The sequence below is a fragment of the Mobula birostris genome, chromosome 2, assembly GCF_030028105.1.
Source record: "Mobula birostris isolate sMobBir1 chromosome 2, sMobBir1.hap1, whole genome shotgun sequence".
NCBI classification, from domain to species: domain Eukaryota; kingdom Metazoa; phylum Chordata; class Chondrichthyes; order Myliobatiformes; family Myliobatidae; genus Mobula; species Mobula birostris.
Genome location: NC_092371.1, coordinates 58,962,245 through 59,439,710, shown reverse-complemented (window position 1 = coordinate 59,439,710; position 477,466 = coordinate 58,962,245). Strand labels below are relative to the sequence as shown.

The window sequence follows — 477,466 nt, the reverse complement described above, 5'->3', positions numbered from 1 at the left end:
GTTAAAGATGACACATTTTAAGCAAGATTACTTTTTTATTTCCATCTTTTACAGTTTCAAAATAACAAAAAAGGAAATGGGCCTGAAGCAAAACTTTGGGCACCCTGCAGTACTTAGTAACACCCCCTTTGGCAAGTATCACAGCTTGGAAACGCCTTTTGTAGCCAGCTAAGAGTCTCTCAATTCTTGCTTGGGGGATTTTTGCACATTCTTCCTTGCAAAAGGCTTCTAGTTCTGTGAGATTCTTGGGCCATCTTGCATGCACTGCTCTTTTGAGGTCTATCCACAGATTTTTGATGATATTTATGTCAGGGGATTGTGAGGGCCATGACAAAACCTTCAGCTTGCGCCTCTTGAGGTAGTCCATTGTGGATTTCGAGGTGTGTTTAGGATCATTATCCTGTTGTAGAAGCCATCCTCTTTTCATCTTCAGCTTTTTTACAGACGGTGTGATGTTTGCTTCCAGAATTTGCTGGTATTTAATTGAACTCATTCTCCCCTCTACCAGTGAAATGTACCCCGTGCCACTGGCTGCAACACAAGCCCAAAGCATGATCGATCCACCCCTGTGCTTAACAGTTGGAGAGGTGTTCTTTTCATGAAATTCTCCACCCTTTTTTCTCCAAACATACCTTTGCTCATTGCGACCAAAAAGTTCTATTTTAACTTCATCAGTCCACAGGACTTGTTTCCAAAATGCATCAGGCTTGTTTAGATGTTCCTTTGCAAACTTCTGATGCTGAATTTTGTGGTGAGGACGCAGGAAAGGTTTTCTTCTGATGACTCTTCCAAGAAGGTCATATTTGTGCACGTGTTGCTGCACAGTGCACCACCACTCCAGAGTCTGCTAAACCTTCCTGAAGGTCTTTTGCAGTCAAATGGGGGTTTTGCCTTTCTAGCAGTCCTACAAGCAGTTCTTGGTCTTCCAGACCTCAACTTGACCTCCACCGTTCCTGTTAACTGCCATTTCTTAATTACATTATGAACTGAGGAAACAGCCACCTGAAAATGCTTTGCTGTCCTCTTATAGCCTTCTCCTGCTTTGTGGGCATCAATTATTTTAATTTTCAGAGTGCTAGGCAGCTGCTTAGAGGAGCCCATGGCTGCTGATTGTTGGGACAAGGTTTGACGAGTCAGGTTATTTATAAAGCTTTGAAATTTGCATAACCTGGCCTTTCCTAACAATGATTGTGGACAAGTCATAGCCCTAACAAGCTAATTGGCGGAAGGAGAAGACGGCGCGACGCAGCGCGCGCGGCCTCCAATGAAATGATATCGTATTTGTTAAGTAGGGGCTGTGCACAATTCTGATTTGTTGGAGACAGATGTGAGAAGCACGGAGGAACATCCAGAGAAACTTCTGAAATGCCCGCTTCACTACCGCTGCTACTGTGCGATCGAGAATCTCCGGAGGGAAGGCTCCAAATCCTCGGCTTTTCCTGTTGCTGGCGGCGGGGGCTGAGGTTGAAGCACTCGGCAGAGATGGTGCTCGGTGCTCAGTGTCGGAGGGCTGGTCGGAGGCTCAAAGTTTTCGGACGACTCAGAGTCGGACTGTGGTCGGGTGCTTCCAGGATGCTGCATCGGCGAGTTTGCGGCGCTGGTGGCTCATGGCAGGAAGAGAGTTTTCTTCCTTCTCCCATCTGCGTGAGATGATGGGACTTTCGAGAGACTTTGAACTTCTTTTTACCGTGCCCATGGCCTGTTCTTCATCAAGTTATGGTATTATCTTGCACTGTTGTAAGTATATGATATAATTATGTGGTTTCTGTCAGTTTTTCAGTCTTGGTCTGTCTCGTGTTTCTGTGATATCATACCGGAGGAACATTGCATCATTTCTTAATGCATGCATTGCTAAATGACAATAAAAGTGGACTGCGTGTCCTCATAATCTAATTAAGGTCTGAGACCTTGGTAAAAGTTATCTGAGAGCTCAAATCTCCTGGGGTGCCCAAACAAAATAATACATTATTCTTGCTTAAAATGTTGAAAAGAATGCTTCATCTTTAACTTCGTGACCTTTGGAGATCAGTTCATCTTCTACTCACTTAACTATTCACAGTGACAGAAATTTTGACCAGGGGTCCCAAACTTTTGCATGCCACCGTATCCCTTCATCTATCCTGTTGAGCACTATTTAAGAATTCTGTATCCTTCAGAATGTAGGCCAGTTCTGCTTATTCTTTCCCCATGAGCTAGCTGAATGTTGCAAGATTTTTTGATTATCGTTCTTGCCGCATTGAACATAAAAAAAGTAAATAGAGGTATAAGCTATTTGGCCTCTCACATCTGCAGCACCATATAGTAAGGTCATCTTTTATGTCACTCAGTGGCCACTTTATTAAGTAGAGGAGGTACCTAATAAAGGGCTGCTGAATGTATTTCCACGTTGATTTTGCTCGATACCTGTTAGTATCTTCTAAGTGCTTTCCTATAATTACCTTAGTAATAGATTCATTTCTCCTACCCTGAATGCAAAGTTAATCACTTTATGGTTCCTTGAATTCCGTCTTAAATAGCACAACTACTATTTTGCTATTGTTACTGGCAAGAATGTGTACAAGAATTCAATGGGTGGACAGAGAGGAAATATGTCTTTCTTCCTGTTAGGGGTGGGGGACTTGCTTGCCCTTGGATGATGTGAATAGCTGGGTTGTAAACTTACATGGCTACAGGGTGAGTTTGCATAAAGGCTCTCTGAGCTACCACTGCAGAATTTAAATGTCGGATGACTTTTGCCTATATGGTGACAGAGGAGAGAAGTCTGCCATCAGATATCGTGCTATGGAAGTAAATAGCAATATTTGATGGATGTTTCAGTGACTGGCCAACCGTTTAGTTGAGTTCTCCAGTATGCAGTGGAACCTTTTTGTGTAAAGTTCCAGTGAGTTTAAATTTAGAAGCCATAATCATGAAAATTGCTGAAGAAATCAAAATTGGCTGAGTGGTTTGTAATAAGGAAAACAGTTGCAGACCACAGGAAAATGTGAATAGATTAGTGGGGTTGGAAGGAAAGTAACAAATGAAATGAAATCCTGAGGAATGTAAGGTAATGCCTTTGGGAAAGGCAAACAAGACAAGGAAATTCATGGTAAACATGACGGAACAGAAGAAACTTGTCCACGAGTCCCTAAAGGTATCAGCACAAGTCGTTAAGGTCCAGAGTATAAGACTGGGTTGGGGGGTGGGGGTGTTCATTCAGAACTGTAGTAAAGCACTAGTTAAACTAGAACTAGAAATGAATGCTTTTCTGTTTACTATATTATAGGAAGGAGGTGACAGAATAAGGAAGTGCAGAGAAGCCTGTATAGGATGTTGCTGGGGCCAAGGAATATTAATTATATGGAGACATTGATTATTTTAGAACGGAGAATAATTCAAAAAAGGTGTATTAAATTATGAGAGGCTAAGATGGGGTGAACAAGAAAGAGCTTCTTGCCTTAAAAGAAAGAGCAAACTCAAAAGGCATCATTTTAATGTAGTTGGGAAAAAATAAGAGAGAGTATTTTACCAGAAGCTGGGTTTTTGAAGCTCATTGACTGAATGGATTGTGGAGGCAGGAACAATCTTTTAAAATGTGCCCTGAATGTTCACTTGGTACGTCATGGTCCCTGCAAAGCAATAGGTCCCTTGTAAGCTACGAGCAGGGAAGTGGGATTGGCCAAGACCGCTCTGTTTAGGTCAGATTGGAAGCCATGTGTTTTATTACTATTGATTGATCTGCGGGTGTATATTATTGCTCCCAGCCTGGTAAGGATGGGCTCTAGGCTTTGCAGAGAGCAATGTGTGAGTTTGGACCTGGATTTTCTCATGATCTTCAATATTTCCTGTGTACTTCCAAGCAGGACTGCATATCTACAAAGTGTTTCACTGACTGCAGCCTTCCGTGTAAGCTGTTCCATCAAAGCACTCCTTGGAACCCACAGCAGCAGAATCCATGTACGACCTCACCCTTTGGAGGGTTGTTAGATTGAATAATCTCTCCCTCCCACCCCACCCTGCCACAGTGAATAATTCTTTACAGAACACAGAACATCGTACATTACAGCACAGTACAGATCTTCGGCCCACAATATTTTGCGAACCTTTTATCCTGCTCTAACCATTCCCTCCCACATATCCCTCCATTTTTCTTTCATCCATGTCCCTGTCTGAGAGTTTTTAAAAATATTGCTAATGTATCTGCCTCTACCACTTTCCCAGCAGTAAAAAAAACTTATAGTACTTCTGAAAGTCCTCCCTATACTTTTCTGCAATCACCTTAAAATTAATACCACTGCATATTAGTCATTTACAGCATGGGAAAAGTCTCTGGTGTCCACTCCATTTATGCCTCTTATCGTCTCATACACCCCCATCAGGTCACCTCTCATCCTCCTTTGCTCCAAAGATGAAAACTCTTGCCTGTCCTCATAAGACATTCTCTCTAATACAGGCAGCATCTTGGTAAATCTCCTCTGCACCTTCTCGAATACTTCCACATCCTTTGTATAAGTGTGGTCTAACCAGGATTTTAAAGAGAGAGCGATGAATTTTCTACCTGTCTTTGAGATAAACCGGTAGCTAAGAGAAGTAGATTGAGTGAGTGAGAAAAGTTTCACCACCATCACTTCCCTTTCTGGGCTGTGGTCACAACTCTCTGCCATCTTGACAGAACCCATAAAAGTAACCAACTTATCCTCAGCCAAAAGAAGGCAAACAAAAGCAATCTCAGATCTTGGAACAAAGATGAGAAAATCTGCAGGTGGTAGAAATCCAAGCAACACACACAAAATCAGTCCTGATGAAGGGTCTCGGACCCAAACGTCGACCTTTTATTCTTTTCCATAGATGCTGCCTGGCCTGCTGAGTTCCTCCAGTATTTTGAGTGTGTGGAAGTTTACTAATCTCTAAGCTTGATGTGCTTGGAGTTAGGAACAAAAGTAAGCAGCCACAAAATTACTCCACAAATGTGCCCTATAATATGAAAACAGATTTAGTGTATAAATTGATTTAACGTGTGAATTTGGCAATAAGTTACTTTGAGCTGTTCCTTTAAATAAAGAGCGTGAAAACTTGATGGAGAACAGAATAGCAGTTTTGTGGCCTGCTATATTCATTTGTACCATTCTGCTTGTCAGTTTAATAGATGTCTTCCTCACAAATACCAAGAAAGCAGTAAACCACATCCCTTAATTTTTATGCAGAGAGAGATCTGTTCTTCCTGTTGTCAATCAATAGCCTAAGGATAAAGGCTAATCAACATTCAACAGTAGAATCTTTGGGAGTAGGTGGTTCACAAAACTGAGGGCAATTAGACAGGTTTATGCCTTCCTGTTTCACAATACAAGGGCTACTTCAAGATCTTTCAGCATGTTGGTAGACCCTTGTGTATGCTATGATATATAGACAAATGAATAAGATATCCTGCAGAATTGCATCCAACTTTCTGATTGAACAGATTAAGAATAAAATGCTGAGAATTAGTCCCTCCGTGTCATTTGAATATAGACTGCATATAATACTGTCAAATTTCCTAACTTAGTTTTTATTAAAATACTTCTGAATTTTACACCTGCTGTTTTGCACTTTGAGAGACCAGCCTCTTCCTCGAAGGAAAGAGAAGGAAGTACATTCACTGGATGTCATTTCCTGGTGTCTCTCTGAAGCAGCTTGTGTACTAAAATGCACTGGTCGCACTGTCAGTTTTGATGATGTATGGTCTTCATACAAAGGAAGCCATCTCATAGTAAACTTGCCGATTTGGTAAAGAAAACGAAGAATTTTGATGAATATTCTTTGTGGCTACTAAACATTTAACATTGGGACTATTGGTAGGAAAAAAGAAAAAACTGCTTCAGTGATGCTGACATGTTGCAATGAATATTTTCTATTTTAAGAGTGTGATCCCAATGAAGTTCTCCTTCAGAGATGCCACTTTTTTAGACCTGTTCCTGGAGGTTTAATCATGAGATAATTCTTCTTCTTTTTTTATTTTTAAATAAACTTTATTGAACAAACGCATATCTACAAACAAGCATCAGCTGTCAGTCCACAGTTTACTGCACAATGGTAAATACCTATATTAATACCAGGGGTAGAAGAGAGTAGGAGCAAGAGAAAGAAGAAACAAAGAGCACAAACATACAATTACATACAAACACAAACATACACATGATCTACATACTTTACATCACCCCTCAATGTAGACTTACATCTATTTTAAATAAAATCACAGTCCTCAATAAATCAACTCAGGTCACACATTTTACCAGGCCCCTGTATGGGTCTTTCACTGGCCAGGTACACTATAACAGAGTTCCATCTTTCCAAGTAAGAGTCCATTTTCAGTTGTAAACTTGCTGTGCTATTTTCCATACAGTTCACTTCTTTCAGTCTCTGTATCCATTGTCCCAAAGTGGGTGGGTGAGATTTAAGCCAGTTGACAGTTATCATTTTATGAGCAATCAGAATCAAGACTCTTAACATGTATAGTTTATTCTTCTCTAATGCAGATTGTGGGAGGTTGCCTACAATTAAATGACAAGGTTCAAAGGGTATACTTATATCTAAAATCCTTCTTGTTTCCTCAGTGACCTTGTACTAAAATTCCCTTCATTTGGGACAGTCCCAGAATATATGTGCAAAATCTCCCACAGTCTCTCCAGCAAAGTCTGCTGTTTTTTTCTGCATATAATGATATTACTAATGGGGTTTTAAAGTACCTCATCCTTATTTTCCAAGCAAACTCCTTCCAGTTGGGACTATTCAAGCATTTATGCCATGACGCCCAAGACCTCTCCCACACTTCCTCTTCTATTATGGTATTTACCTCCAATTTCCACTTTTGTTTAACATCTAACATCTAATATTGTATCCAAATGTATTTTTTTATATAGACAAGATTCAATTTTTGGGGGTTGCATCCTACCCATGATGATCTCTATCCAAAATTTTTTCCAAGTTATTTGGCTGTATTTTAAGTTTGTTCCATTCTTTATGTGATGTAAGGTAATGTCTAATTTGGAGGAATCTATAAAGGTCATTTGATACAAGGTTGAATTCATTTTGGAGTTGGGGGAAAGATTTGAGCGCCTCACCATCAAACATTTGGTCCACAAGAACCAGGCTTCTTTGTGCCCACCTGTTAAAACCAGAATCCAGTCTTGCTGGAATAAAATCTGAAATAAGTGCCGTTCTGGTTGCCCTTGATGTAGTCCTTCAAAGATCTAATTTTTACCTAATTCTATCCGATACTTTCAATGTATAGTTAATACATTCATTCTGAGTCTCAACATTCTTCCACACGTTTGGATTTAAAAAGGGAAGAGCTGCTAAAGATAACTCACCAATTCAATTTTGCTGTATGTGAACCCATCTTGAACCTACGTCTTCTCTGATCCATGACACAATTGCTCTTAATTGGGCAGCTCAATAATAGGTCTTTAAATGAGGTAAAGCTAAACCTCCCTGTTTTTTTTTATCTGAGTATAACACTTTTAATCTCACCCTGGGCTTCTTTTTCTGCCATATCTGCCACATAAACCTACTGATAAGTCTATCCAGCATTTTAAAAGTAGATATAGGAACTATTATGGGTAGAACGCTGAAAAGAAAAAGAAACCTGGGCAAAATATTCATCCTGATCACTTCTACTCTACCTATCAGTGATAATGGAAGCATCTCCCAACATTCAAGATCTCTCCTCACTTGGTTAATAAATTTAACATAATTGGCTGCAAAGAGTTGGGAGGAACTGTGAGGTAAACTAACCCCCAAATATCTAAAGCCCTGTTTGGCCAATGAAAAGTCACTTCATCATCCAGCTGACTTGGCGAGGTCCCTGTAATCATCATAGCTTCAGATTTCACTTTGTTAACTTGGTATCCAGAGACCTCTCCATAGCTTCTCAAACATTGCATAAGCGGGAGAACTGATGAAAGAGGGTTCTTTATAAAGAGAAGAATGTCATCGGCAAATAAAACTACCTTATGGGTTATACCTCCTTTATCTGTTATACCCTCAATTTGTTCATTTTGTCTTATTAACCCAGCCAGTGGTTCAATGCTTAAGGCAAATAATATCGGGGATAGGGGACTCCCCTGTCTGGTTCCCCTTCTGAGCTTGAAGAAATTGGAACAGTATCCATTTACTCTAACCCTGGAAATTGGATCTTTATTCAGTGTCCAATTATTCTTATTATATTATGTCACATGAGCTATGCCTGCTGTTTGCAAATATCATTACAACTCCTTTACAAAGATTACATTCCCTGTCCAAAGCTTCACTAATAACAAGTTGAAGAAGAAGTTTTACTGATAGATAAAATTTTCCTGACTACCATGATGAATAGTTTATCTTCTGTCCCGAGAGGAGAACCCCAGCATTTCCGGGTCTTCTTCTTTTGTCCTTTATGCCACTGATGTGTAGGGAAGCAATGAAACTCCTCCACTTCTGGCAGCGTTCGCGGCTTGGTGTCAGTAGTTTCCTCTCAGTTTACCTCCAGTCCAGCTAGTCCCGGGTGGAGACTCAGGAATACCAGTGCACACAGATGTAGAAGGATTCTTTATTGCTGTTTCTGTAGCAGTTTTGTTTGAACAGTCAGGGTCGTTAGCCCTGAGCATGGAGTATCGATGGACCACTCTTAGTCTGGCCTCTATCCTTTGGCCTGTTTCTCATGGGTGACCCTACCAAGAGCATCGGTCCAATCAGCATAGCTCTACGAGTCATTGAGGCACGCAAACCTCCAAACCATGACAAGGTTGTGGTCCTCTTGAAGGTCATTCCCAGGTACCTCTTATAAATTATAGTTGACAATTTTCTCATAATTGTTAACAAATCAGAAAATACCAGAAATCATCAGCCAGGTTGTGATGAAGGGCTGAATCATTAACATTTTTATAAATTTTCTGTGCGTTGCCTGATGCCAGAATCCTCTTTGTATTTATGTTCCTGTGTGAGATCTATTATCTTAAATATATGTATTTTTTTGTAATTTCCGTTGACTGAATGAAAACTAGAATCTAAGTCTAGCACACTTAAAGTAAAAGATATCAACATGATGTAAATGTTCAGACTGTGCCCTCAGCCATAGTTTGGAAAGGACGTGGCCACAAATTTGATTGTTAGTGAAATGCACAGGAGTAAATCAGCAGCTCATTTTACACACTGAGCTTACTTTTTCATTGACTTTAATCTAAAGGGTGAAAAACAAGGCATCCGTTTGATGTCAATACTTAAGTACAACTGCCAAAGACCAACTCACAACTCTATAAATCCTTTTCAAAACGGCAACACTTAAAACACTTCATGTAATTTAAAAATACAGGTAATTTGTCCTCTGTATTGCAAAGAAATGGATCTATTGCTCAGTTTTGATATCTAAAAACTACACTATTCCACACTGTGCACACTTGCTTGTCATCTTCTCCCATTTGGCACATCCAGGCGACCTTGTTTCCACTCATTTTCAGTTTGATCCATGGACCCTGGAAAGTCATACACTGAATAGATCTCAGACAAAACATGCTCACCTACCAGTAGCTAAGAGGTCTCCAGAACTAAATTTCGCACATTCCATTTGCAGGACTACATGATGAAGGACTCACTGTACTTTGATACAGTCACTGCAGAGAATGCAGTGTACTGCGGTAAGAGAAGACCTCAGGCTAGGGCCTTGCCTCTATTGCACACTGAGGGGCTGAAACCTACATAAAAACCGCGTGCACTGTTGTGTTAAAGGAAAATTGATGTCTCGCTTATGTAATGTGAATCTTGTGTGAACACAGAAAGCTTTGTTTTTTTTCTTGAGACTTTGTAAGTGTCATTTACTTCAATGTACTCGTATTTATTTTGGATAAAAATAATAAAAAGATTTGAAAAGTAAAGAAAGAAAGCTTTGTCCTGTGCTCTGAGTAGTAATGTATGGCTACATTATATATTACATATTTTATGAATGGGGTGCAATTATTGGGAGAAAGAGTCCTTTTGGGAGCCACAGTTTCCGCACAGGTTGGCAGAAGGGTCGGTTGCATTAAAGGTTCTGTGTTCATTCCACCATTTTCATTTGGTCTACACATTGCTCCTATATAAGAGCCATGAGGTTCTTGGTGCCATTCTAGATGATCTTTCTCCATATCCAGGAAACAGAGGCCAAGGATTTTTAAGAGCAAAGGATGTTACATTTATTTCAAATGGGTTCTGATAGCATCATTGAATAATTTTCTCTGTGTTCTAGTAATCTCTTATCATGATAGATTCTGGGATTAGACATATGACCTCTGATGGAGCTGGTTCTGTGCAATGGGAACCTTGATACCAAAGATGAAGATGAAGGCTCATAAATTCTAACACTTGACTTGGAGGATTTTGAAGAGACAGTGTTGTTGGCACCTCTCCAGTGCTTTAAATAGCCTGATATAGGGTTTTCCATGCTATTGATGTACGAAAGATGGCAACATCACTGCTGCCCAATAAACTTTGAGCCTAGAGGCAAATTAGATTAGATTATGAGAACACTCAGTCCTTGTTTATTGTCATTTAGAAATACATGCATGTATTAAGAAATGATACAAAGTTTCTCCAGAGTGATATCACAAAAAAGACAGGACAAACCAAAGACTAACACTGACAAGACCACATAATTATAACATATAGTTACAGCAGTGCAAAACAATACCATAATTTGATAAAGAGCAGACCATGGGCACGGTAAAAAAAAAGTCTCAAAGTTCTGATCGACTCCCAATAGTCCCCAATAGCAGGCGGCAGAAGGAGAAACTCTCCCTGCCGTAAACCTCCAGGCGCCGACGACTGTCGCTGCATTGGAAGCACCCGACCACAGCCGACTCTGAGTCCATCCGAAAACTTCGAGCTTCTGACCAGCCCTTCGATACCGAGCACTGAGCACCATCTCTGCCGAGTGCTTCGACCCCGTCCCGGCTACCGAGCAACAAGAAAAGCCGAGGACTTGGGGCCTTCCCCTCTGGAGATTTCAGATCACACAGTAGCAGCGAAAAAGGCATTTCAGAAGTTTCTCCAGAAGTTCCTCCGTTCTCTCACGTCTGTCTCCATCAAATCAGGGTTGTGCACAGCACCTACTTGACAGATTACAGATATCATTCATCGGAGTGGCCGAGCAAGCTGCGTCACATCGCCATCTTCTCCTCCTCCTTGATGTCTTGATCTTTGAACATATATTTCCTCAGATTGATATGCTGATATATTGGAGGTGATGGAGGGCATCATTATTGATCTCTTCCTTCGTGAAGAGAGATGTTTCTTCGGGGTTTCTCTTGAACTGAGATACAGCCAAAAATGCACTGGGAATCATCAGTTCTCAGCAACATACAGTGAGGCTACTTTGGAGGCAGGCCACTACAGATTTATCAAAACTTTCAGAGGAAACCCAGATTGGAGTGTCTATCATGGGCCATAAACTTCAGATCATTTCTTCACCAGGAGCAGATGAAATACAATCTGCAGGCCACGAGAGTGAAGAGAGAGCCAAGGGGGCAGAGAGTGAGGTAGTGGTCAGAGTATATAGGTACAGGGTTGTGTGAGGGAGACAAAGAGCAGGAGAAAATGAACGCCAAACTGAGAGAACGAAATGAAGAAAGGAGCAAAGTCACTGAGTGGCATTCAGTGGAATGTTTATAGTTATATGTTTTGTAACATGCTTCCATTTGATCAACCGCATATTTCAGAAAATGCAGCAAAGGAATAGAATATTTTTGCAGGATCTTCAATGGAAAATCAGCTGTTCCATGCTGAATAGTTGGGATTTCTCAGCATCAGTGTCACAAGGATTCCCCTGTGAACCCACGCTTGGTGTCTGCTCTGCAGCCAGTCCATCTCACAAGCCAGCCTCTCCTCCGCTAACTCCATCTGCATGTCCCGCTGTGTTGAGAAAGCACATCTTGCATGGTGTTTCGGACAGGTTTGTCCCACTGAGACAGGGAAAGAATGGTAAGGTAAAGGAACCACTCTGCACAATCTGTGTGCCACAGTTCCCTTGGAGATGTTAGATCGTGCATATTTAGGCACGTGGCAAGGTCCAGTAAAAAGGAAGTTAGTTTAAGTGGAGCAGCCGTTATGGGGGTGGGCTGGTGTTAAAGTGGGGCGTTCAGGCTGTGACTCATAGAGTCTTCGCCAAGGAGCGGCAGACACTATAGGTAGATTTTTTTTTTGTTTTCTATTTCTTTCTTTCTTTCATATTGCACAGTTAGAGAAGTGGAAATGCCAGACAGTATAGTGGAATTCTCCCCTTGAGGGATGTGGGAAGGCAGCGAGACCTCCAGTGTCCCTGATGACAACACCTGCAGGAAGTACATCCAGCTGCAGCTTCTGACAGACCTTGTTAAGGAGTTGGAGCTGGAACTAGACGAACTCTGGATCATTTAGGAGGCTGAAGGGTTGATTGACAAGGAATGCAGGGAGGTAGTTGCACCTAAAGTGCAAGACACAGGTCATTGGAGGGGGAAAGGTGATAGGCAGGCAGCGCAGAATAACCCTGTTGTCATTCCTCTCAATAACAGGTACAGTATACCACTTTGGATATTATTGGGGGGATGACCTAGCCACAATGGTCAGGTCTCTGACTATGAGTCTGTCTCTGTGGTTCAGAAGGAAAAGGGGAAAAGAGGCTAGCTACAGCAATAGGGGACTCATTGGGTTAGAGGAACAGACAAGAAGTTCTGTGGATGAGAACAAGATTCCCTTATGGTATGTTGCCTCCCTGGTGTCAGGGTCAGGGACATCTCAGATTGCATCCACAGCATTCTAAAGTGGAAGCGTGAGCAACCAGAGCTCGTGCTCCATGTTGGTACCAATGACATGGGGAGAAAGGGTGATGAGTTGCTGCAAAGTGACTTCAGGGAGTTAGGTACTATGTTAGAAGACAGGGCCTCCATGGTTGTGATCTCAGGATTGCTACACATGCCTCATGGTAGTGAGGCTAGGAATAGGAAGATCATACAGTTTAACACATGTCTAAGGAGATGGTGCAAGGTGAAAGGCTTCAGATTTTTGGATCATTAGGCTCTCTTCCAGGGAAGGTGGGATCTATACAGACAGTATGGATTGCATCTGAACTGGAGGATTCATACTCTTGCTGGAAAGTTTGCTACTGCAGCACAGGGGGGCTTTAAACTAGAGTTACGATGGGATGGGAACTGAAGCACCTGAACAGATAGTGGCATGGCTGTGGGAAAAGATGTTGCTATGGCTACATACAAAGTCAGGAATCAAAAGGTTGAGTGAATATGGCAGTGTTCAGGCAAGACAGACTGGAGAGCTCATCTACTGAGGCCATATGGGTGGAATTGAGGAATAAGAACACGATGACCATGTAAATGAGATTCTATTACAGACCACTCAATAGTCAGTGGGATTTAGAGGAGCAAATTTGTAGAGAGATCTCAAACTATTGCAAAAAAACATGGAAGCACCAATTCCTTTGAACAGAAAGTCCTACAAAAAGTAAATAGATATGGCCCAGTCCATCACAAGCAAAGTCTTCCACACAATTGAGCATGTCTATATGAAACATTTTTTCAGAAAAGCAGTATCCATCATCAGGGATCCCTACCACCCAGGTCATGCTCTCTCCTCATTGCTGTCATCAGGAAGAAGGTACAGGAGCCTCAGGACTCACACCACCAGGTTCAGGAACAGTTATTAGATTTCAACCATCAGGGTCCTGAACCAAAGGGGATAACTTCACTCAGCTTCACTTGCCCCATCACTGAAATGTTCCCACAACCTAAGGACTAACTTTCAAGGACTCTTCATCTCATGTTTTCAATATTTATTTCTTTTTTATTGATTATTATTATTTATCTCTTTTTGTACTTGTACAGTTTGTTGTCTTTTGCACCCTTTTTGAATGCTCTAGTTGGTGCAGAGTTTCATTGACTTTCAGGATTGCTATAAATAAGGATAGGTATGGTCTTTGTGAGAGAATTTTAAACTGGAGTGGGGCAAATTAAGAGGGCATTAGGCAGGAACTAAGAAACGTTAATTGGGAACACTATTTCCCTGGCAAGTCCACATCAGACATGTTTAAAGATCAACTGCACAGAGTACAAGAAAGGTACGTTCCTGTTAGAAGGAAGGACGGAGACAGATAGATAAGAGAACCTTGGATGTTCAGAGAAGTGATGAATTTAGTCAAGAAGAAAAAGGAGAAGTATGTAAAGCTTTGGAAGTTGGGATCAAATATAACACATGAGGATTATAAAGGAGCCAGGAAAGAACTAAAGAAGGGAATTAGGAAAGCCAGGAGGGACTACGAAAAGTCCTTGGCAAGTAAGATTAAAGTGAATCCGAAGGCATTCTATACATCATTAAGAGCTACAGGATAACTAGGGAGAGGGTAATGCTCAAGGATAAAGGGGGGAAATTTGTTTGGATGTGGAGAATGTGGATGAGGTGCTTAATGAGTACTTTGTTTCAGTATTTACCAAGGAAAAGTACACGGAGGACCAGGAGATCAGTGCTGAGTGTATAAATATGTTAGGGTATTTAGAGGTCAAGGAGGAGTAAGTGTTGGGCCTCCTAATGAGTATTGAGATGGACAAATCCCCAGGGCCTGATGGGATTTACCCCAGGTTATTGAAGGAGGCAAGAGACAATAAACAATAGACAATAGATAATAGGTGCAGGAGTAGGCCATTTGGCCCTTCGAGCCAGCACCACCATTCACCGTGATCATGGCTGATCATCCACAATCAGTACCCCGTTCCTGCCTTCTCCCCATATCCTTTGACTCCACTATCCTTAAGAGCTCTATCTAACTTTTTCTTGAAAGCACCCAGAGAATTGTCCTCCACTGCCTTCTGAGGCAGAACTCTCTGGGTGAAAAAGTTTTTCCTCATCTCCGTTCTAAATGGCCTATCCCTTATTCTTAAACTGTGGCATCTGGTTCTGGACTCCCCCAACATCCGGAACATGTTTCCTGCCTCTAGTGTGTCCAATCCCTTAATAATCTTATATGTTTCAATCAGAACCCCTCTCATCCTTCTAAATTCCGGTGTATACAAGCCCAGTCGCTCCAATCTTTCAACACCTGACAGTCCCGCCATCCCGGGAATTAACCTTGTGAACCTATGCTGCACTCCCTCAATAGCAAGAATGTCCTTCCTCGCAATTGCTTGAGACGAGATTGCTGGGCCCTTGATCAGCATCTTCCTGTCCTCTCTAGGCACAGGTGAAGTCCAAGAGGACTGGCGAGTGGCTACTGTTGTACTTCTGTTTAAGTCCTGATGAAGAAGTCCTGGGAATTACATACTGGTGAGTCTCATGTCAGTCATAAAGAAATTGCTGGAGAAAATTCTTAGGCATAGGAGCATCTAGATTGGTGCTGGGTCTGTTGTCTGTCACTGATGCTGGGTTAGTATGTAGTTAGTAGCTTCCTCGATCGTGACCCCACTAAGGGGCACCAGGCCATTGTCTCCCACACCATCACCCTCGATCGTGATCCCACTAAGGAGCACCAGGCCATTGTCTCCCACACCATCACTTTGTAGTCTGACGTACTGACCTCTACCTTGCCGAGGCACAGCGACAACTCGCAGATACCTCCTCTTATTTACCCCTCGATCGTGACCCCACTAAGGAGCACCAGGCCATTGTCTCCCACACCATCACCGACTTTATCCGCTCAGGGAATCTCCCATCCACTGCTACCAACCTTATAGTTCCAACACCCCACACTTCCCATTTCTACCTCCTACCCAAGATCCACAAACCTGCCTGTCCTGGCCGACCTATTGTCTCAGCTTGCTCTTGCCCCACCGAACTCATTTCTGCATACCTTGACACTGTTTTATCACCCCTTGTTCAATCCCCTCTGACCTATGTTCGTGACACTTCTCACACTCTTAAACTTTTCGATAATTTTAAGTTCCCTGGCCCCCACCACTTTATTTTCACCATGGATGTCCAGTCCTTATATACTTCCATCCCCCATCAGGAAGGTCTCAAAGCTCTACGCTTCTTTTTGGATTCCAGACCTAATCAGTTCCCCTCTACCACCACTCTGCTCCGTCTAGCGGAATTAGTCCTTACTCTTAATAATTTCTCCTTTGGCTCCTCCCACTTCCTCCAAACTAAAGGTGTAGCTATGGGCACCCGTATGGGTCCTAGATATGCCTGCCTTTTTGTAGGGTTTGTGGAACAATCTATGTTCCGTGCCTATTCTGGTATCTGTCCCCCACTTTTCCTTCGCTACATAGACGACTGCATTGGCGCTGCTTCCTGCACGCATGCAGAACTCGTTGACTTTATTAACTTTGCCTCCAACTTTCACCCTGCCCTCAAGTTTACCTGGTCCATTTCCGACACCTCCCTCCCCTTTCTAGATCTTTCTGTCTCTGTCTCTGGAGACAGCTTATCCACTGATGTCTACTATAAGCCTACTGACTCTCACAGCTATCTGGACTATTCCTCTTCTCACCCTGTCTCTTGCAAAAACGCCATCCCCTTCTCGCAATTCCTCCGTCTCCGCCGCATCTGCTCTCAGGATGAGGCTTTTCATTCTAGGACGAGGGAGGTGTCTTCCTTTTTTAAAGAAAGGGGTTTCCCTTCCTCCACTATCAACTCTGCTCTTAAATGCATCTCCCCCATTTCACGTACATCTGCTCTCACTCCATCCTCCCGCCACCCCACTAGGAATAGGGTTTCCCTGGTCCTCACCTACCACCCCACCAGCCTCCGGTCCAACATATTATTCTCCGTAACTTCCGCCACCTCCAACGGGATCCCACCACTAAGCACATCTTTCCCTCCCCCCCTCTCTCTGCATTCCGCAGGGATCGCTCCCTACGCAACTCCCTTGTCCATTCGTCTCCCCCCATCCCTCCCCACTGATCTCCCTCCTGGCACTTATCCGTGTAAGCGGAACAAGTGCTACACATGCCCTTACACTTCCTCCCTTACCACCATTCAGGGCCCCAAACAGTCCTTCCAGGTGAGGCAACACTTCACCTGTGAGTCGACTGGGGTGATATACTGCGTCCGGTGCTCCCGATGTGGCCTTTTATATATTGGCGAGACCCGACGCAGACTGGGAGACCGCTTTGCTGAACATCTACGCTCTGTCCGCCAGAGAAAGCAGGATCTCCCAGTGGCCACACATTTTAATTCCACATCCCATTCCCATTCTGACATGTCTATCCACGGCCTCCTCTACTGTAAAGATGAAGCCACACTCAGGTTGGAGGAACAACACCTTACATTCCGTCTGGGTAGCCTCCAACCTAATGGCATGAACATCGACTTCTCTAACTTCCGCTAGGCCCCACCTCCCCCTCGTACCCCATCTGTTACTTATTTTTATGCACACATTCTTTCTCTCACTCTCCTTTTTCTCCCTCTGTCCCTCTGAATATACCTCTTGACCATCCTCTGGGTCCCCCCCCCTTGTCTTTCTTCCCAGACCTCCTGTCCCATGATCCTCTCGTATCCCCTTTTGCTTATCACCTTGGCTCTATCCCTCCCCCTCCTGTCTTCTCTTATCATTTTGGATCTCCCCCTCCCCCTCCAACTTTCAAATCCCTTACTCACTCTTCCTTCAGTTAGTCCTGATGAAGGGTCTCGGCCTGAAACGTCGACTGCACCTCTTCCTACAGATGCTGCTTGGCCTGCTGCGTTCACCAGCAACTTTGATGTGTGTTGCTTGAATTTCCAGCATCTGCAGAATTCCTGTTGTCTGGGTTAGTATGGCCAGATTTGGGAACAGCTTCTTTCCATGATAAGACTGCTGAACGGATCCTGACCCGGATCTGGACAGTATCCTCCAAATATCCAGACCTGCCTCTCAGTTTTTTTTGCATTACCTTACTCTCCCTTTTCTATTTTCTATTTCTGATTTTATAATTTAAATTTTTAATATTTACTATCGATTTGTACTCCAGGGAGCACGAAACGCAGAATCAAATATCGCTGTGATGATTGTACTTTCTAGTATCAATTGTTTGGCGACAATAAAGTATAAAGTATGAAGTTGTTGTCTGTCATCTATATCAACGAACGGAATGATAATGTGATCAGCAAATTTGCTAATGCCACCAATATTGGGGTTGCAGCAGATAACAAGGAGGCCTATCAAATCTTTCAGTGGGATCTGGACCCACTGGAAAAATAGCTGAAATATGGCAGATGGAATTTAAAGCACACACACACACAAGTGTGAGGTGTCGTACTTGGGGAGAACAAACCAGGGTAGGACTTGCATGGTGAGTGGTAGGGCACTGAGGGAAGTGGTAAATCAGAAGGATCTGGGACTACAGATCCATAATTCCTTGAAAATGGCACCATCAAGTAGTTAGAGTTGTAAAGAAAGCTTTCATGTTGGCCTTCATAAATCAAAGTATTGAGTACAGGAGATGGGACGTTTTGTTAAAGTTGTATAAGACATTAGTGAGGCCTAATTTGGAGTATTGTGTGCAGTTCTGGTCATCTACCTACAGGAAAGATATTAATAAGATTAAAAGAGTGCAGAAAAAATTGAGAAGGATCTTGCCAGGACTTGAAGATCTGAGTTATAGGGAAAGGTTAAACAGATTAGGGCTTTATTCCCCAGAGCGTAGGGGAATGAGGGAAGATTTGATAGAGGTGTTTAAAATTAAGAGGGTTATGGATAGGTTAAATGCAAACAGGCTTTTTCCAGTGGGGTTGGTTGAGACTAGAGCTAGAGGTCATGAGTTAAGAGTGAAAGATGAAATGCTTAAGGGGAACGTAAGGGAGATCTTCTTTACACAAAGAGTGGTGAGAATGTCGAATGAGCTGCCAGTCAAAGTGGTGGATTTGGGTTCAATTTCAACATTTAAGATAAATTTGGATAGGTGCATGGCCAGGAGGGGTGTGGAGGGCTAATGTCTGGGTACAGGTTAATGGAACTGGGCAGATCAACATTTCAGCATGGGCTACTTTGGCCACTAGCTATATGTTCATAGTCTTCTGCTGTTGGAACCCATTCATTTCAAGGTTCAACTTGATGTACATTCACCTTTATTGTAACGCTTGATTCTTCGAGTTACTGTTGCCTTCCTGTCCACTTGAAACAGTCTGGTCATTCTCCTCTGACCTTTCTCATTAATGAGACATTTTTGCTCACAGAATTGCCACCCTCAGGATGTTTTTTTCATTTTTTGCCTGTAAACTCTAGGGGTTGTTGTACTTGAGGATCCCAGGAGATTAGCAGTTTCTGAGATACTCAAACTACCCATCTGGTACCAAAAAGCATTCCACAGTCAAAATCACCTAGATCACATTTCTACCCCATTCTGACCTTTGATCTGAATAGCAGCTGAACCTCTTGGCTATGACTGCATGCTTTTGTGCATTGAGTTGCTGCCATGATTGGCTGATTAGATATTTGCGTTAGCAAGCAGGTGTACCTACTAAAGTGGCCGCTGAGTGACTTAAAATTAGACAATTTTAACGTTATAATTTATTTATGAGTAGTCTTTTCCATTGTTCTGCAAACAGCAAAATAAAGTAACATTCCATGTGACAGTTCTTGTTGTAGAAGAGAGTTATTAATTATTGAAGATCTTGTACTTAGAATTTATGCGCTTTACTGCTCTTTTGGTTGTTCGGCGTTTGTTAAATGGCCATTATGTAAGTAATACTGGTTGTAGACTTGATTAGTATTTTTTCTAACCAAAATGGATTGAGGAAGGGTAGATTAGGTAAATTGTTATCTAACAAATTTGTAATAAATTACACATTACCCAAGAGATTTGAGCATATGTTGTACTGTTTGAAGCCATAATTAAAAGAAAATGTATCAAAACATTGTTAGGGATTTCAAAGACATCAGTTTTGAAAGTACATCATAGGATAGAAACAAATGAATATTTTCTTCAAAATATTGCACACTTAATGCTTTAAAGGAGATATTAGATATGGACGAGAATACACTCAGATTGTCATAACAAGTATTTATTATTTGATGTTCCTAACATCAATTTTATCACTATGGAATCTAAGTAACACTCTGCTTGGTGGGTAAATTATTCTCATGTAGCATTCACAAAGTGATTTCAATAAAAATCATGAAAGACAAGGTTTTAAATTGTATAGTATTGCAAAAAATAAATTTATTTGTGAAAATAAATAGATTAATGTCATTATATGAATAAGGGACAAAGGATTATCATATGATATCATTAAAATGATGGTATTATAGTTGTGATTTGGCACATATGTTTCTCATCTCTTTTCAAACGTTCAAAGGTTCAAAGATTCATAGGTTCCTTTATTATCAAAGTATGCAGCAAATACAACTCTGAGATTCTTCTTCTCCAGATAGCCACGAAAGAAAGAGCATGAAATTTTGTTCAGAAAGAAACATCAAACCCACCCACTCCCCCCACACAAAAAAACGGCATCCCTACCATCAACTCCCAAACCCTCCTTGCCCTGCACAAAATGAATTAAATTAGCAGTGCAAAAAGAGAGCCAAAACAGTGAAAAGAAATTAGTGATGTAGTGTACATGGGTTTCTTGTCCATTCAGAAATCTGATGATGAAGGGGAAGAAGCTGTTCCTAAGTCTGTCGTCAGACTCCTCTTTGATGGTATTAATAAGAAGAAGGTATGCCCAGTGTGATGGCAAGGTCCTTAATCAGCCCATGATTAAATATCAGAGCAGACTCGACGGGCTGAATGGCCTATTTCTGTTCCTCTATCTTAAGGTCTTAATGACAGATGCCACAACTTTGAGGTACTAGCTTTTGAAGATGTCCTCAATGCTTGGAAGGCTGGTGCCCATGATGGACCTGACTGAGTTTGCAACTTTCTGCAGCTTTTTCTGATCCTGTGCAGTGACCCCTCCATACCAACAATAATGCAATCAGTTGGAATGTTCACCACAGCACTTATGTAGAAATTTGTGAGAGTCTTTGGTAACGTACCAAGTCTCCTCAAATTCTTAATGAATTATAACCACAGTCATGCCTTCATAACAAGATTAATATGATCAAACGTTGGTCAAATGCAACAATGAATTTCTACCCATGTGTTTATTTCTGAAACTGGCATCTCTGTAAAAAAAAATGATGTTAAGATCACAAAAGGCTAGGGACATTTTTGCAAGACTGATCTGACAATTCCCACTTTTATCCCTATATTCTGGGATCAAAGGATTTCTCTTGGATTCTCTACAGATATAAGAATGCTGATCAGAAGAGCAAGCCTTTCTTCTGGAAGGATAAGTTGTGATTCGTTTGTAACGGATAAACATTTCCGAACTGCAGAATCTGGTTTATTATCATCAATGCATGTTGAGGAATTTGTGGTTTTGTGGCAGCAGTGTGGTGCAATCCATAAACATTACTAAAGATTACAATTTTTAAAAAATATATCAGAAATAAATAAATAGTGAAAAAGAGAGCAAGTTATTGAGGTAGTGTTCATGGGTTCATCGACTGTCCAGAAATCTGCTTGTGGAAGGAGAGAAGCTGTTCATAAAATGTTGAGTGTGCATCCTCAGACTCTTGTACCTCCACCTTGATGGTAGTTGAAGGGTGGATGTCCTGAATGGTGAAGGTCTCTCACGATGAATGACACCTTCTTGAGGCACGGCCTTTAGAAGATGTTCTCATTGGTGGGGAGGCTAACAAAGCTTTTTCCGATCTTGTGCTTTGGCGCCTCCATACCAGCTGTTGATGCAACCAGTCAGAATGTTCTCCACGGTATATTAGTAGAAATTTACAAAAGTCTTTGGTGACATCCCAAATCTCCTCAAACTACTAATGAAGCTGGTGTGCCTTCTTCATATTTGCATCAATACATTGGGCCTCAGGATATACTTTCAGAGATGTTGACTTGAAACTGTTCACCCTTCCCAATGCTGACTTCTCAATGAGGACTGGAGTGTATTCCCTCGACTTTCCTTTTCTGAAGTCCACAATCAATTCCTTGGTCCTAATGATGTCGAATGCAAGGTTGTTGTTTTCACACCACTCAACCAGCTGATTTATCTCACTCCTGTACATCTTCTCATCACCATCTGAAACTTTGCCAACGATAGTTGTGTTATTGACAAATTTATAGATGTCACTCGAGCTGTGCCCAGCCACATAGTCATCGGTGCATAGAGGGTACAGCAGTGCACAGAGCACGCATCCTTGAGGTGTGCTAATGTTGATTGTCAGCGAGGAGGAGATATTATTTCTGATCTGCATTGACTGTGGTCTCCTGATGAGGAAGTCAAGGATCTCTGACTGCCATGGAGAAAATAGTGGGTGATAAATAAAATATAACTTTGATATCCCAGCAGTGCTATAAATCATGAAGCATTCACTATTTTAGAGTGTTTTGCTTCTTTAATGTGATAATTTTAAACCAATTTCTATTGTTAAGTAATTAAAGCAAGCCATGCATGCTGATGATACTCACATGTGCAGGAAATATGACAGGGAAATGAAACCTGTGCAAGGTGGTTTGCAACTTAAAATGCCTTGCCTATTTTCCAATGGGGCCTTTGTGGGCAGAAGACTTCCGACATATGGGTGAAAATGAATCAAAACAGCCAATTTTTTGCATGATTTACATATGAACAAATAGTGTAAATAAATCCACTTCCCCAGGAATTGTACCTCAATAATACTGTTTTCTTTCCCGAGAGTAAATTTAACACCATTCTTAGACCTAAGTTGTACATTCTACCACAGATCTCCAGCACAAAGCTATTTATCTCAGAAAAACCAGTGTTTATCTTTTAAAAGCAGTCCCTTCCTTAGTCTTTCCTAACCATTAGATTAGTCACTCTTTGTACTCTCCTAGTCAAGGATTCCTCACACGAAGACCTAGGGGTGCACAGAAAATGTAATTCAGAATAGATGTTGTCCAAATCAAAAACACCAATTCAATTTCACACAAACAAATGCAGATAGCCCCAGTAACATACCTTAATTACAACTTCAGGTGTGAATTCTTCTAATTCTGCACACACTCCACATCTGCGCAATCTTTTAGAGGGAGGTTTCAATATTTATTCAATCACATGAAAACTACAATCTCTACTTGCTAAAACATTGCCCATTTTGTTTTGGCTACTTATTGTTCAGATACTAGGAATGCTACCACTACCTTTACTGAATGATTAATAATTTTGCATAGTTCTTGTAAGCTCTTCCAAAGATTCACATGCATAAATGTTAATAAAATATTTTAAGAAATAAAGATCCTTATCTTTTGTATTATGGAATTAGAATTACTATGATAAGCCTATCAGGCTGAACCCCCTAACATAAACTTACTTGGGTTGGCTGAAAATGCTAAAATCTACACCGTCAACGAATCACCCGATTTTCCTGGTATGAATTTCTCCCAGTTTCTCAGAAGAACGATGTAATGTCAGCACATTTGAAGAAACTAATTAAAAATATCAAAGACTTTGTTATTTAGCTGCTGGCTGGAAAGTAGATGTAATGGTGCCACACCTACTTCTAATGGAGTCATTTTGTAAGCTTCTGTAATATGTGATCTGTAGCAATGTGTGCTAAGCTGCCTTTGGTTCTTAAATGGGTCATAAGTTGAAAGGAGCTGCTTGTTGTATAATCACATTGACCATAATATATCTGAAAATTAATTCCAAATGATTGTTTTTTCATCATTTAAAGTTATAAATGACAACTCACAGTTTAAAAAAAACAAATATTGCACAGTTTACATTGACATTAGGCCATAAGAGTTTAACAAACAGAAAATAACATGCTTTAGAATATTTTCTGATATTTTAGGGAATTTTTATTGATGAAAAATGGAAACGAAAGATTTCACCTGAATTGAATTGAATTGACTTTATCTTTTACATCCTTCACATACATGAGAAGTAAAAATCTTTACGTTACATCTCCATCTAAATGTGCAATGTGCAATCATAGTAATTTATAATAATTTATAATAATTAGAACAGTCAATGTAATATAGAGTACACTCAAGTCAGCATGAGTTCATCAGTATGATGGCCTGGTGGAAGAAGCTGTCCCGGAGCCCGTTGGTCCTGGCTTTTATGCTGCGGTACCGCTTCCTGGATAGTAGCAGCTGGAATAGATTGTGGTTCGGATGGTTTGGGTCCCCAGTGATCCTGCGGGCCCTTTTTACACACCTGTCCTTGTAAATGTCCTGAATCATGGGAAGTTTACAACTACAGATGCGCTGGGATGTCCACACCACTCTCTGTAGGATCCTGCGATTAAGGAAGGTACAGTTCCCATACTAGGCAGTGATGCAGCCAGTCAGGATGCTCTCAATTGTGCCCCTGTAGAAAGTTCTCAGGATTTGGGGGCCCATAGCAAACTTCCTCAACTGTTTGAGGTGAAAGAGGCGCTATTGTGCCTTTTTCACCACACAGCTGGGGTGTACAGACCACGAGGGCCTCGGTGATGTGGATACCGAGGAACTTGAAGCTGTTTACCCTCTCAACCCCAGAACCATTGACGTCAATAGGGGTTAGCCCATCTCCATTCCTTCTGTAATCCACAACCAGCTCCTTTATTTTTGCGATATTGAGGGAGAGGTTGTTTCCTTGACAGCACTGTGTCAGAGAGATGTCTTCTTCCCTGTAGGCCACCTCATTGTTGTTTGAGATAAGACCAATCAATGTAGTGTTGTCGGCAAATTTAGTAGGCAGATTGGAGCTGTGGGTGGCGATGCAGTCATGGGTATACAGGGAGTAAAGAAGGGGTCTCAGTACTCAGCCCTGAGGGGCTCCTGTACTGAGAGTCAGAGGAGTGGAGGTGAGGGAGCCCACTCTTACCACCTGCCGGTGATCTGATAGGAAGTCCAGGAACCAGCTGCACAAGGCAGGGTCAAGGTCGAGGTCTCTGAACCTCTTGTTAAGCCTGGATGGAACTATGGTGTTGAATGCTGAACTGTAGTCCAAGAACAGCATTCTCACACAAACATCCTTCTTCTCCAGATGCGTAAGGATGGTATGTAGAGCAGAGGCTATTGCGTCATCTGTCAATTGGTGTGTCAGTAGGCGCATTGTAGAGGGCCCAGTTTGGGTGGTAGCAAGCTGCAGATGTAGTCCTTGACCAGCCTCTCAAAGCATTTGCTAATTATTGAAGTGAGTGCAACAGGACGCCAGTCGTTCAGGCATGTTACCTTGGTCTTTTTGGTACAGGGACAATAGTGGATACTTTGAAGCAGGAGGGCACTCTGCACTGGGAGAGGGAGAGATTAAAAATGTCAGTAAACACACCTGCCAGTTGTGCTGCGCACGTTCTGAGTCCTCGCCCTGGGATGCCGTCCGATCCCACAGCCTTGTGACTGTTCACTTGTTGGAAACATCAGAGATGACCAAGTTGCAGGTTGTAGCGGTAGCTTTCCTCGGAGGCTCAGAGTTAGCGACGTCGAACCGAACGTAAAGGTGATTGAGCTCATCTGGGAGAGAGCCGCAATGTTGGTGGCACCACAACGTTTGGCTTTGAAGTCTGAAATGGTGTGCAGCCCTCGCCACAAGTCACATGTGCTATTCATTGTGAATCTTGACTCAGTTTTCTCCCTATATTGCTGTTTTGCAGCCTTGATAGCTTTGCGCAGATCATAGCTGCCTTTCTTGAGCTCTAGCTAATCTCTAACGTGTAAGCTCGACATTGCGTTGTAACTGCTGCTCGCATAGAACTATTGATCCAGGGTTTCTGGTTCGGGAAGACCCTAACCAACTTCTGGGGGATATTTTGGATTCTGGGGGAATGTGGGATATATTTGAAACTTAGGATGTATGACGAAATTTCAAAGCCAAACACTACTTTGTGATGATCTAAGAAAGGATGTGCTGGTGTCAGAGACGATCCAGAGAAGGTTCACAAGAATAATCCCAGGAATGAAAGGATAATGTATGTGGAGTGTTTGATGGCTCTGGGCCTGTACTCATTAGAGTGTAGAAGATTGAAGGGGATCGTATTGAAACCTATCAAATATTGTCAGGCATAGGCAGAGTGGATGTGGGGAGGATGTTTCCTATAGTGGGGAAGTCTGGGCACAGCCTCAGAATAGAAGGATTCCCCTTAGAACAGTGATGAGGAGGAATTTCTTCAGGCAGAGGATGGTGAATCTGTGGAAGTCATTATCACAGATGGCTATGGAGGACAAGTCATTTAACAGAGGTTGATAGGTTCTTAATAGTAAGGGTGCCAAAGGTTACGGAGAGAAGGAAGGAGAATGGGTTGAGAGGGATGATAAATAGCTATGATGGAATGGTGGAGCATACTTGAGGAGATGAATGACCTAATTCTGCTCCTATCTTATGGTCCCCTGGCATTATGAAGACCACAATAGGCTGCAGATACTGGAATCTGGAGCCACAAACAATTTCCGGATGAATTCAGCAGGTTGAGTAGCATCTGTGGGAGGGAAGGAATTGTCCTGATGCAGAGTTTCAAGCTGAAACATCAATGATTCCTTTCTTCCCATCGTTGATGCTCACCCCACTGATTTCCTTCAGCAGGTTGTTTGAGCTCCAGTTGCTTGATGATTTTGTCCCTATAATAAAAAAAGATTTCTCCCGTACTAATTCAGTTCACAACTGGTTTTAATTTTCTGACCTCTTTCACTGCCAAGTGTTAGTTAAAAATAAAAGAAAATTCTTTTGAATTTTGCTTCCTATCATTGAAATTGTTTCCTCGATTATATAGAAAATACAAAAGATGAAGAAGTAATTCCATTTTTAATTAACTTTTTTTAAAATTACTAACTGGAAGACCAGCAAAGCCTCACTGGGAAGCAAAATAAATCATATCTAGAATAGGTTAAAAACAAAACAACATTTCAGAATTTTTTGATATTTTTATTTTTCATCATTGCTAGTCCTGACATGCACTTATCAATTCTTAATGTAACTGTTCCTTAAATTATTTTTTCTTTGTAATGTTAAAATATGCCCTGAGCAAAACAAATTCTCTGGAACAGACTAGTGCTCTGAAACTCAGGTCTTGGTCTGACAAGTTTGACATGCTCAAACAGTGCTACTGGAAAGTTACTCCAGGTGATTGGACAATTTATGTTGATGTTGTCATTTCTAATTGAAAGTTTTCAAGTGCATGTACTTGATTTTAATACTGATTTTAATTGTTTCTGTTAGTTTGAAGTTTGCTCTCTGTGACTAAACTAAATCCAAAATAACACACTCAAAATGCTGGAGGAGCTCAGCAGGTCAGGCAGCAAGGTCTCGGCCCAAAACATCAACTGTTTATTCTTTTCTATAGATGCTGCCTGATCTGCAGATTTCCTCCAGCATTTTGTGTGGGTTGCTTTGGATTTCCAGCAACTGCAGACTTTCTCGTGTTTGTAAATCAAGGTTTCTTTTAGAACTATGTAGAACCTTAAAGTGAAATGACTATTAATGCAGCACTTTAAAGCAACTCTGCCTGACCCAGCAGAGGTAACAGAATTAATCTAATTTCTACACAAAACAGGATGCACAATCACAGGAGGACAAACTGAGAAACAAATTATCCACTGAAGAACAAATTAACATGCCAGTTAATTAGAAATTTGCATAGATTTGGTATGTCACCAAAAACTTCTATAGATGCACAATGGAGAGTATCCTGCTTGGTATGCTAACATCAATGCCCAGGAATGGAAAAGGCTATGGAAAGTGATGGACACAGCCCAGTTCATCGCAAACAAAACCCATCATTGAGTCCATTTACATGAGGCACTGTCAGGACGAAGGGTCTTGGCCCGAAACGTCGACTGTACCTCTTCCTAGAGGTGCTGCCTGGCCTGTTGCGTTCACCAGCAACTTTTATGTGTGTTGCTTGTGCTTTAATTGCTCACTTTTAGGTCTGATCTATAATTTTGTGATTGGCTAATCCAGAATGAGGCTACATGAATGTAATGTAAAATGTAAGATATTAATTAATTAATTTAGAGACACAGCATGGAACAGACCTTTCTGGCTCAATGAGCCGCACCGGCCAGCAACTCACCTGTTTGACACTAGCCTAATCACAGGACAATTTACAACGACCACTAAACCTACTAATCAAAACGTCTTTGGAATGTGGGGGATGCCGGTCAACCCAGAGGAAACTCATATGTTCAAACTCCTGAAAGACAGAGCCGGAATTGAACTCTTAACTCTGATGCTCTGAGCTGTAATAGTGTCACCCTAACCACTGTGCTGCCCTGGCACCCCATTGAAGGAAAGAGAATAAGGAAAATTATTTTACTCAGAAGGTTATAAGACTGCGACAACCCCTATGATATATTAGATTATACTGTTAAATGCAAACTTTGAGAAGGAGACATGGGAAAATGGTGAGCACAACTTCTAAAAGGAAATTGACAGAAATATGGATTGGAAAGGTTTAGAAAATTATGGACCAGGCACTGGAAAATTGGTGTAGCTTGAATGGGACATCTTGAATGGCATGGACCATTTGGACTGTATGCCTCAATAACTCTATGTGATATTAACATGATTATTTTCACAGGATAATGACTTACTATTTGGATGGGCCAGTCAGCCTATTCAAATTAACAGAAGTAGATACAATTTAACATTTAGTGAGCAATGTAGGATATTTCTAATTTGGAACATATTCCATTGTCATGCTTCTCGGACTGCAGCTGGGGCATATTTTTGACAGGGAGTAATCTGAGCTGTACTGATGCGTGAATGTTGGTGCGGAGAGTAGATTCCTGGGATTGGAAAAAATTCCATCCCTGGAAAACAACATCCTCCACCCAGGTTAAAATTTTTAAATTAGTGTCACAGATGCTGGGAATCTGGAGCAACACACAAAAAGCTGGAGGAACTCAGCGGGTCAGGCAGCATCTACGGAGACAAATGGATGGTGATGTTTCAGGTCGAGATGCTTCCTCAAGACTGGTCTTTATCAAGTCCGGTCCTCTTGAAGGGTCTCAACCTGAAATGTTGACTGTCCATTTTCCTCCATCGATGCTGCTTTTGAGCCACTGAGTTGCCCCAACTTTTTGTACATTGTTGAAGTTAAATTAGCCTCACTGATTTTGCATTCTTTTCATTACTTTCGAGCAGCCCTCACTTCAGGATAGATCCATGTAAGATTGAAGTCACAGCTCTGAAAGCTGAAGTGTTCTTTCTTTTTTACTGTTCATAAAAGAAGACTGAACTATGAAGTTTCAACACTTACTCCTATTAAAAGCTTTTTAAACGCATGCTGTTCAAATGGAAGGGTCTTTAAAAAGTTATTTTTGTTTTGATTTACAATTTGACCATGTTTTCAAATTAACTTTTGTTTACATCTTGTTCATGCATAAATGAGCAGCAGTGTGCCACATATGTGGCTCAACACTCCATTCCAAGCATGGTCTTTCTATTTACCATGAGAGCCAGTGAGTCCAGAACACATGAAATGTTGAATACAGATTTGTCTGAGGAATGTGAATAATTAAAGACATTACATAGTGTGTCAATTCCAGCTAGTATTCTGGATCTGGCACATTATTATTACACATCTGTATCTTCTCTTTTGTTTGGATAATGTTAGTAACTCTAACAAGTCCATATAAACATCTACATAGGCAAGTCTTTTGCTGGAATTCTCCTGGTCCTATTGTAGGTAAAGCATACAAGTCCAAATTCAAAGTAAATTTATTATCAAAGTACATATATGTTACCATATACAACCCTGGGATTCATTTTCTTGCTAAACAAATCCATAATAGAAAAATAACCGTAATACAATCAATGAAAAACTGCACCAACTTGGGCATTCATCCAGTGTGTGAAAGAGAACAAGTTATCCAAATGCAAAAAGTAAAAAATAATAATAAATAAATAAGCAAGAAATATTAGAAACAGAATCAGGTTTTAATATCACCAGCATATGTTGTGAAGTTTGTTAATTTTGCAGCAGCAATACAATCCAATACATGATAAATAAATAGAGAAAACAACTAAAATACTATATATATATGTGTGTGTGTGTGTGTATATTAAGTAGTGCAAACGAAGATAAGTAGTGCAAATAATAGAAGATTTAATAAAAAGTAGTGAGGTAGTGCTCATGGGTTCAATGTCCATTTAGAAATTGGATGGCAGAGGGGAAGAAGCTGTTCCTGAATTGCTGAGTGTGTGCCTTCAGGCTTTTGTACCTCCTTCCTGATGGCAGCAATTAGAAGAGGGCATGTCCTGAGTGGTGGGGATCCTTGATGATGGAAGCTACTTTTCTGAGGCACCACTCCTTGAAGATGTCTTGGATATTACTCAGGCTAGTACCCCTGACTAATTTTACAGCTCTCTGCAGTTTGTTATGATCCTGTGCAATAGCCTCCCCCTCCCCCATGCCAGACGGTGATGCAGCCAGTCAGAATGTTTTTCATGGTACTTCTGTAGAAGTTTTTGAGTGTTTTAGGTGACAAACCAAATCTCCTCAAATTCCTGATGAAACATAGCCTTCTTTATAGCTGTATCGATATGTTGGGACCAGGTGTCAAAGACCTTGACACCTGCTGGCTGATGGTCATTAGGCAGCTCACACTGCTCTTCTTGGGAACAGGTATAGTTGATGCCCTTTTGAAACAGGTAGGAACTTCTGACTGTAGCAGTGAGAGATTGAAAATGTCTTTGAATACTCGCACCAGGTGGCTGCCACGAGTTTTCAGAGCCTAATCTGGTACTCCATCAGGGCCTGCCGCCTTGTGAGGGTTCATTCTCCTGAAAGTCTATCTGTCATTAGATCCTCACAGCTGTAGTTTTATTCTCCCTTTCAAAGCAAAAGTAACAGCTCATCTGATAGTGAAGCATCGCTGCTATTCATGATGTTGGGTTTCGTTTTGTAGGAAGTACTGTCCTGCAAACCCTGCCAGAGAGGACGTGCATCCAATGCCAGCTCCAGCCTCACTCAGAATTGTTTCTTTGCTCTTGAAACAGCCCTACCTGGTTTTCTTGTACAAACCTCAAAGATGAATACCTGAATACAGTCCACTGATTCAAAGCAGTCCTGTAAGTGTTCCTGCAACCCTCTTGTCCATACCTTCTTGGTCCTCACTGCTGGTGCTGCAGTCTTCAGACTCTGCCTGTTCTCAAGGAGTAGAAGTACAGCCAGGTGATCAGACTTCCCAAAATGAGGGTATGGAATAGCATGGTAAACACTCTTGATGGTGGTGTAACAGTGTTCCAGTGTACAGTATTGTTTCCTCTGGTACTACAGGTGATTCATTAATTGACGAAAATTATTTAGTGACTTTTTTAAGCTGGCCTAGTTAAAATCCCCCCCCAGAATGATGGAGAAGGCATCAGGATGTGCTGTCTCATGCCTGTTGATTACATCGCTCAGTTCGTCTACAGCAGTGTTTCCCATTCTTTTTTAGCCCAATGACCCCCCCAAAGCACCTTCATTCTTGCCAATGCACCCCTAAAGCACCTTCATACTTGCCAATGCCCACCTTAGGCACAATATCCTTTCCGGCTCCCCTGAAGTTTAACAACAAGTTGACCATATGCTTACATGAGAAAATTTTGGAAATGTTATGAGAAGCAATGAGACCACTATCAAGGTCATTTTTAGCTTTCTTGGTAAATGACTCAAGTGTGCAATGCTTTTCAAATGCTTCTTCCATCTTCTGAAACTGAGTAATACCATAAGCAGCCTTTTGAGGGTGTGTTCTCGGAAGCAGAATCAGGTTTATTATCACCGGATCGGCATGTGACATGAAATTTGTTAACCTAGTAGCACCAGTACAATGCAATATATAATATAAAAGAGAAAAAAATTGAAAATAATAATAATAAAAAATAAATCAATTACAGCTTACGTTTATTACAGAAGTGTTCCTGCAATCTTATGGCTTCATTAGTCAGTATAATATTACAAGTAAGACACATGAGGTGTTACTGATCTGACGAGAAAGGAATAAAACCATGCTCCAGGTATATAATGTTGTATTGACGCACTTTCTGTAGTCTCCGTTTCTTAGCGGGACTAGAATTCATGGCTTCACCGCCTTCAGACTCATAGAGATCATGCCGTACGTATTTATCCATCATTAACAGAACTAAAGGAAAATAAAAATTTAACACAAACTGGGAATGCCTATCGGATGTTGACGACAGCAGTGAGTTCACTCAGATAGAACAAAGGTAGCAGCCCGCAAAGGAACAGTGAGGCGAAGATGAAGACAACCACAACAGTGAAAATTATATTGTCAAGGTTTCAGATTGGAATCTGGAAGCTAGTCAGGTTAGGGCTGGTGTTCAATAAGCTACCTTTATACTATTCCAGTTAGCATGTTTGACCAATCACATCAGGCCTCATAATCCCCAAAGATGGTTCTTGACCACACATATGAAGCCGAGGTCACTTTGAACACCTCAAGAGGAATCCTTGGTGTCAGCAGATTCACTGACTGGCTCTATTTCTCCATTTGGTTCCAGCCAGCGCTGTATAATTCAGCGACCTGTTTTTTGTAGATCTGTAGAGAAAGCTGAGAAGGTGTACTTGACTAACCAACTATTAAATTGCATGAACTTGTGCTGTGCCACGAGTCAGAGGGAACTGTTGGGCACCCTGGTTGCTAATTTATGCATCCCTAATAATGACTGCTTGGTTGGTAAGGTCGGATGGGATTGCCAAGTTCCAGACATGTTGTGACGACGAGTGCTCACCACCGGCAGAGATATGGCTCTGCCTGTATTCCTGTGCCTCATCCTTTTTTTTTGGGAAGTTCCTGCTCTACTAACGGTCAGTCAGGTCTCCTGCCTCAAGTTAGGGTGCAGCTTACTGCCCCCAAGAACCTTGAGTGCCCCCTATAAATTTTATTTCCCCTAACACCCCCTTAGGACACGTATCCGCCCTCTTGGGGGGTGGTACCACCCCGTTGGGAATCACTGGTCTTGAGCCTGTTTGACGTTGGCATATGATGGGATGTACACCACTACTAAAATTATTGCTGAAATCTCCCGCGGCAGGTAAAATGGGTGACGCTAGTTCACAAGTTGTATCAGATTTGGTGAACAGCAGTGGGACAGTACTGCCACATTTTTTATGCCGCGAGGAGTGAACATGGGAGGAAGAGTCCTGGAAATTGAGTCCATAGGTTGTGGGAACATTTCAGTGATGGGACAAGTGAAGTTAAGTCAAGTTATCCCCTTTGGTTGAGAGTAATAACTATTCCTAAACCTGGTAGTGTGAGTCCTGAGGCTCCTGTACCTTCTTCCTAATGGCAGCAACGAGAGGAGTACATGTCCTGGGTGGTAGAAGGTCGGGGGTCCCTGGTGATGGATGCTGCTTTCCTGCAACAATACTGCGTAGATAAGTTTCAATGATGGAGAGGGCTTTACCCATGATGGACTGGGCCGTATCCAATACTTTTTACAGGATTTTCCATTCAAAGGCATTTGTGTTTCCAAACCAGGCTGTGATGCAGCCAGTTGATATACTCTCCACCACACATCTATAGAAGTTTGTTGAAGTTTTAGATGTCATGCTGAATCTACATAAACTGCTAAGGATGTAGAGGGCTGCCTAGGTTTCTCCATAATTGCACTTTCATGCAAGGACGGGTCCTCCGAAATAACACCGAGCCATTTACCGAGGAATTTAAAGTTGCCCTCTCCAGCTCTGCCCCTCTGATATGCACTGGCTCACGGACCTCTGGTTGCCTCCTCCTGAAGTCAATAACCAGCTCCTTGCTCCTTCTGACATTAAGTAAGAGGTTGTGGTTATGGCATCACTCAGTCAGTTTTTCAATCACCCTCCTATATGCTCAGACATCCCACCTCTCCCAGAAGTTCCGGGAGTCTCCCGCATATTGATAGTGGCTCCCTGACGCCCGGATATTATATACAATATCCCGGAAATCGAATTTTTTGAGAGGGAGAGCGAGCATCCTGATTGGTCTCTCTATGTGCTGAGCGTGGTCCCCAGCCACCGGGCCACGAGGAAACAATATGATTTGGCGATATGAAACAATATGAGTCAGCTGCACCTTTCCTGATTCCCTGTCACGCACACTGTTGAATTTGAATGCACGCATGCTTCATCCATGTCAGCGCAGGAAGATGATCAGCTCCTTGAGCTTGCAAATGACAGCGGGCTGAAAAGTATCTTTGACATAACATCTCTGCCGGCATTCTGGATCAAAGTCAAGGCTGAATATCCTGAGATAGCCACGGAAGCACTGAAAACGTTGCTTCCATTTCCAACATATCTCTGCTAAGTGGAGTTTTCTGCAATGAATGCAACGAAAACTAAGTTGTGGAATAGACTGGACATAAGGAACCCCCTTCGAGGATCGCTGTCTCCCATCACCCCTCGATAGTTCCGTTTTGTTACAGGAAAACAAGCCCAAGGCTCCCACTGATTCAGCGATATTGGTGTGTTGCAATGATTTTATATGTTCATACGAGGAAAATATGTGCTGTGTGTTTAATATCCAAACGTTACTTAAAATGTTATGATGCTATTGACTTATAATTGTCTTATCACTATCTTCATCTTCATATGCGCTGTGTGTTTAATATTAAATTCATTAGATAAACCCTTTTAGAAACAAAATTGAGTGTATTAGCCACTTAGAAGTGACTTATAGTTGACTTATCACCTATATTCCAGTTGTGATTAACACCCCTCCGGTTGGCCGGTCTGCAAGAATATTGTCAATATTAAACCATTCCGCGGTGCAAAAAAGAGTTGGGGATCCCTGCCAAGTAGACCCATCAGTTTTCTCTGTGGGCGGGCTTTACAGTCGACCTCAAAAATAATGACAGTGTTGCTCGCTGCACTGTTTGCAACTGTGACTTTTCTATTGCCCATGGTGGATTAGGACTGAAAAGACATGTTGAGGTGAGTTTAACAGGTGTCATTCATTCATTAGCATAGCTAACGCTATTTAAACTAGCTGGCTAGTTGCCAAGGAGCCACGCTATTGATGTCCTACGTGATGAGGCGAAACTCCCTGTAGACTTGCTTAAAGTTGTAATAGAATAAACATGATAATATGATATAATATAAGTACATATTTTAATGTCGCAAACACGAGGAGTTCTGCAGATGCTGGAAATTCAAGCAACACACATCCAAGTTGCTGGTGAACGCAGCAGGCCAGGCAGCATCTCTAGGAAGAGGTACAGTCAACGTTTAAGGCCGATACCCTTCGTCAGGACTAACTGAAAGAAGAACTAGTAAGAGATTTGAAAGTGGGAGGGGGAGGGGGAGATCCAAAATGATAGGAGAAGACAGGAGGGGGAGGGATGGTCCAGAGCTGGACAGTTGATTGGCAAAGGGGATATAAGAGGATCATGGGACAGGAGGCCCAGGGAGAGAGAAAGGGGGAGGGGGCAAAAACCCAGAGGATGGGCAAGGGGTATAGTGAGAGGGACAGAGGGAGAAAAAGGAGAGAGAGTGAAAGAATGTGTGTATATAAATAAATAACGGATGGGATACAAGGGGGAGGTGGGGCAATATATTTTAATGTCACATTTTCTGCATATACCCAACTTGGTTTACAGATTAGACAAAATCACTAAACAAAGTATTACATACACCGTTGGAGGTCGACTGGGTTGGGGGGGGGTATGGGGTTGTGGGGGGCGGGGGTGCTACCTCCCTGAAATGGTGGTGCTACCTCCCTGAAATGAGCTTTTGCAGGGTGGGATGTCTGTATGCTGATTTATCACCATCCTTCATTCAGCCGACGATAGTGGTGTCATCAGCAAACTTGAATAAGCATTGCAGCTGTTCTTAGCCACACAGTCATGAGTGTAAATCGAGGAGAGCAGGGGGCTAAGCAGACAGCCTTGTGGTGGATCTGTTCTGATGGAGATTGTGGAGGAGATTTTGTCAATCCAAACTGACTGGTGTCTGCAAGTGAGGGAATTCAGGATCTAACTGCACAAGGAGGTATTGAGGCCAAGGTATTGAAGCTGTCCTGATGAAGGGTCTCGGCCTGAAATGTCGACTGTACCTTTTCCTAGGGATGCTGCCTGGCCTGCTGCGTTCACCAGCAACTTTTATTCAAAGATTCAAGATTCAAAAAACTTTATTGTCATTCTAACCGTACATCAGCTCTGCAGGGCAGAATGAGACAGCGCTTCTCAGGAGCAGTGCAATCATAACATAACAAACGCAACACTAAATAATAAACATAACAATAAATAGTAAAACACAACAGCCTCATGTCAGTTAAAATCAAGTTATAAGTGTCCAGTGCAAGTTAAAAGTGTCCAAAGCAGAGTCAGGTAGAGCAGCTATTTTGCAGTCTGACTGCCTGTGGGAGGAAGCTGTTTAGTAGCCTTGTGGTTTTAGTTTTGTTGCTCCTGTAACATTTGCCTGATGGGTGTTTCTTGAAGCTTACTGATTAGTTTTGAGGGGACGAAGGGTCTCAGCTTGAAACGTCAACTGTTTGCTCTTTTCCATAGATGCTGCCTGGGCTGCCGAGCTCCTCCTTCTACTTATAGACTCCAGATAGATTCAGTGTAATTAACAAGTCTTCTGATTCTGACAAAGTGTCTTAGACCTGAAGCTTTAAGTCTGTTTCTCTTCCCACAGATGTGGCTGCTAGGGATCTAGGGATTATTCTGGAGTTATGAATTAAAATGAAAACCATTATTCAGAAAATAAAACCTGCTCACGAACTGATACCTTAAGGCTATTGAAACCAATCAATTCATAATGGGACACTCTGATCCTGTCCCATTGACATTCTGATCCTGTCCCATTGAAACTATGCAAATAGATGAATGCTCATGTTAATTGAGGGCCATTGAATACTTCAGGATGAGATCATGGAAGGCATTGAAAGTGGCTATCTCCTGTATTAACACATGTTTAAAGCATGGTCCTGCCAGTTCAGAGACAAGTCTTTCTTGTCACTTAATATTCTGATTAGTTGTAGATTCAGAGAGCCATCCCTCAACACTTTAGTAAAAATAGGTATATTTTAGGTATCTGAAATTATGTTGAGAAGCTTTCAAATCGGCCATCAGTATTGCATATTCAAAAGGAATTCCGTAGGTTGGGTCCTGCGATTGTAAAAACAAATTCAGCAAAATTGTCTGTCTACATTCAAAATGCTGAAATTAAGTAGCTGATTAAAGCCATTGAAACAATCGTTAATAGTTTTTTTTATTGTCTTGGTGCTTAAAAGATATAATACATTGCGTAAGGAGAACAGAACGAGATTTTCCACAGAAGGTTTGCGGTTGTGAATAAAGATGTCTATATCTCCCAGTTGCACCTTCCATGTGGCTCAATGGCCTGAACTTCTGAGCGTTTCCTGGTTTGAAAGTATTCCTTGTGCCTTCTTAACCAAAAATCAGAAAACTACAGATACTGAAAATATGAAATAAGAACAGAAAATGCTGGAAATATGCAACAGGTCAACTAGCATACTGATAGAGAAAGGAAGCAGAATCATAGAGACATAAAGTCATAGAAAAGTACAGCACAGAAATAGGCCCTTTGGCCCATCTAGTCTATGCTGATTCATTTAAACTGCCTCCTCCCATCAGCGTGCACCAGGACAACAACTCTCTCTACCCCTACCATCCATGTATATACCTATCCAAACATCTCTTACGTGTTGAAATTGAGCTCATATGCACCACTTGTGCTGGCAGTTTGTTCCACACTTTCACACCCTCTGAGCAAAGGTTTCCCCTCATGTTCACCTTAAACTTTTCAACTTTCACCCTTAACCCATGACCTCTAGCTGTAGTCCCACCCAATCTCAGTGGTAAAAGCCTGCTTCCATTACCCTATCTATACCCCTCATAATTTTATACACCTCTATCAAATCTCCTCTCAATCTTCTATGCTCCAAGGAATACAGTCCTAACCTATTTAATCTTTCCATATAGCTCAGGTCCTTCAGATCTGGCAGTATTCCTGTAAATTTTCTTTGTACTTTTTCAACCTTATTTACATCTTTCCTATAGGTAGGTGACCAAAGCTGCACATAATACTCCAAATTAGGCCTCACCAATGTCTTATACAACTTCAACATAACATCCCATCTACTGTACTCAATACTTGTGATATCTGAAGGCCAATATGCCAAAAGCTATATTACTATCTACTTCTTACGCCACTTCCAGTGAATTATATACCTGTATTCCCATATCCACTTTGTTCTACCGCACTCTTCCTGTTCACCAAATCTAAGGGAAGTCAGAAGTTAATCTTTGTTTAAGTTTCAAAGAAGGGGAAGTGGTGCAGCGACAAAGAAATGTCTTGGAATGGCTGGAGACCTAGAAAGAATACATTTTTGATTTCCAGCATGTACCGTTTTTTTATATATTCAGATTCTATACGTCCCTTTATTGTGCAAGGAATGGAATAAAAGAATTGGAAGTTGATGCTGAATTTCAGTAAACTCCGAGTTAGAACAGCAACTGTGCACATTTCTAGTCACTACCTTACAGGCAAGATGAGAAAGCATCAGATCAGATATTTGTCCACTTCGATGAGAAGAAATCTTCTCTATTTAACATTGAGAAAACTGAAGTCATCTTCTTTCATTCCTATCACAAATTTCTTTCCCAACCTATGTTCCACTCCTCTCCCTGACAACTGTCTAAAATCAGATTGTTCTTAATCTGACATACTTGACCCCAATTTTAATTTCATGTTAGTGGCATCGTGAAAGATTTCTTATTTCCATTTCTCCAGACTCTTCCAACTCCAAAATACATGAGATAGCAGTACCCTTCTAATCTAACTTCCTGAGTATCTCCAAGTACTCTACTTCCAGTTAGCAAGCCTAAACTCAGGGCTTCTCTCCATAAACCTTTCACCGTTGCACCTCTTGTTCCTCCTGCGCTGCTCCTTGATCAAGTCTGTGTGGTTTGCCATCACTGCTTTTTCCTCGTTTAGTACCATTTGATACTGTGATACCATTCCAATGAAGCAACTTAGGAAAATGTTTTCCATGCTAAATAAATTCTTGTCATTGCTGCTATTCTATCGATGGGGTTGAGGCTTTTGAGGATGTCTGCATTTAATAATAAAAAATAATGAGATAGCCAGAGGGAAGGAGGGAGAAGAGGAATGCGGTGGTCATAGGGGATTCCATAGTCAGGGGAACAGACAGGAGATTCTGTGAGCCTGATAGAGATACCCACATGGTGTGTTGCCTCCCAGGTGTCAGGGTACGGGATGTCTCGGATCGGGTCCAAAATATTCAGAAGGGAGAGGGTGAGCAGCCAACTGTCTTGGTACATGTTGGTACCAATGATATAGATAGGAAAAGGGAGGAGGTCCTGAAGAGAGATTTCCGGGAGATAGGAAGGAAGCTGAGAAGCAAGACCTCCAGGGTAGTAATCTCAGGATTGCTACCTGTGCCACATGCTAGCGAGGGCAAGAATAGTAGGATCAGGCAGTTGAATGCGTGGCTGAGAGATTGGTGAAGGGGGCAGGGTTTCAGATTCTGGATCATTGGGATTTCTTCTGGGGGAAGTATGCCCTGTTCAAAAAGGACGGGTTGCACCTGAACCCCAAGAGGACCGATATCCTGGCAGGAAGATTTAACAGAGCTGTTAGGGAGGGTTTAAACTAATTTGGCAGGGGGATGGGAACCACAATGATAGAGCGGAGGAGGGGGAAAACAGAAATAAATCTAAGATAGTGAGCAGTAAAGATGTCAGGAAGGACAGGCAGGTGATGGGGCAAACTTGCTGCCATTGGGATGAGTTGCAGTGTAATCAAAGCAAAAAGTACCAAAAACTGGACTTAAAGTATTATATTTAAATGCACGCAGTTTAAGGAATAAGGAATTGTGGGCACCTGGCCAAGTGGTTAACGTATTGGACTAGCGACCTGAAGGTCCTGAGTTCAAGCCCCAGCCGAGGCAACGTGTTGTGTCCTTGAGCAAGGCACTTAATCATACATTGCTCTGCGACGACACTGGTGCCAAGCTGTATGGATCCTAATGCCACCCCCTTGGACAAAATTGGTGTCATGGAGAGGGGAGACTTGTAGCATGGGCAACTGCTGGTCTTCCATACAACCTTACCCAGGCCTGCGTCCTGGAGAGTGAAGACTTTTCAGGTGCAGATCCATGGTCTTGCAAGACTAATGAATGCCTTTAAAGGAATAAGGTGGATGATCTTGTCGTACAACTACAGATTGGCAGGTATAATATTGTGGCCATCACTGAGACGTGGCTAAAGGATGCATGTCTCTGGCAGATGAATGTCCAAGGATACACGGTATATCGGAAGGATAGGAAGTAGGTAGAGGGGGTGGCATGGCTTTATTGGTTAGAAAAAAGGGTAAAGGGACCCTGATGGCAATTATATACAGGCCTCCAGTTGCAGTGATGTGGACTATAAATTACAACAGGAAATAGAAAATGCTTGTCAGAAGGGCAGTGTTATGATAATTGTGAGGGATTTTAACATGCAAGTGGATTGGGAAAATCAAGTCGGCACTGGATCTCAAGAGAGAGAATTTGTAGAATAGTCACAGTAGTCATAGTCATACTTTAATGATCCTGGGGAAAATTGGTTTTCGTTACAGTTGCACCATAAATAATAAATAGTAATAGAACCATAAATAGTTAAATAGTAATATGTAAATTATGCCAGTAAATTATGAAATAAGTCCAGGACCAGCCTATTGGCTCAGGGTTTCTGACCCTCCAAGGGAGGAGTTGTAAAGTTTGATGGCCACAGGTAGGAATGACTTCCTATGACGCTCAGTGCTGCATCTCGGTGGAATGAGTCTCTGGCTGAATGTACTCCTGTGCCCACCCAGTAACATTATGTAGTGGATGGGAGACATTGACCAAGATGGCATGCAACTTAGACAGCATCCTCTTTTCAGACACCACTGTGAGAGAGTCCAGTTCCATCCCCACAACATCACTGGCCTTATGAATGAGTTTGTTGATTCTGTTGGTGTCTGCTACCCTCAGCCTGCTGCCCCAGCACACAACAGCAAAAATGATAGCACTGGCCACCACAGACTCGTAGAACATCCTCAGCAACGTCCGGCAGATGTTAAAGGACCTCAGTCTCCTCAGGAAATAGAGACGGCTCTGTCCCTTCTTGTAGACAGCCTCAGTGTTCTTTGACCAGTCCAGTTTATTGTCAATTCGTATCCCCAGGTATTTGTAACCATCCACCATGTCCACACTGACCCCCTGGATGGAAACAGGGGTCACCGGTACCTTAGCTCTCCTCAGGTCTACCACCAGCTCCTTAGTCTTTTTCACATTAAGCTGCAGATAATTCTGCTCACACCATGTAACAAAGTTTCCTACCGTAGCCCTGTACTCAGCCTCATCTCCCTTGCTGATGCATCCAACTATGGCAGAGTCATCCGAAAACTTATGAAGATGACAAGACTCTGTGCGGTAGTTGAAGTCCGAGGTGTAAATGGTGAAGAGAAAGGGAGACAAGACAGTCTCCTGTGGAGCCCCAGTCCTGCTGATCACTCTGTCGGACACACAGTGTTGCAAGCACACATACTGTGGTCTGCCAGTCAGGTAATCAAGAATCCATGATACCAGGGAAGCACCCACCTGCATCGCTGTCAGCTTCTCCCCCAGCAGAGCAGGGCGGATGGTGTTGAACACACTGGAGAAATCAAAAAACATGACCCTCACAGTGCTCGCTGGCTTGTCCAGGTGGGCGTAGACACGGTTCAGCAGGTAGACAATGGCATCCTCAACTCCTAGTTGGGGCTGGTAGGAGGACTGGACGGGATCTAAGTGTGGCCTGAACATAGGCCGGAGCAGCTCCAGAACAAGCCTCTCCAGGGTCTTCATGATGTGGGAGGTCAATGCCACCGGTCTGTAGTCATTGAGGCTGCTGGGACGCTGCGACTTCGGCACAGGGACGAGGCAGGACGTCTTCCACAGTACAGGAACCCTCCGGAGCCTCAGGCTCAGGTTGAATACATGGCAAAGTACTCCACATAGCTGAGGGGCACAGGCTTTGAGCACCCTGGTACTGACATCGTCTGGTCCTGCAGCCTTGCTTGAGTTGAGACATTTCAGCTGTTTTCTCACCTGTTCAGCCATGAAGCCCACCGTGGTGGTTTCGTGTGGGGAAGGGGTATAGTCATGAGAGCAGGGTGGAAGACTGTGAGGAGGGGTAGGAGGGGAGAGTGGAATGTGTGTTGGTTCGGGACCGACAACAGATGGTTCATGTGGGGGATGGGCAGGGGCCACAATGTCAAATCTGTTAAAGAACAGGTTAAGTTCATTGGCCCTGTCCACACTGCCTTCAGCTCCTCTGTTACTAGTTTGCCGGAACCCAGTGATGGTCCTCCTCCCCCTCCAGACCTCTCTCATGTTGTTCTGCTGGAGTTTCCACTCAAGCCTCCTCCTGTACCTGTCTTTAGCCTCCCTGATCCTGGCTTTTAGGCCCCTCTGTATTACCCTCAGCTCCTCCCTATTTCCATCTCTAAATGCCCTCTTCTTAGCATTCAGGATGTCCTTACTGTCCTTTGTCACCCATGGCTTATTATTTGAATAACAAAGGACAGTTCTTGTCGGAACATTGCAGAAGAATGTCTACGAGATGGCTTTTTAGAACAGGCTGTTGTTCAGCCCACTAGGGGATCGGCTGCACTGGATTGGGCATTGTGTAATGAACTAGAGGTGATTAGAGAGATTGAGGTGAAGGAGGCAGTGATCATAATATGATTGAGTTCACTGTGAAATTTGAGAAAAAGAAGCCGAAATCCGATGTGTCGGTATTTCAGTGGAGTAAAGGAAATTGCAGTGGCATGAGAGAGGAACTGGCCAAGGTTGACTGGAAAGGGACACTAGCGGGAAGAACGGCAGAGCAGCAGTGGCTGGAGTTTATGCGAGAAGTGAGGAATGTGCAAGACAGGTATATTCCAAAAAGGAAGACGTTTTCGAATGGAAAAAGGATGCAACGGTAGCTGACAAGAGAAGTCAAAGCCAAAGTTAAAGCAAAGGAGAGGGCATAAATGGAAGCAAGAATTAGTGGCAAGACAGAGGATTGGGAAGTTTTTAAAAGCTTACAAAAGGAAACTAAGAAGGTCATTAAGAGGGAAAAGATGAACTATGAAAGGAAGCTAGCAAATAATATCAAAGAGGATACTAAAAGCTTTTTCAAGTATATAAAGCATAAAAGACAGGTGAAACTAGATATAGGACTGATTAGAAAATGATGCTGGAGAAATTGTAATGGGAGATAAGGAGATGGCGGAGGAACTGAACGAGTACTTTGCATCAGTCTTCACTGAGGAAGACATCAGCAGTATACTGGACACTCAAGGGTGTCAGGGAAGAGAAGTGACCGCAGTCGCAATTACGAAAGAGAAAGTACTCGGGAAGCTCAATAATCTAAGGGTAGATACATCTCCCAGACCGGATGGATTGCACCCTTGTGTTCTGAAGGAAGTAGCTGTGGAGATTGCGGAGGCATTAGCAATGATCTTTCAAAAGTCAATAGATTCTGGCATGGTTCTGGAGGATTGGAAGATTGCAAATGTCACTCTGCTATTTAAGAAGGGGGCAAGGAAGCAAAAAGGAAATTAAAAACCTGTTAGTTAGACATCGGTGGTTGGGAAGTTGTTGGAGTTGATTGTCAAGGATGAGGTTACAGAGTACCTGGAGGCATATAACAAGATAGGCAGAACTCAGCATGGTTTCATTAAAGGAAAATCCTGCCTGACAAACCTATTGCAATTTTTTGAGGAAATTACATGTAGGCTAGATAAGGGCCATGCAGTGGATGTTGTATACTTGGATTTTCAGAAGGCCTTTGACAAGGTGCCGCACATGAGGCTGCTAAACAAGATAAGAGCCCATGGAATTATGGGAAACTTACATACGTGGACAGAGCATTGGCTGATTGGCAGGAAAGAGTGGGAATAACGGGATCCTATTCTGGTTGGCTGCCAGTTACCAGTGGTTTTCCACAGGGGTCCGTGTTGGGGCCGCTTCTTTTTATGTTGTACATCAACGATTTGGATTATGGAATAGATGGCTTTGTGGCTAAGTTTGCTGATGATACAAAGATAGGTGGAGGGGCCGGTAGTGCTGAGGAAACAGAGTCTGCAGAGAGACTTGGATAGATTGGGAGAATGGGCAAAGAAGTGGCAAATGAAATACAATGTTGGAAAGTGTATGGTTATGCACTTTGGCAGAAGAAATAAACGGGCAGACTATTATTTAAATGGGGAAAGAATTCGAAGTTCTGAGATGCAACGGGACTTGGGAGTCCTCGTACAGGATACCCTTAAGTTTAACCTCCAGGTTGAGTCGGTGGTGAAGAAGGTGAATGCAATGCTGGCATTCATTTCTAGGGGAATAGAGTATAGGTGCAGGGATGTGATGTTGAGGCTCTATAAGGCGCTGGCGAGATCTCACTTGGAGTACTGTGGGCAGTTTTGGTTTCCTTATTTAAGAAAGGATGTACTGACGTTGGAGAGGGTACAGAGAAGATTCACTAGAATGATTCTGGGAATGAGAGGGTTAACATATGAGGAACGTTTGTCCGCTCTTGGACTGTACTCCTTGGAGTTTAGAAGAATGAGGGGGGGGCCTCATAGAAACGTTTCGAATGTTGAAAGGCATGGACAGGGTGAATATGGCAAAGTTGTTTCCAATGATGGGGGAGTCTAGTACGAGAGGGCATGACTTAAGGATTGAAGGGTGCCCATTCAGAACAGAGATGTGAAGAAATTTTTTTAGCCAGAGGGTGGTGAATCTATGGAATTTGTTACCACGGGCAGCAGTGGAGGTCAAGTCAGTGAGTGTATTTAAGGCAGAGATTGATAGGTATCTGAGTAGCCAGGGCATCAAAGGTTATGGTGAGAAGGCGGGGGAGTGGGACTAAATGGGAGAATGGATCAGCTCATGATAAAATGGCGGAGCAGACTTGATGGGCCGTATGGCTGACTTCTGCTGCTTTGTCTTATGGTCTTATTTCTTTTGGAAGACTCTAGGCTCAAAGATTCAATGAAGAAGTGTCCAGAGAGAATGATAAGAAAGATCTATTTCACTCAACAAGCTACAGGGTGAGGATGTAAAGCAGTTAAAGAAGTATATGGGGAATGAATTATTGTTGTTCACTCAGTAGTTGTTTGGGGTCTGAACACTTTGCCTAAAAAGGTGATGGAGGCAGAAAGCTTCATCAGGTTTAGTAGTTAATCGATGGGATGTAACTACATTCTTGTTTCCACAGGTGTTAAATTGAAGCAACTCAAGAATGTCAGCAGGAATTAATTAATTATAACTAGTGGCCAAATAAAACAGATGACATCACCAAATAATTCTAGCAGAGTCAAACGGTATTTGAAATCAATTGTTCGAAATAATGTTTAACACGCAGCATTTGTCATTCTGTAACTGGTAAATGTATCCTGCCTTATATAAATTACTTGCATGTTATTAATTACAATTGGCGAACTGAATGAGTACTTAATCTGTATCGAGTCCAGGGAACTTAATTTGTTCAAAGATAGTTGTATTAACTTTAATCCATTTCTCTTACCACAAGAGAAGAGGATACAAGAACCAAGTTAGCTTGTCTTCAGAAATTGTGTTCTTAATTTTAAAAGGGTGTTGATTCTCCAACCCACTTCTTTCGATCAAGACAAAAATTAACTTTCCGAACACATGAGAGTTCTTCTACAAATGTAGTGTGTATCCAGACATACATACCTCATTATAAGATCTTATCAGTGGTAGTTAATAATAGAAGGAGAAAGGTTCTTCCACTTCAATATTTCAAGATCATCTCTGGGTGGTGGATAATATATGTCACCAAAGCTGATCATTCATCTGGATATAATTCAAGTCTAAACACTTTAAAACTTAGATCAATGGGTGAAAGTCCCTCTAATCAGCCATAAAACTTCAATGCCCCAACCCAATACATACAGTATGACATGCATATTGAATGGAGATTGCAGATATCCCATCAGGCACATTCCTCCATCTGCTGACTGGTAGCAATTGATTGACATATTATTTAAATAAACTTCCTGCATCATTCTTTCCTAAGTATTAGTAACTAGCCAATTATATAGTTTGGCATATTACTGAAAAAGTAATGAGAAAAGAAGCCTAAATCACGGAAATGTCCTTTGATGACCCATTCTAATAAGGATATAACAAATTCAGGGATGAGGGAGGGGCTGTTGCCTGCTATGCAGTTTCCTTCTATAGTCTGTGCAACATTATTCTTTCAGAAGTGAACAATGCCATCAGGAAACCCCATCCATTTCAAATTTTGATCTCCTACTTTCAAGAAGTTTAATTTCTTTAAGCAATTACAAGTTATGTGTCAGGCTACTGTTTGTCCATTGCAGCTTGATATTCAATACCATCATCCCCCTCAGTATTAACCATCAAGCTTCTAAACCTGGGCCTCTCTACCTCCCTGCTCAATTGGATCCTCAGCTTCCTCATCAGGAGACCACAGTCAGTGTGCATTGGCATTAACATCTCCTCCTCACTGATAGTCAGTACAAGCAAGCCTCAAGCATGCATGCTTAGGCCACTTCTCTACTCTCTCTACACTCATGATTGTGTGGTGAGGCACCATTTAGAAAGTCACAGATGACAACAATGCTGCTGGTAACGTCTTAGGTGACAATGAGGAAGTGTACAAGAGTGAGATCGGTCAGCTGGATGAGTGGTGTCAGATCAGCAACCTTGCATTCAATGTTAGCAAGACCAAGGAACTGATTGTGGACTTCAGGAAGGGGAAGTCAGGTCAACACACACCAGTCCTCACTGAGAGGTCAGCAGAGGGAAATGGCAAGCAGCCTCAAGTTCCTGGACATTAACATCTCAGAGGATCTCCCAGAGCAGAAAATATTGATGCAATCATGAAGAAGCCAGTAGATCTGCTTTGTCAGGCATTTGAGGAGATACTCTTGCAAATTTCTATAGATGTATGGTGAAGAACATTCTGACTGGTTGTATCACAGCCTGGTGTGGAGGCTCCAATGCACAAGATTGTAAGAGACTGCAGATGGTTGTAGGTTAAAGCAGCTCCAGCATAGGCACAACCTTCCCCATTATCTTCAAGAAGGCTGCACTCATCATTAAGGACCCTCACCATCTGGGAATGCTCTTTTCTCGTTACTCACATTGGGGAGGAGGTTACAGGGGCCTGAAGACTCACACTCAGTGATTCAGGCACAGCGTCTTCCTCTCTGTCATCAGATTCCTGAACAACTCAGGAACCTATAAACACTATTTCATGTCATGTAAGAACAGGGATAATTAAACTAATTCTGATTCTGAAACAGCAGAGGGCGCTAAACGATAACTTAAAATTGCAGTTCCAACATTCACAAAATTCTTGTTCAAATTAACACTTTGTTACAAACTACAAGTGTTGGACTTCATGATGTTCCCAAATATAAGCCCTTCTAAATTTGTAATAGGGTATCTCTTTCTAACTCCCAGAAAGACTGAAAAATATTTTTTTAATTTTCCAATTTTAATATGTTTTACATCCATGTCATCCATGTCTCAGGACTCGCACCACCAGGTTCAAGAACAGTTACTACCCCTCAGCCAGCAGGATCTTGAACAAAAGAGGATAACTACACTCATCTATTGAGATGTTCCCACAACCAATGATCTCATTTTAAAGACGGTTTATCTTTTTAATTCATGCTCTTGTAATTTATTGCTATTTATTTATATTTGCAGCTGTGCAGTTTGTTGTCTTCAATGCTCTTGCTCTTTCTTTGATCCCGTTTACAGTTACTATTTTATAGATTTGCTGAGGGTGCCCCAGGAAACGAATCTCAGGGTTGTATGTATATACTCAGATAATAAAATTTACTTTGAACTTTGAACTTTAAACTTTAACTTACTCACTTGGGTTGTTGCCAGTACTACTCTATTTCCAGTTGAAATCGGGATGATGATTTGTGTTCCAGCTTTACCCCCGTCCCTCTTTTCCAAGAAGAATCCCCAACCCCATGCTTCAGACCTTTCACCAAGGTTTGCTGAAAGCAAGGACCAGTCACGTCAGGCTATCAGATGTAGAGATTTATTATGATTATTCCAGGGATGAAAGGCTGTAGCTGTGAGGAGCAATTAAAACATTGTTTTAACTGCACCAGAACTCATTAACATTTCGTTCATTTTGATCTACAGCTCAGATGGTATATTGTTTTATTTTTAAAGGATAAACTAGTGCAAAATTTTTATACATTTTCCCCTCCAGCCATTGTCCAATATTGGCAATGTGAAATGACTTCTTCCACTTAGATACACACATCAAAGTTGCTGGTGAATGCAGCAGGCCATGCAGCATCTCTAGGAAGCGGTGCTTCCACTTAGTTCCTTGGGTTCTGCTTATCTATCCTTATCTCCACACCTCAGCTCCCTTGCTCATGTGTGACTATTCTCTCTGGGTTCCCGACATCTCTGTGTTCAGCACAGTGGAATCAAGTGTTCAGTTCAACTCAACTACTAAACAAGGAGACATGTCAAACTGAAAGGCTGTGATTTTGATAGATTAATAGAGAGCAAAAATATTCATTTGTTGATGAGTGTTAAAGTCAAAGTAATGATTTTAAATTCAATTATTCAAACTGGAGGGGGTTAAAAATTTTAATGCTCGAAGGATCTTTGGGCAATGGAATGCCTTATCGGAAGTGAAATATAGTTTTGAAAAGAGAAATAGATGAATACAAAAAAATTAAAACTCATGGGGAAAGGGTTGAGATATTCTCTTCCCGCATTTCAGCAGTGATATTATTACATTTTCCACTGCTCTAGGATTCTCCAGAATCAATCAGTTGGAGGTACGGCAGATGGCAAAGTAGACTTAGAGGTTTAACATATTGTTTGTTGAGAGATGCTCTTCGACACACCACTGTTGTAATATATTATTTGAGTTACTGTTGCCTTCCTGTCAATTTGAACTAGTCTGCCCATTCTTCTTTGGCCTCTCTCATTAACAAGGCACTTTCGCCCACATGTCTGCCTCTCACTGGTTGTTTTTTTGTTTTTCACACCATGCCCTGTAAACTCCCAAGACTGTTGCGTGTGAAAATCCCAGCAGATCAGCAGTTTCTCAGATGCTCAGACCACCCCATATGTCACCATTCTAAGGTCAAAGTCACCTAGATCACATTTCTTCCCCATTCTGATGTTTGGTTTGAACAACAACAGAATGTCTTGACTATGTCTGAAAGGTTCTATGCATTGGGTTGCTGCCACATGTTTGGCTGATTAGAGATTTGCATTAACACAGGTGTACATGTGTATCTAATAAAGTGGCCAGTGACATGAAACTATATGTGTGTGTGTGTATGTATGTATATATGTATATGTGCGTGTATATATATATATGTGTGTGTGTGTGTGTGTATATATATATATATATAAATATATATACACAGACACACACATCTTTTTCAAACAATCAATCTGAGTAGCTTACAAAAAGTTGGCTAAGCAACGTGAACAACGGAATAATAATTAACAGAATAATTGCCCATCATGTCCACTCTGCCTGGTTGTAGGGTTGTCATTACATGCTTCTAAATATTATTGGTACACATCCAACACTCTTTTACAACATATGCTCAGAATGCAGATCCTTGCGGTTGTTGGCTTAGCTTTTGAAGTGCCACATTTCTGTTGGTGCACTTTCTGTTGCTGGTAAATTTTGAAGCTGGGAAGTTTCTGCACTCATTTTTTTATTGTTATGAAACTAGTCCATTTAAATCTGCATGGATGTGTGTATTTACGAGCATTTTGGGTCTAAAAGCTGGCCAAAAATAATGACGACACAATGATAAGACAGCTTTATTCAGCCACCTTCATGAGAGTGCATTAGACTGTGAAGGTGTTAATTATTATATGTAAATTCTTCAGGTAGATCAGCATCACCACACACTTTTGGTTAATATCGGCTCCAGGCTTCCAGAAACTCAATAATCACAGAGCTGAGTACAGAATGCAACAGAGGGAGCTGAATCAATATCAGACAAATATGCCAATAATTAAATGACCCTCACAGCTGCTTTCTTATCTGCTCATTATTCTGGTGAGAGGCCATTTTCAACCCTTTTGAAAGCATTTTCTGTGCCAAGCAGAACTTTCAACACTCTGTTACATCAGTAAATGCATTGTGTTGCTGCCTAAATTCAGCCAAAGACTTCAATCCACTGGTCATGCAGATGAAACCGAATGTAAGAGACAGGTAGAAATAGCAGAGATCAGCACAGTGGAGACACTGCCAACAGAAGGGAAATGAATAGAGAAGGTGCCAGTAGAGAGCCCTGGTTCACAGGAGACATAAATTATCACCCATTACTGAAGTCTAACTATACCACCACCACATCTGTGACTGGACAGATATGCAGCATGCTGAACGTATAGTCCCAGTGTCATAGCATCTGAAAGTGCTCATCATATTGCTAGGGCCTCTGAATAGCTGTTTGCTATCATATCATGACAGCAAAGCTCAAAGCTACAGGAAGAATAAGGTGAAGAGACCCAATCCTCTTCCTGTGATTTAGTGTTGGAGGAGCAGGATGATGAGGCCCATGCTCCTTCAGCTAAAGATGAGCTTTATTTGTTACAGTGCCTGGAAGTGTATAGTCATGCACTTTGGTAGAAGAAATGACTATTTTCTAAATGAAGAGAAAATACAATAAAACTGAGCTGCAAAGGGATTTGGGAGTCCTTGTGCAGGATTCCCTAAAGATTAATTTGCAGGTAGAGTCTGTGGTGAGGAGGCAAATGCAATGTTAGTGTTCATCTCAAGAGGACTAGAAGATAAAAGCAAGGATGCAATGTTGAGGCTTTATAAAGCACTGGTGAGGCCTCACTTGGGGTATTGTGAGCAGTCTTCAATAGGTTTCAATAAGTACATTTAATGCCAGAGAAATGTACACAATATACATTCTGAAATTCTTTTTCTTTGCAAGCATCCATGAAAACAGATGAATGCCCCAAAGAATGAATGACAGTTAAATGTTAGAACCCCACAGTACCCCCCCAGCATCCCCCACCCACGCATAATCAGCAGCAAAGCAACGGCCCCCGTCCCCCGCCAGCAAAAAAGCATCTGCACCCCCCATCAAGCACTCAAGCAAGCAGTAAAGCATCAATAAAGACACAGACTTGCAGTACCCCAAAGACTGCTCATTTACCCAGTATTCGAAATACCACAGGCTCTCTCTCTCCCTCCATAATAAGGGAAAAAGAGGTGTTCCTGTTCCACAGTGCGAGGGGAGAGATAACAAAACAACTCATTGATTTATGGTGTTAAAAGTCTGTGGGCCCCTTATCTTTGAAAGAATGTGCTGAAACTGGAGAGGGTTCAAAGGAGGTTCATGAAATAATTCTAGGATTGAATGGTTTGTCCTGTGAAGAGCATTTGATGGCTTTGGGCCTGTAGTCATGAGAATTCAGAAGAATGAGGGGTGACCTCATTTAATCTTATTGAATAGTGAAAGGCTTTGATAGAGTGGATGTAGAACGAGGAGGAATTTCTTTAACCAAGGAGTGGTGAATCTGTGGAATTCTTTGCCACAGGCAGCTGTGGAGGCCAAGTCTTTATGCATATTTAAGGCAGAGGTTGATAGATTCTTGACTGGTCAGGCCACGGAGGGGTATGGGGAGAAGGCAGGAGACTGGTGCTGAGTGGTGGCCTACTCATGTTAATACCAGGTGGCCAGTCAAGGATGCTCATAGTACTTCAAGATCATCAGAGGTCATATTAGTGGACTCATACACTCAGGAAGAGCAAAGGTCACTCACCCCCCTCCACACTTCCTGTGTTATTACCATGAATTAGTCCTGCAGCCAATTAAACAGCTCATGAATAAATTCTATTTATCTCCAATTAATCTCTTGCCAGTTCTCAATTTAGAAGAATGTCTAGAAACCCAAAACCCAAGAATGGGTAAGAAAGGACGGTACTTATAAAGATTGGTACTTATACAAAGTAAATGAAGCTCAAAGATATTTTAAAGTATTTTCTCAGTGGTGAGGATGATTATTAGGGACACACCTTCCAGACCCAGAACCACTACCATCTAGAGGGATGAGAACAGCAGATACATGGGAACACCACCACTTGGAAATCTCCCTCCAAATCACTCTCCATCCTGACTTGGAAACATATTGCCATTCCTTCATTGTCGCTGGGTCAAAATCATGGAATTCCCTCCTTAACAGCACTGTGGGTGTATTTACACCTCAGGGGCTGCAGCAGTTCAAGAAGGCAGATCATCACTACCTTCTCAAGGGCAACTAGGGATGGGCAATAAATGCTGGCTTAGCTGGTGATGCCCACATCCTGTAAATGAATAAATTAAAGAAAAACTGACATTGCTTGAGATTAGGGTAACCAGGTGATGTGGATAGGTGGATAAGAATATCAGGAAATACACAGAAAATGAAGATGGTGGGGGAAGGATGATATGGTGAAATAGGTTAGAGAAGGCGGTCTGAGGTAACATACACAGCAAGATTTATGTAATGTCCCAAGACACTGTCCTTTCCTGACCTGCTAAAGACATTTTACCATTTTCTGGACTAAATCAATACTCCTCTTACTGATATCCTCCACAACCTTTAGAATTATTTCTTTGTCTTAGCAGCAGGCTTCTTTCTCCCATCACTAGGACAAATTTTCTCTCTCTCTTTCTTGCTCTCTCTCTCCCTCCCCCTCCTCTCTCTTGCTTCTGACATTCTAAAGCAACATTTCCAAGGAAGTGTCACTGCTACACTATGTTTTCCCTACCAGGCTGGACTTAACCTTTGGCAATTCTAATATCCGACAGCCAATTCTAATACCTTCACCTTGCAGATTCTCCTATTAAGTGCTTCTGATTACATCGAGTGGCTCTGCATCATATCCCCTGCCACAGTGCTGAAGAGGAATGATAATGAAGTAGTTCAGCTAAAATGCTGCAGAGAGGTTCAATGCACTAACTTTCAGGTTTCCCGAGAGCAGCACACTATGTTCCAAAACTGGCAATTAAGATCAAATTAAACAACAAGAACTCCAATGAAGATACACTCATGGCCACTTTATTAAGTACCTCCTGTACACCTGTTTGTTAATGCAAATATCTGATCAGCCAATCATGTAGCAGTAACTCAATAAATAAAGGCATGCAGACATGGTCAAGGGGTCCAGTTGTTGTTCAGACCAATCATCAGAATGGGGAAGGAGTGTGGTCTAAGTGATTCTGACCATGGAATGATTGTTGATGGCAGATGGGGTGGTTTGAGTATCTTAGAAAATGCTGATCTCCTGGGCAACAACTTCTAGAGTTTTCAGAGAATGGTGCAAAACAAAAAAAACAAAAAAAAATCCAGTGAGCTGCAGTTCTCTGGATAAAAATGCTTTGTTAATTAGAGGGGTCAGAGGAGAATGGCCAGACTGGTTCAAGCTGACAGGAAAATATCCACGTGTTACAACAGTAGTGTGAAAAAGAGCGTTTCTGAATGCACAACATGTTGAACCTTGAAGTGGATGGCTTAAAGCAGCAGAAGATCATGAAGATATACTCAATGGCCACCATATTAGGTACAGGAGGAATCGAATAAAGTGGCTACTGAGTGTATACAAAGGAAGAGGGTTAGCTAAGATTGAAAAGTAAAACTATGGAATGAATAACAGGGAACTCTTTGTGGTGCTCGGACACAACATTCTTCTCGCACCCTAGTTGCCCCCCAAACTAGAACATCAAACAATTAAGTGCCAACCATTCTACTGACAAGGAGAGTTCTCTTCTGTGACTCTGACCACAGTTTACATACTGCCAAAGGTCAACATTAATCAGGTACTTGAGAAATTTAAGGTTGCCATCAGCAAACAAGAAACAGCTTACCCTGACGCATTTCAAATCATTGCCAGGAACTTCAATCAGGCTTGTTTAAAGAAATCTTTGTCCAAGTATCATCAACATATAACTTGCAGCACACTCATCCATTGCTATACTATGATTAGAAATGCCCACCATTCCATGCCTAGGCCACATTTTGGGAAATCTGATCATTTGATTGTCCTCCTCCTACCTACAAACAGGCAGAGACTAAAGAGCAAGGCTCCAGGAATAAGGACAACAGAGAGGTGGATGAGGGAGGCCAAGGAGCAGAAATGGAATTGCCTTGAGTCAATGGATTGGGCCATGTTCAAGGACTCATCAAAGGATCTGAATGAATATACCCAGCTGTCACAGACTATAAAAACAGTTGTAGACAAGTGTGCCCCCACAAAATCATTCAGAGTTTTCTCCAACTAGAGACCCTGGAGGAATGATGAGCTCTGCAGACCGCTGTGGGGCAGATCAGTGACATTAAAGTCTGGTGACCAAGCAAAATACAAAGAGGTACAAGCACAATCTACAGAAAAACCATCTCACATGCAAAGTGGCAACTCCAGACCACTTTTGAATCACTGGGGGATGCTTGACAGCTGCGGCAAGGCTTGAAAGCTATTAGCCCTTGCAAATGACGCGACGTAGGTGACGAGGCTTCACTCCCAGACGAGCTCAAAGCTTTCTATGCTCATTTTGACCATCAAAATATGGAGGAACCTTCAAAAACTCCAACAGCGTCAGACAACACTGCGATTTCAGTTTCTGAGGCTGACTTGAGAACATCCTACAAGAGGCTGAACCCATGGAAAACATCCAGAACAGATGCTGTACCTAGCCAAGTACTAAAGATAAATGCTGATCAACTGGCTAGAGTGTTTGCCGATATCTTTAACCTCTTGCTTCAGCATTACCCACCTGCTTCATGCAACAAACACACGCAAAATGCTGGAGAAGCTCAGCAGGCCAAGCAGCATCTATGGAGAAGAGTACAGTCGATATTTAGGGCTGAGAACCTTCAGCAGGACTGGAGTGAAAGGATGAGTCAGAGTGAAAGGGTGGGGAGAGGGGAGGGGAGGGAGAAAAACAAGGTGATAGGTGAAACCGGGAGGGAGGGATGAAATAAAGAGCTGGGAAGTTAATTGGTGAAAGAGATACAGAGCTGGAGAAAGGGGAATCTAATAGGAGAGGACAGAAGGCCATTGAAGAAAGAAAAAGGGGGAGGAGTACGAGAGAAAGGCAATGGGCAGGCAAAGGGATAAGGTGAGACAGGGAAGTGGGAATGGGGAATAGGGGAGAGGGGGGCATTACCGGAAGTTTGAGAAATCAATGTTCATGTCATCAAGTTAGAGGCTACCCAGATCAAATGTAGAGTGTTTCTCCTCCAACCTGACTGTGGCCACATTGCAACAGTAGAAGAGGCCCTGGATGGACATGTCGCAATGAGAATGGGAAGTAGAATTAAAATGAGTGGTCACTGGGAGATCCCTCTTTTTCTGGCGGACAGAGCATAGGTGCTCGGTGAAGTGGTCTCCCAATCTACGTTGGGTCTCACTGATATACAAGAGGCTACACCGGGAGCACCAGGAGCAGTGTCACCTCACCTGGAAGGACTACTTGTGGCCCTGAATGGTAGTGAGGGAGGTGGTATAGGGGCAGGAGTAGCATACATTCTGCTTGCAAGGATAAGTGCCAGGAGGGAGATCTGTGAGGAGGGATGAATGGACAAGGGAGTCATGTAGGGAGTGATCCCTGTGGAAAGCAGAAAGCCTGGGAGGAGGGAAAGATATGCTTGGCGGTGGGATCCCGTTGAAGATGGCGGAAGTTACGGAGAATTATGAGCTGGACGTGGAATCTGGTAGGGGGGTAGGTGAGGAAACGAGGAACCCTAACCTTGGTAGATGGTGGCAGGATGGTGGGAGGATGCACGAAATGTAAGAGATGTGGTTGAGGGCGGAATTGATGGTGGAGGAAGGGAAGCCCCTTGCTTTGAAGAAGGTGGACATCTCTTTTGTTCTGGAATGAAAAACCTTATCCTGAGAGCAGATGCAGTGGAGATGGAGGAAATGAGGGAAGCAGATGGCATTTTCACCATCTCAGGTTGGGAAGAGGTATAGTCAAAATAGCTGTGAGAGTCAGTGGATTTGTAATAGACATCAGTGGATTAGCGGCATCCAGAGATAGAAACAGACCGAGAAAGGGGAGGGAGGTGTTGGGAATGGACCAGGTAAATTTGAGGGCAGGGTGGAAGCTGGAGGCAAAGTGTTGAAGTTGACTAGCTCGGCATGGGTGCAGAAGCAGCAGCAATGCGGTCGTCAATGTAGCGTAGGAAATGTGGGGGGTAGACACCAGTGTAGGTTTGGAACATAGACTGTTCTATGTAGCCGACAATCAGGCAGACATAACTGGGACCCATGTGAGTACCCATGGATTATACAAACCCACTGACTCTCACAGCTACCTGGACTATACAAACCCACTGACTCTCACAGCTACCTGGATTAATCAAACCCACTGACTCTCACAGCTACCTGGACTATACAAACCCACTGACTCTCACAGCTACCTGGACTATACAAACCCACTGACTCTCACAGCTACCTGGATTATACAAACCCACTGACTCTCACAGCTACCTGGACTAATCAAACCCACTGACTCTCACAGCTACCTGGACTAATCAAACCCACTGACTCTCACAGCTACCTGGATTATACAAACCCACTGACTCTCACAGCTACCTGGATTATACAAACCCACTGACTCTCACAGCTACCTGGACTAATCAAACCCACTGACTCTCACAGCTACCTGGACTATACAAACCCACTGACTCTCACAGCTACCTGGGCTAATCAAACCCACTGACTCTCACAGCTACCTGGATTATTCAAGATTCAAGATTCAAAGATTCAAGATTCAAAAAACTTTATTGTCATTCTAACCATACATATGCTCTGCAGGGCAGAATGAGACAGCGTTTCTCAGGGGCAGTGCAATCATAACATAACAAACGCAACACTAAATAATAAACATAACAATAAATAGTAAAACACAACAGCCACATGTCAGTTAAAATCCGTTATAAGTGTCCAGTGCAAGTTAAAAGTGTCCAAAGCAGAGTCAGGTAGAGCAGCTATTTAGCAGTCTGACTGCCTGTGGGAGGAAGCTGTTTAGTAGCCTTGTGGTTTTAGTTTTGATGCTCCTGTAACATTTGCCTGATGGCAGAAGAACAAACAGTTCATGGAGAGGGTGTGAGGGGTCTTTAATGATGTACCGTGTCTTCTGGAGGCATCGACTCTGAAAGAGGTCTTGGACAGAAGGTAGGGAGACCCCAATAACCTTCTCTGCTCCCCTAACCACCCTCTGCAAGGCTTTTTTGTCAACAGCACTGCAGCTGGAGTATCAGGTTGTGATGCAAAAGGTCAGCACACTCTCAACCACGTCTCTTTAGGATGTAGTTATGATGTTAGTGGGGAGTGATGCTTGTTTAAGCTTCCTCAGAAAGTGCAATCTCTGCTGGGCCCGTTTCACAATCCCACTGGTGTTCCTGGACCAGGTGAGATTGTCCGAGATCTGCACCCCAAGGAACTTGATCTTTTCTACTCTATCCACTGTGGAGCCGCTGATGCTGAGGGGTGTGTGCTCAGGCTGAGACCGTCTGAAATCGATGATCATCTCCTTGGTTTTGGTGACATTAAGCATCAAGTTGTTATCCCTGCACCAGCTCGCTAAGTGTTTGACCTCCTCCCTGTACATAGTTTCATCATTTTTGCTGATGAGCCCCACCACTGTGGTATCGTCTGCAAATTTAATGATCAGGTTCTCCTTGAATCTGGCTGCACAGTCATGTGTTGGCAGTGTAAACAGCAATGGGCTAAGCACACAGCCTTTTGGGGATACAGTGCTCAGTGTGATGGAGTCAGAGATGTTCCTGCCAACACGGACTGACTGTGGTCTCTCTGTCAAGAAATCCAGAATCCAGCGACACATGGCAGTGTTAAGGCCAAGCAGTGACAGTTTCTCCACTAGTCTCTGTGGGATGATGGTATTGAACGTTGAACTGAAATTAATGTACAGGATTCTGGCATAAGTGTCTTTGTTGTCCAAGTGAGAGAGAACTGTGTGCAGTGTGGTGGATATTGTATCCTCCGTAGAGCGATTTGGACGATAAGCAAACTGCAGAGGATCCGGCGATGAGGGGAGGCTGGCTGTGATATGAGGTTGACAAGCCATTCAAAACATTTCATCACTATGGGGGTCAGGGCAACAGGACGGTAATCATTCAGACAGGCTACAACTGATTTCTTTGCTACAGGGATGATTGTGGAGGTTTTGAAGCATCTGGGGACAATAGCTTGACTAAGGGAGATGTTGAAAATGTCTGTCAGGACATCTGCTAATACATCAGCACATTCCTTGAGTACACGTCCAGGAATGGAACCCACTGACTCTCACAGCTACCTGGACTATACAAACCCAGTGACTCTCACAGCTACCTGGACTAATCAAACCCACTGACTCTCACAGCTGATCTATTATACAAACCCACTGACTCTCACAGCTACCTGGACTATACAAACCCACTGACTCTCACAGCTACCTGGACTATACAAACCCACTGACTCTCACAGCTAGCTGGACTATACAAACCCATTTATTATTATATATGTATTTTTTGTACTTGCACAGTTTTTTGCCTTTCCATATTGGTTTGTTTGACTGTAATGTTGAGTGCAGTCTTTCATTGAGTCCATTGTGTTTCTTGGACTTTCTGTGTAAGCCTGCAAGAAAATGAATCTCAGGGTTGTATATGGTGACATATATGTACCTTGATAATGCATTTACTTCCACCTTCTCCTGGCGGGAGGAGAGAGAGCAGTGCGCTGCGTGTGTGCAGCCCTCTGGTGAAAAATGATATCGTATCCGTTAAATAAGGGCCGTAGACAATTCTGATTTGATGGAGACGGATGTGAAAGCATCTGGAGAAGCTTCTGAAATGCCAGTTCGCTGCTGTTGTTACTGTGCGGTCGGGAATCTTCCAGAGGGAAGGCCTCAAAATCCCCAGCTTTGCCTGCTGTTGCCGACCGAGATTGAGGTCGATCGTTCGGACAGAGATGGTGCTCAGTACTCGGTGTTGGAGAGCTGATCGGAGGCTCGAAGTTTTTGGATGACACAGAGTCGGATTGTGGTCAGCATGGCAGGGAGGGTTTTTCTTCCTCCTCCCGTCTGCGTGAGATGTGGGACATTTGAGAGACTGAACTTTTTACTGTGCTCATGGACTTCTTCATCAAGTTATGGTATTGTTGCACTGTTGTAACTATATGTTATAACTATGTGGTTTTGTTAGTTTTTTCAGCCTTGGTCTGTCCTGTGTTTTGTGATATCACACCGGAGGAAATATTGTATCATTTCTTAATGCATGCATTATTAAATGGCAATAAAAGATGACTGCGTGTCTTCATAATCTAATCTAATCTTTGAATTTGAAATTTGATCAAGAAAATGCAGATGATTGAAAACAATACTTTAGAAGCCATAGAAAAACTACAGCACAGAAACAGGCCTTTTGGTCCTTCTTGGCTGTGTCAAGCCATTTTCTGCCTAGTCCCACTGACCTGCACACGGACCATATCCCTCCATACACCTCCCATCCATGTATCTGTCCGATTTATTCTTAAATGTTAAAAAAGAACCCACATTTACCACCTCATCTGGCAGCTCATTCCACACTCCCACCACTCTCTGTGTGAAGCAGCTCCCCCTAATGTTCCCTTTAAACTTTTCCCCCCTCACCCTTAACCCATGTCCTCTGGTTTTTTTCTCCCCTTGCCTCAGTGGAAAAAGCCTGCTTGCATTCACTCTATCTATACCCATCATAATTTTATATACCTCTATCAAATCTCCCCTCATTCTTTTACGCTCCAAGGTATAAAGTCCTAACCTATTCAACCTTTCTCTGTAACTCAGTTTCTCAAGTCCCGGCAACATCCTTGTAAACCTTCTCTGCACTCTTTCAACCTTATTAATATCCTTCCTGTAATTTGGTGACCAAAAATGAACACAATACTCCAGATTCGGCCTCACCAATGCCTTATACAACCTCATCATAACATTCCAGCTCTTATACTCAATAAGACCATAAGACCATAAGACAAAAGAACAGAAGTAGGCCATTTGGCCCTTCGAGTCTGCTCCGCCATTTTATCATGAGCTGATCCATTTTCTCCTATTTAGTCCCACTCCCCCGCCTTCTCACCATAACCTTTGATGCCCTGGCTACTCAGATAACTATCAATTTCTGCTTTAAATACACCCAATGACTTGGCCTCCACTGCTGCCCGTGGCAACGAATTCCATAGATTCACCACCCTCTGACTAAAAAAATTTCTTCGCATTTCTGTTCTGAATGGGCGCTCTTCAATCCTTAAGTCATGCCCTCTCGTGCTAGACTCCCCCATCATGGGAAACAACTTTGCCACATCCACTCTGTCCATGCCTTTTAACATTCAAAATGTTTCTATGAGGTCTCCCCTCATTCTTTGAAACTCCAAGGAATACAGTCCAAGAGCGGACAAACGTTCCTCATATGTTAACCCTCTCATTCCCGGAATCATTCTAGTGAACCTCCTCTGTACCCTCTCCAACGTCAGCACATCCTTTCTTAAATAAGGAGACCAAATCTGCCCACAGTACTCCAAGTGAGGTCTCACCAGCGCCTTATAGAGCCTCAACATCACATCCTTGCTCTATTCTTCTAGAAATGAATGCCAACATTGCATTCGCCTTCTTCACTACTGACTCAACCTGGAGGTTAACTTTAAGGGTATCCTGTAAGAGGACTCCTAAGTCCCGTTGCATCTCAGAACTTTGAATTCTTTCCCCATTTAAATAATAGTCTGCCCATTTATTTTTTCTGCCAAAGTGCATAACCATACACTTTCCAACATTGTACTTCATTTACCACTTCTCTGCCCATTCTTCCCATCTATCCAAGTCTCTCTGCAGACTCTCCATTTCCTCAGCACTACTGGCCCTTCCACCTATCTTCGTATCATCAGCAAACTTAGCCACAAAGCCATCTATTCCATAATTCAAATCGTTGATGTACAATGTAAAAAGAAGCGGCCCCAACACGGACCCCTGTGGAACACCACTGGTAACCGGCAGCCAACCAGAATGGGATCCCTTTATTCCCACTCTCTGTTTCCTGCCAATCAGCCAACGTCCTATACATGTATGTAACTTTCCCGTAATTCCATGGGCTCTTATCTTGTTAAGTAGCCTCATGTGTGGCACCTTGTCAAAGGCCTTCTGAAAATCCAAATATACAACATCCACTGCATCTCCCTTGTCTAGCCTACTGGTAATTTCCTCAAAAAATTGTAATAGGTTTGTCAGGCAGGATTTTCCTTTAAGGAATCCATGCTGAGCTCTGCTTATCTTGTCATATGCCTCCAGGTACTCTGTAACCTCATCCTTGACAATCGACTCCAACAACTTCCCAACAACGGATGTCAAGCTAACAGGTCTATAATTTCCTTTTTGCTTCCTTGCCCCCTTCTTAAATAGCAGAGTGACATTTGCAATCTTCCACTCTTCCGGAACCATGCCAGAATCTATCGACTTTTGAAAGATCATCGCTAATGCCCCCACAATCTCCACAGCTACTTCCTTAAGAACATGAGGGTGCATTCCATCTGGTCCGGGAGATTTATCTACCTTTAGCCTATTCAGCTTCCTGAGTACTTTCTCTGTCGTAATTGTGACTGCGCACACTTCTCTTCCCTGCCACCCTTGAGTGTCCGGTATACTGCTGATGTCTTCCTCAGTGAAGACTGATGCAAAATACTCGTTCAGTTCCTCTGCCATCTCCTTATCTCCCATTACAATTTCTCCAGCATTATTTTCTATTGGTCCTATATCTACTCTCACCTGTCTTTTACTCTTTATATACTTGAAAAAGCTTTTAGTACCCTCTTTGATATTATTTGCTAGCTTCCTTTCATAGTTAATCTTTTCTCCCTTAATGACCTTCTTGGTTTCCTTTTGTAAGGTTTTAAAAACTTCCCAATCCTCTATCTTCCCACTAATTTTTGCTTCCTTGTATGCCTTCTCCTTTGCTTTAACTTTGTCTTTGACTTCTCTTGTCAGCCACGGTTGCATCCTTTTTCCACTCGAAAATTTCTTCTTTTTTGGAATATACCTGTCTTGCACATTCCTCATTTCTCGCATAAACTCCAGCCACTGCTGCTCTGCCGTCTTTCCTGCCAGTGTCCTTTTCCAGTCAACTTTGGCCAGTTCCTCTCTTATGCCACTGTAATTTCCTTTGCTCCACTGAAATACCGACACATCAGATTTCGGCTTCTCTTTTTCTAATTTCACAGTGAACTGAATCATGTTATGATCACTGCCTCCTAAGGGTTCCTTCACCTCAATCTCTCTAATCACCTCCGGTTCATTGCACAATACCCAATCCAGTACAGCCGATCCCCTAGTGGGCTCAACAACAAGCTGTTCTAAAAAGCCATCTCGCAGACATTCTACAAATTCTCTCTCTTGAGATCCAGTGCTGACCCGATTTTCCCAATCTACTCGCATGTTAAAAGCCCCCACAATTATCATAACACTGCCCTTCTGACAAGCCTTTTCTATTTCCAGTTGTAATTTGTAGTCCACATCACTGCAGCTATTTGGAGGCCTATAAATAACTGCCATCAGGGTCCTTTTACCCCTGCGATTTCTTAGCTCAACCCATAAAGATTCTGCACCTTCCGATCCTATATCACCTCTTCCTAATGATTTAATATCATTTCTTACCAATAAAGCCACGCCTCCCCCTCTGCCTACCTTCCTATCCTTCCGATACACTGTGTATCCTTGGATGTTCAGCTCCCAGAGATATGCATCCTTTAGCCAGGTCTCAGTGATGGCCACAATATCATACCTGCCAATCTGTAGCTGTACAACAAGATCATCCACCTTATTCCTTATGCTGCGTGCGTTTAAGTACAACACCTTAAGACCAGTATTTGGTACTTTTGGCTTTGATTTCACTGCAACTTTATTGCACTGCAACTCATCCCAATGGCTACAAATTTGCCCCATCATCTGCCTGTCTTTCCTGACATTTTTACTGCTCACTATCTTAGATTTATTTCTGTTTTCCCCTTCCTCCACTCTATCATTCCGGTTCCCATTCCCCTGCCAAATTAGTTTAAACCCTCCCTAACAGCTCTATTAAACTTTCCCGCCAGGATATCGTTCCCCTTCGGGTTCAGGTGTAACCTGTCCTTTTTGAACAGGCCATACTTCCCCCAGAAGAGATCCCAATTATCCAAGAATCTGAAGCCCTGCCCCCTACACCAGTCTCTCAGCCATGCATTCATCTGCCTGATCTGACTATTCTTGCCCTCGCTAGCACGTGGCACAGGTAGCAATCCCAAGATTACTACCCTGGAGGTCCTGCTTCTGAGCTTCCTTCCTAACTCCTGGAAATCTTTCTTCAGGACCTCCTCCTTTGTCCTATCTATGTCATTGGTACCAACATGTACCAAGACAACTGGCTGCTCACCCTCTCCCTTTAGAATATTCGGGACCCGATCTGAGACATCCTGTACCCTGGCACCTGGGAGGCAACACACCATGTGGGTTTATTACTTTGATTAATAAAGGCCAATGTACCAGAAGCTCTCTTTACGACCCTATCTACCTGTGATGCCACTTTTAGGGAATTTTGTATCTGTATTCCCAGATCCCTCTGTTCTACTGCACTCCTGCACTTTGCACCCTTGTTCATTGTGAAATAATGAAAATGTCCTAAGGATAATAGGTGGACTATTTTCAAATAAGAGGGAAGAATTTGTAGCAAACTCTATTGCAAGGGACAAAATATTGGTAAAGCCAATGGGACCAAAGGCAGACAAGTCCACAAGGAGAATGGACTACACCTAAAAGTGTTAAAGGAAATGGTTGCAGAGATAATAATAAAGCTATTGATCGAAATTATCCAAGAAGATGTCAGAAAACTGCAAATATGAAGAGAATAGAGAGACAAAATTAGAAACTATAGCTTAAAATTATTGTTACAAAGCTATTGGATCCTATAATCAAGGAAGAAATAACTACCAGTTTTTAGAAAAGCTTAATGCAACAAACTAAGTGAAACATGGATACATGGAAATTACGATGGATAAATTTGCTCAAGGTCCTTGAGGATATAACAAGCATTGTCAATATTGGTACCATAAAGTTATTATATCTGGGGGAGGTAATGGGGATAAGCTCCCACTACCTATTAAATGCTCCCAATGGCATATGTTTCAAATAGCCTCTGACAACCAGACCCAGCTCCTGGACTTCATGTGTGGCTTAGCTACTAAACCCAGCGGAAATGTTCTACTGACAGGAGAAAGCGCAAAGGCAGGTTATTGGCACCTTATGGGCAAATGGTGCTCATCAGCTGTGGTTGGCAGCTCACCTAGAAGAACGAAAACTCTGATCTCAAACTTCTGCTTCCTTGCAGCTATACCCACTCATGGGGAAGGCTTCAGGAGTAAACTGCAAGGAAAAATCCAAAGCTCCCAAGTTGAGTTCAATGCTGACTAGCAACTCCTGTGATGTCACTGGTACAAAAATGTTTCAGTCTCTGCCACTCCTCTGGATTCATCAGCTGTGTGGAGATGGGGAGCCTGCTACATGTGCAACAGCTTACCCTCCGTATTATACTGCCCTGGCTTGCGTACTGGCTTGCATATCACATGCACTGCTGGGACGCAACATCCATAGTCAACCATGACCAACAGGTGGTGTCAATATAGGGAATGTTTGGACGTAGCATTCTTAGATTTCCGGAAAGTTTTTGATAATAGCTAGTGAAACAAGTAAGCACTTACTGTATTGGGGGAAATGCGCTAGTTCTGCTTGTCACATTGACGCATTGGAGTAAATTAATCAATTAGCCATGATCCAATGGCAGAGCAGACTCAATGGGCCAAATGGCCAAATTACAATCCTATGTATTCTTCAGACAGAACAGATACAGCTAGTGAAGTGCCCCAAGAATCTTGGCTCTTAATTATTTCAAATTACATTAATGCTTGGAGAAGGGCAGAATGTAATGTAACTAAGTTGTCTGATGACACTAAACTACGTGGCTGAGGTCATGCCGTGTTGAGGATATGTGGGCTTTACAATGGGACAGGTGGGAGAGTAAGTGGGCAAGTACTTGGCAAGTGGTGTTTAATTTAAGGAAGTGGGGTCATAAATCTCAATAGGAGGAATCAAAAGGCAGGCTATCAGTATGCAGTGAATATATTGGAGATGAATGAAGTGCAGAGGGATTGAGGTGTTCTTGGACACAAAACACAAAAGTTCTCAGGCAGCTTAGGCAAATAACTAAGAAAACAAATGCCATATTGGCCTTCATTACTAGAGGGGTGGAGTTTAATAGAGAAGTATTGTAACAATTATATAGGGTTTTTGTCCTCTTATTTAAGAAAGAATATACTAGTTATGAGAGCAATCCAGAAGAGGCTTGCTGTACTAATTCGTAAGACGAGAAAGTTGTCCTGTCACAAATAGCTAAAACTGTTTTAAATTTATATTTATTGAAGTTTAGACTTAAGTGCCTTACTGAGACTTATAAAGATTCTAAGGGGCATGACATGGTAGATGTTTTCATCAGTTGACCAGCCTTGAAGGAGGAAATAAAGTTAGTCGAAAAAGAACAAGTTGTATAAATCTGAGGTACATATGTACTTCTTCTCACAGAGGTGGTGAGTCTCTGGAACCCCAGAGAGATGTGGAGGCAGGGCACTGGCAGTACTTATAGAAGAGCTGGACAGGCTTTTGAAAGATCATGGAATTGGCACATACTGTAGGAGGAGCTGAGGCCGGGGGCAAATCAGCCATGATCACACTGGTTGGTGGGGCTAGGTTTACACTCTTATTTCATTGTTGATTGTTGAGTATATCATAATCTTAACATTGGAATCTTAGAGTTTACGAGCAGGCTAAACGACTTTCAATATGGAGTTTGGCAACAAAAATCAAATTAAATGAAGAAATATCTACTTCAGGGAAACATGCAATGGCCAAAAGTTAGGAAACGCCTAAAATGGAAAAATTATGTCTAAAGGTAATTGTAAAACCAATTATTAGTGTGTTTCTGATTGTCTTTCATTTGCTACAATTTTAAAGACAATCAGCTGTTGGGCACAAATCAGTGGAATTCCTCAAACTACAGGCACATGCCCTCCAAATGATGCATTGACCAGGTTTCTACCAAGAAGCAGCTCAAACCTGGTGAATACCTAAGTCAGTGAAAATTAGACGCACATGGTCCAAACTCAGAAACAATCCAAGAAAATACTAAAATTGCACAGAGTATATTTATTATCAGAGTGCATATATGTCACCATATACAACCCTGAGATTCATTTTCTTGCAGGTATACTCAATAAATCTATAATAGGATTATAACCATAATAGAATCAATGAAAGACTGCACCAACTTGGGTGTTCAACAGTGTGCAAAAGGCAACAAACTGTACAAATACAAGAAGAAAGAAATAATAAACAAACAAACAGATGAATAAATAGTGAGAACGTGAGATGAAGAGACCTTGAAAGTGAGAACATAGGTTGTGTGATGGGGCAAGTGAAGCTGAGTGAAGTTATCCGCTTTGGTTCAAGAGCCTGATGGTTGAGGGGGTAGCAACTATTCCTGAACCTGGTGGTGTGAGTCTTGAGGTTCCTGTACCTTCTTCCTGATGGCAGCAGCGAGAAGAGAGCACGTCCTCTGTGAAAGGGGTCCCTGAAAATGAATGCTGCTTTCTCACAACAATGCTCTGTATTGATGTGCTCAATGGCAGGGAGGGTTTTACCCATGATGGACTGATGCTGAATCTTCGCAAACTCCTGAGGAAGTGAGGTACTGAGATTTGAATTAAAACATCTAATCCTAATAATACATTGATAGAACAACGAAATGCAATTCTCAGGACCTTTGGTAATACTTCCAGGTCTGTTTGCTGTAAAATGGAAGTTTACGTTTCTATATTGTAATACATGATCTTTTAAGTGCAGTTTTACTCAATGGTAGGACTTTTAACTACAGGCTCATTAGTTGTGGGTTAAAACCTTGTGGCACATAACCTAGGTGCATGCTTACTGTGCAGAATCCAAATAACACTTCCTTGTTAAGGTATCACCTTCTGGATGAAATACACAAAACTGACGCACCATTTACTGGCTCAATGAATGTGGATGATACTATGGCAATTATCAAAGGATGCCAAAAGGAGCTGCTGTACTCGCAACACAGCATTCTGCCCATTTACTCATTTACTTTGTTTGGGATCTTGTCTGGAACTTGATTGCTGTTATGTTAGTAACTATATCTCAAAAGGCAAATGATTGGAATAATTATTTGTTTGATTACATTGAGGAACTGACACGATGTATAAACCACACATTCTCTTCGCGTTTATATTCTTCCTGGTGTCTCCATCTGTTTGCTTTTGTAAACAGTATGATTATACTTTGAATCTAATGTTGAATTTAATAATTGTCAAATACTATTACTGGCCCTCAATCATAAGACTACAATTCTTGTTTAGACCTGAGTCTTTCTCGTGGTGCAACATGATTTTTCTTTGGCATTGAATCATCAATAATCTGGGATTTGCGGCAAATTAACTTATTGATTTGGTGATTCATTCAAGTGTACTGTATGTAGAGAGAGGTTCGTTTGTTAACCCAGAAAACAGGCACAAGCTGTATAGGTGAATCTGGTTTTGTTTCAGCCGCTTTTGGAAATATCTAAAGGGGGGGAAGTAATTTTCAAAATATTGTTGTTTCATTGCAAGTGAAGCGAATCAGCATTCCAACCCTCACAGACAGGTAAGAGAAAGGGCAAAATCATTAACACTGTTTAAAAGATCAGAGGAAAGAATGATTTAGAAACAGGCATAACTGTAGGAGACAGTCAAACAGCTTTTTTCTTTTGATACGTCATGTCATAAGCAAAAGGTGTAAGGTGAGAGGGAGGAGATTTGAAGAGAATCTGATCAAAAGGAAGTAGATTATATCTGGACTATGTTGACAGAGAAGGTGGTAGAGAAAGTTACAATCACAATGCTTAGGAGGCATTTAGACAGGTGCCAACCTGATGCAGGCAAATAGGATTAGTATAGATTGGCAGAATGGTTGGCATGGATGTAATGGACTAAAGGGCCCGTTTCTCTGTGGTATGACTCTGACTCTCCAAGGCTCTGTAACTGAAAATGATGTAAAAATAAGCTCGCTTTCAAACGTAAAGCTTAACATGCAATTGGAAAAGAAGGAAACATTGACATACAACTTTTTGACAATGTTGAGCAGTGGTTAGTTCAACATCTTAGCCTAGAGGGAGATGAGAAACAAAGGCTGAAGTGCAAAGATTACGTGATGAGTCTTTGAAAAATGTCACACTTAAAAATTGTTCATTGTCACTGCTGATGGAAAATTTTATTTATTTATTGAGATACAGCACAGAACAGGCCCTTCCAGGCCTTCAAGTCGTGCTGCTCAACAACCCCCGATTTAACCCAAGTGTGATCATAGGACAATTCACAATGACCAATTAACCTGCTAACCAGTTTCTTTAGACTGTGGGTGGAAATTGGTGCTCCCAGAGGAAACCCACACGATCACAGGGAGAACGTACAAACTCCTTACAGGCAGCAGCAGGATTTCTGATATGTATCTTGTACTTGAAATGTGTATTAGGTGAAAAAAAGTCAGTCACTGATTTCACAAAACCACTCTAAATCTGTTAATAAAACATTTTGAATGTTCCACACAGTTGTTTTACTGGGTTCATACATCACCTTTATAAACAAAATCCTCAAGTATTGAATAGAGAAAATAACAAAAAGGCAACAGATACTGTGCATGAATTAGCCAAAACAAAGAAAAACTTAATGCAATAGATGGGGTTTTATATTCGAAGAGAAAGGTCAAAGTGAAGAGTTTAGAGAGTTCTCCAGGCAGAATAAACAATTTTTGTAGTTTCTGATTAAATCTGGCTCACTTACCTGACTTTGTAAGTTCTCCAGTAAAATTGCCTTATTTTACTTTAAGAGTAAAATTATAATATTTAACAAAAATATCAAAAGTGTAGTATTCGTTCACTGCAAAAGTCCATCCTAACCAGTATTCCATATTTCTAATACTCGTCTTTGGGTATAAAAGCATCGAATAATTTAAATATGTCAACCCTTTTATTCTCACTTTATATCACTTTAGAGAGGTGAAACTACGCTCAGTGGCCACATTTTTTTTCAGTATACCTGCTCATGAATGCAAATAACTAATCAGTCAATCATATGGCAGCAATTCAATGCATAAAAGCTTGCAGGCATGGTCAAGAGGTTCAGTTGTTGTTCAAACCAAATATCAAAATGGTGAAGAAATAGGTTCTAAGTGACTTTGACTGTGGAATGATTGTTGGTGCCAGACTGGGTGGTTCGAGTATCTCAAATACTGCTGATCTCCTGAGATTTTCATGCACAACAATCTTTAGAGTTTACAGAAGATGACGCGAAAAATGAAAGACATCCAGTGAGAGGCAATTTGGTGGGAGGAAATGCCTTGTTAATGAGAGCGGTCAGAGGAGAATGGCCAGAGTGGTTTAAGCTGACAGGAAGGTGACAAAGGTGTGCAGAAGAGCATCTGGTCATAGAAGAATGACCAGACTGGTCAAAGTGAATGGAATACAGCAGCAGACCATGAATATACACTCAGTGGCCTCTTTATTAAGTACAGGACATACCTAATAAAGTGGTCACCAAGTGACTATTCCTTTTGACGTGGCTCATTTAAAGATTAAAGATCTTTAAAGATTAGCTTTATTTGTCACCTGTGCATCGAAACGTGCAGCAAAATGTGTAGTTTTCGCCAACAAGATGTGCTGGGGTAGCCCACAGGTGTCACCATGCTTCCTGTGCCAATATAGCATACCCACAACTTATTAACACTTACTAACCCATGCATCTTTGGAATGTGGGAGGAAACCGCAGCACCTGGAGGAAACATGCACAGTCACCTGGAGAACATAGAAACTGCTTACAGACAGCAGCAGGAATTGAACCACAAACCCCAAAAGTTAACAGGTATGAACCTGGGAGTTTGCTAATGAATTGGCTCTCAATTCATTATCATCCACCTGATTCCATTGCACAAGACAAGATTTTCCTCTTAACAAAATATCCATGGGATCAGGTTCTATTCCATCACAGATTATATGTTAGTTTAGGCAGGCTTTTCGGTTCATTGTGGATAGAAGTTGTCTTCCTGATCAAATTATAAACAAAGGTTATTTCTACACACTTGGTGGGGCATGAAAGCTCCCATAAGATTATATGAAAAAAATAAAACTGATGAGTCCATTGGTGGTTTCAGAAATTTCTTGACCGAAAAACTTGGCTCATGGATTCTACTATATCACTTGAAAATGAACTGATATCAAAATATTATGGATTAGAAATGAGTTGCCATATACTGTAAGTGAGGTTGCTGGGTTACGGAATCATGGAGTTGCTGTGTCCCAGAAGAAGGATATTTGATCCATCATGTCTATAATGATCAAAAATCTTTTCCATCTTGAATTCTGTTAGCTGCAAAATCTTATTGGGAAATACTTATCCACTAAAAATTAAGTCATTTGGGAAAGCTTTAGATATCAGAAGTCTTAAGCTCACTTGTGCTATGACTATATAGACCCAATTCCAGTGGGATACACGTGAATAAGACTGTAATTCAAATATGGAGCACAGAATGGTTTACATAGGACATAGAAGATAGATCAGTACAGGACCTTTGGTCAGTGATGTTGTGCCAACCCTTTAACCTACTCTAAGGTCAACCTAACCCTTCCCTCCCACATAGTCCTCCACAATCTTCATCAGCACAGGTGCACCGCAAAGCTGTGTGCTCTACTCACTTTACGCTTATGACTGTGAGGCTAGGCTCAGCACCAGTGCCATATTTACAGTAAGTTCTCTATCACTGGCCAAATCAAAGGTGGTGATGAGACAGCATCAGGAGGAAGACTGAAAATCTGGCTGAGCGGTGTCACAACAACGACCTCTCACTCAATGTCAGCAAGACCAAGAAGCTGATTATTGACTTGAGGAGGAGGAAAACAGAGGTCCATGAACCAGTACTCATCAGGGAATCAAAGCTGGAGTGGGTCAGCAACTTTAAATTCATCAGTTTTCAGAGGATCCGTTCTGGATCCAGCACGTAAGTGCATTTAAAAAAAGGCAGCATGACAGTGCCTCTACCTTCTTAGAAGTTTGCAAAGACTCAGCATGACATCTAATACTTTGAGAGTATGCCCACAAGAAAGTAAATCTCTGGGCTGTACATGGTGACATACAGTATGCACCTTGATAATAAACTTAATTTATTTTTTTCTTTCATCCATGTGCCTATGCAAGTGTACCTTAAATGTCGCTAATGTATCTGCCTCTACCGCTCTCTGATATTTCCCCTAACACCTTAATAAAATGTCCCCTCATATTAGTTATTTCCACCATGAAAAGTCTTTAGTTATCCACTCTATCTATGCCTGTCATTATCTTGTACAGCTTGATCAAGTCAGTTCCCATCCTCCTCCTCTCCAAAGGGAAAAGGCCTAGCTTGCTCAACATATCCTCATAAGACATGCTGTCTATTTCAGGCAGTATCCTGGTATACCTCTTCTGTACTCTCGCTAAAGCATCCACATCCTTCCTGTATGAGGTGAACAGAAATTGCTTTACTTTTTTTAGGAGCAAGTATTAAAGAGCTGACACAACATCTATGGGTCAAATAGCCTCTTCCAGCAAAAAGCAATTCAATGATTTTTATTTTAAGGTAAACTGAAGCTGTGTAATGATTCGTACATTTGGTCCATGCTTTATTACAATTTCAACTTTCTATAAGTTAAAACTGAATGCTATATGTTATCCTTTCACATTTTCATTATTTGGGTATCATTTTTTGTGGAATTCATTACAGTTTGGAAAGCTGTTTAAGCATCAGCTTATTTTTAAAACATTTATTTTTCACAGTATTTGCAACCTTGGGTCAAATATATTTGTCATCGGTGCCCCCGGCAGGAAATGCTGGCTGAAGGAGATGTACAATTTAATCAAATGTACATATTTTTAGAGACTAAGACAAGTTCTTTGTGGAAAAAGTAAATCTTATTAAGAAAATCATGATCTTAGACAAGGATATTTTACCCTGTTCCAGCACAGGAACATACAAGACAGGATGTCTGATCTGTTCAAGGAAATTCATTCTAGCTATGAAAAACATTTGAAAAGGTGATAATAACCTTTATGCTCTATAATGATTTCTGCAGCAAGGAAACAACAATTTTTACCTTTAGTTTAATGATGTAGACAAATAAAATAAATTTACTTTATCAAATATATTGATCAGATAGCATTCAATGGTCCAAGGAAATATTTTAAGTAATTTACTTAAAAGCCAGGATCTGGGAGTTGATAGCGCAATGTTAATTGTTCATCCCTAATAATTGGGGCACCAATTTTCTGAGTACTATAATCTACTTGATTAGGGTGCTGCCACGATGCAATTGTGTAGAGAATTCCAAGATGTAAATATAGTGGTGACTGACAAAGAGTGCTATATCTTAAATCAGAATAAGAATTGAAAATAAAACAATGCAGATGCCGTAAATTGGAAATAAAAACAGAAACTGTTAAAAAAATCTCAACTGGTCAGGCAGTATCCGTGAGAAGGGAAAACAGGTAATGTTTCATGGCCAGGACACTTCATATAGAGATGAGGAGGCCACCTTCAGGTGTGATGCTCTCATGTACCTGTTGCAGAGGCTGTGGTGAGGGAGATTTGCGAGTGTAGACAAGGAAAATAATCATAGTGCCTTTTTGTTGCTGCAAACATTGTGGCCATGTTGCAAAGGTGATGGAGAGAATGAATGTTCACTGTGGTGGATGAGGTGCCAATCAAGTGGGTTGCCTTTTCTGGGATTTTGTTGAGCCTCTTGAGAATTGTTGGAATTGCACTAATCCAGTCAGCTGGAGAGTATTCCATCATATTCCTGACTTGCATGATGGAGGCAGGTGGTTCTAGTTAAACTTATTTTGGAGAGTGAATACTACTTAGTGATTCAGTAAACAAATCTTTCCATTATTTTGCCCAAGAATCAGATTAGATTGATAGGGAGTTAATCTTGCAGTTTTGATTCTTCTCCCCTTCTGTCTGCTGAGTTCTACCAACAGGTTGTTTGTCGTTTCAGATGCATCATATGCAGTCTCTCAAGTCTCCTTGTTAACAGGACTTATCAGGCCCATTTTCCACATTATGTTTTGAATGCCAGTGTCATAACCATATTGGAGCACTTAGGCTAGGAGCATGACTAGTCCTGATGAAGGATGGGGTAGATCCTTCCTATTTGCTTTTCTTGACCACTACCTTCTTTGCTGTCCATTTAAACACCCATTCAGAGTACAGCCAATGCCACTAGATGTGTCACTAGAGCTTTTACAGAATTTGTTCAGAATGGGAAAAATTTGGTGGGGTCAGGGAATCCACCCCAGAACACTGGAGGGTCAGGCAGGGTGATTAGCAAGCGTGGTGTGGCGTCATCTTGGGAGAAAACAAACAGTTTGTGTAGGAATGCAGATTGAAAGTGGAAAATGTGGGTGGAGAGGAAGCAAGTAGGCAGCAGGAAGGAAGAAAGGAGATGGGAAGGGAAAACACAGGGGTGATTTAGGAAAAGGCTCAGAGTGAGTCGGAACAGAGAAAAAAGATGTTGTTACGAATGTTCTTGTGTACCTGCCCATGTGTGTCTGTGGTAAGAGTGCATAAGCAACAGGAACATACACAACATCTTAGACTGCCAAAGTTTTCTCAGTCTAAGATTGTTTCTTTTCCCACATTTTTACTTTCAGATATTTTTACTAACATCAAGAGAATCATCTCCGAAAGTGAAAGTCCCTGAAAACAACCAAGATTATTAGTGCAATTAACAGTAATTTAAACATTGATACTTTAAAAGACAACAGGTAGCTTTAGTAGGTCACCAGGGACAGGACTTGGAAACTTTCTCATGGACAAATAGAAGATGACATGAGGTGATGTTTTTGGGTTCTGATGCAGAAAAGTTTATCTACCTCTAATATGTGATTTGTACTTTGCAACTGTTGAGCACAGTTCTGACAAGGCTTTTGGACCTGAAATGTTAACTCAAATTTTTCTTCCCACAGATGCCTGCCTAGCCATTTAAGTCTTTTCAGCCATTTTTATTGTTATTTCATATTTTCAGCATCTGCAGCTTATTTTTATTTTCATCCAACATACAGAGCTTGACACTTGCTGGCTCTGTAGCCTTTCAACCAGAAAGTTGTTACTCATGCAGTTCTAGGGACTTCAGCACAAAATGTAGATATACATTCCTGGACTGCTTTTCATACAAGATCTTAAACCAGGGCAAATGAGCTCTGATGGGAGGTCATTGACCTGAAAAATTGACTTTGTTTCTCTCTTCGCAGATGCTGCCTGGTCTGTTGTATATTTACTCCATTTTCTGCTTTGCTTTTGGATTTCCAACAGCTGAACTTTTTTGCTTTTAGACTTCTTAAACTAAGCCACTCTCTAATTTTTCAGTTGGACACACATTAAGTTCAAGTTCAAGAATATTGTATCTGACTTTACATATGTAAGGGGTTTCTTCTTTTATGTTACTGCGTAGGCTAATTAAAATGGCTTCTTTGTTATGTTATAATTAAAATGGCTTCTTTGTTATGTTAACTGCTGAGAAAGTTCTCTCGCTAGCAGCTTGTTTGGGTTATATTATTGATAAGAGAGCGAATGAACCAATTGGGATAGATGTTATTCTTTTTTGTGCGTCTGTAAGCTATTGTGATGTGCGGGTTTTTGGGGGCAGAAAGCACGATGGGGAGAGAGAGAGTGGACATGGTGCTGTGAGCTGGCTAACGGGGTCGGACCCCGAGCAGGAGTCCAAGGTCCAGGGTCTTTGGCGAGGAGAGGAGACGGAGATAGACTCGTGTGGAGCGTCTGGTCAACCACTATGGTTGGTCCCAGGCGGTGGGTCGAAGTGGTTAGAGGGGATCGAATGGTGAAGAGAGGATCGTTACTAGAGCTCCAACTGTTTGTGCATGAAGAGATTGAACTTTGATAAATTTGGCGCCTTTGATTTTCCTTTTATATTTTATCTCTTTTAATTATAGAGTTAGAAAGATAGATAGATAGATATACTTTATTGATCCCGAGGGAAATTAGGTTTCGTTACAGCCGCAGCAACCAAGAATAGGGCAAAAATATAGCAATACAAAAACCACAAACAATCAAACAACAAAATGCAAAATGCAAACTATGCCGGATGGAAATAAGTCCAGGACCAGCCTATTGGCTCAGGGTGTCTGTCCTTCCACGGGAGGAGCTGCAAAGTTCGATGGCCACAGGCAGGAACAACCTCCTGTGACGCCCAGTGTTTTATCTCGGTGGAATATGGCCGGGGTCCAACAACAAAAAGTTCAATATCCAGTCTACAAACATGTTCCTCGATCGTAATATGACCCGGATTGCACCATCCGTTGTTAACCAGAACAGTAAGCACCCAACTTGTTTACGCTTACCGCTCTCAGTGCACCTCCGGTCAGCCCGAACAGTCTGGAAGCCGTCCATGGAAAAGATTTGATCGATATGTCCTTGTGCAGCCCCGTTCCAGTAAAACACGTCACACTGCACTCCCGAAATGTTCTGTGATGCCTGGCTAGCACCGTGAACTCATCCATTTTATTACCCATCAAACTCCCCTTCTCTATAAGTCTCTGTTGTCTCGACCCGGTCCTCTTTCCTCGCCTTTGTGATCCCCCTCTGCATCCTCTGTGTGTTTTCGTCCAGATTTCAGCAGGGGTGTCTGCCGCTCTGCTCGTTAAACCGGCCGGCATAAGCTCAATCAGCTGGTCCCTGAAATAAACAATACAGCCATGCTTCTGCCCCGCTAATGAGACGTGTCGGAATGTAACTATTTCCAGCGCTAAAAACCTGAATAAAACTCTTTCTACCAGCATGTTAGAGAGGGTGCAGCTTCAACGTGTTATCGTGAAAAAAAAAACAAAAAATAACCTATGTCAAAAAAGTAAGAAGAAAAAAGTAAGAATGCTCATCGGAATGGCTGTAACAGGCTGCATGCATGATCAGCGCACGCGCACTAATCCAGTAATAAAGTTCCAGTAATATCTATAAATTGTAATCAATTAATCATATATGGTGTTTTTTCTGTTATTTGACGGGGTGAGGTACAATCACACAACATCCACACAAACTTAATTACCCAGTTTGGCGGGGCCGAGGGCTGCTTTCCCTAGACAGCGAGTTGAGCGAGCCTGAGGCATACCAGGGGGGCTACACTTGGGGGCTCGTCCGGGATTGGCTGTGTGGTTGCCCTGTTTAAATCAGTGCTGCTGTGTCTCTGCGGGATTGCGGTTAGTAACGTGCGTCTCTGTGGGTTATTTGCTGGTTATTGCTGCATGCATGTTGGGTGAGATCTTTGTTTGAGTTCAGACTAGCGCTGACGCGTTGGTGGTGGGACTAGAGGCTGTCCATACTGTTAGGAAAGAGTGGTTTGATTCAGAGGTAGTGTCTGCGAATAAATGTTCCGGCTATGGCAGGCTCCGCCTGGCTTTTGGGATATTGTCCACCCCTAAAGGGGCGGAGACGTACGAGATGTGGGCGGAGCGGATCTCTCAGTTGTTAGATGAGTGGCAGTGCTCGGTTGAGGGAGAGTGACAGGGATTGGTTGAAAGTTTGAGTAGATGGGCTGTTGATGGTGTTAGAACTGTCAGTGTCAATTACCCCGTAGTGACAGCTGCCAGTTATCTGAAAGCAGGGGAAAAGCTGGCCAGGAGGGCAGCTAGATTGCTTGCAGTGCTGGGGGATCATTTCAGGGGAACAGCCCCTCCCTCAGCTGATCAGAGAGGTTGGCCTATGTAGCGCCCGTGGTATCGGGCGTGAGGTCCACTGCTGAGGAGCAATGTCACTGTGTGTACCTGGATTGGGTTTTTGTGTCTGCAGGAATGGTTGGCGAGACATGACTTTATTTGGTGGGGGGAGAGTGTAAGTGTTTTTCTCTTTTATGTTACTGCGTAGGCTAATTAAAATGGCTTCTTTGTTATGTTAACCGCTGAGAAAGTTCTCTCGCTAGTAGCTTGTTTGGGTTATATTATTGATAAGAGAGCGAATGAACCAATTGGGATAGATGTTATTCTTTGTTGTGTGTCTGTAAGCTATTGTGATGCGCGGGTTTTTGGGGGCAGAAAGCACGATGGGGAGGGAGAGAGTGGACGCAGTGCCATGAGCCGGCTAACGGGGTCGGACCCTGAGCAGGAGTCCAGTGTCTTCGGCGAGGAGAGGAGACAGAGATAGACTCGTGTGGAGCGTCTGGCCGACCACTGTGGTTGGTCCCAGGTGGTGGGTCGAAGTGGTCAGAGGGGATTGAATGGTGAAGAGAGGTTCATTACTAGAGCTCCAACTGTTTGTGCATGAAGAGATTGAACTTTGATAAGTTTGGCGCCTGTGATTTTCCTTTTATATTTTATCTCTATTAATTATAGAGTTCCAGTAATATCTATAAATTGTAATCTATTAATCGTATATGGTGTATTGTCTGTTATTTGGCGGGGTGGGGTACAATCACACGGCATCCACACAAACTTAATTACCCAGTTTGGCGGGGCTGAGGGCTGCTTTCCCTAGACAGTGAGTTGAGTGAGCCTGAGGCGTACTGGGGGGCTACACATATATACAACCAAACAAAACTACATTCCTCCAGACCACGGTACACCCACAAAACATATATGGCACAGCACATAAACCAAAATATTACCATAAATAAGTTAAGAATACATAATCCACAATGCATATAATGTGCAGCACAGGGAAACTGTAAACGGTGAACAGCTGGCTGTCCTAGTGACAAGACCTTGGTGGTGGCAGAGTATTCAATAGTCTCAAAGCCTGAGGGAAATCTGTTACCCAATCTGGCAGTCCTAGTCCTGATACTTCTGTACCTCCTTCCTGACGGTAGTGAGTCAAGGAGGTTGTGGGATGGGTGGTAGGGATTCTCAACAATGCTTTTGGCTGTTCGTCTGCAACACTTCTGGTAACTATCACAAATAGAGGAGAGGTATTTCCTGATGATCCTCTCACTGCCATTGACGTGCAATGGAGAGTGGTTGACCTGTGCTTTCTTGAAGTCCACAATAATTTCTTTTGTCTTGTCCATGATGAGACTCAGGTTGTTGTTCTCATACCATTTATCCAGCCTCTCTACCTCCTCTCCATATGGCGAGTCATCATTGTTGCTGATGAGGCCAACCACTGGAGTATCATCAGTGAACTTGATGAGGCAGTTTGAGCTGAAGGAGGCAAAGCAGTCATGAGTCAGCAGTGTGAGCGGCAGCGGGCTGAGCACACTGCCCTGAGGGGCACCTGCACTCGACGTGATTGAGTTTGAGACATTGCTGCCAACTCAGACTAACTGGGGTCTTTCCATCAAGAAGTGATATAGTGATATTACCATATCACTATTTTGTGGAAGATCAGTGGGGTGGAGGTTAATCCTGGCTTTCTGATCATCATTTATTCAAAATTCAACATCACCAAAACAAGTCATTTGGTCATTATCACTTTTTTGTGGAATTTTGATGTACAATAGACATTACAAAAGTGACAATATTTCAACATTTTACTTACATTTTGACTGTAAAGCTCTTTGGGGAGGAGAAAAGTGCAGAATAAATACAGTTCTTCCTTCTGTAGCACCGTATGTGTTTCTGTATAAAATATAATTATCATGAGTTCAATAATATAAATTTACAACCACAATACATTTAATTTAGCATCAGTAAAAGACCTGTGGTGTATTGTTATTTAGCTGTTGTAAATAACCATGCCATTTAACTCCTTTAGCAGGAGAACAGTAATCAATTTCCTGACCTGACATTATGCAGCGTATTCATCACTTTCTAAAGCTGTTATTGCTGTTTAAGACTTTTGGCTGATAACAGCATACTGAATTTGTATCAGGCCGTGAATTATTGATTGATGGTGCTCATACCCCTGTTCTTCTTCAGCACTCAAAGCAAGTGAAGTCTGACCATTATCTACAATTTCATTCTGCACCTTGTCTTATCGGGGTTCAGCTATCCTCCTGTAATGCCTGATTTTTATTTTTTGGCTTTTTCTGTTTTCCTTAAGACAGCATCCCGTGGTGAGTTCAGGTTCACAACTGCTGCAGCATTTTTCTTTCTCCCATGAGTAATCATTCTTCACACGACCCTCGGCAATAAACATTCTTAGACAGGAGTGACATTACAGACATGCTTCATTCTGTCCTCACTCACTGCTGACACAGGTTCAATACACTGGGGACTAATGGACTGTAATTAGGAATAGGAAAACTGGTTGATTCTTCTCTCTCCCTGGCATTAAAGAAAACTTTAGTGCACCAAGCACTGCCTGACACTGCCAAGACCATCACAGAAGCAAAGGTCCTTCTAATTTCCATCATTTAATGCAACATCATTTGGAGCACTGATTTCCTGAATCAACAGGAAAACCTCGGATATTTATGTCCCCACCTACCCTTGAAACATTTTAAATTTACAAATTGAAATGATTTGAAGATGAAGCTGTGTTTCACATGTATTAACATTATAATGGTAGCTTCACTTTGCACTGTTATTAAGAAGCTAGGTTAATCTGCACTCAAGAGTTACATGATTAAACACTTGGGTGAATTAGACTTTGTCTTACAGGAAGTATCACAATGGGGTCAAAACCTGACCCAAATTCAATTTGTTATTATTGTTTTTAAAAAAAACTCTTTAAATCCAACAATAGTTGAAAAGCAGATATATTCTTTAAATCCCAAGTTCTTCAGAATTGAAAAAGAACTCTAATTAAGCTGTTAAACTTTGAGTATGTATTCTCAATACTCTGGATTGATAATTCTACATTAAAAATAGTAAAAGGAAAATGTACACAACACTAAACCTAAATAAAAACACAACCCAGACCAAATAAGAAATTATCACTATAGAAGAAAGAGTTAACCAATGCAAGATCATGACCCTCCATGGAAGACATCCCCATGATCTGAGTAGACTAGCTATTGACAAGGAAGCGTTGAACTGCCTGGCTCAGAGTTGGAGACCTCTTCCTAGAAACAGAAGGATTCCTTGCAACAAATCAGGGCTAGGTGTTTAACACACACACACGCACACATACACACACAAAAATCAAAAATACATAATAAAGACCAACAAATTTAAGACAATAAATGCAGAAAATGCCAAGAAAAACCGAAACTATGCAACACATTACAGGATCCTGTAGCAGTTTAACTCAATCTGATTACTTACACAGGCACAATCAAGTGACAAACATCATTCGTCAAAATCTTGCTTTAAAATACCAACTCATAAATAGACATTCCAAACACACATAACATACAGAAATCAATAAGTGAAAAACACCAGAAAGAGGAAATTAAAAGACTGTGGAACATCAACAGGGTATACATTGTCCCAATAATAATATCTACGAATGGTATCATCCCAAAGTCACTACACAATAGCATTAAACAATAAGGCCTACACAGCAATATTTATGTAAATTTCCAGAAAACCACAATACTAAACTAGAATAGGCTGATAAGTTCCGAGCAATTGAGAAATGAGTGTGCTTGGCTATGCCCGTACCATAGGTTTTACCAGCTTGAGCTGAGAAAAAATAAAACTACAACAATAATAATAACTTATTTGTAGAGCACTTTTCATATAGGCAAAGTAATTCAAACTGTTTTATAATGGGAAAAAGTACAAACATGAAAATTAAAAAAAATAAATATACACACGAAAATAAAAGACAAAAATATGTTAGGTAAAAGCAAGGTTAAATAAATAGGTTTTGAACTGGTGTTTAAATGTGTCAACTGAGTCTACATCCCTTATAGTTTTAGGTACTAAATTTCACAGTTTAGGAGGGTCATTCCAAAAAGCCAACCTGCCAATTATCTTTTGAGGGAGATTGTTTAAATTGAAGCGATTGGCAAAAGAAGACCTGAAAGCTTGAGCAGGATTATAAAACAAAAACTATTCTGTGATGAACTCCAGTCCTAGATCCAAGTGAGAGAACTATAAAATAAATTTTAAAAGATACAGGAAGCCTTTGCAGAGTAGTTAGGCCGGAGTGATATGTTCCCTCATTCTGGTTTTCGTTAAAAGTCCAGCAGCGGTGTTCTGAACGAGTTGAAGTTTGCCAACTGATTTCTTTGGAAGGCCAGTAAAAATGCATTGCAGTAATTAGTCTATATGACATAATTAAGAAGATTATGAAATTAGTAAACAAGAAGTCTGATTATTAGAACTAAAACTGCTTTAAATTTCAATTCTATTATTGCCGAACTGAGGATATAATAACTTTAGACTCAAAGTCAATCTTGTATTCACTTAGTTTGCCATACAGAACTGTGTGCTGTGTTTCAGGGGAGTACGGTGGAAGAGTGATCTTTCAGTGAGATATTTTGTTGAGTAAAGCATGGCTCCCTACCTGAGAGCAATGGGACCTGAACACATGGATCAGGTTACTGTTGGTTGGTATGAGAAAAAGTCGAAGTCCATGGGCTTGGTTAGATTTAGACTGGTCATGGGTGAATTGAGCAAGGGGTCAGGGTTTAACCTCTGATAGTTATGTTAATACAGGAGCAAAAAATCAAAATGCTAGAGGAACGGCTACTTTCCTACAAACTGTACAATCCTAATTTGATCTCAACAACAGAGCAGTATAACCACCCTTGTCATCAGTCTGCATACTCACCAGCCTGCACAATTGATAAGTTTTCCTAAAACATACTTCATTCATGAAGTAGGCAACAAGGCCATCAGAACATATCATCTTCAGTCACTTTATGAAGCAACGCAGTATATTCATTTATAAGATTTCAATTTCCCTAATATGTCATCTTTAAATCTTTGAGATACTGTGCTTCATGGAGCCCAACCCCTTAGTATCTAGTGATAAAGGATGCAGAACCAAGGCTTTTCCCCATTGAGTATCTGTGGTGCTGCATTAACCTTCAGTGCCTGTCAACTGTATTTATATGTGGTCACCTCCATTCATTGGAAGACCAACATGTCTCAGGCAGATCAAAGTGCATCTTTTGCCAAGTTAATGATCTTTCAACAACAGTTAATATTTATCTCAGTATGCATTCTTATAAGCAGCCTATGGAGTAGAGTCCATTATGCATCTGGCTTTGATGAACCCCCCTGGCAAACACATGTTCCACAAGGAGGTGTCTGTCTCATTTACATTGCAGCTAACTTGACAGCAGCACACTGTAGCATTGAGACTATATATTTGAATGAATGATCTGATAGGGAGTGCCCTTCTCATCCTTTGCCAAGCAAGGTATTGCCAAGGAGCTTGAAGATTCGTACGGCCAGATTTGGGAGCAGCTTCTTTCCAACTGTGATAAGACTGCTGAACGGATCCTGACCCGGATGTGGGCCGTACCCTCCAAATATCCAGACCTGCCTCTCGGTTTTTTTGCACTACCTTACTTCCTATTTTTCTATTTTCTATTTATGATTTATAATTTTAAAAATTACTAATTTTAACTATTTTTAATATTTTTAATATTTAATATTTGTAATCCAGGGAGTGTGAAGCGCAGAATCAAATATCGCTGTGATGATTGTACGTTCTAGTAGCAATTGTTTGGCGACAATAAAGTATAAAGTATAAAAGTATTGGTGCGTTTGAGATTTCTGGTGATGAGGCATTAACAGTGTGCAAGGTTTCAACTGCACTTAATTTCAGTGCCAGGTCATCTGAGGCTTTAATATCAGCTGGAATGTCATCAAGTTCCTCCATTATAAAAAGTACTAATTTGATTGTGAAAAGCTTGGGGCTTGAAAAATATTATATAGATCATTAAAATGCTATATGGAAGAAAAGTCTTATTTTCTGGAAAGGTAGGGAATTTACATTAATAACCCAGTATTTGATGACCGGCCATCAAAATAAAATTAAATAAAACAGGAAAAGGTTTGAAATTAGAGATGTGTCCTTGGAGACATAGAACATAGAACATAGAAATCTACAGCACATTACCGGCCCTTTGGCTCACACTGTTGTGCCGACCATGTAACCTACTCGAGAAGCTGCCTAGTCTTAGCCCTCTATTTTTCTAAGGTCTATGCACCTATCTAAGAGTCTCTTAAAAAAACCCTATTGTATCTGCCTTTACCACAGTCGCTGGCAGTGCATTCCACACACCCACCACTCTGTGCGAAAAACTTACCTCTGACATCCCCTCGGTACCTACTTCCAAGCACCTTAAAACTATGCCCCCTCGTGTTAGCCATTTCAGCCCTGGGAAAAAGCCTCTGACTATCCACACAATCAATCCCTCTCATCATCTTATACACCTCTATCAGGTCACCTCTCATCCCCCATCACTCCAAGGAGGAAAGGCTAAGTTCACTCAATCTACTCTCTAGATCCAACACTAGATTGGGGGTTCCCAACCTGGGGTTCACAGATCCTTTGCTTAATGGTATTGGTCCATGATATAAAAAAGGTTAGGAACCCCTAACCTAGATACTTTGGATGAAAGAAATCAAGTGCTACTCATGATGGAAAGGACATGTGTTAAGATTCTATATATAAATGTTGTTTATTGTAGAGGGCAACCCATATCACAAAATCAGATGTTGATGACAAAAATCAAGTGATAAAAATACTCATCAGCTAGGGCAGCATCACTGGAGAGAGAAACATAACTAAAGTTTTCGATCAATAAATTTTCATCAAAGTTCAGCTGTTCAGAAGAACTCAGAAGTTTGATCATCAGATCAGAAGTTAATGCACCCTTTGGTTAGAGACTACTGTAAATATTAGCTACACAGTTGTTAATGCTAAAAGATTTGTGTTGATGTCAGGATTTCAACAGAGAAAAATGAGGGCAGTTTGCATATTGTTTGCTTCTTTTCCTGCATTGGTTTGTGGTTTTAGAGATGAGACACTGGGCAAGGTGCCACTGCCAATACTCCCACACTTAAAACATTCCTTTTGCATGGTTTCCTGTCCTTAACCAAGCACATTTTCTCTGCTCAGTCTGCTTAAGGAGGATTACAGGTCAGTTTCATTAAAATTTAGTTCGCTCTTTGTTTATCTTTGCGATATGTGTGTCTGTATGTCATGTCATTAAGTCATTGAAACATAGCCACAAATTATTCGGCAAAATCATGCAAAGGCCATCCAGTATAACTGACAATGAAGTCAGTGATCCAAACAACTGGGCTTTTTTTTTTATCTACTGTTGCTTCAGACAGTTGCTTTAACCTTGTCAGATATGACTTTGCAAAGACTGAAATCTTAATTTGCAAACAGCCAAAGCACAGTGCTGCTGTTGTACTGGAAGCAGCTAATGAGTTTAATAGAGCTGGATCCAGTCCACAGTGTAGACTAACCCCCTACAGTCCCTACACCATGCCTCCCCCCCCACCCTTTGCTAGTGGAAGGCTAGCCAAACCTGGGAGGCTTCCGGTGAAAAGCACTGAGGCCTCAGTGCAAGCAACAAACAGGGCCCCACCCTGGGACGTCCTGACAACTTTTGAGGGCAAAACTGGGAGGCTTTATTTAAGGTGTCATCGCATTCAGCAACATTTTAAAATTGTTAACATTCTGTAAATAATTTTAAAAATCTTAATGAACTAAAGCAACAATAAACATAGGGAAAATAAGTAATTAAAAATGGGGGGAAATAATTAAAAATGGGAAAATGGAATAAAGCGAAACCTAAGTAACTTAATTTGCCCTCATCCTCTTCACTTTATGGCTGGGAATCTCCATTCAAATGAAAGAAGATTCGTCAAAGTGCTTGAAGTTCCAGCATGACTAGGCTGCATCAATGGGCTCCCTGTGATTTCCAGCAAGAACAGAGTGACAGATGTAGGCAGCACTTCCCAGGTATATAGCGGACTTGTGTAAATAAAAACAGAAAGTGAAGAGCAGGTCAGACAGCAATTGTGGAGACAAAAGCAGAGTTGACATTTTTGGTCAATGACGTTTCATGAGAACAGATAAAATTTAGAAAACATGTAGGTTATAGAAAACCGGGAGGAGAGGGAAGGTTCCTCAGGAGAGTTTTTAATCGGATAGTTTTTAAAAATACTTCTCTCTTGTCTGTTCTCGCTCTGCCTAAACTTCTACACAGATTGGTTGATTGGTTGCTATTAATTATCCTTTTTCACTCTCTCTTTCTTGCACCACATCATTTTAATCATCTATCTTCTCTACGTGCAATGAACATCCCCTTTGAGAATGAAAAAAGATCACTAATAGCAACCAATCCGTATAGGAGTTTAAGCAGACTGAGAACAAAGGAGAGAGAAGTATAAAAACAGCTACCCAATAAAAACTCACCTGAGGAGAAGAATTTGGAGGATAGTAAAGGCATGGGGGTATGGTAATGTGCTGGGACATTTCGAGATTAAGGAGGAGGTGGTCTTCTCAAAAACATTAAAGTAGTTGAGTCCCTAGGGCCTGATGGCATATATACTAGACTATTGAAAGAAGCGAGTGAGGGGATTGCTGGGGCTTTGATGGGATCTTTGTGTCCTCATTAGCAATCGGCTAGATCCCAAAGGATTGCACAGTAGTGTATGTTGTGCCTTTGTTCAAGAAAGGAAATAGAGATAATCTAGTAATCATAGTCCAGTGAGCCTCAGGTCAGTGATGGAAAACTTTTGGAGAGAATACTGAAGGATGGGATTCATGCACTTGGAAAATCATACATAGCCTGATCAGGGACTGTCAGTATAGCTTTGTGCAAGGAAGGTCATGCCCTACAATCTTGATTGAGATTTAGAGGAGCTTAATGAAGGTAAAGCAATGGGCATTATCTATATGTTGTTCAGTAAGGTATTTGATAAGGTCTCTCACAGTAAGCTAATTCAGAAGATAAAGATGCATGAAATACAAGGTGAAATGCAAATTTGGATTTAGAACTTGCCTGCCAATAGAAGACAGAGAGTAAGTAGTGATGATCTGCGAGGTCTGGTGTTGTTTGGGTCTCCAGGCTCCTATATTTCCTTCCCAATGGTAGTATTGAGAAGGGGACATGTAACAAAGGATACAGAAGAGATATAAATCAGTTACAGATATGGACGGGGAAATGACAGATGAAGTTTCATCTGGGCAAGTATGAGGTTTGTACATTGGGAAGTCAAATGAAAGTAGAATGTATTCATTTAATGGCAAACCCCTTCATAGCATTGAGGTACAGAGGGATCTTGGGGACCAGGGCCATAGTTCATTCAAAGTGGCCACACAAGTGGAAAAGGTCGTAAAAGGTGTCTGGAACACTTGTCTTCCTTGACAGGGGTGTTGCGTTTGAGGGTAAAGAAGTAACGGCTTAGTCAGACCACTTTTGGAGTATTGTGTGCATTTCTGGTTGCCTCATTATAGGAAACACATGGAGGCAGTGGAGAGGGTGTGGAAGAGATTTACCAGGGTGCTGGCTGGATTAGAGGGGACAAGCTAAAAGGAAAGGTTGGACAAACTTGGGTTATTCTCTCTACAGTGTTGGTGGCTAAGGGGAGATGTGATGCAAGTTCCTAAAATTATTCAAAGTATATACAGCATAAGATAGGGTGGAAATGTCAAGGCAATTTTAAGGCATGGGGAAAGTTTAAAGATGATGTGAGGAGCAACTTTTTGATGCAGAGAGCGGTAGGTGCCTAGGATATTTACCAGGAATAGTCTGGTGGAGCTTAAGAAGCTTTTAGATAGACACATGAATACGAAGGGAATGGAAAAACATGGATGAGGATATTTCATATAAATTGCCATCAGAATCAACACACAGTCATGGGCTGGATGGTCTGTCCAGTGCTGTACTGTACCATTCTATGTTCTATGCAAATTAAATACAAAGAAAGCCCAACTGATTTTAGTCAGCACTACTAAAGAGAGAAAATGTAAAACTGGTGAAGATTTAAAAATCAAAGTAAACTGCAGGTACTAGAAATAGGAAACAAACACTAAAAATGCTGTGAATAAACAGCAAATTAGGCAGCATATATGGAAGGAGAGAGAAATAGAATTAATGCTCAAGATCATCAAACCTCCAAAGTGAAAGGTTATCCAAACAAAATTCCAATCCTGTCCTTTCTCTCACAAATGACATCCGACTCTAAGCATCTTCAGCTTTGATGGAACAATGCAATGCTCCCTTCTTGCTGCTGCCATCAGGAAAGAGGTACAGGAGCCTCAAGACCCACACCATCAGGATCAGGAACAGTTATTGCTCCCCAACTATCAGGCTCATGAACCAGACAGGATAACGTCACTCAACTTCACACACCCCATCACTGAACTGTTCCCACAATCTATGGATTCACTTTCAAGGACTCCTCATCTCATGTTCTTGATATTTATTTATTGATTGATTGATTGATTGATTTTTATTATTGCTGTTTCTCTTTTTCTTTTTTATTTGCACAATTTGTTGTCTTTTACAAACTAGATGTTTGTCCATCTTGTTGTATGTGGTTTTTCACTGGTTCTATTGTGTTTCTTTGTATTTACTGTGAATGCCCTCAGGAAAATTAATCTTCAGGTTGTATATGGTGACATATATGTACTTTGGTAATAAATTAACTTTGAACTTTGCATGCTCAAGAAACAACATTTCATCTTCCATCCTCGATCCTCAGGATCAACAGTGCGCTTCATAATACCAGATAACCAGCATTTCTAGTTTGTCTCAAAAGAGTAGAGAATGGTGGACTGTGCCTGTGGGACTCTTACGCATTTAGTGCAGGTGAAGGCCAAACCCAAAACAGTGATGAATAGAATCAAGTGGTTAATTATTTCAGCAGATCAAAGAAAAAAAAAATATTTGTCTTTGGTGCTTTCACCTTGTGGAAAGGCTCCAAAAGCAATTCATTTTAAAGACACATTTAAGAATCCAAAGTGAGCAATTTATTTCTGGCAGTTGGATAAGCAGCTCTTTGAGAAAGAAGCTATCAGAAACAATTTGGTCTATCTATATGAGAGCAGGTTGTACTGCAGATGAATTTATGTGGAGTACCAGCTCCATGTGAAAACCTACAGAATCTGAAAACAAAGGTTTGAATCTCCCTCAGCTGAAATGCTTACAAAACCCTCACTACTATTTAATTCCCTTTAAATTCTGCCTAAGTTGCCTGTAAATTTATTATTTAATTGGCATTCATTGTTTTCTGAAGTGAAACACAACCAGCAAAATGGATATTAATATTCAGAAAATTGGGTAGCCTTTCAGATTAAACCATATATCTTATGAATCTGATGATTAACATGTTTACACTGATGTGTTGCCAGAATATACAATTCTGACAATATCTTGTTAATTCTAAAAGAAATGGACATCACCACAAACAATGGTATCAGATTGAAGACAGTAGTTAATAGTTACCTTCATTACTTGAAATCCATAGCCAGCTAGGTGGTTCATGTTTTTGTTTTATTAACCTGCATTCTCATTTTGAAGAATTGGTTGTTCGATAATAAATAATAACTTCGTGGCATTGTTTTGCAGCTGTAAAAACTGCACCTAGGAAATTGTTCACCATTCCAGTGGTCATACTGGTCAGAATGGACTTGTTAAGGCAAATCTATGATTCTGATTTGGAAGGATGTGACTAAGCGAGAGAACGTGCAGAAAAATCTCAAAAGGATGTTGCTGGCACTGGAGGGCATGAGCTATCAGGAGAGACTGGATAGGCTGGGACTGTTTTCCTGGAGTGAAGGAGACTGAGGGGCATAGATAAAGTGGGTGGTGACAATTTTTCCCCCAGTGTAGAGAAGTCTAAAACCAGAGGGCACAGGTTTAAAGTGAGAAGGTAAAAAAAAATTAAAGGAATCTTGAGGAGATCTTTTCATTCTGAGGGTGGTGGATATATGGGAAAGTATATGCCAGAAGAGATGAAGATGGGTACAATTATGATATTTAAAGGACACTTGGACAAGTTGATAGATAGAAAAGGTTTAGGAGGGATATAGACCAAATACATACAGGCAGTGGGCTAAGCACACACCCCTGAGATGTGCCAGTGTTGATTGTCAATGAAGTGGTGATATTATCACCAAACCGCACAGATTTGGTCTTCCAGTTGGGAAGTCGAGGATCCAATTGCAGACGGAGGTACAGAGGCCCAGGTTCTGTAGCTTATCGATCAGGACTGTGGGACTGATGGTGTCAAACACTGAGTTATAGTCAACAAACATCATGATAACATAGGTGTTTGTATCGCCCAGGTGATCTAAGGCCATGTGAAAAGCTATGGAGATTGTGTCTGCCGTAGGCATATTCTGGTGATAGGTAAACTGCAGTGGGTCCAGGTCCTTGCTGAGGCAGGGGTTCATTCTACTCATGACCAACCTCTCAAAGCATTTCATCACTGCAGATGTGAGTGCTTGTGACAGCTCATTAAGGCAGCTCACAATACTCTTCTAGGGCAGTGGTATAATTGTTGCATTTTTGATGCAGGTGGGAACTTCTAACCATAGCAGTGAGAGGTTGAAAATGTCCTTGAATACTCCCGCCAGTTAGTTGGCTCAAGTTTTCAGGGCCTTACCAGGTACTCCTTTGCAGCCTGCTGCCCTGTCCTGTAAGGGTTCACCTTACTTAAAGACAGCCTAACATCAGCCTCCAAGAAACAGATCACAGGGTCACCAGGTGCAGTTATGTTCTTGCTTTCAAAGCAGGAATAGAAGGTGTTGAGTTCATCTGGTAGTGAAGTATTGCTGCCATTTTGTTTTGTAGGAAGTAATGTCCTGCAAACCCTGCCAGAGCTGCCCTGCATCGGATGTGTGCAGTTTTGGGCTCTTTATTTTAGAAAGGATGTACTGACATTAGAGAGGGTTCAGAGAAGATTCACAAGAATGATTCCAGGAATGAAAGGGTTACCGTATGAGGAACATCTGCCATTTCTTGGGCTGTATTCCCTGGAGTTCAGGAGAATGAGGGGGATCTCATAGAAACATTCCAAACATTAAAATGCCTGAACAGATTAGATATGGCAAAGTTATTTCCCATGGTAAGGGATTCTAGGACAAGAGGCAATGACTTCAGGATTGAAGGACGTCCTTTTAGAACTGAGATGTGGAGAAATTACTTTAGTCAGAGGGTGGTAAATCTGTGGAATTTGTTGCCACGAGCAGCTGTGGAGGCCAAGTCATTGGTTGCATTTAAGGCAGAGATAGATAGGTTCTTGATTAGCCGGGGCATCAAAGGGTATGAGGAGAAAGCAGGGGAGTGGGGATGACTGGAAGAATTGGATCAGCCTATGATTGAATGGTGGAGTAGACTCGATGAACCAAGTGGCCGACTTCAGCTCCAATATCTTATGATCTTATGCTCTTATGTTGCCTCCAACCTCAGTCAGAATTGATCCTTCACTCTTGAAATAGCCTTCCACAAGTCACACTGGTTTTCTTGTACAGACCTGGAGTTCAGATTTAAATGCCACAGATCTAGCCCTCAGCAGACGGTGAACCTCCTGGTTCATCCATGGTTTTTGGTTTGGGAGTGTACAGCAAGTTTTCGTAGGCGCACACACATCCATGCAGGGTTTAATGCATAATAAATAAAATATTTTTTTTTTGTTTTGGGGAGTTTCACAATTTACTCAATGCACATTGTAAAGATGTAAGACAATGCCAATTTATGCAGGGATCTCCACAAAGAAAGGATCTGTCTTTGACCATTTTACCAGCAGCTGGTGCAAAGCGAATGGAAATAAAATAGAGAGTTAGAACTTCTTAATTACTCTTGCAACCTTTTTTCTGCTTGTGGCCCACTTGTGGCTTTAATTTGCCTTTGTGTCCTGACCCACGATAGTCTCTGTTAGTTGCTAAATTTTTTTCAGTCAACTGTATAATTATTCTAATATACAGACAATATTTATTTTTAACAGTTTATAGGTATTATATGTTTAATGTAATGTTACAGGTATTATGAAAAATAAAACTATTTTAAAGTTCTGCATTGCATACTTTATTTGTAATATAATATTCTTCCTACCAGCAATGAAAAAGCATTTAATAATTTTACTGTAGGTATTTAGTCAGATCCATGCAACTGATTTAAACATCACTGAAGATTTCACCTGGACTGTACACACCAGGTGTGTGGCAAAATAAAAGCACAACAGCGTCTCTTCCACTTCAGGTGACTGAAAAAGTTTGGCAAGAGTCCCCAGATCCTCACGACCTTCCTCAGGGGCAACATTGAGAGCATCCTGACTGGCTGTATCACAGCCTGGTACGGGAACTGCACAAACCTTGATCGCTGGGCACTGCAGCGAGTGCTACGGACAGCCCAGTGCATCTGTGGATGTGAACTGCCCTCCACTGAGGACATTTACAGCATCAGGTGCAGAGAGAAGGAATGGAAGATCACCAGGGACACTAGTCACTCCCCCCCAACCATAAACTGTTTCAGCTGCTTCCGTCTGACAAAGATACTGCAGCATTAAAGCAGGACCAACAGGCTATAGGACAGCTTCTTTCTACAAGCCATTAGACTTACAAATTCACATGTCTGTACATTGCGACAGAGTCATAACGCAAAGATTTTTACTCCCTCACGTTGTGGGACGGATGTAGGATTTAAATAAATTCAATAAACTACAGAGTTTTTGAATACTAGCTTTTGACAGCAGGTGAAAAGCTTGACTAATTCAACTAGATAAGAGATGGGAAATTCAATTAAAGACACCTAGCTATCTCCCAGGGCTGTGGAAACTTATTTTGAATATTGCTAGTTGTCCAGATATTTTGCTTGCTGCGCTTGAATTTTGCCTGAGCTGTTGCATTACTCTGCAACTCAATAAGACGCATTTACGATGTGGTGCCAACATCATTCATGTTCACCCCAAATGGATTCGCCACCCAATCTGGAATATATACGTCCAGCAGGTCTCTGAACCAAAATTCCATATCAGTGTGCAGTTGTTTCAAATGATGCAGATACACAATCAGATTATTATCTTGCAATTCTATTTTGAGAGTGACCACTGAGGAAATTGCATAAACTCGGGATGCTGCTGATATTTTGGACTTTCCAAGGAAAGCAGTAATAGCCTCTTTGCATGATATGAGATTGCAGTATTTTCCTTGTAACTATTTGTTTAATAAATTCAAATTTTCAAACATATCTGACAGGTAAAATATGTCACCCTCAACAGCGACAGTTTGTTCTCCAAGCTGCTTATCACTTAGACATGCTACAATACCACCCCAAAGTGCAACAAAGCAATGAGGACTAATTCTGTTTGGAACCATTGGACCTCTGTATGCATTAGTAGCTATTCAAAATCTTGTTCATTTTCCTCACAAAATTGCCAAAAAAGGTGATCTTGAAGTGTCTTTGATTTGATAGAGTCATTAGCCATCATTACAGCAGCAAGGTGTCTTGCAAATATCCCCCAATTTTTTTGAAACCAAATGCTGACGTTGGATGATACAGTGTATGCAAACAACGCAAGGTACAGCATTCTTAAATGAGCAATGAATCCCCTGCATCTCCTGACCACCAAAGCAGCATCATCGGTTACACAAGCCATTATATTTTCCAGAGGAATATTGTTTTCCAAGAAATAGCTGGGCTTCTGGGCAGTTTCTAGAGTAGTTACATGGTCGGCACAACATTGTGGGCCGAAGGGCCTGTAATGTGCTGTAGATTTCTATGTTTCTTCAAAAATAGTTTTACCTTTAATATATGTCTTAATCTTTTGGGCCGAAAGCATTTCCTTAAAAAATTAAGCTAGCTTTTTAGACAGTATTTTTTTAAAAATAATTTAATTTTTAGGCAAATATTATATAGGCAAATTCTATGAGACAATAAAGAGTGTGTAACAACAAGAAAAGCAAATTGAATGTCCTTTCAAAGTATGATAAGTATCAGGGATTTGATGGAAGTTGCATTGGTAGATAGTTTTGCAGTGGTGGACTTCAAGCATTCATGCCTCTCTGCAGTTTACCCATTTCAGGCAGATGACCCTAGTGCAGTAACTGCAGCCTTCATGTCATATTCTATAAGTATTATAAGACCATAAGATATAGGAGCAGAAGTAGGCCATTCGGCCCATCGAGTCTGCTCCACCATTCAATCACAGGCTGATCTAATTCTTCCAGTCATCCCCACTCCCCTGTCTTCTCCCCATACCCTTTGATGCCCTGACTAATCAAGAACCTGTCTATCTCTGCCTTAAGTGCACCCAATGACTTGGCCGCCACAGCCACTTGTGGCAACAAATTCCACAGATTTACCTCCCTCTGAATAAAGTAATTTCTCCACATCTCCGTTCTAAATGGACATCCTTCAATCCTGAAGTCGTGCCCTCTTATCCTTAACTCTCCTACCATGGGAAATAACTTTGCCATATCTAATCTGTTCAGGCCTTTTAACATTCGGAATGTCTCTATGAGATCCCCCCTCATTCTCCTGAACTCCAGGGAATACAGCCCAAGAGCTGCCAGACGTTCCTCATATGGTAGCCTTTTCATTCCTGGAATCACTCTCGTGAATCTTCTCTGAACCCCCTCCAATGTCAGTATATCCTTTCTAAAATAAGGAGCCAAAAACTGCACACAATTCTCCAAATGTAGTCTCATGAGTGTCTTATAGAGCCTCAACATCACATCTCTGCTTTTATATTCTATACCTCTAGAAATGAATGCCAACATTGCAATCACCTTCTTCACCACCAACTCAACCTGGAGGTTAACCTTTTGGGTATCCTGCACAAGGACTCCCAAGTCCCTTTGCATCTCTGCATTTTAAATTCTCTGACCATTTATTTCTTCCACCAAAATGCATGGCCATACACTTTCCCACATTGTATTTCATTTGCCACTTCCTTGCCCATTCCTCTAAACTATCTAAGTCTCTCTGCAGGCTCTCTGTTTCCTCAACACTACCCGCTCCTCCACCTATCTTTGTATCATCAGCAAATTTAGCCACAAATCCATTAATCCCATAGTCCAAATCATTGACATACATGGTAAATGCAGCGGTCCCAACACTGACTCCTGTGGAACTCCACTGGTAACCGGCAGCCAGCTAGACTAGGATCCCTTTATTCTCACTCTTGGTTTTCTGCTGATCAGCCAATGGTCCACCCATGCTAGTAACTCCCTTGTAATTCCATGGGCTCTTATCTTGCTAAGCAGCCTCATGTGTGGCACCTTGTTAAAGGCCTTCTGAAAATCCAAGTACACCACATCTACTACATCTCCTTTGTCTACCCTGCTTGTAATTTCCTCAAAAGAATTGCAGTAGGTTAGTCAGGCAGGATTTTCCTTTCAGGAAACCATGCTGGCTTTGGCCTATTTTGTCACGTGCCTCTAGGTACTCGATAATCTCATCCCTAACAATCGATTCCAACAACTTCCCAACCACTGATTGTAACACACAGGGGTCAGTGGAAGGCAAACAGAAGCAGTCTCCTGCTGCGTACCCACTGATTGGCCTTGCTGCAGACAGCTCCGCCCAATCAGCAGTTTGGGATTTGGGTGTGGGTGTGGAGCAGGGCTCAGAGAGCCACCCTGCAGGGTGTGAACAGTGATTTGTGCTTGATCAAGCAAGAGCAGAGATAATGATTGACATGCCACACTATCCCTCCCCCACCCAACATATATACATACACACACACACGCATACAGGCTAAGGTGTCTTACTGCCTCATTTGCATTACCTAGCATATTTTCATTCAGGGTTCCAAATAAATTACATACATTAACTTTTTAAATTTAAACAGCTTAGAGATATATTTAATTAAAACAGTAAAGTTATCTTGGCCTATTCAGAAACTTCTGTGGCCCCCAGTTTATTGTTTTTCACTTGTGGCCCATTAAAAATCCATCATAGCCCCCTGTGGGGCCAGATGGCCCATGTTGAGAACCACTTCTCTAAAATACCAATTGCACATTTATGAAATGGTCAGGAAGCAAATCGTGCTTCCTTTTCTCTGCTATTTATTCTCCTCATTTACACAAAAAATTGCTGTCCACATGAAAGGTTTGTAACAGTGATCCTGAACACATCGCTTTTTTTTGCTGTTGTTCCTTAGCAAAAGGGAATTACAGATTTTTCTTCACAGCTTTTCATCTATAGGAAAAAATAATTCAGTAGAAATATTTACTTTGTAAAGATGAATTCTAATTGGGCAAAAACAAGATAACTTGAACAATGCTCTTTATGAAATTATGTGTTTTATACCCAAGACCAATTGGTAATTCAGTTAATTTTGCTACATTTCTGTGAACCTTGCTCTTAAAAGGTAAAATCAACTTGGTTCCCATGGAATGATCTATTACTGAGGAGTCATGGAATCAAACAGCACAGGATCAGGCAGAATGGACAGCCTTCATCCCTTAGCCTTCTATGTCGTGGTGTTTCAAGTCATTATCTAATTACTTCTTAAACATTGTGGGAATACCTGGCTACTCAGGCAGTGTGTTCCAGAATTCAGCCTCTGTCTAGGTAAATGTTCTCTCTTCAAATCCTCCCTAAATGTCCTACCTCTTACCTTAAGCCTATGCTCTCTGGTTATAAATAGCAAGGGGAAAAGTTTCTCACCATCTACCCACTCTGGGCATCTCATAATTTTCTATATCTCAATCAGGTCATCCCTTGAGCTTCTCTACTTCAAGGAAAAGAAACCCAGCCTTTCCAGTCTCTCCTCACAACTGAAACTCTGCATCACTGCAACATCCTACTTCATCCTTTCTGCATCCCCTGCTGTACAATCACATATTTCCTGGAGTATGGCGGACTGTACTGCACACAGTATTCCAGCTGTGGGTTTGACAAAACAGGTGATTTTGCTGCAGTACGAAACAACCAACAATCCAATCAGGAATGTATCTTCTTGGAGTTAATTCAGCTTCCCTTTGCATAAGCAGTTTTTCATACCCTACGAAACATCACTTTAAATGGTGACCATGATTTTGAAGTTAGCTGTGAAGCAACTGCAGTCATTGCAATGCCTCAGAGACATTTGCCCACAAATCTACAGAGGATCTCTTTCTGGTGCATCCTATGCTTTCCTGACCTTGGCTACTGTTTGTCCCTCTGCTGTTATTTCATCAAAATGCCTGAGCAGCCAGTCACATAATAGAATTCTCACTGCAGAAAATCAGCAAGTTAAAAAAAAACTTTTCTTAACTAGTGTTTTAGACCATTGACAGAGCAGTAAATTAATCTTCAGAAGATAAACATTTGATTCAGATAGAAACTGAAATATTATAAAACCTGTTAACATTAAAATATATACTTTAAAATTTAAAATGTTTCAAAATATTTATCTTAAAGAATTACAATCTGCATGGTTTATAGAGCCAGAGATTTTTCCCGGTAATGGTAATAACATAGAAGGCCACAAAAGCTCATTTAAATCTCTTTTATCATATCACAGTATCTTCCTGGTACTTTACAGTCGGGTTGAATTCCATCATTCAGGACAATTCAATACGTTTCCTTTGATCTTGGTGAAGGAGATTAGAAAACAGCACCACCTGTGGAGCAAAGCACCGAATCCCTGTCCGCAGCTCTCCAATTTTCATTCTGAACAGTGTGCGCTTGGAATCTTATGCTTGCCAACAATTTTACAGAGTATTTATGGTGAATACTAATTGTATAACCATGAAGTCCAGGGCAAATGGAGACCATATCGGTACTCTTAATGTGTATTTAATTTCCTGAGCTGCATAAATATTATGGACACAAATTTCTGTTTCCAGTATCTGCTGAACGATTGTTTCCTTTTCTGAGCAAACTCGGTGTATTGCACTCTGCTACATAATCTCGTAACTCTTCTAACTACCATCCCAAGGGCAGGAGCTCTCAGCACCTGTATGCCATGAGTACCTGCACTCAGTATCAGTAGACACGTTTTTGACATTATTCAGCATTAGTTTGATTCACTTCCATATCTGTTTTCTAACTCATATTGGATGGCAGAATTGTATAGATAAGACCATAAGACATAAGAGCAGAATTAGGCCATTTGGCCCATCAGGTCTGCTTTGGCTGATCCTTTTTTCCCTTACTTAGCTCCACTCCCTGGCCTTTTCCCTGTAACCTTTGATGCCGTGTCCAATCAAGAACCTATCAATCTCTGCCTTAAGTACATCCAGCAACCTGGCCTCCTCCACAGCTGCCTGTGGTAATAAATTCCACAAATTTACCACCCTCTGGCTAAAGAAGTTTCTCTGCATCTCTGTTTTAAATGGACATCCCTCTATCCTGAAGCTGTGCTCTCTTGTCCTAGACTCCCCCACCCTGGGAAGCATCCATTCCACATCTGCACTGTCTAGGCCTTTCAACATTTAAAACGTTTCAATGAGATCCCCCCCCCCTTCTAAATTCCAGTGAGTACAGACCCAGAGCCATCAAATGTTTCTTGTATGATAACCCTTTCAATCCCGGAATTATCCTTGTGAATTGTCCTGAAATGATATGGCGTCATCAGATAAGATGAAAACATCATCATCACTTTGCGTCTGCTCCAATTCAAGGAGGAGAGACAGGAGCCTGAAGACACACACTCAATGCTTTAGGAACAGCTTCTTCCCCTCCACCATCAGATTTGTGAATGTTCCATGAACTCCCGAACAGGACCTCAATATTTTGTGTGTGTTGTTTTGAATTCCCAGCATCTGCAGATTTTCTCATGTTTGTGACCTCAATATATTTCTCCTTTATACAGTATATATTGTATATTGCACTGGATAAAACAACAAAATTCAGCACACATTTCAATGATAATAAACCTGATACTAATTTTGATTCTGATTTGATTCTTAGATTTCGCCAGAATGTCACTGGAATTGGAAGGTTTGAGTTATAAGGAGAGACTGGATAGGCTGGGTTTTTTTTCTTGGAGGGCAGGAGGCTGAACATGACCTTACAGTGGTTTATAAAATCATGAGGGGTATAGATAAGATGAAGAATCACAGTCTTTCTCCCAGGGTAGTGGGATCTAAAACTTGAGAGCATATGAGAGACAAAAGATTTAAAAGGGATCTGAGGAGAATTTATTCACATAGAGTAGGTTTATGGAATGAACCACCAAGTGGTAGAGGTGGATATAATTGCAGTATATAAAACACTGGCATGTTGATAGTGGAATACGGGCCAAACACAGGTAAATGGAGCAATCATGAGTAGACAACTTTGCTGGCATGAACAAGTTGGGCTGAAGGGCCCGTTTCTCTGCTGTACAACTCTGTGACATTCACAAACAAAATCAGAAAATGCTGGAGGTACTCAGCAGCATCTGTGGAGAGAGAAGTGAACGTTTCAAGTTGAAGACCCTTTAAGTAAGAAAGTAAGTTAGGATTAAGTTGTAGAAAGTCTGGAAATTCATCATCTAGTGTTCTACCAAGGCCTTCCCCAGTGGTTTTCTCCAATTGAGGAGTAAATCATTCCAAGGTATCACTGCCACAGTATCCACCCTGCAGTGTACGCTTATATCCCTAAGTCAATACCTATGTATCAAGCACAGTCACCAAAACTGATTCTCTAGATATTTCGGTCAGAGGTACATTGGCGTATATAGATTGACTGCTGAATTTCCTTCCGTATAATAATGATTTTACTTATGATTGTCAAATACTTCCAAATTAAGGAAGACAGGATGTCCATCAGCTCACTGGCAGTAAAGGCATGCACAAATACTTAAATGATATTATGACTGATACTACCCAAACATCTAGGCCTACCCCTTCCCCCACACCCTCCACTGAGATACAAGAATGAAGGAAAATGAATGAACAATAGAGATGCAGTCATGCCTGCTGCAAGAAGCATTTCAAAGAAATATTCAACCATGACTCTCTCCTTGACCGGAGTGTCCTTTCTTTCATCCCAGAGCAAACTGTCTGATCCAGCCTAGAACCAACCAACCTAGAGCTGAGAGAGGATGAAAAGGCCATATGTTCCCTGAAGAACAAGCAGACCTTCGAATCACATGATGTAATTGCTGAAATTCTGAGACTTATTAGGTAGTAACTACAGTTAAAAATTCCCAGTGTCTTCTCTCTTCTCTTACGTCTAGGAGAAGGAAATGACATGGTACCAGTGACACAGGTAGGAAGTGTGACGAGGTTCTGCAAAGGGAGTTCAGGGAGATAGGTGCTAAGTTAAAGGATAAGACCTCCAGTGTTGTGATCTAAGGAATGCTACCTGTACCACATGCTAATGAGGCCAGAAAGAGGAAGATTATACAGTATAACGTGGCTAAAGAGATGGTACAGGAGGAAGGGCTTCAGATTTTTGGATCATTAAGATCTCTTCCAGGGAAGGTGGGACATTTAGAAAGGGATGGTTTGCACCTGAACTGGAGGAGAACTAATATCCTTGTGGGAATGTTTGTGTGGGAGTGGGAGGGGAGATGGTTTAAAACGGAGTTGCAGGGGCTTGGGACCCATAGCAGATAGTGGAGTGGTTGTGAGGAGAGATGTTGTTAAGCCTACATACAAAGTCAGGAAGCAGAAGGTTGAGCATGGAGGAACTGATGTTCTGAGCTGTGTGTATTTCAATGCAAGGAGTATTGTAGGAAAAGCAGATGAGCTTAAGTCATGGGTCGGCATGTGGAATTATGATATTGTAGCCATTAGTGAGACTTGGTTGTAGGAGGGGCAGGACTGGCAGCTCAATATTCTGGGGCTCTGTTGGTTTAGACAGGATAGAATGGGAGGGATTATTAGTCAGTGAAAATGTACTCACACAGAGCAAACTGATGAGCTCGTCTACTAAGGTTATATGAGTGGAAGTAAGGGATGACCACATTAACGGTATTATATTATAGACCACCCAATAGTCAGTGGGATTTAGAGAAGCAAGATTTTACAGAGATCACATACTGTTGCAAGAAACATGAGGTTGTGATAGTAGGTGATTTTAACTTTCCACATATAGATTTGGACTCAATACTACCGTAAAAGGGCTAGATGGGATAGAGTTTGTCAAATGTGTTCAGGAAAGTTTCCTGAATCAATACACAGAGGACTCAACTAGAGATAGTGTGATACCACATCTCCTATTAGTGTGATACTACATCTTCAAAAGTTTGCATCTACTGATCATAATACCATTAGCTTCAAGATGCGTACGGAGAAGGATGTGCTGAGATTCTAAATTGGAGAAGGGAAATTTTGACAGTATCATTAAGGATCTGGCAAGTGTGGATTGGGACAGGCTGTTTTCTGGAAAAAATGTGTTTGGGAAGTGGAATGCCATCAAAAGTGAAATTTTGAGAGAACAGAGTTTGTACATTCCTCTCAGAATAAAAGGTAAGGATAACAGGTTTAAGAAATCTTGGTTCCCAAAAGATACTGAGGCCCTGTTTAGGAAGAAAAAGGTTTATAGCAAGTATAGGCAGGAAGGATCAAATGAGGTTCTTGAAGAATATAAGGAATGCAAGAGAACACTTAAGAAGGAAATACAGAGGGCTTAAAAAGACATGAGGTTACTTTAGTAGATAAGGTGAAGGAGAATCCCAAGGGCTTCTACAGATATATAAAAAGTATAAGGATAAAAAGAGAAAAGAATGGTCCTCTTGAAGGTCAAGTGATCATCAATGTATAAAGCCATAAGAGATGGGGGAGATCTTAAGTGGATATTTTGCATTTGCGCTTACTCGGGGGATGGGCACAGAGGCAAAACAACAAGGTCATGGATGTATACGGATTACAGAGGAAGAGGTGATACTGTCCTGAGGCAAATTAGGTTACATTAATTCCCAGGGTCTGACAAGGTCTTCCCTCAGACCTTGTGGGAGGATAGTGCAGAAATTGCAGGGGCCTCTAGCAAAGATACAGTATTTAAAATTACTTTAGCCTTGAGTGATGTGCTGGAGGATTGGAGAATAGTTAATGTTGTTCCGTTGTCTAAGAAACACTCTATAAATAAACCTGGAAATTATAGGCCAGTAAGCCTAAAATCAACAGTTGGTAAACTATTGGATGGTACTCTAAGGGACTAGGCATCTAAGTATTTGGATAGAGAAAGATTAGGGATGAGAGATAGTCAATATGGGTTTGTGTGTGGTGGGTCATGTCTAACCAATCTTATTGAGATTTTCAAGGATGTTACCAGGAAAGTTGATGCAGGCAAGGTAGTGGATGTTGTCTACATGAATTTTAGCAAGACTTTTGACAAGGACACAAACGGGAGATTGGTTAAGAAGGTTCAGTCACTTGTCATTCAGAATGAGGTAATAAATTGTGGGAGAAGCCAGAGGGTGGAATTAGATGGTTGCTTCTTTGAATGTCTAGTGGTGTGCCACAGGGATTGTGCTGGATCTGTTGTTGTCTGTCATTAGATAAGATTAGATTCAACTTTATTGTCATTGTGCCAAGTACAGATACAAAGCCAATGAAATGCAATTAGCATCTGACCAGAAATGCAAAGAATAGTGTTATTTACAAAATAACTGCGAATAAAAAGTAAGTGCTACAGCACACAATTATAAAAGTACTGAGACAGTACAATATGGATGCAACACTGCTTAGCGCTGTGATGTGAGGTTCAGCAGTGTCACAGCCTCAGGGAAGAAGCTCTTGCTGTGCTTGCTGGTATGGGAGCGGAGGCTCCTGTAGCGCCTACTGGATGGGAGGAGAGTAAAAAGTTCATGGTTTGGGTGAGATGCATCCCTGATAATGCTTTTCACCCTGCCCAGGCAGCGTTTATGGTAGATGTTCTCAATGGTGGGCAATTGGGTGCCGGTAACCCGCTGGGCAGTTTTCACCACACGCTGGAGTGCTTTGCGGTCTGATACGGGACAATTGCCATACCACACTGAGATGCAGTTGGTGAGTATGCTCTCAATGGTACAGCGGTAAAAGTCCGTCAGTATCCTGGGACACAGGTGAGCTTTCTTGATGCTCCGCAGGAAATAAAGGCGCTGTTGCGCCTTTTTGATCAAGATGGACGAGTTCACAGATGAGGTGAGATCCTCGGAAATGTGGACTCCAAGGAATTTGAAGCTTGATACATACTCCACTACAGTTCTGTTGATGTAGATGGGGACGTGAGTGTGGCTCCTAGCATTCCTGAAGTCCACAATGATCTCCTTGGTCTTCTAGGTGTTAAGGGCCAGGTTATTGTCGGCACACCACACGGCCAAGTGCTGGACCTCGTCCCTGTAGGCTGTCTCATCATCCCCTCTGATCAGGCCAACCACCGTGGTGTCGTCTGCGAACTTGATTATGGAGTTAGAACCATGTACAGTAACAGAGTCATAGGTGAAAAGGGAGTACAGAAGAGGATTCAGCACACAGCCTTGAGGCTGTCATCTACATCAACGATCTAGATGATAATGTAGTAAACTGAATCAGCAAATTTGCAGTTGATATCTAGATTGTGGGCATAATGGACAATGAAGAAAGCTATCAAAGCTTGCTCTGGGATCTGGACCAGCTGAAAAAATGGGCTGAAAAATGGCAGATGGAATTTAATACAGACAAGTGTGTGGTGTTGCAATTTGGCAGCACCAACCAGCGTAGGTCTTACAAGGTGAAGGGCAGGGCACTGAAAAGTGCAGTAGAACAGAGGGATCTGGGAATACAGATCCATAATTCCTTAAAAGTAGTGTCACAAGTACAAACGGTACATAGGGTCATGAAGAGACCTTTGAGCACATTAACCTTCATAAATCAAAGTATTGAATACAGGAGTTCAGATGTTATGTTGAAGTTGTTTAAGACATTAGTGAGGTTTAATTTGGAATATTGTGTCCAGTTTGGTCACCTACCTTGAGAAAAGGTATTGATAAGATTGAAAGAGTGCAGATAAAACTTGCAAGTATGTTGATGATCTGAGTGATAGGGAAAGGCTGAATAGGTTAGAACATCATTCCCTAAAGCACGATGATAAGGGGAGATTTGATAGAGGTATACAAAATTATGAGGGGTATGGATAGGGAAAATGTAAGCAGGCTTTTGCCACTGAGGTTTGGTGAGGGTAGAACTAGAGATCATGGGTGAGGGGTGAAAGGGGAACACGTGGGGGAACTTCTTCACTCAGAGTGTGGTAAGAGTGTGAGACGAGCTGCCAGCAAAAGTGATGTGTTTGTTTTCACCATTCAAGAGAAATTTGGATAGGTACGTAGATGGGAGGGCTATGGTCAGCGTGCAGGTCAATGGGACGAGACAGATTAATAGTTTGCACAAACTAGATGGACCAAAAGGCCTGTTTCTCTGTTTTAGTGTTCTCTGACTATGAAAAGGAGCTAAGAAATGTCAAATGCAGAACCTAGACAAACAGAGAGTTTTTGTTCACTCAGAGAGGAACAAAAACTCATGATTTTACAATTGATTCTTTATCCGCCCAATGTCCTTTCCATACTCAACTCACCAACTCGATCAAGTCACAAACCCAAAATCATAGACTTCCATTACGCAACAGTTGTACTGAGTTCAAAGTTCAAAGTCAATTTATTATCAAAGTAGGTATATACTCAGTGGCCACTTTATTAGGTACACCTGCCACCTGGCTATAGGCCACTATAGGCTCTACTTTTTTTCCAATACATTAAAACAAAACAAATTAAAAAAGATAATCCACAGACTTGGTACGTGGGAAGCACAGTTGCGTAGGAGTTAGCGGAATGCTATTACAGTATCAGTGACCTGGATTCAATTCTGTTGCTGTTTGTACAGTTTGTACATTCTTCCTGTGACTGTGTAGGTGTCCTCTGGGTGCTCTGATTTCCACCCATATTCCAATACATACACGTGAGTAAGCTAATTGGTCACTAGGTGTAATGTGCAGTGTGGGATCTTTGGCCTGTTACCATTCTGTATCTCTAAATCAGAGGTTCCCAACCTGGGTCCACAGACCCCTTGCTTAATGGTATTGGTCCATGGCATAAAAAACGTTGGGAACCCCTGCTCTAAATAAATAGAGGACATACTTCCTTAGAAATAGCATCAGAATGTAATCATTTGCAATCTCTGTTTTTAGGAGCTAAAATGTTACACCTTGTTCTGTCTTTAGACATCCTGGGGCATCTGTTGTGAAGTTCTAACCTCTTCCTTTTGTAAGTCAGATTTCTATCATTTGCAATTTTTTTTGTCCTTGTATGGTTGTAATATTGTTACTTTGACTGGTAGTTTGTATTTCACTTACGAGGTTTTAATAGGATAGACTCTCTACATCATTTCTCTAGAGGGCAGAATGAATTGCTGAAAACTCTCAAACTGGAGGTGTGACATGCTCCAATTTTTGCCAGTGCATAGATGCACAAAAATCTCCCTTTGTGTTTTAGCAAATGTAGTTTTTCTCTGCCAATATGATTCAGGACATGTGCAGCCAAGACTGAACAGGGAATTTTTTTAGGCGAGGAAATTTTATTTTATCCATGAAGAAGCCTTTGTCCAAACAGAAGTGTGAAATCACAGTTCGGAAATGTAAAACTACTGAGCACATTTTAGAAAGGGTCCAAAATATTAATTATATGTCAATGGTGAGAGAGAAGTACTCATTGATGAAAATCTAAATAAATCACATATAATGCATTAATTGTCATAGTGGTTCAGAAAGAGAGGACATCCAATAAACAGTTCACAGGAGTTCCATTATTTATTGGTCATAGTTACATTCAATGCCTCACAGTGCAGTGCTAGTTTGTGAATGATCTGAATTTCAAATGATGCTTGTTGCACAGCCCAGCACCAAGTGATAAGATCTCCCGGGAATTAACATGTCTGAAGTCTTAGAGATGAAATGGACTGCATTTTACTTTTGATATAAATGCACATGTTGTCATAACAGATGTGGAGAAATACAAATGTAACATAAAATAACATTTTTTGGTATATTTTTATTTATCCATAACAATGCCATGTGAATTATTTTTATATAATTTTCTAGGAATAATTATGAACTCTCTGAGTTGTTACACAGTTAGTTCATAAAGAAGCACAATACCTATGTTATACCACCAATTATTGAAATCTCATGCTTATTTTAATAAGAACTTATCATCCATTATTCAGCAAAAACAACCTGCATTTAGTACAGTAAAATGTCCCAAGCCACTTCACAAGAGCATAATCAAGCAGAATTTGCACCACATAAGGCGATACTGGAACAGATATTAGAGCCATACATTTCAGAGAGGTAAAAAAGGAGAGAGGCGAAGATGCTTATGGACAGTATTCCAGAGTTTTGGGCCTTAGCAGCCTAACAGTATGGCTGTTAGTGGTGAGGTGATTAAATTGTGGGACTAGAGAAACACAGTTATCTTATGAGATTGTTGTGTTGGCATGTATGATTAGAATTAAAAACATAAGTGAATGTTTTAAAATAAAGCATTGTAAGTTAGCAAGTAGCACACACAAAATTTTGGGGTTAGCAAATGCAGAGATAATGGGTAAATAGAGCAAAAATGAGCAATGGTGTTTTGACAAAAAGCAAGAAGGCACCAAGAATGCTTAGGACTAGAAAGATAAGGATGAAAGCTATTGACGGATTCAGGAGATCAGGAAATGAGATAGCTGTGCTTCATAAATGGCATGTTTTACTATCTATGGAACAAGCTGAATGAGACCATATTAGAGCACTTATAAAACCAATGCTGATAAAAAATACCCCACCTGCATTAATATTTTAAATAGCTTTACACAATTTGTTGAATGTTTCCAAATAGGAGTTTGAAAGTAGATCATAGTTCACATTTGCATTTGTACACAATCCTACCAAAATACCTTAATCTTTACCTTGTAGGGTTTGGCTTGGTTCAGAGGATTATTTTTCCATCCCAGAACCTTTGCTCAAACTCATTCTAAACTAAGGTTATGGGTCATTAAAACTGAGTGTGCTTATTCTGATGTGTGAGCAGGTGAATAGTACCAGGGGGAGATGGTGTAATTGTATCAAAAGCTCCAGAGGGATCGGGAGAGACAGGGAGAAAATATACACCAAGGTCACAGACAATAACATTTGTGACCTTAGCTGTCATCCCACTAGTACTCCGGACAGAAAAATAAGATGGATTCAAACAGAAATTATCAGAGCTGGCATCTCCTAGTTCCATTACAGACCTTGGAAAAGAAAGGGGGATGGAAGGTTGTGGAAAAGTTAATGTGAACAGAGCATTTCATATTCTGGAAAAAGTATTGAAAGGCATCAGTACAGATGCTAGTAGTTTTCAAAGGAGAAAGGACAATATCTGTTTGATATTGTGAGGTTCTTCACCTGCTACATTATTCATCCAGTATAGTGCCAGGTAAATAAGGAGTGTTGGCAGAGTCAAGGTGGAAGGGAATCTTTAGAATAAAATAATCTTGAAGATGGCACAGAGGAAATGAATGAGAGGCAGGGATTCATGCTGAGGGAGAAAGGGAGCTACAGATGAATAAGCATAGTAAAGAAAAATAAGGAGGAACATCAAAGACAGTTGATAGTTTGCAGACAATATTTGATCTAGTCACTTTGATTGGGTGGTCTGTATGTAGGATTGGGTATTCCAACCTCAGCTTGATTGGATAGCTGGATATAGGAGGGAAGGGATTTCAAGAAGTGATTACTGGAGTTTCACAGGCAGGGGTTCCCAACCTGGGGTCCACAGACCCCTTAGTTACTGATAAGGGTCCACAGCATAAAGTTTGGCAACTCCTGTTGTAGGGAACTTTTGACCATTATCTAAGGGAGGAGGGATAAATCGTCTAGATTTTTTTAGCAAACATTTTACTAATAAAATAAAACTCTAATTTAGTGAATTCTAGTATAATATAATGAAAATTTTTTTAAACACTCCTGCCATTCTCTAGATGAAAGGTCCTATTCGGGTGAATGGTAATGATCCCATGACATTTTTGAAGAATAGCAGCACCTTTGTCTGGGATTTGGAACAAAACTACAACCATTGCTGGCAATACTTGTAACACCATTGGGAGGGTAAAATAAGTGGTAAGTCTGGTGTTTGACATAAACCACCAACTTATTTTTAAATTGGGTGGTGTACATGGCTTGGTCATCTTGCTATTGCTTGTTCTACACCCTTCTCAAATGAGAATTCACTCTCGTAGTTGTAAATGTGATTTGAGAAGTTTCAGTGCTGTTATGATATAGTCTAGTTTCCTTGTTTAACTCCTTACTTTCTGTGCATCATTATCAATACTTTAATTCACATTCTTGTGAGGAAAAAAGGCTTCAATGAATTTTATTCTGTTTTATACTTAAAGTTATGATGAATTGGTATGATTCATGTCTTAATTCTAAGAACACTTTGTCATTAAACAATTACTGTGTTATTTTGTATGGCATTTGGAAATCTCTGCTTGTCTTTTTATGTGATATAAGTTATCCTGGCAAACACCCTACCCCCTTTGACAAATTAGAAACTCAGTTTATTTGAGACAGTTATGGATAATTTATCTGTGATAATTCAAATCATTTGCACACCCAAATGATATGAGCAATTCAGGCATTGAGGATAGGAAGCCTCACAGGACTTTCCATTCATTAAAGTTAATGGATGGTAAATTAGGAATTGTCTGCTGAGCTCTATACTAAAATTCCTGATTTCTGTTTATGTCAGGTAACCACCTGTGCCAATAATACACTTTCCTAAAAAGTATCCCTCTGACTTCTAATTTGAATTCTGTTTAGTGCTATCACCATGTCCATGTTGACATAAAAGGGGCTACTCTAGAAAAAAAATGAATAATTAGATTTTGCATTTATATACTGCTTCTCCAGCAAGAGAACTTTTTAGAAAACGTTATCAAAGAAAAGTTGGACTCCGAGAAGGAGCAAATGGAACTTTGGTGTGAGAAAGCTATGATCAAAGAAAATGTTAGACTTTTAGGGTATAAATGTTTCAGGAGAATGAGAGCACTAATCTTCATTTTCAAGGTATATCACCAATGATGCTGTTCTTGGAAATTGTGCCTAGGTGATAAACCCTGAGTATCTGTCCATATTCTGAAGGCTGGGCCACTTGTCAAAATTGCCTACATGAAATAACATCAGCGGTGACTAGCTCTACCAAAAAGAATCAAATGAGGAACGCAGCAATCTCATATGCCAAAGTCAACTGATCCACCATGTAAATAGCAACCTCGTGTCAGCCAACATTATTTAAGGTTTAGAATCTGGGTAGGCAAAGAGAACAAAATATCTTAGCTACCACTTGCTTTGAATCAATCGCATGCAGTGAAACAATACTGCTTTTAACTATAAATATAGCAAATCCACGTGCCACGAACAAAGAAGGAAGAACATTTGACTTCTCAATAAATAAAGAGATTGCATTTGCATTCTCAGAATTAATTATTCCATATCCTCAAATATTGGTTCACCTAAAATCCACATTTAGTCCAAACTCTCCAATTTACATTTCCACAGGAAATGTTCTTGTGTAAAGTAAACATATCCACTCTAATACACACAATATTTAATAATTATATATATGTGAGCTCTTAATTCTATTTTTGGAGAATACACTATGCAACATGCCATTGCCAAGGTGCAAGTAATTAAGCTCACTGACATTTGTGATCTGGAAATATATTTCCTCTGTGAAACACCCCGATTTTCTCGGCTGTGTAAGTCTTGGGAGGACAATCACCGGCCCCGCCAAACTTGTGAGACTGAGGCGCGAGCCCACCCCAAAACCCTTGTTTGTGTAATTCGCTAGCCTGTTATAAATTAATGCCACGAAATAACAGACAGTAAATGCATACTGTCAAAGGAATTATATTTATGAATCTTAACTGAAGAGTTAGTAAAGAATAACAAAAAGAAAAGGGCCCGTTCTAATTAAATAGTCAAACGCGCTCAAGTTGGAGCTCATCTTGAACTTCTCTGGCACTCACGCACTGGGCCCTCGGTCAGTGGAAAGCCAACAACATCGCTTGCAATCCATCTCGAACAAACGGGTCTCCCAGCGGATCGTTTCCTACAACCGGTTCTGCCCAGCGTCTTCTCTTTTTATCTCCTCTCGAACAAGAGCTCCAAGCCCAACCTTAGTGTCCCTCACCAGAGAAACCACCCCTTAATCGGACCATCCTAATTAGATGACACACATTTCTCCTCTCTTATCTTCAACAGTAACCCAAACAGCAGAAAGCAAGCAGCTCGCGCAGAACAGCACAAAATGAAATACATACAGCATAACAGTAAAAAAATATGAACTAGGGCATTACATATGGTGTATATGGTATAATATGTAACAAGTGTTTACCACATTCATACAGAGAATGACAAAAACATAAGAACAATTACAAGTCCATAAGACACAATAATATTGTTCAATTGCTTTATGATTGATTTCTGAGACTTGGGATTTGATTACTTTCCAAAAGCATTTTCATAGCTTTCTTATACGATTAATTGTAGGTGTGTTCTGTGATGGTTCATTACAACTACCCTCAACCGCTTTGCAATGCCAACATCATCTCCTAACCTTCAGCATGTGTTTAGTATATAATACTTGTTCATTTTAAAAAATGCTGAAAATTTGTCAAGAAATAATTTCCACGTGAACATAAGGCATACTATATTTAAACGCGTAATTAAGAATGACCAAATACATGGGCTTTTAATTGACAGGAAATGAAAATAACAATGATTATGCCATGTTAGTGAGCCAATAAAATCAGTATCAAGATCGCTATCTAAACTTGAAAATCTTGAGAAACCGGACATCGTATAATTGGAAATACAGTGATACAGTCGCTGGTGATGTGTTTAGCACTTGGGATCCAGCCCAATCTCGCCCCCTTCGGCTGTTGAGTTGTTTTCTGGGGAGTGACGGGCATATCGTTCCAGCAACTTCACGTTCCGAAACAAATTCTGTGACCGAACCATACTGGATCTGTGGATTTGCGCTCAACCGAATATTACTGCAGTGCAACCATGGCAACAGATGAACGGCAGCTCCAGGTTAGTTGGCTATTTACCAAGAGAAGTAAATTCCCGACTGGCTGTTCAATGTGAACATATGGTTTATCACTAACCTGTTGTTTCAACCTGCTTTATAATGTTTTACAAGTATGAATGCGCCACTTCGGAGCAAAGACAAAGTATTTGTGTTTCTTTTATCCAGCTGTCATTTTGGAACTTCTATCCAGTCATCCCCCTAAATTTGGAATAAACTGGATAGTCCAATTCACTACTTACCTGCAAAGGTATTGTACTGAAAACTCTCTTTGACATTTCTAAGTGCGCCAATCAAAGAATGTGCCGAGAAAACGAAGGTTAACAAACATTATTTTCAATAATTAGGCGCAGAATTCAAGAAGTAAATCTCTTTTAGGACGAAAACAAATTTAGCAGTTGGGTTCAGGTTTCAAGGCGGGAACTTGAATAGTTAGCAATAGCGCAATATCGAAATAATTATTCTGCGTTTCGTGGTGGTCTGTTTGTAACAGGGTTTTGTTTTCTCCTGTGTATTTCTACACAGTTCTACAATTAAAAGGAACGTTCAAAGAGTAAACATTCTATCTCATTAGTTTTACTTTAATTTGAATATATTAATTTCGAATGTAGTAATTACGTTTAGACTCGTTTCTTCGTAATATGTGCTCATGAAAAGAAATTTCTACGCCTCATATGAATCAAATAGTAGGCACATGGCTGCTTTGTGTAATATGCTAAATTAAAACGTTCAACATATCTCAGTGCACCAGCATAGCTATTGGATAACTAAGAAAAAAGGTCTTTGAAGATCAAAACCTCAAACCCAGGATAAGACTGGAGACCTGCTGAGCATTAATGATTTCTGCCCTCCATGTGCTTCTGCGACTTGATGTACAGTACCTACAGCATGCACAAGGCATTGAAGAGATATCACCTCTGCCGAGTTCCCCAAATCAACTGGAAGAATTAGTGAACCAATGTCAGTGTCTTCCCCCAGGCTAACATCCCAAGTATGGAGGCCTTAATGACATTTAATTAGCTCTTTTGAGCAGCCTCTATCTTTGACGTGCTCAACACAGTTTAGAGCTATCATGGGAAAAGATAATGAAGTGGGTACAGAAAAATATTCAAAGGTGTTCTCAAAGCCTCCTTGACTTCCTCACTGACCGATGACTGCTTTAAATAGAGAAGAAACAGTTGGGCTGAAATGGAGGATCTCAAATCCATTGAATGGGCACACATGAAAGCACATCATTAATGGCAGAAGGAGCATAATACTTCATAAACTATCCATCTACCCATGCTGCCAGTCACTCTTTGTGGTGATCTGCAGATCCGAGGTTGTATTCTTTGGTCATCTCAGCACATGTTCTCAATCCCACAGGACCATCTAAGACAAAAGTGTCATATATATATTCAGCATACTAAAATGATCTTGGTAATAAACTTCCACGTCAACTTAATCTAGTTTATTTTTTAATCCATGCCAGTGAGAAATTAAAATGGATACTAACCGATGCTTATAGACAGTTGTAAAGTCAGTGTACTGGTGTATGAAAATCAATAAAGTGCAATTACTGCACTCTGAAGCAAAGACAGGGAATTCAGGAGTAAAAAAGGACAAACTGCTGGAAGAGGTTGGTGGGATAAGCAGCTATGGAGGGAAGGAGATTGCTGTTTTGGATCAAGACTCTATCTCAGGACTGAGTGTGAAGAGGGAAGAAAGGCCAGTATATTGAATGAGAGGAAGGGGTGATAGATACAACACCATGAGAGGAGATGATGGGCATATGGCACCAGGTGGGGGAGAAGGAGAAATGCAGAGAGAAAGGTAAGAACATTTCCTCTGTTTCACACACATCATCTCTCACACCACTCCCTCCCCACACATGATAGAGATAGTGTTCCCCAGTCCTCACTAGCTTCTGCATCCTTCGGCAATTCTACCAACTCCAACAGAAACCCACCACTGTTGACACCTTCCCTTTCTCCACTAGCTTTTTTGCTTTCCACTGGGCTCACTCTCTCTGTGATTCTCTGGTCCATTCATCCCTTCCATCCACTGCTCCTCACCCCCTGGAACTTTCTCCCTGCAAAACTTGTTCCTACTCCTTCCTCACCACCGTCCAGGGAGCTAAACAGCCCTTCACAGTGAGGCAGAGATTCACGCATATTTTCCAACCTGATCTATTGCATTTAGTACTTGTGATGTGGCCTCCTCCACATTGGGGAGTGGAATAAAAATGTGAACCAAGGGAGACAAAATCTTGCAGTGGGAAAGGAACACAGGGGCTGTGGATTGCCTTAAATAGAAAAATGCAATGTTTATGTCTTCCATGGGCTTTGGTCCTTTCCTAATAGCTTCCCCCTTCTCCAGCCCTGTATCTCTCTCCAATCCAATTCCCAGCTCTTTATTTCACCCCTCTCCCCTCCCAGTTTCACCTATCACCTGTGTTCTTCCCCACCCCACCTTCTAGCTCTGACTCCTCAACTTTTTCCTCTCCAGTCCTGATTAAGGGTCTCAGCCCAAAACACCGACTGTACTGTTTTCCATAGATGCTGCATGGCCAGCTGAGTTCCTCTAGCACTTTGTGCATGTTGTTTGGATTTGCAGTATCCTCAGAATTTTTCTTGTTTGTCAATGTTTATGTCATATGGTTGGGGTATATGAGTTATTGTTATTCTGGATTGTTTGTGGTCTCTCCAGGACAGTGGACAAGTTCAAAGACAGGCAGGTTGGTGTGGAATGGAGGAGGACAGTTGAAACAACTTATGACTATCTCCCCCTGTCAGAGATCCACAAAAGGGTCAGGTGTAGCCCATATCAGGGAGGAAATTAGTGTTAAACGTAATAAAATTGACAAATTCCACACAAGAACAGAAAGCAACACCAGCACAGTCACAATGTAGCAGAGAAGGAACTGGGGAAGGGTTCAAGTGTAGATCACCCAAAAGCACTCACATCAACTGTAATGAAGTGCTTTGAGAGTTTGGTTATGGCTAGAGTTAACCCCCGCCTCAGCAAAGAGCTGGACCTGCTGCAGTTTGCCTACCACCACAAAAGATCTACAGCAGGTACAAACTCACTGGTTGCATTACAGCCTGGTATGGAAACTCCAATGAACAGGATCGCAAAAAGCAGCTCCATCACAGGCACAACCCTCCCATCAAGGACATAAGATCTTCAGGAAGCAGTGCATCAAGAAGGTGGCATCCATCACTAAGGATCCTCAACACCTGAGACATGCCCTCTTCTCATTGCTACCATTGGGGAAAAGATACTGGAGCCTGAAGGTCCAAACTCAGTAATTTAGGAGCAGCTTTTTCCCCTCTGTGATCAAATTTCTGAATAAACCATAAACCAATGAACACTGCCTCATTATTCCCAATTATTGCAGTTTATTTATTTTTGTAAGTTATAATTTCATATCTAGCATTCTACTCCTGAGGCAGTGCAACAAATTTCCTTTCATATAAGTCACATAAATTTGATCCTGATTCGGAACAAGGAGTGTTCAAGGATCATTCTGGGAATGAAAGGGTTATCATACGAGGAATGTTTTTAGGCTCTGAGTCTGTACTCACTGAAATTTAGAAGGATGGGGGCGGGGGGGGGGGAATCTCATTGAAACCTTTCAAATGTTGAAAGGCCTAGACAGAGTCGATGTGGAAAGGATGTTTCCCATGTGGGGGAGTCTAGGACAAGAGTGCACAACCTCAGGATAGAGGGGCATCCATTTAAAACAGAGATGCGGAGAAATTTCTTTAGCTAGAGGTTGGTGAATTTGTGGAATTTGTTACCACAGGCAGCTGTGGAGGCCAGGTTGTTGGGTGTATTTAAGGTAGAGTTTGATAGGTTCTTAATTGGACATGGCATCAAAGGTTACGGGGAGAAGGCCAGGGAGTGGGGCTGAGGAGAGGAGAAAAAGATCAGCCATGATTGAATGGCAAAGCAGACTCAATAGGCCAAATGTCCTAATTCTGCTCTTATGTTTTATGGTCTTATATAGCTAACAAAAAGAAAGACATAGCTAGGGCCCATGCAAGTGTTCACAGTTACACATCTGAATTGTGGAAAATTGGTGGGATCAAAAGAGAAGCTGTTGAGGGTACAAACAAGTTCTGCCAGGCAACTGAGGGTGTTAGTGGATGAGATATGGTTGATTTTTTGCTCCAGAAATGAGGGCCCGAAGCCCTTCCGGATGGGGGATGGAGGTGTATCCAGAAAGAAGGAGAGGGCCCTAAAACCTTCCTGGTGGGTCCAGCTCAGAAGCCAAATCAAAATCGGGGTTATTATCACTGACATTATGCCCTGAAATTTGTTGTTTTGTGGCAACTGTACAATGCAAGATATAAAGAATTACTCTAAGCTATAATAAAAAGTAAATAGTGCAAAATAGAATAGTGAGACAGTATTCATGAAATTTGATGGAAGAGGGAGAGAAGCTGTTCCTAAAAGACTGAGTGTGGGCCTTCAGGTCTCCTGTATCTCCTCCCTAATCACAGTAATGTGCAAAGGCCATGTCCCCAGTGTTGAGGGTCCTTAATGATGAATGCTGTCTTCTTGAGGTACTGCCTTTTGAAGATGTCTTTGATAGTGGTGTCATCTCATTCCACCTACTCATCATGTACTTACCTATTCACCAAGGTTCCTGTTCCCTTTGGTCACTTCCCCTATTCCCCCCCCCATCCATTTGCCCACCATTTTCCCTTATTTTATTCCACCAATCATCTATGAGCCTTTGTTTCTCCCCCACCCTCTAACTTTTTTATTGATTGGCTGTCTTCCCTCTAGCGCCCGGTTAAGAGGCAGGGTTTTAGATACAATATCCCTTTCTCTAGCACAGATGCTGCCTGAGCTGTTTGGGTCCTTCAGCGGCTTGTTTCTATTTTGCTCCTGAGTACAGCAGGTGCAGTCTCTTGTGTCTCCATAGAACCACTTAACCACTTTAAAGGTCAGGCAAGATCTGTGGCGGGGGGAGGAGAACACCTAGCATTTCAGGTAGAAGATTAATCAGAACTGGAGAAGGGCACTCGACGACGTGAAATGTTAATGCCTTGTCACTTTACCTGACCTGCTGAATGTTGTTTTTACTACAAGTTTATGGATATGATTCAGGATTCATTTACCATTAACCTGCTTGGTCAAGTGGACTTCAAATGTAATCTGACAAATGACATTTGCGGAGGAAAAGCCTAAATTATTTATAGTAGGTCCGCCCGTGTCCCAGAGTATCAAAATCCAAAAAAAAAGCTCCATGCGGGTAGCTTTAAATGCAGAAGCTAGGAGAGTTGGAAACCAAGCTAACAGCTGGGTTTTGTTGCAAGCTCCAGAGGTGCGCTGCGCAGGATACCCCGCGCTCCATTCCCAAACCGCGCAGGCGCACGCCGCCGCATTCCTAAATGGGACATCTGGCCGTGACATCATTGATTGGCTGTCACCCGAGAAACTTTTGTCCCTGTGTCCAATCAGGTCACCGGGTGAGAAGAGGAAGAGGAAAGGGGGTTGGACCAAGAATAGAGACCTCTCTGGAGGCGCATTTACAACACTACACCATCACCTAGAACGGCTGAACCGGACCTTACCCAGCCCCAGCCTCCCAGCAAGTGATTTCCAAATTCAGCCCATCCAACCTGCAACAAGCTGCTCTTCCACAATTAGATTCACCGCCTATACCGCACTGACCGTGCCTGGCCATTAGGTTTATTGATCCGGACTATCTATGTAAGCTTCTGTTGCATTATTTTTGGGGGGAGGGGGTAGTGTGAAGAGATCCTCTGCAGAAAGGTACCGAAGTGCTCCCAAACTGACTGAGCTCTTTTCTCTCTCTTTCCTGTTAAAGGGGAATTTTTACGGAGATGTAAAGATTTTGCCCCCTCCTTTCTTCATGGCGAACAAAGCGATCGATTGGGAGAGCGGCGGAGATCGCGACATGTACGGTCACTTTCAGGACTGGTGTCTGAGGACCTACGGGGATTCGGGCAAAACAAAGACGGTCACTCGGAGAAAATACGACCGGATTGTGCAGCTCCTGAGCGGAGTGGAGCTCAGCTCAGTTGATAATGCAAAATTCAAATTTTGGGTGAAATCCAAGGGATTCCAGCTGGGGATGGGCGATCAGAAAAAGGGTGCTGCCGGAAAACCAGCGGTGTACGTACCAGTAAAAACAACGGTTAGTCTCCAGAGTGGGAACATTTATTTACTTATCTGATCAATAAATGTTTTGTCTGTGTGTCTTGAAACAGTTACAGTGCTATGTGCTGGTTTGGGAGGCTTCTATCTGGCACGTAGTTTTGTGTATGGCTGCTTGATTTCGGAACACCTGGTTACCCTTCTGTACATAAAATTAGGTAATGAATGCTCGCTGCAAATACCAGAGTCCTGCATTTGAACTTCGTTCGGCTCCAATCCCCAAATCATTGTTAGATATTCAAGCCACTTCATAGAGTCGCAGATGCAGGTCGCCCAGATAAAGATGAAATCCACAGTCATTCAACTGCAAAATGCTATTGCAAGTTTACACGAGTTTACAAATCGGCCGGTGTGGAACATTAATAGGAAAGGTGAACTTCACGATTCACTTACATCCTATGTTTAAAGAGTGGGAATTTTGCCCACGCAATGTATAAATATAACGGAATCCCAGAGCACATTTGCCATAGGTGGATGTTCCGGAATACCATTCTGCAGCGATGGGCTGTCGTGGTGCCCCCTGGTACACATCAACTGTTTCCTGCTCCCTCTACCCATCAGTCTCTGCTTTTCTTCCTCCTAGTTTATTTTTCTAACGGTCTTTTTTTAAAAAAAATGTGCGTACGTTTCTATTACCATCACCAGTCTCTTCTCCCATATTTACCCCATCGTTGTGTTTATCCAGTGCCATCTTAAACGATGTGGGTTTTTTTTTGGCCAGTCGCCACCACGTCTGACACTCATGCCAGTTGTATCTTCCGTTTTCTTGTACGAATATAGGATGCTTTCATTTTGATTTTTAAATTAATTCCAGAGAAGGATTATTAAAAGTAAACCTTATGGATTTAAAAATGCGATGTATAAGAAAAGTGACATTTACTGCCCTGCCTGATTATTAGTTTCCCTTCCCTTTGGTCGTTTCGCCTTGTTGTCTCCATCCCGACCCTACCCCCTCCCATTTGCTCAGTGCTTCTCACTGACTACTGTAGTCACTAATTAGCTTGCATTAGCACTCCCCTGACCAGGTAAATTGCACTTGGATGAGCAGTGCCAAGCACCACGCTCTCTGGTTCATTATAATTAGCTAAATGAGCCAGTCCTGGCAGAGGAGAGCAGCGGAAACCAGAAAGGCGCCTGGGACGAAATCGGATTAATAAGGGAAATTGGGAACCTGTTTTACTGGAATTTTCTTTTGTGTGTATGTGGAGAGAACGCTGGCACATAATGGATTTATGCGATGTAGATTATTTAGCGCTAACCTTTTTGGTTTTTCCAAGAGCAATAAGGAAAGAGGTCAAATTTAGATAAGTGTGGAAGTCAGGCTGTGATACATTGGGTGTACTTCGTCGCCAGGCAACAAGCTCTGCGTCCCAGCTCCTAATTCTGTGCTGGAGGACGAGTGCGTATTGTCAGTGCTCAGCGCTTTTTCTACTGAAGACTCTTAGTTAAATTTTACTTCCTTCCAAATATTAACGCTAGCCATTTATACATAATTTTAAATATTAACAGTAAAGTTGAATTGTGCATAAAATATCGTTGTCATATTTTACAAGATCTTTAGATTAATGCACTAATTTCACTTTGGTTGATCGCTGTCAGATAAATTTTGGGAACCTTTGTTCATTAAATAGATTAATAATCTCAATACTTGAAAACTTGTCACAAATGTTTTCGCGTTGGCAGGTTTATTGCATTGAATTCTATTTTGAGGCAAAATTGAGTCGCAGGGGACGGCACTGGAATGGTGTTCTCTCAATTGGACGGATGTTTTTTTTTGGGGGGGTGTTGCTAGAATATTTTCCTGATGGGAGAGGGGAGTGGTGACACAAACCCACACCACTCGGGTATCTGATCAGGACTTTAACAGGTATCTAGCTGTTTTACATTACTGTACCGTTAGTGTCCTATTAAGTTTTGTTGTAAATATAAAACAGGAATGATTTACAATTATTGAATGTTACGAACTTGTATTAGCTGCTAAATTGACTAGTTTGTTTTGGTGAGCCTAGTGATTTCGTGTTTGATTATGACTGTCAGTTTATACTGACTACATTGTTAATTTCTTTGTGAGACTGGGCGAGCTGAATCTTATCGCCAATTAAGGTCCGGTTACCAGCAGCCAATAAATTGGTGATCCAAGTTATTCAGAAATAGAACTCTCCAATTTCATTCGCTTGAAATTTGAAAACACGTGGCCCTAATCAGGCCACGTCCACACCAACCAGTTCATTTTAAGTGATCGTTGTACATTTATTGTTTAAATGCAATTGGTTTGTTTATTATTTTGTAACAATATTAAATTAAGTAAAATTGTATCTGTAACCTAACCTTGTTTTAGGCGTCCCCTTTCGTTGACCGTAATCTTTACTAAATGCCCAGTTCAGTTTAAATTGAAGAAGCTCATTGCTATGAATCGTGGTATTTAGAAATGTAATTGTTTCAATATAAAAGGCCAGATTGCGTACAATATACAGACCAATACAGAGTGTTGGCAGAATTCTGAGTGCCTACATATTGTAAATTGCGTTCTTACACCTTTAAATACCTGACCGATCATATTTTAAATGCATTTATGAAACCATAACTCTGAGCTGTCCCTTACACAGCTTCAGAGCACATGCTGTGGGATTAGAGCTCGCCTACCAGGATCCTACTTCTCATCTAGACACTGGCGTTACCATAGTGACACTCATTACCTGTCTCCCTACCAGAGTGGACCCAGGCACTCAGCTCCATTCGCCTTTTCAGTTATTAACTTTAATGGGAGCCCTCCCCACCCAGCACGGTCATGGCTTTTCACAACGCTCTGTTTTACAGCTGTGCTCAGGACAGAGGCCCGACATGAGGCTAATTAAACAAATACGGAGGAGATACAACCACCTTAATCTCCCGGCGGTACACAATTGGTTGCTCACAACTACTTGGAGTCCGCGAGAGATTTCATTTCTCTGCTATACTCCCCAACCTTACCTCCTCCTATATATATATATATATTTATAAACATTCTGTTTTTAAAAAAAAACAGTGACAGCACAGGCAGGAAAAAAAAGCCCAAACCAACACTGGTATATTTATAACCGGACGCTCCAAACTTCCCCGCCTCGAGTGAACCGCGTTGTGTTTTTTTTGCCTAATAGATGGTATGGAATAGACAGAAGACACAACTTCAATCTGACACTGCGGTTCCTCCCCACCAGCCTGCTGTGAAATTGAATTTGCCAGTTTAATATTTGCAGACAGGACCCGGTCTTAATTTTTTTTTAAAAAGCAACACAACAGATCATCGTAGCACAGGAAACTTTTTTTTTAAAGTACCCAGAAAAATGTGTTACGAAATAGGGCGATATTTCGGGTCTGAGTCCCTTTCTGTTGCGCTTTTCTTGAGTTGTTCTGTCTGCACAGCTGATCAGGCACGTACAGAGGGGAATTAAATGTGTTGACTAAGAAACTAAGTTTTTTGACCGCTAAGATTTAAATAATAAAGAATTTGAAGAAAGAGGAAGGAGTTTCGGCCCATTAAATCCTGTCATTATTGCCCTTAAATATCTTGCAAACTCTTAGTATTTTTACACCCATGCGCTGTAAAGTTCATTCTTAATTACATTAACTCTGTCTTCAGCAAGATAAATATTGAACGCTGGAGAAACCCACTATTTAGAATAGCATTATAAAATATGCGTTCAGAATGTCAGCGAGCGCAGGCCAGTCTTCTGTCACTGATTTAGCAGGCAAGTTAATTCATTCAGTTAGGACTATTAAAACATTGAAGAAAACTTGTCATGGAATCGCTGTCAGCATTTGAACTTTAGTGCCAGTGGGAATGTTCGTCTGAAAAACGTAGGCAGTGGTAATTGTATAAATTTAACATTGAGCCTGGAAAGTGATGAAGCACCTAGATAGGCACGTGGATGAACGAAAATGGAGGGAAGGGTTGGATTGATTTTAGAAGATGATGGGCTGAAGGGCCTGCACTGTGTTGGGCTGGACTGTTCTGTGTTCTACAGGAAAGATGAAATGCCTTTTCCTGACTTTTAATGGAACATTATATGAGGCTGAGGACAAAGGTGAAGGGACTGGAACAATGAAATGGCAAGTAAATGGAAGCTGAAGGTCTTGCTTGCAGATTGAATGGAAATGCTTAGTAAAGTAGTCTCAATCTATTTAATAATCTCTCCAAATCAGCAGAGAGTCTAAATTAACAGGAAATATCAAAGACTGAATGCTAAGTTGAAAGAAGTGCAAGTAGCTTGTATGATGTTGCGGAAAGTGTTTGTGGATCGAAGATGCTGCAAAATGAGGATGTGAAAAGATAGTTATTGAATCTGCTGTGCTTGCATGGAAATGTATTAAGGGAAGTTTGGGTGGATGGAAACAGGTTTGGTATTGGGTGATGGAAGTGTAAAGTGGAGCAGTGCAGAGGTAATGGCCCTTTGGAAGGTGGGTGAGGGTGTGAACTGTAGTGGCCCTGCTTCGGAGTTGGCAGACATAGTAGAATATAGTTCATTGAAAAGTGAGAACAAAGAAACACTAATATTTGTCAGCAGTGCACAAGAAGAAGTTTGAGAAAAGGTAATGATTTGGTTGTATTTATCACATTCACCATCGGCCATAGCTAACACTTAAGCTGCGGAAAAAGAAAATTGGTAGTACTGGTATGGAAAATATCAGAATAGATGATGAAAGCCAGGAAAATTGGGAGAATAGAATAAAGTCATTGCATAGTGTTGAGCAGCAAAGAGTATCCAAAGCAAGCTACAGGATTAATGGCTAAATTATTTTTGTTTTGGACATTTCCCTATATTGAAACTTGCTCATTTTCAGTTAGGTTTTGCAGGTTCTGATGCTGCCTATGAAGCCAATGTGAAAACCATAGATTCAGATTCATTTATTTATAACACGTATATTGAAGCATACAGTGTAATGTGTTGTTTGCGTTAACAACCTGGTGATGTGATGGGGACACGTGTGGGCGGACATTCCAGTGCCAACAATGCTTGGCATAACAACACACCAGGCAACATAACAGCAACAGCAAATCAAGCCCCAGTCCTCCCTCAGACAGCTTCCAGCAGACTCGTGGATTCACAGATGGTAGGCTTTGACTCCCCCAATGGACTTGCAGAGAATCACAGACCTCCAGTTCACCTATGACCCCAGGACTCATTGATAACAACAAAGGCAGACACTAAGCCTTGAACTCTAGACTTGCCAATGACCGAACCCCAAACTCCAATCTCACTGACTCACATACCTTTGTGCTTCCTGCCCGCGTGGAAATCTGATTCCAGAATCCACCAACACCTCATTGACTGGAGGGGTGGGGGCACCAGCCCTTGTTAAAGTCGAATCTGAATTAAACTCGGGAGGCCAGCTTCTTATGGTTACAACAGTTTATTGCGCATCCTCCTGCAGGAGTTTGAGACCCAGTTGTCAAAGGGAAGGCATGTAAGTACTGTAAGTATCATCCGACAAGTGGACCCACTTAGTCAGGTTACAGCCATATATTTATACATAGTAAGCCCCATTCATTACTGTTGCAGATGTTATTAGAACTGGTACTCCCACCAAGTCTGTTGGTGCAAAAGTTAGTTACAAATAAGAGGGTTCACTAAATCAAGGTTTTAATTACAGATGGATGTACTGTCCAGTCCTTATCAGTTATTCCCTTTACAAGGCCCTGACTTAATTACAGACGGATGTTCATTCCTGTCCTTATCAGCAAGACCTCCTCTCCTTACTCAAACAAGGGTACTATGTATGATATTATCAACTCTCAGTGTGTCTCTCTGCACACCAAGGAAGAACCAGTATAAGCTTTTTTTTTTGGCTAACTGCTGAGGACAGAGTTTTCTTCAGTTCAAGAATTCCTATTCAGTCCCAATTATTCTTTTAGGCAGAGGTTGTACAGGTTCAAAATGATTTTTTTATATATCCTCAATTCCTCACCCTTGTCCTCCCTGGTCTCCCAGCCCAATAGCTGACCACAGATATCCCACATCCACGTTACTGGCCTTAAAACACAGAGTGGAGGCCTAGACAATGACCTGACCTCTAGTTCCCCATATCCCTCTCCTTAAATCATAACATGAGCTCTAATACCTTCAGTGTCTCCAAAAACATCATCATGAACCTAAAAACACAATTAAAGAAAAAGCAACTAAATCTGAGCCATGGATACCATGGCTTGGAGCCATCTTGACTGGAAGGCAATGGAACATAAGTGGAGCAGGCAGTGACTAGTGTGATGAATAAATGGCTAATTTGTAAGATAGTCAACTCTTTCCACCATTTAGATACAGTATCTGTTGACCCCACTGCATAGCTTTGAGCTTTTCAGCACTACATTAAATGTTCTTTCTACACTTAGAGTGGTCATGGGCCAGGAGTCAATGTGAATGTTACGTTTCTTAGGGAGGCTCTGAACACATCATTGAATTGTTTTCTCTGGGTGCGTCTAGTGATGTTATGCAGCTGTTAACATCCTCCTCCATAGAAAGTTGGAAAAGATCAGACGAGGAAATTGACCATGTGATGGCAAGGCTTTAGCTGGAGGATCAAGGGGTGCAAATTTGAAGGAAAAATAGGAAGAAACAACAATCTGTTCCAAAATAGTGTCAGTAAACAAAAAAGTGGGGATTGAATAAGTTCAAAATAATTACGGGGAGAAGACAAGAGAATGGAGTTGAAAGGGATAATTAAACAGCCATAATGGAATTATGGAGCAAACTCGATGGGCTGAATGCCCTAATTCTGCTCCTGTGTCTTATGGACTAGAACTAGAATGTACCTTGTTTTACACAAGTTGGCTGGTTTGGAAAAGATCTATATGGACTGTTTCTGCTATGGACCTGTTTCTGCATTAGGCAAACTGCAGTGGGCCAAGGTTGTCTCGATGGCTAAATTTGATGTGCCACCATCAGCCTCTTAAAGCACTTCATAATGATGGATGTTAGACCTACTGAGTGTGAGTCATTAAGGCACATTACCTTCCCTTCTTTGGCACCAGGATGATAGTGATCTCCTCAAAGCAATTGGGAATCTCAGATGGGAGTAGAGAGAAGTTAAAGATGTAATTATTTCTGCCAGATAATCCACACAGGTATTGAGGACATTGCCAGCATATCCATCCAGGCTAGTTGTTTCCCATGGTCGCACTCTCAGAAAGGCCAATCCAATGTCTGCAATGATAAACGTGGGTATAGGGGCATCGAAGGCAGGTGATCTCATTTCATTGACCTTCTGTTCCAGATATGCATAGAACACATATGGTTCATCAGGAAGGGATGCTTTGTAGCTAGTGACACTTTGCAACTTCATGTTGTAGCCCATTATAGCATACAAATCTTGTCACAATTGACAAGTGTTTGTGTGGTTATATTTTGTAATAAATAAAGAGGATGGGACTCTTGTAACTTCCCTTTAAGAAAGGGGTGGTTTGGTGGATCTTTAATGTTATTGAAGGTGTGAAAAGATTGGAATAGAAAAGATGTTCCTATTTGCAGCGAAAACCAGATTTGGAAATATTGCCAATAACTCTAACAAGTTGTTCAGCAGAACTTTTTAAAATCCAGGTGATTTGAATATGAAATTCTTATTATCGTGATCAATTGAGTTGGCGTGGTGTAGATATATTTAAGCAGATGTTAGACACATAGTAAGGGAAGAAGGCATTGAAGGATATGTTGATAAGGTTAAACTAAGTGAGATGAGAGAAAGTTCATGTAGAACACAAGACTTGCCAAAGACCTGTTGGGCTGACAGAGTTGTTTCTAGGTTGTGGATAGAATGTATAATCTAATTTCTGCTTTCATTGTGATTGCTCTGCAAACTTAAGGAATTTCAATGATATTTTGACTGTGATATGTAAAACTTCATGCATGTTTAAGCACACACTTTTAGAACTTTCCTTCACATGGATGGAATGGTGTCAGTAAGAGTACTGCCTTCTGTATGGCTGTTTGCAAAAACAGCCTTAAATGTCACCTCATTCAATTGATATTTTAATTATATTTTAGGTGTTTTAAATTATCCAAACTAAATGCCATTCATAGCTTTTATTCAGTATTTACCAACTTAACTTGTGTTTGTAGCCAAAATCAATGCTAACGATATTTTCTGGCTATTAAATTTTCTCATTTAAAACTGCTAGCTGGTACAACATGGGCTCATTCAGTCTCTATTTAAAGAGTAATTACTTAGGCAGAAGTGCATCCTTAGAGAAGGTGAGAAGCATCAGCATTTCCCTAGTGAGGAAAGGAGAGTCACCAATAGGGACAATCTATCTGTCTAGTGAAAGTATGAACAGAGAATCAAAAGGTTTGAAAGGGAGATACCTACTATCAGTTCCATGCATGCTTATTGGTGAGAAATGGTGTGAAGGAGAGGTGGAATAGAATGAAGTATGAAGAGGCCTCTCACTCTCTCTCATTTTTATTTCATTTTCATTCATGAGATGACCATCACTGACTACACATTTTCTAAATCTCCTTGAAAAGGATGTGCTGACATGCAGCCATAGCTTTTCATATCAGTTTTTTTAAAATACAAACGGGTGGCTTGTTTGATCTTTATAGATGATGGTTGAGTGTCAACCTCTCGCTGTGGATCAGAAAGCACATTTCAGATTTCCTCTTGAGTAAAGCAGTTAAGTTTTACAACAGTTTGGCAGCTCCATTATTGATACCAGACTTTTGCCCATATTTATCATATTTAAATTTGCCACCTGTATCATGGGATTTATCCTTGGATCTCTGAACCTTTAGCCCAAATCTGCCGATGACCTCTTCAATAATATTACTGTTGTCACAAATGTATAAAATATATTCTCCGGTAAAGAAGTGCTAAAATTGTCAATTATCTTTCATCTCATTGTGAAGTATTTAAAAATGGATTTGGATTAACAGATTATCTGACAGTTCGAAACTCTTAGGTTGTATCAAATAGCTGATATTTGGCAATGTATACAAAATATCATAGTTGAAGATCCAGGCAGAGTTAAAGCCTGCAAAACTCTTACTTGTAGGTAAGACCACTGCTGCTAACTGTAGAATGAATGAAGGACCAGAAAAGAAGATGAGGCAGATTTTTACTCTTTAAGTAACAGTGAACTTAATAGTCAGACCAATGTATATATGTAAATTATCTAGTGATCTGCAACAAGGAGAATACTGGACAAGTTGCTTTACTTGATGCTTTGTAAAAATGGCAGTTTGCCCTTATTCTTTCTGGAGTTACAAGAAATTGCTACATTTACACATTAATTGCCAGTTATAACTGCTGCAGGCAGTTAGAACTGATGCTTAACAGCATGTCATTTTTAAATGAAAATAATATATTCTTATAATATTCCTCAATCTGTCTGGCCCTGCAAGGGAACAATTGAAACAAATGTCACATTCCCACAGGTTGGTAAACTGCTCAGAATTTTTTCTCTTCATTTTCTATCTTTCTTCACTCTATTTGGAAAAAGTAATTAGGATGACAAAAAGACTAGAAAATATATCAGAACTTCATGGTTCAAAGCTCCATTTATTATCAAAATATACAACTCTGAAATTCTTCAGTTCTCCGGGTAGCCATGAAACTGAGGGAAAAAAAATAAAGGAAAGACAGCACGATCATCAACCCCCAGATCCCACCTGCCTGCAAAAAAACTAAACAAAAAATGGAACCAACATCATCGCCTTTCCGCACAAAAACTGAGCCAAATGGATCAGACACATCGACCCCCAAATCTCCCTCGCCCCACAAAAAACTAACAAACCAGGTCAGACACACCGACCCTCAAATCCTCTACTCAAACAAAAGAAAGATCAAAACAAGTCGGGCACATCGACCCTCAAATCTCACTCCCCCCACAAAAAAAATCAAGATAAAACACAATATAAAAACTGTAAGACTGAAAAATAGTGTCTCTAGTCCAAAGTCTAAATCCAGAACGCAGAAAAAACATGGACAATACTCTATCTGGGCCAAAGCACTGCAGCAGGCTCTCCCCTCTCCGGTAAAGAGCAACTGACCGAAAGGCAGGCAGCTGGCGCGCACTTGCTTTAATGCCTCCATCTCCCTTGTTGCTTTAATCGGCAAACCATTGGAGGCAAATATTGTCTTGTGCCCTGTCCTGCAGCTTGCCCGTTATAAAGTTCATGCCTGCTGCCTCCTGGAGTCCTCTCAGAGACTGCAGAGCATTGGACACCCAGACGGTCTCCAAACTTCCGCACTCGCCTTGATGTTTCAATCATCCTCTTCACTTTAATCGGGGCGTTAATTGTCTCACTATTAAAGCCATTCCATTGGCAAATATAATAGACAGCAAAACTAACAAAATTTAAGAAGCACTTAGAGGCCAATTCCATTGATACGGCTGCATAAATGTATCCTAATTACTGCTGTAAAGCTCAGAATCAGAATTAGAATATAAACCAAGCTCTAAATATAAACCAAGAAATGGTCACCAGAGATGACAAATTCATATCAAATTATAGCATCACAGCATTTTTAAAAGTATATGTGTTCAATGCTACAGTAATTCTTTTCAGCTTACAATGTATTAATGCAACAATTACCTGTACCTTACCATTGTAGTCAATTGACTGTCCAGAATTGATGTATTCAATTGAACAGAATTTAAAACTCAACACAAATTAATGTTTTTGTGTCAGTAATAACACCATCCCTCATACCTATTCATATGAATGTTGAATACTACAGGTGTTGTTTAGAAGTATTTTCCACCAAATTTATTTCAATGTAGCAACTGAAAATTTTCCTTTTTCTTTGCCAACTCTTTGTCAGTTCTAGCATTAACTTATGATTAAATGTGTTGTACAGGCAAAAATAAAGCTGTTCAAAATTAAGGAGAATGATTTTGTTCTTAATAAGCTTTCCTTTGTTGGTTTAAACCATAAGACAGGGCTCACAGACCTTTTGTGTAATCATATTGGTCCACAGCATAAAAAAGGTTGGGAACTCCTGCCATAAGACATGGAGCTTAATCAAACCATTCAGCCCACTTGGCCTAGTGGATTAAAAATCTTCAGTTTTTAAGGTTGTGTGTCCAATTTTGTTGAATGACAATGCAGTAAAACATCTTGAATATTACTTACCGGGCATTATTTGATTGAAAAGATTGAAGTGCTTAATTAAGGAATTTCATCATGTGGCTCTACCAGGAGGTATTTTATAAGCTACCTTATTTAAGTTTATCATCTACACAAATACATTATGTTCTCTTCACGAATTAGCATATGATGGAAATACATGGATTGCCTAAACAATGATGTGAGATCGTAACGCAAATACGAGGAATTCTGCAGATGCTGGAAATTTGTGTTCACCAGCAACTTTCATGTGTATTTCTTGAATTGAATTATTTCTTAATCTTGAATTGAATTGTTTCTTGAATTATTTCTTGAATTGAATTATTTCTTAATCTTGTTTCTTAGCCAATTAGAGTCAATTCAACTTCATGAACAGTACAACCAGGTGATACTTTAAATTACAACAAGAATGCTCTATACTTAAAAAAAAACAGCTTTGCTATTTGCAGCATTGTATTAAATACTGTAGCAATCAATTTGTAACATGCTTCATAGCTAGAGGCAAAATGGCCCACTGTGACTCCCATCGTTTGGTTGTGAGCTCCCAAACTGAATTATCTGAGTTATATAAGAATGGTTCAAGAATAAAAGATGAGGCTCCACCACAGTGGGGGCTCCTGATGTTCTGGTTAGAGTAAGGACTTCCTTGCTACCTATTCGTTCGAAGACTCATTGTTGATTTAAGTCATGTTGGTGTCTTGTTATACAGTAAATCTGTCCAGGAGCATAATAGGTTTATGTATGTCTTGATATGGTATTTATTAAAATTAGTGTTGGGAAAGTATTGCAAGATAAATATATAAAATATATATTACCAAACAAATATTTTTGCACCTGCCTGCAAATATGAGGCTGGGGATTAAAGGGATTATATGCATGAATGGATTGACAAATCCAGTTAGTTAGTTTGGTTAGTTTGTGATTAACTATTGTCTAGAAGATTTTGCCAGTTACAAAAGCAATAGAGTTAAGAATTTCAGTTTTTGGCACAGACAGCTAAGAAGCATCTGTACCTATTGAAACCAAAGGTTATTTTGCACTTTTCTTGGTACATACAGAACCTTAATTTAATATCTGATCAAATCAGTGGGGAGATTAGCCATCACTACCTTCACAGCGCAATCTTATTTCAATACTATTTGTAAATGAGCTTCTGTCATTCAAGGATATCCAAAATGTTCACACCTGCCCACTTACATAGGGCCTTCTACAGTGGAAAGAGCAGGAAAATGTGGGCTTCTGCCCACCATTTTGGGAGTCAGAGGCACCCATCTCTAATTTAAAATCGCCAACATGAATGCACTTGTCCTGCAATTGGATTGGGCAGTGAGTGTAGAAGTAGATGATCAAAGAGCAAGTAAGTCAGGGATACCTAGAAATTTGCCATTGTATAAAAATGAAACTGATACCTGGTCTGTACTTTTTCGAAGTAATACTTTATTATTGAAAATCTGATGCTGAACTAGACAATCCAATGAAAAATATTTATGCTCTGTGGTGGATCATTTTCAGATGTATTTATATAACTAAAGGTTACCATTCATTGAATATCAAGTTTTGTTGTAATAAATGCTTCAAAATTATGTTTGGCCTTCTGCCTGATTATGTAGTTCAGCGAATATTTTATTCACTTATAATACTGTTGGCAACATGAGCATATAAAACTGTGCAATTTGCACCCAGATTGCTGAATACATTCACAGTGAGAGCTCTGCTCCAATCTCTTTTTTTCATTAAATATTCACTGTACAATGCTGGAGCTATGCATGGTCCATGAAATGTGCTATAAAATCCATTTTGCACCTTGTTGTACATTTACAGTTTAAAAGAATCTTTAATGTGGCTGTGCAAAAGCCAAATCCTGGACAGAAATATTGTTATCACCCCTGTCAACAGAATTTGCTTATGTTCTTTGGAGTAGGGAAGAAGATGAGGAAAGTGATTTTACAATGAGTTGAAGGTGTGTGATACATATCAAGTGACAGAACTCCGATAAGTAGCAGCTGACAGGGAAATGAAAAAGAAAATACAGCTAGCAAAGGGAAGAGAATATCAGCATGTGTAAATGGGAGCACAGATGTCTTCAACAGGTATATAGTAAGTGGAGGGATGCAGATATCAAGGATTAAGAGCGATCTAAGCACAGACTGAAGACAAAATAAAGATTTTATATTTGTGTTTACTAAGCAAGAGGAACTTGGAAGAAAGGGAGGGCACAGAGATAATGTCAGGGCGAAAATTAATGAGATACTGGAGAGACTGGCTATGCGTAGCTGCAAGTTACCTGCTCCGATGAATTTTGGGTAGCTGTGGGGCATGGAAGGACATGCCATAATAAACCAATCCTCCCTAGATACACTGGACTTGCCAGAGGAACGGAAAATGTCAAATGTAACATAATTGCTTTTAAAAAAGTGTATATGGACAAGCCAAATAATTACAGAAAATTGCAGGCTTGTCAGTTTAGTCAGAGCTATGGAAACATTTTTAGAAAAAATATTCAGGGAAAACTTGGAGAAGTTTAAGTAGATAAAAGAGAGGTAGCATAACTTTTCTACAAACGTTTGTAAAAGCAAGTCCTGTTTGACTAACCTAATGGAACTTGTAGAAGGAAATGCAGTGGATTTCAGGTTTACAGTACATATTTGATGAAGTTCTACACAAAAGATCGGTTATCAAAATTGAAGCCCTGGGTTTTGGAGGGTTGCCAAGAGCACATAGAGTAAATTTGGCTTTAAAAAAACAGCATGCAAATGCTGGTATCACTCCTTTTTTGATGCATATTAATGACTTAGACATGGGTTTGTGGAGTAATGTTTTCAAATTTGTAGATGCCACAAAACTTTAATGTATGAGGAAGCTAATGATAGACTGATAAGCGAGGCTTTGGACCTACTTCGGGCAATTTGGTTCGGAATGTATTGTTCACTTCGATTGTTTGCATGGTTTGTGTTTTCTTCTTTTCTTGCGCATTGGGTGTTGGTCTTTTACTTTTTATTTTCATTCTTAAATTGGGTTCTTTTGGGTTTCTCACTTTGTGGCGATCTGTAAGCAAACAAATCTCAAGATTGTATAATTTATACATTCATTGATAATAAATGTACCTTGAATCTTTGATAGACTGCAAGAAGACATAGACTGGATAAGAACTGGTGGATAAATTTTAGTGCCAAGAAGTACTAAGTGATGCATTTTGGCCAAACAAATATAAAGGGACAATATGGAAGTATGGCACAACACTTAAGTGTTAAGTAATGGAGGATTTGGGTATAAGTGTGTCATAATCCTTGAAACTGGCAGTATGTTTTCAGGGAGTGATTAGTAACATATATGTTGACAAGATTTATAAATTGGAGAGGATAGAGAAAAAATTTACTGAAATAGCTTTGGAGATGAAGGATGAAGCTTTTAGACCCGCAATGCTGGGAGTGCCCTCCTTTGAGTAAAGGTTGAGAGAATACCAGAAAGATGAGTTTAGATGAGGTAAATAAAGGACAATCGTCTCCATTAGTGAATGATTCAAAGATCTAAGACCACAAATTAAAAATTTTGGACAAAAGATACAGGGGGGTGTGGGGAAAAACTCAGAGTAATTTTGGCCATGTATTCACTGCCTAAAATGATGGTGGAAACAGAATGAATGTAGAGGAATGGGATCTGAAAAATTTATTGATGACATCACCATAATAGGTCAGATCTCAAATGATGAGATGGAGCACAGGAAGGAGACAGAGTCTTGTGGCATTGTGGCATGTATGTATCAATGATGCTGAGGTGGAGATGGTTGAGAGCTTCAAGTTCCTAGGTATAAATTTCACATATAGCTTTGTCCTGGTGAAACCATGTAAACAACATGGACCAGAAAATGCGCCAGTGTCTCAAGTTTCTTAGAAGGCTGTGGAAATTCCCTATTGACCCTCACCAATTTTTATAGATGCACTAATAAAAAGCATTGTATCTGGAAATAAGTCAGAAAATGTGTAGCTCGGGTTGAATTGTTCTCTGATCTTGGCAGCCCATTTTCAGGTGCTTTGTCACCACACAAGTAGACATCATCAGTGCGCTGTTCACTTGTTGCATTGAATCTGGATTCATCACACCTTGGTATGGCAATTGCTCTGCCTTGGAGCACAAGAGATTGCTGAGAATTATGGGCACAGCCCAATCCCACACTAAACCATTTCTCTCACCAATGACTCTGTGTACACTTCCCTCTGTCTTGGGAAACCAGCCAACATAATCAAACACCCTTCCTACCCTGATAATTTTTTCTTCTCCCAGCACACCCTTCCATTGAGCAGAAGATGCAAAACACTGCAAACACCAAGCTGAAGGACAGTTTCTATCCTGCTGTAATAAAACTTTTGAACGTACCTCATGTATAATAAAGATGAACTTGTTATCTCTCAAATCTAAGCAACACACACAAAATGCTGAGAAACTCAGCAGGCCAGGCAGCATCTGTGGAAAAGAGTACAGTCGACATTTTGGGCTGAAACCCTTCGGCAGGACTGGAGGAAAAAAAAGCGGAGGAGTAGATTTAAAAGATGAGGGAAGGGGAGGCAGAAACACAAGATGATAGGTGAAACCTGAAGGGAGAGGGGGCTGAAGTGAAGAGCAGGGATGTTGATTGCTGAAAGAGGCAGAAGGCCATGGAAGAAAGAAAAGGGGGAAGGAGCACCAGAGGGTGGTGATGGGTGGGCAAGGAGATAAGCTGAGAGAAGGAAAAGGGGATGGAATGGTGAAGGAGGGGGTGGGTGGTGGGCACTACTGGAAGTTTGAGGAGGCTACCCAAACAGAATACAAGGTGCTGTTCCTCCAACCTAAGTGTGGCCTCATCACGACAGTGGAGGAGGCCATGGACAGACATATCAGAATGGGAATGGGAAGTGGAATTAAAATGGGTGTAATCTACCTCCCTGTGGTCCTTACACCTTATTTGTCTACCTCCACTGCACTTGCTGCATTCTGTTATTGCTTTTCCCTTTATACCATTTGATGCACTTAAGTTTTGAAATTATCTGAATGGATGGATGCAAAATAAAATTTTTCACTGTATCTCAGTTCGTGATAATAATAAACTAATTTCCAATTACCAAGCATTATTTCTGGGGATTGCTCTTATAGGAGCTGGCATAGATTCAATGGACTGAACGGTTGTTTCTCTGAATTTGTTTCAGAGTCAGACTTTGGCTTTCAGAAAAAAATGGTACCTTTGTGGTATAATTACCAATTTCATTGCAGAACTCCAGATTGAAACTGAGTGCAAATTCCAAGATTTATACTTTGCACTACCCCCCAGCAGTTCACATACAAGTCAAGGCTAGAAAGGCAAAACAATTTCAGCGCCAACTGATAAACCAACTAAGAAAAATCACAAGTATTGGTCATATGATATGAATGGTTAGGTTTAGAAGATTCTTATGTGAAATAAATTCTACTTTTGTGTTCCAAGTTTGTTCTTAGCTTCTTCAGTCTTAAATCCATCCCTATGATATTAACATGTGATTACACAACCCTCCCTGTATCAAGATTTAATTCTTGTATACATCAACTTATCAGCGTCTTCTTGAGTATTTCAGTATTTTCTTTATAATCAGTGCCTTGCATACTGTCGGTGAAAGAGCATACTGTTTGGATGGTTAAAAAGATTTACTAACAGAAATTTATAAATAATTTCATAACAGGGGAAAGTAGGTCAAAATTATACTGAAATTACATAAGCTGATAGAAACATAACTTTAGGAAACCAACATGTTAGTTGTTTTCAAATACACTTATGAATGATCTTGTAATTAAGGACATTAAATCTGTGAGTTGTTTCCTCCATTGTACATAAATTTAAATAGGCTAAAATGTTGGTTATTGCTCAATTAGTAACACAGTCTAAACTCTGCGAGTCAGAATATTGTGGTTCAAAGATTGAGCTCAAAAGTTTTAGACTGAAATTCAATACAATGCTGAAGGGATTATACACTATTTGGAGGTAGGAGGTAGTGTGTTTTGGAGAAGTTGTTAAACCAGAGATCTTTTTTATGGGAATAAGGATCTTATTGTACTTCAAAGAGCAGATGAGTTATCCCTAATATCCTGGCCAACATTTATCCCTAATTAAATATTATTAAATCACCTAATCTAGTCACTGTGAGCATATTGGCTGCTTATTTACAACACTTAAATGTTTTCCTTGGCTTACAGTTTGATTGGACGTTGGAACATCCCAAAAACAGTCACAAAGGAAAAGAAGCTTTCTCTTTATCAAATATCTTTGAGCTTATCAGTCACCAGAGTCTTATGAAATAGCTGGATAATAACTGTCACTCTTTCCCATTTTACAACTTGAACACAATTGAACAGTTAATAGATATTTCTCTAGGCATTGAGGACGAGTTGTTTTTCTCTGGTTTTCTGGGTATTGATGATGCCAATGTAGATTCTGTAGACTCTATCACAGATTTTTGATGTGGACAGTGAGTGATTACACAGAAAGTGATGTAGTTTTCCCACCACTTTATACTAATGAAGGCATTTTTAATCATTCTGCTTGGTCTTTCTCTGTTTCACAGTCCAAGGATTATGGAGTCTGTGAGGACATTGGATTTCTTTTCAAAGAAGCATTCAAAATATGCTGAGCATTATGAGCATAGAGCCTCAGTACTGGGGATGTTGGCTTTGGAGGCGATGCTGATGTGAATATGCTTAGTACAGCATAAGCTATAGGAGCAGAATTAGGCTGTTTGGCCAATGGAATCTGCTCCATCATTTCATCATGGCTGACCTATTCTCCTCTCAGCCCCAATCTCCTGCCTTCTCCCCATATTTCGTCATGCCCTGACTGATCTATCAATTTCTGCCTTAAGTATACCCAATGACTTGTCTTCCAATGCCACCTGTGACAACAAATTCTACAGATTCACCATGCTCTTGCTAAAGAAATTCCTCCTCATCCCTGCCAATCGTTTTGGGGAATTTTGCTACGGTAGCATTGAAGGTAGTACTTCTGTCCTTCGAGGTACCTATTGTGAATAATCCTTGTAGAAAGATCACTCTTGTCTCCCCAACTATGCATCTAAGTTTTCAGTCATTGTACATTCTTTTCCTCTTATGGTCATAGATTGTACTGACACATTGGGGTAGAAGGTGAATTTTAGCAAAGGTACAATTTAAAATGTTCTTCAGGATTACTGCTTTGATCAAGGAGATCCATACAGAATATAGACTGCAAACATTTAAAAGTTATGTTGCTTGAAATTTTAATAATCAATCTTACTATCTCAGTTAGTATAAATTTTGGTTGCATGCAATTTCAAAAACATTTGTATCACCAGTGAATTAAAATGCTGGAAATGATTGGTAGGTCAAGCCACATCGGTGGAGAGGTATACATTTAATGTTTTGGGTTAATTATCTTTAGTTAAAACTGGGGAAAAGTTAGAGATTCCTCACTTGAGCCAAGTGCAGAAGCAGAGGTGAGGATGGCAAACATGATTAAGTAACAGGTGATACCGGGGGGAAAAGAATTAAAGCAAATGGTACCTCGATAGTACCTCTAAAGTAGTATGAAGTTTTGATCGTCTGAAAAATGGAGGCGGTGGTAATAGTTTAAACACTGGGCCTGGAAAGTGGTGAAGTGCCCACGTAGGCACATGGATGGAAGAAAAATGGAGGCTATATGGGAGGAAAGGGTTAGGTTGACTTTAGAATAAGGTAAAGGATGACACAGCACTGTGGGCTAAAAGGCCTGCACTCAGCTATGCTGGTTCTATGTTCCATGTATCTGCCTTTGCTTCGGTTTGTCGCCTTATTATGAAAAGTCCATATTTTCTAGGGTTTTAATCATGGACCTTTATTGATGGGGATCATGTTATATCAGGGAGTGTGCAGCTTGGTAGGGGATCTTTTGTCTTGAGGGTATTCAGCGTAAGACCTGTGCTTTTGCATATTCCAATCGATGAGCTTATGATGAGTTGGAGCACGGCCTCTGAACGTGCATGAACTCGAGTGCCATTCGAGGGCTGCAATTCAATGCCAGAGGTGAAAGTGGCTTTGTTTTTGGAGTAGGGATAATGCTGGTTAAACTGCTTTTTGTTTACCCTGTAGACCGCAAGGAGATTGTTGGGCTTGGATTCAATATAGGGGGAGGAGGACTGAAAAAAATTGCTTGGGCATGATGACACAATATTGCTTGATCCTCATCTCACAGGGATTGAGTCACTGGTGGAACCATTGGTTAAAATCATGACATGGATGTAGACATGTAGTGGATGTAAACTGGAAATAAAAATTAAAGGACACCTGGATCTGAGGAAAATTCTTTATGATTCCCCTAGGTTGTAAGAGTCAAAGAATTTTGAAAAGTCCAAAAAATGCATACACAATGGTCATTCCTATTGCCTGTACTTTCCTTGGAGTTGTCATGCAATGAAAATCACATCCTTTGTGCTTCGTGCAGTTTGAGGAATAGTTCTTCAGCACTGTGTAAACACAGTCGTAGAAGACCCTTATTAAAATATATACCATTGAAACATGTAAAACTCTTGAAAGAGTTGGCAAGAAAGTATGTTTCCTCTTTCCAATGAGTCTGGAACCACAAGAATTTCAAAAAAAAAGTTGGCCATTTGGGACTGAGAAGAGGAAATATTTCTTCATCTAGAGGTTGGTAAGCTTTGGAGTTCTCCACCTGGGAAGATGGGTGAGACCAGGTCAGGGGGAAAACCTTTGTTGAGAACCTTTTCTTTGTCCACCACAAAGGCAAACTGTCCCAGTGACTACCCATTTCAATTTTACTTCCCATTCCCATTCTGACATGTCGGTCCATGGACTCATCTACATATTGAGGTTATACTCAGATTGGAGGAACCGCACCTCATATTCCATCTGGGTAGCCTCTAACCTGAAAGCATGGATGTTGATTTCCCCAACTTCTGGTAAATTTTCTCCCTTCTTCCTTCTCTCTTTTTTTTAAAAAATCCACATTCTGGTTACCTATCTCCACTTCTCTTCATCTCAGTTGCCCATTACATCCCTCTGCTTTTCCCCTCACCCCACTTTTCTTCTTTTTCTTCCATTATCCACTGCCCTCCACTATTGGATTCTATCTTCTAAGCCTTTACCTCTTCCACCTATCCCCTCCCAGATTCTTAATTCATCGCTCCTACAAGGTCTCACCTATCACCTGCCACGTTATATTCCTTCCCCCTCCCCCTTCTTTATATTCTGGCTTAAGGCCCCCTTCCTTTCCAGACATCTTGGCCTGAAATATTGATTGTTTATTCATCTTTATAGATGCTGCCTGAATTGGTGAATTTCTCCAGCATTTTGTGTCAGGGTTTCCAGGATCTGCAGAATCTCTTGTGATTTAATTATGTGGACCCTCTTTTTTCTTCTTTGACAGTACCTCTCTGAATGGAGGATGACCTATCTGTAGTCTGCTGGGTTCTGAGGTGTTTCATGTGACTAATGTGAGAACCAAAGCGATCTGGGAATACAGGCCCGTAATTCATTGAAAGTGGTGTCACAGGTAGATAGGGTCGTAAAGAAAGCTTTTGGCACATTGGCCTTCATAAATCTAAATATTGAATACAGGAGATGGGATGCTATATTGAAGTTGTATAAGACATTGGTGAGGCCTAATTTGGAGTATTGTGTACAGTTTTGATCATCTACCCACAGGAAAGATGTAAATAAGGTTGAAAGAGTACAGAGAAAATTTACAAGGATGTTGCTGGGTCTGGAGGACCTGAGTTATATGAAAAGGTTGAACAGGATGGGACTTTATTCCTTGGAATTTAGGAGATTGAAAGGAGATTTGATGGAGGGATACAAAGGTATGAGGGTTATAGATAGGGTAAATCCAAACAGGCTCTTTGCACTGAGGTTGGGGGGGTTACAACTGGAGCTCATGGATTAAGGATGAAAAGTGAAAAGTTTAAGGGGAACATGAGGGGAAGCCTCTTCTCTCAGAGGGTTGTGAGAGCGTGGAATGATCTGCCAGTGTAAGTGGTGCACGTGAGCTCAATTTCAACATTTTAGAGAAGTTTTGATAGGTACATTGATGGTAGGGGTATGGAGGGCAATGGCCCTGGTGCAGGTCGATGGGAGTAGGCAGTTTAAATGGCACGGCACGAACTGGATGGGGCCAAGGGCTTGTTTCTGTGCTGTACTTTTCTATGACTCTAAATGTAGACCCTCCTGCAATTGGGGCAAGTGGATGGGTAGATATTGAGGTAGGTTGCTCCTTCAGCTTCTAGTGCAATGCTACTGTTGGTTCCCAGTGCATGGACTCGAGGTTGTCCACACACCTCATTATCCTCTGACCTATCCTTTGTAGATCAGGCTGGAGCAGGGATGTGTACTGTGATCCAGCTGTGCAGCCAGAATCAGAGCCAGGGTTGGAGTCAGAAATGGGAATGCTGGGGGTGGGGATGGATTGCATAGAAGTTGTTGTATTCATGGGTAAGTTGACTACAAATTGTCTTTGTAGCTTTAGTATTATCACCAGCAACCTAAGTTACTGTATATCCATGTTTTTTTGTTATATGTTGTGAATACAGAGGACTTGGTATACTATACCAAATACCTTTCTCCTTTTTGAGCAGTTATGATCCAGAGATTTCCAAGGGTCAGTGTAGATGTTGTACTTCTTCAAGAAGGCATTGAACACAGCCTTGAATTTCTTTCACTTGTCCTCTTGTGGTCTATTCCCATGACAGAGCTAGAAATGGTGTGTCTATTTTGGATTTTTGGAGTCAAAGCATGCAACTGATCTGGCCTGCCCAATGTAGCCATCTGTAGGTAATTATGCTTGTGATATTAGCCTAGGAGAAGATAGTCATTTGCTTATCCTTGCAGTAATGTGGAGAATTTTGTGGAGGCAGCATTTATGGTATCTTTTCATTGGATTTAAAGTTGCATTTAAAATTAGGTCAGATTTCAGAAGCAGAAAGAAAAACAGAAATATGCGGTGTCCATTAGATTATGACTTTAATCAAGGTCCCAGATCTTGATCCTTAAATATTATTTTCCTCAACTGACCTGGTCAAGGTGGCACTAGTGAACAATGATTCCTTGGGGGACATCTTCCAGATAGTCAATCATTTCAGCTTTTCTACATCTTTACTTATTCTTTTTATCTTAATTTTGTTTTTAAAACTGTTGGAGTCTGTGACTTATACTCTGTAGTTTGATCGAGTGAGCTAGCATCCTGCTGTGCCCAAAGAAAGACTCCAGGAGAGAAATGCGAGCACGAGCTACCACGAGGAGAACCTCAGACGAGACGAGGGGCCGTGATCGACTACATTTCTCACTGATTGAAGAGTTGAGGAAGACTGAAACATCAGGGCAGGAGGAGAGTGAGTAGTTCTCACCTGGGTCATGGTGCGTTCCTCGGAAAGGCCACTGGTTAAGTTGCTTTCCCTGGAGAGGCTGCTAGTTTGAGTCACTTTCATCAGAAAGCCCACTGTTTCGAGTCACAGCCATTGGAGAGGCTGCTGGTTCAAGTCACTTTCCTCGATGAGACTGCTGCTTCGAGTCACTTTCCTCAGAGAGGCCACTGGTTCGAGTCTCTGCCCTCGGAGGGGCACTGGTTTGAGTTGCTGCCATCGGAGGAGTTGCTGCTTTGAGTCACTGCTATTGGACGGGTTGCTGGTTCTAGTTGCTGCCACCAGAGTCCCGATGATCTTGGAGATGTTATTGAAAATCTGAGATTCATGGATTGGACTGTGGTCCAAATTAACTGTAGTTCATATTGTCCTCCTTTAGTTTTATGCTTTTGTTCATGTTCTCGCCCATTCTTTCTTGTTGCCGATTGGTGGGCTGGGAGTTTGGGTGATCTGTTAGTTTTTGTGTGAGGGAGGGGTTGGGGGTGTTTGGAGTTTGTGAGTTTTTGTTTCTTTTTCTTTTCGTGCGGGGGTGGGTATTGATGTTTTCCTTTCAATGACTTCCATGGTTTTCTGTATTCTACAGCTATCTGGAGAAGAGCCAAATTTCAGTTGTATTCTGCAGACATACTTTGATAATAAAATGAACCTTTGAACCTTTTGACCAAAGGCTATGCTGGTACATTGAAGGTGATGGTGAATTTCAACATCAATATCTGCCGTTGCCTGGAGATGGCTTTTGACATGTGAGAAGTGAGTCTTGCTGTGAGCCTTTATCATGGTGCACTTTGGCAGTTGGTAAAGAACAGTTGTACTGCAGATGTTAAGTGTAAGACCTGTTCTCTTGACAGATTCAGTGAACAAGTCAATGATGATTCGGAGTTCAGCCTCAAAATCAGTGCACATGCAAGCATTGTCTGTGTACTGTAGCTCAATATTCTTGTTTTTTTTTTGAGTATGAAATGATGCAGGGCAGCCCAATTTTCCAGGCTCTCAATGTGAATGTACAGATGCTGAGTGATGGCCTACAACACACTCACTTCAGTGAATTATCTAATGATGACTTGGAACTTGGACTCTGAATATTTGCAAATGCTTTTGGGTGATTTTGGTTCTGGAGTTTAGTTGCTGTAGGTTGAATAGCTTCCCAGTACTTCTGAAAATAATTCCACATTTTCATTATGTGACAAATCTAGGAAAATGCAGGAAGCACAATCATCTACTCCGCATGACCTTTATCAGGCTCATTAAAACATTAATTGGCAGTGACTATGTCTACAAAGAAGTCTCCATTTTGCAAGTCCATGGTGGTAGGCAAGTCATGATGTTAACCAAGGGTCAACCAAGATGTCAACCATCTTTATGTCCCTGTTAGGTTGAAAGGAAAGGTTAACAGTTTGAGAGAGCTATGGTTTTCGAGGGATATTGGAAACCCAGTTTGGAAAAAGAGAGATATCTACAATAAATATAGGCAGCATGGAGTAAATGAGGTACTCGAGGAATATAAAGAATGTAAAAAGAATCTTAAGAAAGAAATTAGAAAAGCTAAAAGAAGATATTGGGTTGCTTTGGCAAGTAAAGTGAAAATAAATCCCAAGGGTTTCTACCGTTATAATAATAGCGAAAGGATAGTGAGGGATAAAATTGGTCCCTTAGAGAATCAGAGTGGACAGCTATGTGTAGAGCCAAAAGCGATGGGGGAGATTCTGAACAATTTCTTTTCTTTGGTATTCACTAAGGAGAAGGATATTGAATTGTGTAAGATAAGGGAAACAGGTGATTAAAGAAGAGGAAGTACTGGAGCTTTTAAGGAATATAAAAGTGGATAAGTCTCCGGGTCCTGACAGGATATTCCCTAGGACCTTGAGGGAAGTTAGTGTGGAAATAGCAGGGGCTCTGACAGAAATATTTCAAATGTCATTAGAGACGGGGATGGTGCCGGAGGATTGGCGTACTGCTCATGTGGTTCCATTGTTTAAAAAGGGTTCTAAGAGTAATTATCGGCCTATGAGTTTGACGTTAGTGGTGGATAAATTGATGGAAAGTATTCTTAGGGAAGGTATATATAATTATCTGGATAGACAGGATCTGATTAGGAACAGTCACTGTGGATTTGTGCGTGGAGGGTCATGTTTGACAAATCTTATTGAATTTTTTGATGAGGTTACTAGGAAAATTGATGAGGGTAAAGCGGTGGATGTTGTCTATATGGACTTCAGTAAGACCTTTGACAAGGTCCCACACGGAAGGTTGGTTAGGAAGGTTCAATCGTTAGGTTTTAATATTGAAGTTGTAAAATGGATTCAGCAGTGGCTGGATGGGAGACGCCAGAGAGTGGTGGTGGATAACTGTTAGTCAGATTGGAGGCCGGTGACTAGTAGTGTGCCTCAGGGATCTGTACAGGGTCCAATGTTGTTTGTCATATACACTAATGATCTGGATGATGGGGTGGTAAATTGGATGAGTAAGTATGCAGATGATACTAAGATAGGTGGTGTTGTGGATAATGAAGTCGGTTTTCAAAGCTTGCAGAGAGATTTAGGCCAATTAGAAGAGTGGGCTGAAAGATGGCAGATGGAGTTTAATGCTGATAAATGTGAGGTGCTACATTTTGGTAAGACTAATCAAAATAGGACATACATGGTAAATGGCAGGGCATTGAAGAATGCAGTAGAACAGAGGGATCTAGGAATAATGGTGCATAGTTCCCTGAACGTGCAATCTCATATGGATAGGGTGGTGAAGAAAGCTTTTGGTATGCTGGCCTTTATAAATCAGAGCATTGAGTATAGGAGTTGGGATGTAATGTTGAAATTGTACAAGGCATTGATGAGGCCAAATTTGGAGTATTGTGTACAGTTTTGGTCACTGAATTATAGGAAAGATGTCAACAAAATAGAGGGAGTACAGAAAAGATTTACTAGAATGTTGCCTGGGTTTCAGCACCTAAGTTACAGAGAAAGGTTGAACAAGTTGGGTCTTTATTCTTTGGAATGTAGAAGGTTGAGGGGGGTCTTGATAGAGGTATTTAAAATTATGAGGGGGATAGATAGAGTTGACGGGGATAGGCTTTTTCCATTGAGAGTAGGGAAGATTCAAACAAGAGGACATGAGTTGAGAGTTAAAGGGCAAAAGTTTAGGGGTAACATGAGGGGGAATTTCTTTACTCAGAGAGTGGTAGCTGTGTGGAACGAGCTTCCAGCAGAAGTGGTTGAGGCAGGTTCGATGTTGTCGTTTAAAGTTAAATTGGACAGCTATATGGACAGGAAAGGAATGGAGGGTTATGGGCTGAGTGCAGATCGGTGGAACTAGGTGAGAGTAAGAGTTTGGCATGGTCTAGAAGGGCCGAGATGGCCTGTTTCTGTGCTGTAATTGTTATATGGTTATATGGGTCTCTAACAGGGCCTCTCAGTGAAGAACAGTATCAAACACAGCTGTGTTATTGCCCGAAATGTTTCTTAATCTTTCTCATTACTGAAAATGCAGAATCAATGAAATCCAGAGTCTGCTGAGAGCAGATTGAAGGCACTCAAGTCTGGAGATCAAGATTGCTACATGAGGTGCAGGTATGATCTCCAGAAAGCCATCTCTTGGGCAAAGTGGGGATTCCTGACTACACTGGAATCAATGAGGGATGCCCGACAGCTGTGGCAGGGTTTGAATGCCACAACCTCCTACAAAGCTAAATCTTGTGCCTAAGGGACAGTTTCCAGATGAGCTCATTACCTATCGCTTTGACCACCAGAACAGGGAGGAACCATTGTACACCCATGTTTCCCAATGACCGTTTGGTCTCAGTATCTGAAGATGACATGCGGGCTAGCTTCAAGAGAATGAATCTAAAGAAAGCATCTGGTCTGGACGCAGTACCTGGCCAAGTACTAAAGACCTGTGTTTACCAACTAGCTGGTGTATTCACGGATATCTTCTACCTCTCTCTCTGGTAGTGTGTGCTACCCACCTGCTTCAAACAGTTTCAATCATACCAGTGCCCGGGAAGAGTGTGGTAACCTGTTTAAATGACTATTTCCCTTACATCCACAGTGATGAAGTGTTTTGAGAGGCTGCTGTTGAAGCTTGTCAGATCCTGTCTGAGTGGTGACATGGATCTGCTCCAATTCGCCTGCCAAAGCAATAGGTCTACAGTAGATGTCATAACATTGGCTCTTCACACAACCCTGGAACAGCTGCACAGCAAAGATGCATACATCAGGATGCTCTTTATTGATTGCAGCTCAGCATTTAACACTATTATCACCTCAAAACTAACCAATAAACTCCAAGACCTGAGCCTCAATACCCCCTTGTGCAATTGGATCCTGGATTTCCTCACTCATAGACCCCAGTCTGTTCAGATTGGCAAAAACATCTCCTCCACAATCTCCATCAGCACAGGAGCACCGCAGGGATGTGTACTTGGACCCCTGCTCTACTCGCTTTACACCTATGACTGTGTGACTAAGTAGAGCTCCAACACCACATACAAGTTGGCTGATGTCACCACTGTTGTGGTTTGTATTAAAGGAGGTGATGAATCAACATACAGGAGGGAGATTGAAAACTTGGCTGAGTGGTGTAATAACAACCTGTCACTCAATGACAATAAGACCAAAGAACTGGTTGTAAACTTCAGGAGAGGGAAACCAGAGGTCCAATGAGCCAGTAATCATTGGAGGGTCAGTAACTTTAAATTCCTGGGTGTTACTATCTCAGAAGACCTGTTCTGGACCCATCATATAAATATGATTGCAAAGAAAGCACAACAGTGCCTCTACTTCTTCAGGAGTCTGTGGAGATTCAACATGTCATCAAAAATCTTGGCAAACTTCTACATATGTGTGGTGGAAAGTGTGCTGACTGGTTGCATTATGGCCTGGAATGGGAACACCAATGCCTTCGAGTGGAAAATCGGACAAAAGGTAGTGGATTTGGCCCAGTACATCACTGGTAAAACTCTCCCAACCATTGAGGACATCTACATGCAGCGTTGCCTTAGAAAAGCAGCATTAATCATCAACAATCCTCACCACCCAGGCCATGTTCTTTTCTCACTGCTCTCATCAGATAGAAGGTACAAGAGCCTTAGGACTCGCCCCACCAGGTTCAAGAACAGCTACTACCCCTCAACCATCAGGCTCTTGAACAAAAAGGGATAGTTACACTCATTTAAGGACTCTGTTATCTTGTTATTTCATGCTTGTTAGTTGTTGCTATTTAGTCATAGCTGCATTTGCACAGTTTGTTTACAGTTTAAAGTTCCTGATGTTTTCAGTTTACAGATGCTGTTTACATTTACAGTAATATAGATTTGCTCAGTATGCCTACAGAAAAAGAATCTCAGGGTTGTATGTGATGACATGTATGTACTCTGAGAATAAATGTTACTTTGAACTTTGAACCCTGAACATTCTAACCATCACAAGATGTTTATTTATTTATGTTTTTATTGAGATACAGCACGGCCCAGCATTCACCCAATCCTAGACTAATCATGGGACAATTCAAAATGACCAATTAATCTACCAGCCAGTACATCTTTGGACTGTGGGAGGAAACCAGAGCACCTGGAGGAAACCTACACAGTCACAAGGGGAATGTACAAACTCCTTTGTTCTAGTGCGTTTTAGTGTGTTATATTTTTTATATATGGAGGATTATAGAAGGAATTATGGTAATCAGCAAAAGGCAACATGGCTTTGTGAAAAATAAATCTTGTTTGATCAATGTATTTGAGTTCTTAGATAAGTAACACATAAGACCATAGATATAGGACTGAATTAAGCCATTTGGCCCACCGAGTCTGCTTGATGATCCAATTTTCCCTCTCAGCCCCAATCTCCTTGTCCCCGTATCCCTTAATGCCCTGACCAATCAGGAATCTATCAACCTCTGCCTTAATTACACATAAAGACTTGTTCTCCACAGCTACCTGTGGCAACGAATTCCAGAGGTTTGCCACTCTGGCTAAAGAAATTCTGCCTCATCTCTGTTCTAAAAGGACACCTCTCTATTCTGAGGCTGTGTCCTCTGGTCTTAGACTCTCCCACCTTAGGAAACATCCTCTCCACGTACACTTTATCAAAGCCACACAATTCAATAGGTTTCAGTGAGGTCACTCCTCTTTCTTCTGAGTTCTAGTGAAAACAGGCCCAGAGCCATCAAACGCTCTTCATATGACAAGCTATTCAAATCTGGAATAATTTTTGCGAACCTCCTTTGAAGCCTGTAGTTAAAAAGTGAACTGAATGCACTATACTTAGATTTACAGATGACATTTGTTAAATTGCTGCATTGGGATTATTACAGGAAGTAAAAGGGGGTGACATACTGACAAGGATAGAAGATTGTCTAGTTAACAGGAAACAAAGAATAAGCATAGATGTTTTTATTCTGGTTGGCCATTTGTACCTGGTGGTGTTTTACTGGAAGCAATGCTGCAGTCTCCACTTTCCACAAGTGGCTTGGATGAAATCACAGTTACCATATTTGCCAATGATACATAGAACAATAGATAAAATGACATGAAGAGGAAATAAAGTGATAGTTGATTAACAAATGGCAATGGAATATAAAGTGGGTAAGTGTGAAATTGCCCATGTTGCAGGAAAAATGAAGAGAAACATATCTATAGATTTCTGAGTTGCAGCAAGAACTGAATTTCCTCATGCAAAGGTATGCTGGTTAGGAAGTATGATGACAGATAACAAAATGCTGTCATTTATTGTTAGGGAAAATTAATACAAAAATAGATAAAATATGCCTGTTTTATAGTGCATTGTCAAGACCAAATCAGGGATACTGTGTACCATGATGAGCTCCTTATTTACGCAAGGAAATAAATATTGGCATCAGTTCAGAGATTTTCTCAACTGATACATGGAATGGGAAAGTTGCCTTTCTGAGGAAAGATTGTACAGACTAGGCTTGTATGTATCTAGTAGAGGACAGAAAGCTGAGATGAGACTTCGTGGAAACATACAATACCCTTACAGGTCCTGACAGGTTAGATATGTTTAAAATAAAGGGTTATATATTTAACACGGCTGTTTGAAGTGAGATAAAAAATTTTAATTGTCTGTCTTTGGAACTCTCTTCTTTAAATGAGTCTTGGAATATTTTTAAACCAGAGAGATAGATTCTTAATGAGCAAGGAGGTGAAAGGTTACTAGGATTAGGCATGAATGTGGCATTGAAGTTGCAATTAAATCGGCCATGGTATTGAATGGTGGAGTAGGCTTGAGAGGGTAAATGGTCTCCTTCACTTCACCCATTCATTTAAGCTATTCATTTAGTATTAACTAGCTCTTTAACTTTACATCAATCTCACCTCCTAAAATAATTTTCACTTCTTCCTGGAAGCATGCACGTGGACAATATGAAATGCGGGGTGTGAAATCTACAATGTCCCAGCTGGCAGCAATAAGGTTGAATCACAAACAAGAGAAAATGTGCAGATGCTGGAAATCCAAGTAACATAAACAAAATGTTGGAGGAACTCAGCAGGCCAGGCAGTATCCATGGAAAAGAGTATGGTTGAGGTTTTGGGCTGAGACCCTTCATCAGGACAATAAGGTTGAATTTAGGGTCTCATTCTTGCCTCAATCTGCCTATCATCCTTTAACAGTACAGTATTTGTTTTTTGTGGAGTTATATTGGCTGTTATATTGAGACAACTACCAAAGAGGCAAATAATCATTAAATATTCAATGGGACAAAAATAGTAAAGAAGAAAATTTTAAGAAGTTTATAGTCTTCAAATGTGGATAATTCATCAGGAGCAGATGAAATATATCACAAATTCTTAAAAACAGCGAGGTCTGAGATTGTAAGGTTTTGACAGCAATTTCTTATTTTCAATCTTTTCTGGCGACAGTGTTGGAGGATTGGATGACTGTTAACACTGTACCATTTCGCAAAGGAAGGTAATGATAACCAGGTAATTACAGACCAATTGGTTTAACTTTGATGATGTTAAAAATGTTGGAAGTATTTCAAAGTGACACATAAACCTTTCAGAAAGGTACTAATTTATCAGTAAAGATCAGATGGATTTGTTGTATCTGACTAACTTGATTGAATACATAGAGGGTGTTACAAGGAAGTTCAGTGAGGGCTGTGTGTTTAATGGGTTTTTAGCCAGGTCCCACTTAGCAAGCTATGCAGAGAAATAAAAGTGACCTTGAAGTGAAGGCACACAGATCCTTAATTGCATCAGGCCAAGTCAATAAGTTGGTTAAAATGCCATATGGGATACTACCTTCTATTGACCAAGGCATAGAACATAAAAAGGAGGAGGTTATATCTGTTTTGTATACAGCACCATTCAGGCTGTGCTCTCTTCTCAGTGCTGCAATTGGGAAGGAGGTACAGGAGCCTTAGGTCCCACACCATCACATTCAGGTACAGTTATTATCCTTCAACCATCACATTCCTGAGGCAATATGGATAACTTCAGTCACCTCAACACTGTACTGATCACTGAACACAACCTATAGGCTCATTTTTGAGGACTCTACGACTCATCTTCTTAATTTTAGTCATTTATGTATTTATTATTACTTGTTAACATATTTATTATAGTTTGTATTTGTACAGCATGTCTTCTTTTGAACATTGGTTGCCTGTCAGTCTTTGTTTACGAGTTGTTTTTCATTGATTCTATGATATTGCATTGTTCTACTGTGAATGCCTGCAAGAAAATGAATCTCAGGGTAGTATGTGGTGACATATACATATTTTGATAATAAATTTACTTTGAACCTTGAACACAAGTTTGGTCACAGTTTGAATAGAGCATACGGTTTTAGTCACCTTATTCTAGGTAAGGTGCCATGGCAGCAGAGGGAATGCAGAGGAAATTTGCAAAGATGTTACTGGGCATGGAAAATTGTCGCTGAGGAAATATAGGATAATGTAGGATATTTGCTTTGAGGGGAGACTAAGTTCAGGGGAATGGAATTTTGAATGGGCTGCCGAGATATGACTTTCTTCCTTTAGCAAAGGAATTGAAAAGAAGGGGGAAAATTTTCAAGTAATCTGTGGAAGGATTAGAGGAAATGAGGATGATAGGCTCTGGGATTCACTACCTTATAATGTGGCCTTCACAAACATTTGTCACATTGAATCTGTACCTGGATGTGTACTGACAGAGCTGCAATCAGCAGGATTATGGAAGCAGAATCAGATCAGGTTTGTTGTCACTGGAAAAAGTCAGAAAATTTGTTCTTTTGTGGCACCAGTACACTGTAAGACATAGCAGTTTGTTGAGAAAACTGATGGCAGAGGGGAAGAAACTATTCCTAATACATTGAATGTGGGTCTTCGGGCTGCTCCATGATGGTAGTAATGAGAAGAGGGTGTAATTTACAGATTAAATATAGAAAAGTGTTCTTTTTTTGAAATGGCATGGACACCAAGGGCTAAATAGCCCGTGTTTAAATTTTCTGCGGAAAGTCTCTGATTCTGTATGTAATTGGTAAATTGGAAATCTATAAATGTATTCTGAATCCTAGCAATATTACAGTTGAGAGTGTCATGGCAAGCATGTTGCATCCATGGGCAGTGCCCAGGAGGAGCCTAGTCACCTGCCCGTAAAAGGACTGCTGGAACAATTTGAAAAGGATGTCCCACACAAACCCCCCCAAAACATCTTACTCGCTACAAGCAGCTGCTCTGTGCCTACCTTGTGATTGTTTCACCTGACCGAGTACAACTCTTACATCTGATATTGTACCCATTAGATTTCCACTCCTTTGAATAAAGGATAATGTTATATTTTCCCTTAATGCTCATTGTGTGCAAATTTAAATGATATTTGAATATTAAACACGAGGAAGAGTGCCGATGCTGGAAGTACAAAGCAACGCACACAAAATGCTGGAGTAACTCAGGACTGGAAAGACCTGAAGAAAAGTCTGGGCCGGAAACGACGACTCTTTATTCATTTCCAGAGATGCTACCGTACCTGCTGAGTTCCTCCAGCGATTTTTGTATTTGAATTTAAAGATGTTTGGACATCTCAAGCAGGTCATCACCAGAATTCTTAGTCAAGAAAACTCTTAAACATTTAACTCTGAAAGTCATGTGGAGAAACAGAGAACATAGAAACATAGAAAACCTACAGCACAATACAGGCCCTTTGGCCCACAATGCTGTGCTGAACATGTACTTACTTTACAAATTACCTAAGGTTACCCATAGCCCTCTATTTTTCTAAGCTCCACGTACGTAACCAAGAGTCTCTTAAAAGACCCTATCGTATCTGCCTCCGCCACCATCACTGGGAGCCCATTCCACACACTCACCACTCCCTGCGTAAAAAAACTTACCCCTGACCTACTTCCAAGCACCTTGAAACTGTGCCCTCTCATGTTAACCATTTCAGCCCTGGGAAAAAGCCTCTGACCATCTACACGATCAATGCCTCTCATCATCTTATACACCTCTGTCAGGTCACCTCTCATCCTCCGTCGCTCCAAGGAGGAAAGGCCAAGTTCACTCAACCAGTCTCATAAGGCATGATCCCCAATCCAGCCTACATCCTTGTAACTCTCCTCTGCACCCTTTCTATAGTTTCCAGATCCTTTGTATAGTGAGATGACCAGAACTAAGCACAGTACTCCAAGTGGGGTCTGACCAGGGTCCTATATAGCTGTAACATTACCTGTCAGCTCATGAACTCAATCCCACAGTTGATGAAGGCCAATGCACCATATGCCTTCTTAACCAAAGAGTCAACCTGCGCAGCAGCTTTGAGTGTCCGATGGTCTCAGACCCCAAGATTCTTCTGATCTTCCACATTGCCAACATTAATACTATATTCTGCCATCATATTTGACCTACCAAAATGAACCACCTCACACTTAACTGGGTTGAACTCCATCTGCCACTCCTCAGCCCAATGTTGCATCCTATTGATGTCCCACTGTAACCTCTGACAGCCCTCTACACTATCCACAACACACCCAACCTTTGTGTCAGCAGCAAATCTACTAACCCATCCTTCCACTTCCTCATCCAGGTCATTTATAAAAATCACGAAGAGAAGGGGTCCCAGAACAGATCCCTGAGGCACACCACTGGTGACTGACCTCCATGCAGAATATGACCCACCTGCAACCACTCTTTTTGCCTTCTGTGGATGAGCCAATTCTAGATCTACAAAGCAATGTCCCCTTGGATCCCATGCCTCCTTACTTTCTCAATAAGCCTTGCATGGGGTACCTTAACAAATGTCTTGCTGTAATCCATACACATTACATCTACTGCTCTACCTTCATCAATGTGTTTAGTCACATCCTCAAAAATATTCAATCAGGCTCGTAAGGCACAACGTGCCTTTGACAAAGCCATGCTGACTATTCCTAATCACATTATGCCTCTCCAAATGTTCATGAACCCTGCCTCTCAGGGTATTCTCCACCAACTTCCCAATCCCTGAAGTAAGACTCACTGGTCTATAATTTCCTGGGCTATCTCTACTCCCTTTCTTGAATAAGGGAACAACAAGGAGTATAAGATGATGAGAGGCATTGATCGTGTGAATAGTCAGAGACTTTCTCCCAAAGCTGAAATGGCTAGCACGAAAGGGCACAGTTTTAAGGTGCTTGGAAGTAGGTACATAGGAGATGTCAGGGGTAAGTTTTTTACGCACAGAGTGGTGAGTGCATGGAATGGGCTGCCAGCAATGGTGGTGGAGGCAGATACAACAGGGTCTTTTAAGAGACTCCTGGATAGGTACATGGAGCTTAGAAAAAGAGGGCTATGGGTAACCCGAGGTAATTTCTAAAGTACGTACATGTTCGGCACAGCATTGTGGGTCAAAGGGCCTGTATTGTGCTATAGGTTTTCTATGCTTCTATCTGCGACCCTCCAATCCTCTGGAACCTCCCCCATCCCCATTGATGATGCAGAGATCATTGACAGAGGCTTAGCAATCTCCTCCCTCCCCTCCCACAGTAGCCTGGGGTACATCTCATCCGGTCCCGGAGACTCATCCAACTTGATGCTTTCCAAAAGCTCCAGCACATCATCTTTCTTAATGTCTATATGCTCAAGTTTTTCAGTCCTCTGTAAGTCATCCCTACAATCACCAAGATCCTTTTCCGTAGTGAATATCAAAGCAAAGTATTCGTTAAATACCTCAGCTATCTCCTCCAGTTCCATACACACTTTTCCACTGTCACAATTGATTGGTCCTATTCTCTCACATCTTATCCTCTTGCTCTTCACATACTTGTAGAATGCCTTGGGGTTTTCCTTAATCCTGCTCACCAAGGCCTTCTCATGGCCCCTTCCGGCTCTCTTAATTTCATTCTTAAGCCTCTTCCTACTCGCCTTATAATCTCCTAGATCTCTACCATTACCTAGTTTTTTTAACCTTTTGTAAGCTTTTCTTTTGACTAGATTTTGACTAGATTTTCAACAGCCTTTGTACACCACAGTTCCTGTACCCTACCATCCTTTCCCTGTCTCATTGAAAATTACCTATGCAGAACGCCACACAAATATCCCCTGAACATTTGCCACATTTCTGCTGTACATTTCCCTGAGAACATCTGTTCCCAATTTATGCTTCCAAGTTCCTGCCTGATAGCTTCATATTTCCCCTTACTCCAATTAAATGCTTTCCTTACTTGCCTGTTCCTATCCCTCTCCAATGCTATTGTAAAGGAGATAGAATTGTGATCACTATCTCCAAAATGCTCTCCCACTGAGACCTGATACCTGACTGGGTTCATTTCACAATAACAGATCAAATATAGCCTCTCCTCTTGTAGGCTTATCTACATATTGTGTCAGAAAACCTTCCTGAACACACCTAACAAACTCCACCCCAACTAAATCCCTTGCTCTCGGGTGATGCCAATCAATATTGGGGAAATTAAAATCTCCCTCCACGACAACCCTGTTTTTATTGTACCTTTTCAGAATCTGTCTCCCTATCTGCTCCTCGATGTCCCTGTTACTATTGGGTGGTCTATAAAAAACACCTTGTAGAATTATAGAGAAGGATGGAATACATACTTGAGACAAGTCATTAGTTGCAGGTGACTTATGGTACATGCTGTGCATATCCTGGATAGGCTTGTTTACAAAGCCTGTTCTGAAAAGTGCATAATGGTAATGTAAAGAAACTTGTTAATGCTGATGCTGAAGATGTAAACTGCAGCCTGATTAAATCATTTCATAGGCTTCTATTAATAAATAATATTGAATTATTTAGTGGTAATGTTAAAAGCTACTTAAAATTTGGAAAGAATGACCTGATTAGATTTTTTCTTGTTGGTAGAAAAACCAATCACATTATTAATGTGAGGGATCCAAATTCCCAGTGCTCCTGGAGAGTTTAATTTCATGCAACAGGATTAGAAGCACTAAGTTTCATAGGCAACATACGCTATGTGTATATGATGTCAAATTGACCTTTCGAGCATACAGCTGTCATTACTTTATTGTCTTGGAGACAGGTGTCTGGATTGTACACATGCTATGGGACTGGCACAGTTTGCAAAACAAATTATGTGGAAATACTACATATTAAGCTCCCCAGGTAAAACAGTCCCCAGGTAGAAAATGTCCATTTAGTGTTGCAAAAAAAATATATACAGTACATACAGTGGATTAGGGTTAATTGAGTCACATCAGGACTCATACATTTTGGTCTAATTAAGCGGCTACCCCAATTAGCCGAAGTTTCATGGGAACAGTTAAAAATGTATAAAAGAGATAAGCTACCATTTAACTGAGTAATAAATTACACATTTCAATGAAATACAGAACAAATTAGAACACTACCAAAACTATTGCAGTGCTATAAAACTGTGTTCTTATCAATGGAGAAATTTATCCATTGTTTGCGACTATGTTCTTTTGATTGACTGTAAATGAACAAAATCAGCACAGGTACCTTGTGCAGATAGTGTACTGACTTCAAACTGTGCTTTTGATTATTCTATCCTCCAAATCTTCATTTTCATTGTAACATTCAAGATGACTGTTGATACTTTCAAATTCTTCATAGTGCCTAACTTGTTGAAGTAGTGGAATTGTTTAATTTTCACTCCTGGCCATTTCTGACATCTCCAAGGCTGAATGTTTGAGACTGCAGTGAGCAGTACAGTTCCGAGTTGTCTCACTGTTTATTATTCACCAACTGTCAGTGCCAAAAATCACTGCTTTTTGAACACGTGCACAACTAACACTATTTTGAAACCATTCACTCTAAGCACGATGTAGTGTCTAAAGGCCCTATGACTGACGCTAGTTAGAAATCATTTGCAATAGACTCCTGTCCCAAATAAACAAAGAGAATCCCTGAAATTTTCTTGATTTATTTTTGTTCTTCAAGAGTTGGCCCAATTAATCAAAATCCACTGTATATGCAACACACACAAACAAGAGAAAATCTGCAAATGCTGGAAATCCAAGCAACACACCCAACATGCTGGAGGAACTCAGCAGGCTAGGTAGCATGCATGGAAAAGAGTATTGTCAACGTTTCGGGCTGAAACCCTTCAGCAGGCCTGAAGAAATATCGACATTTCAGGCTACCACCAACTGGACAGGGTTCGATTTTGTTATCCTTTCCAAACATTCAACACAGCGATTTTGCCACACTGTGAGTGAATTTTTGTAGTGCAATAATTCGTATCAAACATTAAAGTATCTTGCACCTGCAATTCTTTTTGTTTTCCCAAAACAAAACTTCCTGAGCTACTTCACATTTTTCAAAGAAAAATGCTCTGTAAACACATTGTTCTGTAATTACCACCTTTCCCCCAAGGAGGTGCTCTGGTACCTGTCATAGATGGAGAAAGTAATGCAGCATGACAAGTTTACATAACCAGAAAATCATTTTAATGGCATTTCATTCTGTATACACACTGTCATAACTGGTGGACCTATCTGATTTTATTTTCATCCAAAAACCAAGTGATTTTCCACGTGTGCATTGATAACATTCAGCTCTGTTTCACCACCTTCTTCCTTGGCGACGTTTCTGATGCCAGTTGTCATATTTCATGGCCAACTTTGTTAAAGCAAATTCAGCAAGTCTGTGTCTATATTTAGATTTGAAACATTGTTATCTTAGCTTATCTACCATTGTTATCCTAGCTTTTGCCATCCCAATTTTCTCCTGACCTTCTTCCTTTATTCTAGCCTTCATAAACTCTGTTGCTGTGTTTAAATTACACTATAAATCAGGTGCTTGCATATAAGCTTCTCCCTGCTTTTAAGTCTTAGTCATTCAGCATTGTTGTAATCTTCTTTATTTTTGCCTCTTTTTAAAAAAAAAATTGCTCTAAATTGATGGCCTTGTCATTTGTTGTTCAGGACCTAAGTTATACAATTCCTTTCCTAAGCCCTTCTCATCATGCCTATAACACGTGTCAAATTTAATTTGACATTAGTACACTGGGATGATCTGTCTCTGATGTTTCCCTTTCAAAGACACTGCTTTCATCATCCTCAAAAGAAAACAAATGGGTGACTTAAATCTGAAGTAAAAACAGAAAATGCTGGAAATACACAGATCAGGCAATATCAAAGGAATGAGAAACCAAGTCAATGTTTCAGGTATGTCAGACTCTACAGAGAAGGCATCAACCTAAAACAATAATTCTTTCCTTAATTAATTAGCTATCTAACCCTACTGAGGAACTCAAAAGCAGTGAGGGATAACTGTGAATAGCAATTTTCACCCAAAAACTGAGAAGGTAATATTGATATCAATGACCTCAGTAAGAAGAAGGCTAACTAGCCACAGAAATAACTTTTTTTTGGGATGCAGCACAGTAACGGACTGTGCCGGTCCAACACCATCCAAATACACCGATGTGACCAATTAACCAACTAACGCAGAAGTCTTTGGAATGTGGGAGGGAACCGGAGCACCTGGACGATGTTCATGTTCAAGTTCAGGTCCAAAATTACTGTCACTCGGCCGTATACATGTACACCGCCAAACGAAACAATGTCATATTGGACCGATGTGTACAATACAGTAGATACAGTATAACTCACACACAAAGCATAAGGTGATATTAACACAAATAAATTAACAAATAATAAAACTTATTCCAAAAGATTGACATGCATAATTGGCATTTATGACGCAAGGAGCAAAAGTTATCCTTGAGCCTGGTGGTATGTGCTTTCAGACCTTTGTATCTTCTGCCCAATAGGAGAGAGGAAAAGAGAGATTGTCTGGGGGTGGGTGGAATCTTTGATCATGCTAACTGCTTTACTGAGACAGCAAGAAGCATAGAGAGAGCCCATGGAGGAGAGGCTGGCTTCTGTGAAGTGCAAGGAGTTATAAGCACAGCTCAGTTTCTTTTTGGTCATAGGCAGAGCATTTGCCATAACAAGTTATTTTGCATCAGGATAGGCTGCTTTCTATGTGCATTGAAGAAACTGATAAAGGTTGATGGGCTTGGTTCTATATGGCTGGGCCAGGAAAGCCTATTAGAGATGTTTATTCTTAGGAACTTGAAGCACTCATCCCTCTCCAGCTTGAACTGTTGATGTAGACAAGTAGATGTGCACTTGCCCCCCCCCCCCATCCTCCTCCTGAGGCCAATGATCAGCTCTTTAGTTTTGAGGGAAAGGTTGTTGCTGTGGCACCAAATTCCTAAGCACTTTATATCCTTCCTAGACTCGGACTTGTCATTATTTTAGATATGACCCACTATGGTGATCACCTACAAGCACATAGATGGAGTTCGAGCAGAATCTGGTCATGTAGTCATGAGTGCACAGGTAGCAGAGTATGGAGCTGAGGGCACAAACTTATGGAGCATCAGTATTTACAATAACTCTGGCAGAAGTATTGCAATCTGTTGGTCAGGAAGTTGACGATCCTGTTGACTCTAGGACTTGGAGACTGGTGTTGAGCTGGCTTGGAATGATCATATTGAAGGCGGAACTGCAGTCAATAAACAATAGTCTAACATAGGTGCCTGGACCATCTAGGAGATGCAGCTATGATTTTCAGAAAGGAAATACAGCAAGTGACATGTGAATGCATGATGATTTCTTTGTAATTAAGACTTTTCTTGCCAATCATTTGGCTGTCCTGCCCTTTGGCATCAAAGACTCATTGCATTTAACTGGCAAACAAACTTTTGCCAGTATGAATTATATAAAGCAAAATATGCCCCAACTGATCTATTCAACATTCCTTCATTTATTCCAAAAACAATTGGGTACATCTATTTAAGGAATTTAATGCAAAGCAGGAGGAGAAGATGGCGGCGGCCTGCGTGTGCGCAGCCCTCCGGTGAAAAATGATATCGTATCTGTTAAATAGGGGCCGTGGACAATTCTGATTTGATGGAGAATGGACATGAAAGCACAGAGGAACATCTGGAAAAATTTCTGAAATGCCCATTCGCTGCTGTCATTACTGTGTGGTCGGGAGTCTTTCGGAGGGCAGGCCTCAAAATCCCCGGGCTTGCCTGCTTTTGGCGACCGAGAAGGAGGTCAAATTGTTCGGACAGAGATGGCGCTCAGTACTGGGTGTCGGAGAGCTGATCAGAGCTCGAAGTTTTCAGATGACTCAAAGTCAGATTGTGGTCGGCATGGCAAGGAGAGTTTTTCTTCCTTCTCCCGTCTGTGTGAGATGTGGGACATCTGAGAAACTTTGAACTTTACTGTGCTCACGGACTTTCTTCATCAAGTTCTGGTATTGTTACACTGTTTGTAACTATATGTTATAATTATGTGGTTTTGTCAGTTTTTTCAGTCTTGGTCTGTCCTGTGTTTTGTGATATCACACCGGAGGGAATAATGTATCATTTCTTAATGCATGCATTACTAATTGACAATAAAAGAGAACTATGTGACTTCATAATCTAACTAGCAGAGGCTCTGAATTTCATTGGGATGGCAAATGTCGGCAGACCCAATTCCAACGTTACTGTTCTACTACGCAAGTGTATGGAACGGCCTTGTGATCATAAACATAATCTTGAGATAAAACAACAATTGCAAAGGAACTTGCCAGTAATCCTGTTCAACAATAACACCTCTTAGGCTACATCATTGTACGAAGACAGGATCTAAATTACATTGAAATCATTTGTTCTAAGAAGGAAGCTGGACTAGCCACTGCTTGGTAGTTAGTCAGGTATATGAAGAATGTACCAAAACATAGAACAGAAAAACACAGGAACAGGCACTTCAGCCCAGTGTTGTGTGGAACATTAGTAGTCAAATAACCAACTACACTAAACCCTCCTATCTACACATTGTCCATTCCATTTACTGCATATCTAAGAGCCTCATGAACACCTACTGAAATTACCTCCACCACCACCCTGGCAGCACCACCACTCTCTGTAAAAATAGACACAACCCCACCCATCTCCTTTGAGCTTAACCCCTCTTATTTTAAATGCATACTTTCTGGTGTTAGGCATTTCAACCCTAGGAAATAGATAACTAGCTATATACCGTATCTACAGTATGTCTCTCATAATCTTACAAACTTCTATCAGATCTCCCTTCAGTCTCTGCCACTCCAGATAAAACAGCCCAGATTTGCCTAGTTTCTTCTTACAGCACATGCCCTTTAATCCAGGGTAGCTTCCTGGTAAAGCTATTCTACACCTTCTTCAAAGTCTGGATATGCATTACAACCAGAACTGTATGTAATACTCCAGATACGACTTAACTAGAAATTTATAAAGCTGTAACAAACTTTCCAAATTTTGAACTCAATTCCTCAACTAACAAAGGCAAGCATAGTGTATGCCTTCTTTACTACCCTGTGTACTTATGTAGTCACTTTCAGGGAACTATGCACTTGGACCCCTAGATTCTTCTGCACATCAACATTGGTAAAGGTCTTGCCATTGGCCGTGAACTGTCTCTTTATAGTTGATCTTTCAAAGTACAATATTTCACATTTGGTCAGGTTAAATGCCACCTGCCATTTCTCTGCCCGTATCTGTAACTGGTCTATATCCTGCTGTATTCTTCTGTGCTATTCACAACACTACCAATCCTAATAATCCCAACCAGGACATTCATATTAGAAGTAGCAGAGGTCCCAGTACATCACTATTCACAGACTTCTAACCAGAATAAGTCCCATCGACCACTACCCTCTGCCTTCTATGGGCAAACCAGTTCTGAATCCAAACAGCCAATTCACCATGTATCCCTTGAATTTTAATCTGCTGGATGAGGGTCCTATGAGGAACCTGAAAAAAGCCATCCTAAAATCCATGTAAACAACATCCATAGCTCTACCTTCATTAATCACCTTTGTTACCTCCTCAAAAAACTCCATTAAGTTAGTAAAACATGACTTGCCCTGCACAAAGCCTGGCTGAGTGTCTCTACTAAAGCTAAGGCTTTTCAAATGATCATAAATCATATCCCCAAGAACCCTCCCCGATCACTTCTGTACCACTAGAGTGAGACTCACCAGTCTATAGTTTTCCAGATTATCCCTATTTCCCTTCATGATTAATGGAAAAACATTAGCTACTCACAAATCCTCCAACGATCTTTCCTGGAGCTAGAAAAGTTGTGAAAATATTGGTCAAAAATCCAGCAATCTCATTTCTTGCCTCCCTTGATAACATGGGTTATATTCCATCAGGCCCTGGGGACTTACCCACTTTAATATTCTTTAAGAGACCCAACAGTACCTCCTCCTTTATCTTGAAATGCCCCAGCAAATTAACATACTCCATGTTAATCTGTCTATCCTCCACGCCCCTTTCCTTGGTAAACGCTGATGAAAAGTATTTATTCTGAACTTCACCTATATCCTCTGCCGCAAAATCAAGGATAATCTTCTTTACCCTTGAGTGGTCCCATTCGCTCCCTAGTTATTCTCTTGTTTTTAATATATGTATACAAAGCCTTGGAATTCCCTTCAATTGTACTTTCCAAGGACTTTTCATGGCCCCTCCAGGTTTTCCTAATTCCGTTCTTGAGTTCTTTCTGGCTTCTTTAATCCAACAAGGGCTCTCTTTGATCTAAGCTTTCTAAACCTTAGATGCATTTTCGGTTCTTTTTTGACTGAGTTCACCACCTCTCTTGACATCCAAGTTTCTCTGACTTTGTCATCCTTGTCCTTCCTTGTTACTGGAACATACCTGTCCTGTACTCTGTGCAATTGGTCCTTAAATGCCCTGCTCAAGTCAGATATGGACTTACCCAGAAACATCTGTTGCTAATTGACTTTCCCTAGTTCCTGCCTACTATCCTTTAAACTTGTCCAGGTCCAATTTAATAAACTTCTGCATGGTCCATGCTTATCCTTATCTTTATTTGTCTTAATACTTTAGGACTTAAGGTCACTGTTCCTTAATTGTTCTCCCACTGAATGAATGTTCAGTTACCTGGCCTGGCTTTTTACCCAACACCAGATCCAGTATGATCCCTCTCTAGCTAGATGATCTATGTATTGATTTAAGAAACCCTCCTAGATGCACAGAACAAAGTCCACCCCATCTACACCTCTTGCACAAAGGAGGCCCTAGTCTATAATTGCAACGTTCAGGTCAACCACTAAAACAATGATATTGTTTTCACATCTTTCCCTAATCTGCTTTCATATCTGTTCCTCAATGTCCTGGTGGCTGTGGGGGATCTGAAATACTATACATTAACCATTTCATTCCCAAGATTATTCTTATGAACATCCTCTAGACCCTCTCAAATGCAGGCACAATATTTATTAGATAAGGGACCCAAACCTTCTCACAATACTCAAAATACAGCCTGCCCAATACCTTATAAAGCCTCCTTTAAGGATCAGACATTCTTTCAGGGGTTGCTGGCTGTTGCAGCTCAAAGGGCCTACTCTGTGCTGTAACTCAAATAATTTAAAAAAAATCCTGTCCCACTCAACCAAGTCTCTGTAAAGGTCACAATATCATATTTTCAGGTACTGATCTATGATCGTACTGATCTAAGCTTATCACCCTTACCAATAGTGCTTATAAGATTAAATACATACACTTTAACCCATCTGCCCCATGGTGTCTGTTACCTTGCTGTTGCTTGTTGTTATTGGTCAAGACATGTTACCTTCCTCTCAATCCTTTCACTTTCTGACTTGTGGTCTGGTTCCCAACCCCTCCAGACTAGTTTAGACCCTCTCAAGTAGCACAAACAAACCTCGGCAGGATTTTAGTTCCCTTCCAGCATTCTGTTCCTCTTGAAAAGATCAGGCCTGCCTCAGAATAGGTTCCATTGATCCAAGAACCTGGAACTCAGCTGCCTGAACCACTTCCTCAGCCACTCACTCATTTGTATTATCGTTCTATTGCTGGCCTGACTAGCAAGTGGCACTGGGATTAACCCAGAGATTACTATCTCTGAGGTCTTCCTTCTTCAATCACTTTCCTAACTCTCTACACTCATGGCACAGGACCTCTTTCTCCTGTCTAAGTCAGTTGTACCAATGGTGCACTGCAAACCCTGGCTGCTCACCCTTCTCCTTGAGAACATTCTGCAACCTCTCTGAGATATCCTTGGCACTAAAAAGCTACCCATATCACAGATATGATAGCCGAAGACTAATATTTTCAGTACTTAAAAAAGAAATTCCAAGCTCATCTCAGTGGAAAGTCTATCCATACGTTCATTAGGGAAGAGTAACACAAGTGATGAAGATAGGAAAACACTAAAACAGTTCACCCAAGTGGCTTTTGATGGATCCACTGGCCTTGTTTTCTGCTGCAATCAGGACTGATTCAATGACAAGATTGATATCACAGACCGCTTGCACCAGAATAAGAAAACTGATTAGCAAAACCATCCATCATCAAGCCAGTAGCATAACTCTTTTCATCAGCTCAAAACTGAAGTTGAAAAAGATGACAAAGAAATTGAAAAAAATGATGGGTGAACAAAACAAAACAAAAAAAAACAACCATTTGCTGACAGATATGATATACAGAGCTCTTCTGAGGCAAGAGACCTTGTATAAACTAAGTTTATGTGACTTCATGTCACTTCAAAGGAGAAATTTTGAGAGTGCAGATCTTGTATGTTCCTGTCAGGATTAAAGGCAAAGTGAATAGGAATAAGGAACCGGTTCTCAAGGGATATTGCAACTCTGATAAAGAAGAAGAGAGAGTTGTATGACATGTATAGGAAACAGGGAGTAAATAAGGTGCTTGAGGAGTATAAAAAGTGCAAGAAAATACTTAAGAAGGAAATCAGGAGGGCTAAAAAAAGACATGAGGTTGCCTTGTCAGTCAAAGTGAAGGATAATCCAAAGAGCTTTTACAGGTATATTAAGAGTAAAAGGATTGTAAGGGATAAAATTGGACCTCTTGAAGATCAGAGTGGTTGGCGATGTGCGGAACCAAAAGAAATGGGGGGGATCTTAAATGGGTTTTTTGCATCTGTATTTACTAAGGAAACTGGCATGAAGTCTATGGAATTAAGGGAAACAAGTAGTGAGATTATGGAAATTGTACAGATTGAAAAGGAGGAGGTGCTTGCTATCTTGAGGCAAATTAAAGTGGATAAATCCCCGGGACCTGACAGGGTATTCCCTCGGACCTTGAAGGAGACTAGTGTTGAAACTGCAGGGGCCCTGGCAGATATATTTAAAATGTCGGTGCCTACGGGTGAGGTGCTGGAGGATTGGAGAATGGCTCATGTTGTTCTGTTGTTTAAAAAAGGATCGAAAAGTAATCCAGGAATTTATAGGCCAGTAAGTTTGACGTCGTTAGTGGGTAAGTTATTGGAGGGAGTACTAAGAGACAGAATCTACAAGCATTTGGATAGACAGGGACTTTTTAGGGAGAGTCAACATGGCTTTGTGTGTGGTAGGTCATGTTTGACCAATCTATTAAAGTTTTTCGAGGAGGTTACCAGGAAAGTGGATGAAGGGAAGGCAGTGGATATTGTCTACATGGACTTCAGTAAGGCCTTTGACAAGATCCCGCATGGGAGGTTAGTTAGGAAAATTCAGTCGCTAGGTATACATGGAGAGGTGGTAAATTGGATTAGACATTGGCTCAATGGAAGAAGCCAAAGAGTGGTAGTAGAGAATTGCTTCTCAGAGTGGAGGCCTGTGACTAGTGGTGTGCCACAGGGATCAGTGCTGGGTCCATTGTTATTTGTCATCTATATCAATGATCTGGATGATAATGTGGTAAATTGGATCAGCAAATTTGCTAATGATACAAAGATTGGAGGTGTAGTGGACAGTGAGGAAGGTTTTCAAAGCTTGCAGAGGGACTTGGACCAGCTGGAAAAATGGGCTGAAAAATGGCAGATGGAGTTTAATACAGACAAGTGTGAGGTATTGCACTTTGGAAGGACAAACCAAGGTAGAACATACAGGGTTAATGGTAAGGCACTGAGGAGTGCAGTGGAACAGAGGGATCTGGGAATACAGATACAAAATTCCCTAAAAGTGGCATCACAGGTAGATAGGGTCGTAAAGAGAGCTTTTGGTACATTGGCCTTTATTAATCAAAGTATTGAGTATAAGAGCTGGAATGTTATGATGAGGTTGAATAAGGCATTGATGAGGCCGAATCTGGAGTATTGTGTTCAGTTTTGGTCACCAAGTTACAGGAAGTATATTAATAAGGTTGAAAGAGTGCAGAGAAGGTTTACAAGGATGTTGCCAGGAATTGAGAAACTCAGTTACAGAGAAAGGTTGAATAGGTTAGGGCTTTATTCCCTGGAGCGTAGAAGAATGAGGGGAGATTTGATTGAGATATATAAAATTATGATGGGTATAGATAGAGTGAATGCAAGCAGGCTTTTTCCACTGAGGCAAGGGGAGAAAAAAACCAGAGGACATGGGTTAAGGGTGAGGGGGGAAAGTTTAAAGGGAACATTGGGGGGGGGCCTTCTTCACACAGAGAGTGGTGGGAGTGTGGAATGAGCTGCCAGACGAGGTGGTAAATGCGGGTTCTTTTTTAACGTTTAAGAATAAATTGGACAGATTCATGGATGGGAGGTGTATGGAGGGATATGGTCCGTGTGCAGGTCAGTGGGACTAGGCAGAAAATGGTTCGGCACAGCCAAGAAGGGCCAAAAGGTCTGTTTCTGTGCTGTAGTTTTTCTATGGTTTCTAAACTCTAAAGAGCGTAGTAGCTTTCTTGAAACAATCCATCAAAAATACTGCCAGGAAACTTTCCGGAGTTCCTAAATTGAGAGTTGACAGTGACTGTTGACACTATCAATTTTATCCTTTATCTTCAGTTTGGGAGATTCTTGTCAGCGACACCTGAGGAGGTCCAAGTACTATTAAGCAAATGAAGAAATAAAGCACAAGGTCTTGATGGCATATTACCTATAACGCTGAAAATAGGGTGGAAGAAACACTAAACAACTCCTTTTGCAGTTCTGCAAAGTATGGTGTGTGCAATAAATTCCCATTCATTTGCACCACAGTATTTTTTTGAAATGGGAGATAGATCTGACTGTAACAACTATTGAGCCTTCGTTAATCTCACAGAGTGAAGATTCTTACTGAATCACCTTATTCATCTTACAAGTATTCCCAAACTCCTCTGTGATTTCGGACCATAAGAGACACCATTGATTTGGTCTTTACGAACGGGCAGATTCAGGATGAGTGTCAGAGTTTCACTTGGAATTGTAAATAGTCTTCACTGATTTGGGCAGAGTCTACAACTTTGTCAGTCATAAGGCTCTGTGAAAAGGTATAGTTCGGCTGCTCAAACTACTGTCGTTAGACTCCTGTACTATCATGTACAGTCCATCTACATCTGAGATTTATGCCATCCGGTCTGTCATAAAATAGATTGTGTACTGGCACCCTTCTCCATATTTTTTTATCAGTATGCAAACATTTATTTGAATTGTTGTCTGCCACAGGGCATTAGTATCCAGTAATAGACTGGCAGAAACCTCTTCAACCGCTCTCACTTTGGCTTTAGAACTAAAGTAAACATAAGGTTCAATAATCAAGCACTAGTAGGCAGATGGTAATACTGTTATTGCTCGATGAACAGAAGACTCAAACAGGGTGTAACTGATTCTCTATTAGCCCAGGGCTAACTCTGAACATTGACATAACTAAAGCTCTTCACCATTCTGCTCTGAGGGATCAAGTCCCATAAAAGAGATCTATGTTGACAGTGAGGAACTGGAAAATGTGAAGCACATTGCCTACCTTGGCGGCCTTCCCTGCCAGAGGGCAAATGTAGAAATTCAGTACAGTATTTATTGTGTTTACTTTGCCTTTGTCAGGATATCTTGATGGGTTACTTTAGAATACATACCAGAATTTCACAAGATAGTGGTAATCTTAACTGCTCTCTATGTCTGCAAGACTTTGGTGATCAACAAAATTTACTGGAAAACCTGGAATGCTCATGGAAGCTGGCATCTTCGGTACTGAGAACCTTACTTTATCTTAGTTCAACATCAGCATCTCCATTTGTGTATCCCAGAGCATGCCTATCAAAACAATTGTTTTATGACCAGCTCACCATTAGAGAAGGGAAACTGGAAGACTAAGAAGATATGCTTCAATGAAACCTTGAAGACAAATGTAAAAAGATACAACATCACACACTGGCAGACAATAGCGTAGAACAATTACACAAGAATTGCTGGACAAACTTAACAAGTCAGGCAGCATCTGTTGAGGGGAATCAACAGTCAAGGTTTCTACCCCTTTACTTTCTAGTCCTGATGAAAGATCTTGGCTCTGAAATATCGACCAAATAATCCTTTGCTCCTGTAATGCATTCCAGCCACATGTCTCTCTCTGCATTTATAAAAACTATCTTGCTCCCTTTAAACTTACCCCTCCAACCTTAAAAGAACATCTTTTCTTATTTGACATTTCTACCTTAGAGAAAATATTCTAACTGTCTACCCTGTCTATGCCACTCATAATTTTAAAAAAATTATTATGTCAGGCTTCGATGCTCAAGGGAAAACAACCTACACCTGTCTATCCTTTCTCTTAAACCATACACACTAATCCAGGCAGCATCCTGGTAACCCCTTCTGCACCTCTCCACATCCTTCCCATAACAAGGCATGCAGAACTGCACATAACATTCAAAGTGTGGTTTGACTAAAGCTTTATATAGCTGCAGTATGACAATGAAGGCAAGCAAGCTGAAGAGCAGCACCTTGCAATTGTCTGGATTAAATTCCATCTGTCACTCCTCTGCCCTTATCTGTAACTGATCTACATTCCGCTCTACTCTTTGATAGTCATTTACACTGTCCGCAACTCCACCAGTCTTGGTGTCATCCACAAAATTGCTCATCTTCCCACCTCCATTTTCATCCAAATCATTGAAACAACTGAAGTCTCAGTACTGATCCTTGCAGAGCATCACCGGTCTCAGACCTCCAGCCAGAAGAATAGCATTCCATTCCTACTCCCTGTCTTCTATGGGCAATAGAATCTAGTTTTATTAATTGAGAAATTTTGACCAATGCTTTGTTACCAATTTTAGTAAATGTTAACTTGTCAGAGAGACAACTTCAACAATATGAAGTCCAGATTATTTCAAAGATCTTTTTGATAAAAAGTAGAAAATAAATTGATCAACAGTTACAAAAATTAACACTGTATTCAGACACTTTTAACGCATAATTTGCTTGTTGAAAATGTTCATGCTTAGACACAGAAATGGTTGAAAGCTCTTTCCAAGGTAACAGGTAATCATCACTACTGTAGGTATAAATGTATAATTTGAAAGAAGCTGAAATATAATAAAGTAGGACACTGAAGACTATTAAATGGACAATCATTACTTATATGTCTTTAATTTTTATTTTATTTAAAACTTTGCAGAGAAAAAATCTATTTAAAAATATATCAAACCAGGAAAAGTTATAAAATTAATTTCATAGCTAGGTTGGTGCTTCAATAAACTATAGTGATAAAGGTGTTCATTTTAAAAGGTATTACTATTTTTTTCAAAATGGCATATATGGCAGCTATTGTAAATTCAAGAGAGTTGAATTTTATGTGCAGGAAGTGAACAGAATATGCAAGATTCTTAAAAATAGCCTTATTTGAAAAGCTGGGAACCAGATCACAGCAAAACAAAGTGATTCAATGTGTTGTGCTGACCCATCCCTGTATCTGTCTGCATCTTCTTCTATTCCTCCGCTTGCCTACAGCTGAGGGACTGAGAATGTTGGTGTTGATTTTAGAGTCCGCTCAATACAGTTGTCAAAAAAAGCTTACATTTTATAAGTCTTGCTATTTTATCCAGCTTTGTTTCCTTTGCTTTCTTTTTATCTGAAGTTTTGAGTGGTTTTAGTGCTGGTTTCATCAGTTAGGGTATTTCAGACCACAATTAACTATAAGTTCAGCACAGTGCAGGGGAAAGGCAAACACTGGAAATTATTTTAATTAAAAATAATGACTGATGTGATTAATGAGTCTTTTAACTCACAGACCTGCTAACTTTCAGCCTTCACTAAATATTCTTCCACCCAAAGTAACCAAAGACAAAATTGAGTATCTTAATTTAAAAGGCACTAAGTACTTGTGTTTGACTCATATTTGTGTAATGGTTTAAAATGATTGCCAATCATTTGTTTGGACATTTTTTGGACATTTACTCCAAGTTTATTTTATCCTATCAAATAAATACCACTTGGTAAACTTGAAGTACTGTTTAAGATGTGAAGTTGTGTATAAGATGATGAGGGGCTTTTTTCCAGGGCTGAAATCTATATAATACTAAAACTCTCATGCTCTGTCTGTCTGTTTGTTACCTCCAATTAGCGCAAACGGTGCATTAGAGCGGCACTTTTTTGGCTAAATCGAATTAAAATGCGCTAACTTACAGAATGCAGGCAAAGTTCAGGATTATATATTCGTATAAAACTGCTCATTCACCAAAAAATCAACAGGCTGGCTTTCACCCGAGAGCTGATCGGCCATTATGGAAATCGGACAGCCTGACGCATGCGCACAGCCAGCCTCAGCAGCGACACCTACCGGAGCAAAAGGGCAGGGCAGCTCTATTTCGAGGGGTCACGCTCTGCTATTCACCATCAGCATGTGCAGGATTGGGACAGATCTAACTGCCACCCATCAATAAGAGATAATTACATCTTATTGTAATGACATACTTCGAGACACCCATAAAACCCTTTACTGCAGTCAAAGGACAGCAGTGACTATATCGCGTCCATTTAGGAGAGTGCCAACCACATTATCAAGAATAATCAGCATCCTTTGGTGTTAGTGCTTTGTATCTTCTATCCAGCATTAGAGTAAAAAAATGGTCAGCCCAATTATGCCGCATGGAAAGAGAAGGGGGATATTACAGTCAAGAGATGACACCAAATGTCGTTGGGAAGCGGCAAGGAGAGGGAGAAAACAAGAATCGAATGAGGCCAGGGACTCCAGGATCAAAGAGTCAGGGCAGAAAAAGATGAGAGAGGAAGAGACGGAGGAGGAGAGGCATGCATGTCTCCAGGATCGGAGACAAAGAATAAACAGCAGAAGAGGTGAAGAGACGGGGGATGAAAGGACTGCACGTCTCCAGAATGACAACGAGAGGCACGTGGGTGGCAAATAAACCAGAAATGATGCCATCAGAAGTGTCCTTTGTTAAATGAGGAGGAGCTATGTTTGCTTTGCTACGCATTGTTCTTCTTTAATAAACTGAGGTTTTCTACTTCAGTTTCCAAAGCAAAGCAATGCCAATAGCATTCAGGAAAATTTAATGTTCATTCTGGTCACATCAGACTGCACTACCCTTCTCTCAAAGGGTGCCCCAACGGGTCACCCCGTTGTCTAGTGCCTAATATGAGGGGGCTTAGTTTTAAGGTGCTTGGAACTAGGTACCGAGGGGATGTTAGGGGTATGTTTTTCACACAGAGAGCATTGGGTGTGTGGAATGCACTGCTGGTGGTGGTCGTGGAAGTGGAAATCATAGGGTCTTTTAAGAGCATTTTAAATAGGTATATTGAGTTTAGCAAAATAGAGGGCTGTGTGGTAAGGAAATTCTAGGTGGTTTCTAGAGTAGGTTACATGGTCAGCACAACATTGTGGGCCGAAGGGCCTGTAATGTGTGTGGATTTCTATGTTCTATGTTCTATGTACTACATTTAGATTGGCTACATTATGGGGATACAAAGACCATGCACCACCCCAAAGATATAACTAACAATATAACGCATAAAGCATGTAACTTATCAGTCTGTCTAAAGGTAATTGTTTGCCACTGTTTCAAACAGGAAATTAATCCATTCACATTTCAATCAGACAAATTGGATGTCTCGCTTTTGCTATAGTTTGCAGACAGGCCAAATTAGATTTCCTACACTGTAGTCCCCATGTATTTTATCAAATCCTAAAATATGTAATAAAGGTTTGCCTGTTTATAATACTAATATTTAAGAACTGCTAATGAGAAACACATCAGTGATGTACAGTCTAAGATGTCTATGAAACCATTGCTGTTGCTGAATATTGTAATGTGCTTTTACAGACTGGAGATGGAGTCACTGCTAAGGAGAGCATCTCACTGAAACGCGTAGCTGTGGTGGAAGATTTCTTTGACATTATTTATTCTATGCATGTGGAAACTGGAACTGAGACTGGGAGGATGGCAAAACATGCTGGTCAGAAACGGACTTACAAAGCGGTAAGCTAAAATTTCATCACTGATTAGTTTTCTTCAATTAAGCGTCCCCATACGCTGTAATCTCTGCTTCTTATACAGTATTTACTATGTTATTATTTCCTTTTAATCTCACATATAAAATATCATTTATGTCAACTCTGTTTCAATCATAAAATGATTGCTCATATTAAATGTCGTAATCACATTGTAAACTCAACGCAATTATCTTGACAGCAACTCCATTCAAATTGTGCTTCTTGTCATGTCATACTGAGGTCAGAAAGGATCCACTGTCTTGAATTATACCCTTCACATCTTGCAAGAAGAGGCATTTAATATTGATGATTTAAGCTTCATTTCTGTGTTTAAAATACTCATACTATAAAATGGATCAATGAATTTGTTCCTACACTGCAGATTCTGAACTTTGATTATTGATCTCAAAAAGGCAGTGTCCATTATTAAGGCACCCCCAGCACCCAGTGCATGCCCTTTTCTTACTGTTACCATCAGGTACCATCGGTGTGGAGTTAGGTAAGGGAGAAATGCAAAGAGATCTAGGAGTACTTGTTCATCAGTCTCTGAAGGTGAATGAGCAAGTGCAGCAAGCAGGGAAGAAGGCTAATGGAATGTTGGCCTTTATTACAAAGGGAATTGAGTACAAGAGTAAGGAAATCCTTGTGCATTTGTACAGGGCCCTGGTGAGACCACACCTGGAGTATTGCGTGCAGTTTTGGTCTCCAGGGTTAAGGAAAGACATCCTGGCTGTGAAGGAGGTGCAGCGTAGGTTCATTAGGTTAATTCCTGGGATGTCCGGACTGTCTTACGCAGAGAGGTTAGAGAGACTAGGCTTGTACACGCTGGAATTAAGGAGGTTGAGGGGGGATCTGATTGAGACATATAAGATTATTAAGGGATTGGACAAGACAGAGGCAGGAAATATGTTCCAGATGCTGGGAGAGTCCAGTACCAGAGGGCATGGTTTAAGAATAAGGGGTAGGTCATTTAAGACAGAGTTGAGGAGGAACTTCTTCTCCCAGTCTCCCAGTGGAGGTGTGGAACGCGCTGCCTCAGAAGGCAGTGGAGGCCAATTCTCTGGACGTTTTCAAGAAGGAGCTAGATAGGTATCTTATGGATAGGGGAATCAAGGGTTATGGGGACAAGGCAGGAAGCGGGTATTGATAGTAGATGATCAGCCATGATCTCAGAATGGCGGTGCAGGCTCAAAGGGCCGAATGGTCTACTTCTGCACCTATTGTCTATTGTCTATTGTCTATTGAGGTACTGAAGCCTGAAGGCACACACTCAGCGATTCAGGAACAGCTTCTTCCCCCCTGCCATCCGATTCCTAAATGGACATTGAAGCTTTGGATGCTACCTCATTTTTTTTAACATACAGTATTTCTGTTTTTGCACATTTTAAAAAATCTATTCAATATACGCATTTGATTTACTTGTTTATTTATCATTATGTTTTATTTTATTTATTATTATTATTTTATTTTTCTGCTAGATAACGTATTACATTGAACTGCTGCTGCTAAGTTAACAAATTTCACATCACAATCCGATGATAATAAACCTGATTCTGATTCTGATATGGCTTGTATGGGCTGGGGATGTTACACACTTGATACTTCGGCTGTTCTAATCTAGCTTGACTTTGATGGGGGAAGTTACTCTACGCTAATTGAAATCCAACTATTCAGAAACATCTATGAGACTCACCCTAATCTTTCCCTCCATAGACCAAATAAAACTGTCCTGAAAATAAATGCAGTTGTGCAGAATTTACATTTACATTTTGCTTTCAGTAGGTACGAGGGATTCTAAACTTTCTTGAGTTATGGGGGACTTCAACATGCAGGTAGACTGGAGGAATCAGGTTGGTGCTGGACCCCAAGAAAGGGAGTTTGTGGAGTCCCTCCGAGATGGATTCTTAGAACAGCTTGTACTGGAGCCTTCCAGAGAGAATGCAATTCTAGATTTAGTGTTGTGCGATGAACCGGATTTGATCAGGGACCTCGAGGTAAAGGAGCCATTAGGAGGTAGTGACCATAAAATGATAAGTTTTAATCTACAATTTGAGAGGGAGAAGGGAAACTCGGAACTATCAGTATTACAGTTGAACAAAGGGAACTACGGTGTTTTGAGGGAGGAGCTGGCCAAACTTCAATGGAACAATACCCTAGCAGGGATGACAGTGGAACAGCAATGGCAAGTGTTTCTGGGAATAATGTGGAAGGTGCAGGATCAGTTTGTTCCAAAGAGGAAGAAAGATCCTAAGGGGAGTAAGGGGAGGCCGTGGCTGACAAGGGAAGTAATGGACAGTATAAAAATAAAAGAGAAGAAGTATAACATAGCAAAGACGAGTGGGAAGCCGGAGGATTGGGAAACTTTTAAAGAGCAACAGAAGGTAACTAAAAAGGCAATACGTGGAGAAAAATGAGGTACGAAGGTAAACTAGCCAAGAATATAAAGGAGGATAGTAAAAGCTTCTTTAGGTATGTGAAAAGGAAAAAAATAGTTAAGACCAAAATTGGGCCCTTGAAGACAGAACCGGGTGAATTTATTATGGGGAACAAGGAAATGGCAGACGAGTTGAACGGGTACTTTGGATCTGTCTTCACTAGGGAAGACACAAACAATCTCCCAGATGTAATAGTGGCCAAAAGACCTAGGGTAATGGATGAATTGAAGGAAATTTATATTAGGCAGGAAATGGTGTTGGATAGGCTGTTGGGTCTGAAGGCTGATAAGTCCCCGGGACCTGATGGTCTGCATCCCAGGGTACTTAAGGAGGTGGCTTTAGAAATCGTGGACGCATTGGTAATCATTTTCCAATGTTCTATAGATTCAGGATCAGTTCCTGTGGATTGGAGGGTGGCTAATGTTGTCCCTCTCTTCAAGAAGGGAGGAGGAGAGAAAACAGGGAATTATAGACCTGTTTGCCTGACGTCGGTAGTGGGAAAGATGCTGGAGTCAATTATAAAAGATGAAATTACGACACATCTGGATAGTAGTAACAGGATTGGTCCAAGTCAGCATGGATTTACGAAGGGGAAATCGTGCTTGACTAATCTTCTGGAATTTTTTGAGGATGTAACTATGAAAATGGACAAGGGAGAGCCAGTGGATGTAGTGTATCTGGACTTTCAGAAGGCCTTTGATGAAGCCTCACATAGGAGATTAGTGGGCAAAATTAGGGCACATGGTATTGGGGGCAGAGTACTGACATGGATTGAAAATTGGCTGGCTGACAGAAAACAAAGAATAGCAATTAATGGGTCCCTTTCGGAATGGCAGGTGGTGACCAGTGGGGTACCGCAGGGTTCAGTGCTGGGACCGCAGCTGTTTGCAATATATGTTAATGATTTAGATGAGGGAATCAAAAGTAACATTAGCAAATTTGCCGATGACACAAAGCTGGGAGGCAGTGTGAAATGTGAGGAGGCTGTTATGAGAATGCAGGGTGACTTGGACAGGCTGGGTGAGTGGGCAGATGCATGGCAGATGGCCTTCATAACAAGGGGAATTGAGTATAAGAGCAAAGAGGTCCTTCTGCAGCTGTACAGGGCCCTGGTGAGATCACACCCGGAGTACTGTGTGCAGTTTTGGTCTCCAAATTTGAGGAAGGACATTCCTGCTATTGAGGGAGTGCAGCATAGGTTCACAAGGTTAATTCCCGGGATGGCGGGACTGTCATATGTTGAAAGATTAGAGCGACTGGGCTTGTATACTCTGGTATTTAGAAGGCTGAGAGGGGATCTTATTGAAACATATAAGATTATTAAGGGATTGGACACACTGGAGGCAGGAAGCATGTTCCCGCTGATGGGTGAGTCCAGAACCAGAGACTACAGTTTAAGAATTAGGGGTAGGCCATTTAGAACGAAGTTGAGGAAAAACTTTTTCACCCAGAGAGTGGTGGATATATGGAATTCTCCGCCCCAGAAGGCTGTGGAGGCCAAGTCTCTGGATGCTTTCAAGAAAGAGATGGATAGAGCTCTTAAAGATAGTGGAATCAAAGGTTATGGGGATAAGGCAGGAACTGGATACTGATAGCAGATGATCAGCCATGATCACAGTGAATGGCGGTGCTGGCTTGAGGGGCCGAATGGCCTACTCCTACACCTATTGTATATTGTCTATTGAGTGCTGATCTGTGGGATTCATCATAAATAGTTTCTAGGATGGAAAGAAAATCAAAGTGAAAATAGAGGGCAAGCCAAATACTGTGGGGACAAAAAAATAAGATTTTGCTTGAAGTCTTAATTTCCAGGGATTCTGTTCAAGAAGCTAGGTTGCCTATTAGAAATGCCATGAATGAGCTCCAGCAATATGAAATATAATAACAATTGTCTTGGTAACAGTAAACTAATAAGAATTGTGATAAAAAAGAAGATCAGGTTGGTGTTCAAAACACATTCCTTTGGCAGATTGTAAAGTAGCCCATCCAGGTGCTGTGCTGAATAAATTACTAGCAGCCCTTATGGGATAACTAAAACACATTTTGATCCTCCAGCTCACTCTGTTTGGAAAGTAGCATGCCACAGGTGTCAGCTCATTCTGATCAGAAGAACCTCTCAGTCCAACACACTGTGGTCATATCCCTTCCCGGAATCGGTAGTATCTACAGGAGGCATTGCTTAAACAAGACAACATCTATCATCAAATATCCCCACCATCTGGATCATGCTATCCTCTTGCAGCTATCATCTGGAAGTACAGAGGCCTGAGGTCCCACACTAACAGATCATGAACAGCTACTTCCCTTCAACTGTTTGGTTCCTAATCACTATAGTTCAGCAACACTATGATTGCCATGATCACTTTGCAATATAATGGACTGCATTTTTTGTTCTAAATGTATTTTTTTGTAGTAAAAATATGTATGATATATTTAATTTGCCTTTCTTGGAATGCTTTTTATATGAGGCCATGTGTCTGTAACACTGCTGCAAGTTGTTCTTTGCACCAATGCATATATGCACTTGTGTCTATGACAGTAAACTTGAGTTTGACTTTCCAATCATGGAAATGACAGATGAGACAAAGGAGGACATCTGTTTTCACCTTGAGAAGACTCTGACTCACATCTCTGAGAAAGACAAACTGATCCTTCTGGATGACTTTGTTGCCAGGACCAGAATGGATACAATTCCGAGGAAAGGTCTGATTGGCAAGAAAAAAGACGAGAAAGCTAACTGTAACAGAATCTTCCTCTTGACAAAGTCTTGGAACATGGCCTTGAGAGACAGAGAGACAGATGCAAGACTATGTGCAACCATCTCCAATCCACTCACTGGCACCTTCATTATACAAGTGAGAGACTTACAAGGATGTCCACATCATCTGCACCAGGACAAACACTGCTTCATCTGCTCTATTACTTCAATCAGCCTGGCATCAAAAGAAGTGGAAGTCAGGGTAACACTGCCGTAATGAAATCTATGTTGAATATCTCAGCAACTCACACAAAAAAAGAAAACTCTTCTCAGTCAACAGCCCAAAGACCATCTGATGGTTCCTAAACAATAGGAACCACGGTATGCCCATGGAGCCTAGATTGCCCTTAAATACATCATAATTAGCAACTGCGAGGAAACCTGAGGGAATAAGCCCTGTACTAAAAGCCCTGTGAAAAAAAGGCCGTTGTCTAATCTGGCGCCATCCTACATCAATGTCCCATGATGATAATGGTACAGGAGAAGAATTGGAAAGTACAGGCCAATTTCTATATCTCAAAAGTCACATTGAAGGCAAACATTAAAAATCACCATGTCTTCACTGCAGCAAAGCATGCTTTGGCTATATGAGCAAATGAATATTTGAAGATCAAGATCTCAAATGCAGTAGAAAGCTATCAGTCACCAGTAGTCCTTGCTCTTCTGTATAGTTCAGAGACTACATCTTGTAAGCACCTCAGGGCACTAAAGGTGTACCATCAACTTTATCTCTGTAAAATTCTCCAAATCTACTGGCAGAATGTGAGCAAATGTTGTCCTTAAGCCAGGCTATTATCTCCAGTATCGAGGCTGCAATTACTCGGCTTGTTCTGATGGGTGGGTCATATAATTCACACCAGTAATAGTTCAGCTTCTCCAAACACTTACGTTAAGAGGATGGAAAATAAAATCAGGGATGTGCTCTTTGATGAAAATATAGCTATCCCTGACTCATGATTGAGTAAAATAAAGTTTTGGCCTTCGTCTGGCACTGAGAACCTTGAGTGTCTTTGGAAAATGAGCATAGACAGTGGGAAGAGATACCTCAGGGTGCCTCCTGTTCCACTTGTGGTGGAACCTGTGGATATCTGTGTAGTATCTGCAGATTCTGAACTGTGGAAGGATTCATCATCAATCCAGGTTGTTCAGGATGTACACAAGAAGGTACCTCTATGAATTAGAATATACACTACTTTCATTAAAAGAAACTGAATTAAAACTAGACTTTGTCATTATGTTCAACAAGTAGAAGAGCTCCCATACTGCATTCCTCAAATTGGGATGTTAGATTCCAAATCAAGAAACAGCTTTGCTATATACTAGTCTAAATATATAGCATATCAGCTCTTTATGATTCCGGTTATGGTTACTGAAACTGATGCACTTTATTGACGTTATTGAAATTTGTTAATAACCAAAATTAACCAATTTACTGAGCTAATTAAAAATAGAAGACAAACACTCTCAAATTGAACTAATATAACCATAACCATATTACAATTATAGCACGGAAGCAGGCCATCTCGGCCCTTCTAGTCCGTGCCGAACGCTTACTCTCACCTAGTCCCACTGACCTGCACTCAGCCCATAGCCCTCCATTCCTTTCCTGTCCATATAGCTATCCAATTTTACTTTAAATGATAACATCGAACCTGCCTCAACCACTTCTACTGGAAGCTCGTTCCACACAGCTACCGCTCCCTGAGCAAAGAAGTTCCGCCTCATGTTACCCCTAAACTTTTGACCCCTAACTCTCAACTCATGTCCTCTTGTTTGAATCTCCCCTACTCTCAATGGAAAAAGCCTAATTAATTCTATCTATCCCCCTCATAATTTTATATACCACTATCAAGTCCCCCCTCAACCTTCTACGCTCCAAAGAATAAAGACCGAACTTGTTCAACCTTTCTCTGTAACTTAGGTGCTGAAACCCAGGTAACATTCTAGTAAATCTTCTCTGTACTCTCTCTATTTTGTTGACATCTTTCCTATAATTCGGTGATCAGAACTGTACATAATACTCCAAATTTGCCCTTACCAATGCCTTGTACAATTTTAACATTACATCGGAACTCCTATACTCAATGTTCTGATTTATAAAAGCCAGCATACCAAAAGCTTTCTTCACCATCCTAACCACATGAGATTCCACCTTCAGGGAACCATTATTCCTAGATCCCTCTGTTCTACTGCATTCTTCAATGCCCTACCATTTACCATGTATGTCCTATTTTGATTGGTCCTAATGATTAAAGATAAAAGAAAAAGAACTTTTTATATGTATCAGTTCCATGAATCTGCAATGTTGAGGATTTTGAAGGACTTAGATAAAGGGTGAAGCCTAGATTGACATGTTCCTATAAGATAGCAAAGAGATATTGATGGAATGAGAGCTAATGACCTGCCTCATGCATTCAATTATTGAGGACCATAACTGTGCTCCAAGTGTGGAACATTGAAATATGTCCAATTCATGGTTATTTCAAAGTATTCATCCTGCAAGATTGAATGAAAAGAACACACTTGACTATTTAATTCAGCTTTGTATTTATCACTTCTCAGTGTTTTGTAAATGAGATCATTGACTGCACAGTATTGACCAATTTTATGATTATTTTATTAAATTAACTGTCTTGTTTGTGTGATTAAATGCTTACCTATATTACATTTACAAGAGATGTGTGAATTAAATGTTCAAAATTGACAAACCTTGTACAGTGACAGCATTTTAGTGGCAAAACCTATGTAATTAATTAAAGTCTGATGAGGTAATTAATGCAGTGCCTCAATCTGATGACCTGATGAGAACTGATTTACTGCAATTTAGACCTACTGCTTTTGGAAAAAGTTGTAATTTACAGGTACCTGAACAAAATAAACAATTAATTACAAATGATTAAAAGCTTTGTTCTAGTGTGCATCTGCAACTTTAATCAATCACTCTGGTGGATTGGTGAAAATCATTAATAGATTGCAATTAGTGCTACTACCTCACAGCTTTAAGGATTTGGGTTTGACTCTGGTATGCTGGCCGTGTGGAGTTTTGCTCATTCTCCTTGTGTTTGGGTACTTGGCTTTCCTCCCAACATCCTAAAGACTTGTCTGCAGGTTAATTGGCTAAAGTTAATCACACTGTAGTGCAAGTGGCAAGACAATCAAAGGGGAGTTGACAGACATGTGAATTGCAGGGCAAGAATTGAAATAAGAGGGGCAACTGCTGGGAAACATCATGGAATCAACAACCTAAAGGTCTTCTTCTAATATATATTCAAAACTAAACAACAGGAGATTGAATATAATACAAATGTTGGAAATATCGTGTGGAGCAGATGAGGAGAAACAGCTAATGTTTAGTGTGTCTCCCTATAAATTAACTTTGTAGGCAATTAAAGGACCATGATAGTGTGCAGTGTTTCAAGTTAGGAAACATTCATCAGGCATAGAAAAACTTTCAGTCCTAAGGAAAGGCCACTGATTAGAAACATTGACAGCAAAGGGGAAGAATTTGTGTTAATGCATGTTTATTCTTGTTACAAATTTACCACTGTATGCGATGATGGTAGAGAAGGCTAAATGTGAAATTGTTGAATCAGCAGTACAGCTTTGTTGTTTTTCTCTAACTTAGCTATCCCAGCTATTAAACTATTTCAGAAACCTTAAATGTACTACATGTAACTTAATCTCCCAATTGATTGTGAACGATGGAAACAGGCAGACCGTGCCTCTTTTATTTTGAGGATAACTTTAATTTGCATTTATAGTAGCTGATAAACACAACCAAAACAGGCAAAATTCTTATGGCAGCTCATATCTTTGACCTCCAGTTTTCCATCGGCATCTGGAGCCTCTTGCATGCGTTCTTATTCACATTGATATATTTGAGGTACCTACATCCGTATCAGAACTTGCCTCCAAGAGGGGTGTGCAGAATTGATATTCTTTATGTGAATGCTACTAAATTCAGTTCCCTTTACTCTTCTCTGAATAAAAAATAATAATTTGCATTTTTCTTTGTTACTATGTTTGTATTAGATATAAGCTTTAAGCAAACTAATAACTAGACTGAAAGAAAAGTCAATAGTTTATCCTGGAAGAATGAACAATGATGGCTCCTTTCAACTCAGAATCAGGTTTAATATGAATTAGACAAACATATGACATATGTTGTGAAATATGTTGGTTTGTGGCAGCAGTACCTTGCAATACATAATTAAAAACTCTAAATTACAATAATAAATAACAAATTATGTAGGTCGTGCAAAAAAAAAAGCAAAACAAAAAAATAATGAGGTCATGAGGGTTCATTGTCCTTTCAGAAATCTGATGGCAGAGGGGAAGAAGCTGTTCCTAAAATGTTGAGTGTGTGCCTTCTGGCTCCTGTACCACCTCCTTGATGGTAGCAATGAAAAGAGGGCACGCTAGCATTATAGGGGCCTTTAACACAGGCTGCATTTTTGTGGTATCACCTTTTGAAGAGGTCCTTGATGCTGGGGAGGCTACTGTCCATGATGCAGCTGGCTGAGTTTGCAATTTTCTGCAGCTTTTTCTGATCCTGTGCTGTGGCTCCTCTATACCAGATGTTGATGCAACCAGTTGGAATGCTCACCACAGTATATCTGCAGAAATTTGTGAGTCTTTTGTGCCATACCAAGCCTCCTTAAATTCTGAATGAAATTTAGCTGCTGTTGTGCCTTCTTTGTAATTGCATTAATATGTTGGGCCCAGGATAGCTCCTCAGAGATGTTGACACCCAGGAACTTGAAACTGCTCACCTTTTCCACTTCTGATCCCTCAATGAGGATTGGTGTGTGTTCCCTCCACTTCCCTTTCCTGAAGTGCACAATCAATTCCTTGGCCTTACTGATGTCGAGTGAAAGGTTGTTATTGTGACACCACTCAACCAGCTGATCTATCTCACACCTATATGCTTCCTTGTCATCAGCTGAAATTCTGCAAACAATAGTTGTGTCATTGGCAAATTTATAGGTGGCAGTTGTGCTGTGTCTAGCCGCACAGCTGTGGGTATAGAGAGAGTAGAGCAGTGAGCTAAGTATTTATCCTTGAGGTGTGCAGGTGAGGAGAAGATTTTATTTCCAATATGCACTGGATTTGGTCTCTTGATGAGGAAGTTAAGAATCTATTTTCAGAGGGACGAATAGAGGCTAAGGTTTTGGAACTTGTTGATTGGTACTAATGGTGAGCTGTAATTAATAAATAGTAGCTTAATGTATATATCGCTATTGTCCAGGTGATCCAAGGCCAAGTGGACAGTCAGTGCCATTGCATCCGCTGTAGACCTATTGTGGCTTGAGGCAAATTGAAATAGGTCCAGATCCTTGCTTAGGCAGGAGTTGATTCTAGCCATGACCAACATCTCAAATCACTTTACCACAGTAGATGTGAGTGCAACTAGGCAACAGTCTTTGAGGCAGCTTTCCCTGGTCTTCTTGGGCACTGGTATGATTGTCACCCATTTAAAGCAGATGGTAATAATTTACAAATTTAGTTATGCAGATAAGTGGTTAAGTAAAACTGATTGGCACTTGTGAAACTTTTTTTCAGAATTAATTGTAGCATTGTCTATGTTCATCTCTTCTGCAAGATGATGATGCATTGTCATGGACTGAAGTAAACTTTTCTCACATTCTTGTGCATCAGATTAATAAATTCTTAATTTCCATCAGTTTAGAAATTTGTGGCCTGCTTATGAATGATGACTTCATGTTACAAAAACTTCTGCAGTTAGCAATGTTTAAGAAACGTTTGGAGGGGCACACAAATAGGTTGGGAATGGAGGGATATAGACCATATAGACCATATGCAGGCGGATGAAATTACTGTAGTTTAATTGGCATCATGATTGGCCGAAGGGCCTGTTCCTGTGATGTATGTTCAATGATACTTCATTTGATAATTGTGAAATTAATTTTAAAATTACTATTTACTTTTTTCAAATGACATTATAAGGTTTAGCATTGTACAGATAGCCTGCAGGTAGCTGAGTCTCTAAAGACATTGGAAAATCAGGCAGCACCATATCTGATGTCTATCGTTAGAAATTAACTCTAGAAGATTTTAACCTTTTTCCTTTTTTTATGGCCCTATTGAACATTGGTGCATTCTGGGAGTAACGTAGAACAAGAATGTGAAATCTGGTTACTTCATTTCATCACTGATGACTTAACTTTGATAATATTAGAATGAATACAAGAGATTTCTGGAAATCCAGAGCAACACACATAAAATGCTGGACAATCTCAGGAGGTCAGGTAGTGTCTATGGAAATGAATAAGCAGATAACATTTTGGGCTGAGACCCTTCATCAGGACTAGAAAGAAGGAGGAAGATGCCAGAATAAGAATGTGGGGGGAAGGGGAGGAAGACAACGTGGCTTAACAGGGACAGAGTTCCTCTTTTCCTCAGCTACCATCCCATGAGCCTTTGCATCATTCTCTGCAGCTTCTGTCACCTTCAATAGGACCCTACCATCAAACACATCCTTACCTCCCCCCATTCTCTGCTTTCCACAGGATTGTTCCCTCAGCGATTCCTTTGTCTATTCATCCACCCCCACCTCCATTCAGGCCCCCAAAACCGTCTGTACAGGTGAGGTGACACTTCACCTGCAAATATGTTGGGGTTGTGTACTCTATCCGGTGCTCCCAATGCAATCTCCTCTACATTGGTGAGATCTGTTATCGTTTGAGTGACTGCTTTGTCATGCACCCTTGCTCCATCCACAACCAGCTGAATTTCCCAGAGGCTAACCATTTTAATTCCTGTCCTCATTCCTGTAACGACATGTCAGTCCATGGCATGATGAGGTCACTCTCAGGTTGGAGGAGCAGCACCTTATATTCCATCTAGCCTCCAACCTAATGGCATGAATATCAATTTTTCCAACTTCTAGTAATTTTCCCCCTCCCTCTTCCCTCTTCCCTCTTCTTCATTTTCCCACTCTCGCCTCTTATCTCTTCTTCTCACCTGCTATAAACCTCCCCCCTTGTGCCTTTCTCCAGTGATCCACTCTTCTCTCCTCCCAGGTTCCTTCTACTCCTGCCCTTGGCCTTTTCCACCTATCACCCTCCAGCTTGTCCTCTCCCCCACTACTTTCATATTTTGGCATCTTTCTCCTTCCTTTCCAGTCCTTAATGAAGGATCTCAGCCCGAAACTTTGACTGTTTATTCATTTCCATAGATGCTGCCTGACCGGCTGAGTTCCTCCAGCATTTTGTATGAACATTAGAATGAAATTCTCGATATCTTGGTCATAAACTGCTGGTGCAGAAGAAATTTCCAACGTATCTGCATGCATACATTTGGATTCATTTTGATATTATTAAAAGAATGATGTGGCTACTCAATTTGTTGAGTTTATTCTATTATATAAAACATTCATTTGCATAATGACAGAAGCAACTAAGTCAATTTCCCTGTATCAGCTTGTGCTGATTAGTGAATTTTTGTGGCACCTTATCTTTCCCCTTTTGAAAAAAAGCGTGGAAATGCGATTTTTTTTTAGTTTCATGGAAATTCAAGTTTGGATTTTAATACTTAAATCTTTATCTTAACACAAAATATCACTGAAACAAACATCAATTGATAAAGGAACACTGCTAGCAGTATCCATCTTAATTGTTTAATTAATTTTTCAAATATCATGAAAAGCACATTCTTTGAAGTCAATATACACAAGGCACATGTGTGGCTGAATATAATGACGGGTTGGGGGGGGTTATCTGCAAATTATGATTGAATGATAGGGGTGAAGTGCTGTTTCTCTGAATGTGCTACATGTAAATAGCACTCCAGAAGTACTGTGACCTGTAACTATTACTAATCATGATAGGCCGAACTCTCCAAATAAACCATTTTTCAAAATACTGAAATTCTAATGAATCTTTCATTCCTAAGGCCAAACAGAAACTCTGCTGTAGCTTCAATGTGTTGATTATGTATAGCTTTTTTTTCTTTCTATGTATCCATACAGCAATTTATTCCACAGTGCTTTGTATTATTAATAAGAGCTAAATGAACCTGATTGTGCAGGGTAGATGTTATGTTGGCTGTTGCTTTACACTTAGAATTTTGCCACTACAGTTGTCTCTTGCAGAATTATTTTCCCTGTGCATAGGATGAAAAACACTTTTTTTTCATTTTGCCAATAAAAATCCTTCAACCGTCTTACTTCACAGAATTATATTGTAGACACTGTATATCTTTGTACAATGAGTTAATCAAGCCAGTGCAGTTTAAACCAAATGCTATTAACCAGTGATTTACTGTGTTCAAAATAAGTGATCAATTTTCAAGAATAAAGGTATATAAAGTTGATAAACACAAGAGATTCTGCAGATGCTGGAAATTCAATGTAACACACATAAAATGCTGAAGGAACTCAGCAGTTCAGGTAGCATCTATGAAAATGAATAAACAGTCGATGTTTCCGGCCAGACCCTTCTTCAGGACTGGACAAGAAGACACCATCCCTGCAAGCAGCCAAAGTACTACACCTGTCCATTCACCTCCTCCCTCTCCTCTATTCAGAGTTGCAAACAGTGCTTCCAGGTGAGGCAACACTTCACCTGTGAATCTGCTGGGGTCGTCTATTATGTCCAATGCTCCTGATGTGACCTCTCTACATTGGTGAGATCTATCATAAATTGGGGGACCGCTACATCGCACAACTCCCCTCCATCTGCCAAAGCTGAACTTCCTGGATGTCAAACATTTTAATTCCTATTCCCATTCCTGTTCCGGCATTTCGGTCCATGGCCTCCTCTTGTGCCAAGTTGAGGCCACCCTCAGTTTGGAGGAACAACACCTTATATTCCATCTGGGTGGTCTCCAAACTGTCAGTGTGAATATTGATTTTTCCTTCCAGTAAAATAATCCCCTCCCCCCTTCTTCTATTCCTCACTCTGGCCCTTTACCTCTTCTCGCCTGCTTATCACCTCTCCTGGATCCCCTCTTCCTTCCCTTTCTCCTATGGTTCACTCTCCTCTCCTATCAGATTTCTATCTCTCCAGCCGATTATCTTTGCAACTCACCTGGATTTGCCTGTCACCTCCTGGCTATCCTCGTTTCTCTTCCCCAACTTTTTATTCTGGCATCTTCCCCTTTCCTTTCCAATCCTGAAGATGGGTTTCAGCCAGAAACCTTGACTGTTTATACACTTCCATGTTAAACTGATGTTGTTTATTACAAACAGCAGTACTGTACTAGCCATGCACACAACAGAAACATCCTGACCTCCCAAACAATCCAGAAATATGTGTACAGTTATTTAATGATCTTGATAATTTAGAATTCAATTTATCAATTATTTAAAATCTTTAATTGTATCCAGTATGTATAATAAGTATGTATAATAAATCCTTTGAAGACTTCAAGGACACTTTTCTTACTATTGGTTTTCTTCTGTCATTCTCTGCATGATGCCATAACAGTAGTGGTACATTCATCAATACCTATCTTGTGTTGCTTTGAAATGTTAAAAATGGATTTGCACATCTATTGCAAAAGGACCAATTAAGCTCTTCATGTAAGGTGAGAGGCATCTAATTAAAGTAACTTTCTGCAGTTTCTAATTGATAAAGCTCACACATCTAACCAATATATCTAGATTAGTGCTGGCAATAATGGAGGACATTTATTTACAAACTCCAAATGGAATATATTTGCCCTTTTTGGGAGTTCTCATTTTGTCAGATAAACAGCAGGGTTGGGAATACATTTTACACTTTATGCCAAGAATTCGGCATGCCATCTTCTGAAAATGAAAATAGGAAACAGGGGGACAGAACATTTTTATGATGAAAGTACTTCAGTTATTACAGATCATATGTGATTCTCAGTTACATAAAATGCGTTTTCTTTCTGTCACACACAATTAGATTGCATTTGATTTAGTTGGTGAGAAGTTAATCTCTCATGGTTACAAATGTTAAATGTTTGAGAGTATTAGTCGTATGCATTTCCTGACATTTGGCTTCATTGAATTGAAGTGAGTCCAATGTCAGGAGACAAGTCAATCTGACAGCGGTTAACTTTGCATATGTTTAGTTAGTGCCAATGACAAAGTGCACATTTCTTTTCCAATATCAAATGCACTTCACACTTAGAGGCTGAATTTCCAGATAACATCTGATATTATGCAATTTACCTGAAAGTAACTAATATAACTGTACTTTGTTCAAAGTACTTAAATTTATTTAATAGTGAGCACTCATATTCCTTTATGTAAACTGAATACTGTATTGCATGTCTTTTTGCCTAGTAGAGCATAAATGAATATTATTTAAAAGCAACAATGTTTTCTTTGAAATCATTCTGGAGTTTGTTCAGAAATGTTTTAAAGAGACATTAAATAAAATTATAAATCCAATGAAGAGAGAAATATTTCTATGTGCTTTAAAAGCACTTCAATTTGTAGTATTTTCTAAATATAAAAATAATTGATTTGTGGTTGTTGGTTATTTAGGAATAAACTGAACTTTCATGGCTGTGCTCAGCTTTTCTAATGGTAACTGCAAACAATTCCCACAGAAGCAATTTCAGGAATTACGTAAGCCTTTTGTAAATATAGGACTTAATGAATGACTGATGCTTCCTGTATCTGCCAATATGCGCTGTCATGAAGCCTAGGTCAATGATGCTCTTCAATTCTATGTTTGTAAGGTTAGCCCTGGAATGGGCAAGTTATTTAGAGAGACTTACAGCACAGTAACAAGTCCTTCCAGCCCAACAAGCCCCTGCTGGCCAGTTACACTCATGTGAACAGTTAACCTACTAACCCATACGTCTTTGGAATGCGCACTCTTTGGAATGTGGGAGGAAACCAGAGCACCTGGAGGAAACATACATGGTTACGTGGAGAATGTTCAAACTTCTCACAGGCAGTGGTAGAAATTGAACCTGTGTCGCTGGCGCTGTAAGAGCATTATACTAACCGTTACACTATCATGTCACCAACTTTTCTTTGGATGTCTATAATTTATTTTACTTTAGTTTTATATATACCCTTCATCTAGGTAAAATTATTTTAAAGAAACATTTGACATAGACTTCATATGGTCAATCAACACTGCACATCAGTACACAAATCTGGGATTTACTCTAAGGAATGTCTTATCCCTTGTGATTTGTAACTTAAATGGTGTTTGATTAAATATATATTAAAAATTTAATCTTTAATTATATGACTTTTAATATCTGAATGTAACAGCATTTTTAAAACTACTTCACAATATTAATGGCTGTATCGAAATTGCTCGAGTAAAAATGCAACATGAGAAGATCAATGACAGAGTGTTAAGCTCCAGTCCCAGCTTTGCCTCCTATCAGGTCATTTCCAGGGTGGTCCTCAAGACTGCCATCTGAAGCCTATTTAGCAATGAGACTTGAGGGTGAGGAGGGCCAACAAAATCGGCCCACAATATTTAAGCCATCAGTTGAGTGCAGGTGGGCCTGGAGAGTAGACAATAATTCCAATTAGAGGGTTAGATCAAAATATATCTGGCTCTGCATTGTCTGCATTTTTTCTTCATGTATGCCAGCAATGATTAAATTGAAATTAATCAACAACAAAGTTATATTTTCAAACTAAGTTTTCAATGATAATGAGAAAAAAATGAATAATGTAAAAATAAGATTGGTTTCAGCTCTGATATTGGTTTATGTATATTTTTGCTGAACGTTAACTACAAATCATATGGTACACTGTTTAGATTATTCCAAGAATGAGCTTGGTTTCTGTGACAACCATCAACCAGTGAAATCATTATATTACAACAACAATTTATACAAACATTAACACTTAATGATTATGCAGGGCAAGTTGTGAAGTAACAGATGTATAATAAGCATGAAAAAAAATTACTTTTTTGTCCTGTATTATTGTATACCTTTGTAAGTCAAATGGCAGTTTCATCCTAACTAAAGTATTCTCCATTTCTCAAAATCAGATAGCTGAAACATATGCATTCCTGCCAAGAGAAGCAGTGACAAGGTTTCTAATGAGCTGCACTGAATGTCAAAAACGAATGCACATAAACCCAAATGGTGTGGACTCAAAAGGTAAATATTGAAAATTGCTGAATATGGCAAATTACTGCAGAAGCAATTTTATTCCTGATATTTGGAAATAATAAATCATGATGCAGTTTATCTCATACATTTTTCAGAAAATGAAAGACCTTCATCACTGGCTGGGGTGATAGATTATAATATGCCCATTACTGCCACATACCTGAAGCAGATGAAACTCCAGTTTATGTGTGGACTTCAAGATTTGGTAGGTTTGACAAAACATAAATATTTCATGCTCGAGTTAAATTTGACTTTTCTGATTTAGTTGCTAGAACTCTTATTTCTGCAACCCATTCAAATTGATGTTACTTTGTTACCCTCAACAAAATATAAATAACAACAGGAAAATCTAAATTTTATGATCAAGAAATTCTGTAGTTTCTTCATCTACACTTATAAATTAACTCCTGACTGAACAATTCTGTTAGGAAACACAAGTCCAAGAAGTCTTCATTCATGCTTGTTTTGGTGAAGAAGTTAAATACCTCACTTCCACAATTTGATGCTGCTTATTAAATGCCCCTTTGCTGATGTAGCTAGGTGTGACCATTCTAGTTCTTTTAAAAAATGGAAATGCAATGTATTTGATAAATTGAAATTTTTATGAATTTGTAACACAAAGGAAACTTATATGTATAAAAACTTATATGTATAAAACCAGTGTATAAAAACAAATTTCAATTTCAAGTTATTAAAAATAGTATTTTCAGAAACCTGGCAACTCATTGGAAAGGTGAACAAAGGTACAGATACAGGAGGAGAAAATAATTTAGTGAATGGAAAAGAGGCTAAAGGAATAAACCTACTTACTTTAATTTGCTCTTATCTAATAAAGTTATGCTTTGTAGCATATTAATGAAGTATTTTTGTCAAGTCCAGTTTTGGTTGCTCAGGCAACTGTTTTGAGACAAGCTTGCCCTCTGGTGTTAGAGATTTGCAATTAATGAATTCATTTTGTGAAGAAAAATATTGTTTACAGAAATGTTTTCCATCACTATTATTGAGCCAAAATAGTTGCATTAAAATATTTGAAATTATGAAATGCTGCACATTGCAATATTGTGATTTTGTATAATATCACAATTATGCAGAATTTATAAAGATAAACTGTTATGTTTTTTCCCCAATCTGTTTGGCAATTTTAAGCAAATTTATGATATTTTTAAACTGGCTTGTTTTAGTGAAGACATAGTGATTACTACACCTGCTGTTTTTGTGCAGAGATGTTTTTAAATAAGAACAAAATACATGTAATGATATCTCCTGAAACGGAAGAAATAAATTTCAAAGAATTGAGAATTACTTTCTGAATGGTACCAGAAAGATTTGTTAAGTCACTGATGGGGCAATGATTTTTTTTGTGATCTGTCAATGCAAAATTATATACTGCAAGAAACTTGAGGTATCTAGCATAACTGAATTGCTCACAAAGAGAATGTTTTGATGACCTGGTTTAGTGGAGTGGTGAAAAGTTGGATTTGTGATTTAGTTTGGATATTGGCCTTGTTAGGGCTGGAGGTGCTATTGTGCTAGGGAGCTATGCATATCCAATCTGATTATAATTACCTAACCAGAATTTATGATTAAAAATTAACAGATTAAATTATTGATGGCATGATATCCTAGTAACTGACCTTAAATTTCAAATTTGCAATCTTGAAGCCTCTGCTTTGGAATTATTGTTGGAAAATATCAGATAAACTGATTGTTTTACTTCTCTTTATATTTCTTATATCTCTTACTCTGCAAAGCATCTCTTTTCCTTTTAGCAGATGCAGAAAGAATTTTTCAATTTGAAAAGTGCAAGAGACACATAGTTTCTCCTTGGAGAGGTACTTTTTAGAGATGCTACTCTGAAAATGGACTCTTAATATATTAATTTGTTGCACAAAAGTCTGCAAGTAGTTCTAAGTGTAATCAGTTGTGGAGATAGTAATCATGTCACCAATAGCAAATTACAAGCGTTTAGTTGCGATGGACCCACCAGATTTTGCAACCCATGAGAACAACTGCCTAGAAATTGTTGTGTAATATCAGTGCTACATCAATGACATGTCTAAAAATATACTTAAGTAAACTACGGAACTTGCAGTAACTCATGAATCTTGAAGTCTGCAGATTTCTTTTGAGATCCTCCAAGTGTCAAGCACCTAGGGTGCGCAATGTGGTGGCAGTGCTGTTTGCGGTCCTGAAAAGAGCAACTGTAAACTGGGAATCCATCTTGGGTAGCTCTTCATATTTTCAGTTTCAATAAGATTTGCCTCGAGTGAATTCCCAATAAAGGATTTTGTGGCCTAAGATCTGCTCAGACCTTTATGTTACACCTATTATTAGACTCCGGAAATTGTAAATGCTGATAACTTCACTGTAATGCCATTGTTTAATTGTACCATCAATTTATATATCATTGCTGAAAATAACAGATAATGGATTTAGTATTTGTTTAACTATTAGCTAACAGGAGAAAAGTCCTTTACAAACTCCCATTCTTGCAGTTGTTAAAAGGACAACCTAACAAGTAAGAAATAGAATTACCCATTTAATGTATCCAATGGAGGCCCAAAAATGCCACTTTGGAATTATTTCAAGACTTGTACATTCACATTCATTTGACATGTTAGAATCTTATTGTATTGTATGTTCATTGGCTGGTGTAATGTACTCTGGACATGAGGTGCTACATTAGCAGCAATATTTTTTTACATATCCAGTATTACATCTTAATATCAGCAAAAATGAATGCATTAATTGTTTACAAACCGTACCTTCCCTAGTGTTGGGATCCCACACACCCATTGTTATGCATCAAGGACATAATAGTGAACATTTCACATTTTCTTATAATATGGGAAGAGGCCATTTGTCCTATCAAGTCTATCCCAGTTCTCAGAGCATTCCTGTCCGTTCCAATCCCTCACTTTATTTCCTTTTCTATCACACACTCAAAGTCTCCAAAAACTCAAAAAGTTCAAAGTAAATTTATGATCCAAGTACATGTACGTCACCATGTTCAACCCTGAGATTCATTTTATTGCGGGCAATCATAGTAAATACAAGAAACTCAATAGAATTAATGAAAGACCACACCCAACAGGACAGACAGCAATCAATGTGCAAAATAAAACAAGCTGTTCAAATACAAAAAGAAAGAGAAAAAATAAATAATATAATAAATAAATAAGCAATAAATCTCAAGATAATGATGCCTGTTATGCCGCTGGTGTTTAGGGCAGCAATGAAGGTCCTTTATCTTTGGTGTGTTCAGGGCTTTCTTCGTCGTGTTAGTAGCTTCCTGTTGGTTTTCACTACTGTCAGTCGTGCAAGGTCCGGATGGAGACTCAGGAATGCGGTTACACTCAGATGTAGGATTCTTTACTGCTGTTTCCATAGCAACTTTGTTTTACCAGTCAGAGTTGTTAGCCCTGAGCTGAACCCCCGAAACTGGAGGATTGGTGGATCACTCCTAGTCTGTCCTCTCCTCTTTCACCAGTTTGGCATGGGTGAGCCTAACAAGAGCCATAGCATAAAGCCCTGACTCCAGCCAGCATAGACCTCTGGGTCATTGAGTTACATAAGCCTCCAAACCACGACAAGGTCGTGGTCCTCTTGGAGGAGTAGATAATGAGACCATGAGATGAAGAGTCCTTGAAGGTGAGTTGAATGCAGTTCAGCGGGAACAGTTCAGTTTTGGGCAAGTGAAGTTCAGTGAAGTTATCCCCTCTGGTTCGAGAGCCTGATGAGTCCTAACTGCCATACCAGTGCAAGTTATCTGCAAAAATATTTGGGTGGGGGGTGGTATTTGAACAATATTTGATGGGTCAACACATTACTGAAAACAGTCATGCTTGATTACTTACTATTATGGACACAACACATACAGATTGTGTTTAGGATTAAACACATCTTAATTATCCAACCAGATCATGTTTAAGATTAAACAAATCTTGAGGTATCCAACCATTGAGCAGTACGATAGCACAGCAGTTAACGCAGCACTATTACAGTGCCAGCAACCTGGGTTCACTTCTGCCGCTGTGTGGAAGGAGTCTGTTTGTTCTCCCCATGACCAGATGGGTTTCCTCTGGAGCTTCTGTTTCCTCTCACATTCCAAAGGTGGACAGGTTAGTACATTAATTGATCACATGGGTGGAATTGGGCAGCAAGGGCCGGTTACTGTGCCATATCTCTAAATAAAATTACAAAATTAAAGAGCTGGTATAATTCTGCTCCTAATTTTTCTTTAAACTTTATTTTATAAAGTTAAAGGTGGTATGACAATCAGTCATATATTAATTCAGTTATTTAATTACAATGCTCATTAATAATAAGTGATAATTTGACTACACTGAATAAATCATCTAAGTGCTAAATTTGACTATACTGAAGACATCATGTACGTAGTAAATTTAACAGGCATTACTCCTTCTATACATGCATAATGACTATTCTCAGTTCAATGTTATCTGGAAGTAATAAAAATGAAAATCTCAAGGATTCGGCAGCACCTTTGGAGAAAAGTTTTAGTTAATGATTTCTCAACAGAACCATGAGAAATAGGAAACATGATATAAGTTGTAGAATGGAGAGTAGGAGACGTCCTCTTTCATTTCCTATCATTTATATCTTCATACAGTCATTTGTGATTAACAACTCGTTGTCTCTCAACAAGAAGCACTGCCCTTTGCATCATCATTTCTCATGTTCTCCATCCTTTTACGGCTATTCCTTTTGCTGCCTCTACCTTTTTTCCCCTTTTGTGAACCACTGAAACATGTTTATTCCCCACTCTTCCTAGTTATTTATTTATTTATTCCTAGTTCTGATGAAAGATCATTCATCTGAAATATTAACATGTTCCTTTTGCCATAGATACAACTTGTAGATCCGAGGTTCCATCATTTTATGTTTTTATTTCAGATTTCTAACATTTTTGCCTTTTAACTGGTAGGAAAAGACTTGGTTCTGATCAGACACAGACTGAATAACAGCTCTAATAACACTTGCAGGAAGTTATGCAGTTGAAGTATTTTTTAAGGACATCCCAAAACTCTGTATAGCCAATAAAATAAACTTAAATTGAGACCTTTAAAGGCTTTTCATAAGAATAATTTCCACACAAAGAGTGACATAGTCAATTTTGTGTGTTAATGTTTTCAGTTTTCAGGGCACAGATGTCACTGGCAAAGTGGACATTTATTGCCCATCCATAATTGCCTTCAGGAACGCAGTGATGATCCATCTTTTTGAATAGATGTGGTCCGTTTTATATAGGTCTTGCACAGAGCTGCTGGGCAGGGAGTTGCAGGATTTAGACTTGACAACAATTAAAGAATAATTATATGTTTCTAAGCGAGGATGGCGTACAGGTTGGAGGGGAAGATGCAGATGATGATGTTCCTATGCACCTGTTGATCTGGTGAAAGAGGTGGCGAGTGTGGGAGATGCTGTTGGAATTGGATTTGGGGAAATGCTGGTCAGCACCTCAGATAACGGTCCCCTACTCTTTTTAAAAAAAAATTATACCCTGAGATTTTCTTTTTTTTGCATTCGTTTGAGTAGTTAGGTCCTTTTTGAAAGATACTGAGGGTTATCCCGGACTTGTGAGTTGTGGAATAGGGGTTGGGGTTGAATGTAAATCTACCACCACAGCGAGAGGAGGAACGCTTGGACCACTTTCCCAACTCTACCCACTTCCCAATCCACACATCACGCCGGTCTGAATCCCTCTACCACCCATCAGCACGCCACTCGGTTGCTAAGCGAAGGCACAACTGCAGCGGACTCCCAACTACGGTAGCCACTGACAGCCAAATGAGCCGCGGCGTACGGCGGTGTGCGTGACGTCAGCGCCCCTCTCCATCCCCATCTGTCAGCTGGTGCGCTGCTCGCTCTGCTCCTGTGTCTCGCCGGCTTCCCTTTCAGCCTTCATCAGGATCCCCCTCGATTCGGGAACACCCCCTCCCTTTCTCTCCCCTCCCCCTCGCACCGCGAAGCGGCACGGAGCCGCTGTTCACCCCTAACGACTCCCCGCAAGAGCTCAGCCGGCTGCGCATTGGGTGAGTGCTGGCTCCGGGCAATCTTCTGGGAGAAGTAGAGTAAGTGGGAGCAGCTTTGGATCTGCCAGTGTGCTGGGAGGGAGGGAGGGGGAGCCCTGGGCTAGACTTGGCTTTAAAATGCAATGACCTGATCCATTTTGTTTAAGAAGCGCATGCTTGACCGAAATAAAAGCTTACTTATTAAATGGCACTCTTGTCTGCAGTGTAGCTTGTGAAGAAGTCTGATCGATTAGCACAAAAAAACCCTGATTTCTTTCAAGGGAATTATTGCATGTGAGCTTCTGTTTTTATTAAAGTATCATCTGCTTTCTTTCGGAAGCAGCTTATTTGCCCAGTGATTATGATTATGTCTTTAATATGAATTTTCTTTCATTTCGATGTGTCAGTTAAACCCTTCGTAGTTTGATTAACAGAATAAAAGAGCGACAAACATTTCGTTTTATTTTCATTTTCTCTCTTATCCGTTGTACTGAGAGTGAAGTCTATGCGTACATTTAATCATTTTTGCATTTCATTATTATCAGTGTAAAAGCCGGTCTTTGCAGGGGTGGCGATTACATATTAGATGTTATCCCCAAATATCCTTAAAAAGTTAGTTTTCATTAGTAATTCCACCACGTTTACAGAAAAGGAAACGGTATAAATCGATGAAACTGCTGCAGCCTCATCAATCCATAATTGAATATTCTTTTTGCAAATTGATTTTTTTGTGCTGGATTTTCCATTTTGAGCCTCGCAAGATTTTGTTAGATGTATTGTTTGCGTGACATTATACGTTCATATATTGTATATAACTTTTTTTTCAGCGGGTAACCAGAAAGTAGGATACTATATACTTGTATGTTACAAACGTAAGTTTTAATGATAAATTATAGAGTATAGGATGGTCATCATTTTGATGTTTATGACAGATTTAAGAATAGACCAATAAGGGATTTTGTTGTGGGTAAATTAGTTTACAGTGTAGGCTAAAATGTATATAAAAATAGGAATATCGTTTCATACTTAAAAACAATCACAATATTAAACTAGAATACTTTTTCTATATATTGGAGTAGTTTCTTCATAGTTTCACTGAGACTGCATCATTGAAACTTTCTATGTTTTTTAAAGTTGCCTTCTTAGATACAGGATTTTATGAGATCTACAGGCTACAAGCAGCAAATAGGGTGCATCTGAAAATGCATTGGATCTGTAGTTTATCTGCTGTATATTGATATTCTTGGCAAAGTCATAAAGGCTAGTTGTGGGTAAAAAAAAAAGAAAATTCTTGTTCCAAAAAAGAAAATTTTGTAATTATAGCTGAGTTTCAAATAAATGTATTTAATGAAAATAAAGATGTACAGCTCTTTAATCAATTTTTGAAATCGAAAGTTCTTTGTAAATTGTTAGTCAAAAGCTTGATAATAATTGTAAGCTTGTCTTTATTGTTTTATAATTTAGCTATGGAATTCAATCTTTCATAGTATTTCATAATTTTATTTTCTGTCTTAACAAGGGAAATCTAGTTTAATTTATTATTAAATCAATGCAAAAGGTCAAGAGCGCTAATGCATGACCTTACTGGATTGAGACTGAACAGGAGAGGCACTACGTGATGCTGCTCAAAGGTTAGGTGAAATAAAGTTTGGGTTTTAAAACTAGATTAGAAAAGAAAGTAAAAGACCGCGGTGTACTTACAGGTTAAGTATTAGAAAGGTAATCTTGATTGTGTTGCTCTCTGTCTCTATGAATAGGCTTAACTGTTGATGAACTTCAATGTGGACTTGTCATCGCCTATTTATCATTAATCAGTCAGTGTCTGTTTTTCATTCTAACTGAAAGAACTTGCGTTTCTTTTTGTCCACATCTTTATTTACAACAGGGAAAAGAAATTTCACTCAGATAACTAGTGGGTGGCTTATCATGTAAAGTTCTTGCTTTCTGTGTACATCTTGTATACCACTATAAATTTTCTTCTGTAATTTATGCCTGCATAGCCTGTAGTAAGGACATTTGCTCAACAGTGAACTTGTGTGTAACTGCAGTATGGCAGATTAACTGCTTATTGTAAAATGAATGATTACTTAATGCGATAGCACGAAGGACGTTTTACTGGAGTTAATCAAGAGAAAACTTCCATTGTATACTGTTGTTCTTGGGACATTTCAAAGTGCATGACAACCAGGTCATAAACCATGTCAAATGCGACAGATGGAGCAAAATTGAAGTAATTGTGATTTTACTCTTTTAAATTGTTTTGGTGTAATGGGGATTTTCAGCTAGGAGATAAGAAGGCTTTTCTTCTAGGATTGCCATAGGACTTATCATGCTCACCTGAACAGATGCACATGTTGCAGATGATCAATTCCTACAATGAAGAAAAGTTTGGGAAGTGCATTCTTTGCCGTGTGCTGAAATTCAGCATCAGTTACGTTCTTAAATTCCAGCTTGGACCTTTAACCTACAATCTGACCGTGACAAATTGAAACAATGGGAATGGAGTAATTTTGTCTTTTGACTGTTGTTGCATAAATTATGAAAATTTTTTGTCCCCCGGGATGATGTACCTCAGGGCCAAATTTAGATGTTTTTCACACAAGTATGGTTTGGTTTTATAGTTACATGGAGCAACAATACATGCTAATATGAAGTGTAGTATGTAGCTTTAATTCTCCCTTTGCACAGAATTCCTGGTCTATTTAATATTAGTTTAAAAAAAAGTATTTAAGAAAGCCTCTGTGCTTTGCTATAGAGCATAGGGAATTATCAAATGAAGAGTCATTTTCAGAGCATGTTCATGTGCATCTCCTATTAGCTTATTGAAGATTAGCATAGAGGAAGCTTGAAGCAGGCCATCTGCTTTTCCTGTGACATGAGGTGAAGGATATGAAAGATCAGGAGGTGGAAATTGGTGGGAATGCTGAGGCGGGATGATTGTGGAAAGCAGTGAATCAAGAACTCAGAATTGTTGGTTGATAACGAGCTGCATTCTTATATGTCAAAATTGGCTTATGAAAATAGCTACAGAATGTCATCAAACTAAATAATTCATAAAATCTTATTGATTTCAAGAATTTATTTTATGCTGGATGGGAATTGTATACCAAGCATTGGACTGAATTGTAACGAAAGAGTTAACTACAATAATTTTGGGATGGCAATCTGCCAAGCAAACAGTGGAGGGGTTTTCTTTGGCAATCTTGCAATAAAGAATGTGACTGTTAGCTGTAAATGGACAAAAATGTTGTTAATGATTTCTAGCAAATTGGGATGTGTACATGTGGATGTGAAGTAAATAGTTTACTGCTTACAAATATGTAATGAAGTTATTGAAGCATATCTGTGGCAACTAATGTAGAATGTATTTTGTCATAGAAATTCAGTACTGTAGATAAATTTTGAAGGGATTTTTTGTAGCTTTCAGTATAATTTACTCTGTATGTGCCAGGCCCATCAGTACAATGTATTATTTTTATTAAAAAAATTCAATGACGTGACTGCATAAAATTATGAGTGACTTTACAGCAATGGTATAATGAGCTCATTGATATTTGATTATTCACTTTTCACAATTTTTCTATGTGTTGCATCTTCCAAAGTAGAAATTGTTTGTAGGAATTTTTTAATAGAAGATGGCTTATATACTGGAAGTCATTGGAAGAAGTATGAAATGATGAAATTGATGGACAGGAAAAATTTCTGAACTTCGTAGAAGGCTTGTCCAGCTTAGCAAGTTTCATCCAGTAGGTCACAGGGCATTTTAATTAAAAGAATGAGAAGACAAGATGTTGGGAGGTGGGGAGTTGGATGTAGTTTCATGATTGCATGTTTCCCCCAGTTTATCTTCCAAAGAAATGTTGTCTAGATACTGTATTTATCTTGGAAAAATATCATAAAAGTTTTGACTAACATTGGGAAGGAGATTATAGTGCATATTTGAATACAGCTAGTGTTTTAATTATGCTTTCAGACAATATGGGGCAGAAAATCTTCAGACTGAAGTTTTCTTCTTTCTATACCACCTGTGATTTCACTAAGAATTTGTAATTGTCTGATTTTTATGTTAGTTTTTAAACCAAGCATTTTCTTAGCTACCAGCATGTATATTTTGTGAAATAAATTCTATAGTGCATTCAGATTGAGGCTATGGTGCTGAGTCTTTTAATGCAATGTATTTAGTGCTTATGTCAATGAAGTAATCATTGTATTTTAGAAACTTTTAAATAATGACCTATTATAAATATCCATTTTAAGAGAATCTAGGGAAGTGATAGCAGAGATGCCATTACATATTTAATTCTTGTTTTAGAGAAAGCTGCAATTCAGAAAGAAATGGCAGATAGCTAATAGAGTGCTATATTTATGAAGGAAGATGGAGATGGGGAAAACTATAGGTTATTCAACTTAATATCAGCCACTACAAATGGAATCTTCATTAAAGGAGGAAAGGAAACAGATATAATAAAAATATAATGATTTTCAGTTTGGTTTTAGGAAGATGTTGTTAATTGACAAACCTTGAATAATTTTGAGAAGAGGTAACATGGAAAGTAGGCAAGGAATACTGCGGGTGTAATTTATCCAGATTTCCAAAGGGCCCTCAATATCATGCTTCATAATGAATGAATTAATAAGCCTGAGCATATGGTATCAGGAGACAGTTAATGAAATGGCTAGCTAGCTAGCATTAAAACATGAAGCAGACAGTAAAGGTAACAGCTATTTTGATGGCACAAGATTGAAAGTGGGATTTTGTAAGCACTACAAGTTGGATTCCTGTTTATTCACAATGTATACTAATGGTTTGATTTCAAGATTAAGAACACAGCTTCTGAACTTAAGGATGAGCACTATTAGAAATGAGGGATGGCCAATGCTGAACAAATTATAAGACACAGACTGCAGATTGGGAACATACAGTAATTGGTCAATGTATTTCAGCACTGGCATGTGTGAGATATTACATTTTGCTACAATAATAAGGTCAAATTTTACTTGGTGAAGTAGAATCAAGAGGAACAAAGGAATCTGAAAATAAATATACCGATCACTGAAATAAGCTGCAAAAGAAACAAACTGAGGTCCAGGATTTGTGTCTGGAGAGTAGAATTGAAAAGTAATGAAGATTCTTGATTAGCGAATGGTATACATAGAACATAGAGCAGGGAACAGTACTACACAGAAATCGACCCTCTGACCCAAAATATCGGCACTTGAACACATGCCAGATTAAACTATGTTATGTCTATACATTATCCAAAGTTCAAAGTAAATTTATTATCAGAGAATATATATGTTGCCATATACTACCCATGAGATTCATTTTCTTGCAGGGATTTACAATACAAAGAAACACAATTAGATTCAGTAAAAAACTGTACACAGCAGAGATGGACAAACAGCCAATGTGCAAAAGACAGCATATTGTGCGAATACAAAAATAAAAAAGCAATAACAAATTAATAAGTAATAAATATCAATGACATAGATGCGGAGCTTTTGAAAGTGAGCCCATAGTGTGTGGAATCAGTTCAGTATTAAGGTGAGTGAAGTTAACCCCTCTGGTTCAAGAACCTAATGATTGAGGGGTAATAATTGTTTCTGAACTTGGTGGCGTGGGGCATATTTTATCAGCAACCTCTCAAATCTCTTCATTCAAAGTTCAAAGTAAATTTGTTACAAAGTACAAATATGTCACCATATACAACCTTGAGATTCGTTATCTTGCGTGCGAGTAAGTTCAAGAAACATAATAGAAACAATAAAAGACTGCATCTGGACAAACAACCAATGTGCAGAAGACAAAGGAAAAAGAAATAAATAATAATAATAAATAAATAAACAATAAATATTGAGAACATGAGATGAAGAATCCTTGAAAGTGATTCCATAGGTTCTGGGAATAGTCCAATGATGGGGGTGAGTGAAATCATTTTTAATTGTTCAAGATCCTGATGGTTGATGGATAATAACTATTCCTGAACCCGGTGGTGTGGGTCCTGAAGTTCCTGTACCTTCTTCCTGATAGCAGCAGTGAGAAGTGAGAATGGCTGGGTGGTGCGGGTCCGTGATGATGGATGCTGCTTTCCTGCAACAGTGCTCTGTGTAGATATACTCTCCACCACAGATCTTCCGAAGTTTGCCAAAGTTTTAGATGTCATGCCGAATCTTCACAAACTTCTGAGGAAGTACGGGCTCTGCTGTGCTTTCTTTATAATTGCACTTATGTGCTGGGCCAAGATCAGATCCTCTGAAATGAAGACACTGAGGAATTTAAAGTTGCCCACCCCCTCCATCTCTGATTTTCCTGATGAAGACCGGCACATAGCCTTCCAGTTCCCTTTTTCTGAAGTCAATAATCAGCTCCTTGGTCTGACTGACGTTGAGTAGAGGTTGTTGTTGTGGCACCACTCAGCCAGGTTTTCAATTTCTCTCCTATTTGCTGATTCGTCACCACCTTTAATTCAGCCAACAACCGCGGTGTTATCAGCAAACTTAAATATGCCATTGGAGCTGTGCTTACCCTTACATTCGTAAGTACATAGTGTGTAGAGTGGTGTCTAAGCACACAGCGTTGTGGTGCACCTGTGCTGATAGAGATTGTGGAGGAGGTGTTGTTGGCCAATCCAAATAGACTGGGGTTTGCAAGTGTGGAAATCGAGGATCCAATTGCACAAAGAGTTATTGAGTTCAAGGTCCTGAAGGTTACTGATTAGTTCTGAGGCGATGATAAAATTGAATACTGAGCTGTAGTCAATAAAGTACATCCTGATGTATGCACCCTTGCTGTCAATGAAGTGGCATCTGCTGTGGACCTGTTGTTCCATTCGGCAGATTAGAGTGTATTCAAGTCACTTCTCAGGTAGGACTTGATCGGTTTTATCACCAACCTCTCAAAACACTACACCACAGTGGATGTAAATGCACTAGACGATAAACATTGAGGCAGATTACCAATTTCTTCTTGGACACTGGTATAATTGAAGCCTACCTGAAGTAGATGGGTACCTCAGTCTGCTGAGCTGAGAGTTTAGATAATGGTGAACAGTCCAACCAGTTGATCAGCACAGATCTTTACTATTTGGCCAGTATCTCAACTGTGCTAGATGCTATTTGTCAGTTCACCCTCCTGAAGTATGCTTAAAGTTCAAATTTCAAAGTAAATTTATTACCAAAGTACATTTATTCTCTAGAAACCATAGCAACCATAGAAAAACTACAGCACAGAAACAGGCTCTTTGGCCCTTCTTGGCTGTGCCGAACCATTTTCTGCCTAGTCCCACTGACCTGCACACGGACCATATCCCTCCATACACCTCCCATTCATGTATCTGTCCAATTTATTCTTAAATGGTAAAAAAGAACCTGCATTTACCACCTCGTCTGGCAGCTCATTCCACACTCCCACCACTCTCTGTGTGAAGAAGCCCCCACTAATGTTCCCTTTAAACTTTTCCCCCCTCACCCTTAACCCATGCCCTCTGGTTTTTTTCTCTCCTTGCCTCAGTGGAAAAAGCCTGCTTGCATTCACTGTATCCATACCTATCATAATTTTATATACCTCTATCAAATCTCCCCTCATTCTTCTACGCTCCAGGGAATAAAGTCCTAACCTATTCAACCTTTCTCTGTAACTGAGTTTCTCAAGTTGTGGCAACATCCTTGTAAGCCTTCTCTGCACTCTTTCAACCTTATTTATATCCTTCCTGTAATTTGGTGACCAAAACTGAACACAATACTCCAAATTCGCCCTCACCAATGCCTTATACAACCTCATCATAACATTCCAGCTCTTATACTCAATACTTTGATTAATAAAGGCCAATGTACCAAAAGCTCTCTTTACGACCCTATCTACCTGTGACGCCACTTTTAGGGAATTTTGTACCTGTATTCCCTGATCCCTCTGTTCTACTGCACTCCTCAGTGCCTTACCATTTACCCTGTATGTTCTACCTTGGTTTGTCCTTCCAAAGTGCAATACCTCACACTTGTCTGTATTAAACTCCATCTGCCATTTTTCAGCCCATTTTTCCAGCTGGTCCAAGTCCCTCTGCAGGCTCTGAAAACCTTCCTCACTGTCTACTACACCTCCAATCTTTGTATCATCAGCAAATTTGCTGATCCAATTTACCACATTATCATCCAGATCATTGATATAGATGACAAATAACAATGGACCCAGCACTGATCCCTGTGGCACACCACTAGTCACAGGCCTCCACTCTGAGAAGCAATTCTCTACTACCACTCTTTGGCTTCTACCATTGAGCCAATGTCTAATCCAATTTACCACCTCTCCATGTATACCCAGCGACTGAATTTTCCTAACTAACCTCCCATGCGGGATCTTGTCAAAGGCTTTACTGAAGTCCATGTAGACAATATCCACTGCCTTCCCTTCATCCACTTTCCTGGTAACCTCGTCGAAAAACTCCAATAGATTGGTCAAACATGACCTACCACACACAAAGCCACGTTGACTCTCCCTAATAAGTCCCTGTCTATCCAAATGCTTGAAGATTCTGTCTCTTAGTACTTCCTCCAATAACTTACCTACTACCGACATTAAACTTACCGGACTATAATTTCCCGGATTACTTTTCGATCCTTTTTTAAACAATGGAACAACACGAGCCACTCTCCAATCCTCTGGCACCTCACTTGTGGACAGCGACATTTTAAATATTTCTGCCAGAGCCCCTGCAATTTCAACACTAGTCTCCTTCAAGGTCCGAGGGAACACCCTGTCAGGTCCCGGGGATTTATCCACTTTAATTTTCCTCAAGACAGCAAGCACCTCCTCCTTTTCAATCTGTACGGTTTCCATGATCTCACTACTTGTTTCCCTTAACTCCATAGACTTCATGCCAGTTTCCTTAGTAAATACAGGCACAAAAAACCTATTTAACATCTCCCCCATTTCCTTTGGTTCCACACATAGCCGACCACTCTGATCTTCAAGAGGACCAATTTTATCCCTTACAATCCTTTTGCTCTTAATATACCTGTAAAAGCTCTTTGGATTATCCTTCATTTTGACTGCCAAGGCAACCTCATGTCTTCTTTTAGCCCTCCTGATTTCTTTCTTAAGTATTTTCTTGCACTTCTTATACTCCTCAAGCACCTTATTTACTCCCTGTTTCCTATACATGTCATACAACTCCTTCTTCTTCTTTATCAGAGTTGCAATATCCCTTGAGAACCAAGGTTCCTTACTCCTATTCACTTTGCCTTTAATCCTGACAGGAACATACAAACTCTGCACTCTCAAAATTTCTCCTTTGAAGGCTTCCCACCTACTGATCACACCTTTGCCAGAGAACAACCTGTCCCAATCCACGCTTTTTAGATCCTTTCTCATTTCTTCAAATTTGGCCTTCTTCCATTTAAGAACCTCAACCCTAGGACCAGATCTATCCTTGTCCATGATAAAGTTGAAACTAATGGTGTTATGATCACTGGAACCAAAGTGCTCCCCTACACAGACTTCCGTCACTTGTCCTAACTCGTTTCCTAACAGGAGATCCAATATTGCATCCCCTCTAGTTGGTCCCTCTATGTATTGATCTAGAAAACTTTCTTGCACACATTTTACAAACTCTAAACCATCTAGACCTCTGACAGTATGGGAGTCCCAATCAACATATGGAAAATTAAAATCCCCTACCACCACAACTTTGTTTTCTGCAGTTGCCTGCTATCCCTCTGCAGATTTGCTCTTCCAATTCTCGTTGACTTGGGTGGTCTGTAATACAATCCCACTAATGTGGCCATACCTTTCCTGTTTCTCAGCTCCACCCATAAGGACTCAGTAGACAAGCCCTCTAATCTGTCCTGCCTGAGCACTGCTGTAATATTTTCCCTAACAAGCAATGCCACCCCCCCACCTTTCATTCCTCTGCCTCGATCACATCTGAAACATCGGAACCCTGGAATATTAAGCTGCCAGTCCTGCCCGTCCTGTAGCCAAGTTTCACTAATTGCTATAACGTCATAATTCCACGTGTCAATCCACGCCCTCAACTCATCCACCTTCCCCGCAATACTCCTAGCATTGAAATATATACACCTCAGAAGATTTTCACCACCACTCTCAACCTTTCTATTAGCGGATTTGTTTGAACTTTTAACATCATTTATTTTCACCCCAGCCACTCTGTCAGCTCTGGCACTCTGGTTCCCATCCCCCTACAAATCTAGTTTAAAGCCTCCCCAACAGCACTAACAAGCCTCCCTGAAAGGATATTGGTCCCCCTGTAGTTCAAGTGTAACCTGTCTCTCTTGTACTGGTCCCACCTGCCCCAGAAGAGGTCCCAATGATCCTGAAATTCATTTCTGAGATTCATTTTCTTGTGGACAAACTCAATAAACCTATAGAATAATAATCATAACAGAATCAATGAAAGACCGCCCAACTTGGGTGTTCAACCAGAGTGCAGAAGACGACAAAGTGTGCAAGTACAAAAGGAAAGAAAGAATAATAATAAATAAATAGGCCATCACTACTGAGATATTGAGATGAGTGAAATCTTGTCACATTCTTTATAAAGTCAGTGACAACTGTGGCATATTCGTACAGATCCTCTAATGAATCCTTGAACATGGCTCAGTCTACCGACGAGGCAATCCCATAGTCACTTCTCTGCCTCCTACTACCACCTTTTTCTTGTCCTTACTTTTAGAGCCTTGTTCTTTAGCCTCTGCCTATGTGCAAGTTGGAGGAGGACAGCCAGATGATCAGATTTCCCTAAATACAGTCTAGGTATGGAACAGTAGGCATTCCTGATCATAGTGTAACAATGATTGAGTGTGTGGTGACTCTTGATGCTGCACGTGATATGATGATAATAGTTAGGCAGAGATTTCTTCAAGGAAGCCTGATTGAAGTCCCTGATAATAATTTGAAAGGCATCAAGGTTGGCTGTTTCTTGTTTATTAATTACGTCACTCGATACATCGAGTTGTTGCTTATCATCTGTCTTTGGTGGTATGTAAACTGCGGTCGGAATCACAGAACTCTCTGTTACTAGAATGGACAACATTTAATTATTTGATGTTCCAGGTTGGGGGAATAAGAATGCAACAAGACCACTATCTCTGAGCACTATGAAGAGTTTATCATGAATTACAGACCCCGACCTATTGCCTTCTCTGTTTCAGCATTTTGGTTTTATCTGGTGGATTAAGAGCCCCTCAGGATGGATGCCATGTCTGGCTTGTATGAAGTGAGCCATGTCTCTGTGAATCAGAATGCAGCAATCCCTCATTTCCCTCTGATACAACAATCTTGCCCTTAGGTCCTCAATCTAGTTCTCCAGTTACCATACGTTTACTAATAAAATGTTGGGTAGAGGAAGTTACACTTCAAAGTTTTAGCCTGGCTTTGAGCCCTTCCCTCCTCTCTCTCTCTTCTGGCCATGGAGATGGCTGGTCTTCATCTGCTTAAAGGTGCCATACCTGCATTCTTGAGACTCAGGTCCACTGAGTCCTTCAGGAGTTCATAAAATTTCTAGTTTGTTTAGGTGTTTCAGAAGTTCATTACTTAAAGGGAAAGTAAGTTATCCATATCCCTCAAATTCATTTATCTATAAAACAGCCTGTTAAATGGCACTTTTGTATCTGTAGCCTCTTAAATGTTATAACTGTATAAGATACTGAAGAAGTTTCAGAAAAATATGAGTACTTATCGCTAGCATTGCAATTGCCTTTCTCACCACCGACTCAACCCTAAAGTTAACCTTTAGGGAATCCTACATGAGGACTCCCAAGTCTCTTTGCATCTTGGATTTTTAGGACCCAGCACTTAAGTGCAATTGTGAAGAAAGCCTCTACTTCTTTAGGAGTTTGTGAAGATTCGGCATGACATCTAAAACTTTGATAAACTTCCATAGATGTGTTCAAACCACAAACAAGAGAAAATCTGCAGATCCTTGAAATCTGAGCAACACGCACAAAATGCTGGAGGAACTCCTGCTGTAGGGTTTTGGCCTGAACCATCAACTGTATTTTTTCCATAGATACTGCCTGGCCTGCTGAGTTCCTCCAGCATTTTGTGTGTGTTGTTCCATTGATGTGTGGTGGAGAATATATCGACTGGCTGCATCACAGCCTGATATGGAAACACCAATGCTCTTGAATATCCTACAAAAGTTAGTGGATATGGCCCAGTCCATCATTGGTAAAGTCCTCCCCACCGTTGAGCACATCTACAAGGAGATTGTTGCAAGAAAGCATCTTTGTCACCCGGGTCATGCTTTCTTCTCTCTGCTGCCATCAGCAAAAAGATGCAAAAGCCTCAGAACTCACACCACCAGGTCCAGGAACAGTTATCACCCCTCAACCATCAGGCTCTTGAAATAAAGCTTCATGTGCCCCATCTCGCAAATGTTCCCACAGCCTATGGACTCGCTTGCAAGGACTATTCATCTCATGTTCTCCATATTTATTGCTTATTTATTATTATTATTTCTTTCTTTTTGTATCTGCACAATCTGTTTTTTGCACACTGCTGAAAACTCATTTGCTCAAGTCTTTCATTGATTCTATTATGGTTATTATTCTATTATGGATTTATACTTTATAGAAAATATAGAAAATAGGTGCAGGAATAGGCCATTCGGCCCTTCGAGCCTGCACCGCCATTTATTATGATCATGGCTGATCATCCAACTCAGAACCCTGCACCAGCCTTCCCTCCATACCCTCTGATCCCCCTAGCCACAAGGGCCATATCTAACTCCCTCTTAAATATAGCCAATGAACTGGCCTCAACTGTTTCCTGTGGCAGAGAATTCCACAGATTCACCACTCTCTGTGTGAAGAAGTTTTTCCTAATAGTCCTAAAAGGCTTCGCCTTTATCCTCAAACTGTGACCCCTCGTTCTGGACTTCCCCAACATCGGGAACAATCTTCCTGCATCTAGCCTGTCCAATTCCTTTAGGATTTTATACGTTTCAATCAGCTCCCCCCTCAATCTTCTAAATTCCAACGAGTACGAGCCTAGTTCATCCAGTCTTTCTTCATATGAAAGTCCTGCCATCCCAGGAATCAATCTGGTGAACCTTCTTTGTACTCCCTCTATGGCAAGGATGTCTTTCCTCAGATTAGGGGACCAAAACTGCACACAATACTCCAGGTATGGTCTCACCAAGGCCTTGTACAACTGCAGTAGTACCTCCCTGCTCCTGTACTCAAATCCTCTCGCTATAAATGTCAGCATACCATTCGCCTTTTTCACCGCCTGCTGTACCTGCATGCCCACTTTCAATGACTGGTGTATAATGACACCCAGGTCTCGTTGCACCTCCCCTTTTCGTAATCGGCCACCATTCAGATAATAATCTGTTTTCCTATTTTTGCCACCAAAGTGGATAACTTCACATTTATCCACATTAAATTGCATCTGCCATGAATTTGCCCACTCACCCAACCTATCCAAGTCACCCTGCATCCTCCTCACAGTTAACACTGCCGCCCAGCTTCGTGTCATCCGCAAACTTGGAGATGCTGCATTTAATTCCCTCATCCAAGTCATTAATATATATTGTAAACAACTGGGGTCCCAGCACTGAGCCTTGCGTTACCCCACTAGTCACTGCCTGCCATTATGAAAAGGTCCCGGTTATTCCCACTCTTTGCTTCCTGTCTGCTAACCAATTCTCTATCCACATCAATACCTTACCCCCAATACCGTGTGCTTTAGGTTTGCACACTAATCTCCTGTACTTATTGTCTTATACTTTATTGTCGCCAAACAATTGATACTAGAACATACAATCATCACAGCGATATTTGATTCTGCGCTTCCCACTCCCTGGAGTACAAATCGATAGTAAATATTAAAAATTTAAATTATAAATCATAAATGGAAAATGGAAAGTAAGGTAGTGCAAAATAACCGAGAGGCTGGTCCGGACATTTGAAGGGTATGGCCCAGATCTGGGTCAGGATCTGTTCAGCAGTCTTATCACAGTTGGAAAGAAGCTGTTCCCAAATCTGGCCATACGAGTCTTCAAGCTCCTGAGCCTTCTCCCGGAGAGAAGAGGGACGAAAAGTGTGCTGGCTGGGTGGGTCGTGTCCTTGATTATCCTGGCAGCACTGCTCCAACAGCGTGCGGTGTAAAGTGAGTCCAAGGACGGAAGATTGGTTTGTGTGATGTGCTGCGCTGTGTTCACAATCTTCTGCAGCTTCTTCCGGTCTTGGACAGGACAACTTCCATACCAGGTTGTGATGCACCCTACAAGAATGCTTTCTACAGTGCATCTATGAAAATTAGTGGGGGTTTTAGGGGACAGGCCAAATTTCTTTAGCTTTCTCAGGAAGTAAAGGCGCTGGTGGGCCTTCTTGGCAGTGGACTCTGCTTGGTTGGACCAAGTCAGGTCATTTGTGATATTGACCCCAAGGAACTTAAAGCTTTTGACCTGTTCCACTTGTGCACCACCAATGTAAATGGGGTCATGCGGTCCACTACTCCTTCTGAAGTCAACAACCAATTCCTTCGTCTTGCTGACGTTGAGGGATAGGTTATTGTTTTCGCACCATGCCACCAGTTTCTTAATTTCCTCTCTGTACTCAAACTCATCATTACCCGAGATACGGCCTACAATTGTTGTGTCATCAGCAAACTTATATATTGAGTTTGATGGAAACTTGGCTACACAATCATGGGTGTACAGTGAGTACAGCAGGGGGCTGAGTACACAGCCTTGTGGGGCACCGGTGCTCAGAGTGATTGTAGAGGAGAGCTTGTCCCCTATTTTTACAGCCTGGGTCCTGTCTGTGAGGAAGCTGAAGATCCAGCTGCAGATCTGAGTGCTAAGGCCCAGGTTCCGGAGCTTAGGAATCAGTTTATTTGGAATGATGGTATTAAAGGCAGAGCTGTAGTCAATGAAAAGGAGCCTTACGTATGCGTCTTTATTCTCCAGGTGTTCTAAGGAAGAATGTAGGGCCAGAGAGAGATGGCATCTGCCGTTGACCTGTTGCTCCGGTAGGCAAATTGCAAAGCGTCGAGGTTGACCGGTAGGCTGTGGTTGATGTGTGCCATAACCAATTGCTCGGAGCACTTCATAGCAATTGATATCAGAGCTACAGGTCAATAGTCATTCAGGCATGCCACCTTGCTCTTCTTCGGCACCGGGATTATCGTTGCCTTCTTAAAACACGAGGGGATCTTAGACTAAAGCAAGGAGCAGTTGAAGATGTCAGCAATCACTCCAGCTAGCTCGCTTGCACAGGCCTGGAGAACCTGTCCTGAGATGCCATCTGGGCCCATTGCCTTCCTTGGATTTATCTTCAGGAAGGCCCTTCTAACGTCCTCGGTGACGACGAAGCTCGACACCACCAGGTCCGGTTCATCCGGAGGGAGCGGGACGCTCCTCTTCTGTTCGAATCTTGTGTAGAATACGTTAAGTTCATCAGGAAGAGAAGCACCACAGTTATTGATATTCCCAGCCTTTTCTTTGCGCCCAGTGATCTCAGTTGAATACCTCAGTGATTTTATTGAATATGCCTGCAAGAAAATGAATCTCAAAGTATACGATAACATATGTATACTTGATAATGAGTTTACTATGAACTTTGAATTTTCTCCTTGTTTAGAAAATAGTTTGTTTTTACTTCTTCTACCAAAGTGCGTGACCATACAGTTCCTGACACTGTACTCCATGTGCCACTTATTGCCCATTCATCCAATCTGTCTAAGTCCTTCTCCAGCCTCCCTGCTTCCGCAACACTACCTGCCACTCCACTTGTCTTTGTATTGTCTGCAAACTTGGCCACAAAGCCATCAATTCTGTCATCCAAATCGTTGACATACTATGGAAAAAGAAGCAGTCCCAACACCTACCCCTATTAATCTCTGGCAACCAATCAGAAAAGGCTCCCTTTAATATTGCTCTACCTCCTGCTAATCAGCCGTTGCTCTATCCATGCTCCTGCAGTGGTATGCAAATGTTTGTGCACTCCTAATCAAAATTTCTGTTCCTGTGAATAGCTAAGCTATTAGGGACTGTGAGGGCCATGGCAAAACCTTCAGCTTGCGCCTCTTGAGGTAGTCCATTGTGGATTTTGAGGTATGTTTCGGTTCATTATCCTGTTGTAGAAGCCAAAAAGTTCTATTCAGAAGGTTCAAAGGAACTTCTAAAGAAGCCTGATGCATCTGGGAAACAAGTCCTGTGGACTGATGAAGTTAAGATAGAACTTTTTGGCCGCAATGAGCAAAGGTATGTTTGGAGAAAAAAGGGTGCAGAATTTCATGAAAAGAACACCTCTCCAACTGTTAAGCATGGGGATGGATTGATCATGCTTTGGGCTTGTGTTGCAGCCAGTGGCACGGGGAACATTTCACTGGTAGAGGGAAGAATGAATTCAATTATATACCAGCAAATTCTGGAAGCAAACATCACACCGTCTGTAAAAAAGCTGAAGATGAAAAGAGGATAGCTTCTACAACAGGGTGCTGAACCTAAACACACCTCAAAATCCACATTGGACTACCTCAAGAGGCGCAAGCTGAAGGTTTTGCCATGGCCCTCACAGTCCCCTGACCTAAACATCATTGAAAATCTGTGGATAGACCACAAGAGAGCAGTGCATGCAAGAAGGCCCAAGAATTTCACAGAACTTGAAGCCTTTTGCAAGGAAGAATGGGCGAAAATCCCCCAAACAAGAATTGAAAGACTCCTAGCTGGATACAGAAAGCGTTTACAAGCTGTGATACTTGCCAAAGGGGGTGTTACTAAGTACTGCCATGTAGGGTGCCCAAACTTTTGCTTCGGGCCCTTTTCCTTTTTTGTTATTTTGAAACTGTAAAAGATGGAAATAAAAAAGTCTTCTTGCTTAAAATATTAAAGAAATGTGTCATCTTTAACTTTATGCCTTTTGGAAATCAAGTCATCTTTTACTTGCTTAGTTATTCACAGTAACAGAAATTTTGACCAGGGGTGCTCAAACTTTTGCATGCCGCTATATATTTCCTGTAATACCATGGGTGCTTATCTTGTTAAGCAGCCTCATGTATAGCACCTTGTTAACAGACTATTGAAAATCGAAGTACATAACATCCACTGATTCTCCTTTGTCTACCGTGCTTGTTATTTTGTCAAAGAATTTAAAGAGATTTGTCAGGCAGGATTTTCCCTTAAAGAAGCCATATTGCTTTGGCCTATTTTACCATGTGTCTCCAAGTACCCCAAAACCACATTCTTAACAATCATCTCCAACATCTTCGAACCACAGGGGTCAAGCTAACTGGCCTATCTACCTCCCTCCATTCTTGAAGCGTGGAGTAACATTTGCAATTATCAAGTTGTTTGAAACCAAATCAGAATCTTGTGATGCTTGAAAAATCATTACTAATGCCTCCAGAATCTTTTCAGTTACCTCTTTCAGAACCCAGCAATGTAGTTCATCTGGTCCAGGTGACTTATCTACCATCAAACCTTTCAGGTTTCCAAGCACCTTCTCCTTAGTAATAGCAACTGCACTCACTTCTGCCCCCTGACACTCTCAAACCTCCAACATACTGCTAGTGTCTTCCACAATGAAGCCTGATGCAAAATTCTTCTCAAGTTCTTCTGCCATTTCTTTGTCCTCCATTACTACCCCTCTAGCATTATTTAACTCCTCTGTAATACAGATACATTTGACTTTATTTTCTCCCTCTTTAATTACAGGTTGAATTCTATCATATTATGATCATTGCTTCCTAAAGGTTCCTTTACCTTAAGATCCCTAATCAAATCTAGTTCATTACACAACACCCAGAACAGCTGATCCCCTAGTGGGCTCAACCACAAGTTGTTCTAAAAAAGCTAACCCATAGGTATTCTACAGATTCTCTCTCTTGGGATCCAAAATCAGCACCTACCTGATTTTTGCAATCTACTGCATATTGAAATCCCCCATGACTGTCGTAAGATCGCCCATTATGACATGTTTTTTCTTTCTTCGATTGTAATTTGTAGCCCCTATCTTTGCTACTGCATGGAGGCCTGTAATATCTCTGTAGTTTGTTAACTCTACCACAATAATTCTACTTCTTCCAATCCTAAATCACCTCTGTCCAAGGATTTGATTTTCATTTTTTTACCTACTGAACCACCCCAATTCCTCTGTCTACCTGAACATTTGATACAATGTGTATCCTTGGATGTTTAGCACATAACAATAATCTTCTTTCAGCCATGATTCCAGATGCCCACAGTGTCAAATCTGCCTGTCTCTAACTGTGCTACAAGATCATTTACCTTATTCCATGTACAGTGTGCATTCAAATATAACACCTTCAGTCCTGTATTTGTTACCCTTTTCAATTTTACCCCCTACTGTACTGCAACTCATCCCACAGATTGCAATTTTGCTCTATCATCTGCATATCCTGCCCGACAGTCTCACTACACACTGTCTCTGTTTGTATACCAACTGCCCCATTCTGAGCCCTATCACTTAATTTCCCATACCCTTGACAAATAAGTTTAAAACATCCTTAACGATCCTTGCAAACCTGGCTATACGACCATAAGATATAGGAGCAGAATTGGGCCATTTGGCCCATTGAGTCTCCTCCACCATTCCATCATGGCTGATCCATTTATCCTCTCAGCCCCAATCTCCTGCCTTCTCCCTGTATCCCTTCATGCCCTGACCAATCAAGAATCTATCAACCTCTGCCTTAAATATACATAAAGACTTGACCTCCACAGCTGCCTGTGGCAAAGTATTCCACAGATTCACTAGTCTCTGGTTAAAGTAATTCCTCCTTATCTCCATTCTAAAAGGGCACCCCTCTATTTTGAGGCTGCGTTTTCTGGTCTTCGACGCTCCCATCATAGGAACATCTTTTCCTCATCCACTCTATCAAGGCCTTTCACCATTCAATAGGTTTCAATTAGGTCACTCCTCTTTCTTCTACATTGCAGTGAATATAGCCCAAGCTATTAACTGCTCTTCAGCTGACAAGCCGTTCAATCCTGGAATCATTTTCATGAACTCCCTTTGAACCCTCTCCAGTTTCAGCACATCCTTTCAAATACAAGGGGCCCAAACCTGCTCACAATACTCCAAGTGAGGCCTCTCTAGTGTTTTATAAAATTACATTACATCCTTGTTTTTATATTCTAGTCCTCTTGAAATGAATGCTAACATCACATTTGCCTTCCTTACCGCAGACTCAACCTGCAAATTACCCTTTAGGGAATCCTGCACAAGGACTCCCAAATTCTTTTGTGCCTCAGAGTTCTGTATTTTCTCTCCATTTAGAAAGTAGTCAACCCTTTAATTTCTTCTACCAAAGTGCATGACTGCACACTTCCTGATACTGTATTCCATCTGCCACTTCTTTGCCCATCTCCTAATTTGTCTAAGTCATTCTGTAGCCTCCTTATTTCCTCAAAACTACCCGCTGCTCTGCTTATCTCCGTATGGTCTGCAAACTTTGCAACAAAGCCATCAATTCCATCATCCAAATCATTAATGTATGACATTAAAAGTATCGATCCTAACAGAGACCCCTGTGGAACACCACTAGTCATGGCAGCCAACCAGAAAAATCTCCCTTTATTCCCACAACTTATTCCTGCCAATCAGCCACTGCTTTATCCATACTGGAATCTTTTCTGTAATACCATGGGCTCGTAAGCTTGTTAAGCTGCCTCATGTCAGAGGCCTGAAAGTCCAAGTAGCCAACACCAACTGATTCTCTTTTGTTTATCTTGCTTGTTATTTCTTCAAAGATCCAACATATTTGTCAGGCGAGATATTCCCTTGAGGACACCATGCTGACTATGGCCTTTTTTATCAAGTGCCTTCAAGTACACCAAAGGCGCATCCTTAATGATTGACTCCAATATCACCCCAACCACTGAGGTCAGACTATCTGGCCTATAATTTCCTTTCTTCTGCCTCCCTCCATTCTTGAAGAGTGGAGCGACATTTGTAATGTTCCAGTTTTCTGGAACCATTCCAGAATCTAGTGATTCTTGAAAGATCATTTCAAATGCGTCCACAATCTCTTAAGTCACCTCTTTCAAAACCATGGTGTGTACACTATCTGGTCCAGGTGACTTATCTACCTTCCGACCGTTTGGTTTCCCAAGAACCTTCTCTCTAGTAATGGAAATTTCACACACTTCATGACCCCTTACACCTGGAACTTCCAACATACTGCTAATCTACTACGGGGAAGACTGATACAAAATACTTATTCAGTTCATCCTCTGTTTCCTTGCCCCACCTTGCTGCCTGTCCAATATCATTTTTCCAGCAGTCTGATATCCACTCTTGCTCCTCTTTTATACTTTATGTATCTGAAGAAACATAAGCCCGTAAGGATATTGCCCCCCTGCCCTCCCCCCCCCATTCAGGTGTTACTCTTCCCTTTTGCGCAGGTCATATCTTCCCCAGAAGAGATCCCAATGATCCAGAAATTTGAACCCTTGCCCCCTGCACCAGTACCTCAGTACCTCAGCCACACATTCGTCTGCCATATAATACTACTCTTACCCTCACTTGAGTGCAACATAAGCAGTAATCCAGAGATTATTACCCTGGTGGTCCTGCTTTACGGCTTTTTATCTAGCACCCAAAATTCTCTCTTCAGAACTTACTGACTTTTCCTACCCATGTCATTGGAACCAATATGTACCAAATCTTCTGGCTGCTCACCCTCCCCTTTGAGAATGCCAGGGACCCAATCCAAGTTGCCCCTGACCCTGATATCTGAGATGCAAAATACCTTCTGGTGTCTCTATTGATCCATGGAATTTCATGTCTACTCGTCTCAATATGGAATCCCTTATCACTGCTGAAGTCCTCTTTTACCCCCTTCCTTTCTGAGCCACAGTGCTGGAGACCTGGTCATTGCAGCTTCCTCCTGATAGCTCATTCCCCCTCCCCCCCACCGCCCAACATGATCTAATGCAGTATACTTATTATTGAGGGGAACAGCCTCAGGGGTACTCTGCACTAGCTGCCCGTATCTTTTCTCTCTCCTGACAGTCACCCAGATACCTGCCTCCTGTTACTTAGGGATGACTACCCCCCTGTAGTTGCTATGTCACCCACTCAGTTTCCCCTGTGAGCTGCAGCTTCAGGTCATTAGCATGCTTTCTGAGGAGCTGCAGCTCAGTGTGTCTGGTGCAGATGTCTGGAGGTCTCCCAAAATTCACACATAACACACGAATAACACAACACAGGCCCTGGAGCCATCCTCATTGCTCTAACTATGTACTAGTAGATGAAGAATGAAAAAGAAGAAACTTACCAGGTATATACTTAGCCCAAGCCTGTTCTCACCAAAACCATCCCACTCTAACACTGGTCCACTCACACATTGGCCGCTCTACTTGGCCCTACCTGATTTTTATTTGCCCTTGCTATTGAATTACTCTTTGACTGAGCCGCCACAAACACTGAAAGCCCGCGAATGCTCCTTCTTAAAATGCTCACGGACCTGTGAGTTGCTCCAAATTCAATTGGGCTGCCAAGAAAATGCCAGAAGCCCACGAATGCTCCTTTTTAAAATCTCACTGATGGACCTGAGAGTTGCCTCCTCTCTCACTCCTAATTCAATTGGGCTGCTAGAAAAAAATAATTATATCCATTAGAATTAACAGAGTGCAAAATCTATTTGAAGATTCTTTAAGCCTTTCTAGTTTGCTATGAGAGAAGGTTTTACCTAGGATATTAATTTGTACCATTACCTACGCAGAAAAGCGGGAATAAAGACAAAGCAAATCAATTGAATCATTGTTGTAAATTGTAATGCACTTTTAAGATTTGCTGAATGACTGGAGGTGCAATAATTGCAATTTTCTCACTGTGTATTTGGAGATTTGTTTCTTGGAACAGATGTATAGGTTATTTCCTCTAAAATGTCCCTTACCGTAAGAGGAAATACGAAAATGAGCAATTTCTTGCTAATTGAAACGCAGTTTGAGAACATAGTTAAAGAAAAAAATGTCAGCATATATAAATATTCACTTTCAAGAGCTTTCTAATCTTCAAAATAACAGATTCAAAACAAGCTCTTTTCTTAAATGCAGGGGAGAAAAAGTTGAGGATCTATAAAGATATATATACACACACACACACACACACATACACACATGATGGATGAATACAATATTTCCTCCCTCCTTTTGTTCTGACTATCTATATACTACTAAAACTCTCATGCTCTGTCTGTCTGTTTGTCTGTTTGTGACCTCCAATTACGCAAACGGTGCATTACAGCGGCACTTTTTTTGGCTAAATCGAATTAAAATGCACTAACTTACAGAATACAGGCAAAATTCAGGGTTATATATTCGTATAAAATTGCTCATTCGTCAAAAATCAACAGGCTGCCTTTCACCTGAGACCCGATCAGCCATTATGGAAATCGGGACGCCACAGCCCGACGCATGCGCACGGCCAGCCTCAGCGGCGCCTCATGATGCGCACAGAGCCGGCTCCACCTTCCATGGAGACTGCGACGCCACGACCCAACGCATACGCACGGCCAGCCTCAGCAGCTTGGAGGCTTTGGTGTTACTGCTTCCTATCTTCTATCAAGCATTAGGGTAAAAATATATGGATAGCCTAATTATGCTGCGTGGAAAGAGAAGGGGGACATTATGGTCAAGAGATGACGCCAAACGTCGTTGGGAAGTGGCAAGGAGAGGGAGAGAACAACAATCGGATGAGGCCAGGGCTGCACGACCCCAGGATCAAAGAGTCAGGGCAAAAAAGATGAGACAGAGGAGGACAGGCATGCACGTCTCCAAAATGACAACGATAGGCACAGATGGAGGAGAGAACAAGAATCCGATCAGGCCAGGGCCGCAGGACTCCAGGATCAGAAAGAAAGAACAAATGGTAGCAGAGATGAAGAGACGAAGGATGAAAGGGCTGTGCATCTCCAGAATAACAAATTGGTTTTAGAAGTCACATAATTAGTTAAATGGAGATCTGTTTTTCGAGACCTGTGTGCAGTCAAGGGGAGGGGGGGACTTATTACTGGCATTGTTTGTGGTAAAATGCTACAATTCGTATAATTTGAAATGCTGAAATGCATTATAGTTTCAGTGGAGGTAGCCGGTGGCCTCATACCTCAGTGAGCTAGGGACAAGCCTCTCCTAGCATGCGGACAGCCACCACATAGCTTTAGTTAACTAATTTAATATAAAAGTAAAGTAAGGGACGATTGGATTTGTTCACGGTGAGTCCATCTGTGGAACAATTTGTTACCCAAATCTATTTGGATGACTCCTACAGAATGACATACCTACACATCATATAAAGGCTGCCTCTTTTCTGGTCAAAGAAACATTAGTTCACAAAGATGCTCTTCCCTCAAATCTTTAGCACTCTGTGAAATACCTTTTAATCTTTCACCACGGGTCCATCTGTTTGAAAGCTCTCTACTCTGGTTGGGTTAAATTTTCTCCAATCTTGGCAATTTACTTGCGAACCTTTCATCACCATGTGAGGAGACATCGTCAGTGTGCTGTTGGTTGTGGTGTGTCCTCTGAATGCTTGGCCTTTATATAATTTTCTATCAAATGACTGGACATCATTTCGGAAACTCAATTGCCATGGAAACCCATATCTTCCGAAGGCTGTCTACTCTCTTGATGAGCAGGTTGTGTTGGGTCTCTTTGTGGCTTTGTTTTCTGAACATGTATGCTTGTTTCTGCCTATAGTTACTAAAGAACAGCATAAATTCATATTCTTAATAATTATTTTCCATTTTTCATTCAAAGTACTGTATACACATTTTTCATTATTGTGCACACTTAGCAATGTCATTAACACTGACTGTATTCAATGAAATGCAGCTGGACTAAATCAACACATCTTGATAATTGTGAATACATTTTCTTTTGTAGGATGAAAGTTCAGTGAGCAGTGATGATTTTGATATGAGTGACACCACATGGATTTCAGCTGACCAGTTTGTGAACCCCAGCCCCAGTCAAGAAGAAAAAATGCACAGCCCTCAGAATCTGCATAACCAAGAAGATGGTAAGTCCTTTCTTGAAAAATAAAATCAAGCAAACTGGGAAAAATGTGACTGACTTTGGGACCAGTTAATTAAAGTGAGTACTATTTTTAAATGTTTTCAAAAAGAAATAAACTGGAGTCATCTTTCTTCTCAAGTGGAGGAACCCTGTGGGACGATTCTAAAACAAAAAGTGGAATGTTTTCTCAGTACTCTGGCTATCAATTATACAGCTATGAGTATTTTCATCTTAACTGACAAGATATTTAAGCAAACATGAAATTGTATTTATGTGCAGGGTACCTCAAGTATCACAATGAAATACTGTTCTAATGTAACTTAGCAGGCAATTTGTGTGAAGCTCTTTCAAGTAGATGGAACGACTTTGGAAGAATGTTGTGGTAGAGTAGATGGTCAAACATGTGACCGAATGATTCTTGAGGCAATGTGGGTGGGAGGGGGTGCCCATGAGAGCATTCGAGTCACATGATCAAAGAGAAAAAGTCCAACGGTAATGAGCATGGGGCTAGATTGATAATTGAATAAGCTATAACTTATGATATGATAAATAAGATACAATAATAACTGAATAATCAATAAGATACTAACTGAACTTATTTTCAAAGAAGTGGGCATAGTCCACATTAACTAAATTTACCACAACAAAGGTTTCTTTATTGTGATTGGACTAGGCTGCTCATGTGCTTCATTGTACAAAATACTTTTGTATAAGGTGCTTCACTTATGATAATAAGAATAATAAGCAATACTGTCTCAATGAAGGTAGCTCCCGTTTTTTTCTGCATTTCCGGACTTAGGCACTATCAGCATTCTTTTTTTAGCATGTTAAAATTCCATGTTAGTTCAAATTCATCATATGGTGATGCAACTTTTGGGTTTTTGTGAATAGCCAATGGATGTACATATCCAGGAAGATCAGAGACTAAAAAGGCGGCAAGGGAGTACAAGTCTTTGTCACTTTCTACTGTTTACCAGGTTTTTATTTACCTACCGGGAATTTTAAAGTGAAATCAGAGTAAGATTACTAATAGGATATCTCTTCCGTAATAAGTGTAGTGTGTAATTTTGAAAAAGGTCAGCTCTTTCATGAAGCTGTATTTCATTTTCTCGCTAATTTTCTGTTTTCTCAGGTTGTAGAGATTATAGAAATTCGCAACAGGAATACAAATCACATAATTTTGCAATATGTTGGCGAAATATACCAATTGTGATAAAGCCCAACATTTCAATAGAACATTAGTTTAATTTTGGTTCCTGTGCTCCGGATATTATTGATTTTTCTGTATGGAGACCTAACTTCCTTGCTTGTTCAACAGGTCCTGAACTTTCATATTTAAAGAAATATTCCAGTTTGCCCTTCTCATTCCAATGCAATGCCTCCTTATACTGAACTCCATCTACCTCACTCATACATTCTGTACTTTCTTATTATCCATTACATCATAACCCTTATCCCTTCATCTAAGTCCCCTGGGATAATGTGGTTATCCAGCCTGTCCTTCTTGGTTCTGGCATGTTGGCTCTTTGTTTCCGGCCTTCTAGTCTTGGGTGTCTTTCTACAGGAAATACACCCTTCTAACATGATCATTTCGGCCTGTATGGTACTGGAACCTGAGAACAGTGCCAGAACTGCCCTCTGACTCTTAGCGACCATGTGCTATCTCAGGTCCACTACCTGAGGTGTATGGGGTGTGAGGGAGGGGTAGCACCTCTGGTGGGGGGACATGCCGTGTCCTTTTCAAGGCGGTTAGTCCACCTTTGGTCCCCACCTGGCACTCAGCTCTCACCTGTGGCTCCCCGTAGCTGTTTGCATGCGACAGCGGCCACACCCCAGGCAACGGCTTCAACAAGCCAGCTAAACCAGGTGAGGGTAGCCGGCGGGTCTCAAACCCTCAGTGAGATAGGGAGATGTCTATCCCAGCATGTGAAGACAGACTCCAGCGGATTGAGCAGATGAGACCAATGGAAGGTCCAACGGTTTAGAAGGCGGTCTCTGCAAGCGTCATGGAACGTGTAGGGCATGACAAGACGCAGAAGACATCCTGGTCATCCACTGCGCCTAGTCCCATCTCCAGCTGTCTCAACTCTGTCTTGTCACTGGATCCAGATGGGAATTGGGAAGAGAGAGTGAGGCTGATGCTGAGCAATTCTCTCTCACATCCAAATCATGCGCTAGCCTCAATACCCTCAATGGTGTCGAGGTCTTCATAGACGACGACGATGGATGAACAATATCTCAGGTCCACTACCACAGCCACACATCCTTCCTGGTAAACTAAAGGCCCTTTCTCCAGCCCTTTATCTCTTTCACCAATTGACTCCTCAGGTCTTTACTTCACTCCTCCCCCTCCCAGTTTCACCTATCACCTGCTACCTTGTACTTCTTAGTTCTCTCCCCCCACCTTCTTTTTCTGACCTCATCATTTTTTTCCAGTCCTGATGAAGGGTCTTGGCCCAAAATATTGACTGTTTACTCTTTTCCACAGATGCTGCCTGGCCTGCTGAATTCCTGCACATTTTCTGACTTGCTTGTGGCCAGAATTTGTTGTTCTGTCCTCAGTTTTTTTTTTTGTAGTCTTTATTTTGATCTCCTTTTCCCCTGGAATAAAGGATCTCCCTCTCTCTTCTCTATCTCTTCCATGAACTCCTTGAGCTTATGACGTGAAAACAGCTTCTTCCCCTCTGCCATCCAATTCCTAAATGGGCATTAAACCTATGAACACTACCTCACTCCACAGCAATTTATTTATTTATTTTTCTTTCCACATTTTCAAGTATTGCATTGAACTGCTGCTGCTAAGTTAACACATTTTACGACACATGACAGTGATAATAAACCTGATTCTGAAACAGGAGGTGGACTGGGTTGAGGTGGTACATTCTCTCCAATTTATTGTCTTTTTCTGCTGTTTAATAGAGCTGACCAGGCTACATGCTTGAACCAGTGTTGTGGTTTAGTGAAGAAAGTCCCATGAAGTCTGTGAATTAGTGCTTTGAAATGCTGGCAGCCACACTTACGTGATCATTTGTCAGGACTTCTTCTGCTTTAGATACTGTATAAGGTACCCTTGGCCACTGAGAAGATGTTTTTACGTAGCGGCGTGATTAAAACTGCGTCCAGGCTGCACCAGCGTGAGAACAGGCAAGTGAATTGCTAAACATCCCAATGAAGTAATCCTTTACCCTAACATTCTGTAACTGACCTCCCATCCAGTTACCACCCACAGGGTTATCTTCAAATTTCACTTATTTTCTGTTTTCATGATAATCTCCCATGCCAAGCTGTAGCAAATGCCTTCTGAAAGTCCGCAGAATGTGAATAAGCCCTTGTCCACCCACAGTGCTTAGTAACCTTGCCAAATGATTCAACTAGATTGATCAGACCAGATTTACCCTTCACAAATCCTTTTCAAGTATACAGTCATTCCGGCTTAGAGAATAGATTCCTGGGAATTTCCTGCAATTAATCTTAAACTGAGGCTTTGGGGTTCTGATATGACTATCATTCATTCTTTGGGGCTTCTTGTTTCGTGGATGTCTCTGCAAAGAGTAAGAATTCAGGCTGTATACTGTATACATTCTCTGATATTAAATCGAGCCAATTGAAGTTTGTATTTACTTGTTTCTTTTAGTTAAATAATAAAATATTTTTAATAATATTCCAATCAAATCCAAAAGAACATTAGAAAATTCACTTTTAATCATTTTATTTAAGAGACATTTGGATCTGAAGTAGAATGCTTCCCACTTTTTTTTATAGATTTATCTATTAATAATTCAGCTGAAATTTTTGTGACTAATTTATTTCTTAACTCTGGCATTTTTCCTATATTTAAGTGTCTCGTTCATGGCTCTCACTCCTCCTTCTCCAAAACTGAATACTTATAAAATGCTTTTATAGTGTCAGAAATTCAACTAGCTCTGTAGCTGCTTGTAGCACAGTTATTGTTTTATTCTCCTCCATTCCTTTGAACAGGGGGTACATGTTTGCATTCCTTCAATTGTATTCTTATGTCCAGAGATCAATGGATGATTATTGCCAGAAAATTAAGTATTTCATTTAGATATTTCATTTTCACATCCCTCAGCAAAACAGGATGTATTCTATCCTATACAGACTTAACTGCTCTGAGTGTTTCCAGTCTTTTAAACACCTCATCTTTAACTACTTCAGTCCAATTCAATTTCTGTGTTATCTTTTCCTGTGTTCAATTTGGCAGCATCCTAGTTTTCAGAGTTAAAGTTTCCATTCGATTAAATTGCTTGGCACTCAAGTCCAGTCCTTTTAGAATGCAAGTGAATTGAAATGAAAGCTTTACATCTGTTGAAATAAAATATGATAACACTAAGGGTGTAGAAGTTAAGAAGTAAGAGTAAAATCCATAGACAATAGGTGCAGGAGTAGGCCATTTAGCCCTTCAAGCCGGCACTGCCATTCACTGTGATCATGGCTGATCATCCACAATCAGTACTCCGTTCCTGCCTTCTCCCCATATCCCTTGACTCTGCTATCTTTAAGAGCTCTACCTAACTCTTTCTTGAAAGAATCCAGAGAACTGGCCTCCACTGCCTTCAGAAGCAGAGCATTCCACAGAACCACAACCCTCTGTGTGAAAAATTTTTTCCTCAACTCCATTCTAAATGGTCTACCAGTCCTCTAAATCACTGGACATTGAGAGGAGTTGTGGACTCTGAAATAATTAACTGTAGATAAACCACTAGCACCGAGTACAAACAATATCCCAATCTATTAAAAGAAACTGGGGATGAAGTAGTGGAAGTTCTAATCATAATTTGCTTATTATCTTGGGTTGCAGGTATAGACAGAAATACTGTTAGTAGGGTTATACTTGCTTTAAAAGGAAGAAAGAGATTGTTTAACAAGCAATCAATTGATTGACCAACATAGAATTTTTATATAGATCATGCCTGAATAAATGGATTGAATCTTGTAAGTAAATCGTGTTTGATGTCTGTGGATTTTAGCAGCAACTTTGACTAACCTTTGCTTGGTAGGGTGTTCAGAATAGTAAAACTCCACATGATATGAGAGAAGGTGACAAGTTTGATTAAAAATTTTGTGTTGAAAGTAAAGGGTGATGTTGACTGGATTTTAATGACTAGAAGACTGTTTGCAGTAGAATTCTGCTGGGCTGCATACGCTGTATATCAATAGTATAGATTGATATATAAGAAGTTTACAGATATTCCAGAACTGACTACAAAATGTGACAGTGAGATAGAATGTTTGGGTCTCAAAAAGATAGAAATAAATTGATCAGGTAAACCTGAAATGGAATTTAATTTGGAACAGTAAGAGGAGAGGGTAAATGAATGAAGAGAAGACACAATAAGATGCAGGATACTGAGAAATATGGAGGAACTAAAATCTTGAAGAGTATGTTCATATGCTTGAGAAAGGGTGGGTAAATAAGGCGGTTAAGAAGACACATGGTACATTGAATTCTGGCCAAGAATATTTCCGTATAAAATACTAATTAATCTATAGCCAAATTGTGTATATAGTTCTTGTTATCACTTTACTGGAGGGATATGATAGTACTTGAGCAGATGATAACAGAGCAGTTTTATGAAGATGTTGCCAGAAATAGTGAATATTTAACTAAATTGAGAAATAATTTAGTTATGGTTGTTTGCTTTGGAATCAGTGAGGCTTGGGAAATTTAGTCCAGATGTTTAAAATTATAACAGGCTGGCAAAAGTAATAAAATAGGACTTGTTTCCTCTGGTAGAGAAGTTAAAGGATTAACTTCTAAAGTTTTAAAACAAAGAATTTGGACATATCAGCTGACATAGATTTAATATGCCAAAATAACCACCTGTGTCCTGAGGAAATATGAAATACGGAAAATATACTCAGGAAGCCAAGCAGCATCCATGGATAGAAAAACTGTTAGTATTTCAGTTTTGTGAACTTGTATTAACAAAAAGCTTAATAAAAAGAGAAAAATCAAATGCAGAAATTGCATGAGAGTATGGTGAAAGAAGGAAAGTCTGTGATTAAGTAGAAGATATTGAAGAATTAAGATCATTAATGGAAGGATTAAAAGGCGTAGCAAAATGTTTACTAGAATTGTGAATGTCCAAGTTGGTGCAGTCTTTCATTGATTCTGTTATGGTTATTATTCTATAGATTTATTGAGTATGACTGCAAGAAAATGAATCTTATGGTTGAATATGGTGACATACCTGTAATTTAATAATAAATGTACTTTGAACTTTGAGAATGTCTGGAACTCTCTGCCTGAAAAGGTTTTGAAGGCAGAAACCTTCATCGTATGGTATTTAAGAAGTGTTTGGGTAAGTACCTGAAATATTATAACTGATAAGACTAGAGATGGGGGGAAGGTAATCAGGCTTAGTTGAAATTTCTTCTCTTGTAGTTGCCAGCATGAACATAACGGGTCATTTAGCTTAGTCCTGTGCCATAAATTTCATTGACTCTATGATCAGCTGGCAGTGCCTTCCATGAGGTCTAATCAAATTCTCCTTTTCATGATCTTCTACAACTTGTATTAAAAATTCATTGCCTTTACAACATTTTGCTACATTTGATTCAAGGTTCAAGATTGTTTAATGTAATTTCCAGTACACAAGTGTAAAGGAAAACAAAATAATTGGTACCCTGGATCTGATTCAGCACAAACAATACACAATTAGATAAAGAACACAATGATAAGAAACACAATAAATATAAATACATATGATAGCTTGTATACATAGATAGTTTTTCCCAGGAGTTTGTAACTGCTTGCAGTTTCCACTTCTTTGGCGCCGGTGCAGTGTGAATGCTGCAAGTTCGGTAAAGTTGACAACCGTCTCCTTTGTCTTGTTAACATTGAGGAAGAGGTTACTTGCCTAGCACCAGGCCTGTAACTCATCCACTTCTTCTCTGGGCCATCTCATCATTGTTGGTGATCGGCCTGATCCTGATGAAGGTATGAGGATTGTTTTGACCATGATGGATTGGGGGAGCTTTATAAGACACTAAGATATAGGAGTAGAATTAAGACATTTGGCCCATTGATTCTGCTCTGCCATTTCATCACGGCTGATTCATTTTTCCTTTCAGCCCCAATCTCCTGCCCTCCCGCTGTATCCCTTCATGCTCTGACCAATCAAGAATCTATTAACTTCTGCCTTAAATACACATAAAGACTTGCTCTCCACAGCTACCTGTAGCAACAAATTCTTCAGATTCACCACCCTCTGGCTAAAGAAGTTCCTCCTTTTCTCCATTCTAAAAGGATGCCCCTCTATTTTGAGGCTGTGTCCTCTGGTCATAGAGACTTCCACCATAGGAAACATCCTGGCCACATCCACTTGATTAAGGCCTTTCCCCATTTGATAGATTTCAATTAGGTTATGGTTCATTCTTCTAAATTCCAGAGAGTACAGGCTCAGAGCCATCAAACACTCTTCATATGACAAACTGTTTAATCATAAAATTATTTTCATGAGCCTCCTTTGAACCCTCTTCAGGTTCAGCATATCTTTTCTAAGATAAGGGGCAAAAAACTGCTCACGATACTCCAAGTAAGACCTCACCAGTGTTTTATAAAGTCTGAATATTGAATCCTTGCTTTTACATTCTAGTTCTCTTGACATAAATGCTAACATTGAATTTGCCTTCCTCATCATAGACTCAAACTGCAAATTAACCTTTAGGGAACCTTACACAAAGATTCCTAAATCCCTTTGTAGCTCAGATTGTTGTATTTTCTCTTCTTTAGAAAATAGTCTACCCTTTCGTTTCTTCTACCAAAGTGCCTAACCATACACTTCCCGACACTGTATTCCATCTGCCACTTCTTTGCCCATTCTCCTAATCTTAGTCCTTCTGTAGTCTTCCTATTCACTCCAAGCTATCTGTGGCTCCTCCTATCTTTGTATCATCTTCAAATTTGCAACGAAGTCATCAATTCCATCATCCAAATCATTGACATATAATGTAAAAAGAATCAGTCTCAACACAGACCTCTGTGGAACACCACTACTCACCGGCAGCCAATCAGAAAAGGCTCCCGTTATCCCCACTCCTTGCCTCCTGCCAATCAGCCACTGCTTTATCCATGCTACTATCTTTCTTGTAATACTATAGGCTTGTAGCTTGTTAAGCAGCCTCATGTGTGGCACCTCGTCAAAGGCCTTCTGAAAATCCAAGTACACATCAACTGATACAACAGGAATTCTGCAGATGCTGGAAATTCAAGCAACACACATCAAAGTTGCTGGTGAACGCAGCAGGCCAGGCAGCATCTGTAGGCAGAGGTGCAGTCGACGTTTCAGGCCGAGACCCTTCGTGATTGTGCATCAACTGATTGTGATTGTGCTTTGTCTATCCTAATTGTTATTTTTTCAAAGATTGAAACAGACTTATCGGGCAAGATTTTCTCTTGAGAAAACCATGCTGACTATGGCCTATTTTATCATCTGGCTCCAACTACCCCAAAACCACATACTTAACAATTGACTCCAACATCTTCGCAACCAATGAGGTCAGACTAACTGGCCTGTAATTTTCTTCTTCTGCCTCTCTCCCTTCTTGAAGAGTGAAGTGACACATCCAATTTTCCAGTCATCCAAAAGCTTCCCAGAATCTAGTGATTCTTGAAAGATCAATACTAATGCCTCCACAATTTCTTCAGCCACCTCTTTCAGAACCCTGGGATGTACACCATCTGGCCTAGGCAACTTATGTACCTTAAGAGCTTTCAGTTTCCCAAGAACCCCCTCCCTTGTAATGGTAACCTCACACACTTCATGACTCCTGATACTTGGAACTTCCACCATATTGTTAATGTCTTCCACAGTGAAGACTAATGCAAAATACTCATTCAATTCATCTGCCATCTCCTTGTCCCCCATTACTAACTCTCCAGCATCACTTTCCAGTGATCGGATATCCACTGTCGCCTCTCTTTTATGCTTTATATATCTGAAGAAACTTTTGGTATCCTCTTTAATATTATTGGCTAGCTTACTTTCATATTCCATCTTTACTTTCTTAATTACTTTTTTAGTTGCCTTTTGTTCGTTTTTAAAAACTTCCCAATTCTCTACCTTCCCACTAATTTTGCTCTATCATATGCCCTCTCTTTGTCTTTTATATTGGCTTTGATTTCCCCTGTTAGCCATGGTTGTGTCATCTTGCCTTTAGAATACTTCTTCCTCTTTGAGATGCACAATATATATACTGTACCTTCTAAGTTGCTTCCAGAAATTCCTGCCATTGGTGCTCTGCTGTTATGCCTACCAGTGTTCTTTTCCAGTTAATTTTGGCCAACTCCTCTCAAGTGTCTCTGTAATTTCACTGTAATACTGACACAATTGACTTTAGCTTCTCCTTCTCAAATTTCAGGGTGACTTCAATCACTTGCTCCCAAGGGTTCTTTTACCTTAAAATCTCTAATCAATTCTGGTTCATTGCATAATACCCAATCCAGAATGGCTGATCCCCTAGTGAACTCAACCACGAGCTGCTCTAAAAAACCATCTCATAGGCATTTTAGAAATTCTCCTCTAGAGATCCTGCAACTACCTGATTTTCCCAATCTGTCTGCATTTTGAAATCCCCTTTTGAAAATGACTATTGTAATATTGCCCTTTTGGCGTACATTTTCTATCACCCTTTGTAACTTGTAGATCACATCTTTTCTACTATTTGGGGGTCTGTATATAACTCCTATCAGGATCTTTTTACCCTTGCAGTTCCTCCACAATGATTCAACATTTTCGAACCCTATGTCACTTCCTTCTAATGATTGAATTTCATTTTTTTTTACCAGCAGATCCATGTTACCCTCTCTGCTTTTCTGTTTATTTTTTGATACAATGCATATCCTTAGACATTAAGCTCCCAGCTATAACCTTCTTTCAGCCATGATTCAGTAATGCCTACATCATACTTTCCAATTCGTGACTGTGCTGCAAGTTCATCAACCTTACTCCATCTACTGTGCACGTTCAAATATAATATCTTTAGTCCTGTACTCACCTTTTTTTAATTTTGTCTGCCTTATATGTTGCAACTCATCCTGTTGACTGTAATTTTGCCCTATCATCAGGTTCTCCTTGCTAAAAGTCTTACTATGCATTGCCTCTGTTTGTAAACCAACTTCCTCATCTTCAACACTATCACTCTGATTCCCAAACCCCTACCAAAATACTTTATGAAAAGGTGGATGGACAATGGCTGGTGTTTAAAAAGAAATGCAGAAACTGCAAAAGATTAATGTACCCGCTTAGTGTTAAAACTTGTAAATACTTGTGCATTTTTGTACACCATTCTCTGAAAGTAACCCTCTAACGAATCCGCAAACACAAGGAATTCTGCAGATGCTGGAAATTCAAGCAACTTTGATGTGCGTTCCTGTAACAAACGGTATGTTGGCCTTCATAGCAAGAAGATCTGACCTCAAGATCTAAGAGACCACATTTGGAATGGAACATAGAACATAGAACAGTATAGCACAGTACAGGCCCTTCGGCCCACAATGTTGTGCCGACCCTTAAACCCTGCCTCCCATATAAACCCCCATCTTAAATTCCTCCATATACCTGTCTAGTAGTATAGAACATAGAACAGTACAATAGCGTGTGCAGTTTTTCTCTTCTCTTCTAAAGGATATAACTTGCCTTGGAGAAGGTGCTCAAAAGTTCACCAGACTGATTCCTGAGGTGGACTGCTGTAAGAGATGAGGTTAGTTTGATTGAGTCTGTGGTCACTAGACTTTAAAAGAGAAGGGAAATATAATTGAAACTCATAAGATTTCAACAGGGCTTGAATGTGTGGGTAAATTTTTGAAATAATTCTCTTGTATAGTTACATCTTTTATATTGAACATCACAGGAGCCATGTTTAATATTGCAAGCAGTGGATGTGGCAATAGTGATTAAAACATGAGTAAGTATGCACATCCTTGCGTTCATGTCATAAGTTGAGTTTTACATATTATGAGCCTTACATAGTTTGAGCTGAGCTGATGAGGGGCGATGGGTCAAAAATGCAGCACATTTCCATTAAATGGAAGGATAATTAGATCCTTCATTCTGGATGATACTTATTATCTCCAGCAGATGTCAATGAATGTGACGTTTGAGGAAATTTAGAAATGGGTTGCCTCTCTTTGTCAGTAACAACAAGGTGTCCTTACAAATGTAAGGAAAAATAAGGTGAAATTAACAGAGCTATTTCCAAGAATTTGGCAACTTTATTGCAAGGACATTGTTATTTACGTTTGTGGCATTTGACATTAAATGATAGCTTGAGATATTTTATGCAATGAGCTTTAGCCATTTGACGAATCTGTGCTGCAATTTGGCTCTGTTTAGTTCAGCTTCCTGTGAGTTTTGTAAACGAGGATTGGAATAGTTTGTGAAACTGGTGTTAACCACATTTATGCAACAATCGCATATGAACTTGGTATAATTTTTGAGCAGAATTCTTGTTATTGTAATTAGAGATGTGGCACCAATGAAAAGTTACACAGTGAATATCTGTTAATCCAGTATGCTTAGCTCTTCGTTGGTGCCTGACTGTCATACTTTCAGAGTATTGGATTGTATTTCTATTAATACTCCAATTCACCTTTAACAGACTTTGACTTAGATGTTCTACTAGTGAAGCTCATAAATTTAAAAGGAGCACGAGAAACAAAACCCCTGATGAGTTTCAAGGAAGTGAGGGAACTAAGGCCCTGGTGAGTTTAAACAAAGTGCACAATCTAGGTAATTTTAAACTGAGTATAGGAGTCATTGGCCCCATGTGTGAAAGAGAGTACAAGAATCAATATCCAGTGAGTCAGATTTCCCAAAATTCACACGGTGGGTTGTTGGGACTTTACTGTTCATTGTTGTAAATCTGGCTCACAGGGTTGTAAATCTAGTCAGCTCCATCTTGGGTACTAGTCTACAAAGTACTCAGGACATCTTCAGGGAGCGGTGTCTCAGAAAGGCAGCATCCAGGGCATGCCCTTTTGTCACTGTTACCTTCAGGTAGGAGGTACAGAAGCCTGAAGGCACACACTCAGTGACTCAGGAACAGCTTCTTCCCCTCCGCCATCCGATTCCTAAATGGACATTGAACCTTTGGACACTACCTCACTTTTTTAATATACAGTATTTCTGTTTTTTGCATTTTTTAAAATCTATTCAATACAGGTTTCCCCGCCATCCGAAGGTAGAGTGTTCCCATGAAACGGTTCGTAAGCCGAAATGTCGTAAAGCGAAGAAGCAATTACCATTTATTTATATGGGAAAATTTTGTGAGCGTTCGCAGACCCAAAAACAACCTACCAAATCATGCCAAATAACACATAAAACCTAAAATAACAGTAACGTATAGTAAAAGCAGGAATGATATGATAAATACACAGCCTATATAAAGTAGAAATACTTTTCCACAATCATTACTAAACTGTTCCCTGTAGCGAAAATCTCATGCAAGCGCTGTTGGCAAAAACACGGTGCAAGCGCTCTCCAGTAACCTTTAAGCTATGAAGCTGCCAAATCATACCAAATAACACATAAAAATACACAGCCGATATAAAGTAGAAATAATGTATGTACAGTGTAGTATCACTTACCGGAATCGGGACAGCACCGAGCACACTGATGATGGTGTGTTAGGCTGAGTCATCGCAGGTTGGGTGGTGCAGTGGCCCCCACCCTCCGGGCCACCAACCGATACATTGCCCCGAAGCACGCAAGGGTGCAGCGGTAGCCAGGAGGCACACAGCACATCTTTAAGAAAAAAGCAGAAATAAACATACTAATTAATTATGTGCCGCCCGACATGTAATTGTCAGCCCAGATCACTGCCGATTGCCGATTGCACCGCCTCTGATCTGGGCTGACGTGTGGGGTGGCACCTAATTAATTAGCTTGTTTATTTCAGCTTTTTTCCTAAAGATGTGCTGTGTGCCTCCCAGCTACTACTGCATTCTCCGCGAATCGGTACAGTATCTGTCCACGGCCTGGGTGTTGGGGTGGTGGGACACTGGGGTGTCATCTCGTCATCTGTTTCCATTAGAGCAGGCATCTCATCTTCTCCTATGACTGACCGCCTTGATGTCGAAGGTCGAGGTTCGTCGTCTGCTGTGGCTGATGTGGAAGGCTTGCTTGACTGCAGAGCCTCGCGCATTTTTCTATCATACAGTTCTTTGTAAGGACTCAAAGAATCTTGCAAATATCCCCTAAACCTACGTACCCTTTCAAAATTAAAGTTGTACTTTATCATTACTCATTCGGTTTTTATCGCACGCTGATTTTTTTCGTAACAGTGAAAACACCTTCTGAAAGCGAAAACAGGGTACTAATGTAGGTCTTTCGTAACAGTGAGGTTTCATAAAGCGAATGTTCGAAAAGCAGGGGACACCTGTATACGTATACTGCAATTTATTTATTTATTTATTATTTTTACTATTTTGATTTTTTTCTCTATATATTATGTATTGCATTGAACTGCTGCTGCTAAGTGAACAAATTCCATGTTACATGCCAGTGATAATAAACCTGATTCTGATTCTGTTTATGTGGGGGTCAGCTGCTTATTACACATGCATTTTTCTTTCATCCTATATGCTAATTTGAAGAGTCAACAACTGCCTTAGCACTTCTTAAAACATCTTCAGTGCCCTAAATGATCTTTTAATGTCACTGCTGAAGAGTTAAGAGAGTGGATGATGAACTTCAACCAGGAACCTAAAACAGATTTACGTCTAATTAGATTTTGTTGTAAAGATGTAGAGGATTCTGGCAAAACTGCATTCATTACCATCCCTTAATTGTCTATATTGGATTCAGCCTAACCAAGTTAAACAGCCAATTTACATGCAGCAAAGTGCTGCATGTGAAAGTAATGATCATTTAGACTGCTTTTATTTAGTAGTGAGAAATCTTAGACAGCACGTCTATGCAATTCCTTAACGCTTTTGAAGTAGCAGTATATTCACCTGAACAGGAAACCATTATACTTAAGTTCTCTCTCAATCTTCTTCTTGGGCAGTCTTTTGGAATTGAGGATGACTTGTTTCCACTCTGGTTTATCCATAATGCAATAATATGAATCTAGATTACATGCATAAATCATGGACCACAGACTTCTATCTCATAGGCAAGAAAGAATACTGATATTACATGTAATGTAGGAGCTTTTGTATTTCATAATGGTGGGCTTTAACTGCTGTACTTGGAGTGGCTGAACACAATTTGACAGGTTAACAGTTAACTGACAAAGATTTTACAGGTTAAAAACAATATTAGGGAGCAACTTACATGGTTGATTCCAGTAATGGAGTTTACACTAATGCTATTGAAAAAACTTTAATAATGTGTGTAATAAAGCTGAAACCTGCGGCACACTGAAATAAAGTGCTTCAATAGAAGTTTGTACCCAGGCTCCACACAGGCAGAATTTTAGGTATTAGCTATGCCAATTTAAATGTTTAGCCGCTCTTGAAGAAGGGAGGTTATGGGTGCATGATTACATGCAGGTGGATGGCTTAGAGGTAGTCAGAAATAATCAGAGATTAAAAAGAGCAGACACACCATCTTATTCAGCCACAGGTGTCTTGAGAAAAATGGGTAAATAAAATAGGGATCTGGTTTTAATCTGAAAAATAACAGAGCATTTAATTTAATTTCTCAATTTAAGCAGTTTTCGTAGTGATGGATGAAGGGAAGGATTGTCCCAGAACTATTGGAAAGGACCTTGCATTTGTGTGCTAAATGAATTATGATGTTTAAGTAGCAGCTTAGAGTCTTCCATCTCCATAAACTGTACTAAGCAGTCGGTCTGGAGTATGTAAAATTTAACCTTTAATGCTTATCAAAATAAAAATACTTTTATTTTGGACCAGTTCCTTTTTCCACTGATGTAAGGCAATTAGGATTTCCATGCATGACGTTATTTATGACCACACGTGTACTTTCCTAATTGTGATAATATACTTAAATAGTTCTAATTAAAATACAGAACATTGTCTAGTGTTTGTTTTAAATTCAAATCACTTATTTATTCATTTATTATTTATCGTAGTCTATTTATTATTGTTTAGTTTATTCAGAGATACTGCACAGTAACATCCCCTTCTGACCCTATGAGCCCCCACTGCCCAATTACACCCAGTAAGACTGATTAGGCTACCAATTACGTCGTTGGGACATGGGAGGAAACTGCAGCATCCAGAGGAAACCCATGTGGTCATGGCGAGAGCATTCGAGCTCCTTGCAGACAGTAGCGTAATTGAACCTGGGTTGCTGGCACTGTAATAGCGTTACGCTAACCACTATCCTACCATGTCACCCCCATCATCTTTGAGTGAATAGTTTCACAGAGCTACTTCCTTTCGAATATGATTTGGCACCTTGGCTGCCAATGAGGAGGAAGCATTATTGGCACGTCAGTGACCACACTCAATGTTCATTCACAACAGTATACCTTAAGGAGTTTTTCACTCATTGGCAACACTGAAGGTAACCAGCAGTTGCGGCATTAAACGATCTTTTGCAGGGGAGGTGAGATTTGTACAAAAAGGATAGTTTACAGTTAAAATTGAAGGGCACCAATTTCCTTGTCCAGAAGGTTGCTAGTGCTAAAGATGGTTGAAACAGGTGTGGCAAGTGAGTGGGACTGGAGTAGTAGGTCGGCAAGTGGATTGATTAAGAGGAAAGTTGAGGTTAAATGAAGTAAGACTGATAGCAAAAACAGGGAGAGCCAAGTTAATGAACATGGCAGCAAAAATGGTCTAAAATGTATTGATTTTAACATGACAAGTAAAATAGATGAGGCAAATGAGCTTAAACTCTATCTATGCATTAAGTTATGATATTTTAGCTAACATAGAAACATGGTTGAGAGAAGGACTGGCACCTCAATATTCCAGGGTACAGATGTTTAAAATATGACAAAGAGGGATGTAAAAAAAAGTTGAGGAGTTGCATTACTGATTAAGGGGATTATCACAGCTTTGCTAATAGAGGACATCTTGGGAGGGCTCAGCCACCAAGGCCATATGCGTAGAAATCAGAAATAAGAAAATTGCAACTACTATGCATAGGTTATATTGAGGGACCAATTCATCAGTCACCTTTGATCTGTCTCCCATATTGGGGTGGAGGGGGGGAATCGAATTTCCCAGTGGCCACCCATTTTAATTCTACTTCCCATTCCCAATCCATCATGTAAGTCTATAACCTCCTCTACTGCCATGGTGTGGCTATTCTCAGGTTGGAGGAGCAACACCTCCTATTCCACCATGGCCTCCAACTTGACGGCATGAAAACTGAATTCTCTAACATCTGAAAATGACCACACAACTTGATAGGATGTCAAATAAGGCATATGACATGCTTGCCTTTATTAGTTAAGGCAATGAGTTCAAGAATCAGGAAGTTGTCTTGCAGCTTTTTAAAGCTCTGGTTAGGCCACATTTGGAGTATTGCATTCATTTCTGGTCACCCCATTATAGGAAGGTTATGGAGGCTTTGGAGAGGAGGTTTAGCAGGATGCTGCTTGAATTAGAGGGCATGTTCTATCAAGAGAGGTTGGACAAACTTGGGTTCCTTTCTCTGGAGTGGTAGAGACTAAGGAGAGACCGGACAGAAGTATATCAAGTTATGCAAGACATAGATATGGTAGAAGCCATTATCTTCTCCCCAGTATTGAAAGGTATATACTTGCATTTAATGTGGGAGAGTAGTTCAACGGAGATGTATGGAGCAATTTTTTTTACACAAGAGAGTGGTGGGTGCCTGGAACCTGTTGCCAGTGGTGATGGAAGCATACATGATTCATTTAAGAGATTCTTAAGTAGCTACATGAATATGCAGAGAATGGAGGTATATGGACTATGTGCAGGCTGAAGGGATGAATTAAAAATAGACACCATTAGATTAATTAGTTTGGCGCCACACCGTGGGCTGAGAGGCCTGTTCCTATACTCTTCCTGTTTCATAATTCTTTAATGTGAGTATTTCTCAGTGTGAAGGATTTATATTTTTTTAATAGTATAGTAATGTTTTTTTCCAGAGAGCTTTCTCCAAGGACAGCAGTAAGTCATTATTGCACACCATCTGAGAGTGCTGAAGCGTTAGATTAGAATTGAGTTTAACTGATGGGTATGCAGATTTTAAGAATTGGAATACTCAAAAAAACAAAGACAAAATATTCACTCACCAAGGGAACATTCAGTTTAGTAATTTAATCAACCATATCCACCTTCTTCACAAATTTCTGTCAGTTATAACTTTATAACTTTCCCAGGTTCTCCTACTATTAGGAAGGATTGGGAGAGATTAGTTCGTAGTTCCCTTGCTTGTCACATTGTGGAGTTGGCTGTTTGGAATGTGTAAGAATGATATTTTTATGGTATTCTTATGGTTTGAGAGAGAGCAGGAAATTATGGGTAGTTCCAGAAAAAAGGGTTCAAAATTATGTCAACTTTGTGAAGATTAAAAAAAAATTGTTAATGTTGGAAACCCAGAATAAAAACAAATTCTGGAAATACTTAGCAGTTAAGGCAACAGATTGTTGTCTCGTTCATTCCCATTGATGCTGCCTGACCTTTCAAAGCCTTTCCATCACTATCCACCTTAGTATTGTCAATGTGCTGTTCATTCTGTGTGTTTTCACAGTTCATTGTTTGTGAGACCATGAACCTCATTGCAAGTAACTTGGGTAAAACTAAAATTGGGACATCTCTGTAAATTTCTTTCCCACCTGTTCATCAGAGAAATGGATAATCAGCTACATTTGCCTTAGCTGAAAGTGAGTAAGAACCCTTTTTTTTTGGAACTACCTATAATAAAGAGAGATATGATTGATTTTAGCTGAAAATATCATAGAATTTTCAAAATGTACAGCACAGAAAAGGCTTTTCATTATGTTGTATCCATATTAGTCAAAGATAGCCAACTGAGTTCATTCCATTTTCCATCCCATAGTTTTGTAGTATTGTTACAGCTATTCATCAGATGTTTTGAAGCATTGTGATGGTTATTGCTTGCGCCATCCTTAGAGGGAATGAGTTCCAGATCCTCATTGATTGGGTGGAAAAGTATTTAACTCTCTCCTAAGATTTCTACCTATTAGTTTAATTCTATGCCATTGGAATTTGTTCTGGGGAAGTGGAAACTGAACTGCCCAAATGTGTTGCACCTTAAGAGGAGCAGGTCCAGTATTCTGTCTGGCAGGATTCCTATCATTATTACAGAGGGAATAGATTTAACAGGAATCTTTCTGGGCACAGTGATGTACTTTTAAATCTAGCAATACAGTGTACAAGGCTGAAGGCACTGGTAGGCCAATGAATGTAATAACATAGATGTTGTTTGAAATTTGGCTTAAGTTGGCAATGCAATATTTCTGGTTCCAGTTTTTAGACAAGATAGAAAAGAAGATTAAAATGGAGGTTATATAGTAGCATTAGTTCAGGAGACAATCACAGCTGTGAGAAGAGATTATATATTGGAAGGATCAACAAATTAGACCATGTAGGTAAATTAAAAACAAATAATGGTTGACCACGTTTTGGATCTGTACTATAAATCTTGAAACAATTAGGGGAAATTGAAGTTCAGATTTGAAGGTAAATTTCTGACAAGCTGAAAAAAATTTTAATTACTTGGGAGTCGGTAAGTGTAAAGGATATAGAGGGTGCAGAATTCTAAAATTGCTTTCAAACTTTTTTTTAAACCAATATTTGGTAAATCTAATAAAATGTGGAGGGAAGAGGCAGATCTGATTTTAGCTTTAGAGATGGGTACTGGAGACGAGCGAGGAGCTTCAGTGGGAGTTGAATCTTATGATGATGGTGATGATAATTCTGTTAGATTTAACAGTTATGAGAAAGAGCAGAAACTAAAAAAAGACAAAGGGTGCTCAACTGGGGCAAATTTATCGAGCTGAGATGCTTCCACAAAGATGAAGTAGAGACAGCTGCTTGTCAGTTGATCAGACTTGGAGCAAAAGGTTTGTGGTACATATTTTGCTCAAGGGAAAAGGCAGGGCTGTCAAGTCCAGAACCGTCATGGCAACAATGTCAGTGACGGATAGAATAAAGCAAAAAAAAACCAAGGCTTACATCAACTATCAAGAAAATACTACAGAAAACCTAGAAGAAAATAGAAAGATGTAGGTGTGAAATTAAGGAGAAAGTTTGGAAAGCTAAGAGAGGGCATGAAAGATAAAAGTAGAGAAAATTCAAATGTCTTTTATTAGTGCACAAAGATCTGGAGTCTAATTGGGACCAAGAAGTTAACTTGCATATTGTAGTCAAGGAAGATGAGTGTGAAATACTGGTTTGCATTGACAAAGTACGAGAGAAAATATTAAAGGAATTAGCACTGTTGAAAGTGAATAAATCTGTAGGTCTGGATCAAGTAAATCCCAAATCATTGAAAGAAGTATGAGGGAAATTTGCAAAGAAGTTGTTGACTTTCATTTTTTTTATTCATACTTGGCCTATAAGTTAAACATCAGTGGTGGTAAAATTATTATGATGAACTTCATAAGCTTTTCTGAAGAAAAGCAAATTAATCAAGAACTGTCAGCATGGATTTAATAAAAGAGTCATGTCTGAATAGGCTGGTTGAATTGTTTGAGATGATAGATGAGGCTGTGTGTTTGACATACTGGCAACCCTCTACATTATCCCATTTAGGTTATGGAAAACTGCTCTTGTAGAAATCACAGGTCAATTCCCAAAAATTGAGACATGGAATAAAACTTTTTCTCACAGAATTTTTTTGCAAAGAGCAGGATATAAGTACATTCTTTCAACTCTTATTTCTTATTGTATGCACAGGTAATATGGCTTTGCATTATGAAAAATTGCGATATGGGTCATTTTCTATGAAGGCAGGCCCGATCACCCCCTCCCCACCACACACACACACACACACACACACACACACACACACACACACACAAACACACACAATACGGGAGTTGCCTGTGGTTACATGGATTTCAGCAAGGATTGATAAGGAAAGTAAATGTGCATGGGATCCAGTGTAGGCTAGAAAATTACATGCAAAATTGACTCTGTAACAAGAAGCAAGGTGTAATAATTTGACAGGTGTGACTAGAAGACTGTTATTAGTGAATTTCCACATGGCTCAGTAATTGGTGTGTAGCTTTTTGTGGGACATGCACTAATGAATTAGACTTAAGTATAGAGGAAGTGATATGATCTTTAAATTTAGTACACTTCAATTAAATCTTCCTTCTATCTCTTTTGTTCCAAACTTAATCAGTTTTTATTTCTTTTAACATTAATTTTTCTGTACTAGTAACACCTTTGTAAACTCCCCTTGAACCTTGTACAGTGCTGTTAGATCCTTCCTATAGTGTGCCATTCAGCACTCTTTACAGTTGTGTTGCTATGGCCTAACCAACAGTTCTAGCACAATCTCGTTAGATTTTTATATTCTGTGCCTTGATTAATTGCATTAGTATGCTATATGCCACCTACTTCACCTTAGGTACCAGTCCTGCTACCTTTATAGACATGCACTCCAAGGTTCTTGCACTTCAAGTTACATTGCGTTACCTAGCGTTTCTCCAGATTGAATTCTACTGTGCACATTTCAGCTAACCTTCCTAGTCCATTAATATCTTCCTTGTAGCCAACATTTTCTCACCATTATCCATTTTGGTTTATTTTGGTGTCATTGGCAAGATTCGAAATGGTGGCATCTAAATACAAAGTTATAGATCTTGACATGAACCTTACTCAATTCCTGTCATTTAATCCTCTATCTGTCCAGACCTGATGAAGGGTCTAAACTTGAAACATTAACTGTTTATTCCTCTCCATGGAAGCTGTCGAACTTGCTGAGTTTCTCCAACATTTTGTGTGTTTTGCTCAAGATTTCCAGTATCTGCAGAATCTCTTGTGTTTAAGCTTTATTTAATATGCTATCCTCATTGACCCTCTGTGTAACTTCCTTTAAATATTTAATTTGGTTATATACATGGCTCCTCTTTTACAAATACATGCTGACTGTCATCAACTAACCTGTGCTTCTCAAAATCCTAATTTATACTGGCCTGCAGAATATCCAGCGATGACGGGGGTGGGGGGGGGGGGGTTAACACTGAAAAATAAGGCCAGGCTTGAATACATGAGTATTTAACATATTTGCGTTGACATCTAACACTGCTCACTCTGTCACAGTTTGTTCTTTGACCCACAATAACTGCAATAAAATGCAATGTGGCTGAATTCCAATTCTTCTTGTAAACTTCACTCATGAAATTTTTATAAGCCAGATGCTCCTGAGGAGAATTATTAACTTCAAGCACCAAAACTTACACAAGAATTGATGCTTTTGGTGTAGAAATACTTTTTGACATCATAAGCTTCCTTGTTTTCCTTCTTTCAATTTATGTGACTTTTTATTTGTTGTGTTATTAGAAACAATAGTACAGAATTAGAATATAAGCACAATTAATTAGCACTGTTATTATTGCTAAAGATAATGCTATTTATTCTGACAGTAAATTTCATAATATCTTCCTGTAAGTTTAATTATGATGTACAAGGGTTTGTTTGATATAAAACTCCTTTTAGGTTTGTATTTGTAAGACTTTCATAAAGAACAAACACTTAATTTCCAGCTTCATAGAATTTAATTGCTTTATTAAAACTTAAATAGTAGTATACAACTGAAAAAATGTTTATTATTTAAGTTTTACCTTTATTCTGGGGCTTTTTATATCGGTTTTCCTAAGTCAGTAGATATGTGGAATGCATTGTTATATGTGATAGAAACTTAAATGTTTTGAAACCTGAGTTAAAAACTAACATGGCACTTAATCAGCTGAGGCTCTAACTTTGCACATATGCAAGCTGTTGTCTCACCACACGATTAACAATGCCCTGAGGATGCCAGCTGCATCCCAAGGGGGTGATGTATCAGTGAGGGGCACAGGAATAGCGGAAGTCAAGGTCAGATCACTCTCAATCTTCGAGTGGGATTTGCAGCCCCTGGAGAAGTGGAGGAAGGGACCCTTCACCAGTTGCAGGGATCTATCACGACAGTGACAACCCTTTGGAGGATTATAGTTTAACCTCAACCACAGTTGGATATTTAGTGAAAGCAACAGTTCCCAGTTGAAATGGAGTGGTGCTGTCCTTATTGGGGCCAGTGATAGTGGATATTGTAGACACCATCATTAGATTATTGCGGTTACAGAAACTGGGGAAGGTCCCAGCAGTTGACTGTGCAAATTAGAAAAGTGGCTTGGGGTGGAGGCTCCCAAGTGAGCCATAAGGAAATGTTCTTGGTGTTGCTCAGAGCCCGGAATCCAAAAGGAGCAGTTAAATGGGGTTCCCATTGCTACACTCCATACCAACGGAGGGAGCACTGCCAGGAGAAGAGAGGCAAGGGAGCCGTTAAGGGAAAAGGGGGTCATTCTCCAAGCCCTCCTCCAATAAAGGCTCCTTCTGCTCTCCTCAAGATTCCTCGCATTCCACTCAGGGTTCTTTCTATCCCTTGTTGGAGGCTCTGCAAAAGACACCGGCATATCTTCAGTGGCAGCAGGTATTGGGCATTGGGTGGCAATCGCCTGCCCCACTCAATCTGTGGCTCACTTTTCTCAGGGGCCAAATTCTAGGGGTGGGCTGTGGAGTCTGACATTGTGTGGGTCCTCCACATTCCACAAGCAGCAGGGGTGATTAAGCACATGGACGTGCTGTTGAAACAGCAGATTAAGACATTGACCCCCACCTGCACCTTTCAGGGTGGCTGAAAGTGCTGCAGTAAACGGTGGGCAATCTGAACTCCTGGCCAGTGGGCCTGGGGCTGTGCCTACTGTCTGGCACTTGGCAGCTTCAGATCCTCCAAAGGTGGAAGAGGTGGAGTTGAAAGAGGAATCGGAGAAAGTTTGGGTGCAGCACCCACAGGAGCCACCAGGGCATGGGGAGATTGTGGCACGTATAGCAGGGAGTATGTGATAGATGGGTGCTACTGGAGAAACAAGGGATAGTTTGTCTAAGTACCCAGTGATTAAGCAGGAGGGAGTGATATTGTATCTCCCTGCATTACAGAATGGCAAAGTGGTGGATGCTAACGACGATGGCGATGATAGTGGTCAGTGTGAAGTCTTACAACGTATTCCTATGGATGACGGACAAGTATGTGAACCACACCAATGCTTTGGACTGTTGGGTCTGAATGAGGGTGCCAACGCATCCTGCAGAAGGGGTGCAGCTGATACTGATCCTCTTTAACAAAGTACAGGACTGTTGAAGGCATTCTGTTCTGTGTGAAGCTGGGAGGGAGCAGTCCATTGCAGTGAATGAGAATGAGTATGGGAATGACTCTCGGTGGAGAAAGTGTTTTAAAGGCTGATCATTCCCTATGTACGACTGTCTTCTTGACTCGGAGAGTAATCCCTCTGCCAACAGGGAAGGGCAGGAACTGCTGGTGTAAGCTGTACAATGAGCACAGGTCCAACCAGACACAGCGAATGTGAGCAGGAGCAGTATCCCGGGATGTCAACACCGAATGGTGCCGTGAAGGTGGGTACTGCCTGGACACTAAACAGTATGTACTGGATATGCAGTGTCCCGTGAGATGGTAAGGCTGTTGACATATAGGGTACGTGGTACCATACATACACTGCCTTAGTAATTTGGACAGGCACCCTGAGTGTGAAGGTTGGTGCAGTAAGAGGCATATCACAAAGGCAGAAAGGCTCTGAATGATAGCCTTTCCCCTATATTGTACGGCAGGCTGTCCCGGCAGCTGATACAGTTGGCCTCTGTGATGGAGACACTGACATACAAGATGGCTGCAGAGCTCAAGCAGACAGAAGGCGCACTGACCAGAGTGTTAGCTGTGATGATGGCTGTTCAGGTGGTGGCCTTGGACTACCTGCTCATGGAATCTGTGCTGTGTTTGGGCGAGAACGCTGTGCCAACATCTCCAACGACTCTGGGAATGTTACTCACCTGATTGATGATATCCCGCAGTCAGTGAGTAAGATCAGGAAAGTGGGGGACCAGCTCCATAGCAACTGTATCCCGGAAGGAAGCTGGTAGTCTTTTGGGTGTTGGGAGGCTGGTAGACTTGACAGCTTGATGATAAATTTTGAGAGGATGGTGGCATTGAGTGTGGACACATGGCCAAGTGGCTAAGGCATTGGACTAGTGACTTGAAGGTCGTGAGTTTGAGCCCCAGCCGAGGCAACGTGTTGTGTCCTTGAGCAAGGCACTTAATCACACTTTGCTCTGCGACGACACTGGTGCCAAGCTGTATGGGTCCTAATGCCCTTCCCTTGGACAACATTGGTGTCATGGAGAGGGGAGACTTACAGCATGGGCAGCTGCTGGTCTTCCATACAACCTTGCCCAGGCCTGCGCCCTGGAGAGTGAAGACTTTCCAGGCGCAGATCCATGGTCTCGCAAGACTAACGGATGCCTTTACGGTGGCATTGAACACTGAGTTGTAACTAAAGGGTAATAGTTCTGTTATACATGTGAACCAGAGTATGAGTGATGTAATTGGAGGAGGGATATATGCATTCACGCATAGACCCTGTATATGGAATAACATTAAAACTCTAAGCAACTGTATGGCTATATGAATGTACATGATAAGCTGTTGATCTCTTGCAGGTGCAAAGTTTATCAATCAATTGAATTACTGAAAGGAGTTAAATCACTTGCAAGTTTAAGTACAAAATTCTTCCATGACTGTTATTTCAGAGCATTTAGGAGAGTGACTCACTGTCATTGCTTTCATCGTTTGAGCCGAGGACTTAAAAGCATATGTGGACGTTTGGAGGTCTAATGGAAGACCCCTGTCAAAGAACAGATTGCGTTGTGTCAGAACATATAGGAAAATCAGTATATCGTAAAAGAGGTTGCAAGATGCATGCGTCTGTTTGAATTGTGTGATAATGGAATAGATGTTGCAGTCTTGATGTTAATTTAAAAGGAGGAGAATGGTGGTGGGTTCACTTTGAGGTAATCTTGGGAAAAGGCAGACCAACTTCCTGTTTTCCTGTTTCACCGTTAAGATATCTTATAGCTGAAATATTGCCAGAGAGCACCTTACTTTTATATTTTTTTCACTAATTTCCGCTGGAAGACCAGGAAGCTCTTCTTAACACTGGAAAGCACAAGGAGTAGGGTTGCAAGAAAAAAAAAAACTTTTTGATTAAAAGAATTGATTTAGATGTACAAGTGAAGATGCTGTGAACCACTTTGGGAACCCTTCATTTCTCAAGAATCACAGGGCAATTGTAAATGAATTCATGGGCAAATTAAATGTCCTACATTGAAAATTCAAATGACATTTTTGGGCTTTCAAAAAGTACTTTGATTATTTTGTTATTAATAAAAATTACATTAAATGTATTTTGAAAATTTATTTCCTTATTAAAATTAGGTATTTCCTTTCAATGTTACCTTGCATGATACTGATTTTGAAAAATTGCTTGTGACTCAAAACAATTCCCAAATTAATAGTAATATAAGTCATAGGACCTATAGAATATTCATAAAATGAGTCCAGCTGTTACTGATGTATCCCGGGCAAAGACTAAAGATAGTTTTCCCTTGATTACATTGTCCCTTTATTCTCATTCCATTATGACTCAGGATAAATCTGCAAAAGTATGCGAAATAGGCTAGCCAGGTTAAGATAAAATTACTAAATGCTGGAAGCAGTTATAACCCATTAAATTATAAATCAGACCTGCATAATTAAGAGCTTTAAGCCTAATTGCAAGGTGAAAGTCAGAAGGAAAGGGAACAAAATAAAAATAGACTGCTACATGGTGTAATTTGGTTGGAAAATTCTTTTAAAGAAAAGTGATTAAATAATGTCAGCATGATGCGCATAGAAAAATTAAATTATTGCTACAATCTTCTGATCTTCTGAATTGGTGACGTGGGATTTTAACCTTGAAGTAAGATACTTTAAATAAAATGCACAAACTAAACAGTATGGGGAAAAATGTTAAAGGACCAAATTGAAAGAGAATATTTCTGCAAAGGTAGATTTTATTGGAATCATCCTTCTGAAAAGTAGGGAGCATGCACTCTGCTGTATAATTTAAAACAAGAAATGTTGGAAAGGCTGCCAAACACCACAAAAGTCTGTTTGTTATTTTCAAGGTTGTGAGTGTAATATTGCAATGGCTCACACATTCTTCACAAATACTATCTGGGGAGTGATTGTGAAAGAGGAATTATGTGTCAAAATGATCCTTCTTCCAGTGGCAACAAAGAAAACTAGAAATCTTGAAAGGATTTTTCATGTAGCAAATGACCGAAGGTTTACTGGAATGCAAAACTTAGTTTATGTTTTTCCTGGATTAAGATTCTAGTATACCATTTCCGACTTGATCTGTAACCTTACAGAAGAAGTGACCTGACATTTAATATTTTGAATTGAAGATTTTTGAAATAATGGCGCAAATGTGATGGAATAGACTACTTTAGTCCTCAAAAATGAAAGTCAGAGGCCACAGTACCCCGTAGAATAGGACCTATAAAATGTAATGCAATCAGCATACTAATGTGATGCTAACTACGAATTACAACAACTGGGAGATCAAGCTGGTGCTGACCATGCCTAGGACATTTCAGCAGGCACCACCTATAGTTAGTAAGCTAACATGAAATGTGTTTCAAGGCAGTTGGCATTTCTTAAAGGGGAGATAGTGCGAGGTACTTTCAAATTAAGGTGCATCTGGAAAACAGACAAAAATTGCAAGGCACGGGATAGATAGAGTAAGCTACGAGGCTTGTGGTTGATGCACTGGAATAGGGGAGGAAGCAGAAAGGAAAAGAACATACTTTATCAGCAAGGAGCTTGGAGGAGCTGTAAGTGAGTGCTGATAAAGAACCAGGAGGCAGCCTCAAGGGGCTAAATACAAAACTGCTAAACTTTCAGTGGCTTTATTTTCAATTATTTCATTTTTTGAATATCTTCAAATATCCTATCCAAGCACTATGATTACCTCAGATAAGGTTTAATCCGCTAATCTCTGTGGATCAGGACTTACTTCTTTCTATTCCTAGCACAAGTAATGTCATATAAACCTTGTGTCCGCTTCTTTCTGATGAATTATTCCGAGGGAGTGCAGAAACGTAAGTTACACAGAAGTTCACAAATGTGCGGCTTACTCTTGTGCATGACTTAAGGAACACAACCAAAGCTGACTAGAGAAAACTAAGTACATCCATATCATATCTCCTACGGGGGCATAATGTTGGCAGTGAGAAATACAAAGATGAAGACACGTCATCTGTTGGTTTCACACTGGCATCCATCAGCTTAGAAACTTTAATTTTGAAGATAACAAAGAGGCAAGATCTGCTTGTGGTGTGGTTCAAGTTCAATGTTCAAAGTAAATTTATTATATGCAACCCTGAAGTACATTTTCATGCAGACATACACTGTAAATCCAAGAAACAAAATAGAATCGATGAAAGACCGCACTTAAAAGGTCAAATAAACATACAATGTGCAAAAGACGCCAAACTGTGCAAATATAAAAGAAAAAAAAAAGAAGTAATAATTAATAAATAAATAAATAAATAAATAAGCAATAGATATTGAGAACAGGTTGTGGGAACAGTTCACTGATGAGGCAATTGAAGCTATCCCCACAGGATCAAGAGCCTGATGGTTGAGGGGTAATAACTGTTCCTGAAGCTGGTGATGTCGGTGCTGAGGCTCCTGTACCTTCTTCATGACGGCAACAGCAAGAAGAGAGCATGGGTTGGGTGGTCTGGGTCCTTGAGATGGATCACAAACAAGAGAAAATCTGTAGAGGCTAGAAGTCCAAGCAACACACACACAATGCTGGAGAAACTCAACAGGCCAGGCAGCATCTATGGAAAAAGTACACTTGATGTTTCGGGCCAAGACACTTCAGCAGGACTGGAGAAAAAATGGTGAGTAGATTTAAAAGGTTCCTCCTGCCACCTTACCTGGGATAGGTTTCCTCTTGTCCTCACCTACCACCCCACCAGCCTCCGCATCCAGCATAAAATTCTCCGGAAATTTCCACCATCTCCAACGGGATCCCACCACCACGCACATCTTTCCCTTCCACCCCACTCTTTGCTTTCCACAGAGATCACTCCCTACATGACTCCCTTGTCCATTCGTCCCTCCCCACAGATATCCCTCCTGGCACTTATCTTGCAAGCAGAACTAGTGCTACACCTGCCCCTATACCACCTCCCTCACTACCATTCAGGGCCCCAAACAGTCCTTCCAGGTGAGGCAGCATTTCACCTGTGAGTCTTTTGGGGTCATATACTGTGTCTAGCGCTCACAGTGTGGCTTCTTGTGCATTGGTGAGACCCAACGTAGCTTGGGAGATTGCATCTCTGAGTACCTAGAAGAAGCAAGATCTCACAGTGGCCACCCATTTTAATTCCACTTCCCATTCCCATTCCGATATGTCAATCCATGGCCTCCTCTACTGTTACAATAAGGCCACACTCAGGCTGGAGGAACAACACCTTATATTTTGTCTGGGTAGCCTCCAACCTGATGGTATGAATATTGATTTTTTGAACTTCTGGTAATGCCCTCTCCACCCCCCACCGCCCCTCCCCCATCACCATTCCCCATCCCCTTTTCCCTCTCTCACCTTATCTCCTTGATGCCTGCCCATCACCTCCCTTTGGTGTTCCTCCCCCCTTTCCTTTCTTCCATGGCCTTCTGTCCTCTCCTATCAGACTCCTCCCTTCTCCAGCCCTGTACCTCTTTCTCCAATTAACTTCCTAGCTCTTTACTTCATCCCTCCCCCTCCCGGTTTCACCTAGTGTTTCACTTTCCCCTCATCCCACTTTTGAAGTCTACTCCTGATCTTTTTTTCTCCAGTCCTCCCGAAGGGCCTTGGCCCAAAACATCAACTGTACTTTATTTCCATAGATGCTGCCTGGCCTGTTGAATTCCTCGAGCATTTTGTATATGTTGCCTTGATGATGGATGCTACTTTCCTGCAACAGCGCACTGGGTAGATGTGCCCATTGGTGGAGAAGGCTTTGCCCATGATGGACTGGGCTGTATCCATTACTTTTTGTAGGTTTCTTCGTTCAAGGGAATTGGTGTTTCTGTATAGCCAGTCCAAGAGGAAAAGAGGCAATTTCTAGCTAGCTTTGATACTAAGATAGTACATTAATCCAACTGCAGCAGACTCAGACGACGACTAGACAGTGTGAAAGTAGATGTGATCTGATGGGTATGGAGCACAAAATACCTGGTGTTTTTGGAACCAGCCAGAAAAAGTAACAACATTCACTGCTGAGGAGTACCTTCCAAGGTCAGCTGGAATCTCTTCAGTGAAAATCACTTGTTATCCTTCAAGCTAGCATTTTCTTGGAGTACAGAAGATCATTCATTTATGAATTTGTATTTATTTATTTATTTTATTTAGTTTCTTTCAAGATACAGCATGGTAACAAGTCCTTCCAGCCCAGTGAGGCCACACTGCTCAGTGACACCCATGTGACCAATGAACCTTCTCACCCATACATCTTTGGGCTCTGGGAGGAAAACTGAGCACCCGGAGGAAACCCCCGTGACCACGGAGAAAATATATAAGCTCCTTACAGACAGCGGAGGGATTGAATCTGAGCGCTAGTATTGTAATAGCATTATGATAACTGCTACACTTCCTGAGAAACTTGCATTTGGATCAAACAGAATCTGTGATGGTTAGTGACACCAGAAGGTAAAATGTAGAGCTGTGGTTGAAATCACTGGCGTTACACTTCTGCATATTTTTAAAATTCAGCATCAACAGAAAGGAGTTTCCTAAATTCTCCTTCACTACCTGGTCATCCATCGGCACCTCAGCTGGCCACTGAATGGTTGGTTGCAAAGGCTTTAATTATGAGGTTGTGCAGCATGTATGCTGCTAAAGACTATCTTGAACAGCATTCACGCTAATGAATACTGCAGGGTCCTCCAGGGTGACACAGGAAGTGGAAGTATTGTTTCAGAATGCCAGAGACCTGCTTAGCTGCGTGCCTTTTACTGTATGTCATCTATGTAGTTTGAGTTGCAGTTCTGAGTCACAAGACTGGGGAGCAGGTCCTTTTACCTAATGGCTGCCATTCTTTCACCTGTGGGTTGAAAAGATAACTGGGATAATGGTAAATGGACTACAGCCAAGACACATATTTTTCTGCCTATAATGGGACTTGAGGGAGCAGAATCATTTTCAGTTCTGTTATGGATGAGAAAAGTAGACCTGTACAATAATATACTTCAAATGTGGGGGGGAACTACTTCACTTAGAGGGTGGTGGTGTGCGTATGTGTGTGTGTGTGTGTGTGTATGTGTGTGGAATGAGCTGCCAGCGGACAATTCAGATGCAGGTTCAGTTGTAACATTTAAGAGAAGTTTGGATAGGTACATGGATACGAGATGTATGGAGGGCAATGACAACCTAGTTCCATCTGCCAGGTGCAGAAAGATGGAACTAGGCAGAAAACCAAGCCAGCACAAAGGGTCTGTTTCTGTGCTGTTGTACTCTGTGGCTCTATAAGTGGTTGATGATGCTTTTAATTATCCTCGTGTTAGGGGATGTTTTCTGCAAAGGAGAGTTGTTCCTGCTGCCAAGTTTCACCTATGGGCTAAGAGAGCTTCGGAACTGTTGCCTCTGACTGAGGTAGAGCAGGAATATTCAGCATGGTCATGCACAGGGAGCACACAGATGTCCTGTGTAAGCAACAGGAGACTGCACTGTTTCACAATCTACCCACCAGTCTGCCTGTCAGCCACATCTCAACCCATCTTTGGAGGATCTGTAGTTCCCAAACTGACTTCACTAGCTACCTCAGAACCCCAAAATCCCAAGTCACCCTTGATCCATAGAGAAGAAGAATTTGGTAATTGCTCCTAACCGGTGGCACTTCTATCAAATGACAGAGAGCCTCTTTACCTTTAATGCTTCGTGCAAGCTAGTGCTGACACTCTCCCCAAAGTACCATCAGATATCACTTCCCCCATAAGTACCTCTGTGTCATCTTAGTCGTTTTATTTCTCAAATGGGATCCATAAAACCCAAGCAGCAGATGCCAGCACTCCAAATTTTGCACAAAATAGATACATGAATTCAATGAGGCTTAAATGAAAACAGGAAAACTCAATATTAAAACTTGTAGAAGTGAACAGATTATTGTCGCATTTGAGTTAACCAACATTGATAGGTGCAATGCAGTAAGGTTGAAGTGAACAGTTGTACTACTATCAAACCTAATAATGTCCTCCCCATTCCGTTTTCTACACTAACTGCTAAATATATCAACTACAAATTCATTATAATTTGATCGATAAGTGACCAGCTGAAGAACCAGATGTTGATTAACAGAGCTGACTGGTAGATGATTGTGGTAAGGTAGATAATTCTGATTGTGAATCGCAGAATATACACGTGTAAGTCACATAAAATTATATGTGTCTTTTGTGTGGTGTTATTGATTGACGTATCCTACTGTTACAACTCATCCAAACTTTTGTTAATTGATAGTGTACTTGCTACTTTTTTAATACCATGTTTCATCGAACTGGTAGTGTTAAATTTGTGCAACCTAACTTTCAATTATACTGAATGCCTGCTGTGTCTTTTAGCATAAGTTGCAACACAGCAATTATTTAGTTTGTAACACTTTCATTAAAAGTAGGTTTGCACTGCTGGCAATTTACAAAATAGAGCTAAGATATAGTAATTTCTGTTTGGTTTATTATTTTGAATTTCAAATGCCAAGCTATATGTTATCTTAGATCCTGTTTCAGTAAAATAAGTGATTTTATTCTGTCACGTTGATGAATTTTTGAACTTAATGGGCAATGAATATAACACTGCCTGGAAATGTTTCCCTAATCTGAAGCATTAATATACATTTAGTTGCTTGAATGCATTTTTCTCTCCATATACTCTGTGTTTCTATGATAATATGAGATATATTTTATTGAACTGTCACTGTTAATTATGAGAAGCTTCAATATAATAAATTGAAGCTTCAGATAATTATGAGGTAAGTTTAATTTTTGTGCCATCTTTCTGAATATTTCAAAGATTTCCATTTAAAATAAAAAATACATGACACATTTAAGTGTCAGCTGAATACTGTATGTTTTGTCACCATACCAATGCAACTACTACAATTTTTACTTAGATTTTGATGCTCCTCGGGGGAAAAAATTCTAAGTGTGTATTTTAGTTTGCAATATCATTATTTTCCATGGAAGCTACATTTAGGAATGCAATTGCTTTGAAGTTAAACCCGATGAATATTAACAGCAGGCATTTGATACCTTCATTAAAAAATTTCTTTGGATGCTTCTTGATTGGAGGTCCTACACAGCTACATGGATAGTCACCTGATTAATAGTTGTTTACAGTGATTAATGAATCTAATTTGGAAGGAAATAAATTTGTCTTAATAGCATATATTTTCCTTTTATATTAAGTTAATAAAATTTCTTTGAATAAGATGTGGTTAAAAGATTAGTAAGTGAATCACACTGCTCTCAGGATGAGGCTTTTCATTCTAGGACAAGGGAGATGTCTTCCTTTTTTAAAGAAAGGGGCTTCCCTTCCTCCACTATCAACTCTGCTCTTAAACGCATCTCCCCCATTTCACGTACATCTGCTCTCACTCCATCCTCCCGCCATCCCACTAGGAATAGGGTTCCCCTGGTCCTCACCTACCACCCCACCAGCCTCCGGGTCCAACATATTATTCTCCGTAACTTCCGCCACCTCCAACGGGATCCCACCACTAAGCACATCTTTCCCTCCCCCCCTCTCTCTGCCTTCCGCAGGGATCGCTCCCTACGCAACTCCCTTGTCCATTCGTCCCCCCCATCCCTCCCCACTGATCTCCCTCCTGGCACTTATCCGTGTAAGCGGAACAAGTGCTACACATGCCCTTACACTTCCTCCCTTACCACCATTCAGGGCCCCAAACAGTCCTTCCAGGTGAGGCAACACTTCACCTGTGAGTCGACTGGGGTGATACACTGCGTCCAGTGCTCCCGATGTGGCATTTTATATATTGGCGAGACCCGACGCAGACTGGGAGACCGCTTTGCTGAACATCTACGCTCTGTCCGCCAGAGAAAGCAGGATCTCCCAGTGGCCACACATTTTAATTCCACATCATTCCCATTCTGACATGTCTATCCATGGCCTCCTCTACTGTAAAGATGAAGCCACACTCAGGTTGGAGGAACAACACCTTATATTCCGTCTGGGTAGCCTCCAACCTGATGGCATGAACATCGACTTCTCTAACTTCCGCTAAGGCCCCACCTCCCCCTCGTACCCCATCTGTTACTTATTTTTATGCACACATTCTTTCTCTCACTCTCCTTTTTCTCCCTCTGTCCCTCTGAATATACCCTTTGCCCATCTTTCTAGCAGCCAGCTTACTCTTTTTCAGATGCATCGAACACAGACTCTACCTGATTTCTATTGATTTCACAGTTGTTTATATACCCCCTAACTTCCTTTATTGTACCACAGTTTAGGAAAGGGAATGATGGATGTTTATCCACAATTGCAATAGCGAGAACTGCTGAGGACAATTTGGCAAGCAGCATGTACAGCGTAATATCCTGATTGCATTCCAAACTGTGTTTCTGAGGTCAAAGAACAAAGCCACACTAACATCTTAACTGCATGCCCTATCACAATGAGACACTCATTCTGGAATGCTGCCCAGTCTTTAACAGACTGGAGATAGTAACAGCACATGGCTCCTTTATGAGTCACAGTACGCTGCAGCTTTAGGGGTCAACTCTGAGAAAGATCAGGACATACTATATTGGCCTGAGAATGTTCATTTTTTTCCTCTCTATTACTACAATGAGACCTGAAGACGTTTGTTTTTACTTTGTGAAGGTAGCATTATTCTCAGTCAGTAAATAGTCTGCATATTGCAAGAAATTATGGGCACATTGCTAACACATTTCCATACATTAAAATAGTTAGAAAATAATAGGTAGTTTACCCACTATTTCTTGGTGTGTATGCCAAGAACGAGGTCTGTTACTAACAGAAAAAAATCAAGCTTTTTGTGAGTATGTGCACGCACATATTTCTGCACATATAAAGAATGTATGTTTAATATAGCAGAATCATCAGTTATAGAATAAATAAATTTATCAAAAATTCTTTTTGAGTGCCCTTCAGATAATTAGATTAGATTAGATTATGAGTACACGCAGTCCTCTTTCACTGTCATTTAGAAATGCATGCATTAAGAAATGATACAATGTTCCTCCGGAATGATATCACAGAAACACAAGACAAACCGACTGAAAAACTGACAAAAACCACATAATTATAACATATAGTTACAACAGTGCAAAGCAATACCATCATTTGATAAAGAACAGACCATGGGCATAGTAAAAAAAAGTCTCAAAGTCTCTCGAAAGTCCCATCATCTCACGCAGATGGTAGAAGGAAGTAAAAAAAACTCTCCCTGCCATGAACCTCCAGCACCGCAAATTTGCTGATGCAGCACCCTGGAAACACCCGACCACAGCCGACTCTTGAGTCCGTCTGAAAACTTCGAGCCTCTGACCAGCCCTCCGACACCGAGCACTGAGCACCAGCTCTGCCGAGTGCTTCGACCCTGGCCCCAGCAACAGGCAATAGGCAAAGCCGAAGATTTGGGGCCTTCCCCTCCAGAGATTCTCAATCGCACAGTAGCAGGGGCAGCGAAGCAGACATTTCTGAACTTTCTCCAGATGTTCCTCCGTGCTTCTCACACCTGTCTCCATCAAATCAGGATTGTGCACGGCCCCAACTTAACAAATACGATATCATTTCGGAGCGGCTGCGTCCGCTGTGTCGCACCGCCATCTTCTCCTCCCTCCAATTATATTGCTGAATGCAGTTTTAAAAAATGGACTTAACTTACTAAGTTATTAAGGTTCCACAAAGGATTTGGAAGTGACCCAGGCTTTATACACAAGGTTCTGTCTGAGAATGATACTGCAAGAAAGACTGGATTGCTTTCAAGTTCAGGTAGCAGAATTGAAACACTAGAATCAATTTGAATGATTTATATATTTACAATTTACAGTATTACTCCTTTGTTTACTTTGTTAGCAGTTCATCCAAACTCTGATTTCTTAAATAAATTTTCCAACTGTCCTTTCTGATCTAGTGGCCTGGAAATGCAGTCTCTTAACACATTTTTTTTAAATGCTCTACTTGATTTTGTTGTAGCGTAAAAATTGATCTCTAGGCATGGTCAGGACTTTATAGTGTGCATGGTATATAGTCAGACTTTCAAGTAGGTCTATTCTGTGCACTTAATATGCCCAAGCACACAATGCACTCACGGATGATGTTAATTTTCCTGGAACATTCCCACTGATGTTTCCCCTGTAAAATTGATCCACATACAGTATGCAGTATGCAAATATCACTTTGATTTGGGCTACGCAGAGGGAAGCAGGGCCGAAGTTGAATTATTTAAAGGGACATCAATTACTTGGCACATTTATTGGACAGTCATTTATATGAATTCATAATTAAGGTGCCTGAAAGCTATTATCTAGAGGCAACACTTCCTAAATCCAGAGCTTTGCTAACTTTTAAAGTTGCATTATGAGAGTATTCATAATGGATGCATCAAGCTACCAAAATCCAAGGCTGAAGGGAGGAAGGAACAAAAACTATGATAGTCTGTTTGCCAAGTGCTTTGGGGAATATGCAATCTGGCTCTGTCTATCTCCTGAAGAATGCACCCCATCAGCAAAATTTTCTGCATCAGTGGAGAGGGAAATCAGTTACCATCTGCAGGTTGAGCCCCATTCACCCATCAGTTCTTGTGCAACTCTCTCTGTGCCAGACAATGCCATTGTCATCTGAGCTTCTTTCTTAGGACCGGTGGCTGATAAATGCCACATATTGTAGCTTGCAGCTCATAACTGCTTACAGGAGATCATGGTTGCTCTCTGCTCCTGAGGAGAAGAAATTCATCTCCTTTAATAACTCTGGGTATGTGAATTGGCTCAGATTATTGTCATCGTGAAGGTTCAGGGAGCAATAGACTGCAACCATGAGGCACTTTAGTTTAAAAAATTTTTTAAAATGGAGTTCTTCATGGGATATAAAGATATGGTGCAGTATGCTGCAGGAACTATTTTGTTCTTCATCAAAATCAGACCTTACCCTCTAACCATTGCTTAACAGCAGGAGAAAGGAAAGAAAGTGATATTGATGGGTTTGGTCATAATGAGAAAAGCACATCAGTTGGGTTATGTTGAGAGAGCAAAAAGTAATAGTTGACCCATTTGCAGTTACCCATGCAGAAATATATTTTGGTGTGAGGGGAAAATTGATTTCTTTGTACCGGGATACAGTGAAAAACATATATGGCATCCATACTGATCATTTCCTTGCAATAGAGCTTTGAGGAACAAGGGGAAACAATGCCAGAATGCAGAATAAAATGTTACAAAGAAAGAACAGTGCCTGCAGACCACAAAAGGTGCAAGGCTATAACAAGATAGATTATGAAGTCAGCTTATCATACTATAGGACATTTCAAAGGACTTACAACAGCAGTCAAGATGAGGAGAGGCACATATGAGCATACCATTGTCCTGTATACTGGTTATTGGCTCACTGCTGGCTGATGCATGATCACCAGCTTTCTCTCCTCCAGATCACTAGGATATGGGCACTTTAGGCTCCCTCCGTAGTTTGATTCTGGAAACTGCTGCTGCAGGCACCTTAAGCAAAAGAGAGAAAAGCATATTGTTGTTGTTTTGTGTGTGTGTGTGTGTGTGTGTGTGTGTGTGAGAGAGAGAGAGATATCCATACTATAGCTGAGCAGATGGAAATGCAAATAATAGCATTTAAACCGTAGCAGTAAGTGTAATAGTGTAGCAGAACAGTTTCTGATAGCTGGAATGTGTTTCTCTTTTAACTAATCTTGAAAACTTGTGTGAAATTATTAAACTTCTTGCACTGAGACCAGCTTGCAGAGCACGGCCACTGCAAACAGTGATTCCTCTGCTCTCCTTTGCTTCATTGATTCATTTTGGACCTGAATAGCTTCCAAAACTTTCTGGCATGTGGGATCGCTCTCCAGATGTACACTTCTTCCTGCTCTCGGTGAAATTCCTTGGTCTGTGCTGCCCTGAATGTTCTCCATGTTGTGCATAACTTTCAGCAAGTGCAATGTTAGTTGGGTAGTTTCAGCAGGTGAAGTTGTTCGTGTTCAATCTGCACTAAAGGTGACCATCTAAAATCCTCTGCGGTCCACCAATAATGCACCCATTAAAACCAGGCATTAATGCCCTTTGTTCAAACTTTCTAGGACCCATGTGCTGCAATACTTTAGTATGCGGTCTTGCACCCAGATATATTCCTGGACCATTGAATCATTCATTACATACTTCAGTCTTCTCCATATTCTTAAAAATTATCATCATCATCATCATTATCATCAGGTGCCGTGCCCAGTTTGAGCTTTGACTGCCATGGCGCACATACTCCTGTTTCGGGTCAAGTGGATCAATTCATTGGTATTCATTTCCAGTTCTCTGGCTGCTGTCTCCATCATCATTTGTCTTCATCTTCCTCTTGCTTTCTTCCCTTCAATCTTTCCCATAATTACTGTGCATTCCAATCCTCTTTCCTAATCACATGTCCAATGAAATTACGTTGCCTTTTCATGATCTCATACATTATTTCTCCTTTTGTGTTTGCTCTGTTCGTGACATACTCATTAGATATTCATTTCGTCCATGATATTCTTTGCATCCTCCTCAAAAACCGCATCTCTGCTGCTTCAATTCGTTTCCTCAAGTTACTAGATATTGTCCAACATTCTGAGCCATATAACATAACTGGATAAACATTACATTTCAGTACTCTGAGGCGGGTTGTCATGCCTAGTTTAGTATTGGTCAGTATACTCTTCCTTCTCATAAAGGTGTCTTTTGCCATCCCTATTCTTCTTTTGATGTCCAAGTCGCACCTGCCATCTGATGTCACTCAGCTTCCTGAGTAGCAGAAGTTCTGTACTTGTTTTATGTCTTCCCCATTTATTCTCAGCCTGCAGATAGGATTCTCCTTTTTGGATATCACCATACATTCTGTCTTTTTACAATTGATAGATAGACCCATTTTTGCACTTTCTTCAACAATTGTATCAATTAAGTTTTGTAGTTCTTCCTCCATACTTGCAATTAACACAGTGTCATCTGCATATCTGAAATTATTGACGTTTTCACCACCAACTTTGATTCCCAAAATGTCTCTTAGTTTTTGTAATATTGTTTCACTGTACACACTAAATAAATCAGGGGAGAGAAAACACCCTTGGCTAATGCCTCTCTTGATTTTCGTAAACTGACTCACTTTTCCATCTATTCTTACAGCGGCAGTTTGTTCCCAGTACAGATTTCTGATTAGGCAGAGGTCTTTCGAATCTAGATCTAGAGTTTTCTGTAATATTTCAAATAACTTATTGCGCTTCACTTTATCAAATGCTTTTGTGTAGTCGATAAAACAAACAAACAAATCTTTTTGCACTTGAATAGCTCGTTCTGATAGTATCCTTAACATCAATATTGTGTTTCTTGTGCCTTTGTCTTTCACAAAACCACATTGTTCTTTACCTATTTCAGCTTGTGTCTAATTTTAGCTCTTGTCATCAAAATTCTTAGAAGTATCTTGGTGATATGACTCATTAAACTTATGGTCCTATGTAATTCACGTTCTATTGCTCCAGGTTTCTTAAGAAGAGTGATAAATACTGATGTTTTTCACCTCTTCTGGTATTATTCCAGTCTCATAAATGTAATTGATTAAATCAGTAAGTTTTTCAATTCCATAATCTTCAAGGGTGATAATTTGTTCTATTGCTAATTCATCAGGACCTGCTGCCTTTCCTTTCTTCATCTTATTTATTGCATTATGAACTTCAGATTTTAAAATACTTGGACCTCCAACATTTTTCTTAATTTCTGGATTTTCACCTCGATTGTCTTTAAACAATTCCTGAATATACTCAGTCCATCTGTCCATAATCTCATCTTTTTCCATGATAATGGTACCGTCCTTTGCTTTCAAACATCAACCTGAAGAACGGAGGAGCTTTTTACCAGTGATATTCTTGATTTGTTGATGTAACTTTTTTGGATCAGTAATAGGGATTCTTTCTATTTGCTGACATTCCTGGTTTAACCATTCTTCTTTGGCTTTTTGACATAAGCTTTTAACTTTTTTACCTAAGGACTTAGACTCTATAGGAATTGCTTTCTTCTGTCTCCTTTCTTCCACGAGATTTTTTGATTTCATCTGTCATCCATTTATCCTTTGTGCTTTTTTCTTTTTTAGGAATCACTGACTTTGCTGATTCTACCAAAGTATCCCTTAGAGAGTTAAATTTCATTTCTACATGATTGCTATCATCTTCAACAGATTCTATTTCTAGACTTTGAAGTCTGTTCCTTACTTCAATTGTAAATTTTTGCTTAAGTTTTCTTCTTTAATTGCAAGTAATCAAGGGATTGTTTAGGTTTTTGCTTCTTTAGTTTTTTAAGTTTTACTTTTACATGACATACTACTGGGTTTATGGTCACTATTACAGTCTGCACCTCGATATGTTTTGCATTGAGTCACTGAGTTTCTAAATCTTTGGTTTATAGTAATAAAGTCAATTTGATTTCTAGTGTTATCACCTGGACTTTTCCAGGCCCACAAGCATCTTGGATGGTTTTTAAAGTAGGTATTCATAATGACTTGATTATTCATCTTGCACCATTCTACCCATTTCTCACCTCTTTCATTTCTTTCCCCTAGTCCAAATTTTCCTATGGTATTTCCATCAGCACCTTGTCCTACTTTAGCATTTAGATCTCCCATGACAATAACAATATCTTGAGATTTGTATCCATTCTTTGCTTGTTCAAGCTCTTCATAGAATTGATCTATATCCTCATTTTTTCCATCTGTTGTTGGTGCATATACCTGTATAATTGCTAAATCAAGTGGTTGTCCTCTGAATCTAACAAGGAGCACTCTTTTTGATATTGCCCATTGTCTTAAAACACTTTTTACCATGTTTTCATCCATAAGAATTCCTACTCCATTAGTATGGGGTGTTCCACAAGAATAAATTATTGCCACTTGGAATGTAAGAACCCCGTATCAAGTAGGAGGATTGGACAATGTGATAAATGAAATGGAAAGACTAATGGGAATTACCGAAGTTTGTTGGGTAGGTGCTGGAACATGTCAGAATAGAAATAAAACTTAAAAGTTATAAAATTTTAATTACAGAATGGTACAGCAGCAGCCCACTACCATACCTCAATGAACAAATAAAACAGCAAGAAAAAGCAATGATGTTTTCTTCTCTTTTCGCAGCAGTTAACAGAATTCTATATAGTCCAGATAGAAACTTCTACAAAGAGGAGGCAAAGGAAAGTTAGATATTAAATTTCACAATGTAAAACAATAATCAGTGAATTTGTTACAGATATACTTCTGTGTCTTCACAGTTACTACTTCCACCAGAATACACAAAGGTCTTTTGTCATTGCCATGACTAATATTTTTAAGAAATCTCATTTTACTGTCAGATGATTACTTTATTCTGAAGAAATATGTGTTATTTAACATGTCTCACACATAACTCTCCCACACAACTGGCAATTATGTAAACCATAACAATGAGAGGAACATCACTTCAGGAGACTTGTATTAACACTATGCTTTCCTTGTTAGAGTCTTCAAAGAGTAATTTTGAACCTGGTCATTCTGGATCCAGCATGTTGCCCGGACACACCACCCACATTCTCACCCATTCACACCACCTCTAGATGTAGAATGCCAGTGAGCTAACTCTCCACACCCAATGGATCTACAGCAAGATGGAGTAATATCCCAATGCCCAGTAGGCCTCAATCAAAGTTAAAAGTAAATTTATTATCAAAGTATCCATTCCTGAGTCCCCAACCTCTGATGGAAGCTCAGAGCGTCTTTTATGCTGGCTTTGAAAGGGAGAATAAAACTACATCTATGTGAATGCCTGCAGCATCTGGTGGCGCTGTGATCTCTGTCTCAGAGACCAACATCATCTCTCAAGTGGGTGAACCTTAGCAAGGCCTCAGGGTCTTAAAACCTGTGCCAACCAACTGGCATGAATGTTGATAACATCTTCAGTCTCTCTGCTGCAGTTGGAGGTTCTCACCTGTTTCTAAAGGGTGGCAATCATGCCAGTACCCAAGAAGATCAGGGTGAGCTGTCTCAATGATAATCACCTAGTGGCACTCACATCTACTGTGATGAAGTGCTTTGAGCGGTTGGTCATGGCTGGAATCAACTCCTGCCTAAGCAGGGGCCTGGAATTTGCATTTGTCTACAGCAGATACAATCTGATTGGCTCTCCATTCAGCCTTGGATCACCTGGACGATAGTAATGCCTTTGTCAGGCTGCTGCGTAGTAATTACTGCTCAGCATTCATCATCATCATACCCTTAGTACTAATCAAGAAGCTCCAAAACCTGGGCCTCTGTACCTCCCTTTGCAACTAGATCCTTAATTTCTTCACTAGGAGACCACAGTCTGAGTGGATTGAAAATAACATCTCACTGACAATCGGCATTAGCACACTTCAAGGATGAATGCTAAGCATGCTACTCTACTCTCTCTACACCCACGGCTGTGTGGCTGGGCCCAGCTGAAATGGCATCTATAAATTTGTTGACAACATAGCTACTTTTGGCAAAATTTCAGATGATGTCAAGGAGGCTTATAGGAGCGAGATAGACCAGCTGGTTGAGTGATGGTGCAACAACAGCCTTGTACTCAATGTCAGTAAGACCAAGGAATTGTTTGTAGACATCAGAGATGGTAAGTCGAGGGAACACACATTAGTCCACTTCAGAGTGGAAGGGGTGAGCATTTTCAAGTTCATGGGTGTCAGCATTTTTGAAGATCTAGCCTGGGCCCAATATATTGATGCAATTACAAAGAAGGCATGGCAGTGGCTATATTTCATCAGGAGTGTGAGGAGATTTGGTATGTTACCCAAGACGCTCAAAAATTTCCACAGATGTATAGTGGAGAGCATTCTAAGCAGTTACATCACTGTTTTGTAATGGAGGAGTCACTGTACAGGATCGGAAAAAGCAGCAGAAACTTGTAAACTCAGCCAGCTGCATCAGGGGAACGAGCCTCCCCAGCATCGAGAGCACCTTAAGAAGGCAGCAGCCATTGTTAAAGACCCCTGTCACCCATGACATGCCCTCCTCCCATTGTTGCCATCAAGGAGGAAGTACAGGAGCCTGAAGACAGACAGACAGACAGACACATGCATACACACGTTTTGTAATTTAGACATTTTATTACTATATAGCAATGCACTATTGCTGCAAAACAACAAATTTTATAACATATGCCAGTAATATTAAACCTGATTCTGATTTTGGAGATATTCAAAAACTATTGATGTTGAGTCTTATCAGTAAAAATTAAAAACAAATAATTTTTGTTTTTATGCCAACAAATTAAAATGAAATAAAGTAAGATAATGACAGATGCTCTGGAAGATCATGTTGGCACAGTCAACATCGGAGGACTGATCATAACCAACCTCAGGTTTGCCGATGACATTGATGGCTGGCAGGAAGTGAGGATGAAATGGCCTGCCATGTGAACCATCTGGACATTGCATCTACCAGATATGGCATGGAGAATGGAGACCAGCGCAGAGAAAACCAAACTAATGAGAAACAATGAGGAGCCAATCACAACAAAAATCACAGTCAGTGGCCAAGAACTAGAGACTGTCAAACAGTTTAAGTATCTTGGCGCCAGCATCATCCAAGAAAGATCAAAGCCTGAAGTCCTTGCAAGGACAGCCCAACCAACAGCAACGCTGGCTAAACTAAAACCGATCTGGAGAGACAATAACATTGCTCTGAGATCCAAGTTGAAACTCCTGCATACACGTGTGCTCTCCATCTTCTTGTATGCTTGCAAATCATGGACCTTGACAGGAGAAAGAAGATCCAGACAGTAGGAATGAGATACTTCAGAAGGCTTCTCAGCATCTCCTATACAGACCATGTCTCAAACAACAAAGTACAAAGAGCCATCACCAGCACATGTCCACAGTAAAGAAGAGGAAACTGAGATGGTATGGCCACATAACAAGATCAAGTGGACTCTCAAAGACCATTCTTCAGGGAACGGTGCAGGGGAAAAGAACAAGGGGCGGACAGGGAATGAAATGTGTAGACAGCATTACAGAGTGGACCGGAGAGAGCTTTGCCACAACCCAGGCACTCATCCACAACCGTGGAGATGGAGGCAACTTGTGCAGTGCTTATCTTTACAGCGCTGTTACGACCCAGGCAGATTGCAGGATCTGTAACCATAAAAAGGAAACATGTTAAACATTTGCCTGAACTTCATCTAATTTTGAAGAGTTATACCAGGTGTATCTGTACAGCCGAGGACTATATGTGAAGTGTTTGTGGCCCCTCAGTAATGCTCTACCACTGGAGTCAACGGTGCATCTAGTTACATAGTGGATGGTTAGATGACCTCCAGTTCGTCTTGGACTTCAACCTTTCACTATGCACATACAAGTACTCAAGCCAAACTGAGCTGTGAATATCTGATAGCTGATGGTTTCCTTCACAATCACTGATTGTACAGTATGTCTGCACAGTTCAGGCCATTATCACTGAATAATCCCTGTACCATTCCTTATTCCTTCTCTTTGTTTTGATCTTGAACATTGAGTTTGCAAGTCTTGGATGTGTTGCAAGATTAAATTGGGTTAAAATGTCAAGAATCACAAAACCCAATTAAACTAGTCAGATTTAAAATAGTTCCATCATATAACATAGACTTGCCTAGACAAAGTAACTTCTCCCAATACAACAGTATGTCATTACTTTGTCTTCTGTTGTTGTTGTTTGGCAACATATCATTCATAAGGGATGATGGAGAAAATTACCTGACATGATTAAATTGGCAGAAACAGGAGATTAGATTATGATTTATACTTCAGCACTTCAGATGAAGAAGACTGGCCTAGATCTTTCTGAGTGGGGCTCACCATCTGTTCTTGCCATGTATGTTCCCAATTCCCCTGAACTTAGCTGCTCCAGATCCAGAAGGCTGAGCTCACTGACCCAGATGATCTTGAGAATTAGCAATGAAGCAGAGTCTCAGATGGTGTAATCATAAAACACTCTGGAAATGTTTGAAAATTTTTGACAGATGTTTTTCTCCCATGTTGCCATTTCTCATATCCATCAAGGTATTTTAACTGACAAATACAAAATACGTGTAATTAAGAGCATTAAATATTAAACATTGAACCAAGTGCTGAGAATTAAAATAATTTATCTTGTATTTTTCCATTATCCTCATCAGCCCTACATTTCTCAGTCAGTGAATGGGCTTGTAGATCCTGTACCAAGTCTAACCAGTTCAGGATTAGAGTGCAGATTCTTGAGCATACAGTGGCATGCAAACGTTTGGGCACCCCGATCAAAATTTCTGTTACTGTGAATAGCTAAGCGAGTAAAAGATGACCTGATTTCCAAAAGGCATAAAGTTAAAGATGACACATTTCTTTAATATTTTAAGCAAGGTTACTTTTTTATTTCCAATTTTAAAGTTTCAAAATAACATAAAAGGAAAAGCGTCCAAAGCAAAAGTTTGGGCACCCTCATGGTCAGTACTTAGTAACACCCCTTTGACAAATATCACAGCTTGTAAACGCTTTCTGTAACCAGTTAAGAGTCTTTCAATTTTTTGCTCATTGCAGCCAAAATTCAGCGTCAGAAATTTGCAGAGGAACATCTAAAAAATCCTGATGCATTTTGGAAACAAGTCTTGCGGACTGATGAAGTTAAAATAGAACTTTTTGGCCGCAATGAGCAAAGGTATGTTTGGAGAAAAAAGGGTGCAGAATTTCATGAAAAGAACACCTCTCCAACTGTTAAGCGTGGGGGTGGATTGATCATGCTTTGGGCTTGTGTTGCAGCCAGTGACACGGGAAATATTTCACTGATAGAGGGAAGAATGAATTCAATTAAATACCAGCAAATTCTGGAAGCAAGCATCACACCATCTGTAAAAAAGCAGAAGATGAAAAGAGGATGGCTTCTACAACAGGATAATGATCCTAAACACACCTCAAAATCCACAATGGACTACCTCAAGAGGCGCAAGCTGAAGGTTTTGCCATGGCCCTCACAGTCCCCTGAGCTAAACATCATCAAAAATCTGTGGATAGACCACAAAAGAGCAGTGCATGCAAGGCGACCCAAGAATCTCACAGAACTAGAAGCCTTTTGCAAGGAAGAATGGGCGAAAATCCCCCAAACAAGAATTGAAAGACTCTTAGCTGGCTACAAAAAGCGTTTACAAGCTGTGATACTTGCCAAAGGTACTAAGTACTGCCATGCAGGGTGCCCAAACTTCTGCTTCCGGCCCTTTTCCTTTTGTGTTATTTTGAAACTGTAAAAGATGGAAATAAAAAAGTCTTCTTGCTTAAAATATTAAAGAAATGTGTCATCTTTAACTTTATGCTTTTTGGAAATCAGTGCATCTTTTACTTGCTTAGCTATTCACAGTAACAGAAATTTTGACCGGGGGTGCCCAAACTTTTGCATGCCACGGTAAGTGCTGGGAAATTCCAGCAAGTTCCTCTTCCAGCACTGGATTTCAGTTTTAAATCTAGCACGGTAGCATGATGGTTAGCACAAAGTGTTACAGTGCCAGCAACTGGGGTTCGATTCCTGCCACGGCCTGTAAGGATTTTGTGCGTACTCCCCATGACTACGTAGGTTTCCTCTGGATGCTCCAGTTTCCCCTCTCAGTCCAAAGGTGTACCAGTTGGTGGGTTTATTGGTCATTATAAATTGTCTCATGATCAGGTTAGCATTAAATCGGGGGATGGTAGGGTGGTGTGGCTCAAAGGGCCAGAAGGGCCTATTCCGCACTGTATCTCAATAAAATAAATATATCTCAATAAAACTTCTTGAAGGTTCAAGATTGTTTACAATCATTCGTCAGTACACAAGTGTAAAGGAGAGCAAAATAATTGTTACTCCGGATTCAATACAACAGATAAAAAACACAGCGTTAAGAACACAATAAAAAGCACAATAAATGTAAGTGCATAAGATTAGCTTGTATATGTAGATTGATTGTATGTAAATAAAGCGACTATGTATAGGAGTATCTGTACATAAGGTGACAGGAAACGATAAAGTAGCAGTGATGGTGAGTGTGGTGGGGTGGGTTAATGGGTGGAGGTGTTGATCAGCCTGCTGACTTGAGGGAAATAACTGTTTTTGACAGTAAAGCTGAGAAATGTCAGTAATTCTATGTAGTGCCGTTGGTCAAACCTGACATTACATAAACCAATGTTCCCTATAAATAACGTACACTACCCCTTGAAGACTCATCGATTGATTGCACTTTTCAGGAAATTGATAAATTATTTAGTTCTTTATTTGTATGTAACAATATTAGGAATAGGAAAGTGGAGAGATGCGGAGCCCTGAGACCAGAATTAGGATGAAAGCACCTATAGAGCCTTCTCATCTCGTTTGAAAGTATGTTAGTCAATCTCCAAAAGAAGAACAAAAACATAAGTTTAAAAATTGCCTTCAAAAGTGTTTTTTTTTACAGTTTTAGAACAGTAGCTTACAAAAGATGAGAGTTTGTATAATTTTGTGGAGCTGCTCCCTATGGGTGTATTCGAAGTGAACATTAAAATGAGAAGACATATCCATCAGGCAATGTCACAAATATATATCAGAATTTGATATGAACTGGAACATTGGGTATTTTCCCATTAATATTGCATTTCACCCAACAATAAGTATTGAAGTACAATGATGAGTCAGCTGTGTCCTACATTATACATTATCACTGAATCTGCTGTTAGAAAATCTGAGCATACACAGAGTTAGTTTCCTACAAACAGATTTGGAGGATAAGATGAGGCATTTTGACCAGTTCTTTCAGAAGTGGAATTTCAACCTGGGAGTGTGGCTCTGACTGTTCTATCTGTAGAAACACAATAGTATTTGAGCATACCAAAAAAAACAGAAAGGACATGTGAAACTTTCATCGCCCTATAAAAGTCCTTTTTTCATCCATTCTAGCTCTTCCAAAATTTCAACCATAATTTCAAATATCATCCTGGCCAAGCTGTGATCATAATTGCTGAACATTTAATTATAGGAAGGGCCTGTGCATCTTAGAGCTATAGATTAGAAAGCACAGATTTCTGCATAAAAATAGAAGTTAAATAATTTCTTATTCTGTGTTTGAACATTCTTATGTAACATGTCTTCATATTCTTTGTGATAGCAATTAACTAACACTGTGAATACAGTTTTGACCCCTGTAATCTACCCATCATGCAATTTTGCAAGTATGTAGATTTCATTATCAGTTAGATGCAATGGCTGGTTGTAGTAATCATTGGTAACAAAATAGCTTAACCATTCATTAGCACTGTAAATGAAGCAGATTTTTGAATATTTCCCCCTTATCACTATCCTTCACTAAACATTCAATACAGGAATATGATGCATAGAACGAGAGTATTTTTAATAGCTATGTAGAATTCACTAAAAGATAATGATGATGGACAAAGCAGTGAGTATAACAATTGCTAATCATAATAATGGTAAAAAAAAACGTATGGTTTGGTGTTGGTACAAACAATGGAGCCATCTTTTTTTCAGATTTAGAAGAGTGGTTTGATTAAATGAAGAAAAAGACTATCTACCTTGTATGCATTAACTGAGACCAAGTTAAAATAGATTTTCTCTCAAGGAGCAACATGATAACTTACTGACCGAAGTTTACTGTGTTATTTTCATTCGAGGTGTTTTGAAGGAATTTCAGTAATTAAAATATAACCAATGATAGGTATGCTTTATTTTGAAATCTAGTGTTAGCAATTGTCCTTTGATCCTGTATGTCCAGCAAAGGTCATAACAAGAAAAATTGCTGTTTTCCCCCTTGGCATTGCTTATTGTAGTGTTAGTTGCTGAACAAGATATTGGAACCTGTCCAGCACCATCTGTACAACGTACGTTAAGTTAGCAGTAAATTTTCCATTGTAAGTAAGTTTGTAAGTCCAAACTCACTATTGTGTCCCTATCCTTCCACATCCGAAATAAAGTGCAGATGTCTTGTATTTTTCAATCCTTTACTGTTTGAATCTCTTGTTTAAAAGTTGCTATTATTTAGGACAGCCATGGTTACGGTATTACCTTCTTTTTAAAGTGAGAAGAGCACAAATTACCTGGAACACAAATAATTAATCCCGATTCTGTCATAGTATTTGTTTCCATGTCCAAAATGATGTTATGCTTAGTGTATATGAATCAAAATGCTTCTTTAATTTAATCATTCATGGGATGTAGGTCAGATAACAAAGCCAGCATTTATTGCTCCAAACCTACAAGTAAGTTGGCTCACTTCAAAGAGAATTTTGATGTCAAGTTCAGACCAGCAAAGAATGGTAATTTTTTTGGATATTTATGTAATTAAGGAGTGTGGGATTAGTACAAGATGATGCTGAAAATGAAGATCAAATATAATCTTAATAGAATGGCAAAAGATAGAGGACCTTGAGTAATTCACTTTTTTATGTTCTTTTTTCTTGCCTGAATAAGAACAATAAACCTGATGGGTTGTTATAACAGCCAGGGGTTTCAGAGTTACCATTGAATTAATGCAGACGGATGACCACTTGTCAGCCTGAAACCTTATAAAACACCAGTTAGACTGCATTTGTGTGCAGTTCTGTCCACATTTCTCTCCACAAATGCTTCCTGTCCTGCTGAGCATTTCTAGCAGGCTCAGCTGTATAATCCATGGATGATGTACTTAATATGTCTGTAGATGATGGCTTGGTTTATAATACAGATGACATTGGTATTGGCCAGAAAGAGCCAGTGGTATAATAATTGGGGGTAGTTATATCCCTGTTTATAGCTGGTTTGCAGTTGGTATTAAAACAATTTTCAAGACTTTGTATTTTTGCAGTGTGATATTTAGAATCTTCCCTTCATTGTCACCGCAGCTGCTTGTGCTTGTAAATAATATTGACACCCAGCATGCTAAAATAAAGCATCTTCACGCATTTTTATATCATAAAGGCAATATGAAACTGTGTGTTCCATATCAGCTTGTATAACTTATGTTCTCTGTTGTCTGAATTTTCATTTCTGTGTCGCTGCTACAAGCCAGTTTTTCATTGAACCTTTACCTCACTGTACTTCTAACAATAAACTTGACCTGGATGCCAGCGTCATTTGATGCCAAAGGTAGTATTCATTTTCAAGCCAATCATCAGTTCCGACATCAATCTGTAAGAGGTAAGTTACAGAGGTGGATTATCTTGCTGCTGGTGGTTATTGTCCTAGAGGTTGGCAGAGGCACATTTTGCTCACATTCCACTTGGACTTCTCTTCATGAAAAAGACGTCACTGCAGTTGATATAACATGCGAGTGTTGCTGGCTAATTCAGGTGGTTTCCAACAGTTAAATGAGAGAATAGTTGGGGCTTCTGCATGGAACAGCAGTGCAGCCCGTAGTTTTGCTGGTGCCATGCACCCCTATTACCCCAAGTTGTTTCCTAATCTCTGCTACTGCCCGTGTAGAGTTTGCTTGTTCTTCCTGTGCCCCCTCGTTTCCCCCTGTGTTTCAAGGACATGCTGGTTTGTTATTTCACTGTCGTAAATGATCTCTTGTATCGGCAGTTGTTAAGGAATCAAAATGGAACTGATCGGCATGTAAAGTAGAAAAAGTTACGAGGAAATGAGAGGAGTGATTGGACTAATGGGATTTCTCTGCTGGGAGCCAATGTAAATTCGATGAACCAAATGGTCTGTTTCTGCATCATAAAATATAAGCGAATACAGTAATTCTGTTCTTTCTGACAGATTTAGAATGTCAGACCTGCTGGTTCTATCTGCCTGCTGGACCCCATAAGCTTGGTCTTGCTGAGATTTCCCAGCATTACATTGAAGAATTACATGTCTGAAACCCTATCTATTTTTGGATTGGGAAGCAATGAGAAAGATGTTACTGTTAATTATTTTATTTTGTGTCAAGTACTCAATTATTTAATTTGTCTAGTTTTGTTAATTATTATTTTAAAATTTTGCAAAGTTTTGAAAATTACTCACTCAACTTTAATAGTCTTTTCTCGATATCAGAGCCATATATATTAAAAAAAAATTAAAAATCAGATTACAGCCAGTAAAGCTTTCTCCTAGCTCCTCTGTTTCCAATAAGCTAATGCAGGAAGGAGTCAGACATAATCAATGGAAACCAAGAGTAGAAGCTCACATCTGTATACTCCCTGATCTAAGATTGTAATCGACCCACGTACAGCTTATCCTGTTCCTGGCAGCTCATGCACTAGCAGGTCTTTATAGTATTCATGGAGTCTGTATCAGTGTTATTAAAGAAAGCCATGCTGAGCAAGTCACCGTCTTGGAACCCTTTGTGGGGAAAGACAGGTCTGCTGTAAGTAAGCTCGCCTTTAGACAACTGCTGCACCTCTTCGCTAACACCAACCTGCTAACGTGATCCAATGACTGACTTACCTACCCTCAAAATCTTTGTTGGCTGAGGTTAACTTATCCAAAAAACATGGCAGTTTCTCATAAATCATTTATACTGAGATGAAATCAGGAGGAGAAAATCAAAAGTGCCTATTGTCCAACTGGCTGCTGACAGTTGTGGCAATAAACGGTATTTTGCATATGAAGCAATGCACACTTCCTAATTTGCTCTACATAAATGCTGTCACACTTAAGTTACAATACTGAGATCTGAGGAGCTAAGTTGGACTGTTCTCATTGGCACTGATATGGACAGCATCAACATGGGTCAGTGCAACACACTTATAGAAACATACATAGAAACATACATAGAAAATAGGTGCAGGAGTAGGCCATTCGGCCCTTCGAGCCTGCACCGCCATTTATTATGATCATGGCTGATCATCCAACTCAGAACCCTGCACCAGCCTTCCCTCCATACCCCCTGATCCCCGTAGCCACAAGGGCCTTATTATTCGCCTGTATTTATTAAATGTTATTAATCTACAAATTAACAAAATACCATGGATTGTTTGAAAACCTGTTGATTTTTCTTCAGCTAATTTGGTTTTTAATATGCGTAGTAAAGCTGGATGCATTTGGTTGTATATTTTTGAGTCCCATTAATGTGGTGACAGAAAGCACTTGTAAACATTACCAATAGTATTTTCATGAGCAAATCAACTCTTTCACATCTCAAAGGATGACTGTTTAAAATCCTTGTGAAGACATGGTTATTTTGTCAGCTTGTTCATGATTCACTCCACATTCTACGTTCAAACTTCCCAGTGGCCAAACATTTTAATTTTGATTCCCATTCCTGTTCTGATATGTCAGTCAATGGCCCCTTTATTGTACCACAATAAAGCCACCCTCAGGACAGAGGAACAACACCTTATATTCCATCTGGGTAGTCTCCAGACTGATGCTGTGGTTCAGAAGCGGGCTATAATTAATGATCAACTTAAGACCATAAGATAGGCGCCACAGTAGCGTAGCAGTTAACGTGACGCTGTTCTGGAGTTCAGAGTTCAATTCCAGTGCCGCCTGGAAGGAATTTATACATTTTCCCCATGAGTGCATGGATTTCCTCCAGGTGTTCTGGTTTTCTCCCACAGTCCAAAGACCCATTGGTTAGTAGGTTAATTTGTCACTGTAAATTGCCCAGTGATTAAGCTAGTGTTAAATCAGTGGGTTGCTGGGCAGTGTGACTCATTAGGCTGGACAGCCTTTGCCATGCTGTATCAATAAATAAATAAAATAAGACAAAGGAACAGAATTAGGCTATGTAGCCCGGCGAGCATTCTGCCATTTGATCATGGCTGATTTATTACCTCCATCAATCTCATTCTCCTTCCTTCTCCCTATAGCATTTGACACCCTTACTAATCAAGATCCTATCAAAGAGCGGTCTAAATGTACCAATGACTTGATCTTCACAGCCATCTGTGGTGATGAATTCCATAGATTCATCATCGTCCGGCTCCAGAAATTTTTTCCTCTCATCTTTGTTCTAATGGGAAGTTCTTCTGTTTTGAGGCTGTACCCCTGCATCCTCTCCAACCAGGGCTTTGAATATTCAGTAAGTTCCAATGAGGTCAGAGGGGGAATCAGAATCAAGAACTGATTGTGGACTTCAGAAAGGGTAAGATAAGGGAACACACACCAGTCCTCATAGAGGGACCAGAAGTGGAAAGAGTGAGCAACTTCAAATTCCTGTGTGTCAGTATCTCTGAGGATCTAACCTGGACCCAACATATTGATGCAGCTATGACATCAGCTGTATTTCATTAGGAGTTTGAGAAGATTTGGTATGTCTCCAAAAACACTCAAGTTTCTACAGATGTACCGTGGAGAGCATTCTAACTGGCTGCATGACCATCTGGAACGGAGTAAGCTGCAGGGAGTTGTAAACTTAGTCAGCTCCATCATGGACACCAGCCTGCATACTATCCAGGACATCTTCAAAGAGCTATGCCTCAAAACGGTGGTGTCCGTATTGAGGATCCCCATCACCCAGTTCATGCCCTGTTCTCATTTGCTACCATCAAGAAGGAGGTACAGGAGCCTGAAGGCACCCACCCAACGACTTAGGAACAACTTCTTCCCTTCTGCCATCTGTTTTCTGAATAGACATTAAACCTATGAACACTACCTCATTACTTTTTAAAATTTCTATTCTTGCACTATCCATTTAATTTATTTAAAATATATACTTACTGTAATTCAGTTTTTTCTGTTATTATGTACTACATTCTACAACTGCTGCAAAGTTAACAAATTTCACACATATGCCAGTGATGTTAAACCTGATTCTGATCCTGATTCCCCCTACTTCTTGTACACTCCATTAGTACAGGCCCCAAGCCATCAAATGCACTTACATCTTGCATTCCTGGGATCACTCTCCTCTGAACCTTCTCCAATGCCAGTGCATCCCTATGTATATGCAGGGCCCAAAACTGCTCACAACACTCCAAATGCTGTCTGATTAATGCATTATAAAATATCAGCATTGCACATTGCCTTTATATTCTAGCATTTTCAAAATGAATGCTATCGTTGAATTTGTCTTCCTTGCCATTGACTCAATCCCCAAGTTAACCTTTAGAGAATCCTGCACTAGGATTCCCAAGTCCCTTTGCACCGCTAAATTGTTAATTTGCTACCATTTAGAAAATAGTCTGTCTTTATTCCGTCTACCAAAGTGCTTAACCATATACTCTTCACCTCCTCTTGGTGCCCCTCCTTCTTCCCTTTCTCCCATGATCCTCTCTCCTTTCCTATCAGATTCCTCCTTCTCCAGCCCTTTATCTTTGCCACCCACCTGGCTTCACCTATCACTTTCTAGCTGGTCCTCCCGCACCTCCCCGCCCACACACACACACACACACACACACACACACACACACACACACACACACACACACACACACACACACACACACACACACACATTTTTATTCACTTGTCAATCCCCCTTCTTTTCCAGTCCTGAAGAAGAATCTCAGCCGAAAACATTGCCTCCTTATTCATTTCCATAGATGCTGCCTGACCTGCTGATTTCCTCCAGCATTTTGTCTGTGTTGACCACATAATTCGCTACACCGTACCACTTCTTTGCCCGTTCACATGTACCACTTCTTTGCCCGTTCTTCCAATCTGTCCAGGTCTTTCTGCAAATTACTTGCTTGCTCAACACTACCAGCCCCTTCACCCTAGTTTGTCTTCATATCATCCACAAATTTAGCCACAGATGCTAGATAGGAACTATTTAAAAAGCAGAATTTTGCTTTTTCTAATTGCATCTTGTAATATTTTTAAGCTGCATTTTTAATTCTAGTCGTTGTCCTGTTGATGAGTTACCATGTCTGAAGATTTATATGCTAAACGATCTCATTAGAATATATAGCTTTATGAAGGATACAAATCTATTCATATCATAAATCATAGGCAATCGCATTAAATGATTTCCCCCCAAAGTAAAGAACCTAGAATAATTCTCTCTTTCTGATTCCTAAAATTGTACAATTTTAAATTTTCAAGCAAATATAGTGGATTTTGCTTAATTGGGCCATTGGTTAATCAGGGCAGCCTATTATTTGAGACAACTCTTAAAGAACCAAAATCAAATCAAGAAAATGGCCAGATTCCCTTCAGTTATTTGGGACACTATGCCACTTAACTGGGGCAGGAGACTGTTGCTGAACAGTTCGTAACTAGTATCAGACATTTGAACTTGCCTGGCCATCAAGCACTATACCACGCTGAGAGCGAACAGTTTTTAAATAGTGTCAGTTATGTATGTTTGTGTTCAAAAGATTTCGTCACTGATAGTTGGTGAGAAATAAGCGGTAAGGCAATTCAGAGTTGTTCTGTTTACACAACACACACAAAATGCTGGTGGAATGCTGCAGGCCAGGCAGCATCTATAGGAAGAAGTACAGTCGACGTTTCAGGGTGAGACCCTTCATCAGGTCTCAGCCCAAAACGTCGACTGTACTTCTTCCTATAGATGCTGCCTGGCTTGCTGCGTCCCACCAGCATTTTATGTGTGTTGCTTGAATTCCCAGCATTTTCTCGTGTTTGCGTTGTTGTTCTGTTTACTGTAGTTTCAAGCATTCATGCTTGGAGGTGCCAGAAACAGCCCTGAGTGAAAATGAAAATATTTTACTATTTCAGCAAGATAGGAACTAGAAGAATTTGAAGGCATCAACAATCATCTTGAATGGAACAATGAAATTGAAAATTTGGAGGACGCAGTTGCCGATAGCTTTGTATGAAGGCTGTCCGTTATCTACACTAGGTGTCTGTGTTGATTTTGTTCATTTACAGTCAATCAAAAGAACATGTACACTGGAGGACTTCCTCCGTCAATAAGTATTAGGAACTATATTGATCAAAGGTGGTGATGAATCAGCATACAGGAGGGACACTGAAAATCTGATAGCGTGGTGATTTAACAATCAGTCCAAGGAGCTGATTTTTGACTTCAGGAGGAGGATACTTAACGTCCATAAGCCTGTCCTCATTGGAGAATCAGATGTGGAGAGGATCAGCAACTTTAAATTGCTCAGTTTTGCCATTTCAGAGGACCTGTCCTGGACCCAGCATGCAAAGGCAATTACATCAGCGTCTCTACTTTGGCATGACACCTAAAACTTTGACAAAATTCGATAGATGTGTAGTGGAGAGTATATTGACTGGCTGCATTCCAGCCTGGTATGGAAACACTAAATATGTTGAATAGAAAATTCGACAAAAAGTAGTGGATATAACCCAGTCCATCACGGGTAAAGCCCTCCCCACCTTCTGTTATGGATTTATTGAGTACACCCACAAGAAAATGATTCTCAGAATTGTACTTGTTGACATATATGTTTTTTGATAATATATTTGCTTTGAACTTTGAACTTCAATTCCTTCATTGCCTCCCTGTCATCCATTAAAAAAAGTCTATCTATCTACCCTTTCATAATCTCTTGCCATCTTGTATGTCTCTTTTTAAGTAATCTTCCATTAATAAAAAGTACCTGAACTACTTTAGTCAAAATTTTAATCAGAATTTTCAACTGAGTACATGCATTTTCTGTATGTTGTTTTCATAATGATATATAGTATGTAAAATTTGACTCAAAGTTAGAAATGCAGTTTTAATTGAAGTTTTGTAAGGATTTTATTCAAGTTAGCCTCTATTGCATTTTTCTTGAAAGCAGATTTTTCTCTGATTCTGATCACGAAGTGCCTTAAGAGTTTATTATACCTTAAACTTGCTTTTACATAGCCTCTTTTTAGTTTTGTGAGCATACTTCTTTTTTGTCCTCTGTACCCCTTCCCCCAAGGTCAGTGCAGTTGAGGATAAATTTTCCCTTGTGAGAAATAATGCATAAACATTGTAAGGTTATCATGCCGTTTTTCCTGTCTACAAAGCAGCTTTATAATTCAGCACTCCCTTTATGACTGGAAAAAATGTTAAATGATAATTTTCCAGATCTTTTTGAAACTCCTTCCCTTCTGTGTTTCTGGTTACAGTAAAATTAGTAACATCTGGTCTCTTGGAAAATAAAGGAACCATCTTATTTTTCCCCAAAAAACCTGACTCAGAAAAGATGGTTCAGATCAGTCTTACCTATTAGATATGAACATTATTTCAGAATTATGGTATATGATTGACTTGATATTAAAATAAAATGGACTTCATTATAAGAAACTTGGTTTTACAAGTTTGATTTCTGATAACTGTTTCTCATAGGCTTAAACAAATTTCACTTGAAGATCAGTTATATTTTACATAAATGATATTGAAATTTGAAATGGGCTTTCCATCCACCTGTGCCTTGAATGATTATTTCTTTAGCTTTTAAGAAAACTAAAATTAATTAGATTATTTTGTTGACTCATAGTTATGTTGAAGATGTCAATATAGTGCCATTGCAGCATTAAAATTTAAGAGCTGTATGTGATATCTAGTAGACTAACAACATAATCATTGTTTCAGATTTTAGCAATCTTAGCCATGCAATATATGAATGTATCGTAACACAAAGGCGGGGAAATACAAATCTGACTAGTATATTATAGCTAATACAGTGATTTATAAACATTGATTACTACTTTATGAATGAATGAATGCAGACTATCCAAGTACCTCACTTCTCAATATTTAAACAAATCATTTAATTTGTTTCAGATCTGATGATTATGAAAATTAAATTGATGAATGTAGTAAGGATTTAAGAAGATCATGAAAAAATGCCCATTTTTAATGTGGGCTTGAAATATTTTCAAATTTAATGGTTTAAAATCCTTTCATTAGAATTATCTCTTGCCTCTGGTGATAATGCTTCCCTCCAACTTAGTCATGAAGTTTGATATTGTATGATGCTGCTGCACTTAATTGACTTTCAGACTTATATGGGAGATACCCTTGCATGTGTAGTGTACATCTCCAAAATCTCATACATTTCTACTGACTTTCTACATCACTGGAACCTTTTTAAAATCTTAATGTTCTTATAGTGTTCCTTGTACTTTTGTATGTACTGCATTTCACATACATTCTAATGACAAGATCACATAAATATACACATTTCCTAAAACAGGATATCCTTTTCCAATGTTTTAATTGCTGACAGATGTGCTCATTGCTATAAGAGGATAAAGTCTGGAACACCCATGTTTGGCATTTTACTCACACGGTATTAATCTGGCCATGCTCAAATAATGAGGTTTATGAAACTCAGATTTGCCTTTCAGACTTGTTATTGTAATTGGTTTTGTGGGAGGAGACTTAGGTTAATTTTGTGTGTGCCCTCTTCTCAGTTTCTACTTCATCGCTCACAAAAATAATTGAACACTTTAGAGTGTCTCTTATTTCCATTGTCTCTGAAACTGTTTGAATCATGCGTTCTGATTCTCTGAGTAGTCTCTTACCTTAGGTTTCTCAGTCATATTTGCACCTGCATAGCAGCTTTCCTTACTGTACATTGATATCCCTTAGAGCTTCACAGCCAAATCCTCTTCAACCCTCACAGTCTCATTAGGACTTTGCATGAACATTCAATCAATTTCTTAAGATGATAACAGTAGAGAAACCTTAAATATTTTATCCCTGGAATGGTTTAGGAGCATAGTCTACAACATTTTGGATTCCCTCTTCAGAACTGGAAACACATATAATTTAAGGACATAACGTGTTAGGTGGACAGATTCTTAGTAGTACGGATATCAGCCCATGCTAAGCTCACAGAAAAGTCCATCCTGTTTAAAATGCAGGCCCATCAATGTAAATGGCTGAATTTATTGTGGAATTCAGGAAAGCCATTTAAAATGCCATGGAAGTAGAATAGTTTGGTTGACAAAGAAAAAGCTGAAAGAAATATATTTTTTTTAACTAGCAAAATCATGTCCTTAGTTTCTATTGTAAAATCTTTATCATTTGCTATTACTTCCAGTCTATGGAAGATTCCTAAATTAGATGCAGGTCTTCTATTTTCCGATGGATTCTTCCTGTCCAGCTGAATATTCTGCGCCTTTTCAGCTTATGCTTTGAAGTTGGGCACAGCACAATGGTGACACAGCCACTTTCATATTGTTGGGGAATTGAAAACAAAAGAAATTACAATTTTGTTTAACTTTACTCAATTTTTCTTTGTTATAAATGGATTCTCTGATATATCTTCAGCAAAATATAACCCTCAGCCAATTATCACAGTGAATCAAATGATCACAGTGTTATTTGTGGAAACTTGCATTGTGCAAATTGATTCATGATTTTGTCTTCAAAGTACTTTATTTGCTGTACAGCACTTTGAGATGTGCCGAGACTGTAAAGAAAGCCATTACATAGAAGTATAATCACATGATTTTCTTCAAGGATTATACAATTAAGAATTGACTTTATCCGGAATGAAACATGGTCACAAGTATTTCTAAATCATTTCAAACACACCAGCAATTTAACAGACATTCTCCAGAATGCTTGCATAACTGATGTAATTTTCTACAAAACTTGAATATGGAATGACATCATTCCCCATGGACGTCCGTTTTGGAGGATTTATGTGTACTTAGATTGGGTTATCCTGGGAATGACCATTGTTGGTGCTTCCAGCAAAACTGGGATTTAATAACACAGTATTTGTGTCCCTGCAAGCTGAGTTCCACAGTTTTTACATTCAGCAGTCCCAGTTATGCCACAGATACCTCCAAGACATCTGAACCTTGCTCATAATTTTCTGATGTATTGATCCCCAACTACTTACCTCTTTGTTCGCGACTTCTCCCATCCTTACCCCTGGCTCAAACTTCCCCATGCTGAGCTAATCTAATCAGACACCTCAGTTATGTATCTGGTCACCAATCTGCTCCCTAGATCCTGATCCACTGTCTTCGCTGCCAGCCATTTTTTTTTTACCACTTCCCTTGTCAACTACCACTGAATCATCAGACTCAGCCTTTATTTTCTACCACTTACTATCCCTGTGTGATGTCCTTTTAGTGGTTCCAAAGGCCTTGGCATTTGAAAGCTACTGGAACGTGCAGAAGCACAATGATAAAAGCAATCATCAGTATGCTCCGGCACTGTCCATCTCATGCACCCATCGAGGTGCATTCAAATTTCTTGCACATGTTTCTTAAAGTTCATGTAGATTATTTAGCACACCTAATTCATATGGTTATTTTCAGTTACTTCAGCCTCAAATGACTAACAGCTAAGACTTAGTGGGCTTGAATTTTCTGTCATCAACAGCACTCTTTTAATGCACATCCATCTTGCAGTTTGCGACTCTGTCTTAGCCCTGTGATTAAATGATAGCCAGTGGGTTTTCAGTCAAACTCTTTTCCAGCCTTTACCTCATCCATCACTGAGGGCTAGTGTAAAGTGACATAAACTCCGTCAAGGAGTCAGCATAGTCACAGAGGAGGAGGACAAGATAATAACTGCAAGAGAAGGACAAGAATTCCTGTCAGGTTTCTTTGTCACCTTGCTTAAAGACTTTAAGTAGTGATGCCGTACTCTGGAAAAGAATGAAACACTTTTGCATTTTATGTCGAGTCTCCATAAAGAACATACAAAAGAAAAAAAAAACTTACTTTGTGTTTTCAAAGACTCAAAGTAGATTTATTATCAAAGACTGTATAAATTATACAACCTTGAGATTTGTTTGCTTACAGGGAGCCGTAAAGCAAGAAACCTGAAAGAAACCAGTTTAAAAATAAAGACCAACCCCCAATACACACTGAGAAAGAGAAAAAAACACAAATCATGCAAACAATAGAAGCGAGCAACAACAGCATTCCGAACCAAATTGAGTCCTTAGATCCAAATCCCTGGAGCAGCCAGGAGTACGCCCGAAACCTCATCATATTAGCAGGGAAAGTCTCCACAAAGTTCACTGACACAAAGGACAACAGGCAGGGGTACTCTTACAGCCTTAGCGCCACAGAGAGAGGAGCCAGCCCCCAGTCTATCTGGGCCAGCATTTAAATTGTCCGAACAGCAAATCATACCTCACATTAGGACCCATTTTTGATTCACGGTGTGAAGCATGTGTTGTTCTAAAATATGCTTAATTTAATTTTGTTGAATAATTTCAATGAGAATAATATCATCAGAGATCAATTGAACCGCATTGCTAAGAAAAACCACAGGAAACAAGAAAACCAAGTTAGATGAATTTTTAAGAATTTACAATTGAAGCAATTGTGAAATTTTTCAAGTGTGGTTTACAATTTAAACAAGGAAGGGATTTGTTTAATTAAAATTGTTTTAACGATAATCAGATAATGGGAGATTTTCTGCAATGAATCTGCTGCAAAATGATTGCCCAATGATTTTCTTTTAAGTGCATATCATGGGCTGAGAAGTTGTAATTTCTTGTACTGGTGTTTATCTCTAGTGTTTAAGTAGAAAATAATCCCTCTGTATATTTTTTGGTAGATGGGAGTCAGTATCAGTTCAAAGATTGGAGATTTTTGATGTTGGTGCTGCCATCGGGTGATGGCCGGTCAAGCACAGGTCTAGACATCTATGTTCCCACTTCTGCTCAAATCGCAAAGAACACAGCACTGAAATCCTGTTAAACTATTCAACTGTTTCATTTTAGTTGGTCCATCTGTAAGATTGATAGCTCCTTTCCGTTAAGCGAATCAAGAGAAATGGTCAAAAGTTGGGTGAAAGGAATTTTGGTAAAGAACAACTATGATCAAATGAAATATTACAACTTGCAAATTAAAACAGCACACACAAATTGCTGAAGAACTCAGCAGGTCAAGCAGCATCAATGGAAATGAATAGATAGACAATGTTTTGGCTGAGACCCTTCTTCAGGACTGAGAAGGAAGGGAGAAAGTGCCAGAATTAAAAAGGTGGGGAAGGGAAAGGAACTAGCTGGAAGATGATAAGTGAAGCCAGGTGGGGGGGAAAGGTCAAAGGCTGAAGAAGAAGGAACCTGATAGGAGAGGAGGCTGGATCATAGGAGAAATGGAAGGAGAAAGGACTGGGGGAAGTAATAGACAAATGAGAAGAGGTAGGGAATGAGGAACCTGGGAGGGGAATTTGTTTACCGGAAGGAGAAATCAATATTCATGCCATCAGGTTGGAGACTACACAGCAAGAACATAAAGTTTTGCTCCTGCTCCCTGAGGGTGGCCTCAAATTGGCACAAGTGGAGGCTGTGGACCAACTCATCAGAGTGGGAATGGGAATCAGAATTAAAATGTTTGGCTACTGGAAATTCCTGCTTCTGGTGGATGATGTGGAGGTGCTCGGCAAAGCCATCCCCTTTTTTTACAAAAGGGCTCACCCGTGTAGAGGTGGCTGCATAGGGAGCACAGGACAGAATAGATGGCCCCAGCAGATTTTCAGGTGAATGGAAGTGAAGGAGGAGGTATATGGGCAGGTATAGCACTTAGGCTGCCTGCAGAGATAATTTCCAGGAGGGAGATTATGGCAGATTGTGGGGAGGAATGAATGGCAAAGGGAAACACCGAGGGAGCAATCTCTGCGGAAGTTGGGGGAGGAGGCAGAAATATATTTGGTGGCAGGATCCTCTTGGAGATGGCAGAAGTTGTGGAGGATAATGTGTTAGATATGGAGGCTGATGGGCTGGTAGGTAAGAACAAGAGGAACTATTAAAGCTGTGGGAAGATGGGGTGAGCCTAGATGTATGGGAAGTGGAGGAGATTTAAAATAGTTTTTTAAATCTGTGTGATGTTTGTGATTGTTGGAATGTAGTGTGGATTCTATGGATTTGTTTTATCTGATATTCATTATTTTCTTCCAGTTTTTTTTACATACTCAAGTCAATGAATAATTTGAAGTTCTGGGTTGTATTCTCAACTGTTTGAGTCTTTAAGAACTGCATATCATAAGAATAAGCAGTTAGTGAGAGATTCCCTGGTTGAGATTCTGCTGATAATGTTAGTGGATGTAAATTATTGGCAGGAAGTCTTGAGTATCCCACTCTACACTCATGCATATACTAATTTGGTAAAGGAGCCCTTTTGTGTTTTGTTTCTTTGTGAGGATGAGGGTATCAAGGAATCAAGATTAGGTGGTCAGTAATAGCTAGGGAGTCACATGATATGGCTTCTCTGCTAGTGTTTCTTAAGGACTTATCTGTCAACTCCACATTATATATCTCAGCACCATTCTGCTGCTTGGTGATATCACTTGTGAACTCACAATTAAGCTGCACATTGATTATAAACATTTAGCTCCATATATCCTCACCTCTGTTGACCATTGTACTTTTTCTAAGTTATCAATCTGCCTCTCCAGCTTCTAGCACTGGTGAATAGAATTGCTACTAATTAAATATTCAGAATAACAAGCATCAACTTATGATGCTGCACACCATAAATGCAAAACCTTCATAACTTTGACCTGAGGTTAGCATTGGATCATCCATGTATCTATATCGTCTATACCATTTCCACCTCCATAATATTGCCTAGCTTTAGTCTTGCTCCATGGTATCTGTTGCAAAATTTCTTAATTGTGTCTGAGTAATTTCTGCTAGCCCACCAGCGAGTAACACAGTGGAGAAGTAGGCCCTTCAGCCCATCTCCTCTATGCCAATCAACGTTAAGCTAGACCCATTTGCCTGTATTAGGCCTGTATCTCTCTTGAAGTTTCCTACCCATATACTTACCCTAATATCTTTTAAACATTGTAATTGTATTTGCCTCAATTACATTCTCTGTCAGCTCATTGCATATGACCAACCTCTGAATGATCTTTTTCCCTCAGGTCCCTTTTAAATCTTTACCTTCTCACCTTAAACTTATATCCTCTAGGTTTTTACTCTCTTTCCCTGGGAACAAGACAATGTTTATTCACCCTATCTATGTTTCTGCTGATTTTGTTCACCTCTTTATAGTTAGCTCTCAGTCTCCTACGTTTCAAAGGATACAGTACTATCCTGCTCAACCTCTCTATAATTCTGACCCTCGAGTCTTGGCAACTTTGTTATAAATCCACTTTGCACTCTTTTCAACATAAATCCCTTCCTATAACAGGGTGAACAAAACTGTTCACAAAATTCCAAGTATGGCCTCACCAATGTCTTGTTCAACTGCAACATAATGTCTCAACTGTCATACTCAGTGCCCCAACTGAAGGCCAGCATGCCAAACATCATCTTCACTACTCTGTCTACCTGTGACACCACTTCTAGTGAATTATGTACCTGTATTCCTAGGTCCCCCTGTTCCACGCTCTGTTCAGGACTTGAGGTTAACTAACACTGTCACCTCTGTCCTAACGTGCATTAAGTTCTGTGCATGCTTGAGCTGCATGCCTCACAACTTGTTTTGTGTAACCAGCACATGGGTTTTAAAATAATCATCACCCTTGCTATCGCCCTATCTTTGTGATCTCTCTGGATACTCCAAACAATGACAATAATTACTTCTTTGGCATCTGTTTGTGGAATTCTCTCTCCATATCTCACTACCTTGATCAGTGACTTCTCCTTCGTGGAACTTCTTAAATCTTACCCTTTTGGCCAAGCTCATTTGTCCTAATATCACAGCAATAGAGAAAGGTGAAGTGCACAGTCTCAGAACTGTAACATCCCTGAGCAGTAACGTACACCCACTGCCAAAGCATGTGTACTTCCAGAATCTGGGCCCTCGGTCGCCTAAAGGCCCATTAAACTGGACAAGCGCCATGCTCAATTCTGAGACTATTGCTACCACCACTGATAGCTCAGTGTCGGATTTTGTCGAAAATGTTCCTGTGGAGAGTCTTTGGTATGTTGAATGTGCTACATAAAAGCAATCATTTAACATATTGCTGAGGGAGAATAACAGAGTGAAAGAAAGTAACAGTTGAATGTTGTTCTTTGCTTTTACATTTTGGGTGAACAGAGCATTAATGAAGTGGTACTCCCTTACGTATCATGGTGCCTCAATATTAAGAGAGCCATGTACATATCATTAGCAAAATCCTGTCAAATTAAGAACAAAGCAGTATATTCTTGCTCTTTTCCTGGCTTCACACAGAGAAAGTAATGAAGGCGTTTCACCTGATGCACATTGCAAAGCTGATATTTTTAAATACTCACCTTGTTTTCAAATCCTTCGATCACCTCACCTTCCCTATCTCCGTAAACTCCTAAAACCTTCTGTACTCATCCAATTCTTAACTCTTGAGCATCCCTGAATTTAATTTCCCCATTGTTGACATGTATCCTGGGATGCCTGAAGTCAACTGCATTCCCAGTCTGTGCTTTCCCAGGAGGGCACTGGGGGATTTGTGGCATCTCCTCGAAACTGACCTTTTGCTAGTAACAGTTAAGGTCACTAGAGTCATGAATATTTATAGCTCGTTCTCCGATTCACAAGGGTGTCAATAACATCACTGAACCTGCAGTGCACCCATCCATCAAATTCACACAGGCACAGTGTTCATTAGTTAAAGAGCCTTTATCACTATGCTCATGTAAAATCAGCCATTGAACAAGAGAATACTGCGATTTTTAACATTACAGCATTCTCTGAATGATGTTACTAGTGGTATCCATGTTTGTGTGGAATTCCTCTCTATTGATTTGCAGCTTAGAAGTATTCAGCAACCAAGAACCTTGTTGATTAGTGACTGATTTCTAAGATGATAATTATAATTCTTTCATTTTATGACTCTCTGCTGCTGTTTGATGAAGTAGCAAAACCAGAGGAATTGTTCTTAAGCAGGCCAGATTATGACATTGCATTATGACAGTATTACAACTGCTGTGAGCATCAGGTGAGAAAGATATAAGATAGTATACTAGGTTCAAAGGTTAATTTTATTATCAAAGTATGTATGCAGAGTACAACTTTTGAGATTCATCTTCTCCAGCTAGCCATGAAATACAGAAAAACCATGAAAGTTGTTAAAAGATATCAACCCCCCCCACCACCAGAAAAAGAAAAAAAACAAAACACATAAACCTCAAACCCCCAGCTCCTCCCTCGCACAAAACTAAGAGGTCACCCACCCAAATGCAGCATCTAGAATATCAAACCTCTAAACCCCAAGCACCTCCCATGCAAAAAAAAACAGTAACAAATATTCTGCTATTGCCTACATTTCTAGAAGCAAAATGTCTTTTCTGATCAGGAGGATGATGTAATAATGTGAAATGAAATGTTCTATAAATATCTCAATTAATATTTATTCAATTTAAGACCAATTGAATAATTACTTTGGTTCTGTCTTCACTAAGGAGGACATAAATAATCTTCCGGAAATAGTAGGGGACAAAGGGTCCAGTGAGATGGAGGAACTGAGTGTAATACATGTTAGTAGGGAAGTGGTGTTAGGTAAATTGAAGGGATTAAAGGCAGATAACTCCCCAGGGCCAGATGGTCTGCTTCCCAGAGTGCTTAAGGAAGTAGCCCAAGAAATAGTGGATGCATTAGTGATAATTTTTAAAAACTCTTTAGATTCTGGACTAGTTCCTGAGGATTGGAGGGTGGCTAATGTAACCCCACTTTTTAAAAATGGAGGGAGAGAGAAACCAGGGAATTATAGACCGGTTAGCCTAACATCGGTGGTGGGGAAACTGCTAGAGTCAGTTATCAAAGATGTGATAACAGCACATTTGGAAAGCGGTGAAACCATAGGACAAAGTCAGCATGGATTTGTGAAAGGAAAATCATGTCTGACGAATCTCATAGAATTTTTTGAGGATGTAACTAGTAGAGTGGATAGGGGAGAACCAGTGGATGTGGTATATTTGGATTTTCAAAAGGCTTTTGACAAGGTCCCACACAGGAGATTAGTGTGCAAACTTAAAGCACACGGTATTGGGGGTAAGGTATTGATGTGGATAGAGAATTGGTTGGCAGACAGGAAGCAAAGAGTGGGAATAAACGGGACCTTTTCAGAATGGCAGGCAGTGACTAGTGGGGTACCACAAGGCTCAGTGCTGGGACTCCAGTTGTTTACAATATATATTAATGACTTGGATGAGGGAATTAAATGCAGCATCTCCAAGTTTGCGGATGACACGAAGCTGGGCGGCAGTGTTAGCTGTGAGGAGGATGCTAAGAGGATGCAGGGTGACCTGGATAGGTTAGGTGAGTGGGCAAATTCATGGCAGATGCAATTTAATGTGGATAAATGTGAAGTTATCCACTTTGGTGGCAAAAACAGGAAAACAGATTATTATCTGAATGGTGGCCGATTAGGAAAAGGGGAGGTGCAACAAGACCTGGGTGTCATTATACACCAGACATTGAAAGTGGGCATGCAGGTACAGCAGGTGGTGAAAAAGGCGAATGGTATGCTGGCATTTATAGCAAGAGGATTCGAGTACAGGAGCAGGGAGGTAGTACTGCAGTTGTGCAAGGCCTTGGTGAGACCACACCTGGAGTATTGTGTGCAGATTTGGTCCCCTAATCTGAGGAAAGACATCCTTGCCATAGAGGGAGTACAAAGGAGGTTCACCAGATTGATTCCTGGGATGGCAGGACTTTCATATGATGAAAGACTGGATGAACTAGGCTTATACTCATTGGAATTTAGAAGATTGAGGGGGGATCTGATTGAAACGTATAAAATTCTAAAGGGATTGGACAGGCTAGATGCAGGAAGATTGTTCCCGATGTTGGGGAAGTCCAGAATGAGGGGTCACAGTTTGAGGATAAAGGGGAAGGCTTTTAGGACCGAGATTAGGAAAAACTTCTTCACACAGAGAGTGGTGAATCTGTGGAATTCTCTGCCACAGGAAACAGTTGAGGCCAGTTCATTGGCTATATTTAAGAGGGAGTTAGATATGGCCCTTGTGGCTAAAGGGATCAGGGGGTACGGAGAGAAGGCTGGTACAGGGTTCTGAGTTGGATGATCAGCCATGATCATACTGAATGGCGGTGCAGGCTCGAAGGGCCGAATGGCCTACTCCTGCACCTATTTTCTATGTTTCTATGTTCTTGAATGTTGAAGCTGTCTTGCACTTTAGATCACTTGTGCCATGCTGTTGTCACGTAAACTCCACATATTCAACTCAACCCATTTTGGCTGGTTTAAGAAAGTATTGGTATTTTCTAGTAAAGTGCACCTCATTTAATAATTTGTCTAACTGAATTGTGGACCAGTAGAATTAAAATAATTCATTGAGAAGCTGATAGGTGTATCAGAGAAGCTAATGTGCAGTGGATGGCTGTTTGGTCAAACGTGGATTTTCCGATCTCAGAAATTGTCTCCCATAGGGGCTTTTGAAGAGGACAGTGAGGAAAGTCAGAAGAGCATCTATCTTTTGGGTAGTTTGATTTGAAAAGCCAAATTAAGCCTTTCAATTAATATCTGATTTGGGAAGGCTTCAGGAATTTGGGAAATAATTTATAAAAATTAGGTTTTAAGATTGTTTTTCAGATGAAGACAATTTTTTAGAACTAAAAACTTACTGCTGTGACGAAAGAGGGTTACAAAAGTACACATAGACTAAGATGTTAACTGTCCTGTGCTAGCACCAGTGGGATCAACAATTGATCTGCCACCTGTCTTCAGGAGAGAGAGATAAGTAAGACAATGGAGCAACATTTGGAAATGTTAATGAAGAGACGAGAGAGTTTAACGGAAGGAGACACTGGTCTGAGTATTGTCAAGACCGGCTCCTTTTGAACCCTGAACTGTTTGAAGTGTGATGGACAGGCGATACCCCAGCAGGGGGATAAAAAGGGATAGGTTCGCTAAGGCAATCGACACACGACTCCACGAGCTAACGAGACCCTGAAAGCGATGTGCCCCCCCCGACTAGTTGGTGGGAGTTGTTGGAGGTCTGGTCGCAGGACCAGCCATAGACGCACAGGGTAGAAAGGTACGGATCGGCGGGAACCTGGTGTGTGTGTCCACCCTTGCCTGAGTGCTGGGTTCACCGCAGAAGAACGATCGTATCTGGAACGGAGGGGTCACAGTCGGTGACCTCAGAAGACATTACCAAGGACTCGCCCGAAAGCTAACTGCGAGGAATATCGAAGGTCTGTGTGGAATCCGTTTTGAATATTCATTGGCTTTCGCTCTCCCTCCTTTTTCCTCACCCAACGGCACAACAGTGATTATTGCAAACTGAACTGAACTCAATTGAACTGAACTTTGCATCACTTGAAACTGGTCATTTACCCCTAGACAATGATAGAGCTTGATTGATCCTATTATCCTAGTTCTGTGTACATGTGTGTTTATCATTGCTGAACTGTTGCATTTATTATCCTTGTGATTAGAGTACTGTGTTGCTTATTTCTTTAATAAAACTTTCTTAGTTCCAGTAATCCAGACTCCAACTGAGTGGTCCATTTCTGCTGGTTTGGCAACCCAGTTACGGGGTACGTAACACTGCATTTACAGAGATATGCAATTTATGTCTGAAACTATTATACTTATTTTTTTCCAAAGTTATGAAAATTTGGCTGCAAGATAAACTGACAGGATTGTGAAAGGAAAGGATCTATTGATTTATATCATTCAATCAGTCAGAATGATTAAAAAGATAAATGAGGAAGGAAGAATGGCTTCTGCTGCCATGGGTTAATTGTTAGCCAAACATTTTAAATTAGATGTTTACAGTGTTGGTTTGCTACTGCTAAATAGTTTTGCTGAGGTGTTGCTTTTCAAATGCTGAGTATTTTTGCTGGGTTAAAGCTAAAATAAATACCACTTCAGATCAGAAACTGGCTCTAACATTGGATCTGTGCCAAATCTTGAAATTGAAAGTAAGGATTAGCACTGAAATTCACATACTTTATCTAGTGCAAATTCAACTTCATAAGTTCATAGAATTGTGCTGTATGGAAACAGGCCATTTGACCAAGTTCACTCACACCCGCCAGTGGGCATTCTTCCATATTAACCCAAATGCATAAGCAACTCAAGTGTTCATTTCGACATTTCTTTAATGCTGTCAGTGACCCAGCTTCACCCATTCTCTCAGGTAGTGCATTGGATTTTCTTAACGCTCTTTTGAGGGAAGAAAGATCCCATCATATCGCCATGGTAGCCTAGTGGTTAGTGCGGCACCATTACAGCTCAGGGCGTTCCAGAATTTGGAGTTCAATTCTGGCACTGTTCTGTAAGGGGTCTGCGTATGTTCAAAGTTCAAAAGTTCAAAGTACATTTATTAACAAAGGACGTATACTATATACAACCATGAGATTCATCTCTTTCCAGGCAGCCACAAACCAAAGGAAGTGTGGCTTGAAGGGCCTGAAGGGTATACTCCGCGCTGTATTGCTAAATAAAATAATAAGTAAATAAATTTCCTGTGAATCTCGTCCCCTTTACTCTAAACCTCTAGTTTTATATACCTTTGATATGGGGAAATGTTTTCTGCAGTCTATCCTATGTATACCTCTCACAATTTTACATTCTTTATTCATTACCCCTCTTAACCTTCTGTGCTTCAGGCAGAAAAAACCTAGCACTAGCTAATTCAAATTAATCTGGCATTCCCAATGCCATAAATGTATTCAAATTCTAAAACATTGCACAAGTTATTGAGTGCTCATATCATAGAGGTCAAATGCTAAAGCTAGAGTAAAAAATAGTGGAATTATATTAAATATGACTGTTTCAAATTCCGTTTGCAAGAATTGTCTGTCCATTGAGTAATAGTTGAATTTAATATCTGGAATTGCACCTTCATACCTTTTGTCATTTAATCTTTTCCTGCCTTTACATCACTTCAGAGACCTTACCCTTTGTCCACTAGTCTTTTTATAATGTGCATTTTTCCCACTACTGGATCTTGTCATGCTTTCTTCATTACAACTGAATTCAACATGACTGCTGCATTTTTTTCCTTTTCATTTAATTTTATAGCAGAAATTTGAATGCTACCAATTATATTTCAACCTTGGCAAAAGCGTGTGATCAGTTAGTGTGCAATGTTTCTTTTGGAAGAGACACTGTATAAGATGGCTGCTTTTTCTCACTTGTTTCCATGTCTAAACTAATTTTCACCAACCTTTCTTTCTTCTGACATGTAACTCTCAATCACAGCTTCCCCTGGTCATGCCAATCCAAATACCTCAAGACCACAATACACTTTCCCACCTCTAGTTTACTGCCATTAGCCCCAATTTCTTGGAAGGCTCTACAACAGGTAGTCAAAACTGCCCAATGCATCACCAGCACCAGCCTACCTGCCGTCAAGGACATATATACGGAAAGGTCAATAACATTGTGAAAGATCTCACCCACACTGCTCTTGGACTGTTTGTCCCACTTCCATCATATTTAATTCTGACCCTTGTGCTCCAATCATTCAACCTAACTCGTCAATCTTCAAGGTATCCGTTCAGCTCTCTCAAACCATAGCTGTTACTGCAATTTTGATTCCTCAATGATATGTCGAATTCCAAGGGTTGAAGACCAAGGGTTACACCATTTATACTCCTTTACAATTAAGTTATTCAGTATTTAGGCCATTAACTCTGTTTCTCTCATGTTGAATATTTCCAGGCTTTTCTGTTATTACAGGTTTCCCCCGCCATCCGAAGGTAGAGCATTCCTATGAAACAGTTCGTAAGCCGGAATGTTGTAAAGTGAAGAAGCAATTACCATTTATTTATATGGGAAAAATTTGTGAGTGTTCGCAGACCCAAAAAATAACCTACCAAATGATGCCAAATAACACATAAAACCTAAAATAACAGTAACGTATAATAAAAGCAGGAATGATACAATAAATACACAGCCTATATAAAATAGAAATACTTTTCTACAATCATTGCCGTACTGTTCTCTGTAGCGAAAATCTCACGCAAGTGCTCTCGGCAGAAACACGGTGCAAGCGCTCTTGGCAGAAACTCTCTCTCCAGTAACCTTTAAGCTATGAAGCTGCCAAATCATACCAAATAACACATAAAAATACACAGCCTGTATAAAGTAGAAAACAATGTATGTGCAGTGTACATACTTAACGGAATTGGGAAGACAGCGCTGAGCACACTGTTGATGGTGCATTAGGCTGAGTCGTCGGAGATTGGGGTGGTGCAGTGGTCCCTAACCTCCAGGCTGTTGACTGATACCAATCCGCGAAGTATGCAGAGGTACAGCAGTAGCCGGAGCGCACCCAGCACACCTTTAACAAAAAAGCCGAAATAAACAAGCTAATTAATTAGGTGCCGCCCGGCACGTAAATGTTGGCCCAGATCAGAGGCGACGCAATTGCCGCTGCATTCTCCGCGGCAATGTATGGGTCCGCGGCCCGGGGGTTGGAGTGGTGGGACAATGGGGTGTCATCTCATCATCGTCTGTTTCCATCAGGGCAGGCAGGTCATCTTCTTCTCTATCTGCCTGCTTCGATGTCGAAGTCGAGGTTCGTCGTCTGCTGTGGCTGATGTGGAAGGCTTGAAAAACGACAGTATGCTTGACTGCTTAGCCTCGCGCATTTTTCTATCATACCGTTCTTTGTAAGCACTCAAACCATCCTGCAAATATGCCCTAAAGCTACGTACCCTTTCAGAATTAAAGTCGTACCTTTCTGCAATCATTGCAGTGAAAATCTCACGCAGTTGCTTCACGTTCAGTTCCTGGACGACTTCACTTTTAGTCCGTTCGCTACTGCATTCGGTTTCGATTGTTATCCTTTCCTCTTCCAATTGCATCAGCTCTTTATTTATCAATTCTTGGTCATGGGATGCCAAACCTCTTCAACCTCATCTTCGTCAACTTCCACGAGCCACATTCACTTTGTTCTTACTTGGTTCACCACGATTGAAACGCTTAATTATGTCTAGTTTTGCGCTGTGTAATACCCTTATGAGCTCTTTTAGGCTTTTCCGATACCTTAGAACTCATCTTGCTGACGGCTGCTCACAGACATGTGTTTAAGCAATGCCAGCTAGAATGCAGTTCCGGGGGAGGAGCTTCGCTGCTGGGGGTGTGCGCTGCCTTTTTTCGTAACAGTGAAAACACCTTCTGTTAGCGAAAACAGGTAACTAATGTAGGTCTTTCGTAACAGCGAGGTTTCGTAAAGCGAATGTTCGAAAAGCGGGGGACACCTGGTATTTCTGATTTCCAACATTGAGATTGTTTCACTTTTGCGTTAATACATATTTAATGCTTCCAATTCAATGACACAGTTATTCTTTCCTTTTTATTATCACACTATAATGATGCTTATTAGGAATGAACAATAGCTGTATGCACAGAACTCTGGAAAAAATGTTTTTGTTAAATTATAGTTTAATTCCAGAAAGCATGACGAATGGGGAACTATTGGTGTTGAACAATGTAGTGAGCTGCAGGATGTCATTTTCTTTATCCTCATTGTGGCTTCAAAAGATGTCAGAAAATGTTACCTTAATTATACTGGACTGCAAAATGAGGAATTTTCAGCAGAAAGATTCAAAACCATTATCACAGCCAAAGGAACCCAGTAACCAGCTTGTAATTGGTATATATTAGTGAGGTTTTCATATCATATGTTTGTAGATTCTAATTCTTTTGCTAATCTTTCATTACAGTAACTGTGAAATTTGTAGTTTTTTTTATTGTTCACAGTTTTGGACCTCATCAGAATTTTTAAGTGACTATTTGTTACCCTATAGCCCATACACACAAATCTAAGACAATGAGGTCTGCTGAAATGAGATTTTGATTCCAGTCACTAGAACATTGCCTTGCATTTGAAATTATGAACCTTGCCATCTTATTTCCTATCCCTAATGAAAAAATGCATTAACTAGAGCACAATTTTGTTTAAAAGCTTTCATTATTCATAATTTATATTTAAATTTGATTGAATATTAACATGTGCACAGTAGGAGAATCTACAATGAATACACATAGGATAGCCCATAATTTATTTTGTAATCAGAGATTCCTTTGGAAGCCAGCAACAGTACAGTTATATAAATGCATTTCTTAAATGGAAATAAAGTAATCAGATTAACAGGTGTGTTTTGGCCTTAAAATTTAAGAGCAGAAGATTGAGGCATGGACCATTTTAGTGAAAGTTTTTACACCCCTGTTTCAGTACTGGTAGTAGTCATTGTAGGAACGAACATTGTTTGCTCTGTGAGAAATTAATCTAACCTGCAACACCTCTTCTGTCTGGCTAGCGAATCTATAATAGTGTAATTCTACAGAGGTGCTGTAGAGAGCATTCTGACAAACTGCATCACTGCTTGGTACAGAAACTGCACTGCGGCAGACAGAAAGGTCTACAACAGGTCGTCAAAACTGCCCAACACATTACCAACATCAGCCTACCTGCCGTCAAGGACATATATACGGAAAAGTCAATAAAATCGTGAAAGATCCCACCCATACTGCTCTTGGACTGTTTGTCCCACTTCCATCATATTTAATTCTGCCAACTCAATGGCAACAGTTATTCTTTTCTTTTGAGTATCACTCTATAATGGGAGGACCCACGCTAGGGCCACCAGACTCAAAACAATTGCTTTCCCCAAGCAGTAAGGCTGATCAACACCTCCACCCACTAACGCCACCATTACTTAATTATTTTCTTCACTCACCTTATAGACAGATAGAAAAACAATCTATGAATCTAAGCTATCTTATGTATTTATATTTGTGATTTATTATTATGTCCTTTATCTTTTGTGTGTGTTTTTATATGCTGCATCAGATCTGGAGTAACAACTATTTTGTTCTCCTTCACACTTGTGTACAGAAAAGACATTGATCAATCTTGAATCTTGACTTGGAACTCGTGCCAGCTGTGATGCTGTAACACTGGGATAATGTGATAGTCACTTGTATACATGGCATTCCATCCACATTTGATCCTGTAGCTAAGCACGAATTGAAACTGTTGTATGCACAAGCCAGTCATTCAGAACATTTTGCTAGATTTCTTTTTGCCAGAATATCTTGCAGCCGATGTGCCTTTGGGAAAGGAATCGCACGTTCTATAAGCTGGATGGGAATGGATGAAAATGAGCTTGCAGAAGATAAAGGTAGAAAAATATAAGTAACACAAAAGTTGTTTTCCTCCAGTCCATACAGTGGCCCTTTTCCTTTGTTCTTACTGAAATACATTGCAATTTGTAAATGTAATTACAAAAAAAATGTGGTTTATTTGCACAGTACAGTTCCTGACCTCAGGATGGCCTTAGGTACTGAAAAGGCAGTAACGACAACACAGTCAGAAATTCAAAAGTGCAAAATAAGCACTTTTATTATAAGACAGTACCTAACTTACAGACGTAAATTAGATGAGAAGGTTCAAGTTGAAAGTTGAAAGAGCAAGACTATTACTTTTGCATGGAGCCTTACCTTAGATCCATTAGCAAAGCAGGGTATGCAACACAATACTTACTTATAACATAAATGCCTTTGAAAGCTGTTTCTACTCTGGTTTTATGAGATCTGGTGTGACTGATTAAGTCAATGTGGAGACCAGAGAATTCCACAAATGAGGCAGAACAAGCCTGACTGAGGAAAAGTTCCAGTGTCAGGTAGAGCTCTCCTTCCAACACTTCCACAGAACAATTGTGTGCTCCCAATGTATGTTCTCAAGGGCTCAGTGCATTCCTGAATGCTTTGTCTCCATTTTAAGTGGCCATAAGCTAGAGATTTTCAAGAACCCAATAGGAATGTTGTATTTCTTCAAGGAGGTTTTGCAAATGTCTTTGAATTTTTCCCCTACCTGTTGGGTAACCTTTTCGCATACTGAGCTCAGAGTAGATTATCTGTTTGGACAGTCTGGTATTCAGCATGAGAATGATCTGGCCTGACTAGCCCAGTTGACTGAGAGTTGTGAGGTCTTCAGTGATTTAGATGTTGGCTTGGGAGAGAACAATGGCATTGGTTCCAAACACAAGAAATCTGCAGATCCAAAGCAACACACACAATATGCTGGAGGAACGCGGCAGGTCAGGCAGTACAATATCTATAGAAAAGAGTAAACAGTCGACGTTTTGGGCCAAGACCCTTCATCAGGACTGGTGTTGATTAGCTTTGGATAATCTTGCAGAGACAATGTTGGTGGTATATCTCCAATGTCCTGAGGTATCTGCCATAGGTAGTGCTCGTCTGTCTTTAGCTTACAACATTAATGAAAGTCACAACCACTTACAGTGCAGCAACATAATTTTATCTTAGTTAGTGAAAAAGGTATATGAAAATCAAGGCCTCGAACCTTCTACAGAACTGATAGTCTTACCAGGCAGCAGAGGTCTGTGTCCCCTGAAATGCTACTGAAACAAAACAGCTTTGGAGTGGCACTGTAGCTGTAGGCATAAGTGTATGCCAGTGTTGCCGTTGGTTCAGTGGTGGATAGTCTTCTTGATACTGATTAGTACTATGCCATGGAATCCCTTGTGTGAATGAATAATTAATTCCTTTTAAACAAAGGGGTGCTACACTGTCATAAGTGCTGTTATTTGCATAATATACAAATTGTGATAATCATTTGTTGATTTACTGGACAGAAAAATCTTATACTGCTGATTAAAACATTGGAAGTTTCCTAGTGCAATATCTAAAATCTCTCAACAAAACTAATTAAAATAGAATAATTATTTATCTCAATACTGATTGTGTCTAAGTTGACAGACACATTTCCCAACAGAAAGCAATGACAACTTTTCAGTTGTACTTCTACCAAGAAAAATCATCCACAGTCAAAAACACAAGATTACATAGTAAGATTAATGCCTTGTATTTAGCCTCTTATTTTCAAAATTAGTGAATAATGTGCTGGATTTATTGTAGGGACTGCTTCATACAAATATGATATTTCCATTATGAATGCAGTGTGTATCTCTGAACTCTTCCAGTTAACATAGAATCATAGAGACAGAGAACCTTTCAGCATAGAAACAATTCCTTAGGTCCATCTAGTCTGTGCAAAACCATTAATCTACCTAATCCCATCAACCTGCACCCAAACTATAGTCCTCCATACCCCTCCCATCTATATAGAACATAGAAATCTACAGCACATTATCTATCCAAATTTCTCTCAAATGTTGAAGTAGAGCCTGCATCTATCACTTCTGCTGGCACCTCGTTCCACAATCTTGCCACCAACTAAGTGAAGAAGTTTCCTCTCATGTTCCCCTTAAACACTTCATCTTTCACCCTTAGCCCATAACCTCTAGTTGTAGTCTCACCCAACCTCATATGAAAAAACCTGCTTGCATTTACCCTATCTGTACCTCTCTAAGTTTTATATACCTCTATTGAATCTCCCCTCAATCTTCTACGTTCTAGTGAATTAAGTCCTAACCTATTCAACTTTCCTTATAACTCAGATCTTCCAGTCCCAGCAACATCATTGTAAATTTTCTCTGCACTCTTTCAATCTTATTTACATCTTTCCTTTAGGTAGGTGACCAAAACTACACACAGTTCAGATCCTGCTGCAAGCTTTGATAGTCTTTCTCGCTGTCCACTACACCCCCAGTCTTGGTGTCATCCACAAATTTACTAAATCAGTTAACCACAATTTCATTCAGATCGTTGATATAGGTGACAAACAACAATGGACCCAGCATCGATCCCTGCGGCACTCCACTAGTCAAAGGCCTCCAGTCAGAGAAGCAACCATCTACATCCTATATTTGACTTCTGTGAAGCTAATGTCAAATCCAATTTACTGCCTCATCTTGAATGCCATGTCACTGAAACTTCTTGACCAACCTCCCATTTGGGACCTTGTCGAAAGCTTTTCTAAAATCTGTACAAACAACTCCACTACTTTGCCTTCAACAACTTTCCTGGTAACTTTCTCAAAAAACTTATAAGATTGGTTAGACATGACTTATTGTGCACAAAGTCATATTGACCATCTCTGATCAGTCTCTGTCTATCCAAGTACTTATATGTCTTAGAATACCTTAGAATTCCTTCCAATAACTTTCCTACTACTGATATCAGGCTCTCTGGCTTATAACTTATGTCTCATCCTAGAGTCTTTCTTAAACAACAGAACAGCGCGCATGGCACAGGATGTTTTCAATATCTCTGCTAGGGCCACTGTGATTTCTGCACTACCCACCCATATACTCTGAGGGAACACCTCGTCAGGCCCTGGGAATTTATCTACTCTAATTTTCCACAAGGCAGCAAACACCTCCTTCTCTGTAACCTGTATAGGATCCATGACCTCATTTCTGCATTGCTTCATATCTATAGACTCTATGTCCTTCTCACAAGTTAATCCAAATGCAAAAATCCACTTAATATCTTACCCGTTTCTTTCAGCTCCACACATAGATTCCCACTCTGATCTACCTGAGGACCAATTTTGTCGCTTGCTGTCCTTTTGCTCGTAATATATCTGTAGAAGCCCTTAGAATTCTCCTTCACCTTGTCTGTTAGAGCAACTTCATGTCTTTTTGCCCTGCTGATTTGCTTCCTAAGTGTTCTCTTGCCTTTCTTATTCTCCTGAAGTACCTCATTTGTTCCTGCCTGCCTATACCTGCTGTGCACGTCGTTCTTTTCTTAACCAGTGCTTCAATATCTCTTGAAAACCAAGGTTCCCTATACCTGTTATCCTTAGCCTTTATTCTAAAAGGAACATACAAATTTTTTGCTCTCAAAGTCCATCTTTGAAGGCCTCCCGCTTACCAAGTACACCTTTGCTAGAGAACAATGGGTTTTCTCCAATTTTGAATCTCAGCCTGAGGACCAGACACAAACAAAAGACACACACAACATGCTGGTGGAACTCAGCAAACCAGGTAACATCTGTGGAAAAAAGTACGGTTGACTTTTCAGTCCAGGACCCTTAGGAATCCAGCATTTTGTGTGTGTGTTGCTGAGGACCAGACCTATTCTTTTCCATGATTACCTTGACAGTAGTGGCATTATGATCACTAGAGCAAAGCGTTCCCCTACACAAATTTCTGTCACCTACCTTGTCTCATTCCCTAAAAAGAGATCTAGTATCTCACTCTCTTTTGTTGAGACTTCTATGTATTGATTAAGGAACTTTCTTGAACACGTTTGACAAACTCTTTCCCATCCACCCCTTTTACATTCTAGAGTCCCAGTCAACGTGTGCAAAGTTAAAATCACCCACTATAATAACTTTGTTTCTTGCAAGAGTCTGCAATCTCTTTACAAATTTGTTCACCTAAATCCCACAGACTGTTGAGTGGTCTATAATATAATCCCATTAACATTGTCAAACATTTCTTATTCCTCAGTTCAACCCTTAAAAACCTCACAAGATGAACTCTCCAGCCTGATGTTTCTGAGAACTACCATGACATTTTCCCTGACTGGTAATAACAACCCTCCCCTTTAATCCTTCCCACTCTATCTCATATAAAACAATGGAACCCCAGAACATTGTGCTGCCAGTCCTGTTCCTCCATTGCCAGTCCTGTTCCTCCATTAGAGTCTCATTAATGGCTGCAATGTCATAATTCCATGTGTTGATCCATGCCCTGAGCTCATTTGCCTTTCCTACAATACTCCTTGCATTGAAATTTATGCTGCTCAGAACATTGGTCCCACCATGCTCGACCATTTGATTCCTGACTTTGTATGTAGGCTTAACAATATCTTTCTCCACAACCACTCCATTATCTGTTCTGGCACTCTCGTTCCCATCCCCCTGCAAATCTAGTTTAAGACCTCACCCCACCCCACGCGGCACTAGCAAACCTTTTCGCGAGGATATTTGTTTCTCTCTAGTTCTTGAAAACCGTCCCTTCTGTATAGGTCCCACTTTTTCTGGAAGAAAGCCCAAAGATCTGAAATTCTGAAGCTCTCCCTTCTGCATCATCTCCTTAGTCACGTGTTAAACTGTATTATCTTCATATTTTAGGCCTCAGTAGCATGTGGCATAGATAGCAATGCTGAGATCACAACCCTGAAGATCTTGTCCTTTAACTTAGCACCTATCTCCCTGAACTCACTTTGCAAGACCCAATCACCCTTCGTATCCAGGTCATTGGTACTGACGTGAAACATGACCTCTGGCTGTTCACTCTCCCACTTAAGAATGCTGTGAACTCGATCTGAGATGTCCCTGATCTGGCACCCAGATGGCCAGAAGCTATCTGGGAATCTTGTACTTGTCCATAGAACCTCCTTTCTGCCCTCCTAACTAATGAATCCCTATCACTGTCACTCGCCTCTTCTCCCCCTACCCTATTAGCCACAGAGCAGAGCCAGACAGTGCCAGAGACCTAACAGCTATGGGTTACTTCTGCTAGGTCATCTCCCTCAACAGTATCCAAAGTGGTATACCTGTTGTTGAGGGAAACGACCTCAGGGGTACTCTGTTCAGGCTGCCTATCCCCTTTCCCTCTCCCAGTTTCACGTGTCCTGCATCTTGGGTGTAATTACCTCCCTGCATGTCCTGTCTATCAACACCTCAGCCTTCCAAAGTATCCAGAGTTCATCCAGATCCCCCTCCAGCCTGGTCTGTTAGAAGCCGGCGCTGAATGCACTTCCTGCAGGTGTAGTCGTTAGGGACACTGGGAGGTCTTCCTGCCTTCCCACATCCCGCAAGAGGAGCGTTCCAGTATCTTGTCTGGCGACCCACTGCTCTAAATATGCAATAAGAATGAAATGAAGAGTAAATAAAAGAAAAAAAATTCTATTTGTGCTAAACATGTATTGATACAGTTTAAAGTTGTACATAGGGCTCATATGTCTACGGATAAATTAGCTCGTTATTACTCTCATATAAACCCTGTATGTGATAGATGTCATTCTGAGATAGCCTCATTAACTCATATGTTTTGGTCTTGCCCTTTATTGAAGAAATATTGGGACAATATTTTTGATATTATTTCAACTGTCTTGAATATAGATTTACAACCTCATCCTATTACTGCCATCTTTGGTTTACCACTGATAGAAAAACATCATTTGAGCTCTTCAGCTTGTCGGATGATTGCTTTTGTTACTCTCATGGCTAGAAGATCTATACTTTTGAATTGGAAAGAAAATAAATCCTCCAAGTACATTTCATTGGTTTTCTCAAACTATATCTTGTTTAAATCTAGAAAAAATTATGTGTCATTTATGACCCATCTATTAAATTTGATGAGACTTGGAGACCATTTATTCAATATTTCCACATGATGTAATTTGACCTTTGCCAAATCTATTTTGTGATTTCAATACATGGGGAGAAGAGCGGAAGTGCTGACACTATTGGTTCTATCTGAGGTATCAGAATAGCCATTTCTTTTCTTTTTCTTTTCCTTAGTTTTCTTTTAGTTTGGGGAAATTAGTTTTTTTTAAGGGGATATATATTTTTTTCTTTTTCTGTTTTTTTACAATATTTTTGTATTTTTTGTATACTCTTTATATATTTCATTGTTAATCTGTGAGATTTTGGGAGGTTTACTAACTATGTGTTACCTGACTGTATACTTTTACAATATAATTATTAATTAATACAATCCCAATTGCTCTGTACTTATTTTTGTAATGTGTATGATGTTGAAACTAATAAAAAGATTGAAAAAGAAAAGAAAAAATCCATCTATGACCTACACCTCTTCTTGCTAAAGCCTCAATGAGCCAAAACCAACTCGCCACTCCAACACTGGCACACTCACACAATGGCCACTCCATTTAAACCTAACTGCTTCTTATTGGTCTTTAGCAAGTGCCTAATTATGCGCAATGCAATGTCTCCTTAGGAACTGTGGTGCATAAAAAGTGCTGACTGCCCCTGCTCATTTCTTTTAAATTCTCTCTCCCTCTATGCAATCCATGGCCTCCTTGGGAATGTGGTGCGCAAAAGAAATCATCCCAAATGGTGAAATAGTTATTGGTTTCAAAACCCTTCAGTAATCTAGTCACTATTTATCTTGGAAAAGAAACACAAAGTAGGGTTTAACCAGATCTCCCACAGGGAAGGTCTGCCCATTCTCCTGGTGAGCAGATTAATGTTGAGATTAGCAGAGACCTAGAGGCAGTTCAGTTCCCATTGCATTTGGCTAGATAATGTCTGCATTTTGTGCAGATAAGTGGGAGTGGAGGGGCAGAGATGGAACTCTAAAGAAATAGATTAAATAAAAACAGTAGAAGATATATTTAATTTAAAAATGTATTTAATCTTTCCACAGTTAATTAAAATGGCAGATCGTTAGCACACTTAAACTGAGTAAGATCTCTTTGTATTTGCTGCAAAGGTCTTTTCCTTTAATCTTTAATCACTGGGGCTCAGCGGACCTACTGTAATTAACATATACACAAAGTTCACGGCTTCATTGTAAGTTAAGGAGTTCAGATTCTGTGTATTAGATCTGAAGCAATTTCATCCATCGGTGCTGCGATAAGGATTTGACGCCAGTGGGGCAGCTCTGCTTAATTCTGCTGTGTGGCAAGTAGTTGAGTAAAACAGCCCATGAGAAAATCAGAATACTAAAGCTTCAGGAACTAAAACAGAAACAATGACCCGTATACTTAGATGGGCACTGTGAGGATTCTAAGATATTCTTTTACTCTCTCCCATTGGAATTTGTAGATAAGATCAGGGAATGATGAATTTAGATGACACATAAATAGAACCTTCCTCCCTTTGTATTTTTTTGCCTACATTAACATGTGTGACTTAAAGTAGCAAATAATATTGTTGTGTGGAAAGTTACTCTCTAGAAGACAGATTTCCCTGTGCATTTGCTACCACTTTTGTAAAGTGAAATTATCCTGAATGCCTTTAAATGACTTGGACTCTTGTGCAGAGATCTGACAATGCCAAATAAACATATTCTTGACCAGTGCAGAATGGGCAGTCCCCAGATACAATGCAGATAACATAACCTTCCTAACAGTGCAGCCTAATAGCAAAACTTCACAGGCCATTTGCACAGTGTTGCTTGAAAGGGCATAAAGGTGGAAAATTCCTTCTAATCCAACAGCAGATTCTTGCCATTACTCAGTAAACAGGTGGATATGTTGTTTTATGATAGGAGGACAATGGAGTCATGCATACATTTGCACAATCTATTATATAATAACTATATGTTCTGCTGTATCAGGTGTAAATCTCTTTAAACAGATTGCTGTTTAGCCTGATCTGTTCACCGTGTTTCAAGACAGAAAGTGTATAGTTCTAAATGGTCATGCAGAGGTTAGATGCAGTGCTTAGAGAAATTTACCTGTTGCTTGTCAGTGGCCTGCAGAAAATAATTCTTCTGTTGGTTTTTAGAGCCAGGCTATGAAAACAATTCATATGATATTAGAATCAGTAAGACATGACAATTACAGGCCAGACTGAGCTTCACCTAGCCTGTGTCTTACAGTGATGTTAATGTTTAATGGTCCATTCTATAGGCCATCCCTTTAGCTCTTCCTACCTTTTCAGTGAAAATCAGTCACACCATTAGAATGAACTGATGTGCTGCTTGTTGCATGCAGCTCCTCATATCCAATCAAGATCTTTCACTCGACTTGGTTGTGAATCCAGCAGCATGCTGGAAGGCCAGGTGGATTTTTAGTTGTGGACAGGAATTTGAATGTCTCAATAGATGGGTGCCTCACATTGGAGCTCTGTCCATTCCTACGTTTTACTGCGACTCAAACCATATCACATTTTAAAGGGTATTAAGGAACTTATGCTTTACAGTTCTACAAATTAATATCTCTTGACATTCCTTAAAGTGAACCAAAGGTCTAAGTAGAAGCAATAAGGCAACATTAATCTTGGAAAACTGGAAGTTGGCCTGTTATCTTAAACTTAGTTATTACTTGTGTTCCAGTAAAATCTTTGTATAGCTATTGTGTGTGTGTAAGCATTCAAAGTATGTTCTACCAAATGCATACCAATATGTTTCATACACATGGTGTAGGGTCTCAATATGGTATCACTTTAACTTGGGCTTTCTGTCTTGAAGAATTCCATGTTCGTCTCTCCATTGGATTCCAGCAGTTATGTGGACATGGCTGGTAAGTGGGAAATATTGATTGGTGATGTTGTGTGGGTCATAGGTGGCAGAGGAGCTCAACAGTGGTGATGTTGTCAGAGGCGGATGAGCTTTTACATAAATGTGTCATCTCTTGTTCAGTGGTTGTTAGATTTCAAAGTGGTTGTTAGGTTTCAAAGCCTACATCAGACACCAAAGCATATAATCTAGGTTGACACTTCAGTGTATTACAGAGGCATGTTGAAGTGAAGTCTTTCAGATGAGAATTTAAACCAAAGCAGTGTCTGCCCTCAGGTGAACACGATAAACACCACTTGAAGAATAGCAAAGGATTTCTCCCAATGTGCTGGTTACAAACTTCATAAAATAGATTTATTGCATGGATACTTGTAGAAATGTTGCTCTGTGTAGCTTGGTTGCTGTGTATCCTGGCCTTGAGTTTCTCCTTGGGCACTTGCTGAGGTTTGAGAATGGCTTCTAGTTTTGTAGATTCTGAGGCCTCTCATGAGCGTAATGTGGAACTTGCAGAGAATGATACAAGTGGGACTGAGGTGGAGAGTAACTTAGGAATAGGTGTTCTGTTTCTGTCATTTACACTGGACTTCCTGTGCTCCCAGTGAATGGTCTTGAGGCTTTCAATATCTTTCAAAATGCTCCTCCATTTTGAGTGATTTGCTTAAGACAGAGTTGGCAGAATTGTCACACTGAAACTTTAGAAACATTCTTGAATCATTTCCTTTTTCCAGCAAATACATTCTTGTTATGACAAGTCTTAGAATGTCCTTCTTTTTCAGAAGTCTGGTGTTGGAGAAATGAACAATGTAGCCTGATTTTCAGAGTTAACTGACTGTAGTTAGGACTTCATTGCTGGGGATGGTGGCCTAGGACAGGGTGCTGATGTAAATTTGCTTATCATGGTGGTGGATTTAGAGGGTTTTGTTGAGACAGTTTTGGTGGCATCTGTCCAGTGTTTTGAGGTGACTGCTAAAGTAACTAAGTGTATAGGAGGACAAGGAGCACTGTGAGGATTCATTCTTGCTTCTGCCACATCTTGGCATGCTAGCTGCAATCTTAACAATCAGGTTCACAAAGATTCAGTCTCAATACAGAATAGCACTATAAAGGCAGAAAGGTGGTTGGCACCCAGCAGAAGGAACACTTTAATGAACTGCTGATCTACATTTCAGACTTGACCAGAGAATCCTTGACCTAATTCTGCACAGCAATCTACATTTATGACTGAAGAAGGTTGAGAAGTTCATATGCTATATAGCTGCAGTGATACCTCAGGCACAGACAGTATTCTGCTGAAGTTCTAATCCTTGGAGGTGAGGAACTTCTGTCTTCATCCACTCAGAGCCATTCTCAAGAGGAGACAAATCTGACCACGGTAATTAGAGAGACCCTTTTGCAGTCTGCCCCAACGAAAGTCATTACTGCAATCCTCCCCAACTATTTCCTTCTTGCAGCTAACAAGGCACTCCCTGATTGTAGTTTAAATTCCATCCATCCAGTACCGCAGTGGAAGACTTCCACTGTTCATACTCCCGAGAGAAATGGAGGGAGCAGCACTGACCATTACAAGTAGCCTTTATCAAATTCTCAAATGTGCTTATCTCTATCAACCTAAAGAGCTGAGGGACATTGTCCTCAAATTGGTCTGCCTGCAGAAATTTGTCTCTATTTAGCATTTGCTGCAAGGTGGTGTGCAAACAGTGATCCCAACCAAAGAGTTCGTTATTTTCTGTTATTATTTCATTAATAGAAAAATTACTTTATACATTCTGCAAGCCTTACACTTTCTGCATACAAAACAAACTGAGAAGTTCCTCGTCCCTAGATGGAAATGTATGGAGGCAAAATTTAACACAGTGATTACTTGATTTACGTAGCCAATTTCTGCACTGTAAATTCTACTTACCTAACTGGTCAGCACCTACATTTATTTTCATGTAAGCCTCTTCTCAAGCAACATTAGCAAACATTATTAGCATACTATTCTTTCCTTTCTCCCTCATATACTTACCTACCTGCCCCCTAATTCATTTATTCTATTTGCCTCAACTTCTGCAGATAAGCGATAGGAAGTTCAATATTCTAATTCTCATACAGTAAGTATTTATCTGTTTCGTACAATTTCTGAAGTAATGACTTATACTAGAGTTCTGCCCTCTGGAGCAATATGCTGAATTTAAATAGGGATGTTAAATCAACCTCGACATGCTTTCTCCTCTGGTTCTTAAGCGGTATGAAAATGCATATTCATTGGAGAGGAGTAGGAGGTACTTTAAAACGGAATGGATTATCTTCATCCATCTCAGAACATTTTGTGATGGTTAGATTATTATATATGAAACTCTGATATGAAACCTAAGTGACTGGCAGTGACTATTTGGAAATTATGTATGCTAAGTTCCCAATTCTGAATGAGTGAGGCTTTATTTTGCGTTAATAGATTTATACTAGTGCTACGGAAAGTTATTGCAGATAGATGCTGGTAACTGCCATACATGGCATCTAAAATTTTAGAATTAATATGTAAAGGTGAAAAGACAAATTGTTTCAAACATCAGTTCAGTCATAGAATTTGTACCTGAAAGAATAACATATTCTTATTCTCCCCAGTGACTTTCCAGCTGTGTCTTTTCAGGATTTTCTATTTTTGTCAAGATACAGTATTGCAGTTTTACAGTACCTTAGACTCTGGTGGATTGTATTCCAGGTCTATTTCGAACTGGATCTATTGTGTGCTTTTTCTTTCATAAAAATGTACTTGGACCTTGACAACAATGAGAAGGTAGATTAGCAAGGAGCATGTTGCACGCTATAATTTTATGTTCATTAGGAAAGGGTTGTACGTCTGCACTGCATTGGTAGGAGGAGGGCAACACAGAAATACCCCTTTATTTTCATCAGGTATTTGTTGGGGAGTTATGTACAGTTAATGTATTTAGCATATTTTATATAAATTTGAATTATTTCTTATTGTGTACTGCTGACTGAGTTTAGTCAGCTGGGATAGATTCACAGACAATTGTTACTTATTTCCTTCTAATCAAATATTTGTATTTGAAAGAGTTTTTAGGATTGTAGCAAGGGAAAAAATATGATTGCTTTTGTTCAGTTACTTCCATCTCCCTTTTCAGTGGCAATGAATGTAATTTTATCTTTTGCCCACTGATACTGAGTATATTTTGTTGACCTGGTACTTTGTATTTTCAATTCTTCAAGGGCTATCGCTGCTATACATGGTAACTCTACAAGTGTATAGTACCTCGTTTTTCATTTTCTAGACAAAGAAGATTGAGTGGCACCAAGAAAGGAAAAAAATCCCTAGCTCACTCTGGAACTCATCTGGGGATGGTTGGGATTACTTTATTGTTACTGATATTAATATTTTTGTACATTGTGTATTCAGTGCATAGTGCAAAAACATAGTATCAGTTTTAAAAATGTAGTTTTTAAGCATATGATTTTCTTTCTTGATAATTAATAATAAATGTTACAAACCAACACTTTTTTGGAAAAAAAAGGAACTTTATCACAACTTTCTGGCCCTTTGATTTTATGAACCTTTGTTCTTACAGTTTTTAAGCTCTACTGCCAGCTAGTCATAAATGAGCTGTAACACTGTTCCTTTTATCTGCTTGATAATTCAGTCATTAAGCTTCTTTAGGCTTTTACAAGGATGGTTTGAAACCAGGAATAATGGCAATATAATGTGTTAGCTATTGTTAGGATCATTATGTAATTAATGCTAAAATGTGTTGCAATGCTGATGGTAAAACTAGTAACTTAACCTTGCTTCCCAGGACGATTAGTTATTGTATTGTGAAATTATAAGGATTGAGATAGGCTAATGGAACTACTTTCAGGCAGTAAATTGAATATTTTTATACTGTTTGTTACATTAAGTTCGACATTTTGAAAGCTTGTTATTGCTGGATTATCAAAGTGATTTTAGAGAACCTTTTCAATTCAATGATAAGATAATTCCACTCATTGAGGTTTCATTTTTTAATGTATTATTTTAAACCAATTGAGTTAAATGTTGCTGTCAGCAATTGCTGCAAATGGTACTCAATAATTTTATGTTCAAATTGGTACAGCGCTGTTTAGTGAGGAGAAGATACTTTGCTGTATACCAACTTCCAAAATTTACAGTCCAACTTCTGAATTTAGTATCAAAAACTGGCAGATCTATTGTTTGATTGAAATGCCTTGAATAGCAGTTGCTTTAATTCTGTGGCAGATATCCAACCCTCCACCTGACAATAACTTCCTTTTAACTCAGAAGCCAGCTGGACAAGTAGAGAAGCTACACAGAAAACACTGGAGGAACTCAGTGTGTTAGGCAGCACCAATGAAGGGAAATGGGCAGTGGATGGTTCAGATCAAAACCCTTCATCTGGACATCCGGAGTTCCTTGCACTCCTTGTGTGATGCTCCATATTCCAGCATGTGCAGTCTCTTGTGTCTGGCAGTGAAGCTCATCAAACTGAATAAACTTCGGCCATATTGTTTCTGTTTGTAACCCTGAGGCTCGCCCAGCTCACGTTCGTCTAGGGGAAACAAGCTTTGGCCTCGCCAAACTGGGAAATCACGTTGGTGTGGATGCTGTGTTATGTACCGCCGTTACAAACCCACAACGCAAAATATCAAACAGTACACCATATGCAATTAAATGATTGAACTTTATGAATCTTAATCTGAATATAGGGTTAGTAATGAAAATTAAAACAAACCCAATTCAAGGAATAGTCAACAGTTCATGTTAGAGCTCACTCAGTAGTCATTCTTCCACCATCGGTCTCCTCCGAGTGTTGCCGACCTTCGGACCCTCAGATCCCAGTCCACTCAGTCCGGTGGTCTACCAGCTCTCTCCACATGCATCTTCCTTCTTCATCTCTCCTCAATGAAAGACCTGAGAAAACATCCTTCCAGATTCACAAGACAGAGCAACAATCTCCGACTGGTCAACGTGCATACCACAGTCCTGTTATCTCCAGCCATAACCCAAACATTGGTTTCTCTATAGCAGCATTACCTCAGCGGTGAACATTACAAAGAAGCCATTACATTAGCCTTAGCAGTGAAACATTACAAAGAAGCCATTACATTAGCACTGAATCCTTACAGCACGTTACATGTTTTTTTCCAATGCACTGCCAACAAAGGATCTCTCACCCATTGCATTAGTGGCAGCGATCCAATACCACTGAGTTTTTTTGATCTACTTCAGACTGAGAGACAGTAAGAAAGGAACAGGGTCTCAAGCTCACTCTGGGACTCAGGGGATGGTTTGTATTACTTTATTGTTATTGATATTAATATTTTTGACATGATATAACATTTACCCAGGACATCTTGCAGAGCAGGACTGGCAAAACTAAGTAACTAGACCTTACACCTAATCTTTCTCTACATCTCTGAGTGCTCTGCATTTCTATACTAGAAGAGAGGCTATCCAAATTAGGAGTAATAGTTAGGATGGAAAAAAGGCATCAGGTTATGAAAGAGAGTGTTCTTTTTTCCATTCAAGTCATGTCTGGTCCATGGACATCACTTGTTGAGTACTTGGACAATGCATAGTTTATTTATCACCTTAAACCTGAAAATAATTTTTAATGAGGGTTAAAGGTGCGAGGCAGGGAACTGAAATACAGCACCTGGTATCATAGAAAAACCATCAATAAATGTCACATCTTGAAAAATTAGAAGGAACATAAACCACGTGTTTGTTGCTACATTTTCTTCCAGTAATTTCTGAAGAAAAATAGAGGATTATTTTAATTCCCTCTCTAAGGTGGAAATAATCAAATTAAAAACAATTAGCTTTCAAAAGACCCACAGTACGAGGGGTGATTGATAAGTTCGTGGCCTATGGTAGAAGGAGTCAATTTTAGAAAACCTAGCACATTTATTTTTCCTACATTTACACACTTAGTCCAGTGGTTGTGGAGCATATGGATCCCTTCTTTGTAGAAGTCGCTGTTTTGGACCTCCATAGCAGGGGTGATTGATAAGTTTGTGGCCTAAGGTAGAAGGAGATGAGTTATTAACTTCAAACTTTCTGCATAATCACTCAAAGAGTTGAACTTATCAATCACCCCTGCTGTGGACCACCTGGAGGTCCAAGATGCTCTCGTTGTATACGTGTGCAGTTCAACTCTTTGAGTGATAATGCAGAAAGTTTGAAGTTTGAAAGTAACTCATCTCCTACTACCTTAGACCACAAACTTATCAATCACCTACCCCTGCTGTGGATCACTTCTACAAAGAAGGGATCCATATGCTCCATGACTGCTGGACTAAGTGTGTACATGTAGGAGGGGACTGTGTTGAAAAATAAATGTGCTAGGTTTTCTAAAATTGACTCCTTCTACCTTAGGCCACAAATTTATCAATTACCCTTCATATGTAGGGATTAGATTAGATTAGATTAGGTTCAACTTTATTGTCATTGTGCCGAGTACAGATACAAAGCCAATGAAATACAGTTAGCATCTAACCAGAAATGCAAAGAATAGTGTTATTTACAAAATAACTGCGAATAAAAAGTAAGTGCTACAGCACACAAATATAAAAGTACTGAGACAGTACAATATGGGTGCAATACTGCTTAGCGCTGTGATGTGAGGTTCAGCAAGGTCACAGCCTCAGGGAAGAAGCTCTTCCTGTGCCTGCTGGTGGGGGGGGCAGAGGCTCCTGTAGTGCCTACCAGATAGGTCCATGGTTAGGGTGAGATGCATCCCTGATAATGCTTTTCGCCCTGCCCAGGCAGTGTTTATGGTAGATGTTCTCAATGGTGGGCAATATATGCCACTCCAACTGGGAAAGGTGGAAAGGCAAAAAATGACTGTTTTGCATTTACTAGTAACACAGCATTACTTTAGTTATTTAGCTATTTTGCTGCTTCAACATATGCAGAAATAGAGGAAAATCAGACAGGAATGGCATACAATCACTAAGGTAGCTTTTCCAAATTTCTATTGATTTCAATGAAGATAGCATTGGACAAGATAATTAAATATGTCCAATAAAATAAGCATGGGAAAAGTGAAATGTTATTGCATATCTCCTCATAAGATGAGGATTATTTTGGTAGAGGTCATCCTTACAATGTGTGAAATGTTTTACTTACTGAAAAGGGGAGGGAAGCAGATTGTGGGGAAGGCTGTAGAGAGGCTGCCTCAAGTAGGGAATTTGGAAAACTAGTTCAGCAGGGACATGGAAGTGAGCCTGGATGAATGGATTCTTTGGCACAGTCTATGAGAGTGCTGAAGCTACAGCTTGGGAAACTTGTTATTTATTTAGAAATCAATGATGGTTGTGAAACAACTTTATGAAACCAATAGCATGTCTGCTTGTTCATTCAACCAGAAAGGGTTATAAAGACTTATTTGCAGTCTGATTGCTGATCTGAGATATGGACAGTGATGAGACAATGGCTGTAAATTAAATATTGGCAAATTGAATTACCAGTCTTTGTCCCATATTTTTTTAATCCCTACTACCAACTCAGTCCTTAGTAACACATGCCTCACATGTGCACAGTTTAGCAAAGTCCACACCCTGTCAACAGTGCTTATTGACAAATTCATTGAAGTATATAGGGGAAAGGCCTTGTTCTCAACATCTGCAAGAAAATGGTCTCAAACAACTTGCCTCCTCTGTACTTTGCCTCCCTTTGACAATAGTGGCTTTCACTGGTACCTGGAAGATGTGGGGGGCTACCCCATTTCATTTCTCGGGAGCTACCTGTGAGCAAAGGTGGTCACTAATGTTAAAATTAACTACTACTTTCAATGAACCAGCACAGCCTTTGGTTTATTGAGCCAATGGATGTTTGAAGGTCACAACTACAGACCAGACAACAAACTTGTAATCCACATTGTAGCAGTGTTCTCTGCTCTCCTATGTGCCTATGAGGCCTGGATTATTTATAGCAGGCAATTTAAAGATCCCACCAACATTGTCTCCACAAAATCCTCAAAATTCGCTGGATGAGCAATCCCAAATTCAGTGTTATTTTTTAGACTAATATTCCTAACTTTGAGGCTTGAATTACATCCAATTGGTTGCATTGGTTGTGCCTGACACCAGACACCCAAAATAGACATGTTGTTCCAGGCTATGTCACAGGAAAGAATTACCAGGCAGTTGGGGGGAAAGATTCAAAAAACATACTCAAACCTTCCTTGAAAAATGTGTAGGTTCACCACTGATTCTTGGTAATCACTGACCCAAGACCTCTTGAGAGAAGGAGCATTGGGGATGGTATGGAAAATTTCATGCATCGGGAACACAGAATCACTACATGAGTGTGTATTCAATTGACCACAATGTTCCCTCTAATTTGTAATGACCAGTGTGCGCAACAATCTTGTACTGTGCAATTTTTTGCCCAGTGACGACAATGTGTGCAATGAATAATTTCTTCAATAAAAACAGTATAAATAAGCCCCCAGTTCTAAAATCTGCAGACAAATCATCGCAATCTCCATGTTGTCAACATCATCCGAAACAGAAAAAGAAAATGTGATTGTGTGCAATCGTGAAGTATACTTAACATGCCATTGAGATAGTGAGTGACAACCTTTTGTGCATTAGTAGCAAGAGATGTACGTGCACACACCTTATGAGGAGCATTGATTGACCAGCTACCCATCAGGCTCCTCCTGTTCCATTTGTGGAAGCGCCTGGAATACCCACAGTAGCTTGATCAATTATCTGAGAATTCACAAAACTGAAATGGAAGCAAATGATCCCTTAATCCTGATGAATTGCCTAACAATTATAAAGATATGAAAAGTAATTTTATTGGCTGTAAGAAGGTGCTTGGTCTCTGCCTAGCAGCTCCATTGTATTAGCTTTAGTTTGTCAGATTAAATTTGAGGAAATACCTTTTTAAGGAATTTAAAGCAGAAGATTTAGTAATTCAGGAAGGCAACTTGGTTGGCCTGGACATGTTGGGCTGAATCCTGTTTCTGTGTTAGGGAAGATATGGGCCCTGTTTTCATTCTGTATGACTCTGTGAATCTAGGAGTGGCACGCACAACAGTATGCATTTGTCACATTCAACTCCCATAAAAATTGAACAGATTATTTCAAATAAAGTCTGTGCATCCGCATCCAGCCTTTGGAGCAAGAGGTCTTGGGTTCGAATCTGGCCAACACCTTGCACGAGTTCAGCCTGTCTTGGGTTGAGCGTCGAGCTAGCAACTTGGCCTCCTAAAACAGACAAATGCTAAAGAAATGGCAAGACTGCTGCCTGATGCACCAGAAGGTGCAGGGAAGAACTATCTCAAATAAAACCAGGATCTGTTGTTGGAAACTCTGTTGAAACAAACCTATTCACATTTCACCTAAATGGATTTGACTACACTTTCAGCATTAGGATATTTTCAGAATAAATAATTGGATTTGATACTGTAGAGTAGCATACTATGCACTAAGATTCATAAAGCAGGTTATATAAGACATTTTGTTCTGTTCATGAATTGTGCAATAGTAAAATTCATAGTATGGAAATCCATATTCCCAGATTTCTTAGCAATAATGGCAATTCAGGTATTAGTGTTACCTATAAAGTTTACAAATGTTTTTCAAGTGTATTGCTTTAACATAGCATGTGTGTGCTAGATATGTGACCTGCAAATATCAGTGAGATGGTCATGGTACAGGTTTCACGGAGGAAGAAATTGCTAAACGCTGTGACTATGGCAGGGTGAATGGGGCTCTGCTAAACGACCATTATACCAGGTAAAAAGCTGGTGTGTGGTGGCCCATTCCAACCCATTAATCAGCGCGCCACAGAAAATTAAGTGCTGCCATCATAAACATATGCGACCTTTTAACAATGATAATTGGTAAATACAGCCAATTAACTTCTCTGGCAATTGAGCTTGATTAACACTTGTGTTCAACTCCTTACGGTGTAAAATACTGCAAATTTTAATGATATTAAGCTTAAAACTTTTGAAACTTTTTTTACTGAATCAAATGTTCCCCTATGTTTGTCTTTCTGTATTTGATTTGTCATTGAATCCTTCTCCAGTATATTTCTACAATGGTACATTTAGAAATTGGACCCATTTTCTTTTTTTAAATACATAAATCACATTTAAGTAGTATTTTGTACCTGTTGTGAGAGGCTTGTGTTCATTTCACATTGAAGTAAATCACACAAAGTAATGCTAATGAAATTACCAAATGCCCCAAAATGGGGTGGGTGGGCAGTGGGGATGGGGTAATGGCATTGTTCATCTGTGTAAAAAAAAGAGGCAACACCTCCTCTACTTTCAATTAAAAATATTGGTGATAGGATTAAGAAAACAAGAGGTCTGTGTCATGCAAATGTAGCCTGCAGACTTCTTATCTGTTGTTCAGATGTTGCAAGTACAGTGCATGCTTCAAAGTGCTGTAGGATGCAGGGCAACTTTACCAAAAGGTGCATTGAAACTTGGCCCATTACTTCCATTTAATTGGACCATTGGTTATTTGGGGCAACCACTTATTTGGGACAACTCTTACAGAATAAAAACAAATCAAGAGAACTTGGTTGCAGCAGCCAAAGCGAAACAACCTCACTTCCGGGACAGCTGTATAGGCATCAGAACTCCATCTTCATCAATTCATCCCTCAAACTCACCTTGGCATCACTCGCCCCTTCAATCTTTGCAGCGATCATTTCAGACAATCTACTTCAGAAAAGGTAATTTTAGTTGGATTACTTAGCTTTTTGACTACCAGAAAGCTGTCAAACACATTCAGTAGCACCTTAAATGGAAGACAATCCATTGTATGAAGGCAGTTCATTAGTTACACTAGGTGTCTGCGCTGATTTATTCATTTACAATCAATCAAAAGAATGAAGCAGCATACAGATATGCTGGATGAATTCTTCTGTCAATAACAATTAGGAACTAACATACAGTTTTAATAGTACTGTAATAGTATTGATAGAGTTCAAATTTGTTCAGTATTCATTTAAATGCATAATTTGTTACTCAGTTAAAGGCCTTTTATTATATACCTTAACTATTTGCAGAAACTTTGGCAAATTGGGACAGCTGCTTCACTGGGCCAAAAGGTACTGGACCCAGTATGTCCCAATTAACTGGAGTCCACCATATTGACATACTTACAATTTGCAACCACTTAACATGTTTAAAAGTAAAGGAGGTTTTGTTACTAATGCCTAAATCAAGTTAATATTCATATCAGTGCTTTATACTCTTCTTCTAAATTTCCCTGCTATGAAATCAAAGAAATGATTTTTGGAGATAATTGTAGTAACCAATATATATATATAAAACATTTCTTGTAGGACCAATCAGGGTTGAGTTTTACTTTATATCTTTATTCCACTTTTCTTTTATTATGCTTTTCTTTTAAACAGAGAGATGTTTAATATTTTACTGCTGGGGTCTCTGAAGAATGTGATTGTATCTGCCCAAGGGCACTATTTTCTCTCATTTATGACATTAGAAATATCTTTCTTTTATTAATTGATAAAGTTCCAGTCGGCACCTTGCTGCAGTAGGGAAGGCAAATCTTGTTTCAGTATTAAGGACTTGTTTCAATATTTTTCTCATGACAGATAAAGAGGTTGTTTCATTCCTTTCAATCTATAATGGTCCAGAGTGCAATCCCATTCCAACACTAATTTGTCTGTAATTTATTCTCCACCAGCTTCTCATCAACTCTCCCTAGCTTCTACCATTCACCTACATACTTATAATTTACAACTAATTAACCCACCCATGGGCATATCTTTTGGGTTTAGAGGAAAACATTACACCTGGAGTAAAAACATGCTGTCACAGGGACAACATAAAAAATCCACCAGAGGTCAGGAGTGAATCCTGGTTGCCCTATTAACTGGGTCATCTCAGGGAGTATGAAACCTGTGGCTGAAAAACACACACAGTCCTTATAATGTTCAAATATTTAATATTTTACTGTACTCACATTATCTATGTTTCCAATATCAGCACAAGCGGGTAAGTACTCACACAGTTTTAATAACTACGCAGATGCAGCTAGGAAAAGCTGTTGAACTGTCATAGCAATTCTTCCAATGATGGTCAGGCTTTATACTGGCTATTATCTTGGCTAACTCCCAAAAACCTTACAGTCAGAACAGATTGATGACATTTTAATTTTAAATGTACTAGCACAAAATGTTTTGAGGCAAGGTTAAGCTATATTGGGAGCAGCAACGTATCGAACAAAGACCAGTGGGATTACATTTCTTTACCACCCATCTTTTGAAGAGCACCCTGACACAGCAAAATATTACTTAGTCTGCTGTAATGTTATGCTGATTTTAAATAATATTGCACTTGAAGTTGATGAACCTCGATAAGAACTAGTATGAACATATTGCTTATAATCTTGTGGTAATCTGAGAGGGGATGAGGAGGTATAAGTAGAGTCTGCCTGGAGCTTCAGGTCAAACCTGGCATTAGTGTCTTTCAAAAACGAGAAGATTTTGAAGCAAAATTAAAGCAAGAAATACTGAAAGGATAAAAAAAGATTTAATGGTAAACAGAGAGCGAAGGGCAATAAATTTGGGGATACCTGTCGCACACCGTTGCTTTGATCTGAATAGTGTGTATAAATATAAGGACTATTTTAATTATACAAACGTTGCCTCGGGAAAATAGGAATCTATAGTCCATTTATTGAATAATATTACTGAGGTTCTAAATCTACCATTCTGTTTCATTCCATTGGTTCGAAATCCTACATTTGTCATCACAGTTCAAATGCATTAATAATTAGGGAGGTTATCAAAATTGAGTTTATTTTGTGCTCGTGCATAAATCAATTTCATTCCCATCAAAGATCCTACGATGTTGGAAAGAGAATTTAGAATTTAGGCTGGAATTTATTTTGTCAGGGTTCTAGTCTTTTTAATTAAGACAGTGATCAGAGCAGATCCTTTTGAAGCTGCTTTCTGATAATAATCTGCATTGATTGCAACCTGCATAGAGGGCATATCCAGAGGATTCCCCATGCAACCATGGGATCTTTGTAGAATTTACTGTTGGGGTTGAGAAGTTAGAGTTCTGCAGGATGTCCTGTTTCCAGTAGATCGAGTATGCACTTCATGTTCTTCTACATCCTCAGCATAGCAAGTCAAGACAAATTCAATTTTGAGTTTATTGTCATTCAACTGTTCGCATGTATACCACCAAACTAAATAACATTCCTGCAGACCAAGGTGTACACATAGTACGTATAACTCACACACAACACGTAAAGCAATATTACCACGAATAAATTAACAAATATAAGGTGCATCTATGACACAAGTTTAAAAAGTAAACAGTATAACACCCCTGCTGCTTATTATGTGATGAGATCTGGGTGGTGGCGGAAAGTTTGGTGGTCTATGGCCTAGGGGAAGAAGCTGTTTTCCGTACTAACAGTCCTTGTCCTAATGCTACAGTACCTCCTTCTTGATGGTAGGGGTTCAAAGAGATTGTTGGACTGATGGGAGGGATCACTGACAATGCAAAGGGCCGTACATAATGCAGCACTCTTGATAAATATCTCTGATGTGGAAAGGAGACCCCTGATGATTCTGTCAGAAGTCCTTGCAATCTTTTGTAGAGACTTGTGGTCAGGTGTCTTGCAATTCATGTACCGGAGAGTGATGCAGCTGGTCAGGACACTTTCAGTGGTGCTCCTGTAACTATCTGTTAGAATAGTGGGAGCGCCTCACTCATCTCAATCTCCTCAGGAAGTGGAGATACTGCTCTATTTTCTTGACTAAAGAGGTGGTGCTGAGGGAACAGATGTGATTGTATCTTTCACTGGAAAAAGGTATTCGGAGATGTTAGAGACACAGGACATCCAATCTGAATATTTAATACTGTGGAGCGACATAGTAATGTAGTGGTTAGATCATCCACATTACAGTGCCAGCTGGAAGACCAGGGTTCGATTTCTGCCACTGTCAGTAAGATGTTTGGACATTCTTCTGGTGACCGCATGTGTTTCCTCTGGTCTGGGTGTTCTGATTTTTCTCCCACATTCCAAAGACACATGGTATGGACATCAAAGTTGCTGGTGAACGCAGCAAGCCAGGCAGCATCTGTAGGAAGAGGTGCAGTCGACATTTCAGGCCGAGACCCTTCGTCAGGACTAACTGAAGGAAGAGTGAGTAAGGGATTTGAAAGTTGGAAGGGGAGGAGGAGATCCAAAATGATAGGAGAAGACAGGAGCGGGAGGGATGGAGCCAAGAGCTGGACAGGTGATAGGCAAAAGGGGATACAAGAGGATCATGGGACAGGAGGTCCGGGAAGAAAGGCAAGGGGGGGGGACCCAGAAGATGGGCAAGAGGTATATTCAGAGGGACAGAGGGAGAAAAAGGAGAGTGAGAGAAAGAATGTGTGCATAAAAATAAGTAACAGATGGGGTACGAAGGGGAGGTGGGGCCTTAGCGGAAGTTAGAGAAGTCGATGTTCATGCCATCAGGTTGGAGGCTACCCAGACGGAATATAAGATGTTGTTCCTCCAACCTGAGTGTGGCTTCATCTTTACAGTAGAGGAGGCCGTGGATAGACATGTCAGAATGGGAATGGGATGTGGAATTAAAATGTGTGGCCACTGGGAGATCCTGCTTTCTCTGGCGGACAAAGCGTAGATGTTCAGCAAAGCGGTCTCCCAGTCTGCGTCGGGTCTCGCCAATATATAAAAGGCCACATCGGGAGCACCGGACGCAGTATATCACCCCAGTCGACATCTCTAACATCGACTTCTCTAACTTCCGCTAAGGCCCCACCTCCCCCTCATACCCCATCTGTTACTTATTTTTATGCACACATTCTTTCTCTCACTCTCCTTTTTCTCCTTCTGTCCCTCTGAATATACCTCTTGCCCATCCTCTGGGTCCCCCCCCCCCCGTCTTTCTTCCTGGACCTCCTGTCCCATGATCCTCTCGTATCCCTTTTGCCTATCACCTGTCCAGCTCTTGGCTCTATCCCTCCCCCTCCTGTCTTCTCCTATCATTTTGGATCTCCCCTTCCCCCTCCAACTTTCAAATCCCTTACTCACTCTTCCTTCAGTTAGTCCTGACGAAGGGTCTCGGCCTAAAACGTCGACTGCACCTCTTCCTACAGATGCTGCCTGGCCTGCTGCGTTCACCAGCAACTTTGATGTGTGTTGCTTGAATTTCCAGCATCTGCAGAATTCCTGTTGTTATGGTATGGACATGCCTGTATTGGTACCAGAAGTGTGGGCTGCCCAGCACGCTCCTCACAGATTTGATTTTATGCCAAAACGATACATTTCACTGTGTGTTTCATGGTACATGTGACAAATACAGCTAATCTCTAATCTTGATCTTTAAAATGACTCTACCCAGTAAGTGTAAAGTCACAGGATAGGGACGATACCATCCATTATACAGTACACTGCCATGAACAATTTTGTATGTTTTTTTGGCCTATACAATTCGCCATAAGGAACAAGGAAAAATAACCAGATGAATAGTTGCGCAGATCCTGCTTGCTCTTCTGAAGGTGTGTTTGGTAGTAAAGTACAAATTACCTGTCTTTTGATCTGAATGATAAAATGTAAATAGCATATCTTGCAATATAGCCCTCATTTAAAAAATTTGAAGTAAAAGATTTGTCTTTCAAAAGTAGGAAACTGGGGGATGGATTGAGGACTGTTTATTGTAACTAACTGAATTTATTTATGATTTCGAAGTAAAAATTTTGAAGAAACTGTACTGGATTTTAATGTATTTTTTCCACTCACTGCCCTCTGTGTCTTGTCTGAGTTATTGTTGCTGGCAGGCTATGAGCTTAGTGTGAGTGTTACCCATTATATGACTAGTCATATCTCAGTGGAAAACTTGAAGTGGGAGGTCAGTAATCCAGAATGAAAATCATCACAGAGGAAAGACCCGAGGACTAGTCTGACAGCCAAGGACATCTTTCACTGTTAGTTCTTCAGACATCTCATTGGCTGTGCTGCAGAGAGGAGCAGAGTTACCATGGCAATGCCAGCTCTTCTGCAGGCATGAAGACTTGCTCGTGCTGCCTCTCAGAGGGATAAACCAACTTAATCCCAGGGTGCCGAGACAGTGAAAAGGTTGGACCACCCCTAAGGGACATTGTAGCTAGTACAGTGGAGGAATTAGCAGCTGCAACGATTGATATTAAGGCCACACCAAGGAAATCACCTTATGTTGTCAGCCTGTTGGAGGGGGGGTGCTGGGGATGAATATAAAATATAAAATGAAACCGTTACAAGTCCAGCTCCTGCAGTTGGTATCACATTTTCCAGTCAGCAAGTGCAATAAAACACTGAGAAAAGTCTATTTATTTCATGTACGGTACCGTTTTTAATAAGGAAATAAAGACAAAATTAAAATAATTAGTTTAATTTTGTAGATTTCTTGAATGCTTAAAAAAATTGTAGTCTCCATAAGACAGATGGGTTTTCAAAAACAAATTTGTGCACAAGTGGACTTTACATAAATTTTAATGTTGTGCATTTCAAAATAGAATTAGAGAACTAAAGTATATTTCTGTCGTAGAAAATTGTATGACAGATTATGCACATTGTTATGCTGGGGTACTTCTGTAATGATAAAAAAGGGCAAATTTTGCACAACTGCTTCTGCATCAATGAATAAATAAATAGCTTGGAGAACATAGTTGGAGGGTCATAATGCATGACAGATTTATTAATGTCCTACCAGTTTTATGTTTATCATGCCAAACTAAATGGATAACAGTAGTATATTACAACATTTTCATTACTTAATTGTTCTAGTATAATGATGAGGTTGCATTGGAGAGATGCCCTGTGTTATTAGAGAGTCTCTTAAGACATGGACTAAATGCTATTTCAATTTATCAGTTTCTTCCAGAGCCCATGGGTATTAGCAGAGTGCAGGAGTCCATGAGGCATTCTGGAAGTAGTAGAATTTCTTCTACAAGTACTGCTTCCATTTCTTAGGACTCGGAGTAATTTGCAACCAGAGTTTCCTCAGAGCAACGTTCACTGTTGAAAAAACCCACACACTTCTGGCATGCTGAAGACTCTTGTATGTCAAAGTGACATTTAGCTTCCACTGGAGTCTGACTTGTATTGTCAGACTATGGGCTAAGGAAGGACTGTTGTGGAGCAAATAAGTTTGTGGGTTGTTTTTGTACCATTTTCTTCTAGGATTCTAATGAAAATTTCACAGCAAGCCTCTCACTGGGCTGCTTAGCCCAGCTCAATTAAAATTAATATTGCAAGCTAGAGTGGAAGGAAAAAGTGGAGGAAGGTGTTTCAAGTCAGTTGGAAGTAAAGTTAAAAAAACCCTGCAGCTCATAACTTGGCACAGTGCCTGCTCACTTGAGAGCAGCATAGCTTTCCGGTTGTGGGTTCTCTTCTTTGCCTGAGAGGAATTAGGCAGGGTTTAGTTCTTCTGCACAAATAATTCATCTACTTTAATAAGTTGATGGCTTAGCTATAAATGAACACAGTGGTATTTTGCATCTGTAATGTATCAATGCTTTCGTGAGTTGCAAACGCTGTTCCACTACCTCCTCAAGCTTTCCTGTTATTCTTTTACGGGACCGATTGTCAAATTATTAACCAACAAAAGATAAAGAAACCACAATGTAATAGCACATTTCCTGCAAAAATAAGCTGCTGGATAATTTATGAGCAGTACATCCCATGTGGTTGTCCATCAAGCCTATGGTTCCTGTTTTTAAGTTCTTTTAAAATTAGTCCTCTAGGATTATATCGAAAGTCTTAACGAGGTAGATTGGAACAGTGATTTTTAACCTCACTGAAAGTTGACAGTTAAATTCCTGCTCTTTTTTTAATATCCTATTTTGAGGAGGCATCAAGGTCACTTGCCAGAAGCATGCATTGTAATTCCTCAAGTATGCAGATTGAAGTCTGCGTGATGTCACGGATCCTTGATTGTAATTTTTGTAGTTACCTTTCACACCAGATAAAGAAAACAGGAAGGGGACCTGAGACAGCAGAAGTTACTTAAAATAAGATTTCTTTCATTCTGGGGTCAGGATCAAGGAAGTTTCCCATTCCCTTAAACAATTACCACAACCCCTGTTAAAACTGTTCTCAATCCTTTGAATTTTTTTTAAAACTTTCCTCATGGGATTAAGAGGTGTGCTGCCCCATTTTAGTATTTTTTTGCCACCATTCCCTATTCTCCATCCTCACTTGTAAGAGACTCCTACAAAACACATTTTTTGCCACTAGTAACACTCCCACCTGGAGTTAGTTGGCAGTTCAGAATCAGGTTTATTGTCACTGAAAGTCATGAAATTTGTTGAGTTGTGGCAGCGGTACAGTTTGGGCATGACAATGTCCTATAGGTTACAATCAAATAAATAAATATTACAAAAGAGGAATAGTGAAGCAGTGAAGCTCAATTCCCTACCGTAGCCTTTTACCTGTTCTCACCTGCCTATCATTTCCCCTGAGTCCCCTCCTCCTTCCCTTTCTTCTGTAGTTATTATTATTATTATTATTATTAGTAATCTGTGTTCCTGTTCTTGCCACCAAAGTGGATAACCTCACATTTATCCACATTAAGCTTCATCTGCCATGCATCTGCCCACTCACCCAACCTGTCCAAGTCACCCTGAATGGCCTACTCCTGCCCCTATTGGTTATTGTCTGTAGTTCACTCTCCTCTCTTATTAGATTCCTTCTTCTCCAGCCCTTTAGCTCTCTCACCCACCTGGCTTCACCTATCACCTTCCAGCTAGACTCTTTCCCTTCCCCCTACCTTTTTATTCTGGCATCTTCCCCCTTCCTTTCCAGTCCTGAAGAAGGGTCTTGGCCCAAAATGTCAACTGCTTATCCATCTCAACGAAGCTGTCTGACCTGCTGAGTTCCTCCAGTAATTTTGTGTGCATTGCTTCAGCATTCATGGGTCGTTCAGAAGTCTAATGGCAAAGAGGAAGAAGCTGTTCCTCAAACATTGAATTTGAGTCTTTATGCCCCTGTACTTCCTCCCTGATAGTAGTAATAAGAAGAGTGCATGTCCTGGATGGTGAGGGTTTTTAATGATGGGTAGACAACTGATGGTGGGATACAGATGAGCTCAGACAATAAAGCCACCAAGGACACATGGTAACTTTGTCCCCCACCCATTTACACATTCCCAATTTCTAGTCCAAGTTGAATTGAAACATCTGTATTCTTGATCCCTGGCAGCCTTTTATCTAGACTACTTGTCAGCACAATCCTTGACTTCCTCTCTGTCCTCACCTGTTCTCCACATTGAATCAGACGTGTTGGTACGTTGGGACGGTCGTGCTGCAATAACCTTGGATGCTGTCTTTGTGGACTTTGCGTATTCTCCTGTGACAGTGTTATATTCTACCAGTGATTCCATTTTCTCCCATATATGCTGGCAGATTAATTGGCTCTGTAAATTAACCTCTAATGTATGTAAATAATTTTAAAAAATCAAAAATTCATGTGAAAGAGAATCATGTTGTAGGGGTACTAGAAAATAAGAAGAGAGGGAATGGGGCTGATGGGACAGTGCTGTTGTGAGCTGGCACAGACCCTCCTGGCAGAACCCTTTAGTCTAAGTGTGTAAATGAGTTTAGTGTCAAGTTTCAAATAAGCTCATGTTGAAATAGGGTCAAATTATCATGATGCCCCTTCCTGGGTTTACTCCTGCCCTCTACACAGGTTTTCTTGATAACACAACTGAAATGGTGAGTCAGCTACAGGCACTGAATTGCAGAATTCTTAGCATTATCTCTTTTGTACTCCTGAAATTGTCCAACCAATTTTTTTTTTAATTATTATATTTTGCTGTTTTTCTTAAAGCAGATAATAAACTGCTCAAAATCTAGTGGGTTGAAACACTTCGCAGACTGTGGTTCTTAAGGTATTACAGAGTGAACCCTGCTTGCCATCAACTGGGATTATTAATTGACCCCGTATTCACTTCCAGTGATGGCTTCATGGAAACATAGACTGATGGAAGAATTCTAATTATGCTTAGCAAAGTTGGAGGGTTGGGAATAAGTCAAAGTAACCTGATGTCATTTTACAAAATGGGATATTCCTCCCCCCCCCCGCCCCCCACAAGTTTGTCTTGCTTAGCCAAATTTCTCTTTACCAGGACCAGGTATTGGAAAATTGGAGATTCGCTTCACCCAATTCTGTGTTCACTTATATTTAAATTGTGTGATAATTATGAGCTAAATGAAGTATGCTGGAAAGGTGAGAAAACTTCATGGATAAAAAGAGATCTTGAAAGGCTTTGCAAATAGAGGTGAAAAAGAAATGATTAATTCTATTTTATGTTAAGTCATGATTACATTGCAAGGAATCATGGAAACAATCTGAGAAAAGGGAAGTTTGAAGTCTGATGCAGGAAGTATTTGTTCACACTAATGGAAAATCTCTGTAATTATTCAGGAAGTGATTAGTATATCAGAAGTCTCTATTGGGGGATGAGCTATATGTTTTTTTCATGTCCGTATTGATTTATGTAACAATTTATTTTTGGGCTTTTATCATCTATAATGATATAAAATTAAATGAGCTAAGTACCAGTTCTAATATGAAAATAAAATAATCTTCCTTTTAACACCAGATCTGAGCTTTACATATGTCCAGATGATTTTAAAGTTTTATAACTGTTACTTTAGTTATGATATTTCACAAACAAATAAGCCTTATTTATATATATATTGAGATACAGTGTGGAATAGGCCCTTCTGGCCCTTTGAGCCATGCTGCCAAACACCTCCGATTTAACCCTAGCCTACTCACGGGACAATTTACAATGACCAATTTACCTAACAACTGGTACATCTTTGGACTGTGAGAGGAAACCAGAGCACCTGGAAGAAACCCACACAGTCACAAGGGGAATGTACAAATTCCTTACAGACAGTGGTGAGAAATGTATGGCAGTTATGTTACATTGCTTCTGTACTTCATTGGTGCTGACATGCTGAGTTTATCAATTTCATCAACTTTGCCTCCTGTTTCCACCCTACCCTTAAACTCACTAGGTCTTTTTCTGACACCTCTCTCCCCTTTCTCTATTCTCTGTCTCCATCTCTAGAGATAAACTGTCTCTATATCTTTTATAAATCTACTGACTGCCATGGCTATCTTTACTATAGCCACCCTATCTTCTGTAAAAATGCTCTTTCTCAGTTCCTTTGCTTTCATCACATCAGTTCCTAGGATGAGGTTTTCCAGAGATGTCTTCCTTCTTCAAAGAACAGGGGTCCCCTTCCTCCACTATTGATGCTACCATCACCAGCATTGCCTCCATTTCTTGAAAATCCAAGCTTACCCTGTTAAGTGCAAATTTTGTGATGGAAAATTATTTAGAGACCTGTAGATTTTATTGGCTGAATTAAGGGAAGATTAGGGGAAGTTTTTTGAACATGGAATACAGGCAGAATTTTCTAACTTAACTATTGTTAAAATGCGGGAGTTCCCAACTTGGGATCCACTGACCTTTGCTTAATGGTATTGGTCCATGACATTAAAAAAAAGGGTTGGGAATCCCTGCTAAATGGAATCCATATATACTTTGTAAATATATTCCTTTCAAAGGGTCTTGGCCTGAAACATTGACTGTTTATTCCTCTCCATAGATACTATCTGACCTGTAGAGTTCCTCCAGCATTTTGTGTGTGTTGCTCTGGATTTCTAGCATCTATAGAATCTCATGTGTTTATAAACTGATTTTCATAAAAGGTAAAGCAAACAAATGTGGAAATGTACAAGCTGCTACATTGGTAAGACGCAGAGCTGGGCTGAGGAGTGGCAGACGGAGTGTGAAGTAATTCACTGTGGAAGGTTGAAGCAGGAAACAGAGTTAATGGCAGAAGTTTTAGCAGTGTGGAGAAACAGAGGGACTTTGATATCCACATCCATAGATCCCTCAAAGTCGCCGCAAAGTTGATAAGGTGGTTAAGACAAAGTATAGTGTGCTGACTTTCATTAGCCTGTGGATTGAGTGCAAGAGCCACAAGATAATGTTGCAGCTCTATAAAACTCTGGTTAGATCACACTTGGAATATTGTATTCTATTCTAGTCATCCCATTGTGGGAAGGATGTGGAAGTTTTAGAGAGGGTGCAGAATAGATGTACCAGGGTGCTGCCTGGATTGTAGAGCATGTCTTATGAGGGAGGATAGGTTGAGCAAGCTAGGGTTTCTTTCTTTGGAGCAAAGGAGGATGGGAGGTGACTTGATAGAGGTGTACAAGATGATGAAAGGCATAGATAGAGTGGGCAGCCAGAGACTTTTCCCAGGATGAAATTGGCTAATACAAGTGGCATAATTTTAAAGTGAGTGGAGGAGAGTATATGGGGGGGATGTCAGAGGTAAAATTTTAAACAGAGAGTGGTGGGTGCATAGAATGCATGACCATGGTAGAGGCAGATACATTAGGGACATTTAAGAGACTCTTAGATAGACTGTTAGATAGGCCCTTAGATGCGACTTGGACATCCAAAGAAGAAGAGGGATGGCAAAAGATACCTTTACGAGAATGAAGAGTATACTGACCAATACTAAACTAGGCATGACAACCCGCCTCAGAGTACTGAAATGTTACGTTTATCCAGTTATGTTATATGGCTCAGAATGTTGGACAATATCTAGTAACATGAGGAAACGAATTGAAGCAGCAGAGATGTGGTTTTTGAGGAGGATGCAAAGAATATCATGGATGAAACGAATATCAAACGAGGATGTCATGAACAGAGCAAACACAAAAAGAGAAATAATGTATGAGATCATGAAAAGGCAACGTAACTTCATTGGACATGTGATTAGGAAAGAGGAGTTAGAATGCACGGTAATTATGGGAAAGATTGAAGGGAAGAAAGCAAGAAGAAGACAAAGACGAATGATGGTGGAGACAGCAGCCAGAGAACTGGAAATGAATACCAATGAATTGATCCACTTGACCTGAAACAAGAGTGTGTGGGCAATGGCAGTCAAAGCTCAAACTGGGCATGGCACCTGATGATGATGATGATGAGATAGACACATGGATGAAAGGAAAATGGAGGGCTATGTGGGAAGGAAGGGTGAGACTGATCTTTTAATCAATCTAAGATGAATTGATTAAAAGATCAATCTAACCCTTGGATATATGTTAAAAGGTCAAAAAACATAACGGATGGAAGGGCCTTTTATGTGCTGTTCTGTTCAATGTTCTGTGTTCAACTATTTACCACTATGCGCGGTGTCTCCATATACTAGATACTAGTTTTCTTTTTTCTTCTTGATTGCATCATCTCCTCTTAAATCCCTGTCAACCAATCACATCTCAGTATGTTTAATATTTGCAACAATCTGTGTGTGAACTGATTCCTCCTAACTTTATTTGACTCGTTATGTTCCCATAAGTGGAATGTCTTTCTCCACAACCCAGTGGAAACAGTTAATGATCTTAAAAGCTTCTAGCAGGTTTCTTCCTTTATTCTGTTCTCTCTTACAATAGAAAGCCACGGCCTTCTCAATCATTTATAAGGATGAGCCATGCTCTGTTATTTCATTCATGGCTGAATCTGTGCCTCAAGTCCATTTTCCCATCTAATTGCCCTGTCTCCTGATTACTTTAGTGCCTAATCTCTGATCTCAGTCTTGAATGTATTCAGTGACTGATTACCATCTTGAAGTTCAGAATTTCAAAGATTTGTGGCCTTCTCCATAATGAAATTTCTCCCCATTTCGGTTCTAAATTGCTGACTCCTTATGTAGAGGTCATATCCCTCATCTCTACTCTTTCCATTCCAACTCCGAAAGACTGGATTTTCATCCAGTCTTTCGGGACTGAACAACCTTTGAATAATCAAATACATTTTAAAAATCTAGATATTCAGTAGTATATTGATTCATTGTCCTTAATCAATTCTGCCGGTAACATACTGAAGAATCTCATAAGAATAATCATCCTTTCCCGTTTTTAACACCAGCATTGATTTTGCCAAATTAGATTCTAATTCCCCATTGTCCTATTGACAAAATGCTGGAATATATCTATGGTGTAGTTCTCTGTATTTTCTCTCCCTTACAGTCATGATGTTAGATTTTGCCTTGCCTTTGCTGAGAGTGTTCCAAAGTCCTGTGAATTCTGGCAGATTACCACTAATTCATCCACCATACCCGTTTTAGAATTCTAGGATCCATGTATCATTTTCTGAGGATTTGCCTGCTTGTCCCTTAATTTGCATAGTATTTCCTCTCTAGTGATGACTTTGTGTTCCTTAATGCCCACAAAATATCCTAGCAGTTGTGTCTTCTGAATACTGTTAGAGAGGTAGATATGTTATTGATCCCAAAGGAAATTACAGTGTCACAGGAGCATTACAAGTGCACAGATATTGGAAGAGAAGTAAGAAAGAATAAAAAAAGCTACCTTAAAAATAAGATGTACTAGATTTTCAAGTCAATGATTACAAGATTTATAAGTTCATACTGATAAGATGGTAGTGCAAGAATTACCATAATATTATACAGTGATGGGTGCACATTTACACCATCCAGATAAGAAGTTATGGTGGTAGTAGTAGTTATCATGCTTATAAACACTTCCTTCACTTTCTGCTGTGTTTCTGTGTTGCTTTTGTAATTTGGAAATCAGAATCTCAGACCATACTGTGCTACATTTAGAGCATAATAAGGGATAGATACAAATTTGATCTTTCCTTTCTATTTGGATTCCGTTTAACAAACTACTACTTTGTTTACATCCTCTTTGGGCGTGCCGACTTGCGTTATTATTGGGGCAGCAAGCAATCTGCTACGTGAACTCAGAAGCTTGAGTAAGTCTATAGTGAGAGAGGATTTGTTGATAATTTAGGGTGAGCCCCTGCACTGGGTCCAGATGAAGAGTTTCAACCCAAAACCTTGACAATTCCTTTCCCTCCAGAGAAACTACTCAACCCCCTAGCACATTGTTTGATGCTCCAAATCTTTTTCTACACACCCACCTTCTACAGTCCCTTGGGTCTCCATCTTGCATTAGTACTTTTTAGGAATCTATGCCTTAATATTTCTAAATCTCTTGGCTTCACTAATCTATTTAGTTTCTTACCTTCCAATAGATAAGTAGAGTAGCTTTTTCTGCCTAAAAATGAATATGTTGTTAGATTTATTATAAATCATATATTAAGATATTTTAGAGATAATTAGGTGGGTTTTAAAATGAAATATAAAGCTAGAACAAACAAAAGTGTTACAAGCTGCTGAATTAATAAAATTCTTTACCTTTGTGGTAAGAATCTCAGCTTTCATTGAAGGGTTTATTTTATTAAAAAAACCTACTTTCTTAAGATCATTCTCAAATGCATTTTATGAAATATTTTTGTTTTCCCACTATATAACTAGACCAATTCTGTCATCATGGTGAAATTTTATTCATTTGGTGCCTTACTAGGCAGAAATCTTTGCTAATTTTCTGTCTTAGTGTTGAATGCATTACGAGTGCATACTTAACTAGGTTTCAGCAAGATTTTTCTAAATTAACCACAGCAGTATTTCTTGAATCTTTCACCCAAAATGCCACAGAGATGCTATCAGTTCAATCAAGGACTTAAAAAATGTAATCAGTGATTAGGATTGCTTTTAGATTATTCGGAATCATAGAAACACAGTGCAGAAATAAATTATTTAGTAAGGGAAAGCTGCCTGAAGTTTTTTATATAGGCATTAAAATGCTTATCGTTTTTGGTTGAATTGAATGTTATGGATGAGCAGGAAGATGAATTGTAAACTTCTTTATTTCCCTTTTTTTTATTCAATTTCATATTCATAAACTCCTTGGGGCAGGTCTCTGGAGATCTGCGAATCTGACACTACATTGCATCAAATCATTTAAGGGGACCCTAGAGAATATGAACAGCAAAACACTAGGCAAGGACCGGTGATGTTTAAACATTTTGCATTTGGCAAAGATGTAAACATTTAACTGGAGGGGAAAGAATTGCCTGTATTTGTATTCTTAACATAACATTAATCCTCCTCCTATGCATTACTTCAATGACTCAGAATATAATATTAGTCTCTTTGAGTCATTGCATTTTTCTCTTTTATTTTGCCACATATTTGGTTACACCAGACCTGGAAATCCTGTGACTTCTGTCAAAATAAAGGGATGGAACATGTTTAAGACTGCATATCTAGCTGCAATGCACACTTCAGTGTGTTTCAGACTTGGGTGTCTGTGCACTATATATATATATAACTTCACTCTGATCCTGGACCCACCATTGTTCCTGTGATGTATTGAGCTGGGAAGATGGGTACACTTTATTTCTGGCCTTTCAGTTCCTGGCCAGCCATTGGAGGACTATGGAATTCAAATCTCTTACTAGCTCTTCTTTCAGTTAGTCCTGACGAAGGGTCTTGGCCCGAAGCGTCGACTGTACCTCTTCCTAGAGATGCTGCCTGGCCTGCTGCGTTCACCAGCAACTTTTATGTGTGTTGCTTGAAATTCCAGCATCTGCAGGTTTCCTCGTGTTTGCGTTTAGAAGTTTGACAAGGTTTTCATTGACGTGCTGAATCTCTGCAGACTCCTGAGGAAGTAGAGGCACTATTGTGCTTTCTTTGCAATAATACTTGTATGATGGATCCAGGACAGGTCCTCTGAAATAGTGACACCCAGGAATTTAAAGTTACTGGCCGTCTCCACCTCTGATCCTCCGATGATTACTGACTCATGGACCTCTGGATTCCCTCTCCTGAAGTCTGTAATCATTTCCTTAGTCTTATTGACATTGAGTGAGAGGTTGTTATTACTGCACCACTCAGTCAAGTTTTCAGTCTACTTCCTCTATGCCAATTCATCACCCCCTTTGATACAGTGGTGTCGTCTGCAAACTTGTATATGTTGGAGCTGTACTTAGCCGCACAGTCATAGGTGTAAAGCGAGTAGTGCACCTGTGATTATTAAAATACATTAAATACAGTGAAATGGGCACAAGCTTTTTTGAGCCTTTTGGATGTTGCTTGCCACCTGCTGAGTAGTCCATTTGTGTTGGCCACAGAATCAAGTTCTTATGTCTTTGGAGTCTGTGTGATGACATAAGTTCAGTGCAGCCTTGGGGCCAGTGTGGTGAGGGTATAGGAGGTGAGCATGGGCTGATCTCATTGAACACAATTTGGCCCAGACTGTTACCAGGTGCACACAGGAGTTCCATATGGCCTACTTCCCCATTATTCTGAGGTTATGCACAGTGACCCCCTCCCTCCCACCACACTCTCAAACCCCTCTGGCAATAAATTAGAATCATTGGTGTCAATCCAATGTTCACTACAAAAAGTAGTGAATTCAGTCCAGTACATCACAGGTAGAACCCTCCCGACCATTAAGCACATCGACATGAAATGTTGCTGTAGAAAAGCAGCATCAATCATCAAAGCTCTTCACTACCCAGACCATGCTCTTTTCTCACTGCTGCCATCTGGTAGAACAGGAGTCCCCAACCTTTTTCGCAACGTGGACCGGTTTATTATTGACAATTCTATATTCTAGAACATACAAGGTAAATGGTAAGGTACTGAGGAGTGCATTAGAACAGAGGGATCTGGGAATACAGATACAAAATTCCCTAAAAGTAGCGTCACAGGTAGATAGGGTTGTAAAGAGAGCTTTTGGTACATTGGCCTTTATTAATCAAAGTATTGAGTATAAGCATTGGAATGTTATGGTGAGGTTGTGTAAGGCATTGGTGAGGCCAAATTTGGAGTATTGTGTGCAGTTTTGGTCACCAAATTACAGGAAGGATATTAATAAAGTTGAAAGAGTGCAGAGAAGGTTTACAAGGATGTTGCCGGGACTTGAGAAACTGAGTTACAGAGAAATGTTGAATAGGTTATGACTTTATTCCCTGGAGCGTAGAAAAATGAGGGGAGATTTGATAGAGGTATATAAAATTATGATGGGTATAGATAGAGTGAATGCAAGCAGGCTTTTTCCACTAGGCTAGGGGAGAAAAAAACCAGAGGACATGGGTTAAGGGTGAAGGGGGAAAAGTTTAAAGGGAACATGGGGGGGGGGTTCTTCACACAGAGTGTGGTGGGAGTATGGAATGAGCTGTCAGATGAAGTGGTAAATGCGGGCTCAATTTTAACATTTAAGAAAAACCTGGACAGGTACTTGGATGAGAGGTGTATGGAGGGATATGGTCCAGATGCAGGTCAGTGGGACTAGGCAGAAAAATGGCTCGGCACAGCCAAGAAGGGCCAAAAGACCTGTTCCTGTGCTATAATGTTCTATGGTTCTGTATTCTTGTGGCACCCGGGGGGGGGGGGGGGTGGTAGGGTTGCCAACGGACAAGAGTAGCAGTCAAATGCGTTGTGTTTACCCCGAGAAAGACTACAATGACCATGAAGCCTTGCGCAGGCACCAGTGCGCATGCGTGGCTTGTGCATGTGTGTATGTGCCGATTTTTTTCTACAGATCGTTTTTGGCGACTCTGCTCAGGGAGGGGGGGGTTGTTAATCACGACCGGAATATAGATGATAAGTAGCTAATACACTCAATTTCGTTTCTAAAAGGGTTTATCTAACAAATTTAATAGAAAACACACAGTGCATATTTTCCTCTCATGAATATAGTGATAAGTCAATTATCAGAGGAGGACAGGGGAGCTTGAAGTAAGTATTGAATGAACTTCCAGTAGAAGTGGTAGAAACAGGTTCGATATTATCATTTAAAGAAAAATTGGATAGGTATATGGACAGAAAAGGAATGGAGGGTTATGAACTGAGTGCAAGTCGGTGGGACTAGGTGAGAGTAGCGTTCGGCATGTACTAGAAGGGCAGGGATGGCCTGTTTCCATGCTGTAATTGTTATATGGTTATATAAGTCACTAATAAGTCAATAGCATCATAACATTTTAAGTAACGTTTGGATATTAAACACACAGCACATATTTTCCCTGTATGAACATATAAGAACATTGCAACGCACCAATATCGTTGAATCAGTGGGAGCCCTGGGCTGAATACTTGTTTCCCTGCAACGAGACGGTCCTATCGAGGGGTGATGGGAGACAGCGATACTCGAAGGGGGTTCCTTATGTCCAGAATATTCTGCAATTTAGTTTTCATTGCATTCATTGCAGAGATATGTTGGAAATGGAAGCAACGTTTTCAGTGCTTTCGTGGCTATCTCAGGATTTTTAGCTTTGACTTTGATCCAGAATGCCGGCAGAGATGTTATGTCAAACATACTTTTCAGCCCACCGTCATTTGCAAGCTCAAGGAGTTGATCTCCTTCCCGCGCTGACATGGATGACACATGCGTAATGACCTCGCGTGTGTTCAAGCTCAACAGTGCGAAACAGGGAAAGAGGAAAGGTGCAGCTGACTCATATCGCCAAATCATATCGTTTCCTCGCGGCCTGGTAGCGCATGCATTGCGGCCCGGTACCGGTCCGTGGCCCGGTGGTTGGGGACCGCCGAGGTAGAAGGTACAAGAGCCCCGGCACTCGCCCCACCAGGTTCAAGAACAGTTACTACCCCTCAACCATCAGGCTCTTGAACAAAAGGGGACAGCTACAGTCATTTAAGGACTTTTTTATCTTGTTATTTCATGCTCATTATTTATTGCTATTTATTTATTATCTGCATTTTCACAGGTTGCTTACAGTTTTTGTTCCTGATGTTTAGTTTACAGATCCTGTTTAAGGCTACTGTTCAGTAGATTTCAGGGTTGTATGTGGTGATATGTATGTACTCTGATAATAAATTTTTGTACTGTTTCAGTCAGGTATGTTATGGAGATCTGGGTAACGGTTGTGCCATGGATTAAAACCATGATGACAATTAAGGTTCTTTTAAACGGAATAATGGCAAATAGGATCGCATGTTATAAAGTTTTAAATAATGCTGTTTTCCATCAGTAAAGCAGATTCTAAAAAAAAAGCAGAAGAGTCCATCCATATCATATATTTTGTGAATAGCCTGTTATGACAGTATTTACTTCTTTTTCATTGCCAGATGATTCATCTTCAGAATGCTGCAGTGGGAATGGCTCCACTACTTTGAACCCTTCAGCATCAAACAGTATACAAGGGGGCAGTACATTCCCTGAAGTAAACGGAAACAGTTCCACTGGTTTGGACTACAGTGCCAGCTCAGAGGACCAGCCAGTCAACCTGAGTGAGCGGCTTCAGCCTAGTCAAGTGGATAATGGAAGTGTGGATGGACAAAGAAACCGGGTCAAATACATTGGAAAAGGCACATCAGATGTTAGATTGAACAGGGATGCAAGAGAATATGGGAGTAAGGTACAGTCTAATTTAACTTGCCTTAGTTGAGAATGAGTGCATTGACTGATAATTCCAGGAATTTACTTGAGTATGTAAAAGCTGCTGTACTTAAGTATTGCACATTGAAATTATTCCCTACAATTATTCTTTGGGAACTGAAGATGATGAAATCAGGAAAGATTTATCTATATTTCTACATAATTAACATGAGTTTTATAACTTTTTTACATTTACATATACGCTGACATTTACAAGAAGGTTATGTTGTATTGATCAACATAAGATCTAAATTAAATAGATTGATTTCTACTTAGCCACTTGACAATCCACTAGATTGTCAATGACCAGGTATCAACAGCAGAAAAGATGGCGCCAGTGTCCAGCTTTTTAAAATCTTTTGTTTTTGGATGTTCAAGTTAAGCCCTTTCAATGATACACTTGGTGAAATAGTGCAATATGATTTGGACCTTGGTCTCTGAGATTATGTAATTGTAAGGATTGGCTGGGAGCTATAATTAGATAATGGAGAAATGATGAAATCTTAGTTCTAGAGCAGAGGTTCCCAACCTTTTTTATGCAATGGACTACTACCATTAAGCAAGGGGTCCATGGACCCTGGGTTGGGGACCCCTATTCTAGAGTGAAAGCATCAGTTGAATATTTTCCCAGTCATCCTACAGATTAACTTCTCTCCTGTGGGAGACCTGTTGTAGGTTAGGTGCAGTGTTGCTGTAGAAAGATGAGGGTTAGCATTGAAGCAGTTATGCAGCCTTGCACAGCCCAAGATGGATTGGGTTTGTGTCTATAATGGACCCATTGGTTAAGATCACAACTTGCATGCCATCACATTGCAGATGCTGACAAAGTCAATGGCATTTCCAAGGATGCTTTCACAGGGAAGTAAAATGGTTAGGTGATAAGAAGTAGCAAAAGCAGAATTAAATGTCTTCAATAAAGACAAACAAAAACGTTCAACTTACATGAACAGACAACACTTTAAAATAACATCAGATTTCATTACTTGGTGAACAGCGGTGAACAGCAGTGAATGTATGCAGCTAGAACAGCCATTGACAAATTTGCTACTGTAACTCTCTCCTTCAGTAACATATACTTCAAGGACTTGCATCCATTCAAGTGGCTAATTTGGAAAATAGAAAGCAGCACTATGCAAATGCATAATTGTTGGCAGTCAAATGAGTTATATGCATTTTTTGCTCATTTGGAAAATGCCAAGTAGTGTACACACTGTGCATAATTTTAACACTCAACTTTGTGTCCCTTTTTCCATACATGGAAATGTTTTTGTTCATGAAAGCTGAAAAGCAATGCAATGCTATTTTATTGAAATGTAGACATATTCTCCTATAGTGCACTTTAAAAAATACTAATAAACTTTAAAATGACACTCCATGACCATTAAATAGATGTATTAATCTATTCTGTCACATTTAGAGGTGTGAATCCACGTGTTCATTGTATTTTTAAGATTCAAAGGTAATGACTTCACAACAGTTCTCTGACCAGGACAATAAAATAATGAGCACCTATCAATCTTTGCTCATCCCTCAAGGAGAATCAGCAAAGAAATGGCAGGTGGAATATATTGTAGTGTCAGGAAATATATGGCCATGCACTTTGGTGAAAGGAATATTTTCTAAACAGGGAGAAATTTCAGAAATCAGAGGTGCAAAGGGACTTAGGAGTCCTTCTGATGGATTCCCTAAATGTTAACTTGCAATTTGAGTTGGTGGTAAGGAAGGCAATTGCAATGATAGCATTCGTTTTGAGAGAACTAGAATATAAGAGCAATGAGGTAAAGCTGAGGCTATATAAGATATAGCTCAGCCTGCATTTGGAATATTGTGAGCAGTTTTGGACCACTTATCTGAGAGAAGATGTTCTGGCATTGGAGAGGTTCCAGAGGAGGTTCACGAGAATAACTCTGAGAATGGAAGGGTTAATAGATGGTGAGCATTTGATATTTCTGGGCCTGTACTTGCTGGAATTTAGAAAAATGCCGGGGGATCTGATTGAAACCTATCAAATATTGGAAAGTTGAGTTAGAGTGGATGTGAAGAGGATGTTTAAATAGTGGGGGAATCTATTACCAGGGCACAGCCTCAGAAGTACAAGGTCATGTCTTTAAAATAGAGATGAGGAGGTATTTTTTCAGCCAGAGGGTGGTGTGAATCTATGGAACTCATTGCCACCGAGGACTGTGGAGGCCGAGTCATTGAGTATATTTAAAGCAGAGGTAGATAGGTTCTCGATTAATCAGGGTGCCAAAGGTTACTGGGAGAAGGCAGGAAAATGGGGTTGAGAGGGATAATAAATTAGCCATGATGGAATTGACTTGATGGGCCAAATGTCCTAATTATGCTCCTGTATCTTATGGTCTTATGATTTTATGAAGAAATGTGAATTGTGTAATTGAGCTATCATTGTGCCTATTTAGAATAATTAGGCTTTGTGATCTTCAAGTAAATGTAGCTGTACCATAACAACCGAATGCTAAGTGTTCTAGTGTTTAATAAAAAACCTATTCTGTGCTTTACCGCCTGAACTGCCATGGGAAATCTTTTTGTTTACTTATATGTTTCAAGTCTCTTTTACTTGAATTTGCTAAAATTACAAAATAACCATTTAAAACATGGAAGATGGAAGAATGGTGATTTTCTTTTTCTGCTAACTGACATTCTTCTGAACTTCACTAAATTATTAATTGACATCATTAGAAAACTTACTAGGCTCAGGAAGAAATAATGAGTGAAAGTGAGAAATTGGCTATTATTAAGAGAGGTGTGGACCAATTAAAGGAGAGTATTACCAGAAGAAAGTAAATACTGCATTTACTGGGCAGTTTTTTTTTCATAAAGATGAAGGGGCAAATGAATAAAAAGTGGCAGGAAAAAGTTAAGGAAAATAAATGTACAAGTGAATATATGAACTTGCAAGCAAGAGGTGAAGTAGAGTTATTGACTCTTTGTTTGATGACTGCTAAATTGTGGGAGAGATGTATGAAAGTCTGACCCTTAGTTGCTTTACAGCTTTGTAAATGACTGACTGCAGCTGACCATTACTCCAGCCTTATCCTACAATGTCATATCAGGTACCCTGCGTTTACTTTTCTTCTAGTTAAGGCATCGTTCCAGAGTCTACAGAAGTAGTTGTTAACGTATGGTCTGGTATTACTATTCAGGATGCAGAGCTGTTCTTGTTCATCCTGAATTGCTTTCTTTCATTGAAAACTTTGCAAGGCCCATGACATACTTGAGTACTCACAAAGCATTCTCCATCCAGACATTTGCATTTGAACCTTTACCTCCAAGTGCCTCCTGCCATTAACTTCTGATGGGGAAAAAAGACCCCTATCTGCACATTCTCAACTTTGTGGTTGCACTTCTGCTAGATCATGGTCACACACCTATCTCTAGCCACTTTGAGACAGGTGATAGAGGACACGCTACCACATCTCTGACAACCTGGCCTCTGTGCTATTCCTTCTAATTTCTGCTTTCGTTGACATACTAACTGAAAGGATTGATTTTGATGTTGGTATGTGAGCTGGACAGGGAAATGAATACTCATAGTTGCCATTAATGAAGAGGAAAAATATAGTTACGAAGACTCAAAAGGTCATTAACATTTGTGGTTTCTTTAAATGCCCTCATGTTGATAAACCTCAAGTTATCTTAAACACAAAGAATTCTGCAGATGCTGGAAACCCAAAGTAAAACGCACAAGATGCTGGAGGAACTCAGCACGTCATGCAGCATCTATAGATATGAATAAACCATCAACGTTTTTGGCCAAGACCCTTCTTCAGGAATTCTGTTTATGCATTTCCATAGATGCTGACTTGCCTGCTGTGTTCCTCCAGCATTTTGTATGTGTTACCTCAAGTTATCTTCTTACCAAATTTCCTGGATATTCTAAGAATACAGAATCTAGTTTGGGGCTTGCAGAAGTTAAAGTCACTAGCTGTTTTAAAACCATCATTTGGAAGGTTTACAGTATGTTTTGCTGGACAGTTTTTATTGCTGGAATCAGAAGAAGTGTATTCCAGGAGCAATGTAGTCCTTTAAATAGTGTCACAAAATAACTATGATGTCAATGTGAGATTATTTTGTAATAACAAAGACAAAAGATGACTGTCCTGGAATTAGAGGACTGTATGTGCATAGGAAGAAGAGAAGAATAAGGATTGTTTGCTGTTGTTGCTTTGTGTTTGGTATGTTCTGTTTTTGTTGTGTTCTTTGTCAATCTGATGAGCATTGTAGGCATGCTACGTTCACCATGTTTGGCAACACTTGTGGAATGCCTGCAGCATATCCTTGTATGTGTTGGTTGTTGATGCAAATGACTTATTTATTTCACTGTATGTTTCGACGTATGTGATAAGTGAATCTTAAAATCTGAAATATATAAAGAAATCTCACAGCCCAAGTATCCAAATTTTCTGAGCTCCCTCTCCAACACTTCATAAAATTTCTGATGAGTATTTGACAACAAAGCTAATTTCATCATCAGGCACAACTGCACAGACGCGTGGACATCAACAAGTTAGATCGGTGCGAAGAATTTAAAAGGAGAGCATTTTTTCTTCAGTGCTTTGATCGAGGCACGACTGCGCAGGCACGTGGACGTCAGCGAGTTAGACCGGTGGGAAGAACGTAAAAAGAAGAAAAGCTTTATAGAGCAGGTGCTGGAGTAGATGGAGTCAAAGTAGGAGAGCTTTGGCTCAATGGGCTTCGGATATAATGGGTCGAGGTGAGGTTAAGTTACTTGTGAAGAATAGGAATAGGAAGTATGTCTGCGAGGCTGGTGTTCTAAACTGGGTGTCGGATGTGGGATGTCCGGGAGACTCACAGCCTCCCGGACGGCCACATCTGTGCCAGGTGCGTCGAGCTGCAGCTCCTTTGGGACCACGTTAGGGAACTGGAGGTGCAGCTCAATGACCTTCGTCTGGTCAGGGAATGTGAGGAGGTGATAGAGAGGAGCTATAGGCACGTAGTCACAATGGGGCTTTGGGACACAGATAAGTGGGTAACAATCAGAAGAAGGAAGGGTGAAGCTGTCCCCTTTAACAGTAAGTACTCCTGTTTGAGTACTGTTGGGGGAGGATGACCTCTGGCACAGAGTCTGGCCCTGTGGCTCGGAAGGGTAGGGAAAGGAAGAGAATGGCAGCAGTGATAGGGGACTCTATAGTTTGGGGGTCAGACAGGCGATTCTGTGGATGCAGGAAAGAAACATGGACGGTAGTTTGCCTCCCAGGTGCCAGGGTCCAGGATGTTTCTGATTGCGTCCACGATATCCTGAAGTGAGGAGGTGAACAGCCAGAGATCATGGTACAGATTGGTACCAATGACACAGGTAGGAAAAGGGAGGAGGTCCTGAAAACAGACTGCAGGGAGTTAGGAAAGATGCTGAGAAGCAGGACCACAAGAGTAGTAATCTCAGGATTACTGCCTGTGCCACGCGACAGTTAATACAGGAATGGAGTGAGGTGGAGGATAAATGTGTGGCTGAGAGATTGGAACAGGGGGCAGGGATTCAGATCTCTGGATCATTCGGACCTCTTGTGGGGCAGGCGTGACCTGTACAATAAGGATGAGATGCACCCGAATCCAAGGGGGACCAATATCCTGGCAGGGAGGTATGCGAAGGCTACTGGGGAGAGTTTAACCTAGAGTTGCTGGGGGCTGGGAACCAAACTGAAGAGACGGAGGAAGGGGCGGTTGGCTCACAAATAGAGAAAGCTTGTAGGCAGTGTGAGAGAGAGGATAGGCAGGTGATAGAAAACGGATGCACTCAGACTGATGGTCTGAGATGTGTCTATTTTAATGCAAGGAGTACCGTGAACAAAGCAGATGAGCTTACAGCATGGATCAGTACTTGGATCTATGATGTTGTGGCCATTACAGAGACTTGGATGGCTCTGGGGCAAGAATGGCTACTTAGAGTGCCAGGCGTTAGATGTTTCAAAAAAGACGGAGGGGGGCAAAAGAGGTGGGGTGTAGCACTGCTGATCAGAGATAGTGTCATGGCTGCAGAAAAGAGGACATCATGGAGGGATTGTCTACTGAGTCTCTGGATTTGGAAGTTAGGAACAGGAAGGGGTCAATAACTCTACAGGGCGTTTTTTTATAGACAACCCAATAGTAACAGGGACATCGAGGAGCAGATAGGGAGACAAATTCTGGAACGGTGCAATAATAACAAGGTTGTTGTGATGAGACATTTTAACTTCCGCAATATTGATGAGCATCTCCCTAGAGCAAGGGGTTTAGATGGGGTAGAGTTTGTTAGCTATGTTCAGGAAGGTTTCCTGACACAATAAGTAGATAGTCTACAAGAGGAGAGGCTGTACTTGATCTGGAATTGGGAAATGAACCTGATCAGGTGCCAGGTCTCTCAGTGGGAGAGCATTTTGGAGATAATGATCATACTTCTATCTCCTTTACCATAGCATTGGAGAGGAATAGGAGCAGACAAGTTAGGAAAATGTTTAATTGGAGTAAGGGGAATATGAAGCTATCAGGCAGGAATTTGGAAGTATAAATTGGGAGCAGATGTTCTCAGGGAAATGTACGGCAGAAATGTGGCAAATGTCCAGGAGATATTTGTGTGGCGTTCTGCATAGGTTTGTTCCAATGAGACAGGGAAAGGATAGTAGGGTACAGGAACCATGGTGTACAAAAGCTGTTGAAAATCCAGACAAGAAGAAAAGAAAAGCTTACAAAAGTTTCAAAAAACTAGGTAATGATAGAGATCTAGAAAATTATAAGGCTAGCATGAAGGAGTTTAAGAATGAAATTAGGATGAAATAAGGATGAAATTAGAAGGGGCCATGAGAAGGCCTTGGTGAACAGGATTAAGGAAAACCCCAAGCCATTCTACAAGTATGTGAAGAGCAAGAGGATAAGACGTAAGAGAATAGTACCAATCAAGTGTGACATTGGAAAAGTGTGTATGGAACCGGAGGAGATAGCAGAGGTACTTAATAAATACTTTGCTTCAGTATTCACTATGGAAAAGGATCTTGGCAATTATAGCGATGACTTACAGCAGATTGAAAAGCTTGAACATATAGACATTAAGAAAGAGGATGTGCTGGTGCTTGGTAAGTTGATAGAGAAGATCTTGAGAGACAGGATTTATGAACATTTAGAGAGGAATAATATGATTAGGAATAGTCAGCATGGTTTTGTCTTAGACAGGTCATGCCTTACGAGCCTGATTGAATTTTTTGACGGTATGACTAAACACATTGATGAATCTAGAGCAGTAGTTGTAGTGTATATGGATTTCAGCAAGGCATTTGATAAGGTACCCCATGAAAGGCTTATTGAGAAAGTAAGGAGGCATGGGATGCAAGGTGAAATTGCTTTGTGGATCCAGAGCTGCTTGCCCACAGAAGGCAAAGAGTGGTTGTAGACAGGTCGTAATCTGCATGGAGGTCAGTGACCAGTGGTGTGTCTCAGGGATCTGTTCTGGGACCCCTTCTCTTCGTGATTTTTATAAATAACCCAGATGAGGAAGTGGAGGGATGGGTTAGTAAGTTTGCTGATGACACAAAAGTTGGAGGTGTTGTGGATAGTGTGGAGGGCTGTCAGAGGTTACAACGGGATATAAATAGAATGTAAAACTGGGCTAAGAAGTGGCAGATGGAGTTCAACCCAGATAAGTGTGAGGTGGTTCATTTTGGTAGGTCAAATATGATGGCAGAATATAGTATTAATGGTAAGACTCTTGGCAGTGTGGAGGATCAGAGGGATCTTGGGGTCTGAGTCCATAGGACACTCAAAGCTGCTGCGCAGGTTGACTGTGTGGTTAAGAAGGCATACGGTGCATTGGCCTTCATCAACTGTGGGACTGAGTTTATGAGCTGAGAGGTAATGTTGCAGCTATATCGGACCCTGGTCAGACCCCACTTGGAGTACTGTGCTCAGTTCTGGTCACCTCACTACAGGAAAGATGTGCAAACTATAGAAAAGGTGCAGAGGAGATTTACAAGGATGTTGCCTGTATTGGGGATCATGCCTTATGAGATAGGTTGAGTGAACTTGGCCTTTTCTCCTTGGAGTGACAGAGGATGAGAGGAGACCTGATAGAGGTGTATAAGATGTTAAGAGGCATTGATTATGTGGATAGTCAGGGGCTTTTTCCCAGTGCTGAAATGGCTAACGCGAGAGGGCACAGTTTTAAGGTGTTTGGAAGTAGGTTCAGAGGTGATGTCAGGGGTAAGTTTTTTACGCAGAGAGTGGTGAATGCGTGGAATGGGCTTCCGACGACGGTGGTGGAGGTAGATACAATAGGATCTTTTAAGAGACTCCTGGATAGGTACATGGAGCTTAGAAAAATAGAGGGTTATGGGTAACCCTAGGTAACTTCTAAAGTAAGTACATGTTCGGCACGGCATTGTGGGCCGAAGGGCCTGTATTGTGCTGCAGGTTTGCTATGTTTCTATCTGTCAAAATTCTCAAATTTTTCAATCCTTTCACAGCTACTAACATTTAATTAAGAATCCTAAACATTTTAAAGTGAATACAAATTAAGAAAGTTAGTAACATCACCTTAACTACTTATAATCCTTGTTAGCAATTAGAAACTGAAAATAGAAATCATTTCGAAGTAATGTAAATTACCATGGCCTTTTTTTAAATTTTTTCTCAATGGTATAAAATTTTCATTCATTGAATGGACGGACTGGTCTGGTAGCTGATTCTTTAGCTTAAGTGCTGGGGACTTTCTGCAAACTTGCATTCCATTTACAAACATTTGTAGAATAAAGTAGTGAGACATATCAATAGACTGGCAACCAAATTCTCCCAGCAGGTTCATGATTTTCTCTTGGAGTCCCATATACCCTTAAGACCCAACCTCCCTGACGTTTACATGGTTACGTGCTGGCATTTCACTATAGAACTCTGGCAAAACCCATCAAAATTTGAGCCATAATATCTGATGGGACAAATGTTGTATCCCGGCTACTTAATATTAGTTAAGACAACTAAGCTCCTTGCATGCAGTATAGAACTTCGTTATTTCAGTTACACCTTTGTACATACTTGTTTGTCCATTTCCTGACGTCAGGATGAAAAAATACCTTGTCTTCAGTTCCCATACATTGCATGCGCATATATTGAAGCTGTTCAATATTGTACCAGAAATCCAGCCCATTTCTTTCCAATAGAAGCACATTTTAAAAACTGGCTACAATGCACTGTGTGCATAATAGTACATGAAATACAAGTGACATAGGACAGATTTATCCTGTGTTCTCTTCTGCCAAGGACTAGGGACAGGAAAATCAAAAAGAGAATTGATCTGGGTCTCTTGAGTATTGTAGTTGGAAACATAATTTAGTAGAGGTAGAGTATGTATCTTGGCACTATTTCAAACAAAATATTTAGATCCTGGGAGTAGTGTCAATATCAAGGTGATTTGTAAAAAGACATTTTCTTTGACAGTCAGCTGTACATCTAAACATTCTGTTGAATGGCATCGCTGACATCTACGGGATTCTCACATTGAAGAACATGCATTCAGGCTCTCAGCTACTTGTTCATTTATCTTCAGGGATTTTGCTTCAGCAGCTTTTATCCCAGCTCCCACATTATTTATTCTTATGATACTCATCTTTGATTACCACCCTTTTATCTTATTATATGAAAATAAGGATTTCTCAGAAACTGCAAGCGCCAAAGAAAAATAAATTTAGCAAATATGGTAGATATTTTTTCTTTGCAATTTCACTCAATAAATGTTAAATGAACTGAAAACAGGCAGCAGTTACAGAGTAGGATTCACAACAGCAACTTAAGTTCTATACAAACTGAAAAACATTCCTGCAGGTCAAATGCTTTACTGTGTAGTATTCTGCCAAAGTGTATTGATTTTTTAAAAATTGCTGGTTACTTCAATGACCAGTCCTTGGAATATGGAGAGCTCTGATCTCAAGTCAATATCTCTGAATCATTTCTGGCTACCCAGAGACTCTGTTAGTCTATCAGGAATAGGTTAGACTTGCATCTAAATTACAGCTGTCAGATGAGCATGCAGCCATGATAGAATTTATTTATTTCAGTATATATTATTGTCATTTATTATTTTCCAATTTCAAAGCACTGTAATCTTGCATAAAGTTTGTGTGTTTTTCGCTTACTACTTGCATGCATCTGCTGGAAAGTTATTCATGCTGTTGGTTTTCATAGAAATAAGGAAAATACGTACTCCTAAATCATTCCTGCACTTGGTACTTTAAAAGAATTAACAGTTTACTGTTAGGCAAATACTTCAGTCATATGTCCACTAATGTTGCCATTGGTGACTCCTGGGCTTAAATAATACTTCTAAAAACTTGAAATGGTGGAACTAAATAATCTGTGCTGCATATATTGATGAAAGTTAACCAAATTGTATTACAAAACTGATACAGTGGATTCTGGTTCATTGAGCCATAGGATAACTGGGGCAGCCACTTACTTGGGATAACTCTTAAAGAACAAAAAGTAATCAAGAAAATAGCTGGGATTGCCTCTGTTCATTTGGGACACTATGCTGCTAAATTGGGACAAACGACTGTTGCCGAACAGTTTCTAGCTAGCGTCAGTTGTATGCGCTTGTGTGACCATTTGACACTACATTGTGCTTAGCGCAAAGAGTTTTTAAGTAGCGTCAGTTGTATGCGCTTGTGTGACCATTTGACACTACATTGTGCTTAGCGCAAAGAGTTTTTAAGTAGCGTCAGTTGTATGCGCTTGTGTGACCATTTGACACTACATTGTGCTTAGCGCAAAGAGTTTTTAAGTAGCGTCAGTTGTATGCGCTTGTGTGACCATTTGACACTACATTGTGCTTAGCGCAAAGAGTTTTTAAGTAGCGTCAGTTGTATGCGCTTGTGTGACCATTTGACACTACATTGTGCTTAGCGCAAAGAGTTTTTAAGTAGCGTCAGTTGCTTATATTTGTGTTTAAAAAAGCAGTGATTTTTGTCACTAATGGTGAGAAATGAGCATTAAGACCATTCAGAATTGTTTTCTCACTGCAGTTTCAGGCGTTCAGGCATGCAGATGCCAGAAATGACTGGGAGTGAAAATGAAACTATTTCACAACTTCATAAATTAGGAGCTATCAAAAATTTGAAGGTATTGACAATCAAATTGAATGTTACAATGAAAATGATGATTTGGAGAATGCAATCATCAAAAGCAGTGTATGAAGGCAATACATTATCTGCACTGGATGTTTACATTGATTTTGTTCATTTACAGTTAATCAAAAGAACATACATGATGAATTCCTCTATTGATAACCAATAGGAACTAATACACAGTTTTACAGTGCTGTAGTAGTAGTATTAACAATGTTCTATCTTGTTCTGAATTTTATTTAAATACATAATTTTTCACTCAGTTAAATGGTAGTTAGTCTTTTTTTTTACTTTTTAAACTATTTCCTTGAAATTCGGCTAATTGAGACAACCACTTAATTGGGCCAAAGTGTACCAGTCCCAATGTGTCCAATTAACTGGAATCAACTGTATTTCCTTTTGTTACATTAAATTGTTAGAATTAGAGATTGAACTAAATATTCAAACTGTTTGGATACAATATTATTATTGAACAAATTCACATTCGGTGTTAACATTAAACATAGCCAGGAACCTGCAGGTAATGGGTAATTTTACTACAAAGGTATACATCGTACTATGGAGACCAGAGAAAAGATACCCTTGAGGCTTGATCCCAACATGATGCAAAATAAACTCCATTGCTTCTTAACCTCATTAAAATACTTGCAGCTGTGTCAGGAGCTGTAGCACTCCTGCTGCATCGGACAACATAATTTTCTAGAAATTTATCATTAAAAGAGTAAAGTAGAAGTCTTAATGCAAGAAATAACAGACCAAAAACTTAAGGCAATATATTTTATTATGACTCACAGCCTTTGAACCAGAACCAAGTAGAAAGGAAGCAGAGAAGAACCACAAATCTCTGGGGATTAACAATATAAAAGCAGAATTTCCGAAACAGGATGGTGCATTATCCTTCAATGGCTGCTATGCATTTGTAGTGAATTTGAATGGGGCTATTATTTCCAGGCCTTTTAAAGATTGGATGATAAAGGAGTGTAGGATTTCTATAAAAAGGAGGGATCTTATAAAGGATTATAAAATTTTGAAAGACGTGGATAAGGTAAATAGTCACAGTCTTTTTCCAAGGGTAGGCAACATAGGTCTAAGGTGAGAGGGGAAAGATCTGAAGGAGATTTGAGAGGCAAGTTTTTCCACACAGAGGGTGGTAGTTGAAGGGTACAGCAAGCAACCAGAGATGGTGGTATAGATGGGTGCAATCTCAGCATTTCAATCCATTTTGGCATGTACATGGATAGGAAAGGAATAGAGGGATGAGGACCTGTTGAAGGAAAATGGGATTTGTATATATTGACATCTCAGTCAGAATAGAAAATCAGGCTAATAGGCCTGTTTTCATACATGTCTATGGAGCTGTGAACCAATGGGAACTTAATTGTGTCAATCCTGAAAAAAAATCGCCCTGTTAAGTTTCTTAAATTCATTAAATGAAAGAGAGTTTGCTTAAGTTCTTGCTTCCTGCAAGGAATTATTTCAGTAAAATCCAATCTTGTCTGTAACACAAAGTTGGTAACTCCTGAACCTACGTTATACTTAGTAATAAACGCAAATGATCCTACAGATGCTGGAAATTCAGAGTAACGCACAAAAAATGCAGAAGAGACTTAGCAGGTCTGGCATCATCTTTGGAAAGGAATAAAGAGTAGACGTTTCAGGCCAGTACCCTTCCTGATGAAAATTCTCTGCCCGAAACATCAGCTCTTTCTTCCTATCCAGAGATGCTGCCTGACCTGCTGAGTTCCTCCAGTATTTTGTGTGTGCTGCGTTATACTTAGATTAGCTATAATAAGGGTGGGTTAGATATTTACCTTCAGTGCTTCCTGTGCTTGGTTGTCTATGCTATTGAAGTATACCATTCCAGTTCAGTTCCCAAGTATTTTTCTATATATTAAAAGATGATGAAGGGTGTATGGGAGGAAGTCCCATGAGTTTATCATTCATATATAGGAAAAGACACATTGCCTTGCAAATTATCTTTAGTCAGCAGCAGTAAATGTGTGGCTTACTCACTCTACCATCGAACATTCAGTTCCACTGGAATCCGTAAATCGAAGTTTTTGCAAGTGAGATAATCTGAAAGGTGTCACCTTATCAATGAAGTGGGCCCATCAGTTCTGTGCTAAATGTAGCCTGGTCCATGCCTTTTAGAAGCCAACAGCTAGTTATAGTTTTTAGTGGACTACCAATTTACCTGAGCATTTGGAAATCTCACAAATAAAATGTCACCAGGATTTCCCAGTGGGCTACTTCAACATTTAATCCAACACACAAGCTCCTACCTTGACATTTCTTAAGCTCCTACACCATTTCTGTGTCCAGTTCGCTATAGTCATTAATGAAATTTTATTACTTCTGTGTACAATTAGGGAGTGATATTACAGCTCCCAGTCCGAATGGAATTGTTATGAACAGAGCAATTAAAAGTAGAAATCTATGACCCTCACCCATGTCTTAGCTTATTTGCCTTTCAGATGATTTGTAATTTAAATGTTAAATTACATTTATATTTATAAAGCTATGCATTCACTTGTTTAATGCATAAGGGAACTTTTTGTTTCTTTCTGTATTCTGGTGTTCTCAAGGTACAATAGATTGGTTGTTTTTATCATACACACTGATTTAAAGCTTTGTCAAAACAGATTAAACAGGAATCATGACAGTGAGATGCTAGCAACAAATCTCACGAGATTCAAACTAAATTGGGTCTCACTGATTTCATCACCATGAAGGTTAAAACTACCCACCCACTTTCCAGTCATTTAAAATATTGAATAGACAATTAGGAATTTTGAGAATTGAGTATACTGGCCTTCAATTTGATTCTATAATCACTTTCCTAAGACTTTCTATTGAAGCAAATTTTCACAAATTTCATTTTGAAATGTGTACTCAATATTGATTGGTTGGTTTCTTGCCCAACAGAGTGCCAGGTATTACATATACCTCCCAGGTAGTTGCGAGGTAGGTGTACTATAGTTTCTGCTGCTGCTAAACGAGATTGCAAACCCATCAGTGAAGTATACAATATGCTGGTAATAATTGGAACTTTCAGGGCTCTGTTTTGTGTTCATGTTAATGGGAAACATTTTTTTCTAGTTGCCTACTGTAAGATTTCTATTGTGCTTACAACTGTGCACATAAACAGTGTCACAGTTTATGCAATATTTCTTTCAAAGCACCTGTTTGAAAGCTCCAATAAAAACAGGAAACATTGGAAACACTAAAAGCCGCACACACAAAATGCTGGAGGAACGCAGAAAGCCAGGCAGCATCTATGAAAAGAGTAAACAATCGATGTTTGGGTCGAGACCCTTCACCAGGACTTATGAAGTTTACAATTTATTTTCTTTCTATAGATGCTGCCTGACTTGCTGAGTATTTCCAACATTTTCCATTTTGATTTCTGAATGGCAGCACCTGCAGTTTCTTTATTTACTTAATGGGTGTAACTACTCCATTCTCCAAGTGTGAATGAGTGAGACAGAAGTCAGGACTTATGACTCCATTAAATGGGCTTACTTTATTTACATCTCCTCTCAAAACGTATATGACATGTATTCCTGGTGTGAGTTTTGAAATATGCAGGAAGATCCCATTTGGAATTGACCCCTGTAATTGGAAATTATATCATATTGATGCTCTCATCATTTCCCAACATTTAACCCAGGCAAGCTTCATAAAATTGCTGATAATCAGCAGCTAATCGAGATTTATGTGTAATTATTGTTTGCAGAACCTTTAAGTTGAAATGACAAGGAATACAGGCGATAGTTCTATGAGATTATGTGTATATGCCTTTATGAATTAGTTTGACAATTTGTTCCAGCTTATTTAGTTTCATGGCTGCTCATTTGACAGTATATTTTCTTATATCAATGCCAATCCACTTATATTTTCTTAAGGAATAAGAGGAGGTGGAATGGAAGGATGCCAAATAGTTGTGGTCAAACCACAGAAAAACTGTGTTCACAGCCATTTCCTTTCTACCAATATGGACTGGGTTTCCTGAGAAATGTGGCACAGTCTTGAAATCACCGGGGAGATCAAGAAAACTTCTGTTTTATTTTGCAACCACTCTGCTTTGGTGCAGACGTTAATACTATAGCTGTTAAAGTTACTTCGCTTGTACTTATTCCCCTTGTTTTGCTGGAAATGCAAAGCTGGGTAACTGCCCACACTGATCTCATGCATCAATAAATCTATAAAATTGGGTGTTCATCGTTGGGACGCTCCACCACTTTTTGCCATTCTAGATTCCCATAATGAGGTCCTTTTTATTTAGTACCACCCAGTGTCTCCTCCAGCCTTGAGACAATGACTGGGAAATTAATTGCATAGTGAATTTTACACAGGTTGTAGGTATTAATAATTTTTTTACAGAAAATACTATGGGATATATTTATTATTAAAAGTAAAAATAAAAGTTTAGTTGGATATAGCAATTTATACAAGTGTCCTTTAGCTTTTAAAACAAATATTTTTATATGTTGTTTCTACTCAACAAGAATGAGGTGGATAGCCACAGTTTTGTAGTCAATCAGTGTTTAGTTATGGTGTATATGTCAACACAGTCTGGATTTGCATGCTTATAGCCCAAAAATAGATTGCACTGGAGGTCATTTGATGACGCATCTCATACTCTGTTCCATCAAAGGGCTATTTAACCAAGTCCAATTGTTCTATAAAATATTGAGCTGAGAAGCTGGATACTGTTCACAACCAATCCACCAATGGCACAATTAACACAGCAGCTTTAATTTCAATACGTTATTTTTTTACATTTTAATTAATATTTTAATAAATTTAAGATAAATCTGGTATTAAAAATAACTAATTATGTTTTATTATTTCAATGCCTTCTAATCTATTTCTAAATGTCATTGATCATCAGAAACATTTAGAAACAGTTGGGGGAAAAAAAGCACCTCACTCTCAATGGGTATGTGGACCACTCTGTGTTGTGAAACTATGCTGATAATTGGGTCAGCAGGATGTAGGGAGGAAAAAGATGGCAAAAGGAAAGTGTGTCCATGGGCACACGACTAGAGTTGACTATTTGGCAAGCCAGTTCAAGTAGACCCAATATGGATTTGTAGTAAGCAATGCTGAAGTCCTTTCTGAAATGATAATAAGCATATTAGTATTTACAATAAACTTTAGAGTGTCTTGTGTGGTATAAGGTGAATAAATTGTGATGTGGTCACTCTGGCAACAAGTTCAAGAGCTAACAATAAAGACAAATGTACATCAACCTCAACACAATTATTATGCTACAATCCATACATTATCATGTAAGCTGCAGTTGTAGACAAAGTTTTCATGCAAGGCAGTTGAAGCATTGCCCGTAGCCAATTTGCTAACACTGATAACTTCTTCCTGTATTAAATTTTGGAACATAGATATATTCCAAAATCCATTGTATATATTTTGCAGCCTAGAGAAAAATACACATGTAGGACAACGAATACTTTTTCGGGTCTTTAATTCCTTTATCTGTTTTGGATGTTTTAATGCAGAAAGAGGGTATCAAAATAAAAACAAGATGAATTTTTAAAAAATACAGTTCCTGCTGCGACAATCTCAGTTTAATTTCTGCCCACACCCTTGTTACATATACAGTATGAAAATAAATAAAACAGAATATACAAAACCAGTACGGTGGTGGCAATTCTAAAAGAAACAATACAAACAGCATTAGAATTCCACCAACCCTGTACCGTATACACAACATCAAAAATATGAATCAATACATTTTATCTTACTAAGAGATATACTCACTTTGGCACGCATGTGCTTAACTTCCAAACACACATAGGCTAGACCCTGAAATGAATTCTCCTCGCTCATGCTACGTAAACAGAGATTAACACATTCACATTCCATTATGAAACAATAAAGAAAGATAAGAATAAACTTTTACAAAAACCTTTACAATATATTGCCTTCGAGTTTAAATTACTGAAAAGACTAACCTACTAGGTCAATAAGGAACTTTGTACAACCATGCGAGCCAGCACTGATACTTTATTCGTGAAAATCTAAAGCTTCCACATGTAAAACACGTCAAATTAGTGATATTCTAGATTTACAAACAAGTGTAAATGAACTTACATGGATATTATCAGATATTTCACCAAACCTGGGAAAAGCACTCAAACATCATTCTCTTTAGAACATGGTAACTCTTCGTTCTACTCCACACATGCATAATGACGTCACCGTTTTCTCGTAAAGGCACAGGCAGCTATATTTAACATTACCAGGGTCAATACGCAAGTGCACTTTAACAATAAAAAATGATACTCAGCGATCACCTGGTTACATAGAATAACTCTTAGAAGAACTGCTGAAGTCAGTTTCATTGAACAGGGGATCCTGTTAGTGAACATACAAACCAATTTTGCATTCAGCCGTCAAAGAGATATGTATTTAATTGATCAATTGCAACATTTTGTCTCAGGGCAAGCTGAAGAGTGATGAATACTGTTGATAGTTTGCTTATTAATTCTTTGCTATGACGAGAATGATTTTGTGATGGCATCGAAGCCAAGCTTATTGTCACTTACACTGTATAAAATCTATGTGTCTATAGTTGATGACCTCAGTTCTTGTGGAAATAAAAGGCAATGTATAGCACTGTCTATGCTTACAGGGTCCATAATTCAATGAGTGAAGTTGTTCTAAGATCAAATTCCACCACATCCTTAAAATTGATCATGCCATTGCTTTTTCATATTGAATGTCTAATGTTTCGTGCTGTCAACTCTTTGGGCAGGATTATAGCTACTACTTTTTCTAAGGCAGTCAAAGGCGTAATTGGAGTTTCTGAATTACAAATTAAAAAGATTTAGAGAGAGGGAAACAATAATTTACAAGATTGATAGTAATTTTTAACAGTCAGGAAAAATCAAACAAACAAGGGAATCAGGAAAGATGAAGATATTACAGTGATAATGTAATCAATTCATTTTCTCCTGTTTTGGCATCAAGGTTGTTGATACCCACTCAAGTTGTCTGTTTGACATGATATCTTGATGAATCCAACCTTCATTTACTTCATTATCAGGAAAACTGTAGCCATCCTCCCTGTGGCAAACACCAAAACACTTTGGCTTTTACTTCATTACTGTCTTCCATTTCTTGCCATCACAGTGTCAGCTCTGGGATTTGTACATCTATTGTGAAGCTTCATGTTACAATTAGAATTCACAAGTATTATTGTGTTATTAAAGGGCTTATGTTTTACCTTGTTTCTAGCTATATTGGCACCAATGAACTATTCCTTCCTTCCTTCCCTCCTTGCGCCCTTAACTCCTGGTGGAGTCGTCGGGGCACCATCGTGACAAGCTTTGCACCAGTCTGTTCCATCTGTCGTGGTTGTGCGCCAGAGCCTGGGTCACCACAGATGATTTCCCTGTCCATTCTTTAATGTCGTCCGTCCATCTTTTCCTCTGTCTACCTCTCCTTCTTTTCCCCTCCACAGTTCCTTGTAGAACGGTCTTTGCAAGGCCACTGTATCTTGTTACGTGGCTGTACCATCTCAGCTTTCTTTTCTTCACCATTGTGAGAAGGTCTTCATGGGGGCCAATGTGGTGCTGGATGGTCTTGCGGACCTGCTCGTTTGTGATGTGGTCCAAGTATGAGATGCCCAAGATGTTGCGATAGCACCTCATTTCCAATGCCTGCATCTTTCTCTGTAGCTGTGCTGTGAGTGTCCATGTCTCACATGCATACAGGAAGATGGAGAATACCAATGCACGCAGGAGTCTGATCTTGTACTTCATGGTGATGTTGCTGTCCCTCCATATTGTCTTGAGTTTGGATAGTGCAGTCATTGTCTGTGCGGTTCTTGCCAGGAATTCTGGTCTTGATCCTTCATCACTGATGATTGCCCCCAGGTGTTTGAACTGCTGCACTGTCTCAAGTTTCTGACCATGGACTGAGATGTCTGTTGCGATGGCACCGTTGGCATTTGCCATGAGCTTGGTTTTCTTGGCACTTATTTCCATTCCATACCTTGTGGAGGCTCTGTCAAGATGGCTGACCAGGTTGGCCAGTTTTTCCTCTTTTCTTGCAAGTCCATCAATGTCGTCAGCAAATCTTAGGTTTGTGATGTTCCTCCCTCCGATGCTGACTGTGCCCACATGATCTTCAAGGGCAACACTCATGATTTGTTCCAGGAAGACGTTGAAGAGAGTGGAGGGAGGAGGCAGTCCTGACGGATTCCTACAGAGTTATGGAACCGCTCCCCAGTGGTGCCCTAAGTGAGAACTGCACTGGTTGCCTTGGCGTAAAGCTGATAGATTGTATGAATCAGCTTCTGCCCCATGTTGAACTTCTTCATGGTAGCCCATAAGGCATCATGCCAGACTCTGTCAAATGCCTTCTTGAAGTCTATGAAGACATGGTAGAACTCTCTCTGGTGCTGAAGGTGTTTCTCACAAGGGGGGCGGAGGTTGAAAATCTGCTCCATGATGCTTCTGCCCTTACAGAAGCCTGCTTGTTCCTCGGCAATGATGTCTTCTGCCTGAGGTCTCAGTCTGTTTAAGATGATTCTGAGCATTACCTTGCTTACATGGCTGATCAAACTGATGGTATGGTAATTCTGGCAAAGTTGAAGATTGCCTTTCTTGGGAAGCATAGTGATCAGCGACTGAGTCCAAGGTGTCGACCATTCACCTGTCTGCCAGATCTTATTGCAGATGGTGGTAAGCATGTCTATCGTGGCCTCTCCTCCATGCTTCAGCAGTTCAGCAGGGATGTTGTCAACTCCTGCTGACTTCCCACACTTCAATGATCGTATTCAATACGAATGAATTATTAAGCAATGTTAAAAACATATCAAAATGGGTTTTTTTTGCTTATATTCAGGGCAGCTTAATCTTGGGGTGATTGCGAAAGACAATTATGAAACCTGAATCTTGAATTCCCTAAGCAAAAAAAAGCTTCATTGTGTCTGTTCTCTTTGGTATTGAGGAATATATACTGAAATGTATTTTATAACATTTATTATTTCATGAGCACTTAAAGTTGAACCCTTAATGTACATAATTTTTGCATTGTTTTCTTGCTTTCTGCTGGAATGAAGTGTCTATTTGATATCAGATTTAAAACAGCTTGGATGATATTTGATGAGAAGAAATATATTTTTATTTACATGGGCAAAGGAAGAATATACAGTATACAAATAGTAGTGTGACAACAAGATCTGCTGTTTTACTGAGTCATCACCTGGGTTTGATCCTGACCTTGGGTTCTGAGAGTGTGGAGTTTGCACACTCACCCTGTAAATGCAGAGCTTTTCTGAAGTACAGATGTACAAGGTGGAGGGTTGAGTTCCCAGGAAATAGTCTATAGTATGGCTTTCCGTAACATGTAATCATGTTAACTTCCCATACAGAAAGCTGTGTAAATTGGAAAAATATATTTAATTACTTAATTTTTTTGGACATTAATTTTGTTAGAGGGAATTTTTATTTCATTTCCTGGACTTTTTAGTAGAGATTTGTGAACTTGAGCGAACTTCTTTTACTTGAAGTACTGCAACGTGGAGGCCGCCCGTTCTCTGGATCCCTCTCACATGCCAAAGATGTTCCGGTTTGTAAGGTGGCACAACCTGAATTATTGCTTCTCCATTTTCATAGCCCAGGTTTAATCCATGCATTGAATTGCATGTTCTTCTGCATCAGTTTCTCTGGCAACTGTTGTTTCCTCCCACATTCCAGAGATGTGTGGGTTATCAGGTTAATTGGCCACAGAAAATTGTTTCTGGTGTGTAGGGGAATGGAAGAAACTTTTGGAGGCTGAAAAATTAGGATTAGTGTGCATTTAGTGTAAATTGATGTTTGGTGGTTGAGACAGATTCAGCGGGGCAAAAGGCACGTTCTGTGCTTATGACCCTGATTTTCAGTAGCCATGATGGACTTTGTGTATTTAGTATTAATATAAACAGAAACAATATTTGCACCAGTTTTTTTTTGAAGTTTATATTTGCAAAAACTAGAGCTTTTGCAGAGAATTTTAAACTGACGACATGAACCAGTAACGTGTACCTTTCTTCCCCATACCTAACACATCTCTTTACCAATAGCCAATTTATTAACACTTATTAACCTGACTCTAGAAATAAACCTCAAAGAAACTTCTTCCATTCTTGAATTGTGCTCAAGTAGACAAATTGCTATAGAAAAATTTAAATAGTTTTCATAATGCAAGTGAATAATATGAAACTCAAATGAATGGCATTCCTGCATCTTGCACTTTTGATACAAATCTCCAAAATACTCATATCCAGGCCATGGCAGGTTTACAGGTTGATGTCTCAATAGGCTGTGCTTTAGAAATTAATTTTTATTGTGCTGTCATAAAGTTCTCATAAAAATAGCTAGTGTCATGATGCCAGTGCTTCAGCTGCCCACGGTCTCAAAGCTCCTTCTGGAAGTGATATCGCAACTTTTGCATTGACAAAAGAGGAGCATAACACTGTTTTAAACTCTAGCCACAAACTGAGTAGGTACAGAAATAGCAACTTCTGCATATTCATTTACAGGGCAATTATTGGGACCTAAGCAACAACAACCAGGAGAAAGGTGATTTAAAAAATTCTGCAGTAGTGATATCTTTGATTTTAACACTGTTTATTAACATCTTTGACACACAACAATCCCTTTGCATTATCATTCTCACTTATCATCCCCATTCCACAAATTTTTAGCATTTCTAAGAGCCAAGTCTGCCATGACAGGCAGAACTGATATAAAGAAAGGATAACTGTCTTTGCTGCAAGTTTGAAATAAAAGGCAAAATATAGAAACTGTGGAATAATGTTCAAGTCAATGACTTTTCTGCAAACTCTGGAAGATCATTAAACTGAAACATAGCGCCGTTTCTCTCTCCACATTTGCTACCTGGCTTGATGATTATACCCACCATTCTCTGTTGTTGTTCCAGCTAACTGATGATGTAGTTGTGCAGATGAGTTGACACAGAGATACGTCAGTTCTGGCAACTTATCCTTATTTTTACATTGATGACTGAACTAAATTTCTGACAAAATTCAAGCTCCCCTTGCAAACAGTCTATAACAATGCTTCATTAAAATTTTTACCCCTGTCATCTTATTTGTGAACATATCCTTGCATGTCCTACAATTTACATAAATGTAATTATAGAGAGAGATTCACTCATGCATGGGCAATCAAAGTTATTTCATGGTTTTATTTGATAAAGATGGCTATTTATGGCAGTGTATTTGTAAACATTTGCATAATGTTGTAAATCCTAAGAAAGAAAATGTTGTTCTGTATGGATACCAATCAGTTGGCGGATGAATGAATTTCAGCTATACTACGTATAACACATTTGCAGGTACCGCTTTGCTTCCTACATGCCAACGTGATACATTTTGAAATAGTCAATGCAATCAAAATTAATGCTTTAATAAATAATAATAATAATAATAATATTCAAGCTTATAAACTGTTTTTCACCATAAGAACTTCTTATTCCCTTTGATTCTTTCCTAATTCTAAGCAGAAAATTTTGTGAATGCAATAATCATCTGTTCAGGATGACTTTATGATAGTGCTGCCAAAAAAATAAATATCATGTGGAGCAATTTGAAATGTGTGAGAGATTTGAATTGGGTGGATTTACTTGGATAGTTTCATAGTAAATATTAAATTGCAAGGTAAAATATCCAGCCATGAATCAGCGATCTTACACTGCACACTCTGTCAGTGTGTTTGTGTATTATTATTTCTAATGTCATTCAAAACCAATGACACCTCTTATGAGAACTTGTCAAACATTCATTGTGCTTTTCCTCCAGTGGAAATAATACAATGCCACCCCAGTTTGAGGATGGCTAATGTTGTTCCATTATTTATGAAGAGCAGCAGGGATAAACCAGTTGACTATGGTAACTACAGACTGGCGAGTCTTACATCAGTTGTAGGGAAATTATTGAAGAAAATCAAGGGATAGGATTTGTGTACATTTGGAAAAGCAGTGGGTGATTAGGAATAGTTAGCATGGCTTTGTATGGAGACATCCTGCTACACTAATTTAATTGAGTGTTTTTAGGTGGTAACTAGATGATTGATGAAGGTAGAGTGGTAGACATTGACTAAGTGGATTTTGGTAAGTCATTTGACAAGTTCTCACATGCTAGGTTGGCCGAGAAAGTTAAGGCACATGGGAACCAAAGTAAACTAATTAATTGGATCCATAATTGGCTTGGGAACAGAACACTGAGGGTGGTGGTAGAAGGGTGTTTTTCTGATTGGAAGTTCTTGATCAGTGGTGTATTGCAGGGATCAGTGCAGGATGTAGAACAGATGAAAAGTTGCCAAACATGGCAGCTGGAGTTAATCCCAACCAGTACGTAGTGATCCATTTTGGGAAGTTCCTGTGGAGTAGGATATACACTCAGTGTTCATTATATTAAGTACACCTGTACACCTGCTCATTAATTTGAATATCTCTTTAGTCAATCATGTGGCAGCAACTCGATGCATAAAAGCATTCAGACGTGGTCAAGAGGTTCAGTTATTATTCAGACCAAATATCAGAATGGGAAAGAAATGTAATCTACGAGAGGTGATTGACAAGTTTGTGGCCTAAGGTAGAAGCAGTCAATTTTAGAAAATCTAGCACATTTATTTTTCAACATAGTCCCCTCCTACATTTACACACTTAGTCCAGCGGTCATGGAGCATATGGATCTTGGACCTCCAGAAAGTGTCCACTGCAGGGGTAATGCAGAAAGTTTGAAGTTAATAACTCATCAGGGGTGATTAATAAGTTCGTGGCCTAAGGTAGAAGGAGATGAGTTATTAACTTCAAACTTTCTGCATAATCACTCTAAGCGTTGAACTGCATGTGCATGTCACGAGAGCCGTATAACTCAGGGGTCCCCAACCTTGTTTTGCACTGCAGACTGATTTATTATTGACAATATTCTTGCGGACCGGCCGACCCCGGGGGGTGGGGTGGGGTTGATAGGGTTGCCAACGGACAAGAGTAGCAGTCAAATATCTTGTGTTTACCCCGAGAAAGACTACCATGACCATGAAGCCTTGTGCGGGCACCTGTGTGCACATGTGTGACTTGTGCATGCGTGTACGTGCGGATTTTTCCCAACAGATCGTTTTTGGCGATTCTGTACGGGGGGGGGAGGGGGTTGTTAATCACAACCGGAATAAAGGTGGTAAGTGGCTAATACACTCAATTTCATTTCTAAAAGGGTTTATCTAACGAATTTAATATTAAACACACAGCGCATATTTTCCTCACATGAATATAGTGATAAGTCAATTGTCAGGGGAGGACAGGGGAGCTTGAAGTAAGTATTGAACGAACTTCCAGTAGAAGTGGTAGAGGCAGGTTCGATATTATCATTTAAAGAAAAATTGGATAGGTATATGGACAGGGAAGGAATGGAGGGTTATGGGCTGAGTGCAGGTCGGTGGGACTAGGTGAGAGTAGCATTCGGCACGGACTAGAAGGGCAGAGATCACCTGTTTCCGTGCTGTAATTGTTATATGGTTATATGGTTATATATGTCACTTATAAGTCAATAGCATCATAACATTTTAAGTAACATTTGGATATTAAACACACAGCACATATTTTCCCTGTATGAACATATAAAATCATTGCAACACACCAATATCGCTGAATCAGGGGGAGCCCTGGGCTTGTTTCCCTGCAACAAGACGGTGCCATCGAGGGGTGATGGGAGACAGTGATACTCGAAGGAGGTTCCTTATGTCGAGTCTATTCTGCAATTTAGTTTTCGTTGCATTCATTGCAGAGATATGATGTTGGAAATGGAAGCAACGTTTTCAGTGCTTTCGTGGCTACCTCTGGATATTCAGCCTTGACTTTGATCTGGAATGCCGGCAGAGATGTTATGTCAAACAAACTTTTCAGCCCACCGTCATTTGCAAGCTCGAGGAGTTGATCTTCTTCCCGCACTGACATGGATGATGTGCGGGTAATGACCTCACGTGCGTTCAAGCTCAACAGTGCATGACAAGGAATGAGGAGAGGTGCAGCTGACTCATATCACCAAATCATATCGTTTCCTCGCGGCCCGGTAGCACATGCTTTGCAGCCCGGAACCGGTCCACGGCCTGGTGGTTGTGGACCGCTGGTATAACTCATCTCCTTCTACCTTAGGCCACGAACTTATTAATCACCCCACTGTGGACACTTTCTGGAGGTCCAAGATGGATCTGTACTTCCAGATCTCTCAGTCCTACCACACTCCTCAGTATCTTGCTGCTCACTGTGTAAGACCTACTCTAGTTGGTCCTCTCATGGCGCAACACCACACACTTGCCTGCATTAAATTCCACCTGCCATTTTTCATCCCATTTTCTCCAGCTGGTCTAAATCCTGCTGCAATCTTTAATAGTCTTCCTTGCTGCCCACTACACCGTCAATCTTGGTGTCATCATGCAAATTTGCTGATCCAATGTGCCCCAATTAACTGGAAACTCATCGTCATCTTGTGCCATGTCATGTAACGGAGGCGATCATGGTCCCACAACCATGATTGTTCTTGGCAAAGTGATTTTCCATTGAAGTAGTTTTCCATTGCCTTCATCTGGGCAATATCATTACAAGATGGGTCCCCAGCTATTATCAGTACTCCTCAGAGATTGTCTGCTTGACGTCATTGTAAGCTGGCCTTGTGTTACACACCAGCTGCTCATACAGTCATCCATCACCTGCACCCATGACATCACATGACCCTGATCGGGAGCTAAGCAGGTGCTACACCTCATCCAAGACTAACAGAGGGAAGGAGTGCCTTACACCTAATTTGGAAGAGACATATCTCCACCCCACCACCAGAATCTACAGTATTTAAAAGAAAGAAGGTAATAAACTATGTTACAACAGGAATTCTGCAGATGCTGGAAATTCAAGCAACACACATCAAAGTTGCTGGTGAACACAGCAGGCCAGGCAGCATCTCTAGGAAGAGGTACAGTCGACATTTCAGGCCGAGACCCTTCGTCAGGACTAACCGTTAGTCCTGATGAAGGGTCTCGGCCTGAAACATCGACTGTACCTCTTCCTCGAGATGTTGCCTGGCCTGCTGCGTTCACCAGCAACTTTGATGTGTGTTGCTAATAAACTATGTTGACTGGCACAGAATCAAATTTATGCAAATACATTACGTAATGCCTTTTCAAAATGAGTTAATCTTAACTTTCAGAAGTTACTAAAACAAGTACAGGAGATGGAGAGATGCCAAAATCTATTAAATGTTATGGAAAGGATTAAAGAGGACAGAGAATCTGTCAGGAAAAATCTGCATCAGCAGGAAGTCTTACAGTTCTAAAATGTAGGAAAAACAGCATTGAACAGCAAGGAGATTTAAGGAGCGACATTAAATAAAGGGTAATTTTAAAGGAGCAGTCTTAATAGATAGAAACACATTATTAAATTAAGAACTGCTGAGATATTTCAACAATTTCGGGATGAATGGGAATGCAATCAGATAAAGTCAACAGGGACTACTAGGAATAAAGGGACAAATACAAAGAAAGGTCTTGGGAGAAAAGTAAAATTGATGAAAAACCTTGAATTCAATGACCAGCCAAGAAAAAAAAACTGAAAACAAAGCAGAGAATCATAGGCTCATGTACAGTTTCAGTAATCTGAGAAAACGGAATAAGTCTGGAGAAACATGAACTTCTGTAGCTGGAAAAAAATGCAAATGGTGAGATGGTAGAATTACCATGATTAATGATATATTAAGGGCAAATTAGAAGTATAAGGGGATGTAGGTTTTAACTAGTGATTTTAGGGCTGATATCAAAAAATATCTTCACATAAGTAACTGAAATAAGTTTCCTGATATAGACGAGTAGTAAAATGGGACTTCAGGGTATCTTTAGATAAATGAATGAGGGTTTATTGAATAAGTGCTTTTTAAGCATTACTTTCCAGTAATTTGCTGATTGCTTACATTATGAACAATTTTAATAGTGGTTTCTTAACTGCTGGTCATGTTTAAATCTTAATAAGAAGTTCCTATGGAAAGCTGACACCCCCTGCAAATCAAGATCTAGAAATGAGGTACATGTCATCCACAATCTAAATGAAAATAGACTTGAAGGACCAAATACTGACTTCTGGTCAATTTTAAATTGTCTTCCAATGAAAGGGAAAGTATGCAAAATTCTCAGTACACAATGCTGATCTATAAAACCATAGAGATAGGAGCAGAATAAGGTAATTTGGCCCATTGTGTCTGCTCTGCCAATCGTGACTGATCAAATTTTCCTCTCAACCCCAATCTCCAATTAAGAACCTATCAACTTCTGTGTTAAATATACATAAAGACTTGGCCTCCACAGCTGCCTGTGGCAAAGAATTCCACTCTCTAGCTAAAGGAATTCTTTCTCATCTCATTCTAAAAGGACAGCCCTCTACTCTGAGGCTGAATCTTCTGGACTTAGACGCTCCCCCCATGGAAACATCCTCTCCACATCCAGTCTATCAGGGCCTTTCACCATTCAATAGTTTTCAATGAGGTCACTCCTCATTCTTCTGAATTCCAGTGAATACAGGCCCAGAGCCATCTAACGCTCTTCATATGACAAGCCATTCAATCCTGGAATCATTTTTGTGAACAGTATATATTCTATATATTACAAGTCAGAGCATTTTTATCAGTTTATTTACAGATGAATTGAAGTAAAGAAACAGTAGGAAAATCAAATTTACCTGGTAAGTAATCTGAAGACCAGGGACAACTTAAGATCTTTACAGTTTAGTTCATTCAGTTTTTAAAGGTGAAAAAATATTGGAACATGCTATTGTTATGTATTATGAACAAAATTTGTAGAGAAATGGAATCTTGAGATGGTCTGAGAATTATATGAACCTAGAAATTCCACTTGTTAAGCTTCTAAAATAAATAGTATTGTTCAGTCAAAATACAGATTAATCCAAAATAGAGTAATCTTCTACTTATTAATGCAATTCCTGCTTTTTCAGAGGGTTTTGTGTTGGCTTAAGCACCTTTTTCACCTCAGTATAATTTCCCCAAATTACGACAATAATTCATTGTATGATATTCTGTTCCACTACGATTTTCAATGCATTATTCTGAAAAATGACAGTTCTTACTTAAGTATAGAGTAACCTGATTAATTAACCATGTTGCATCTGAAACCGTTACTCAAAGATTCAGCATTGAAGTTACATTGTTTGTCCTCACTGATCTCTGACTTCCTGGACCTTAAACATTGCCTCTTATGTCAGCCAGGACTTTACCTGTCATTCTCAGTTTCCTAACTTCAAGATCATTCTGAGCTGCTGTTTTTGATCCCTGCCACAACTCACAGTCTGTTACTCATTGTTAGGCTGGAAAAATCACTCAAACTCTTATTGATTGAGAGGCCATTTGCTTTTCCTTCATCCCCCAGAAACAGGCAGAATAGGCATAGGAGACTCGCTAGACTTGTGCGTGGAAGGTCATGTTTGACAAATCTTATTGGATTTTTTAAAGAGGCTACAAGGAAAGTTGATGAGGGTAAAGCAGTGGATGTTTTCTACGTGGACTTCAGTAAGGCCTTTGACAAGGTTCCACATGGAAGGTTAGTTAGGAAGGTTCAATCGTTAGGTATTATTATTGAAGTACTAAAATGGATTCAGCAGTGGCTGGATAGGAGATGCCAGAGAGTAGTGGTGGATAACTGTTTGTCAGATTGGAGGCTGGTGTCTCGTGGTGTGCCACAGGGATCTGTACTGGGTCCGATGTTGTTTGTCATATATATTAATGATCTGGATGATGGGGTGGTAAATTGGATTAGTAAGTATGCAGATGATACTAAAGATAGGTGGAGTTGTGGATAATGAAGTAGGTTTTCAAAGCTTGCAGAGATTTAGGCCAGTTAGAAGAGTGGGCTGAAAGATGGCAGATGGAGTTTAATGCTGATAAATGTGAAGTGCTACATTTTGGTAGGACTAATCAAAATAGGACATACATGGTAAATGGTAGGGCATTGAAGAACACAGTAGAACAGAGGGATCTAGGAATAATGGTGCATAGTTCCCTGAAGGTGGAATCTCATGTGGATAGGGTGGTGAAGAAAACTTTTGGTATGCTGGCCTTTATAAATCAGAGCATTGAGTATAAGAGTTGGGATGTAATATTGAAATTGTACAAGGCATTGGTAAGGACAAATTTGGAATATTGTGTACAGTTCTGGTCACTGAATTATAGAAAAGATGTCAAGAAAATTGAAAGAGTACAGAGAAGATTTACTAGAATGTTGCCTGGGTTTCATCTCCTACGTTACAGAGAAAGGTTGAACAAGTTGGGTCTTTATTCTTTGGAGCTTAGAAGGTTGAGGGGGGATTTGATAGTGGTATTTAAAATTATGAGGGGGGTAGATAGAGTTGATGTGGATAGGCTTTTTCCATTGAGAGTGAGGGAGATCCAAACAAGAGGACATGAGTTGAGAGTTAAAGGGCAAATATTTAGGGGTAACATGAGGGGGAACTTCTTTACTCAGAGAGTTGTAGCTGTGTGGAACAAGCTTCCAGCAGAAGTGGTTGAGGCAGGTTCGATGTTGTCATTTAAAGTTAAATTTGATAGCTATATGGACAGGAAAGGAATGGAAGGTTATGGGCTGAGTGCAGGTCGGTGGGACTAGGTGAGAGTAAGAGTTCGGCACGGACTAGAAGGGTGGAGATGGCCTGTTTCCATGCTGTAATTGTTATATGGTTATAGACTTACAGACTTCTCCAAAGGTTGGTCTTTATAGATTATACTCATGTAGTTTTCAGAGACCTCTCTGATAACCTTCTGTCTGGCTGTAGCCCTGGATAATCTCCATAGCACCTTCCATAAAGAACATTCTTCCTACAGGTACTGATGTTCTCAAGCCTCTTCAGATCACTCTTGACTCATTGAGCACTGTCCCAACCCTGTCCTATTGTTTCACTAAAAATTCATTAAATAGAAATGTTCAGCTGAAGCTGGAAAGTGTTACTTATGTTGCAGTATAGCATTGAACTTAGAACCATTTAGCCTTTCGTCCCACTATGTGCTGATCATGATGCTAATCTGAACCAATCCTATCTTTTTGCACATGGTCTCTATCCCTCTACATTCTGCCTATTCATGTCTGTCTATTCACGCCCAACTCCTGGGAGTGCACATCTCGCACAAACTCTCATGGTTCCAGAACACATTCTTGCACAATCAGGATCACCAATGCCTCTGCTTTCTGAGGAGGCTGAAGAGAGCTGGACTATGCTCATCTATACTCGTGTCATTCTGCAGGTGCACGGTAGAGAGCATCCTAATGTGCTGTATCACCGCTTGGTACAAAACCTACACTGTGGTGAACAGGAAAGCTCTACAACAGGCAAAACTGCCTAAAGCATCATCCGTACCAACCTATCCACCATCAAGGTGCTGGGAAAAGGCCAGTAACATCATAAAGGATCTCACCTACTCTGCTCATGCACTGTTTGTGCCACTCCCATCAGGGAGGAGGCTATGTAGCATCCATGCCAGGATCACTAGTCTCAAAAATCTGTTGCTTTCCCCAAGCAGTAAGGCTGATCAACACCTCCACCCACTAACATACCCCACCCCCCACTACAACATTATAATTTCCTGTCCGTCACCTTATCTACAGATACTCCTGTGCCTAGTGTCACTTTATGGACGTACAATCAATCTGTGTTATATTATATATTTATATTTTTTGTGTTTTTGTGCTGCTTCAGGTACAGAGTAACAGTAATTTCATTATCCTTCACACTTGAGTACTGGAAATGACATTAAACAACAATCTTGAATCTTGAAAATGCCTTTTATGCATTGACATCATTATCCACTTGTTTTAAATTCCCTGGCTTTGCATTCCAGCCTTCTCTGTCTAAAAATATCTTTTATGGCAGATCTTTTTCAAAGTTTTCTCACCTTAACTGAATGGTGTCTAGTATTTGACATTTCCACCCTGGGGGGAGATTCTCTGTTTATCTACCCTATCTAACCCTTTTGTAATTTTAAAAACTTCCTCAGTGGAAACAATTCCATTTTATCCAACCTGTCTTTACAGGTAATGCATTCCAATCCAGGCAAAATCCCGATCAACGTCTTCTGCACCTGCTTCAATGTGTCCAGACCATTCTTGTTGTGCGGAGACCTGAACTACATTAACGTACTCCAAAATGGCCTTAACCTGAGTTTTACACAGATGCAACATGACTTCCCAATTTTTGCCACAAAACAATTAAAAAATAATTATCTGCTTGCAAGCCATTTATTTTTATTCCTCCAGAAATATTGGATACTGGCAGTTGTTGTCAAATGTAAATATGGTGCTTCCATTGATGGATCCTGAGCACAGGAAAGCTTTCCCTGCATCCAGGTTGTCACATAATATGAAAAGAAAACAGAATATTTTGTAACTACTCAGTGTTTTAAAAAAAATCTTATACACAGGAGATGGCAATATCAAGATAAATTTATAGTTCAAGCTCCAGACAAAAGACCATAAGACAAAGGAGCAGAAGTAGGCCATTCGGCCCATCGAGTCTGCTCCGCCATTTTATCATGAGCTGATCCATTTTATCGTATTTAGTCCCACTGCCCCGCCTTCTCACCATAACCTTTGATGCCCTGGCTACTCAGATACCTATCAATCTCTGCCTTAAATACGCCCAATGATTTGGCCTCCACTGCCGCCCGTGGCAACAAATTCCATAGATTCACCACCCTCTGTCTAAAAAAATTTCTTTGCATTTCTGTTCTGAAAGGGCGCCCTTCAATCCTGAAGTCATGCCCTCTCGTACTAGACTCCCCCATCATGGGAAACAACTTTCCCACATCCACTCTGTCCATGCCTTTTAACATTCGAAATGTTTCTATGAGGTCTCCCCTCATTCTTCTAAACTCCAAGGAATACAGTCCAAGAGCGGACAAATGTTCCTCATATGTTAACCCTCTCATTCCCGGAATCATTCTCGTGAATCTTCTCTGTACCCTCTCCAACGTCAGCACATCCTTTCTTAAATAAGGAGACCAAAACTGCCCACAGTACTCCAAGTGAGGTCTCACCAGCGCCTTATAGAGCCTCAACATCACATCCCTGCTCCTATACTCTATTCTTCTAGAAATGAATGCCAACATTGCATTCGCCTTCTTCACTACTGACTCAACCTGGAGGTTAACTTTAAGGGGATCCTGTACGAGGACTCCCAAGTCCCGTTGCATCTCAGAACTTTGAATTCTTTCCTTATTTAAATAATAGTCTGCCCGTTTGTTTTTTCTGCCAAAGTGCATTACCATACACTTTCCAACATTGTACTTCATTTGCCACTTCTCTGCCCATTCTTCCAATCTATCCAAGTCTCTCTGCAGGCTCTCCGTTTCCTCAGCACTACTGGCCCCTCCACCTATCTTCGTATCGTCAGCAAACTTAGCCACAAAGCCGTCTATTCCATAATCCAAATCGTTGATGTACAATGTAAAAAGAAGTGGCCCCAACACGGACCCTTGTGGAACACCACTGGTAACCGGCAGCCAACCAGAATAGGATCCCTTTATTCCCACTCTCTGTTTCCTGCCAATCAGCCAATGCTCTATCCATGTATGTAACTTTCCCGTAATTCCATGGGCTCTTATCTTGTTAAGTAGCCTAATGTGTGGCACCTTGTCAAAGGCCTTCTGAAAATCCAAATATACAACATCCACTGCATCTCCCTTGTCTAGCCTACTGGTAATTTCCTCAAAAAATTGTAATAGGTTTGTCAGGCAGGATTTTCCTTTAAGGAATCCATGCTGAGTTCTGCCTATCTTGTCATATGCCTCCAGGTACTTTGTAACCTCATCCTCGACAATCGACTCCAACAACTTCCCAACACTGATGTCAAGTTAGCAGGTCTATAATTTCCTTTTTGCTTCTTTGACCCCTTCTTAAATAGCGGAGTGACATTTGCAATCTTCCAGTCTTCCGGAACCATGCCAGAATCTATCGACTTTTGAAAGATCATCGCTAATGCCTCCACAATCTCCACAGCTAACTCCTTCAGGACACAAGGGTGCATTCCATCTGGTCCAGGAGATTTATCGACCTTTAGCCTATTCAGCTTCCTGAGTACTTTCTCTGTCGTAATTGTGACTGCGCACACTTCTCTTCCCTGCCACCCTTGAGTGTCCGGTATCCTGCTGTCTTCCTCAGTGAAGACTGATGCAAAATACTTGTTCAGTTCATCTGCCATCTCCTCATCTCCCATTACAATTTCTCCAGTATCATTTTCTATCGGTCCTATATCTACTCTCACCTGTCTTTTACTCTTTATATACTTGAAAAAGCTTTTAGTATCCTCTTTGATATTATTTGCTAGTTTCCTTTCATAGTTAATCTTTTCTCTCTTAATGACCTTCTTGGTTTCCTTTTGTAAGGTTTTAAAAACTTCCCAATCCTCTGTCTTCCCACTAATTTTTGCTTCCTTGTATGCCCTCTCCTTTGCTTTAACTTTGGCTTTGACTTCTCTTGTCAACCACGGTTGCATCCTTTTTCCACTCGAAAATTTCTTCTTTTTTGGAATATACCTGTCTTGCACATTCCTCATTTTTCGCATAAACTCCAGCCACTGCTGCTCTGCTGTCTTTCCTGCCAGTGTCTCTTTCCAGTCAACTTTGGCCAGTTCCTCTCTCATGCCACTGTAATTTCCTTTACTCCACTGAAACACCGACACATCAGATTTCGGCTTCTCTTTTTCTAATTTCACAGTGAACTCAATCATGTTATGATCACTGCCTCCTAAGGGTTCCTTCACCTCAATCTCTCCAATCACCTCCGGTTCATTACACAATACCCAATCCAGTACAGCCGATCCCCCAGTGGGCTCACAACAAGCTGTTCTAAAAAGCCATCTCGCAGACATTCTACAAATTCTCTCTCTTGAGATCCAGTGCCGACCTGATTTTTCCAATCTACTCACATGTTAAAATCCCCCACAATTATCATAACACTGCCCTTCTGACAAGCCTTTTCTATTTCCAGTTGTAATTTGTAGTCCACATCCCTGCAGCTGGGTAAGGCTCTACTGACAATTTAATTAAAATAATTTTTATCATTTCAAGGTTAATTTTTTCGCACAGTACTTTTAACTTAAATTTAAGTTATAAATGTTCTTCTTAGCTAACCATACTTGCCCAAAAGCAGAAGGAAAATATCAGCTGAAAAAAGTTGCAATTCACTGTATATGACTGACCATATTTTGCCAATTACTATAGTATGTTTAATTCATGTTTAATCAATTGGATATTCAGCAACTAAGCATTTTTTATGTCAAACATGGTTGTATTTATCTTGTTGGGCTATGATATATTTAAAGAGTGAAGTCTCAGAAGCCGTACTTTTGGGTGGACCAACATTAAAAGTGTTCATTAAAACAATATTTTAATTACTTGAATCATCAAGACATGTTTTTCATGCTTGTAGTTGCGAACTATATTCACATGAGTTTATGTATTAAACGCATTTAGATCAGTCAATATTCGGTTTGTGTGATATTCAGTTGATGAGATAATGTTTACTGAGACCTGAGCAACACTCAATCATTCTGCACAGGGTATGATATGAAATTGTGTTTGAAAATGGTCTCTTTTGAAAGGCCAGTTAAAAAAAAAGTATCTTGAACTTTGGAACAAACCCAGTTTACCACACCTAAGTTTATAGCTGTTTCATTGTTAACAGCCTGCTTGTTTATAAAGGGTATAAAACTTCAAAGTAAACTCACTAACAAAGTACACAGTACATGTATATCACCATATACAACCCTGAGATTCATTTTCTTGCAGGCAAACTCAATAAATGCATAAAAGAATAATAACCATAATAGGATCAATGAAAGACTGCACCAGCTTGGGTATTTAACCAGTGTGCAAAAGAGAACAAACTGCAAATACCAAAAAAGGAATTAAGAATAATAAATAAATACACAATAAATATCAGGAACATGAGATGAAGAGTCCTTGAAAGTGAGTCCATAGGTTGTGGGAACATTTCCATGATAGAGCAAGTGAAGTTGAGTGAAGTTTTCCTCTTTGGTTCGAGAGCCTGTTGGTTGAGGTGTAATAATTGTGCTTAAACATGGAGCTGTGTGTCCTGAGGCTGTTGTATCTTCTTCCTGATGGCAGCAGTAAGAAGAGAGCATGACCTGGGTAGTGGAGGTACCTGATGATGGTTGCTGCTTTTCTGTGTCTGTCATGTAGATATGTTCAATGGTGAAAAGGGCTTTGCCCGTGATGGGCTGGATGATACCCATTACTTTTAGTAGTATTTTCCATTCAAGGACATTGGTGTTTCCATTCAGGGCTGTAATGCTGCCAGTCATTATACCCTCCATCACACATCTATAGAAGTTTGTCAAAGTTTTAGCTGTCATGCTGAATCTTCACAAACTCCAAAGGAAGTAGAGGTGTTGCTGTGCTTTCTTCATAATTGCACTTATGTGGTGGACCCAGGACTGGTCCTCCAAAGTGGTAATACCAAGGAATTTAAAATTGCTGACCCTCTCCACTTCTGACCCTCTGATGAGGACTTCTGGATTCCTCTGGAAGTCATTAATCAGCTCTTGGTCTTGCTGCTATTGAGAAACAGGTGGTTGTTGTGGCACCATTCAGCCAAATTTTCAATCTCCCTCATCACTTCAGTGGTGTCATCAGCAAACTTGAATGTGGCATTCAAGCTATGCCAAGCCACACAGTTCTAAGTGTAAAGTGAGAGAGCAGGGGGCTAAGCACGCAGCCTTGTGGTGATCTGTGCTGATGGAGATTGTGGAGGAGATGATGTTGTCAATCCAAACTGACTGGGGTCTGCAAGTGTGGAAATCCAGGATCCAATTGTACAAAGGGGAATTGAGGTCAGGATCTTGAAGCTTATTGATTAATTTAGAGGGGAGGATGGTATTCAACACTGAGCTGTAGTCGATGAGGAGCATCCTGATGTAAGCGTCTTTGCTGTCCAGACATTCCAGGATTGGGTGAAGGGCAAATGAGATGGTGTCTGCTATGGACCTATTGCTCCAGTAGGCAAACTGGAGCAGATACAGGTCGCTTCTCAGGCAGGAGTCGATATGTTTTATTACCAGCCTCTCAAAGCACTTCATTACTGTGGATGTAAGTGGTACTGGAAGATAGTCCTTGAGGCAGGTTGCCATGTTCTTCGTAGGCACTGGTGCTTGAAGAAGTTGGGTACCTCAGACTGACAAAGTGTAAGGTTAAAGATTTCAGTGAAAATGTTAGACAGTTGATCAGCACAGGTCTTTAGTACCTGGCCAGTCTGGGATAGATGTTTTTCGTAGGTTCATCCTCTAGAAGGCTGCTTGCATGTCGGTCTCAGGAGACTGAAATCACAGGATCGTAAAAGAAGACATGAACAATAAAAAGTAACTCCTAAGTACATTTATGTATACTGTATACAACCTCTTCTTGCAGGCAGCCACAAAACAAAGAACCACAATAGAACCCATTTAAAAAAACCCACATAACAAAAACCGTCAAACACCCAGTGTGTGGAAAAAAGAACAAATTTTGCAAATGAATAAAAAAAGTAAACAAATAACATGCTGAACATTAACCACAGAGTCCCCAAAAGTGAGTCTACAGCCACGGAGCATTTTTCCCTGCTGAGTGAAGTGCTGTTGGTAGCAGGCCACAGCTACAGAGTAAGTTCACCACTGAAGTGGGTAATCCCGCAGAGTAGTGAGTTTAACACCAGTTCATTTGCCCTCGGCCTTGACACCTTGATCAAATCGCACAAATAGTAAAAAAAAATTAAACAAAAGTTAAAAAAAAATGCGCTTATCACCTGTTCATTTTCCACTATTGTCCTGAACAATATTAATCTTGCTCAACGGTTTAGTCAGCACGGAGTAATGATGCCAATCACAGGTTTGTCTTCCACCATTAGTCCTTGACGCACTGTCCACCCCTAGTGATAGCCGCCCCTTGGTGCACCTGCACTCTCGAGAGTCTAATGCACCAAATCCCCTAGGAGATTGCAAAAGCTCCCGGATTTTTTAGTCCATTCAAAAGAACTTCCTTAAAAGGGAAATTACAGGCTGCAGACTAGGGCGGCCACAGTTCATCTTTATAATCTGTCACATTTGATAATTTTCGGAGTTTCACATACTTAAATAGTAGTACTTAAGTTCGTCATAAGTATCTTGTCGCTAATTACTAAGTTATAAACTTTTGTATTCGGAACTAGTTCTATCTCACAAGCATTTATTGACCCTGAAACAGGCCTTTTCTTCTATTGCTTGACTGATCTTGGTTATCCAGATTGATCAGCCAGTGTAGGCAAACTGAAAGATCCAATTCTTCAGAGCATTTTGAAAAGAAACAAAAACCAAAAGAGTTGTTTCCTTGTAAAAGTAACCTTGATTTCGGAATTTATAAAAGATCAATCTTGAAATGTTAATTAATAAGGTTATCAGAAAATAGTAAGTTACATATGGGGAGTGTTCCTGAATTCATGATTTTCTTAACTGTTTCATTGAATGCTAGAAGCAGCAGTTAGGAATAGAATCAGTAGTCTCTGTGAAGTGTAGATTGATTAAAGAAGATCGACATGGCTTTGTTAAAAAAGATTATGTCTGAGTAATTTGATGGGAGTTCTTGATGAAATAAGCAGAAAGGATTGATGAGAGAAATGTGGTTGACATTTTATATACAGTCGGCCTTCCTTATCCGCGACTTCCGCTGGGTCCTGAAGTCCACTGCACTGAGACAGGTTAAATAAGGTCTGGGGTTCCAGAACCAATCCCTCGCGGATAAGGAGGGCCGACTGTGTATGGACTTGTATCACAGGCTTGTCATCAAGATTGAAGACTTGGGTGGGTTGGTACTAGGATGACTGCTTTTCTCAATGTATACTAAATTGGAGACATGGTGAACTGTGAGGAGGATAGTGACTAACTTCATCAAGAGAGGTTGGTGGAATAGGTGAATGGGTGAAACTTAATGCTGAAAGAACTAGGAGATTGTTGAACCTCCATTCTAATTAGCTGAGCCTTTGGGTGAACCAATGCTTTTCACTTTTCAATGGTTCTAACATTATTATCCAAGTAAGTGATGAATTATTGGACAATACACTTGCACTAAATCTGGTCAGACTTCCCTTGCATATGTCAGTCACCAATCCAATTGTTTAAATGAAAATTAGTATATTGTCAAATGGAATCATGATCTATTTATGCAATGCACATAAAATGCTGGAAGAACTCAGCAGGCTAGGCAAGCTCAACGGAAAAGATTAAACAGTTGATGTTTAGGACCGAAGGGTCTTAGACCAAAACATCGACTCTTTTTCATAGATGTTGCTGGGCCTGCTGAGTTCATCCAGCATTTTGTGTGTTGCTTGGAATTCCAGCATCTGCAGATTTTCTTGTGCATGATCAATTTATCTAATTTATGGAGGGAGATCAGATTTTTAAGTAGCTTTCTATTGAGACCAATGGATATCCTTTGGATATTTACGACAAATCTAATGATTTGTATTTTTGTTCCAGTCTCCACCCTACAGCTCAGGAAGTTATGACTCTGGAAGAAATGAGCTCTCAGGAAGTTGTCCTGAGGACCTCTCAATTAACAGAGGCGGGGATGATGATGATGACGATCATGATGACCATGAAGACAGTGAGAAGATTAATGACTCGGAGGGAATGGATCCTGAGCGACTGAAGGCCTTTAATGTAAGATTAAAGTATTGGTTCTTGAATAGAGTTTCAGGGCACTACAATCAATAGTTTGATCATTGGACTCCAGCACAGCAGCATTCTTTTGTAATATATCTTTATCAATAACTGGCTTGTGCATTACAGTTCATAGAAAAAAAAGGACTAAGTTATTTGGTTCTTGGGTATACACTAGGAAAAAAACAATCAAGCAACGTGTGAAGGAATAATTTTCACTCCTTCCTTGACACATGGGAAGATGAGGCTTAAGCTAATGCTGGAGTTGCTCTCCAGGCCTGATTATTACCTTATGTTTAAGTACTTTGTGTTTTTGTCATTGATAGTTTGTGTCATTTGCCATTGATAAATTACTGCTTTAATTTTTGTTTCTGATTTTTGTTTTTGATTTTTTTGCTCATTGGCTGGTTCGGCTCATCACTGTAGGCTGAATAGCCTGTTTCTGTGCTGAACTGTTACATGTTCTGTGTTTTGTAGTTATGGCTGATCTCAGCAAATATTTCTGACAAAAAATTAGTTGAAGTGATGATACACTTCATAGAGACCTTGCTAGTCTTGTGGATTCAATCAGAATTACTCCAACAAATAATAAGAAATTGTAAATGTTGAAGAATCTTATTTCAAATGTAATATGTTAGAAATATATAGCAAGCAACAAGGCAGAATATAGTCCCATTCTTAAAACTAAAAAGGTTTGACAAAGAATCTACACAAGATATGATTATCTATCCTTATAACAGCATGTATCAAATATTTTCTATTTTATTTGATATTATTTTAGCAGTCTGACTGATTAGATATAATGCAAACAAATGTATTGATAGTATTCCGGATAAATTTCAGCAAATGGAATACTGTAAATATTTATATTTTTGAATGATTTTCTTCAGGAGATATTTGTGTTCTGTTTATTCTAACTGGTTTAGAGGTAGACTTTGCTTTGGCTTTGTGTACCTACATCCAGTTTGACTACTGTGCACAACTACTAGCCTCTCTGTCAGTGTACTGCCCTTAAACAGAGCTTAATTTATCCGCATCACAACCAGTCTCCACTCCTTAGCTCAGGCCACCCAAATTTAGTTTATATGGACTGAACCACAACTGTGATTTATGTTGGCTAAGCTAAGATAAACTGAGCCTGCTTTAGTTGAGCTGAAACCAATCCTGGCTTTACACCAACTCCTCTTGGCTTGTATTTGGAGTTCAAGAGGTTCAGTTCCAATCTAACAAAGTCCCTGGTTTTCATAGGATTGTAATTCTCATTGATTGGAGTTGAGCTGCAATTCTTTTAATTGGCTTGTTGGCTTGTAACCGTAGCTGAGGAGGCCTAAATCAGATTGAGGATCTTTCTATCACCTATTTTAATATTTCTCTGGGAAATCTTGAGTTAAACACTGTGTGTCAGAATGCAACATAAACTGAATATCTTTCATTTCTTATGTTTGATTTTTCCATGGGGAGAAATTTGGTGCAAAGTTAGTGATATAAAGTTCCCTTTATCCCACATTCCAGGGCCCCATATACTCGTACTTCTTTCAGTTTATTCTATAGGTACCACATTTGATTCTCTCTTACTTTATCATTATTATTGACATACAGAGCGGAGTAGCCCTTTGGCCCTTCTGGCCTTCTGAGCTGCGCCACCCAGCAAATCCCCAGTTTAATCCTAGCCTAATCATGGGGCAATTTACAGTGACCAATTAACCTATCAGTCAGCATGTCTTTGGACTGTGGGAGAAAACCAGATCACCCATAGGGAACCTACACGGTTATGGAGAGAACGTAAGACTCCTTACAGGCAGTGTCAGGACCTTGGAGACAGTCAATAATCAAAAGGTTAAATGCCAAAGAGAGGGATCCAGGTGAATCAAAGATTCTAAAGGTGGGAAAACAATGGTAAATTATCCTGGCCAAAGGTCTAGATGTTTGAAGAGCGTGGCAGAAAAACTGTTGGGGTTCAATTGATTGAGGTAGGCCTATAGGGAGATGAATCAAAGTTCTCCTCTGAGGGCTGATTGTTCAGGATCAATGAAGGAAGATTCAGAATAATCAAAACACAGTGAGGGGGTAAGACTGATGTGAAAGGCAAGGTCTGAGGAATGTGAATTGGGAGAGAGATCTGAAGAAATACTAGAATTCAGAATTGTTGAAGTTTGTGATTTTGATGCCTGGAAGAAATAAGAAGTACTAGGATGAAAAGAAACTAGTGGGTTTCAGCTTTGAAACAGAGTGTTGTTGGAAGTAGAAGTCAAGAGCATGTGTGGATCATCCCAATATTTGTTCAAAACAAATATATTGAAGGGCAGATATTGAAAATGTAAAGGATAGAATTTCAATTGGATTGTGCCAGACCTGTTAAGTGTTTTCAGTACTTTCTCTTATTCCTGCAGCTATAATATTTGAAATCTCATTGTCAGAACATTATTTTTCCCTCTCCCTCTGTTCCTATTCTCCTTAGATAAATTGGCTCCAGTTAATAAACCTTTATCATCCTGTCACAACTGGTACCACCATTCGATGTATCACTCAGCCCATCTAGGTCTGCACCTTTTCATGAACATGCCTTTTGTCCTCTACACCCTTTTTCTCCAATCTAAAATGTCTTGATTTCTAATTTTTCCAAGTTCTGATGTAAAATCACTGATCTGATGCAATAACTCTATCTCCCTCTCCACAGATGCTTCCAGAATAACTGAATATTTCCACCATTTTTTATCTAAATTTCTGGCATCAATTTCTTTTTTCAAAATACAATGTGCAATGTTGTGATCACATATCTTATAAATATTCCCTCAAAATAGTCTTTGTCCGAACCATCACCAGAGATGGTGCAGCTGGATCAAAAGTTTTTAAAGTTATGGATTGGCAACCCAGGTCTCCTACTTTTCCAACTTAGGTGTTTTATCCCTGAGGGTTTTCCTTGTGTGACCATTCAACTCGAACAGTTCCCAGTTAAAATACAGGACAACTCTTATTGTCTACGATGCTTAGAAATATCTATATAATATGTGAACAGTGTTCATCACGGTCTGGATATCACACTTCGTGTGAATTACTGAAGTCAGTGATAAATATACAAAAGAATGAATTAGAATCAGATATATATAATTGTGGTGGCAATATAGTGCAATACATAGAGACTATAAATTACAAAAACAAATAGTGCAAAGCAAAAGAATAACAAGATAACGTGCATAGACCATTAAGAAATCTGCTGATGGGGTGTAAGAGGTTGTTCCTAAGTCATTTAGTATGACTCTTAAGGCTTCTGTATCTCCTCCCTCGTGACAGTAATGAGAAGAGGGCATGCCCCAGGTGGTGAGGGTCCTTTCGGATGGATGCCATCTTCTTAAGGTACTGCCACTTGAGGATGCCCTCAATGGTGATGGGGTTTGCGCCTGCGATGGAGCTGCTGAATCTATAAATTTCAGCAGTCTCTTGTGATCCTATGCATTGGAGGAAACATGCAAGGATGTGATATAACCAGACAGAATGCTGTCCACTGTACATCGACAGGAATTCACAAGAATCTTTAGGAATCAGAGGAACAAAGACAAGGTTGTGTGACTGTGATAGAGTCACCTGAATGGTATGTTGCTTTCCTGGTGCCAGGACCAGGGATGTCTTGGATCATGTCCATGGTTTTCTCAAGGGTGAGGCTGAGCAGCCAGAAGTCTTGGTACATACTAGCACCAATGACGTGTGTATTCACGGTGAGGAGGTCCTGAAGAGCGATTATGGGGAGCTAGGTAGAAAGCTGAGAATCAGGACTTCCAGGGCAGTAGTCTCTGAATAGCTGCCTGTGCCACATTGCCAGTGAGAGTAAGAATAGGATGATTTGGCAGATAATACATGGCTGAGGAACTGGTGCTGCGGCAAGGGTTCAGATTTCTGGATCCTTGGGATCTCTTCTGGGGAAGGTATGACCTGTACAAAAGGGACGGGTTACACCTGAACCCGAGGGGGTCCAATATCCTTGCGGGCAGGTTAGCCATAGTTGTTCGGGTGGGTTTAAACTAATTTGGCAGGTGGATAGGAACCAGAGTGATAGTGCTGAAGATGAGATAGTTGCTTTACAAACAGAGGCAATGTGAGACTCCTAGCAACCAGAGTGATAGTGCTGAAGATGAGATAGTTGCATTACAAACAGAGGCAATGTGAGAGCCTGATGATAGGGCAACATTTCAGTCAACAGGATGAGTTGCAATGAAAATGGTGGACAAAATCATAAAAATTGAATACAGGTCTAAAGATGTTATATTTGAATGTGCAACATATACAGAATAAGTTCATGAACTTCTAGCACAATTAGTGATTGGCAAGTATGATGTTGTAGGCATTACTGCATCATCACTGAAAGAGGATTATAGCTGGGAGCTTAATATCCAAGGATATAAACTGTATGGAAAGTACAGGTTGGAAGGTAGAGGGAGTGGTGTGTCTCTGTTGGTAAAAAAAAAATTAAATCATTAGGAAGGTGACATAGGGTCAGAAGATGTTGAATCTTTGTAGCTAGAGCTAAGGAACTGCAAGGATAAATAGACCCTGATTGGAGTTACATTCAAACTCCCAAAAAGTAGTAAGGATGTGGTCTACAAGTTACAATGAGATAGAAAATCCATGCCAAAAGGGCAATATTACAATAGTCATGCAGGATTTCAATGTGCAGGTAGATTGGGAAAATTAGGTTGGTGCGGGATTCCAAAGAGGAATTTCTAGAATGCCTACAAGGTGGCGTTTTAGAGCAGCTCATGGTTGAACCCACTAGGGATCAGCTATGCTGGATTGGGTGTTGTGCAATGAGCTGGAATTGTTTAGAGAGCCTAAGGTAAAAGAACCCTTATGGGCAAGTCATCATAATATGATAGAATTCACCCTGAAAATTGAGAAAGAGAAGCTAAAGTCAGTTGTATGAGTATTAGAGTGGAGTAAAGGAAATTACAGAGGCATGAGAGAAGAGTTGGTCAGAATTGATTGGAAAAGAACTCGGGCAGGGATGACAACAGAGCAGCAATGGCTGGAATTTTGGGGAGCAATTCAGAAGGCACAAGTTATAAACATCCTAAAGAAGAAGAAGTATTCTAACGGCAAGATGACATCACCATGGCTAACAAGGGAAGCCAAAGCCGACAGAAAAGCCAAAGGGGGTATATAATAGGGCAAAAATTATTGGGAAGTTAGACAATTGGGAAGCTTTTAAAAACCAACAGAAGACAACTAAAAAGTCATTAAAAAGGTAAAGATAGAATACAAAAGTATCCTGGTCAATAATATTAAAGAGTACAGTATGCCAAAAATTTCTTCAGATACATAAAGTATAAAAGAGAGGCGAGAGTGGATATTGAACTACTGGAAAATGATGCTAGAGAGGTAGTAATGGGGGACAAGGAAATGGTGGGCAAACTGAATAAGTATTTTGCATCAGTCTTCTCTGTGGAAGACACTAGCAATATGGTGGAAGTTCCAGGTGTCAGGGGACATGAAGTGTGTGAAATTATCATTACTAGAGAGAAGGTTCTTGGAAAACTGAAAGGTCTGAAGGGAGTTAAGTCACCTGGACCAAGTAGTGTACATCCCATGGTTCCGAAAGAGGTGGCTGAAGAGATTGTTGAGGCATTAGTGATGATCTTTCATAAATCACTAGATTTTGGAATAGTTCCAGAAAACTGGAAAATTGCAAATGTCACTTCACTCTTCAAGAAGGGAGAGAGGCCAAAGAAAGGAAATTATAGGCCATTTAGTCTGACCTCAGTGGTTGGGAAGATGTTAGAGTCGATTGTTAAGGATGTAGTTTTGGGTACTTGGAGGCACATGATAAAAGAGATTCCAGTCAGCATGATTTCCTCAAGGCCAATCTTGCCTAACAAATCTAAAGGAGAATCTGTTGATGTTGTGTATTTGGATTTTCAGAATGCTTTTGACAAGGTGCCACACGTGGGGCTGCTTAACAAGCTACGAGCCCATGGTATTACAGGAAAGATTCTAGCATTGATAAAGCAATGGCTGATTGGCAGGAGGCAAAGAGTGGGAATAAAGTGACCCATTTCTGATTGACTGCCAGTGTTCTACAGGGGTCTGTGTTGGGACCAATTCTTTTTACTTTCGGTGGCATCTGTTAAGTCTCGCGAGACCATGGATATGTGCCTGGAAAGTCTTGCTTCTCCTCTCCAGGGCACAAGCCTGGGCAAGGTTGTATGGAAGACCGGCAGTTACCCATGCAGCAAGTCTCCCCTCTCCATGACACCGATGTTGTCCAAGGGAAGGGCAAGGGCCGATGCAGCTTGGCAACAGTGTCGTCGCAGGAGTTGCCAGAATGAGTTTAAAGACAACGTCGGACTGCCTTAGGGACTCCAGCTCCAGGTTTGTCCTCAGGGTTTACTCCCGAAGCCTTTCACGTGAGTGGGTATGGCCGCAAGGCAGCGGAGGTTTGAAATCAGAGCTTACATCTTGTTTTACAGAGTTTACTTAATGTAAATCTTTTTACACTACATGTCAGTGATTTCAATGATGAAACTAATGGCTTTGTTGCAAAGTCTGCAGACAATATGAAGATAGGTGGAGGGGCAGGTAGTTTTGAGGAAATAGGGAGGCTCCTAAAGGACTTAGACAGATTAGGAGAATGGGCAAAGAAGTAGAAGATGGAATACAGTGTCAGGAAGTATAAGCAACACACACAAAATGATGCAGGAACTCAGCAGGCCAGGCAGCATCTATGGGGAAAAAAGGACAGTCGACAGTTCAGGCCAAAACCCTTTGGCACGACTGGGGAAAAAGAAATGTCTGTTGGGGTCATCAACTGTATCCAGTGCTCCCGGTGTGGCCTGCTGTATATCGGTGAGACCTGAAGTAGATTGGGACACCGCTTCATCGAGCACCTATGCTCCATCCACCAGATAATGTGGGATCTCCCAGTGGCCACCCATTTCAATTCTACTTCCCATTCCCCTTTCAACATGTCAGTTCGTGATGGGGCCATGCTCAGGTTGGAGGAGCAACACCTTATATTCAGTCTGCGTAGCCTCCAACCTGATGGCATGAACATTGAATTCTCAAACTTCTGGTAATGGCCCCCACCCCTCTCCTTCACCATTTCCCATTCCCATTTCCCTCTCTCACATTATCTCCTTACCTGCCCATCACCTCCCCCTGGTGCTCCTCCCTTTTTTCTTTCTCCCATGACCTTCTATCCTCTCCTATCAGACTCCCCCTCCTCCAGCCCTTTGTCCTTTTCACCAATTGACTTACCAGCTCTTTACTTATCCCCTCTCCCTCTCCCAGTTTCAGCTATCACCTACTACCTTGTTTCTCTTCCTGTCCTCCCCCCCCCCCCCCACCTTCTTACTCTGACTTCTAATCTTTTTTTCCAGTCCTGATGACGGGTCTCAGACCAAAACATTGACTGTTTATTAATTTCCTGGCATGCTGAGTTCCTCCAGCATTTTGTGTGTGATGCTCAGATTTCCAGCATCTACAGATTTTCTCTTGTTTCGGGAAGGGTATGATCATGCATTTTGGTAGAAGAAATGAAAGGGTTGATTATTTTCTAAATGGAGAGAAAATACAAAAATCTGAAGTGCAAAGGGATTTGGGAGTCCTTGTGCAGGATTCTTTGAAGGTTAATTTGTAGGTTGAGTCTGTGGTAAGGAAGGCAAATGCAATGTTGGTATTCATTTCAAGGGGACTAGAAGATAAAAGCAAGGATGTAACGTTGAGGCTTTATAAAACACTGGTGAGGCCTCGTTTGGAGTATTGTGTGCAATTTTGGGCCCCCTATCTTAGAAAGGATGTGCTGTTACTGGAGAGGGTTCAAAGGAGGTTCACAAAAATGATTCCAGGATTAAATGGCTTGTCATATGAAGAGCGTTTGACAGCTTTGGGCCTGTTTACATTGGAATTTAGAAGAATGAGGGCTGAGAATGGTAAAAGACCTTGAAAGAGTGGATGTAGAAAGGATGCTTCTTATAAATTGAATTGAATTGACTTTATTTCTTGCATCTAATGCATACATGAAGAGTAAAAATCTTTACGTTACGTTTCCGTATGAATGCACAATGTGCAAATTATAGTGATTTGTAATAAATAATATGTAACAGTAAGATATACAATAGAACAGTCAATATAGTTTAGAAATACAATTGTTTCAGTGTGAATTATGGTGGGAGAGTCCAAGTCCAGAGGAAACAGCCTCAAAATAGAGGGGCGTCCTTTTAGAAAGGAGATGAGGAGGAATTTCTTTATCCAGAGAGTGGTGAATCTGTGGAATTTGTTGCCACAAGCAGATGTGGAGGCCAGGTCTTTCTCTATACTTAAGGTAGAGATTGATAGATTCTTGATTGGTCAGGGCATGAAGGGATATGGGGGTGGGAGGAGGGGGAGGGTGTCAGGAGATTGGGACTGAGAGGAAAAATGGATCATTCATGATGAAATGGTAGAGCAGACTTGATGGGCCAAGTGGCCTAATTTTGCTCCTATATCTTATGGTCTTGGTGACATACCAAATTTCCTCAAGAAATAAAAACAAAGCAAATCAAAGATAAATAAAATCAAAAAAACTCCTCAAAAAGTAATCCAGTTATTTACTGCTGCTTTTTAGTCTTGATATAATCTGGAGAGGTTATCAAGGCAAATGTGCTGATGAAAGCGTTATCTGATAGGTGTAAAAAATCATTGTTACTAACAATCATATTTCTTGTCTCAGCTGATTTATATTATATGGAGAAGGGATTCGACCTGGAACATTTACTCTCTTTCTCTTTCCATAGATGCTGCCTCACCTGCTGAGTGTTTCCAACATTTTCAGTTTTATTTCAAATTTCCAGTAATTGCAGCTTGTAAAATTTGTTCGACTTCTTCAGACTGAAGAAGTGCAGCATGATTTGACAAATGCCACAAGAAGAATTAAAGAGAAGTGATATGTAATATTCTAGCCTGAGGCAACACCTGACTGGGGGCAATAATATCTTTATGACAAATGCCATTACTCTGAAGCAACACTGAAAGTGCTGGAGTGCCTCAGCGGCTCAGTGGAATCCAGCCTTTTATGTGTTGCTCCAGATTTCAATATCTACAGTCTCTTCTGCTTCCATACACTGAAGTGCACATTTTAAAGATTCTACCTCACATGAATATGTGACAATGACTGCATAACGACATGGCGTTTTGGCAATTAAGTTGATTAGACTTGGCAAGGAGCCTTCTTAGTCAAGTTTATCATCATTTAAATATATACGTGTATATAATGTATATAACCATAGTGTACATAGAAATGAGATATTTCTCCAAACCAGGGTGTAAAGCACAGTAGTACACATAACACATAAAACACATGATAACTTATGAAGATAGGGATAAAATCTAGTTGAATCACACATAAGTAACAAACTGTAAGGTCCAGAACAAACTAAATATGATGTGGCAGGGAGTTCCGAAGCCTAATGGCCTGGGGGAAGAAATTGTTTCTCATCCTGATCATTCTTGTTGTTATGCATTATAGTCTTCTGCCTGATGGTAGAAGTCAAACAAGATGCTGGATGGATGGGTGGAATCCATAGTAATACTAAGGGCTCTGCTTATGCAGCGCTCCTGGTAAGTGTCCCTAATGGATGGTAGGGAGACCCCTATGATCTTCTTGGCTGCTCTCACAGTCCTTTGTAGGGACTTCCGGTCCAATGCGCGACTGCCCCCATAACAGGTGGAGGTGTAACTGGTCAGGATGCTCTCAGTGGTGCCTTAATTGATTTACTTGTTTGTTTATTATTATTACTTTTTAAAATGTTAATTGTTATTTTTTTCTCTGCTAGATTATGTATTGCATTGAACTGCTGCTGCTAAGTTAACAAATGTACGTCACATGCCGGTGATAATAAACCTGATTCTGATTCTGTAAAACGCAGTTAAGATGTAGGGTGGGGAGGGTGTGCAGTGGGAGCCTTGTTTGCCTCAATCTTCTTTGGAAGTGCAGGCACTACTGTGCCTTCTTGTTCAGGGAGTTGATATTAAGGGGCCAGGTGAGGTCATCTGGGATGTGAACTCCCAGGAGCTTCGTGCCTTTAACTCCTTCTCTGTGGAAGAGCCACGTACTTGCAGAGAAGGAAGGTTTGTCTGCACCTTCCTGAAGTCCACAATGATTGCCTTTGCTTTCTCCACATAAAGGCTTGGTGGTTGTTCTCATACTAATCCACCAGCCACTCCACTTCTTCTCTATACTCCGTCTTGTCCTCGTTCTTGATAAGGCCAATCACTGTTGTGCCATCCTTTAACTTGATGACATGGTATGAGCTGGACCCAATGACATAGTCATGTGTCAGCAGTGTGAACAGTAGCGGGGTGAGCACACAGCCTCAGGGAGTGCCAGTGCTCAGTGTAATGGGACTTAGAGACATTGCTGCCCACACAGACTGACTATGGCCTTTCTGTTAAGAAGTCCATTATTAAATTACAGAGGGAGGTGTTGAGAGCCAGCAAGGACGTTTCCCCAACAGTTTCTGGGGTATGGTGGTGTTGAATGCCAAACTGAAGTCTATAAACAGCTGTCTGGCACATGAGACTCCATTTTCCAGGTGGGACAGGACAGAGTGGAAGGCAGAGGTTATTGCAACATTGGTGGATCGATTTGAGCGATAAGCAAACTGGACAAGGGTCCAGTGTAGCCAGGAGAAAGGCTTTAATGTGTTCCATGACCAGCTATTCAAAGCATTTCATAGTGGATGATGTTAATGCCAATGGACAATAGTCATTTAGGCAGGTTACTGTTACCTTCTTTGGCACTGGAATGATGGTTGCCACTTTGAAAACTGAGGGGACAATGGGTTGTTCCAGAGGGATGTTGAATATTTCTGTCAGCACCCCCGTCTGCTGGGCTGTGCAGTCTTTCAGAACTCGACCTGGTGCATTATCGGGCCCAGCAGCTTTGCAAGCGTTGACTCTGGCCATGGTCTTCCTCACCTGCTTCCTCACAGAGTGCCTGCTCCCCAGGGAGGAGGGGTGCCTTCCTCACCTGCACTTTGTTCCTTAATACACCGCCAACCCTCTTCTCCCCAACCCTCTTCCATTTCTGCAGCTTCACCACTGCTATCACCTATTGCCTTTCCGCTCTGATATAAGATCATAAGGCATAAGAGTAGAATTAGGCCATTCTGCCCATCGAGTCTGCTCCATCATTCCATCATGGCTGATATATTATCCAGCTCAAACCCATTCTCCTGCCTTCTTCCCATAACCATTGACACCCTGATTAATGAGAACCGATCAACCACTGGTTTAAATATACCCGATCACTTGGCCTGCACAGCCGTCTATGGCAATGAATTCCACAGATTCCCCACCCTCTAGCTTTATAAATTTTTCCTTGTCTCTGTTCTAAATGGACGTCCCTCAATTCTGAGGCTGTGTCCCCTGGTCCTAGACCCCCCCCCCACTACAGGAAACATCCTCTCCACTCCACTCTGTTTAGAGCTTTGAATATTCGATAGGCTGCAATAATATCCTTCCCCCCACCGCCCCCCACTGTCTGTTCTTATACATTCCAGTGAGTGCAGGCCCAGAGCAATCAAATGCTCCTCATATGTTAACCCTTTCATTCCTGGGATAATTCTCGGGAACCTACTCTGGACCCTAGCAGATCTTTTCTTAGATAGGTCCAGAACTGCTCACAATACTCCAAGCACCGTCTGACCAATGCCTTATAAATCCTTGTGATTATATCCTTGCTTCTGTATTCTAGTCCTTGGGAAATGAATGCTAACATTGCATTTGCTTTCCTTACCACTGACTCAGCCTTCAATTTAAACTTCAGGGAATCCTGCACAAGGACTCCTAAATCCCTCTGCAACTCTGAATTTTGAGTTTCCTCCCCATTTAGAAAATAGGCCATACCTTTATTCTTTCTGTCAAAGTGCATGATCATGCACTTCTCTACTTTATATTTCATCTGCCATTTATTTGCCCATTCCCCAAATCTGTCTACGTCCTTCTGCAGACACCCTGATTCCTCAAAGCTACCTGCACCTCTACCTATCTTCATATCATCTGCAAATGTGGTCACAAAGCCATTAATTCCTTCAGCCAAATTATTGACATACAATGTGAAAAGAAACAGTTCTAACACATGCCCCTGTGGCACACCACTAGTTACTGGCAGCCAATCAGAAAAGGCCCCCTTTATTCCCACTCTTTGGCTCCTGCCAGTCAGCCTATCTTCTACCCATGCTGGTACCTTCACTGTAATACCATGGGCTCTTACCTTGTTTAGCAGTCTACTGTGCAGCACCTTGTCCAAAGCCTTCTGAAAATCCAAATAAATAACTACTGACTCTCATTTGACTATCCTGCCTGTTATTTCCTCAAAGAATTCTAGCAGATTCATTCGGCAGGATTTCATCTTTAGAAAACCATACTGACTTTGGTCCATTTTATCATGTGCCTCTAAGTACCCCAAAACCTTACTCTTAATAATAGACTCCAACTTCTTCCACTGAAGTCAGGCCTCTAATTTCCTTTCTTCTGCTTCCCTTCATTCCTAAAGAGTGAAGTGGCATGTGCATTTTCCAGTCCTTTGGAAGCATTCCAGAATAGAGTGATTCTTGAAAGATTATTACAAATGCTTCCACAATCTCTTTACCTACCTCTTGAGTGATTAATTTCAAGTTCCTGGGTGTCAAGATCTCTGGGGATCTAACCCAGTCCCAACAAATTGATGCAGCTATAAAGAAGGCAAGACAGCAGCTGTATTTCATTAGGAGTTTGAGGAGATTTGGTTTGTCACCTAAGACAATCGTAAATTTTTACAGATGTACCATGGAGAGCATTCTGACAGGCTGCATCACTGTTTGGTATAGGAGGCTACTGCACAGGATTGAAAGAAGCTACAGAAAGTTGTGAAATTAGTCATCTCCGTCTTGGGTACTAGCCTCCATAGTATCCAAGACGTCGTCAAAGAGCGGTGTCTCAGAAAGGCAGCGAACATCATTAAGGACCCCCATCACCCAGGGCATGCCCTCTTCTCATTGTTACCGTCAAGAAGGAGGTACAGAAGCCTGAAGGCACACATTCAGTGATTCTGGATCAGCTTCTTCCCCTCTGCCATCCGATTCCTAAACGAACATCGACCCATGAACACCACCTCACTTTTATTTTCTTTTGCAATATTTTTAATGTAATTATTTAATAAGCACGTATTTACTTATTGTAATTGATTTGCTTGTTTATTTATTTTTCCTTTATTATCTGGTATTGCATTGTACTGCTGACGCTAAGTTAACAAATTTAATAACTTATGCTGGTGATATTAAACCTGATTCTGATTCTGAACCCTGCGAGTGGTCCAGGTGACTTAGCTGCCTTCAAGCTTTTCAGCTTCCCAAGCACCACAGTATAACAGCCACACTCACTTCTACCCCCTGACACTCATGCATTTCTGGCATTCTGCTAGTGTCTTCCATAGTGAAGACTGATGCAAAATACTTGTTAAGTTCATCTGCTATTACTTTATTCCCCATTACTACCTCTCCATTGTAATTTTCCAGTGGTCCAATATCCACTCTCGTCTCCTTGACTCTTCATATATCTGAAAAACCTTTTTGTATCCTCCTTGATATTGTTGGCTATCTTACCTTCATATTTCATCTTTTTCCTTCTTATGGTTATTTTTAGTTGCCTTCTGTTGGATTTAAAAGCCTTCCCAATCCTTTAATTTCTCACAAATTTGTATCTTTCCTGCACTTTCTGAATTTCCCCCATAAACACCAGTCATTGCTGTTCTGCTATCACCTCTGCTGGTGTTCCCTTCCTGTCAGCTTTGGCCAGTTGCTCTCTCATGCCTCTATAAATCTCTTTATTCCACTGTAATGCTGATTTTATCTTCTCCTTATGAAACTGTAGGGTGAATTCTATCATGTTTTGATCACTGTCTCCTTAGGGTTCCTTTACCCTAAACTTCCTAATCAAATCTGGGTCATTACATAACACCCAATCCAGAATTGCCATTCTCCTAGTGGGCTTAACCACAAGCTGCTCTAAAAAGCCATCTCATAGGCATCCTCCAAATTCCTTCTCTTGAGGTGCAGTACCAACCTGATTTTCCCAATCTAGCTGCATATTGAAATGCCCCATGATTGCCCTTTTTACATGCCTTTTCTATCTCCTGTTGTAATTTGTAGCCTGCATCCTGGCTGCTGTTCGATCGCCTGTATATAACTCTCATCATTTTTACCCTTATAATTTCTTAACTGTAACCACAAGGATTCTACATCTTCTGATCCTATGTCACCTCCTTCCAAAGATTTGATTTCATTTATTTTACCGATAGAGCCACCCGACCCCTTCTGCCTCCCTGCCTGTCCTTTCGGTACAATGTGTATCCTTGGATGTTAAGCTCTCAACTGTGTTCTTCTTTCAGCCATGACTCAGAGATCTCACAGCATCATACCTGTCAATCTTCTAACTGCGCCATAAGATCATCTACCTTACTCCATATACTTCTGTTTATTTATTTGTTTTAGTTAGAGATGCAGTGCAGAACGGGCCCTTCTGGCCAAACAAGCCACATCACACAGCAACCCACCATTTAACCCTAGCCTAATCACAGGATTGCAATGACCAATTAACCTACTAACCAGTATATCTTTGGATTGTGGGAGGAAACCGGAGCACCCAGAAGAAACCCACATGGTCACATGAAAAACAGACAAACTCCTTACAGAGCACATCTGAATTGAACTCCAAACTCCGACACCCCAACCTGTACTAGCATTGCGCTAACCGCACACAACCGTGGCACCCCAATGATGTTGATCATTAACTACAATTTTTCTCAATCAATCAATTTTTGATTGAATGAGAAAAATTGTTCTGGAATACTAAAGGCAAAATAGGGCCATGGTATGATTAAACCTACAGTATTATTGAGGAAGATTTATTTACAAAACATTCCAATTGGTTTCCCTTTCCACAAATGCTGACTGACAGGCTGAATTCTTTCAGCATGCTTTTTGGTAATACACGATATTATGCAATTCCCCAACAACATATATGGGACACATAAAGTGCAACAGAGGTTGGGCAAATTGATTTCTGGGATGGGGTGAGATGAGAGCTGACATATGGAAACTTACAAAAAGCTTACAAGGTCCCTTTGGGTAAACGCAGGGATGATGATAAGAGGCATAGTCAAGTGAACAGCCAACAATTTATTCCCAAGGTGGAAATGGCTAATCTGAGGGGCATAATTTTAAGGTGATTAGAGGAAAGTGTAGGGGGATGTAAAAGGTAAGATTTTTACAGAGAGTAATGTGAATGCATGGAATTCACTGCCAGGTGTGGTGATAGAGGTAGATGCATTAGGGACATTTAAGAAACTCTTAGATAGGTACACGGATGAAAGAAAACTGGAAGGAAGTGTTAGATATATCCTAGAGTAGATTAAAAGGTTGGCAGAATATCATGGCCAAAGGGTCTGTACGTTGCCGTAGTGTTCTATCTTTACCTGGGTTGGAATGTTTAGAATGCAGGGTCATAATATTAGTAAGAAGTCCACCATTAAGAATAGAATTAAGAGACTAAGTAGTGACTCTCAGTTGTTTTCTACTCAAGACAGCAGTAGAGTTCATTTCACTGAGTATATAAAAAATAAAAAGTGTTTTTTTTGGATAGTAAGTGAATCATGGAAACGGAAGTAGTGAAGTGTTTCTGAGGTAAAAGCTCAGCCACAATCTTATTAAATGAAGCAACAAGGGTAAAGGGCCAAATGGCCCATTCCAACTTCTATATTTTAATGTTGAAGCTGAGTTGAGATTGAACTTGACATGAGGCCAACATTTGACCCTGTGTGACATCAAATAGTCAAGGTAAGATTGAAGTCAATGGCCACAGACATTAGATTTACACCCTGCACAAGATGTGGTTCATAATCAATCAGGTCAGTAATATCACTTCTCTCAGAACAGCATTCTGCCCATCAGTGAGTTGTTTGTTGGCAGAGAAACTGAAGGAGTTGGACTTGGTCTGGATCATGCTACTGTCTGTGTCAGAGAGGCGATGGAGGAGTTCGTGTGCAGTCTAACAAAAAGTGGTCATTTTAGTTGCTTTTCTTGTGATCAGAAGACCCTGTTGGACATTGTTAATGTGGAATGCTGTAAGTTTGATTCACTGATTTATTGACAGATGGTGGGGAAGCTATGTGGCCTCAGTCGAAGTGAAGTTTAGACCTCAAGCCGCGGTGTCGTCTGTTTACAGCTGCCCAGGAAAGAGGCATTGGAGTCAGTGCACTCCTCCAGAATGCCAGGAGCGGTGTGGCATGGTGCCTAAGCTATAGTTGGTGCTGCCGCCCCATTGTTCACTTGACAGAAGACAAGCTGTATTGTGTTCGACTGCACACTGCTGCAACATTCATAGACTCTTTGACTATATTTTTTGCGTGACTACATTTTACTGATATCTTATATGTGTTTGCTGATTTATATGTGCTATATATGCCTTGTACAGTGTATGGCTGTTGGTACTGAGTCTTGCACCTTAGCCCCAGAGTAATACTGTTTCATTTGGCTGTATTCATGAATGATTGAATGATAATTAAACTTGATCTTAAATCACCCCAATCTACTTCAACAATAGCCTTTCTTCCACCTCATGGTCAAAAGTGGGGATGTTGACTGATGATTGCATAATATGTAATGCAATTTGCAGCACTTTACGAAAAGGAGTTGCATGCTGCAAGAACTTATAATGAAGGGTCTTAGCTGAAGCACCAACTGTTTATTCCTCTCCACTGATGTCACCTGACCTGCTGAATACTGTGTGAATTCACCTAGGCATATGCCTCAGTAGTTGCCCTAAAAGGAGCATCTGAAAGAGAGAGAATGAATAGAGAGTTAGATTGATTTAGGAAGGAAGCTTAGGGTTTGACTGATGAAGATGCAGCTGTGATGATGTAGTGAGTGGAATCAGGCCAGAACTTTAAGAAAAATAACAAATAGCAAATTGGATAAGAGTCATAGAGTCTGAGTGAGATATAGTACTGAATCTGTTGAATCAACAACTCATTTTTCACTAATCCTACATTAATCCCATTTATTTTTATTCTCTCTCATTCTCATCAATATGCCCCTTCTTCCATGAAAGGAAGGATTTTATTTTTACCTAGTCATGGGACAGTTTACAGTGACTGATTAACCTAGTAACTGATACGTCGTTGGAATGTGGAAGGAATCACATGCATTCCACGGGGATGATGTACAAACTCCTTACAGAGGGTGCCAGAATTGAACTGTGAACTTCAATGTCCTGTGCTGTAATAGTGTCGCGGTAACTGTTGTGCTACCATGGTGCCCACGCAAACTCCATACAGTGAGCACCGTAGGTCTGGATTGAACAGAGCTCTCTTCTGTGAGGCAGTGGTTCTACTAGTTGTACTATTCATTAATGCACAAGTTTGTTAGTTAAGTTGTGCAGAGGGAAGAGGTGGTTTCTGCAAGGCAAAGTAAATTATTGAGTGGGTATGAGTCACAAAAAACAAAAAAAATGACAGCCAAATAAGAAGTAATATGAGGACAAACAAAAGGAAAACAAAATTATCATTAACAACAGTAATGTGTAAAGTTAGTGTTATTGTTAACAATGAAGTATCTTAGATACTCTAAAGGTTTGTATATGCACAACATTATCTTAAACACAGGGGATTTAACTTAATGGTTTTTCATGTCTTGCAATAGTGCGTACTTTTTCAGCTATTTAGATTCTGATGAAAAACATACCATAATATACATATTTTTCCTTTGCTACCAGTGGCGAAGAACGTACAATAATCAAGAAAATAACACATAACCAGAATTAAAGCCCACACTAAAAAGGAAGACACCAACCTTTTTAAAAATCCTGAATTATTTTTATAGCTTCCCTCTATCTCTGTAACCAACTTTCCCAAAATATTAAACGAGTGACAACAAAGTGCTCGTTACATGAAAAAGAAAGTAAAAGTCTAGATTAGAAGCCCCAACATTCTCATTGCTAAAATTCTATTAGGAAGAAGAATTAATAGAACCATGTATTTGTATACAGCATGTTTGCATACGCTTTGCATCTTTAGTGGACCTGTTCATCAAAGGGATTTTGAGTATATTTGGAAGTATTACACCCATTATATATTGAAATCCTACACATCGATAGATGGGGCCAATCTTACAGTCGTGGTTTACCCTAACGCGAGTGTCACTTTCTTGTTGTGCTTTGTGCTGTCATCAACATGAACAGTGCTCATTAATTAGGTAATGACAGAAATTGGATTTAAAGTTTGCAACCTACAATCATTGTTTTAACTCTCAGTGATAATATCATGCAGGAAAATGTGAGACATCTAATTCATTGGCTTTATAAATTGCTCCTTATTATTTTAATGTATTAATTAGCTCAATGCTGGCAGCACTATGCAAAATCAAGGCATCTTCGCAATGAGAGATTGTGGTTAAAGGCACCTTTATCTTTGGGGCCCCTATACCTTTGCTGCCCATAGTGTGTCTGAGGTTGGATGAACGGCCATTACCCCACCACTATTAATTAACACAATTTCCCTGCGGTCTGCTGTGTTTCCTCTCCCTGCCCATGGTGATATGACAGCTGCCTGCCTAATTACCCAGGTCAAGTTTTAAAATGTTTTAAACAGAAGAATCTCATGGTATTTTAAAGGACAGATGTCCCAGTTCACTGTTTTTGATTATGCTTGATTTAGCATAATAGCAAAATGAAGTACCCAGTTAGAGTGCCAAAGACAGGTGAAGTCCATTTTCCAGGCAATTAACATTAAATTAATTGGGTTAAAGGTTTTATTGATATGAAGACAGGAAAATGCAAACTGTGTATTTACCTTGGTTCCTTGTGTTTGCAGCATTTCCTACAATGTTGTTAGTTCTGATAATACATTCGTAAATGATCATGGCAATGTCCTGCAGAAGGCTGGCCATGCATTGCGGAAAATTGACAACTACAAATTAATAGGTATGAGTCGAAAAAACTTGTGGAGAGGTAATGTAAAGATTTAGGTGAAGGCTAAGTAAGACTGACTCTACATGCTAAAATTGACTGAAGCAATACCAAATGTAGGAACAAAGTAGTAGAGCTGAATATAAAGCTGTAGTAAAAATGGATGATGTGAGGTGAATGGAACATACCCCAGTTTGCTAGAACTGTTATGCATGTCTTGAAGTAGTTCATCTTGCTCAGGGCAAGATGTTTGTACGTAAAGATTGTTGAGATTTTGCTGTCTAATTTAAAGATGGGCAATATATTACTTACCAACAAGCTTTAGCCATGTGTGTGTAATTCCACAAAAAATACTGTTACAATGTCTTTTCTCAAAGATTTCAGAAGACCCGCTATGTTAAATTTGGATTAACAAAGCTTGCTATTATGTAAAGTAAAAACTATGTTAAGGTAATGACTGAATATGTAATGGCATTATGAATTTTAATTTTTAAGTATGAGAAAAGTGTATAATGGATATTCCCTCAATATTGGATTGGTGCAAAGATAGGCTAACTTCCATACTGTTGAGCTCCAAGGTATGCTGTATCAGTTTGGGAGCTTCCTGTCCTGGTAGAGAAAAGAATATCTTCGCGATTTTTATTCCTCTAACAGCCAGTTTATAATTATACTGACTGTATGTTGCTACCTGCTTGACCATGCGCTAGTATGTAGCTTACAGTTAAAAGAGGAAAATGTAGACAGTGTTCAACTTTAAACAAAACAACATGAACCTGTGCATTCTGTGAGCAAAGACTTCATTGCTACAGATCAGCATTTCTGATTCTAATATTTTCTTTTGCCAACAGATGTTTGTGAGGCTGTTTGTGGATGAAAATCTTGACCGAATGGTTCCCATTTCGAAACAGCCCAAAGAAAAGATTCAAGCTATAATTGAGTCATGCAGCCGACAGTTCCCAGAATTTCAGGAGCGAGCCAGGAAACGCATTCGCACTTACCTCAAGTCCTGCAGACGAATGAAAAAAAATGGCATTGAACTGGTGAGGAATTCAAAGTAAATCTGAATTTCAGTATATCCTGATAGTATAGACTACAAATCAAAGTTGGTGAAATCAGAAACAATCACTTTGAAGTGATTTTACGACTTGCAGAATGCATATGTTTTCATTGTTGAACATATTTTACCAGATCTATAATTAAAACAAAATCAAGTACACCCATATCTCCTTCTGGTATATTTTCCTTCGTTAATCTAACAGATAGCTAGCCAGTGGTATAGTGGCATCTGTACCGGACTTCAAGGCAAGTGGTCCCAGGTTCGAATCCAGCGGCCCCTTGCATGCTTTCCATCTGTGCTAGGTTGAGCATTGAGCTAGCAACTCGGTCTCGTCAAAAACAGATAAATGCTAAAGAAACAGCAAGATTATCGCCCGATGCACCGCAAGGCGCGGAGTGGATCAGCAATCTAGCATATATCTGATACTGAGTCAAAATAACTGCAGCCACCAATGTTACACCAAACTTTCTATTTGGATTGTGATATCAAATGCACCACCTAATGTTTGTGCTTTAAACTTTGCCAGTCAAGTAAATATCTTGGCATTTGCTGTCAAATCAGTTCTCCCTTGATATTTACAAACACATTAAAATAATTATTAAAAATTACTAAATAATTATTTGGAGAAGACTGTACACTTATTTTAGTGTGAGGGTGATTACAAACTTGTACTTTCTACCTGGTATCAACTAATCAGGATTGAGCAGCCGTTCGTCTTCAAGCTGGTGACTTTAAAGTGCAGAGTCTCGAGAATATCTTCAGATTTAGATTTACTTATCATATGTACGTCAAAACATGCAGTGAAATCTGCATGAAATCATTGCCATCCCTTTTTAAAGATGGTTCTGGTGGCGAGATTTGATTGAGGATTTTCCATTACTTGTCTAGGAAGTATTTTCTCCTTCCCTATCAGACCTTTCTCCATCCTAATTAGGTCAGGTCTTTTGGGGACCAGAGGCTGTCCCAGATGACCAGTTTGTTTTTAGTTTCTTGTTCATCCTCTGTGTATCTGTTTCAACACAGCTTTGGCAAGGAATTGGTGGCAAGATGCCTGCTGGCATCTACAGCTGTTTTATATAAAATATAAACACATGCAATATACTTGGCAAGAATTCGGTTATAAATTTTAAATTGGTCATCATTGTGGAGCAATGCTTTATATATGCATTGGGAGAATATGGGAAGCCCTGATCCTGTCGAAGTTATTGGAAAGGAAGTTTACTGCAGAATGCATAATCATGTCACACATGTAGAGGGCATCAGAAAAGTAAAAGCAGTATCATTGAGGAAGATGCTCTTGTGCAGGGCTTCCCAACGTTGGGGTCTTCAGACCCATTACTTAATGGTATTGGTCCATGGCATAAAAATGGTTGGGGACCCCTGCTCTAGTCGATCCTGGCAATAGGGGGAGATACTGAGAACAGTTGATGAAACAAATAGAGTTACACGTGAAAGCTACAAAGGAGAATGAAAATAAGTTTACAATATTGACTTCTTGTTACAAATAGTCTAGGAAAAGCTGCTTGTAGGAACAATGTGTGTTCCTTAAAAAAGAACAACAGTGATGTTGTAGATGAAATATAGAAATTAAAGTTCAAATTAGGTGTATTATTAAAGTACATGTATGTCACCATGTACAACCCATGATTCATTTTCTTGGGGCATACTCAGTAAATCCTTCATACAATAATAACCAATACAGAATCAATGAAAGACTGCACCATCCTGGGTGCTCAACCGGTGTGTAAAAGACAACAGACTGCAAATACAAAAACAAAAGAAAATTAGTAATAAATAAATAAGCAATAAATATTGAAAACATGAGGTGAAGAGTCCATAGGTTGTGGGACTAACTATTCCAATGATCGGGCAAGTGAAGCTGGGTGAAGTTACCCCTTTGGCTCAAGAGCCTGACAGTTGTGGAGTAATAACTGTGAGTCCTGAGGGTCCTGGACCTTCTTCCTGATGGCAGCAGCCAGAGAGCATGACCTAAGTAGTGGAGGTCCCTGATGATGGATGCTTCTTCACTACGACGATTCTTGTAGGTGTACTCAATAATGGGGAGAGCTTTACACCGATGGACTGGGCCATATCCACTGCTTTTTGTAGGATTCTGTAAGTTCAAGGGCATTGGTGTTTCCATACCAGATTGTGATTGTAGCCAATCAATATATGCTCCACTACACATCTGCAGATGTTTGTCAAAATTTTAGATTCATGCAGAATCTTCACAAACTCCTAAAGAAGAGGCGCTGGCGTGCTTTCTTTATAATTGCACTTACGTGGTGGGCCTAGGCCAGGCCCTCCAAGATGATAGTACCGAGGAATTTTAAACCGCTGACTGTCTACACCCCTGATCCTCCAACGAGGATTGGCTTATCGGAGTTTAGTTTCCTCCTCTTGAAATCAATAAATCAGCTCGTTGGACTTGCTGACATTGAATAAGAGGTTGTTGTTATATCACCACTCAGTCAGATTTTCAATCTCCTTCCGATATGCTGATTTGTTGCCACCTTTAATTCAGCCTACGACAGTTGTATCATCTGCAAACTGGAGTATAGCATTGGAGCTGAATTTAGCCACACAGTCATAAGTGTAAAGCTAGTAGAACAAGGGCTAAGCACACAGCTTTGAGGTGCACCTGTGCTGATGGAGATCGTGGAGGAGATGTTGTTGCCAATATGAACTGACAGGGATTCACAAGAGAGGAAACAAAGGATCCAATTGCACAAGGAAGTATTGTGGCGAGCCCAAGGTCTTGAAGCTTATTGACTGGTTTTAAGGGGATAATGGTATTGATATGTTTTTTTTCTCTTTGCACATTGGGTGCATGATGGTCCTTTTTTTGATGGGTTCTTTTGAGGTAGCTTTGTTTTGTTGCTGCCTATAAGGAGACAAATCCCAAGGTTGTATAATGTATACATACATACATTCTTAATAAATGTACTTTGAATTCCAAGTTGTAGTCGATGAACAGCATCCTGATATATGCATCTTCACCACCCAGATGTCGCAGAATTGACTGAAGAGCCAATGGATCTGTAATGATGGTAGGCAAATTGGAGCAGGTCCAAGTTGCTTCTCAGACAGGAGTTGATATGTTTCATCACATTCCTCTCAAAGCATGTCATCACTATGGATGTAAGTGGCACCAGACGATAGTCATTGAAGCAGGTTAACGTGTTCCTCTTAGGCACCGGCATAATTGAAGCCTGCTAAAAGCAGGTAAGTACCTCAGACTGCCAAAGTGAGAGGTTAAAGATCTCGCTAAACACTTCAGTCATTTGATCAGCACAGATCTGGACTGAATGTTTTTCCATGGGTTCGCTCTTCTGAAGGTTGCTTTTAAGTCGCCCACAGAGACTGAAATCACAGGATCATCAGGGCTGTGGGAGTTTGTGTTGGTTCCTCCATATTTTAGAAGGCATTGAGCTCATCTGGAAGTGAAGCTCTGTTGTCACCTATGTTGTGTGATATTACTTTATAAGAGATGATCGCATTCAAGCCCTGCCACAGCTGTGAAACCTCCTTCATTGATTCATGTTTAGTCCAGAATTGCCACTTCACTCGTGAGATGGCTTTCTGGAGATCGTACCTGGACCTTTTGTAACATATTTGGTCACCAGACTTAAATGCCTATGACCTGGCCTTCCCCAGATTGTGGATCTCATGGTTCATCTAGGACTTGGGAAAGACTCTGAGTGATGTTGTGGGGTCAACACTCATCTACAGTTGTTGTAATGATGTCCATGACAACCATGGTGTATTCATTCAGATCCTCTGATGAGTCCTTGAGTACTATCCAGTTCACTGATTTGAAGCAATCCCATAGATGCTCCTCTGTCTCTTTGTTATCCTAATCTCTAGAGCTTTGCTCTTTAGCCTTTAGCTGTATACAGGTAGGAGAAGAACAGCCAAATGATCAGATTTACTGAAAAGCAGTCTGGGCATAGAACAGTAGGCATTCCTTATCTTAGTATAACAGTGGTTTGGTATATTGGGACCTCTGGTGCTGCAGGTAATTATCATTTGCTGATGGTAATTGGACTGGGTTTTCTTCAAACAAGCCTGGTTTTCAGTCCCCGACTATGATTTAAAATGCATTGGGATGGGCTACTTCTTGTTCAGAGATAGTCATTAAATAATTTGTATCATTATTTACTTAATTGGAGACCAATAACATCCAAGCTTTCTGCAGATACTAATATTGAATTCAGAATTTTGGCAAACCAAGAGACAGTTTTAAAAAAAAAGATGCTCCAAAAGAGCAACCAGTTCTCTGGACAAAGTGACCTCCATTCTAAGATTTTTTTAAAAATGGGTGAGGAAATTGCATTCACTCCAGTACTCCCAATTTCCTTTCATCTGGAAAATATGTCTTTGCATTGTAAAATTTAGAATGGTGTGGCTGAAAAGATTGAGCAGACAGTCAGCGTGGACTTGTAAATTTTGAATCTGCTGGGGTTGTCCATTGTGCCAGTGCTCCTGATGCAGCCTCCTCTACATTGGTGAGACCCATTGTAAATTGGGGGACCACTTCATAGAGCACCTCCACTCTATCTGCCAAAAGTGGAACTTCCCGGTGGCCAAACATTTTAATTCTGATTCCTATTCCTGTTCCAACAAGTCGGTCCATGTGCCAGGATGAGGCCCCCTCAGGGTGGAGGAGCAACACCTTAGATCCTGACTGGGTAGCCTTCAGCCTGATGTCATGAATATTGATTTCTCCTTCTGGTTTAAAAAAAAATCCTTCCCCCTCCCCTCTTCTATTCCTCACACTGACCTCTTACCACTTCTTACCTATCTATCACTTCCCCCTGGGTCCCCTCCTCCTTCCCTATCTCCTATGGTCCACTCTTTTCTCTTATAAGATTCCAGATTGCCTTCTCTCCAGCCGCTTACTTTTCCTAAACATCTGGCTTCACCTAGCTATCCTTCTTCCCCTCCTTCCCACCCCCCTTTTGTTCTGGTGTCTTTCCCCTTCTTTTCCAGTCCTGCAGAAGGGGCTCAGTCGGAAACATTGACTGTTTATTCATTTCCATAGATGCTGCCTGATCTGATGAGTTCCTCCAGCATTTTGTGTGTGTTGATTGTGATTTGCAACTGTTTATAATTATGACATGTACAGTGCTTCTTAAAGACAAGGTGAGATGCAACTTTTACTTGTCTCTGTGAATGTAGCAATAAATGAAGTTTAACAGGGTAAAAATTTACAAATAGTACAAGAAAAAGTGGTAACCCAAGAAACTGAACAACACAAGTAAAGGTGTTATAATGGATGATAAATGAAATGATTCAGGACCTGCCACTGCAAGATTCTCTTGTGCACACAAAGCATAGGCATTTACCAGCCCATGTGCATGGAAAGATCCTCTCCACTTGCCTTTTTCAATATATGTCACTATTCTCAGGCTCAGCAATATTATGCCAATTACATGAATGTGACATGGACTTATCCTGACACACAGTCCTAGACCAAGTAATTTCCTACCTGCAAATCCTATCCCCTTAATGTGTGGGGACAGAATGTTTTAAACTGTGGTTATTCTTCACAGAGTTTGGTGGACGCACTAAAGACACTCGCAAATTTCTACAAAGGTGCTGTGGAGAGCATTCTAACTGGCTGCATCACCATCTGTTATAGGGTGGGGGGGGTGCTACTGCACAGGATTGAAATAAGCTGCAGAGAGTTGTAAACTGAATCAGCTCCATCACAAGCACTAGCCTCCGTAGTATCCAGGACATCTTCAAAGAGCGATGCCTCAAAAAGGTGGTATCCATCATTGAGGACCCCATCACCCAGGACATGCCCTCTTCTCTTTGCTACCATCAGGAAGGAGGTACAGAAGCCTGACGGCACACACCTAACAATTCAGGAACAGCTTCTTTCCCTCTACCATCTGATTTCTGAATGGACATTGAACCCATGAACAATACGTCACTGCTTCATTTTCATGTTTGCACTACTTCTTTAATTTAACTATATATTTTTTCTCACCCTGATTGCTGTCCCTAGAGTGTACTGTACAGGACTGAGATCTCAGATGATGTTCCTGGGGTTTGTTGGAGCCACTCTCCCAGTCCAGCTGTCACAGTTCCAAGTGCTCCTATCACCACTGGGATTACCCTGGCTTTAACCTTCTACATCCTTTCTATCTGCTCTTTCAAGCCAGTATTTCTCCAGCTTCTCATATTCTTTCTTCCTGATGTTACTGTCATTCAGGATTGCCACATCTATTACTATTGCTTTCTTCTGTTCCTTGTCCAGTATTACTATGCCTGGTTGGTTGGCCAGTTCCTGCTTATCAGTCTGTATTTGGAAGTCCCACAGGACCTTAGCTCTGCCATTCTCCAGTACCTTCAACGCCCTGCCCCTCCAAGCTGAGACTGACACCAGGAATTGTCTGGCTTCTGCAGTGCAAGGGTCCGGGGTTCAGGTCCTGGAGGTGGCGGCCCAGTTGGAGTCTTGGGCTGGATCAGTCGAAGCAAGTAGCTGAAGAAGTGAGCGGAAGAATTTCGGGTCGAAATAGTCGTTTTTTTTTTAAAGAACTGCTCGGGGAGAAGGGTCTGCACTGCGCAGGCACGTGACATAGCGCGCCAAGGTTTAAAAAGCAGACCACCATATACAGCGGCCATCGTCGGAGTGGACTGAGTCAGAGTGGGACGGCTTTGGCTCAAACAGGCTTCGGCGAGAACAGGCAGAGGCCAGGGTGGGTTCCAGTAAGTTTTTTGTTCAGATTGTCTAGCGTAGAGAGAATGGCAGGCAGGATGTTGGAATGCTCCTCTTGCAGGATGTGGGAAGTCAGGGAGCCCTCCGGTGTCCCTGACAATGACACCTGTAAGAAGTGCATCCAGCTGCAGCTCCTGACAAACCGCGTTAGGGAACTGGAGCAGGAGCTGGATGACCTGCGGATCATTCGGGAGAATGAGGAGATTATAGATCGTAGCTACAGGGAGGTAGTTACGCCAAAGGAGCAGAGGACAGGAAATTGGGTCACTGTCAGGCAAGGGAAGAGGAAAGGGCAGGCAGAGCAGGGTTCCCCTGTGGCCATTCCCCTCAGCAACAAGTATACCAACATTGGATACTGTTGGGGGGGATGACTTACCTGGGACTAGCTGCAGTAGCCGGATCTCTGGCACTGAGTCTGGCTCTGCAGTGCAGAAGGGAGGGGGGAAAAAGAGGAGAGCGGTAGTGATAGGGGACTCGATAGTTAGAGGTGCAGATAGGAGGTTCTGTGGTCGTGACAGAGAATCCAGGATGGTTTGTTGCCTCCCAGGTGCCAGGGTCAACGATGTCTCTGATCAATTGCATGACATTCTGAAGTGGGAGGGTGACCAGCCAGATGTCGTGGTGCATATAGGCACCAATGACATAGCAAGGAAAAGTGAAGAGGTCCTAGACAGTGAGTATAGAGAGCTTGGTAGTAAGTTGAAAAGCAGGACCTCAAGGGTGGTAATCTCAGGATTGCTACCTGTGCTGGGTGCCAGTGAGGGTAGGAATAGGATGCTCTGGAGGAGGAACGAGTGGCTGAGGGACTGGTGTAGGGGGCAGGGTTTCAGATTTCAGGATCATTGGGACCTCTGCTGGGGCAGGTGGGACCTGTACAAGAGAGACGGGTTACACTTGAACCACAGGGGGACCAATATCCTTTCAGGGAGGTTTGTTAGTGCTATTGGGGAGGCTTTAAACTAGATTTGCAGGGGAATGGGATCCAGAGTGCCAGAGCTGACAGTGTGGCTGGGGTGAAAATAAATGATATTGAAAGTTTAAGCAAATCCGCTGATAGAAAGGTTGTGAGTGGTGGTAAAAATCTTCTGAAGTGTATATATTTCAATGCTAGGAGTATTACGGGGAAGGCGGATGAGTTGAGGGCGTGGATTGACACGTGGAATTATGATGTTGTAGCAATTAGTGAAACTTGGCTACAGGAGGGGCAGGACTGGCAGCTTAATATTCCAGGGTTCCGATGTTTCAGGTGTGATCGAGGCAGAGGAATGAAAGGTGGGGGAGTAGCATTGCTTGTTAGGGAAAATATTACAGCAGTGCTCAGGCAGGACAGATTAGAGGGCTTGTCTACTGAGTCCTTATGGGTGGAGCTGAGAAACAGGAAAGGTATGGCCACATTAGTGGGATTGTATTACAGACCACCCAATAGTCAACAAGACTTGGAAGAACAAATCTGCAGAGAGATAGCAGACAACTGCAGGAAACATAAAGTTGTGGCGGTAGGGAATTTTAATTTTCCATACATTGATTGGGACTCCCATACTGTTAGGGGTCTAGATGGTTTAGAGTTTGTAAAATGTGTTCAGGAAAGTTTTCTAAATCAGTATATAGAGGGACCAACTAGAGGAGATGCAATATTGGATCTCCTGTTAGGAAACGAATTAGGGCAAGTGACAGAAGTCTGTGTAGGGGAGCACTTTGGTTCCAGTGATCATAATGCCATTAGTTTCAATTTGATCATGGACAAGGATAGATCTGGTCCTAGGGTTGAGGTTCTGAACTGGAAGAAGGCCAAATTTGAAGAAATGAGAAAGGATCTAAAAAGCGTGGATTGGGACAGGTTGGTCTCTGGCAAAGATGTGATTGGTAGGTGGGAAGCCTTCAAAGGGGAAATTTTGAGAGTGCAGAGTTTGTATGTTCCTGTCAGGATTAAAGGCAAATTGAATAGGAGTAAGGAACCTTGGTTCTCAAGGGATATTGCAACTCTGATAAAGAAGAAGAGAGAGTTGTATGAAATGTATAGGAAACAGGGGGTAAATCAGGTGCTTGAGGAGTATAAGAAGTGCAAGAAAATACTTAAGAAAGAAATCAGGAGGGCAAAAAGAAGACATGAGGTTGCCTTGGCAGTCAAAGTGAAGGATAATCCAAAGAGCTTTTACAAGTATACTAAGAGCCAAAAGGATTGTAAGGGATAAAATTGGTCCTCTTGAAGATCAGAGTGGTCGGCTTTGTGCGGAACCAAAGGAAATGGGGGAGATCTTAAATAGGTTTTTTGCGTCTGTATTTACTAAGAAAGCTGGCATGAAATCTACGGAATTGAGGGAATCAAGTACTGAGACCATGGCAACTGTACAGATTGAAAAGGAGGAGGTGCTTGCTGTCTTGAGGAAAATTAAAGTGGATAAATCCCCGGGACCTGACAGGGTGTTTCCTCGGACCTTGAAGGAGACTAGTGTTGAAATTGCGGGGGCCCTGGCAGAAATATTTAAAATGTCGCTGTCTACGGGTGAAGTGCCGGAGGATTGGAGAGTGGCTCATGTTGTTCCGTTGTTTAAAAAAGGATCGAAAAGTAATCCGGGAAATTATAGGCCGGTGAGTTTAACGTCAGTAGTAGGTAAGTTATTGGAGGGAGTACTAAGAGACAGAATCTACAAGCATTTGGATAGACAGGGGCTTATTAGGGAGAGTCAACATGGCTTTGTGCGTAGTAAGTCATGTTTGACCAATCTGTTGGAGTTTTTCGAGGAGGTTACCAGGAAAGTGGATGAAGGGAAGGCAGTGGATATTGTCTACATGGACTTCAGTAAGGCCTTTGACAAGGTCCCGCATGGGAGGTTAGTTAGGAAAATTCAGTCGCTAGGTATACATGGAGGGGTGGTAAATTGGATTGGACATTGGCTCGATAGAAGAAGCCAGAGAGTGGTGGTAGAGAGTTGCTTCTCTGAGTGGAGGCCTATGACTAGTGGTGTGCCACAGGGATCAGTGCTGGGTCCATTGTTATTTGTCATCTATATCAATGATCTGGATGATAATGTGGTAAATTGGATCAGCAAGTTTGCTGATGATACAAAGATTGGAGGTGTAGTAGACAGTGAGGAGGGTTTTCAGAGCCTGCAGGGGGACTTGGACCAGCTGGAAAAATGGGCTGAAAAATGGCAGATGGAGCTTAATACTGACAAGTGTGAGGTATTGCACGTTGGAAGGACAAACCAAGGTAGAACATACAGGGTTAATGGTAAGGCACTGAGGAGTGCAGTGGAACAGAGGGATCTGGGAATACAGATACAAAATTCCCTAAAAGTGGCGTCACAGGTAGATAGGGTCGTAAAGAGAGCTTTTGGTACATTGGCCTTTATGAATCGTAGTATTGAGTATAAGAGCTGGAATGTTATGATGAGGTTGTATAAGGCATTGGTGAGGCCGAATCTGGAGTATTGTGTTCAGTTTTGGTCACCAAATTACAGGAAGGATATAAATAAGGTTGAAAGAGTGCAGAGAAGGTTTACAAGGATGTTGCTGGGACTTGAGAAACTCAGTTACAGAGAAAGGTTGAATAGGTTAGGACTTTATTCCCTGAAGCGTAGAAGAATGAGGGGAGATTTGATAGAGGTATATAAAATTATGATGGGTATAGATAGAGTGAATGCAAGCAGGCTTTTTCCACTGAGGCAAGAGGAGAAAAAAACCAGAGGACATGGGTTAAGGGTGAGGGGGGAAAAGTTTAAAGGGAACATTAGGGGGGGCTTCTTCACACAGAGAGTGGTGGGAGTATGGAATGAGCTGCCAGACGAGGTGGTAAATGCGGGTTCTTTTTTAACATTTAAGAATAAATTGGACAGATACATGGATGGGAGGTGTATGGAGGGATATGGTCCGTGTGCAGGTCAGTGGGACTAGGCAGAAAATGGTTCGGCACAGCCAAGAAGGGCCAAAGGGCCTGTTTCTGTGCTGTAGTTTCTATGGTTCTATGGTTCTATGCTTATGCTACATCTGCCCACAAAACCCTCCAAGTGAATGTGACAAGAGCAGGAAAAGTAACGCTGGCTCAGATGTTGCCCAGATTAACAAAGTCCACTCCAGTGGTTAGGGAACTGGGACCAGCTGGCGAGAAATTGGATAATGGAACAAACCATTAATGGACGAGACTGTTTTTTCTCCATTATTACGTATTGCATTGTACTGCTGCCAGAAAGACAACAAATTTCATGACATATGCCGGTGATATTAAACTTCCAAAGTCTTTGAACAGAAAATCCTACAAAAAGTAGTGGACATGGCCCAGTCTGTTACAGGTAAAGCCCTTCCCACCATTGAGCACATCTGCATGGAGCACTGTTGCAGAAAAGTAGCATCCATCATCAAGGGCCCCCAGCACCCAGGCCTCACTCTCTTCTCACTGCTGCCATCAGAAAGGAGGTACAGGAAACTTCAGGACCCACACTGTCAGGTTCAGGAACAGTTATTTACCCCTCAATCATCGGGCTCTTGAACCAGTGGGGATAACTTCATTCAACTTCACTCGTTGATATCATCACTGAACTGTTCCCACAACCTTTGGAGTCACTTCAAGGACTCATTGTCTCATGTTCTAAATATGTGTTGCTTATTTATTTATTGTGATTATTTCTTTTTTTTTTAAATTTGTATTTGCAGTTTGTTGTGTTTTGCACATCGGTTGTTCATCTGTCCTGTTGAATTCAGTCTTTCATTGCTTTCATCTATTAGGTTACTTGGATTTACTGAGTATGTCTGGAAGGGAATGAATGTATATGGTGACATGTATGTAGAAGGCAATGGCAAACTACTGCTGTAACTTGCTTTGTACGCGGTTCCCCACTACGTCAGAGAGGCGAGGAGGGAAATCGTCCACTAACTAGAGAAACTCTGGATGCGACGTACCTTTCCATTTACTTTAGACTTTTCCCCATAAATCCTGTGTCATATAGTCCTAGACGATGGAATGTGTCAGTCTACAACATTGCATGTGGAAACATGAGCTGAAACACAAGATTATTTACTTACTTTTTTCACATAATTTCTGTAAGAGTGAATTTCATTTGCATCTCAAATTTTTCAGTCGTAATTTGTGAATTCTGTAAGGTTGAATTTACATCATTCAAACTTCTGTATTGTGGAGGTCCCCTGTAGCATCTTAGCCACCCCATCCACCAAAGGAAGAACCTGTTGTGAAGGGGTCTTTGGCAAGGAGAAGTCATTATTGCCTGACAGGGACTTCAGGCAACTCTCAAACATCATCATCCGGGAGGGGGGAGAAGATGGCGGCGCGACAGCAGCGCGCCCGGCCACTTCAGTGATGATATCTGTTATCTGTCAAGTAGGGGACTGTGCACAATTCTGATTTGATGGAGACAGACGTGAGAGCACGGAGGAACATCTGGAAAACTTCTGAAATGCCCGCTTCGCTGCCGCTGCTGCTGTGTGGTAACTGGAATCTTCAGAGCAGAAGGCCCCGAAATCCTCGGCTTTGCGTGTTTCAGCGGCCGGGGAGAGGTCAAAGGCGCTCGGCAGAGGATGGCGCTCGGGAGGCTGTATCGGAGAGGCTTGTCAGAAGCTCGAAGTTTTCGGATGGATGGACTCAGTGTCAGCTGTGGTCGGCTGCTTCCAAGGTATCAGCAAGTTGACGGTGCCTGGAGGTTTATGGCAGGGAGTTTCTCCCTTTTGCCGCCTGCTATCGGGGACTCAGGAATTTGAGACTTTTTTTTTACTGTGCCCATGGTCTGTTCTTCATCAAATTATGGTATTGCGTTGCACTGCTGTAACTATATGTTATAATTATGTGGTTCTGTCAGTGTTAGTCTTTGGTTTGTCCTGTTTTCTGTGATATCACTCCAGAGAAACATTGTATCATTTCTTAATGCATGTATGCATTTCTAAATGACAATAAAAGAGGACTGAGTGTTCTCATAATCTAATCTAATCTAAATTTGCTGATGACACTACTGTTGTAGGACGAATCTCAGATGTCAATGAGGAGCCATCAGAAGTGAGGTAGATTGGCTGGTTGAATGGTTGGCAACAGCAACCTTGCACTCAATGTCAGCATGCCCACTTTAGGATGGAGAGAATACACACTAGTCCTCATAGAGGGGGAATAATGGAACAGGCAACCATTTTCAAGTTCCTGGACACCAGCATCTCAAAGGATCTATCCTGGACCCCACATCCTGATGCAATCACGAAGAAGGCATGCTGAGAACTTTACCTCATTAGGAGTTTGCGGAGATTTGGTATCTCATCAAAGGTTCTTGCAACTTTCCACAGATATAGAATGGAGGACGTTATATCTGCTTGTGTCACAGTCTTGTATAGATGCTGCAATGCACAGAATTGCAGGAGTCTGCAGAGGGTTTATAGACCCAGCCAGTTCCATTATGGGCAGAAGCTTCCCCGCCTTCAGCATCTTAAAGAGGTGGTATCTCACGAAGACAGCAACCATCATTGAAAACCCTCACCATCTGATACATGCACTTTTTGTATTGCTACCATTTAAATCATCCAAACATTTGGCCGTTCCTCGCATTAGGACCCAGGCTCGGGTCATCGATACACTCTGGGTCTGGAACCCGCCTCCATGTTTCGGCCCATACCCAACCTATGCAAATCAGCCTGGCACTTGAGTAATCAAACCTCACTCTCGGTTTAGGTGAATGGGCTTCAAATCTGCCTCTCCTCTGCTCCAACTTTGCTGCAGTCCGCTCGCCCTGACTTTGCCTGAAACATGCCTTGACTTCGCCTTGCACCCATATGCTTGAACCCTCGACTCAACCTTACATTCACTCACCTCTCCATTTTTTGGCAGTGATCATGTTAATGTGTTAAGAACAAGTCATTCCCTCTGCATTCAGATTTCTGAGCATTCTCTGAATCCATGAACAATACCTTGTTATTTGTCTTTTGCAATATTTATTTATTTATAACACAGTAATTTTTTTCTTGCACTGTATGATGCCATAAAACAACAAATTCCATGACATATGTCAGTGATACCAAACTTGACTCTGATTCAACTATTGCTAGTGACTCTTTTAAATACTGGGTTTCAAATCACTTTGACCCTCGTGTGATCCAGCCTATCCCAGTCTGTCAGTTGCTTTCCTTCTCCTCTGCAGCTTCTATATTGGACTTAGGAATTCATATTATTCATTTCAGATGTTGGAAGCACCAGTTTTCCTTTGTGACTTTTCAATGAAATTGAACTGCACATAAAACTATGGCATTTTCAGGAAGGTGGGGCAAAGTGATTCTGATAAATATTCTGTCAGATAGAGAGATGGTCACTGGGATTGAGATGGTAAACTGGTTTGCTGGTGGGCCTGAACAACAGATTAGGACTTGTATGGGCAAGAAGCACTATATCAAATGGGAAATTTTACTTAAAAAGCCAGCATAGCAATAGAAAATAATCCACCCCATTTTAACCATTGGCATAAGGTGACCTAAAGAAAGATAACTCTGCAATTGGGAGTAGGGTGCTGGTGGACCTGTTTCAATATTCATGCTGTGTAAGTTAAGGTTTGTTGTCCTGGTTAAATTGTAGTGTTTTCATTCTTTGTACGATGAGAGATTTTTTAACTTTCATATTCTTCCAGGTCAGCTTGTACATGTACAACATATTACATGTAACAAACTATTTTGCTTTGGTATTGTTTTCATTATTGATGCTGTTCACAGTCACAAAATAATGAGTAACCTTTTCAGAATATATAATGTTGCAGTTTGCATAGTGCAGCTAAGTGCACACTCATGGTGTGTTCATAGTCTGAAAATATTTTTCATCTTTTGATGAAAATTTTTCACATTTTTAACTAAAGTCATAACTTTTTAAGTCTGCATTCATTGTCATTTTAATTGATGATCTATTAAAATATAACTAACATTCATTTGACTTTAAATTTGAGATGAAGTATAAAAATTCAGTTATCTTTCAAATAAAAATTATTCCAAAGCAGTTATCCTTTCTTTTTGGGATCTTGGGATAATTTCAGCTGGAAGCTTATGAGAGTGAAATAGACACTTCAAGGAAAATGATTCATGTTGTTTTAATGGAGTCCAGTTGTTCAATTTTATGAGCTTGTACCCATATCAGACTGCAAATATTTTAATCAGGAGACACGATCAACAGATTATTGTAAATAAATGATTCTTTGTTCTCTGTAATAAGAACATTAGCTAAGGTTTGTTGCAGTGAGCAGCAACCTTGCTTCAGGATTTTGTGAAGAATGACTTTCTCATCTTATCTGATGCTAATAACAAATTACATGTATTTGTTGGCCCCATGTGGTGAACTTGAGTTATCACTGTACTTTGCAGAATTTGTGCAAAAAAAAGGTACAATTTTTCTGTTGAGGGACCATTGACATTGAGAGCAAAGAAGGATTTCCTTCCACTGCAGATAAAAATCTTGAAGGACACCAGTCTGATTCTGTGAAATGTGAGCATCAGTTTTATTATCTAAAGCCACAATTTTCTGTTATTTTTTTTGTTAAGTAGTACAGTTCTGGAAAATTTAGTGACTCTGGTAGAATATTCTGGGGATTGACTCCCAGGTATGCCAAGATTCAACCCCACCTACGTCACCAACCACTAAGATCAACATTATGATTAAGAAAACAGAAGATGCAACAGGACCCCTTATAGTGTTGATCTAATCATTGGGGGAATCCACAATCTGAAAGTTAGTTGAGGTGGAGATGGAATTTTCCCTCAATTGATCTTCATCTTTGTTGAATTAAGTGTCATATTAATGCTGAAGATCTCGTGCTGTTAATAGCAGCTGTTAAGCCACTTTATTGGTCTTTCTGGAAGAGGTCCAAATGAATCTGGAATATTTACTTTTGGTAAGCACAAGCAGTTCTGCAGATGCTAGAAATCCAGAAGAACAAACACAATTTAGAAACCAGAGCCATTAATAGGGAAATATAATACAAGTGAAACTGTCCAGGAACCCCAAAATGAAACACTGCAATCATTCATAGTAATTTTTGGTATGAATTCGTGATATCCATTTGGAATCAGTAACTGAATAGGTAAACAAAACAAGCAATTATCAAGGTCAGTTCCTTTAATTTGTTTTACAATACATCAGTTTTAACAAGAAAACATTCAAAAAAGGATTAATGTGATAAAAAATTAGTTTGAATTTCATACAAGGGGTGTGTGCACCTTCTGTTGTCCATTTATTCTTTATTTCCATCTTTAGGCATCTCGCCTACATGCCTCCTCCTTCAGACAGGAGGACAGGGAAGAGGGGGCCTCCAATTTCTTCATGTCTACTGTCGGTGCTGCAGCTCCTTCTTCAGCCAACAGGAAGCGTGCTTGCTGGAGGGTGAGGCGGACATCAGGTTTTCCTTCCTCTGAGGTGAGACGCTGCGTTTCGCGAGGCGCCCCACCCAGAGTTCCCACTGAAAATTTCAAAAAGAAACTCAAAAACCCTGGGACTCAAACTTGCTGCTTCACAAGCAAAGTAACTTTTTATCGACAACACTGTTGTCTGTCAAAATAATCCCACTTTACTGCTTTCATTGTCCCCCTCCCCCTCCAGTCTGAACCATCATTGGCTTTGCTAGCTTTTCTCCTGCTGCAGTAGAACTGGCAAAGACTGACATCAGTTGAAGCAGGAATATCAGCTCTCTCATTTTGCATGTAGTTGCTTCCTTTTTAATTTCAACGATTCTAGTGCGTGCACGTGTGCCTGTAGATGGATGAATGTATATGTGTGTTCATAACTGTGTGGGTGGGTGGGTGAATGTGTGTGTATGTATATCAAAATATAAAAGCAATCATTTCTTTTTCATTTTTCTGATCTGATAATCTATCCCTAAAAAAGCAGAAGCACGAATTACAAACAGCCTCATTCTGGAGGAGCATTCCTCAGTAAGTAGCAGTAAGACTAACAGATCATGCACAATTTCACATTAGCAACATAATATCACAATTCACAGTACTCTACATCTCTGCTAATCTTAAACATCACAGTTTTGAATAGCTGCTGAAAGTTTTTGAATGTATTGTATGAGCAAAAGACCACAGGAGATAAAAGATCTGAGGGAAAAATATAAAATGGTAAGTTTGTCTGGTGTGGATAAATATCTTAACAGCGGATTATTGTAAATTAACAAAAGGGCAATATAACATTGAAATTTTGCAGAGGTTTGCTGGTATCTCTCTCTCTCTCTAATGCACAGATATTGCAGCTTTAGTAGTTTTAATTCTTGAGACTTACAATATTAAACTCCAAAAATGTGTAATTTTCCAGCTGACGTGCTGAGAAGTTCACAAAACTGGTTTACTCCCAGGATTTAAGTGTCACATTGTAGACAGCAGCTGATAAATCAAAAACTTATACATAATCAGAATCAAAGTGCCATCAGTATAAAATTAGGCATTTCTATGTGGCATGTATTAATTTTTAAAATTTTGAACATAAATTAATGTAAAAATATAATAATTTAAAGAATTAATTAAATACATCACCCTTCCTCACAATTGCTTTTTCTAGATTCAAAATTCTATCTCCTTTGTGTCATGTTTTGAAGTTCCTCTTTCAAACAATTTTTCCAACTAATTTTTTAAGAGTATGTCTGTTCATTTTGTCACAGCTTTGCCAAATGTCTCCAAAACTGCTGTGCCTGCTGATTTCAGAAAATGGCATCCTGCATGATAACATTTGTCCCCAAGCTGGATTTAAGCTACAAATGGCAAGCTGATTAGTTGCAGGAGCACTACTGAAGAACTGATTAGTGGGAATTTGCGTGATATCTCAAAGCCTGCTGGGGATGTTTCCATGACATTTGGGATTCATTAAAATGAGAAATTTCAAGATTTTTTTGTCATTTATGTTAACATTTTCATTAAAATTCCCAATTCTGATTCTCATATCGCTCTCAGTGTTTCTCATGCCATTTTACTGAAAAGACGCCTAGACCTAAATGATTGTTTAAAAATACACCCCCATGTTTGTGAAAGGTGGCATGCAAAACAGAATGCTCATCATTTGGTGGAAAGATTTTCATAAAAACAATATATTCTGTGCCCTAGCATATTTAGAAAATAAATACCAATAATTGCATGTAGCAACTGATTTTGAAATATGTTTTACAGGATCAGTACTTCAGTACTGTTGAAGGTTATTAAAAACAGTCTCATAGTTCATGATTGTGTTTGCATTTAAATTGAACTCTGAGATCTGAGTGCTGCAATGGATTAGACAGTATTATTTTTACCTCAGTGACCTGGGTTTAAATCTAGTTCAGACTGATGGGATTAAAATACCATCTGTTTTGAAGAGCCCGACTTGAAATGAGTTGTGGGCAGTTTTCATCTATTTCTTAGTGAAGATGAGGCTGTAAAACAAAACTGACACCGATTAACCAATTTCACCACAGGATAACTGGTAAGGGAAATGGAGAGAAAAAAAATGTCACACTAGGGTGCTCTGTACATATAAGCTTGGGGTTTAAAATATCCTGAAGATGTGACAGAATGGAAGTCCGTTCTCGTTCTCAAAATACAACATGATTTAAAATAGAAAGCAGTTATTAATTGTTATTTAGCCTGAATATTAAAGATATGAAAGTTAAAGCAAGATTTTAAAAAAAGACAGGAAAGAGGGAAGAAGCTTCATAATTCTGCAAAAGAACATGATAGAAGAGGAGTGTGTAAAGTGTGTCATGATTTTAAAAGCTTGCAGTTACTGAAAGGAGGTAGAAGAAAGTGCATGTTGGTGTATTTATAGCAACTGAAGAATAAAGGAGCAAAGAACAGAGATTAGTGCAAGTGGTACTCAAAAATTTGTACTTGGAGAAAATGCAGAAGAAATGAAAACAAACAATACATTTCCACGGTGCCCTTTTCAATCTCAGGTTGTATCAAAGTGTTTAGCATCTAAAGCACAATTTGTAAAATACAGTCACTGTTACAATGGAGGGGCAATGGTAGTCATATTACAAGCAAGACTCCTAAGACAGTAATGAAATAAACTGTTTGTAATTTACATCTTTGTTTTGATTGAGGAACAAATGTTAACTATGTTAATGTTCCTACTCAACTTCAAATAATGCCATGGTATCTTTTACATACCCTTAGTTGGTAATGGGATCTCAGTTTAACATTTCTTCCAAAAGAAGCCACCTTTGGCAGTGTGCTATTTGCTCAAATGCATTGGCATGACTCCGTGGTACGTGCTCATTTTATGAAATGTAATTTGTACTGACAACCTTCTGCCTCATGGTTGACTGTTGCTACCATTCATTGGTTTTGTTTTGGGGCAGTCTGATATAACTCTGAATAGAGTTTGTCCCTTTTGTCCAACTGCTTAAAAGGGAATTTTGAGCAGTTGGAGAAAGTAGTGCAGCTCCTGTAAAAAAAAATCTGAACAAGTTCAACTCCTGTGAGGTAGTTCAGCTCCTGTAAAAACATGTGGAAATGGGAGATTAAACATAGATACATAAATATTGATTATAACAATCTTGTATTCAAAAGTGCATTTGCTAGAGTATCAGCACCCCAGTGTTTTAGCCTATATCTAACATTCCCTCCTCATTCTCTCTCTTTTGGAGTAACTGTACAATACACAAGATTGCCTTGTTGAGAAACAAAGTTGACTTGCAATTCAGTTGCCCTTGTTTATTGTCTGTCTTTTGCTGAAGTTCACATCCTCAAAGAATACATTATTAAAATCAGAAACTTTGAGGCAGCTTATTTATGTGTGGAGATCCTCTCAATGAAATTTTGTGATGTACAGTAAGTATATTCCTCCCCTATTTTTTCCATTGTTTATTTTCCTCATATCTTCAAAACCCACCTAAACACTACAACATTGGCTGGATCCTCCTTCCTATTCTTTTCAGAAAGTTTTTCTCTCAGTTCTGCTAAATACCACATACTTATCTGTGGCCATAAGTTAGATGTACTGAAAAAAATTTGAATGATTTCCTGATTTGTTGATAAGCCTTAATCAGTGCCTGTTGCATCCATGCGTATTTTATCTCTCCAAATAAAATGTTTCTGTGTCACATGATTTTCCCAAAGGGAGAAACTGTGGATGCTGGAAATCTGAAATCAAAGCAAAACGTGCAAGAAACATTCAGTCTAGCAATCAGTGTTTGTGTAAAGAGAAACATTTAGCTTTTCAGGCCAAAGAATTTTCATCAAAACTAGACAATTGTTTCTCTCTGCTCTCATTAGTTGGTCAGCAAATATTTTTCAAAAAGGTTGAAGTAAGATGACTGAAGATTGTGGTTGAAACATGTAAATGTTGAAAATACAGTGGATTCGGGTGAATCGGGACCAGTACATTTTGGCCCAATTGAGTGGCTATCCTAATTAGTCGAAGTTTCATGGAAATAGTTAAAAAGGTATAAAAAGGACAATCTACTGTTTAACTGAGTAACAATTTATGTATTTAAATGACATACAGAACAAAGTAGAATATTACTGTTATGTTTTGTATCTTCAGAAGTTAATCGAAAGAAAAACATGGGGAGACCAGGATAAATGAGTACTCTTGGTTTTTACTGTAGTGAGGTACGCACATAAAACATGGCAGCACCGTGACATATGCCATTCATATACTTTTATATATAAACCATAATCAATTATTTAAACAAAGAATGCTTAATCAAACAATATATTTACAGTATTACTCAAATACCACTGAAATATTAAATACATAACATTCCTCCCTACTTAGCTATAAACTCCAATTCAATATGGAATGCATCTCAACTTATATACATATATACTCTATATGGTATATTATATATTATAGCTACTATAGAGACATCTACAGCAGAGTAAATTTTCAAGTTGTCCCATTCATACCTAAAGGGTTAATCACTGTGGAAGATTTCTTACTCTTGTAGGATAGCATCTTTGCTGTGGGGGAGGGGGCCACCCTCCTTGGCAGGTGAGACGTGTATGTGAAACAATCTTAGGTTCTGGGTTCTCTTCCATGGTGTTTGTAGGAGTTGAGTTGACTCTGGGACTACAGGAAGTGGTTCCGATGGCTCTTGACACCTTTCTTCTCTAACAATTGACTCTTCTCTCCTCAACTGATCGATTTGTCGTCTCCAGATGGCATCAGATGCAATCTCCACTGTGTAGGAGAGTGGTCCAGTTCTGTCCTTAATCTTTCCAAATACACACTTTTGATCACTTTGTAGTCCCTTGCCGGGACTGCTTGTCCAGAAATGAAATATTGAATCTTCTTGTTTGAGGAGGTCTCAATTTGTCTCAGCTGTTTGCCTTGCAAACTCCTTCTGAGATTGGGTTTGAGGAGATCCAAGTGTGAACACAAGGGATGACCAAGGAACAGCATAGCTGGTGAGTTGTTGGTTGTGGAGTGTGCTGTGTTGTGATATGCATGGAGGAGATTGGTGAGCTTCTGATTCAGCGTCATTTTAATGACAATGTCTTGCTGACACTGCTGATGGTGTATATTTTAGACTCTGGGCAAACCTCTCCACCAAGCCAAGGTTGTTATGGTGCAGATGTAATATGTCATATTCCACTCATTTTCAGGGATGAATGAAACTTTCCACAACAAACTGTGATCCATTGTCACTGACTAAATGTTCTGGAACACCAGCCTTTAAAAAGAAGCTTCTCAAAACATCAACTGTGTGGATGGCTGTAGTGGAATTTCTACCAAACGATTCTGGCCATTTTGTAGCTGCATCCACTACTACCAAGAAATTTGTGCTCATGAATGGACTGGTGAAATCCACATGAATCCTCTGTCAGGGTAATGCAGGCCATTCCCAAGGATAGAGGGGCTCTTGGCATCTTCTGGATGTGTTAGCATTCGGAATAGTGCATGGCAAACTGCTTGATCTACTATGTATCCCAGGCCACCAAACAAAGCTTTGAGCCAATGCTTTCATTTTGACCACACCTACAACTTTCAATCCCCACATAGGATGTTTTGGAGATGTTCCTTGTCATCCTTACCAGTAACGAGGACCTGGTCCATAGCGTTCTGCTGAGTGCAGGTGCAGCACTCCGATAATAAGCCTATTATAGTGATAAAGACCTTTGTGAATGTTTATGGTGAGAAACATAACTCTTCTTCCATCTCCGTCTGTAGGAAGACCTTAGCAAAGTCTAGTTTGCTGAAGTATTTTCTTCCAGCAAGGTTTGTAAAGATAGCTACTATCCTGGGTAGAGGATATTGATCTTCTTTTAGCACCGGGTTGATGGTGAGCTTAAAATCACCACAGATCCTGACATACCCATCCTTCTTGGCTAATGAGTCCACTGGCGTTGCTCATAGGCTCCACTCAGCCTTGGAAATAATTCCTTCAGCCTCTGTACGATCTAGTTTACTGGATACTTTATTGTGGATAGTATAAAGAACTGGGAGGGATTTGTAAAATTTGAGTGTGGCATTTTTACTTAACAATAGCTTACCCTTGATATGTTTGAGTTTTCCAATACCATCCTTCAACACTGCTGTGGCATCATCTAGTACTTTTCTTAATTCACTTTCAGTTGACTCTATTGCAGAGGATTTGGCATGCAAGTGGTGGGTGGATCTCCAATCAAGTTGTAGTTGTTTCAGCTACTCACATCTTCACAATGCCGGCCCTCCTGTTTTTACCACATACAAGCCCAATGTGGCTTATAGGTTGTTGTATTTCAGTGTTACAAATGTCATTCTCACAGGAGTTATCTTTTCTCCAGAAGAAGTTCCTTGTTGGGTATCTGGAGGCTTCATATCAATATCTTTGAAATGCTATTCAAACTCATTTTGTATAATGACTGAAACAGCCAAACCAGTGTCCAATTCCATTTTAATTAATTTTCTGTTCACTTCTGTGTAAGCCATATTGCTCGTCTCTTTTTAGTTTTCACACTTTAAATCTTAAAGCTACTCAGTCCTGTGTCACTCTTATCATTATCAGATTCTTCATCAGCAGCATGCAGATTTCTGCTCTTCCTGAAACTGCAACTGGATTTTTTTCTCTGCCTCGGGAAAGCAGCCAGCATAATCAAAGGCCCTTCCTACCCTGATATTTTTTCTTCTACTAGCTCCCCCTTCCATTGAGCAGAAGATGCAAAGCACTGAAAAGATGTACCACCAGGCTCAAGGACAGTTTCTATCCTGCTGTTATAAAACTTTTGAACATATCTCTTGTATAATAAAGATGAACTCATTACCTTTCAAATCTAAGCAATGCCCACAAAGTGCTGCAGGAACTCAGCAGGCCAGGCAGCATCTATGGAAAAGAGTATAGTTGAAGTTTTGGGCTGACACCTTTCAGCAGGACTAGACTTTTTATCTTTTTCTCTTCCCTGTGCCATCCATTTATTTTTGTCTGCACTATATGCTCTTTGTATATGTCCTGTTTTCTTGCATTTTCTGCAATTTTTGCCTTGATATCTGCATTGGTCTGGTGTATGTGTGCCCCTGCACAACGGTAACGTAATTTGTTTGGCCAGGTCGGTTTCTGTTTAAACATTGCAATTTTGTTCATGCTTACATTCATTCCTGACTGCAAGCCAATTACACCTTTGTCTGCTGTTTCAATTGATACAGCTATTTCAACTGTTCTTTTGAATGTAAGTTGTGCTTCCGTTAGGAGCTGTTTTTGAATGTTTTGTTGTAAGATTCCACAAACTAAATGATCTCTCAGTGCATCATTAAGCTGATCAATGAATTAAAAATGTTCAGACGATTTCTGAAATAGATTTCCTTTCTTTTTGATTCCACTTATGTAAAGCATTCTGCACTGAACAGTGGTTTCAGCTCTAAATGTTTCTGCATTACTTTCAGAATGTCAGCAAAGCTCACTTTAGCTGGTTTGGTTGGAGCAGTCGTACTTATAAGCAAACTGTATGCTCTTCCACCCAATGCGCTCAGCAAAACTGGAATTTGCTTCTCACTGGCTATTTTGTTTGCTTCAAAAAACTCTTCAAATCACTCAGTATACATGAACCAGTTATCCATTGTGCAATTGAATGTACCTATCTTTCTGATATAGCCAGTCATTTCTGCTTTATTTTTAAATTTATGTTTATAGTCACCCAGTACTCACTGTTTTTGAACTCATGACTTTGTACTTTTTCTAGTTTTTTTTTAACTCAGCTGTGTCTGTCCCTTCCCGAAGAAGCAAATGCTCTACTTTTCTTTAACTCAACCATTTCTTGCCACACTTTTTTGTTAACTTGAACATCTCACTGCATTTCAACAGGTAGGTAGTCATCTGGGTTCATTGAAAACTTCCTCATCACAATGTTATGTTTTGTAACGCCAGAAATTAATCAAAAGAAAAACATGCGGAGATTCTGGTTAATTGGGACACATCGGAACCAGTACATATTGGCCCAATTAAGTAGTTATCCTAATTCATCAAAGTTTCATGGAAATAGATAAGATGATACAGATAAGTGTGAGGTGTTACACTTTGATAGGACCAGCCAGCATAGGTCTTACACAGTGAATGGTAGTGCACTGAAGAACCAAGGGATCTGAGAATACAGGTCCATAATTCACTGAAAGTGGCATCACAGGTTAATAAGCCATAAAGAAAGGTTTTTGCATATTGGCTTTCTTAAATCAAAGTAATGAGTACAGGAGAAGGTATGTGATGTTGAAGTTATTTAAGACATTTGTGAGGCGTAATTTGGAGTATTGTGTGCAGTTTTGGTCACCAATCTACAGGAAAGATGTAAATAAGGTTGAAAGAGTACAGAGAAGAAATAGGGTAATGGAATGGGCTAGCCGGTGCTGTAGTGGCATCAACATTGAATTTCGAGGCAGAAGGTCCTGAGTTCGAATCCGGTTGGGTCTCAACCTGAGCAGCAGCAGTAACTGCGCAGAAGAACGGCCTGGCAATCCACTTCCAGATCTTCCCAAGAAAACCATATGGGCAACTACACTATCCTAGGGTCACCATGAGTTGACAGTGATTCAACGGCACCCAACAACAGATAGGGTAAATGCAAGCAGGTTTTTTCCACTGAGGTTGAGTGTTTCTACAAACAGAGGTGAAAGGTGAAAAGTTTAATGGGACTGAGACTGAAGGAGACTGGTGTTGAAATTGCAGGGGCCCTGGCAGAAATATTTAAAATGTCGCTCTCTACAGGTGAGGTGCTGGAGGATTGGAGAGTGGCTCATGTTGTTCCGTTGTTTAAAAAAGAATCGAAAAGTGATCCGGGAAATTATAGGCTGGTAAGTTTAACGTTGGTAGTAGGTAAGTTATTGGAGGGAGTACTAAGAGACAGAATCTACAAGCACTTGGATAGACAGGGACTTATTAGGGAGAGTCAACATGGCTTTGTGCGTGGTAGGTCATGTTTGACCAATTTATTGGAGTTTTTCGGGGAGGTTACCAGGAAAGTGGATGAAGGGAAGGCAGTGGATATTGTCTACATGGACTTCAGTAAGGCCTTTGACAAGGTCCCGCATGGGAGGTTAGTTAGGAAAATTCAGTCGCTAGGTATACATGGAGAGGTGGTAAATTGGATCAGACATTGGCTCAATGGAAGAAGCCAAAGAGTGGTAGTAGAGAATTGCTGCTCGGAGTGGAGGCCTGTGACTAGTGGTGTGCCACAGAGATCAGTGCTGGGTCCATTGTTATTTGTCATCTATATCAATGATCTGGATGATAATGTGGTAAATTGGATCAGCAAATTTGTTGATGATACAAAGATTGTAGTAGACAGTGAGGAATGTTTTCAGAGCCTGCAGAGAGACTTGGACCAGCTGGAAAAATGGGCTGAAAAATGGCAGATGGAGTTTAATGCAGACAAGTGTGAGGTATTGCACGTTGGAAGGACAAACCAAGGTAGAACATACAGGATTAATGGTAAGGCACTGAGGAGTGCAGTGGAACAGAGGGATCTGGGAATATAGATACAAAATTCCCTAAAAGTGGCGTCACAGGTAGATAGGGTCGTAAAGAGAGCTTTTGGTACATTGGCCTTTATTAATCGAAGTATTGAGTATAAGAGCTGGAATGTTATGATGAGGTTGTATAAGGCATTGGTGAGGCCGAATCTGGAGTATTGTGTTCAGTTTTGGTCACCAAATTACAGGAAGGATATAAATAAGGTTGAAAGAGTGCAGAGAAGGCTTACAAGGTTGTTGCCGGGACTTGAGAAACTCAGTTACAGAGAAAGGTTGAATAGGTTAGGACTTTATTCCCTGGAGCGTAGAAGAATGAGGGAGATTTGACAGAGGTATATAAAATTATGATGAGTATAGATAGAGTGAATGCAAGCAGGCTTTTTCCACTGAGGCAAGAGGAGAAAAAAACCAGAGGACATGGGTTAAGGGTGAGAGGGGAAAAGTTTAAAGGGAACATTAGGGGGGACTTCTTCACACAGAGAGTGGTGGGAGTATGGAATGAGCTGCCAGACGAGGTGGTAAATGCGGGTTCTTTTTTAACATTTAAGAATAAATTGGACAGATACATGGATGGGAGGTGTATGGAGGGATATGGTCCGTGTGCAGGTCAGTGGGACTAGGCAGAAAATGGTTCAGCACAGCCAAGAAGGACCAAAAGGCCTGTTTCTCTGCTGTAGTTTCTGTGGTTCTATGGTTCTATGGAACGTGAGTGGAAACTTCTTCACTCAGAGAGTTGTGAGACCGCAAGTTGTGCATGCAAGCTTGATTTCAACATTTAAGAGAAATTTGGACAGGTACATGTAGTTTTACATAGAAGCTGTAATGTATTACTTAAAGAATGCTTAAATATATATTTACAATATTAATCAAATAGCACTGAAATATTAATTACACAGCAACTACTAATACCTCTACAATACTATAAATCTGTGTGTGAATCCCTAATAGTTATCAATGGAGGAATTCATCCAGTGTATGCTGCTGTGTTCTTTTCATTGACTGTAAATGAACAAAATCAATGCAGTCACCTAGTGTAGATAACGGACTGCTGCCATACAATGCTTTTGATGATTGCACCCTCCAAATCTGTATTTTCCATGTAACATTCAAGATGTTGTCGATACCTTCTAATTCTTTGTAATTTAAACTTGAAGTAGTGAAATCATTTAATTTTCACTTTCGACAGTTTTTGGCATCTCCGAGCCTGAATGTTTGAAACCACGATGAGCAAAACAATTCCGAATTGTCTTGCTGCTTTTTTTCTCGGCAACGATCAGTGGGAAAAATCACTGCTTTTTGAAGACATACATATTGTATGTAACTGATGCTACTTACAGACTGTTTGCTCTAAGTATGGTGTAGTGTCAAATACACGTGACTGACACTAGTTAGAAACTGGCAGCAGTTTCCTGTCCCAGTTCAGTGGCAGAGTGTCCCAAATAAACAAAAGGAATCTCAGCTATTTTCTCAATTAGTTTTTGTACTTTGAGAATTGTCCCAAATAAACAGCTTTTCTGATTACCCAATGGTCCAATTAACCAAAATCAACTGTGCATACATTCTGTCTTCTTAATATATTAAACTTGTAATTAATTCATTTAAAGCAATTTAAAGTCTCTATTAAAGTAAAACAATGTGGCATCTGATTCATGTATGTCATGAATTCAAAAAGCAACTTCACTCAATGTAATTTTCCTACTGTAAGTTTAGTGGTCAATCAACAGAATGCTGGTTTTGTAATTTTCATGATAAATATATTGGTGTCGAGCTGAAACCATTTCAATGAAAATTCTACAAGCAGTCTCTGATTTGCCATCTATATAGTCCTCTGCAAACATATTTGGATGTCACATTTTTATTAAAGCTGGGAAATATTAACATGAAATATTTTAGCAAGCATCTACTTAAAAATTACATGTGGTAATTTTAAAATTTGATCTCATGCCAGTACCTTTCACCCTCCAGAATGAAATGGGTACTCTGGACTACAACACAGACATGTTTGGAGAATACTTAATCTTAGTTGTAAATTAAGAGAACCCATGTCTTATTGCTAAGATCATAGAGTCCTGTATAATTAAATGCATTTTGTTTTGACCATTACATGCAGGCGTATGATTTCTGAGAAATGTGCATGTGACATCTGTTTATAGTGCTCAGTGTTTTAACATGATTAAGTTTGCTGTAAAGGAAATGAAAGGAATGATTCATCTTGTGTACAGAGATCATTTTTTATAAACAGAACTCACAACTCAGCAGGTCTGTTTCAGTGTCTCATAATAGTTTTGGCTTGAGTGATCTTAAGTAGTGATGTTCAACTTGTAAATCATTTTCTTCTCTGTAGCCACGGCCCACCCCACCTCACCTGACCTCAGCTATGGCGGAGAATATTCTAGCTGCTGCATGTGAGAGCGAAAGCCGGAAAGCAGCAAAGCGGATGCGACTGGAAACCTATCAGCAGCAGGTACTATTAACACAAAGCTGCTGTAAGGGGGCTGGAAAACAATGGAGAAGAGTTCCTCTGTATTTACTTAGTCAGGCCATTTGGACTGCTGCATTAAGTTGTGGACACCATACTGGAAAGGTCGATTCCCCTTGTAGGAAGCTAATACACTGGAATAACACAGAATTTAAATCGTTAAGTTATGAAGATGGGTTACATAAAACTGATTTGTGTTGTCTTGAATAAAGTAGATTGGCTATGTAGTGTACTTAAACTGTAGTAAAGATTTGATACAGAAGAACAATTCTGGTGGGAGAATTGAGAATAAACAAGTGTTCGAATTAGAGCTAGGCTATTCAGGAAGAAAAAAACAGCACACATCATAAAAACGATGGTAGAAATTTGAAATTATTTTTCTTCTCGACTCATAAAATACTGAAGCTTTCAGTATTGAAATTAATAGGTTTTGCTTTAGGTAAAAGTTTCAATGGAGCAAAATTAGGCATTTGAATTTGAAATGCAAGCTGCTGTAATCTACTTAAGTAGTAGAGGAAGGGTGAGTGATTCAATAAATTCCTTTCATTCTCATGTTCATCTGGTGTACAGGATACTATATCTGATATTTTTTTACTTAGTATTCCAATTGTCCTGAGCTACTTTTAAAAAGATCCCAATGTGAAAACATTGAACAAAATATCAGTCCCATTATTTTACATCAAAGATTGTTTGTTTGTTTATTGAGATACAGCGCAGATTAGGCCCTTCCACCCTTCGAGCCACGCCACCCAGCAATCCCCTGCTATAATCCTAGCCTAATCATAGGACAATTTACAATGACCAATTGACCTATCAATCAGAAACCAGAGCACCCAGAGGAAACAGACGCAGTCGCAGAGAGCACGTACAAATTCCTTACAGGCAGCGGTGGGAATTGAACCCTTGTCACCTCCACTGTAAAGCATTGTGTTAACCACTATGCTACCGTGTCACTCAAAATTCACAGTCACCAGCATAGAGATGCTGGCCAGGGATTGAAGCCGAGACTTCATACTTGCGAAACATGATAACAGATGTTCTGTACACATTCCAGGTTATCAGAATTAATGTACATCAGAATATACTTGTGAAAAATATAGAATAGAATTTGAAAGGAAAAATAATGAAGGTTTGTGAGTTTGTAGTGAGTGAACATAAATAAATTCAGGATCATAAGTATAATCTATGTCTTGTGTTTTGGAAAATTAGAAGGAACTTCTTTTACTGACTGCTATTAAAACATTAGTTCTTTACAATTGATTGGTAAACATGGAAGTATTTCATTATTTAAGAGTGATTTGTATATTGAGAGTACAACTAATCCATAATTGCAAGAGCATGCATACTTTACAACAAATGGTTATCTCCCTTTGATTGTAGTGTATGTTGCTAATATAGCACATATTATGAATTGTATGCCTAATTATTTGCTTGATGATGAATATATAGAGAATAAATTAGGATATTCTGGTAAATTACTGGTAAGATGGCAGTGCATTCAGACACAGAAGCCTCTCTGGGTCCAACTGAAGGTGAAATTGTTTGTCCTATACGTCTATTTTTACAATCAAAAGACACTGCCGGTTATCGGGAACATCAAGTGCTGTAAGTCTACCCCACTAGCAAGTTGCTCATTTGCAGTGGAGCGGGACTTGTTGTGCACCATATTGCAGCCTGCTTCTGCCACCCAGTGATGAAACCATCAGAGCTGGTGCATGAAGGTGGTGCGTCAACCGACAATGGCTGTGAGTGCGAGTAGTCTTACTTCAGTGGTTGGTAAGTTGATGGAGAAGATCCTGAGAGGCAGAATTTATGAACATTTGGAGAGGCATAATATGATTAGAATTAGTCAGCATGGCTTTGTCAAAGGCAGGTTGTGCCTTACGAGCATGATTGAAATTTTTGAGGATGTGACTAAACACATCGGTGAATGTAGAGCTATAGATGTAGTGTACATGGATTTCAGCAAGGCATTTGACAAGGTACCCCATGCAAGGCTTATTGAGAAAGTAAGGAGACATGGGATCCAAGGGGACCTTGCTTTGTGGATCCAGAATTGGCTTTCCCATAGAAGGCAAAGAGTGGTTATAGATGGGACAAATTCTGCATGGAGGTTGGTGTGCCTCAAAAATCTGTTCCGGGACCCCCTTCTCTTTGTGATTTTTATAAATGACCTGGATGTGAAAGTGGGAGGGATGGGTTAGTAAATCTGCTGATGATACAAAGGTTGGGGGTGTTGTGGATCATGTGGAGGGCTGCCAGAGGTTACAGTGGGACATCAATAGGATGCAAAACTGGGCTGAGAAGTGGCAGATGGCCTTCAACTCAGTTAAGTGTGAGGTGGTTCATTTTGGTAGGTCAAATATGATGGCAGGATATAGTATTAATGGCAAGACTCTTGGCAGTGTGGAGGATCAGAGGGATCTTGGGGTCCGAGTCCGTAGGACACTCAAAGCTGTTATGCAGGTTGACTATGTGGTTAAGAAGGCATACGGTGCATTGGCCTTCATCAACCATGGGATTGAGTTCAAGAGCAGTGATGTAATGTTACAGCTATATAGAACCCTGGTCAGACTCCACTTGGGGTACTGTGCTCAGTTCTGGTCACCTCACTACAGGAAAGATGTGGAAACTATAGAAAGGATACAGAGGAGATTTACAAGTATGTTGCCTGGATTGGGGAGCATGCCTTATGAGAATAGGTTGAGTGAACTTGGCCTTTTCTCCTTAGTGCGACGGAGGATGAGAGGTGACCTGATAGAGGTGTATAAGATGATGAGAGGCATTGATTGTGTGGATAGTCAGAAGCTTTTTCCCAGGTCTGAAATGGCTAGCATGAAAGAGCAGTTTTAAGGTGCTTGGAAGGAGGTACAGAGGAGATGTCCGGGGTAAGTTTTTTATGCAGAGAGTGGTGAGTGTGTGGAATGGGCTGCCGGTGACGGTGGTGGAGGCGGATACAATAGGGTCTTTTAAGAGACTCCTGGATAAGTACATGGAGTTTAGCAAAATAGAGGGTTATGGGTAACCCTAGGTAATTACTAAAGTAAGTACATGTTTAGCACAGCATTGTGGGCTGAAGGGCCTGTATTGTGCTGTAGGTTTTCTATGATTGTTTTGGATGTTTTTCTTTTGATTGCAGTACCCTTTTGGACATTGGTAATATGGAATATTCCAAGTTCGGTGCACTGGTTCACCATCGAGACCAATGGCAGAACAACTGTGTGGCCTTGGTTATAGTGTGGACCAGGGAATTATGCTACGGAGTCACCTGTTGCAGCCACCCAGGGAGGAGACGCTGGAGGTGGTGTGGCAGGCGTCCAGGCTGGGTCGGAGGCTAACCCCTCCCGTCAGTGCTGCTCTCCAGTGTTCACTTGGTAGAAGACAAGCTAGATTGTGTTCATGTGCGGCTGCACTTTTTTTTCAGTGCGTGATGATGGGACTGCAGTGGGCATGGGCTTGTTCTTGCTGACAACGTCCCATGCATTCGTTGGGGGCGTATTTCTTTTCAATAGTTGAGTTGGATGCCAGAGTCAAGAATCATATTGTTTGCAAATATTCTTTGTTATATATTGGTTTAATTGTGGGTACACACTGACTAAGCTTGTGATTTTCCCACTCTATATTGTTTTACTGCCACGCATAATAATGCCCTCACCAAAATGCCTGCCACATGGCCCATGCCAGCTTTGCATCAAACATTAATTGAGAAACAATTTTTCATCAGTAGTACTTGCAAAATGTGTAACATTGTACCAGATTTTGTGACACCAATTTATTTGGATCACACCTTCTGTTGCAATGTTCAGCCTTGTAATGCTTTAAGAAGTGTATTTGAAGGAAGAAGGCTCCTTTTCCTGTACAATATCAACTCTTCCAAATATCTGGTGCGGCATGAAGCTGCTTCTGAGATGAATTTAAATTTAGCTCAATTACCAATTCTGTCTTTTCAGTCCAACCTCAGTAAAAAAAAAAAGCTACCTACTGTTGTCGAAAGGAATTGGTACTGGAACTTACAAGTACCTTTTTAACTCTGTGCCTCATCTTTTCCTGTGAAACTGGGAGTTAGATTGCTTGATCTATTCCAATGTCAATGTGATGTGTTTCATCTTCATGATTCCAGAACTGTATTTGAGGGGAAGGCTTAAGCAAAGTACTGTATATTTTTCATGTAGGTTTCTAGAGGTTTAAAATCAACTTGTGGTGTGTTGTCTCTTCACATGAAGAAGTACTTGTTTATCTATGGGTGCTTGCAGTGAAGTTAGTGAGGCCATATTTCTGAACCAGAGTACTTCTGTATCATGTGATTGTCCTGAGCAACAGAGAATGAAAGCCATTTTCCAGAATGTTTTAATGTTTCTGTGGTGAGTTGCCTCCATTTATCCCTCTTGACTTAATTTGATACTGATTGAAACTGAGGTAAATATTTCATTAATTGCCAGCCTGTCCTGTACTGTTAGATGTGCACTGAAAGCTGAAGATTTTTTAAAGTGAGTTCCAGTTTAATCACCTGCTGTAAATGTGGACTATTAAAAGTATGCTTTTATCCTCAATCTTGAATAACTTTTTAAAAAGGAAACAGATTTAAGCTAAAGTCAAAGAGCCAGGGAAAGTAGAGAGCATCATCGGAGGAATTGTAATGACCTGGTATTCATTGCTGGAAGGATGGCACAGACAGATAAAGTACTAACTTTCAAAAGACTGTATATGTTTATTTATAGAACTAAAGGAAAGAGCTGAAAAGTGAAAGTAATTGGGTGGCACTAATTGCTCTTGTACAATATTCCGAACAGTCTTTCACATTCTTTTTGTCACCGTGAGCACCGTTCCCATCTCTGCAAGGCAACGTGAATGCAAATCTGAGTATTTTAAATTACCTGAGGTCATATGACAATTTGGTGAATAGATTATGTTCTGAATGATCATTAAACAAGCCCTCAGTGTATCTAAATTTAGTTTCAGTATCTCCAACTGGAAGAGTCGAAGTGACTGTGTCTGATTTTAGAGAAATTCTTCATGGTAATTCTTTAAAACTACCCATGGCAAAACATCCTTTGTAGAATTAACCCCTGTGACAAAGAGAAGTTCTTCATACAGGCCTAGAGTGGTCAGAGCCCTTGAGTGAGCTTCAAAGACGCACTTATAGGTGTCTGGACACATTTTGCAGCCCAAGTACTTGCATTTCACCTAGACAACAGAAGTAGCAGCTTCTGCCTCATGCATATAATAGTTAGAGGTGAGGCATTACACATGGAATAAAGTGTACAGAATGATTTGAATACAGATATATGAAATTTGAGGCAGTAGCCAGTCTGCGAATTCAACACCAAATTAGTGACAAGAATTTTTTTAAAGAAATCAACAAAAATTCGAAATGTAAAAACGGTTAAGAAATCCAACTGATCATTAGAAAAAGAAGCAAGATCTGATTCCTACAGCATCTGCGAATTTCAACAGGACAGCATGATGCTTGCCTTTAATTCTATCTTCAGCATTTTGACAGAGATGATTCTGAGAATTTTCAGTAGAATTTTGCATGTTGACAGCTAAAGGAAAGAGCTGGAAAGTGAAAGTAATTGGATAAACACGAAGCCCAATTGTGCCCCAAGAAAGATCTGAAAATCCTGCCGAAGTCACAGTTGAGTTTATTGTCGTATGTACAAGTAAATGTATGCACAGAAGCAATGATAAACTTCCTGACAAGTGCATCAGACACAGAAAAGTCACTAGGAAAAAAAAATTATACAAGATTGGATACAGTCAGGTTTGTATTGAGGTGTGCCTGTATTGATGCTTAGTAAGGAGAAATGTTGTTATTGACCCACACTGATTGAGATCTGCTGACAAGGACATTGAGGACCCAGTTGCAGAAGGAGGTACAGGTCTTGATGATAAGTTTGTATGGGATGATTGTGTGGAATGCTAAACTAGAATCACTGAACAGTAGGTGATACATGTGTTCCTCTTGTCCACATAGTTCAGAGCAGAGTGTTGTTGTTTGTAGGCAAATTGAAGCAGATCTAGGTCATTGCTGAAGCAGGTGTTTATTTGTGCCAACACCAACCTTGAGTCAGTTATTGAGGTGATTACCTTAAAACAATAACCTGCAGTTCTCATTGGAGCAGAATTTGGTGGAAAGGAAGCTTCTATTTGGATTTCTTTCTGCTGCTACTGTCTGTCTCAAAACCAAGTTACTTTGGATCCAGAACCTGACTCCAATGACCTGTATTGCATTAATTGACTTCGGACTCAACATGAGATAGCAACATGAAAGTTCATGTCGATAACTAATCAAAGACTTACTGCCGTGGTTTCCTAATTCATAAACATCACATATCTGTTTCTCTCAGGGACTGAGTTAATTATATGCATAGCAGTCAATGCCCACCATGGCTTGTGAATCACATGGAAATTAGTTAATTGTTTAATTTTCAATCGATATTTATGTGATTCATCAAAGCCTCACCTACGTATACAGGGAGGCTACAGGAGTAGTCTGTATAAGTGATGACCTTCTAGCTGGTTAGAATATAAATATCACATCTTGCACAAACTCCTAGGGATGAAAGAACAGTAGAGTTATCAATTTTATGCAGCCATTTATCTGTTTCAAAATGAAGTATGATTCACTGAATTGAGTGTTTTTTGTTCATCTTGCTGAATAAAGCCTCTGTGGGGTTTTATTTTTATGAAGCTACCGGGGCTATTTTCTTAATTAGCTCTTGACTTCCAAATCTGTCTTTTTTCTGTCCTATTCCATTGGCTTTTGTAAGCAATGCATTATCAAAAACATAACTGTTCTTAATCTATCTGTCCTTTTAAACTGACACTCATCTTCAAACAATCATTCTTCCACCAAGCCTTTGAAAATGTTCTTCTAGGATTTTGACACAGCTATGCTAATCTTTCAGCTATTATAGGCCTCTTAATCCTCTAAGGTAGGCAAAAAGTGCATATACTGCGGGCAGGAGATGCATCACTAATCTTGTGACACCTGTTAAAGGTATCATCATTGAAAAATGAACTTGCCTGAATGCTCCTTGCATTCAAAAAACTGGAGAATGCAGTTGGCTATCACTTCTCACCACCATGTTTTCCACCCTCAGCTATAATTACATCCTAACCAATTTTTCTTGCTTTAATTACTTACCCAAACCCAACTTTCTTCCGGAACATGTATGACCTGGTCTTCTTGATAATTTCATGACCACTCAAAAGCTGCTGCAGTTTTGTAGAGACCTTATCTACTATCTCATAAAGAACAGTAACAACTTTTACCTATGTCTTTCATTAAACATTGTGACACTTCACAGCAGCATCACTAAATAACATTTCCAATCGAATTACAAATGTCACTCCACCCTTTTAAGAGGGAAGGAGACAAAAGACAAGAAATGATATGCCAGTTACCCTGACATCAGTGTTTGGCAAGATGTTAGAGTCCATTACTGAGGATGAGCTTTCAGAGTATGTGGGGACACTAGATAAAATTGGCAAAGGTCAGCGTGGTTTCCTTAAGGGGAAATCCTGCCTGAAAAAATCTGTTGGAACTCTTTGAAAGAATTAAAGGTGGGACAGACAAAGGAGAGTCAGTGGATGTTGTTTACTTGGATTTTCAGAAGGATATGACAAGATGCCGCAAATGAGGCTGCTAAGCAAGTTAAGAGCCCCTGGTATTACAAACAGATATTAGCATGGTCAGAAGAATGAGGCAAAGAGTGGGAGTAGGCAGTATTTAGAGTATTGTGAGCAGCTTTGGGTCCCTTATCAAAGGAGAGATTGAAGAGGGCCCGGAGGACGTTTACGAAAATGATCCCGGGAATGAAAGGGTTAACATGTGACTGCTTGATGATTCTGGAAATGTACTTGCTGAAATTTAGAAGAATAAAGGTGATTTCATTGAAACCTGTCAAATATTGAAAGGCCTAGACATAAACAGAGTGGACGTGGAGAGGATATTTCCCAGTAATGGGGGAGTTTACATAGAACATAGAATAGTATAGCACAGTACAGGCCCTTCGGCCCACAATGTTGTGCTGACCCTCAAACCCTGCCTCCCATATAAGCCCCCACCTTAAATTCCTCCATATACCTGTCCAGTAGTCTCTTAAATTTCACTAGTGTATCTGCCTCCACCACTGACTCAGGCAGTGCATTCCATGCACTAACCACTCTCTGAGTAAAAAACCTTCCTCTAATATCCCCCATTGAACTTCCCACCCCTTAAAGCCATGTCCTCTTGTATTGAGCAGTGGTGCCCTGGGGAAGAGTCGCTGGCTATTCACTCTATCTATTCCTCTTAATATCTTGTATACCTCTATCATGTCTCCTCTCATCCTCCTCCTCTCCAAGGAGTAAAGCCCTAGATCCCTTAATCCCAAATCACAATGCATACTCTCTAAGCTAGGCAGCATCCTGGTAAATCTCCACTGTACCCTTTCCAATGCTTCCACATCCTTCCTATAGTGAGGCAACCAGCACAGGACACAGTACTCCAAGTGTGGCCTAACCAGAGTTTTATAGAGCTGCATCATTACCTCGCGACTCTTAAACTCTATCCCTCGACTTATGAAAGTTAACACCCCATAAGCTTTCTTAACTACCCTATTTACCTGTGAGGGAACTTTCAGGGATCTGTGGACATCTACAGCTGTGGAGGCCAAGTCATTGGGTTTATTTAAAGTAGACGTTGATATGTTCTTGGTTAGCAAGGGCATCAATGGTAATGGGGAGAAGGCAAGAGAATGGGGTTGAGATGAATAATAAATCAGCCATGATTGAATGGCGGAGTAGACTTGATCCGCCAAATGGCTTAATTCTGCTGCTGTGTCTTATGGTCTTACGGATGGGAGATAGAAAGGTTAGTTAAGGGATTGCCTGTCATTGGTCCTCAAGCACTGAAGACACAGTCAATGTTGATGTAATTAAAACTTTAATGATCACAAGGCTAGACTTGGTGGACTTTTGTCATCCGAGGAGTCTAGGAGATTGCAAATGTAGAAAGTGATGAGTGATTTGAAAATAAGGATGTAAATTTTAAAATTTAATTATTACTTAACTGGAAGTCAATGAGGTCAATGAGACACCGACAATGATTTAATGGGCCTAGTGTTAGTTAAGGCACAGGTAGCAAATTATTGGTTTCCATTAAATCTATGAAGGTTAAGAGAAACCATCAAGGAGTTCATTGGAATAGGAAGTCATGAGTTAACAGTCGTGAAAGAAGATTCCAATGCAAGATGAGCCTATATAGTGAAAGAATCAGTAATTATTATGAAAATGGCAATACGTGATTCATATTTTATTGCAGATATGTAGTTGATAGCTTATCTGAGGATCATGTGAGATTCCAAGCTTAAGACAACATGATGCTAGGAAGAGGGATGAAGTTGGTGGCTAGGATATGGGGTTTTCAATGACAACTGAATCTAATGCTTCTGGTTTCTGTTAAAGTTCAAATCTTGGATCTCAAACAGGCTTTATTAGCAGACTATTACTGTTTGTAGCTTGTTGTTGCATGCTAATGAGGCCAGGAGGTCATTCGAACACAAGGATTTGCCAAAGCAACTGTAATAGCCCAAACATAGTCTGTGCCCAAATCAGTAGCTACTCAGCCCTTCCCAACTGTATGATCATTTATCCCTAAATTCTGTAGTTTAAATCTCCTCTTCAGCATCTATGTTTGAACTGACAGTGCCAGCTCTACCATTCCACTCTTCTCTTCAAACACATAATCACTTATTTGCCCTGAGACAGCCTCTCTAACTGGGGTTAGTCAGTTTTCCAAGCATTTATTATTGCTTTCACATATCTTCACAGCTTCTTGATTTCTGTTCTTAGTAACTACGCCCGAGCCCACAAGCCTTTGGGGTACTTGCAATCTTCAAATTCTGGTCCCTTCATTATTCCTACTTTAAATTGCCCCACCACAAATACCTTTCAAGGCTTAAACTCTAGAATTCTATCACTAAGCCCATACAACTAAACCAATCAAACTATCACAAAATATGCACATATGAGGAATTATTATCTCTCTTTTCTCCATGAAATTTATCAAGACCTATTTCATTTGGTGAATTATGTTTTTTGTGTGATTCGTTACCAGATACTGTTTGGTAATGTTCGGCAGCGTGCTATGGGAAAATACAGTTACGTAGAAGTTATACATTGCATAAATTGTACAATGCAGTTGCTGTTATCTTGGAGAAAACTCAAGAGTGTTAGGAGTGTTGTTTGGGCTGGAAATTATGTGTTTGTGAGCTGTTCAGGTTGAAGATCATCATAAAAGTCTACTCTCCTAAATACTTTCAAACAAGATACTATGATAGGTGAAACTTCTGTCATGATGCTACAATACTTTCCTCTTTCCAAATGAAGGAGATGGCACTATAAATTTGAAGTCTGAAATACATCTGAAATTCGTAAGTTTCCCTACACTAAGTTTTTGGAGCATTTGGTCTTTTTCAGAGATCTTCATCTAAAACAGGGGTGGCCAACCTTTTACATTCCATGCATCAAATTTTTCAGGCACGAGTTCAGATGCGCCATACAACTCTTGTACCCCCACAATTCTTGTAAAAATATGTTAATATAGAACTTGTGCGTGAAAAAAATCGCATCTGAACTCATGCATGAAAAAATTGATGCATGGAATGTAAAAGGTTGGCTTCCCTGATCTAGAATATAGCTTTTCAAGCTTATGCAATGGCAAGGCTCATCAGGATGGTGTGATGTAGAATGGAGCCAACAACACTTTTGTCAATTACAGATCCAATTTGTGGAGTCTCTTGAAGTGCTTCTTCCAGTGAAAGGCCTGTCTCACCTCAGTAATCTTTCCTGGGGCTTGGCTGCCAGCTGGTTGGACCCTTGAATGGTTAAGCCATAGATTAGGATGACAACACTGAAGGCTGCATCCTTTGCTGGACCTCCCAGGCCGTCTGTTTTTAGGTCACAAGTATTTTGCTGGACCTTGGGAAATGATGTTAAGAAACCAAGAATACCTTACGTTTGTGGTAACACACATAAAAAATGCTGGTGAATGCAGCAAACCAGGCAGCATCTATATGAAGAGGTACAGTCGACGTTCACCAGCATTTTTTGTGTGCTTGAATTTCCAGCATCTGCAGATTTCTTCGTGTTTACATTTGTGGTTATAGCTTTTGGATTTCCTTGTTGGTCTCATCAAACCAGCCCCATAGGATTGATTAGTATTTGCTATCTATGTTTTCTATTTAACAAAATCACTTGCCTTCCTTCCAATTTTATTTTTAAAACACTGTGTTTTTATGTGCCCCTAATTGATTTTGTTATGCTTGAGTAAGGATAATTCCTTTGCTATGGTCTATTACATTTCCCTCATCAGGCCCCTGTCGTATCACTTGATGGGATAGTTCATCGTAGCATGCTGCTTATTGTTTTAAACTGAGCCGGAATAGAGACACCACAGATATTTGGAATGTTGCACTGTTTTCACGTGCTAAAGTTTAAATAGCTCTGGCTGTGCTTTGATATTTACAAATGCATGTTTTATCAACTGTGATCATTCCCAGAAATTTGTTTCTTTTTACCAGCAAATTTTTAAATGGAGAGTTCACAGTGATGTAATACAATAACACATTTCCAAAAATCACCATAATGCTAATAAATTGAGTTCAATTGAAATGATAGTTGCTTTATACAAATGATGTATGGCAAGCTCCCACAACTAGTCAATAGAGGATGACTACCTAATCTTTTGAAAGAGAACATTGGATTGGTGTAGAAATTGGTTCTCAGTCCCATGCACTAAATAACATAATAAGCACATTGGACTCTGTTTATGAAATTCAGTTGTACACATCTGTTTTACAAAGCATTTTGCAGAAAATGTAACAGTCTGACAGAAAAACAGATACATACTAATTTTAATAAAATCCAATATCAGCATCCAGGGAGGATGCATATGTATTTACTGTAGTAACATTTTTGTATTGAAATTCTGATATGGGACTTAATCGCATAACTGATAATTATAACTTTGAAATTATGGAAATAACAGCACTGCTACATCTTTCATTCTGCTTCATGGTTTTTGAACCTTAATGCAGAGATAATTGCCTTTGATAGTTCATAACCAGAAATGCTTTTGATTTCTTTGGCTGAGGTTACAATTTTGAAAAGATTTAAAATAAACGAGCAATTAATCATAAACTCTGGACAATGAAGTTATCCTCAGCAAAAATTTTATATTATGTTACATTATGAAAGCCTTGCACCTGACTTTTCTGAGTTAACCTCCAGTCAATGAAAGATTCATTTTTTCTTTGGGAATAGAGAATAAAGTGTAGTATATGAATCGTCTTTTCCTGAAGCAGCTTAATAGAAATAAGAGGGTACAGAAACCCCTGGTCTGCAGAAACAAAGAAATTTCTTTGTGATGCAACACACACAAGATCCTGGAGGAACGCAGCAGGCCAGGCAGCATCCATTGAAACGACTAAACAGTCGACGTTTTGGGCAGAGACCCATCAGCAGGACTGTAAAGGAAGGGGGAAGGAGTCAGACTAAGAAGCTGGGGGAGGGGAGGAAGAAGTACATGGTGGCAGGTGTTTGGTGAAACTGGGAGAGGGGGTGAAGTAAAGAGCTGGGAAGTCGATAGGTGAAAGAGGTAAAGGGCTGGAGAAAGGGGAATCAGACTGGAGAGGGTAGAGGACTATGGAAGAAAGGGAAGAGGAGGAGCATCAGAGAGAGCTGATGGGCAGGTAAGGAGAGATGTTGTAAGAGGGAAACAAGGATTGGGAATGATGAAGGGGAGGCAACTACCAGAAGTTCAAGATCAATGTTCTTGCCCTTGTGATTGTACATTACATTATTGCTGTTTATGAGATAGCTGTGTGGACCACGAACAATTCTGTAATACTATAAAAGCTTTACTTTAACTTTCACATCTTCAGCTATTTCAAGTAGCTTAGAAACAATTACTTCAAGTGTATTCACTGCTTTATAGGAAAGCTTGAAAGCCACTTAGTGCACAGCAGAAATCAACAAACAGTATTCAGATAAATGAATGCTTACAATATTCTTGTATACTCTTAGACAAATTGGAGACCTAATATCAATTTGTGCTGGCCAAGGATATCAAAATAACTATGCTGCTGGCACATTGGCCTTCATAAATCAATATATTGAATAGTTAAATAGCTTCATTTCATATCAGAGAAATGTATACAATATACAAACTGAAATTCTTATTTAGAAGAGTGCCCAAAAAAATGTGACAGTGAAAATGTTAGAACCCCAAAGACCCCCTCCCCCGCACAAGCAGCAGCAAAACAACAACCCCACCCACTCTGCAAAAAAACATCAGCACCCTCCATTCACCAAGCAAGCAATAGCAAAGCCCCTGAGAAAGACCGTGGTCTACGGTACGCAAAAACTAATCACTCGCCCGACAACTCGACATATCACAGGCTCTCTGTTTCTCCCTATTAAAGGGAAAAAGAGGTATCCCCATTCACAGTGAGAGAGGTGACATAACAAAACAACTTGTTGATTTACGATGATAAAGTTTGTTGTGCTGCCTTTGTTTCCCAAGTTCTCAGAGTGGAGATTGAACAACAAACTCTTCCCCACCACCGAGAGAGAGAGAGAGAGAGAGAGAGAGAGCACACGCGGTTCAGTGAATACAGAGCCCCTGACAGCTGATCCACTGCTGCCGATGTTCCAGGCTCTCCCACGACGCTTCAATCAGTGGCACCAGCATAGATTCAGCCCATCCACAGGGCCACAAAGTCCTGGAACCCTAAGCTGTGCTCATCTTCTAGGCCATGTCCTAGGGACTTCGAAAACCAGCCAGTCATGAGCCCCTGGGAGTGGGTCCTGCCACCGCAAAGAGAAGAAGTCTAAGTGTAACACCAGGTCAGGATCTTCAACAAAATCCCATTCACTATGAAGTTAAAAAAGAGACATCAAAGGTAGAAATTTGGCTGTTTTCACCGATGAACTCGAAGCAGTTGCCATTGAGCATCATCCCCACAGAAGACGGAATGTTATGTCAAAGTTGTATAAGGCGTTGGTGAGGCTAAATTTGGAGTATTGTGTGCAGTTTTGGTCACCTACCTACAGGAAAGATGTAAACAAGGTTGAAAGAGTGCAGAGAAAATTTACAAGGATGTTGCTGGGTCTGTAGGACTTGAGTTAAATGAAATATTGATTAGGTTAGAACTGTATTCTTTAGAACGTAGAAGATTGAGAGGAGATTTGATAGAAATATATAACATTAAGTGGAATGTATAGATAGGGTAAGTGCAAGCAGGCTTTTTTCACTGAGGTTGCATCGGACAACAACCAGAGGTCATGGCTTAAGGGTGAAAGGTAAGAAGTTTAAGGGCAACATGAGGTGAAACCTTTTAATGCAGGGAGTATCATGAACAAAGCAGATGAGCTTGGAGCATGGATCAGTGCTATGATCAGGATCAGGAGCTATGATGATGTTGCCATTACAGAGACAGGAGTGCCAGGCTTTAGATGTTTCAGAAAGGACAGGGAGGGAGGCAAAAGAGGTGGGGGCGTGGCACTGCTGATCAGAGATAGTGTCACGGCTGCAGAAAAGAAGGAAGTCATGGAGAGATTGTCAACTGAGTCTCTTTGGCTGGAAGTTAGGAACAGGAAGGGGTCAATTACTGACCACCCAATAGTAACAGGGACATCGAGGAGCAGACAGGGAGACAGATTCCGGTGAGGTGTTATAATAACGGTTGTCATGGTGGGAGATTTTAATTTCCCCAGTATTGAGTGGCATCTCCCTAGAGCAAGGGGTTTAGATGGGGTGGAGTTCGTTAGGTGTGTTCAGGAAGGTTTCTTGACACAATATGTAGATAAGCCTACAAGACGAGAGGCTGTACTTGATCTGGTATTGGGAAGTAAACCTGGTCAGGTGTCAGATCTCTCAGTGGGAGAGTATTTTGGAGATAGTTGTCACAATTCTATCTCCTTTACTATAGCATTGAAGAGGGATAGGAACAGACAAGTTAGGAAAGCATTTAATTGGAGTAAGGGGAAATATGAAGCTATCAGGAAGGAACTTCGAAGCATAAACTGGGAACACATGTTCTCAGGGAAATGTATGGAGGAAATGTGGCAAATGTTCAGGGGATATTTGCATGGTGTTCTGCATAGATACATTCCAATGAGACAGGGAAAGGATGATAGGTTACAGGAACCGTGGTGTACAAAGGCTGTTGAGAATCTAGTCAAGAAGAAAAGAAAAGCTTACGAAAGGTTCAAAAAACTAGGTAATGATAAAGATCTAGAAGGTAATAAGGCTAGCAGGAAGGAGCTTAAGAATGAAACTAGGAGAGCCAGAAGGGGCCATGAGAAGGCCTTGGCGGACAGGATTAAGGAAAACCCCAAGGCATTCTACAAATATGTGAAGAGCAAGAAGATAAGACATGAGAGAATAGGACCAGTCAAGTGTGACAGTGGAAAAGTGTGTATGGAACTGGAGGAGATAGTAGAGGTACTTAATGAATACTTTGCTTCAGTATTCACTACGAAAAAGGATCTTGGCGATTGTAGGGATGACTTACAGTGGACTGAAAAGCTTGAGCATGTAGTCGTTAGGAAAGAGGATGAACTGGAGCTTTTGGAAAGCATCAAGTTGGATAAGTCACCGGGACCAGATGAGATGTACCTTAGGTTACTGTGGGAAGTGAGGGAGGAAATTGCTGAGCCTCTGACAATAATCTTTGCATCATCAATAGGGATTAGCCGCCTGGTGGCGTAGTGACATCAGCGCTGGACTTTGGGGCGGAAGGTCCCAAGTTCGAATCCAGCCGGCTCCCGTGCACGCTTTCCATAAGTGCTGGGTTGAGCGTCAAGCTAGCAACTCAACCTCGTAAAAAAGAAATTGCCTGCTACAGAAACATAAACAGCAAAAAAGTTGATGGCCTATGCTCTCTCGTGAGTTGAAAGGCAATCTCTCTCTCTCTCTCTCTCTCTCTCTCTCTCCCCCCCCCACTCCCCCCTCTCTCCCCCTCTCTCCCCCTCTCTCCCCCCCTCTCTCCCCCCCTCTCTCCCCCCCTCTCTCCTCCCCTCTCTCCCCCCTCTCTCTCCCCCCCCGCTCTGTCCCATCAATATGGATGGGAGAGGTTCTAGAAGATTGGAGGGTTGCAGATGTTTTTCCCTTATTCAGGAAAGGGAGTACAGACAGCACAGGAAATTATAGACCAGTGAGTCTTACTGCAGTGGTTGGTAAGTTGCTGGAAAAGATCCTGAGAGGCAGGATCTATGAACATTTGGAGAGGCATGATATGATTAGGAGTAGTCAGCATGGCTTTGTCAAAGGCAGGTCGTGCCTTATAAGCCTGGATTGAATTTTTTGAGGATGTGTCTAAGCAGTAGATGTAGTGTATATTGATTTCAGCAAGGCATTTGATAAGGTTCCCCATGCAAGGCTTATTGAGAAAGTAAGGAGGCATGGGATCCAAGGGGACCTTGCTTTGTGGATCCAGAACTGGCTTGCCCACAGAAGGCAGGAGTTGGTGTAGACGGGTCATATTCTGCATGGAAGTTGGTGACCAGTGGTGTGCCTCAGGGATCTGTTTGGACACCGCTTCTCTTCATGATTTTTATAAATGACCTGGATGAGGAAGTGGAGGGATGAGTTAGAAAATTTGCTGATGACACAAAGGTTGGGGGTGTTGTGGATAGTGTGGAGCACTGTCAAAGGTTACAGCAGGAGATCGGTAGGATGCAAAACTAGGACTGAGAAGTGGCAGATGGAGTTCAACCCAGTTAAGTGTGAGGTGGTTCATTTTGGCAGGCCAAATATGATGGCAAAATATAGTATCAATGGGAAGACTCTTGGCAGTGTGATGGATCAGAGGGATCTTGGGGTCTGAGTCCATAGGACACTCAAAGCTGCTGCGCAAGTTGACTATGTAGTTAGCAAGACATACAGTGCATTAGCCTTCATCAACCGTGGGACTGAGTTTAAGAGCCATGACATTATGTTACAGCTATATAGAACTCTGGTCAGATCCCACTTGGAGTACTGTGTTCAGTTGTGGTCACCTCACTACAGAGGTTGTGGAAACTATAGAAAGGGTGCAGAGGTGATTTACAAGGATGTTGCCTGGATTGGGGAGCATGCCTTATGAGAATAGGTTGAGTGAACTCAGCCTTTTCTCCCTGGAACAATGGAGGATGAGAGGTGACCTGATAGAGGTGTATAAGATGATGAGAGGCATTGATTGTGTGGAGGCTTTCTCCCAGGGCTGAAACGGCTAACATGAGAGGGTACAGTTTTAAGGTGCTTGGAAGTAGGTACAGAGGAGATGTCAAGGGCAAGTTTTTTTACACACAGAGTGATGAGTGCGTGGAATGGGCTGCTAGCGACGGTGGTGGAGGCAGATACGTTAGGATCTTTTAAGAGACTCCTGGATAGGTACATGGAGCTTAGAAAAATAGAGGTTATGGGTAACCCTAGGTAACTTCTAAAGTAAGTACATGTTCGGCACAGCATCGTGGGCCGAAGGGCCTGTATTATACTGTAGATTTTCTATGTTTCTATGAAACTTTTTCACTCAGAGGGTTGTGAGAGTGTGGAATGAGCTAGCAGCACATGAAGTACACACAAGCTTGATTTCAACGTTTGAGAGAAGTTTGGATGGTAGGGCCGCATCCCCAAGGACATCCTATATGGAGAACTCGCCTCAGGATCCCGGCCCATAGGGGGCCCACAGCTGTGTTACAGGGACATTTGTAAACGTGACCTGAAGTCTGCTGATATCAGGGTGGACACTTGGGAAGAGACGGCTGCAAATTGCTGCATCTGGCAACAGGCTGTACGTACGGGCATTACCAACGCAGAGGAAAAACGTACTCAACTGTGGTCGGACAGAAGAGAGAGAAGGAAAGCTGTGGCAGTGACGACCCAGCCGCAGCCATCAGCCTTCGTGTGCAGCAGCTGTGCCAAAGACTGCCGCTCAAGAATCGGCTTATTCAGCCACAGCCGACGCTGTTCCACACCCAATTGAGTCCCAAACCGGGCGCATCCATTGTCTACTTAGACAGACGAGCCATTAATTAATTAAGGATCGTAGGGATATGAAGGGCTGTAGTCCTAGTTCAGGTCGATGGGAATAGGCAGCTTAAATGGTTCTGACATGGACTAGATGGGCCAAAGGGCCTGTTTCTGTGTTGTACTTCTCTATGAGTGAGGTAGGGGCAAATCAATAAGGCTGAAGTACAAGTCATTTGTGATTCCATTGAATGGGATAATGTGACAGAGAGCTGAATGACTTACCCTTTGTTCCAATGCTACCATATAGTTACTAATATGTTCATTTTACCCTTTTAAATGCCCACTTTAATTTAGAAAGGGGAAGGTTATGTGGATGTGTTAATCGTTCATCTGCTAACATCAGCAATACTAATTTATAAGCCTTGACATGCATGCATGAGTGGAAGTTATGCTCTCGACAAAGAGCACATATGGAAATCAGTGAGCCTGAACACTTCCCACTCCTCCCTCCCTCAGATAAAGAGCAGTGCTTAGCATTGAAGGCCAGGAAAAATATACACGGATGATACAACAGCTTGCAAAAGCCAATAAAAGATACTACAGCTGGACGTTCATGGAGCTGACAAATACCACTATCTGCAACCTCACAATTTATTAAAGGAAAAAAAAATAATCTGTTGCCTGTGGTATTGTAACTCATAATTTAGATAAGATTTAAGGTTAATGTTTTATCGGCAAAACCCTAAAGTGGTGTGTAAGATCATCTGGGAAGCTTATTCAGTTCTCAGCAACAAAATCCAGTGAACTCAAGACTCCACTCTAAAACCTAAAATTATTTTGATCACATCAGATTGTCAATCCTTTCTAAATAGACTAACTGTATAAAAATGCTATTTCTGATGCATCTCATCAGCAAAATATTGAGGAAGTGATAATTCATTAGAAGAATTAGAGTAGAACAATTATGGATAGAATAGTTTTGTTTTGATGGGACTATTAAGTGAGATGTGCATCCTGTTGAGAGGAAAGCAAACCTTTATGCAAAAAGAAACGGAGTCTGAGATTGAATGGTTGCTGTGTTAAATTTTTCTGCGGCATGTTTCAGGTGTGTTTAATATTTGAATGTTTATCCTAAGAAAATTCATTTTCGTTGGATGCACGGTCTAGAGAGTTCTCACTGACACTACAGTCTGTTGCACTTAGCTTGGCAGTAAGTTGTGATATGTTTCTGTTGGCGCTGGGTATTTGACGTATATCATTGAGTACAGATTTCAGCCTGCATCTCCAGAGTGGATATAAATTGACTAATGGCAACATATTCAAGTTGTGGACAGTTTTGCACATAGCAGCTACTGAAGGGTGGAAAATGTATTTATTAAGTAGGAAAAAGTGCATAGAACTGAAGTACACAGTAAACAAAATAAACAACAAAGGCTGCATGAACAAATTACTGGTAGGTTGGAAATACAGAACAAATTGTGTCTAGTTAAATGTGTACATAGGACCCAAGGTTTGTTGATTTTAGTTTGCTCTTTTGTTTTGCTGTAGGATGAACCCATTGCACTAGATAAACACACTCAACAAGCCAGGGAGGCGGCCCAGCTCGCACACACCACTTATGCACTGCCAGCTGCTTCTTACTCACAGGATCAGATGTACATCAATGGAGGACTGAATTACAGTTACCGTGGTTACGGAGGAATAGGAGGTGGACTGCAAACTACGTTACAGACTGGCACCCTCAGCAATGGTATGAACTTTACAACAGCTGGAAATTGTTGATTATTCTTTGCTGTTATTAAAAATCCCATACAAGGGAAATGCTCTTTTATCTGGGTACAATTACGTGTAATAGACTTTAAGGTAGAAGTATAACTGTATAATGTAAATTGGAATAATTTTATATTTTCTTCAAAATTAATAGGTTACTGAAATGCTTTTTAAATGTATATGTGTGCCATTTAATTTTTAGAATATGGATGAAAGAACAATGGAAGGCTATGTGGGAGGTGAATGTTAGATTGATTTTGGAGTAGGTTAAAAGGTCAGCATAACATAATTTTCCAAAGGCCCTGTATTATGCTGTGCTGTTCAATGTTCTATTAAGAAAATACAGTACAGGTACTGGTCCATTTGCCCATCATGTACTCCTAACTAATCCTAATTGTCTATATCTTTTTATTCCATGCCCATACATATGTCTAAATGCCTCTAAACATTGCTATCATAGTACTATGCAAAACATTTTGGCACATACCCATGTATGTATAGCTAGGGTGTCTAAGACTTTTGCATGGTACTGTAATTTTATGTATTGCACTGTACTGCTGGCACAAAAAAAGACAAATTTCATGATATACATGAGTGATGATAAACCTGATTCTGATGTGGGTCTCTGTTGTGGACTGAGAGTGGGAAGGGGGCAGAGAGAGGGAATCATGGTTGGGGAAAGGGGAAGAGAGAGGGGAGGGAGGGGGAAATGTCAGACAAGCATTCTGTAATGATCAATAAACTAATTGTTTGGAATGAAATTACCTTGCCTGGTGTCTCAGGGATGGGTGTGAAAACATCCGCACCATACCCCCTCCCCCAATGTCCTGTCACTCCTTCTCTGCCACCTGCTGCACAGCCCTCCCGCAGCACTCCACCCTCGCCATTCCCAACTTCCTGCCAGATTTACAAACTCACTCTCCGCTCCACGTTGTCAAATACAGTATAGTGCAAAAGTCTTAGGTGCCCTAGTTATATATATGTGCCTAAGACTTTTGACAGTACTCAACCCTGGTAGCACATTCCAAATGGCGTCACCCTCCATATTTAAAAAATAACATGCCTCCTTTAAGACTAATTATCTTTTGTTTCAAAACTGTCCTTCAGCGTTTGATATTTGTACCCTGGAAAAAGATTGACTGACCTTTCTGTGCCTCTATATACCTCTGTCAGGTCAGCCTTTAGCCTCTACCACTCCTTACAAAATAATCCCGGTTGCCCAGCGTTATGGATAATACACTCCATTCCAGGCAATATGCGGGTGAATATCATCTGCACCTTCTTCAAAGCATCTACCCGTTCTTACAGAACTGCATACAATACTTAAAATGTGGCCTAACCTAAGTTTTATACCTTTGCAGCTTGACTTGACAACTTTCATTTTCAGTGTCCCTTCTGATGAGGGCAAACATGTTGTACACCTTCTTTATCACCCAGTTCACTTGTTTTTGCCTCTCTGAGAAAGCTAAGGATTAACACTTCAATATTCCTCTGTACATCAATCCTTCCTAGTTCCCTCTTGTTTTTGTCCTCACAAAAAGCACTCACCTCACGCTTGTTCAGACTACACTCCATCTGCTACTTCTCCCAAGTTTCTAATTGATCTATATCCTGCTGTGTCCTTTGACAACCTTCCCTGTTGTCCATAATTCCACCAACTATCTGCATACTCACTAAAGATTTTCATCCAAATCATTTATGCATGCAAGCAAGAGAGGTCCAAGCATCTTTTCTTGCAGAACACCACTAATCATAGACCTCCAATCAGAAAAGCAGTCTCTGCCACAATGCTCTGCCATCTATAACTAAGCCAATTTTGAATCCAGCCTAACATGGATCCCATGTGACTTAATCTTCTGGACTAATTGTGATGATTATTGTATTGTTCATCAGTCTTTCTGGCCTTAATCGCACACCTAATGCAACAATTTGATACGTAATTGGATGGAGAATAAATGGAATAACAATTTGAAATTCCTGGATGTGCATATTTCATGCATAAGTAGGTCTAGATTTTTCTAGAACTAGGCAGTTGAAGGTATGTTATTACTAGAGAGACAAAAGGAAAGAATTGTGAATAGAACAGAGAGCTTGATGATGGGATAAAAGGGTAATTAGTTTGTGTTTGGGGGCAGAGGGCAAGCAATGGGAAACAAACAATGAAATAGTTAGTCTGACAATGACAAAACTGTGCTTGAATGAATCCAAGTTTGCCCAGGACATGAAATGTATGAGTGGACACTCACTGAGTGTATGTTCATGGTCTTCTGCTGCTGTAGCCCATTCACTTCAAGGTCTGATGCGTTGTGCTCTTCTACACACCACTGTTGTAACACATGGTTATTTGAATTACTCTCGCCTTCCCGTCGGCTTGAATCAGTCTTGCCATTTTTCTCTGACCTCACTCATTAACAAGGCGTTTTTGCCTATAGAACCGCCACTTACTGGATTTTTTTTTTGTTTTCCACGTCATTCTCTGTGAACTCTAGAGACTGCTGTGTGTGAAAATCCAAGGAGACCAGCAGTTTCTGAAATACTCAAACTACCCCACCTGACACCAACAATTATTCCATGGTCGAAGTCACTTAGATCACGTTTCTTTACCATTCTAATGCTTGATCTGAGCAACAACTGATTCTCTTTATCATGTCTGCGTGCATTTATACATTGAATTGCTGCTATATGATTGGCTGATTAGATATTTGCATTAATGAGCAGGTCTGTCTAGTAATTTGGCCACTTAATGCAGACGGGAGAGCAAGTTTTAATGAAGATATTCGGACTCTGCAGTGGGACATAGATAGGTCGAGTAAATTGGCCAATGGATTTTAATGTGAGAAAGTGCGAGGTCCTGCACTTTGGTAAGAGAAATCAAAAGGCTGTTTATTATCTAAATGGAGAAGTACTACACATGAGTGACCTACAGGGGGATGTAGATGTTCTTGTGCAGAAATCACAAAAATCTATCATAAAAATAGAGTGTGCAATTAGGAAAGCAAATGACATATTGACTTTTATTGCAGGTACTTAGAAATAGAGAAGAATTGTTACAATTAAACAAGTTATTGGTGAGGACACACCTGAAAAACTGTGCACTATTTTGATCCCCTTAACTAAGAAAGGATAATAGTGTTGCAGTCAGTCCAAAAGAGATCCGCCAGGTCATTTCCTGGTGTGAGACGATTGTCCTAAAAGTAAAGGCAATACTGGTATTCCATAGAGTATAGAAGAATAAAGGAAACATACAAGCTGCTATGGGGTCTTGACAGGTAGATACTGGGATATATTTACCAATGGAAGAATGTTGAATAAGGAGACATTCCAGATATTAAAAAGGCTAGTCATTTTAAAACCGAGGGTAGAAATGTCTTCTTGCGGAGATTGTGAGTCTTCAGAATTTTCTGCCCCAATGCATTGTGGAGACTAGTTCATTAGAAGTATTTAAAGTGGAAGTCTTTTTTTGAAAAATCAGAGCACAAGAGTTCTAGGGGGATCTGGCACAGAGGAGTTGAGTGCTGGAGTATTGAATGTCAGGAAAGACTTGCCAAGTAGCCAAGTGGCCTATTTGCAATCCTTTTCTCTTGAGTTCTTGTGATGTAAATTCTTATCATTCCAAGGGTTCAACACATTATAACTCTCAGTATATCTGGCTTTGAGATACAGAACCCTCATATAGATTCTCTGCTTTCATAGAGTCAAAATGTTTTCTGTTGAAATTCTAGACAAATTATTTTAGGAGGGGGTCCCCAACCTTTTTTGCACCGCGGACCGGTTTAATATTGACAATATTCTTGCGGACTGGCCAACTGTGGGGGGGCGGGGTGGTGTTAATCACAACCGGAATATAGGTGATAAGTCAACTATAAGTCACTTATAAGTGGCTAATACATTCAATTTCATTTCTAAAAGGGTTTATCTAACAAATTTAATATTAAGTACACAGCGCATATTTTCCTTGCATGAATATAGTGATAAGTCAATTATAAGTCACTTACATAAGTCAATAGCATCATAACATTTTAAGTAATATTTGGCTATTAAACACACAGTGCATATTTTCCCCGTATGAACATATAAAATCATTGCTACACAGCAATATGGCTGAATCAGTGGGAGCCCTGGGTTTGTTTCCTTGCAACAAGACAGTCCCATCGAGGGATGATGGGAGACAGCGATACTCGAAGGGGGTTCCCTTATGTAATGACCTCGTGTGCATTCAAGTTCCAACAGTGGGCGTGACAGGAAATGAGGAAAGGTGCAGCTGACTCATATCGTTTCATATCGCCAAGTCATATCGTTTCCTCGCATATGTTTTGCTGACCAATGTTTTAGGACATTTTATGAAACATAATCTGCTTTTAATCCCATCCTGGAACTCAGAGAAGTCAGTAATCTTGTCAAAATGTGTCTTACTAAACAATTAGTTTTCCAGATTTTTTATGACTATTTCAATGAATAGATCCTCCCCAGGATATCCCAAGGTTCTACTCCTGAGAGTGGAGCAAGCATCATAAGAAGAGCCCTAGCAATATTTTTAAAATAAAAATGTAGGGCAACCTGTAGTTAAAATTAAGGCATTTAACTTACCCATTCAAATTTCACTAAAAGCTGCAATGATGATGTAGGAAAACTTCTTCATATCCCCATGCACTGTATGGAATAGGACTGGTTTGTTTTCTTCCTGCTGTATTAAGATAGTATATGTATTGTGATCACATTTTGCAGCAGGGTTGTAAACCAAGTTCCCACTCAGCAGAGGTTGCCTGCAGGAGCTGGCAAGTCCATCCAGCTCTTCTCCCAAATGTTCATTCATATGTTTGGTCCGTTCATTGGTCAGGCATTTATAACCTGGGGGGAGGATCTATCGAAAGGACAGGCAGGAAGGCATAGGCATTGGTGTGACTCTCTTGGTAAGAGATGGAATTACACCTTTAGAAAGAGGTGACATAGAGTCAGAGAATGTTGAATCTTTGTGGGTGGAGTTATGAAATTGCAGACGTTTAAAAAAAACATTATGGGAATCATAGGCTCCATTGTATTCTACTGTTGATAGTAGCATTTAAACCATGGAAATACCACATCCATTATTGCCTAGTTCTCTATGGACAGATGATGCAACACACTGAGAAGCTCCAAATAGGCCTTTACAATTTGTTTGCTGCAATAATTAACAGATTTTGATTATGCACCAGAGGCAGATGAAAATGGCAAGGAAATTCACGCCTTATTTAAATCTGACTTCATTTTACTTAAGACATAGCCTGATCTATTTTCATTTCACGAGGCAGACTGCAGAATCTTACTTGCCCTCACCACAAACTTCCCTCTATTATTCTTGTTACCATATTATTTGTCAGGTTGGATTCTTCTCATAGCTGTCCCATGGGACCCAGTGGTCCATGAGGAGTGAGCAGTCCCCATCCTCAGGCTTTGCCTCATGAAGTCAAATAGGAGAAAATCTGCAGAAGCTGGAAATCCAAGCAACACACACAAAATGCTGGAAGAACTCAGCAGGCCAGGCAGCATCTATGGAAAAGAGTACAGAGTCAACATTTCAGGCCGAAACCCTTTAGCAGGACCCTGATGAAGGGTCTCAGCCTGCAACGTCGACTGTACTCTTTTCCATAGATGCTGCCTGGCCTGCTGAGTTCCTGCAGCACTTTGTGTGTATTGGTTGCCTGTGAATTGCCTTGATGGATGGTCTTTAAAATTTTTAAACTGTTCAAATGGAATAGTTTAAAAGAGAATAAATGTACATGAAATATCTGTGCTAGAAACTAATTGGAAATATTGAGGTAAAATAAAGTTAAGAAGCACTAACCTGAAATATTTATCAAAATTTAAAGAACTGGAGTTGACCTGAGGTGTCAATTATCCCTGGTATTTTGTGAGAGATGCTAACTGTTCAGTGCTGAGACCTTCAGCAGAGCAGGAGATCAAATGCACTGCAGTTGGCTGGCTGAAGGTCAGGATGTTACAGTCCATGTTGCCCTTCTTTTGATATGGTGTTGACCCAAATACAGACATGATACTTGATCTCCCCCTCCCAAACACTGCAACTCAATGGTCCCGTATGGGACTGTAAAGCACTCCAGCGTGTGGTGAAAACTGCCCAGTGGATTATCAGCACCCAATTGCCCACCATTGAGAACATCTACCACAAGCGCTGCCTGGGCAGAGCGAAAAGCATTATCAAGGATGCATCTCACCCTAATCATGGACTTTTTACTTTCCTCCCATCCGGTAAGCGCTACAGGAGCCTCCGCTCCCGTACCAGCAGGCACAGGAAGAGCTTCTTCCCTGAGGCTGTGACCCTGCTGAACCTCACATCACAGCATTAAGCAGTATTGCACCCATATTGTACTGTCTCAGTACTTTTATATTTGTGTGCTGTAGCACTTACTTTTTATTCGCAGTTATTTTGTAAATAACACTATTCTTTGCATTTGTGGTTAGATGCTAATTGCATTTCATTGGCTTTATATCTGTACTCGGCACAATGACAAGTTGAATCTAATTTGATCTAATCTAATCAAACCTTACTTGTCTTGTCACTTTTCCAGTTCTGGTGAAAAGTGATGGATCTGAAACATTAACACCAGTTTACTTTCTACAGTTGCTGCCTAACCTGAGTATTCTCAGCATTTTCTGTTTTTATTCTATCATTTTCTGATCCACATTCCTCACTGGTCTCCTTGATTAACCATAGATCTTCAAGGTGGTGCTGAGTGGGGTGGAGGTACATTTGATATTAGTCAATTCAGGGTGACAAATTACAAGGAAAGTGCCCCAAAGACACAAAATAGAACTGAGTAAAATCACTCAAAAAGTAATAGCAAAATCTTAAGAAAAAAAATTTCAGATTTCCAAAACAGCATTCTGAATGTGTAAAATGTAATTCAAAGTACATTCTGTGTTGTATTTCAGAATGTGAAGTAAACACTTATTCCGCTGCACTTTACTTAAATATATTGTTCTTTAAGCCATGTCTCAGGTGAGAATGTGCCATTATATTGATTGCCTTATTTGTATTGTTTTTAAGATCAAACAGAACAAAAGTGTATATCCTGAAAATTATGACATTCTTGATGTGATTTTATCAAAATTTTCCAACTGCTCTTTCAAGTGGTTAGTTAGTTATTCTGGTCTATAGTAATCAGGTTAATGCTTATTTCAAAATGTCAAAGAAAAATATCTGAACATATCAAAGACACTGTCAGCAACATTACTGATGAAACTCATCTGGCTTGTAGGATCAAGCATTTTGAAATTACTTAAATGAATAAAACAGATTATTTGGAGGTAACTCTGCACTCTCATGCTTCCATTTTCTTGCAGTGAAAATGATCAACCACCTAGAATAGTAAAAAGATTAGATGTCTCTAGGTTTATCATCTGCCTGCTGGTAAAATGTAATTATTTGAGATGGGCGAGGGGGGGGTGGTCAGGGAAAAGTAACATTCTGGGTTTTGAAAGCGACGTGTTTCAAGAACTGGCTGTTTTTATTCCACTGTGATCCTGTTCAGTGAGGCCTTGGATTATGTGCTAGATGTGGATGGTATTACTCAGGTGACTAGTAATCCTGTCTCTTATAATATGAGTGGATCCATTGTTTGTGGAGGCCTGAACCTCGGATGCTAATGAAATTAACATTTGCTCTTGGTGCCTCACTTTTATTCAGTATAGCTAAAATATGCCGTTAATGGTGTGCATTTGGCTGAAACATTGCAATGTAATTTGATGTCAGTAGGTTTGGATGAATAACTAATAACCTAAACTAGCAACATGTTTATTTCCTTAAAAGAAAATAGGGAGCTTCTAGTTTATAGGTTTTAAACATTAATTATAAAGAGCTATCATGAGCTGGAATTACTGGCATTCCAATGCCAATCAATCAGAGTATTTGCAAATGCCATAGGTATGAATTTGTTTGTAAAATGTCATGAACTTGCTCAGTGAGATATTTAAATGAGCCTTGATTTCATGGAAACTTTGATTGGACAGCCGATTTACAACCAGCATAAAAGAATGTATGCCCCTAGCATACAGTTATATTTTAATGAGTTGCAAGGATTTTACCAGAGCTGCAAAGTTGGATACCAGGGAACAACATAGAGGGAATAAATAACTTAACAGTCAATTGTTAAAGCTTCCTGTTAAACCAGTACAAGAATATTATACACAATACCCACAAAGTAATGGAGGATCTCAAAAGGTCAGACAGCATCTATGGAGGGGATAGAGCAGTCAATGTTTCAGGCAGAAACTCTTCATCAGGACTCTTAACTAATGGCTGGAACAGATGGGTGAACTGAGTCAAGGGAATAGCAGTTTTTTTTACGAGTGACAGAGTGGAAAGATGTATAGTCAGGATTAATTATGAGAATCAGTAGGTTTGTAAAAGATATCAATGGATAGCCCGTCACCAGAAATGGAAACAGATCAAGAAACGGGAGAGAAGGGTCAGAGATAGACCAAGTAAATTTGAGGGCAGGGTGGAAGTTAGAGGCTACGGTGATGAAATTGATGGGCTCAGCATGGGAGCAAGAAGCAACACCAAAGCAGTCGTCAATGTAGTGGAGAAAAAGTCAGGGAGCATTAAGGGTCTTGGTCTGAAATGTCAACAGTTTATTCCCCCTTAATAGATGCCTCCTCCAGCATTTTATGTACGTTGCTCAAGATTTCCAGCATTTGCAGCATCCCTTGTGGTCAGGAGTATTATATGGGATTAAGGTATCCAGTGCTGAAAAATTTGGGAATGAATATCTCCTGCCATTACTTGCAGGGTTCTTTAAAATGTTCGTAATTGAGCAGTTAGTTAGACCCATTAAGCTAAGATTATTCTTGATATAAATACTCAAGGGCATAATTACTTTGTTCTGAGTATTTGCAGAATATTAAACTCAAAACTGCAGCTTTTTTTTGTACATCTTACTGAACTTGTTTGTCAGAAATTGCTCTTATTTCTTGCTAGTACATTAGTCCTGTTGGGACTTTCATCAGTTTTAATGAGATCAGAAAGTAAGTAGATAAGGCTCAGTCTGGTAGAGGCTTGAAATTTTATGCAAATAAGCAGTTTCTGCATTCAAAGTACTACAGTTTAGTCAGGAATGTTAAGTAGACATAAGGGAGGTATATTGAGACTAAGACTTGTGTAATTAAGTAGGTTATTTCATTATTATCCTATTAGTTGGAAGAACTGTATTATAATTAGCATTTGGAAGGTTTTTGTATCGCACTTTGACAGCGAATACAGAAATAATCCCTTTTAATTTAGCAGGACCATATTTTAGCTTTCCAGTGGGTAACATTTGAAAGCCCTGTGAATAAAGTATTTTGTGTGGTAACTTGCAAATAAGTAAGCAAATTTTCTGCATTCAGTAGTGAGTCAATTTAAAGATCCAATTGTTCATCTTAATGCATGCATGGATGTGTTCTGCAGATCGTATCATCACTGAATCACTTAATCACAAGAACAAAATCACTGGGTACATGTCAGGATCCAAGCATCATTTTATCACTTTTCAAGTTGTTTGTATGGATATAGATCACAAAAAATATGGCTGTCCCTTCCCCCCCCCCCCCCCCCACTTTTCAGGAAATTTTGTATCCTCAGTAATGTTCTTGACCTTCACATCAGGGAGGTAACATGTTTTCCTAGGATATCTTCAACCACAGAACCTGCCTGATTGTCTAATTATTGACTATTCTATCACTGTAGTTTTTCTGTTATTTCTATGAGCCCTCTGACTATCTGAACAATCCATTACCAATTGCTAGACTCAAATACTGACTTAAGACTTAAGATGTACCCAGGAAAATCCTGTACTACCTGTTGTATCCCCAGAGTCCTTTTCATAGTTGTTCATTCCCCCACACTGCAGGCTATGGGTTAACTATCTCTTGAAGCTTGCCCTGGTGCGGCACCATTTGCTGCTCAAGCTTCAGAACCGAGGTTCCATCTCCCTCCAGCTGATAATACTTCTTGCACCTGCTGTTGTAATAGATGTGCAAAGCACTTCAGAGCTTCTTTGGGCACAGGATGACACTGTCCTGCAATATCAGTCAACTGATTAAAATTTGCCAGCTCCCTCATCTGAATGCTTGCATCTGGATCGCTAGAACATCCTTGGATATGAACTGATCTGTACATAAGTTGCATTTACTATACATTATTCCTAATCTGTTCTTAATCAAAAATCTCCAACCCAAGCATTCATCAAACAAACCTACATTGTATTATCACCTAGGGTAGTCTCTAATGTCTCTTTCAGAACTTTCTTCCCACCAGCTCATTCCTTAACCTGCTGTTGCTCCCCAGCCAAATAGGCAGGTTTGGTCATGGTGAACATAATTTATCTTGCTGTGTCTATTCAACCATGTGCCTTGAAACTCAGCAGCATCTTCTTAGGCAATACCTTGGGGTTGAAGATTACTTGTTTCCACTCCACTTCTGAGGTGACCAGTTAGGATCTAGACTCTGCTGCAGGTGGAACAGGAGATGTTTTGTGGGGCAGATAGGTGAGTAGTCTGGAAGGAGAGGTTCTCTATAGACTATTGGCCCAGGGCTTCTGTATGTTTCCAGTGTGTGTGGACTGAAGATCAATAGTGCCATTCAATAATTGGTGGAAGAATGTCAGCTGGAATTCAATCTAGCGGAGTGTGAGCTGCTGCACATTTGGAGATCAAGTATAAAGGGACAGTACATTGGTATTGGCAAGATCCTCAAGTGTTGATGTACAGAGGAACTTTGGAGTCCAAGTCCATAGCTCCCTGAAACTGGCTTCACAAGTTGATAGGGTGGTAAAGAAAGCATATAACATCTTTGCCTCTGTTAGTTGAAGCAATGAGTTAAACAGTCAGGAAGATAATTTGCAGCTTTATTATACTATGGTTAAGCTGCAGCTGGAATATTGCATATTGGAAAGACATGGAGGCTTTGAAAAGGTTTGAAGACGTCGCCTGGATTATTAGATTAGATTATGAGGACACTCAGTCCTCGTTTATTGTCATTTAGAAATGTATGCATGCATTAAGAAATGATACAATATTCCTCCAGAGCGTTATCACAAAAAAAACAGGACAAACCAAAGACTAAAACTGACAAGACCACATAATTATAACAACTATTTACAGCATATGCCATAATTTGATAAAGAGCAGACCATGGGAATGATTAAAAAAAAGTCTCAAAGTTCCGATTGACTCCTGATAGTCCCCGATAGCAGGTGGCAGAAGGGAGAAACTCTCTCTGCCATAAACCTCCAGGCACCGACAACCGTTGATGCTTTGGAAGCACCCAAACACAGCCGACTCTGAGTCCGTCCGAAAACTTTGAGCCTCCAACCAGCCCTTCGACGCTGAGCACCATTAGAAAGCATGTGCTACATCAGGAGATGTTGGATAACTTTGGTTGCTTTTTTCTGTGTGGCAAAGGCCGGAGGGAAATTATATTTCAAGTGGAGGTGATACAGATTAGACCTCTGCTGTAGGAGGCTTGATGGAATGTGGATTGATAGTGTTGGGGCCATGGCCAAGCTTTGGGGCCATTCATTAGGATCAGAGCTTGAATGTGAATCATAAGCAAGGTGGTGTGGTTATGGGAACAGAAGAGCAGATCAGGAGCAATCTATTGAAAATGCGGAAAGGGAAGGGGAGCATTTCAAAATGATCACTTTTATTCTTTACTGATCCATTTCTGTTCATCTTTGACTCATCTCTGTGCATTGTGTATAACTGACAGATTCCAATAATTTCTCTGTATTTGACATTAATAGGCTTGTTGTCACCCCAGTCCTTCCTTCCTGTTTTTAATTACTAGCCTGATGTTTGCAATTTTACAAGCCCACAACATAGAGATTGTTTTCAGGACGACTCAGTAATCTTGTTCACTGGAGCATCCATGTTGAAGAGCACCTTGTTACAGGAAGAGAAAACTGGACTGTAATGCTTAGAGCAAATTTCTGCCCATCCTCCAGATAAGGGGGCTCTAACTCAAATAACTGGCTGGTGAGGTGGATATATGCAAGGCAGTCCTTCCCTTCACTAGCCTGCAGGCCACTCTCAGGTAAGTTGTAGCACCTGCTTAGCCCCCAGTCAGGGTCATGTAAGGTGGTGGATGGTTGTATGAGCAGCTGGTACAGATCACTAGTCCTGGGTATGCGACCACTGACTCCAGGCAGATAATCTCTGAAGAGTATTGATCATGTAGGACACTGCCCAGAAGGCGGCAAATGGCAAACCACTTCTGTAGAAAATTTGCCAAGAACAATCGTTGTCACGGAAAGACCATCATCAGCCATGTCATAGGACACAGCTGATACAGCAAATGAACAAATCCTAATAAAACTAATAAATTATAAACACTTTAATCCTGCTAGGTCATCTTTTTGATTCATGTGCAGTATGGCAAAGATGGTCATTTTCTTGTCAATAGTTCAGTATTTAAGGTGAAGAGAGGACAAATCTTTCAGATTTTTGTACATTTTTATCTTTCATTTAGAGTCACTACATTAAAATATGCTGTTTAGAAGGACAGATAAACACAGGAAACAACATGCCCTTCTCTTTGAATTTTATTCCTTTTAAACTAAAATTTAATCCTTTCCCATAGTCATAAATAATTCATCCTGCACACAGGTAAATATGATTCTATTTTACCTCTGGTTCAACTGGATTGACAGATTTCGTAAACTGTATACCAATTGGGGAATTGAATAAAGAAAGCAGAGGTATGATGGTCCCCTGATGATTCAGTTGATTTATTTGATGTATAGTTCAGCAAGACAGACATGAATAATGCCATATTCATGTCAAAATTGCGGATTTAAGATCATGCTCCTATTTGGATAACCACCCTCAGGCAGGAGGGGGATTCTAAATAAATGCTGTTGACATTGGTTATTGGGCAAGGACAATTACAGCTTGCTGTGCCGTCAATTATCATCTAACATCCCACTTCAGTATCCATGTATAGTGTCAAAACTATCCTGTTACAAGGAGTGAGGAGTTAATATTGTTAGGCAGCATGTCCATGAAGGGCTGAAGGACCTTTTTCAGTACTGTGACTATAACCTGGGAGAGGTGAGAGCACTTTGTTCTGTGAAATTCACCCTTTTCTACATAGAATGCAAGAGCCTAGGGAAATCAGCAGCTTAACACCACACTGCAAATTTCGAGTGTTAGAGATAATTTTAAACAGGAAACTACTAATAGCAGCATTACATTATTTAGAAGCTAAAATAATTGCAATTTTTCCCATTATGACTGACCAACAGGAACTTTTCATTTTACTTATACACCACTTCTTTCTGGAGAATTATATTTGATGTGCTTTACAGAAATAAATTGTGAGCTATTGTAGTTTTTAGACATAAAGCAAATCTGCAGACTTCATTAAATTTTGCTGTCAAATTTAATGATATATAGGCTATTCCTTCCATGCAGAGAGTCTACCATTGAAAAAAGGAAAGCACAAGATTAGCTACACAACTGAAGTAACATACAGAAGGTTAGGACACAGCACCATTCTGTTTAATTATCTGGTATAAAACATAGGAGCTAAATTAGGCCATTTGGCCCATTAAATCTGCTCTGCCATTTGAGACTGGTTGTTTTATTTTCCCTCTCAACTCCTTTTTTCTGCTTTCTCCCCATAACCCTTACTAATTAAGAAATTATCAATCTCCACTTTAAATATACGCAATGACTTGGCCTCCACAGCTTGTGGCTATGAATTCCATAGATTTACCACCCTCTAGATGAAGAAATCCTTCCTTATCTGTGTTCTAAAGGGACATCCTTATATTCTGAAACCGTGCCCCCTGGTCCTAGACTCTCCTGCATCCACTCTATCTGGGCCTTGCAATATTCGGTAAGTTTCAGTGAGATCCCAGAGCCAAACCCTCTTAACATGTTAACCCTTTCATTCCTGGATTATTCTGGTAAATGTTCTCTGGACCCTCTTCAATGTTAGCACATTCTTTCTTAGATATGGGGCCAGAAATCACTCACAATACTCCAAGTATGGTCTGACTATGTATGCCTTCTAAGTCCTCACCATTGTGTCCCTGTTTTTATATTCTAACTTTATTGGAGGAGTTCAGGATGAGAAAGGTAATACTTTAAAATAATGGCAGGTTTGAAGGGAGCTACGAGAATGTAGCTCTGACCTGTAACCTGGATGGATGCAGCTAGAGGACAAGAATGTTGTGCTCTTATGGGAAAATGCTAAATGCAAATTGGTGTATCCAATCAACCACCCTAAAATAATTATAAGTACGCAGTCAACTGGTCCCGCTCAACAGACAGTAACCAAAATCAAAAGAGCAAGTTCCTGCCACAGACATCATTAGTTCTTTGACAAGTTTGTTTCAAGTTCAACAGCAAGCCCTGTAACATTCCCTCTCATTGAAATCTCATGGCCTTGCCAATGGAGGGTTTGCACAGCACCTGTGTGAGGAAGGCAATTATTCCAGAATTAATTATCTGCATTAACTTTGAACTCTTAGCATATTGAAGCCTACTGTACAGGATTGTACTGTAGGGTTAGTGTTTAAAAGATTTTATGTTTTGGAGATGACATGTCTAAACATCAATATTATTTGTTTTTGGGACATTCTCGCTAATTTGATGAACTGTAGTAGTGAGCAATTTCCTTTTCAGATCTGGAAACTCATTAGAGAAAAATCTGCTGCAAAGCATTAATTATTACATATTCAAATGCCCAAGTCAGATCTTCACTATTAAGATTCTCATTCTCGTTTATAAAGCCAGTTTCTTATTAAGAGTGCTGGATGTATTAAGATGCTTAACATGAAAGATAACTGGATTCATTTCTAAATCCTTTCAGGCCCAACTGATCTCAGCATGAAGGCGCTGGCCTCAAATTCGACTTCATCCAACACAAGCAACAACAGGAGTGTACCGGCAGCACAGCTCAGTCCAACAGAAATTAACGCGGTTCGGCAGCTGATTGCTGGCTACAGAGAATCAGCAGCCTTCCTCCTCCGTTCTGCAGATGAACTTGAAAACCTAATTTTACAACAGAATTGACTCCTGTCAGCACAGTCCTAGTGATAACACCCCACATTCTATAGTCACCCAGTTCAAAACTGGAAGTGGAGAGGAGATTCCTCTTGTTACAATGATGGCCATTAACCCATTGCTGCTATGGAAGTGATAATGCCACCAACCTTTAACCTCAGACCTTCATCAGGACCAAGTGTGCGAGTGCAGATGTCTTCAACCCAAGGACCTCATTCACCAGAGTATTTGTTTTCTTAGCTGGCAGCACAAACTGAGAGATTTGACACGTGCAAGGACTCAGCTGCTCTCACAGGCAGCAGTAGTTCCTGTCCAGTTGCCATACAAAACCCATAAAGCATTCAGTTCCCAGGTGCAATACCTAGTAATGCTGCTAATAGAAATAACCTAGTGCAGGCCTCTGGAAGAACAATAGAGTAAAAGAAAATAATCTCTATTGGTTTTGAGCTCATTCTGGTCATTAATTATGAGGATAGTAGCATCAAAAGGTACATGCGTCATTCAACTAATTTACAAAAGCATTTTTATTACCAGCCTTTTTGTGTTTTCCTATCGAACATCAGATTCACTAGACACTATCCATGGTGAAGCCTGCATTCTGTTACTGCTACAGCTAATGGAGGCACTTGTTAGGGATCCACACGCAACATGTCTCGGTATTAATTTGATCGTATATGGAATAATATAGAGCCAAACAAAAGGTAGGTGCATTGATTGATTCTTGTGTGAAATTCATGCACAAGAGACATAGCTGTGAGTGTACAAGGCCAGTGCTGAAGAAAGATCAAATATTTTTAAATATAATTAGTGAAGTGCACTTTCAAAAACATATAGACCATTTAGTGCTTGCCTGTATATATTGGTATATTGGAGCTAACATCTATATAGGTGAGTGATACTTCATTAATACTGGATATTTAAGCTTTGTAGAATTTTAATGCATTTTCTGATTTCAGAATGTGCGTGTGAAAATACAGGATTTAATTCTGTAATTATGTTATTTTGTACATAGTATCAGCAGAATAGTTTTTTTTTAGAAACATTCTATACAAAGTCAAAACTCCTGTTTTAGCCATAGCAGGCTTCATATCAGTCTCTGTTACTACCAAAATATTTCGGTAGAATTAGCAGATGAAGTTTAATACAGTTAGGACAATTCATCTGTGAAGAAAATCCAGAGGGCGACTTCTTTAAGAAAAGAGTCCCTACTCTCTGTTTCAATACCATAAGCAGTGGAACTGCATTCTGTATCAAAGAAAGTGTAACAACAGTATTGTTCAGAAAATTCACATCACTGTATAAATATTTAAAATGTAACCCTAGACTTGCATAGTTTTAAGCATATACTTGCAGGGGTTTTAGTAAAATAAAATATTCTAGTAAACCAATGAGAATGAGTATTGCCCAACTAGAACAGGCTAAACAAATGTAAACTGAGGGATACATTTTATAGCCAGTCAATTTCTTAGGTGGTTCTCAAATCACAATTTTGATCATCAGTACCATGAAGTTATATCAAATAACTTCCACTTTATTCACTGCCAAATGCTACATTTCATATCCTGCAGGACTTAAGCTTTTATCTCATCAGCAAATGAAGATGTGTGATGAAATCTTTCAGAACTCAGGTAACAGTTTATACCAAGGTAAACTTTTTACTGTTTTTTTTAAGGAAAAAAGGGTGAATACTGTGAAACAGAAACTGGTTTGTCATTTTATATTTTGACTCTGCTTTTAATAGTTAACACTAGCTGCAAAAATAGTTATTCTAGGTCTTTTATTGTAAGAAATAAACACTGTGTTGGGATAGTTTCAAACTAAATTTAGTTCTCAAAAGGTTAAACTTTCTTCACTGGCACCAAACTGTATAAATATTTGCATAAGTTAGCTCTAAGAAGGCATTAACCAATATGTTAGCTTGTTTCATTGCAATGGGTGTGCTTGATTTCATTCAGGTCAATAACATTACTGTCTACATTCAGGGATGAACTCATTAATTTTGGAGAAATATCTGTCTGTTCCATTCCAGTGCTAGCAGTTAACCCATCAGAGGAGAGTGGATTTTCTTCCAACTCCCACAAGCTACCATATGATATCAGCTTTCCAAAGAATTCTACTGAAACCTGTTTTGCTGTGGAAATCTCTCAAATTTGCTCTGAGGAATCATTAAATCATGCATTTTTCAAAAGGGCTTAATTCCTACAACTTTTAACCAAACTTACCTAGTGAAAAATGTCTGCACCATAAGATAATGCTACATTGAAACAAACTTCAGTTATACTTAATAGAAAGATTGCTTCAGGACTGATGTTGCCCAGATATCACCAAATACATTGGTTACTACTTTTAACCACTAATGTAATGCTTTTTATGAGATACTTCTACCTCAGTTTTCCCTTCATTATTCACAATGATCAGCTGCAGAATAAAATTCAGCTACAATCACAAATATACATATTTCCACCACTCCAAAAAACAGAAACTCAGTTATTCATTCTACACCACCACGGTAATAAGTTCCTTTTCCACACACCCTCCCTCCAGTAACTTTAAACACTACTGTCACCTGACTAGATTGTAAATCAAAATGAGGCTGCACTTCAACTTCACCAGGAGAGCATGCATTGAATTGTTTATTTTAACGAACAGATAATTCTCAGAAAACAAATATCATTGCATCATTGAGATTGCATTTTATAGGGAAACCCTTCAAAATCCATGCCAACTTTAGAAAGGCAATCTGCATGCATGCAATAACATTTGCAGGAAATAAATGATCATTAAACCAGTGATGCATACTAGATCTCATTGATATTATTGAATACAGTGCAACCACACATCTCAAACAACTGTGTCATACTGAGACAAAATCTTCTTCCACCCAACCTTCTTGTGACTCAAGGCCAAAGCAATCCAGCAATATTCAGTTAATTATAGAATGACCTGATTGGTAAGAACCGTAAACAGGAATAGTTTTCAACCAGACCTCAACTATTTTGGACCAAAGGAGAGAATGAAGTAGAATCAAAATCTAGAAGCAGCAGAGGTCCAAAGAGATTCAGTAGTCCGTGTGCATAACTCATTTAAATGTAGCAGTCAGATACAAAAATCAAAGGCTAATAGTGTGTTGGACTTTATATCAAGAGGGCTGGAACATGAAAGGGAGGATATTTTTCTACAGCTACACAGAACTGTAGTTAGACAGTATGTACCGTACCATGTATATTTCCAGGCACGTCTTGGAAAGGATATTACCAGCCTTGGATGCCAGCCCTAATTCACCAGAACATTACAATCATTAATAATGAGGAGCAATTCCATGATCCAGGCTTGTGTTCCCTGAAAAAAAATGAAAGACTTGGGAATAACTTAACTGAGAACATTAAGATTTTGAAAGACATTAGTATAGTAAACAGAAGAAAACATTTCCATTATCAGGCAGGCCGTGGATGCAATATGTAATCTTGAAATTAACCTTTCAGGGGAAGTAAAAGGAGAGCTCACTCATAAAAGGTAAGAGCTGGCATTAATTTAATAATTTAAAATAAGAGTTTAGAAGACTTTTTGTTAACTATGGCTGCTATAGGTTATAGAACCAAGCCAGGTAACTGGATATGGGTTATAAATCAGCCATTAATTGCAGCAACATGCATCCCTCCTTGTCTAATTCTTTTCCTAACTCAGTTCCCAGTGCAGCAACTTTTAGCAAGTGTATTATTTGATGAAAGCTTTAAATCAACACCATTTTCACAACACTTCTTAGGGCAATTAACCTTCACTCATTTTTACTGGTTTAGTTTAAAATATTAAGGCAAAAGTACGCTTCATACTGAAAATGCTACCATCCTCATAACAGCCCAATTGTACAGAGCAATGACATGAATGAATTTTGATGATTATCATGACTGTAATAGTTTAAGTTAAAAGGCAATGAATGCTTAATATAACCTCATTCATACACTTTTGGGACCTCGTTCAAGCCGAAGAGCAGTTGATGTTCTCTGCCCTCTGTTTTAAGCTAATCGTCCTTTTAAGTGCTTTGTGTGTGACACAGAGTTACTTGTTTTTTTTATGAAAAAGGGTGGGAGGGAAATGTTTTTATTAATGTACAGGATGTTGCAAAATTTTGTTCTGTGTGGGTTGTTGTCCTTAGCAGTTCCAGAAAAGAGACAGAAAAAAAAGGCAAAAGACAATCTTAGCCCCCATTGATGCTGTGAGTAACTTTTCCATAAGTGCAGCTATTGAGTAAAATTGGGGGAACACTAAGTATTTTTCAGCCATAACTTAAAGTCACTGAAATGTTGTTGCACAATGATAATGAATACGTCTGAGGACTGTGTGTAATTATACAGTCATCATTCAAAGATCTTAACCCTTTGAGTGCTGATTTTTTTAAAAAATTCTAGCTGTTAGGCCGTTTACTTTGTTGAACTACTGTACTATTGCACCTGTTTGCAGAAAATGCTGACCACAGAGGACATTTTCTGTATGGAAACCATTCCAAGTGACACTGAACAATGCTAACCGTACTGTTGCAAATGTGGAATTGGAAGGATTAATAAGCATTAACTGGCTTAAAATTTGATGTGTCGTACAGTTGCAGTCAGCAAATTAACTGGATGTTGTTATTAAACAACAAAATAGTGGTGCTTTTGGTTTATTTTGATGGGGAGGAGGAGAATCCGTTTCCTTAACTGTTTGTACCTAATACCAATGTGAACTTTGTATTTCCTTCTGATTTTTGACTCAGTGAAAGTGTGGCTGTTTACATGTACAGATTTTGCAATTTTGTGTTCTCCGATACCCTGTATTAATGCTGTAGAAAGAAAATAACCCAAATTCTTTTAATATTTATTGCATATACACAGTGAAGATGTTTTCCTATACATGTAGCTAATTATTTTGATTCTTCGTGTTGATATAAGTAAAGCAAATGAGTTTTTTGTATTTTTTTTTGTTTGCTAAATGAATAGCATGGGCAGTTCTACTTACATATCACTTTAAATATGAACCAATGATCTTGCTGGAGCTGTCAGTATGGTGTCAAACTAGCAAAATGCACTGGTTTCATTATACTCTGTGGAATATCTTTGTACTATATACATATATAAGATGGAGTACTAATAAAACCAATATACTGTGTATCAAAAAGAATACTCAGATGCTAATATTCTTTACTATTAAAGTGCTGAGTCTTTTGCTTACTAACATGAACAACTGTGGGGGACAATAAAACCCTTGCTCACACTGTCAATATGAGAACAATATTTATTACAACTTCACTCGGTGCACAAAGTGAAATAGCCACTGTTGCCAGAAATAGTTGTGGATGCTGTTACTTTAATACCTCTGCCTACTGTCTTAGGTTTTCCATAAATCTCCTGGCTGTTTGGAGATTTGTGTCATCTTGGAGCACTGATAAGTGGCACAGTCATCTCTTCTGTTTCATCCATTAGGACCTGTTGGTGTGGTGTTTTGGCGAGTTCTTGTTGGCACTCTACATTTGTACAGTGATGGAACAAAACAATTTTGTAGGGTGGGGAGTTGTACACAGCATTAATTTTCCATTTCCAAATGATTATTTAACTATTCAAACATAAAATGTGGGGTATAGAGAACAAACACTGATACTACTACCTGATACTTCTTGCTCTTCAACACAGAGATTGATTAATAGGCATTATATTCATAGCAGATGATGAATCACAGTACAGTTACAAAGGTTCCAGAAACTAATGGTCCAGCACTGGCTAACAAGAGAAGTTGATGATGGTATTAAAGTAAAAAAACTGGTAATACTGATTAAAGAACATCTAACTTGTACACCAGGGGGATTAGATTTAAGGTAATGATAGTGAATGATAAAGAAACTTGTTCATATCATAATGTTTACATTTGTTTACAAAAGCAAATGTGAATCCCTTAAAGACACAAACAGGAGTTTAATGGAGCAAAACGGAATTATTATCAACAAATAGAAAAATAGAAAATTATGGAACTAAAACCAGCCAATCCACAGGACTCCAGGACCTGCATCCTGAGATTATATTGGAAATTTTTTTTTAGAAATAACAGAGCATTGGATAAATGCTCTTCCACAAGTTTCTCTGGCACCATGTTCCTGGCGCTTACCAGAGTATAAAACTTGCCTCTTAAATCTGTTTATGAAAACTTACCCCTATCACCTTAGAGTTATGCTTTCTAGTATTTGACATTTGCACTCTGGGGAGAAAGACCTATTTGTTTCTCAATTTCCATCTATTTTCTCACTTGTACAAGGTCACACCTCAGCCTTCAATGCTCCAATGAAAACCAAGTTTGTCCTACTTATCTTTATAACTAATACTCCCTAATTTAGGCATCATCCTGGTGAGCCTCTTTTGCGTACGCTCCAAAGCCACTCAATTCCTGTAATGCAGCAAGTACTCCAAAGGTAGTCTGACACATTACTAAAACTATTGCAGTGCATTCATAATAGCCTCTCCTCTGCACTCACAGGAATATTACTACAATGCATTTTAGCAAAAAAACAAAAAAGTGTGTGAGATCAATGTCATACCAATACAATAGTGGGAAAAAGAAAACTTACATTGAGAAAAGTTTGTTTTTATATTTTAAATGTAATATTATTAAATCTATTGTTTTGAAAGAAATTGAAGGAGGGACAGTGATTTTATGAACTCTCAAATTGCTGTTGATTGAAAGTTGGTAAAAATGTTGCCCCAAGACAAAAATGAGCAAAAAAGTGAAAATAAAGCCTTGTTAACCTAATCATTACAATAAGTAAATGATGGAATCAATGATTAAGAGTGCAATAAATTAACACCTCAAGAAGAATTACAGGTTAGGAAGAGTCTTTATGTAATTTACAGAAACAATAATATTGGTTAATCGAACATAAGAGATCCTTGAATTTGACTGATAGAATAAATGAGGAAAATCATCTATTTGGTGCATTTAGATTTTCAGAAGATTCTGAAAAAAGTGTCAATCTTAGAAATAAGCAATCATCTGGCCTTGCAAATCAACCCAGAAGTAAAGAATTCAGGTGTAAAACAGAGGATTGGGAAGTTTTTAAAAGCTTACAAAAGGAAACTAAAAAGGCCATTAAGAGGGAAAAGATGAACTATGAAAGGAAGCTAGCAAATAATATCAAAGTGGATACTAAAAGCTTTTTCAAGTATATAAAAGAGTAAAAGACAGGTGAGAGTAGATACAAGACAAATAGAAAATGATGCTGGAGAAATTGAAGTGGGAGATAAGGAGATGGCGGAGGAACTGAACGAGTATTTTGCATCAGTCTTCACTGAGGAAGACATCAGCAGTATACCGGACACTCAAGGGTGTCAGGGAAGTGTGTGCAGTCACAATTATACGACAGAGAAAGTACTCAGGAAGCTGAATAGGCTAAAGGTAGATAAATCTCCCGGACCAGATGGAATGCACCAGCATGTTCTGAAGGAAGTAGCTGTGGAGATTGCAGAGGCTTTAGCAATGGTCTTTCAAAAGTCAATAGATTCTGGCATGGTTCCGGAGGACTAGTAGATTGCAAATGTCACTCCGCTATTTAAGAAGGGGGCAAGGAAGCAAAAAGGAAATTATAGATCTGCTTGCTTGACATCGGTGGTTGGGAAGTTGTTGGAGTTGATTGTCAAGGATGAGGTTACAGAGTACCTGGAGGCATATGACAAGATAGGCAGAACTCAGCATGGTTTCCTTAAAGGAAAATGCTGCCTGACAAACCTATTGCAATTTTTTGAGGAAATTACAAGTAGGCTAGACAAGGGAGGTGCAGTGGATGTTGTGTATTTGGATTTTCAGAAGGCCTTTGACAAGGTGCCGCACATGAGGTTGCTAAACAAGATAAGAGCCCATGGAACTACAGAAAAGTTACATACATGGATAGAGCATTGGCTGATTGGCAGGAAACAGAGAGTGGGAATAAAGGGATCCTATTCTGGTTGGCTACCAGTTACCAGTGGTGTTCCACAGGGGTCCGTGTTGGGGCCACTTCTTTTTACATTGTACATCAACAATTTGGATTATAGAATAGATGGCTTTGTGGCTAAGTTTGCTGATGATACAAAGAGAGGTGGAGGGGCCGGTAGTGCTGAGGAAACAGAGTCTGCAGGGAGACTTGGATAGATTGGGAGAATGGGCAAGGAAGTGGCAAATGAAATACAATGTTGGAAAGAGTATGGTTATGTACTTTGGTAGAAGAAATAAATGGGCAGACTATTATTAAAATGGGGAGAGAATTCAAAGTTCTGAGATGCAATGGGACTTGGGAGTCCTCATGCAGGATACCCTTAAGGTTAACCTCCAGGTTGAGTCAGTGGTGAAGGCGGCGAATGCAATGATGGCATTCACTTCTAGAGGAATAGAGTATAGGAGCAGGGATGTGATATTGAGGCTCAAAAGGCACTGGTAAGACCTCACTTGGAGTACTGTGGGAAGTTTTGGGCTCCTTATTTAAGAAAGGATGTGCTGATGATGGAGAGGGTTCAGAGAAGATTCACTATAATGATTCCAGGAATGAGAGGTTTAACATATGAGGAATGTTTGACCACTCTTGGACTGTACTCCTTGGAGTTTAGGAGAATGAGGGGGGACCTCATAGAAACATTTCGGATGTTGAAAGGCATGGACAAAGTGGATGTGGCAAAGTTATTTCCCATGGTGGGGGAGTCTAGTACGAGAGGGCATAACTTAAGGATTGAAGGGCACCCATTCAGAACAGAGATGCAAAGAAATTTTTTTAGCCAGAGGGTGGGGAATCTGTGGAATTTGTTGCCACGGGTGGCAGTGGAGGCCAAGTCACTGGATGTATTTAAGGCAGAGATTGAAAGGTATCTGAGTAGCCAGGGCATCAAAGGTTATGGTGAGAAGGCGGGGGAGTGGGACTAAATGGGAGAATGGGTCAGCTCATGATAAAATGGCGGAGCAGACTCAATGGGCCGAATTCCCGACTTCTACTCCTTTGTCTTATGGTCATTATTGACTGAGCTAAATTTCAAATCACATACTGTAATAACCATATTATTAAGACTGCATTCTTTCAATTAAGGAATATTACAAGAGTTCACTTTTTTAAACAATTTCAAGGTGCAGACAAGTTGATACACACTTTTGCTTTCAGCCAATTAGACTGCTGCAATGCACTCTGTTTAGGACGGCTTAAGATAGATATAAATCTGCTGCAGCTTGTTCAAAATGCAGCAGCAAGAAGCTGAGTACATTTCACTGGTTTTGGCATCATTACACTGGCTCTCTGTGCCCTCCAGGATCACTTTTAAAATCCTCTTAATTGTAGTTAAGGTCCTGCAGAATCTTGCTCCTCCGTATATTTTTGGAGTGCCTATCCCCCTGCATCTCTAATCATAAACCTAGATCTGTAAATATTAGTTTGCTTCGTATTCCTAGAGCCAAGTACTTAAGAACTGGTAATGCGGCCCTTTGCTCTTACACACCGAAACTCTGGAATACTCTACTCACTGAGATACTGTATGCCAGGCTAGTACTCTGGAATGTTTCAAAACGCTTCTAAAAATCTACTTTTTAAAATTTGACCTACTTATAGGAGTACTTAATGCCTGCTGATGTTAATTATATTTATATAATTTGATATATTCGATTTCATTTTAATCTACATAATGTTTGTATATGATTTTTAATTTTATCTCATATTATGACTATTGATTTACCTTTACAATCTATGTAAAGCACTTTGAGCCCGCATGTTAATTTACAAAAGGTGCTATATAAATAAAGTTATCATTACTATTCTCAATCAGGTTGCATGGTTGGTCAATAGTACAGTGCACGCATGGTTGGGAGTAATATACTGACAAGCAATGAAAATTGGTTAGCAGGCAGAAAGCAGAGAGTGAGAATAAGTAAAATGGATCTTTCTGTTTTACTTAGGTTGACTGGCTGAGACTAATGTGAATCAATGCTTAATGTTCTCTCTCAATAGTTGAGTAGAGGGGATCAAATGTCAACTTCCCAAGTTTGCTGATGACACTAAGGCTGAATGGGATTGATTATAGGGCAGAATGTAAAGAGGTTTCAAAGTTATAAACACAATCAGTAGGCAAGCAAATGGAAAATGTTTCAAAATTCACTTGGGTGTACTTTTTAAATGTTGAACGATTGAGTAATGTTGATGTTTAAAGGAACATTCCTTGTAGACAAGTCACTGTAAATCAACAGGCAGGTGCAACAATGATTTAGGAAGGTGAATGGTACATTGTCCTTTTGCAGTGTTGGATCTCCTGTTAGAGAATGAGGTAGGTCAGGTGACAAAGGTATGTGTTGGGGAGCACTTCGGGTCCAGTGATCACAATGCCATTAGTGTCAATATAATTATGGAGAAAGATAGGACTGGACACAGGGTTGAGATTTTTGATTGGCAAAGAGCTAACTTTGAGGAGAAGCGAAAGGATTCAGAAGGAGTGGATTGGGACAATTTGTTTTATGGGAAGGATGTAATACAGAAATGGAGGTCATTTAAAGGTGAAATTTTGAGGGTACAGGATCTTTATGTTCTTGTTAGGTTGAAAGGAAAGGTTAAAAGTTTGAGAGAGCCATGGTTTTCAAGGGATACTGGAAACTTAGTTTGGAAAAAGAAAGGTATCTACAATAAATATAGGCAGCATGGAGTAAAAGAGCTGCTCAAAGAATATAAAGAATGTAAAAAGAATCTTAAGAAAGAAATTAGAAAAGCTAAAAGAAGATAGGAGGTTGCTTTGGCAAGTAAGGTGAAAATAAATCCAAAGGGTTTCTACAGTTATATTAATAGCAAAAAGATAGTGAGGAATAAAATTAGTCCCTTAGAGAATCAGAGTGGACAGCTATGTGCGGAGCCAAAAGAGGTGGGGGAGATTTTAAACAATTTCTTTTCTTTGGTATTCACCAAGGAGAAGGATATTGAATTGTGTAAGGTAAAGGAAACAGGTAGGGAAGTTATGGAAACTATGATGATTAAAGAATAGGAAGTACTGGCGCTTTTAAGGAACATAAAAGTGGATAAGTCTCCGGGTCCTGACAAGATATTCCCTAGGACCTTGAGGGAAGTTAGTGTAGAAATAGTAGGGGTTCTGACAGAAATATTTCAAATATCATTAGAAACAAGGATGGTGCAGGAGGATTGGCGTACTGCTCATGTGTTTCCATTGTTTAAAAAGGGTTCTAAGACTAAACCTGGCAATTATCGGCCTGTAAGTTTGACGTCAGTGGTGGGTAAATTAATGGAAAGTATTCTTAGAGATGTTATATATAATTATCTGGATATACAGGGTCTGATTAGGAACAGTCAACATGGATTTGTGCGTGGAAGGTCATGTTTGACAAATCCTATTGAATTTTTTGAAGAGGTTACTAGGAAAATTGACGAGGGGATGTTGTCTATATGGACTTCAGTAAGGCCTTTGACAAGGTTTCACATGGAAGGTTAGTTAGGAAGGTACAATCCGTAGGTATTAATATTGAAGTAGTAAAATGAATTCAGCAGTGGCTGGATGGGAGACGCCAAAGAGTAGTGGTGGATAACTGTTTGTCAGGTTGGAGGCCTGTGACTAGTGGTGTGCCTCAGGGATTTGTACTGGGTCCAATGTTGTTTGTCATATACATTAATGATCTGGATGATGGGGTGGTAAATTGGATGAGTAAATATACAGATGATACTAAGATAGGTGGCATTGTGGATAATGAAGTAGGTTTTCAAGGCTTGCAGAGAGATTTAGGCCAGTTAGAGGAGTGGGCTGAAAGATGGCAGATGGAGTTTAATGCTGATAAGTGTGAGGTACTACATTTTGGTAGGACTAATCAAAATAAGACATACATGGGAAATGGTAGGGCATTGAAGAATGCAGTAGAACAGAGTGATCTAGGAATAATGGTGCATAGTTCCCTGAAGGTGGAATCTCATGTGGATAGGGTGGTGAAGAAAGCTTTTAGTATGCTGGCCTTTATAAACCAGAGCATTGAGTATAGGAGTTGGGATGTAATGTTAAAATTGTACAAGGCATTGGTGAGGCCAAATTTGGAGTATTGTGTACAGTTCTGGTCGCCGAATTATAGGAAAGATGTCAACAAAATAGAGAGAGTATAGAGGAGATTTACTAGATTGTTACCTGGGTTTCATCACCCAAGTTACAGCGCAAGGTTTAACAAGTTGGGTCTTTATTCTTTGGAGTGTAGAAGGTTGGGGGGCGGGGGAGAGAGACAACGGACGACTTGATAGAGGTATTGAAAATTATGAGTAGTTAGAGGAGTTAGAGGAGTTAGAGGAGTTAGAGGAGTTAGAGTTAGAGTTAGAGTATATTGAGATTATATATATAGATAGATAGATAGATAGATATAGAGATATATATGTATGTATGTATGGCTCCATCTGCGCCCAGAGAACTGAATCCAGATTTGGTCATCATAACAATTTTAATAAAAGATGCACTTACTAGAGGGAATGCTGCAAATATTCATTAAAGTGGTTCCACAAATGGCAGAATTGCCATATCAAGAGGTCTGTAATACTTATGCAGGAGATCTTATTAAAACTTACAAAATTCTGAGTGGTTGATGGAAGGCAGGGGACTTTTCTCTTGGCAGAGTCGTGCAGAATCATGTCGGTCTTTCATAGGAGGACATTTAGGAATAAAATTAGAAAAAAAAATATTTCTTCATGGAGTGGTGATAATTTGGAATTTGCGATCTATTGGGGCTTTAGAGGCTCAGTCGACAGTTTGCTACATTTGGTATTAAGGAGTCAAGAGATTATTGAGATAATGCAGGCAATGGCAGAGGTAGAAAATAATCCATCTTGATGAATGGTGGAAACAAATGGCCTTTCCCACTCGTGTTCTTATTGCGCTGTGTCAAAGCAATTCGCAACCCAAACAAAAGGCATGTATAAAAGTATACTTTCAGCTGGGCAAAAAAATCAATTGACCACGACTGATCCCATTGTAACATTAATTACTAGATTTAACATTGTGCTAATTTTAATGGATTATGGTAAAATGCAGCATCTTCACTGAGATCACAGACCGGTTCTGCAAAATTAATGGCAGTAGCTAGTGGTGATTTGCAGTTCACAGCTTGCTGCTTCTCTCTGCATGTTCCTGGCTAATTTGTGCATTAATGAAGGCTATGTATTGCTCAAATGCCATCATTTATTTCAGTATAATCTCATTTGTGCTTTCACTTGGCTGAGTTGAGGTAACACACTAGCTGTGTGTAATTGGCACACCTTCTACCTAAACCTTGTACATAAAGCAACTTAGTTTATTAACCTTCCTCATTCTATCTGCCCCGTACCTTGGACATATCTTTAATCAATGTGGTAATTTTCTATTCTATTGTTCAGATGCTGACATCTTCTCCTTAGCAAATTTGTATCTGAATGGAGCAGTTTTTTTACTTGGGGTTTATTCCTAAGGTACCATACAGATCTATGGTGGGTTTACAGTCTCTGTTTATCACTGGCCTATCCCATGAGATGGAAAAGTTAATAAAGTGTCACAAAAGAACCACATGAAGGTGAGAGTCGGATGGAAATAGGCAGCAAGGGTAACTAAATTTGAATTCTGTACATGTACAGGAAAGGGTACTCTTGCAGTTGTCAAGATACAAGAGCCAAGGGCGAGGAGCTCCAACTAAGACTGAGGTAGGCTGTTACATATATCCCTCAAAGATAGGTGTAACTTCGAAGTATATTTATTATCAAGGTATTTATACCCTCTATTACCTTGAGACTCTTGCAGGCAGTCACAAAACAAAACAATAGAATTCTTGAAAAATTCCACATCATAAAGACTGCCAAACATCCAATGTGTGAAGAAAATAACTCATCTTGCAAATAAAAAAGTACAGAGTCCCCAAGAGTAAGTCCATAGCCACAGAGCCAGTTCAGCACGAGAGGCAAGTGCCAATGGCTGCAGGCCTCAGATGCAAAGTCAGTTCAATGCTGCCGCAAAGTAAAGACTCACAGAGTAGTGAGCTGAACACCAATTTGCCCTTTAGCCTCGACGCCTTAATCTTTTTAAACTGGCCTGGTGCCTAAATCAGCTAAGTTGGTTTGTTGTTCTCTCTTGGGCATGGGCCCTGCTGCTTCAATCCAGCCCGAAGCCCATACCTGCATTCTCAAGAGTAGTTTGCCAATCCTTCAGGATATCGCTAAAACGCCAGATTGTACAAACAGTTCCAACGCACAACTGCCAATGGGAAATTACAGGCTGCAGATTACAGTGATCACAGTCCAAATGAATGGCCATAGCTCTACCCTTGATCTGGGAAAAGTGAGTGGAGTTGACGCAAAAGGTATTTAATGCGAGGAGAAGTTTACATTTTTAAATGTGGACGGGAATTGTTTGGGCCTTGAGAGCCCTCTGGTCATCCCACTGTGGAATGGAAATAGGGATTGTACATGCATTGCAAAGAAAAGCTATTTGGAACCAGAGAACTGTAAGCTGTCAATGTGTCAGAGTATCAGAGGGATGGTACTGAACCATTTGAGAAAGAATGGAGTCACAGTACAGGAAGTAATTAGTGGGTCACAAGCAGGCCGAAACAAAGACTCTCTCCTGACCATCCTGCTTGTGAATCTTGGACAGGAGGTAGACACTAGCTGTGTGACCACAAGCCTAGAAACTTCGAGGGGAAACAAGGTACTAAGCAGTTGAAGGAGCAACATTCAATAACACCATGTAGGTTTTCATAAATGGTTCAAAACCAAAATCTAGTTAATAATGGGAAGATCATCTGGGAGAAATGGAGTATTTAGGAAAGGAATTCCAGAGATTAGAAGCTAAAAGGGATGTGTGCTAACTTTAGAGTTGCAGAAGCTGAATGCTTGAGGCTTTCTGAGAATATACATCTTTCATAGTTGTAAGGCAAAGAACATGAGCAAACAAAACTATGGATTTAGTTGAAAACAGGTTGAGAATTTGAAATTGCAGACACAGTAGGGGCATGAACCATAGAAATAATGAATGCTCAGGTTTACTAAGAGAGTAATCAGTGGGGGAGCTTTGGAGGCAAGAAAAGATTAACAGACATTTCAGCAACATATAGGGAGAGAAGGGCTAATGGCAAGACAGCCCTGTTATAGACATCCAGCCTTGTAGATGGTGTAATATTCTAGACAGAAAGAACTTGGAGTCACTCAGCAGATAAAAATATGAAGCTTCTAACATCTGATTTGGTCTCAGACAGTGGGCAGAGAGTGTCAAATATTTATTGGTTCGGAATTGATTTCCTGTGATGGGCGCTGAAGGCAGTTACATTAGGTTTTTCTAATATTTAATTGGAGGAATTCTGGGGTCTTTCCATTCTGAATGTCAGGCTAACTGTGACAAATTTGAGGCATAGATGATTTGAGAGCCTGTGGCAAATTAAAGTTGGGTATTATCCGGGGACATGTGATATGTTTGGATGTTGATAACAAGCAATATGAAGGTTTAAAAAAAACAAGGTTTGATCCTTGGGGCACTCTACAGATTAGAGTTCAAATGGAAAATATATTAGGTGAGATTCACTAGCTTAGAAGGGAGATAGTTTAGAATGCGGCTGGATCAGATCAGTCACACCTCAGTGAACAGGAGAGGCATTGGGGAAAGACGATGGGTCCAACTCCTCCCTGACTGGAGTGCCATGGATTTGTGCTCTGGGGGCCAGCCACTCCTTTAGCTGAGCTGGTCTAGTGCAATACTGCCATCTATCTACTGTGTGGAAAATTGCCCAGGTGTATTCTATTCAAAGCAGATGAATAAATTACTGCTGCATCATCAGTCTGTTCTCAATCAGCAGGAAAAAAAATGTGATGTAATGTGCCATACACAGTGCTATTCAGGGGCATTTACTCATCATAAATGTTCTCACTGATGCTGAGTCTCATTTCTGCCACGATCACTCAGCAGACCTCATTGCAGACTTGATCCCGAAAAGACCAGAGGATGGCAGAGGTGGGGGCAGAGTCATTGTTCTCCACCAACATCTGAACTGCCAAGAGTCTGGCTACATTTGAAGGCAATGAGAGTCAAAGCAAACACTCCACTGGCTGAAGTCACACCTAGCAAAAGGAAGATGGTGGTTGCATTTGGAAGCCCAGGATGTTCCTGCAGGGACTCCTTAAGGGAGCATCCTTGGGTCAAACATTTATGCCTACTTCATCAATGACTTTTCTTCCATCACAAGGACAGAAGCAGGGATAGTTGCTGATGATTGTGGTAGATGCAAATTCTTTAAACTTTCAAAAGTGCTTTTGTAAGGGCTTCCATAGGGGACCTAGGATCAAGGTCAGCAAATACAGCGACAGCGGAGTGTCAGGACAGATTCCTCTCAGCTTCAGGACATGAAGAGAAAAGGGGAGTTATTCACAGTGGAACAAATGGGAAGTGTTGTTCCACAAGGATCAGTGCTGGGACTACTGTTGTCCACAATTTGCATGAACCATTTATGCTTGGGGTGAGTGGCTGGATGAAGCTTTTGAGGGAGAAGGGAAGGGACAGTTGTATGAGGGAAGACAGGAGGTGGCTTGCATTTAAACACGGGGTGTGGATTGTTTTGAGCTGAATGGCCTATTTGTGTGGAAGTTTTTTTTTTGTTCAGATCCGTTTGAGAATTCCAAGACAGTGAAAGAAACCCAGCTGTCTGCAATGTGACTTGGACAGCGGTAATTTTTGCACTGTACCAGTGTCAGCCAGTATTCTCACCTGACATTACTACATAATTACTGGCTACAAATGCAAGCCAGAGATACAGATTCTGCAACACAATTCATCCTCCAGCTGGTATTGGAAGGGATTCTTCTCAACTGCTCGAATCAGCACCGTGTCAACAATCAAACAGCTTCACACATCCCAAACAACTCTCTAAACAGGCACCTCGTCACAATTATTTCCACCAAAACTCACAACCTCCATCACCATGAAGTATGCAGGTAGCAAGTGCAAGGGAGGCTTAAACTATGCAAGTTCCCTTCCAAGCTATAGACCTTAACATAGTTTTTCTTTCAAATCCTGGAAGCCCCACTCACATGTACAGTGGGAGTACCTTCACCAAATGCACTGCACATATCCAAACCAGTGGGGTTGCTATCCCCTGAGTAAATTGTCAATGACTCCACACCCCATGGATGAATGAGAATGGTGGCAAGGTCAACCAGACAAAGTTTGCATTAGATGAGAGCACACATGGATTTGCTCAAAGTGGGGCAACCTTCCCTGTAACAGCAAAATGAACAGCAACTTTTTCAACAAGCACCAAGCTTTCATAGCATCTTGTTTCTAGTCATTTGATTTCAAAATTCCAAGGTACGCCATCTTATATTTGTTATCTCCTCCAGTTTTTCCTTCTGCATTTACTTTGTGTGCCACAATAGCCTCCTTTCAGCAGGCTATAACTGCTCCCTCCTTACTATAATTGCACAACTATTACTTCTCCTTATTAACATGATTCCTCATTTTTGTGTACAACTTCCAATTTACAACCCCCCCCCCCATTCTTTCCTCAAGGCATCATCGGATTCCATCGTCACACTCAGGTGTATGCTATTTTTCAAGTGAGCTCAATCTATTTGCAGGTAAAAGATTAAATGACACTTTCTGAAGAGGAATAAGGAAATAATCCCAGGGCTTTGGCGAGTGTTCCTCATGAAGTAGTATTTATTTTTGAATGTAGGAAATATTATTTTTGTCACAAAGGCTTGGCCATTTGTTGGAGGATGTTCAAATAATTCAACTTTGTAATTGAGAACATATAAAGTATACAACCTCAAATTCTTACTCTTCACAGACATCCACGAAACAAAAAAAATGAATGACAGAAATCATTAGAACTCCAAAGTCACCCATGCACAATCAGCAGCAAAAGCATTAACACCACCCCCGCCCCACCCCCCCCCCCAACCTCCCACCATGCAAGCCACAGCAAAGCCCCCAAAGAGACCATGGTCTGGAGTCCATCAAAAGCTAGTATCCATCCCAACACTGACATCTCAAACAGGCTCTGTTTTTTTTTCTACCCCTGCGCAACTTCTTTTCAAAGGTGATTCATTGGCAGTTGAGTTCTGTGTGCTTTTTTCATTTCAGAACTATTATTTTTCATCCTATACAGCTCAGAGTTCATCTTTGTCACATTGCACATTAATTCTACATTTACTTTTGCTACCAGCTCTTGCAGAACTGGGGGCAATGCTCAGACATCTGACTGCTGCAGAACTTTATGTCACAAATTGTATTTTTTTAATGCTTCTGCAGAGGAGAAAGCAACAGTCACTGCTCACAGGGTTTCATTTGGCGGCAGCAATTCAAGTGTCAGGCAGTTACCGGGAGTTATTTAAATATAATTTGCAGAACTGAGGTGCCAGAAATCGTGCGTCACTGCTGACAGAAAGAAGTTAGGTGCAAATGTGTAGCCCAGGGCTGATAGAATACTGAAAGCGATTTCTGAACCAGTTTCCACTTCCCTCAATTTCTGCCAATATCTCGCAGCTTTGTTGATGTTCTGGATGAACACTGTGCTGCCACAGATAAACAATGGACAGCTCATTGCTTCAAGTCCGGACAACTAGGGCTGAATAGGTTTCATCATTAATTTTCTTCATAAGATACTGTAAAGCAAAACCTTAGTTTCCAGGCAAAGTCCTAAACATAATTTAGGTCAAACTCTCAGCCAATGAGTGAGACAAGAGTCTCATGAGACTCTGTACCACAACCCAAATTGCTACAGTAGGAAATGAATGAGCAATTAGTGCTTCAAAAAGAGGTCAATTTGACTTTACTCACCTTGTATTCTGATGAAACTTCTAAAAAGGGGAAAGTAATTTACACAATTCTACTTCAATGGATTCTAGACTTTGGCCATTAATGTTCTTTTCAAAAAAGGAAAAAGAAACATTCTGGCTTATTAACGGTTTTCTAATGAATTAATTTTAGACAAGTTGTTTAATAGCTTGCAAGTTATTAAATGGTTAGTTGCTTAAGTAGAAGATTAATTGGAACAAAAGTTGTGCTTGTTCCCAGAACTGGGAAAAGAGCCAGAGGGATCATCCAATAGTTAAAGACTGGGTGGGGTTGGCTTCTGTATCCCAAACTAAAAGCATGAAAGCTGAAGGATATCAACTACAAAAAAAAACAAGATTTGCCAATCACCAATCAGTCCCAAATACATACTGGATGTTACCCAAATACAAGAATTAACTCACGAGTTGAAAGTACCCAGATATTGTACAGCAAAGCTAAGTTCATATCTGTAAGGATCGCAACACTGGTGGATTTAGAATGTACTAAGTGGCTCTGGGAACATCCATGCAATTCAACAAAAAAAACTGTCTTTAAACAATATAGGGGATACTAAAATTCTTTTAGGTTAAACATCATTTTTCCAGATAGTGAGGCTATTAGAAATAATTACTTTTAGCAAAAAAAATCCAGATCACCTTACAGAAGTGTTACTACGGAAAAAATGATAGAAGTCATAGAAACAGCACAGAACAGCAAGGCACAGAAATGGGCCCTTCAGCCCATCTAGTCTCTGCTGAACAGTTATTTTGCCTGGTCCCATCAACTTGCACATGGACCATAGCTCTCCATTCCCCATGCATCCATGTGCTTATCCAAATCTTGCTTAAATGTTGAAATCAAACCCATAATGGCCACTTTCTCTGGCAGCTGAGTCTGCACTCTCACCACACTGAATGAAGTTCCTTTTCATGAGGCGAAACAAAGGTTGGGTAAGTAACGCAAACAACAGGAATTCTGCACATGCTGGGAATTCAAGCAACACACATCAAAGTTGCTGGTGAACGCAGCAGGCCAGGCAGCATCTCTAGGAAGAGGTACAGTCCACGTTTCAGGCCGAGACCCTTCATCAGGACTAACTGAAGAAAGAGTTAGTAAGAGTTTTGAAAGGGGGAGGGGGAGGGGAGATCCAAAATAATAGGAGAAGACAGGAGGGGGAGGGATGGAGCCAAGAGCTGGACAGGTGATTGGCAAAAGGGGATATGAGAGGATCATGGGACAGGAGGTCCGGGAAGAAAGACAAGGGGGAGGAACCAGAGGATGGGCAAGGGGTACAGTCAGAGGGACAGAGGGAGAAAAAGGAGAGTGAGAGAAAGAATGTGTGTGTAAAAAATAAATAACAGATGGGGTACGAGGGGGAGGTGGGGCATTAGCAGAAGTTAGGGAAGTCAATGTTCATGCCATCAGGTTGGAGGCTACCCAGACAGAATATAAGGTGGTGTTCCTCCAACCTGAGTGTGGCTTCATCTTTACAGTAGAGGAGGCCGTGGATAGACATGTCAGAATGGGAATGGGATGTGAATTAAAATGTGTGGCCACTGGGAGATCCTGCTTTCTCTGGCAGACAGAGCGTAGGTGTTCAGCAAAGCAGTCTCCCAGTCTGCGTCGGGTCTCGCCAATATATAGAAGGCCACATTGGGAGCACCGGATGCAGTATATCACCCCAGCCGACTCACTGGTGAAGTGTCGCCTCACCTGGAAGGACTGTCTGGTGCCCTGAATGGTGGTGAGGCGACAATTCGCCGCACATTTTAATTCCACATCCCATTCCCATTCTGACATATCTATCCACAGCCTCCTCTACTGTAAAGGTGAAGCCACACTCAGGTTGGAGGAACAACACCTTATATTCTGTCTGGGCAGCCTCCAACCTGATGGCATGAACATTGACTTCTCTAACTTCCGCTAATGCCCCACATCCCCCTTGTACCCCATCCGTTATTTATTTATATACACACATTCTTTCTCTCTCTCTCCTTTTTCTCCCTCTGACTATACCCCTTGCCCATCCTCTAGGTTCCCCGGGCCTCCTGTCCCATGATCCTCTCGTATCCCCCTTTGTCTATCACCTGTCCAGCTCTTGGTTCCATCCCTCCCCCTCCTGTCTTCTCCTATCATTTTGGATCTCCCCCTCCCCCTCCAACTTTCAAATCCCTTACTCACTCTTCCTTCAGTTAGTCCTGACGAAGGGTCTCGGCCTGAAACGTCGACTGCACCTCTTCCTAGAGATGCTGCCTGGCCTGCTGCGTTCACCAGCAACTTTGATGTGTGTTGGTTGGGTAAATAAGTAAGTAACTCAGCAAATTTAAATTATGACAATTTTCAACAACAGTTCAAAAAAATTGGATCAGGTAATGTACATGGGCCTAGAGTCTTCAGTCATTGTAGGTGGAACAAAAGGTGATTAAGCTCACAGTGAGATTTCAAACTGTTGGTACACATTTTAAATTGGTTTGTGGACCTGAACCCAACAGGAGGTCAGTGAGCATAGAACTGATGGATGAATAAGACTCGGGAGCAGGTCTGGTTCTGGGTAGCAGACCTTATGAATGGGATTTCCTTCGTAAGATATTAGAATAGATAAGCTTGCAGATAATAAGAATTAAATGAGGCCTTCAGCATTTAGGAGGTGCTGTTGAAGAGGATGTAGACCATCTTGGTGATGCAGTGCAAATAACTTTAATGAAATTTTTAAAATGAATATAGTTATAATAGCATTCAAAATCTAATTGAAAAATTCAATTAAAGATAAAAGATTGTACTTAGCGCTAAACATTTGTCCACCAACTTTGTACAGGCACAACCAACAACTGATTGAAAAATTGCCTTCACTTCAAGTCCTGGTGAAAAATAATTGGGGCTTGGAACATCAGAGTTGCATTTTGCATCATATTCAGATTATTACATGCCCTTTACTATTAGTATCACCTTAATTAAATTTATACCATGAAATATTTCATTTTTCAATTGAAGGAAATAAATTTCATGGTAAAATGTAATTGGGATGAAGCCAAAAGCTTAAAAAAAAATCTAAATCAAATATGCTGCAAAATGTGACACTGATGTTTCAAGCTGCAATTATTTTGCAATAGGACTTGAGGAGAAGACATTTGTCTGCCTTATGTTATTGGTGTCAGTTCAGGCAGTCATAACATTGCTTTCTTCCAACACCATATAGATGTGATAATTACACATATGGTACCAGTTTATTAAGTTAAACGTTGTTAAAAATTGAGTATGCATCCTAATACAAATCCATCAAGATCCTTTTGAAGATAATAGGACAAACAAAAATGCAGAATATGGCTGTTGAGGGCAGGTAACTTGTTTTTAAATTACCTTAAAAAAAAGAAAGTAAACTTTGATTGTTCCAAGCATCAATCTAAAAGACTTGAATTTGTCTTAAGTAGAGCAAGTAAAAACTTATCAGATTTCATGCATTTAAAATCTGCCCACTGTGAGACTGTGCCGACGATGCCGATTTAATCTAATCCCATCTGCCTGCACATCATCTACATCTCAAACCAAACTTCGTATCTGCTTCCACCACCTCCCCTTGCAGCACGCTCCAGACAAGAAACCACTTTTTAAAAGCAGTGCCTTGCAAATCTTCTTTAATGATTCTCATCCCTCACCTTAAACCTTTGTCCTCTAGTTTTGACATCTCAATCCTGGAAAAATTACTATGCATTTTATCATTTTATACTTTGCTTAGGTCATACCTCAATCTCTGACATTGCAGTGGAAAAAAATATCAATTTCCCCAACCTCTCCTTATGGTTAATACATTTAAATCCGAGCAACATCTGATAAATTCCTTTTGCACTCTCTCCGAAGCTTCCACATTCTTCCTGCAGTGTGGTGACCAGCACTGAATGCAAAACCTGACATGGCCTAACCCAAGTTTTATAGAGCTGCAACATGACTTGTTTTGGTTCTGTACTCAGCGCCAAAACCGATGAAGTGTGCCTTCATCACCCTATCCACTTGCACTGCCAGTTTCGGATATGGACTGCCCACCAAAATCCCTTTGTACATCAATACCAACCCTCCCCAAGATCCTGCCAGAACCATCAATTCTTCCTGGTGTTCAGACGTGATAGCACTGGTGATCTCCTGCTCATCCACATTTGAATATCTGTCAGTGAAGTGTCACTCATACTACTTGCCACGAAAGTTCACTTCAGATATCCAGACTGCATTCTACATGCCACCTCAGACAATCAGGACTAGTATATTTAATGAACTATATGCAGTGGCAAACAGATTTGAAACAGAATACCCAGAGGCTTTCTTCTTCATTCCTGAATACAAAGTCTGAATTCAAAGTCTTTTTACTGGCATGTAAAAAGAGCAATATTGTGGTCATCATGGGGGATTTAAATATCCAGGAACATTGGGACAATCAGGTTGGTGCTGAACAGCAGTAGAGGGAATTTGTAGAATGTCTATGAGATGGCAGTTTGGAGCAGCTTGTGTTTGATCCCACTAGGGGTAAAACAATTTTAAATTGGGTGTTGTGTAATAAACCAGATTTGATTAGGGGACTTGAATTTAGGTTAAGGAACCCCAAAGAGTCAGTGATCATAATATGATAGAATTCACTCTGCAGTTTGAGAGGGAGAAGATAAAGTCACATGTATCAATATTACAGTGGAGTAAATTAGAGGCATGAGAGAGGAGCTGGCCAAAGCTGATTGAAAGGGAACACTAGCAGGGATGACAGCTCAACCACAATGGCTGGAGTTTCTCGGGACAATTGGGAAGGTGCAGGATAGATACCTCCCAAAGATAAAGATGAAGTCTTCTAAAGGAAGCTAACAAGGGGAGTCAAAGACAGCATAAAAAGAGAGAGAGAGAGCATATATTATAGCAAAACTTAGTGGGAAGTTAAAGGATTGGGAAGCTTTTAAAAACCATGAGGGCAATTAAGATAGCCATGAGGATAGAAAAGATGAAATATCAAGGAAAGTTAGCCAATAAAAGAGGAAATCAAAAGTTTTTCTTCAGATATACAAAGAGTATAAAGAGAGGAAAGAATGGATATTGAAACACTGGAAATGATGCTGGAGAGGTAGTGAAGAAGGACAAAGAAATGGAGGACAAAGCAATGGCATACGAAGTTAATAAGTATTTTCCCTCAATCTTAATTGTGGAAGACACTAGCAGTATGGCAGAAATTCAAGACTGTCAAGAGGCAGAAGTCAGTGTAGTTGCTATTACTAAGGGAGGAGAGGGGAAAAGGAATGGCAGAACGGTAGGGGGGGGCGCGGGGAGAAGGAGAAGCTGAAAAAGCTGAAGGTAGATAGGTCGCCTGGACCAGATGGACTACACTCTGGAGTGCTGAGAGAGGAGACCTTAGAGATTTTGAGTCACTAGAAATGATCTTTCAAAAATCACTAGATTCCGGCTGGTTCAGGAGAACTGGAAAATTGCAAATTTCACTCTATTCTTTAAGAAGGGAGGGAGGCAGAAGAAAGGAAATTATAAACCAGTTAGCCTGACTTCAGTGTTTTGGAAGATGTTGGAGTTCATTATCAAGGATGAGGTTTCGGGATATTTGGAGGCTCATAATAAAGTATAATATTTTGTAAAAGTCTTGGGTGTATATGTATATATATCTATCTATATCTAGGGTGCCTAAGACCTTTGCACAGAACTGTAGTAATTTTATGTATTGCATTTTACTGCCACCACAAAAAAAACAAATTTCATAACGTGCGAGTAATAATAAACCTGATTCTGATATGGATCTCTATTCTGAATTGGGAGTGGGAAGGGAGCAGGGAAAAGGGAATCATGCTTGGGAAAAGGGGAATGGAAAGGGGAGGAAGTGGGAACACCCACAGAGACATTCTGTAATGGTCAATAAACCATTTGTTTAGAATCAAATGGCCTTGCGTGGTGTCTCAGAGCTGTGTGTATCTGCTCTTGTACCACTCCCCACCCCGGCGCTCTTTTTCTGCCTATCCTGCACCCCTTCCATGGCACTCCACCTTCACCATTCCTAATATTCTTCGCTCTCGCCAGATTTACAAACTCACTCTCCATTCCACATTCATAAATACAGTACTGTGCAAAAGTCTTAGACACCCTAGCTACATATTCATGCTTAAGAATTTTGTGCAGTACTGTTGGACAAAGTCAGCATGATTTCCTTTAGGGGAAATCTTGTCTGAAATATGGTGCAATTCTTTGATAAAATAATGAGGATAGACACAGGAGTCAGTGGATGTTGTTTATTTGGATTTTCAGAAGGGCTTAGGCAAGGTACACACAGGAGACTGCTTAACGAAATAAGAGTCCGTGGTATTACAGGAAAGACACTAGCATGGATAGAAGATTGGCTAACTGGCAGGAGGCAGAGAGTGGGAATAAACAGTGCCTTTTCTAGTTGGCTGCTGGCAAGTAGTGGCGTTCCCCAGGGGTTGGTTTTGGGACCATGTGATTGTTATTCACTTCTGTCGTTTTTTGCTTTCTATATAGCATCTGTCTATCAATTGTAAGATCAAAAACAGATGCAAATAAACTTTAACTAACAGTTTAATTTCTGGTCATAAAAAGTCAGTCTTCAGTTCTTAAAATGTGAATGGAAAGCAGCAATCAGCTTGAAGTTTAAGAAAGGACTCTCTAAAGAAAAGCTTTACAAGTTCTCTATTTCATAGACACTTTGTCTGTGAAAGCAGATGCTAGTCATTGCACCCGCTTTTCTCCTTGGAAGATGCAGTATAAGACAATGAGTTGTTTCAAACAGACAAGTTGGCTCTGAAGTTGCTTAGCTCAAGAAAGCTTGCAAATGTATACCATTTAGCATATCAATAAGTGATGTGTTTATAGTTGATTTTTATGTGCTCAAGTTCGCTTTGCAGAATTAATTTGTGAACTGTGAATATTAGCTGAGGCCTATATCTTTGAAAATCCTTTAGACCATAAACACGAGGAATTCTGCAGATGCTGGAAATTCAAGCAACACACAAAGTTGCTGGTGAACACAGCAGGCCAGGCAGCATCTCTAGGAATCCTTTAGACCACTTGTGTTAAAAGAATATCTGAGGAACTATGTGTGTGAGGTCACCCAAATGGGAGAAAGGTATAAATGCAGACAGCAGTTCTGACTTGTTAGGAATGGGGTAAAGAACATCAAGAAAAAAAAACCATTCAGGGTGAACAAGAATCAATTCCTTCTCCTTCGGTTTCTACCACAGACAATTCATTTGTCTGCATCATAGGTGGGTCTTGTTAGTTTATCAAAAATAATTTGGTAATCAGTGTTTAATAACTGCTTTATGCTCTCAGAAATGCTTTGTGTTTAAGAAAAAAATGTAATTTGAGAACATTTTTAATTTTTCAAGTTTCAAGCTAATGATTCAATAATTCAAGATAAGACAAATCTGAAAAATTGATAATGTTTAAGATTAGAAATCTTCTGAGTTTTAAATGTGTTTTAAGAGGGTTATGTGGATTAAATGTGTACCACTGAAAGTAAATGAACTGTGTTTAAACTACTTTGTCAACTGGAAGTATCTTCTCCTTGGTGGGGAGAGGTGCTCAAACAATGGGTATTGGCATCTAAACTTGCCTTGGAGAATAAACAGGAAAGTGAACTAGTCTTTGAAGATTGGGTAGTTTTAGTATAATCTCTGTTTAGTGAGAGTACTTGTGGCTATTTATATCTAATAGGGCTTAAAGTCTTTATTTGGAGTTTAGAATTTTGCAATCAGCAAACCCAATGCCATCATAACGGCTTCCTTTCCTGTTATACGCCAATAGTTCGGATGATGGAATTGATGGCTTTGTGGCCATGATTGCAGATATACGAAGGTAGGTGGAGGGGCAACTGGTGTTGCGGAAGCAGGGAGTCTACAGAAGGACAGACAGATTGGGAGAATGGCCAAAGTAGTGATGGGTAGAATATAGTGTTGGAAAGTATATGGTCATACACTTTGGTAAAAAGAATAAAGGCATAGACTATTTTCTACATGGGAAGAAAATTTTAAAAATCTGGAGGTGCAAAGGGACTAGATGGTCTTTGTACAGGATTCCCTAAAGTTAGCTTACAGGTCAACTTGGTGGTAAGGAAGGCAAATGCAATGTTAGCACTCATTTTGAAAGGACTAGAATGGAAAAGCAAGGATGTGATGCTGAGACTTCATAAGGCATTGATCAGACTTCAGTTGGGAATATAATGAGCAGTTTG

At 40.2% G+C, this 477,466-nt stretch overlaps 1 protein-coding gene and 1 long non-coding RNA gene across 3 annotated transcripts; one reads left to right on the top strand and one right to left on the bottom strand.

Annotated features, from left to right (window-relative positions):
- The first annotated feature begins 83,920 nt into the window (after positions 1-83,920).
- On the top strand, positions 83,921-455,662 carry nol4lb (nucleolar protein 4-like b). Of its 2 annotated transcripts, XM_072241820.1 has the most exons (13): positions 83,921-83,980; positions 115,616-115,945; positions 167,887-168,042; positions 185,216-185,327; positions 185,435-185,544; positions 215,248-215,383; positions 328,362-328,651; positions 367,368-367,550; positions 387,368-387,559; positions 403,524-403,682; positions 415,519-415,638; positions 435,203-435,404; positions 450,276-455,662. In XM_072241820.1, the coding sequence occupies exons 2-13, from the start codon at positions 115,661-115,663 to the stop codon at positions 450,476-450,478; spliced, it is 2,148 nt and encodes a 715-aa protein (XP_072097921.1). In that variant the 5' UTR covers positions 83,921-83,980; positions 115,616-115,660; the 3' UTR covers positions 450,479-455,662. The 2 variants fall into 2 exon arrangements, with proteins under 2 accessions (XP_072097921.1, XP_072097929.1); XM_072241828.1 differs by lacking the exons at positions 83,921-83,980; positions 403,524-403,682 and adding an exon at positions 115,337-115,497.
- Positions 303,055-310,462, bottom strand: LOC140186969 (uncharacterized). Its single transcript, XR_011882988.1, has 3 exons — positions 310,330-310,462; positions 309,008-309,056; positions 303,055-303,277 (listed from the first exon to the last, which is right to left on the bottom strand). It is a non-coding gene; the product is annotated as an uncharacterized lncRNA (long non-coding RNA).
- Positions 455,663-477,466: the final 21,804 nt, after the last annotated feature.

Coding starts and splice junctions, on each gene's coding strand:
- nol4lb (XM_072241820.1), top strand. CDS start 115,661: ATGGCGAACAAAGCGATCGATTGGGAGAGCGGCGGAGATCGCGACATG. Junction 115,946..167,886: donor ACGTACCAGTAAAAACAACG/GTTAGTCTCCAG, acceptor GTGCTTTTACAG/ACTGGAGATGGAGTCACTGC. Junction 415,639..435,202: donor TGGAAACCTATCAGCAGCAG/GTACTATTAACA, acceptor GTTTTGCTGTAG/GATGAACCCATTGCACTAGA.